The sequence below is a fragment of the Musa acuminata genome, chromosome BXJ3-7 (assembly GCF_036884655.1).
Source record: "Musa acuminata AAA Group cultivar baxijiao chromosome BXJ3-7, Cavendish_Baxijiao_AAA, whole genome shotgun sequence".
NCBI lineage: Eukaryota > Viridiplantae > Streptophyta > Magnoliopsida > Zingiberales > Musaceae > Musa > Musa acuminata.
The window spans coordinates 7288168-7802452 of NC_088355.1; the positions used below are offsets into that span (position 1 = coordinate 7288168).

Consider the following 514285-nt stretch of genomic DNA (forward strand, 5'->3'; position numbering starts at 1 on the left):
ATCTCCATCCAACTATTTAATCTTCTTAGATTAGTGGATCTCTATCTAATATTCTCTCAATAGCTTTTATTGAATCTCATTCATAGGATCTAATAATTCAGGGGCTTTTTGAATATCCAATAAGATAGGGACTCCGACAGATATCTCATATCTAAACATCTATTCGTCGCAATACCTATCATATGTGTGTGACCTTCTAGACTCAATATCGAGCTGGCAGTGAGTCATACTTGTCAGAACTCCTTCTTGCTCAGTAAATTATTATCTCCATAATAATTCACTCGACTCATCGACTACATACGTACTAGGCCACTGCACCACAATCCCCAAACGATATAGGGGAATCCAATTATTTGGATCTATCTATCCTTAGTTACCGTGTATCTATAGTCCCTCATTCATTTCATACGTCAGAGATCGTATACCGGGCATGGTATTGTCAAGTTCATATAGTTTTTACTCGAGTCTCACTCTGATCAAATTCTTTCTCTATTAATCCGAATGACCCTGGCTAGGGATTTGTTTGAGCAAGAACACATGAGATATTCCTCTCATGATATCAAGGGCGGATGATCCTCTATCGATACTCAATAGCCCTCGTAAGGTTGACTACAATTCCCGATGGCCGGTTGTACTAGATTTTAAACTTTCATACCTATAAGTCCGTATGACCCTGGAGTACTCATACAGGACATCCTTAGTGTCTCAAGCCTAATGACCATATACACTATTGGGATGACGAAATCGTTGTTTGACAATAAGGTATCATCAACCATCCAGTATTCCGTGAGCGGATCAATCAGTGAACTCATTCTCCAATGAGCGCCTGCACTATATCTCTAGTGTCCTCACACGAGCTGCTATGAGACCAGTCGCCTCCATCATATGGACGAATATACAACACACCAGTCTATCCGGTTATCTCGATGTCCCTCTCGAGTAACCTATGACTAGGATTATTTAGGGTCTATGGTTAAAGGTGAATCGATCTCATTATCGTGATCTCATCACGATTCGAGTCCCATTGCACAAATCCATGGACATCATTATATATATATATATATATATATATATATATATATATATATATATATATATATTATAATAATAATAATAATAATAATAATAAGCAAAAAAGAGTGTGTGTCATGTCACGCATGCCATCACTCATGTGATTGGCTTGTAGGGCACCTATGATTAACAGCACAAACTCCGTCGTACACCACTTCCTTCATGGTAACTCGAATGATAGTACTGTAGTATATTATTCAAGAATACTCACTTCCACGTCCTTTTGTTATGGCTTAGGCACTTCACCAAGTTCCACTCAAGTTGTTCAATTCCTTAATTTGCATTAAGTTAATAGAGGCCCTCGCACCTACCATTCCACAGGTCAGTCATTCATTGAGTCTGATTTCCACATCAACCCTAAGTGTGCATTCGATATTGGTGTTGCCTTATGTCTCTCCCCCACTTGATCTCATAATGAATTCACCAATGCATTACCTCATACGAGATCATATGGTGACTCATCGTCACTCACTCGGTCCATTGAGCTTTGTAGAATTGTTGTCTTAAGGTATCCCTCCTCAATATATGTGATCTGTTTTACATGATTCTTCCTCTTGAGAACCAGGACTTATTCCTTCTAAATATTTATCCCATTGGAGTAACTTTTCTCTGAGCATATGTCCCTCTGGAAGTTTCAAAGATCACCATTCGCTTGGACTACTCCGTCTTGCTGAATGAATAATGCTTTATTCTACCATCGTGAACGCACTTGCTAGATTACGACTCTTAATCAATACAGCCCTTATTGCACCCTTCTAGGTCTACATACACATCGTTCCCATGCCGAAAAGAAAATTTTAATGCTTCATATATCAAGTTTCGATCGCCTTGGGATGACCACAAATACTCTATCGTTCCCATTCAAGCCCTAACATGAGTATCGAATTCTTCGAGTTAGTAATTTTATCTTTATGAGCTTTGCACAACACATTCTATCTTACACGATCTCATCGTTTGCCAAGCGCTCCAATTACCTTGAGCACCATCAAGTTTGGTTGTCAACGTCGAGCTGTAGCTCGAACTCCACCATTCTAACTTTTGTGCGTTATATATTTTTTATAGCTCGCTTATCCTCGTGGTGTTTATCGCTCAAAGAGTTGGTCATTCCTCTGAATATCAATTTTGGATGCTTGCTACTAAGAACGACCTCTTTCCCTACACCTCAATGCCCGTTTTCCCCAAACTGTCATATGTGTTAGTTGCCCTTAACACAACCCCACCAGGTTCTCTACGTTTGCATGCTAAGTGTTTATAAGTGTGCTTGTCCCGCTCTAATATCATTTGTCACAGACTTAGCTGGTTTTACCTATAAGTCATACATCACTCTTACATATTCATCCACAAAAGGTCTATATCCCCGAAATCTCTTATTGTCTCTTAAGGACGAGAAAACGAGTTAAAAAAACGTTTAACTCGAGATTCGCTAGCAACTATTTAATAAACAATTGATAGACAATACAAATTATAAACATAGACTTTCAAGTTCTAAACAGAACAATCATACGATATAGGATGGTCTATCGCGACCAAAAGTCTTCACAAGTGCCTATAGAATACTATTACGAAACAAAACAATAGAATACTATTACGAAACAAAACAATAAATTAACCTTGGATATTATCTCAAAGACTCATCCAACCAATTGTCATCCGAGTAACTCATAGGTGTTGTGCTTGTTGACACACTACATCATTCTACGGAACTAAAAAATCTCCAAAATAACTATTCGGATGGTTTATTTCTAAACAATTTTACCTCTACACAACCTATATTTACGAGCCTAAAATGATCACAAAAACTAACCAAAATGAAACTATCTGCTTCAAAACCTAAAAGAAATATGTACAGTACCACACGAAATCTAAAAGAATCAGAGCGTTGCTGTTGGAGAGTCCATGATCAAACGTGCGCACAAGCAACTTCCGATTCAAGAGGATAATGGATGACTTGCCAATTCCAAAGTTTCAAATTGCACAGGCATAATGAACGGCGAGCAGCAATTGCTGCAGCTCACATCAGCACATGACAGCATCCAATAGCACAATTGTCAGGTCATCTCGTAGAGATGAACCTTTATGATCATCTGATATGGTTGATTTGTATGCATAAGATGTCATGTAACGAGTCTATCAATCGTACAGCAAGCAATTTAAATCCTATGAGGATGTCGAGTCACTTGTTGCCTGATTTCTTTGAACTGCTTGCCTTTGCTTGATCATCTCATTCCCAGCTACAAGAAAGTAAGCAGTGTGCCTGAAAAGGAAAAAAAAAGAAAAGAAAAGAAAAGAAAATGAACGAAATGACGATAACGCGAGCTGATGGTTTTGGACAAAGAAATCCTGGTTGATAGATAAATGCCTGAAAAAATTCATCATTTTGACTTTTGAATCCGGATCAATGCTCGGGATGCTTTCCAATGCTTGTTCCATGTGGTACAGCCACCTCTCGGCTGCCTGATGAGTAACCGGAAACGGGGCATGTCGTCCAATCAGCGCTGGATGGCCTGCAACAATAACACCAAAGATATTATTGCTATGATGCCCTCCATTAAACCCAATGCAGTAGGAATCTTTGACAAACAGGACAAGGTGAGAATATGTTATACCGTCTTCCTAGTACAATTTGAAAAAGTAATAATCTTTTCACGATTCTATCAATAGTTAAAAGCAATACATTTCATACCTTTGATTCTTTAAGATAGCAGGTGAACAAGCAGTGCAGCATTCACAAATCACCCAACTCTGATTCATAATATAGTCAAAACTCCAAAACTTTAGAAGCTTATCATTTTTACATTTATCATATCCCGATAAGATTGTTCCAATTTATCCCCTCGGACGCTTAAAGTTTATCATTCACAAATTACCCAACCCGAAAATACAAATAACTACATGTAGATTCAACCCTTTGAAAGCATATGGTACTTTCTACTAATTGAAAGGCTAACTTGCATCATCTCTATTAGCATATAGAGAAAAAAAAGGATGAACAGAGAGAAATAGGAAGGCCAAAACATATTCTCCATTTAAAGGAACTTTTAGGGGGACAAGAATCATGTTTCCCATAACTAAATATGCATAAAACAGAAAATTCAAAGATTTATCATCTCAAGTATTCCATGAATCACACATAGTGCCATATCATCTAGGTTAAGAATCCAAGATAGATAGATTAAAGACGCACCACCAGATTAAGATTCATATCATCTAATGACTTAAACGAGGTGTGCCGACTACACTAGGACTTGAAGTTCTCTGAGTCATATGGTTAAGTCCTCTAAATTTCTTTGGATATGATAGCAAAGTACCCTGGTGCAACTTACATCTCTATGTATCCTTCACTTACTACCGACATCAACTTAAGTTCTTGACCTTTGACACATTAAACTGTCATCATCTACCCAGTACGTGAGCCCATCACAAAGTTCTTAGATTGGATCTCGATTCTTCTGCGATCCAAATTCCAGAATCGACAATAACATGGAGAAAGGGTCTTGAGGTGTACATGCCCCATGGTAATTTCTTTCCAAATCAAAGATTCTAAAGAAATCACAAACATGGTCAGAGTACACATCTTCAGGTAATTTATAAAATTTGACACCCAGATTCTGTTACCAAAAGATCAAGGTTGCGTAAACCATAATTCAATATCTAAGTGAAAAAAACACACAATGTTTGCTAACTCAAATGCATAATTTCTTTTTTCCATGCTTGGATGAAAATATGCCAAACACATAATTACTGTAATTTAGGACGACAAAGAGCACCAGTAAAATAGAAAATTTGGGAAAGTTTGAATCCTTAATCTCCGTCACTGAACAATGAGTTACATGCTTACTCTGATTTCTTTCAAATTCAAAGATTCTAAATACATCAGAAACATAGTCAGAGTACACATCTTGAGTTAATTTATGAATCTCGACACCCAGATTCTGTTAACAAAAGGTCAAGGTTATGTAAGTCATAATTGAATATGAAAGTGAAAGAAACCATTATATTTGCTAACTCAATATGCAACTTCCCTACTTTCCTGTTTGGATAAAAATGTCAATAACATAAACTACTGTAATTTAAGACAATAAGAGAGCACCCGAGGCTAAATCCATCGTCTCTTCCACAGAAGAGTATGCTAAATACTTGCTATATCTTCATGGAAAGACGAAATACAAATTCGTAAGAACCAGAGGAGGGAAACACGCAGATGAACAGCTCGATCTTGCTTGCATTCGGAGAAAATCAAAAGAGACCACCATACCGCTACACCTAAACACGAAGTGACATGTTCCCATTACCTTTCCTCTGGGAATAGAGATCGGGGCCTCCCATCCTCTGCACGAAGAACTCGTACTGGTTCTGGATCGCATCCTCCTTCTTCGAATTAGCAAAGATCGACCGGAACCACTCCTCCTCGTCATCGTAGACCCTACCGACCCAAAAGGTCAAACCCCGACGACCATAACAGACGATCCAAGAGAGAGGAAATCCCAGGGAGAATACGTTCACCTGTTGTAGAAGTTGGTGGAGAGGTCGATGAAGGGCTGGATTCCACCGAGGGCTTGGAAGATGTTGGTGTCGTCGATGGCGAAGGCGTCGCTCGCCGCCACCCCGCTCCACTCCGACGCCTTCTGCTGTAGGGATTGCATTCCTCGTCTCTTAAGCTTTCTCTCTCTTTAACGGTGATCGACCGAGGATGAGATCAAACGCTGAAGAGGTATTTATATCACTCCGCGTGTGCCACGCGTTCATCGGATGGTCGAGGATGCGGCAGTATAGTGGGTTCTTTTCATTATGAAGGATGGATTCTTTTCTTGCCCGCCTCCAACGTACCCACCTGCTAATGGCTTAGGATTCCGCTAGGAATCAAACATAGCGGACACTGGGGTCCACTAATGGTCCAGTTAGTGTCCGGTACGTTTACCGCGTGCGTCGTTAGCGAGTATAAGGAAATATAAATTTTTCAGTGCGCCTTTACGCCAATCGCCAATCGAATCCGCTCGTGGTTTTGGTCGATGCGGCGGCAGATGCTCGTGTCGTCATTTTTCACGGGAATGGCGCCACGTTAGGAAATCAAGCGTGCTCTGCAGGAGGACTGAAGCACCATCGACAATTTCCGGGGTGATGTGGTCTCTCTTCCTACGGGCGCAGCGCCTATGTGCCTGCCGACCCAGGAGGCAGGCTTGCCATGGTCATCGAATGGCAGGTCCCACAAGCCGTGGCAGCGTCTAACGGGCAGCTGCGATGGGCCCCAGTTGCTGACCCATGAAAAGGCGTGCCCCATGTGTTGTGCTCCGGAGATGCTTGCACGCCAGGGGCCCATTCGGTTGGGCCCAGTTATTCCTGACCTTTTAAGTGTCTTGGAGACCCGGTCTGCGGAGCGGGCCCACCTAGCGGGTCCAATAAGCAGAGTTACAACAGAGTGGGTTTATTATCCGTCCAATAATTCAAATGAGTATAATATTTGAAACGATTAAGAATCAACAATGCATCATCGTTTCCTAATTAGTCGCTACAAGTCGTCCTAACGGAGATCACGAAGTCTAACCGCTGTTAAGATGATATCTTTACGTGTGAGGCTCGAAACCAACAGAAGCTTCGGGAAAACGCCGAAGCGGTCGAGCGGGCTTTTCTGACGCCCACCGCGATCGACCGTCTCGAGTGCGAATCGGTCGATCTCCTCCGTACGATATAGGTTCCGACGGTCGTGATGGAATCAGATCTTCAACGCACGAAACTCGACGCCGCTCTAGGCTCTTCGACCCGAGATGGTTCTAGAGAACGGACGAGACGACACCGCCGCTCTTCGTGTATCTAATCCCCCTACTCGCGGTGGCGGAAGACCTAGAGAGGAGAAGGTCTCGATCGAGAGAGCTCGCTTCGCGTTGGATCTAACAAAAGCTTGGCTCCGTTGAGGTACGATCCAAATCTCCCCTTCCTTAGATCCTTCCTTCTTGCCCAAAACCCAAGGTTTTGGTGTGCTTCGGTCGATATAGGGACCCAAAAACCCATTCTTTGGATTTTATGTTCTTTGCTTCTGTACTAGCTGTTGATCTGATTCGGATCGGTTGTGCAGCAACTTTGAGGCTTTTTTCGTTTCGATCAGGTGTTGTTTCGTGAGATTTTTGGTAATTCGTTACTTGTGCCGTTGATATTGACGTGTTTCCGTGCGTCGATGTGCAGATCTCATTTCCTTTGGCGCCCGGGATACGAGGTAATTGTAGAGAAGATGAGTGTTGTTGGATTCGACGTCGGAAATGAGAGCTGCATTGTAGCTGTTGCCCGTCAACGCGGCATCGATGTGGTGCTCAATGATGAGTCGAAGCGCGAGACCCCGGCGGTGGTATGCTTTGGCGAGAAGCAGCGGTTCATCGGCACTGCCGGAGCGGCGTCATCCGTGATGAACCCTAAAAACACGGTGTCGCAGATTAAACGCCTTGTTGGCCGGAAATTTTCTGATCCTGAGCTCCAGAGGGATATCCAATCGCTTCCGTTTAAGGTAACGGAAGGGCGGGATGGGTTCCCGCTGATCCATGCCAACTACCTTGGCGAGCTGAGGGCCTTCACTCCGATGCAAATTCTTGCGATGGTCCTCTCCAATTTGAAGACTATTGCCGAGACAAATCTGCATGCGGCGGTTGTGGATTGTTGCATAGGGATTCCGGTTTACTTTACTGATCTCCAGCGGAGGGCAGTGCTGGATGCTGCTACTATTGCTGGATTGCACCCTCTCCGACTGCTCCATGAGACCACTGCAACTGCATTGGCTTATGGTATCTATAAGACAGATTTGCCAGAGAGTGATCAGCTTAATGTGGCTTTTGTTGATGTGGGTCATGCAAGCATGCAGGTCTGCATAGCTGGATTCAAGAAGGGGAAGCTGAAGATTTTGGCACATTCTTATGACCGATCACTTGGAGGGAGAGACTTTGATGAAGTGCTATTCAAGCACTTTGCTGCCAAATTTAAGGATGAATACAAGATAGATGTGTATCAGAATGCCCGTGCTTGCCTCAGGCTCCGAGCAGCATGTGAAAAGCTGAAGAAGGTTCTTAGTGCGAACCCAGAAGCACCACTGAACATCGAGTGTTTGATGGAGGAGAAGGATGTGAGGGGGTTTATCAAGAGGGAAGAATTTGAGCACATCAGTGCCCCCATATTGGAGCGCGTTAAGGGACCATTGGAGAAGGCACTTGCAGAAGCTGGCCTGAGTGTAGAGAACATACACTCGGTTGAGGTTGTTGGATCAGGCTCTCGGGTTCCTGCTATTATTAGGATATTAACGGAGTTTTTCGGGAAAGAGCCTAGACGGACCATGAACGCAAGTGAGTGTGTTGCTCGGGGCTGTGCTCTACAATGTGCTATTCTTAGTCCTACATTTAAAGTGCGGGAATTTCAGGTATTAGATTATCCACCTATTTCATTCAATTGCAATTAGTGTCAGAGATGATCATTTTTTCCTCTCAGAATATTTTTCTTAATGTACCACTGGGGTCTGCTCAGGGATTCCCATTTGAATTGCTGGATAACTTTTCAATCAAAATCCTTTGTACTTCCAGTTGCATATAGCTAAATTGAATGGTCCATACACTGCAGAAAGGTCATAGTAGACATGTAGTTCTCTTGACAAATTTGTGAATTGATGTTGTTTGTTGGTCTACTCCTGTCACTTTCTGGTGAGGTGTTTGAATCTCTTGTTTCATGTATGTTATACATTGCACTCTTAACAAGGCTCTCTGCAACTTTGCTGTATTTGTTGTCTAGATTTTAAACAAGGCTCTCTGCAACTTTGCTGTCTTTGTTGTCTAGATTTTAAATGTTATGCAATGTTTCATTGTCTTAACTTCTGTACTTAATATTGTTTCTTTTCCATTTTGTGTCTTTGATTGCCATTAATGTTTCTCAAATAGTTCTTGGGTAAATTATTATACAGTGCAAGAAATAGAGTATAGAGAGGAATTTGTTGCTTATGTTTAAGATTCAGGATAAGGCTTAATGTAACGAACAGCTCGCCTGTTCTTGTAACTTTTGTTGTTAATTCCAATACTCAAACTAAAATGACTTGATGATTGTTGTCTGTCTTGTTCTTGTCATGCAATAAGTGTTATTTTACATGTTATTTACTGCTGTTGCCTATTTTATCAGTTCATTCATTTCATTATGTGATCCTTGTCATGTTTATGTATATTATTATAGATATGTGGACATACTTGGACCTGTGGTTTCTTATCTTTGACAATTTTTTCTATGGCGAAAGGTTCATGAGAGTTTCCCCTTTTCAATAGCGCTGTCATGGAAAGGATCTGCCCCTGATTCTCAGACTGTTGGATCAGAAAACCAGCAGAGTTCAGTTGTTTTTCCAAAAGGGAATCCAATCCCAAGTGTCAAAGCTCTTGCATTTTATAGATCTAGAACTTTCACAGTTGATGTTGTGTATGCTGATGTCGGTGATTTGCAAGTTCCAGCGGAAATTAGCACATACACGGTAACTAGCATATACAAAAACATCCCACCATATCATTCGTATTATGTGTTTCTTGTTCTTCTTGACAGCAAATATCTTGTTGGACAGATTGGTCCTTTCCAAACCAGCAAAGGCGAGCGTGCTAAGTTGAAAGTAAAAGTTCGGTTGAATCTCCATGGAATTGTTTCTATTGAGTCGGCCACTGTAAGTCATAAGTAGTATCTCTTTCTAATTTGTGGTCCTTAGTCTTGAATCCTATACACCTCAAAAGTAATATATATCCTACTTGGTGCAGATGTTGGAAGAAGAGGAAGTTGAAGTTGCAGTATCTGACACGGCAGAGGTGACAAAGGAGTCTATGGACATGGATGAAGCAACAAAATTTTCCTCTAAAACTGAAAATGATGAAAATGGTTCCTCCAAAACTGAAAATGATGTAGACATGCAGGAAGCTGAAGGAACCACTGACAATTCTAGTGCTGGGTTCGAGAATGGAGCACCAAAGGCCGGGGAAAAGCCTGTTCAGATGGATACAGATTCCAAGGTTTGTAAATCATCAATTTTGGTCTCGTTAGCATGGTGACATTGTCGTCTGATAATTTGATCAAAATGCTTATCTCATCTTCTGTTGTTTCTTCTAAGTAGTGGTAATTCCTTGTGTCTGGTTTTTACTGTTTCTTTATATTATATATGACCCGTGACCTGCTTTCTAATTTTAGTTTTGCTATCTTTTCTGGAATTGTATAAGTAATTATTCTTGCAATTCCATCCAATCTATGATCTGATGCCTATAGTTATTTCTTCTTTGTTATGATTATTGGAGTCTCATCTTTTTTATCTTAAGATTTAATGTGTTCAACAAGGGTAGTTCTGAAGTTTCTATGAGATGTGATGACACTTAGTCTGAAGTCCTCTTACTAATTGGTGCTCGGTATATCTTAGTCAACCATAGAATTATTTGTCTATCATTTCATTTTGATTTTGTATTGACTTTTAAACTGATAGTAGTGAGAAAATGCATGTGTTTGCTGCTTAGCTTGTTTAGCAATGTCTCATCATATGATGCTAGTGCAAAGTAGTTACATAAACACAAACAACTGTTAAACATCTTCTTGCTGTTTCTTCTTGATATTTTGGTTTTCCAAAAATTTGAACTTTTTATGGCCTTGCACCATATAAAACTTCAACCCTATTAAATGTGCTACTAACGATAACTACTAGGTTGGCTTTAGACACTTTTTGATTGTGTCTTGTGGCTTAACTAACCTATGGTCGAGTGATCCACTAGTCTCAATACAAAGGTGGATGCTGATGGGTAGCATTCTGATAAAACTCATCCACCCTCTTATAGAGTTGCCATCAGTGTTGACAGTCTCCTTTCTTGGGGCTTTTTTTTTTTTCATTGGGTTTTGTCACCTCATATCACAGTTTTGATTGTAGTTGGCAGAGCACAAGAATTATCTTTTCTGGAGAAAGTAAGATGATATATTTTGCCACTATACAGATTCACAACTTTGTTATGCTTTGGCCTAGCACGTATATCTTCTGAATGTCGTCTGAGCATAGTATATGTCAGATGGTGATTACATTTTGTTTATCATGGAATTCATGATGTGTGAAAAGAATCCCATGGTATATAGCCTTTTATAACTTGACTCTTTGATTGGGACTTATTTACACTACAGGCTGAAGTTTCGAAAAAGAAGGTCAAGAAAACCAATGTGCCTGTGACTGAGTTGGTTTATGGTGGGATGTTGGCTGAAGAATTGCAAAAAGCAGTCGAGAAAGAGTTTGAAATGGCCCTCCAAGACAGGGTGATGGAAGAAACGAAGGACAAGAAAAATGCCGTGGAGGCATATGTGTATGATATGCGTAACAAGGTATGGTGCATCTTATCCATCCTTCCACTACGTCATATGTGGTTTAGCCTGTTTCATTCAGCTAACACTAGATCCTTTATATGCAGTTGTATGACAAATATCAGGATTTTGTTACACCAACAGAGAAGGAAGCGCTTATCATGAAGCTTCAGGAGGTTGAGGATTGGTTGTATGAAGATGGAGAGGATGAAACAAAGGGTGTTTATGTTGCTAAGCTTGAGGAGCTCAAAAAGGTATACCTTAGGCCCAGTAGACTACTTAAAAACATCTGTTCGATGCATCTGAGGTTGGCTTGTCTAATTTCAGACGGGTGATCCGGTCGAAGAGCGTTACAAGGAATGGACAGAGAGAGGTCCTGCCATTGATCAACTGGCTTATTGTATTAATAGTTTCAGAGAAGTGGCTTTGTCCAATGATCCCAAATTTGATCACATAGATTTAGCTGAAAAGCAGAAGGTAATGTCAAAAAAACAATGCTGCTTTCGCACCTGACTAGGTTTTGTTTTCTGAGAGCATTCCTTTTGTCAAGTGAGCTCCTGCGGTAAGCTGCTTTCAGTCATAGATAGGAAAATATTTAGAAGCAGATGGTCGTGATATATGCTAGAACCTGGGATCTCTAGTTGAAATTATAAATTCTATGTGCTATCCTTTTTAGAAGCCTGTGTTAGTTAATTTCAAGAGGAGACTTCCCTTTTGCTTGCTGTCTAGCGAGTATGGGCAGCTTTAGAAGTTCTATTATATGCTGGTTTGGTAAACCAAACCTGCTTCTAAGTGAAGATTTGAGATGACCTTTTTTTCTCAATCTTGTATCTGCATAGTGGTCTAGAGTCTAATAGTGATGATAAAAACTGTGGTAACATGCTTGGTTTGTTGATTTGTTGTACAGGTAATTAATGAATGTGGAGAAGCAGAATCATGGTTAAGGGAGAAGAAACAGCAGCAGGATGCTTTACCTAAATATGCCAATCCGGTTCTTCTTTCTCCGGATCTAAAGAGAAAAGCTGAGACACTAGACAGGTAAGTTCAATTATAGATGTCTTGAATATATTCAACTTGATTGTACCATCTGTGATTTACCTCTTGGAAGTGAAAAGTATATCTGTAGGACTGTTCATCTGCTTTCGTATGAAATCAACCTAGAGTGGTTCACTAGTTGTCTTTTGAAGGATAGATGCTATTCGTTGGCTATGCTTTATTATCCTTTTAGTTCTATAGGACTATTAATTGTTGGTTAAGAATGTAAGAGCAGTTTCACGTCATGCTGTAATCATTTACACGTTCTTGTATGATGTTTAATTTATCCAAAATCGCTAATCCTCATTTGGAGCTGAGCAAATATGAAATGTATTCTATGCAATTAGAGCCTGAGATTTCCATGGAAAGTAATTGTGAGTGCATGTGTGAGTAGGTTTTGCAAGCCGATAATGACAAAGCCGAGGCCACCTCCACCCAAGCCACAGCCTTCTCCGACTGAGGCACCACCAGCTCAACCTCAGACCGCCGAGCAGCAGCAGGCGACCGATGGAAGCAGACCGACACCACCTGCAACAGCTTCCGAGCCGATGGACACCGACAAATCAGGGGGTGAACCTGCAGCGTGAAAGTGCCTCTTAATACTATGATGTGATGATCTCAGTTTCAAACCATCCTCAGTTTGTTGGAGCAGCATGAAATGGTCAGTTGGGTACTCTTAAATCTCAGTCTTGTGTTTTACTTATTTGTAGCAAATGTGGATTGTCGTGAAATCCAGCGAGAAAGGTGTCCTTTTGGGGTTTGGGGGGTCTTTAATCCGGCAAATTGGTTCCTCCTGTTGAAATCTGCCAATTTTACAGCTTCACCTGTTTTGGTTTAATTTATGGCAATACATCGGACATCATTCATATGCGATCTTTTCTCGTCTTTTCTTATTGCTTGTGTGAATGATGCGAGCTAATGACATGATCATTACCCAGCAGACCAATAAATCTTAAGCGGAGAGCTCATCGTCTGGATTGCTTCCTGGGAGTGGGTTTGGTACGTTGCAAGAATAATTAAAGAAAATGTGAACTTCTTTTCATTGTCTATTTAATTGAGAATACTTCCAAGGCTTCGTTCATTAATGCTTCATATTCTTTTTCCCGAAAAATAGGTTAATTAGAATGATAAAAATGATGCCATCTTGGGCATTTATATTAATCAAAATTTTATCAAATAATCTCTCATATATAATTAAGTTTCTGACATCTGAAACCACAAAACAGCATAAAATGTGACAATAATTAAGGGATAATTATGCACTTACAAGATTAGTAGGATGGATTTCGTGGGTGTATCTTCAATTCTTTTGTGCTGAAGCCGTCCAACGTAGAACCACTAATCTGGTCGGTCCCCTTCGATTCTTTATATTTGCTAGTGTTACATATTTGTCGTCGTCTACGGGTAATCAAGAAGACACTGGAAACGAAGCTGGTGCTATACTTCGAACGTGCAACCAGAAACAGCAGTCTTCCAATTCATGCCATTCCTTCTTTCTAGTTGTTATGGGAAAAGATCGTAATGGAGACAGGCCAAAAGAATTCGCAGCGGTCACATGACGTACTTGCGAGCGGCCGATGGATGTGAGTGAGTGAGTAAGGAACATGGCTTGTGTGTTCTTGTTCTGACATCAGTACTGGAAACGCCCGTTTCTAACTCAATAATGCAGACTGTTCTGACATCTTTTGTTCATCCAGATTTTTAATGGTGGGATTAAATGGGATCTCATCTCGGCACTTCGCGATTAATCTCATTAAGGTTTTCATCGTCAAAATAAATTATCATAAAAAGGTCTCAAACTTTCGAACCGAAAAAAATTATCAAACGAGATTTCATTACTTACTTTCTAAAATAATCATGTGGATTTTTTTCCTTACAAAAAATAATATTTTCTTTTAGGAATTTAATCGTCTTTGACTAGAAATAAATTTAATCAAACCAAATTTGATTTGAGTTATATTGAACCGAGAGAGATGGAGATAGTTTTAGAAATCGGATTAGATCAAACGGGTATCACTTCTCTCTCTTGAACTCATTTTATCTATGTTTTTTCAAATCATATGTGTATATAATGTATATATGCGTGAGAGGTCAAATTTTAAATTCATAAATAGATGACTATGATGCCAAAGGGAGGTCAATTTGGCCTCATATAATATACATCCACGTGATAAAATAAGATGAATCCAAGAAACAAAGTATCATCACATCTTTTTACATGATGACAGAAATAGATATACATGTCCTTATATGTTTAGTTAAAACTAGGCATCACTAGAGATCAACTTCACCTTGGTATGTCCACCTTGCCTTGCCTTGGCCATATGATATGTGGTTAGAGGACAAAGTTTAATATTGGTTAGAGTAATTTTCATACACCATTATTACTCATGAAAGGGACTAATAATCATATATATATTTATATGTATTGTGATTATTCAAAAGGGATGATTTGGCTCACCACATTGATATTGTCTTTTACTTGGGCATAAGATACAGTGTTACATTTGATCCATCATCTTTCATGTATATAAATACATGGATCATGGATGAAGCTTCCTGGGTAGATCCACACTTGATTGGAATCACCAACATGGACAGTGGTAAACAGGGAGAGACACAGTAAATGTAATACATGTAAGAAGGATTCAACAACACAGATGATAGCTTTCCAAAAAGGATACTGTCATTGTGATCTCATCAGAACAAATGTGTCTTTGAATTGTTTTTGATGGATTATTGCTTTCATGGTTGATATGGTTAATTTTGCTCTATGATATAATGCTTGTTAATGACTTCATTCAATGGTTTACAGTCATGAGAAGGATTTGGAGTGGTAGATGGGCATTAGTGTCATAGGGAGTCAACTGGTTGGGTGTAACTATCCTATATTATTATACCTAAATTTTGAATAGAATGAATTATTTCATATCCTCTGCTATTACAAGGTTGATTAAATCATAAAAGATTCCTGGAAATGGAATAATGTATGCATTTACAAGCAGAAATTTTATTTACATGATATAAAAACTCAACTCTCAAAGGAATTCACCCTCACACTGATTAGATAAAAATTCATTTGGATGATGCATGCCTATCACATGTAAGAACCATTGTTCATGTACCCCACACATAAAATATGTGAGGATCCACATCAACCCATCAGTGTTTTTTGGGTGATTCAGCCAATTTAGTTTGATTTCTGATGGTCATGATTTAGAGGAGTATTTCAGAAGCCATACTGTTGCTCTGATTTTGATGCATGCAAGCAAAACTGAGGAGAGAGAAAGAGAGTGGTGTGTGACTGTGCACAGTGCAGGCTTTGATACATTTGTCAAACTATCTCAACACCACCTGGTGTGCTGCTGGTTTCTCCTATTCTTCTACCCAGGAGAATCTCTCATTTACTTTCAGGGGGTGAAGGATAGGGGAAACAAGGAAAGCAACTAAAGAAGAAGAGAAAAGAGTGGGCATGGTGGAATTTATTCCCTTTCCTTTGTGGGTTATGTTTCTATGATCTCTTCTTTTGACCCCTTTCTTTCTTGAATTATATAAACTCATATCATCTTCTCTTTTTTCATCTACCTTCCACTTGTTTGTATGATTTGGGGTTCATTTTGTTCTTGTTGAGTGGTTCAAGCATCAGGACTGGTTTTTGGGGAGAAAGATACATGGATGGGACTAATCTTCTATTCTGTTTGCTTTATGTTCCATATGCTATGCTATGTGGGTTGGTTTCTTGGATGTTTAAGAGATTACTCATCTCTTGCTTCCTTTTTCTGCTGATTTAAAAGCCTTCTTTGACCTCTTTCAGTGCTTGCCTTTGGTTAAACAAGTTGGTGGCTGCCCATAGTTCATTTCAGCAGTTCAATATTGTTTTTGGTGTTGTTTCATCATTACCAAAGGTTTTTTGGTACATTCATTTAGTTTTCATCTCATGCAATGAGGTGATGTTGATTTATGTTGATATTGCTCAATATATGATCAGTTTTGGAAAAGTACTATTTTTCTACTCATGCATGTCCTTCACTCCTCTGTCATTGATTGTTATGTGGAAAATTTTGATTTTGATTGATCCTTCTGCCCTCACCTCTTTGATCTTTTCATGTAAGCAGGAATGCCTAGCCTTCCTAGTGGCAAGAAAGGGGAAGTTGGAGGTTGAATATAATGCTGAGGAAAAGGAGCAGACCAATTCAGAAGGATCAAAGCAAAGGGTTCCTGATGTCTCATCCAGCCTCAGGCTCCTGCTTCCCCTCTGATGGTGTGGCGAAGAGGACCAGTTGTGCCTCCTTTCTTAATGTCCATGGCCATCTTGTAGGATTCAGCAACAAGAAGGGCTTATCAGAATCTGCTACAGTTTGGGGCCATACATCTCCCTTGGACAAGGTTTTATCCAGTATAACCAGATCAACAACAGGCATCATCGATGGTAGGCTTAGATGTTGGGACAGCAGCAGAGTAGGCCTTGGCCTGGTTGATACTCTCAATGATGAGGCCAAACCTTGTGTGAAGGTCTTAGGGTCATCTGAGAGCAGGAACATTGTGTTTGGTTCACAGATGAGGTTAAACTTCTCAACCCCCAAATCACATCAGGTTGGCCCGAGAGATGACCCTTTAGGAGCAGCTCCTCAAATCGGATCATCTAAACCTCGGTCAGTTTGCTCGGAGATGGCTATAGAATTAAAAGGATCTAAATTCGTCCATGAGGAGTATGGACTACTGCGATCGTGTTCAGTGGATACTGGTGGATTTTCTTTGCTCCTTACTAAATCTATTGGCAATAACCGTAAGTCCAATTCTGAAGTTCTTCGATCAGAATCTATGGATATATTGGATTCTCCCCCACTAGCTAAGGAGGATACCAATTTTGACAAAATCTCGGTGTCCTTACCGATATCTTTTGGCTCTTCTCATAGATTTATCGGTTCACTGTCAGCAAGTGAGATCGAGCAATCTGAAGATTACACTTGCATTATATCTCATGGTCCTAACCCTAGGATGACTCATATTTTTGGAGATTGCATACTTGAAAGCCACAGCATTGAATCACCAAAGATCAAGAATAAGCATAGGAAAGAGGATGAAGGGTCTACCTGGCTTTCAGAGCCCTCTGAGGAAATGTTGTCATGCTTTTTAAATGACTCTTTGAGCTTCTGTCTCTCTTGCAGGACGAAAGAGGAAGACGGAAAGGATATCTGCATGCACAGGTTAGTCCCCACAGGATCTCTGATCTCTTTTATTTTTCTTATCTTTATAGTGCATTATATGTTCCTTTTGCTCTGCATGATGAACCTGTTCCTGAGTCATTGACTATGCACACATGAACTGTGATTCTTATTGCTCAAAGAATTTCCACAAAGCAGCATCATTGTGAGTGTATTATGAACTTCCTATACATTGCAGAGGCAAGAAAGCTTTGTGTGGCTGTGAGTGCTGTAGGAATGGAACTTTGCTTGAAGAAAAGGAGAAAACCAGGATTATTTCATCTGGCTCTCCTGGTTCATCATTCCATGAGGAGACATTTCTTGAGTAGATGGCTTTGGCCTTATAGGCTGGAGGTTTGCCCAACCCTCCTTACACCGTGAGCATATAAGAGTTTAGGTTGGCAAGGTGAACAATTCGATCATCTGTCTGTCAAGAGCTGTCCATATGAAATCGTTGGCGGCCATGGATGATCAACATGTTCCTTAATTTGTTTGCTGGTTTTGTTTCAGAGTTCATGGTAATGTTGGTGAAATTTAGCAAGCAACTGTTCCACCCTCTCCTCTCTTTTCTTTCCTAAACCATAAACCAACCGTAAACATTGCCTCTTGATGGATGTTATCGATCTGTCTTTCTATTTAGCAGTGAATAAAACTCTGTTGGCTATATAAGTAAAAGAATATGAGTGATCAACTTTATGGCATAATTATGTTTCATTTGCTCTCTATATGCTTCTTTGGACTTGTATATGACATCGACACGAATGTATTAGCCTTTGCTGCACATGATCGAGTGTTCTTCTTGACTTGTAATGCATCAAACTGACAAATTAATGTTTAACCATTGCATCTGCTCCCAGTCTTTCTTGTTTATCGCATAATTAGTGTTTCCTGATGCTTCTTTCAATCGTGATGTACTTATGTGCCGGATTTTGGTGCAGACAATCGAATGTTCTTTGACTTATAATGCATTGAAGTGGAACATTATAATCACAGGCAGTCCCTTTCTTTTGCACTTTGCTTCAGCTCCACCCATAGTGACACACAACAATTTGCATTATATTCTCCTTTTGTGCAGCTAAATCTACCTCTTTGAACCCCAAGAATCTTAATCTGCCTTTCCTCTGCATGCATATGCTCTCTGTTCTTCTGCTCCTCGGTCGGAAGTGTTGACCTGTGCCAAAAGGCCAAGAAAAGCTATTGGATTCTTCTTGTGGCGTCTGTCTCTTTTGCCTTTGTTCCGAGTCTGTGACGTCCCCATGCCCGTCATCTTCTCTCTCCTTGTTGCTTCAAAAGTGTCATTCCATCTGCTGTCTGATGGCACAACCATCTACTGCCCTGTTCATATAAACAATTGGAATCCAGCTCCAGCATTTGAGAACTATCAAGAACTCCATTACTGCATCAGATTTAATTGGCTCAAGTCTCTCTACCTTGAAACCTGGAGAGACAAAAGAAAAAGTCTTGATGACACAAATGAATCACCTGTTGCTTCAGATGGATGAGCAAGGCAATGCCCAATGAACCCTTCTTCTTCTTCCTCCTCCTCTCCTGCCGCTCTTGCTCTGATACCTTGCGATGTAAGTGGCCACTGTTGGCTCCTCCCGAAAACGCTCATTCTACCTCTGACCTTGAAACAAGCAGATCCATGGATCGCACACCTTGCGAATCTGCCCATCTTGGAATTCTCAACAGGATTGGACCTAGTTCGGTCCATAACATGAACAACAGAGCCCACAATTGCATCTTCCGGACAACTCATAAAATGAGGGCCTTATAGTCCAATCCACCACCACCTCCGCCTCCCCGGCGACGTCGCATTCCGCGATAAGTATTCTTGCTTTAGGGAAAGATTCTGAGATAGGTTCACGGTTAAACCCTGACGCCGTGGAACTCGTTGTAAACGATGCAAAGGACGCGGTCGATGCCAGCAAGTGGGCGTCTTCAACCTTGGGACGCGACGCAAGCGATGTTGCCTCACGACTCTTCTTATAATTCTGGAGGAGGAAGAAAGATTGGATAATAAGAAGATGCTGAAACGATCACTAGAACTTCAAGGTGGGGTTTTTATGTTGGGTTCACAAGTGCTAATCTTTGTTTTCATTTAACAGTTGATTAATTTTCTTGTCTATGTTAATATTGCTTGCAGTTTTTGTCCCTAAATTGATAATTAATCTTTATGCTTTTTGTATGCCGAAATTAAAGAACTAATTCGATCTGGTCACTATTTCTAGTTCACTAAAATTGGTGATGATAAGCTATTATGTGGCATTATTAACATTTGCTTATTATATGCATTAATAGTTTCTGATACAAAGATATGCAATTTTTTTCTACTTCTTTTTATTTGTTTGCTTACTGTAAGGCTTAATATCATATGATAGGAGGGCATGTAATTTTTCTGTTCTTTTATTTGTTTATTTATTTATTTAATCTGAGACCCGGTGAAGCACGGATCGACCAGGACAACAACGGTCAAATCATGCCTGATGAGTAAGCCAATGAAATTTTAATGGCAGGACTAGAATCATTGCGGAAATAGTAGCTGGATCCTCGGTTTCATATTCGGTGCTGTGTCGTGAGCCTTGATCATCGGGTCATGGTTCTAAGATATCGAGCTGTGCTCTACTTAAAATGTGTTTTGGTCCTCAGGCTTTTAATGAAGGTCAAATTTAGAAGAATTTGAATGGCAAAAATTTTCTAATATTTTTAACGGCACTAGCTTATAAAGGGATGAAATATTTGTTTTACATACTTCTAATAGCAACGCCATGATATATCTTTAATTTTGATTTCTATCATGGCATGTAACGTGTATGATCTGAAATTTCCAAGCGCATTAGCTCTTGGTTTCATCTTGAATCAACTGTTCATGGAAGTCCCTAGTTCAGCCATTAAACTTTTAGAGAATGCCTATGGTTGGTCACACAAATATAAAAAGAATTGTTTTGTTTCATCGGTTTTGGTTCTTGAACTAGAATTTGACTCCTTATCTTTAACAATTCCAAGAGAAAAGAAAATGGGCAGAAAAATATTTTTTTTTTATCGTGCAATAGATGTGTCAAGTCCAAGATGTTGCACTACCATAATACCATTCTTAACTATATAGGATACACAGTTTTTTTGATAGAACTATTTTTTTGAACTTCTCATTTCTTCTTGATTATTTAATTAGATGTTGACATTTAATTATGGGTGTAATTGGCTAAGCACTTTAGTCTCAGTATGAGTCTTAGGAAGCATGAATTCTTACTTTTCTTTTCCACTACTGATTATTATGGATTTTAAGGACTAGTGGTAGATACATATTATGGTCGTTGCGCCTTAGATTGAAATTCTCGTTGCAATCTGAACATATAACACTCAGATGGATTCCTGTCTTCAATAGTAAGATAATTCCTGTATGTCATGGGTACAATCTTTTATGAATGCGCAAAGCTGGTCGTGGAAAATCACAATTGATATTTTAAAGTGCCTAGAGAAACCAGGATTCATGAGACAACATTTGCGAACTTTAATGGACACCAGTGAGAAAGAAACTTCTTGAGAGCCACAAAAATAACCAACATCATTTTCCTCCAAACATCTTCATACGATTTTTCTATTTCCTGTAAAATCTTTACCTCATAATCCCCATTTCTTTCTCTTTTTTTCCCCCCTTAGGTTAGACTGATGTTCTGTGGACAATACATGCTGAAGTTTGGGCTTTATAAGAGGATGCTGCAATGGCCTCACCAACCGTCATATAGATTCGTTCTGATCCGAAAAGATCCCAAGTCCCCAATTGAGACAGCTTCTGTGCCACTTCCAGGACAGGATTAGCTAGTACAAGCTGCAATTTATTTTTTTGAAAGTTCCTGTTACTAAATTGAAAGACAGCGTCTACACGATTAAGAAAGATATGATGGAGGAGGAGAATCCCTTACGTCGATAGATCTTTTGTCAAGTGTCTTCTTCAGCTCTGCAAGTGTTTCCAAACCACTTATATCTATTGCTGTTACGGCTGTATGGATTTGGAGCTTATGGTTAGTGTACAAATAATAGATTAAATTTCTCTGGGTCACTTGTACAGTAAACTTGTTTGTTAATCTTAGGATGAGTATTTTCTGATTATAATTCTACGTACCAGCCATGTCCAGTATAATGCATTTAAGGGAACTCTCATTCAACTTTTTGATTTTCTCTTCCTCTTCTCGAACCCATCTCAAGATCCTGCGCATAAGAATAACAATACATGTAACTTTTATCAAGAAAGAATACAGCTGTGTTCAGAGAATTTGATCATCAGTTGCTCTATTAATTAGTCACTAGCCGAAAGAGATGCAAATCTTGCACCTTGGGCAATTAGAAGTAGAACAATATAGATAAAAAATAGGCCTGCTCTAAACTGGAAGTGCCTTCAGGTTCAGGTGTTTTTGGATTCCCAATCTCAAGCTAGCTTTATATCTATTTCAAAGCAATACTTATGCTCTAATTTTTACAGTTAGCATTCTGCCCGTTTTTCAGTGACCATTTATTCAGCTAAATCATTTCATTCTCTGGGTTATATTTGATCCATGAACTCTAATAAGGCAATTTAAGGTGTAGGTGAGTACTGTAAAGTTTTGTTGGCCCTTATATCTGGATTACAAAGATTCTGAATAATGGCAAGATCTTGAATGTGTTACCAAATACTGACACCAGCCCAAACTAACCTTTCTTGCAGATATATTGAATTGGTGAAATAGATGGGGGATTCAATGCCAAGGATTAGAAATGAAGGCAGCTGTATAGCCTCCCTGTATTGCGCCAGATTTCTGTAACTGTTTGTTCCTGGGACATTCCCCATGATCACTGTGTTTGGCCTAGTAACATGAACCAGAATTTTGAATAAAGATACGCCCACCTGCAAAACATGGAAAGATTATAAAACAGCAAATTTTGGCGCAGTTAAAGGTACATATCATCGAACTGGAATGCTTCCCTTGGTTTGTTAAAGCAGAAACTGCAGTAGAATAATGAAGAATGCTTACAGCTATGGCGAGGCCCGTCTGTACTGAGATGAGAAGAACCCCAAAGAAAGCACTCATACAAGCCAGGAAATCAAATTTATCCACCTTCCACAGCAGAAATGCACCTCGAACATCGATCAGTCCGATCACTGCAACAATAATGATCGCCGACAACATGACGTTGGGAGTATAATAGAACAGTGGCATGAGAAATAGCATGGTGAAGAGCACTGCAGATGCCATGACTATGTTGGATACTGCTGTTTTACATCCAGCGTTGTAGTTTACAGCTGACCTTGAGAATGAACCTGGGTTGTATTTTCCAACAAAAGAACAAGCGATTTTATGGTTAGTTTTACATGTAGCATGTTGATTTGACTACAGCCTATATAACAAGAATAGCTACTTGTTGCTATATGTACTAATTTTGTGTTACCACTTGTGATGTAGCATGAAGCACATGACCCTGCCATGTTCATGGCTCCTAAGGCCACCATCTCTTTGTTGCCATCAATCTGATAATTTTTCAGAGAAGCAAATGTCCTCCCCACAGCCATTCCTTCCTGTAACCCACAGTAAGTTCGTGCTTGTTATTTCGAGAGGGATGAACTCAGTCGTTTTTCCATTTCAGCAATGGAAGATTTTGAATCTACAATTTACCAAAATGAGTTGAAAGGTTTAGTGTGTTACTGTGAGAGCCAAGATTCCAGTAATTATTCCAGTTCTGATGGCAAGACTTAAGTAGGGGCCTCTAAAGAACAGCATGTTCACTGAAGGAGGATTCACCCCTTTCTGCAAATGCCCAATCTGTTTAACACCAAGAAGTTAGAACAAGAAGAAACGAAGAAACTTCAATTTCTTTCTGGCATGAAGATTCTTACTGTTTTGATGCCATGGTTTTGAGCTTTGAAGATAAAGGAAAGGACAGTGGAGAGAATCACTGAAGTTAGAGGAGCTGCTGCTGATACCCAGAACAGCTTGGGTCTTCTGGAGCTCTGATTCATATGAGTTCTAAAGTCATTCCAAAGCATAAACCAGCAAACAGTGCAGAGAAAGCAACAAGTAAAAGCTGAAGTTGATACTAATTAGCTTAGCACATGTCGATCACTACCATGTTCTGATCATCGATCTCTTAGGAATTGAAAGGGAGAGCTATCAAGCATAAGGATGGAATTAGAGCTTACTATATGCCTTGCCACCAACAGAAAAACCAGGAATGAGAGTCCCATCACTACCGTTTGCCAAGCCCACTGCTCAAAACAAGAAGAGAGATAAAGATCAGCTGGTAAGACACCTTAATCTTAGCAAAGCATCTTCACCCATTCTTCTAACACCTTGTTCTTACCTCTGTTCTGTTCTCAAGAACAGACTGCATCACTGGAATGATCCCCATCTTGGTGGTGAAGTGAACTATGCCAAGCAGTCCTTTAAGCTGCTGAAGTGATACGATGATCGCTGCACCTCCCATGAATCCGGTCAACGTCGGTTTTGATAGAAAGTCCACTATGAAACCCAACCTATAAGCACCGGGCATCACTTGTGAGATCAAGATTTACTCGAAACAAAATTCTATATAGTGTTCTTGTGGCGCGAGCATTGTATACCTCAGAAGACCCAAGCTGGCTTCGAAAACACCAGCAAAGAAAGTAGCTGTGAAAGCTAGTTGAAGATACAAGATAGGCTCTTTGTCAGGAGAGACCACCTCTCTCAGCATGGATCCCATCACTAGAGATGCAATGGATACCGGGCCAACAGCGAGATCTCTTGAGCTCCCAAGAACAGAATAGATCAAGGGTGGCACAAAGCTGGAATCTGTTGCATCCGATCCAGTATAACAAGATCAATAACATTCATTGGTGTTCATCCTGGTGTTCTTATGAGCTAGTTTCAGTAGATGGTTTGGACTTACAGAGGCCAATAATGGGAGGCAAACCTGCAAGCTTAGCGTAGCTTATTCCCTGTTACAGAGAACAGAGAGGACAGTAAGTCTTTCTACACAGGCACAGGTAATTTAGCAACGGTAAAGCTTCTCATACTTGTGGGATGGCCAAGCTAGCAATGGTGACGCCTGAGATGGCATCAGACTTGAGGAGGCGAAGGCTGTATTCAGAGCCCCACTGGAAGATTGGGAAGAGATACTGGAGAGCCAAGACCAGCTTCCGGAACAAAGACTTGTTCTTGAACTGGTGGAGGGGATCATCAGGGAAGAAGACCTCGGAAAGCCTCTGCTTGAGAGATTGGAGGCTGGGGTTGTCTTGTGGTGCAGGGACCTTGTGGACCTCCAAAGGTTTCAAGCTCGGCGTGGGGATGGGCAAGGATGCTTCAAGTTCACTGGCATATGGGAAGCTCTCCACTCTGTTGGAGCTTCCCACCATGTTTGAAGGGAAGAAGGAGAGCAAATCAAGGACCAACACGGGAATGCGACAAGGCACATGAGCTTGGAGAAACAAGCATGACAAAGGAGCTACTTATAGAGTGGTGGAAGAACAATGTGATGAACCACCCTATTTTCCCTTCAATGAATGAAGTCCTCATGATTTGCCAACCCAAATATATTATTGTTGTGGTGAATATTGGCAGGAATTTGAGAAAGAAAGGAGGACCTGTGTTTATTAATAACTGGACAGGAATCCTTTGCTTTAAAGACAATAAGAAAAATAATTGCAGGTAAAGCAGATTCATTCAATGAATACACACTTGTTGAACACACAAAACCACTTTCTCTGGGTAAAACTCCACTCCCAGCTGAAGTAGATCATATAGGTTTAGCGTGGGTATTGTTAGATGTCGGTGTGCTGCGCGTGGAGGCAAACTTGGAAGAGTACTAGAAGCATCATTATCATGAGGAGAATAAATGCCATTCTGCGCATAAACATCTTATGTAAATTCACAAGTGTGGTGGAATGATTTCTTTGGACATTTTCTTTCTGAGGGAATGTTCTTGGACTGTTCATAGTATCTGCATGTCAGCTGCTTCACACACCGCTAGATTCTCTGAGGCAAAGCAGCAGCAGTTCATTTCATTGAAGCAAAAGCCAAGACGCAGAATGGCGACTGGCTGAAACAAATGCCTCGCGTCAAAGACATTGATGGAAATATATGAATTAAATAGGCCATTGATTCATCCAAATCTACTATATCTCCATTGTTAGCGTAGGTTTGAAGCTTTGGCTTTCTCCACACTCAGAATTCTTCTACGAATCTAAACAAGCATTTACTTGAAGTAGCAACTCAACAGAGATCATTTGGATTGCTGCATGAAAAAAACCCCCTCGAACATATGATCTGATGGAGTATCTCACTCGAATAGCGGCAACAACTAGTCCTGCAACCTCAAGCAAGAAATCTCATGAAGATAACTGAATAGTTGGATGATTTCAGTGTCTCCCTGTATAGTATTCGATTACTTTTCTATATACCATTCCACATTATTCTTATAATTATCCATTTATGTTATAAACAGTGAAATTGTGTTCATCCACCAGTAATGACAGATTGAAGAGTTGCAACATCTAACAATTGCCCTTAAAAAAACTGTATATGTCAGATCCAGATACTCTTATTCTCTCTCTTCTTTGATATATATTAGAGTCTACAGGTGATACAAACAAAGTGTTTACCTACCTGCTACCTCCTCTCAGATGCTGATAGATAAGTCATGGAGAATAACATCTCTCTCTCTCTCTCTCTAAATGTTGCATGCTTGTGTTTTAGGGTAGCTATAGAATGACAAACTTGAAAGTTTGCAGGACCCGAAGGCTTTCATGGACAATGACAAGTAAATGAAGGTACATTGGAATTAAGAACTAGAGACAGAGGACGGAAAAGGAAGGAAGAAGAGAAGCCATTGTTATTGTATGATAAGGAACAGGATTCCTTCATATGCGGTGAGGAGTAAGCGCTCAAGTACACGCCCTGAGCTCACACTGGGAATCTGGAACTGTGTCCTTCTCGTCAAGCTTCAGTGGCAGCAGTTCTGGTCCGGCGACAATCACCTTCACCTCCCTCCTCTCACTCTCACTCTTATCAATCCTTAACGGCAATCCAAACATGTGTTTTCAGCGTGTAACTGAGCCACCTTTCCCTCAGCATGCAAGATGAGTTGACTGGCACCCCAAAAATGGTCAAGATATCACTGAAGAGAGAGCACTAGTAATTTGATTCTATCAAAAACAACATTTTGATCCAGACTGGTATTTCAGAAATGCAAAAAACTTCTTACGTACATTACAGAGCGTGCAAACAAATGCAAATATCTTGATGTTATTAAAAGTCCATAGTAATAATTCAGCACCAGGAGCTAAGAGTATATGCCATGGATATCCCACACTAATGGGGGTAGCTGCACTGACATTTCTTGGGGGTGCCATGATAGGGTGATTGACTTCTCCTTTCCCACCATCCTCTCCTTTCCCTCGGAGCCTGAGATGTCAACTCTGAATGAAGCTTCAGAGATACAAGAACAAGATGTTTCACTGGCCATTCTACTTCTGTGCTTTAGAACCTGATAGTGCCAACTCTTCCACTTTGATCTTTCCAATGAGTGGCTAAAGCACCAGGGGGGAAGTGCTTCTCTTACTCTGTGCCATGTTTAAACTCCAAAGGCTACTCATGAACCAATTCCTGAATCCAACAGGAATACTATCATCTTTCAAAGACCCATATTTGTTGAAACATCAAGTGAGAATGATGCATCTCAAGTGGAGATCTACATGTGGCTGTTAATTTTTGTAAGCTCTTTTTTCTTTCTTCTTGTTCACATTGCTTTAAAGAGGATACTTTGGTGCTGCATGAAGAGTGAGGAGGGGGAAGAAGAAGTGGGAAGGAGTGCTCAGACCAATGACTAATTGCTGAATGCTGCAGCATATCTTGTGATCACTCTCACAAATTATTCCTCCACTGGCAGAGTTTCCTGGTCCTCAGAATGATACACTTGTCACCTCGCTCCTTCTCCACCAGAAATGGCTATGGTGGTGGCTAATATTTGCACCAACCATAGCTCACTGACTCCCTGCTAATGCAGAGAAATCACTGGAGAACTTTGGAAGCCTGACAGTCAAGATATGGTTCTAAGAACTTGATACTGAAGCAGAAGATGACACCACATAACTTTGATTCGATGGCACATTTCTTGACACTGTCTTGTTGTTCTTGGATACGTATGATGAGTTCCTTTGTATTCAGATAAAACATGACCAAGCTTTTGGCTGGTGTTTGGAAGAAATTTTTTTGACAGAAACAAGCTTTCAGAAGGTTAGTCTTTGAGCAGGTTAAGGACAAGTAGGCATCAAGCACGCAATTGCTGAATGCAATAGACTAGTGCAGTTCCTGCTGTGCCTTATGCACCTATGATGGAGGAGAAGAAGAGAACGAGGAAATGGCAAACCTAGCTATAGTATCTTAGACAAGTAGGACACTGCTCTCAAGCATCATGTAAGGATCCAGTCATGACACTGCTGCTGCTGCTACAATGCACTTGCTTTTGAAGGTAGTAGCAGACACATCTGCAGCTGCCATGTCAAGGAGAGATTTGGCTGCCGGTGAGACTGGAAAATGAGGAGCAGCAGCAACCCTGAGGTTGCGATTAGTGATGCACATCTTTCAACCTGTTGAAAGGATCTGAGTTGAACAGCAAATGCAGTGGTAGAGCTTTGGCTTACTGAGATCCCTCCTTCCACAAGAATAGCCACATGGAAACACAAGGGTGTGAGATTAATGAATGATTGCAGTGCTCAATAGGGGACATTAAAAGAAGAGAAAAATAAGGACCAATAATACCACTACCTATTTATATGACTCTTCAGCTCTGAAAAATCTTTGTGACTTCTGATCTTGATTGAGTAAATAAATCACATATTTTCATTATTTATTAGCTGTGATTATGTTAATCAACTCAAAGGGGGACAAAGAATTATCAGTTGTAACATTAAAATGTGATGATTATTAAAAGAAAAACTTTATATGAGCTCACGATTAGGTCACAAAGCCTAAATGAAAGTTATTCTAAGCCACAATTTGGATAGAAATCCACCAAGGAGTAACATAGTTTGGAAGCATTTCTACCACCCTATTTTATATGACTAGTAGTAAATTAGATGACCATTGTAATAAGTGCATTAACATAGAGGAAGCATTTCTACCACCCTTGTTTACAAGTTTATATGCATATATATTGGAATTCATTAAGTAGAACTTTTTCGATAAGTAAGATTTATACTAACGTCTTATACTAAGATTGTGTATTAATCATAATTTCAAATTTCATTATTAGGAAGGTAAAATTTTTTTTTTCTTCATGAGGTTCTCTGAATAATGCTATATTACACTCGTACCAGTAGATGAAATCGTGTCTATCACTCACTAAAATAAAAAATATTTATTTTTTCAATAGTGGATGAAGAAATCAATTAGTCATTATATTTACGAATTGCTTATCCCGGAAGAGAATTATCTAATCCATATAGTCTTAACAATGGCACAAAAATCATATTGTTCATTTTCATTTATTTATGAATGTATTTTAAGAGATAATACGATACAAATATCATGATAGACTAGGCTTAATATATGATAGATAGACATGTAACTTTTTTTTAAAGGCGATACTATCATGAAATTTAATCTTAAAATTAAAATTTATTAATCATTTTTTAAAAAAAAATATAATATAACTTTAAAATATTTTTAAATCGATCAAATCATAAAATCATTAGGTGTCAATCCTTTTGCAATACCTTATCCTTAATTGAAATGATCAAATTAACTTGAAGCAAATAGGTGTTCGACTAGAATCTAATTAAATTAACATTAAATTTACATAAATATGATCTAAAATCACCATAAACAGATGTAATTGGATCTGAATTTGTTCTATTTGGGTCGTACGAGTTTGAATCGAAAAGAATTAAGTCGAAATTATCCTGAAATTCGATCTAATTAGGGGTAATTGACTGGGTCACAAGGGATCGCATGAGACTTGACCTATCAAATTAGGCAACTAATAAGAAGAATTCCTTTATTTGAATTTTCATCAATTTCATACCAATAAAATAAAAGAAAAATTATTAATCAAAGCTGGATTTCCTCCATTTTCTGAATTTTCTTTTGAGAGACAAGAGTTTGATTTTGTCCCATTATTATTTTTATTTTTCATATATTTATTTCGACCAACCAAGGAAGATGGCTGAGAAGCCACAGTAAGAGACCGCGGACGTTGGCCACGGTGGATCAAGGGCAATCTCGTAATTCTCGGCTTCTCCTCCTTCTTCTCACCCTCTCATTAACGTTGACGGTGATTCTTCCGACCTGTTAAGCCGAAACCTCTCTCTCTCTCTCTCTCTCTCTCTCTCTCTTCGTTCCCCTTCTCTCCGCATTCGCCTCTATTCCTTGACTCGGAAGCTTAACCGGATCGCAGCTCTTCTTCGCCACCTTCCTCCCCGATCTCGGCCCTCCCAAGCCCTAGATTTCTGGGGTTTCGGGTCATCAACCCGCGGATCTCTCCGCCCCTACTCCGCCTCCGCTCCGTCTCCCGTCTCATCCGAAAAGATGGTACGTTCGATCTTTTCTCGTGCCCTTAATCGCCTTCTTTGCTTAAGTGATGTTATATCTTGATGGTTGTTCGTTTCTTGGGTTTCGCGTGCCTCATCATTAAGAGGCTGAACTATCTATAGAACTTGTTTTGTATTGGTGTCTGATGGTTGTTCGTTTCTTTTTCTGTGTTGATTTGGTACCCGTGGCAACTGCTGCAGCCTCTCAGACTAGAAATCAAGGTATGTGATCCTAACCCTTGTGTAGATTTTGGTAGATTTTAGTTGGATCTTATGTCTGGGTTGAACTCTATTGTCAAATACATGTTACATTTGAATGGTATTTGTCTCGAATTGTGCTTACAGTTTATATGTGTGTCAGAGGAAACTTGCCCAAAGGTCGGAAAGGGTGAAATCGGTAGATCTACATCCATCGGAGCCATGGTAAGGATGAATGCCTTTTTCTACACTCCCATTCTGATAATTATGGAAAGGGTGATGCAGGTTTTCAATACTATATGATATGCCACCCTACATTAATCTTTTTATTGCAGGATTCTTGCAAGTCTTTATTCTGGAAGTGTTTGTATCTGGAACTATCAATCACAGGCAAGTCACCTGTTTTTAATATGTTGTATTTGTACCTTGGCTGAATAAACTTTTAGAATCATTCTTGACCACTCGTTAATGAGATTGAGCAGCCACATTATGTGGTCAATGTGTGTATATACCAACATGCTTTTGGAACTGATACACCTTCATATTTGAGATGGTACTTATTGCATCTTTCAATATGAATTATTCTTTATCTGGTTCTGAAATAGTTAGGGACTAGCCAAGTCTGAAGAACTTGATTGATCATGTAATGAGAACAGAGTTGTGAAATTATTTGAGACTAAGGCCATACCCTACATCACACTCAATAGGATACTTGCACTTTGGTAGAGCTTAGGAATGGTCTTGTTTTTATCCATTCTGATGATTGACAATGAGAGACTTTTTTTGCATCATAAAGAATTTGGTGTTTATCTTGATATATTTTGATCACGAATTCGATTGATTGCAGACTATGGTAAAATCTTTTGAGGTCACTGAATTACCAGGTACACTACACTGTATCCTAGCCTTTTCTGATGTTACTAGAGTTTGTTATATATTCTGAACATTTATTTATTGGGATTTCAGTCCGGTCAGCAAAGTTTATAGCACGCAAGCAGTGGGTTGTGGCTGGTGCAGATGATATGTTTATTCGTGTCTACAATTACAATACTATGGACAAAGTTAAAGTGTTTGAAGCACACACAGACTACATAAGGTGTGTGGCTGTACATCCAACACTTCCATATGTGTTGTCATCATCAGACGACATGCTGATTAAACTTTGGGACTGGGAGAAGGGTTGGATTTGTACCCAAATCTTTGAAGGACACTCTCACTATGTGATGCAAGTAACCTTTAATCCAAAGGACACAAATACTTTTGCAAGTGCCTCCCTGGACCGCACAGTGAAGGTGTTGCTGCAATATCTTTGATGCGTTACATGGATTTTACCATGTTTTTTCGGGTACTGAACCGTTTAATTTAATTTTTTTGCAGATCTGGAATCTTGCTTCTCCAGATCCAAATTTTACACTAGATGCACATTCTAAAGGAGTAAATTGTGTTGATTATTTTACTGGTGGTGATAGGCCATATTTGATTACTGGTTCTGATGATCAGACTGCAAAGGTGTGCCTCATGCTTTGTTAAGCTCATAGCTCACAGTCTACTCTAAAGTTTTTCTATTAATAAGTTTCATTAAATCAGGTCTGGGACTATCAAACCAAGAGCTGCATTCAAACACTCGAAGGCCATACACATAATGTTTCAGCTGTCTGTTTCCATCCTGAGCTTCCGATAATAATAACAGGTTCAGAGGATGGAACTGTTAGAATTTGGCATGCAACTACATATAGGTAACTGTGTTCTGGAAATAGATCTAATTCTACATACACCTTTCTGTGTTAATCTTCTTTGTACTTATCCATTTGCACTATGAAATTCTTTTAGTAAAAAAAAATTGTTGGTTTTATTTCAAGTTGTTGGTTCTTAAACTAGTAATTTCTGTAGATGATTTATGGCATGGTGCTCACTTTGCATCATATAAATTTTCATAACTTTTTTAGTTCTTTTAGTGTCCTTGACAGAAATATAGGGAGGCTTTTTACAGAAAAGGAAATTAGCTATTTTATAGGTAAAGCACATTCATAATAGAATGTGTTTTCTGTCTTCTTTTATAGTTTGCTTGCCTATTTTAAACTTACACAGATTGTATGTATCCAATAGGTATACTTTTAGTTTTAGGTTTTTGGGGGGGATGTTCAGGGACTGTTTTCATTTAGGCCTGTGGCATTCATCAACACTGTTCGTAATTGGCTGTTTAGAAAGAAAAAGGAAATTGCAATGATGGCATATGTGAGGCTGCTCAGGCTTGGAAACTTGAACCAAGGGTTTAATTGTAGTGGCAGGAGGAGGTATTATAAAGATGCTTGGAAGAAAAAGATGATGACTAAATAGTGTCGGATGGAGAAGTTAATGGTGATATTTCCTCTGGACTTTTCATCCCTACTTTTTGAGATGTGAAGAAACTAATGTAATTGAATTGGTAGCACATTGCATGAGTTTCCTACCATGGGGAGTTGGTCTAGGATTCGTGAGGCTGTTTGCATGATTCAAACATGTCTCTTGTTGTCATTAGTCAATAGGCTACTTTAGAAGAGCAGATTTTGATGGCTTAGCCAGAAAAATGCTCTTTTCTCCCTCAAGATTTATTGAGATAAAAAACTGATTTTTGGGTTTGCTTTGATACTTTTTGCTAGATATTTAAAGATGGTTAAACCTCATTTATTTGAAAAAAGATCTTATTGGAAATGTGTAACGTGTACACATTTTATGCAGGTCTAGCGGTTAAACATCATAAAAACTTATATCACACGATTGTGCTACAGAATTGCTTTGTAGTATAGGTAGTAACTCCTAGGAATTTAAGTGGATTGGCAAACAGTTTTTAGTTAGTGGATCGACAAAGACAAACAGTTTTTAGTTGCTCAGGTTGGTTAAGTGTTGATTATGCTTTATGTTTCTTTCAATGAAAATTTTTACTTGGTGGTGTAGATCTCAAGTCCTGGAATGAAGCATTTTATTCCAAACTGTATTTTAGTATTAACATATTGTGCGGTAATTTTGAATTGTGTTCTTTTATTTATTCAAAATATTTATTCCTATGCTTTTACAGGCTTGAAAATGCACTAAACTATGGTCTGGAAAGAGTTTGGGCAGTAGGATACATGAAACGGTCAAGGAGGTATGGACAACCCGTATCTGTCTCTTGTATCTTTCCTATGGTAACACTATCTATTTTCTTTTACCAAAGCTATTGAATCATTGTCAACTTTTAAAAAACCATAGGTGGTTTATTATAATCTCCTAAATTTGCTTTAGGAAATGTTGTGAAAGCTTTTGATGAGTATTTTTTCTTTTCCATTAAATTGGTGAATAGGTTTATGTTTCAGGGTTGTAATAGGATATGATGAGGGAACCATCATGATTAAGATTGGCCGTGAAGTACCAGTCGCCAGTATGGACAACAGTGGAAAAATCTTATGGGCAATACACAACGAGATTCAAACTGTTAATATCAAGACAATTGGAGCAGATTTTGAGGTAGGTACTTCTACTCTGCTCTTAAGAACGTATGTTGCACACTTGCATGTAATGAAGGTTGTGGAATTTGCTCCATCTGCAGGTTACGGATGGTGAAAGATTACCTTTAGCTGTGAAGGAGTTAGGAAGCTGCGATCTCTATCCACAAGTAAGTGTTGCTGAAATCAATTATGCTACAAACGTCATTCTTTTTCACTTTACCGTTTAGTGGATTAGTAGCACGAGTGGTTGAGGAAGTGCATAGGAGAACTTAAATTCTAAATAATGAAAAAAAAAGAGATTTTCCGGATTTTAAGTTGACTAGTGATATTGCTTTCTGTAGATATTAATCTTGAGAGAAGATACATGTGTCAATTTGAAATAGTTATTTTCTTACAGTTTGGTGTTGTCTGGATTACAAATTTATCCGTATATATTAGTTTTTCAGTTATAGCACTGGTTCATATAGATTGACTGCTTTAAAGTAGGCTGAACTGGTATATGCATTTGTTTCATTCATAGTCATCGTGCTACTATCCAAATATTTAATGATTATAAGTATTCATATTAATGAGTTGACATCCCAAGTAGTTAATTTGGATTATCAAAACCATACAAAATCATAGCTAGAATTGTATGCTGCATTTTCCATTGTTTGATGGTGACCTCATGTACTCCCATGTCGAGTATAGGCTATAATTTGAGGTGATATATGGGATGGTTTAACGTCATTTTCTTTTGTCATCATGCATCCATCAGGCTTCTACGTATCAGTATATTTGCTTACTGGGATGCATTTGGCTAGGTTGTAAAACTCATGCGCCTGCCATTTTAGCTGAGGCATGATATGCATCAAAGTGTGTACTGGCACCAAATTCCTTCTTTCAAATTCATCTGTTGCTTCTACATATACTCTCCATTAACTTACATGGGAAATATAAAAGTTCTGATTTGCAACAAGTTCCCTGTGAATTTGACCAGTAAAATTATGTAGTTGACCAAGCTGACTTGATTATCTTAGAAGTGCAATTTCTGCCAAATTAACAGTGATACTGTGGTGAGGCAAGTTAATAATTATTTCTAAACAAATATTTCTTTTTGGTAAATTGATAATTTCTACTAAAAAAATCTCCTTGTGAAATTGCTTAATTAAGTAGATGTGGTAATCTTTGAGTAACATGCTTATCATAGGTAGTTATTAGTACTGAACTTGCTGCTTTCCATTAATATTCATTATACATAGTTCTTAGTCTTTGTTTTGTTCAGAGTGTAAAGCACAATCCAAATGGGAGATTTGTTGTTGTTTGTGGAGATGGAGAGTACATTATCTATACCGCATTAGCATGGAGGAATAGATCATTCGGATCTGCTCTGGAGTTTGTCTGGTCATCTGATGGAGAATATGCAATCAGGGAAAGCACATCAAAAATTAAGATCTTTAGTAAAACCTTCCAGGTTTGTCCTTTGTTTTTATAAATCTATTTGTGTTTTACAAGTCTAAGCCCTATGAACATATTTATTTGCATAAAATTATCTCAGTAAAAGAAAAGAATATAGTCACTGAGACATTATATGATTGTGTGAGATGCACCAGGAAGCCTCATTCATTCAGTCAAATAAATTAGTGTGAATTTAAACAAGTTATATGCAACCTCTTGTCGTAATCGATCTGAAAGGATGCACTATAGAACTTTTTATAATTTCTGATTCTTAAAATTCTGACTTAGGTGAAATATCATCTTGTTATTGGTGTTGCTTCATGGTATCCCATCAAAATGGATTTGCATGCATCAAGCATGCTATGATTTAATGATGAAGTATGCTTTATGACTTACAACATTGCTTGAATTTTTAAATGAATGGCATCTTTCAGGAGAGAAAAAGTATTCGGCCAACCTTTTCTGCAGAGCATATTTATGGTGGAACACTATTAGCAATGTGCTCCAATGACTTCATTTGTTTTTACGATTGGGCTGAATGCAGATTAATACGTCGGATTGATGTCAATGTCAAAGTAAGTTTGCAGCTGGGTACATAATATGTTATCAGTCTATGGAAAGGTTCCTGTAATATATTTTCTCATGAGTATTGCAGAATCTTTATTGGGCTGATAGTGGTGACCTGCTGGTCATAGCTAGTGATACATCCTTCTATATTCTGAAGTATAAGGTAAGTTAATCTACATAATGTTTATCCTGCAAATATTTTTATACTTGTTTAAGGAACATTGTTATAGTAGATATGCTTTTTGCATCTTCCTAGGAACAAGCTCACAAGATTTGTTATTTGAATGTTCATTAATGTTGCTTTTCCTGCAGAGACATGTTGTTTTCTCTTACCTAGAAAGTGGAAAGCCAGTAGATGACCAAGGTGTGGAAGATGCATTTGAGCTTCTTCATGAAGTAAATGAGCGGGTTCGAACTGGGATTTGGGTCGGTGACTGCTTCATTTATAATAATTCTTCTTGGCGACTAAATTACTGTGTTGGTGGAGAGGTAAGCTTATTCTGATTTTCTCATCTTCATTTTAGTTGCCTGTTATAATTTGTTTGCATGATGGTATATGGTTATTGTTTTTGTTAAATTTAGGTCACAACCATGTTCCATTTGGACCGGCCTATGTACTTGCTTGGATATCTTGCTAGCCAAAGTCGGGTATATCTTATCGACAAGGAGTTCAAGTGAGTTTGCATAAGAGTTGCTATGGAATCTTCTTTCATTTTGATTGATGAATTTTCTTTTGTTTAATAATTTCTTTCCTTTTCAGTGTTATGGGTTACACCTTACTTCTCAGTTTGATCGAGTATAAGACACTTGTTATGCGTGGGGATTTGGAACGTGCAAATGAAGTTTTGCCAGCAATTCCGCAGGATCATCATAATAGGTACAAGTTTTTCTTCAAAAATGGAGAGTGAAAGTTGTTGCTAGACCGAATATTCCGACAAGAAGCCTGATTTTGTTAAGTACAATTGTTGGTTAACTCAATCCAAGTATACTTGTCTTACCTGATAAATACCATACTTCAACCTTGTGAGTCTCGATGTGTAGGATTTGGTGCTTTGTGATACCTTCTTCCCATATTATGAAAATAGATGTTAGTCTCTGAAAATATCAACTTAGAATATTTTTCTCGATTTACATATTGGGGTCAACTTATTGTTTTTAGTTATTGTCTGTTAACTGTGAAATCAATTTGCTAGTGTGGCTCATTTCCTGGAATCTCGGGGCATGCTAGAGGATGCTCTTGAAGTAGCAACAGATCCTAACTACAGATTTGACCTAGCTGTTCAGCTTGGTAGGTTGGAAATTGCAAAGGTACTACATACACTTCATGATCATGTGTAACTGAAAGGATGCTTATAACATGCTTATTCTTGAATGATTATGTTCTTTTAGTTATTTTCCCTTTCCCAACTGAATAAAATTCCCTGCAGGCAATTGCCATGGAAGTACAAAGTGAATCAAAGTGGAAGCAGTTGGGAGAGCTGGCTATGTCTACTGGGAAAGTAAATTTGAAACCTGTAGTATATTTGGTTTTTTTTTTCTAGTATTTGTAATTGGTGTTTGCATATGTGTTGATCTCATCATGTGGTTATTATCATGCTCTTGCAAGTGCTCATGTTTTTGTAAACTTATTAGACACCATCATAATGATATATTGGAGTCATTAGCAAATACTAATGTCTAAGCTGACAGGATTAATGTCAACTCTCCGTGAATGTGAAAAAATGGAATTGATAATTTAGAGAAGACTGTAGGGAATAGAAAAATGATTTTAAAAGACCAAAATAAGAGGCTAACAATGGATCAAAGTGCCACTAGCGCCATCAGTTTCCGCCAGTCCTTGGCATGGTATATTGTCAGCATAGCACACATTCTGATGGTGACATGGGGGTCCTAGCAGCTACATAAAAGGAAAATTGATCAATAAAAGTACTGGGATGGATATAGAAATCTGTTAGTCATTCTCATCTTCTCATAAATTGATTAGACACATCTTTTAGATTGGAGCATATACACCCTATTTGTCTAATTTCATTCTGCTGACCTTTTACTGCTTCCAGCATATGACAATGTGACAGTTCTCCTGGTACTAGATTTGCTTGTTTGAGTCTTCACATTCTGATGCATATATGTTAAGTTTACATAAGTGTCAACCTTGGAAATTAGCTTGTTGACTCGAATGATTTAGTGCACTAATTCAGTCATTTCATTTATTGTTTCACAGTTAGAGATGGCTGAGGAGTGCCTGTCACAAGCTGTGGATTTGAGCGGCTTATTGCTTCTTTACTCAGCTCTCGGTGATGCTGAAGGGATAAAAAAACTTGCATCTCTTGCCAAAGAGCAAGGAAAGAATAATGTTGCCTTTCTTTGTCTTTTCATGCTTGGTAAATTGGAGGATTGCCTTGAATTATTGGTGGAGAGGTAATTTTTTATATGCTTTCTATATTTAATATATTTTATTTGTTCTTGGGATTATGCCATGCATCATTTTTGTATGTCATCTTATTCACTTTTTCATTAGTAATTTATTGTATTTTGCAGTAACCGGATTCCAGAGGCTGCGCTCATGGCAAGGTCTTATCTTCCAAGCAAAGTTTCAGAGATTGTATCAATTTGGAAAAAGGACCTCAATAAGGCATGTTTCTTTTTTTCTTCACTAACTTTTTGGGTGGTTAGAATATTATATTAAGAAAATTTGGAGATACAAGTTCTGAGCTTTCTCAGTTTCCCTGAAATGTCCTTGACAGATTCTCTTGACTGTTAGTCTCATTTTTTGTAAAGGTTAATCCAAAAGCCTCAGAGTCTTTGGCTGATCCTGAAGAGTACCCAAACTTATTTGAGGACTGGCAGGTTGCTCTGGCTGTTGAATCAAATCTTGCCCATGACAGGTTCTTATCATGTCATTTCTTGTGAACATCATGCAAGGCACTGTTTTGCATACCAAATTTTACTTGTTATTAACTAATTTGCTATCACCAATGACCAAAATTTGTTGTATACTTGAAATCTAGATTTGGAATGATGCCAATATAGAATTTTTTACATGCATCTAAGATGCATGTTTAACTTCCAAATGGTTTTACCTTTTGGAAAATATTTAACATTTTCTTTCTCAGGATATGCACAACTGACTTTATGTGGCGTTCATATCTGTTATTGTTTCATTTTAAAGGATTTTGCTTGTTTTTATCTTGTGCACTGAAAAATCTTTTTTACTAAAATATACTGAACTGTACAATCATGTAAGAGTGTCCATTTTTCAATGTGCTTATTGTAGCTTGCTTGGAACTGCATTTAATTGGACCATAATTATTAGATAAGTTGGTTCAAGCTTCACAGTTGTGTAGGTTTATTATATTATAGTAATTCGTCATGTAGAAGCAAACAATTATGCACATGTTTTTATTTCTGATGATGGTTGTTAATTCTTAACTGTTGCATGAACGAGGAAGAACGATATTTTACCTTAGAATTCTTTGTTCACACAAGATGATTTTGTGGGCTTCATACCATTCTTTGCCAAAAATGCAGTTTTGAAAAGGAAAAGGGATTACATCTAAAAATGCCTAGAAAAAAGCTTTTACTTTAAGGTTCTGGGGGTCCTGATGATCGTGAACATATTAGTAACTTTTATTTGGAGGCTTAGACATTTATTACTTACTATATGGATTAGATATCTGTTCTTTGGCATGTGCTCCAAATCAAATTAGTTTGGTCAATGCGTCTGTTTTTTATGATCTAAAAGTAGCATAAAAGTTAGTGTGTGAACAAGAGGTGACATCATTATTATTATTATTATTTTCATTCCATCTGCATGGTTACATCAGTATAAGATAGAATGTCAGCTTTGAAAAGTCTCTGTGGGTACTTAGATCTTAGGTGGCAGTTGGATATCCTTAAAACTGAAATTTTGTTTTTTGCTTGAAAACATAAAGCACTTGGATTTTGAGGGTTATGTAAGGGTCCAATTTACATTTCTTTTGCATGACTGGAAATAAACATTACAGCCTAAGCACATGAACTTGGCAATGTTTTGAATGCTTATGCTTATGTCCACTTTTTTATAAGCAATCTTTGGGTAACTCGTTACTTTTCAAATTAATTTGAAAACAAGTCAATATAGACGATTATTATTGTTGAAAACAGGGATAAGTATCCTCCTGCTGAAGAATACCTGAGCTATGCTGAAAAGTCACAAATTAATCTTGTGGAAGTATTCAAAAGCATGCAAGTTGATGAAGAGAGACTGCCTCTTGAAAATGGTGATTCTGGCCATGAGGTATGTTGTGCTCTTTATACTAAATCTTTTATGTTGTCACACTACTTTTGTGGAATTTCAGTATGAGCATCTGTGCATGGAAGCACAAATAATGGATGATACAGGTTTTTGATTGACCAAGACATTCTAGTAGATTTTCATATTTTATTTTGTCAGAATTATCCTGCAACTGCTTGTATCTGCATAATTTGAAAGGCTGCTAGTCTAGGTACACATGTTTCTAGAAAAATCATTTGTAAAATTTGATCAAGTTTCCATAGTCTATAATGGACCCTGGTTGGATAATTGATTATCAATTTGGTGAGGTAACATCTTTGTTAGAAAAGGAAGAGGCTAATGAGAAGCATCTACTCAGTGTTTTGAAATGCGCTTGGGCGAGGTGAGGCCTGAGCACCTCGCACAATGGCCGGGCGATGTGCTTCAATGAAGCGCCACCTGGGCACTCGCCTCAGCCCAAGCATCAGGTACTTCAGGCGAGTGCCCAATTGAATAGGAACTAGATTGTCAACTGGTTTAATTGAATTAGGTGTTAGTTGGTTCGATTGAACCAACTAAGCACAGGTAAACAAACCCCTCCCCTCATGCTACTCACGCACGCACAGTAAAACCCTAACTACCGTCGCTACCCTCGACACACCTCTACTTCATCGTCGATGCTTCCATGCGTAGCTCTCTCTGTCATTGACGGACAGGTCCGACGCTTCTTTTGTCGTCGATGGATAGGTCCAAAGACCCTATCACTATAGCTCTTGTGCATAATTTCCCCCACCGTCGTTGCTTTCTTGTGCAGCTCACTCCGTCATCAAGGGACAGGTTCGTAGCTTTCTCTGCCACCGATGGACACATCTAATGCTTCCTCCAAGCCCCGACATCGCCATCCGCACTTTCTCTGCCGTCGTTCAACAGTTCCTCCATCATCGTCACCCTCTCCTTCTCCAACTTCCACCATCAGTGACTCCTCTTCTCACTACTGCAAACTATTAGAACTATTAACACCTTTAAAACTGATATTAATTCTTAGAACTGTTAACCCTATTTAGAACTACTAATCCCTAATTAGCATTGTTAATTGTTACTTAGAAATGTTATTAATACCTGTTTAGCATTGTTAATCTCTATTTATTTAGAACTATTATTAGAAATGCTATTAAACCTAATTTAATATTTTATTTTATTTTTATAATCATATTATATATGTTTTATATTTTTATATTCTAGAGCATCTCGTTTCGTCCAAGCAAGTGCCTCATGCATTTTGAGACCTTGGCACCTAACGCTTTTATAGACACTACATCTGATTATGAAACGGAGACTATGCTGTTGATATAGGCCCCAGAAATCTGAGGACAAATTACTCTATGTTATCTCTGAATTAACACCAGTGGTGATGACTTTCAGCATATTAGGTTGCTTGACCGAAATTCTGGTGGAGCACTTTTGTTTTTCTAGTGCTTGTTTTTTCTAACAAGATTGGTATTTTGTGGCACAGTGACACATGTCAATCATGTTGTACAAAGTTAAATTTCAGCTTTTAGCCTTCAGAAAATTCTTCTTCTGTTATGTTAACATTAGTGGCATATTCATCCTGGATTGTGCTTTAGATTATTTTTTGTAGCCAAATTATAGTTACTGTTGATTTGTGACAACAGGTACTTGATCCATGCTTCCAAGCTTACCTTCATATATGAAAATTTCATGTTCTGAAACCATATTAAGATTATTTTCTTTCTTTAAATCCTTAATTATCATAATTAGGCACTTTAAAACTCATGGTAAAATGAATTTTTTTCTTTTTTGCAGGCATGTTCTTGGGTTTTATCTTTGACTTGTTTATTTGAATTTTTTTTCCCATTGCCACCTTACTCTACGTTATCCAATGGATTTGCAGATGAGGGAAGAGGATGTCACAGAGGAAGGTCAAGACGAAGCTGTTGAGCATGATGTGAATGATTCTACAGATAGTACTGTCCCGGTTAATGAGATCAAGGGTTAGAAACAGTGGAGTATGAATAATAGAGGAACTCCACCAGCCTAAACACAATTGGTTTTGGTAACTATAGAATCCAAATTGTGTATGGTGATAAATTGTTTCCAACCTCAAATCGTACATTTCTCTAGAAAAGTCACTAGTGCTACTGGTATTAGAAAAATCAGGTGTTTGTAACATGAAATGTTGGATTAGAGCTCAACTTAGTCATATAGTAGACGATGAAGGTTCTTTTTGTAGATCATTATTCCGATTGATTCCTTCCATATGATCAGCCTTGGCTGCAGAAATTTATCTTCATATTGCAGTGTAAATTGCTGTCCTCCGGAGCTGACATTTACTTCCACCCATTGTTGTAAAAACATTGTCGAGGCCTGTTTTGGTATTTGCCTATGCATGACATGTTTTGAGAGATTGCAACTCCAACCAGGTATTTTGTTGCTTGCGAGCCATAGATTATTTTGCGAGTGTAAATTGAAGTTGGCAGGTTTTGCACTTTCACAGATCGTATGGGAACCATTCTTGTAAGATGCAGAGGATATGTTTCTTTCTTTTTTAGCTTTTCTCTGTATATTGTGACTAATAGCTGTTCCTGACTTTCTTTTTTGTCGATGTTGCAGTTCTTATCCTACTTACTGTAGCCACTTGAGCTTTGAAGTTCCATCACTTGATAAGGTAAAAACACAGGTTACATTATCCTCAACAGGGATGAAATGAGACTTAATACTTCCTTTTAAAAACTCTGGCTGGGCCAACTGTCATATTTTTGTACACTATGAAATAGACGTGCATTATATTCCTTACTCTTTGGATCTCATGTCGCATCTACCCTTCGCTCGTTTCAGCTGCATGTATAAATATTCTTAGTCCAGTTATTTAGCTGTTTAATATAACAAGAAAATCATATGTCGATTTGGATAAAATTTGTACAGTTGGTAATAATTTTACGGAGTGGCTTAATTATGCATACTGACATATCAAACTTCCAAAAGAATAAGATTTTGTTAAAGTTCATTTGGTAGTTTGCGTTGATTCATTGGGCATGATTTCAAAATTTTGACACCAGTGCTTTTATGCATATTTTCTTTATATTTGTCAAATGATTGAATTTTTTTTGTGCTACATGAATCACTACGACAATTTTAGCATGACTGTGTTTCTCGTTCATTATGAATTGCACATGACCCCATTTTGGGGTGATCAGATTTTTTGAAATGAAACTATGTGCTCTGTGTTATTCTTTAGACTAGAGATTTTTGTCCTTGTGATCCATGGTTTTTGAAAAATTGCTAATCAACGATATCAGATTCATGAAATAGCATAAAGTCACTGTGCAATTGAATCCTGGAAAATTAGTTAGAATTATTAGATGCTTGGTCGTTTCAGCCATCCTTTTCCTGCATTATCGAGGAGACAGCTCTATCCAACTATTTTTATTCTATTATGTCATTTATAAAGGATTATTGTATGTTCGTTTTTCACAAACGTTCTCAAATGCCTATAAACCAAGCTGGGTTTTCCAATGTAATCGGTTGGAATTTTTTTATGGTTTTTGATAGATATATTAACTTCTTAAAATTGCTACTTGCTAGTTGGGGAGTCTCGTGTCTTTTAGGCTTGTAAACCAGTTAAACCTGATCGGATCAGCTCAGATAGGATTGGATATCTGATCAAATCAGTCTAGACCTGATCCATTTACAGGATCAGTTTGGTGCCATGTTGATGGCAAATGGGTGTTTTTGATTTTTTTTTTTCTTGCTTCTAAGAACTTTAACAGTCATGTTTGTGCGTGATATTGCCCTTCCTATTCCCTGGGTTGGCACTCATGGGTGGTAGAAATAATTTATTCTACTTTGGATCTTCTATTAGGATTTAGTCGCATAGTTATATTACAGAAAATGTTATTGAGTTATGGTCTTTGCAGGCTTCCTTAAAAACGCTGAGGTATTTATTAATCAGTTCTTTTACCTGTTGGAAGCTATCACAAAAGCAGCGACTCCGAAGTTTGATAACTGGAAACACAAATCTGACCTTTAAATCCCTTTCCTGCCACAACACCCAAACCTGTGAATTCTCTTTCTTTTCAGGACCGTTACACCATCAATGATTTCTCCTACCTCTCCAATAAGATATCTGTGGCTCACATTCGACCAGTCAATGCTCGTCACCCAGGCTATTGAATGGTATTTGTTATAATAAGCTCCATTTAGACTATCTGCATCCTGAATGACAGTTGACTGCATAAGTAGCTGGTTTTGTGGTTTTATGTTTGGAATCCCTTCATTCTTCCCACGCTTTTGCTTCTTCGTCTCATTTATCTAGCATTATTGTCTCACATGTCTCATACTGCACACTTTCCAATCTAACCTTACTAGTTCTAGTTTGTCACAGCCGAAAGCAAAGGGAGAAATAATTGAATTCTTTCCAGCCAATTCTGACATAAAAATTAGCGTACTACATCTTCTTTGGAGAGACTAAACTTAAGAGGCCGACTCTTTGGTTAATTTTAGTGTCACTGTATGAGACTTCTTTGCCTAAATCCTGTAACATGTCATTGTCAAAAACTAGACACTTTTGCAGCAAGCTCTGTTCCCTTCATGTTTGATGTAGCAGAAACCTCTCCCTTTTGTGCTAATTAGCACACTGGTTTCAGAGCAAAAGTCCCATTCACATGGGCTCCTTTTGGTTGTAACCCAGGTTCATGGTGCACCATTATCTTTTAGATTCCAATCACTTTATCTGCCTCTTAGTTGGATCCATTATTGCCTTCCTTTACCACCACCATCTTTAGTTTGAGGTCCCTCGTCAGCTCAGGGAAGATATCAGATATAAAGCATGCATTATGAAGGTGAGCTATTGAGTTGTTATATTTGTTATTTGATATTTTTCCGACGAAACCTTACTAATTTTCTACTTCACTTTTCTATTCCATGAATTTATACCTATATTCTAACATAGGAATGAAGTCAGTGGATCATGAGAAGTGCGGAGTCTACATGAACAGCTTTCTTCCTTACGTGTGTAACATGGCACTGCTCTGCTCTGCTCTGCTCTTTTGTGCACGTAACAGGCATCCCCAACCATTACAAGCTGTGGCTTGCAAGAGACGGGGCGAGATGCTTTACGTCTCAAGCCACGATCTACGGATCGGACGGTCACGATGGGGAGGAGAAGAATCCAAAAGCCCTAAAACTGGTGCCGTTCAGGAGATGGACGTCTGAGATCGGCCCATCAGGACTCCTAGATGCGTGTTTCCACACCATGGGCTGCCATAAATAGCGAGCGAAGGTCGCCTCCTTCCTCAGCAAGCAAAAGGCGCGACATGATATATACACGAAAAATTAGCGAGGAAGGCATCCACCACCGCCTTCAACTCCGTCTCCATCCTTCGCCGTCACCGCCTCCTCTTCTTCCTTCCATCTCCCACTCGATCGATCACAAGTTTCAAGTCATGCTGAGGTGAGTGATTCTTCTCCCATCGAACGTTTCGGATTCCTCCTCTGCGGTGTTATCTTCCTCTGTTGTTGTAGTTCGAACCAGTTCGGATACATTGCTTCTTGTTCATAAAATTACTTGCTCCAATTCTTATGGAGATTTGAAACGACTACTTTGATGTTTCATTTCTTTGGAGATTAAAGGTCTTCAGAAAAATATTCATATTTAATTCAATATATTTGATGTATTCATGAAGCCATGAACTATACAGAGTATAATTTAGAGGAGTGAAAAATGCAAGAGATACAAAGAAGTTAACCTTATCAATGCTCTTCGAATTACCAGTACAATTCTATCTCTATCCCTTCTAAGCAATGGAAGTTGTCTGGTGAGAGTTTCCTCTTCTCATGCAACCAACTGGTCCTTTTCAGTTCACTCATCTTCTTTCCCACTGCATTGTGTTTTCTTTCTACTCTCTCTCTCTCTCTCTCTCTCTCTCTCTCTCTCTCTCTCTCTCTCTACATATATATCTATCCATCTGTCTTTCTACACACACACACACATCATCAACATGATAAAGAGCTGCCTATATAATGGTTCCTTTAACTTTGCTTTACGCTTAATCAATGCGAAGAATTGGCTTACGTGATAAGCTACTTTAATTTTTTGTCCATTCTGTTCTTTTTAACATGTGTAGTTTTCACTACCCTTTAATCCAATGAAGATCTACTGTTTCACAAGCTGGTTCGAGAAGGTCTTCACCAAAGATCTCATTTTGGTGGAGCATCCACACTGTGAGACCTGCACCTGATGTTGGATTCCGTTCGTACTCGATGGATGGCATGGATGTGGCCCGAGAACGGGAACTTGCATGTTATAAGGCCAACCGTGTGTGAGACTTGGTTGGTCTGTGATCCGGGGTACTCGGTCGCGGCCCTGTGGGTAATGCCACGAGTTCTGAGATGATCTGAAGCTTATCTCATTCCCTGTCGGTGTGTCATTTTAATGACCTGATCATCGAAAGATTTCTCTTCTTAAGGTGACAAGAAGCTCGTGTTGTGTTGCAGTAATTAACAGATTGTGTTCGGTAGAGATCGAAGAGAGCCGCCAAAGACGTCGATGCGATGACGAATACTGCCATGGAGGAGGATCCCCACAGTAATGTCAGCAGCAGCAGGGACAGGTACGCTGAGTTCATGAAGGACTCCTGCTGCGCCCGCTACTTCCTCGGGCCGAACCCCTCCATTGCGAGGTTCGTCTACGCTCTCATCTTCCTCGTCACCTGCCTCCTCGCGTGGACCGTTCGAGACTATGGCCGCAATGCCCTCTCCGAGCTCGAGAGTTGGTCTTCTTCCCTCCGTGCCTGCTTCTTACCTGCATGGCACTGCAATCACACCATCTCGCTTCTTCTCTGCAGGACTCAAAGGTTGTCATGGTGCTCGATATTGTTTAGGCGCGGAAGGTGTACTCCGCGTAAGCTTTGGCTGCTTCGTATCCTTCTCTGTTATCTCCTTTTCTGGTTGTTCTAAGATGTGCTGCAGAGTGCCTCTAGGAAAGCATTGATGTACCCGATGGAACGGTGGAGTTCTGTTGAGGGCTAATTATCATCCTGATCTATAGATTTAAAAAATTTATATTAAAATTTCTATAGTTATGAAAGTGAAACATTTAACCTCGTTTACTCTAACGTCATTTGTTATACCGATGAAAGATACAGTATGTGATAGCACGTGCAGGAATGACATGAAAATGATAGATAAAAAGATAATTTCAACGGTTGTGGTGGACGATGACGCTATGGGTGATTGGTATGGTAATGGTCGACGAGAACAATATGATGGTCGACTTTGTCAATGTCGATTTGAACATCGATGATGAGGATGAAAAGGAGACAGAGTGGTGAGGCATCTACATTCACGTCGGTACCGGAGGAGGAAAAGGGGAGAGGTGAGGCATCTGCGTCGGCCCCACACCACTCTGCCTCCTCTTCCTCTTTCGGTAATGCGATGGTCGGCAAGAATAAAGAGGAGGCAGAGCAATGTGGCATCAACACAGAGGACGCAATGTGATGCCACACCGAACGATGGGGTGGTCAACGCAAACAAAGAGGAGGTAGAGTAGTGTGGTGTCGACGCAAATGCCTCACCTGCCTCCTCTTCCTCCTCCGACGTTAATGCAAATGCATAGCGACACCAGAGGAGGCAAAGCGGTGCGGTGCCAATGTAGATGCCTCACCACTCTGCCTCCTCTTCCTCATTGCCATCGATGTTCAGATCAACATCGGTAAGATCAACTACTGTATTGTTCTTATCGACCACCACCACAACAGTCACCCATGATGCAACCATCCACCACAACCATTGAAATTACCTTTTTGTCTATCATTTTCGTGTCATTCATACATGTGATGTCACGTGTTGTATATTCCGTTGGTAAGCTGACAACGTTATGGTAAATGAGGTTAAATGTTTCACTTTCATAACTACAGGGATTTCAATGTAAATTTTTTGAAGTCTAGAGATCGATCGGGATACTAAAGAGGTCAAACTATATAGGGTAATCTGTAATTAACTCTTCTATTGATGATCTTTAACTTCAATCAAGTTATTCTTCTTTGTCATGTTTCTGTCCACCATGGGGACGAAGAAACTAGAAGACTCTCGGAATTTGTGGCACTCCGAATGGTGGCCTGCCAAGATCATCATTTGGATTGTCTTCATGGTGGTACCATTCTTCATACCCTCTGCATTTATCCAGCTCTATGGTGAGTTTAGTTAAGCATCACCTATTGTTTCTTGATTTAGATTCTGTACTTGCTTCTATTCTGATTCTGATTTTGACATTTTTCTTCTTCCAGGGAAATTTGCACACTTTGGTGCAGGGTAATAATACTTATCATTTGTTTTTTTTTTTAAGTTTATATTAATCTGCTAAAAGGATTAATGACATGAGTGATCAGAGAATATATTTCTCTCTTTTTTTTTTTTCTTCTTTTCAGCGCATTTCTTATGATTCAGCTTATCAGCGTAATCAGTTTTATAACTTGGCTAAACGACTGCTGCCAATCTGAGAAATATGCAAAGAGATGGTATGCTAAATATATGTTTGATATTACATAAATCAAGGAGCTTTTCAGTTCTTACGGACTTGCAATCTTTTCATCGATATCTGTTCAATTCTGTGTGTAGAGTATTAGATACCTTGTAATCTGATGTACTTCAAACTTTGATGTACTTCAAACTTTTGGAAACCATGAATTGCATCCTTGCAACTCTACCTATAATTGTGTATGACTGATCTTTCAACAAAATATTTTTATATACTTCAGTATCTGAATTCTAAAGATGAATATACAAAACTTGAGTTTGATGGTGTAGCAAATAAGTTCATTATTTGATTCATTTCTGGAGATGATCAATTCTCTTCACCGTCTCCATAATGTAGTTCACTCATATCTATCATAGGGCAAATAAACAAAGCTGATAAACCCTTTATGCAAAATTTTAATGTTCAGAGAAGTATCAATCATAACCACCCTTTCTAAGGTAAGTATCAACATAGCAAGCTTGCCGATAAACTTATTCTTCTACTACTCTTGGCCGTGGAGTTTTAAACAAGCTATAGAATTGATGTTGTAAACTTGTTATATATGCTGAAAACAATCGTGATGGGAACAAGAACGTCAGAGATTATTTATTCATGAAATATATAATAATAATAATAATAATATCTATATCGAGTTTAATCCCAGAGACTCTTGATATAATTGTTGCATACAGGTTATAGCAAATTTGGTGACAAATTTTTTGTGTTCTACTTGTACTGCTTTAAATCTTTTTTTTGTCTTCTTTCCTGTTCATTATAAAATGCATTGAATTATTATACAAAAATGTTGTTTCCTCTGGATTGATCTCTCCAATGGTAAGGCTAACAATGGAACCTTTTTGCAGCCAGTACCAAGTGATGGTTCTCTCAGCCACAGCATATGTTTCATCCATCTCAGGAATTATTTTGATGTATATCTGGTATGTGCCCAGTTTATCCTGCAGCCTCAATATCCTCTTTATCACCTTGACCCTGGTGCTTCTACAACTCATGATCCTCACATCAATGCATGCGAAGGTAAGTAGTGTTATTTATTCTACAGCATCCTACAGATAAAATCAGAAATGGTTTCTAAGATCTCATCATGTCATCTCCTGAGTAGGTTAAAGTAGGATTTCTGGCACCAGGGCTGATGGGAATGTATGTTGTGTATCTTTGCTGGAGTGCAATCAGGAGGTAATTATTTGGTTTTTTTCTTTTAATACTGATGTTAACAGCCTCATTTTACTTTATATCTTCGACAATGTAATGCTGTTCTATCCTCAACACAGTGAGCCACAGACAGAGATCTGCAATAAGAAAACAGAAGTTGTGACAAGTGCAGATTGGCTTACTATTGTGGTAATTTTCTTAAAAGCTAGATGAAGAGCATTTTTATAGAAATTCCAGAACTTGCATGCAATATTTAAGGATTATATGAAAGGAAAAGTTTACCTGTTCTTCCATATCTCAAATTGGATTGTTAATCAGTGATTATGACATTCTATGCATTCCCAGGTGACCATAAACTAGGCAATAACTTTCAGACCCAGTTAATGTCATCAAGGTTATGGTAATCCATAAAGATTGCTTAGGCTCAATTTATGAATTTGATTAATTTTATCTTATACATGATAGTAGATGAATCATGATAGTATCTGATATTGACTGCTGGGCATCATTTTGTTCCGATCATAAATTGCTCCTAGATACAATCATCTTATTCATTCTTGTGGCTTCATCTTGACCAGAGCTTTGTTATTGCTGTCCTTGCAATAGTAATTGCAACATTTTCAACAGGGATAGACTCCAAATGCTTTCAGGTGGATCTCACTTACATCACCCCACTACATTTATTACTGTCCTTCCATTCACTGAGAGGGTTTTATTGGTCACATGCAGTTCAAGAAAACTGAAGCAGAGTCAGAAGATGATGTTCCCTATGGGTATGGCTTCTTTCATTTTGTCTTTGCTATGGGAGCAATGTACTTTGCCATGCTATTTGTGGGATGGAATGCACAAAACACCATGCAAAAGTAAGTTTTCATATCCATCAGCTTGCTTTCTTACTTCAGGGGTGGCACTCATCAAGCTTCATGCAATTATCTGCACAAGCCTTTACCAATATTTCATGATTAAAGAATAATCAAGCTTTATGTTATTTGTGTTGATCTTATTAATGATCATGCATTTTGTGCTTATCAGGTGGACAATAGATGTTGGATGGGCCAGCACTTGGGTCAGAATTGTCAATGAATGGGTAGCAACACTTGTCTACAGTAAGTCTTGAAATCTCTCTTGTGGTTAAGATTAAAGAATAAAGCCATTGTTTGCTTCTGCTTCTGGTGAATTGTCTATCAGCCATATTACCATGATCATTGCATCTGCATAAATGTTTCCAAGTAAACTTATTTTCCTCCCCCTTTTCTTTTAGATCTACTACTGATAAATGTTATTTTCTCAAGAGCTTGTACTGTTCTGGTCTGAATAAAATGAATTTTAGCTCAATAAATTGCATGAGTCTTCAAGGTGGAAAAAAAAAATCCTATCTTTAGATTTTAAATCTGTTCCGAAGTATGATGAATGACTATCTGATTGAAAATTGCTGGGTTGTGGGGAGCAAAATTATGTTGGCTTATCAATGGTAAAATATAAATAATGAAAATCTTATCTTATTTACTAGCTTAAGCTTTTTAAATGGTGGCAAATCATGTGTGATGTAGTTCAACTTTCCTCTCTAACTAAACCTATCCTACCAAGCCACATGGAAGGGGAAGCATAAAATGTATCATTAAATTTCATTTCTCATTAACAGAGGCTAAATTTTAATAGCAATGACCATTGTTTCTATTCTTCTGATGATTGCATCTATCATCTTTTTTTCTTCTTTTAATATGATCCTTAGTTATAGTTTGAAACCTTTTGCTGCGAGCATTCTAGTGATACCCATATTTGCAAATGTTATGTGGCTTCTGATTTGTATTCAACCTGTTTTTGCTGTTTCTTAATACAGTATGGATGCTGGTTGCACCCCTTGTGTGGAAGAGCAGAAGGCAAGCAGATCCAGTATAGGACATGAGGATTGTTCTTGATTTCTTGTGTAGAGAGTACATAGGCAACTGCTGCTTCTTGTGTAGAGAGTTGATAGAATCATCATCAGCTCCAGATCTCTATATGTCTAGCAACTGCATTCTAGCTGGTACAAGTTAGATTGTCTCAAGCATCACCCACAACACAGTGGTATTGAGTTCACAGCATCAGTTGTGATGGATCCCAAAGCATTCTTTGGAGACTTTATGAGTTGGCTGCAGGTTTCAGGCTGTGGGTGTGGATGCAATGGCATACACATCCTCTGGAGTTGCTCAAGAGCCAGAAAGGATTGTATATATCGCATATCAATTCTTTAAGAATACTAGAATCTCAAATTCATATAAGCAGGGAAATGTAATAGGGTTGTGATGTCCAAATGGATGTCTGAGTCTAGTATAGCTGCTATTTGGTGCCATCTCAGAAATGCATATTTCTGCATCTTCCTGGTAGGAAAGCAGAATTCTGATCCAAACATGTTGAGCAAAATGTAACAGATTCTTTTTCTTTCCATTATATTATGATTTCCTGTTCTTGTTACAAATTGGCTATAATTCCCACAACTGCATACTTCTGCATCCACCTAGTTGTCAGGTTTTGAGCAAGGTAGAAAGCAGATCCAAACATGGGTGAAGCAAAATGTAGAAAATTCTTTTTCTCTTTCCATTATTTATGATGTCCTTTTTCACCTTTTGTTATATATATAATGTTTTGAGCAAGGTGTAGAATGTTTTACACCTACAACATTTGTCTGGTGATATATAATTTATTATATATAATATTTATCTGGTGGTATAATATTAATATTTTTATACCTAAAACATAGACCCAATCGCCAAAGATTATGGTTCAAAATCTTATAGTAAAAGAGTGATTTTTCTTTGAAGATGTCAACTAAGCAAATCTCTTTCACTGGTCCTTTGCACAAAGAAAAAAATGATTAATTGCATACCATTCTAAACCCTAACCTTTCCAAAATGTGTCCTAGTTCAATTATAAAGATATGCTTTCATCAAACTCATTATAGAGATGCATTTCTTTATTTAGTGAGAAAGCTGGCACTGTTTCATAATCATTCATGGCAGTGAAACTTGTTTCTATAGCTCATGATCTCATTCTCTGGAACATAGAAATGGTCATCTAACAAGAATATCTTCCATGTACTTCTTCTAGGCATAGCCTATATGATTATTAGGCTTTAACCATAACAAGAAGATGACACGACAAACTGATCCAACAAAAATAACAACAGAGGCATTGCATATATGTATGAGATTCTGGTTATTAAGGTTCCAATATAAATCGGTACAAGAGACAAAGATTGGAACAGCATGAAAGCCATCTAAAGAAAATCAAGTCTTATGATCAGGTCATAGGCGAGCATTCCAATGTTTATTTTGCAGTTCAACAAACAGATTAAGACTATACTAAAGCTTCTTAGCTTCTTACCCACGTGGATCACCGTGCTGGTTGTTGATTGTAGTGACTCTTCTCTTTCTTCTTTGCAGCAGCGAGCCTAGCACTTCTTGCAGCTGCCTCGATGGCGGCAGCTTTTGCAGCAGCATCCATCTCTTTATTTGATTTCTTCTTCTTCATGGAAGCCACCTTTTTTATCCTTTCCTTCACATCAACTGCAGATGCATCTTCTTCCTCAGGCTCAGCAACCACCTCGTCCAGGCTGTTGTTATTGTTATTGAGATCAGCAGGCTGTTCCACATATTCCTTGGTGTCCTTTGAAGATTTCTCCTTTTTGGCCTTCTTTTTCTTTGAACTTTTGATCTCCAAAGGAGCACCTGAGTTTTCCTTTTTCTCTCCACCGCCACTTTGCTCCGGTTGTTTCTTGTCTGAGCGTATTGATGGAATGAGGTCATTGTAAAACATACAATATATTGGTCGTGAACACACATACTACATAATTATTCATATGCACTAGAATGGATGTGACTAAGACTATATGGATGTGAAAGAAACGAGAACAAAATGAGAGGGCATAAACACATGTAAAATGTTTATGAATACGCATATGAATGTGTTACATATGCAGAATCACTTTCATTCATAGAACTGTTTGTATCACATTATATGAAGGGTAAAAGTGATACCATTCGTCTCGTCTTGTGCAGCATTACTATCTTTGCTGGAAATGCCTAGCTCATGCAGAAGTGCATCAAGTTCTTCCATTTCCTTTTTCTTAAGCTCCTTCTTTGACAGTTGCCGTTCAGCATCTTTGGATGGTACTGAAACAGAAGCAGGTTTCTCGATAATTGGTTCAGTTGCAACGGCAACCTCAGGTTCATGTTCAGGTTCCTCCTCAACATCATCATCGCCGATATCAAGACCATCATCTTCGCTTTCACTTTCCTAAACAAATGTGCATAATAGACAAAAAGAAATTCTGTCCAAGTCAGATAAAAATGAAAATATTCAATGTGTGCTCAACATTAGTCAAACAGACCAGCTTTCCCAGAGCTTTTCCTACTTCCCAATACCATGATTTATATTCAAGAGTGCAAGTTGATGCACATGGCCAGATATACACAGGTAAATGCATACAAATGCATAGCAAAAGAGAAAAGTTCCTGCAGATTTGTATAATGACTTAGATCACATTCTTAAGGTACAGAATGAGAAATTATGGACCTATTAAAAACAGAAACAGATTAAGAGACAACAAATAAATTAGAACCACCCAAAATATTGAATTTGCACATAGCTCAACCAATAGATGGATAAAAACAAAACAAAGCAGATAGTGGTCAACAGATCCAAAGAGATAAACATGAAGTCTGACAAATTGACACATATCATCGAGCAGATTGGAGACACTACATCTGACTTGCAACCTTGCACTTCTGTAAGTAACCAATGATTACCTGATCGGTAGTCTATACAGCTAAAAGAATTTGATACACAACATTAGCTATCTGCAGATGTCATAAAGGCCATACTGCCACAAAACTCAAAAAAAGAAACCAACAGATGTAGTCACAACAGAAACTGGGAAAAGAAGACCAAGAACCTGAAGCTTGATTATCAATTTTCCTTTATGGTAGGAACTGTAATCAAATGCCAAGTATAAAGATGCACATGAGACAATAAATTATACCAGATTTAAAGACAGCTGCATGACCAAGAATATTAGGCTTGTTCCCAAAATTCTAACAATGAAATTTTTCACAGAATGATGAAACAAGTAGATCATCCAACATAAAACAATGATTCCAAAGTAAATACATTTGATAGGTCATCACAAAATCAGCAGTTTCGGAAAAAACAAGCTCAAATACAAACTCAACAAGGTTATACACAGAATTTTCATTCCTCAATATCATTCCTAAACAAAATAGGTTATACAATATATGAAACCAAAAACTGGCAAAATGCTCAGTATGCACTCTCAAAAATGCAATGTAGATTCATCTCATAAAATATATACATCCAGTTATTTTAGATTTCAGGTTGACATCTACAATTCTAATTACTACTACATCGTATAAAGATAAACATGATACTCTTCATGTCAATTTTAACTTTTAGAACAACATAGATATTTTTACTAATATTGCATTTGCAAGTATTTATTTTTGAATGCTAGTAATCCTTTTGGAGATCTTATAATTAAATATCATTGAAATTCAACTCAAGGTTTTCAAGAAATCTACAGTCCATTTGTTTCCTTGAAAATGGATCATGTTTTAAGCAGAGTTAATAGCTTTTGGTGCTACTCCATATGACACTAAGATCAGAAACATCCGAAAGACACATAATTTTGCACTAGTTTACAATAATAATTTGAACTATAGCTCTGTGATGCAACTTGTAAGCCACAGGAATCCATAATCAACAAAGGTTTGAGAAGCACTGAGGTGCTATGGTTTCTTAATGCCTAGGTGCAAAAAACGAGGTGAAGCACAGCCCCGTACGGACACCTTCTTGAAGAAAGTCATAATTAGCGCCAAGATATAAAATTACCTAAAGCATGAATCAGTTATTGTGATATTAGAGATACATACTACTATCATCAAAGGAATGTCAATATATCCTCCACATGAATGTCAATTACATACAAAGTTATGATTTTGTGTGACAAGGTAATTCACTAAAGAAATGCTTGTCTACTTCCATCGATATATGTAACATTAGGACATACAGAGACATCAAAGTTTCCTAGTATGTTGCAATAACTACTCAGCTTGTAAGATCATAAAGCAAAAGAAGGCAAAAAAATAAAACCACGAGTACCAATAAATTTCCAATCTGCCTTAACACTTCAAGCAACAATAATACATTTTAAGCCTACATGAAAAAAACTGTCTAGAATACCTAAAGCTAGTATGCTAGAACTCCCAAAATTACAAGCAGTACCTAAAGGCTAGAGTGCCATAAGCAGAACAAAATACAAGTGCTCCCTAAAATTCCTTGCCTACATAAGCAGAACTGACTGATGTGATGATGTGACAACATAACCATTTTAAGCCACTAGCTTTCTAACTGGTAGTAACAATATGCTGAAATATCAACCATCATTTCCAACTAAAAATTATGATTGGGCTAAAAAAACATTAACCTACATGGAAGAATTAAGTAAAATAACAGTATAGCTTTACATATCAACAAAAACCCTCTACTTGAGCATGAGAGTCCTTAAAGGTTATCATAATATCTGATGTCAACTAAAATATTCTCTGCTAGTGAACACAGCAAATGAGAAGTCATAATTGGCACAAAAGACTATTAATGAGACAAAAATCGATAAATAATATACGAGTGCAGTTGTTTAGATAAGGTACCAGACATCTGCATTTGAGACCTAAGGAAGAAAAATAATACAGCACCTTCACAGACAGTAATCCATTGAGAAGAGGATGCAGGAACAAAACCATATCAGCATAGTTAGTGAAATACGCACTAATCTCAGGCAAAACATACACAAAAATTAACCCGTGAAACATTCGCTATAGTAATGGGTCTTTTCCATCGAATTCAGAATACTATAATATGGATCAAAGTATTTCAATAGGTATTCATAACTCCATTAGAAATATATTGAATTATTCCAACAACATCATAATCATATATTCTGTATGAATCAAACGCACCATGAAGTTGAATAAAGTACTATAAAGGCAACACTTCAGAAATTTAATTTAAAATATAATATACAAATACTTCAACACTAATCGACCAAATAACTACCGACAGAGGAGAAAAAAAGTAACGGTACACAGACCTCCTCTACGGCTGCCACAACTTCCTTTTTGGGCTGCTGTTCCGACAAGCCCCAAACAGCCTGAGGTGGCGCCGTGGTTGCGTAGTAATCATCATCATCATCATCGACATCAGCCCAAGATTTCACCGTCAACGGCGTCGGAGCCCAAAATACCTGCTGCTCCGGCTCCCTCGCCTGGCTCTTGGGCGGACCCTTGCTCTTCGACAACTTGTCCGACTTCTTCTTCTTCTTGAGGGTCTCGAGCGCCGCGAAAACGTTGGTGCTACTAATCTGCAAGGGCCCATCGTCCCTCCTGCTTCCTCCTCCGACCATATCTCCTTGTCGCGATGCCAAAACAGATCCAGCCTGCGGTTTCAAGATCTACAGGAAACTCTCAAATCTCAGGAAAAACTCTTCCGCGCCAAATCAACGGACTCAAGATCAACACTTCGATGAACAAAATGATCGAATGCTTCGATTCCAGCAGCAACTTCCGACCAGATTTCTTACAGAAAAGAGTTATTTTTATTTGGCAGGATCAAACTGAGATAACAAAATTTAGACTTTGGAAGGAGAGAATGGGAAGAAAAATAATAAAATATTGGAATTTCGAATCTGTTGGTGGGAGATCGGCCGAGAAAATTGCAGATGATCGTGAGAGGGAGGATCACGGGAATCAAAGTCTAGGGTTTGGAAGCGATAAAACGTGTGCTCGAGAGAAGACGATGAGGCCGCGCGATACCGAAGGCGGAGAGAGCTTAGGGTAAACGACCAGGGTATTCAATGGCCACGATGGCGTCTATTTTTCGCTTATATGACACATCATACTCTTCCCACCCAGTTGGGTCCCACCAGAAATCCAATAATAATACAGGTAATCATGGGTAGCCCGTCGGACCATTGAGGATTTATGTTGTCCGCGAGGTACGGCCACGGTTAGCCGACGCCATCAAACGCGTGGCCATTGACCGAACGCCTCGCGTCAACTGACGGCCTCGGATGACCTTTACTTGCGTTGCTCCGCGGTGCACCGTCGACCATCGGGGTCTTGCGCCATACGGTGACCAACAATGTCCCCGGCGTGGGACCCACACTTGGCTCTGATCACAAGACAGGTAGCTGCGGCTGGTAAGTCGCGTCCGCACTCGCTTTCGATCACACATTTGATCGACGCTTCTCTTGCCTCACTGGTGCAACTGACAATTTAATTCTCTGTACTATAGCATAGGTCTCTATCATCGACGGTATGTTTACTAAGGTGTTTATATATATATATATATATATATATATATATATATATATATATATATATATATATATATATATATATATATATATATATATATATATATATATATGTATGTATAAACAAAAGAATTACTAGAGAGCAGAACCAACTCAAAATTGTGTTCCTGATATGTTAGAACACATGAACTTGCTCTGGAATGTGTTACAAAGTCATATGCTTAATGTTACTCGATAATGTCACGTAATATAAAATATAGTTTTAGTAAAATATTTTACTAAACCATAGACTTTATGAAGTTCTTGTAGCAGTTTTATTGAACATTATGTAACTATCATAGTTGTTGCCATCATTATTATCTATCATCACTATTTTATTATCAGAGTACCACCAATTGTCTTCTATCACAATCACATTTATTATCATTATCACTATGCATGCAGTCATCGTCCCCTTCACATTTAATGTAGCAACTACTTAGTGACCTACTTCCACTATCTCATTCATCACCATGTTATACTAATGTTGTGATTATTATTTTCATACAATTGCTACTATTGTTTTTTTTTATAATTGTCATCACTGTCATCGCTATTTTTATAGCACTAATATCACCATTATTGCCACAATGAGAAAAAAATAAAATAAAATTCTACTCATTATTTAAATAAATATATGTTCGTGTACACCAACCAAAATAATGAAAATTATAAAAATGAAAATTGGTGAAGAAATCTCAAAAAAGTTACTCTAAATGTATACGTACGCTGTGTTTGCTTGCATCAGCATCAGCATCAATCTTGCCGGTGGTAGCCCGTTCGCGCTCACACACTACAATCACCTTTGAGGGCCATCAAGCTCAGACCTGCTAAAGGTTACCTTAGGGCATATATATATTATTCTGTATAGAAATGAAGATCCACCTGATACAGCATTTCTATCTCATTTTGCAGGCTTCTTTATATAGACATGCACAGCACAAGAAACCCCAGGGCAACTCATCAAATGGGAGGTGGTAGAATCAGGATCAAAGGCCACAGATCCTTCAATACACATGTATATCTTGAGGCTTGCACAGACTTTTCACTCCCAAACCGTTGTCTGGAAATCATGGTTCGTCGGAAACACAAGACATCTACAGCATCTCCAGAACTGGGTCTATTACACCAACCCCCAGTTTCCCGTGATGTGAATTCCTGAGCTTCTGCTTGAGGTTGTAGTGTCTCCCACCTCGGTTTTGCAGAGGGGACAAAGTGCATTTATCTTAAGCCACTTATCGACGCACTCCTTGTGGAAGAAATGGGTGCATGGAAGCTCACGGAGCTCCTCATTGTCCACATACTTTGCAAGGCAAATGCAACAAACCTGCAGCAATCATGCAAGGTTAGGTATTTGGCCTAGAAAAAATAAATCAACATATTACCAAAAATTAAACCAAAGTATTGTGATCTACCAACAGCCTTTAAATCCTAGGGCATATCCACATCATCTTTGTTTAATTATAATTATTGCTGTCACACTATAACCAAAAGATTCTGTGGTTACATCCCGTGAATCTCATATGAATGTAGAAAGGTGTATTTCAAACATTCTTTATATGGTTTAACCAATCTATATTTATGGTTTGACCAAACACTGATAAGGGAACCATAAGCATGGTACCACTTGATATATCATTTTTTAATTATTCCGTTTTTAGTAATATCAAGTAAAACGGATTGATCTCTCACTCAGTATCTTGGTATCATTAAGAGCCAATCAGTTGCTGAAACTTGGTATCAAATAAGTATTAAAACCTTAATCCTCTCTAATGTTTCAAATACAGGTCAAACCAATAAGTACAAATCAATATTTATTTGTCCGACAAAGGACTGATATTGGGCAATACATGTTGGTATTTTATTTATCCTTTTCATGATACCGAATAGTACAGATCCATATACCAGTCAGTATATTATCATGGCATCTTGACTAGTGTTTAAAATCTTGATTCTCTCTAGTCTAGAATGGCATAATTATATGTTTGTTTCACGAATAAAACTAAAAGATGGACATAGAGAACAAATTTATTTAAAAAGCCAAATCTGGGTTCCAAGTGGAGAGACATGGGACTTAAAAGATCTGATTTGGTCTCTTAGTTAAAGAGAACTAAATCTTGCTTCAAAGTGACTTCTGTTGCAATAACATATCTAATACACATCAATGGTCAGCCATATACAAAACGGTTTCTAAGATGCCATCATATATAAGTAAAATCTTTAACCTTGTTCAACTACATTTACAAAAAATTATCTCAAATGAAGAAATATGTATGATGTGTTTGTAACAACTTCAATGTGGTGAACAGGTTCTCCAGTGCAAAAATTTGTAACATGATGAAATTATGAGCAATATAGAAATATGTCGCAACATGTTTGCAACAATTTCAACATGGACAGGTTTTCCAGTACAATATTTTGTAACATGTTGTAACTTGATAAAATAAATACAGAAAGAGGACAAAAGAGAGCTACTCCTACTGCTTTGGAAAGTCGGCTTACTAATGATCTTTTTAGTTAATTTTTACATGACTTGCGCTATTGTCATAGGTATATGGATAATAACGGCCAAGTGCAAGAAGCTATGGTCACTAGGGGTCTGGATAAATTGAACGCTATTCTACCTCCACATTGCAGAGATTTCTCCACGTACGATTGGCAACCTCCATGTGGAAAGAATGTTTCAGCAATCTGCACTCCTTGCAATTAAGCAACCTTATAACCAGACCAAGCCTTGCACTCAAACAGTACTAAATTATTGGTAATAAACCTAACATGAGTTTGGGTAACTTGAAAGACTAATTAATGATCTTCCTAGTAAGTGCTACTGACTTTTTAGCAGATGCATCCAGAATATGAACGTCAACAGAAGTGAAAAAAAAACTTACAGCATCTTCGGCAGAAACAATTCGCTCCTTATCAGTCCCAGCAGCCAATATCCCACCAATGCCTTGATTATCCAAGTTAATTTCTTTGTCGCCTCTATTTTTCCTCCTCTTTGTTTTGAACTTGTAAGTTGGCAATGCGTTAATTGATTCTTGGGTAGCACCTCTACCATGATTAATATCCTCTCTAAAGCCCATGATTGATATAATGCAAGGCAAGCAGCAACAGATTATTGCACAGAGAATGAAAGGCAAAGCATACCCAATACAGCTAAATGCAAGGAACACGATGCATAACCTGGGAAAATGATCAAGTAGAACACGTCAACCGCCAATAGATACAAAATCAATAAAGAAATAATGGATTCTGGATGCATACCGGTACAGGTTAGGGGCATCATGAGAAGAAGAGTGCCCACCAAACACCCACACATTCCCAACAACAAACCACACAGCAAAAAAGAAATCCAATGCCATCTTAAAATGGTCAACTAGAGAATGTATCCTGCAAACCAGGGAAACGATTAAAGATAAACAACAGTAGGTAGTTTATACAAAAGGTACTGAAACATCTACACGTTAATCTGTGTGGATGGTTAAATTCTTTTTTTCTGCATCAAGAACTGTTATAATCTGAAAGCTAAAACTTAGAATCCAATGACATTTTTCATTCTTTTAAACAAATTTCGTTAAGATCACAGTCTATATGTGATAGTTTCTGAGAAGTTGAAAGTCATTGTCATGAATTGAAGAGTCCTACTGTATTTACAGGGATGTAAAGGGAAACAACCGAAACTATATATTTATGGTCAATTGCATTTATTTTCCCAACATCAAGAATGTATCATATTAAATGTAGATCAGCAAACTAAGTTAGATTAGTTCATTAGAAGCCAACAGACAAATTTGGTTCCGATACACTTCAGTTTCCTAAATCAACCAAAATTCTACCAATAAAATGTTAAAAAAAAATGGAATCCCATGTTATGGAACTCCAATATCCCCACCCAAATAACAACAATCAAGAAGTCAATTGTCACAAATGTAAGAGTACAATATAAAACAAAGTCAGAGTCCATGAACAATTATTCTAATAAATGTAAGGAAACCTAAATAAAAACTGAAAATGAAGGGACACATATATTCAAGTTGTTGAATCTTTTGCATAAAGAACTACCATTGATTAGCATGTAAAAGCCAAAAAATAATATAAAAAATAAAGTAAGAATAGATAACAAAATGAATACCAATAACTAAACAAAGAAAGGGATTTATTCAATGTACTAAGTAGTCACAATTACCTTTGGCTAGTTACTGTAGTTTGCCTTGTCTCTGGCACTGAATTGTGGCCATTTTCTTGCTCTGGATCTTGAGTGACAGAGATATCAGCATAAGCACTAGATTCTGGAGGGCTATTACGCGAAGTACCCTGACCATAAAGTGCTGGTTCTTGCTCAGAGATCAGACTATTGCGATGAATATAACGCCAATAAAGATGAGGAAGTGTAGCAAAACAGCCTGTTGTGTAACCTATGATCCATGCAAATAATGGAGTTCGGGGATGTTCATGTCTTGACAAGGAGAGCACAATGATAGCTGCTATAATTTGACTCACATTAACAACAAGCTCAACTGAAATCCACAAACCAGAGTTCAAAGGACTTCTATTTCGACGGCCATAATTATCAGCTCTCCTTGGCAAAGAAAAATTTATTGAATTGGAAATATTTGGTGATGTTGGAGCTAATTGAGAAACAGGAGCCAAAGTGCTTGTCGAAGGTCTATCTTCATTATATGCTCCATCTGAGTCACCATGGTCATTTCGAGCAGAGACGGAAGTTGAAGCATCATTGCGCTGTGATATATCAATCGCATGTTCATGTCCATTCAAATTAGCTGCTCGATCCATCAGCAAAGAATGTCTATCAGCTTGAACCCTGCAGTTTAGTTCCTGAAGTGGAACAGCCATAAACATCCAAAAATAGGAGAGAAAGAGAAAGTAGGAACAGGCCACAACTGAATTTCTAAGATTCTTCCTGTGAACAGCTAGAATTTCATTATGATCAGCTTGGTGTAGATTCTTACCAAGTTAAGAACTTCTGGTCCTAACTACAGCTTTAAAAAGTCCTCGGTGCTTTAATGTTTGAATATACACTCGAACAATCGCTTTTAACTGAAGTAAATGCCTAAACACAATTATTTGTACTCTTCTATTTCAAACCGTAGTTTAGTGAGATGCAATGAACCTGCAAATCGACATAGATGCTCAGATACCAATTCCTGATGTTTGAATTTTACTCTATGGAACAATGAAGCAAAAGTTGCAAGCTCATAGAGTTCTCATGCCAGATGAACCTGATGTTAATTCAAAATCATGCAAGTCTCCTTAGAGATAACCGTGGTAACAATACACTATATGCAAAAAGGAAGAGATCACAATTGAATAACACTGTGGATTTAAGCTAACAGTTACAGATAGACATTTACTTCGATCAATCTCCCCTGCCTATTCAAAGGAATAAAAGCCTTTGGCTGGCTGGAAGCAGGAACTTAAACAAGCATTTCACCTTATTATAAAATAATTCATGGAATGGGGGAAAATCTTCAGCATGGAGCTAAGGATCCACCACCATCCAGTATTAGAGATGGGAAATTTGCCATCTTAACGATTACTAACGACCCCGTTAATGCTCATAATATCCACTAATCAATGGCATGGAACGATACCAAAGCTCAAACTCCGACCAAATTTAACAGTCTAACCATATCTCTATCTCCACAAAGACTCCACAATGAAGAAATCTAACAAATAACTGAGAAATTGCCAAATATTAACCAAGATCCAGGTCGCCTTCCCAGAGAACTACCCTATCACAACATCGAAGCAAAAGCCTTCCCATGGTTCTCGATTTTGTACAGAAAAAAAAAATTCATAAAAAAAATTCACAAGAAATCCACCGAAAGATACAACGACGTCGAATCGGATCGCAGGGAAGAAGTAAACCCCGAAATTAGAAGGGGTCTCTTGAATTCAAGGCAAGGTAAGCTGAGAGACAAATCGAACTACTTACCCGAATCCCACTCGCTGCTCGGTCTCGGTCTCCCCCATCGTTCAAACCGCTCTCGCCTTGGAATGATCGGCTTTCGCGACAAGAATGCGAAGGAGAAAGGTTGGAATTTTGGCTGCTTTAATTATATTTTACTATCTGCAGTCGTTGATGCTGTCCGTAGATTGCAAGTTTCCGCACGCCTTCTCAGGCCGTCTGATCGGTGAGGGCCTGAGGCGATCAACGGATCATGATGATCGAGCGTCGTCGAGGATGACTGGGACGAGACGAACGGATCGAACGGCTGTGATCGAGGGATCGATGAGGCCGCGTCCGTTTGACCGCGATCCTCTCACCTGTTGCTGACGCAGACATCATGACTGATGACATGGACGGTTCGATCTTGATCGTACGGACAGTAGCTTGCCAACACACAGTCTATCATCCATCGAAATTATTCAAATATTTATCAATATAATATCTGACATGCGTTGCACATGCAAACGTAATGATACCTCAGCCTTATGGACGGTCGAATCAACCTGGATAAGTTTCAGGGTGGTACCATCTCTCACAGATGGTTTGCCACATCACACCTGGAAAGTACTATGACGGATTCGACCGATATCTGGGATTCTTTCTCTACGTGTGACAGCTACATCCAAGTCGCCGTTTTCCACACGTCTTCGTTGGTTCAGCTGTCCACCTCATCGTCTCTGCAGGGATGACGCCCGGGTGTAGTCGACGGCCAGGTTGTAGAGAGAAGGAATCGAAGACCCACGCATGCTCAACCAAAACCCTTTCGCTTTCGGACAGGAGGAAAGAGACAAGCAGAGATATCGATAAGATAGAGTGAAGGAGAAAGGAAGGCCTTTGATCACATTATATCTGTGAAGAGCCCTTTCGTCTCTCTCTCTCTCTCTCTCTATTTGGCTGTGTTGGCTGCTTTGGAGTTAAGATGGACGCGCCGAGCGCGCAGGAGATGTCGTACATGGAGCACGTCCAGAGACGCCACGAGGAGAAGGGCTTCCTCTACGCCTGGTATCATCACAGTCTCATCTCCATTCCATATGATATACATCAAGTGACTGCAGATTGAGGTTGGAAGGATGTTTTCTTGACTTATTGTGGCTTCTTGATCCATTTTGTGGCAGTTTATTCGCCTTCTGTTGCTGCTTCTGCTGCTTTGAGGCCTGCGAGTGCTGCCTCGAGTGCCTCTGCTGCTGCTTCTGATCAGTACCGATCATGTCGATCGGGCATGATACGTAGTAGTATGTTGAATAAAGCTGCTTGATATGCTACTTGTGAACTCTTCTCGAGTTCCTTACATGTTTGTATCGTGATTTGTGTATCTGTAAGTGGGTACTGTTGGATTTGTTTGGTAGGACTATCGATGTTGCTTGATGGTTCATCAGATGTTAATCTTACAAGTTGGTCTCATGTTGATGAACTTGAGAGTTAGCACTTGCAGTGGGTGCTTCCATTTTCCACCTTGAGATTTCTCCTACTTGTTGGGCAGGTAAGCTTTATCTCTAATAATGAAGAAGACAGATATGGTCTTGATGAATACAAGACTCTAAGCAGACATCAACATCAACTTTCTCTGTCTTCTTTTCCCTCGAAAAGATAGGTTGGAACATTAAACCTTAATCCCAATGACCAAGGAAACCAAGTAAACATTCTAAAAGACCTGAGATGAAACCGAGCAGTTCTTCCATCTGGTTGCTGGACAAAGAGAAAACACATAGAATAAACAGGAGTAGGCAGATTTCCCCATCAATACATCCTATATTGAACATCTTTATCAGCCTTTAAAGCGAAGTCTCACAATCTTACCACACCAGGGTTTTCAGAAGAAAGTGAGAGGATGTAGTCTTAATCCTTGCGATTCTTTACCAGGGATATGTCATGCCAAAATAAGAGTGCATTCTTCCTTCTATCATTGATTTCTCTATATGTTCATATTAATACCTGAATAAAAAAAATTCGTAAACATTTTCTCCATAACGAGATTTTTCTCCAATATTTTTTTGTTTTTTTTCTTTCCACAAGTCTAATTATATGTTCTCTATTTCTGTTTATTTGATATTATAATGATCTATAATTTTTAGAAATATCATTTGATACAAAATTTATTTATCCTCGAAAATAATTAAAAGTGGGAAGGTACGACGAGATCAAACCTAAGCCATACAAACATCAATCCAAAATAGTAGTTCGAAAAATATTTCAACTATACACCTAAAACGATAGGACAAGGACTCAATTATTGATCGTTTACTAAAATTATTTTATCTTTATCGATTATTAACTCAAGTGTCACTATATCAATCTTGATCTTCATATAAGTTAGTCATGTAACAAGTGCTCGAACCCCCTCAATAATCAAGCGAGCATTTATGGACTCCCTATTCGATCACATCAAATTTCTTATTTATACAACTTTAAATAAAGTTAAATTAATATAGACATAATCGATGTCATCATGTATAATTGTATATGTTCAAAATGCCGATGTAAAAAAAATCAAAATATATAAGTAATGAATAAACAACATCCAATATTTTTGGAAGAAATAAGCACACATGAAGCCATTTCATAATGAGCTTAAATTAGCAGAAGAAATAATATGAAACAACTCAGCAAGCAAAATTCTTTAAAGAAGGATTAATATGCAAATGATACATAATAAACGCATAAAAATGCATCAATTTCTCTCGGCCCTTAAAAGCAACAGAAGACCTTCAATGAAAAAACCCCCCAAATAACGGTTTTTATGAAAAATGTTCCTCCGCCCACCTCTCAATCCTGGTTGAAATCGTGACTAAAGTCGCTTTCCGAATGCTATTCTTTCGTAGGTACACATTTAAAGACTTCCAACTTATACCTAAGCTATGAGGTCGCGACTTGAATCGCTGTCCAGAGTACCGCTATTCTCTACCGGTTTTCGGCCTCCCGGTATCTCAAGTCGTGTGTTAAATCGCGTGACTGGTTTAATCACCTAATAGCCAACAAACACCACAGATAAAACAGGCTTCTCAAATTGATAATTGCTTAAGTGCCCTTCACGCGAGGCATTTTTACACATATACCCATGACGAGGGAGATGTGTGTAAATATACATAGATCCCTTTTCTTTGCGTCTTTGCCCTAAGCCCCCTTTTCTTTTGTACCTATTCCAAATCCCCCCCACCGCCGCCGCTCCAGCCGGATCTACGCCGTATCCAGGTTCCTCTCCTCCTCTCTGTCCATGCATCTCTTTATGTCGTCCCCTGAATAACTAATCGATTTAGTCTTCAAGATTGCACTAATTCTTTCTTGATTCCGGCCCACACTGTTCGTGAGTCCGAATTCGCCTAGATGATGCCCACCATGAAGTCGATTAGTTGTAAGAATATGGAAAAATTGCTTCTTTTTTATTTACTATGTCTTTACCAGGCCTGAAACGGGTCCTGGAACGGACTTCGAGCAATAGGAAGCAGTCAGAAAAAGAGAACATGCTTCTTTTTGCTTGATTTTTATCAGGGCTGAAAGCATAGAAGGATGATGTCACATTCGGAATCTTTATGGTGGAGGATTCCATTAGTGACTCTGATACGGAGTTATTCGTAGCTTGGAGAAGGCCATATTATTGAACATTGGAAAAAGTGTTTTTATTGTTCTTTTCATAAGTTTACAGTCACGAGCAAATCTTCAGAGTCGCATCTCCTATCGTATTGCCTAACGAATTGAAATGACTTTGACTATGGATCCTGCACCATAGTGTCTTTGTTTAGGTAATCTCAGTTCTATGGTAGATGGGAACTTGATATAAAGATCCTTTGTTCTTCTATATTGCCCTCAGGTGATAGATTTGTTTTTGTTGGAGCTGCAACTAAATTGTACATTAAGTTTTACATTCTTCTGCATGGTTACCCTGATGTCTTGAGCTTATTGTGGAGGCACTTTGTGCAATGTTGGTTGTGCTTCATTGTAACATTAACTATGTATTACACAAGTAGGCTTTGTATGTGATTCACTAGGTTATTTTGGGCCACAGATTATATGTTTTGTGCATATACTGCTTCAATTTGCATTACTCTGGTTGAACATTTTCTTATTGTTCATTTGTAGGCAGTTAGAGCACACCATGGAGGGGCGGGGAATCGTGGCCATTTGCCAATATGGTGGTGAATTTGTTACCAACAGTGATGGGTCTCTTTCATATTCTGGAGGAGAAGCTCATGCGCTTGAAGTAGGTCATGACATACTCTTTGATGATTTGAAGTCAGAACTTACTAGTATGTTTAATGTTGATGTCAGTGGTATGTCCATCAAATATTTTCTTCCGAGCAACAAAAGAACACTTATCACAATATCTAGTGACAAGGATTTACAACGGATGGTTGATTTTACTTCTAATGCTTTGACCACTGAGGTCTATATTATAAACAAGGTTGATAACAGGTATTTTGTTCTATAAATTTGCTAAAAAGAATCTCATTTGGATAATTGGTAGCACTTAAATGCAATCTGAACTCACTTAACAAATATGCCCTTGTAGGATAACTCGGAGCACTGTTGCTGATTCTGGAATCTCAAACATTGGCACAGCTGAAAACGCTCGCAGTGGGAGACGAAGAAGGTTAAATTCTACTAACAGGTACTTGCTCATGGCTAATTTAGTTATAACATGCACTCTGTATGTAGTAGATAATTAAGAAGTTCTGTTTCTCTAGGGTGACTAGAGCTAGAGTAAGCGCTGTTGATTCTGATACCCCAAATGCCATCACCAATGTTGCTGGAGACAATGTATATAATTTCCAAGAAAAGAGGCTATTTGTGACTGAAAATGATGATAACAGGTAATCCTATGATGTCTAATTTGATATGGATATCCATGAACTGCAAAATAATTCTTTGTAATTCTTTTGAGGTTGACTATTTAATACTTAGGAACTTTTTTCTTTCTTGCCCCATGTAGTGCCTGCAAATTCATAATCATCTGGTGTTGTACATTAGAGAAGATATTAAAAAAAGGCTAAAATTTTGTGTTTGAAGCATTTATAATACACCAATTGTTTATTTTATTCATCAACCCCTTAATCTGTTTTCAGAGTTCTATCTTTATCTCTTGTTCACTTTGTTTGCTAAGAATGCCAAAGAACTTATCGACCGGAAACTGCAATAAGAGATTTCTTAATTGCCTATCGTATACCTTTATGATGTTCCCCAAATTTTCTGTTCTTTACTGCCATTGAGATGATCCACTGCAAATCCTAATTGTGTTTATTTTTTTCCTCTTTTTTTGTGACAATAATCTAGAATGATTTCTGATGGCTATGTTATGCCAATCACCGCCTCATCTGCTGCTCCAGACAATGCCAGACAAAGGATAATTACTGCCGACAACATCGATGAAAGGTACTGGCTCCATAAATGTTTCTTTTATTATGGAGTAGAGCTATATGAAAAATCATAGCTATAACTGATAAAACATCATTTGTAGGGCAAGCGGGAGTATATTGGTTGATCCAAGCACTCCTCTCTTTGCATCTCTGGTCACTCCGGATGATGTTGTACCTGTTATTTCTAACTCTTCTTGGGCCAGTATTATTACTGGTGTGGGGCAAGAATTTGATAATGTCAAGGATTTCCGGTCTCAATTATGTAAGTATGCAATCGGTAGAGGTTTTATATACAAATTTGTTAAGAATGACACAACTCGAGTGACTGTGACATGCAACGAAGAAACTTGTCCATGGCGTATACATGCATCTGAGACATCTGGCAAGCAGAAGTTTGTGATTAAAAAAATGAATAATGTTCATACCTGTGGTGGAGGAAATGGCAAAGATGGTCAACGGAAGGCAACAAGGCAATGGCTCACCAGCATTATCAAAGAAAAATTACATGTTAGCCCACAGTGCAAGCCCAAAGAACTCGCAAGGGAAATTTATGAAGATTTTGGTGTGGCTTTATCCTATTCACAAGTGTGGCGAGGACGGGAAGTAGCCCAAAAGGAGCTTTATGATTCAATGAAAGAGACGTACAGCCAATTGCCTTGGTTTGTTGAAAAAATACTAGAAACCAACCCTGGCAGTGTTGCCTTGTTATCCACATCAGTTGATTCAAAGTTTCGTCGTTTTTTTGTGTCATTTCATGCTTCCCTTCATGGTTTCGAGCATGGCTGTCGGCCTCTTTTATTTCTTGATAAGATTCCTCTGAAGGTAACTAATCAATTTAAGTTATTGGTTGCTGCTTCGGTCGACGGAAATGATGCTGTCTTTCCAGTTGCCTTTGCTGTAGTAGAGGATGAGAACTATGACAGTTGGCTTTGGTTTCTGATGCAGTTGAAATATGCTGTAACAGCGACTCGAACAATCACCTTTGTGTCAAATAGGCAGAAGGGCTTGGATGGGGCAGTGCCTCAAGCGTTTGTGGATAGCCATCACAGTTATAGTTTGCATCACCTCATAGAGGATTTTAAGAATGAATTGAGGAAGGGACCATGGTCATCACAGGTAAAAGATGCAATGATTAGTGATTTTACTCGTGCTGCCCAAGCCTGCACCATGGAGGAATTTAATGCATCTGTTGAGAGCATAAGAAATTTTTCAGCAGAAGCTGCCGAGTGGGTTATGGCAAGTAAACCTGAAAACTGGTCAGATGCCATTTTCAAGGGCTCAAGATATGATCATTTCTCAACAAACATTGTTGACTCATTGAGTAACTGGATACCTGCAAAGAAGGAACCATCAGTGGTTCAGATGATTGATGCAATAAGAGACAAGTTAGCGGAGGTCATGGAAGAAAGGCGTGGATCATGCAATGCATGGGTGGGTACTTTAACACCGGCTATGGAACAAAAGTTGCAAACAGAGATGTCAAAGGCCCGGAAGCTTAATGTCTTATGCTCCTCGGATACTGTGTTTGAGGTACGTGGCAATACAATTTCTGTTGTCAACATTGGGAGCTGGGAGTGCACTTGCAGGAGGTGGCAGATTTCTGGTCTTCCCTGTGTGCATGCTATTGCAGTCTTCAATCGGATCAATAGATCAGCTGATGATTATTGCTCAAGATACTTCAGAATTGAATTCTACCAGTCGGCCTATTCGGCACTTATCCACCTGATACCTGATGTTGGAAGCATAGATTTCTATTCTGGTGTAAGTTCATACCCTCCTGCACGTCGTCCACCAGGAAGACCAAGGAGAAAACGATTTAATCACAACAAGACAAGTACGGTGGTCCGTCTCTGCAGCAGGTGCAAAGCAGCGGGTCACAACAAGGCGACTTGTGAAGCTTTTCTCTAAAGTTTGTGTTATTCATGTCCCGTGTATATCAGGTACCAAGTTATTGCACATGGATGTGCCCTTTTCGGCACAAATATTTACTGATTAATTGTAGGCCTTCCATGTAGATCCTACTAAGGTGTCAGAATTTCTCTGTCATTGCTATTAACCTGCATTATATATGCAGATAATGATCTTGTGTATGGTTAGTGAAGATGATCAACTTACAAATAATAACATAAGCTTTTCTATTAACTAGCATTTGTAAGGATGATTTTTTTGCATATACAAAGCTAGGATAATGTTAATTTGTCAGAATATAACAAACTGAACTATGGTAAGTGATCCTGGAAACTGGTTGTCTGCCCCTTATGAGAAAAAGAAAATGATTAGCATAAGGAGGGAAGAAAGAGTTCATGTGTTAGTGTGTCTATCTTTTGCAATTTTCTGGTCAACTCATGATGATAAATGATTGGTGTCACCTTGCAAAGAAAAGTAAATAGTTGTATAGATAACTGGTCCTTAGAGATTGCCAGATCGTGGGTTTTTTCATGATTGTCTGAGCAGATCATTATTAATGTGAGAAACAGCATTGCATGGATTAGTTGAAACTCTCTCTGATGGCTCATTATCCAGCTACAGCAAGTTTTTGCTTGACTAGGTTGGAGCAATATCTATGTTTTCTTTGTGCTCAACATGTAAGTATGACACTGGTCTTCTACTGTTAGTTACATGATATGAGTAAGTCAAATGTTACAATCTATTTCTCCAAACGGCTGTTTCCTCCTATTTGGAGCCCAAAATAGGACAAAGCAAGTTGACTTTTGGCTGGTCTCTTCTGTCATGCACTTGGAGACTGACTTGAGCTGCTGGAGAACCAGGTAAGTCAACTATTTATGCAATAAATTGTGAGACATGATGGATTAATCAATGGATGTGAGCTTGTGATTGGAAGATCTTGATCTGCTCTACTTTTCACTCCAAGTATTTGCTGATTTGTCTTCAAGTATTTGCTGTTGTTGTCTGAAGGAAACATCCTGTACTTACAAATATTCACAAGTATTTACAAATATTCATTTTCAGAGACATGTGATATTTTGCAGTTTGATGGAATAAATTTGACATCAAACTTCCCTTAATTCCCTTAAAAGCATTTACCTATGCTTTGATTTTGACCATCAAAGAGTATAATTTTTTATTTTGACCATCAAAATAGAAATCATCTTTACAACCTTAAAGACACTTCACAGTCCTAAAACCTTAAAAGGTGATGGGAGTGCATACTGTTGGGGTTCTTTTAATGGGAGTGCATACTGTTGTTTTATAGAATCAAAACCGAATAGATCCAAAATAATGGATTAAGAATGTTTCCATAAAACTTATTTAATCCACTATAATATGCATCAAATCCTACAATAATTGATAAACAGATTAATATGGAAGCGTACATGATGAATCCATTAGAGTATTTTCTGAATTGATCGGTGATTTGGTCTTTCAATTGCAGAGTACCTTTTGAACTTTAGATTTCTCCTTGACGGGTGAAGATAAACTTCATTTGATACTGCAACCGGGGACTATAACCTTATTTATAGTCATAACTGATGAATCTACGATTATGATTGTATTCATAATTGATGAATCTACAATTATGCTTCAAGAGTTTCATATTCCTAACTTATCTCGTCATTAAGTTAGGAACATGATGGTATCCACACAATTAATTTTCATAACAATTATGTCCCTTAGCCAAATAACTTTACTTTAATTGGATCACTTTAATTTTGGCTAATCAAAATAATGGCTTAACACATTTAATTATACATGTGTGACCCTTAAAATTCCAACAATCTCCCACTGAGTCATATATGTATCCTTATAAATGTGCTATACTTTATGAGCTCAAAACTGTTGCCATTATTAAACAGGACATACAAAACAATCTCGTCCATTGACCATATTAATATAGGACCAAAGCGGTCTTCGCTATATCAATCATAGCTAAACCCATCAATGATCACTAATATTAACATAACCAAATGACATAGATCAATTATGAAATGTGTAGCATGAAAATTACATGAATGTGATATGTACATGTCAATTTTCAACTGGTCCAACTTTATCTTTATGAGATAATTAATAACTTTAATAGCCATAATGTACAAAGTATAATAAACTGAAGCTTTATTTCTGATCAGAAAATGTCTGTACAAATACAGAATCTGGCATAGAACATACAACAAACATATGACAGACTCCCACTAAACTGAAGTTTCCTCAAATTCGGATATACCCATATGAGCAGTATGCTCATAAAAAAAAACTTTGAGTGGTACATCTTTTGTGAGAGGATCTGTCAACATAAAGTTTGTTCCTAAGTGTTCTATAGAAATTTATTTACTTTGTACTCTTTCTTTCACAATCATGTTTGGTACCTCGTAATTCCACATTCATGGATTCATGATAGGAAGCTATAGTATCAAGCAAATATAGATTGTCATAAGTCATAAGTGAACTAGTTCTAATCACATTTGAATTTAAAGACAAAGTAAACTGATTGTTTCCGAATGAACAAGAATAACCAAATTTGTTCAAATAAGAAACAAAAATTAGGTTTCGTCTAAACGACGGTATAACAAAAGTATCTTTCAAATTCAAATAATGTCCAGTACACAATAACAATCTAAATGTGCCTATAGCTTCCACATCTACCGATTTTTCGTCCCCCACATAAATGCATCTCTCAGCATTATTGGGCCTTCGGTAGCTCAGGTAACCCTGCTTTGAAACACTAATGTTAGTAGTTGTGCCGGAGTCTAACCACCAAGTGTTTCTAACTACTGAAGTTAAATTGGCTTCAGAACAAACCAAAGTAAGGAACGTACCTTTTTTATCACGCCAAGCGTGATATTTGGCACAGTCCTTCTTCAAATGCCCAGATTTTTTGCAGAAGAAACAAGTATCATCCTTATTTTGTTTCTTCTGTACTGGACCCTTATCAGCCTCATTCTTTCCAGGTTTATATTTTCTTTTCTTGCCCTTATCCTTAGAGGTGTTGACCAAGTTTGCACTTTCAATCGACCAAGTTTGCACTATCAATCTTCTCTTGCTTTAATCTTTCTTCTTCTTGCACACAATATGAAATGAGCTCATTAAGAGACCATTTGTTCCTTTGGCAGTTATAACTGACCTTAAACTGATTGAATTGGTGCAGGGAGAGATATCAGAACCAAATGGACAAGTAAGTCCTCTGATAGGTTAAGCTTTAATGCTTTAAGCTTAGAAGCAAGATTAGACATTTCCATGATGTATTCCCTTATATTTCCTTTGCCGTTGTATCTCATGGTAAACAATCTTTGAAGTAGAGTGCTTGTTTCTGCCTTATCATTTTTAAGAAAACGCTTTTCTATTTCGGTAAGAAAATCTTTGGCCTTGGTAATCCCTTCGGACACCACACCCCTAAAGGCTTCTTGAATGCCGCGCTTAATGATCATGAGACTCATGCGATTAGACCTGTCTCACTTCTTATATAGTCTCTTATCATCATGAGTACTATTTTCTGTAAGAGAAGCAGGTTGGTCTTCTCTTAGTGCAAGGTCTAGATCCATGCAACCCAAAACGATCAGAATATTTTCTTTCCAATCTTTAAAGTTGGTTCCGTTTAGAACTGGTACAAAACTGAGGTTAGCAGATATTGTTGCAAGAGAACCTAAATAAGAGAATAATAGATAATCAGAAATTATGCTCATATTTATTGCCATAAACTTAAGTAAATTCAAATAATGATTTAACCCATCGTAAGATACCAAGTGCAACATTAATATCTTGTCTTTGGACTTCAATATTAATTGCTAGTGGTAGTCTTGTTGTAATGATCAAATACTGATAATAAGGCATGTCAAATGAGAAACCCATCTTTGGATTGATTTATCATTTACATGTATAACTTTATAATTATCACGTATTTACCATTACAGGTATATATAAAATCCTGCCAGTCATTAACCTTTCTTTGGGCCGGATAATTACTGCATAGATGTAAATACACACTACATTTAATATTTTCATGAGAAATGTTATATATGAGAGGTCACTTTGGCGACTTCATATATTAAATTACTCAATCTAATATTAAACAATCACTAATTGAATTTAGATCATATTAGTCAAATTGGCTTGATCTTAATTTGTTGACTAAAATATTTAAAGCATGTAAATCATTCAATTTATGTTAACAAACAACTTTATAGAACCAATATTATGTTTAATCCAACATAATATTGCAACAATATTATTAAACCAACATAATATTGTAACAATATCTAATTAATTAAATTCATATTAATTAGATAAAATCCAAAAAGAATTTGGGAAATTTATGCCTTGTAATGTAAAAATAAATTTTGCATATTGATGAATAGGAAAAGACACTAAGTGGAAAAGATAATCCAAAATTAAACTGATATCACATCAGAACAATGCACTAAATTGAATGTGAAGTATGCTGTAGTATGATTACATAAAACCATAATCTTTTCCAATGATAATAGAACCAAATCACTTCAAAATAGTATGATTACATAAAACTATCATCTTTCCCAACGATGATAGAACCAAATTATTTTAAAATATTGATGAAAACATTATTAAAATTCATAAGAAAACAAGCTTAAATGTTCATCAATCATTATAGGATGGCTCTGATACCACTTGTTGGGGTTCTTTTAACATATCAAATATGGATCAAACAATTGTTTTATAGAATCAAAACCGAATAGATCCAAAATAATGGATTAAGAATGTTTCCATAAAACTTATTTAATCCACTATAATATGCATGAAATCCTATAATAATTGATAAACAGATTAATACGGAAGCGTACCTGATGAATCCATTAGAGTATTTTCTGAATTGATCGGTGATTTGGTCTTCCAATTGCAGAGTACCTTTTGAACTTTAGATTTCTCCTTGACGGGTGAAGAGAAACTTCATTTGATACTGCAACCGGGGACCATAACCTTATTTATAGTCATAATTGATGAATCTACAATTATGATTGTATTCATAATTGATGAATCTATAATTATGCCTCAAGAGTTTCATATTCCTAACTTATCTCGTCGTTAAGTTAGGAACATGATGATATTCACACAATTAATTTTCATAACAATTATGTCCCTTAGCCAAATAACTTTACTTTGGATCACTTTAATTTTGACTAATCAAAATAATAGCTTAACACATTTAATTATACATGTGTGACCCTTAAAATTCCAACAATCATACTTTACATGTATTCATTTTTAGAGACATGCGATATTTTGACACCAAACTTCCCTTAATTCCACAAAAAAAAAAAAGAGTTCATCAGGTGCTCCATGCAAATTTGGACCAGCTATTGATGTCCAATATCACATGCAAATAATCATCAAGCTGTGTCTCAATTAAACTCAAATATTAACAAAGTTAAAAGTTTGTGAATTTGCATGCCTTTCAAAAGAACACATACAGTCGAATCATGTATGTTTTGGATCCCTTTTGGGTGTGATCATTTATTGTAATTCTCTGCTTGCATGCATCTGTACCTCTTTCTCTCCCAAGGCAACATGTACTGCTATATAAATGTGAATAGTTGTCCTTGTTGTGGATTCCAACGTAGAACAAACATTCCAGGTGATAAAAAATTGAGGGGATTGTGTGTTTAGCTTCCCAATGCAGAGAAACCTCATCTCTGTCTACCAAAAGAATATTCAGTGCTCTCAGTCTCCGTTGTGGATTCCAACTCTTCATCATCATCAACATAGAACATTGCAGGTGATAAAAATGATCTTTCCAATGCAGAATGAACCTTATCCCTATGCTGTTGCTGCAGCTGCAGCTGCATCGTAGCCACATCTGCTGCAGCTGGTGGGCGTGTATCAGATCCACAGAAAAATAGCTGAGAACATTGATGTTTCGGGTCTCCAGAAGCACATTCCCCACGGTCAGACCATGTTGCTGCAGAAGGTATTAGATTCTGTCGGGAAAAGTTACTGTAGATTTTGATAGGACAATGTTACCCCGGCACGGATACGTGGTAACTATATTAACCGACATCCTTAATCGACAATCAAGCTATATAACTATTTGTTATATATTAAATACATTTGAAAGATTCTCCCTATATTATGAAACATTTTCTTTAGCTGTGTCGGTTATAAAAAAAAAATTCCATCAAACTGTGATAATCAAAGTCAAATATTGTATCTTATTTTATTATTGATTTAAACGTCAAAAAAATTATATTGTGATCTTGGTGTTTTTATATGTCGGTATTAAATCAGACTTGCTTAATGTGTCCTTCTCGAGCTAAGCATTGAAGACTTGTCTGATACATATTTCTCCGGTTAAGCATCAAAGATGATGCATCAATTTTTGTTGAGCTTCGAAGATGTACCCTTTTTAGGCCAAGCATTGAAGATTTGCCCAATGCATTCTTCTCGGGCTGAGCATCAAAGATGTGAGCATTGTGCTCATCTCAAGCTAAATATTGAAGACTCGTCCAATGCATCTCATGTTAAGTATGCGAAGATTACTAGATGCACCCTCCTTACGTTGATCCGATGAGCTACGAATGAAGCTCATCAATCTCTCCAACAAGCTGATTGTGACTCCCTAACAAAGCTTGTCTGTATATATATAAGTTCGAATCAAATCAAGTTGATCCAGGTATCATCTATGGCCTCCATGAAAGATATATTATAAAATTAAAGTTACATTCATCCCAACTATATATAAAAAATTCAAAAAAAAATTTCCCAACAATATATAAATTTTTTTAGAAAATTACTTTACTTGGTAAGAAAATAACATCCTTATATACATGTCATATACTAATTTATTTATATTTTTATTTATCCATTCATGTATTCATTTATATTTTCATTCGGAGATGATAAATATTAAAAATATCAAAAATAAATCATATATAATATATAATATAAGAGACCATATCCAATGATGAAATCCGATGGCATCACAAAGATCATGATATAATCATATTAATACAATAAAAATAAAATAGCTAAATAAGAGACATCATCTTAATTTACTTCACAATAAATTAATCAACAATCACATTCTTATTTAACCAAACTAAATTGAAAACTACATATATCCTATTCATTAATATAATCAAATCAATCTTGATTTATAATCTTAGTCTTTGTCAAATATTTGAGTGCAACAAAATAGGTGACAAAAGACAATTTTTATGTGGCCGCGTGCGTGAGCTTCCATCGTTTCCCATGTGATCGAGCAGAAAAAAGATTTCGTGATAATTTATTTTGTGCCCACATGATTTGAACTAAGTTGGAAGACATGTGTTCTTAATTTTATTTTGATTGATAGATCTATTATTGTACTAAAGATAGATTTGATTTGAAGTAAATAGAAAAAATCTACCTCTTTTCTTGTCTGGTAGCTGAAACGGGTCTCGTGATTCGTGCAACGCGAATCTAGAATCCCACCTGCCTCTCGCCGGCCTCTGTCCTATCTTGTCCGTTGTGGTATAAAAGGAATGGAGAAGGTGGAAACGGAACGTGGACGACGGTGGCGAAATATTAACACAAGCCGACGGGAAGGTGCGACCTCTTTGACCGCGGACGCTCCCTCGCGTCGCTTTCTGAGCCACCCGAGAAGGATACCCACCCTGTTCTCTTCTCCCGGTCTCTCTCTCGCTTGCCTTCCGCTCGAATTGAGCTCCTGAATTTGTTCGTCACTGCAGGATCCTTGCAAGAAAAAGATCCCCTCTTTGTCGATTCAGACGTGGAATCCCATAAACCTTCTAAGGAGATTCGATTATTGTTTTCTTTTTCTTGGTACAGGAAGAGAGTAGTTGAAATTTCATTTGTTATCTTTTCGGTGCTGGGTTGGTGGTGGAAGGGAGAAGACCGGAAGAGGTCAAAATTCCACGGCCCCGCTTTTCTTGGGCTCCAAAGTCGGTGATATCATCAAGAAATAAAAAACGAGTAAAAGTTCGGATTTTTATATTTCGATCCAGTTGTTGAGGCGGCTGCTCTGTGTTGCGTTTGGTGGGAGGGAGGGAGGTGGCGAAATCTTCCGTCTTCATCTCCCTTATTAGGTGAGCCGATCTTGCTGTCCTGGGATTTAGGGCTTTCTTGAGTCTCGCCTGTGCCCGTCTCGTAGGTGTGTGGTAGGCGCTATTGTTGGAGGAGAGGCGGAATGGGGACTTATCCCAAGCTCTCAAAGAGAGCACTTGAGACGGAGACGCCCGTCATGATCCAGGTAAATTCGCTTGCCTTTCCGTCCGATTAGTGTTCCTCGTTGGAAAAGGGTTCTCATGTAACGAGACAAGAGAGATCTGTCTGTAGCGCAATTCTGGGATGTACGCAGTTTGGCCTTCATTTTTTTTTCGACTTTTAGAATGGAAAAGAATGGAATCGTCATGATGCTTTTCATTTTTTAGTCGCAAAGTGAGAATCGTTTGAATATTTTCATATATCATATACATGCTTCCAAGGTTGTAGTTCTTGTTGGGGCCAGTTGATTTCCGTGAGTTTCTTATATGGATTCTTTTGTTCCTTCAGATTCAAGAATTGATGCGTGGAGCCAAGGATGCGGTTTCACTAGCTCAGGTCTGATTATTTGAATCCCCATCGCCACTCGACACATAGCTGACTGTTTGCTTGAATTCCCTATGGCGTATATGCTGTTATGCAAATGAATAAATGTAGACCTGCCTTTTCCTGTCTTTACATCTGATGTTTATTTTCTGTAATAGATTCTGATGATTAGAGAACTAATTTATAAAAGAAATTTCCTGGACTGCACAGTTGACGCTTCAGCTGCTAAAGTATCTGTACCATGGCCTTGAGCCTCGTGTGATCTTGTCAGTTAACCATCAGAGATCAAAATCTTACAGCTACTTTTCTCCTGCTTATCGTAATCCTAATGCAGCTTATACAGATTCCTGACAATTCTGTTGAATCTCAATTCTGAATTCTTAGTTAACATCATGATCGAACAAGTAGATAATTTGACTTTTAAATGGTAACAACAAGCTTACTGCAATGGCATTTCATGTTTGGGTCAATTATTGAGGTTCTGGCATATCAAGCTTGATAAAAGCTTAAGACCCTTGGTATTTGATTTGAGTGGTTTTTCACTGAGTATAATAATGCTTCTTTCTGTTAACAATTATAATTTGTTCATCCAGTGATCTTCCATTATTTGAATATGTTGATTGATTCCCTTATCTTTTCACATAGGATAAAAGAAATCATCAGGAATTTGAAAATAATGGCATGTTAGATGAATAAATAAAGCTATAGCAAAGAGCACATGCACACACACACACACACATATCTATGTATATATATGTATATCAGCTCTCTTTAATATTTTGACTGCAGCTACTCTTCATCTCGTCCTTATGCAGGGGGTTGTTTATTGGCAGCCACCAGAACAAGCTTTAGAGAAGATCAAAGAACTTGTGTGGGACCCTTCAACTAGTCGTTATGGTGCTGATGAGGGTTTGCCAGAATTACGGCAGGCTTTGGTTGAGAAGGTATTTCCTTGTAGCTGACAATATCAGGTTTTATCAGTATTGTAGCCTGAGGATTTTATGATGCCACAACTTCTGAATGATGATGAGAACATTGTCATGAGTCATATGGGACTTTTGCTACGGACCAATACTACTAATAGAAACTTCATCTGCTTCTGGTAATTTTGACATTGGAATGGAAAAGGCCTTTAACAATTTAGAGAATTATATATCTTGTGTGTTTGAAGAATCTTGACAACTGCAACCTAATTGTTTTTTCTCAGATAAAGATGTGTAATCATTAATGATTGCACAATTAAACTTACAGATGGCAGTAACTTTATGAGCATTAAGTCAACCATCAGTATATATATGAACATTGTATGTTCGAAGAATCTTTATGAACATTAAGTCAACCATCAGTATATATATGATAAGGTAGAAAAGGCCAATTAAACTTACAAATGGCAGTTTAGGTAATTTCTAGTGGGCACTTTGTGATTAAAATCTATGAAGAGTACATATGAAATGTGGAAAATTCTTTTGAAGGCTCCATTGTTTAAGTTAATTTTGAGCCAAGGGAGAGATGGTGAGATGCATCTATTCTGAGGGAAAATACAACTCTACATTCTAGAGAAGTGCTGTGACAGACTTGCACGCACTATTTCCTCAGAAACAATTGAAGCGAAGTGTAAAATAGGTTCCTCAGAAAGACAGAAAACCGAGGAACCTATTGTCTTATGGTGAAATGACCATCTTTCTCTTTTGGTGGTAAGGATATCAAGTCATTTCAATTTTCTACTTCTCCGACCAATCTGCTTGTTCTGCAACTATACTTTCACAGTTTCATCTTCTCCATCTAAATCTGAAGCTTTCTGGGTGAGACTTGGTAACATTTGTGATTCTGGGCATCACACATCAGTCAGGACGAGTTTCTTATAGTTGATGTTTAAAAGTCCAACTGTTGAGACATGTTATAATTTGGTAGATATAGCTGTTGTTGCTTATGTTGCCCTTTCTAATTCATTTGAATAGTCATCTACTTTTCCTGTAACTATGGTTTCGTCCTTGGTTCATTGGGTTGAAGAGTAGAGTAATAATTCATAATAGAATACACAAATATGAGGTGGAATAAAGAGTTTTTTGAACAGTGACCTTCCACTAAATGGGAAACCAGAGAGGCTATTATAGAAAAAAAAAAAGTATTATGGACATATTACAATTATTATCAATTAGTTTTACAATTAGATTGATAACAGAAATTTCTGTTATCACCTTCAAATTCTTAAGGTCCTATGATGTGGAATCAAGAAAAAAAAAAAGCCTATATACTCAATTTTCACTAGATAAACCAATTCACCCAGACCCTGCTTTTGCAGGAGCCTTGTGCACTGTGTGTGAATGACTCTTTTTAAAACCAATGCTGCAATCTTTTAATGTGGCACACCTGTTATTGATTACATAATTACCATTTTTGTCATTACTTCTCCTTTTCTTTATAGAAAGCACAGATTTGCCAAGTATTAAGCCCTGACATGGAAATTTGAAATGTAGACCTTATCATCTCTGGTATTTCAATATTTTTTTTGCTTACACAAATTTATTTGCAGTTACGAAGGGAGAATAATCTGAATAAATCTTCGGTTATGGTCACAGCTGGAGCAAATCAGGTGATTAGCTTTTCATTATAAGTTCTATTTTAAAAAGTTCCTTTAATTGACTTATGTTGTTTGTTTGTACTAGAAAGAAACTATTTCACTCTGCGGCTTAATCATAGTTTCCTTTATGATATTAATGAAAATTTCTCTGTAACATTTGAAGTTCAAGCTCAAAGCTCATCTGATCATCCCCTTTTCTGATAACAGGGCTCATTGTTGAAAAAAGTCACACCTTAGTTTATAAAAGCTAGTATTAGTTTACTCTTTGTATTAGATTACTAGTGATATATGTGAGCTGAAGGATCTGATAGTGACTCTTCGTACTTGGAAAATCAGTATGTTTATAACCAGACTCTAACATTTGGTTTAGTCAGTCTTCTTTTTCTCTTACGTTAGGACAGCGAAGTGGCTGGTTAGCTTGTGCTTGCTGAGAGTATATGTCGATGATTATAAGATATCATGTCCTAATAAAATGATACTAGACAAGGGGGACAGATGTTCTGTCAGACAATATAACTCATCCTCAATGTCTATAAAAGGAAGGGGAAACATTTGTATGACAATAAAGAGGACTTTATGTAATGAGGATTATTCACTTTTCTGATGCAATTATAAAAGGTTTTCTTGTCAATGGGTAAGCTTCAGGAGTTTCTAGTAATAAGGTTTTTGTTCTACATGCAAATGTGTCTTTGAGCCTTCTATGTACTTGTGATTCTATCAACTATTACTTAAGTCCAGTTTTTACTATAGAGGAGTTTTTCGGAATAAGGGAAGATTTTTAAAATATTTTAAATTTTTTGTGGCATGGACTTGTGCGAGGAATGTCTTGAAATATATATATAAGCCCACATTGGCTTTGTCCCAATCTTGTGCACCCTCCACATCAGGGATTGAAATACCATACCGTACCAAAGCTTCGATATTCTCTCGGTATGTTACAATACTATATACCGAGCGGTATACCGATCGGTATATATGTATATATGTGTATATATATATATATGTATGTATATATATGTATGTATATATGTGTATATATATATATATATATATATATATATATATATATATATGTACACACACACACACACACATATATATATATATATATATGTACACACACACACATATATATATATTGTGTGTGTATATATATATATATATATATATATATATACATACATATATATATATATACATACATATATATATATATATACATACATATATATATATATATACATACATATATATACATACATACATATATATACATATATATATATATATATTATTTTTTTTATTTTTATTTTTTCCGGCGATGTCGCCTCTCTTCTCCCCAAGCGGGGCGATGTCGCAGAAAAACGAGGCGATGGCGACGTCGCCTATATATATATAATATTTTATTTATATATCTATTTATTTATATATAAAAGTTTAAAAAACATATGTGACGTCGCCTCTATATATATATATATATATATTATATATATATTATATATATAAATAATATTTTATTTATATATAAAAGTTTAAAAAAAATGTGCGACGTCGCTGCCTCTCTTCTCCCTAAGCAGGGTGACGTCACCTTTATATATATACATATATTTATTTATAAATAAAAAAATATTGTCGGTAGAGAGCGGTCCGCGTACCAGTTTATTGTCGGACCAATATGTACCGCCCGATCATTTGAAACTGTATACCTTGCTCCACATTGTAGAGGGCTTGTGCAGCCATAGAATTACACAACATGCATAAATGGGGACTAACTGAAAAGTAATTCAGAGCTCATCTTGATTCTCAATTACCTGCATTGCTGTGTCTAGAGCACGCTTGTAAAACAGCATACAAGTGATCATTTGGAATTGTTATTGTTTTAGATAATGGGTTTTTGTAAATACTATCAACTAAATAGCTCATTCTCTTGCTAATTACAACAGGGTTTCTCCATTTGCTATATTATTATATCATCTTCATACTCTTAAACTACAAGATCCGTTTTTGTGGTAACATGTATCAATGCAACTTGGTCCACAAATCATTATATATACAGACAAGCTTCCTTAAAATATTACCAAGTTGGGATGTCTAAATTCTGGAGTATAATGCAATGGTCACTCTCTCATTTCACATGATATACCTATTAAGTGGCCCTTTTACCATCATGTGTCATATGATAGCTGTCATTCATTGTGTGAATTGCAGTATTATCTTTTAAAATTTGAACAGGTCAGTATCTTGTAATACTTTATTCATATATAATGGAATTTGTTAAAGAAAAGCAAACATAAACCATGTATTAAAATACTGCTCATACCATTTGGTGTATACAGGTTGGTAGTTATATAAGTAGCTTGTAAGCATAACAATCATTCATGCCAACAACAAACCTTCACCAAATATATAATGTCCTACATATACAGTTTATACACTACATACTAATATGTGTCAAAAAGTATCCAACAATTGTCACTGGTTGACAAAGACAAGTAACGTATATTGAAGTGTCCATGCATCATAGTTTTGTAACATGTGTTCAGTTTGTCTTCTTTATAATTTCTACAACTGAAATGATATCTTATCTGTTGTGTAGTCAACTAGCTTATATTGTTTGGAGATTAAAGTTGATCTGATTTCTGATATTGGACCTTTTCTTCAACATGCTGAAGGGTGTAAATTATATTTGAAATTGCAGTTGCATTTTATTTAGTTTCATAAGTTACATTAAATTGTATGTTAAATACTAACTACCATATATGCGCTTCACAGGCTTTTGTAAACATTGTCCTTACTTTGTGTGATCCTGGGGATTCTGTTGTGATGTTTGCACCATATTACTTCAATGCATACATGTCATTTCAGATGACCGGTGTTACCGACATATTAGTCGGACCAAGTGATCCGAAAACTCTTCACCCGGATGTAGGTAAGCTTCTTGCTGATCTTTTGGTTACCAATGGCTTGTGGGTTTTGCATGTTTTGATGATGATAACCTTCTTCCATCATTTCTCTTATATATCATGGTCAATTATTAGGTACTAGTGATGGCTTTTCTTTTTTTTATATTTAAAATGCTTTTGTATTTAAATGTAAGATCTAAATCTGGTTATTAACTTATTATGTTCCTAAGAACTTCCTATTTTTTCCCTCCCCAAAATTAACTAATATGCTAGAGATCATCTTAGTATCCTCTTTCTCTATTCAAGATCTTGTCAACAAGCATTACTAAAGTAATTTTTATCTGTAATTTTTACATATTTAATTGAGGTAACTTCTCCCTTGATAGATGCAACTATGACTGAACATTTGTTGCTAAATTTAATCTAATCAAAATTGTACTGTTTTCACTATTTTTTAGAATATTGCACAGGATATTTATGTCATGCATTACCTTCCAACATTTTGGTGCTAAATCTAGTCACTACTGTTTCTCTCATTGAGTGCCCTATCTGATGTATATATTTGGCTAGTGATTTTTTTTAAAACTTGAAAGTAATTTCTGTGTTTCTAGATCACAATTTCTCAAGTTCTTGTCAGATTCTTCTGTCAGTTATACTCTTTCTTGTTTGATTTATTTTCTTTAAATATACCTTAGAAATTCTAATATTTTACCAAGAATGAACTATATAGAGGGATTTCATTATCTAAGAAAAAGTAATTTCCTTCATTCATACAAATGTATTCAGTCAAATGATGGTAGAGGTGCCTATCATTTACTTTAAAAATGTCCAACTTAAAAAAAAAAAAAAAAAAAATTCATCAATGCAGTTTGGTTAGAAGAGACTCTATCACAAAATCCAGTTCCCAAGCTGGTTACAGTTGTAAATCCGGGAAACCCATCAGGGGCCTTCATCCCGGAGCTTGTTCTGCAGGTACGACATGCATATGTAGCTGAATATGTATTTTCTGTATATTTTCTGCAAGATTGCTGCCAATTTGTTTTTGAAGATAATTCGTTTTAGTTTGTTTTATCCAGAAAATATCGGATCTCTGTAAAAGAGCTGGTGCATGGCTTGTTGTAGACAATACATATGAGTAAGTACCAAGGTTTTGTGTTTTCCTATCACTTTGAGACTTGAATCTTATTCATTGGGATATATATATATATATATATATATATATATATATATATATATATATATACATATATATAGTCCAGATTGTTCAGTGGCAAAGGAATGTTAAGGAATACTTCACAAGATTTTGGTACTGTTCATTGTACTTGAATAGAGATGCAAAATGCAGCCTATATACCAGTGAATCCCATAACAGTTACACAGCAAATTGGCACAAGCCGCACAACAAAATTGTTTCATGGCAAATTGGTTTGGAGCTGTGTGCAAGCCTATATGTAATTTGATAATAATGCTTTTCTTTTTTCTTTTTCTTTTTTGTTAACATCTGAGATCCATTTCACTAATTCCCATGTGTTCCATATGGAAGAAGATTTATATCCATATAAGGGGTAATATCGCTAGGAAATCATGTCTTCTAGGATACATATGAATTAGCACCCAAATATGCTTTTATTGAACAAGCAGATGATTTCACAAAAGTGCATTAGGGTAATCTCAGAAGTTGTAGCTAACATGATGCAAAAAAGTTTATGTATAAAAATGAATGTTTGTTGCATTTTTTTTGTTTTTTTCTTTTTAGTTTAGGGTGCAATTGTGAATGTGAAACGTTTTTCCATGTGATTGCAACAGAACCTACTCATGACTGAAGCAATCTTCTTGTTTAGAGTTCTAGACAGTTGGACTGTCGAACATGCAGCAAACGTGTGTAACTCCTTTTACAAGATAACTTTGCACACTGTGTAATTCACCAATATATAAAAATAAAACAAAATAGAAAAAGGAGAGGATTAACCATTTATGCTCAAAAGATATGGAGGAATCATAAGAATGAGCTTCATACTTTGCTTTAGTTATGTTTATATTCTCCACAGAAATGTGTTGTCACATAAAAATATCATTTTGCCATAATCCAGTGCAATCATAGTGGTCACTTTTCTTTTGGCAAAATGTCATTTTTCAGTGATGGCTACTCTGTTGTATATTGAATAATTAACAAATGTCATAATTACATTCGTAATTATAAGTAAGCATGCAGATAACATAAACCAAATGGCTAATTAGTTGCTCAAATAACTGAATCATGAGATTCATGTCTAAGATTCATAACTTTTTTTCAGCTAATAACTTCTTTTAGTATTTTAAAGAATTTTCAACTGCAGGTACTTTATGTATGATGGACTGAAGCATTTTTGTATTGAGGATAGTCACATCGTCAATTTGTTCTCCTTCTCCAAAGTCTATGGAATGATGGGATGGCGTGTTGGATACGTAAGTTGACACCTTTTGTTGCCCTTAATTTTTGTTACTTGACTTTTGTTGCAGTATTTCTTGTTAAGCATCTCCATCCTGTCATATTGTCAAATCTCCAACTTGAAGTCAAATTTTGTTTCCTTGAGACTGCATATATGTGTCAACCAAATATTGAACATCCGAGGACCATTTGAATATTGGGTCATTCAGTTGCTTTGAACTAAATATGCAGCTCTTGGTAGTTTATCAACAATTAGCTCAGTAGTGAGATATTGCCACCAAATTTGCAGGGTCTATTCATTGGCCATGTTCATCCCTTAGCATCACCCTTCAACCATAACCATTAATATGCTTATCATATCTCGAGTTTATCTTATTTCACTGTAAATCTTGTTATGCTCAAAAACTATGGAGCCATATGTATAAGCTTGTTCTGCAATTGGCTGAGAAAGCCTTGAGATAATGTCCGTCAAGTTCCAAGTTACCACTGTTTCTAAGGACCCATAAAGGTATAGAACAACACATGTCCTGCAATGAAGCCATTGATCTGATCGAGTGTCTCTTAGCAGGCATATGCTCTGTCTGATCCTGCTGCAAAGAAAACAGATAAATTTTTTTCCCTTTCAACACCATATACTTTGAGCAGCACTGCTTACTAGTTGTAATTGGAGCTGCTTTGCTGCATCCAGCAAAAGAAATTTCTGTGTTTGATGTATGCTGTCTTTTGGACTCGAATATTATATGTATTTTGCATAACTTGCAACACTGTTGGATTTTTATCTCATGTTTCTGAAGTTGTGGATTTAAAGAAACAGAGTTAAATCTGTGTATATACTTCCTATACTAAGTTGATGATGATGATGATGACGATGATATAATCTTGTTCTATTTAATTTTGATGACTTGTTTCATAATTTATTAGTGACAAATTTATTCTAGATGCTTCATGTGCATCTCAAGTTTAGCATGGTTGTCTATTCTGCAGAACATTGTGGCTAAACCTTGCATATGATCTCACAGATAGCATATCCAGAAGCAGTCGATGGTTTTGGAGCTCAGCTTCTCAAAGTCCAGGACAACATACCCATCTGTGCTTCTATTATTGGGCAGCGTCTGGCTCTCTACTCCTTAGAGGTCGGGCCTGAATGGATTAGAGAAAGGGTACAGACCCTTGTGAAGAACAGGGAGTTGCTCGTGAAGGCTTTGGCTCCGCTTGGGGAAGATGCCGTCAAGGGTGGAGAAGCGGCCATCTATCTCTGGGCAAAGCTTCCTGACAAGTTCCCTGATGATTATGAGGTCGTCAAATGGCTAGTGAGGAAGCACCGCGTGATCGTCATTCCTGGGAGTGCCAGCGGCAGTCCAGGCTACGTACGTATATCATTTGGAGGCCTGCAAGTGGCTGACTGTGAGGCTGCTGCCAGTCGATTGAGGAAGGGTTTGGAAGAGCTGGTGAGGGATGGCATGGTTCAGGAACATAATGGGCCTGCTGCAATTGTGTATTAGATTTTTCTACAATAAGCGCCAAGATATCGATCGCCTTCAAGCAGAAAGCGATGGCACATATTGGCGAAAACCATGCAGACAGCTTCAACTGCTCAGATTTCAAAATTACAGTGATCATGTTCCATTTGCCTTGTTGAACTTTGACAAATAGCAAGACTTTGCCACAACAGTTGGCCACCGCCTTGTTATATCTTTTTTTTTTCTCATTTCAACAATGAAAATTGATGAACACCAGTGATCATTTTAGACATGTTTTGATGGTACTTACATGCTGAAACTGCTCAAGTGTACAACCCTTTGTGTTGCCTGAGAATATATGAGAAATGCCACTATCAAAAAATGGATTTACGGCAAATAGCTTATATATCTGTTGTGAAGAGGGTTTGGACAGCATAACAATGCATGAAACAACACATTAGAAAGACATGGAAGCCATCCTCATTGTAGATGAGTGAAAAATCATATCACATTGTGACTATAAGCCTAACTGTCAAATCTCTCAAGCTGAAACAGAGCTGTAGTCATACGAACATATATATATATACATACATATATACAGTTTTAAGTTCTCATTTACCATTAGTCATCTTTTGTCCTGTTATGACTACCTTCACCTTCGCCTCTTATGACCACCCTTTTGTCCCATTATGATTACTTTCACCTCTGCCTCCTATGACCACCCCCTTTCTTTGTCATGTTCTCGTGAAGGCCTCTAAGGTCCTCAATTGTACCACCATTGTTGCTGTATTAGACTCCTCTATAGCATTGCTGCCTCGTCAGCAGCCTCTTCCATCGTTTCACTGCAACGACCCTTGAGATTGAATCCTCTACTCCCTAAAGTTAAACATATCATAATTTATTCTTACAAAACCATCACCAAGTCGTTGTAGTATAGTGGTGAGTATTCCCGCCTGTCACGCGGGTGACCCGGGTTCGATCCCCGGCAACGGCGATTAGATTTAGGATCCGATTATTTTTAATCGTCTTGCGGTAATTATTCAGTTTAATCATGGATAATTAAAATAGTAATCTTTGTTTATCAATGTAATCATGGATAATTAAAATTAATGATATTAGTAATCTTTGTTTATCAATGTTAGGATATTTTGCTCGTTTTCCTTGTATATATATTTGGTTTTGTTAAACATATCAAGTATGGACTTGTTCATGGAGTATCCACTAATTTTTCTCATATATATTTACATGGTAAGGTCATTGTTGGTGAACCTTTACATTATAGCTGAGGCATTAGTACGGTTCGATCCTACCTCGGATGTGCAAGATTACCCGCACGGAAGGTCGGGCAGTGAAAGTCGTCGTCCGATTGGATCGAGCTCGAACTTTGGTTTCAGAATGCGGGGGTGCCCCTTTTATCAGTCGTCTCCTTCCTCATTGCTTGCTCTTGCACATAGGTCGGGGTCAGGAGGGAGATTTCCTAACTCGATCCCTCCGAAGATTTTGTTAAAACTGAGTGGAAACGAGCCAAAAGAACTCCCTCTATGTCGGCCCAATGAAGGGTTTTTATACCCTACGCCTGGGGACCAACCGTACCTGACATATTTATGGTCGTCGACCCATTAAGTGGCGAGCTCACTTCTCGTGTAGACATCGGGCGTCCTTTGTGCCACGGCGCCAAACAGCGGTGCCGCACTCGATCAGCGTTATCCCGATCTTTGCGAGACTGCATTGTACTCGGTCGGCACCATCTCGATCTTTGCGAGGCGATGTTGTACTCGATCGACGTCATCCCGATCTTTGCAGGATGACATCGTACTTGGTCAACACTGTCCAATCAATGATGTTGACCTTGATGCTCCTTGCACTGAAATGGCTGTGGACAGTTGTTAGAGGACATTTTACCAAATTGTGCCCAATCAATCATAATAAACCTTAAAATCTTATTTTTCACCAAAAAAAAAAAAGAAATTATAATTTGCCCTCATTTCCTATATATTTGCAGTCAACCACATGCCTATTAAGTTAGCCCATATACTATTTTTTATCTGTGGGTACAATTATTGCTTTTTTTAGTGAATCAAAGAAAATGGAACACCCAAAGATTAAGTAAAAATATACGATTCTGTCCATAACCAAAAGATTAAATAAGAACACCCACTCGTAGAAGTAATATTCTAATATCTTTCCTCTCAATTTCTACTAACACTTTTACCCAAATGCCCCATTTTATCTTAAGGAACAGAAAGCTAATTTACTGTACTGCACTGCATATTTCAATTCTACCCATCTGTTTCATCTCATGCTACCCTTCTTACTCCATTCTGGGTTGGCGCAATTCGCAGACAACTATGAGGAATCACATCACGTGAGATGGTTTAGTGCAAGAAGACAAACACATCAAGCAGATGCCATCCTGTTGAAGTACCCACGCTCAAAAGATGGAAGGGTAAAACTGAGCAACAAAAAGGTCAAGATAGCACAAATATCCAATTGATACTGATGCCTTTCTAGAATCAAGCGAAGCAAGCAACATATACACAGAACAGAGTATAAAAGAACTAAAATTCATGAAAGGCTAATGAAGAACGCCGGCAATTATTATTGCTGTTGCTGACGATGACAAATCCATACCTGATTGGCAAACTCCCAGAAGAGAACCCAAATGACAACTCTACCCCAGAGCTCTGCCATCGCATAGAAAAGGCAGAAGCTCCAACTCCTCAAGATAGCAACGGGGCCGAGGAAGCTCGGACCGAGCGCCGCCGGAAGCTTATCCGCGAGCGCTGTGGGGTGGATGACGCTGATGAGGGGATACAAGACGAACCTGAAGGCAATGAAAGGGACGATAACCGTGTAGAAAAGAGCCTCCTTTGACAGCACGTTGGCGAGCTTGGTGTACAGAAGCATGAAGCCCACCGCCCTGGGCAGGTTCACCCACGTCTTCAGGAAGGGTATGATCTCCGCGCCGCTCCCGTTGGCCGTCACCACCAGGACGTCCTTGGTGTCGCGCAGGAACGTGTAGTTGAAGATAATGCAGAAGAACATCATCCCGAGGGGAATTATCTTCTTAAGCGTCACTAACTCGACGCCTAAGAACTTGGGCTTCTCTTTATCGTCGATAACGCCGTCTCCGCCAGCCGAGATCGCCGCGCCAGCGCTAAAAAACGGAGCTTTCCTCTGTTTTCTGCAGAGCCGTGCGTGAAGGAGCCGCCTTTCGTGCTCATCGGCGGTCCCCCAACCCGGAAACGATGGCTTCTTATTCTCGGAGCTGAAGCCGTAGAAGGAGGAGGTCGGGGGTCGAGCTCCGAGGCCAAGGGAAGGGAGACAGACGGCGGCGGATAGGCGACTTCTGATAGCGTGGACGGGGTGGAAGGGCCGGGCTTGGAGATTAGAAAGGAGTGGACGAAGGCCCTCTGTGACGATAACCCTCTCCATATTTGCGTGAGAGGGAGGAGCTCCAATCTAAACAAAGAGAAGCGAAGAGACAACGAGAGATTGTGAAGGTTCTATCGAAGGGGAAGATGGGGGAAGACGAAGTGGATGCTTGTACAGGGAAATGATGGCGGAGACGACACATCTTTTGGGAGGTTCCTACTCTACCAAGAAGCCATCGGAACTGGAAGTATGGTGAGACTCCAGGGAATGATGTTGATGTTCCTTGTGTTGATGACATTGCAAATTGTGGAGTGCAGGACATGTATTCTTGTGCTACTTGTGAGGAGAGTGGGATTGCAGTAGGTTGACGCCACACGCGTCTGGAAGGGAGAAAGAGAGAGTACGTTTGTTGTGGTGCATTTGGTACACAATGGTGGTATTGTTGAGGTAGCAGATTTGAGTGGAATCAACTGCAATCTCTGGCATAATTCATCCACAAATACAATAAACAAGTAGCAGTACATTTTGAGACCAACCTATACAGAACGATTGCATGATAAACCAAGATATAAGTTTATTTTAGTTTGTCTAAGTAGCATATAAATGAAGTGTGTACGGTGACCAGAGATCAAAATTATTAGTGATAATGTTGTTTTCATTGTTCCATAGACTTTTCAGTGGTACATGTATCTAAGAAAATTTACTAGACGGGGAAGATTTAAGTCCAAGAAAACATTAAAGAGAAACAGATACAGAAAAGGGTCTGAATTCTCACCTGGGTTTCTTATCCTTTACAGCTACTTGCGTAAGCAGCTTAATCTGATATTTCCTCAGCTGTAAGACTTATGAACGCTTGTAGAAAATAAGGCATTAGCTATCTCCACTTCCTTAGTAATCTCAATTCTTATGTGCAACAAGCTGTAGGACATCACCAAACTCTTAATCATCAATAATTGGGTATTTTAGATTCCAAATCAGATAGTAGTGGCTACTTGAATTCCAACAAAAATAATTTTGCACCAGTCACATACATGAACATACAGCCCTACAGGTCAGAATTCAATCATAGGCCAATGTCTAGCAGTTCTTAATCCATCCTCTCTAAAAGAAGCTTCTGTGTTATAAACTCGAATGCTCCTTCAGTGTTTAACTTGGAACACTTCCACCACATTAAAGTGATAACTGGTACTGCTTGGACGAATACTTCAACAAAAAGAAAATAAAATTTTAGGCAGTTGGACTACTATCTTTGAAATTCTTGTTTTTCATCTTCATGACAGGAGAAAACTTACAAGTTGCAACATAGAAACAGATATTTAAATTGTATTACCAAAGCATGAGACCTCCACTGAATATGGATCCACAAGTTGTAGGTATTAGATCAATCTCATAAAGAAATCTAATGAAAATGCCCTGAGTTATTTCCTCATACCACAAAAAAAAATGTAGTATCGTAGTATCATAGACATCAACTAAAACGCAGCAACAAAACACAAGCTTTTGTTAACTTACTTTGAAAAAACTACCACAAAAAAGGTTCTCATCACAGATGTATCAGAATATATTTCTCCAAACCAGTCTTCATTTAAGAATGATGTTCATATTGTTGGCCAAGAGGCAAAACAAAATTAAAATACTGTCTAATGCTTAAAAAATAATTTCATGCACTTGGTACTCATTCAAAAGTTCATACATTAGCCGGACCTAGTTAAACCACTTAACACTACTGCAAACTAGATTCTTTTACTATGATTTTTGTAAATGATTCTTCCATCATGTAATGTCTAACTAATCTTGCTTGGATCATGACACATGAAATGCCATGGACCACCTACCCCAAACAATACCTTAAAAGTACTACTTTTTGGGGGTCTATCCTAAGTCATCAGATATCTATATTCATAGACCACTCTCTTAATTCAAGAACATTGTCATCCTTATTTGTTTTCTAATTACAATCTGAAAATAATAATTGCTGCCAATATTAACATATTTATTCTTATATTTCTGAGTAGTACCTTACCAAGCATGCCTCCACCATAGTTTCATGTTCACCTTGCAAGGTCACTGATGAGGTTGGCCCATTAAAGGAAGAATAGTGTTCAGATTAGAAGTTAGAACTCATTTCTGGCCCCTTTTTTCCAGTGAACAAAAGCTAGCTGTTGTACATCACAAGAGTTAAATATTAAAAAATGTTGCGTGGCATTGAACTCGGAAATCCATCCTGGTTTTAGGATATGTAGATTTCAGAAAAGATACCTGACATTAAACTATATGAATAACAAAGGAGATGAAACATGATTCTTAAAGAAATAAGATTGTTTATGGTTTGACATAAAAACATCTAAACATGTAAGCACCTTGGATTTCTACTTGCTTCTTTTTACCACTTTGCACCACCACAGATAGAAAACTAGAGATAATATGGACTTCTGTTAGATCTGGGTTGTTTTGTGCATTGGAGAACAGATATATTTTCAGAACTAATCCAGAAGTTTGTTAGCTTAGACATGACAAATTTTAAAAACTACTAAATATTGATTTACCACTTACATGAAGCAGAAGTATGGATTTCGTCCTGGTAGTGCAAATTCCTGATACCTCGGATCATATGGTCTTCAAGAATCTAAAATATGGTTTACATACCAAAGCATCTTAAACAAAGAGAAAACCTGTAGTTGATATCAAACTGCTTAATGCTTATTGCATAAGGGCTGTTCTATAAAACTTCAGAATATGTTCCAGAAAGGAAACACCTTAAGTAAGGTTCGGGTGAAGTTTCGGATGATTATGCAATTAACCCATACAGCATAACGAGCTGGTGTATCCCATGAAAGCTAAGATTAGCATAACTATTCAATATAACATCCTAGCAAAAGGTTTACATGTACATACATATATTAGGATAACCAAGCTTTCTGTAGCACAAATTTGCCTCTATAATGAGAAGAATATTCTCTTACACTGATATCATACAGTTGAATCCCTCCCAGATAGGCGCTTGTCATGTCTTTCATCTTCAGAATCAACATTACGTACCACACCATTTGCCTTCTTAGAAATTGCAGAGCCATGCTGTTGTGAGAGGTTCCCATTGCTAGTGACTGACTGCTGATACAGAACTCCCCCCACAAGTGTTAAAAGCAAGCAAATCAAACCAATTTTGCTTGCATGCTTATCCCAGATCAATACATTGATCGCCACCGTGAGAAACTTGTTGGCAACCCCTGTTACCGTAAATGCAGTAGCAGAGATTGTTTTCCTTGCCGCAAATCCAAAGAAACTGATGAGAAATCCGAAAACACAAGACAAAGCTACTGCAACAAAAGTCATGATATTGAACCAAATCCCAGAACTTGATCCATAAGCTGTGAAGACATCTGCATACTCCCCAGTGACAAACCAGAACACCGGTGCCATCATTAAGGACAGAAGATTATTGTAGAACACAAAACCCCATGTGTTCAGTCCTAGGTTTGTCACCATGTGCTTTATGTAAACCATCTCGGTAGTAATAGTCACCAAATAAGCAATCGCCCATGAGTACGCAGTGAGATTGAACGCTGAGTCGGTCAGCACGTAGCAAACTGCGCCCCCGAGAATAACCACAAGCGAAAAGAACGTGAGCCTTGAAGGGCATGGCTGCTTTCTGAAGATGGTATCCGCGATGGCAACCAGAAGAGGCGTCAGGGAGCGAAACACTATGAACGTATCAACGTTAGCGTGGCGTAAGAGATTGGTGTTTGTGAAAATGGCCAGGTAAAAGACGGTAGCGGCGGGCAGAAACTTCTTGGCCGTCTCAAAGACGAAAGGGTCATGATAGAGAAAGCCCAGCTTCCCAAGAACCCAAACGCCAACCGCGGAGGTCAGGTACTGCAATGCCGTCAAGAGGCCAGGGTAATCGAACATTGTGATAGCAAACTTGTTGATAACAGAGAGCAAGCTGGAACAGAGGGCATAGCCAACGACAAGGCTGCTTGTGGCAAAGTATTGCCGCGGTGCATCGAGTTTGAAGCCGTCCATGACTGTGCGGTCCGCTGCTGCAAGAATCAACAGCAATTTCATTTCAGGTTACTAGATGCCATTTAACAGTCCACCACAAATAACAGTTCTCAAAAGTCGGATCCAAAATAAAGAACAGCATCTTATAGATCAAGAACAGAAACTTCGAAGGGATTAGCATCCCATACCTCGGACTCGACAATAAAAAGAGGTTTGGTTCCAGGGGCAAGACGGAACGACTCCAGGCGACTAGATTTGGCGGGATTGCCGGCCAAGAATTGCAAGAACAGGAAGAAAGGCTCGATCCCAAAACCACGACGTAGATGAGCCCGATCCGAGAGAAAGCAAATCGAAAACCTAGACGAGATGGAGAAGAAGAAGAAAGCACGGTCTCCTTAGAAAATGTAAAGATTGACTATTGGAGGGAACCTTTAAGATAGATTAGTAGATGAAAGAAAAATAAAAAAAAAATAAATATCTACTTTAAATCATGATATTTGGATTAATAAAAAAAAAATCAAAACAAAAATATAAGGATGATTGCCTTCGGCATGGTTTAATATCATCCTCTCTTTTCTCATTATCCACATTATCGTCTCTAATTGAGGACACTAAATGATTTTATAGGAGAGCTTTACTATCTCTCCCAAAAAAAAGTCTGTTCCATAAATAATCACATTCTATATTTTAATTTATATATTTTTTAAACCTAAACCAAATTCAAAATCACACAAATCATGATTATTAATTCTAACCAAATCAATTTTAATTCCTACTATGGAGTTACTAAATATTTGAGTTGAACATGCTAAGTGGAGGCGTAGAGGTATTCATGTGTTTACATATGATGAGAGTAGCATATTCTTCCCTATTCATAACCTAATGAGTTTCTCCTCACTCGCAATGTTAGAATATTTTTCAAGGGATATGTATATAATTCTAGTTTTGGAAGGGGGTAAATAATGAATTTGTAGGCAAATGGGTTAAATGCAAATATATTTTATTATCGAGGGTTAATTATAAATTATTCTTATAGTTAATTATGTTTAGCATCTTCATTCTATACTTTAAAAAAATATTTCCTTATACGATCCAAACGAAAAATACTACATGTATTGTCATATGTAGAAAATAACGTTAAAAATAGGATAAAAGTATAATTTTATAATCACTATTCTCACCTTCGTTTTCGTTATCTTTCTCCGACTTTGCTATCCTCCGAGATGGCTAATCGAGAGAAAAAATCTTTGATTAGATCTCTAAAGCTTGTTCATTAGAATGAGCTCGTTGAGGGTGGTCGTCATTTTGCATATGCTGCTTGCAAGGCACCCATGGATCTTGTTATTAGCAATGATGATGATAAATGCTTTGAAGTTACAAAGGTTATTGGGTATCTAAGAGCTAAAATAGTTGACATTCAAGAATATAACGTTGAGCTCCTTCTTAAAGAGTATTAATGATAGTACTCCCTCGAAATCATTGAACCGAAGGTTAAGATACTTATGCGATGACAGGCGAAAGGCAATGTCCGAGAATGGGTCGACGAAGTGGCTATTGCTAGTAGAAGCGATTAGAGTTGATGTGGAGGAGGGTTGCATCGATCAAGAGGTTGAGCTCCATTGGGAGGTACCGATGATATCGATGTCATTAAGGTCAACACTAATGACGACGTTGACCAAGGGGTCGTTAAAAGCCATGGTGCAAAAGACACCATGCTAGCTGCACACGTTGAGGTAACCTAGTTGCCGAAAAAGTTACAGGGGTCGGAATACATTGCCTTCTTCCATGCCCTCAAGCAGCAACGTGGGCACGACAAAAGTGGGGATTAGCGATGGCAACACCGATCTCGACATTGAACTCAAAGTCGTCGGGGAGGCCTCCCTTCCCTTAGAGGGTCAGGAGCTGACTATCACGGACAGAACTATAAACAGGGTATTTAATATAATGCTCATATATATTCGTATTTTTTGGTTTGTTTATGCTTTGCACAGCATGTAGAGGAACGGTCGAAGGCTTAACATACCTATTTTAGTTAGGTTCGGTGGCTATTTTAGGCTTGTAAATAAAGATTATGTTAGGTCGACACTTATGAAAGATATTCGATCTGTAGTGGATCATTTTGGACCCTTTGTTGTGCAATTGTTAAAAAATTGTAAAGTTTGTTTGTAATTTACATTGGCTATAAAGTGTTTACTGAAATGATTGCTTGTGGATCCCGAGTGAGGTACTTTTTCTAATGGTGCCCAAGGCAAGCGAGATGCTTGGTAAAGGATGAGACCATGCAAGGTGGAATAGGTTGCTCAATGACCGAAATAATTATGTAAAGCTCACAAAGGTGAGGGGAATTGCTAACTCGAAGAATTCGGTACTAATGCAAGGGCTTGTATGCTGACGATGGAATGTTCACGGCTATCTCAAGGCGACCGAAACTCAGTGCCATAGTGACACGGACTTAGCTGGTTTTGCCTAAGTCGTGCAGCACCCTTGCGCGTCCGTCCGCAAAGGTCAGCCTCCCCGAAGCCTCCCATTGTCCCTTAGGACCAACAAAAGAGAGAACGGGTTAAAGAGAACGCCACAAACGGGATCCACAAGCAAACATGTCCGAAAAACACTTCATAGACAAAGCAAATTACAAACAGACTTTACAAGCTCTGAACAGTGGCACAACAAAGGGTAAAATGGTCCATTACAGACCGAAAAGCTCTCGAGCGTGTCCACATGACACAACCTTTATTTACAAGCCTAAAGAGGCCACCAACCCAACTAAAATGGGACTATTAAGCCTTCGGCCGCCCCTTTACATTTTGTACAAGGCATGAACATGCCAAAAGACACGGACATACATAAGCATTACATCAAACACCTTGTTTAGAAGTTTGTCTGTGACATTCTCCCCCACTTATCCCTTCGACGTCCTCGTCGAAGCCTTTGTGAACACTGCAACTCTTCGCCTTTGCTAAGTCTTCAATCTTCTGCTCCAGCTGCAATGCGCCTCCTGGCTCCCAGCTGCTCTCCGCTGCTGTTTTTGAGTAGTCGAACCTTTGATCCGCCATGCTGCTTCAACTCGCCAATGACTCTGACTCTGGTGTGGGGTTGGCTGAGTTGTGTTGATCCTCGTTGATTCCTGCGGATCCACCAAATGAAGGAAAAGACCATTCTTACTGCGCCAGTTTCTCAAAATTTCCACATGCTGCTTGAACTGGGTGGATGCTTGTTGGAGCTTTAACGAGCATCGCCTCGCAAACTTCTGAAGTTTTGGGTCCTTCCTCCACAAAATCTGCTCATTGACTCTTCTTTCAGTTAGTTGTCACATCCAAGTAGGTTCGCATCACTTCCGCTTTCGATTGGCATTTCGTTGGGAAATGAAGCGGACAATCTACTCTCAGTAGCACTGATCACCGTTGGTGAGGATTTGACAACTATTGTCTTCCATTATCTTCGAAGGGTCTTTGAACTTGTGCAGAGCTCCTCTGCTGGATAGATAAGAGAACTGGGGTACTCGGTTTCGCCCATTCTCTTAAGAGTTGAGAAGGCAAAGGTTACTTGACTTCGCCCGCCTCCTCGAGGTTGTACTTCATGCATCGAGCTGGTTACTGGCCTTCGCCTGCTCTTTGCTCACACTTCTGAAGCACTTGAAGTGTTTGCACTCCTTGCGTTGAGTTAGCTACTGTGATTCACCTTCTCAATGCCATTGAACTTCTGGAATGCAGGAAGTTTTCACCCCAACTTGGAGTAATTCTCTGATAGATGAGGTCGCCTCTGGGATTGTACCGTCTTCTCCATCAACCCTGCCGCCTACTCCACTGAGTAGCAAAGGTACAGCACCACGTACTGCCTGCTTCGTTCCTTGGTCGTGCACTCTTGCATGACCCGAAGTCCTTCACTTACGGCTATCTTGATGAGAAACTTGTTGACACCGATCTTACGAAGTTTCTTGGCCTCTGCCCTTCAGCCTTGTCTCGGTACTTGGAGATTGCCTCTGCATGCTCCACCTCCTCGGCCCCTTTCACGACCAAGCGCTCTCCCTCCGTGAGAGCAAGGGATCAATGACTTTGACGGAAGTCCCGCCTCTGCGGTACCATGGCGCTGCCATGCCCATGGCCCTACTATCCGTCGCCTCGCATCTGCATCCCTTTTCTTCACGATCAGTAGATATGTCTCCGTGGCACTCCTCTGAGTCCACCTCCATTCTAACTGATGCTTGATTTTGGGTAGCTAAGTCCCTCTGGACTCGTCGTCGCTTCCTCGCCTCTTTCGACCCCCTGCTTCAACACCTCTGTGTTCTCCAAGCAGTCTGTTTGGTCGATGGAAAGACAGACTGCAACTCCCATGCATGGCCTCTGCCATCGCGTTGTAGGGTTTGCACCAATTCTGTTCTCCTTAGCTTCCTTGGTAGCAACGTTCGCTTACTCGACCTTGTCCTCTGACTTGTCGGGCTCCCTTAAGCGAATATGAACTCTGGAGCAGTCCAACTCTCCAGCTGCTTCGATCATACCTCTGCATGATCAAGTCCCTCCCATGGGACTCACTGGTACTTGCATTCGAACTTTTCCCTTGGTGGAACCCAGCCCCCATATGCTGATGACCAAGGTTTTCATCCGATGCAAAATTCGGTGCACGCCCGGAAGACCCGCCTCTGCGGTACCATGGCCTTCACTCCTTGAATCCATAGCCCTTCTTGCCATCGTGTTGTTCACCAAAGCGGAGCTCCCAGTAGCTCCCGATCATACCTCCATATGATCTAGTCCCTCCCGGGACTATGTCGTGTGTGTCGCATTGCCACGAACTGTTCCACCACGATCCGCTGCACCATGTCGCCTCTTGGTGACATCTCCATTGCATTCTGATCCTTGTGGAATAAACTCGAATTTTGAACCCTCCATGTGTGGCCTCTGCCAATACATCGCAGGGTCTCCTCCACCTTCGATTTTGTTCGCTCCTTTGGCAATCGACCTTCATCCACCCACTCTTGGGTCACACCTAGATGAAGCACCGCTCTAGGACAGTCCGTCGCCTAGTAGCTCCCGAAGTCCACCGACTTCACTGTAATTTGTGCACCATTGTCTGGATCCTGGGCCTCTGCCCCTACCAGCACAATCTCCGCTGCACACCGCTTCCTTCATAGCAACTCGAATGGCAACACTGTGGCATATTCTTCAAGAGTACCTGCCTCTGCGTCCTCTTGCCCCGTGCTAAGGCCTTCTGAACCCAACTTCGCCTCCGCAAATTGAGTCGCCTTAGTTCCTCCATCAAATGCTCCTCCGAGATAAGGTGCATGTGCCCAGAAGCTCCCTTCGTCTTTGGCACCATGCAAGATGAGTCCACTCCGTCAGAACGAAGGACCCATGGAACAACATGATCCTACTCTTGCCTCTGCAAGAGTTCATGTCTTTGACCTCTGTCTAAGGAAAGCATTGTGCTTCTGCTCCATGTTCCAACTTCTCTGCTGGCTCCCTTCATACGGCTTGGGTACTTCGCCAAGTTACACCCAAGTTGCTCCGCTCCTCGTTTTTGCATTGAGTCGATGGTGGCCCTCGCGCCCACCATTCCACGGGTCAGCCCTCCCTTGAGTCCGATCTCCATATCGACTCTAAGTGTGCCTTCATTTAAGTTGCTTCAGGTCGCTCCCCCACTTGATCTCGCAATGCATCCACCCATGCATTCTCTCGAGCGAGATCATGTGACAACTCCTCGCTGCTTGCTCGGTCCATTGAGCTTCGTGGAGTTGTTGTTTGTGAGGTACTCCTCCTCAACATGTGAAGTCCATCTCACATGATTCTCCCTCTGGAGAGCCGAGACTTATCCCTCCTGGATAACTGTCCCATTGGAGCAACATCTCTCTTCGTTTCGGAGACCACCATCCCCTTGGACTACTCCGATCTGCTGAATAAACTGTGCATTGTTCTGCCTCCTGCAAACGCACTTGCTAGATTGCGCCTCCACGTCAATACAGCCACCACTGCACCCCTCAAGGCCTAGCAACATGCTGAACTCGTTGCACACTTCAGCCTCCTCCGGACGTATCCTTCGCATGCCGAAGAGAAAGTTTCAATGCTCCATAGTGCCGAGTCTCGGTCGCCTTGGGATGGCCACGAACAATCCATCGTCCGCATACAAGCCCATGCATGAGTACCGAATTCTTCGAGTTAGCAATTCCCCTCACCTCTGTGAGCTTTGCACAACTCTTTCGGTCGCTGAGCAACTCATTCCACTTTGCATGGTCTCGTCCTTTGCCAAGCGCCTCGCTTGCCTTGAGCACCATCAAGTAAAGTTGTCAACGTTGAGCCGTAGCTCAAACTCAGCCATCCCAACCTTTGTGCGCTCCGCATTCTTCCAAGCTTGCCTGTTCTCGTGGTGTCTCTTGCGCGAAGGGTTGGCCATTCCTCTGAATGTCAATGTCAGATGCCCGCTCCTCTGAGCGACTCTTTTCCCTACATCTCCATGCCCGTTTTCCCTCAAACGGTCGCGCGTGTGCTGACTGCCCTCCATGCAACCCCACTAGGTCCCCCACGTTTGCATGTCAAGTGTTTCTATGAGTGCTTGTCCCGCTCTGATACCATATGACACGGACTTAGCTGATTTTGCCTAAGTCGTGCAGCACCCTTGCGCGTCCGTCCGCAAAGGTCAGCCTCCCCGAAGCCTCCCATTGTCCCTTAGGACCAACAAAAGAGAGAACGGGTTAAAGAGAACGCCACAAACGGGATCCACAAGCAAACATGTCCGAAAAACACTTCATAGACAAAGCAAATTACAAACAGACTTTACAAGCTCTGAACAGTGGCACAACAAAGGGTAAAATGGTCCATTACAGACCGAAAAGCTCTCGAGCGTGTCCACATGACACAACCTTTATTTACAAGCCTAAAGAGGCCACCAACCCAACTAAAATGGGACTATTAAGCCTTCGGCCGCCCCTTTACATTCTGTACAAGGCATGAACATGCCAAAAGACACAGACATACATAAGCATTACATCAAACACCTTGTTTAGAAGTTTGTCCGTGACAATAGAGCATTGAAACTTTCTCTTCAGCATGAGTAGGATACGTCCATAGGAGGCTGAATTGTGCAACGAGTTCAGCATATTGCTAGGTCTTAAGGAATGTAGCAGGGGTTATATTAACATGGAGTCACAATCTAGTAAGTCTGTTTGCGGAAGGCAGAACAATGCACAGTTTGTTCAGCAAGACGAAGTAGTCCAAGGGGATGGTGGTCTTCGAAACTTTCAGAGAGAAGGAAGCGAATAGAGAAGTTGCTCCATCAATTTAATCAACCCGATACAAATTGGTATAGTTTAGATCCACATAATCTATATAGTGTTGATTAGATAAATACAAAAAGTAGATTAAGATGTTATATTATATTATATTATATTATTTTATATATATATGTTTTTTTTTTTACTTTTGCTTACATAGGTATTTTTTTAATTTTATTCAAGTAAAACTCTCATTGGTTTCTAAAATATTATATTACCTTTGATAACTCTAAGATTGTTAAAATACTCAAGTATGCTCTTGCTCTCGTCCATCATTATTATCATGCCAACCTTATTCACTACGTCGTTACTTTGCTAGTAACCTCTCCCATCATCAATATCATCTCATCTTAACAAGAAGAAGAGGCGAGGAGGAGAGACCACGTAAGAAGAGAAGAAGAGATGTTATTATTGTGTTTCAATCAATCGTAGCTGTCACTACCACCCTATTGATTTTTTTTCTATGATTCCATCTCCGATGAGGATGAAGATAATAAAGAAGGCTACTAGTAAAATAGCAACATGATGATAATGATAAACAAGAATAAGAATACACTTGAGGATTTTATTAACACACGAGAATAAGAATATACTTAAGAGTTTTATAAAGGATAATTTTATATGATGAGAAGCTAAGGAGGTGGAGGGCAGGCATGAGAGGACCAAAGGTGATATTATATTTTAAAAAATAAGAGATGCTCTCAAGGAAAAGAATAAAAAATTATTTTTTAAAAGAAATTTATCTATATATATAATATTTAATAGAAAATTTTCTTTGGATATGTACTGTTTGTAATATCTAACACTGCATGTGTCGCGACTCGGTTCACGAGGGAGTGGACGAGGGATTGTGGATCGTGCCGCGTGTGGAGACAAGATGTATATATATATATTTTTGGATCTGTTTAAGCTAACAAAAAAACATGCGATGTTGTCAAATACGACATGATTCCACGCTTGCCGTTGGAATTTTTGTTTTTGAAACCAGAAAATACACAACAGAAACAATAGAAGACATAACAAGCCCTTATCTCCCCCTCCCCTGCCGATCGCTTGGCTTCCCGTGCGGTCTTCTACCCCAAATCTGTATTTCTTCCCTCCTCGCCGTCACCGGAACCCTAGCCTTCGTCTCATCGGAAGGGATCGTTGCGATGTCGAGCTCGTGGTCGCGGGCGCTGACGCAGATCTCTCCCTACACCTTCGCTTCCATCGGCATCGCCATCTCCATCGGCGTTTCCGTCCTCGGCGCCGCCTGGTGAGACGGTCGAAACCCCTCTTTCTTTCCTGTTCTTCTTTTCGTAGTTTTTCTTTATATTTTTCCAATATTTGTCTGATATTTTACTTCTTTCGATTCTTCCAGGGGGATTTATATTACCGGGAGCAGCTTGATCGGTGCGGCGATCAAAGCCCCCAGAATCACCTCGAAAAATCTTATTAGGTGCGTGCTATTTACCATTCAATTAAAGCTTTTGCATGACAATTCGTTGTTTCTTACTCGACTTAGGATCTCTGTATCTATTTGTATTGCATATCAGGCTCTATAAACCATGATTTATTGTGAACGCATGATTTTTTGTTGCACGGCCAACTACAGGTAAAATAGTTCATGATGACCTGACGGGTAGAATATTAATTTCCTTTGATCGACAACTGAACATTGAGAGATCTTGTTGTGATTCTACATTTATGCGATCTTTTTTGCACTATGCTTCCATGTAATAGTGAATTATCTTTCTTGATATGTGATGGTTACTAATCCAGGCCTTCAACTCCGCATATTATCTGATTGTCCTGTCAAAATTATATATGTGTGTGTGCTCTTCTATACTTCAGAATGATATCTTTTGGTATGAGATTGGCCAATTGCACCCCTTTACCTTTATTTGACTTGAGAGGGAAGCTGATGGATACTCCAGTATTAGAGTTATGAAAAAAATGGTGGGACTCTGTATGTGTTAGCAGTGCCTGAAACCTAATGCAAAAATTATTCTGTGAGATTTGCTGGAAAGGACTTAGAAATCAGTGACATATCTGTCCAAACTTGATTTGACTTTTGATCGATCTGTATTTCTGCAACTTATTATTGATTTGAGGTAGGACGATCAATTAAAAAACCATTTGTAAGCAAGAAGTTGTTGGGTCCTAACTTTTAGGAATGCCACTGAGCCTTTTTGAGGGCAAAATCATTAGTCAAACTAAGGGTCATAACTCTTTTTTCTTGTATATAATGGAACTTTCTTAGGTTTATTCCACCTCTCGTATTCCTAATCAACTGTTTCATTTAGACGATGCATCTAGATCTCTTGGGTCATCACCTTTAGTTTTTCCTGTTTTTTAACTTCAGTGAAACAATTCCAATTGGTCAAGGATGTAAATGTTTACAACTTTTATCTTTTATAGTGACCCCACACATCCATCACAGCTTCTCATTCTGATAATTATTATGCAGTTAGATACCATGGAGGATTGTTTATATTCTCCAGTATTTGATCAGCCATTGAACATCACCTGCAAAGCACTAGTGCTTTGTTGACCTTACAATATCCTGTTCGTGGTCGGTCATCTTTTACAGGGGCATTGTTCAAGCCTTTATATCAATTAAAAGTCCGACAGGTTTACATTTGCTACACTAGAAAAGTGATTGGGGAGTAGTTAGTAGACTTGGACATTGCTTTTGAACAGCCAATTACCCATAAATATGACGTGATCATTGGTTTTGCAGAAACTTACAGATGCCAGTCTAGCTACTAGCTTTTTGTTCATATCCTGCCTTTCGGGATAGTGACCTGACCTATTATTCCCCTCCTGGATGTATTGAGGTCCTTGCAGTTTCATGCATTGTTATTCATGAGACTGGATTTCCTATTGGTAAGGAGCTTTGGTTCATTTTTGAAAGTTGATTTGCCTTAATCAGGATAGGTCCTGTGTTTGATATTCAAATTTTTGTTCATGTTCATCTTATTTTATAAATCTCAACTTAGATATACAATGACAACTTGAAGTTTTATGGCACATGCATGCTCTACATCGAACTGTTTGTGGATGGCTTTCTGTCATGTGCCTTTTACAAATAATAGTGTGATTAGCTGCTCAACAAACACATTTGTGGTTATCAATATTTGCATTCGCGGCCTTGTAGCACTTCTAAAGTCAATTTATGGTGTCTTCAGTGTTATTTTCTGTGAGGCTGTTGCCATATATGGTGTTATAGTAGCAATTATCCTGCAAACAAAACTGGAAAGTGTGCCATCATCGAAGATATATGACCCCGAGTCTCTTAGAGCTGGATATGCAATATTTGCTTCTGGGATCATCGTCGGTTTTGCAAATCTCATGTGTGGGTACGTTACACCACAACAATTATATCTAGACTCAAGGGGAATGCAGAAACATCAATGGTTCATCCAGGTGTTCTGACTTGTGCTTTCTTTTAACAGGCTGTGTGTGGGAATAATTGGAAGCAGCTGTGCTCTATCTGATGCTCAAAACTCTTCTCTTTTCGTAAAGATTCTGGTGATCGAAATATTTGGCAGTGCACTTGGGTTATTTGGTGTGATTGTTGGTATAATTATGTCAGCCCAAGCAACATGGCCAGCAAAAACTGCATGAGTTAGGTCTGTTTGCTCCTCTACCGGAAACACGGAGCTTGTGCAGTGTATCTTGAATCATAATCAGTGTTCAAAACCATATCAGGTTTCATGTAGCCGTTCCTCGAAACACTACTGTTTTTTGCTTCGCCTATCCGGAATCTGCCTTTGTGCACTGGTATCTCTTTGGCTTTTTTTTTTCTTACTTCTATTCTATTTTCTGAGACAAATAAATCATATTCATGGCTTGTCTCATGATGGCATTGTATGGAATACTAAATTTGTGCATTTATGAGCATCATCTCCTCTTAAGATCATATTTAGATGTTTGCATTTCTTAATTTGATGTGAAAGAATCAGTAGTCGGAAATTTATGGTCTTATTAGTATTGCTGTTAGTTGATGTGAAAGAATCTATATTCACAGTTCTATCCCTATTAAGTACATAGATTATCTTTTGACTCAAAAACTGCTCTTAAATTGTGCAATTAAGCAGCTCAGTATGATTGGTCGTCTTAACATGACTTCCAAAAATAAGTTTAATAGATCCTGAAGTTTTGTGGTATCCGTTGGTTCATAAGATATACAATTCTCCTCATAATTGTTTTTAGGTAAATCAGATTCGAATCAGGACCTTGGCATGATAATCACTATGCCGGTGTCAAAAGGATTCAAATATTTAAAAAATATATAATCATAATTTTTTATTATTTAAGATAAATTATATAATTTTTTATCGTTAAGATGGGTAAAAAGATGGTAAAAAGTTTTAGTTAAATTTAAAATATTTACATCTTTATTTATAGTTTAGGTTTTTTCAGATTTTTTTTTATTTTTTCTCGTATCACTAATATTATTGTCATTGGAATGTGTGTTTTCGTTCATATCATATTAAATAATTTTTAGTTATTTTATTATTTATTAAAACGATACTTAATTGTTTACGAATAAATATTTTTTTAGTAACTATAAATATCCATCTCAACATTTTTATCTTGTCAACATAAATTTTTTATATATGTTTTTTTTAACTATCCAACACCCATGGTCTCATAATTATCCTTTTTTTTATCTTAAAGATATCCAGTCATCATCCATGACTCTTAACGTTTATTATTATTTTAATCATTTTATATTTTCTATATAAATAATATTTTTATTGATTTTTTCATTTCGTTGAATAATTGATATAAGATATCTAAAGCTTTTACAAAAGGATTTTTTATCCATTTAATTTAATTATTTTATCTTGTCTATTTTTAGAATCATTAAAATTATATTTTACATATGCAGTTTTAGTCCTAGTTATTTTAAAATATTTAGTTCTTAAGACTTATCTTGATAGCTTAAGTTTATAATTATTCGAATTAGGATCTAACTAACTAAAACAATATCATCGACAAATAACATAAACCAAGGTAGTTTATCATGTAAGTGCTTAGTTTATTCATCCATCATCAATATGAAAAGACAAATAATTTTATGTTAATAGAAAATTCATTAGATATACTCCTTATAGTTCTAATACCAATAGCTATAATATCATACACATCTTTAATAACATCAATATAATTATAATTAGTGAATACACATATTTATTTTAAAATAAATTATAATAAATTTTTAGGAATTCTATCATAGATTTTTTCGAAGTCAATAAAAATCATATATAATTTTTTTTCTTTCTAAATTTTTATTAATTATATTAATAAATAAATAACTTTCATGATTGATAATATATATATATATATATATATATGAAAACCAAATTAAATTTTAGAGATATTTATTTTAATTTTTATATATAAAAAAATATATATATTAAATTTAGAAGGATAAAAACACTATTTAAATATATACGCATCAATATTAGTGCAACGCCGCACATGAGACATGTATACTAGATAAAAAAAAATAAAAAAAATCCGATTTTTCCGGGGGTTTTATATGGATAAAAGAAAGAGGAAAGAAATTGGATGGTATGTATATGAAGAGAGAGGAAACGAAAGCAGAGAAGACGCGAGAGCTGACGGGCGTGTGCGATCGGATCTAGATAGATAGATAGATTTCGCTTGGGTGAAGCCGGGGGCAGGACGATGGCAACGGCCGTGGTGGAGAAGAAGCAACCGATGGAAGCGGAGGGGGAGATGTGTGCGCCGCCGTCGAGACCCAGGGGAGGCGGAGGCGAGGGGTTGCGGCAGTACTACCTGCAGCACATCCATGACCTCCATCTCCAGATCCGGCAGAAGACCAACAACCTCCAGCGCCTCGAGGCCCAGCGGAACGACCTCAACTCTCGAGGTTCGGAAACCCTAATCCTACCCAATTCTTCCTGCACCGTTGGTTCTCGATGCCCTAATCCTGCGGCGGGCCCTAGTTTCGGTCTGGAACATGGAAATGGCCGAGAGGATTGATTCCGGATATCTTTTCATTTGTGTCTTGATTAGAATCCCAAAAAGGCTCAAGCGGAAAAGATCAAATCTTGCTGCATCCCATGCTATAGGGTTCAATCGCGTTCTCTGCCCTTCTCACTTTTGGTTTAATCTGATGCATCTGGCACGTGATTGCAGTGCGAGCGCTTCGAGAGGAGTTGCAGCTACTTCAAGAGCCTGGTTCGTATGTTGGCGAGGTGGTTAAGGTGATGGGGAAATCGAAGGTCTTAGTCAAGGTAACTCTTGGGTTCGTTTGATTTTTTTTTAATATTCTAACATAATTCATTTCACAATTATGATTTCTTTTTCCCCCTAAGAAATACCGCAACAAAATTTTTCTTTTTCTTCTTTTTTTTTGCAGTTTTTCCTCTCAAATTTGTTTGTTGAAGATACTTATTCATATCTTGATTGACCTTCCCAGAAACAGGAAAAAGAAATTTGAATTCTCTGTACTGCATTACACAGAGCTTAATTGTAGAAAAAAATTTTGTAGCTGACCCAAATAGTTAGACAACGTTGCTTCTTGTCATAATATCTAATTTCTGCTTTTCCGAGGTTGCTGTTGGGCTGTAGTTAATGTGGTTTCCAAGATTGATATTTACTCACTATCATATATGTACAACTCTGATTATATGCATTTTAATGGTGTACCATTGTATCAGTGGAAGGTTTGGTTACATGTTGTTTGCCCAAAGTAAAATGATATGATTATGTAAAATTAGTAGGATTCGTTTGTGTGGAGAAGTACAGTGTTATTTATCTTGAAGGTGAGGTGCCACATAAAGGAAAGCTGAGGCTTGCTACTGTATGTTTGACCATGTAATTCTCTTTTGTGACCATCCACTGTGTATATATATGGTTTCTTGGTTAATTTGCTAGAAACATGCAACTCATGCAATCATTTGCCTTCTACCTTCTTTTGCCTACTGTTCTATCATATGAATCATGAACTCTTTGGTTGCTGAACTATCTACGTAATGGGCTGTACTCTTTCATGGATACTTATGCACAGTCTTACCTTCTGTGTCTAACAGGATAGGATGAGTTGATTTTCTTTATTCCAGGTCTTGGAAGTTCAAATTTTTGTTTTTTTTAGGAAACAAGAGTCATGCTATATGATTTATGCTGAATATCTTATTACTAGATTTTAGTGTCATTTGACTTTTTTTATTGTTCATATAACTCTGCATCAAAATTAGGTAAAAATAGATTTATATCAGAGATTGCTTACATCACAAACCAGTTTGGTTCTAGTCAATCAAGCTAAGGTCCAACCAAATTTAGAAGATGGGTTCCTGCATGATGTCTAGAGTGAGTGGGTGTTTTCGGCTTTTAGACAATTGGAACTGCAGCTTTCTTTGTGATCATTCTTCTTTTGCTAATAGCAAATATATTTGTACTATTATTATGTCTTCCTCTCTACAAGAAAAGTCGGCTGCATTTTGTTCTCTAAAGTTTTGTAAATATTCAGCGATTGCACATTGTTACATTCATTCTTTCCCCTTTTTAGGTCCATCCCGAAGGAAAATATGTTGTTGATATTGATAAGAGCATTGATATAACAAAGTTAACACCATCAACCAGAGTTGCTCTTCGGAATGATAGTTATGTTCTTCACCTAATTTTGCCTAGCAAAGTAGATCCTCTAGTCAATCTTATGAAGGTCGAAAAGGTACCTGATTCCACCTATGACATGATTGGTGGTCTTGACCAGCAAATTAAGGAGATAAAGGAGGTCAGTGATAGTTCCAAAAGCCTTTATAACCTATTTGGTTATGGCCTTTCCATTTATGAGCATGCTTGATTTGTTAAATCACTTGTTGCCCATGTAATAAACGCCTGCTACTTTATTGTCAGGTTATTGAACTTCCAATTAAGCATCCTGAGTTGTTTGAAAGCCTTGGAATAGCACAACCAAAGGTACTACTATCATAGTCATTGCTTATTAGTAATTTTCTTTTTCGGATGAGTTAGATGGCACTTAAATGCCATCTGTTAAACAATGTAACTCTATGTATTGCATATACAATATTAAGTTTGGTTTCTTTGCAGGGAGTCTTGCTTTATGGGCCTCCTGGCACGGGGAAAACTCTATTAGCAAGAGCCGTTGCTCATCATACTGATTGCACATTCATAAGGGTTTCTGGTTCTGAGTTGGTTCAGAAATACATAGGAGAGGGGTCTAGAATGGTTCGGGAACTATTTGTTATGGCCAGGTATATTGAGATGAAGTTTTAACTCATAACTTCCTTAAGATTTTTTTGATAATTTTTTTGCTTATCTATATCATGGCCTTCGACAATAATGTAAAACCTTGCTAATTCATTTGTAATCTCCCTCATTGCATACACACTTAGCAAGGATTTAAGATATCATGATAGGAGTAGTTAGTGACCTTATTCCCTTCGATGAACTGATGTGATTCGTGCAAATCTTTCTTTTCAAGGGAACATGCTCCTTCAATAATATTCATGGATGAAATAGACAGTATTGGATCTGCTAGAATGGAGTCTGGTACTGGTAATGGTGACAGTGAAGTGCAACGTACTATGCTGGAGCTTCTAAACCAGCTTGATGGCTTTGAAGCATCAAACAAAATTAAAGTACGTCGATATCTTGCTTGTGAACATTAGACGTATTGATATTATTGGTGCATTATTGATCTGTGTGCCAACTAAATTACATTTTTTATTCAGGTTCTGATGGCCACAAATCGGATAGACATCCTGGACCAAGCACTCCTCAGGCCTGGACGGATTGACAGAAAAATTGAGTTCCCTAATCCCAACGAAGAGGTAGATGATTAGCACATGATTAAGTTTCTTCATTATTATTTTCTGGAATTTCCATCGACTTTTTAGATACGATACGATATAAACATTCAATTGTATTCCAGTCCCGCTTTGATATTCTAAAGATTCACTCGAGGAAGATGAACTTGATGCGTGGGATAGATCTTAAGAAAATTGCAGAGAAGATGAATGGAGCATCTGGAGCAGAACTCAAGGTATTCGCTTCTCATTGTTTTGTTTTCCAATGCATTCTTGCTTCATGGTTGTTATTATTTATCCTGTTAATCTTTTTTACAAAGAGTAATAATTGCATGTGCATGCAAGTACATATGCAACCCAACTGACTCGAGATAAAACTGACAACCTCTCTTCTTAGTCAGCCTTTTAAATCAAAATATAGCTTTTGACTCTGTTATGGAAACTTTGGAGCACACATCACGAGTTGCTGTTTGTCTGCAGGCTGTGTGCACAGAAGCAGGGATGTTTGCTCTCAGGGAAAGAAGAGTTCATGTGACACAAGAAGATTTCGAGATGGCTGTTGCGAAAGTCATGAAGAAAGAAACAGAGAAGAACATGTCCCTGCGAAAACTATGGAAATAGATTCTTTCCCATAAGTCACTTGGTTGTTTCTGAAAGGATATAAACGACAGTAACCATTAAATCTGTGTGTTGGCATTATAACTTTTGAACTTTCATCATCAAGTGTGAGGCACTGAAGTCTTATAGTGTTCCCATGGATGTAAGATTCTGCCCTTACTTCCAGAACGATTTTTTTGTGTGCTTATGGTATTTGGCAATTCTGACTGAATCTGATTGTTTAAAGTAGCAAAAGTTGGTAGTAGTGCTTAATCTGATGTTTAATCTTCATGCCTATTTAGTGATTTGGCTGTCGAATACACAAGATTAATGATTTCTATCTAAGTTCTGGATGTGTGATTTGGAAGTTGGTTAAGGGTTCTTGATCAGTAGCTGCAGGTTAATATGATCAAAAAAGCTTGTTTGTGAGTCATTATTCAAACTAGTTGCTGCAGTTGTCAATTTCACGTTTGGGTATCTTGACAATGCCCACTGATAATAGGCCTTGTTTTATCCTATGCCATGCTTTTCTCTTTTTCTTTTCTTTTTCGGTTTTTTAACAAATAAGTTTTATATATGCATGTTTACTTTTTAGTACTCCAATCAAAAGTAGGTTAAGCTTAATTTATGCTTATGATTGATTATGTGATAAATATCGGTCTTTTATTTTTTCTGGTGTAAGAAATCTTATATTGGTCTTTTATAAAAATAAAATAAAACTCTCTATGGAGAATTTTGAAAATAATTCAATTTTATGTATATGCACTTTTATTTATTTTAAACCTTTTTTAATCAAACGAGTGAAGATTCAAAGGTTTGACTTTCTCGGAACATAATAAATTCTTGACGTTTTAGATTCTTCTAAGCTGAACCATCTCAACCCAAAAAGAGCAACTCATTTGAAATATTATTATATCTTGCCTTGGGTCAATTGCCTTCATTTTTTTTATGCGGTTCATGTAATTATATTACTATAACTATTGTTATCGATATCGTTATAATCGTAATGAATTTTATTATTATTATTATTATTATTATTTATTATTATTGACGATAATTGTGTTCTTATACCTTTGTTCCGACGTAACTCGGCAACGGTGAAGGCCATTTAAAAGCCCAAGCTGTGTTGATTGGTCTCTTCACTCTTTTATCCTCTTTACCGAGCCAAGAGCAGCCGAAAGGGGGGCCCGGCCGTCGACCTGAGAACACAGCCGAGCGTGAGACGATGTGGAGAAGGGTTTGCGTCGCTTCCTGTCGACCCGCTCTCCGGAAGCCCCACGCCTCCGCCGCCGCCCTCGCCCTCGCCCCCGTCCTCTCCTCTTCGCCCTCGCGGAACACGCCGCGGCTCTCCTTCTCCTCCTCTGCCTCCGGTGGATCCTTCCTTCCTTCCTTCCTTCCTTTAGGGCTCTCTCTTCTTTTTCTTTCTGTTTTGATCTCGAGATCGTCGAGGCTGACGGGGGTTCGGTCGATCTCTCTTCCTGTCGTTCATGTTTCAGGTGATGGATCGTTGAAGAAGAGGGTGGTGGTGATGCCGATCGTCATGGAGCTCGAGGTTTCTTTTCCGTTTTCGATCCTTCTCTTCTTGGTGGGTGTTGGATGCTATGAGGTGCCGAGAAAATGACCATCTTTTGGTGGGTGTTGTCTCGTTTACATATCTAGGGGAAAAAGCGGTTCGATATGGACGCCGCCATAGGCCCCTTCGGCACCAAGGTAGGCAGAATCTTCGGTTCCTTCCTTGGATTTTCTTCTTCTCTGATGTGATTATAGAAACTTGCCTCGTGTTGACAGAATGCATTCGTGTACAACTTTCTCTTTGGGGAATCCCTATGCATACATATGCATCTTTCGTACTTCCTTTTGTGGCTTTAGGTTGCTTTTTTGGGATCTTCGGGTTATGATGTAAAATGCCTGTTGATTAAGTTACGTCGGTGCCCGTTTAATCGATCTCAGAAATCAAGATGAAGTGATTCAACTCCTTTACGCAGTCTCTGTTCATAACAGTATTATGCTGATGCTTTCGAAGCTTAAGTTGCAACTTGGAAAATATTGAGGGAGTTCTAATACAATGTTTTATTGTTCCATAAAAAACACAAATGCAAGTGAGAGAATGTATGACATTGGAATCCATAATGTTATATTTCTTCAGTTGTTAGTCTAGACAATGCTTGAAAAACAATAAAAATTCGTATATCTCTTGATGGATGTCTTTGGAGTTCTTTGGATGAACTGCCTTGTTTTTGTTGATAATTCGCTATTGGGATAATGGGTGTTTTATTATTAGACAAGCTTGTCATTGTTTTTCAGAATTTATTCACTTGATTCTTGCTCACCTGCATAGCATATTAGGTTTTTGTAAATGATTTGCAGAGATATGATGATGGTTTCCATTCCTGCATTAGGATGTGTGTCCAATGTTTTGTTGGTCTATAGATGAAGCAGCTGTACAAATTAATGCATATTATACATCTTATTCTTCTCTCTTTAAAGTTAGAAACAAGTTTTTCAATATTCATACTTTGGGACATTGCTACAGTCAGTGGATTGCTCGAGACTATAAACAAGCTTTGGATCAAAACAAGCTGTTATTTGGAGATCCTTTTGGGTTTCCACACAGAAATCATGGCAAGTATTTAGGTACAACATGTTGAAGGGCACTTTATGGTGGTAATATGTTGATATTCTGATAAGTAATAACTACCAATGTCGTAAACCTTTGTGATTGGCCTTCAGTCATACTCATTTTGGTCACAATGTTACACACATGTCAGTTTGTTTTCAAAGAAAATTTCAAACCAACACAAGCCTTTTGTGTTCTTCACAAATTCAAACTGAATTAACCTTATCTGTGGGATGACGAAAAGAGAAACCTACATAATGTAGATCCGCATTTTGGAATCTATGGTAGTCATATTGTACATTATGTTGTACTACACATCAACACTTCTTATATTGTTACTTCAGCAGGTTCCAATTTATTTTTCAGCTTTAAGCTGGACCATAACCAGGGTTTCTCGGTTTTTCACTTTGCAAATTGAAGTGAACTGTTTCATTTTATTTGCACATAGCCAATGCTCATGCCACACCTCATACTAGAAACTTCTAGTGGTAGAAGTAGATTTTTTTTTTACAGGCATCACAAACTAGCTGGCTGTAGTCTATAATGAAATGCAAGGAGAGATTTAAAACATCTTCTTTTTACTTCTCCTTATATGGGTGCCACTTAAACGTCTCTTTACCTTTCCGCATATGTTATATTGCTTTTGATATGACCATGCACATTGCAAATTTGTTGTTTTGTGCAATGTGTTGTTATATTGTTTTTTGTTACCTTCTTTTTTTTAACAAAATTTACCCTTTTCTCATTCTGTTTCACTTTTTTTATTTTGTATAATTTCAGCCAGTAAAGATTATCCATTTTTCTGGTAATACATCCTTTTTGTTGTTAAAATTTCAAAATTTTCACTTCATTTTCATTTATTTTATCTTTTTTTCTTTGATTTTCACCCAATTACATAGCAACATCAGACTGGAAGGTTCCAATAAACTGAGGTTGGTTGCATGGATCTTTCATCTTTATCGATCTCTGTTTAAGGCAACATACCTAGTTAAAAAAAGAGTAGTCAAATATCTTTTATCTTATTTGGTATATTAATTTTCTTAGGTTCCTCTCTGTCTTTTATTTTACCATTAAACTTTATTCACTCATATGGTCTAACCAAACATTTACTTGTTTCCCTTGAACTAGATCATGCAATCCAGTTTTCTATTTTTGTTTAATGGAACATCTTTTAAAATAATAGTTTGATTTTAAGCCAATTTAATTTGATTTTGACCTTTTTGCTTAAGAAATTTGATAATGTCTTTATCATTTTGGTTTTCATATGATTTCTTTCAGTTTTTCTAAGTAGACCAACTAAAGTCATTGGCAGCCCATATGAATGGCTCAGCACTGCTTAGGTAGTAATTGGGACTTTTGCCACTTACGATTGATTGATTACCTTGACAGTGAATTCATTATCTTGTCATATGATGAATTATTTTGTCATTTAGGCTCTTATAGCCTTTTCCTCATATTTAAAATGAACCAGCTAAAGTCATTTGTGGTCCACATAAATGCCTAGCTGCCACTTAGACAATTTTAGCTTCTTCCACTTAGGGTCACCTAATCCACCTTGACAAAATTGTTCACCACGTTGCGACACATACAAACTAGCTAGCCTCCTTTAGGTACTTGTGATTTTCTAACATTTTTATCAACAAGTTGATCAAACTAGGCATCTTTTTAACCATGTAGGATATCAGAGTAGATCAGTTTGATCCTTGATTTCTTCTTTATGACATGCTTTGCTTTCTTGGTCCGCTGACTTTGACTTTTGTTAGTCCACATCCTTGTAAGAACATTATATAATAAAGTCCTCTTTTTTCCATAATTGATGACACCTAAGAGATTGAGAATCTGCAATAATGGTACATGATGTTTTTCCAAAAATAAAGAGTATCTAACCTAGGTTATGTTATTTCGGAACCAAATGCGTCCTAGATGCTGTTGGAAGTAGAATTAGAAAAATCAAGGCTTAATCCTGTGTTTTAATTCGGCAATGGTTTTTTAGGATGTCGTTCCCTATCAATTAGTGCAAATAACCCAAGTTGAGCAATATGCATTTCACAAGGTATTAGTATGATGTAGCATTATTGGAAACAGGGGATCCTTTATTTAGGTCCTTGTACATCAAAGTTTGCTCAGTATATTACTTGTTCTATTACTGCACCAAATTGTGCAGTTTTCTCTTGTGATCAATATCGTTTGGTCTAGTTGTAGGAAGCGCCTGCTGTCATCGAAGCCTACTATGACAAGAGGATAGTTGGCTGTACTGGTGGCGACGGCGGTAAGTTGATAAGTTTAAGATGGCTATGGCATTCTAACTTTTCGCTTTTGCAGGTCTCCTTCCATGCTATTACTTTTTATCTCTTTCTGATAACAAAATAAAACAAGCGTTCTTTGTTCGACATCTTACCTTGGTTTGCAGAGGATAAGCACGATCTCGTATGGTTCTGGTTGGAGAAAGGCAAACCGCACGAATGCCGGGTCTGCTCCCAATGCTATGTGGTAATTGAGACCCCCTTTTTTTTCTACTAAGAAAGCTTTGAAACAAATATGAGGCTACTGTAAGCTTTTCTTTTGGTTTCTGCAGCTCGAAGTGATCGGCGAGGGAGGGCCTCCGGATGACGAGGTTGATCTCGAGGTTGATGGCGAGGGAGGCCTTCATGTGGTTGATCACGAGGTTGATGACGAGGGAGGGCTTCACTAGACATGAAGGCGCGGGAGGGCCTTCGATCTTTCTTGCCCAAGCATAGCTTATCTTTTTGCTCGCCCTTTTGCTTTTCCATACATTATCTGCACTGTCAAATACTCCATGGCTACATTAGACTATTCATTCTCCCTTCCTTGATATCAACGTCCGATCGTTGTAGGGATGCTAAGCTAATATTGTGAAATTGTTCTTCAATCGTGTTGTGTTGCGAGACGAGTATCTGATGATTTCGATGCCAATGGATCATTGGAAACATCGTCATCTACACCTACTCCGTTCTTCCATCTTTAAAGTCAGCACCCGAAACGAAGCCACACAGCAGAAGCCCAACCATGCCAACCCAAGCCGTGGACGCCACCATCGCCGAATGCGTTGCTCAAGCCCAGTCGGACTCAGTGGAAGCTCGGACCTCCGCCCTCACCACCCTCTCTGCCCTCACCAGGCTCAGCAGCCACAACCGAGACCTCCTCGCCCACACCCAACACGCTCTTCCCCTCCTCCTCGGACTCTCCCACTCCGAGCCCACCATCCCCCTCGCCCTCTCCGTCCTCCTCCATCTCTCCCTCAACCCCAACCTCAAGCAACCCCTGGCTGCCGTCCCCGGCTTCGTCCCCCGCCTCAACTCCCTCGTCCTCAGCCCCTCCGCCTCCACCCAGGCCGTCAAGCTCGCCGCTTCCCTCATCTGCAGCCTCGCCATGCACGACAAGAACAAGGCCCCGCTCGGCGTCGCCGGCGCCGTGCGCACGGTCGTCGAGGCGCTTGGCTGCTTCGCCGCGAGGCCTCACGTCCTCAGCTCCCTCGCGGAGCTGGTGCAGTTCCACGGCAACTGCACCCTAGCCGTCCGCGCCGGGGCGGTGCCCGTGCTCGCTAGGATCGTCGGAGGCCCCGCCGAGGACCTCGGCGCGACGTGCGTCGTCGTCCTGGCGCGCATGGCGAGGTTCGAGGAGGGCATACAAGCGATCCGGGAGGTGGAGGGGGTGGTGGGCACGCTGGTGGACTGGTTGAGGAGGGGTTGCATGGCGAGCAAGGAGAGCGCCATGGAGGTCCTGGCGAGGTTGTTCGAGGAGCGTGACGAACTCATGCGGGAGGCGGCGGGGAGGGACGACTTCTCCTCCTTGCTTGCCGACCTGTCGATCGGAGGATCCACGAAGCTGCGGGAGAAGGCCGGATTGCTCATGAAGATGATGGAGTCGTCGGATTTGGATTTGGATTGGGATGTGGAAGGAAAGCCCGCCCGTGGCGGAAACTCCATGAGACTCGAGGTGGAGAGAGATGATGGAGCGAGCGTTGCATGTTGATGCCGGTCAAATAGTCATTAAACTCTCACTTTCTTGGGTAATCAGTTCATGGGATGAAGAGTACTTTGCTTTCTCATCATACTTGAGAATCACTTGGCTCATTAATCTCTCTCACCCTATTAAAAGAGGGCAAATCATGTACTCACTTGGCTCATTAACATCTCTCATTCACATGGTCTTTGAAGCACCAAATGATGTCAGAGAGATGAACAAACCTGACTGGTATTGAACAGTGTATCATCTCAAATACCACACCTGAATGCACAGTAAAATACATGGCATTCTTCACTGGAGAAACACTGCAGATGTCATAAATGTGGCATCAGCTTGACAATTTTCTCGAGGGACTTTGTAGACACATTTTCTCAATCATAGTATTTTATTATTCCCTGTTAACCTCAAATGTGATCGACTATCTTACTCACCACATTTGAGCTTAACCTTATGAATCATAGTCCCAAAACTAATATTGAACTTGAGATCCAACTTTGAATGCATCTCCCATGATGATCTTTTTATTATTGAGTAGCTGAGATCCTTCCTGTGCACACAATTATACCAGGCAAGAAGAGCACTCGTACTGCCGATGGATCTCCACCACTTCATTAAATGAAACATTGAGTACAGGAATAAAGTAGTCTCTATACATCTGTTTTGCGACTGTCTATGATAGGATTCTGGAATCAGCAACACTCCAAGCATGCAACAATCTTTCCACCCTCCTCAGTGCTTGCTGATGCCCGTAATGGTCTCACAAAATGTAAGGTTAGTAGATTACTAGTAAACTGCTCATCTACCTGTCCTCTCTTGGATCATCCAGTGTCTTCTATCTTCTTCGTGGGTTGTCAGGTTGGGTCCATGCATGTCTGGAGTTTCTGCACATAATGGGAAGGAAGTCCGCACAGCAATGGACATGATTGTGAGGCCAAGCTTTTCGTCAGACAAGAAGACCCTTTTTTTTCCTGTCCACATTGATTAGGTTTTTTGTTTGGATACAGACTGATTTTGTAGCACACAGAACCTTCCCCTGATCATGGTTCTTTCAAGGGGACAGCGTGTGGGCAAGGATAGATGGAAGGTAGTAGCAAGCATCGGACATGGGTGGCCATCTCGACGAACAGCTCACTCTTGTGGGAGCTTTTGGAGGGCTTGGCTAATGTAGTGCATGTTGTACTTAGTAGATGATTTGCACCTACACCTAATATGAGTTGACTTCCTTCAATGACTTTCACTTTATTGTTTTTGGCTTTTGCTTTTAGGATGATGAGGGCAGGTTTCGATCGTCCATCCGTTCGTCGTCGGAGGTGAATGATTGACGCCAATCACGTCGGTTTTTTCTATATGAAACACATCGTAAATCTTCGGAAAGAATCAGATGGATCTTGTCGAGCAGGATACAAACTATCTTTGATGAGTTATGAGGTGAGCCACACAACCTAAAAGGATCCTTTCTTACATATGGCTCAATATTTTGTTTTTAGGAACCTATGACTGATTATTCCTAGTGGGTGAGTTCTGGAAACTAATTTTAATATGAAACCCGAAAGAGTTGATGGAAGAATATGGTATGAAGTAAAGATTCACAGAATTTACGTCTAATATGATCTCTCATATGTCAGAAGAGAACATGGAAAATGGACAGAGAGGGGACAAGGTTGGTCGTTGTTGGTGAAGGCAGAGGCTGAGGGATCAAAGTTTGCAGCCAGGGATAGGGCTTTATGCTTCCCAATGTTTTCCTCTCTCTTCTCTCAGCCCTGCAGCTGATGCTAAAGCCAAAAGGAAGATGATAGACGAAGCTGAGCCACCCTGCCTGCCTCCGGTACCAAGTAAAAGTCTGTAAGAATTGAGATGTGGTATATACGATCCGTTTGAGGAGGCTTCTTCCACTCCTGTACTACCACCATCCTCTCTCTCTCTACAGGAAAACACAGCTAATGCTGCTACTCTGGCAACTCACAAGTCTCCAGTGTCAACAGGTAAAAGTGGATGCCAAGTGGAAGCTGTTTGACGATCTTCACCTTCTCTAAAAAACCTTGATCAGATTGACATCTGCTTTTATGATTATTACATGCAGAGAAAACCACACTCTTCAGTTCTGTTTCCCTAAACCTAAAACCAGTACTTGAGTGATGAGCATGGATGAAGATTAGTCCTAATAGATGAACAAGTCAAACAATATATATACATCCATGCCTTCAATGAATAGTTGGAAACCAGTGAATGAGATCACATGCCATTGCAAGCTAAGGTAGGAGATCTTAAAAGTAGGAGAAGAGTGACATGCGAGTAGGGCATTAATGTGTGGCACGGACACTGCATGCTTCACCTACTCATCTTCAACCTTCGACTTCTCTGTAAAGGTCCAATTCTTACGGCCACTCACGCCATTCCACCGCTACGAGACTCTCTCTCTCTCTCTCTCTCTCTCTCTCTCTCTCTCTCCAAGAAACCATATCAAAGAGATCAATGTACACACTCTTATATGTGACAAAAGACTTTTCGACCGTCATGAAATTAATTATGTGGTGGATGACAATCTCTTTCTTTCTTTTGAAGGCTTGCATGATATATAGATTACATTTATTCTTTTATTTGATGACATAAATAAATAAAAAAACTATTACTTCAAATAATTATTAACAAAATTTTATTACCCAAACAAATAATCAAAAGAGGAATAATAGTGATGTAAGTGTCATTCGAAATTCGAAATATATACAAATTGTTTTGATCATATTATTTTTTTTATAAATCGACAAAAAAAAAGGTACATAAATTTTATCTCATAATTTTATAATAATTTAATAAAATTTTCACCAACACATCTCAAATTTATAACATCACGTCAACCCAAGATTATAACACCTCACTATTATATTATATTATGTTATTTAGATAATTTTGTAGTATTATATTATATCATATCATATCTATAGCAATTACCCAAAATGATAGTGTGAATTATGGGTCTAAATATTAGGAGTGACATATATCCAAAATTTAGTTGTAATGATGTGGGTATTTTGGTCATTTCATCTTTAGAAACTAGTTATATAGCGCTATTTGAAGCATCTCTTTCTTCCAAGCTTTCGTCGCAAGCCTCGTTGAGCTACACAACTCCCTTCCGTCCATGCACTCCACCGCTCGAAGTCGCCAGCCCATGGCGGCCGCCGCCAGCCGAGACGACTCCGACCACGACAGCAGCTGCTCTTCCTTCAGCACCGCCCTCGACTCCCGCCGGAGTTGGATCAGCGACGTCAGCTTCGGCAGCTCCAGCTCCATCTCCGTCCGCTCCTACTGCGGCGCCAACGGAGGCGACGGCGCCGGGCACCACCAGCAGCAGCTGCTGAAGCCCCACAAGGCCAACCAGGCCGAGTGGGAAGCCATCCGGCGCCTGCGCGCCTCTTCTGGCCACGTCCGCCTCGACCACTTCCGCATCGTGCGCCGCCTCGGGAGCGGCGACCTCGGCAACGTTTATCTCTGCCAGCTCCGCGACCCTCGCTCCCCGGGCTGCCTCTACGCCATGAAGGTTGTCGACCGTGAGGCGCTCGCCTTCCGCAAGAAGCTGCAGCGCGCGGAGACTGAGAAGGAGATCCTCCGCTCGCTCGACCACCCCTTCCTCCCCACTCTCTACGCCGACTTCGACGCCGCCCACTACTCTTGCCTTGTCATGGAGTTCTGCCCCGGCGGCGACCTGCACGTGGCCCGCCAGCGCCAACCCGGGCGCCGCTTCAGCATCTCCTCTGCCAAGTAAGATCAAGCCCCTCTCTTGCTCTCCCAAGAGTTTCGTGGTGACCACGAGGAGTTTGACCGACGAACTGCGTGCATGCATGGCTCCTGTGCAGGTTTTATGCTGCGGAGACGCTCTTAGCGCTGGAGTACCTCCACATGATGGGGGTGGTGTACAGGGACCTGAAGCCGGAGAACGTGCTCGTGAGGGACGACGGCCACATCATGCTCTCCGACTTCGACCTCTCCCTCAAGTGCGACGTCGTCCCCAAGCTCATGATGCAGAGGCTCAGCAGCAAGCTCGCGGCCAAGAACGCCAAAGGCTCCAGCTCCTCCTGCGTGCCGCCCATGCAGCCTGTGCTCTCCTGCTTCTACGGCGGCGGCGGCAGCAACGCCAAGAAATGCGACAAGAGGGCGAAAACCGAGGACGACGACGATGACTACGACGACGCGGACGATCAGGAGCTCGACCCAGAGCTCGTCGCAGAGCCCATCGCCGCGCGGTCGAAGTCGTTCGTGGGCACACACGAGTACCTCGCCCCGGAGGTAATCTCTGGCGCCGGCCACGGCAGCGCCGTCGACTGGTGGGCCCTCGGGGTGTTCATCTACGAGATGATCTACGGCAGGACGCCGTTCAAAGGCGAGGACAACGAGAAGACCCTCATCAACATCATCAAGCAGCCGCTTGGCTTCCCCAAGGCGGCGGCAGCAGCAGGCAAGGAGCTGGAAGAGCTGTCGAGAGCTCAAGACCTGATATGCAAGCTCCTGGTGAAGAACCCCAAGAAGAGGATCGGGAGCATGAAGGGCTCTGCCGAGATCAAGAAGCATGAGTTCTTCAAGGGCGTCAACTGGGCTCTTATTAGGTCAGTGAGGCCACCTGAGGTCCCCAGAGACCCTCGGAGAGGAAGGAGCAGAACCCCAGCGGTAGCTCAAAAGCTAAGCAAGAAGGCCAGGGATGAGCCATACCACATCCCTCACCACATCGATTACTTCTGAGTGCTAGCTTTTAGTGTACATACTAGAAGGAACCAATAAGCTGTGGACTAAGCTAGAAGAAAGACTCCCTTTCGTGGCCATGACTTGGGTTGGATATCATTTCGGTCTCACCTTTTCCCTCTCCGTGAACTCGTAGTCTTTTCCTTGCCATCGTTCTGGTCTCCCTTTTGGTGTCTGTAAGCATTTAATCTTTTCTGTTTGACTATGAGAAAGGAGTGACAAATCTTATTGTATGAAAAGTGTTGTTCCGAAAGGAAACAAAAATCTCGCCTGCATGTCTCACACGAAATCTCACAGGGAAAGTATTGATTTGGAGATCTTGAGAAGATCAAATAAGATGGTGATGCTGTCAACCATATGTTGCAGGCAGGCATGCACGCACCATCTAATAACACTGACAAGTATTTGATAGGTTGAGTTCATCAACAGACCATAAACAAGACGGGCAGGTAGATCTTATCTTGCTGCCGTGTCTGCCTGTCGATCGCCAAAGTTTGAGGCTCGAGAAAGCTTTGTATATACCCACCTTTTGCTAATTGGAGACCTTTCTGAAGCCAAGAAGCTTACGATATTATCGACAGTCACAAGAGCAATGTGTGACTTTGCAGTAGGAAAGACAACAATGATGCGGTGACAGGAAAGGCATCATAGCAGGTGTGGTCTCAGAGGTGTATGATGAACTGATGCGGTGCAACAGAAGAGTCAATATGTGCAATGATAGCCGAGCAAGAAGACACACAACACATGAACACAGAGAGAGAGAGAGAGAGAGAGAGAGGGAGAGAGAGAGAGAGAGAGAGAGGGTGTGACTGCTACTGCTAGTTCTCGATGACTCGCAGAGGCATGCGCGCATCGTGTCCCATTTCCGGAGCTCGTATCACAAAGCGCTCATCCGCGTCCAGTGCTTGCAGCGTATATAATAGGATATGAGCGGGGGGCGTACACACCATGATGGAGATCTCAGCATGATTTGCTCCAATCCAAGTCTCCACCATGGCCACCGCACAGCAAAGCCAAGAGGAAGAGACATGGCCTTAATGCTCTTCATGGCTGCACCCACACTCGATCAAGGCAGTAATCTCCTCACCTCTACCTTTTGGATTCGAATCCAATTCACGTTTTACATATCTATATGAAAGCATAAAATAGTGGCTGAAGTAAATTTAGTGCACGGCACCTTTGACTTTTCAGATGCCTTAGGTCTAAGAGGTCAACCCAATCCTAATGGACACCCAATAACATGCATAAAATTAATCTCACTTTCCAAGATGAATTCTGCGTTAGATGTACTCGCGAGTCGGAACACTTGCAAACCCTTTCTCCACCTAAATTTTTTGTTCACAGAGGCACGCAAATGGCAGACAGATTTGACCTCTTCTGATGGGAATCTCTTTGTCTTGCAACACATTAATTGTATATAAATAGGTCACGGGAATTCAAAACTCATGATTTGAATATTATAATCGACTATATAAATATTCACTTGGTTTTGAATTCGAGTAAGATTAAAATAAGAAATATGTGAGTCCTTCTGGACTGCTTCTTATATTTATTTATTTATTTTTCTTGATCTGATTTAAGATGAATTTAGGTAACAAAAAAAGATAGTTTGATGTTATTATTTATAGGCATATTAGAGACAGTAGATAGATAAATCAATCAAGAGCTTTATGGTGCTAATCTGTCATTGGGGTGCTTGAGTTCATCCTTTTATCAATTATAGTGATTGTAATGATCATTATATTTGGAATCTTCCTTTTCTTTGCAGTAATAATGAGGGTTTTTGAGTTCCATTTGGTAAAGAATACTGTCATATCATTGTAGCAAATGGCACAATTCGAAACCAACATCAGATGACTACCTCTCATGCTGTCACCACATATTTGATGGATACAAATGTATCCTTGTCATTTTAATTATTTTTTATAAGTTATTCGTTGAATCTGATTTGTTTAATTTTTCTTCTTTTTTTTTTTTTGTGTGTGATTGAGCAAAATTTTGGGTCATCACTGCATGCATTCCTACAAGAGAAATCATGCAAAGGATCAGAGAAGAACACTAAGAATCCTTGGTAATGATGGACCTCTCTTGCCCTAGATATGCAATTGAAAACCTCATATTAACTCTCTCTCTCTCTCTTCCCCATCCCTGATACATTCCAATCATGGGTTTCCCACTCTATGTGGGTGGAGAATAAATGATGAAGTGCAAGAGACAGTGTGTGGCTTCATGATGCTACAAGAAGCTATACAGACTTGGATGATTACTTTGAGGCGGGCGGGGAGGTGCATGGCATATGCATGAGAAAGAGCTATTCTCCCTCTCATCATTGCATGAGTTTAAGTCCATATGATGATGTGGTTATATGAATGCCAACAACACATGATAGTTACCTATTGAGTGGTCATTAGAACCATAGTTTTCCAACTACATGCAATGAATTGCTCCATTGTTTTTGGAGCTTCACTTGCCAAATAATTAGTGGGTTCATCTCTAACTTAGACTTTCTTTTCCATTAGTAATAATCTGATCTTTACTGCTCATCAAACAATTATATACATATCATTTTTGTCCTTTTTTGGTGGAATTAGAGAATGATCGACACTTGATAACTATGTATATACGTATGGGGTTGTATATTATTTATTGGATGTATTATAACGAATATTGAGCTGATAAGCTATGATATGGGCCGGCCCGTGGATTATGGGCCAAAGCCTTTAGTGGGCTGAACCCTCGGCTCGTTCTCTCACTTCGTCTATCTGAACTCCAATGCTATGATTTTGTTTGGCATGAAGAACTCACTGTTAGATCTTCTTTTCACATAGGAATTGAAGCATCTAATTAGACTTTCCTTCAGCTTCTGTGACCATATAAATAATGCACAATTCACATTTGGGAGGCCATTAACATGCAATTGCCAAACCTCAATGAGAAAGCTTGTGGTCATGCATCTACATTCATTGTCAAACAAGTTATTTAGTGGATGATTTCATTCTGTTTGATGTCATATCACAGTAGAATTTGCACCACATTAGTCATATGAAAAAGATGGAATCTGCTTTACTGGCCTTCGGCACAAAGACCAGCACTGGATTCACAAACCACTAGATCTGCTACCAATCGAACGGTCAGAAAGTTTCCACGCTGGCCTCCTCTGCACCTTTGGATTCCGCCCTCGGTTTATGGCTGGTGCATCGTCCACGCTCATGCGCTTGATACCGTTCGATGTGTCTCCATCGGACGGCCGGATGCGGGCCCCTAAAACCCGAAACCTTCCTATGATATTGTCGTCTCGTTCTCCTTCCCCGCTCTTTCCCAAAAGATCGGGTAGAGAACTCGAAGCAAATCTCTTCTTCCTTTTCCTTCTTGCTTCTTCTTCCGCTCCATCAATCTCTTCTCTTTGGGTAGGAGAGGGGAAGGATGATGCAGGAGCAGGCGACCAGCTCCCTTCCTTCGAGCAGCGAGAGGTCCTCGAGTTCTGCCCCCCAGATGGAAGTTAAAGAAGGCAAGTACGTTCTTTTGCGCGCCATGTTCCAGTAGGACATGTTTGATTTTCATGGATTTTACTCCAAATAATGAGTTTTTTAAAGTGAATTCATGACTTCTCCGTCCAAAATGAGATTTTTTTTGTAGTTTGATTTGACCAATGTGCCTGTTTTGTCCTGTTTTGCTTCGTCAAGGTTGCCTTTTTTTGTAGGAAAAGGAGGGGGATTTGTTGTTTTGCTGTTCGAGATTGTGATGGTTTTGGATTCTTGATCCCTTTGTTCGATCGAGTTGGTGAAACTGGTGATCTGGATCTGATTCAGGAATGGAGAGCGACGAGGAGATCAGGAGAGTTCCGGAATTCGGGTTCGAGCTGGCCGGCCCGTCGACCTCAGGTCAGGAGGCTGGCTCAGGAACCGGTGCGGACCGGGCCCAGTCAGCCGCCCAGGCGGGGCAGCGGCGCCGAGGAAAGAGCCCCGCCGACAAGGAGCACAAGCGGTTAAAGAGGTTTGGAGGATGTTCAGTCCACTTCTGCCCCTTCTCGGGATGTTGTGAGAATGATCTTCTCGTATAGTGACCCATTTTGTTCTTTTTGCTGTGTGATGTGTGTTGTGCGACAAAAGGCTACTGAGGAATAGAGTGTCAGCCCAGCAAGCCCGGGAGAGGAAGAAGGCTTATCTGAATGATTTGGAGGCCAAGCTAAAGGATTTGGAAACCAAGAACTCAGAACTGGAGGAGAGGATCTCCACATTGCAGAAAGAGAACAACATGCTGAGACAAGTTGGTCTTCTTGACTCTAATAACATTCCTTGTCACAGTCACTGTTCTTGTTGACATGTTTTCTATTTCCCAGAGTAGAAATTCATATTTATTTCTTTCTAAGATGAGGACTAATTTCAGATTTATTGCAAGATAAATGTATGTCGGAGTCATACATTTAGCTGGCGAAACTTGTCTGTTAGCACTTATCAAATCTAGAGATTTATACTTATCTTACGCTCATAGTTTGTGATTACCATGAGATCTTGATCTTGAGTACCCAAGAATAGAAAACCTTTATTAAGAATCAAGCAAGCTGGGCTAAAATTGCATCAATTTTCGTACTATATATATATAACGTAATTTTGTATAGTTTATTCTCAGTTCTTGTAGAGTTCATTCTGTGAACCATATGATGTTCTATACAGTAATGCAATTCTTGTACATGTTTTTGCTTGCTACAGTCCGCACAGCGAAGTTCTATTTACTTGTACTTAAGTGCAAAGCTTGTGTGCATTGGAACAAGATGTATGTTTCATTCTTTGTAGGAACAAAAGTATATGCATTGATCGATAAAGTTAGTATTTATGAAGGATTTAATGATCTGTAGCTATGAAAAGCAGACGAGTTGTTGTTTACATGTTTTGCTTTGTGAAGCCTCATTCTTGACTTCAGTCACAGAACCACTAAGCTGTTGCGGAAACACCGGAGTCCTTGCCATTGGGACTTAATTTTGTGCTTCTCTTGCACTTAGGGGGCATTTTGGTTGTCGGCAGGTGATCTACTTGCAAGTTCTTTTTGTAGCAAGTAGCCCACTTGTAGCTATTTGAATGCATGCAAGTAAGCAACTTGCATCAACTGAACATGCAACTGGACCTTCACCATGTTGCAAGTGGACTTGCAGTTTGCATTACCATATGTCTCATTTGCAGAATAGGTTTGAGTCAATCTTGGATTTGGATCTCCACTTAATCTTCCCAACTTTGTTACAACTGCAAGTTGCAATCATGCACATAAGCATTCAAATAATTGCACCTGCAGCTATTATGCTTTTGTCTACAATTAACACTTTCAGGAATGCCTCCTTAGCTATGATGCTTTTTGCTTGAGTACACTGAATGGAATGGAAGCCTCTCTCACAACCCATGTCTCTCTTGCAGATCTTGAAGAACACTACTGTTAGCAGGAGAGAATCAAGCAGTAGCGCCAATGGAGGTGGGGAATGATCCAAGCTTGCTTGATATTGGTGTCGTCCATCATGTCTCCAGTATTGAGATCACACATTACTAAGTCTAATTGGTGGAAGGGTTCTCAAGGGACTAAGAAAAGAAAAAGGCATGCATTTATGATCGACTATGCTGTGGAGTTTGTATCAAGTAGCAACTTTTGCGATATTCTCTGTATCGGGATGTGTTTTTTCCTTTCAAGTGAGCACAGTGAAGTCGATGATGCCTCCTCTTAGGAATTATTAGGAGAGTGAATTATGAGGTATCTTTTTTTCAATAAAGAGTTTAAATCAAGACACTTTACCTACTGAAATCTTTCTTAGTCTATCTGGTCGATTTAAACTCTAATCAATGTAATATGAACCATCTGACGGTAATACAAAACATAAAACCTCATTAGCCACGATAAGATCTTATTCCATCAGAAACCTCATGCCTGTCTTGCCAATAATTGACCCATAATTTCAATCACTTCCTTAAGAATATAATTTGAGTCGGCCTTGATTGTCTAAATATCAATTCGTGACACTCAACCGATGAGACGAGTTCTACTTTCGATGACCATATATAATAATCGGATAAGCATTTCAATGATATAAAATGCGAATATTAGGATACACTAAGAGCGAGAGCGAGATGAATTAATGCTACAATAAATCTTAATCATCTTTTCATTTCGATCAAGAAAACCATATATCCGAAATACTATCAATCGTACCAATAAGAATTTTACTAAATGATGATAATTAAATAAATACTTATAAATAATAATTAATAGAAAAAAGATAAATCAATTTCCAGTGATTTGATTTTTTTATCTATATCTTCTCCTCATTTCTCTTCTCGATGCCACTTAGAAGACAACCTTCACACGTACATTTTAGAAGAAGTCTCCCACCGTGTGTTATTTAGTATCACAACTAAACTTAAAAAAGAAGGAAAAGACTATTACTGATTTAAAAAACTTAAGAATAGATGTTCCATCAGCCTAGCCTAAGTGAAATATGTTAGGATCAGGGGTCGGAATTAAGAGGAGGTGTGAATTAGTGCAGCCGTAAAAATGTCGGTTTAAGAAATTTCGTTTTGTATGATAAAATTGATTTCGGAAATGCTTAACTTTGAAAGTAATAAGAAGGAGGCTTACAGTTAAAATAAAGTGCACAAAGGAAATGCAAACTAGATTTTAGAGTGGTTCAGTCAAACGTGACCTACATCCACTTTCGGCTTCCTCCTCCGATGAGGTCACCGTCGTCCACTAGAGACCTTCCTTCAATAGGCGAAGGTCAATCACCTTTTACACCCATCTTCTCCTTTTCACAGGTTTAGGAGTCAACCTTTATAACCACTCACTCATCTCTCAAAGTTTTCTAACACTTAGTCTAGAGGAGGATTCTCACCATATATTTCTATAGCGTATTTCTCTTTTTAAACTCTCTGTACTTGTGTGTTTTAACCAGGGATGAGAGAGATATTTATAGGCTTCAAGTTGATTCAAACTTGGAGCCTAAACCTTTTCTATCCCGAGTTCCCCAGGCACGGGCGGCACCACCACCCAGTGTCAGTTTGACGTTGACACTGCCCTAGGCGGTACCACCGCCCAATGTTAGTTTGAAGCTGACACTACCCTGAGCGGTACCACCGCCTGGGGGGCAGTGCTGGGCGATACCACCGTCTGGCACGCTGCCAAGAGTGGTACAACCGCCCAGACTAGCGGTACCACAGCCTAACATAGTCTCGAAGACTATGCCACGACGATGAGACTTTTTGGGGCACTGTTTGGGCCTCTTATTGGGCCCAACACAATTCTTATATGGGCCTAGCTGGCTCCTAATTGGGTTGACACAAATTCAAGCTCAATTACGTACTAACTATGAAATCCTAAGACATTTGCTAAGCTAAACAAGTCCCTATGTCTATTTTCCGATGAGCTTCCGACGATCTCTCGGCAATGTTCTGGAGGACTACCGACAAGCTCTTGTACTTCATGACGACCTTCTTGGAGAGTTCCGAAGAGCTTCTCTGGCAAGCTTCGAGACTTCTCGACTGGTTCCACTAGAACTTTCGACGAATGTCCGGACTTCCGACGAACTCTCGAACTCCCAATGTAATCGCGTCCTTGACTCCGGGACTTCATTTTGCTTCATGTCTTGCTATCGTAGTTAATCCTGCATATATGTAAAACATACTTCGATCTAGACAATTAATACTAAGCATTAATCAAGTTGTCCGGCATGTCATTGGTCTCTCGACGCTTCGTCCGATTCTTCGACGCATCGTCCTCTCTTGCGGCCTATTGCCCAATCGGCCAGTTGACTCCGCAACTCCGATATCCTTGGCGCAATATCCGCTCTTCTTGGCCCGATGCCCGAATCCACATCCCGAAGCCTTCTATCGATACGTCGACCGATCCATCGGCTCAACGTCCAATCTTTTGACATGTTTTCCTCCAGCACAATATGATTTTTTCTGCTTTAATTATCTCATCATGATTGAAGCATCCTACGTCACTCAAAACATAGATTAAAACATAAAAACTTATCGATTGGTTTTATCATCAAAATATGAGATTCAACAAAATATTTATAGTGACAAAAGGTTTAAAAAATAAAAATAAAATTTTCAATTATCAAAATTTTAAGGTATGAACAATACTATTACCATTTTTACACAATAATATCGTAATAATATTTATAATGAAATCATAATTCTAAACTCTAATAATTCTAACATTGTATTATTAGACTATGGATTGTTCACCCACAATACCTCTACCTACATATTGTTTGAGAATGTATTTTACTCTATATTTATGTGTTTTTGCTTGAAAACTATGAGCAAAAATAATATGTAGGGTTGTTGAGCCGCTCACTAAAATTGATAAAACTATCTCATAATAGTCTGATTTTCTCATGATATGACCTGTTTTTTTATAGGTTGTGGTGTGATGTGAAACATCAACCATATCATTACCTAGAATCACCTAAGTAGCATAGAGTTATATGGGGATTTGGGGTAGTGTTGGGCATTGATTGCTAGTCATAGGTGTCTTATAAGTCAATCACGTGAGTTATAACACATGTGACACATTGTATAGTATTTTTTGCTTATTATTATTTATTGATTTTTTTTACTTTATATTGTATGTTGCATCTATATTGTGATGTCGATGAATCTATGTAATGAGAATTAGATCATGATAAGATTATGATAATAAGACTGATTCGCCTTTAAACACATATCCTAAATAATCCCGGTCATAGGTTACTCGAGAGTGACATCGAGATAATCAGACAGACTTGTGTGTTGTATACTCTTCCATACGATGGATGTAGCTAGTCTCATAGATGCTCATATGAGAATACTAGAAATACAGTGCAAGTGCTCATTAGAGAATTAGTTCACTGATTGATCCGCTCACGGAATGTTGGATGGTTGATGATGCCTTATTATTAGACAATGATTCTGTCGTCTCAATGGTGTATTTGGTCCTTAGACTTGTAACACCAAGGATATCCTATATAAGTACTCTACTCTTTAATACTAAACTTATAGGTTTGGAAGTTTCAAATCTAGCATAACTAGTCATCGGGAGTAACAGCCAATCTTACGAGAGCAATTGAGTATAGATAGAGGATCATCCACTCTCGATGTCATGAGAAAAATATCCTATGTGTTCTTGTTTAAGCAAATCCCTAGCTAGGGTCATTCAGATGGAGAGAGAAAGAGTTCTTCGGAAGAATCCGATTAGAGTGAGATTCGAGTAGAAACCGTATGTGCCTGATAGTATTATGTCTGGTATACGGTCTTTAAGATATTAGATGGATGAGGGACTATAGATATATGGTAACTTAAGACAGACGTGTCAAATGAATTGTATTCTCTTGTGTCATCTGGAGACTGCGACATAGTAGCTTAGTACATCCGTAATCGATAATTCGAGTGAATTATTATAAGAGTTGATAATTCACTGAGTCAGAAAGAGTTCTGATATATATGACTCACAGCCAGCTCGATATTGGGCCTAGAGGGTCACACACATATGGTAGGTATTACGATGAGTAGAGACTCGGATATGAGATATCCATTGGAGCCCCTATTTTATTGGATATCTAGTAAACCCTTGAATTATTGGATATTGTAGATAAGATCCAATAAGAGCCAATAAGAGATTATTGAGTAAAATTTCATTAATCCAATACGCTTGGGTAGTTGGATGGAAATCTAGTACCAAATATAGTAGGATCCATTAGGGTTAAGTTGATAGGGACCTCTATAAATATGAGGGAACCAAAGGGGCATAAGCTAATCCCTCATTTGGTTGTCACCTCCTATTCTCCTCTCTCCCTCACCTCCGATAGCCCCAGTTTGGAGCGTGTGAATAGCAAGAAGGGTCAACCCCTTCTTGATCACGTGGTACCTGTGGAGAGTAGATCGGGCATCAATTTGAGGAAAGTCTTCACTGCATCTACCAAGTGAATTACCGCTAAAGAGGAGGACAGTTGACCTCTTTCATATACTTCTATAGATCTTGGATTTTACAGGGATATACGATCTCCTTAGGTAACAAATCTATCATGATACGTGTAGTTGTCATTTTGTGTATCAATTTTCTCACGACGATGAAATCTTTTTCTATGGAAAATCTAAAAATTTTATTTTTTGTTATTCTGCTACCATATGATACTCTGTCTAGGTTTCCCAATAGTAATATCAGAGCTAGGTTGATTTGTGCGATGATTAGTTTTTAAACTACGTATATCGATAAATCGTGTATAATTATTTTTGCACGATTTTTGTGATTTTTTTGTCATAGTTTTCAAATCTGAAATTGCACCTCTTTTCTCTATTAAAAAGTGTTTTAGAGAGATTATTTGACATCAAAATTGTTGGCCCAAAAGAGCGAGAAAGGGTAGCAACTATTGCTGCCCTATAGGTTGGCCAATGGTTGCTTGTAGCCTTGGTCGAGAGCTCTAGAAGAGACTCTCATCCTCACCACCTATAGCAGACTGAGAATAGCCATGCTACTATCAGCTTAATAGGGTAGAACCCTTAAAACTAGGGATTCCTGGTAGCTATGGTTTCCTAGCTACCTAGGTGTCCCTACGGTCAGAGATTCCTAGCCACATGGGTCAAGCTGGTGACCAGGGTTTCTTGGCTGCCCATGCATGCCCTATAGCTAGGGATTTCTGTCTGCAAATGGGTCCTTGGTGGCTAAAGTTTCCTAGCCACACAAGATAGCCCTATGGCCAAGGATTCTTAATCGCAATGGAGTCCCTAACGACTAGGGTTTCTCAAATACATAAAGGGCTTCCTACCATGTGGGGCACTCTATAGTAGGGTTCCCAAAATACTACATATAATTAATTAAATAATTTAATTAATTATTATTATCTAGTAGTCTTACATGATGATGTGTATATGTGATGTATGATGTGGATGGATAAGAATGTACCATATGATGTGTGCCTATATGATATTATTATTATTATTATTATTGGCCCCATAAGCCTCCATTTTTCTCGTTTATTATTAGGCATGCGTACCTATGTTTATATTGTAATTACATGAGAAGGTATGGTGGGAGCATAGAGATGAAAATGGGACCCACGAGATCAAGATAGATGATCGCAATGTATTGAGATATACTAAAATGCCGACGGAATTGATGAAGACAAGATGGATAATCACAAGGCATGAAGATACTACCGATACACACATAGATCGTGATATGAGTGATTGAGCCCACTAACTCCGGCCTGATCACATTAGGCTATGGTCTATGATTATCTAGTGTGATTGCTCATGATGTGTGATTTCTTATATACCTATTAGATATGTATATTTATTTACATACGATGTAGATATATATTAAATATATATATGTGTGACATATAATATTAGGAGACGGAATAAAAATCCTCTCTCGCGATAATATTAAGTCGGTAAGCGTGAGATAATTAGATTGACTCATGTAGCCTTCTATCGTTATAGGGAGAAATCGATTCTCAATGTAGGTTGAGTTGGTCGAGTCCCTCAAGGCTTACATATATTATAATTTGAGATCTTGCTTATGATGTAGAAATGTCACCGGTGACCTGAGGACGACATTGTATACTTGGTCGAGTCCCTTGAGGGCATATCATCGAATTAGACTCACCTTATAACGATGATGATGACTTAACCGAACGTTATGGTTAGTCGAATCCTTCGAGACTACGATGGTTTGAAGGCCAAACAAGACAGAAATCATAAGAAGTTGTGATTGACAAAAGTTGTCTACCTTTTCAGGCTTAGTGTGATTGGTTGAGTCCCTTAAGGTTATACTAAAATGTCGATTAGATCCCGATCCCTATTAGAGATCCGTCGAGAGTCTCTGATTCATATATCGAAGGAGGGAGTTGTGTATTTCGTAAGAAAATAGTAGTAGATTAAGATAGAAGCTCATATCTTGATTATTTATTTTTTTACAAAATCTATATGTTATTTATTATATTACATCTTTATTTTCAGAAAATATTGTTTGTAAATCCCTTAAATAACATACTTCATATCAACTAGTCCAAACTATATAAATCAGACTCTACAACGATCGTTCTCACGTAGGAGACAGTTATAAGTTAATGAAGTCAATACCATCGTACTTGTTCAAATCAACAAGGCTCTCTACAATTATAGCAATCATTAATTATAATAAAGTTGACAAAAAATAATAACTTGATTGACATGTCTACTAGGGCAAGAAAGCACTCGACCAGTCCAATGCAATCTAAGTGAATCATTTATACATAATCCATCCTTTAAAGTTATATAAGCATTCAAGGCAAGAAAAAGCTTTCCTTTTGCAAGTGTAAGCCTAGAATATAAGAGCATACAATCATCAATGCAATCAAAGCGTCCTCCTTATGCATGATACATAAATCCAAGGTAAGAAAAGTATCTAGATATAATTAAAGTATTATATATATATATATATATATATATATATATATACACATATATATAATGCATCCACCCAAGACCTTAAAATAATATTTAATATGTAAAAAATGATTAAAATTTTTACTTTATACATGATACATCCGTTTAAAATAAAAAAACATATGAAGCATGTAACACAATGAAGGTGTCCCTTTGCATACAACCTATCTGGCAAGAAAGAAAAAGCATATGATACAACCAAAGTTCATCTTCTATTTAATGCATCCATCCAAGGTAGATGACTCCGAACACTCGATGCAGTTAAGCAGACCCAAAGTTTCGTTTTGTATCTAATTCATAGACCTAAGACAGAAAAATAACTAAAGAACTACTTGATCTTTTTCTACGAAATAGTGATCCTACGTCTCATAATAGACATTGTTCTCTTTGACAGAAGTCAACTCAAAATTAAATAGGAGGGCAAATGATATTATGGTCTTTTTTAACCAATTGAAACTTTGTTAAATTGATAGTTATAAAGTTTATACTGTATAAAGAATATGTCTTCGTTTTGAATTAACTTGACTATCGAAGATGGGTTCACATATTAACTTCGCTAACGATAAATAAATAATAATTAACTTGATTATCGGAAGGATCCAATCAAATACACTCACTACAAAATAAACTAAAAAGAAGGATATTTTCGATATACACGATAAAAGATATGAATATTTTTTTTACCCTCGAGAATTTTTTTCTTAATTAATAAATTTCTTTTTTCCTCTCTTGGACTTAATAATACTTAAAAAAAATAAATCACATCTAATCAATCTTATCATATTAAATTGATGATCAATATTGATATTATCAAATGATAATTATCTGAATATAATGTATCAGATGGTTGTGATCTATTTTTAACTTGTATTTTTTTTTTTTTTGGAACCATTTCTCATAACGATCCAATTGAGAAATAGAGAACCAAATACTAAAAGCTCATTCGAAGTTTCCTATAATATTTATTTTCTTATCGGTAACTAATTTATATGTAATTAATAGACACCTTAATCTGAATTAGTCAAATCGGGTAGGTAGTTTGGATTCAATTACTTACTCGCGCGGGTACCAAAAGCTGCGTCGGATTCACACCAAGCATTGCAAGGATCCAGTCCAATCATTAATTCGTACGCATGCGGTTCCTTGAGAATCAGACGGCTGTAAATTGCACCTGTACTAATGGATGGTGGTCTCGTGCGAATTGTATAGTTCCAATTTCACGAGAGTATTGTAGAGGATCCAGATTCCCAAAGCGACACGCATGAACTCGCCGAGTCCTGATGTGCTTCGGACCAAATTTGGTCTGGATGCAACCCAACTGCCGGGCCGAGAGCACTATATATACACATTGCCGCGCGCATTGTTTCGTATCGTCTCGGGTGTTGGATTAGGGCTTCCTTGGTTGGCAAGTCGCAAGCGAAACCGGCGACGATGGAGCAGATCACGGAGGGCGTCAACAATCTCAGCGTCGCTGCCGATTCCTTCAAGGAGAACCGGATCCTAGTCTCCAATACGAAGAAGCCCCTCTTCTTCTACGTCAATCTCGCCAAGGTGCCCGACGCCCCCCCTGTTCTTTGATCGATTTCGCACCCTCACCCTAATCTTTTCACTTAATGAGCAAGAAGTTTCCCGCTTTACTAGCGCTTCGTTCCCTCCGTGCTCTGTTTTTTTTTGGGGTTTAGGGTTCTTGGTATTTTAGGTTTCGTGTGCTTATAGTTTGTGCATCTGTCATCCGTACTGTTTCTTGATTATGATGTTATACTTTTGGTTGCAGAGGTACATGCAGCAATACGATGAAGCAGAGCTTTCGGCTCTTGGAATGGGTACCGTTTCTTTGCCCTCCTATCACTCTTATGTGATGCTGTCTATAACTTTGTTTGTTTGTGGTATATATCTTCTCTTGCATGAATAAGCACTTGTCAAGTTTATTTATTTGGCCTCATCTCTTGGTAAATTCTTTTTATCCTGTAGTTATCTTTTAGTAGATGGGCTTATTTATGTCTAACTGGTGAAATGTAATGATGAAACATTCATGAAAATAAAAATAAAAATAGCTAAAGTACGCTGTAATTTGTAGTTTTTTGTGTGTTGATATCAAGTTCTTTTAAGAGATTATGGAGCATCATTTATTTGGTTATTGGTTCCCATTGTATAAAATTTGAGTATTGCTTATGAAAGACTTTGAAATGTGATCACTTGTTGATTTCAGATTACATGTGTCTTCGTTCAGTAGCTTCATGCTAAGTCTCTGTGCAAGTTTACACATTGAGTTCCTCCATTTATGGCTTCATTGGTATTTTTGTATGCTTTTTTGTAATTTTCAACAATAATGGGTATCTTTGCTTAAAACCTGGCTATGAGAATCAGCTGGTCAATGTGTATTCTTCGATGGAGAGAACTTGCAGCTTGTAGTTTTAACCCAAAAAAAATTAGCAGAGTTATTGTCATGTAAAACTTAATGCTCTTGTTTTAAAATTATCGTTCTTTTGTTTACTACATTAAAATGTTAGATTTATTCATCAATCTTATTATTGTAAATTTTCTTCCTCGTGGTCAATCTTCTATACTATTATAGCACTGTTATGTTTTCTTGCATATCTCAGTATGAGGAGAGGGATGTTGGGTTTGATTTCTTATAAATTTAGATTTCTAAAAATTTTCTGTTCTCTTTAGACAGTAACTATATTTCTGACTTTTGTTTGAGGAAGTAATTTCATGGAATATAATGAGGAGATTGACTTACTTTGAAATCACGAAAAGTCTCCAAAAATCTAGGAGGATTTCAAACATTGATTTAATGTTTGAATGTGAAGTTAACTTATTCAGATTTAATGTTTGAATGTGAAGTTAACTTATTCAGATTTTATGTTGAGTAAATACATAGAACTTTTGAGTATTCTATGAGGCTGAGAGTTTTGCACAGTATCAGGCAGCATAAACTTTTGACTATTCTTATATATTATGATCTTGTGCAGATTATTCAGTGTTCTTTGAATTTTTGTCTAAGATTATTGTGGTATTTATCATGCTTTTACGACTAACTCTTTTGTTTTTTGTTTTACATTGACATGTTCCATAAATGAGGCTCTACTTGCATGTACATGCTTGTAAGAATATATTGTCAAATGCATATACTATGTCTCATAAAAATTGCCCTGCACGGAGGTTGTGATGATGGACTAGATTTTGTAGTAGCTATATTACATTAAGGAAATCTAGAATGCGGTAACCACTTTTGTGAGCAATCTCAAATAAGAGGACTCTTACAAACAGGAAACTAGTATAATAACTTGGACACAGTATATATCAACTATGTGGTCTTAACTATCTATTCAGGCCCAAAGCATTAGGCGTTTGCTGTTCTAGTCATAAAACAATCAATTTCATCTTTGTATCCCCATGTTTACATTCTATCATCAGGAACTTATGGAATATTCATGACATTAGCTTTCGTGTCAGGCCCCAGGTTGAGGAAAATAAGACCAAGAACCGTTATAGGAGCTTAAAAGCCTCTTCATTTTGCTTCAGTCATGCTTTTGTTTGAACCATTTCTATATGCTTGACTGTTGAATTGAACTATTCTGTTTCACACTAAATGCAGCATTACAATTATGGAATATGCTGTTTTAGTACTTCTTTTAGCAGAGTTGCCCCCACTGAGCTTTGCGCTTTGCGCTTGTGCCTGAAAATCCTCTAGTCCTAGACATGTGCAGAGCTTTCTAATTCCATAGTGATTCACTTTTAGCAATTTTCATATTCCAAGGATGGCTTAATAACGATTACTTTGACTTAACAGCCATCGCAACTGTGGTCACCATTGCGGAGATTCTTAAAAACAATGGCCTTGCGGTTGAGAAGAGTAAGATTTTATATTGTTATCTGACCTGTTAGATTATGTATTTGAAGTCTACCACACACATTATCTAACTATTATTTTTGTTAAAAAAACCATCAGAGATCATGACATCGATGGTTGATGTGGAGGATGAGGCCAGGGGACGGCTGTTGCAGAAAGCAAGGGTAAAGACTTCATTAGATTAAAATGATATACAGTAGTGTTTGACCTGAGCCTCTTCTCTTCCGCAGATTGAGATATTGCTGGGAAAGACGGAAAACTTTGATGAATTAATGGCTGCAGCCACACAGAGACGTGATGGAGATGGTGAGCAGCATTAAAATGAAGTCTTGCTTTGTTTTCGGATTGGCAGACGGTGTTTGGTGATTTCATGGGCTATTCCCATGAATCAAAGAGCAGCATTATTTGTTCTCCAACTCTCCGTGTATGATTCTAGGTTGTAGTGTTTTTTTGTTGGAATGGAATATGTGAACCAAAACTGAACTTAAAGGTCCATTTTCATTGCAAACGATGGTTTCTCTCATCCACTATATGGCAACACATTGTTCTGACCTGTGGTAGCATCTTGAAACAGAGATATCTGACCTGTGAAAATATTTTTGCTTATAAAAGGAATATAACCATTTCAATTGGCGCATAATCGTAACTGAAAAGCTCATAAAGTTTACGTCTTAATTATCATGTTTTAAGTATTCCATAATAGGTTTACAAAAAATTATTGCCACATCCTATAACTTCATCGTACCGTCCAAATAACATGTCCTTTTTTAATTTCAGAGCAGGAATTATATCTTTAGGTTGTGTTTTTTGCGGATAGCAGAAAATTTATAACCCTCGAAATTTATAACATTGAAAATTTATAACCCTTACATCAATCAATTATTAAAGGAGTTTAGAACAAAAGAGAAAGAACTACTGTTCAGTAGCACTCTACAGTAATATCAAAATCCTTAACATTGAAATCTAATTTTACTGTCTCCAGTAGAATTTTCTAGCATCAACCTTAACATTTCAAATATCATATTTACCCTTCCAATGGGTTCTCAGGAAAAATAAAATACATTAAAAAGCACGAAGAAATTAAGAAACAGCTACATGTGAGAATCTAAATGTCCTTGGCAGCTGCATTAGGATTCCCAAGAGCTGCAATCAAAGAAAACTTGCCGAATGAGACAGGTTGAAATCTCACTTTGCATGGTTCCATACTCTATACGATGAGAATGCATTGGAGTCATGCATCTTCCTCATCAATCAAGATCTTCTTGCACGCCTCGTAGCACATGAATGAGATGCCTGCAGCAGGCACCAACTTCATGCAACGTGGCCCCAACCCTTTGTAAAGACCCCCAACCCCTTCCTTTTCCAGTATGCTCAGGAGAGCATGTAGCATGTTCTTGTACACCTACCCACCACCAACAGCTCCGACTTGCATATGCTTCCGAGCAACCTCAAGTGGGAAAGTAGCACTGCTCGATATGGCTCCAGCTGCTGAACCAATCAGAAGTGTGGCAACGTTGCCTATATCGTCCGTGTTGAAGGTCTTCTTGTAAAGTTTCTTGAGGGTATCATATGCAAAGTAGTTGGTGGCAGCATACGGCACGACCCCTATAAGACTCAGAGTGAGACCTCTGTACAGCTCCGACGGACCTTCCTCTTGTATAATTTTCAATAAAGCATGTAAAAGATTGTCATAGACGTCTCTCTGTACCAGGAGCAGGAATCAGATACAAACATATGTGCAGGATTAATATTCCAGGGGGTTTTCACTAACCTGTATGGTTAGTCGAGTTGTGAGTAGCTCTAATGGATTCGTACAGAGGGTTGAGCTGACTCCAGCAACGGCCCCAGCAACAAGTGAGGGGGGAAGTGGAAGTTTGGGTTGTTCTCCATCCTTAGGAGTCAAAGCCTTCTTAGCTGTATCATAAGCAAACAACTGCAAGAAGAACCATCAACATTCAAAAGAACCGCAGAAATAGAAATGTGGATTATATAATAGCAGACCACTATGTTAAACCACCAGCATTCCTAAGGAGCTAAGGAACAAACAAGATGAATGATTACCAGAGACTGAACATGTATGCAACATCATATTGTCATTTCATATGGATCATGTGCATTTTCTGCACGGTCTGCTAAAAACAATGTGGTGAAAACTGGCAGGCAAAACCAACACAAACACAACCTTATGGTCTTTAATTACATAATATTTCTTTAATCTACAAAGTAATATACATGTGATCAAAGAGTTAAATGTTGAGACATATTAAATGCAGGTACGCATTACATGATGAATGAGTGATTAGATACTGTGGCAAAACATTCTGTTTATTCATCAAAGGGATTTCATGATAGTAGAGAAAATGTATCTAATTTGCCCAGTGAGTCAAACAATTCCAGAGGCAAAATCACAAGCCTATAAAATATACATAAAGCAATAGTTTTGATGTCATGAAAAGTTCAAAAGAGGAATATTCACTGTCGTTCAGACATTCAAACCTCATTTTCTTTAACTGAACCATATGTTTTGGTTTAAAAAGTTATAAGCCCGAAATGGAACCAACCAAACCCAAAAAGCAAGGTAACGATTAACCCATTCCACCGGTTTGGTTTTCAGTTTTATAGGATCATGTTCACTGCAGAGAGGCGCACCATAAACACCAGACCACAAAGTTGATCCACAAGGGAGATTTTGAAATGAAAGCAAAAAAGAAATTTCTCAAATAAAGGTCGAATAACTCAAGAACCTAGCAAGGGAAACAGACATCCAAATTTGCAAATGGCCATGACACCTAAAATGAACTGAAAAATGCTTTATCATCTGCACAAAACTCAGCTCAAACCTCCCCTCCTTCCATGAAGTCCCATCAAAATGGAAAGCTCGAAGTGATCCACCATGACTGCTTTCTGCCTCGTGGACTGCAAAACGGTGCAGGTGGATTGCAAAAGGGGCGATCCATCAGTTGCGAGATCAAAGAAGCATCCAGGATTATGTTGCTTGCAATGTGGGAATCGGTGGTAATGAGTGGTTTGATCCATGTTTCCTATATAGTATGGTTCTATGATGGGACTAAAATAATTGGAGAATCATAACTTTAACTGAGCCAACTAGTTTAGTTGAAATGTTTGTTCAGTTTATTTTTTTTTTTACTTTAGCCCAGGCTTCTGGGTATCATGTTTCGCTTGAACAGTCCATGACCTAAATTTAGCAAAGATTCCTGGAAAGTCATGAGATATACAATTAAAGAAGTTGATAGCATATATCTTGATCAACCATAACAAAAGGCTAAAAGTTATTATGAAAGAAAGTGGCAAGGAAACAATGGTGTGATATCACAGACAAGGAAATCACCATTAAACTAGAAATGCATATGATATAAAATCAACACGATCAATTACCTAAATCGCCTTGCTTGGTGCAACACGGATCACCTCCGGCGACACATACTTCATGTAGAGATCGGTCCCTGACATGTTAACGCTGTTATTTGTAGGATTAGAAGTATTAGGAGAAACCCCAAAACCGACTCCCATCTGCCCAACACTCGCAAACAAGCCACCAGTGGGGTAGAATCCCTCATGGAGGTTCCATGAAAAGCTTAGTTCTGGAAAGGGTAGGAGGAACAACCCATCAGTCTTCTTCTCAAACGGTTGCAGCCTCTTATCCGCCGTTCCTATCACAAGCAAAACCTGGATTTGGTAAGATTAGGGCACCACAGCATCCAAATGCACCACTCTTGGGTTCGTAAGGCACTTGAGATAACCAAATCGGAAGACAAATTCAAGGGGACAAATGCAGCAAAGTAGATGCTTCAACAAAATCGAAGATAGAAAATACAGGAAATAAATATCTTTGAATCCAACAGATATTACAACCAAGAAAGAACGAGGCAGAGGTGCGAGAGTAAATAAAACAAATTAGGTTTTCTACAGACACAAGAGAAACACGGCGCTACGCAGGGCCGCCTGAATCGACACGAACAAGAAGAAGAACAGAATGCATAGATTAAAAGAGAAGGAAACGTGGTAAACCCCGAAACCAAATCGAATCCAGAAAAAGACTCGATTTAAAAAAAACCATATGGATCATCAGATGAGCAAGTGAAAGCCAGACTGTGATAGACGAATCCAAAAATCCAAGGGAACGACGTCACCTCAACGCTACACGCGAAACAATCGGGCAGGGGGAATCAAACCAGGATAATCCAAAGAGCCGCGCCTTCGAGAGATCAAAGCCAGGATAATCCCCCTATATGGTCGATCTCGCCATTTGCGCTATAGCAGCGAGGAGGGGGACGGGTGAGAGGGATTAGCCGCCGCTACCCCTTCCTGTGCCTCTCTCCCGTCGTCCGTCCCTCTGTTGGGAGTAAGGAAAACTTCCATCGCGCTATAGCAGCGAGGAGGGGGACGGGTGAGAGGGATTAGCCGCCGCTACCCCTTCCTGTGCCTCTCTCCCGTCGTCCGTCCCGCTGTTGGGAGTAAAGGAAAACTACCCTCGCGCTATAGCAGCGAGGAGGGGGACGGGTGAGAGGGATTAGCCGCCGCTATCCCTGAATGCCCTTACAATTAGTAAAGGAAAAATTAGCGGTCGTCCTATTCCATGAATAACCTTACAATCTAGATTACATTGGAGGTGCATTTAGGGGTATAAATGTCTTTTAGAAGGTAGGTCACGCATCTTTCACTCGTTATCATCTTTACAATGTACCTGAAAGGGATATATTGGTCTTTTTGACGAAATCGAGAACAGAGTTAGGTGATTAATATGACAAGGTAGGGTGATGAATGATGAATTGCAATTTTAATCTGTCAAGGTGTCATTAAATTTAGCAACCACATAGATGCTTTTGGGGGGCATATTTGCTAGTCGATGAGAGGAATAATAGCTACTGACGACCATATATAAAGCATAAAGATATGTTTTGCTTGTTGTAGTCTAGTGGTCAAGTGAACATCCTAAAGGTCGACAAATGCTTTGAGATGTTCAAAGCAGTCAAAAGTTTTGGTGCTAGTTTTGGCAGCACTCAGCTGTTTGATTTCAAGTGAGAAAAAAAGATATGGCCATGAGCTAAAAAGAATAAATCTTTGTCGAACAATAGAATGAATTTGACATTCTTATCTCCTAAATTTGCAGAGGAAAAAAACAAATAATTTAGATCCTCTCCGGGAACCAATTAACATCTGGTATCTCGATCATCCAATCCAATTGATGGACGGTGACAAGTACGCTTAACATAAATGACTGATAAAGATGTGGTGACAATTAGGATCTGTGGTCTACTGAACCTGCTATAATGAACATATCTCAATGTTTTCTTGTATCGGAAAATAACATCCACATCATGAATTCATCATAACGATTACAAGTTCCCAACCAAGTCGAACAACTACAAATCTAAGTTACAAAATTGATTATCGAATGCAATCGGTCAAGGCCATAAGGCAGCAAGATAGATTTTGTCCACGACATCTAATGAAACAAGAAAAGGATGTCGTTTGCCACTGATACATTGAACTCGCAGTAATCTGTATCTCTTTAATAACTCCCAACAATTTTACTGCTCCTCATGCATTTCAAAGTGCCACTGTCTAATGTTTCTTTTTTGAAGATTTCTTAAAGGATTTCTTTTTTGGCTTCAGTTTACTTGCTGCTGAAGATGTCTTGTGTTCCTTTTCCTTGTTCCTCTGCTTTTCTTTCTTTACGTTGAACATTGTAACAGCCTGTTTCACAAATATATATATATATATATATGACATAAAGAAAGATCCTTGGCAGAAGTAAATAAACTGAACATGGATGTACAAATAAGAAATCTTGCCTTGTTGACATCGAGCATGCCATGAGAGCTTTTGTTCATCAGCTGGTCAAGAATTTTTGCTGTTTGTTGTTTTTCTTGTGAGCTCATCCCTTTTCCCTCCACAACAGGGAGAAACTACACAAAAGGAACACAATCAACAAAAATCACTAGCATACAATACTTTTCTAGAAAGAACGACCAAGCAAGTACCAACCTTACGATACTTCCCGGCATGCTTGGCAGGTTTTTCTCCAGGCAATTTTTTGTCAAATTTCCCACCACTTGCTGTTGCTGTCGCTGCCATACCAGCAACATTCTGGAGCTCTTCCTTGCTAGCTTTCTTTGGTGCCTCTCCATGGGTTCCAGTGATGGGCAATGCTGTGGCAGCAAGCTGAACATGACTGCAAAGGAAGAATGAAGGTACAGGTAATTAGATACAATAGCTAGATGTTCCTCTCTTCTCAGTATCTTATTTTGCATATTTGGTGCAGAAATGAATGACAGCATGTATATATATATATATATATATATATCAAAAGTTTACCGAAAACAAAGACAACCTTGGCAAGGCTCCAGCTTTTGCAGCTTGCTTTAAATTCTGCAGCCGGTTCTTCTCTTGCTTTTCAACCCGTTGCTTCTTTTCAGCCTTCCTTTTGCTGAAGGGATCTTCACCTGGTTCTGCAATGAGAACAGTTCTGATTACCAGGAAATGAAGGAATCATACCAAATTACCCCCAGCTACCTGCTTGGCCGATTTAACCAAAAAATAGGTTTTTCATAGTACATGATGCTTCAACCACTTAATAACTGAAGGGAGAAGCAACCAGTACTGATGCAAAAACACACTACCTGAAAATGGAAGCAAGTTTGTTCAACACCAAAGTGCAAAATGATGATCAAACACAGTAGTGTCATGGTCATGGTTTGAAATTTCAGTAAGAAAAAAATGTTGCCCAACACTCCTGTAGGCACATTTCCGGGACTTTTATAGGGAGTGTCAACCGCAGACATGATCCTAGCATTAAACATGGATGCGGATCTAATATAGAACACATGGATTCAGCCTCAAAGGGTCTAATCTAGAACAGGACTACGAGATACAAGTCAGTGACCAAATTATTTAAAGATACATTTTCAATATTTAAACATGCCGCTATGGCAATCTAATATATAGGCTTTCTATTTTAAACCTATACATCAAGCTAAACTTTCAACCTACGAAGAGCCTAAAGAACCAAATAGTTTTACATTATTTGGCTCATTCAAGATTGCTTGACCTGCACACAGTATAATTAACACAATCCAGAATTATTAGCCAGATCAATTTTCTGGTTGATTAATCTCGAACAAATTGGGTTAAATGTCAACCAGTTTACAACCCAAACCCATAAAATCTCAAGCATAAGTGGCTAGATTTTTCTCATATTTTTACCAAGCTGATGCATCAGGTCAAGAAATCCAGCACTAGTTGTATGATATGTGGTTTTAAATAGAAAATACCAAAGTAATGCATCCTTAGAACATTCAACTTAAGCCTTTAGGTCTGAAAAATGAAAAAATATTACCACAAATGATATGCATCCACAAGTTATACTAAGTATGCTTGACCATAATCGGTTACTCTTTTTAAAATTACCCATGATAGTTGGTAAGATTTTCATTTCCTAATCAGCATTATTTTAACTCAACAACTTGCTTATTATCCGAAGTATGCTTTACCATAACCGGTTACTCTTATTAACAATACCCACGATAGTTGGTAAGAGTTTCATTTCCTAATCAGCATTATTCTAACTTAACAACTTGCTTGTATATGACTTCTGAACTAATGGTAATTACACCTACAAAAAGAAGTCAGGTACATATGCATAAATAGTCATCAATGTTAGTCTAAGTGGCCCAGAGAAATGGTTTTTACAGCATATACCAAACAAGAGGCTGCATATGCAATGACAAATACCTGTGCAGACACTTATGATATATGCTACTTATAGAGCTACAATACCTAAGCAGTTGCATAGGCTATCCACGAGCATTTAAATACTACTGCATATGTGCTCTACGTTTCATCCTCTATTATTTTTCTACTATTTACAATTTGAATCCTATAAAATGAAGTCCATGGAAATATAATTTTACCCACATACATAAATGAGGATAAAAATATCATCCCATGTGTCTTAATTAAACCATATTTTATTTTTATCCACTCGCAATTTAAACTTCGTTGTCTATGCACTTCTTTGTACTTGGTTATAAATTATTCACCGTATTTTGAACTGTGTAGGCCTTCATATATGGCTGCATAATGCACATGTGCTGGATGATCCTCAACTGCCAGCATGTTGTAATCACTATTAGAGCATTGGATGCCATTTCAAAGCTTCCATCACTACGGAGCAAATGTTCTCCTTTCTTATGATTTAGACAAGTAAAAGTTTGTATGAGATCTCACTAGAGTCAATTTACCCAAAAAGAATAATCTCTTTGCAACTAGAGATTCTACAAAGAAAAACCAGTTGTGGCAAGATCCATGTAAGACAAACCATTACCATCTGATAGTTTGGCCTCGATGATTGGTATGTCTTTATCATCATTTACACGATCATAGCCATGACGTCTCTTCCAAGTACCAGTTTGTTCATCAAAAGCACGCTTGTCCTTTTTGTGCTTCTTTATCCCTGCAAGAACGATTGACAAGCCAGATGAGTACATCCCACTAGATGAAATTAGTGGCATGTCTGTAAGGGAAAATAAAACATTTTCATAGCACAATCAGTCCACTTTGGAACATGAAAGGTTCTGTTAAATTGACCTTTCATTTTGGCAAACAACTCCCACTTTGTAGGAGGCTTAGGCTTCGGAAGCTGTAAAGAAACAAAGCTGAATCAGTGTCATCAAATAATTATGCAACACTAGAATTAAATTGTAGAGTTGCAGATGATGCATGGAACTGTTTGTAGGAAATGAATATGAATCCACAACAGCAACCATTATATGTAGTTATTTGTTAGAGACTACCATGTAGTTTCAGAACAATGGAACAAGTTTAAATAAACAAATCAAAGCAGCATGCCTTAACTCTTAAGCTCGATAGACTTCATAATCATTAGGCTGTGCTAAAAGAATCAATGACTTAAAGGCTAAAGCAAAAGGAAAGGGGCAAACAAGAATAACTAATTAGCATTAGGTACCAGTATTTGGAAGGAAGACTAGATATGATACCAAGAATATGGCCTCAGAGACACATTACAAATAAACCACTGTATCCTAACGATTGTGTAATGATCAGAAACAAATCAAAGTGAAGCAATAATGTGATAACGGCATTCCATGCATCTGCAGCATCTATCCACAATTGGAAACAGAAAAATCAAGCTGCCTCGGTGCTTCCTGATTATTGCTACACCACATTATATGTAATAGTTGTTCCTGGATCTAGGTTACATAACTCATCATCCAAATCTTATGGGCCAAAAGATTTTATGTTTTTTATTTGCCTATCATTCATATTTTAAAAGAAAACAATATGTATTTTGCTTCGGATTCTTCAAAAAACAAAATAATGACATAAACATGCCCACTTAAGGAAATCCGTCACACAACGCCAAGGTCCGCAATACCGTACCGTACCGGAGTTTCGACCTGGGCTCGGTACCGGTACGGTACGGTATACCGAGTGGTACACCCAGGTGTACCGCTCGGTATATTTAGGCGTGCCGAAGCATACATGCAGACCATGCACAACGCAAAATATAAGCAGAATGAAAACGCAAGAAGCAGCAAAGGGCGACGAAGCATACATGCTTCTCCCTCGGAAGCGCGGTAGTTGGCGGGGGCAGCCGAACGATGGGACCATCAGGGTCATCGGTCGACGGAAGGGCGAAAACAGCATTGGCTATGGCTTGGACCAGTTCCGTGCCCTTCTCCAGGCACACCCTCGTCAGCTCCTGCCTAATCATCACAACAAAGACAAGTAATCGAACTCAGATAACAGCAACAGATGCAACGGAAATGTTCATACTTCAAACAGCACAGAGCAAAAGTTTAGGGTTTTAGCGTGGCTTAGAAACTAATCCAGGACGCAATTCGCAAAAAGGCTTGGCTACAAGTACCGGAGCGAAGGATGACCGTCACAAACCTAGAGGAGGGGACAGATTCGAAGTGGTGGGTAGGATCGAACGCCATGAGGTTGCCCAAATCCATGATACTTCTCCGCCACCAGAAGCTCTGCCGTCGTCTACAGAAGTCCTGTCTCTCAAAAGATATTAGGACTTCGCAGTCGCAGAAAAAGAGAGGCGTGCATATTAGGACTGCGAAATCAAGTCGGATCCAGGTAAATGCCATTCGCCCGAAATCCGACAGAATTTAAATTACAATATTTATTTGTTTTTAATTATAAATAATTAAATATTAAGAGATATACTTCAATTATTTTAGTAAATCAAACAAGTAAAATAAATCAAATTTAAAAAAAAAATTAAAACTATAAACAATTGAACTGGATTAATTATCTTTAAGCGAAATGGTTCCAGATCAAACCTACCTTACTTTAATTGAAACAAGTAACCAAACCAGAAACAGATTCAATTCAGATCAGCCCTATAATAGTTTAATTCAAACATATCTTAACACCCCAATCCGCAACAACTTCAGTTGTGTAGCTACAATTAAATACAGGAATAAGACAGTTGATGCAAGATTTTGATGAATGCCAATACCACAAATTTATAAGATGATTCATGAGATCTTATCAGAGAATTAACAAAAGAACATTATAAATGATCAATATAAGCATCCAAATGCACCACTCTTGGGTTCGTAAGGCACTTGAGATAACCAAATCGGAAGAAAAATTCAAGGGGACGAATGCAGTGAAGTAGATGCTTTAACAAAATCGGAGATAGAAAATACAGAAAATAAATATCTTTGAATCCAACAGATATTACAACCACGCAAGAACGAGGCGGAGGTGGGAGAGAAAATAAAACAAATTAGGTTTTCTACAGACACAAGAGAAACACGGCGCTATGCAGGGCCGCCTGAATCGATAATAACAAGAAGAAGAACAGAATGCATAGATTAAAAGAGAAAGAAATGTGGTAAACCCCGAAACCAAATCGAATGATAAGTCTCTATCTTCTCCAGGATTGTTCCACCGAGGAGAAATCACATGATAAGTCTCTATCTTCTCCAGTATTGTTCCACCGCTTGCAGTTGATTCACCATATTGTTCCACCAAGCTAAAGAGACAAGGCCTTACAGGAGCCTCTAAGTTTCTTGTCTTCGAGGTGCCTTTTGAATTTCACCTTGTGTATGGGCAATACCTCAAGGGTTCATCATATCCTAATGATGTGCTACATTAGATGTCGCCAAGTGTAGGGCTGGTAAACCCTTGTCTCTCAACTGGGGGGACTGATGAGGCCACATTAGTTAAAGAGTTGGAAAGCTAATAAAAGTCTCCAAACCTCCTCTCCTCAAAGAATATTTTAGGGTTACCCCAGAGGATAAAACAAGGCCCACTGGTTGCCTAACGATGTGCTTCATCACCCACTAAATATCTTCACTTTAAAACACGTATATTAATTGATACATGAAACTTTGTGCGAGCATACTCATTGTTGGGCACTACCAATCTCCGTCCTCTCGTGCCTTTATCAAACATAATCCCTATGATAGACAGACGACAGAAACAACTTAACTCACCAACATTTATAAGAAGCCACCCCAAAAGATTTTGCTTATACTCCATTACCAATAACATCATACAAGAAATGTCTCTTGAAGGCTGTTTGGCAGTTTCTTGGGGTTATTTCACTAACTATAACCATGAGACCCTCTCAAAGCCTATAAACTAACGCAAAAGCAGGATCTTGACCCTCGTTCCACAGAACAATTGAACAAAAGGGCAAACCTTAATATTCACAAAAATTGAACACATACAACATCAAATATACAGAAAAAGAATGATCAACGTAATAAAAATGCCAATTTAACGCGACAGATGGTCGATTGCTCACAGCGACCATCGCCCCTCAAGCGAAGGGGCGGTAAGTGAGGATGAGAAAGGAGTCTGCAGTTAGATGGCGGAGGGAGGCCATCCCAGAAAAAGGAGAGAGTCGTGGTCGAAGGGGAGAAGCAATGAGAAGATCGTACCAGAGGGAGGCGGCTGGGCTTCAACGGCCGGATCTCGACGGGGGCAACGGCAACGGAGGCAGAGACGACAGCAGAGACTTAAGAATAACCAAGGGAGGCCGTTGGACGTTAAAGGCCAGTCAAGAGCACCGGAAGGCGGTGGGCAATGACCGGATTGACGGATCTCGTCGGCGGCGGCGGCCTTGGCTTGCTTTGCTAGGGCTCGCCGTTCGGGTCGGACTTTAAGGAATCCAGCGTCTTCGACGACTCTGTAATTTATAGCTAGTAAACTCGAGTCGACTCGGGAAACTCGATCTCGACTCGTGCCTCGGTATGCATCCGACTCCACAATGGGGTCAGCTCGTAGCTTTGATTTGAACCGTAGAATCGCTTGTCCCTACGATCCTACGGTACAGATCGCGACATTAATAACAAACGCTGCACAAAAATGAACCTTATGGTCCATCGACCACAGAATCACCCGCGAGTTGACGCGGCTACTTGACACCTAAGCGGCAAATCCCAGAAACCCAACAGGGGAGGGAGACTTGGGTGACGTCACACGAATGGAAGTGCAAAAGCATGTGTGCAAATCCCAGAAACCCAAAAGCTTGTGTTGACAAGGCACCCATCACTCGTGACCATAACTACGTGCGAGCATAATTACGAATAATATATTTGTTGACATTAAAATCTAAGGGGTGGATGGTATGAATAATAAATCTAGGCAGCACGAAGAAGTAAGAATTTTTGAAGAAAAAATTAAGTAAACTCTGTTAAAACTTTGAGTTTCCTTTTCATGGTACTTAGAGTTAGTCATAGAAGAGGTGTGCGAGGGATTATTAGTAAAAGAACGACATACAAAGGTTATCTTCTAAACATGTGAAAAAAAAAAATTATAAAAGAATAGTTGATTTTCGTCTATTGAAAAAAGATCGATAGTGGATGTAAGTTACAATGATCGAACTACTATAAATTAGTTTATATTTCTGTTTGTTATTTACCTTTATTGTAAATTACTTTACTTCCTTGTTACTTTATCTGTACACTTTTATGAACGTTTTTAAAGTTAAACACTTTTTTATACAGTTTTATCATACGAAGATTCCTAATTTAACGTAATTTTTACGTACTCACTAATTCACCTCCTTTTTTTAGTGCCGACTCGATCCTAATAATTATGATAAAAGAAGTTTCCGTGTTTAGTTATTAGAAAATATATATAATAAATAATTTAATTTATAAAAAAATAAAGTATAACTCTCTTATAAAATTATTAATATTTTAAAAATTAATTAAATTAACAATATTATTTTATATAGAACGAAACACGCTGCAAGTGACCTATATTAGCTTACGGTTTGTCGGTGTTATTGAGACATCCATTAATATATTACCAGCAGCAGATTTTGGATGTACAATAATAATAAATACATAAAGATTAAATGGTTAAATAATAAAGTATCACATCGTTTACCACGGTCAAAGTCAACCAGCCGAGTTCCACGTTTCGAAGTCCATACGGGCTTCCCACCTCTTCCGGTGCCCCGAGAGCTCCCCGGCCTTACCGTGTTCCTACGGTCGCGCCGTCATTGACATGCCTCGTAATCCGTTCCTCACACGTAAACCACGTACTGAAGACTCGGAAGCAGTCTCGCTCCTATCTCCAAGTAGCACCACTATTACTAGTTCCTCGTACGAGTACGGATAACCTGCTAATGTTGTTGGATGTAATGATGCTCTTTTCGTGGAGCCCACGAGGATTTCCAATGAAAAATCGCGTAGGTGAGATTGTCGGCGTACGCCCTGTGCGAAAAGAAAAGTTCCGCCCGCCATCGGAGGTGGTGACGATCGGACTTCCGGGCCCCACCAAATAGCCGAGGCAACGGCCGTTCGCGCGAAGGGCGGACGGTCAGTGCGAAAGCGGCATCCCCAACGTACTCGGAAAGGAACAGCAAATTACGCCATGGAAAATACGTGTGGACTGGGGTGGCGACGACCCCGTCGCGCCACCACCGATGGTGGGTGGAGGGCTACGGCGTCGCATGGACGACCGTTCGATCCTTGCTACACGGCCTTGATCGGACCTCCATGAATGCCAACAGGGACAAATATTCCAAAATCGTAGGCCGGGCTTTAATTAAGAAGAACCCTTCTCACTCTCGGTCACCGGTCGTTTCCCCACCGTTGTTTCCTTCGGCGTCCTCTCCTATTCTCGTGTGGTATTGGGAGCTCTGCCAATGCTATAAATAACCCTCCCACTGCCTTGCCTCCAACTCGCACTTGACCGCAGCATATGTCAGCGGCCCAGCGTCCCGCACTCCTCTTCCGTAGCTTTCGCCCTCCACTCCCATCTCCTTGTCTCCAGTGAGATGAACCCCAACTCCAACTGGTAATAGTTGTTGTTGTAGTCGTAGAATTCCCTTCCCCTGCCACATCGAGCGGAAGGAGCTTGCTTTCCTTCCCTTCGATTCTGCCTAAAGTTGGGATTTTGTCGACCCTTTTCGCCTAAAGGAGCCACCTTGAGAATTATTCTTTGGTTGGTGTAATTTTTCCCCACATAACAAGAGATGGGCCTCAAAGGATTCCTTGAAGGAGGCATCGCCTCGATCGTCGCCGGATGCTCCACCCATCCTCTCGACCTCATAAAGGTCCGCATGCAGCTCCAAGGCGAGGCCATCAGCCCCTCGGTCTCCGCCCTTCGTCCCGCTGTCGCTCTTCACGGGGCCACCGGCATGACCACCCTCCGCCACCATCATCCTGCCCTGACCCCGCCACGGCGCCCCGGCCCGATCGCGGTGGGCGCGCAGATCCTCCGTGCTGAGGGTCCCGCGGGGCTCTTCTCCGGGGTCTCGGCCACCCTCCTCCGACAGACCCTCTACTCCACCACGCGCATGGGCCTCTACGACATGCTGAAGAAGCGCTGGTCCGCGCCCGGTGACGGCGGGTCCATCCCGCTCCACCGCAAGGTTGCCGCTGGCCTCATCGCCGGGGGCATCGGCGCCGCGGTCGGCAACCCCGCCGACGTGGCCATGGTCCGGATGCAGGCCGATGGGCGGCTCCCACCAGCGGAACGCCGGAACTACCGGAGCGTGCTCGACGCCATCGGGCGGATGGTCCGGCAGGAAGGAGTGGGGAGCCTGTGGCGGGGGTCGTCGCTGACGGTGAACCGGGCGATGATCGTGACAGCGTCGCAGCTGGCGACGTACGACCAGGCGAAGGAAGCGATCCTTCGGCGGCGCGGGGCAGGGGCCGACGGGCTGGGGGACACACGTGGCGGCAAGCTTCGCGGCGGGGCTGGTGGCGTCGGCGGCGTCGAACCCTGTGGACGTCGTGAAGACACGGGTGATGAACATGAAGGTGGATAAAGGGGCGGCGGCGCCCTACGCCGGGGCGGTGGACTGCGCCCTCAAGACGGTCCGGGCGGAGGGACCCATGGCGCTGTACAAGGGTTTCGTGCCCACCGTGTCCCGTCAAGGCCCCTTCACCGTCGTCCTCTTCGTCACGCTCGAGCAGGTGCGCAAGCTGCTCAAGGACGTCTGACCGCCACTAGCTGGTCTCAAACGCCCGACCGATACGCCACAGTTACTTCCACGAACGGCTCTGATGATGACGACGACAAATTAGACAGATTATTCCAAGTATTATTTACAGCTCCATACGAATACTACAAAATTGTGTGTGCTCCTTAATATCCGTAGGATGTTCCCATGTTTTATGATGTCATGCAAAAGCATGTAATACAGATTCGTTCTACAGTACCATAAAGAAATGGTTAAACAAGAAAAGAAGTGACGTCAATGGAAGAGAATGCATTAAAAGCAGTGAATGCATTAAAAATGTTACTTCGTCTCAATAATTTATGCCGATAAACCACAGAAATAAGCTTTGTTTTTTAGCGAAAGGAATGTCCCTTACAAAAAGAACCTCTTTTGTTCATTAATAATCGCAGAAGAAAGACCAGTGTGTGTTTGGTGGTTTGACTAAGACATGCAAACTAAGTGGTGTGTAGGCCCTATGTTTGGTGAGAGGGAAGCGTGTTCCCTGACCCGGCCATGACAGGCAAGCTCGACGCAGCCGTTGTTGGTGTGCGTGGCTAACTCTGGGCTCACGCAGTCACCAAATTTCCCCTCTCCGACGCGGCCGTGTTCCTCGCCTTCCGCCTCCTGGAATCCGAAACCGCCACGCCACCATAGAGAATGTGGTGGGACGAAGAATTCCGAGAAGAAGAAGAAGAAGAAGAAGAAGAAGTGGAGGAAGAGGAGCAGCGAGAATCTCCGGTCGATTTCGATTTCTTCTCCCTCCTGTCCAAGCCAAAGGTGACCCTAAATCTACCTCCTCCTCCGTTGTCATTTATGGGATTTGTTGGTTAGAAATCAAGCCATCGTGTTAACTCGCGGTCGATTCTTTGGTTGATAGACATTTGGGACCCTTTTTTTGGTATATTGTTTGTTCTAGGCTACTTTCTGGGAGATTTGGGATCTTCTAGGGTTTTGTTTAGAGGTAAATGGTTCATTTGCCTACTTCACTGGGGGAAAGATATATTTTTTTTCCATAAAAGTAGAAGTTTTTGCTTCAGTGATTGTTTATGATGTGAAATTGGAGGAAAAAAATGTGTTTCTATTACCATTATTTTAGTTTGCCCCAAATCTGAAATATACTGCCGGTGAATGGTAGCTCTTATTGAACAGTCGTCCTAATACATGAAATCGATTGCGGTTTAGGCTTAATGAAGTGTAACTTTTGAATGTGTTTAATACATGAAAAAAATGTAGCTTATTAGGCGATTGTTTAATACATGAAATTGGAGGAAAAAAAATGTGTTTCTATTACCATTATTTTAGTTTGCCCCAAATCTGAAATATACTGCAGGTGAATGGTAGCTCTTATTGAATAGTCGTGCTAATACATGAAATCGATTGCGGTTTAGGCTTATTGAAGTGTAGCTTTTGAATGTGTTTAATATATGAAAAAAATGTAGCGTATTCAGCGATTGTTTAATACATGAAATTGGAGGAAAAAAATGTGTTTCTATTACCATTGTTGTAGTTTGCCCCAAATCTGAAATATACTGCCGTGAATGGTAGCTCTTATTGAAGTGTAGCTTTTGAATCTAGCAAGTTTAGGCTGCAGTGGCAGTGCAAAGTGTGTTTCTATTACTATTATTTTTGTTGTTTGATGCTGTAGAATGTAAATTATGCCAATATTTACTCATCAATGTTCTGGTTGAACTCCTTTTTTAGATAAAGATATGCCCAACTTTATTTAATACTCACCCATATCTCAAGTTGAGAAGTTGCAACAGGTTCTGGTCATGCTCAGAATCGCAAAATGCCCAGTGACTGTTTTAGTTGTCGTTCATGAGGATTTCTTTCTTCATTTCCTTTTTCTTTTCCCTAAACTTTTGGCCACAATTCCTATTCTGTTTGGCATGACTGATACCTTAGCGCAGGTAGCCTGTGATGTTTCCTGAAGCTGCTATAGTATATCTATCTTTCTTTGACACATCTAGTACCCCTTTTTCAGTCTTTCATGGAATGCTTTCACTTTCTGTAGGTCTGCTTTCACTTTCTGTAGGTCTTTACCAGAAAATTCTTGGTTTTTCAACTAATGGATGTGGTATCTGGTTTGATGCTGAATCATGGGAAATTTTCTGAACAGATAGAGGGGAAAGCGTAACCTGGTAGATTGAAGAAGAAAAAGAAAATAGAGAGGTTGTTAAATGCATACACCTAAGAATGTCCCCTTCAGGTTATGGAGCAATACGTCACCAGTCGACTGAAATCAGTGATTTAAAAAGCGCTAGGCGCCAAAAGGCGCCAAGGTCCAAAAACGCCCGAGCGAAGCGAGGCGCTAAAATATAAAAATATATAATATAATTAATAAATATAATTATTTAAAATTTTAAATAAAAATATGCTATTAAATTAAGAAAATCTAAGATACAAAATCACAATGTCACATTAACAAAAAGTTTCAAAATTCAAAACATTAACATTTTACATCAAAGTCATTCATCATAATCAATATTATCGTCATTTTCACACAAATCATCTTCATTGAATTCGTCTTCTTCCTCTTGTTCTTCGATTCCTTCCTCTTCATCAAGATATGTTTCATTCTCTATGTCTTCAACAATAGCAGGAGCCGAGCTTGATGCTTTTGCACTCATTTTTCTCTTTGACATCTGTCTTGTATATGTTTGTAATTCTCCAGCACCTAAAGCTCTTGCCACATCTCCCCACGTCAATCTATCATCTTCAAATACAAGCTCATCTTCAGCATCTTGCAAGTTAGCACCCATTTCTCCTACTAACCACTCATTTGAATCATCAATATCTTGCAATGAGATTGAATCAAATCTATTTTTCAAATCATGACGAGTCTTCAAAGCTTGATTATACTTTATGTAAACAAGATCGTGCAATCGTTGATGTTCTAACCGATTTCTTCTCTTCGAGTGAATCTGTCATGTCATATAATTTAAAAATATATTAATACATATATCTAAATAAATAAATTAATTAAAATAAAAATATTTAGTAATACTTACATGCTCAAAGACACTCCAGTTTCGCTCACAACCCGAAGCACTACATGTCAAACTAAGTACTTTGACAGCAAATTTCTGTAAGTTCGGGGTGGAATTTCCAAATAGACTCCACCATTCAGCTGCAAAATTTATGTTATTATTAGCAATAACATAGTAACATAATATATATGAAATTAATTATATCAAATTATTAATACCTGGAGAGGTAGTTGTCCTGGATCGAACGGTAATTGGAATTCCAAAAAGACCTTCAGCATTTTTATATAAAGATAATTCATGAATAATCTTATCTTGAACCTCAATGCTGGGAACTAATCTTGCAACACACTGATATAACCCACCCAAAACTTCTGCATCAAATCCAACAGATTTAATCTTATAAAAGAATTCAGGGTTCAAATAATATCCTGCTGCATGTAAGGGACGATGAAGTTGACAATTCCATCTTTCGTCAATGATTGTAAAAATTTTCTCATATTTTTCTTCATTTTCATTAAAAGATCTTTTAATCGTCTCCTTTGCTCTATCCATAGCCTCATAAATATATCCCATTGCAGGCTTATTTTCATTATCCACCAATCGAAGGACTCGAACAAGAGGGCCCATTACCTTTAATATATAAACTACATGATTCCAAAAGGATGACATTAAGATGATATCAGCAGCCCTCTTGCCTTTTGCTTCTTTTGCCCATTTGCTTGTCACCCATTTCTCAGAGGTAAACATATTTCTCAGAGTATGTTTTTGACGATGCACGCTCTGTAATGTCAAGAATGAAGTAGCAAATCGGGTAACACCATGTCTCACTAATTCTTTATTCCCTGTAAATTCTCTCATCATATTCAAAGCCCCAATGTGATTATAAAGAAATCCAACAACAAAAATTGCCCTTTCTAAGGTTTTCTTGATTTCTAAGATCTTTCCAATATCTTCCAACATTAAATCAATACAATGTGCTGCACATGGAGTCCAATACAAGTGTTGTCTTTTTGATTCAAGCAATTTACCTGAGACAAAGGATAACAAAAATGATAAGACTTAAGAGTTTAACACACTTAATTGAAGATAAAATAATTAACAAAATCAAAAGATGAATATTACCATCTAAAACATAGTTGCTTCCATTGTCAGTTATGATTTGAACGATATTTTGTTCTCCAATTTCTTCCACGAAGTTGTCAAGTAAATCATATATCTTGTCTTCAGATTTTACAAAAGATGAAGCATCTATTGACTTCACAAACATAGTCCCTAAAGAACAATTAACCATAAAATTAATTATACTCCTGCGCCTCCTGTCAGTCCAAACATCTGACATAATAGAGCAACCATGTGTTGCCCATGATTCTTTATGACCCTTTAGTAAGTCATTTGTATAATTCAACTCTTTTTGCAGCAATGGAACTCGCATCTCATAATAACTTGGAGGTTTTAATCCTGCACCATATCTTCCAATAGCTTCAATCATATCCTTAAAACTGTCTAAACGAGTTGTACTAAGGGGAAGACCAGCCTGATAGAAGAAGCGAGCAATGTGCTGAATTGTTCTTCCTCTTATTTCTTTATCACAAGCATCACTTATATTTGTTTGTCTCAATTTTGAGCCTCCTGCTTGCCCTTGTTGTTTCTGGGATCCTTGAAGCATATATAGATCCATCGGTCCTTTTCTACCTTTTTTAGTACTCATAACTTCTTTTCCCTTTTTGTCGTATACTCTTTTTTCACTTGGGTTAATACTCGTAGAATAATCTTCTTTTTCATCTCTGATATGTTCAACATTGTCTTCTGGTAAATTCCCATAAGATTCATTCTTTTGTGTCTTCTTTTCATTCATATAATTCAGCAACTCTTCTTTTACCTCAGGTGGACATTTTTTGCAAGCTGCTGCATTCTTGAAATTTCCTACTAGATGTTGTTTTGCACGAAAAATACCACCTCTGGTAGTCTTATCGCAGAATATACAAGTCACTGCATTAGGATCTTTCGGATCCTTCAAATAATTATACTTCCACGCAGGATCTTTTTTTGATACCATTGGAGACTTTATTGAGTTGCTTTCTGCACTTGCCATTTATGTTGAAACCTAACAATAATTTCAAATAAATAAAAATTAATAACATTAAAATCAAAATAATATATTATTAATCTATTGATAGAAAATTAATCATTTTAAAATTCAAATAAACTTAATATTAAGAGTATACTGAGCCTGATGAAGAAAGGAGGAAGCAGCAGCGAGCGGCAGCAGCGGCGAGCGGCAGCAGCGGCGGCGGCGGCAGTAGCGGCGAGCGGCGGCAGTAGCGGCGAGCGGCGGCGGCAGCAGCAGCGGCGGCGAGCGGCAGCAGCAGCAGCAGCGGCGAGCGGCGGCAGCGGCAGCGGGAAAGGGAAAGGGAGAGGAAGGCGCGAGCAGCGGGAGGCCTCGAGGGAGGCGCGAGCAGCGGGAAGGCTCGCGGGAGGGCTCACAGGAGGCGAGAGGGCTCGCGGGAGGCGCGAGCAGCGGAAGGGCTCGCAAGAGGCGCGAGCAGCGAGAGGGCTCGCGGGAGGCGCGAGCAGCGGGAAGGCTCGCGGGAGGCGCGAGCAGCGACACCGGCGAGCAGCGGCAGCGAGCGACGAGATCGCAATCGGGATCGGGATCGGGATCGAGAGCGGCAGCAGGTTAGTGTTGGGTTAGGGTTAGGGTTAGGGTTGGGGTTATATCGGTTTAGTTGGTTCGATTGAACCAACTAATAACCGAACCAGGACCGAACCAGACCTAAAATTCTGGTTCGGTCGCCTTGGTTTACCCAGGCGCTCGCCCGAAGCGCCCAGCGCCTGGGCTCGGGCGAGCGCCCAGGCGGCGCCTGTTTGAAGCGCGCCGCCTGGGACATTAACGAGGCGCTCGGGCCTCGCCTCGCCTCGCCCGAGCGCCTAGGCGAGCGCCCGAGCGCCTTTTGCAATCACTGACTGAAATGAAACTGTAAATAGGCTTCAAAACTTGTAATACTTAGACCTTGTACATCCAATTTCAATATGTAAATTATGCTGGCTATTTAACCAAACAAAAGAGTTTTTCCGGACTGGAGTTTGAACAAATCTTTTATGCCTGCTCCCCTTTTTGAGGTCGGAGTGGATTGGTCTGACGAGCCAAGTACAAATGTTCCCATCCCTTATGGCGAAATCTTTGATTTTTGATAAATTATGTAAATTTCATGGGCGAAATGTCCATAATTGTTAAATATATGTATATATCTGTACACGTTGCTCATCAAGCATTTTTAATTGTTTATTGCTCAGCACATCAGAATCTATGCAAGACCATAGTATTATGACCTTTTTGTTTGGTACAGAAAACAATTATAATCTTTTAAAGTGACTAGTGATGTGCCAGAATAGGTGTATCAACCATAGGACATCTTATATACGAAGAAGTTCTCAAATGTTTATTTTTATTTATGCACCATAAGATTTGTCTCTAATTTGATTTCACTTTGTTATCTGTGTTATTGTTCCTTGTGAATCATAATCTTTTGTGATTAGTGATATTCTTGAATAGGAGTATCTACTGTAGGATGTCTTATATGCTAAGAAGTTCTCGAATGTTTATTTTATTTATTTTGTTTCTTTTAGTATTATTACTATTATTTGTCAATACTTGCTTTTGTCTTCAATAAATTGACATAAGTATGCCCATTATTAATTTCTTGTACTAACATTGATGTTGTTTCTTCATGTCTAGGATTACTACAAGATACTGGAAGTTGATTATGATGCTACTGAAGAAATAATCCGTTCCAACTATATTCGTCTGGCATTGGTTTGTAATATCTAATAGATCTTTTAACTTCCTATGGACGTTGAACATGTAAATTTAGCATTCTGTTATTTAAGCATGACCTTGTGTTAGATAAAGACCCAGTGGTCAACAATTCCATTTCTTGGCCTTGGTTAAAAGTAAAAAAGAAAAAAGAACTGGATTGTAAAACCTTTTGGGTAACAATCTTTTTTCTTTGCATTCTTTTATGAAGCTTATTTGGTAGCAATGTCATAGAGCTTATTTGGTGCATCTCTATTTTTTACTGTGGAAACACGTTTTAGATGTCATGGAGAATAGTGAATTCATATATGAATTGTCTAATTACAGCAGAAAGTTTCTTACTTTTTTTTCTTTGCTAGAAATGGCATCCTGATAAGAAAAAGGAGGAAAGTGCCACTTCAAGATTTCAAGAAATTAACGAGGCATACAAAGGTATGTGTTCAACCATCAATGAAAGTACATCTTTTCTGGTCTAGGAAAATTTGAAGGTAATTTCCTGGTTGCAGGAGCTTAAATCTGTAACCAATAACTTGGATCTTCCTGTAAGTGGACTAGCCTTTATAGTTCAACACCATGTGAGTCGACCAGGAAGGTTATGATTGATTAACGATGATTTTTATTGACCTCAATTACTTTGATGCTGATAGCATGTTGCAAAATTCTGTACCTAAATTTGATGCACTTTTCTGCAACATCCATGAATTCTTGCAGTATTTTCCATCAGAATACTCTAAAAAATTTTGCTTTCTTTCACACTTCCTGTTTGTTAGATGCACAGCTTATCCTCTTCGTTGATTAAAAAATTATAAAAAATCATAAACATGACAAATGTGCCCCGATCTAGTGACGTAAGGGCTGACCAATAGAAACTTTTCTAAGATTATAAGCACATACTTCTTCTCGATGTATTATCTTAAAGATCTTTTAAATAATGATTTTTTTTTTCTTTTTTGGCAAAGGATAAGTGGCAAAGGTGGGATATAAATCTAGGACATTGCAATAAATTGTCGAAGTCTTTACCAGCTAAACTAGCTAACACCTTCAAGTAATGACATTTATTATCATATTTAAATAATGCTAATTCATTCTCAATCTGGAAATAAATGTTTCTGTGGTTCAATGATGGCATCCTTCATCTCTTGTGCATCTTTCAGATTTATTTGCATTAAGTAGTTGTAATTTTATTAGCTAAGTTTCACAATTAATCTTAGCTATCAACTTCCTTTTACTTTTTTATATAATAAGTAACTATTGCTTCTTTTTGTTGACTGTGATGAAGTAGTCAATAAATTCTCTTCGTTGACTCTCATGAAGTATGCAAAAAATTCTCTTTGTTGGCGGTAATGAAGTATGCATTAACTTATAGACACTCCGCACATATTGTGCCTCGTCAATCAGTTTGTCATGTTGAATGATTTTCAGAGTTTCCTTATCATGCATGAGATCGATTCTTTGTACTGGAGTTTTTATCTCAAGAATCATCTCGTTTGCACTAATTGCTAATAATCGAGTATAGGTTGATGAATGATCAACTAGCAAAGAGATGGTATCTAATTATCTGGCCCATTTAAAATTCTGAGGACAGAATGCATTCTGCTAAGCATTGATCTCACTCTCTTCATTACTATTTTTATCATTATTACGCCTGATCACTGTTTCTGAACAAAATGCATTATTTTAACAGTTTTAAGTGATCCTGTCAAAAGGCGAGAGTATGATGAGAAGGGAGTATGTGTAGTCGAAGACTATAATGCTATTGTAAGCGTATCTGCCCACCTTTTGTTTGCCTGTTTTAGATGTTGATGATGCATATTGCATGGCATTTTTGGTTACACCAAAATTTTTCCCAATTAGATAGATAAGAACTTCAAGTTAAAATAGTGTAATGAGTAGCTTCTTACCTTTGCAACATACGTTAAATTCAAGCTGACTTTTCTGGCTTGACCTCATTTGCTAGCAAATTAGTTGGAAGTGACCCAAAAGATTGCAGGACAAAACTGAGCATATAGCTTTTAGCTAATTAGAGCATGTCTCCATTTTCAATATATTGTCTCCATTTAATCTGGTCTTCCATTTTGGAGGCCTATAGATATAAATCTTTTGCAGCAAAACTTGTAGTTGGATAGAACTAGTGAATTAAACTTATATTGGCAGATTGTTAGCCTGATCTCACCATACTGCTGTAAGTTTTTGGTATGTTGATTTCAATTCCCAGTTCCTCTCCAAATGTTCCAAGTAGTCTATACCAAAAATAAATAAATAAAAAGTGGGAGAGGACGTCCTAAAACTTTTTCATAAAGAACTCAGAACTATCATAGAGAAGGATGGAAATTAGCTTTGCTAATTCCTTGTGAGAGGTTAAAATCATATTTTGGTCAAGTCTATAATTGTCAAATCTCCATGAAACACATCGTTCCGGTCATGTAATTTTTATATGCTTGTGTAGTCTCAAATTTCAATGTTTTGGTTCTCATTCATTTCCGGCATCACAATATATGTTGTAAAATTTCAGGAATACCTGAACCGATACAAGGGCCTGATATTAACATGCAATGGCCTTGGCATTAGATATCCAATATGGTGAATCAACTGCAAGCGGTGGAACAATATGGTGAATCTCCTCGGTGCCGCTACCCCGCCTGGGCGGCTGACTGGGCCCGCTCCGCACCGGTTGCTGAGCCAGCCTCCTGACCTGAGGTCGACGGGCCGGCCAGCTCGAACCCGAATTCCGCGCGAGGGAAGTTTTCCTTTGCTCCCAACAGAGGGACGGCGACGGGAGAGAGGATTGTAAATTTTTTTCCTCATGGTCAATCTTCTATACTATTATAGCGCTGTTATGTTTTCTTGCATATCTCAGTATGAGGAGAGGGATGTTGGTTTTGGTTTCTTATAGATTTAGATTTCTAAAAATTTTCTGTTCTCTTTAGACAATAACTATATTTCTGGCTTTTGTTTGAGGAAGTAATTTCATGGAATATAATGAGGAGATTGACTTAAATTTTGAAATCACGAAAAGTCTCCAAAAATCTAGGAGGGTTTCAAACATTGATGTAATGTTTGAATGTGAAGTTAATTTATTCAGATTTTATGTTGAGTAAATACATGGAACTTTTGAGTATTCTATGAGGCTGAGAGTTTTGCACTGTATCAGGCAGCATAAACTTTTGACTATTCTTATATATTATGATCTTGTGCAGATTATTCAGTGTTGTTTGTATTTTTGTCTAAGATTATTGTGGTATTTATCATGCTTTTACGACTAAGTATTTTGTTTTTTGTTTTACGTTGACATGTTCCGTAAATGAGGCTCTACTTGCACGTACATGCTTGTAAGAATATATAGTCAAATGCATATGCTATGTCTCATAAAAATTGCCCTGCATGGAGGTTGTGATGATGGACTAGATTTTGTAGTAGCTATATTGCATTTAGGAAATCTACAATGTGGTATCCACTTTTGTGAGCAATCTCAAATAAGAGGACTATTACAAACAGGCAACTAGTATATATCAACTATGTGGTCTTAACTATCTATTCAGGCCCAAAGCATTAGGCGTTTGCTGTTCCAGTCATAAAACAATCAATTTCATCTTTGTATCCCCATGTTTACATTCTATCATCAGGAACTTTTGGAATATTCATGACATTAGCTTTCGTGTCAGGCCCCAGATTGAGGAAAATAAGACCAAGAACCGTTATAGGAGCTTAAAAGCCTCTTCATTTTGCTTCAGTCATGCTTTTGTTTGAACCATTTCTATATGCTTGACTGTTGTATTGAACTATTCTGTTTCACACTAAATGCAGCATTACAATTATGGAATATGTTGTTTTAGTACTTCTTTTAGCAGAGTTGCCCCCACTGAGATTTGCGCTTGTGCCTGAAAATCCTCTAGTCCTAGACATGTGCAGAGCTTTCTAATTCCATAGTGATTCACTTTTAGCAATTTTCATATTCCATGGATGTCTTAATAACGATTACTTTGACTTAACAGCCATCGCAACTGTGGTCACCATTGCGGAGATTCTTAAAAACAATGGCCTTGCGGTTGAGAAGAGTAAGATTTTGTATTCTTATCTGACCTGTTAGATTATGTATTTGAAGTCTACCACACACATTATCTAACTATTATTTTTGTTAAAAAAAACCTTCAGAGATCATGAATCGATGGTTGGTGTGGAGGATGAGGCCAGGGGGACGGCTGTTGCAGAAAGCAAGGGTAAAGACTTGATTAGATTAAAATGATATACAGTAGTGTTTGACCTGAGCCTATTCTCTTCTGCAGATTGAGATATTGCTGGGAAAGACGGAAAATTTTGATGAATTAATGGCTGCAGCCGCACAGAGAGGTGATGGAGATGATGAGCAGAATTAAAATAAAGTCTTGCTTTGTTTTCGGATTGGCAGATGGTGTTTGGTGATTTCAAGGGCTATTCCCATGAATCAAAGAGCAGCATTATTTGTTCTCCAACTCTCCGTGTATGATGATTCTAGGTTGTAGTGTTTTTTTGTTGGAATGGAATATGTGAACCAAAACTGAACTTTAAGGTCCATTTTCATTGCAAACGATGGTTTCTCTCATCCACTATATGGCAACACATTGTTCTGACCTGTGATAGCATCTTGAAACAGAGATATCTGACCTGTGAAAATATTTTTGCTTATAAAAGGAATATAACCATTTCAATTGGCGCATAATCGTAACTGAAAAGCTCATAAAGTTCGACATTTGATACAACTTGGTTTCCATCTTAATTATCATGTTTTAAGTATACCATAATAGGTTTACAAAAAATTATTGCCACATATCCTATAAATTCATCGTACCGTCCAAATATCATGTCCTTTTTTAATTTCAGAGCAGGATTTATATCTTTAGGTTGTGTTTTTTTGCGGATAGCAGAAAATTAATAACCCTTAAAATTTATTACATTGAAAATTTATAACCCTTACATCAATCAATTATTAAAGGAGTTTAGAACAAAAGAGAAGGAACTACTGTTCAGTAGCACTCTACAGTAATATCAAAATACTTAACATTGAAATCTAATTTTATTGTCTCCAGTTGAATTTTCCAGCATCAACCTTAACATTTCAAATATCATATTTAACGTTCCAATGGGTTCTCAGGAAAAATAAAATACATTAAAAAGCACGAAGAAATTAAGAAACAGCTACATGTGAGAATCTAAATGTCCCTGGCAGCTGCATTAGGATTCCGAAGAGCTGCAATCAAAGAAAACTTGCCGAGTGAGAGCTTGAAATCTCACTTTGCATGGTTCCATACTCTATACGATGAGAATGCATTGGAGTCATGCATCTTCCTCATCAATCAAGATCTTCTTGCACGCCTCGTAGCACATGAATGAGATGCCTGCAGCAGGCACCAACTTCATGCAACTTGGCCCCAACCCTTTGTAAAGACCCCCAACCCCTTCCTTTTCCAGTATGCTCAGGAGAGCATGTAGCATGTTCTTGTACACCTGCCTACCACCGACAGCTCCGACTTGCATATGCTTCCGAGCAACCTCAAGTGGGAAAGTGGCACTGCTCGATATGGCTCCAGCTGCTGAACCAATCAGAAGTGTGGCAATGTTGCCTATATCGTCCGTGTTGAAGGTCTTCTTGTAAACTTTCTTGAGGGTATCATATGCAAAGTAGTTGGTGGCAGCATACGGCACGACCCCTATAAGACTCGGAGTGAGACCTCTGTACAGCTCCGACGGACCTTCCTCTTGTATGATTTTCAATAAAGCATGTAAAAGATTGTCATAGACGTCTCTCTGTACCAGGAGCAGGAATCAGATACAAACATATGTGCAAGATTAATATTCCAGGGGGTTTTCACTAACCTGTATGGTTAGTCGAGTTTTGAGTAGCTCTAATGGATACGTACAGAGGGTTGAGCTGACTCCAGCAACGGCCCCAGCAACAAGTGAGGGGGGAAGTGGAAGTTTGGGTTGTTCTCCATCCTTAGGAGTCAAAGCATTCTTAGCTGTATCATAAGCAAACAACTGCAAGAAGAACCATCAACATTCAAAAGAACTGCAGAAATAGAAATGTGGATTATATAATAGCAGACCACTATGTTAAACCACCAGCATTCCTAAGGAGCTAAGGAACAAACAAGATGATAGATTACTAGAGGCTGAACATGTATGCAACATCATATTGTCATTTCATCTGGATCATGTGCATTTTCTGCACGGTCTGCTAAAAACAATGTGGTGAAAACTGGCAGGCAAAACCAACACAAACACAACCTTATGGTCTTTAATTACATAATATTTCTTTAATCTGCAAAGTAATAAACATGTGAGCAAAAGTTAAATGTTGAGACATACTAAATGCAGGTACGCATTACATGATGAATGAGTGATTAGATATTGTGGCAAAACATTATGTTTATTCATCAAAGGGATTTCATGATAGTAGAGAAAATGTATCTAATTTGCCCAGTGAGTCAAACAATACCAGACGCAACATTACAAGCCTATAAAAGATACATAAAGCAATAGTTTTGATGTCATGAAATGTTCAAAAGAGGAATATTCACTGTCATTCAGACATTCAAACCTCATTTTCTTTAACTGAACCATATGTTTTGGTTTAAAAAGTTCTAAGCCCGAAATGGAACCAACCAAACCCAAAAATCAAGGTAACGATTAACCCATTCCACCAGTTTGGTGTTCAGTTTTATAGGATCATGTTCACTGCAGAGAGGCGCACCATAAACACCAGACCACAAAGTTGATCCACAAGGGAGATTTTGAAATGAAACCAACAAAGAAATTTCTCAAATAAAGGTCGAATAACTCAAAAACCTAGCAAGGGAAACAGACATCCAAATTTGCAAATGGCCATGACACCTAAAATGAACTGAAAAATGCTTTATCATCTGCACAAAACTCAGCTCAAACCTCCCCTCCTTCCATGAAGTCCCATCAAAATGGAAAGCTCGATGTTTTGCCTCGTGGACTGCAAAACGGTGCATTTGGATTGCAAAAGGGGCGATCCATCAGTTGCGAGATCAAAGAAGTAACCAGGATTATGTTGCTTGCAATGTGGGAATCGGTGGTAATGAGTGGTTTGATCCATGTTTCCTATATAGTATGGTTCTATGATGGGACTAAAATAATTGGAGAATCATAACTTTAACTGAGCCAACTAGTTTAGTTGACATGTTTGTTCAGTTTTTTTTTTTTTTCCTTTAGCCCAGGCTTCTGGGTATCATGTTTCCCTTGAACAGTCCATGACCTAAATTTAGCAAAGATTCCTGGAAAGTCATGAGATATACAATTAAAGAAGTTGATAGCATATATCTTGATCAACCATAACAAAAGGCTAAAAGTTATTATGAAAGAAAGTGGTAAGGAACAATGGTGTGATATCACAGACATGGAAATAACCATTAAACTAGAAATGCATATGATATAAAATCAACACGATCAATTACCTCAATCGCCTTGCTTGGTGCAACACGGATCACATTAACAAAATTTCCACGGAACAGCCCTTTCCACCCCTCAGTATTCATTATAGACTGGAAGACTTCTGTCGTCGAGTTCCCATTGCTTCCTACCATAAGATGTGTCCTGATCGTTTCCAACGGTGCAACCGCAGTCCGTGACACCGCCCCAGCAATTGCTCCACTGAACAACCTTCTAAAGTGGGGATTCCCTATCCTAATCCTTATTTTCAACCCTCCCTTCTTCTTCTCCTTTTTAACCACTACTTCCTCCGCAACATCAGTTGCTTCCGCTACTGTTTCAGCAGGATCAGCAGCAGGAGTCTCAAGAGCACGATACCCAACCTCCGGCGACACATACTTCATGTAGAGATCGGTCCCTGACACCTTAACGCTGTTATTTGTAGGATTAGAAGTATTAGGAGAAACCCCAAAACCGACTCCCATCTGCCCAACACTCGCAAACAAGCCACCAGTGGGGTAGAATCCCTCATGGAGGTTCCATGAAAAGCTTAGTTCTGGAAAGGGTAGGAGGAACAACCCATCAGTCTTCTTCTCAAACGGTTGCAGCCTCTTATCCGCCATTCCTATCACAAGCAAAACCTGGATTTGGTAAGATTAGGGCACCACAGCATCCAAATGCACCACTCTTGGGTTCGTAAGGCACTTGAGATAACCAAATCGGAAGACAAATTCAAGGGGACGAATGCAGCAAAGTAGATGCTTCAACAAAATCAGAGATAGAAAATACAGGAAATAAATATCTTTGAATCCAACAGATATTACAACCAAGCAAGAACGAGGCGGAGGTGCGAGAGAAAATAAAACAAATTAGGTTTTCTACAGACACAAGAGAAACACGGCGCTACGCAGGGCCGCCTGAATCGACAAGAACAAGAAGAAGAACAGAATGCATAGATTAAAAGAGAAGGAAACGTGGTAAACCCCGAAACCAAATCGAATCCAGAAAAAGACTCGATTTTAAAAAAAAACATATGGATCATCAGATGAGCAAGTGAAAGCCGAACTGTGACAGAGGAATCCAAAAATCCAGGGGAACGACGTCACCTCAACGATCCACGCGAAACAATCGGGCAGGGGGAATCGACCTAGGATAATCCAAAGAGCCGCGGCTTCGAGAGATCAAAGCCAGGATAATCTCCCTATTTGATCGATCTCGCCATTTGCGCTATAGCAGCGAGGAGGGGGACGGGTGAGAGGGATTAGCCGCCGCTACCCCTTCCTGTGCCTCTCTCCCGTCGTCCGTCCCGCTGTTGGGAGTAAAGGAGAACTTCCCCTATCCCATGAATGCCCTTACAATCTAGATTACATAAGAGGTGAATGTAGGGGTATAATTGTCCTTTAGAAGGTAGGTCACGCATCTTTCACTCGTTACCATCTTTACAATGTACCGGTAAGGGGTATATTGGTCTTTTCGTCGAAATCGAGAACAGAGGTAGGTGATGAATATGACAGGGTAGGGTGATGAATGATGATGAGATGCAATTTTAATCTTTCAAGGTGTCATTAAATTTAGCAACCACATAGTTGTGTTTGTGGGGCATATTGCAAGGCGATGAGAGGAATAATAGCTACTGACAACCATACACAAAGCATAGAGACATATTCTTTGCTTCCAATTGTTTGCTTGTTGTAGCCTAGTGGTCAAGTGAGTGGGAATGTCAAGAACTTTTTAGCCTGTTGAACTTGTTCTTTCCACATCCTAAAGGTCGACAAATGCTTTGAGATGTTAAAGCAGTCAAAGTTTCGGTGCTAGTTTTGTCAGCACGTAGCTGTTTGATTTTTAGTGAGAAAAAAAGATAAGACTATGGTCCAAGAACAGAGTGAATTGACATCTTTATCTCCAAAATTTGCAGAGGAAAAAAACAAATAATTTAGATCCTCCCCAAACCCTGGGGATCCAATTAACATCTGGTGTCTCGATCATCCAATCCAATTGATGGACGGGGACTGCATTGACAAGTGCACTTATCATGAATGGCTGATAAAGATGTACAGATTCCTGTGATTTCAAGAAGATCTCAACATTGATGAGGATACATGCAGTAGACCATCACCCTCTACTTTCTGTCTAGTATCTGTGGTCTACTGAACCTGCTATAATGAACGTATCTCAATGTTTTCTTGTATCGACAAATAACATCCACATCATGAATTCACCATAACGATTACAAGTTCCCAACCAAGTCGAACAACTACAAATCTAAGTTACAAAATTGGTTATCAAATGAAATCGGTCAAGGCCATAAGGCAGCAAGATAGATTTTGCCCATGACATCTAATGAAACAAGAAAAGGATGTAATCTGTATCTCTTTAATAACTCCCAACAATTTTACCGCTCCTCATGCATTTCATTAAGTGCCACTGTCTAATGTTTCTTTTTTGAAGATTTCTTCAGGGATTTCTTTTTTGGCTTCAGTTTACTTGCTGCAGAAGATGTCTTGTGTTCCTTTTCCTTCTTCCTCTGCTTTTCTTTCTTTACGTTGAACATTGTAACAGCCTGTTCCACAAATAAATAAATATATATATATATGACATAAAGAAAGATCCTTGGCAGAAGTAAATAAACTGAACATGGATGTACAAATAAGAAATCTTGCCTTGTTGACATCGAGCATGCCATGACAGCTTTTGGACATCAGCTGGTCAAGAATTTTTGCTGTTTGTTGTTTTTCTTGTGAGCTCATCCCTTTTCCCTCCACAACAGGGAGAAACTACACAAAAGGAACACAATCAACAAACGTCACTAGCATACAATACTTTTCTAGAAAGAACGACCAAGCAAGAAAGACGACCAAGCTAGTACCAACCTTACGATACTTCCCGGCATGCTTGGCAGGTTTTTCTCCAGGCAATTTTTTGTCAAATTTTCCACCACTTGCTGTTGCTGTCGCAGCCATACCAGCAACATTCTGGAGCTCTTCCTTGCTAGCTTTCTTTGGTGCCTCTCCAAGGGTTCCAGTAATGGGCAACGCTGTGGCAGCAAGCTGAACATGACTGCAATGGAAGAATGAAGGTACAGGTAATTAGATACAATAGCTAGATGTTCCTCTCTTCTCAGTATCGTATTTTGCATATTTGGTGCAGAAATGAATGACAGCATGTAAATATATATATATATATATATATATATATATATATATATATATATATATATATATATATATATATATATATATATATATATATATATATATATCAAAAGTTTACCGAAAACAAAGACAACCTTGGCAAGGCTCCAGCTTTTGCAGCTTGCTTTAAATTCTGCAGCCGGTTCTTCTCTTGCTTTTCAACCCGTTGCTTCTTTTCAGCCTTCCTTTTGCTGAAGGGATCTTCTCCTGGTTCTGCAATGAGAGCAGTTCTGATTACCAGGAAATGAAGTAATCATACCAAATTACCCCCAACTGCCTGCTTGGCCACCAGCAAATATGCCCTTTAGCCATGATACTTGTTTTTAAATTCTTCTCTTTTTTCATGAAAGTTAGATATGCATTCATGAAGCATATGTTGTCTTCGATTTAACCAAAAAATAGGTTTTTCATAGTACATGATGCTTCAACCACTTAATAACTGAAGGGAGAAGTAACCAGTTCTGATGCAAAAACACATTACCTGAAAATGGAAGCAAGTTTGTTCAACACAAGTGCAAAATGATGAACAAACACAGTAGTGCCACGGTCATGGTTTGAAATTTCAGTAAGAAAAAAATGTTGCCCAACACTACTGTAGGCACTTTTCCTGTACTTTTATAGGGAGTGTCAACCGCAGACATGATCCTAGCATCAAACATGGATGAGGATCTAATGTAGAACACATGGATTCAGCCTTAGAGGGTCTAATCTAATTAACACAACCCAGAATTATTAGCCAGATCGATTTTCTGGTTGATTAATCTCGAACAAATTGGGTTAAATGTCAACCAGTTCACAACCCAAACCCATAAAATCTCAAACATAAGCGGCTAGCTTTTTCTCATATTTTTACTAAGCTGATGCATCAGGTCAAGAATTCCAGCACTAGTTGTATGATATGTGGTTTTAAATAGAAAATACCATAGTAATGCATCCTTAGAACATTCAACTTAAGCCTTTAGGTCTGAAAAATGAAAAAAGAATACTACAAATGATATGCATCCACAAGTTATACTAAGTATGCTTGACCATAACCGGTTACTCTTATTAACACTACCCATGATAGTTGGTAAGATTTTCATTTCCTAATCAGCATTATTTTAGCTTAACAACTTGCTTACCATCTGATAGTTTGGCCTCGATGATTGGTATGTCTTTATCATCATTTACACGATCATAGCCATGACATCTCTTCCAAGTACCAGTTTGTTCATCAAAAACTCGCTTGTCCTTTTTGTGCTTGTTTATCCCTGAAAGAACAATTGACAAGCCAGATGAGTACATCCCACTAGATGAAATTAGTGGCATGTCTGTAAGGGAAAATAAAACATTTTGATAGCACAATCAGTCCACTTTGGAACACGAAAGGTTCTGTTAAATTGACCTTTCATTTTGGCAAACAACTCCCACTTTGTAGGAGGCTTAGGCTTCGGAAGCTATAAAGAAACAAAGCTGAATCAGTGTCATCAAATAAATATGCAACACTCGAATTAAATTGTAGAGTTGCAGATGACGCATTCAACTGTTTGTAGGAAATGAATATGAATCCACAACAGCAACCATTATATGTAGTTATTTGTAGAGACTACCATGTAGTTTCAGAACAATGGAACAAGTTTAAATAAACAAATCAAAGCAGCATGCCTTAACTCTTAAGCTCGATAGACTTCATAATCATTAGGCTGTGCTAAAAGAATCAATGACTTAAAGGCTAAAGCAAAAGGCAAGGTGCAAACAAGAATAACTTATTAGCATTAGGTACCAGTATTTGGAAGGAAGACTAGATATAATACCAAGAATATGGCCTCAGAGACACATTACAAATAAACCACTGAATCCTAACGATTGTGTAATGATCAGAAACAAATCAAAGTGAAGCATCAATGTGATAACGGCATTCCATGCATCTGCAGCATCTATCCACAATTGGAAACAGAAAAATCAAGCTGCCTCGGTGCTTCCCGATTATTGCTACACCACATTATATGTAATAGTTGTTCCTGGATCTGGGTTACATAACTCATCATCCAAATCTTATGGGCCAAAAGATTTTATGTTTTTTATTTGCCTATCATTCATATTTTAAAAGAAAACAATATGTATTTTGCTTCGGATTCTTCAAAAAACAAAATAATGACATAAACAGTAGCATATGCCCACTTAAGGTAATTTATCACACAACGTAAAAAATAAGCAGAATCAAAACGTAAGAAGCAGCAAAGGACGACGAAGCATACATGCTTCTCCCTCGGAAGCGTGGTAGTTGGCGGGGGCAGCCGAATGATTGGACCATCAGGGTCATCGGTCGACGGAAGGGCGAAAACAGCATTGGCTATGGCTTGGACCAGTTCCGTGCCCGTCTCCAGGCACGCCCTCGTCAGCTCCTGCCTAATTATCACAACAAAGACAAGCGATCGAACTCAGATAACAGCAGCTGACGCAGCGGAAACGTTCATACTTCAAACAGCACGGAGCAAATGTTTAGGGTTTTAGCACGGCTTAGAAACCAATCTAGGACGCGCAAAAAGGCTTGGCTACAAGAACATGACCGTCACAAACCTAGAGGAGGGAACGGATTCGAAGTGGTGGGTAGGATCGAACGCCATGAGGTTGCCCAAATCCATGGTACTTCTCCGCCACCAGAAGCCCTACCGTCGTCCCGTCCGCAGAAGCCCTGCCTGCCGTCGTCCGCCGATGCCCGCAGAAGCCGTCTGCCGTCCGCCACCAGAAGCCCTACCGTCGTCCCGTCTGCAGAAGCCCCAAAAGCCTTGTCTGCCGTCGTCCGCAGAAGCCGTCGGCCACCGGAAGCTTGGACCAGTTCCGTGGCCTAAAAAGAGAGGGTTGTGAAATCGGGTCGGATCCGGATAAATCCCATTCGCCCGAAATCCGACAGAATTTAGATTATAATATTTATTTGTTTTTAACTTCTAACTACAATTTCAAGTATTTTAATTATAAATAATTAAATATTAAGAGATATACTTCAATTATTTTAGTAAATCAAACAAGTAAAATATTATCCAAATCGAAATGTCATCATGCTCTACCAGCAGAAAGGAAGTAAAGCTACTTACAGTGTCACCGAGTGAGCCCATGCCGATCTGATGCATATGCAATAGCATGAAGACAAAAAGATGTGACGTTTGTGCTTGAAGTCTATCCGTGTGCTAATGCTGAGTTCAACTATACCAAGAAGGTGCCGGTGACACAATACCCACCTTGGAAGTAGATCATGTCCTGCTCGAATCAATACGCCTCTCGCACGTTAGAACTTATCCACTGTCGATAGAGCCTTGGTTCCGTGAGTAATCGAGATTTCTAAGTGATCTCAGTTACGATCTGAACTGGCGCGCCATTAATGAATGATAGGAAATAGAATGGACGGAAAGTTAAAGCAACCACGAGCGGAGGTCTTTTCCTCTGAAAGCAATGGAAGATGGTGCAGTTTTTGAGGCTGGAGAGCGTTATAAGGCTGCAAGAGAGAGAGTCATTGATCCTATGTGCTCAGCGATGATGGGGAGAAAGAGGTGGGTGTTGGAGACGATGCTTATTGGGTTAGCGTGCGCCGTTGATCTCATTGGGGTTTCAGGGGACGTCGGCACAGCTACATCATACGGTCCTCCATATCTACGTAAGCTTTTACTCCTTTGCAGTTCAAGTTTCGTCTGAGGAGAAGTCACCGTTCATCTCACTGTGCAGCGACGAAGTGCCCCGGCTACACCCAGGATCAGCTGCCTGGGAACGGCCATTTTGTGGCGGCAGGCAGTGGCATATGGGACAACGGCGCCGCCTGCGGCAGAAGGTATCTGCTGCGGTGCCTGAGCGGCCTCCGACGGCCGTGCAAGGATGGCTCGATCGTCGTTGAGGTCGTGGATTTCTGCAGGCACAGCCCGTGTCCTTCCACCCTGGTGTTGTCCACCAGAGCCTTCGACGCCGTCTCCAAAATCCCAAACACCAAGATAAATGTCGAATACGCACAGTAATCCTCTCTCTCTCTCTCTCTCTCTCTCTCTCTCTCTCTCCTGCTACTGACTGCAGTGCGATGTTATCTCAGAATATGATCCGGTGGAGGTGCCGCGTGAAGGAGCAGCTGAACTCATGGAAATAGCTTGGAGAATGAGCTGAAGGAGGCGCGATACGAAGAAGCTGCTCAACCAGAGCTCTCTTCGGTCTCATGTTTGCACGACTACTTGAAGTTAGTTGAGCTACTTCTCAAGCTTAGATTAGCAGAAGAATTCACTTGCAGATATGTTCATTACTGGTCTTTGTTAGTTGGATCTCCGAGGTTTAGTAACAATGTATCGGGTATGCTATCTTGTAGTTATATTGTTGTTTGTTACTCGTAGTGTCGGTGCTATGATGTAAAGATCAACTACCGATAGTTGCATGATAAATGACCCCATAACCAGTGGTATTCAAATTGAACCAAAAATTCAAAGCAAACCAAAAATGAAATGATTCATATTCGGATCGAACCAATTTTAATTTAAAAAAATATTAACTTAATCAAATTCACTATCTTAAGGGTATTTGTTAAACAAACCAGTCCAACAACACAAGTAACGATATTGATCTAATTTCAATGACATAAATGATGTGAGTTCAATTTCACAAATCGAATTGGATTATGATTTCCATTTGATTCACCTAATTAAATCAATTTAAAAAAAAATATTTTTAAAATTATAAACAATTGAACTGGATTAATTACCTTTAAGCGAAATGGTTCCAGATCAAACCTACCTTACTTTAATTGAACCAAGTAACCAAACCAGAAACAGATTCAATTCAGATCAACCCTATAATAGTTTAATTCAAACATATTTTAACACCCCAATCCGCAACAGTTTCAGTTGTTTAGCTACAATTAAATACAGGAATAAAACAGTTGATGCAAGATTTTGATGAATGCCAATACCACAAAGGAATTTATAAGAGGATTCATGAGAGCTTATCAGAGAATTAACAAAAGACCATTATAAATTATCAATATAAGAACCCAAAATCTTCGTTCTTTCTCACCTTCGAACCCCAATCTTGTGCTCAGAACAGGGTTCGATCTTATTATAGCAAGTACACTCGAGTGTTCCTATAATGATAACATCATCAGCATTCACCATCTGAGTACAACTTAAACATAACCCAAGGCATTTGGATTTCATAAAATACAACATAACCATGTCCACTTATTTGCACTAGTTTGATACGGACTTGTCTTTGGATCAAGATTAGTGCTAAAAAGTGCCCCTCGGTAATAAATCAGTGCGCGAATGCATCTCTCAGATCTCAAAAGCTGCTGAAGCTGAAAAATATTACAGCATTGAATCTGTTGTACTCGACATTAGGCTTCATGGATACAAGGGAGCTTCATGCCCCGCATGCAGCTTGTAATCTAACCATAACAAGGACTTTGCACTCTGCTGCTTTACCTAGTAACTTGTATATTGCAAACAAAAGCAACTAATGAACCATTATTTGCATAGAATCCTACTCTTTCGAGATCATGACCAAACAGGTGCATTACCTATTTGCTGCTTTGAACTGAAGGGGTACGCCAAGATAGCTCAATGCTCCATGTTTGAAGGAAAAAGAAGGTTTCCAATTCTCCCAACAGACTATCCATATCAAATGCAGTGCTTCTCATCAAAACCATCTACTGAGAGCAGATCCGTTATAAGGGCATTAAGCCTCTGAGCACCTGCCCCAGGCCTGAGCTCAGTGACGGTCCGCACTGTGTAGTGTGGATCATCACTAGTATTAGTCTTCAATGCGTCGCACCATGCACTAGGTACAAAACCATCAGGATCACGGCCTAACAGCGCCTCGTCAATCTTGTCGAGGACTGGGTCATCTCTGCCGAACTTCCGCGCAAATGGAGCATTGCTATCGACCATTCTTGTGAAGTCATCTAGGGTGAGAAAGTGAGGGTGCTGCTTCGGAGGGTTATCCCAAGAAATGAAATGAAGGTCATGGTTGACAGTGGTGTTGCGGAACTCGGGAACATTGCAGATGACGGTGTGAAAGTAGCCCTCAGGAGATGACAAAAAGTTTGCATAGTACATTAGAACTGTTCTTGGAAGGTTGTCCCACCCCCACAAACAGAACTCGATGAACTGATGAGAAACCATCATCCAAGCAGAGCCTGCAAAGAAATCAACCGTTAATGAGACAATTGCAAGTATATTCACACTAGTTCTACACCATTAGCATGTGGTGTCTGCTATATGGACGTTTTGTTTGTGACATAATCAGAGAAGGATTCATATATTTCATTTATAAACTACAAGATCTACTTGATGCATAATCCTGTGTTAAACCCCACAAACGTTATGCAAAGGTTAAGTGGTATGGAAGCATCAACATCTCAGGGTATGGAATGAATATTTTGACCTTATATTCAGTCTTTTTTCTTTCCCACCATCTGAGATACATGAACTAGTACAGTCTTCCATGAGTTGCAAACAGATGGATGCTTTATCAAATTTGGAAAGGGCATGCACAAACTAGAAACTGAATGCCAAGATAAGATGGGTTCTGATCCATAAAAATATCCACTTTCAGTATTGAAGAAAATAATATCTGTAAGGTCATTCAAACTACATTATCTGAGTACACCTTACAAGTTAACACCTCCACAAGACAACACATCAGAAATGTAGAAGTACATATCTCCAGTCTTGACCATTGGTTATCGGGCACAGGTGGTGCACTTGTCTGATTAAATAGTTTTACAATAAGTTCTTTGAACATACAAAAAGTCCAGTGTGTTAAATGACATGCAAATTCTTTAGATGACAAAATGAGTATCAAATTCACATTGGTGAAATCTACTTATTTTTCCAACATAAGATGAGCTGGATTTCAAGTATATCACAGCATAGGTAAGCTAATTATTCCACAAAGATAAGGCAAGTAGAAGAAAAAGAAGGTGAAAACAAACATAATCCGGAGTCCAATAAGAATCAAACAGCTTGGAGATCATGGTTCCATTTATCAAGTCATATTATCTGACCCTATATGAAACATTTCGTGTTTTGGGTATATTATCCATCTTTGTTCAAGAATTGGTTGACACGCTGAATATGTTTCCAAATCATTACTTACAACTAGACACTCATTATTACAGATGATGTTCATCACATGGAAAAGTAATTATGATAATGATTGTACAGAAGGGGAGATAAAAGTAGGCTAGAAGCAGGTATGAGAAACATGTAATAGATCTTAGTAACATGAACTATAATATGAGACTTTAACATTAGTTTCAACTGTAGATCAATCTGCTCTCTCCATCTTTTCACTTGCTTCCTATAGCATTCACTAATGAAGATTCATGTGCATACCATTCGTTAGTTTCTTGAACCAAATACTTAAAAACAAGCTAAAGAATACAGTCGGTCAAGTTCCACAGAGAGGAATTGCACTTTGCAGTATAGACAGTTTACATTAAAATATTCAACAAAATATAATCAGGCACAAACAGAGAATACATAAAGAAGACATAAAAAGAGATATTAAAGTTATGGAGTGGCGTTTATACTCTTTAACAAATTATTGAAGTGATAAGATGCAAGAATCACAGAAAAGCAAATGCAATCATAGTTATTATCATCAATTATTTAATTACAATAATATAATGGTAAAAATAATAGCAACAAGGATATACTAAATAAGCAATCACTTTTTCATGCTTATGCGACCACAAAATATGTAGGTGGTTGTTCACATGGACTATGTATATGGCTGCTTATGTGGTATTGAAGCCAAGACCACATACGCATATGCAAGCATGGGCTAAATAATTTTTTCGAACATAGCTAGCAACTAATATAAGAATCTTAGAAATGTGAACTATATGCAACAACTAGTTCCTATACTTGTCAGACAACATACTATAAAAAGTGGGAACATACTTGGGAATCAACACATGTTTCTGCCTCGTGGAAGCATGTAACACATGGAAATGGCAAAAGAAAAGATAATATTAGATCACAAGAAACACAGAGTTTACATAGCTTGGCTCTAACTATTATATATGTGGCGTTGCAAGAGTCCACTTGTTATCCAACTAGTGGTACATTACTTTCGAGGAGAAACTAACAAGCTAGGGCTTTAAGATACGAGAATGAAGTACACCACGCTGAAGAAAAGAAGCACGGACAATCAGTTTCGTCACCAACCCATTTGGTGTGACTGGCTATGACCTTCTGAGCCTGAGACTTCATGGGGAAGAGTTGGCTCCTTGGGTCAGACTATCCCATATGTGTTGTCTGACTTTCTTCTTCTCCGAAGGTTACTTGACCTAGCCTTCTACCCGGATGGAGGTGCTTTCTGAGCCAGACCTTAAGCAATTTGCCTTAGCCCATAAATACTGAATACGAGTATCCTAAAGCAAGGGTGAAAGAAATGAATAACGCACTAAGTTCAATGTCAATTTCTTTTCAGAGCCGACCTTTGATATCTGCTCCTTAGTCACCTAGATTACAATTTTCTATACTATGCGAGTGAGAAGAATTGACATAACTCTGTAAGCGCAACAAGCAAGCAACTACCATCAGATCTGATTCAGTGTTCTATGCATAGCTTGATATAACTGCCAAAAAATGGCCAATCCAAGAAAGCCATGTCACAGGCTAAACTGCCAAAGTCTCCCCACACACAGGGGTACATCCTGTGTGATAACTCCATTTTCCCCAAGTAAGACTTCAAAGATCCATAATTAGTAATGATTGTAACTCATTATATTTCAGTCCAATTAATAAGCTTCCCTTAAGCCTTGAACAAATTTTCTATTTTTCTTGTATATTTACCTTCATCAGATGATAAGCAAACAGTTCAGCTTTGGGTTGCAACAATAACAAAAGCTGGTATTTTTATGGTAAGGTTAGAAAATCATAGATATTGAGGGCACTTGATTTCCAAATACCACTTTCAGCATCCTTTTGTGTTGTCTGCAGTGAACATGTACAGGTTTTAGGCCCAGGATTCTTTGATACAGTTCCTAAACGTGAACCAAAAGATCTAAAGAATTCACCAATCTTGACCAAAATTTGCTAGATTGATTCAGAATCCCCAACAAAACTGAAATCAGTCAGATGGAGCCAAAAAATCCAAAGGATGCTCAGAAATCCCACCAATCCCAGATTCAAGCAAGGCCAATTCCTTGCAATGCCACGATCTACAGGATTCACCAACCTTGATTCGGATATGCTAGATCAATTCAGAACCTCAACAAAATTGAAATCAGTTGGCCCGGAGCCACAAAGTCCAAAAGATGTTCAGGAATCCCCATCATTCTCAGACTGACCTCAATTAATGACAGGCCAGTTCCTTCCAGTCCAACCCCAAGTCATCGCATATTGTCCTAAGTGGCAGTGGATGTTTCTATCATATTCCATGCCAATTCCGTTTGACCTCTATGTACCAAATCCTAGCCCATTCAATTTTTTTTTTCCAGTACTTATCTCATTCCTGATCCCTCAAACAATCTATGATGTGGTCTCATCATTCACAAAACTAAGAATAGAATTTGTGTTAAATTATTTGAGACTGATCAAATAACCTCTTCTTATTTTGGTTAAAAACTTTTCAATGTTTTAAGTATTTTTATATTATTGGGACACCCAAATGCAACTCATAGACATATCCATATCTCAAAAGTTTTGGTAGCAAAACACAGATACAAATACAGTTATATGAGAGCATTGAATAACATAACTATATAAATCTGACAGCCACCTGTTATACATAAAAAATAGTAATCATATGTCACACTGGCATTACTCAACCAACTAATATCATGTACACTATTCCATCGTATCTTGCATGTCAAAGCAGATGGAAAGAAACTGTCAATCTGCCACAACTTCCTAGTTGCAGTAGCAATACATGGTCACCTGAATAACTAGATTGTCATAGTTCCGAGTTTAAGCGGACAATTGCCCACCATGCATGATTGTTTAAATAATCACCAACTAACATGTAACCCACTATGAAAGCATGTTTCATACAAGAAATGCAAACTAGATAAATTATTAGTAAACTATACACATGAAATAATGAGTTAGACCTATACTAGTACCTGTAAAGAGCTTGAATGCAGTGGGCATGCTTCTTTTCTCAGAAACCCAAAATAAATCTGTTTTGTGCATGCTATAAAGCCCAGGGTCTATAATTAAAGGCCTAGCCCTGTGATACCTGCACCACAAATCATAAAATTTACTTCTTAGGAGACCATTACCCGAATGAATCTAAATTGAAAAGCTTCTCCCAGACCAAAGCTCCAATTGGAAAGGCCATATAAAGATCTCAAATAATGAATCAACATAAATCTTACGTACTCCTTCCATCCAATGTCACTAGTGTGCTCTATAAAGTTCAGGTCTCTAGTCAAACTTGACAGTGTGTACAATAGATCTGCCAAAGACAAGAAAATTGAGCATCAAGCAAAATGGAACTGCTATTACATGCAACCAAGAATTGGATGGTATAATAAATCAGTCATTTGAAAACATAACTTCCTTGAACTAGAACCGTTTCCTGAATTGAAAACTACTTAACTTTTTGATAATATTAAAAAATAATCAACGAGATCGACAAAAGGGGATAAAAGAGCTTCAGAAGTTAAGACAACTTATCTATCTAGAAGCAAACAACATATCATTTGATCTATCAAATAAAAAAAATTAAGAGTAACTTCCTACACACAAGGGCCAGTTTGGTTCTCACTAAGAGGTGCTTACAAGAAAGTGTATCCGGTCAAGAATATGAATTTCAATGGTGGAATGATGACATCAAACTAAATGACAGATCACATTGGTAGCTCAATGAGAGGCACCAGATACCTAATTGCAGTACATGTAAACATGTGTTGCCAACAGATGCGCTCTACCCAGATAGCATCTCCCAACAGAGGAATGTGGAAAAGCAAACCCAGCAACCAAATATTCTGTGCAAGGCCTAACCAGCATATGATACCCAACATATTCATTAAATATTTTAAGCGGGGAAAATATCAATTTAGAATTCCAAATTGATGGCAAGAAAGCAAACAAAAAAAATCAGATTGCAGGAACATAATGTATAGAACCAAATTAGGAAAATCCTAATGCGAAGTAGATATAAAAGCCACATCAAATGATTGGGTAACCCATCGTACCGTCCTGGGTGATGAGAGGGTAATCGGAGGCACTGAGATTGATAAACCAGTCCCAGTCGCCGCCCTCCTTGAGGAGGATGGCGGCGGCGTGAAGGGTGTTGGAGACCATCGTGGGCCCACGATAAGTGACGAGGTTGGCTCGGGCGACGACCCTGACGTTGCCGAAACGAGTGTAGACCGGATCGTCTCGGATGACGGTGGCGAGCTCGAGGCGCTCTGCTGCGGAGGCTTCGAGATCGAGGTGGAGCACGTACTGGTTGGCCGGGTGATAGAGCGCGCGGAGGGTCCGGCGGATACTGCCGCCGTCCCCGGCTGAGCCGGAGATAAGGTAAGCAAGGCGGGGGACCGGCCGAGCCGATGCTCCGGACGGTGGCGGGAAGCGGAGCTTGGACTCGACGAAGTGGGGCTCGTCGCCGCCGGGGGAGGGGATCTGGGAAAAGGAAAGGAGGAGGAGAGCATGGCGAGACAAGGAGGAGGCGGCAAAGAAGGGCGACGACGAAGAGAAGACGAAGGCGGAGATGAGGAGGGACGAGATGAAGAAAGAGGCGAGCAGGGGTACCACCCACTTCCGCCGCCGCAGCTGCTGCAGCAGCGGTGGCGGCGGCGGAGATGGCTGTTTCGTCTCCATGGCCCACCAACCACCGGCCTTGGATGGCGCACCACCGGCTGCTTTCGGTTCCGATGGACCGGAATCCGATATCTGTTACTTGTGCGAGCGAGACGGAGAGGGAGAGGGTGTTGGGATCACGCGTGTAGTCGGGCGAGCGGGTCGTGATGAACTGTCGTGCTTCGGTTGGATGGTGGATGAGAGAGCTGCTTTGATGCACGACTTAAGAGACGACAAAGCACGGGAGGCGGTTGTGGCGGCAATCACGTGGCGCGTAGAAAAGCCAGGGCACCTGGTCACGGTGAATCAAGTCGCTGCGCGAAGCATTTTAAAGGTCCCGGTGGGCAATGTCGGAAGTGGTGCGTTTACCTCCCGGGTGTCGGCCACCAATCGGTGACGGGTCCAGATCAAGTGGGACCGGATAGCCAAAATATCGGCCTAAGAGACGACACGTCAACCGATCGTCTTGGAGACATCGCAGATAAAGTCACCCTCTCACCGACCCCCGTCATCATTGTCAGACAGTGCGGGTACTATGCGACCCACCACGGTCTCCCGTAGTAACCCAGGCAATTCATTCTCCGGCGGTCCATTGACGATAAAAAGCTTCGAGCGAATTTCTGGAAAAAAAAATTATTTTTTTGAAATTCTTCACAGAATTTTTTTTTTGAAATAGTGTTTTTTACTAATCATTTTATACTTCCGTCGATTACCCCCTCCGTCCCGCGTCCGCCCAGCCCAGCCCAGCCTAGCCTAGCCCATCAACCATCACCTTTATCGTCGCCGTCGTCGGAACCGAACAGTCGACAACGGTGGTGCTCGATCGAAGCAAGTGGAGGGCAAACCAGCGCGCAATGGAGGGGGGCGGCCAACTCTCGCGCGAGGACTACAGTGGAGGGGGCGATCTCGCACGAAAGAGGGGGGATGCGGGTGACGACGAGCCCTCGCACGAGGGCTACCGCCAGCGGCGGGTAACGATGGGTCACCAGAAGAAAAAAAAAGTAAAATGATCTTTGAAGGACGCGAAAAATAAATATTTTTTAGAAAATTCGTCCAAAAGCTTTCCGCTGTTATTCATCACAAGCGATTCACTCATTCAACTGCACCAGCGTTTTGCCGACATTATCACCACGAAACAGCCCAGCAAAAGCAGATGGCACGCTTTCGAGGCCAGTGGAAATGTCTTCGACTGCTCGCATTCTGTCATGGCGAAGATGGTCGGATGTGGACGATATGAATCCAGCGTACACGTGAAGGTGATCCAAGGCGAGGAACCCGCGGAGTGTGATCCGTTTATAGATCACATCGACCATATCAAGCGCCACTCGCTTGCCAGCGTCCGCGTATTCGGAGATTGCTCCGCATACTGCAACTCTACCAAAGAGGTTCATGTTGGCGACTGCAGCCTCTAACATCGCAGAACCAACGTTGTCGAAGTATATGTCGATTCCTTCCGGGAAGTACCTATTCATAGAAGTAATCAGGAAGTATGAACTGCTGCTTGCAAAGATCGATACAAGATGGGATCTGTCTTACCTTCTAAGAGCAGACTTCAGATCAGGTTCTTCTTTGTAGTTAAACGCGTCATCAAATCCAAGCTTCTCTTTTAGAAGATCCACCTTCGTCTTGCTTCCGGCGCATCCCACGACGTAGCAGCCAGAGAGCTTGGCGTATTGGCCGACCAAACTCCCCACCGAACCGGATGCTGCGGAGACGAAGACCGTCTCCCCCTTCTTCGGCTTGCAGATGTCGTAGAAGCCAGCGTAAGCTGTCAATCCACTCGTCCCTGCGGCAAACAGCAGTGCGTTATGATCAGAGTGTCTCGTGGCCTTCTCCGTCTGTCAATCTTGTGGATCCATTTCCTGCGTCTCTCTGATAATTACCTAAGATGCTCGCATGGTATGACAGCGGGAACTCATGCGGGTCAACCTTGGTCAACGTGGTTCCCGGCCGGACGACCGTGTATTCCTCCCAGGCCAGAAGTCCGACCACCACATCGTCTCTTTCGAACTCCTGGTTCCCTGAGACCACCACCTTCCCCACTCCGAAGGCATCGATTCTCTGTAGCAAAGGTCGCCAGATGCACGCCGAGCTCGTGAAGAAACAAGCTAGCAAACCCAACGAACGACGATAATTAACAGGAAGCTCGCCTGCCCGGGCTGGATGCGTGTTGCAGCAGCAGAGGTCTTCTGTGTGGAACTGTACGTCTTCATGCGGTTGAGCTGGTAGGGATCGATCGACAGGAACAAGTTCTTGACGACTACTTCCTTGGACCCCTGCGCGGCGGAGAGGACAAGCGGTGCGCTCCGGAGCTCGAAGTCGGACTCGTTGGGGAGGCCATCGATGGCGTGCTTGATGATGATGTGCTTGTTCTCCACCTCCATCCTCGCTGCGCTCTCTGTTCTTGCCAATGGCGGCTAGTTAACGATCCCTTGCTGCGTAACGATAAACACGCCAATCTGGCAGATAGAAGAAAGAGTGTCCTCGTCCTTTTATTATTTTAATATTTTTGATATTATATCATTATAATTTTAAATTATAAAAATTATGATAACATGAAGATTCTATCAATAATAAAAATCATAATATCAATATGATTTTCTAAATTATAAAATAATTTAATAAATATTTTATATTGATTATTAATTAAAAATATATATAATTATCATATTTTGTAATCTCTCTTTGTGTATATAAATTCATAGTCACTCTCAATTAAAAAATTAATTAATTATTTTTTCTCATGATATCATAACCATAATTGCTCAAAAGATTTTTTTAATTTTATTTTTACTATTATTTCTTTATACCTTTTCCTTTATCATAGTTAAAGGTAATGCTTTGCTGTACCTATTCTTTCAACTGGTTGAATATAGCATTACAATTTCTATTTAGTTTTATACTTTAATAAACTTTTCTTTTTTATAAGTGCCTTTGCATTTTTTTTTTCTTGACTTTTTGGCATGATCGGTAATAACTCTTCGTATCACCCCCAATTATTTTACTATTGAAAATACTATTGACTCCATTAACATTGCAATCCAAGCTCCTCTCAAACTCATATTCACAAACTATATCTCTTATTATACTTGATTATTTAATCGATTATGATATTATGGGTTAAGTAAATAATATCATCACTTTTCCTCTACAAATGATTAGAGAGAATAATCTTAAGATTATTAATCCTAAATATATTTTTTTAATAGGTCAATATCATTTTTTTAGAAGTGTTATCATTACCTTTCTCTCTCATCAAATTATTCCTTAGTCTCTACAAATTTTTTCTTACGAAGTATAGTCCAAATTTACAATAATATACATCAACCAATCTCGTAGTCACCTAATGCAACTTCTAGAAATTCTTTAAAACTCTAATGATAAAGAGATCATTTTTTTCATGTATTAAATATTCTTGGTCCAAATTATAAGGAGATCTCGTGATAAACTTATAAGTTTTGAAGAATTATGAGACAAGTCAATCGATCATCTCGGGATAACACAGTGAAACTCACTCTCTCTAATACCCCTTTCATCGTCGTCCGATAATGCAGGTACCATGGGACCCACCATTGTCTCCTATCACAATGTAAACAATTCATTCTCCTACTGTACATTATTGACGATAAAAAGATTCGAGTGAATTTTTAGAAAAAATATTTATTTTTTTGAAATTCTTCACATAACATTCATATTTTAAAATAATTAAATATTTTTTAATAATCATTTTATCCTTACTTTAGTTAAACCCTTTACCCAGCCCAGCCCATTAGCCATCGCCTGCATTGTCACCTTCGTCGGAACTCAATAATCAATGATGATGGCGCTCGTTCGATGCCAGTGGAGTGTGAACTTATGCGTGATGAAAGGAGACGATCAACTCTAGCACAAGAGCTATAGTGGAGGGAGCGATCCGCATGAAGAAAGGGACTTGCAAGCTTCGACGAGGATTACGAGCAATGATTGGGATGACAGAGGTAATGATGGGTCCCGTAGAAAAACAAAAGGTAAAATAAAATTTTCATAAAATTAGTAAGAACATGTAAATTTTTGAAAAATAAACGTTTTTTCGAAAATTCGCCAAAAGCTTTCCGCTCTTATTCATCACAAGCAATTCAGTCTATCACAAACTTGTCAAATGCACGAGCTTTTTGCCGACATTATCACCTCGAAACAGCCCAGCAAAAGCAGATGGCACGCTTTCGAGGCCAGTGGATATGTCTTCGACTGCTCGCATTCTGCCATGGCGAAGATGGTCGGATGTGGACGATATGAATCCAGCGTACACGTGAAGGTGATCGAAGGCGAGGAACCCGCGGAGTGTGATCCGTTTATAGATCACATCGACCGTATCAAGCGCCAGTCGCTTGCCAGCGTCCGCGTATTCGGAGATTGCTCCGCATACTGCAACTCTACCAAAAAGGTTCATGTTGGCGACTGCAGCCTCTAACATCGCAGAACCAACGTTGTCGAAGTATATGTCGATTCCTTCCGGGAAGTACCTATTCATAAAAGTAATCAGGAAGTATGAACTGCTGCTTGCAAAGATCGATACAAGATGGGATCTGTCTTACCTTCTAAGAGCAGACTTTAGATCAGGTTCTTCTTTGTAGTTAAACGCGTCATCAAATCCAAGCTTCTCTTTTAGAAGATCCACCTTCGTCTTGCTTCCGGCGCATCCCACGACGTAGCAGCCAGAGAGCTTGGCGTATTGGCCGACCAAACTCCCCACCGAACCGGATGCTGCGGAGACGAAGACCGTCTCCCCCTTCTTCGGCTTGCAGATGTCGTAGAAGCCAGCGTAAGCTGTCAATCCACTCGTCCCTGCGGCAAACAGCAGTGCGTTATGATCAGAGTGTCTCGTGGCCTTCTCCGTCTGTCAATCTTGTGGATCCATTTCCTGCGTCTCTCTGATAATTACCTAAGATGCTCGCATGGTATGACAGGGGGAACTCATGCGGGTCAACCTTGGTCAACGTGGTTCCCGGCCGGACGACCGTGTATTCCTCCCAGGCCAGAAGTCCGACCACCACATCGTCTCTTTCGAACTCCTCGTTCCCTGAGACCACGACCTTCCCCACTCCGAAGGCATCGATTCTCTGTAGCAAAGGTCGCCAGATGCACGCCGAGCTCGTGAAGAAACAAGCTAGCAAACCCAACGAACGACGATAATTAACAGGAAGCTCGCCTGCCCGGGCTGGATGCGTGTTGCAGCAGCAGAGGTCTTCTGTGTGGAACTGTACGTCTTCATGCGGTTGAGCTGGTAGGGATCGATCGACAGGAACAAGTTCTTGACGACTACTTCCTTGGACCCCTGCGCGACGGAGAGGACAAGCGGCGCGCTCCGGAGCTCGAAGTCGGACTCGGTGGGGAGGCCATCGATGGCGTGCTTGATGATGATGTGCTTGTTCTCCAGCTCCATCCTCGCTGCGCTCCCTGTTCTTCCCAATGGTGGCTACTTAATGGTCCCTCTCTCCGTAAATAGAAACATGTGGAGCAGCCGGAACAGCGAATCAGGCAGAAGGGGTATCACCGTTCGGAAAGATAAGTGTATCCACATCCTCTTATTATTTTAATATTTTAATACTATATTATTATAATTTTAAATTATGAAAATTATGATAACATATTATGAGGATTCTATTAATAATAAATATCATGATATCAATATGATTTCCTAAATTATAAAATAATTTAAAAAATAATTTATATTTATTATTGATTAAGATAATTATGTAATTATCATATTTTATAATCTCTTTGTATATATAAATTTTAATTAATTATTTTTTGTCTTCTGATATCATAGCCATAGTTACTTCAAAGAGGTTTTTTTAAATATTTTTTTTGCTATTATTGTTTTATACTTTTTTTCTTAGGTAATTTTTTGCCACTATTATACTTTGTAGCATCTCTTTCATCATGATTGAATATAGAATTGCAGTTTCTATTTAGCTTTATGCTCTAGTTAATCTCTTTTTCTTGTAAGCGGTTTTGAAATTTTTTTTCTCCATTTTTTGATATGATCGGTGATATATGTTCAACTAGTCACTCATCTCATCTCATGTCACCCCCAATTCTTTTATTCTTGAAAATACTCTTCTCTTCATTAATAATGTAATCGAAGCTCCTCTCAAACTCAAATCCACATATTATACCTCTTATTATACTTAATTTTATTTAATCGATTATGATTTTATTGGTTATGTAAACAGTATCATCACTTGCCCTCTACAAATGATTAGAGAGAATAACTTTAAGGTTATTAATCATAAATACACTTTTTGGATTCCTAAATATCATCATCTTCTTTTGAGTATCATCATTGCCCTTCTCTTTCCTTAATCTCTAAAATTTTCAAAGCTTACAATAATGTACATCAACCAATACCTAATGTAACTTCACGAAACCCTCTTAAGAGTATGAAAGAGTACATAATTTATTTCTAAGAGTATAAAATCTATTTCAAATTATAAAAAACTTCGAGTGAATTTCTAGAAAAAATATTTACTTTTTTGAAATTCTTCACATAATATTCATATTTTGAAAAAAAAATTAAAATTTTTTTAATAATCATTTTATCCTTAGTTACCTCCTTCACCCAACTCAGCCCATTAGCCATAACCTGCATTGTCGCCCTTGTTAGAATCCAACATTCGACGATGATGGTGCTCGCTTGATGCTAGTGAAGTGCAAACTTATACGCAACGAATGGGGGTGATCAACTCTCGCACGAGGATTATAGTAGCGGGAGCGATATGCATAAAGAAGGAGGGTTGCGGGCTACCATAAGGGTTACATGTAATGGTGGGATGACAAAAGTAACGATGAGTCCATTCAAAGAAGGTAAAATAGTTTTTTCATAAAATTAGGAGCGCTGTTTCATAAGTTTTCAAAATAAGAACGCGTAAAATTTTGAAAAATAAACGTTTTTTCGAAAATTCGCCCAAAAGCTTTCCGCTGCAATTCAGTCTATCACAAACTTGTCAATTGCACGAGCTTTTTGCCGACATTATCACCTCGAAACAGCCCAGCAAAAGCGGATGGCACGCTTTCGAGGCCAGTGGATATGTCTTCGACTGCTCGCATTCTGCCATGGCGAAGATGGTCGGATGTGGACGATATGAATCCAGCGTACAGGTTAAGGTGATCCAAGGCGAGGAACCCGCGGAGTGTGATCCGTTTATAGATCACATCGACCATATCAAGCGCCGCTCGCTTGCCTGCGTCCGTGTACTCGGAGATTGCTCCGCATAATGCAACTCTACCAAAGAGGTTCATGTTGGCGACTGCAGCATCTAACATCGCAGAACCAACGTTGTCGAAGTATATGTCGATTCCTTCCGGGAAGTACCTATTCATAGAAGTAATCAGGAAGTATGAACTGCTGCTTGCAAAGATCGGTGCAAGATGGGATCTGTCTTACCTTCTAAGAGCAGACTTCAGATCAGGTTCTTCTTTGTAGTTAAATGCGTCATCAAATCCAAGCTTCTCTTTTAGAAGATCCACCTTCGTCTTGCTTCCGGCGCATCCCACGACGTAGCAACCAGAGAGCTTGGCGTATTGGCCGACCAAACTCCCCACCGAACCGGATGCTGTAGAGACGAAGACCTTCTCCCCCTTCTTCGGCTTGCAAATGTCGTAGAAGCCAGCGTAAGCCGTCAATCCACTCGGCCCTGCGGCAAACAGCAGTGCGCCATGATCAGTGTGTCTCGTGGCCTTCTCCGTCTGTAAATCTTGTGGGTCCATTTCCTGCGTCTCTCTGATATGATTACCTAAGATGCTCACATGGTATGACAGGGGGAACTCATTCGGGTCAACCTTGGTCAACGTGGTTCCCGGCCGGACGACCGTGTATTCCTCCCAGGCCAGAAGTCCGACCACCACATCGTCTCTTTCGAACTCCTCGTTCCCTGAGACCACGACCTTCCCCACGCCGAAGGCATCGATTCTCTGTAGCAAAGGTCGCGAGATGCACACCGAGCTCGTGAAGAAACAAGCTAGCAAACCCAACGAACGACGATAATTAACAGGAAGCTCGCCTGCCCGGGCTGGATGCGTGCTGCAGCTGCAAAGGTCTTCTGCGAGGAGCTGCACGTCTTCATGCGGTTGAGCTGGTAAGGATCGATCGACAGGAACAAGTTCTTGACGACCACTTCCTTGGACCCCTGCGCGACGGAGAGGACCAGCGGCGTGCTCCGGAGCTCGAAGTCGGACTCGGTGGGGAGACCGTCGATGGCGTGCTTGATGATGATGTGCTTGTTCTCCACCTCCATCCTCGCTGCGCTCTCCGTTCTTCCCAATGACGGCTAGAAAGGTATCTAACGATCCCTCTGTATGTAAATAAAAACATTTGGAGCAGAGGAAACAGCCAATCTGGTAGAAGGTGTATCACAAACAACCATCGCCGGCGAAGCTGTATAGACAGCATCGAGTATTTGGATCCCGTACAACACTACGGACACTTCTATCGTGAGTAGCATCTGCCTAATGCGTGGCTTGGAATCTTTGTCGTAATCGGTTGATACGAGCTGTGTTTTTTGTCATTTAGCATTCCACATGTGGATTTCAGTCAGCATTTGTCGGATATATAATATCAGCTTCCAAGATGACAAGGAGTTTATTGGCTGATTCGAGCGTTGATCTCAACGTGACTTGCATAACCGACTGAAGTAAGAATTAATATATAATGTACTGTGTGTTTATTGTCTCCAATTTATGACTCGAATAAGATTTTTTTTTTTTTTGCAAATGTAAGTGACAAATGTGAAATTCGAATTCAGAACGTTATAATAAAATATCAAAACTTTTATCAGCTAAACTAATTGATATTTTTATTTAGTACAACTGATGATGATTAAAGCCCGATTGACAAAGAATTCATCTTATGTCATTTTTCACGTTGACACCCTCTTTTATCTCATGAAGGATGCATCTAACACCAGTATATAGCTACTCATCAACGGAACCTTTTATCATTACTCAACCAAAACTAATTTAAGTAACCCATATCGATGATCTTATCAATCATCTTAATATCACAATCGTTACCTTAAAAGTTAATCTAATTCACCTTGACAGCCTTTTAACTAATTTTGAGGTATATGACAAAAGTATTTAGTGTGTGATGGGTGCACCAATGATTAAAAAAAAAAATAAAGTGTATGACGTAGTCGATAATATCTAAAACTTATCGTAAAATGCATATGGCAAAGAAAGAAAGTAATCAAAATGCTTGATGTAACTCGAAAAGTTGCTTTTACCATCATGTGTATATGCCCAATACATAAATGCATCTTAAAACTATAATCCTTATAATCGATACATCTCAAGTCAAAAGAAGAAGAGGATGACTTGTGTATGCCCAAAACACAAAGACATCTTAAAAGCATAATCCTTATAGTCGATACATCTCAAGTCAAAAGAAGAAGGGGATGACATGTGTAGGCCCAATACACAAAGGCATCTTAAAATCATAATCCTTATAGTTGATACATAAGTCGAAAGAAGGGGATGACATGTGTATACCCAATACACAAAAGCATTTTAAAAGCATAATCCTTATAATTGATATATCTCAAGTCAAAAAGAAGAAGGAGATAACATGTGTGTGCCCAATACACAAAGGCATCTTAAAAGCATAATCCTTATAATCGATACATCTCAAGTCAAAAGAAGAAGGGGATGACCAAACATAAAAATATTCCTCTAATGTTTGATGCATTCGTATAATACAAAACACAACTAAGCACCACATAATAAGTACCTAATATACATAATAACAATCGAGGCTTCTAAAACAAAAATTATGTTTTGGAATAATAGCGATAGGAACAATATAATAATTATTTTTTTATCAAGACATATGAGTTCCATTCAACGCATGCATAGACATGCCATCGACATGACACTCAATGAAATTATCTCTTATTAAACCAACAATTATAAAGCTAACAATATATAAAATAATATATTAAAAATGAACTCATTAAAAATATAGAACTCACAATGGGCTTTTTACGTCAACAATTAAAGAACAATTAAAAAATATATAATTCACTTGGAGCCTTTAACATATAGACACTATCTTGATCATAGATAGACACCATCGACTAATGAGTTAAGTTGATTGATTCATCATCGAATTTACATATCCTTCTTGATGACTCTTTATTGATAGGAGAGTTGACGTGGCTAGCCGATGTAGAGAGTCCGCTAAAGGAGGTGATTCACTATGAGTGGCCTGACTTTGCTATGGAGAAGTTGAATATGAGAGCTAGATTCTCCTAGTTGTCGAGCCACCTCATAATTGTGTCTCTGAATGGCGTCGGGTGTCATGCACAGCTAGTCCATGTTGGGAGTATCCCAACTCAGTTCATTTGATGTTTAAGTCAGCAAAAGATAAAAGAGGAAAAAATACAGTAGTATAAGCAGTATAAATGAGATAGTAGAGGGTTTTTGCCTGCCCCCTATCTTGGTATAGGGCTTGGCTTTTATATTTAAGCATCAAGCAGTTTAGATGTGTGTTAGCCAAGGCCCCTCTTACCTTGTATGATGAGGGCATTAATGAGGGTGGCTCGTTAGCATGTGTCCTCTGGTACCTTGGGCGGACCGTTGGGATGCCTTTTGATTGACTCCCTTACCTCTTTGTATTCGGTAGGGAGTAGTCCCTCAATCAGTTATATAAAAGGGAAGGCTATTGAAACCAATGATATGACTTTTGTTGAGATGTCATCAGGAGATGAGTTACCAGTTATTAATACGAACATGAGTTTTTTAATTATAGTATCAATAAGGAGTGAGTTTTGTGTGCCAACCTCGACAAGTCATGTAGGGTAGATCGCTACCGACGACTGAGGGGAGCTCGGGGAGCTCGCAAGCTTTTCCGTATCAATCATGATCATTAGAAGTTTACTAGACATAACATTCTTTTGCAAGAATAAATTAAAATTTAAAATATGAGATACGAGATATAAATATTTTTATTTTCGAAGACATTACTCACATCATATTTCACAAAATTTACCTCTGTCATATGTGACCGATTCTAAAAATTGTACAAGTCATATCAATTTCACTATATTGGATTAGTGATCAAAATCGATGATATCTGGCATCGATATGCTGAAAATAACATCGAAAAAAATAAATTTGTATATAATTTTTAAATAATAAAATTCGCTTAGGTAGTTCCACAATTTTTACGGGTATCGTAAGACTTGCATGTGAAACCATGCTAAAAAATGTGTTTTCATATATGTTATTTTTATCAGAATTTTTTTATATGAACCATATAAACAACAGGCAAAAATAATATAAGACGAGGAGAAAACATCTGCTTTTAGTAAAATCTTTTCCAGATATAAGAAAAGATAAACTATTCCCTAAACATCCTTAAAATGATTTGTTGTTTTTAGAAAACTGAAAACAGTTTCCAGAAACACAACCTGACAGCCACCAAGTTTCCGCTTCAGAAATCATTAAAGCACTGGCAACGAAGGTTGGGTCACACGGGGATGCGTCATGGTGCGGTTCGACTCGGCCAGCTTTGGTAGGCCGGTCTCCCGCCACCTCGGATCGGAGTCAAAGAAAAAGCCCGCCCTCATTTCCGGCTTATTAGGGTTTCAAATCACCCCCCTCGACAGCCTCTCTCTCACTCTCCGGGAAGCTAAGAAGGGCTTATTCCTCCTCTCCCTTCGCTTCCCTTGATAGGGTTTCCGACGACGAAGCCCTAGACGAAGGAAGCGATGGTCTCTCCGCGCGAGCTCCTGTCGACGATCGAGGCGGCCCTCCTCGGCCCCTCTTCTCCCACCCCGACCCAGCGGATTGAGCTCATGCACGCCATTCGTTCTTCCATCCCGGCCCTTAAGTCCTTTCTTTCCTATCCCGTACAATCTCTCTCCCCTCCTGCTTTCCTTGTTGTTATTACCGTATATATTTTTCTGTAATTCTTGTTCACTGTTTTTGGTTTGTGGCGTGCAGGGTCCCAGTGCATCCGATAGGGCTCAGGTCGAGTCCAAAGAAGTCAGGCTTAAGGATTTGCCTCCAATATTGCTTGATGACACCGACGTTCAGATCGTAAGTCGTCTATTTTATGGTGTCTCTAGTTTGTCCATTTCACCGCTTGTTTGCTCATGGGAGTCTGTGATTTCTCTGTTCTGTGCTCACCATTTTTCCATGTCTTTGATTTTGCCATTTTTTTTGTTGGCTATATCCTTTTCCACAGTTTTGCATAAATTTTTTTATTATCAATTCTCATTTATGCCCTGAAAATGTATTGTGAAGATTCATAGTTTGAAGTACTCTTTTTGAATATCATCATTCTGACCAGAAAAAAATCACCCAACTCTAGATCATTTCATGTTGGAATATCATTTTGGCGTGACTTTGTTTCTTAATTGACAGCTGTTGGCACAACTCACAAATTGTTTGATTCTACAGATTGTATGGATATTAGTGTTTGTCGAATTAATTGAATGCCACCTTTCGTTGCATGATGCTGCTTTTGCATGCTAGTGTTGCCTTTGCATTGATGAAATGAATGTTATCGGAGGACTTAGTTGCAAAGGAAGTCTAAATCGCTACTTGATGTAAAATTGGAAACTATATTATGTTGACCATGAAAGTGGAATTGCATTTTTGTGGATAAGATGGAACAATTGCAAAAATGCTTTTGACTAAATACTCAGAGGATAAGCCCATAACTTTTGTTTGCTCCTTTAAACATTTGGTGGATTATGAAGGGTTTAGGGTTTGGGATTTTAAGTTTTAGGGTTTGGTGGTTGTCCTATCTATCTAAGCTGAACCTCATGAGGTCTGAGAGTTGTAACTTATTAAAAGTTACTTGACATGACATATTTACGCACATTGCTTGAGCCTCCCTCGAATGCAGGATTTGGGAGGGTCAATGTACTTAGTTCTACTCCTGCAAGCAAAGACTATTTTCATTTCATAGTAACAATAGTTACCCTCATCCTTTATGCTTTTTGTTAAATGGAATCTTTTTTTTTATAATGACTACTTAACAGACAGTTGCTTAAGAAAAAAATAATAGGCTGTGGACATTGTGGTATTACAGAGATGAGACCTTTTCTGATTTCTTCTGCCTTGTCCCCATTAGTTTTTGAATTTCCTGTTCATATCGATTCAGGATGGGTACAACAAATGTGCCAAACATTTTCCAAGTACCACGGGAAGCTTCAGATGAAGAATATGGGTTTTTAAAATTCTTGATCATGGATGTTGATGGTAACACATCAGCATTCATCAAAGAGTTTCCACTGTATGTTTCTGTGATATATACCCTCAATATATAACATGGATATTCTACTTAAATTTGTGCTTTATACTGAAAAACAGCTGGTGGCATTTGTACCCAGTACTAGATGTTCATGTTTTAAGTTACCAAACATTTGAAATGTGTTCGAAGTGTACACATCAGATTTGACAGAGTAATATGTATTTATCTGGCAGGTGTACATGCTTCCATTCTATTTCCTTCTAATATAATATAACCCTTGCTTATTTATTGGCAGCTTTAATGTGATTCAGTGATCTGACATAAGTGGCCTGTGAGTTATAATTTATCTTTTGAAATTTATCTATTTTCTATCCTATCCCTAATTCAATTTTCCAAATTTTTTGTGAATATAGGCACTGAAATTGAGTGATGACCTTAATCTCAACGAGATCGAATGTGTTCGTTTGCTTGTTTCAGCAAATAAAGAGGTAAGTTATCCTTGTTTAGACATTTTTTGGAAGACTATGTTTGTCCTTGAAATCAGCATATTGACCTTGTTTACTAATGATTCATGTCAGTGGGTTCTATTTGGACGGGAACCATTGGAGATGTTCCGTCTTGCTGCATGCCTCTGGTACATGGAGAGAAGGGATCTTATAACCTCTTTGTACACTGTTTTTCGGGTAATGCACATGAGTTTTTGGTACAGATATGATTTATTGCACAATATTTGGCTAAAGCTTCCCTGTTATTCTACAATGCTATTCTTTATTCTTTCTGTTCTTTGCAAGAATATGAGCTTCAAACTTACCTTTTCTCTTGCAGGCTGTTGTACTTGACCAAGGGCTTGATGCTGATCTTGTAGCTGTTATTCAGAAGCATCTGGAAGATATATTGAATTCTGGGCTCAGGCAACGACTAATTATGCTTATAAAGGTTTAAAGATTGCACGCACAACTTACATTTATTTTCTATCATACATTTATGTGGGAGTTCTTCGACGTATCCCCCTGAATTGTGTGAGATCTTCATGTAATGCTACTTCTATGTACATTTTTTAAGTTATATTGTTCTTGGATATGCATTGTTGGCAGGCGGCTACAGATTTCTGGGAACCTTTTCAAATATGATCTCGCATGTGTGAATATGGAATTTTGATGTGTATATAATTATATAAATGGAATTCTCTGTATTAAGTATTAACTATCAGTATCCACTGTCCAGATTTTGTAGATGGTTCTTACACACCATCTTGGCTAGCTACAAGCATATTTCAAGGGATTTTTATGTACCCTATTAACCTATTTGTTCATCCTGATCTGTGTTACTTGTTGCTTGTCAGCATGGAACCTTGTTTCTTTAATCAGTAATAAGATGTAACATTTATTATAATGTTCTGGATTCTTAATTGTTTTATTACAATGATATTTAAGCCATTATTGTATATAAAAATATAATATTTTATTGTTTTATGCATTCACGGCATTTACTTTTGTTTTTTTTTCCCAGTTCCTACTCTGCTAATGTTTATTCTTGTGTTACCTTACCTTATTTTTGCAATAGGAACTAAATCGTGAGGAAGCAGCTGGTTTTGGTGGTCCTAATGCTGAACGATATGTCCTTGACTTCAGAGGTGCCATCGTTGAACGACAAGCAGTTGTTTCTCGGGAAAGATTGAGTCTGAGCCACTGCCTTGTGCTATCAGCACTCGTTGTGCGAATGAGTAAGCGAGACTTCAAACTTGTTAAGCAATATCATCTACTGGATTGATTAACCCAATCTTTGTAAACCTTCATTGCAAGTGGATGCATTTTACTTTTCATACATTAAAATTTATCTGTTGTCATGCTGTATCTTTAAGGGATATTTCTGTCAGAGTTCCATACTGAATTGCATCTAGTTGCACTTGATATTGATCGACCCAATTGTGTCTTGTTCTCGGATTAGGGGATTTGACCATTGGGTAAATTGAGCTCAACTCCACTTGTTTATCACATTATTATGATTTATTTGGATTATTTTTCTTGCATTGTCTCAGACTTGGTCATTCTTGCTATGTGGGAAACATTGGCCGGCTATATTTCCCATTTTGAATGCAAATCTTGTTTGTAGGTTCTTCCTCAATCAGCATATCCTAACCCATGTGGCATGAGCTATGTATAGGCTTGTTCATGTGGCATGTGTTTAGTAAGGTAGTTGCTTAATAGGAATCTTAGTTTTATAGTAAAGTAAATCAGTTGGTGGTGTTTTGCTCAAGGTCTGCCATACTGAAGCGTACCGCCCGGTACGGGCGGTACGTATCGGTCCGACAGGTTACCGGTACACGGACCGCCCAGTACCGCTACAGTGTTATAATATTATACTGTAGCACTGCTACAGTGTGAAAAATATATAATTGTTCGGTACACCCTGATATACTGCTCGGTACATTGGTACCGTACCAAGCCCGGGTCGAAATGCCGGTACGGTATGGTACGACGAACCTTGGTTTTGCTCCTTTATGATCTTAGTGCAATCTTGTATGGAGCACAATGTATATTATAATAGGTTAATGACCCAACTTCTTTGACTTATATATAGTTTTGAATTTATATTTTATAGATTCACTTTTGACTGGTTTTATTTGGAATATCTCCAATGTTTATAGGTTTTGAGCTGTCTTGAATTCTGAATGGTTCATGTGAATTTCACCAAATTTGTGTTTGAAGCCTTGATCAAACTCTCTCTCTCTCTCTTAGCTTCATATTTGTAAATATTAAATTTCGTAATGAACTTTCACGACAATGGAGTAGGTTCTAACTGGTTGTTTGATATCTAGTTTAATAACCTACTGGTACAGTGGTAGGATTGGTCTTATGCTCTTATGCAACCTGGGTGATTAGAGTTAAAACAACATTTCTATTTATAGGGGTATGACCAAGGTTCGCCTTATCGGTCCATGCCAGTGTACCAACTAGTCATCGATACGATACGTATCGAGGTGTATTGATGTATTGAAAATAGATCCAAAAATTTCTAAAAAAAAGTTGGATTAGGGTTTTTAAGTTGAAAATAAATATAAGTTTAGTATAGTTTTAGCAAAAATAATCTAGATTAGGAAAGAACAGTGACATGCATTTTTTTTCGGGCTTTGCGGAATAACTTTGTAGGATGTTCTGAACTTTTCTTCTGTTAATATTGAATTATCTATAAAGAAATGATTTGAATTGTGATATTTTTTTTGAAGTAATTTAAACTTTAAGATTCAAATGAATTAAGTAATCAATCGATGTATATATTTGATTCTATCACCAAAAAGAATGACGGGACTCCATGGGCGGTGGATCGGGGTCCTCGATCTTAAATATCTGTATACCAATTTGATATGTTTTTGTCAGAGTTAATCTTGAAAATGATCTCACGACATAGTATATTGATACACCGTACACCATTGGTGCATCAATGTGGTGATGGTCGTAGTCTGATCGTCGTGAACCATATATTTCCGAGGCTGCTCTTGAGGCAAGGACGATTATAACATGTATTGGTACGGAGCATGGAGAATGTTAGAACTTTTATTTTCGTCACTGATCTGTTGTTTCATATCATAAGATTGATTATCGTACAACTGCTCGAAGAAGTATGACCAACTATCACTCTATCGCTATTGGTCATAAGATTCTTCATAATACAACGATTGTGAATACGTTGAGCTTCGCTATGTGTCTTCTTCGTGTAGGCTCTATTGCATATGCTCAAAATCTTTCATTGCCTTTCCCTTCCCCTTCCCCTTCCCCTTTTATGTATAAACTTGACTAGTATCTCGTCGAGCTTCATGATTTAAATCTTGGGTGGCATGTGTAAAATATTGCTCTTTGGTCCATGCACTATCCTCAAATTGTATAGACGGGATCATCGACTCCGACGTTGCCACCATCATCGATCGAGACACTGCTGTCCATGTCGTTGCCATGTCTCTCGACCGAGTGGGTTGTTCAATATGATTGATAATATGTCTCATTGCCCAACTTGATTCTTTCCAATGGTGTGGTTGATGCTATTGCCTTCCCCTTTGCTGTTGCACGCTTGACGAACGATTATGGCTAAGGAAAGGGGTTAAAAATCCTTTCCTATGGTTTAAATGGTCAAATTGACCATTTAAAATAGGACAATATGAGCCCTTGATCGGTAATAGTCGGATTTCGACTGTTATTGATTGATACAGACCTCGTATTGCCCGATACGGGGTCATGTAACGGGTATTGTTCGGTAGAGGGTGGTTCGCATATCGGTCCCCTATCGGATCAGTACATATTGCTCGTACCAAGCGGTTCTACTTGGTATGGTGAACCTTGGGTAATACTGCATACTTTGGCACTCAAAACTTTGCATTGATGGGGCCTCATGCATTGGTTCACCCTTTTTTTCAATGACCTGTCGTACTAGTTTGGTACCTAAATATCGAGTTGTATTGCCTAATGACACTATAAAAAAAAATTAAAAAGGTGGTGTACCAAGAAATACTGAGATATTTGGTTTGATATTAGTGATAAGTAACTATTGTGCAGTATATATCGATCCAATTGGTATTTTAAACCATGATTTTGGATCAATATCATGCTTCGTTGCTTTTGTGTAAGAAATACAATTTACATGGTATTTAATCGATTTCTTTTGTCAAGGTGGTCACTGATAAGATGATATTTGCGATTTATGCTTGGATTTAGAATTAGAATTTGTAATAGGCTTGGTCATGTCTCTTGTTTTAGGTTGTGACATTTGTGCTTTTGTATACTCTTCAACTCACAACAAAGCTTTGACACTATTGAATTTTCTTTTGTGCTACTGCTACGGTGTGATTTTCATTTTTATTTTATGAAATAATATATTCAAGCAGTGTTGTGTGCCGCAGTTCATTGTTACAATTGTGCTTATTGTATAGGTTTCGACAGGTTTTACTTTGAAGAATGGGACATGCTAGTGCACAACCTTAACTTTTCAGTATCTTTGTCACATGCTATTAATTTATTGAAGAATATGGAACAATGATTTTTGTATGAGTTAGTTGAATTGTTCCATGCTGGTAATTATAGATTGTTGTTTTTTGGTTGGCCAATATTTTTGAGGGTGTGTATACCCAGATTGATCATGATCTTTTAAATATGTGTGGCACGTCATTGAGGATCAAGCTGGTCAGTTCTACTTCTGTTTACTCGGATCTCAAGGATGGATGCACTGGATATGAAATTCATATTTAATCAGAAACATGGTGACACCAAAAGTAGTAATACATGGTTCTGTCGTAAAAATATTTGGATTCTATTTTGAGTCTCCAAATGATTATTCCCAGGACATTCTCTTTTTAAGTGATATTCTCAACAGGTGCATGTGCTTCATTTGCTAGCTTCTGTAATTTTTTTTCTGCTATTCTCTGTTGACATCTGTTGTCTCTTGTTGATGTACTTTACAGTCTACTGCTTCGGCTATGTGAGGCTTTGCTACTGGAGTGCTATTTGTTCTGTTAATGAAAGAATGAATTCTTGCTGCCACTAGGACAGTTCTGACTTAATTTCCAAACAGATATGAAATAATTTGTTTGGTCAAAATTTCAACAAATGATATATAAATCTTTCCTGTAAACCCAATAAGCAGAAACTGCAGTTTTCATCTTAATGTGAAGTGCATAATTTTTTCATATCAATTTTTACTTAATGCAGCTCCGAAGGATGTAAAAGATGTGTTTGTGACTCTAAAAGATTGTGCTGCTGATGCTAATAGCCGTAGCACCATACATCTTCAGGTCCAAACTTGACACTGTGCTTTTAATGCCTAACTCTGAAATGAAAATTTTTCTTCTTTTCCTCCAATGGTCGAATATATATCTCTTCAATCAAGCATGCCATTCTCATCATATATTGTTTTCCTCTTGCAGATTGCATTCAGTCTTCTGTTTACTCTTGTTATTACCTTTATCTCTGATGCTCTTAGCACTGTTCCTGACAAGCCCTCGGTGTTGTCTAATGACCCATCATTTAAACATGAATTTCATGATCTGGTAAGCTAAAGAAATTATAGCTTTTCATACTGTATATGCTCTGACTGTATACACTTTTAATAATTTAGGTGATGGCTACTGTTAATGATCCAAACGTCGAGGGTTTCATAGATGGTGTTAGATTTGCTTGGGCTGTACATCTGATGATAGAACAAGAGCGAAGTACTTCAAGAGAGGTGTCAGGTGCTTTGTCCAGGGATTTGGCTAGCACATACTTGTGCTTGGAACATGTTTGCTCGCACAATGTGTTCAAATTTTTTCTTTCAGGAGTTCTTCAAACTGCTGCCTATCAGGTTCGTATAATAACTAATGAATTGAACACAGCATGTGGTAAGATTTGGAACACTCCATGGTCGACATTTCTGTTTTTTAATACTCCAGGTTCGTAATAACTAATTGTACTGTTATCCAGAATTCTATTTTTCATTCCTTTTTGTTGACACCATACCTCTCCATATTTGATTCAGACATTTTTGTTTAAGTGTTCATCATCTAACTTTTACTCAGTAGTATCAAATTACCATTGGGTTCTTCATGTGCTATGAAACGCCATGGAATCTCACTTCTGCTTTGCTTATTGGATCTTGCATTAAACTTTTGGCACTGTTGTGACTCTTTTGTTTAAGTTGTGCTTTACGGCCATCTATACCTGTTTCCATTCTTCTCCTTGTGCAACTTCTTATCTCGCCAAATAGCTTTTCTTGTGCATTCTTTATGGTCATCTGTTTTTGTGGCTGAATTTTGCTGCACATGAGATGGTATCTATTATTTTTATCTAATATTGATTTCCTCAAAACCATTGATTGTATGTTTTGTTCTTGGTGTTAACTAATCTTACTTTTGATTAGACTTTTGTAATATATAGTTAATTATTTTGAGCTAAGAATAGTTTGTGCCAGTTCATTGCAAGCACTTTACATTGTTATACATTCTTCTGATCCTTGTATCTGGAGTCTGCTGAACTTTTAGTTTGTTTGGTACAGAATGATGATGAGGATATGGTCTATATGTACAACGGCTATTTGCATAAGATGATGATGTGCTTTCTCTCTCATCCACTTTCCCGAGACAAGGTTAGTAGGAACATATAATTTCTTTTTGTTTGTAAGTATGAACTTTTAGAATCTGTAGGTTGACATATCAAGATTTGCCATCATTGTTTTTCATTTTGGAAATATTAGTTTTGGATATTTCACAAATAACCATAACCTATGTTACAAAAGTAGATGTAGGTGTTATATGGAAAAAGAAACCCAGGATTTAAAAAAGTTAAAACAGTTTATTTTGTCTTCAGCTGTATATCTTTAACATTGAATGTAGACTTTGATATGTTAAAGTAGCAGGACTGAGTACAAATATCTATAATAATGGGAGACAAACTAGTATGGCTCTTTCCACCATGCAGGTTGGGATTTTGGAAAATTTTTAAATATACACGTGACATATTTTTTCCTCAAGGATGTCTTTTCTTTGAAAAAATAAAAGCATTTATGTTTGCATTATTGAATTTACCATGAGTTGTGTAAGAAAGTCAGTCAGCTGATTGACCCAGAGTTGTAGATCGAGAATAAAAGCATTTATGTTTAGCTTATTGAATTTTTGAGCTTCATGATGTTGAATGTTTGACTTATTCTGGAAAAGGACCCTGTCACAATATATAAAGTCAGCAGAAATTTCAAACACATGCATTTTAAACTTTGATTAGCCATGGAAGGAAAAGAGAGCTCTCTCATAATCAACCTTTAAAAATGCGTCAAAATCCTTTTGAAGCATAAAATTGGAACAGAAGAACTAATGGAAAATATCTAAAGAATGTTGTTGCTGAAGATGAATTTGAAGAGCTGAAGCAAGCTGTATTTGTGATTAACTGGCCAAATTCCATAGTACTGTGAAGTAGTAGTTTTTTAAATTCTCTAGGAGCTTGAGTGCAACTATTTTATAAGATCTGTCGGAGGTACTAAAAAAGGAGAAACATAATATTAAAGATGCACACCATTGTGGTTGTCTGGGTACACTGCCATGGTGCTGTCACAATTAAGAGTGTTTCATCTATGAAACATAATAATCATATTTTTTTTTGAACTTCAGTGGTTCATGTTTTGTTCTAGTTTGATTGACATGAGACTTGAGAACAGTATATTCTTCAGATGTTTTGAATAATTATGTAGCCTTCAACCAGAAGGAATTTCTTTACTGAAATTTAGTGAACCCAAAAAATTGCAATTTATGGTTGCTTAAGAAGATGATCCTGTTTGTTCTGATAAAATTAGGTTAGTGTTGGTACTTGTTTGTATTGCCACATGAGGTGGTACACATGGAGGCACCATGGCATCTTGTTGAGCAAAACAATATGGTACTTGGCATCTGATTCCTGTTAAATAGATGCACTGATTGTGATGATTTCTCCACTAATTCATACGTCGAAAGTCATCAATGAGGAGGTAAACTTATTGCATTTTATCATCCACAGATCTTTCTGATGGGCTGTGCTTTTGATTCATGTCATCATTGAACTATACTTTTTCTTGTTATTTGTCTTGTGATGGACATGTTTGGTTGCCATAATCGAGTTAGTTATCACAATGGTCCACTCTCTCTCTTTTGTTTTTGACTTCAAACAACGATGTCCATTTATGTAAGATTATGAGTTTGATGTCAAGCTCAATCATTTATTCTTTCATAGGTGAAAGAAATGAAGGAGAAAGCTATGAGTGCCCTTAGTCCATATGTGTCATCTGAACTGGGTGACAACATAAGTGACTCTTTTGATAACAAGCAAGTTGCTCGGATGAGTTGTCAGCCATTTGTATCTCTATTATATTTGGTTAGTGAAATTTATCAGGTAAACTGTGTTTTTCATAGTTTGATTTCAGTTATTAAATATTCCTTTCTATTATTCTCAAAGTTTGACTTGATGTTATTAAATGGCTTATTTCTGTGTTTCTCTGCTGATAGCTGTTGCTATAAATGAATGAAGTTGACTGATTTTCAGTTTTCTGCTTTGTTTTTGCAACTTATAAAGTTTTACCACTGGTAATATTATTTAAAGTTTTAGAGAATCACAAGTTAAGAATGTAGTGTTGGATCAGTTATTGGGACCAACAATAGGTATGAATTACCAGTCACAGTTCACATTGCTACATTCAGGTTTGTTAGATGTTAAAGGATTTCTTGTGTTGATTAGATATTTGAGGGTTCTGCGTATTGTATTGTTGTGAATTGTCTTAGAGAAAGGAGAGAAGTGCTGTTACACATTTTGCATTTTTATAGTTGATTCTATCTCAGTTATCAAGCTGATAAAATTTAACATTTAGAATCACAACTTAATGATATTCTCATTCTGAACTTCATCTTCTTTTAGCTTAAAAGATCAAAGTAACCAAATATTTCATGGTTTTATTATACAATAAAACAAACAACAACAACAACACATTTATTGCATAGAAGCAGCAGCAGCAACAACTTTAACAAATGAAAAGTGCAGCAGCAATGACAAGAACAAGCTATATGACCAACTATTTGGATTTTTGGAGTCACAGGCATGGATGTTTTAGCAAGATTGAACTCTGTTGAGCTGATCTACTATGTCGGCTGTTTGAGTCTCTTTTCGATTGCTGCTTACTTTAACATCATTCTTATATAATTTCTGTTATCTTAATGATCTTTGCATTCCTTTTATGGATTTGTACTTGCAATTTGAATATTTGAAAATGACAGTAACACATACTAGGTTCACTATAATATTTTGGCTGATGCCTGGGATGGACTTTTACAATAAATTTTTGCCGATGCCTTTGATGGACTTTCCAAATATTCCATGGAATAGTAGTGAAAAAAACCCAAGTTATAATTGACTGTTCACCAATCTAGTCAGGGACCTTACATAAACTCTAAAGATGTAGATAAGTTAATTTTTCCTGGAAGATTTAGATCCCTTTTGGCTGGCATCACAACTTTGATGTGTTCATGCTTTTATTCATCACATCTTCTGCACTTCAACATTCTGATGTTTCCTGCTTGCTTCTCTCCTCTCTATATTTCTTTTCTCTCTCTGCATCCTTTCTTCTGTTTCCTCTTCCTTCCTAGTATTTTTCACTTCATAGCTTGAAGAAATAAGTTGATATGCTCTGGTTTAGTTTGCCTCTGAAAATAACAAAAATGAAATTTTTTGTTGACATTGGGCATTTTGTGGCAGCTAATATAACTAGATCCATTTTAATTTCTCATTATTGTTTTTGTTTTGCATAGTGCAATTAAGATACAACCGTGAATGCATAGTTAATATATGGTCTTGTGTTTTTTTAAAGTTGTTTCATCTACTTTTTTGTGAATGCTAATGCAGTTTCTCTGGAACTTCTCTTTTCCAGAAAGAACCAGAATTGTTATATGGGAATGAAGAGCTGTGGACATTTATACACTTTGCTGGAGAGGATCATACTAATATAGACACTCTTGTGGCTTTTTTGACACTGCTCAGTACTTTGGTATGCTGGAACTGATTTCTCAACTCTTGCTTATATCTTTTAACTTCAAATTTACATTTCTGTTTGTGTACCCAGGCTTCTACAGAGGAAGGTGCTTCAAAAGTATTTGAGCTCCTCCAGGGTAAAATGTTCCGATCAATTGGGTGGAGTACCTTGTTTGATTGCTTGTCCATATATGACAATACGTTCAAGCAAGCTCTCCAAACTTCTGGAAACCTGCTGCCTGATTTTCAGGAGGGTGATGCACAAGCTCTTGTTGCATATTTAAATGTTTTAAAAAAGGTTTGGAAATTTGGATGCTCTTCTTATTCCATACTTTTTCACCTTCTGGAGTGTCTATGGCAGTAAGCCTACATGCTATAAAATGGATACTATGGTATTAGTTTTGTCCAGTCTTTTACTTGTGCTCGGAAACACAATAATGATTACTGCAATCCCTTTTTAATAGCCAAGGACCTAGCTCTAGCAAACTTCATGAGTTTGATTGGATTGCAAGGAACACCTCTAGGAAGCCCTATAGGAACACAGGATCATCAAGAAAATGACAACTCTCTTGGACAGGAAGAAGTTCTTCATGTTTTTGGTGGATTATTAGAAAGACAAGGTATTAAGTCTAGTAGACTCTCAAATTTAGGCAAATGACAAATGCTTGTAAATCCTTAGGATACAATGATATGAGCTGAGATGGTGGATGTGATGCCTGCATTCACAATAGCATATTCCTGTCTTTAAAGGGGCTAAATGGCTTCCTTCGTCCAAGGAATAAATACTTCCCAAGACTTGTCTTTACTTGTCTTCCCTTTCTTTTAAGTGGCAACTTCATTATTTTGAGGTTAATTCAACAAATAACCATTGCTTATAAAATTTGATTTTCTTGTTTTAGTGATATTGTATATCTATTATTTTGAGAGGCTTTTGATAGGGTTTGGGTTGGGTCAATGTATTCAACCTTGTGTAAGCAAAGAGGCTATTTTTGTGATCTTGACCCCATTCACCCATGCTGCAAAGGAGTTCTATTGTGGTGCAAGACTTGACTTCGTTCAACAACTCTAGTTATGCAACTTGAATAAGAGAGAAATTTGGATCAAAAGATTTGCATAACAAAGGTAAAAAAGCTGAAAATTAAAAGGTTTACAAGAAAAAGCATGAAGGATAGAATGAGGCTCGGATTTTGCAGTTACACGATGTATATTGTTTGCAGTGTTCTAACAAACTAATAGTTACTTTTATGGATTTATTATTTACCATTGTTATCTTTTATACAGTTTTATTCATATGTTTTGGTTTCATTTTCTTTGAGTAGTCATATATCATGAAATAATTAGGTAAAATAATTATTAGCAGATCTTTTTCTCAAAAATTTACATTTTTTCAATTTTTCTTACTTCATGGTTAATTCTTTTTGCCTATCTGAATTTAATCAAACGATTGGTTTGGGATGCAATGTTCTTGATTATGATCTTGTTACTAATCTTGTGAACTTGTTTTGAAGTACTGGAGAAGTGTTACTGGTCTGACATGGCATGACAATGATTTTAAAGTGTTTATAATTCATAGCATAAAATTTAAAACACTAAATGCTTACATCAATGGAGTGATCGTAAATCGTCGTACATATTCTGGATATGCCTAAAGAAGAATGGGAAACATATCATGAGTCAAAAGAGTCAATTATTAATGGTGAGGAAGAAAATTGAAGGCATGATTTGAGACAAGGTTCGACGTACCGAAGTGTACCTCTCGGTATGGGTGGTACGTACTAGTCCGATAGAGGACTGGTATGGGTTGTACATCCGTACACTATAGTGTCCTGTGTGTCGGTATACTCGGTACAATTTAGTGTGTACTGTACCGACAGCGGTTCAGTACATTGGTACGGACCGATAATGCAAACCATGATTTGAGAGACTACTGGAAATGAGTGTTTGAATTCTGTTGACATTGCCCTTAATCGAACTTGATGTGAAGATGGGTTCCGTGTGATTGAACAGTGTTACAGGATTGTTTGTAACATTTTTATTCAGTTCTTATAATTAGTTGAGGTTTTGTTGTAGAGTTATTTATTACTGGTTTTTTCTTTTGCATCTTCTCTGCTGGCCATAATGCTGAGTTGTGTGTGATTTTTTCATTGATTCTTTTTGTACTTTAAACTGCACATTCTTCAATCTGGAGATATCTGAGCTTCACTTAAGTTTGCCTTTTGACAATGAGCTGTTATAAATTGCTGTAGGTAGTTGAAAATGGAAATCCTTCTGAACGGAAGGGATGGTTTCCAGACATTGAGCCCTTATTTAAGCTCCTCGGTTATGAAAACGTGCCACCTTATTTAAAGGTTATAAGCTTTTAACTATCTTATTTCTATAGCGTGCATGAGTTTTACATATATAAGATTACTGAAAGTTCTTTGTACAGGGGGCTCTGCGAAGTGCTATTGCAGCTTTCATCAAGGTGTCTCCAACCCTTAAGGATACTATCTGGAACTACCTTGAGCAATATGACCTGCCTGTTGTCGTTAGTCCTTCTGTTGGCTCTGGTGGGCAGCTTATGTCAACACAGGTACCTACGTAGTTGTATCTAGCCTTCTTGAAAACATGATGGATCTGTTGGACAACATGAAGAGTAAGAGTACTTTTAAGCTGCATATTTGTCTATGAATGGAAGGTGGTCTTATATGCTGTTTGTCAAACATTTATGAATAATTTAAGTAGCTTGGCTATTATGGATCTTATCTTTACACTATGTTGATCACTGATATTTCTTTAGTTGATGGATTTTAGTTCTATTCAACCACTTTGTGCTACTAATTATTGCCATTAGATATGCAGTGGTGTTTCTTGCTTTTAGTTCAGCACTAAAACTTCAAAAGAGCTAAATTACCAATCCAGTGAAGATAAAAGTTGATTTAAATAGTTTCATACTTTGAATACGATCGATTTCCTGCTAACTTGGAGATGTTTAAATGGACATGATCGAGAAAGATGTAAACACATGTAAAAAGATGGGTCTAATGAGTCAACATGATTTTTATGACTAAAACTCTCTTGACATGGAGTATGTACATACCTTTACAGTCAAAACTGTCTTGGTGGTAAAATTAATATTCGAGCTTAGCAAAGCTCTGTTCTACTAAAACTGTGATGACTTGGAGTAGATGATTGGTGGTTGAGAATTAAGATTGAATCTTAGCAAAGCACTGATCTATCATATAGACATTATGTGATGGATTCTGCCATTTTAGCCATGTATATAATATATTTTGATATGATTATTATGTACTATACTACTGTGTATTGGAGAGTTTTTCAATTGGGATTGGATCTGTTGTGCCATGCCGTTATGTCACTAACCGGAAGGATAAGCTTGTTGGATGAAGAGGTGGATGTGAAGTATATCAAATCAGGATTGAAACCATTGTTTGTGTGCCCATACCAGTTGTCGGGCTGGATTTGTACCTTACCTTGTCAATCTGGCCGGTATCAATTTTGGTCCCAATAGCCTCTAGACCTACTCATAAGGAATTTTTTTGCTGCAATGATGATTCAATACTATGTTTTTAAGACTTGTAATGAACCATTTGTCAAGAACACGTACGTAAAAGAACTTCTAACAATCGATGAAGTTATTACATGATGCATATTATGAATGTATAGTTGAAAAATTTGTAAATGCATGGAATTAAAGCTATACATGCCATATGATTCAATACTATGTTTTTAAGAGTTATAATGAACCATTTGTCAAGAACACATATGTAAAAGAACTTCTAACAATAGATGAAGTCAGTACATGATGCATATTATGAATGTATAGTTGAAAAATTTGTAAATGCTTGGAATTAAAGCTATACATGTCATTCCTTGTTAATTGTTACTCCACCAAAGGGATTGCCCTGATGGAGCTGGAGGTAGGTCTAGGTCAGTAACATGAGTAGGCCGGAGATCAGTATCATACTTCTGAATAACTCATGCATGATGATGCTTCTATGATATTTAATATTAATATACTGTGTGCCATTATTGAATTAAGTTAGCAATGGTCATGGCATCTTGGTGACTAAGTGTATATTGGGTCTTACCTGGATCTAGGCAGAATCCGAGCATATTTGCTTTTGACTCCTTCCTAAATCTGCATAGATCCAGCCTCAATTGAACAATAAATCAGATTCTTTATATTAAATTTGAGCATGAAATCATGAGCAAAACCATAAGAATCCACAGAAACCTGCTTCATTTGAAGCAGCTGAGAGCAAGTTTAGCTTTGGAATATCCTTGCTATGAAGAAAACAGGCCTTGTTTCCGGAGATTGAAACTTAGTTTGCTTTAAATTGAAGATTAATTTGAGAGATAAGGAGATTTGAGAGTGAGATTACTGGATATTTAGAGTTCAAAAAGAAAGAAATAGGTCAAGGGAGCTGCTATGAGGTTTGAATCAGCAACTGGGTGGTGGTATGCTTACTGCCCAACACACCAGTGTACTGGTTAAAACTGACAGTATGCTTAGTATCAACGGTGACCATGTGAAATTCCATGTAGCGCTTTGTGGTCAGACCGATGAAAGACCAATTGGTATGGACCAGTTTGATCGAAATTCTCATCTGTGTATCTAACATCCATTAATATTAATTATCTTGCCAACAAGCTATAGTTTTTGCAAGATATAGATTGTCTTTTCTTATTGGTCGCACAGCTCATTCTCAATTTTGCATGGCGATGTATTAGATCTTGGTTGAGTATGAGCTGGTATGAATTAAATAATTGCCCATCCTTTTTGGGGATAACAAGCAATAGTTGTATTATGATCAACTGTTTCAGCATTTGCGGTTCTCTTTTGTTGTAAGCCATGCTAGTGATGGTTTAATTTATTCTTATGGGTGGCTCTGCTGAATGCGAATTGCTTTGGCATCAATCTGTCAAAAGAGAGCATTATGTCTTGAAATATTGGAACCTATCTTAGTTCTAAAAAGCTGGGTTAAGAAGAATAGGATAGTTTTCTTTCGGCTTTCATTAAACTGTTTTTACATGATAGTCTCTATGTATCTTATCTATATTCATCTAGTGGCCTTGTGTCGTTTCCTGCAATTTTGGAAATGTTCCTGCAATGTTTGATGTGTGCGCTCCTTATAGATGAGAAAAATAACTGTTTAATGTATATATCTTCAAATGGAGGCTAAATTTGATGGTTGTCCATGATTGTTGGTAATGCTCAGTGGTTTTATTTTTATGTTGCTCGACATGTTTAAGCGAACTCCACCTACATCTTAGACTATCCTAATAAGATCTTGACACTGTCAAAACTGTCCTGAGTACTTGTTGGCACCTTTGGCTTGCGATGTCCTGGCAGTTGCCAATACCTTTTCGGTGCTATACGTGTCGATTTATGCTGATGGACATGACAATCATTGCTTTTGATAAATATGGTTCTGTGGCAAATTAATTTGCTTAACATATTATGTTCTACATGTGCCATGGGTCATTGCTCATTGTTTTCGTCATCCCTTTCTCAAATATGTTTATTATGCAATCAAAGAAGCAAATGAAAATGTACCTGTTGAAGTTTGACATTCTTTGTTGGGGCTATTTTGTCTATTGTCCTGTTGTTTGTTTCCTTGTGGAAGGTTATTACGTCTGGAGTTGGCCATGTTTTTGTTTATTTTTACATAAAATATAATTCTAATTCTTAGGATTTCTTTTTTAACCACATTATTTATCTGCATTTATCTTATTGTTTAGTTGATAATTTGATATGTTCCTCTTGTGTCCTTGAGGAACTGGTGTACTAATATAAAATTATATTGATGCTATCAGATCTAGCTTGCTACTGCCAGTTCATTTTTCTAGCTTGTCATCACCTGTTATGCTATCAAAGTATCAATACCAGTTCATTTCTCTACTGCCATTATTTAGTCCTTCTAGATCTAGCTTGCTATCAATTTGCATCAATATCAGTTCATTTTTCTGAGCTCAACCAGAGGTCTTGTTTCTGCTATTGTTATTGGCATTCAACTAGCAACTTGATACCTGCTCATTCTAAATTGGACATCTAAAGATGATCAAGTACTAATATAGCCGCTCCACAGTCATCTATCATCATCTAATAGATGATCGACTTTTGGGTGTCTGATTACATTTTTTGCTTGGGCTTTGAGAGAAGACACTCGAGTCTTACAAGAGGAAGCCAGGAACCTCTTCCAACTTCCAAAGGAGCTTTTTGTTAGAACATCTCGTTCTTGTGTGCCAAGATGTTGAAGTTCCTTATAAGAGGAGACTAGAAGCCTCTTCCAATTTCTAGGACTTTCATTTTAACTTCTCGTTCTTGATACCCACTATTGCCAATACTATCAACCACGTTGTTTCCATCATAACCATCATTTTCATCAGATGTACCATAGCCTTATCATAAGTTGCAGCATGCTTGTCGTGATCAGCATTATAGCTGTCACCTGTCACTGCTATTCATCACCACACTACCAAACTCTGTTGCTATGGTCACGACTATCACCACCACCACCACCACTATGACCATGTCACTATCAAAACCACCATTATCACTACTGTTTCCTCTTTCGCTTATCAACCATTATCGGAAGCCATTACTTCTGTCATTGTCACTATACTGCCAACTCTATCACAGCCACCACAACCATCAGGGCAACTAGTCTTATTACTGTCATCGTCACTATGCTGCCAACTCTATTGCCACTGGGCACTGGTACTAGCACCACCTCCACCTGTGCCACCAATATCAGCTTCCCCCACTTTTACCACTGCTTCTCGGCTACCATCTACCACTACTTCAACCAGCTGTCATCACAATTGATTATCATGGCCATTGACATCATCACTACCACCAGAGTTATGACCATCACCACGCCCATAATCAATATGTCCCACCACAGTTATTACCACTACCACTACTGTCGTCACTACTATTGCTATGACCGATATTCTGCTGCTATGTATGGCAGCAAGTTGTGTATCTATAAATTTTGCTTGAACGTGAACCTATTTCTGATTATGTAGGTACCTGAACTCAAATCTAAATCCAACATGGTTACCTATCTTATTTAAACGCATTCCAAATCCAAATAAATGGTATTTAAACTCAGTTAAGTAGGCTTGGGTATGTTTGGTTATCTAAAAGAAATCTGACATGCAACCTTCTCTATGTAGAATAAGTCAGGTAACAACCGTTATGGTGTGCCCATTACCTGAACCCAACTAACAGCCTAGGTACCAAATTTGTACCTGACTTGGGATGCCTAGTTTTCATCCAAACCTGTCTTAATCCTGATTTAAGGTTATTTGAAACTTGTTTAAGCGAATTGGATAGACTCTGGTATCCAAAAAGACCTGATCGGGTGCGAATTGGATAGATTTTGGTATCCAAAAAGTACCTCTGATTACCATTTCTATCCGCCGTCACAATGCCATCACTAGCCACCACCACTACCAATCACCACCACTGTCATTGCCACTACAAGCACTGGTTGCTGTCATGACCACCATCATGCAACAGATGCGACCGCACATCTTTGGCTACTCGCTATGACTGTCATCATTGCCATTAACATTATCACTTCATTGTTGTTGTTGGCACTGTTATTACCAACATTTGTCAAGAAATTGCATTGTTAACATTTATTTAGTTAGAAATGCATTTTAAAAGTAGTTTTTAGAAATGCATTTGTATTGGAAATGTATAGTGATACTTTTCATGTTTTTTAGTTTCATTTGGGTTATACTTCTCATCATTATATCAAAATTTGATTGTGTTGAAGCAGTTTCATTTTGTCATTAATTGTTTTGGCCATTGTATGATTATGAATGTTGAAACATGAATTATTTCTTTTTCATTTGGGATGTTTTAGTATGTTTCTTGTCTTGGTAAAGATAGGTTATATGAATATGTGATTCTGCCAATTGGCTGTATCTTGTATCGGTTTGATTATAACTTTTTTTTCTTTTATTTGCTTATTTTTTTTCTAGCAGGTTTATGACATGCGATTTGAGCTAAATGAGGTTGAATCAAGGAGGGAAAGATATCCATCAACAATATCTTTTCTTAACTTGTTAAATGCTCTTATTGCCGAAGAGAAGGATGTAAGGGATAGAGGCCGAAGGTCCTAACCTGTTGCCACCTGAAAAATATTTGTACCTTTTGTTATATAGTGTCATATGAGGTAGCTTACGATATCTGGATTGGCAGGTTTGTTGGAATCTTCAAGTTTGTTTGTGATCATGTTTTTGGGCCTTTTCCTCAGAGGGCATATATTGATCCTAATGAGAAGTGGCAACTAGTTGTTGCTTGCCTGCAGCATTTCCAAATGTGAGTTTCAGACTTGTAATCAAAATATGACCTTTTTGCTGAGTTCACTTAGTGCATGAAGCTTCACTTTACACTTTATTTCTATATGCTGCTCGTTGTACTGTTTCCTCGGGGTATTACCTGAGTGATTACAATCATGTGAATGTGATTTTGTTCCACTGGAGAGCCAATGTAGTTGTTTGTTTTCTTCACTTTACTTCTATTCCATTCTTTGTGGGGTCGTGATAATTCTATTTCCCACATGCTTGATAGATTTTTGTGCTGGGAAAATTGTGAAAGTTTTTATGAGTTTGAAAACTATTATTTTGCAGGGTTTTAAAAATGTATGATATAAGGGATGAGGATGTTGAAACGGCTGTTGACATGTCTCAATCTTCAGATGTGATGCATACCTCCTCACTTGAGACTCAGCTTCCAGCATTGGAACTCCTGAAAGTACAGTGTTCTTTTGAGCCCTTGTTTATTTTACAATGGTTAAAGTGTTTCTGGCTGCTATAATTTTTTGTTCCATTGCTGCCTTTATTTTTTATTATATTTATTATCAAACCTATTCTTTGGCATTATAATTTACATTCACTGTCTATTGAAAAGTTGTCAGCAGGTCAGTCAGTATTATCCTGTAAGTTTCATTTTATTTATTTATAATATTTTGGTAGATGGTCTTATGCTAACAACCATTTGCAAAATATGGTACAATCAAAACTTTACATAAGGGGATCCTTTGCAGCCATTTTGGCATATTAGGTTGCATGTGCACACCATCTTGACATGTAAACTATGGTTGGAAGCATGGTTTGCAGTACCGAACTGTACCGCCCGGTACGGGCGGTACGTACCGGTCCGACAGACTTTCGGTATGCGGATCGCCTCTTACCGTTTAGGTACTGTAGCAGTACTGTAGCAGTACTGTAGCAGTACTGTAGCACTGCTACAGTGCTCGGCACACCCGGGTGTACCGCTCGGTACACCGTACCGTACCGGTACCGAGCCCAGGTCGAAACTCCGGTACGGTACGGTATTGCGAACCTTGGTTGGAAGTACTAGCTAAGCAATGTGATGCTTAGTCGTGCACCATGACTATCCTTTTTGTTGTGTATGTATCTGTGAAAAAACTATTGACAGTAATAACAAGCCATAGAATCTCAACTCCCAACTATCTGAGGTCAAGTAGTTGGATCTTTTCCTGCTATCGAGCTCTGTATGAAACAATATCCATAGTTAAACTAAGAACAGTCAATCTGTTTCATTGGATTTTATCCATACTTATTGTATCATTAATCTTAATCAACTCATCTCTTCTGACGAGGACATCTATTTCTTATTTGAACAGATATCCATTTTAAACATTTTATCCTTTATTGTTTTTTCAGGATCATGGTTCTTTTTAGTAGCCTTGTGTATCCATTGTAACACGCTCATCTGGGCTTCATTAACTTTTTTGTACGTGTTTTCTAACTGCCTATTATTCTGGTCCGTAAAACATGGTTATTTTTATGATTGTCTTATAACTTTTCATTGTGGGACAGTGTTTGTCGGTGAAAACTGGGGTACTTTAATTTCAACAATAGGCTGTAATATATGGGACTGGCTACTTGGATTTTTTCATGTCATTGAGCTTTGTGTTATGCAATATGTAAAGTAAATCGAGAGCATTTAAATTTCTTTTTATTGTTTCTAGTAAAATTTTCACTTGCCTCCCTCTACCTCACACGACTAATCCTAATAGGCACACATTGTCTAACCACAAGTCCATATACTTTAGAACTGAAGTACTTCAGTTACTTTACAATGAGTAACTTTGTAAGTTATCCCTCTTTTGTCATTCTAATGTGTATGACACTTTTGTTTTGAAAACTATAAAGTATTCTGCTCTAGTTGTAACTGATTCTAATTTATTGATAAAGTTAGTTTTCATTTTACTTAATATTTTAACTAGAAGTTCTACTTGAAGGTTTATGGAGAGTGTCACAGTTTGCCAGATATTTTAAATGTAAATGTTTTTTCAGGATTTCATGAGTGGTAAAATTGTTTTTCGTAATATTATGAGCATCATTTTGTTGGGTGTGGACACCATTATCTGTGAGAGGACTAGTCAAACATATGGTCAACTGTTGGAGAATGCTGTTAAACTTTCTCTGGAAATCCTTATTCTTGTTGTGGAAAAGGATGTATTTCTTGCTGATTTCTGGCGCCCTCTGTACCAGGTTGTCATCTTTAGCCTGTCTGGCATTTTTCTTCCTTTTGTTTTCAGATTTCATTTGCTATGTTCATCAGATACTTTCTTGGTTCAATAGCCCTTGGACATTATATTGTCTCAAGATCAAGACCAAATTATTGCGTTGCTGGAGTATGTCCGATATGATTTTCTACCTCAAATTCAGCAGTGTTCAATAAAAATCATGAGTATTTTGAGGTATTATCCAGCTGATTTCCAGATTTTGGAGCTCTTGTATTCTTTTTTAGCTTTCATTTACAAAGAAATTGGGTTACTTCTCTTTGTTGGTCTAATGGAAGATTTATTTCTCTATCTTATTCTTGACAGTTCAAGAATGGTTGGACTTGTTCAGTTGATGTTAAAATCAAATGCTGCTAAACATCTGATTGAAGATTATGCAACCTGTCTGGAATCACGTTTTGATGAGTGCCAGAGTATAGAGAACACGAAAGATGATCCTGGTGTCCTTATTCTGCAGGTTCTCATATATATATATATATATATATATATATATATATATATATATATATATATATATATATATATATATATATATATATATATATATATATATATAATCAAGTCAATATATGAAAGATTATAAATTTGTTTTTTAAGATTATTATATAATGTTCTAATTTTCCTCCTAATCTTTTCAGCTTCTTATTGATAACATAAGTCGCTCTGCTCCAAATATTACACATCTGCTTCTTAGGTTTGATGTCGACAGTCCTGTGGAGAGGACTGTCTTGCAGCCAAAAGTCCATTACAGGTTCAATACCTGTCTGGATAGAAGTTACTTATGTTTGATAGCCATCTATTAATCACTAATCTGAGGCTCATTGCAGTTGTTTGAAGGTTATTCTTGATAATTTGGAAAACCTTTTGAAGCCAGATATAAATGGCTTACTGCATGAATTTGGTTTTCAGGTTTGATGACCGTTTTTTCTTCTGTTTGTGTGAAAGAATTACTGTTGAAGTTAATCAATACCTTCACCAGATTTAGGAAATTCTTCTATTTAATTTGCAGCTTCTGTATGAATTGTGCCTGGATCCACTAACAGGTGGTCCTACAATGGATCTTTTGAGTACAAAGAAGTATCAATTCTTCTCCAAGGTGTCTCTAATTTGTCAATTTAGATGACTCTAGAGTTAATTTTTATTTATTTCTTCTGTCACTTGTTTGTGTATTTCATCTTACAGCACTTGGAAACAATTTGTGTGTCTCCACTGCCCAAAAGAAGTCATAATCAGTCTCTTCGCACAAGCATGCTCCATGAGGTACCTGTTTTTCATTTGCCTTTACTTTACTTTTATAGTTTTGTTCTGCAAATTCATTATGAATATTTATGTGCTGGACACTTGCAGAAATAATCACAAAATTGTCTGTTATTATTTTTGTTGGAGTTTCTTGGGCCTTGTAGCAGATTTCAGGTGGCTTTATCTTTCTCTTCGTTAGTATGGTTTGATCCAAGGTATACAGTTTCGAATAATACCGCCCGTACTGGGCGGTACGTACTGGTCCGTCAGCTGATCGGTACACGGATTGTCCGTTACCAGACGGAATATATATATATATATATATATATATAAAAGGTGGCTTCGCCTTTATGAAAAATATTTATATAAAATATATATAATCTTATATATATATATATATATATATATATATATATACAAAATATTTCTGCGGCATCGCCTTGGCGACGTCGCCTTTTATAAATAAATAAATAATATATATATGTGTGTGTGTGTGTGTGTGTATATATATGTGTGTGTATATATATATATATATATATATATACACACACACAAAATATTTCTGCGGCATCGCCTTGGCGACGTCGCCTTTTATAAATAAATAATATATATATGTGTGTGTGTGTGTGTATATATATGTGTGTGTGTGTGTGTATATGTATATATATATATATATATATATATATATATATATATATATATATATATATATATATATATATATATATATATATATATATATATATATATATATATATATATATCGAGCGGTATACCGCTCGGTATACTGTATCGTACCATACCGAGCGAATGTCGAAACTCTAGTACGGTACGATATTTCAATCATTGGTTTGATTTATTAAATTCGGTGGGGATGGCTCCCATCAAACCCAGGGTTTGTCTAATAATTGGAGGACTGCCTTAAGGTCGATCTCCAGGATATAGTTGGCTGTTCATAGATGGAGAGAGGATGTGGAATGGGGATTTTGAAAGAGGATGTGGTGGTTCCATGGATAGTGATGGGCTTTGAGGGCACTTGTAGGTGAAAAATGGTTCAATTGCATGGAGCATCTTGTTTGTGCTTAGCCTGCTGGCTTTTACACACAATGCTAGCTGAATAACTTTACTGTTGGAGTGTATTAGGGTGAATTTGATTCTGCAAGATTTTGATTGTAGTTTTAACTCAACCTTAACCTTCCTTTGTTATTGTTATATGTACTTGTTTTAATTGGTATATTTAGACAAATCTCTTTAAACTGGTTAATATCAATATTGGTGGAGTTAATTTGTGTAAGTTGTAGATTATGTTGGTACAAATTATTTTTTCATTGATGTATTTATCACAAATTGTAAACCTGTGATACTCATGTGGAGGAGCATCTTGTGATTGTACATTTGCATATCAAGCAGTTTTTTGGTATATGTTTTATTGATGTAGGGGAAATGTTGAGATGGTTTTGTGGTGTTGCTATAGAAGATAAAAATAGGAATATGTATATTCATGGATTGTTAGGGTCTTAGGGATAGTTCTTATCAAAGATAAATTGAAAGAGAACTTCTTAAACTGGTGTAGACATGTCCAAAAATAAAAAAATAAAAAAAACTAGAAATGCGCCGGTTAGAAGTGGTCATACATGTTAGGTGGTGTGAAAAGAAGTGGAGATCTAAGAAAATTAACTAGAAACAGAAGTGGTATTTGTGTTTTACAAATATTATGCCCTCAGGTATACTTAATCTTGGAAAAGATCCACGTAACCAACCCTAGTTAAATAGATTCTCAGGACATGTTTTTGTTGTTGTCAATATTTAGATATTATTAGCATTTAGACGTAGGGTTTTACGTCTAGAGCACCGGTCTTGTACCAGTTGATGGTTGAAGCTGTACAGGTTTGGTCGGTACCTGCGTATCGACAAATGGTATACGGATATGTACCATGGTACCAAGAAGGGTGGGAAGGAGTAGTAGTAGTGGGAGATCGACACTGATGGGTGATGAGCGGATGGGTCTGCAGTGTGGGTGGGTGATGAAGCGAGTCGCAAGTGTCCACATCATGCTAAAATCCTAAGCTGCAAGGGTTTAGAAAAAGGGAGCGGACCTTCCAAAATGGGTTGATTCCTGTTCCAGTTCATGTCTTGACCATTAATACCGACTGGTGCATGCTAGTCTGGGTGAAATTGCATACCGTGTTACCAACATTTTACAAATAAAAGTGCATATAAGTGTGTTGTAGTATGACTGGGTATTTGCTTTTAACAAAATTTCTTATAGAGAATTGCTGATCTTATGTTTTACAACTTCACAAATACCATCAGAAGATTTGTTGGCTAAAAGTAGAGGTACCATAGTTAAGGTTTACATGGGTACCATGGTTAAGTTATATCCTATTTACATAGGTATCATAGTTTAGTTGAATCCTATATGCTTTGAGCATTATAATATGGAGGAAGTATCATCAACCCAATTTTTGGCAGCGGTTAAGCATACTTTATTTAATAGTAGCAGAAGGTGGTTAAGATTCTCATATATTTAAAGTTAAATGAACTGTTAGACAGAAAGTGTTACGGCGAAGATGTAGTTTGTTAAATTTAATTTTAGATTATATATAAACTACTGTTTGTACTTCAAAATCTGTTTAGCCCTTTTTCCGTTTTGTTATTTGACACAAAAGAAAGTTTTAATCATTAGAAATGGTTAGCATAATAAATTTATGATTGAAGGAAAAGGAGTTTAGTGAATATTGTATTGGTTGTATTGATGCTTTGCCTTGACATGTATTTTGTCTTTTTGTAGAGAGCATGGCTGTTAAAGCTATTAGCACTGGAGTTGCATGCAGCTGATATGTCTGTATCAACACACCGAGAGGCTTGCCTTTCAATTCTCTCTCTTAGTTTTTCTCAGTTTGCTGGTGATAACTACAAAGGTCCAGATTTATCACAAACTTCTGAGGTCGATTCCATTGATATGCATAGAACCATGAAGAAGAACAAGGTATAAACTTGACTCTATTTGTCCTTTTATTAAATTGATATCAATTATACCATTGAAGTTAGTAGGTATAGTATTGCTTGCCAATGTCTTTGCAATTACCATCAAAGTTAGTGCAGCTGATATGCCTTTTCATTTCTGCTTTCCAACTCGGTAATGCTTCAATTTTAATTGGTCACTGCTATCTTCTCCCTATTTCTTTTTTCTATTCTTATCGTTCCTTCCTTACATTATGATCATGTTGGACAAGTTCTCATGCTGATTGACAAGTCTGTTGGGATAGCGACATGTTATGCAATTTCGAATGGTACCGCCCGGTATGGGTGGTATGTACCGGTCCGATGGTATACCGGTATGCGGACCGCTAACGTGCTACACTGTTATAAGTGCTACAGTAGAGAGAAAGAAATATTTAAAATTAGGTATACCGCTCAATATGCCCTGGTGTACTGCTCGGTACGCCTTAATGCACCGCTCGGTATACGGTACCGTACCATACCGAGCCAACCTCGAAACACTGGTACGGTACGGTATTGCATACCTTGGATAGCGAGTCATCAAGAATTATGATTAGAAGATACTGGTATCATATGATTGGAACATTAAAGTTTAGGGACCCATTGTAGTTTTCCCAAAAAAAATGAATGAATGATAATGTAACTTATTGTTTTACATGAATACTGTTTCCTGCAATGTCAACGGGGCCTTGGTAGAGCCAAAAATGGGGGACTGTTAGAAAGCATCTTCCATTACTAACCTGCATACAAATGGTAGCTGATCTGTCTATGTTCATATCAGTATATATAAAAAAAGATATTTGACCGTTTAGTACAAGTTGCTAGTCAATTCTACAAGAGTTGCTAGTCAATTATTTGTTAGAAATCAGGCCTCTTTAATATGGTTTGCAAATTAGTTGATCTTGCATCACTATCTTGCTTCTAATCTAATTGAATAATTGTTGTTTGGCTATTACTTATGTGTGGTCTATGAACTACTTGTGGTGGTTATTAAAAGGTTACCTCAATTCCTGCAACAGGTCCACTAATAGAGTTATAGCACAGGATCTCTGGGCATAATGTGTTTATTTAATAGTTCTGCCAGGCATTTTCTTCCATTGAGTGTCCCCTCTTTAGGTGTTCATTCACTTGAGCGGCATAAAGAGTATATCACAGCTTAATTGAATTGGACTGCTGGCTTCCTTAATTGAGAATGCAATTGCTCTTTTTTCAGTTGATTTAAATGGTCTGGTTTCTCTTTGCTCGGACCCCATCTCAATTGCTCTCACTTGCCTTTGCTGGCACCTAGAACCTATATATCTTCATAGTTGCAAAGAATTGCAAACTTCAGGAAAACTTCTACTGTTATGTCTGATCTACATGACAAACTTGATGGTCTTAACGTTTGATAGTCATCACCTTAAGACTGCTTAGAGTTCCTTTCAAGATCTGAACAGAGGGTAACTTGAGAATCCTCGATAAACTGATTACATATGCTAAATTGTTGGTTCTTTAACTTGTCTGATTTGAAAAAAGGACTCTTAGGATTCCCTCGATAGGAAAGGATAGCCATTAAAGTCAAGAATGAGGCCCTGCTCACAAAGGTGAAGCATGTTGGATAAAGTTCCCAAATAGTCTGGTTAAAGTATGGGGATCAGAGTTCCAATTCTTTTCCGATGGTCGAAGAAGGAAATTGATCTATCTTATATTAATCTTTTCCCTTTTCCTTTCTTTTTCTTCTCAGGAGAATCCTTGTGGTTATTAACTCACTGTTGTGTGAAAAAAGTGTATTTGCTAATTATTTGTCTACTCTTTCAAGTAAACAAGTTCAATGCTAGTTCATATTACTTGCTTATACATTTCAGGTGCTAGAATTGCTTGATGTTGTGCAATTTCGGTCTCCTGATATTGCTATCCAATGCCCTCAGCTCCTTCCCACCTTTAGCATTGATGTGCAGGTTCTATCATTGGTGTCTCCTTTTTTTTTTAGCTGATTCCTTCGAATGACTTAGTATCCTTTTTCAGGTTAATGATATATTGAAGAATTCTGCAACCTCTGAAATGGGTGGTGTATATTATTTTTCAGACAGAGGAGATCGATTATTAGACTTGGATGCACTGCATGAAAAACTTTGGCAGGTTTTAATTTCTTGTTTTTTCTTAGTGCATTTTTATATCTTTCCTATGTCAATAGTACTGCCGACCAGTATAGTCGGGATGTCATAGCTTGTTGTTATATATGTCATTTGAGTATTGTACTGTCTATTATATGGTACACAGATTTGGTTTCTGTACTAACTAGATGAACTCTAATGTTATCTAGAGGCATATAATTAGTGATGGTATTCAATTTTTTGGTCAGATATGTACCCAGGTCAGCTCCCATTTTAATGAGGTTGAGATGAGTGAGTTAAGAACATCAATTCAGCAGTTTCTAAGATGGGCCTGGAGGTATAACAAAAATCTTGAAGAACAAGCAGCCCAACTCCATATGCTGACAGGCTGGTCTCATATTGTAGAGGTTGATTTTTGGTCTATTACCCATTTCCTGAGTATATTCAAGCATTCCTTTCATCTTGTTAAACCTTGAGATATTCGCCCCTTCTTTCAGGTCTCTATATCTAAAAGAATGCCTCTTCTTGAATATCGTTCCCAGATATTGTTTGAGTGAGTAACAATGTATATACTTGTGAAATACACTCTTGAAGATAACTAATAACTTAGTATTCCTCTTAAAGGTTGCTTGGTGCTTCATTGAGTGCTGCAGCATCTCCTGATTGTACTTTAAGAATGGCAGTAATATTAAGCAATGTAAGATCCTTGTGGTATTAATTTTGTTGTCTGCTTTACATATTGTATCTCTCTCTGAGATTCTTAATTCTGTTTACTGTCTCTGTTTTTCTAAGGTTGCACTTACCTGTATGGCTAAGTTAAGAGATGAAAGATTTTTGTGTCCTGGTGGTGTCGATTCTGATAGTGTCACTTGCCTAGACATTATCTCAGTAAAACAATTGTCCAATGGTGCTTGCCACTCTATATTGTATAAGCTTATGATGGCTATTCTGAAAAACGAATCATCTGAAACCTTGAGACGGCGGTATTTCTACTAACTTGCTGTAAGTTCTTGAAATAACTAACTGGATCTTATATCTATCTAAACATGCTTCCTCTACCAAATTTTTTTCCATAGGCAATATGCATTACTACTCAGTTACTTTCAGTACTGTCGTAGTATCCTTAACCCAGATGTCCCTGCATCAGTCTTGAGGTACCTGCTTCATGAAGAACATGATGAAGATGATGAACTAAATCTTCAGAAGGTTCCTTTCCGGAATTGTTCGTTGTTGCATTTATAAGAAATCTCTGTACGACTCATCATGATATTTTGATATAAAAATGACAGATCGGCAAGGAACAGGCTGAATTGGAAAGGGCCAATTTTTCCATAATAAAGAAAGAGGCTCAAGCAATCATTGATCTGGTAGGTCCTTTACTGATGTTCTAGTTATCTGGTTTTTAGTTCAAATATTATTGCAGTTCTACTTTTTGCACATTATACTATTTTTCCATTTTAGTGTTAAGCAATTAAAGTTAATTATTCATTTTTTTATTGATCTTGAGGCCTGAATGGCTGACATATTATTTTGCATTTTGTAAGCTAGATATTTCTTTTATAGAAACAAATCTTGTCCATATGGCACACAATTCTGTATTTTGGCTGCCAATAAATTGGAAGCACAAGTAGGATGTCTTGTCTGGTGGTTTTGTTTTGATTAATTAATCAAACAAATTATAGACTTTACAAGCTCCGAATGGTTGCACAACAAAGGGTCCAAATAGTCCACTATAGACCGAATTCTCTACAAGTGTTCACATGACACAACCTTTGTTTGTAAGCCTAGGATAACCATCAAATCCAAAAAAAATGGGCTACTAAACCTACTGCCAGTCCTTTATATGCTATGCAAAGCATAAACAAAATCGAAATACACGAATATACATAAGCATTATGTCGAAGCCCTTGTTGATGCTATAACTCTTTGCCTTTGCTGAGTCTTTAATCTTCTGCTTCAGCTGCAATGCGCCTCTTGACTCCCAGTTGCTGTTGTTGAGTAGTCAAACTTTTAATCCGCCTTGCTGTTTCAACTTGCCAATGACTTTGACTTTAGTGTGGGATTGGTCGAATTGTGCTGATCACTGTTGGTTCCTGTAGATCCTTCAGATGAAGGAAACGACCATCCTTAGTATGCGCCAGTCTTCCAAGTACCTCATGCTACTTGAACTGGGTGGATGCCTGTTGGAGCTTTAATGAGCATCGCCTCGCAAACTTTTGAGGTTTTTTGGATCATTCCTTCACAAAATTTGCCCATCGACTCTTCTTTCACTTAGTTGTTACTTCTAAGTAGGTTCGCATCACTTCCGCTTTCGATTGACATTCTGTTGGGAAATGAAGCGGATAATCTACTCTCAATAGTACTGATCACCATTGGTGAGGATTTGATAACTATCGTCTTCCATTTGGTTTCTTCAAAGGGTTTTTGAACATGTGCAGAGCTCCTCTGCTGGATATATAAGAGAATTTGGGTACTCAGTTTCGGCCATTCTCCTAAGAGTTGAGAAGACAAATGTTACTTGACTTTGCTCGCCTCCTCGAGGGTTGTACTCTATGCATCGAGCTGGTTATTAGCCTTTGCTCGCTCTTTGTTCAAACTTTTGGAGCACTCGAAGTGTTTGCACTCCTTGCGTTGGGTTAGCTATTGTGATTCACCTTCTCAATGCCATCGAACTTCTCGAATGCAGGAAGTTTTCACCCTAACTTGGTGTAAATCTAACAGTTTTGGTCGCCTCTGGGATTGTACCGTCTTCTCTATCATCTCTGTCGCGTACTCTATTGAGTAACAAAGGTACAACACCGCGTATTGCCTGCTTCGTCCCTTGGTCGTGCACTCTTACATTTACCCGAAGTCCTCCACTTTCGGCTATCTTGATGAGAAGCTCGTTGACACCGATCTTACGAAATTCCCTGGCCTCTGCCCTTCAGCCTTGTCTCGGTACTTGGAGTTTGCCTCCGTATTCTCCACCTCCTTAGCCCCTTTCATGACCAAGCGCTCTCCTTCTATAAGAGCAAGGGATCGATGACTTCACTGAAGTCTCACTTCTGCGGTACCATGGCTGTCATGCCCATGGCCCTATTATCCGTCGCCTCACATTTGCGTCCATTTTTTCACGATCGGTAGATCTATCTCTGTGGCACTGTGACACTCTTCCGAGTCCATTTCCATTCTAACCGATGCTTGGTTTTGGGTAGCTAAGTCCCTCTGGACTCGTCGTCGCTTCCTCGTCCCTTTCGACCCCTTGCTTAAACACCTCTGTGTTCTCTAAGCAGTTCGCCTTGGTCGATGGAAAGATAGACTGTAACTCCTATGCATGACCTTTGCCATCATGTTGCAAGGTTTGTATCGATTCTGTTCTCCTTAGCTTCCTTGGTAGTAATATTCGCTTACTCAGCCTTGTCCTCTGTCTTGTCGGGCTTTCTTAAGCGAATATGAGCTCTAGAGCAGTCCAACTCTCCAACCGCTCTGATCATACCTCTGCATGATAAAGTCCCTCCCATAGGACTCACTAGTACTTGCATTCAGTATACTCCCTCGGTGGTACACAACCCCCATATGCTAACTACCAAGGCTTTTATCCGATGCAAAATTTAATGCACACACGGAAGACTCGCCTCTGCGATACCATGACATTCACTCTTTGAATCCAGCCTTTCTTGTCGTCGTGTTGTTCACCGAAGTGGAGCTCCCAATAGCTCCTGATTATACCTCCATATGATCTAGTCCCTCGCGGGACAAGATTCGTGTGTATTCCACTCTCACGAACTGTTCCACCACGATCCGCTACACCATGTCGCCTTCCAGTGACATCTCTATTGCATTCTGATCCTTGTGGGATGAACTCGGATTGTGATCCCTCAATGTGTGGCCTCTTCCACCTTCGATTGTGTTCGTTCCTTTAGTAATCGATCTTCATCCACCCGCTCTCGGGTTACACTTAGACGAAGCATCGCTCTAGGACAATCTATCGCCTAGTAGCTCCTGAAGTCCACCGACTTCGTTAAAATTAGTGCACCATTGTCTGGATCCTGGGCCTCTGCCCCTACCAGCACAATCTGCATTGCGCACCGCTTCCTTCTTGGCAATTTGAATGACAACATTGTGGCATATTCTTCAAGAGTACTCACCTTCGCGTACTCTTGCCCCATGCCAAGGCCTTCTGAACCCAACTTCGCCTCCGCAAGTTGAGTTGCCTTAGTTCCTCCGTCAAATGCTTCTCCGAGATAAGGTACATGTGCCTCGAAGCTCCCTTCGTCTTTGGCACCATGCAGGATGAGTTCGCTCCATCAGAATGAGGGACCCATGGAACGACATGATCCCGCTCTTGCCTCTGGAAGAGTTCATGTCCTAGACCTCTGTCCAAGGAAAGCTTTGTGCCTCCACTCCATGTTCCATCTTCTATGCCAACTCTCTTCATACGACTTAGGTCCTTCAATAAATTACACCCAAGTTGCTCCGCTCCTCGATTTGCATTGAGTTGATGGTGGCCCTCGTGCCCACCATTTCACGAGTCAGCCCTTTGTTGAGTTCGATCTTCATTTCGGCTTTAAGTGTGCCTTCATTTGTATTGCCTTGGGTCGTTACCCCACTTGATCTCGCAATGCATCTCCCAATGCATTATCTCGTGCGAGATCATGTGATGATTCCTCGCCACTCGCTCGGTCCATTGAGCTTTGTGGGGTTGTTGTCTTAAGGTACTCCTCCTCAACATGTGCGGTCCGTTGCACATGATTCTCCTTCTGTAGAACCGGGACTTATCCCTCCTAAATATCTGTCCCGTTGGAGCAACTTCTCTTTTCGCTTCCTTCTCTTTGAAAGTTTCGGAGACCACCATCCCCTTGAACTACTCCGCCTTGCTGAACAAATTGTGCATTGTTCTGCCTCTTGCAAACGCACTTGCTAGATTACGACTTTATGTCAATACAGCCTCCGCTGCACCCGTCAAGGCCTAATAATATGCTAAACTCGCTGCACACTTCAGCCTCTTACAAACATATCTTTCTCATGCCGAAGAGAAAGTTTCAATGCTCCATGGCGTCGAGTTTTAGTCGCCTTGGGATGGCCATGAACATTCCATCGTCCGTATACAAGCCCTTGCATGAGTACCGAATTCTTCGAGTTAGCAATTCCCCTCACCCCTGTGAGCTTTGCACAACTCTTTCGGTCATTGAACAACTCATTCCACCTTGTAAGGTCTCATCCTTTACCAAGCCCATCGCTTGCCTTGAGCACCAAAAAGTATGATTGTCAACGTCGAGCCGTAGCTTGAACTTAGCCATCCTAATCTTTGTGCATTACGCATTCTTCCAAGCTTGCTTATCCTCGTGGTGCCTTTTGCGCGAAGGGTTGGCCATTCCTCTGAATGTCAATCTCAGATGTCCGCTCCTCTGAGCGACTCCTTTTCCTTACATCTCCATGCTCGTTTTCCCCCTGCTGGTTGCCCTCAATACAGCCTCGCTAGGTCCCCCACGTTTGCATGCCAAGTGTTTCTATGGGTGCTTGTGTGGCTCTGATATCATATGTCACGCACTTAGCTGGTTTTTCCTAAGTCGTGTGGCACCCTTACGTGTCCGTCCGCAATGGTCAGCCTCCTTGAAACCCCCTATGGTCCTTTAGAATCTACAAAAGAGAAAACGGGCGTCTCACTCGGGATCTATAGGCAATCATTTCAGTAAAAACTTCATAGCCAATGCAAATTACAAATAGACTTTACAAGCTCTGAACGATTGCACAACAAAGGGTCCAAATGGTTTACTATAGATCGAAATCCCCATAAGTGCTCACATGACACAACATTTGTTTGCAAGCCTAGGACGACCACCAAAACCAAAGAAAATGGGGATGCTAAGTCTACTACCAGCCTTTTATATGCTGTGCAAAGCATAAACAAAACCGAAAGACAAGAACATATATAAGCATTACATCGAACACCCAGTTTATAATTTTGTCCGTGACAAGTCGGTACGTCTTGTCCTAGTAGGTCGAGGTATTTTTAAGATTTTAGGGTGTACTGTCGATACGCCTTGGCATACCAACGATACATACCATGCCGATCAGAGCTCAGTATGTCGGTACGGATCGGTATTCAAAACCCTACTTGATATAACTCTTTATCAGTTAGTATTTTTTATTTTAGTAGCCATTTGCATTTTTTTAATGCTGTATTCTTGCTTGGTGGTGGCTCTAAGTTAGAACTTGTAACAGTCAAATCTTTCCACACAGGACTTAGTATAGTGCTAAAAAACATTAATACATCCTGAGTATGATACTTGTAGAATACTTCTTACAGACTATCTGGCAGTTTCTTGGAGTGTTGGATTTTAATAGAAGTATTGTTTAAAAAATCAGATGCTTTCTGGATAGTTAGGGGATCCTTCTTGCCTTACTGGGAGAATTTTATTTTCTTGATATTTTTGATAAAAATATTTTCATAAATGCTGCTGCTTATGATCTGTCCATTATATTCTTATTTTCATAAATAATTTCATATTTTTTAGTGATGCTTAGTTTCTATCCAATGGAACAGAAGGTTGGAATCAATATGACTTGGATGTAGTACCAGATATACATAAGCAATAGAAGCAAACCACTACAACCTCATGTCTAATTGAGATTAATTAGTTCTTGATGAAAGGACAGCTGGTTTATGCTTTTAATTGTTGTTTCTGTTTTCAAAATAAATCTTTTTTTATTTATACACTACTTAGGACTTTATTTCAAAAGCAATTGATGCATAAAAAGTGTAAGGAAAATCAAGCTAAATGATTATGATTATAGAAGTTTTTTGATCCATTTACGTTAAAGTGGCCTTATCATGCACATGATAACCATGTTTGCTATGTTTCTATTGTTAAATATGATTCTAGTAGTGTCATAATGTTTATTAAATAATTTTTAAAAATCTGATTTGTGAAACAAAATGCAGAATGCTAGGTATATTTGTCTCTGCATTGTTGCTTGATTTCTTTCACGTTTTTTAAGTCATTTCATATCTTGAGTTGTTTGTGGTCTCTTTTTTGGGCATAATCTATTATAAAGTGTTGTTATCTCTCCATTATATTCTTATTTGCCCACTTTTTTTGCTTTTCCTAGGTGACGAAGGATGCCATGCAAGGCAGTGAAGTTGGAAAGGCGTTGTCATTTTATGTCTTAGATGCATTTCTTAGTGTCGATCATGAAATGTTTTTCTTAAACCAACTTCAAAGTAGAGGAATCCTGAGGTCTTGCCTAATGGACATTAGTAATTTCTCTTGTAAGGTCTGTATTCTTTCGTAAAGCCTTGTGTTCCATCCTATTCTGTAAGATTAATTACACTTGTGTTGTCATGAATGTTATCATGTGGATTAATAGTTGTAGATTTGTCACTGGCATTTTAGTTGCTAATACATTCATGAAAACTGCTACTGTGTATATATACACCTTTTAATGCTGAGAAAATATGTAGAAAAAGTGAATGTGATATAACACCTCTTTCTAGATTTTACACAGTAAAAAAATAAGTCTGCTTGCTTTGCTGGTTACTATTTATCTATATAAGATTTTTTGGATCTTGAATAATATGTATTATTCAAGATCAAACTTGTCTTGTCTATATAAGAAAATGATGTGGAAAAATATATATACACCTTTTATTGCTGAGAAAATGATGTGGCAAATGTGAATATGATATAAAATCTATTTCTAGGTTTTACACAGTAAAAAAAAAATCTGCTTGCTTGCTTTCCTGGTTGATATTTATCTATATAAGACTTTTTTGGATCTTGAATACTATGTATTATTCAAGATCGAACTTGTCGTCCTGGATGAAATCTATGCGGCTGCTACATACATGCATGTGTAGCTTGTATGCTTAGAAACTTGTTTCTTTGTTACAAGGTGCTTGTTAAGATCATAAAGTTAATTTAATTTGAGATTATGTCCATCACCATTCGAGTATGAGCTTTAACTCATACATGAACATGAACAGGTTAATTTTATTGTTAACAAAATTCATTTACTATTCATCATCTCATGCAGGACACTTGGTGCTCATTGGAGTCTATGCAGCGGATAAACACCCTCGAGGCTCAATTGTCTTTATTGTTGAGAGTCAGCCACAATTATGGCAAGCATGGTGCTCAGATTCTGTTATCTATGTGTACCTTAGAGCATCTTGGGTCTTCAGGGGCTGTGTTCTTGCAAATAAAGGTAGTTTTAATTAATCATATTGGCATTATGTGTGGTATATGTTTCATTATTTCATTGCCAATTATAGGGAAGTTCAAGATGGGTTGGCCCTGCTGCTGGAAAAGATCTAGCTGGGGAGTCTGATAAACAAAGATTGCTTGTAACTCCAATACTTAGATTGGTTTCTAGCCTGACATCACTTGTGGAATCATCAGATTACCTCGAGGTACAATCTCTTTACGTAATACTTCAATTCTATATTTAAAACATGGTGATGATTGTCAACATGTAGTAATGAATAAATCACCTAATGTACGAATGGATTTAACCAGGATCCAGTGCCTTCATAACATTAGTTTTCTCACATTATGATAGTCCTGCTGTAGTATGACCTTGGATATCCTTAAAATTGAAAGACAATAATCACGACTCAAGAGTACTGTATTAATCATTGTTGTTGTACAAAATTTTTGATATGTGATATCTGTATCAGATTTTAACCAGTTACTGACTTATCAGATATGTCCAAATACATCCTTGATACTTGTATTAATTATCATTCTTATTAATCACTCTGGAGTATGTTCTGTTTCTCTTTTATGTTGTATTTTTAATGGTTGACAACATGAAAGGTGATCGCTTTTTCGTTCTTGAAGGTAATGCCTTTGACATCTAATTAAGAAAGTACAGTAAGCTTATAATGATACTTGTCATTGCATATCACTTCCATCTATTCGTATGCAAGTGCTATTGACATATGTGCATAGGGATATATTATAAATGGAGATATTTGCTCCTCCTATGTTATGAGCTAATAAGGATGCCTTTGATACTATCACTTGTCCTTATCTAGAAATACATATTCCTTATAATCTAACTAATAGTTTACATGTTTCTTGCAACAGGAAGAAGCTTCTATTTTTGACCCATATTAGTTTCCATCTATCTATTTTTAGCTCAATGTCCTCAAATACTGAGGAATACATGTGCTGTATCCATTTTTTGGTTGCTTTCCGGTTCCAGTTTCTAGTCAAACCCAAGTAATTTGTTCTCGTGTACATTTTTTGTGAGTCTCTAGGGTAATTTAGTGTAGACCATTTTACCCAAATGCTAAGTATACTATAACAGTTAGATCCATGCTATGGTTGTATGGAGGCAAAAAATATTTTACAGAAAAAATATTGACCTTAAATTGCTTGAATTCTGATGAATTTACAAGCTGAATGGACTGATTTCACGTCTGCCCATTATCTTTGTGTTGCTTGAATGTGGGTATTGTGATTCATGTTAATTGCATCTGTGTTCTCCATGTCGATGAAAGCTTTTCCCCTTCATTTTTAAAATTTCATTCATTGTTCCCTGTTCTGTTAACTGTTTAATGGAACCACCAAACTTTCATGCAGCTATTAGCTAAAAACTATTGTTATTGAATGTGTCTTGGCATGGGGGGGGGGGGTGTGCGCGGGGAGGGGGGAGGGGGGAGCGGCGGTTTTGGGGTTTTTCTAGTAAAGTCCATCTGTGAAGGAAATCAGTAGCTTTATATTATAAAGGAAGACATTCATGTTTGCTTTCTTCTATTTTAGCATCCGATGTTGTCTTCTTTTAATTCCATTTGTTCTATTTTTGTTTCTTTATTTCTCTCTAAAATTGGTGCTGAGATCCATCTTCTCATTATTTTATTCTTGTCTTTTTTAGTTTCTCTGGCATGTGAGATGCCTTCACCTTTTCTCGTCATTTTTTCCCCCTTTTACCATTGACTAATGTTGATTACTTTTCTTCTTCTTTTTTTTTCACTGGCATGTGAGCTGCCTTCACCTTTTCTCCTTGTAATTTTTTTTCACCTTTTGCTGGTGACTAATGTTAATTCCTTTTATTGTTGTTTCTCTTCAACTTCCCCTTTTGCTGCCCTTGTTATCTGTTAATTTGTTTATGGTGAATGTTCATTGAAAAAGTATGAAAAATTATATTTATTGGGATTGGAACCTTGCATAAAGTCGAGCATGCTGGAGAAAGCTTGAGAAGTATTTGCTATATGAAAGATGAAAAATAAATCTAATGAATTTACTGCCTGATTTTAGTGAAGTTGATGCTGAAGATGATAGAGGCAGCCAACTTGGTTGGTCCCTGAGGTAAAAGTCACAAATCCAACTTGGCTAAAAACCACAACAAATGTTTTGAAGTCCGATTGAAACTTAAGAGCGGATAAAGTAAATGATGATAATCTACCAAGATGTCCTGGTTGACACTTATTCACTTCATCTTTAAGTTTGTTTTTACAAAGGCTCTGATACTAAAGCATGCATTGTTTGCCTAAGGTGCATGTCTCACATGGTCACCCATGATTTTATATATCTGGCTAACCTGGTGCACCTATGATTTTAAATGAACCTGTAACCTCTCATGCTCAAGGATGTGCAGCATCAGTTTGCGTCAGTGCTTCCAAGGATCTTGTTAATCAAATGCAGCTTGGAAAATTTTACTAATTTTGGCTGTGATGTGTGTAGTTAAAGCAAGAATTAACAAGGATCTTGTTAATTCTTGCTTTAAGTTCCCCCTAATGTTCTTGTTTGAGGAATTTCTGATGCCAGTGATGTGTGTACTCAATGTTGTTATTTCTGGCTTTTTTAGATGAGTGGTGCAGTGAGATCATCCATTCTTATGACATTACCATGTGATCTTATTTGCATATGCCATGGTAGGACCACTATTCACTATTTAGAATGAAGGTTAAACTGGATTAGACTTTGAAGATTTAATTACATTGTATAGCTGTCTGTCCTGTTCTGCACAACAGAAATCTGCAATGCCTTTTGTGTTTATACAGGTTAAGAATAAAATTGTGCGTGAGGTTTTAGATTTTGTCAAGGGATACCAGTCAATTTTTGATCAAATATTGAGGGAAGATGTATTAGTAGCTGAGGAGTTGACTTTGGAGCGGATCAACCTAGTTGTCTCTATACTCAGCAAGGTATCCTGATCAAATTTGTTTCATTACTATGTCTAAAATTTTCCAAGAAAAAAGAAAACATTTGTTAATGTCAAAAGCAACTTGTATCTTGTAGGTATGGCCATACGTAGAAAATGATGAGCATGGTTTTGTTCAAGGACTTTTTGCCATGATGCGTGTTCTTTTTAGTTTTGATTCCGTGTCTTCTAGTTTTGTCAAACCATCGGATCCTCTTGAGGTATGCTTCAGTTTTCTCATGCTTATCTGAAATAGTGTAAAGATAATCTTGTTCTGATTTCTGGAGCACATAAACAATTGAGCAGAGTCAAAGGAAGACAGAGTTTCTAATTTTTCAGCTATGCTTTAGCCTGAGCTCTTACCTGTATTCTCTCATGAAGAGAAAACTAATGAGGTTTTCGGTGAGTAGTTATTTAGTTTATCTAAATATATTTATATGTTACGCATTCTAATTTAAGTTTTTGCTTCATGACTTCTATGCATTGCACCTTTATGTTTCTCATTTTTGACAATTTAAACTTGCCAATTTATGTTCCTCATTTCATTTATGATACTAGCTGAAAGCCTTTAATACGCTTTCTGAAATATCTGGCCACTCGAAGTAGTCTAACTTTCATGTTTCTTGATTAAATTGTTTATTTTCATCTCTTATCCGAATTGTGGACATATCATTCTGAATTTGAGTCCGGCTACTTTTCTGGAGGTGTTTTGTTAAATGCATAGGAGTTGTAGTTATGTTTTCCTTTTAATTTTAATGTTGGTGTCCTTGAAATTTTTGAGTTTGGATCTTATTGAAGCTCGTTGGTGTTTTTAATCTTGTTGGTTTGTATAGTTTTTATACAGCATAACAGGTAAGTACATGGTGCTCCTATAAATTAGAAGTTTTATGCTACTCTTCTTGTTTTCTCTATTTGGGATAAATTTTTACTTGTGGGATGTTTCTGTGTGTAAAGAGAAAGACTTAGTGCCTATAAGTTTGCTTCAGTGAGTTTTAGGTGTCAATGGTGAAGTCATGAAATCAGGGGTAAATATGTGTAGCTTGACCATTGGTGGGTGCCTTGTTCAAAGCTGTTTTTGAATTAATAAATGAGTAGTCACCATTGTTTGATTGTTCCCATATGTAGCCAAGTTGATTTTGATGTTAATAAATGAGTATTTGTTAGTTGCCAACATGTAAAGTTTAGCTTTGGAGTTTGACATCTGTGTTGCTGAGTTGCTGTGGTTGACGTGAAACCCATAATGTGCAGTACTTTTTATCTCTCTGTATCCCTTGGCATTTTACTATTTTGGTCTACCAATCCTTGTGACAGGTTATGGATCGCCCCAGAGAACTTGGTGATCCTGGTACACAGCAGCAACCAACATTATATTTACTATTGGGTCTTCTCAATTTAGTAACAACTTCTCTTGAGAGGGCTGGGGAAGAAAAGTTCTTGCTGCTTAACAAGGTAAAATTGCTTGATGATCTAGTCACCTTTGTTTCTCTGTTTTGTTACCTACACTTGCATTGGATCGAAGGCTAAAGTATAAGAAAGTAACTGTGTTGGTGATTGTGGAAAGTTATGTCTAATTTATTCTATGTTTTCTAGATTCAAGATATTAATGAATTATCAAGACAGGAGGTTGATGAAATTATCAGTTTATGCATGAAACAGGATTGCATCTCTCCTTATGATAATATACGAAAAAGGTAAGGAATGTTCCTTTTAATTTATGTGGTTCTTTATCCTGTTAAAAGTGCTAACATGGTAGATTGTATTTAAATTCATTACATGTTGCTTGCAGAATTCATCCTGTGACTTTAAAAGTCTATCATAGAAGTGTATATTTTTAACCTTTATAGTTGCTTTAATTTATTGTTTCAGCAACGTAGAATTGACTTTCAGAAATTTGAAATTATATATATATATATTTATTTATTTATTGTTGAATATACATGACTATATGGAACTCTGCAGAAGTTATTTTGAATAATATTTTAAATAGATAGATGTGCTTTGAAAGGAAAACAAAGATATTTTTTATTTGTTCTCCTATGTACTGATCCAGTGATCGATCATGCATGAGCAGTTTTATCAACAAACCAATTTGATTTCTTTTTCATAGCACCTGATTTTTTTATTTATCTGATACAGGCGATACATTGCGATGATAGAGATGTGCCGCATGGCAGGCAATAGGGATCAATTGATCACCCTTTTGCTACAACTTGCTGAGCTAGTCCTCAACATCCTTCTTTTTCACCTTCAGGATGAGTATGAACTTCTTTGCTAGTTCTTGGCATCCTTTCATTTTAGAAGTGATGGAAGGCTTTGGTAATTGAGTATCCCTATTGGAGAGGGGTACAGCTAACCTCCAATAAGGACAACTATATGAGATTATGGCATGTTTCCCCTTCTACTAGTTCTTGGTCCAACATGCTGAAGAAACTACCACTTCCATATACTTAGGTTTAGATACTCTTTTTCCCTGCATTGATGATGAAATATCTCTCCCCCTCATGAGAGGGTAGGGGTCTGATACCATTTTGCATAAGCTGCACATTTTTCCCTCCATTACGATGGATGATCCACTCTGTCAGCTGTGGGTTTAGATTGGCTTAATTATACTCTGTACCTTGTGAACATGGTTGACCTCAAGAGGCCTTGTTGCATAGATTGTGTTTCATAAGATCATTGAATGTTTGTTTTCTTCACCGTGCTAATTTGGTTTTGGTTGTCTGTCAGCAAAAGTGATTTGCAAGACTTGTCCTCTTTGAGTGGGAGTCTGCATCCAGTTGTAGAAAGACTGGAGCAATTAAAAAAGGTATGTGCTTAGAGTATCTTTGTTCTGCATGGTGTGATTAATTAGAAAAATCATTACTACCTAATTCGCTCCATTGGTTGTGCCTAATGTGCTATTATCTGAACAGGATAAAATCGGACGTGATTTGAAGTTCTTCCACAGATCTGTGCGTCTTCTCAAGGAGATGTTCTCTTCTGCCTAATGTTCTTTTCTCGTGTAAAGCAACCTTATCATCCCTACTTTCTGCTGCCTTTTTATTGTGAAGGTGTCCGAAATTAATAGTGATGCAAAAAAAAGGGAGGAATAAGTTGTAAATTTGCACTTTCTGCTGGTTTTATTATGAAAGTGACACTGAGCAACTTTTCTGAACTTGATTGATCAAAGCTCGCAGCTGGTGGCAAAGTGCTAGATTTTTCTGTATAAGAACAAATTTTGTTCCATCAACATCGAAGTCCCGTGTCAAATACAAAATGCCTTTATGTACGCTGCGCATCTTGAAAGGGTTGTTCATTTTTCCTTGGAAGAGATAAGCGTCTGCCAACCTCTTGCATCCCTGTAAAAGCAACTGGAGTTGAGCTCCTTTTCCTAATATTCTCTCGTGGTTAAGATTTAAAGCGTTTCTATTTTAATCTTTTTTTTTTCTCTTCTATATTTTTAATATTTCGGAATAAAAAAGTAACATAAAGAGACAAAAACGTAGATAAAACAATTGTTGTAATCTTAGACACGATCTGTGGATGATACACAGTAGGAGCATTACACGAATATTTGCGCGGGGGTCTTTGTGATGTTACATGAGTTGAGCTCAAGTGTATGGTCCCCGACAGGAGTTAGGAATTTTGACGTGCTACCGGAGGAGTCAGGAACTGGTTGGATGTACCAACGACGGAATGATGTTCCGTGCCTTTAGAAAGAATTATATTTTTTTAGAGATAAACTGTTTATTAATTTAACGTTAAATGGTATTATACATTTAATATTGCACAGGTTGAAATATTGATATATCTAATTTGAGATTTTTCACTAAATGTTAGAATTATTGATATAATTTTTATTTCACCTATTATTATATTTAGTGTTGATACAAAAATATTTATGAAGTATTGATATAATTCTTATTGAATAGTATTTCTATCTTTAGGAATACAATCTTAAAATAATATCATCCTACCCCAAATAGATTCTTAATATTATTTAAGATTATCTTTAATATACTTTTATAAGCTATTAGTTTAGGCATTTTAGTGACTACAAGACTAATATAATAATAAAAATTATAATAATATTTTTATTATAATTCACATCTCATAAATCTGTTATCCTAGGGCACTTTCACCGATCAAATAAAACTTAGGGGTATAAGTAATAAATAATGTTCATCAAATTTCTTCAATCTACTTTATGCTGAGATATTTTAATAATAAAATAATAATCATAATAATTATTAAATATTATTCACATAAAAAACTTATATGATAATTAAAATCATGATAAATCATAAATCATGCTTTATATGATAAATAAATATTATATCATAATTTTAAATATATGCATATGAATAACTAAATAAATATCCAAGAACAATAATTAAATTTTTATTTATCACATACAAAATTTTATCAATATGTCATACGGAAAAACTATCAAAGAAAATCATAATTTATATTTTTTTAAAAATTCTACATGGAACCCTTATACCAATCAACCTTATTTAATTAGATAGGCTCAAAATTGGTTTAACCATCAGCCTAACTAAGTAAATCAAAAATTAAATTGATCAAAATAAAAAAAAAATTTAACTTTTCTTGAATTTGATCGTTACTTGATTGATCGAATCTAAATCCAATTAAGTAATCAAAATACAATCATGATCAAGTTCGATCAAAGTATTTGATTAAAATAAATTAAATTAATCAATTTTATAATTAAGGATATGAGTTAGAAAATTTTAATTTCAAAAGGGTAAAACTATAATTTTATCTTAGAATGTATCATGAAAATATCTAATTTATGATGAGCATAACTATCAAAGTGAAATTTAAGGATACGGATTGAAATTTTCATATTATGTAATGGGCAAAAGTATTATTTTCTCTAGAAACCTTAATTGTCACTCCCTTTCTATGACAATTGCATAAGGCATGGACTATCGCTTAAGCGAATCACTATAGTCGTCATCTGCGATCACCGCTTGAGCGAGGCATTGCAATCGCCACCATCATGCATAACCATCGCCTGCCCACAGCCTCCCCACCCACATGCGACTACACATGCTCGTTGCTTGACGATCCCCACACTTATCGTAGCACGGTTGTGCACACACACTTCGCCCAGCGACCTCATTGGCCTTCAACGTCCAGTAACACTAACCGCAGTCAGCAGATGTTGTCATAGCGGCTTTGCTGCAATCATCATAGCCGCTACTGTTGGGCTGATGGCCCATATTCAGCCCATGTGGGCTTTATCAGCCCACAGCCCACACCCTCTCTTAACCTAACCCTAATTAAGATTAGGGGGGTGTGGTGGCTGCGTTTTAGAGGCAGATTAAGGCTATAAAAAGGCAGCAACGAGGCAGATCTTTGAGGTCACGGGATTCCAAAGAGAAGGAGATCAAGGCAGAAAAGGAAGAGAAAGAAAGGGAAGAAGACAAGGACAACGCAGAGAGACTGTTCACAATCATCTAGCAGTGTTCTCATCTCAGGTTAGATCAAATCTACAGTAGACTCTTGCTGTGATTACTTGGGGAGGTTTTAGATATTGTGGGCAGTGACGTGATCCTTGTATCCCAGTTATTCTCTTGTGGTTGTTGCTAGGGTTTTGGGCAAGAGATTGAGATTTGTATATTCATTATTCTCATAGTGGATTATCTCTAGTTTGCCCCGTGGTTTTTACCCTTCACATTGAAGGGGTTTTCCACGTATATCTTGGTGTTCTGTTTGATTGTGTTTCCATTTTATTCCGCTGCGTATTTTGGTCTTCTAGTATTTGTTCCTATACAAAGGTTATTCCTCTTTTTATCCCCATCAACTGGTATCAGAGCGGGGTTTTGGTGATTTAATTTTTGTATTTGAACATGGAGGCCAGTAATATTTCTCGCATGATTAGTTTAAATGGAAATAATTGGATGATATGGAAACCAAGAATAGAAGATCTCTTGTATTGCAAAGATTTGTATGGACCTTTGCAGGGGGATAGTGCAAAACCTACAACTATGACAGATGATGAGTGGAAGAGGTTAGATCGAAAAACAATTGGGTTTATTAGACAGTGGCTTGATGATAGTGTATTTCACCATGTTTCTACTGAAATTTCTGCATATTCTCTTTGGAAAAAATTGGAAAGTCTCTATGAGAGAAAAACAGCTGGCAACAAAGCTTTTTTGATCAGAAAACTTGTGAACCTAAAATATAGAGAGGGTGCTTCTATTGCTGAGCATTTGAATGAAATGCAGAGTATTACTAACTAGTTATCCTCTATGAAAATGTCTCTTGATGATGAGTTGCAGGCATTGTTACTTCTCGGTTCATTACCAGAAAGTTGGGAGACACTGGTGGTTTCCCTCAGTAATTCTGTGCCAGATGGTATTGTCACTATGAGTCAAGTAACAAGCAGTTTGTTGAATGAGGAGTTGAGAAGAAAGAGTTCAGCAACATCTCAGAATGATTCACAGTCACTTATCTCAAAGAACAGAGGAAGGTCAAAGTTCAGAAGCAGTTCACGTATGGGTAGGAGCAAGTCAAGATCAAGAAAAGATATTGTTTGCTATAACTGTGGTGAGAAAGGACATTACAAGAACCAATGTAAGCAACCTAAGAAGAACAAGAAAAAGGGAAAAGAAGTGGAGTCTACAGAATCAAAGGATAATACTACAGCTACAGTGCAGGGTGGTGATTATTTGATTTTGTCTCCTTCTGATGATATTTTTTCTTGTGTGTGTCAGGATCTTGAGTGGGTGATTGACACAGGTGCTTCTTATCATGCTACACCTCGGAGGGAGTTTTTTGCTACATACAGGTCTGGAAACTTTGGTGTTGTCAAGATGGGCAACTATGGCACAGCAGACATCATTGGCATGGGTGATATCCATTTAAAGACCAACCTTGGCTGCAAGTTGGTACTTAAGGATGTGAGACATGTGGTTGACTTGAGGCTGAATTTAATTTCAGTTGGAAGACTAGATGATGAAGACTATGAAAGCAGATTTCACAGAGGGCAATGGAAACTCAGTAAGGGTTCTCTTGTTATAGCTAATGGAAAGAAATGTCATACTTTGTACAGGTTGCAGGCTAAAGCTTATGGTGAGCAGTTAAATGCTACAGAGAAAGACTTCAGTATGGAGTTGTGGCATAGGCGATTGGGACACATGAGCGAGAAGGGGCTGCAAACTCTTTCCAAGAGAGAGGTATTACCAGATCTCAGAGGTATACATCTGAACCCTTGTATTGATTGTTTAGCTGGTAAACAACATAGAGTTTCATTTGCTAGTGCTGCTTTGTCTAGAAAAATACATGCCTTAGACCGTGTTTATACAGATGTATGTGGTCCTTTGAGGACAAAAACTCCTGGTGGATCTGTTAATGTTCTTGGTATAAGTGGTGCACTTTATTTTGTCACTTTTATAGATGATTTTTCTAGGAAAGTTTGGGTCTATGCTTTGAAGACCAAAGATCAGGTTATTAATGTCTTTAAAGAGTTTCATGCCAGGGTTGAAAGGGAGACAGAAAGGAAATTGAAATGCATAAGATCATATAATGGTGGTGAGTATACAGGATTGTTTAATGACTATTGCAGGTCACATGGAATCCAACATGAGATGACAGTTCCTGGTACACCTCAGCATAATGCAATTGCAGAGAGGATGAACCGCACCATCATGGAAAAGATCAGATGTATGCTTTCACAGGCCAAGCTACCCAAAAGGTTTTGGGATGAGGCTTTGAGGACTGCAGTTGATGTGATCAACTTATCACCATGTACAGCCCTAGATGGTGATGTTGCAGAGCATGTATGGTCAGGGAAAGATGTTTCCTACAGGCATTTGAAAGTGTTTGGTTGTCGTGCATTTGCACATGTTCCAGATAATGAGAGGTCCAAGCTGGATGGTAAGTCTAAAGAATGTATTTTTCTTGGTTACTCACATGATCAGTTTGGTTATAGGCTTTGGGATCCAGAAAAGCAGAAGGTGTTCAGGAGCAGATATGTGATCTTCTTTGAGGATCAAACCTTTGAGGATTTGAAGAAGAAGGCACCAGCCAAGACTTCTGCAGAAGGATTAGCAGATTGTGACCCAGTTACTCCTCCAGTATATCAGGGTGATGGGGGAGATATGCAGGAAGATGGTGTAGAACCTGATATTGATCTACCTGTAGGACATGTTGAGCAAGAAGAAGTAGGAGAGCAAGTTCCCGCAGAACCTCAGTTGAGAAGATCTTCTAGACAACATCAACCTTCCAGAAGATACTCTACAGATGAGTATGTGATGCTTACTGATGCAGGTGAACCAGAGAGTTACCAGGAAGCAGTTGAGAGTGAGCAGAAAGAGAAGTGGTTAGCTGCTATGCAGGAAGAGATGGATGCTCTTCAGAAGAACCACACTTATGATTTGGCGCTGCTACCAAATGGAATGAAGGCCTTGAAGAACAAGTGGGTTTTTAGGTTGAAGACTCAAGAATATTGTTCTCAACCAAAGTACAAAGCTAGATTGGTTGTGAAAGGCTTTGGTCAAAAGAAAGGTATTGACTTTGAAGAGATATTTTCTCCTGTTGTTAAAATGTCTTCTATTCGTGTTGCTCTTGGTATTGCTGCTAGCCAGGACTTGGAGGTTGAGCAGTTAGATGTGAAGACAGCTTTCCTTCATGGTGATTTGGAGGAGGAAATTTATATGGAGCAACCAGAAGGCTTCAAAGTCAAAGGTAAAGATAATTTTGTCTGCAAGTTGAAGAAGAGCTTGTATGGGCTAAAGCAAGCTCCAAGACAGTGGTACAGAAAGTTTGATTCATTTATGACAGAAAATGGATACAAAAGAACGGCTTCAGATCATTGTGTGTACATCAAATGGTTTGGTGAGGATTTTATTATTCTCTTACTTTATGTTGATGACATGCTTATTCTTGGGAAAGATATGTCTAAAATTGACAGGTTGAAGAAGGAAATGAGTGAGTCTTTTGCAATGAAGGACATGGGGCCAGCAAAGCAAATACTAGGCATGCAGATTTCTCGTGACAGGAAAAACAAGAAGATTTGGTTGTCACAGGAGAAATACATCGAGAAGGTATTGGAAAGATTCAGTATGAGCAATGCTAAGCCAGTTGGTTCTCCTCTTGCAGGTCACTTCAAGTTGTGCTCAGAACAGAGTCCGTCAAGTGATGAGGAGAAGGAGAAAATGCAAAAGGTTCCTTATGCTTCAGCAGTTGGAAGTTTAATGTATGCAATGGTATGTACGAGGCCAGACATCGCATATGTAGTGGGTGTTACTAGCAGATTTCTTGCAAATCCAGGCAAAGAGCACTGGGCAGCGGTGAAGTGGATTTTTAGATATCTCAGAGGGAGCTCTAAGGTTTGTTTAAGCTTTGGAGGTGGACCACCTGTGTTGACAGGTTACACAGATGCAGATATGGCCAGAGATATAGATACGAGGAAGTCTACTTCAGGTTATGTACTTACTTTTGCAGGGGGAGCTGTGTCATGGCAATCCAGGTTACAAAGGTGTATTGCTCTCTCCACCACAGAAGCAGAATATATTGCTGCTACAGAGGTATGCAAAGAAATGTTATGGATGAAAGAATTCTTACAAGAATTGGGGCTGAAACAGGAAAATTATGTGGTGCATTGTGACAGCCAGAGTGTCATCCATTTGTGTAAGAACCCAATGTTTCATTCTAAGTCAAAGCATATAGATGTCAGATACCACTGGATTCGAAATGTATTTGAAGAGAAGCAGTTGCAGCTTCAGAAAATTCATACAGATGACAACGGAGCAGACATGTTGACGAAGACCTTACCAAAAGAAAGACAAGAGATATGCCGACAGTTGGTCGGCATGGCTTCACATTGAGGAGTCATGAGACAGCCTCCCTTATGGGCTGAAGGGGGAGGTTGTTGGGCTGATGGCCCATATTCAGCCCATGTGGGCTTTATCAGCCCACAACCCACACCCTCTCTTAACCTAACCCTAATTAAGATTAGGGGGGTGTGGTGGCTGCGTTTTAGAGGCAGATTAAGGCTATAAAAAGGCAGCAACGAGGCAGATCTTTGAGGTCACGGGATTCCAAAGAGAAGAAGGAGATCAAGGTAGAAAAGGAAGAGAAAGAAAGGGAAGAAGACAAGGACAACGCAGAGAGACTGTTCACAATCATCTAGCAGTGTTCTCATCTCAGGTTAGATCAAATCTACAGTAGACTCTTGCTGTGATTACTTGGGGAGGTTTTAGATATTGTGGGCAGTGACGTGATCCTTGTATCCCAGTTATTCTCTTGTGGTTGTTGCTAGGGTTTTGGGCAAGAGATTGAAATTTGTATATTCATTATTCTCATAGTGGATTATCTCTAGTTTGCCCCGTGGTTTTTACCCTTCACATTGAAGGGGTTTTCCACGTATATCTTGGTGTTCTGTTTGATTGTGTTTCCATTTTATTCCGCTGCGTATTTTGGTCTTCTAGTATTTGTTCCTATACAAAGGTTATTCCTCTTTTTATCCCCATCAGCCACAACCATCATGGATAGTGACGCTGCTACCGTCGCAACAGGCAATGGCGTTGCTACAGTCGTCGCATGCAATGGTCCTGCTACAACTGTCGCGCATAATGGCGCTATGCGACCGCCATAAGGCTATTGCACCATAAAATGTTTGCACTGGGTACATAGTCACTGACTACAATTAGGCTAGCAATCACCGGAGGCCGTCACCTTCAATAATACTATCATCGATAGCAAGTTATCGATAGTGGTCCATCAATCAAGCATGAGGAATCTTACATCGCCTGCGCAAGCAAGCAATAAGATTGATTGGTGAGAAAAGCAGATTAACAATACAAACAAATCATTCACACATCATACATAAAAATCTGTTAATATTTTTTCATAAGCAAATTGTGCTAACAAATAAATCTAATGTATTTGATTTCACAACCATTACTCTAATACCAATTGTAAGCATAAAAAATATTTTTATATTATTATATGAAAAACTTTAATACCAAAATATGAAATCAAAAAATAATAGATCTAAATTTATGATGCATACCATTTGATATTACTAAAAAAAAATTATTTGATATGTAAATGCACCGAATTTGAAATCTATAGTGATACCAATTTACAATGAGAACTAAATTCACTTTTTCATCTTTTTCTATCATTCACATAATTATTACGAAGAATTAATTTAGTAACAAAGGAGAGATAAGAGAAGATACATAGTTTCTTAATAAAACTTAAAGTTCCCATTTACAGCTTATATAAGTTATATGAAGTAGGAACTTGTAATCGAAAGATAAATAGATGCTGGATTAATTTTCTTATTCAAGATGAGGAAGAATCTAGTGACATTAAAAATAAAAATAAAAACAATGTTGACGTAAGAAGATATCGGTGCCGAGTACATCAAAATACAGCTTCCTAAGAATTAAGATGCTCCAAAATTGATTTTAAGCAACTCAACATCGCCTCCATACGAAAAGAAGTTACAACTGAAATATTGAACGTTATTTTCCGAGAGACCAGAGAGTCATGAAATCATCAATGTCCAGTACGTTCAAATGGAGTTGACCAACATCCTTGCATTTGTTGTTTCTTATTCTACAGTGATAAATGAGAAAATATATTTATATTAGGAAAAGAAGAGGGGAAAAAAAAAAGAAAAAGGGTCATTCTCTCTAAACTAAATCTCTTCTATTGCATTAATGTCTCATCATCACCAAGATCGAAGATAGGTAAGAATGAATTTACATTATTTTTGGGCCAAAGTAGCTATTTGGTAAGCTCAAGTTCATCTAATTTCCTTATTTGTCATTTATTTTATGCAAACAAATTTAAACATTTATACAAAAAATAGACTAATTTAAAATTTTTATACTAAAAATATTAATATCTCACCCTAATAGTTTTAAAAAGTTTGGATAGATTTAATAAAAATTCAAAGAGTTACTCGAGTTAGTTAAAACTCCATTACAAATTCAACCAAAAATATTTTATTTTAAAAACTAATCATCCTAAATTCATATAAAAATAAATAAATAGTACTAAATATATTATCAATTCATCCTAATAATTCTAGTGAAGTTTGAAAAGTTTTAATGAAAATTCAATGAGTTACGATTCAATCCAAAATATTATATTTAAAATTTTATTTATCTTAAAATCATAAAAAAAAAATATATATATATATTAAATATTTTAGAATCACGTGAATGTACTTTTGAAGAAATTTAAATTAGTTTGAGAAAAATACTTTGGTTATACTCTATTTATAGATTCATCAAAGTTTGATCGATCCGATCTGAATTAAGAATATTAAAAAATAAACATCTGTTAGTAAAATCAAATATAAAGATGTCATTTTGTCACAGACAAACTTCTAAACATGATGTTTTATGTAATGTTTATATATGTCTGTGTCTTTTGGTATGTTCATGCTTTGTATAGCACGTAGAGGGACGGTCGAAGGCTTAATAGTCTCATTTTAATTAGGTTGGTGGCCACTTTAGGCTTGTAAATAAAGGTTGTGTCATATGGACACGTGTGAGAGATTTTTGATCTGTAATGGATAATTTTACCATTTGTTGTACAACTGTTCAGAGCTTGTAAAGTCTGTTTGTAATTTGAATTGTCTATAAAGTGTTTTCGGAGATGTTTACTTGTGGATCCCGAATGAGGCGTTCTCTCCAACCCGTTCTCTCTTTTGTTGGTCCTAAGGGACAATGAGAGGCTGATCTTTGCGGACGAACTCACAAGGGTGCCGCACGACTTAGGCAAAACCAGCTAAGTCCGTGACAATTTGTTAAAAGATCATTAAAAGAAAAAATCAATAAATTATCCTCTTTCTTTTCTCTGGACGGTGAGTGAAGCGGTAGCATTGTTTCTTTTCTCTTTCTTTTGCTACAAGACTGATGATTTTTCTCGTCATCCTATCCTATGAGATAAAAGATAATGTATTTAAGTATTAGTTTTCTAACGCTACACCACATTGAGAAAAGAAGCGAGCATCAAACTTGTGGAGTTCATGGCCCTTTAATAAGATCAGGATCGAGAACCCTTTGCCACCGATGAAGACCAAATTGTACTTCCAGTTCTACGTGGGAAAATTTTCGTTGACCAGTCACAGAAGTAGATATAGCATCAGCATCGGAGACTGTTGGTAGTAACTTGTTATAAAAACCTTGCGGTGTTCTTCCGGATCCTAAACCAATAACTTTGAAGCTTCAAGACTGTGTTTGAACTTCTTAAAGCTGCAAAACCTTACTGTTGAAGAAAATATATATAATCTAAAAAGTTGAGGAAGAATTTACTATTTATTTATTTTTTTATTCTTATGAATGTACTTTTTTACTCTCATCTCATAGAGGAGAGAAGATCATTGTGATTGTCAAATTGAACACACTTCTAATACGACAACGAATAAATCGATTGTGGTACGATATCTATCTCATGGGACTATTAAATTAACTTTTATGATTAGACAAGGAATTGGTTTAAGAATCTTAATAGGATTAAAAATCATTGTCTTAGTTAAAGTGTTCGAGAAATAATTGAGAAGCAAGAGAGATCAAAGGAGTGAATAAGGTAGAGTCGGTTGGAATTAAGCTTCTTCCCTTCTCTAATACACCATGAAAAGGTGATATACATCGAAGGCCGTATAGGTGAATGAATCAACTATCACTGATGATTATACTTGCCCATAAAAAAAGAAGAAAAAAGTTGACCAAGTACGTGCTAAGAGAGGACACTCTTTAACCTTAATTCATGAAAAGTCAGTCCTTTGTAACCTTAGCATCAAAGAGTTTAGAGATATCTTCTATAACTTTTTGCTCGTCGGGTGTTTCCACCTAAGAAAAATTTCATCCAAGCATGTGGCTTCTTACCAAAATCTCAACGCCATAGGAAGGGCGACCAAGATCAACATCAGTTAGCAACATCATATAGAGAATGAAACCACTTGAGAGAGAGAGAGAGAGAGAGAGAGAGAGAGAGAGAGAGAGAGAGAGAGAGAGAAGATGATGTTAGAAAGATGTATCAATATTTTTTAATAAGGTAAATTGAATTTGGGACCAAATTCCAAATGGGGGAGAAAATATAATCATCTCAATTTTCCTCCCAAATTAAAAAAAATCATAAATGATACACACCACACTATCATTATTTTCTATATTTTCATATTATAATATAGAATGTATATTATCGTTTGGTATTTATTTTCTATTCCTAAATACCATGATATGAAATTATTTTATTTTATTTATATTTAAAATAAAATAAATATGGAATAAAATTCCTCATATTAATAAGGATTCTTCATCATCTCGTATGAAAGTCTTCTCCTATTTCATCGATGAAAAGGGAGGAACCAGTAAAGGTCATCGCCTTTACGAGATCGTCGATTTTTGAATATGACAAAGGAGTCAAAAGAGGTCATTGTCTTTAGATGATTGTGGGCATTATGTTATAACGGAGGAGTCAACACGGATCATCACCTTTAGGATATTGTTAGTTTTCTTTTAGTTCAAGTTTCAATATAATTGATTGACCTTTTAATTTTTAAATATGTTATAACTTTTTTATTAATTATTTTTTTCAAAAAAGGTTTTGCATGTTTATAGATTTCATTATTGCTAATGTTAATTAATTTATTTTGACCTTTATATCATATTTTAATAATTTACAAATCATATTTAATAATGATCATATATTCATGTAATGAATTAAATTATTTGGATATTTTAATTTTAAAAATCAGATTTATTTGGTTCAAACGTAACCCAATCAATTGGCTCTCATATGTGCTCGGGCCTAATGTGAGAGAATTTGGGATGGGTTGGATTCAAACTATTTGATCTTGAAATGGGTTGCATTCAAATTAGTTGGATTCAAACTAAGGCCAATTGATCTTGAAACTAACATAGTTCCCGTAAATATAAGGTATTCAACAAGGGTTCAATATAATCTTAGGCCTTGATAGCTCGATACCCCTTTATCTCTTAATTTAGCAAATTTAAAGGATCTTACTTGTTTTTGTGGTGACAAATTTTGATAAGTTTATAGAGATTAATTAGTTTTTATATTTATTCATTCATTAAGATAGAGGTTAATATTAAAATGTGTATTTCTAATATGATTTTTACCACAAGTATGAGGTATATGTTGAGCAATCCAAGTTAAAAGTACTCCTTGTGAATATATATATTCACAAGTTTATATATATATTTATATATATATGATAATTTACAAGAATTTTTTTCCTGTATCAAAGACAAATATGCTAGTATTAGTACGATGATTGGTTTCGAGGATTAATAAACTATTAGACGTAATGTTTAAACGATTCTTTTAGTTACTATTATGAGAAATTTGTCCTATCTTAATGAGTGAGTGAGTGAGGGATATCATCCAACTTTTTATGTTATACAATTTGATTCTCTTAGCATATGTGACATATCCAGAGGGCTAAAGCCTCTTGACTGCTTGGAGAGTACACTATAGTCAAACAATGATAATGAGAATGTTATGTGCATGATAACTTTATATGTTTCAACTAAGCTATTGTGATTAAAGTTTATATTGTCCTAAGATTACTCATTTATTTTAAATAAAGTTTGATTGATGGAGATTTATATTTTTGAAACTTAATCTGAACTAACAATCACAGTTGAAATAATGCTTTTGATGTTAATATGCAAAGCAGCTTTGTTAAAGTGATAGATCGAAGAATCGAGTGGAAAAGACTTTTCTACGCTTTCTTCTTTTATTATGGCGAATTGGTCAGAGCTGACGGTAGAACTGTTGAGTATGATTTATGATGAACTCTCGATATTTGATTACATACGTTCCAAAGCCATCTGTAAACAATGGAACTCGATCTACAAGTTGGAGCACCATCGTCCTCCGAAGCCACAAGCTCCATGGCTCATGCTGCCCGGCGATAATAATTCCACTGCCAAGTTCTTCTCTATCGCCGAGAAGAAGACTTATAACATTCCATGCCCGGAACCTATGATCCGTACAAGGATCAATATCGGTTCTTGTCATGGATGGCTGACCACTGTGGATAGTCTTTGCAACATGTACCTTCTGAATCCACTCACCGGGGCTCAATTCCCACTCCCTTGTGTGACGACCATACCTTTTGTCAAGACTGTTCATGATTCCCAAGGACAAATCGTCAGATTCATCGTGGGACAAGAACGAAACAAGTTATCTCTTTGGAGCATGCATGCGCTCTTCTTCGGCAAGGCTGTACTCTCTGCAGCTCCTGACGCAGACAATGACTTCACCATCATGATGATCTATGGCCTGTGGAAAAATCTAGCCTTTGCTCGAGCTGGGAATAAGGCTTGGACGTCTATAAGCTCACCTTATTGTTACACCGATATAATACATCACAATGCCAGATTCTACACTATCAATTATCAACGTATAGTCGAGGCATGGGAGCTCGATGAACTTGCCATTAGGCATAGCATCATCAACTCAGACTTGCCTTCGCATATTTTCCTTGGGTGCATATGCACATATTACTTGGTCGAGTCCCTAAATAATAATTTGATGTTGGTATATAAGTTCCAAAATGAGTGGAGCCCTACTGATAACCCTAAGAACATTATTTGCATGGTGTTTTCCTTGGACGAGCATGCTCTTAAGTGGATAAGGGTGAAGAGCTTACATGAGCAAACGTTGTTCTTGGGCAAAAATCAATCGATGTGCCTCTCTACTATAGACTTTCCGGAGTTGAAACAAAATTGTATCTACTATACTGATGATATGTTGGAGTTATGTGGATCTTATAAGTATACGAAACGTCATATCGGAATATTCTACTTGGAAGATGAGATGATAGGACCAATAGATCATCTTGGACATCACTTGAATTGGCCTCCTTCTCTTTGGTTGACTCCGAGTCTATCTTGAGTTGGGTATCGTTCAAATCTTATCATATCAATTTGTCATATATTTTTTTGTCTAGTGGAGATTGATTACTTGACAAAAAAAATCATATCATATGTAGAAATGTACTTGGCACAAAGCAACTTATAAAGCTTCCAAAACTAATTAAAGGATGCTCCAATTTGAATTTTTCTAAAATTGTATTTGGCATGATATTTCTTGGTTTTAGTTTTAATAGTATTAGAATGGTGTTATTTTGGTTTTTCTTTTCTTGGAAAATTTTGTATGAATTAATTATAGGTAGTTTAGGCAGTTCAAATTCTTGTAAGTTCTATAATTTATTGTATCATTGTTGTCTAAAATAGTATGTTCAGAATATATACTAACTTTTATTATGTTAGAATTATAAAATGATTGTCATTATTTTAAATCCTGATAACTAAGATCAATTTGATCCATTTATATCAGAATTATTTTCTTCTCTTCTTGATTTAATCAATAAACAGAAGGGTGGTTTCTAAAAAAAAATCCTAGAGCTTGCAATTCGGTTAGTTGAGCAAATATTAATGTCAACGATACATGCAAAAGGTAGACTTGACATAAGCCTAACAACATGATTGGAAAGGCTATATGAGTAAGTTGTAGCCTTTCAAGTAACAAATGCGGAACTACTCGAAGAACATGATAGTATTGAAGTATATAATCACAAGTGACAAGGAAGCGATGATTGTTAGAGTAAAGACATAGCAGTAACGATAGTCGATAGTTGGTAATTTTATGTCATTTCTAGTTGTGTTAGGGGGACAATTGTCTACATCATGCCAGTTAGAAAAGACTTCATATTAGTAATGGATGTTGAATTCTTGAATAGATATTAGACAATAGAGTTATTGAAAAGTCAACGTTGACCCAGGTGTATCATTCTTGTTGACAAAAGGGTGACAAGCCCATGGTTAATCACCATGTCAAAGGTAAGGAAAGAAGCTTAAATCCTCATTAGAAATGATCACCAATGGCACTTACTGAAGTTGACTTGACTTCTCTCTGTCAGCACATTTAAAAGTCAAAAGCCTCTTGAAAATGCTCAAGCATCTCCTCTACTTGAGAGCAAACTTCTTCCAACCTCAATCATCCTGCAAAACTGTGCCAAGGTATGCTCCGCATGACCCTTAAATAGCTGGGGATCATTCCATGGTAGTAAGGAAGTAACTTAATTAGTTGATCATACTCAAACCGAACTGCGTTAACAGAGTCGTATTACCATACCATATGTGCACGTTGATCATTCCATGATGGAAACAAGGTGGCCCCTTGGCCATCACTTCCAAACCTGGTGGGGCTCCGCCTGTAGCCACCGCACAAGGGAAGGAGTGGTGCTCTTCCTCGCCCACGCCCTCGAGAGGCCAACCTTGAGCAATGGAGGGCACCGGGCGTCCCTGTTCTCGTGAACAAACAAGAGACTAACAAATGCTTATACAACATCCGTCGAGGTTGTAAAGATCCAAAGGAGAAAACGAGGGCGTTGTCGGCAAATGAAAACTCTGGATTTGTTCTTCTGTTCCAACAAATCCTCTACAGGCTCGGATTGGTGCTCTTCCGAGTAATTAATGGTAAGTAGTAAAAGCAAATCAATGCATCCTTGCAAACATTTTGGAGAATAGAGTGAATATTGGGCGTATTGGGATCTAATACAGGTAAGCTTATGATGAAGATACAAAAAGTGGAGATGGTGCTCCATCTCCGATCAAATCCCACGACTATCCACACGAGTATTAACCTTTTGAAGCATCATTCGTGATTACTTGGCTACTTGTTCTAATACAGGAACGTTGTTCCACCTTTCTTCCAATCCACTGTTCTGCAAGGGAGGCAATGAGAAGAAGCTCACGGTGGAACTCCCACTCCTAATCTCTTTCAAGGCCCGCAATGCTGCAATCGTGCTCTTCATGTACAAGCTCTTCATGTACTCGATCTCCTCCAACTCCAGAACCCCTCCGGCCAGTGAGGATCTGGGTTCTGCTGGCTTCTGTTCTCCCTTCTCCCTAACACAGTCTTCCTCGGAAGTTGAGGATTTGTTCTTGGGAAAGAGTTGGTCCAGCATGGCCTCACACTCCTTCACAAGCTTGTACAACAGATCCGTGGTGAAGAAGGGCTGCTGCAGCACCTTGTGGATAAAGGACTGTCGCATAAGTGCTCCTGTCCTCTTGTCATACTTCTTCAGGATCTTCACCAGCCCTGAACACAGAAACACAATCAGATTTGTAGGAGCTGGGGTGGGAAAGTTGGCGTGAAATTTTTTGTGCGACAATGAGAAGGTACAAGGCAATTTGTCGACAAAGCTTTTACTTATTGTGTTAACGAACGAGCATCGTTATATTTCATCATCCTCTTTTGTACCAGTGCAATTATTATTTATCCATTTAGAAAAGAAACTCTATTTCCGTATCCTTCAAGATAGTATGGATTTTTCTGTTTGAAAGTATTGTTGCTGAGCTCGGTAATTCATTCATCTTGGAAAGATGTCATAGGTCTAAGTCCTACTGTAGCACTGACGTTCTCGGAGACATCGATGGCATGATTAGTAGCATATGTTATAAAACTCAGGAAACTAGTTAATAATTGAGTACTATAGCACTAACGAATAACTCATGATTCTTAGTCCCATGCTTTGCCGACTTTGGCAAACATGAGGCCGTCATTCTAAAGTTTAGGATTCGATGTCAAAGGTGGCATGACTGACTGTACCCACTGATCCGAACCAAAGTAGTTCGTTTTTCAGCTTAAATGGATTTATTGACAAGAGTAATTCAATTAATAAATTGTTGTGTTTAGGTTTTGAACCTCAAAAATCAAGTCAAACTTCTGGTTATTGTGTGATCACCGTCACGTTTGGATCTTGCAAATGGGTCAAATCATTTCAGTATTAGGCTATTATATATGTCAGGTCATGGAAATTGGACTAATACATTGGTAGTGGATTAGTTGTCGACCCAAGGAGAATAGTTACTAGATGAATTAGGCAGGTGAAAATAAGGTTTCAAATACCGATCGAATCTTGACGGGCATTTGCCAATCCAAACCAAGAACCGATACGGACGATACGGCTCACGACTAGTTTTTTTAGTAATACAAAGTGATACAGATCAATGAGTCACCGAGTCTACTGGGTACTGCAGTAAGAAAATCAATATCGGATCAAGATTTTAAACCTCGGATAGAAACAGGGTTACAGTCTTGGTTCTAGAAATACGCACATCCACACGACACAATGACACCGCTACAATGTCTTTTAAATAATATTCGACTAAGTTTTCAATACACTCCAAGACGCCATTTCCGTTGAACCAAGCAACACCATCACCCTGGCCTGGTCAATCTAATCTGACATATATTATTTCATATAAGTCATATAAGTCAAGTCTTAAGTGAAAACCATTTATTTCATACTAGACTAAGTGTGAGGAGTGGCAACAAGTAGTTGGAAGTCATTCTCTTAATCTCTAGTGTCACAATTAAATGTTCATAAATAACAAATAAAATTGAACTGAAAGTCTACCATGATCTACATTAACTCTGTAATAAAGAATTATTTCTAAGCAGCAAAACTAGGAATTTTCTGAAAAGTAGCTATAGAATTTGCTTAGTGGGAGAGAGACTATCTAAAGCAACATACCCGTATAGTTGAGCGCACTGTAGTTCTCGAGGAGGACCATCTCCCCATGGAAATCTACAATTTCCTTGCTCACTTTCATCAACTCCTTGGAATTATTCGAGATGGCTTCCGCAACTCGATCCTGCAGGTCCTGCAAAGTGACATATTTTATGAAGATCGAATTTAGGAAAATGCACCGCAATTCCCAACAGAAGCATGAAATGCCACTATAAAGATAAACAAGAAGAACCTGAGCTCTACTTGGATACGAATCGAACAAGAGAAAAGAAGATAAAACCAATTTGTCCCTCTTTGCCCCTCCTTGTTTGGATCAAGAGCAGTGACTACCAAAGGCTAACTTCAAATATTTTCTCTACTACTTGAACCGATCCACAAGATTTCGGGAGACTCTCGAGATATGTAACCAAAGAACAGTTGTTAAACGTCATGCTCTTCTGAAAAACCGCTCAAAAATAAATACGGGATCTACAAAGCCATCCACCTAATCGTCCTCAAGAATTTCGATTCGGGATCGAACTTTGGCACCCAAAAGAATCCTTTTTCTCAATCATTTAGTTGTCTTATTATCTATTGATGCAATTTTTCGAATGCCGGGAACGAAGGAAAGCAAGAGGGATTACCTTCTGGCGGATGATGTACTCCTCCTCCTTCTCAACAAAGAAATAATTGAACTTGTCAAGCTCCGATTCGAGGAGCCTCATGAAATCCTCCTCCTCCTCCCGCATCGCCGAGTCTTCCGGCGCCGAGGAGGCGGCGCGGTCGTCATCGGCCACCCTCGGTCGCTTGGCCGGCCTCTCCCCTCCTCCACCGGCAGCGATGAGCTTGAGGCGCCGCTTGAGATCTTTGTAGGAGAGGAACTTGTCCCTCCACTCCGGCAGAGTCTCGTCGATCTGGTTACTAAGACTCTTCCCAAATTTCATCTTCAAGAACCCACCTTTTCCAGTCTACGTATGATCAGAAGACAACGGAGGTACCAGAGGAAGGAAAAAGATCAACGAAAGAGAGAAAGATAGAGGGAAGAAGCCGGGGCCAGCGGATGATATAAAGGGGAGGGAGAGGGAGAAGGGTAAAGGGGGGGAATTGGAATATGCGGAGACAGGAGAGAGGGAATATGCGAGGAAGAAGAGGATATCTCAGGTTTTATTCCCCCTCTCTCGGTGCTGCTCTCGGTAGCCGACGATGCGACGGTGTCGGAGGTCGATGCGTTCGCATCTGACTGCTACAACGGCCGTATCGGACATGCCTCAAACCGTCAGAATCATACCGCTATAAAGGCTGTAACGGCTGCGATAAGTACATTATTATTTGAAATTTAATGATATTTTTATTGGAGTGATTCGAGAACGAATCATCGACCCGATCAAATTACCATAAATCGAGGGAGCAAAATATGAACTGATTTTTTATTTTTTATTTATCTTCTATATCAAGTGATATTAGACACAATCTGTACCTATTTTCCAGTAATTAACTAATTCGATAAATTACATTTAATGACATCTTATTCGGAGTCGTTGTCGAAAGATAGCCGTCGACTTTCCCACACGGTAGGAACGTTGCACGACTATTGGCGCGGGGACCTTTGTGGTGTTACGCAAAGGTTGAGCTAACTGTAGGGTCCAGGACAGGAGTCAGGTAATTGGCCTGATACTGGTACTCCTCGTCAGCTCCCTCCCGGAGAACCACGGAACTGCGCCGGATGTACCAACAACGGAATGATGTTGCCTGTTTGGATAGGACAGGAGAGCCGTCCTTGCTATCAAAATCGACCTGACTCTGAGGGAATCTAAGCTGGATATTCCTTGCTCGAGGAATCTGACGGCCATCTTAATGCAGATTCTTGAGGCGTCCACGAGAACATCGATTTGAGCTTGTGCTTGGAGATCACACGAAGAAGTACTACCAATCGATTAATCCCAACAAATCACTCAAAGTAAAAATTAAGCGCATGCATTATGTGTCTGAGATTAGTCTAATCAATTTATTATTACTGCTTAACAATCTTTTTGGCATTATTCTAAAAAAATTCTCGATCAAATCCCAGCAAAATTTACTCATCTAAAACTTTCTTTGGCGATCTATTGAAAAGACAAGCTAAATTTTGTCTAGAAATCCAATTATGCGTTTTCTTAGTTAATGTAATATTTTATTATAAGAATATAATTATTTATTATTACCTTTTTTTAATGTCAAACCACACAAGCTGTTGAGAAAATTTTATTTAAAATTTTGGCATATATAAATGCATTTATCTTATTATTTTTAAAAGTTAAAACCGATAATTAAATATGAAATAGTGGGGATAACATCATAACCCTAAATAGACAAAACCTTTGTATGTGTGGATACATTTGCAAAGGTAAAGCAAATGATGTATGCTAATCATATTAAAAACATCTACAAGAAAGAGAGAGAGAGAGAGAGAGCAAAGGACTCTCCAGCATGTCTTTGTTTAAGAGAGTCGACAGCAATGGTATGGATAAGAACAGCAGGATGTCTTTTATTAGTCAAGAGATGGATACAAAAATAATTGATGGATGTCACTTGTGCTATTCGAGAGGAGAAGGAAAAGCCAAATTAGAATTAAATATTTGGAGCATATTCCATCCATGGATGCTTCATTCTCCCACTCCATTCCTATCCGATGATGTCATGGCATGTTGTATTCATTGAAAAACAAGCATTCTTTCTCTTTCTTATAATCAAACATTCAACTTTGATCAAGTCAGAAGGCTGTCTCAATCACAAACTATATCCAAAACATCATATAAAATGCTAAATAGATAACCTAAATACAAAATGACATAAATACAATATAAAAGTATACAAATAATATGATATTTAATAACCATCTAATGTTTTAATTCATAATGTATAACGGGGTCTGACAATCATCTTGAAAATTATTTTTTTCTTATAATCGAAAGAAAAACACCTACAAGTTTTGATTATTTGTTAGTTAAGTGTTTAGTTCATGCAACATGAACATATACTATCCATCTTAAACTTGATTTGAAGCTTCACCCCTCATACACTCTATTTAGATCTACAAATGTCATTACAAGATTTGGTATCCCTCTCCATATTCTTATGAACAAGTGTAGATATTAGTATGATTTTTCAAAGAATAATAATAAATAATGGATAAGGAGCATATATGAATTTGTGCTAGTTAACGTAAAAACTTATCAAATCATCCTAAAATCTTAGGAAAAGTTTGTTTTTTGTTTTGTTTGAATTACCTATCAAATGGCCCACTATCAATGTTATGTGGGCAAAGAGAGAGGCCTCCATCAAATAATTGATAGACAAAAACATCAATATGGACCATCATAATGGGCTCAATATTAAATCTAACTACCAACATGAACAATCAATTTGATATTATATATATAATGGAAGATATAGAAAGAAACTATAATTTTACTTGGTGTGTGGTGACAGACTAAATTAATGAAGATTTTGACTCCTGATAGTAAAATTTTGAGATTAAAATGTCATCTTTACCATTTATCATTGATACAAAAAGAGGAAATACAAAGAAACTTCTGAGGGGCGCATATTGTTGCACATTTTCTTTGACAAGTAAATCATATTGTTCAAGAGAAGCATGCAATGCACAAATCATATGCAACTAACATCTCTTTGGACTATTAAAGCCATGCAATAACTCAAAATTCTACTTGGTGGTGCTTTCCTCCGGTGCCTCTGATGCCTATTTTTGTTAACCTAAACTTTCCAAGTATGTATACATGTATGATTGCAAGCAACTCCATACACTCACGAAGCCTCAAAACATCTTAGCATAGGGCATTACTTTAGATGGGAGGTGATACACTTTTAATTAGTTCCTCAATAATGTGGCACATTTACTGAGCTCAGCTGCCTGTGGAGTCCCCATTGTCATCATCTCATCCACCCCAGCTTTTATTGATGTACTTGGAGTAGGGGACCTTCCACTACATCCTTCTTTTCTCATTACACATATCTTGACTTTTCTGTGATCTAAACTGCTTATCTTTTAGCTGTCTCTTACATTTCATCTCCTGGGGCTTCACATCAGCTTATTCATGCCAAAAGAATAACCACAAGCAAAGCAAGTGAGTATCTTAATTATAGAATTCATGTTTGATCAGTTTATTTGGCAGAAGATATCAGATGTTTTTGCTAGTCATTAAATTGTGCATTTGTGGACCAGAATTAAGGAAATATATGATTAAGATTGTTTTTGCTGTCGTGATCAACTCATCAGGTCGATGTGACCCTTGCATGAAATAGTGACTAATAAATGTTGGCAAAAAATGATGGAATGAACTGCAGGTGAGCATGTATAACAATCAAAATAACTTGGCTCTACTACTGTACCAAGACTCCTAACAATGGCATTTTCTTTTTACCTTCATCGTGAGCACTGAAATGAGGCAAAAAAGATAGTAAGAAACAGTGAGAGAATCAAAAGAGTAGTCTATGAGAGAGATTTGCATGCATGAAAATGTTTAGTGTTTGCTGGAGTCATTTGATGTGTAATAACTTCCCCACAAGGAAATGATGCGGTTCATGTCTGAGTTACTATTTAGTTTCAGGGAGTAAACCTATCATAATATATTTGTGTTGCAAGTCTACTGATGCTTGTAAATTATGACTGTATAGATACCCAATTTATCTTATTGTCATCAAAAGAATCTTGTTGATTCCAGCCTCATGACAGCTTTTCCTTAATATAAAGCTTCAATAGTCCACACTTTAACCTTAGTCTTATGTCTGAGTGTTCACTATCTTTTCATTGCATAATACAAGCACACCAAGACTTGGAAGGGGAACCTCCTCCTTTCTTGGGTCCCTGCAATGCAAGCATGCAGCAAGCTGTCATAAATGCCTCTCTTATCTTGATATCTTCCTCCATGCAGCCATGACAGTAGATGGATAGATGCAGCTGTCACAAAAGGTTCTATGTTTGTTTGCAGAGTATTCTCCAAACACAGCACAAGAAAGCAACCATTTGAGCTTTGTTATATCTATTAACGGAAAGTTGGCTGATATTACAACTTTCTTACTCGACCTGCATCGCTTTCAAATAGCATGACACAATTGTATGCATTCAGATTAGGAAACAAACACATATAAAAGCTTAATAAGCGCTCATAATGGTGCAGCCAGCAATCCTTTTCACCATTCATCTTTTACGTGTTGAGGGAGACTGATGACAAGGTGGATCGGCACTTGTAATAGCAATCCAAGCACAGCAGCCAAGCAAACAGTATCGACCTACTGAATTATCCTTCTCTGCCATGGTGGCTAGAGGAAGAAGCTGTCTTCATCTGCGGTCACTGCATGTGAGGGAGAGGTTGTGCGGTTCCTGCTGAGGAGTTCTTCTATCATCTGCAGTGCCAGCATCTCTTCTTCGTCCATCCCTCCGACCGCCTCCTGCGACGATGTCCCTGCCCCGGCGAGCGGCGTCGGCCCCATCATGGCTTCCCCGGCCGCTTGCTGGGCATGGTGGCTGCTCGCATTGCCGAGCTCCACGGTCATGACCCAGTTGGAGCCGTCGCGGGTGCCGGCGCGCTTCTGCCACACTCCGATGTGGGACTTCTCGTTGTCCAGCCGGAGGCAGGTGAGGGAGGGGGAGGGGGCGGTCTTGCAGCACTTCCGAAGCTTGGCGCTCAGGACCTCCGACAGGGCCTTGGAGGACGCGCGGGCGGCGGCGTCCCCCTCGGGGCTCCGGGTCATGGGGAAGTTAGTCTTGGCGTTGCGCCCGCTCATGAGCACCGCGGCCTCGTCGTAGGCCCGAGCGGCCTCCTCCGCCGTCTCGAAGGTGCCGAGCCACACCCTTCGCTTACTGTACACCATCATACGCACAACCACAGTAAGAAAGAAGGAAGACGATGCCTACATTGTCGTCTTGACCGCAACACATGCAATCCCACTGTTATTACAAATGATAGAAAGGGAAACAATGGCGAGCATTCAATAAGTTCGCCACTGACATGCATGCAGACAGCGTGCAGAGCTCAGAGTACTACTTACAGGAGAGGATGTCTAATCTCAGACACCCAGGAACCCCAGTGGCGCTGCCTGACACCTCGGAACTTCTTCGACTGTACCATATCGTTGTTAAGTATCAACTCTGGCAGCCGGACAGAGAATGCAGGAAGAGAGAGAGAGAGAGAGAGAGGATGAGAGCAGTGGATTAAAGATGCGTCTCAGTTTCACTGACGACAAAGTACAGAAGGTGCAGGCTTCGAACTAGAATGGACAGGTAAATATATAGAGAGAGTGGAGTACCAGAGTTAAGTTGGGGAGGGTGGAGAAGGGAGAGAAAGGATGGCGGAGGAGCTGTCGGTGAAACGTGGCCATCGGCCCGTAACCACCCACAGTACACTGGTAATAAACTCCTCCACCTACACTCATCAATAACTCATTTAATTCTTCTTGCCTGTGTGTGGGTGTGTTGTCTTCCTGAGCTGATCATGACGAGGCCAGTAGCTAATCTGGTTGATGATGATAACATGGCCTACGCACCCTACCTTGTAAAAAGCTTGCTTCCCCAGGGTTGATCTCTTCGTTGCTGATCCAAATATAACTTTTCCTCGTGAGTCATATCATGTTCGATCAATTAATTGTCTTGTTGAATTATAGCTTCACTTATATCACTAGTTTCTTACTCTTACGTTATTGTTCTTGTACTGTTCAGCACCAGTAACTCCAATCTACCCACTCAGAAATCCAATTCCCGGGTTTTGGAAGTTTGTGCATCTGCATTCAATCTCTGCCTTCTGGTGTGTTATCCAATTCGACCATCAACGATGAAAGGGCTTAACATGATCAGTGCATCCAGGCATCAACTACTTTGCTGCACACGCACCTTGTTGATCTGGGAACTCAAACTGTTGGTCTCCGAGAGGATGGCTGCCTAACACCGCTGTTGGTGCTCCCAGCAGTCATGAACTGGACCACCATGAGACCTGTGAGAACGAAGACTTTTCTCGAGCACCCGAGTACTTAACTGTTGACGATTAAATGATATGCCATGAGTCATGTATGGAATTCATCGACGGAAACAACCTGTAAGTAAATGATATACCTTTTACGTGTCTCTCACACTAAAAGCTACATGGATAAACCACATGCATGCACAGAAACTGATAGGAAAGAAGCCAGTGGACCAAATGTTACATGCCTGGCAGTCATACACAGTAGCAGTGGATCTCAATTAATGGAGGAGCCACGGAAAGGAGACTAAGATACATGCGGACATTTACCACTTCATAACCATAATGGCAGTATAAAAAAATCAGATTTTTTTCTTAGAAAATTATTGATATTTTTACATGAATTTGATCTAACGCGACAGATTTAGCCCAATTGAGGCCCGAAAGCATCGTCTTCTCGTGGGCTCAGTCGTTTATATATACGCATCTGGAATCTTCCACAGGAGACTTGGGCGGTTCTCAAATACCCACCAATCTCGTTTGGCTCCGCTCCCGCCCTTCGCCCTACCCTTCCCACCTTCTCCTCCTCCTCTTTCTCCGCTCTGTTTCACTGCCGAAGACGCGATGCTCGGATTGGCTCGAGGGCAGGCGGCAGTGATGGTGGTGGTGATGCGGATGCAAGCGCAGGTATGGTTGATTGGTGACGTTGGGAGTAGTCGATCGATGATGAGGGTTACACTTACTAGAGTCGGATGTGCAGATTTGATGTTGCTGCAGGCTTCGAGATGGCTTCAGAGAATCATGAGGGCGGAGTTGCCATCGAGTTCGGTGTCTTGTCGCGTGATATGACACTTCGGTACGTAATTTCTTGCTTGCTTCATTGAACTCGGTGCTTTTGTTCCTGGATTTGGTCAATTCTTGAGATGGGTATTAGGAACCGATGTGTGAATCCGCTGTATCTGGCTTCGGGAACGGCAAAAGGAACACACACATAAACCAAGAATGAAAACAAAAGGCATCATTATGAAAGGACGGAGACAACATGTTCGCAGTAAAGCAGACCTAGTGCTGTCATGGTCGATAGCAGAAGAGAACTGTGAGAGGACAACTAGGTTAGAGGAACATAGATGATACAAAGGGGATCAACAGATTTGCATATTGCCACTGGCTGATTAGGTAAAATTATTGTATTCATGAAATATTTAAAAGCTCAAAACAAAAAGGCAACGTTGGTTGTTTTATCAGTAAACAACAATAAAAATGGTGAAAATATTGAGTCAGTAAATCAGGAAATCCAGTAAAGAATGTTGAAGAAGTACGAGCAAGAGGGAAGGGAACGATTAGTAGATCACTGGTTAAAAGGTAATCGAACTTTCATCAAGAAATTGATTCGTAGAATTAAATCTTTTTCCTACTTGAGTACACAAATACTCTTGGGAGGTTGCAATTTGTTTTGTTGCATTGCTTATTGAATATGTTGATGATTTCTGCAAATTTACGTATTAGTCTTAAGCATTTATCTGACATTGCATCAACAATGGGAAGAGGAAGAATGCTTTCATGTATTTTTCACATAGAGAAGGATTATAGCTTCATATTTGCAGTATTTTATATCTTTGATAATGTGAAGTGCCTGTTTAGCAGGCAGGATGTTATATCAGTGACTTTCAGGCATAAATGGTGGTAAGCTGAGCATTTTTTTATTGCATTGAATTGTGTCTAGTTTCATTGATACAAGCCTTTAATTCTAAAGTCTTAACCACTACTGGGAATATCAATTACAACCACCTGGAACTCAGGTATCCTAAAATCTGGGCCCATTTCTGGACTTATAGAATCATTGGTATTGGACTAACATTCTAAATTGTTGAGTTATATAGCCATTGCTTCTTTGCATGTCAGCAGTTGTAGAATCATCAGATTACTAGGAACTGATATTTACATACAGGAAAGAACGTAGATGTAGGAAGTATTCAGAAAAAATTATGAGTTTCTGAGGCATTTAGCAACCTCAGGTAAACTACATATGGATGCTAAAGACCTTGATTTAGGCTTAATTTCCTGACCTTATAAACTTAATAACCTTTTCTTGCCTCTGATCATCTCTTAGCAAGTATCCATCTTTCACTATTTAGGCGACGTTTGGGTTAGACTCTTATGTTAGCTTAAATGGTGGTCGAGACTCTTGGAACCTGCAGATTAATTGGGCATGGACTTTATGTCGAGCCCAGTGGACTTGCTGGATCAAATTGATTGGCCTACTAAACTTCATGGTGGGTTCGCTTATCTCAGTCTTGACCTCCCTTGTGTCGTACCAACCAATTAGGAACTTTATGCAAAATAATGTGATTTTTTTTTTTTTTTATGAATCAAAGATTGACCAGACCAATCCAGTCGATTATGTTGTCAATCTCTGAAAGTGCTGTTTATTTTGTTGCTCACTATTCCTGAGAGACATGTATGCATCGAGTCTGATAGTTGTTTTCTAGAAAAATTTCAAGTAAAAAGGAAAATTAAAAATATATATTTCCTACCTGTGACACGAGGCCAACGCTAGGAATGACAACAGGTTGAATACTCATGAATTCGGATTTGATTCAGATGCTGAGTTATTTTATCTGAATCTGTTTTAGATTTGATCAAAGGGCATTGGTAATTAAGTTGGTCGAGTAGATACTAGTAAAAAAGAATGTCAGTATCATTTTAACATTTAAATGATAATGAGTAGATCAAGTCCAACATCAGACACGCGTAAACTATGTGCTGAAGCCTCCTCGGGCTCCAAAAGAAGTTCCATAGCGGAAACATTGAGCTAATTCATGTAAATTAGTTCGCCACCACGGCTTTCTCGCCATTTACAAGTGAAGAGGATGAACTAAGATTCCGTTCATTATGGATCTCAAGGAGATCCCTTGAGCAAGTTTCTCTCGTGTCACATGCAAGACGTGTGCCAACGTGCATCCCAACACAATTGATGTGCCTACTTGCATCCTTTAGGTGACATTTGTCAGAACTTTGGCACAAAGTCAACGACAACATTATGGAGCCGTAGTGGCTTTTCATGTCAGTAGCAATAGAAGAAGTAGCAATTCCTTATCCAAGACGGTCTATTTAGTTTAGAATTCGTGTATGCCTGCATTAATCATCAAGCTGTGTTGGCAGTAGATCGCGAATCACAAATCGCATTCGACCCCATAATTTATGTAGTTATGTGGTCACACACAAAATTTTCACCAATAATCCCCACAAATCCTCGATATAGCAACTGTTGGTGTGTCGGCAAGTTTCCTATCATAATTGAGTTGAGGGGTGCTTTTTTAAAAGTGATGGTGTTGGTGGTGGTGTGTCAAAGAGGCCTCGCTGTCTATCTGAAAGGTACAGATCATGATAGTTGGATACGGCGTAATAACTGCACGGCTGGAGTTGATTCGTCTCCGCTGAATTGGGCAACATATCAGAACCCACACGTACATCAGATCCCTGCTACTTGCCGCGTTAAGCCCCTCGGCGTCTTCGTTACCTTGGTGAGCATTCCGTGTTCCTTCACCCTCGACGGCAACTCTTTAGGGCAATGGTCTTTTCATCAGACAGTTTGATTAGTTAGGGTGTGCCTCAACTAAGGATATTTTGGATCCACAATAATGCCCTCCCAGCGTGAGAGGAACCTTTCTTTCAGTCAGTCACTGGCCCTGACTGCTTTGATGATCTTGATGGGCCATCTCCATCTACCAAGAGAGCAACATGTGACTACATCTTGAAGTGCGCCGCTGCGTCTCCTCTGCAGTAGGCCCATTGAACTCTTTGTTGGTTCTAACTTTGATAAATATATGGTATCATCTATTCTCGAAGAGCAAGCAAGTGGTAGCAAACTTCCAGCCATGGAATGGGTAGGCTGCCGACTGCTTGCTTGTATTCATCTTCCGGTGGGCGAGGGCGGGTTCAACATTGACCTTCATCTTTGTACATATCCTTGGTTTTCTTTTGTTAGGAAACTCCAGGGAACGATACCTCGGTTGCAGGGAGGTGGTCCCGGGCCTAAATGGTGTGTTCCCAAATTATATATTGTTGGGTGAAATCGGTGTTTTGTGCCGCCGTCTTCATATTCCCATACTAATTGCCTTAAATAGTGGGGCCCTTACGCGGTGCTTAATTTAGAAGTAAGTGATTACAGAATGCGACAGTGAATTAATAGTTATTTGATTTGATAATTAAGTTTTGTTATAGTACATTGGTCCATCCAAATATTAAGATCCTCTACATATACTCCTGATAATATAATCTCATTCTTATTCCAATAAGATCTCATTCCCAACTTTCTTCAAGACTCGATTAATTTTTTTAGATATATTATCACTTTAAAAACCTCAGTCTTCTAACTAATGTGTATATCAAACAATATAGATATAGGAAAATATAAATTTTAAATACATGATTTTGATAAAAGTAGTATAATAAAAGAATCAAGCGTGTAAAATGGCTTGTTCATTTTGATTCGAAGAGTATGCGAACCAAATATTTCAAGGTTTTTAGTTTCTAGTTCTACTTCCAGTGAAGTTGTGATTCTAGTATGCTTTGGTTCCAATGCCTAACCAATCACCAACTGAAGAATTAGTGTAGAGTGTGTATCTTGTCTTTGTGATTTCATTTAATTGGTTATCCCCACTTGAAAGAGACCAAAGGTTGATAGTCTCCCACGTTCTCTCCCATGGTTGGGCAGAATCTTATGGCATTTGCTGAGTAAATAAGTCACATCAGTGCATCCTTTCTTGCGTGGACCACCGATAGAGGAGGTAGGAGACAATGGCACATGAACAAAGCCATCCTTTCTAATATATAATTAGCATGCTAATGTTTCTAAAGCCGTGCTTTTTTGCCTTGTATGGTCGTGCGACATTATCTAATTACTGTGATTCCACTTATAATGGCAGGCCCAACCCGTCGTCAGTCATCATCTCCCATCTATCGACGGCTGCGATATCGGGACCCGATGAACGAAGGGTCGAGATGTGATCTAATCCAGCAGCGCCGAAGACTAGACCGCCAGGAAACGCAACAGGTCACGAGGTAAACGATACTATGGGTCGTTACTTCTGCCGTCATTCATGCGTTTGCGAATGCCTGTGGCCATGTGAGACCTTTCTTCTCCCCCCGGCAATTTTCCTCTCCACCCACACGGTGTTATATTTTGGGCTGATGCCATGCATCTCCCGCTCACCTCAACGCGTCTCATTCCAACCTTTCTATTTATATATTCGAGAAAGAATCTAACTTACATTCTACCAATGGTAATTTTGATCCCAAATGGCAGGGATCAAAATCTCCAATAATTTTGTTTAATCTAGAAGTTGCGATGGTTGAAAACTTGGGGTCAAATCGGGCAACCGCCTGTTCGTGCGGTGGACCTTTTGATCCTAACTTCCTAACCGTCCATTATGTGATCCACACTTTTTATTTTTATTTTTTTTGTTTTCCTGTCACATGTTGTGCAAATTTATGATTTCTTTTGGCGTCTAAATTGCTGGATATCCGATCTTAGTATAATGGTATGGATTCTTGATGGAAATAATTGGACTTAGGAAGATGAATAGGATTTGGAAGATCAAATCGAGTTATTGTTGGATCGTACATTTTAATGTCCCCAGGGTTACTTGGGTGCTCTTTTATGGTTGAGAGGGGTGAACATGATATTTGTGTGTGCGGCAGGGACATATATGAAAAAATGCTCATCGTTTCTCACCATTAAATTTCATAGTTGCCTCTTCCCACGGGCTCTTTAGCTCCCTCCTCTCCTCGCGCTTCTTCCGGATCTACTACTCGCTTTCTTTCTATATATTACACCTTGTCCCAGTGCCCAGTCAGCCGAGACTGCGATCCCTCTTTCTCCATTTCTCTCCCCCTCTCCGCCTCTGATCGACCACTCGCTCCGCCGGATCCCAGCGCCGATCCTTCCTCGGGTAAGTGCGGTGGAATCATCATCATGATTGCTTTAAGCATCTTTTTCTGGTCTTGATCCTTCCACGTTATCATGAATCTGTGAGGAAGTGCGAATTCGCATGGACTCCGAGGACTCTCGGCCTTTGTCTTTTCTTCGATTCTTTAGTTGGAATCGGATACTGGAGGAAACAAACCCATGATGATTTTGCACTTGATCTCGTACTCGTACGTTGACTTCGGATCGGCCACTGATTTGGTTCCCTTTTTTTGTTAGGGAACAGCGCGTCTGGAATAAGGGATTGTCAGCAGATTTGGTCGTAGGTGGTTCCATTCTTGAAGGTGACATCTTTTACTTTCAATTCTGCCATCTCCATCGGCTCGGATTGGAGTTTGGATTTTCTTGCTCTGACATTTTTCCCCCTTTTTTTAATATATGGGGGATTTTTTGGATAAGCAGGTAAGGATGGCCCAGATTTTGTTACACGGAACGCTCCATGCTACGATTTTTGATGCGGAATCGCTCACGAATCCGCAGAGAGGTTCAGGCGGTTTCCTCCGAATGGTAAGTCCTCGTGTTGTGATGAGCGCTTATTCTTTTGTGCGTCATCTTGTTCTCATGATGTTTTACTTGCCCTGCCCTGCTAGTAGGTTTCTGCACTCTTATGTGAGATCTCTGTTCAAGATTGTTATTTTGTCTTGCAGATATCGTCTTGCAATTGCTGCTGATTGTAGAGTTTTGCAGCAATTAGATTCCAATGTTACAATTCTTTTTGTTTTTCCTTTTTACTAGTGCCAAGGGAAACGATTGTATGTGTTGTATTACATGTTCACCAAAAAAATAAACTAATTTATGGAAAAACTGGCAAAACCTATTTGAAGACGAGAGAAACAGATATGATTTCTTAGGTTTTGGTGATTTTTCGAAGCTTCCTTTGGAAGTGCTATTGATGCTTGTATAATGTGTTCGAGGCTATTTGGGGGAGCTATCTTTTTCCAAGAAACTTGAGTGCAAGAATTTTACATGGCATTTGTAATTTTGGATTTGGCCTCTGTATGTCATGTTTAGCCACTCCTCCGGGTGTTGGACACATTATAAAAGGGCGAACTGGGAGAAAGCAACCAGTGGAACTGACAAATCATAAGTTTCTGCTTGTTTGCTTGCTTGCTTTCTAACTTGCTGCATATTATCTGACATATTTAAGGGTCCATAAACTGTATACAGAATGATGATTTTCTTTGTTATTTAAAGTTATTCAATGTGAGAATTGTCATTTTACATCTTTTATTTTCCTAGTATCTGTTTTTGTCTCCTCAAAAAGGTGGTAGTGATAGTCATACTACTTTCAAAGCATAACAGAGCTCTGCTAGTAAACACATGTTTGGAGGTATGCTGAATGGAAAAATCAAACAATTATACTTGCACCTGGAGTTTACTTGAATTAACAAATAATCATTAAGAGTTGTTCTCAGCATTGATTTCCACTTTAAGTAAATTAGTATCCTCTGCTTAAAGGAAGTCAGAAGCTCATTCTCATCGAAGTAGTTTGTTATCAGTTGTGCTATTTTCTTGTAAGTCTCTTTCATCAAATGAGTCAAAAGATCAACAAGGAAAATTTTTCATGCATTGAACACACTCGTGCTTTCAAAATGACAATTCCTGCAATCATTATGGATGCTAGGACAAGTTTTCCTCTTGGGCCTGCAGCTCTGTATGCTTCTATCAAGTAGTTTATTATTTTAAGAAACTTTGACATTCGTTTTCTCTGCAGAGGTTTTAGAGACACATTCTTTGTTCAAGTCTTTGCAGCTTCTATCAAGTAGTTTATTATTTTAAGAAACTTTGACATTCATTTTCTCTGCAGAGGTTTTAGTGACACATTCTTCATTCAAGTCTTTCAACTTCGAGTGTTTAAATTAATTCATGATACCTAAAACCAAAGGTTTTAAATTCCAATATGATATTGGTCTCGTCAATTTAGAAGATCAGGTTGATGCCAAAAATGCTGAGCTGTGTACTGATTTGTACCATTCTGATATGTTGAAAAGAACTATAAAATAAAATGTTATACTAAGAGATACATAGCTGTATGGCCTATTAATAATGCCTTGTCAGACTCGTAAATGCTCATTTTATATAATACCTAAAACTACCTATTTTCTTCCCCTTTAGTTGTGTTTTCTCTTGGTTGCTGAAAATTATTCCATCCACTGCTTATTTTGATTAGCTATTACAAATAATCAATGAGGGATAAATTTGTTGATTTGCCTATTAATCTAAATATTTCTTTTTTTCTTCTAATTCTTGTCTTCGACTTGAAATTCTTCTAACAGGTTGTTGAAGGTATTGAAGATACCATTGGTCTTGGGAAGGGCACCACCAAACATTATGCCACTATTGATTTGGAGAAGGCTCGAGTTGGTCGGACCAGAATGCTTTCGGATGAACCGGTCAATCCACGTTGGTATGAGTCTTTTCACATATACTGTGCCCATATGGCAGCGAATGTCATCTTCACTATTAAATTTGACAATCCTATCGGGGCAACACTGATTGGAAGAGCTTATCTGCCTGTCATGGAGATCCTTGATGGTGATGAAGTGGATAGATGGCTTGAAATATGTGACGAAGACCGGAATCCTGTTGGAGATGCTAAGATCCATGTCAAGCTGCAATACTTTGATGTTTTAAAAGACCGTAACTGGGCGAGGGGTGTACGAAGTACAAAATATCCTGGAGTCCCTTATACATTTTTCTCTCAGAGACAGGGTTGTAAAGTAACACTCTACCAAGATGCGCATGTCCCTGACGACTTCATTCCTCGAATTCCTCTTGCTGATGGGAAATATTACGAGCCCCATAGGTGCTGGGAGGACATTTTTGATGCAATTAGTAATGCACAACATCTGATATACATTACTGGGTGGTCTGTGTACACAGAGATTACATTACTTAGAGACAACAAGAGGCCAAAACCAGGTGGTGATGTCACACTGGGAGAGCTCCTTAAGAGGAAGGCTAGTGAAGGTGTTCGAGTGCTTATGCTTGTTTGGGATGACAGAACCTCGGTAGGTTTGCTGAAGAAAGATGGTCTGATGGCAACCCATGATGAGGAGACTGAAAATTATTTTCATGACACAGATGTGCACTGTGTTTTGTGCCCTCGAAATCCTGATGATGGTGGAAGCTTTGTTCAAGATCTTCAAATTGCCACCATGTTCACTCATCATCAGAAGATTGTTGTTGTCGACCATGAGATGCCTAACAAGGCTTCTCAGCGGCGGAGGATTGTGAGTTTTGTTGGGGGCTTAGACCTTTGCGATGGGAGATATGACACGCAGTTTCATTCTCTGTTCAGGACATTGGACACAGCTCATCATGATGACTTCCATCAGCCAAATTTTGGAGAGGCTTCCATAACAAAGGGTGGACCAAGAGAGCCTTGGCATGATATTCATTCACGGCTTGAAGGGCCTATTGCTTGGGATGTTTTGTTCAATTTTGAGCAGAGATGGAGAAAGCAGGGAGGAAAAGATGTTCTTGTACAGCTCCGCGATCTCTCTGACATCATCATTCCGCCTTCTCCTGTCATGTTCCTAGAGGACAAAGAGAGTTGGAATGTTCAGCTTTTCAGATCCATTGATGGAGGTGCTGCTTTTGGCTTTCCTGAGACCCCGGAGGATGCCGCTAGAGCTGGGCTTGTTAGTGGAAAGGATAACATCATTGATAGAAGCATTCAAGATGCGTACATAAATGCCATCCGTAGGGCAAAGAACTTTATCTATATTGAAAATCAGTACTTCCTTGGTAGCTCTTATGCATGGAAAGCTAATGACATCAAGCCTGAGGAAATTGGTGCATTGCATCTGATCCCTAAGGAGCTATCCTTGAAGATTGTTAGTAAGATTGAGGCTGGGGAGCGCTTTACTGTCTATGTCGTCGTGCCAATGTGGCCAGAGGGTGTGCCAGAAAGTGCGTCAGTTCAAGCAATCTTAGATTGGCAGCGGAGGACAATGGAGATGATGTATACTGATGTCATACAAGCTCTCCAGGCAAAAGGAATCGAAGCCAATCCAAAGGACTATCTGACTTTCTTCTGTTTAGGGAATCGAGAGGTAAAGAAGAGTGGAGAATATGAACCTGAGGAGCAGCCAGAACAAGACACCAACTACAGCAAAGCTCAGGAGGCCAGGCGGTTCATGATCTATGTACATACAAAGATGATGATTGGTATTCTTCTCTCAACACTCATCTATACTTCCTCTTGTGTATTCAAAGGTTTCTCTTGCATAACATACTCTAGGTACTTTTGTCCAGAGTCATCTCTATGCTGCTTTTCGGGTCCTTTTGCCTTCAAGTGTCACAGTCTTATCTATTTCCCATTAACCGAAAAAATTCAGGACTCTTGCTTAATTTATATGTAAGATGATAAAAATATAAGCTAAATGGGTGGGAAAATCTGTGAACTTCGATTTTGAGACTAAGAAAGTGAGGTTTCATGAAGCAGCATGTTTTTTGAATTATCATCGCTTGTTACTTGCAAGCAGAAACAAGTAAAATGATTTCATTTTGTAGCAATTGAATTTCTCTACCAGCTCAGTCTGATTTTGCAAAACAAAGTGAGGTTTCATGAATTAGCATGTTTTCTGAATTATCTTCATTCATTACTTGCAAACAGAAACAAGTAAAAGAATATCATTTTGTAACAATTGAATTTCTCTACAAGCCCAGTCTGATTTTTGCAAAAGAAATTGAGGTTTCATGAAGTAGCATGTTCTCTGAATTATCATCATTTATTACTTGCAAATGGAAACTAGGTGTGCCTACCTGCAGATGTTCAATGTAATGTATCTTAGTTCTAATCTTCCTTGAACCCTGTCATCTTTTGCTTTGACCTCACCTAATAAACTGCAAATCACATACAACTTTATCTGTGCCCCACTAATGATAAAGAAGGCTGAAAGATGTACACAATTTTAGCAACTGATTTGAAATTAACAATTTGTTCTCTGTTGCAACTGGGTTGCAGAAGTTCACAGGTTTGTTATTTTCGACTTATTCATCATGCAATGGTGTGTTCACTCTTTGAAATACTTCAACTGATTCTAGATCACTTCATTTCTAAAAAATGATTTTTTTTTTAATTCAGATAAGTTGTTCATTCTCTTGAACCTATGCCATGTTATATTTCTAGTTAGGCATTTCCGGGTTTCAGAAGCAAGTCTTCCAATGACAATCTGTCTTGGTTCTGGTTTCAAAAGCTGCGACTACTTGGGTTGATGTTGATAAAATCCTAATTACTGCAAGCTTTTGATTTCAGTTGATGACGAGTATATCATAATCGGGTCAGCCAACATCAACCAGAGGTCAATGGATGGAAGCAGGGACTCTGAGATTGCCATGGGAGCATACCAACCGTATCATTTGTCAACTAGGGAGCCAGCACGGGGGCAAATCCACGGTTTTCGATTGGCCCTTTGGTATGAACACCTTGGCATGCTTGATGATGCCTTCCTCCAGCCGGAGAGCTCGGAGTGCGTGCAGAAGGTTAACAGGATCGCCGACAAGTACTGGGATCTATATTCGAGCGACGATTTAGAACATGACCTCCCAGGACATCTACTTAGCTATCCTATCGGAGTCTCCGCTGAAGGAGAAGTCACAGAGTTGCCCGGCACGGAGTTCTTCCCCGACACCAAGGCCCGAGTCCTCGGAGCTAAGTCCGACTACCTTCCACCCATCCTCACAACATAACTGCTCGCCGTTTCTTTAATAATAGCAGTTGCGGTGAGTGAGAGAAATAATAGCATGCACTTTCTTGGAGCTGCTTTAATTTCCAGCTAATCTTGTGTTAGATTTGGGTTTTTGCTAGACACACAATATGCTTATTACTCTACCTGTAATCTAGTGTTGTGATGGACGCATCATGGTCGCTTAAAGCTGGCACACCACTTCCTGTACTCCATTTATCTGAGTTTTAATATCACTACGTGTTTGCTGATAGAATAAATGGCATGGTTTCACGGTATAACCGATCATTAGTGTTTCTCTTTGCCTTGTGTATGTTCAGCAACACTTTTCACATGAAGACCAATGTTGAGCCCAAATTATATGTTCTGGTTGAAATTTACAGCGCAAGGGTATTAGTGGCAGTTCTCTGTAGGAATGCTATGCCAAGCTACAAACAAACATAAAGCAGTTACCGGCTGCTCATTAGGGTGACTGGATTCACATGGTCACGGGGTATAGCAGTAAGTGATGACTGAAAGCTACGAGGCTTCGAGGATCCATCAGCGTGTGATCGATGACCACCACAATCTTAACGTTCTTTGGTGATTGTTGCAGGTAAACTATAGCTGACACGCGTCTGAGTCTTTCTTTCTCGTGCACTTCCCTGTTTCATCGGAGGCTTCCACTGCTCGCCCTCCTCCAACGGCAACTCCACCCTCTTGTCGTCTCTCTGTCGATGAAAGACTGAGCCATTTGAGACTAAACGCCACTTCATCACGCAAAAGCGACAAGAAATTTGATCTCAAACTGAGCTGCCAAGCAAGAAACACAGTTGGAGTATTATGAGATCACCGAGTTACTAGTCAGCTTAACTCTCTCCTTTTTTACTTCTCCACTTTAGGCCTCTGATTGAATCCTCCGGTTCAGGCCTCCTGCTCTTGTTAGGACTAATTATAGATTATCCTCGACAATTATACCAGCACTGATGCAGATGCGGAGAAATGTCCTTCAATAATTACGTCGGCATTGACATATATGCATAGCGATGCCGCTCTATATTTGTATCAGCATCGCTCGATATTTACATTGACGATCATTTCGTCGCTCGGTAACTACATCAACGTTGATACAGATACAAAGCGATGCTGTTCGACAACTGTGTCGACGTCGATGTAGATGCAAACGATGCCACTCAGCAACTACAACAGTACCGACGTAATTACCAAGCGACGCCACTCTGCATATGCGTCGACATCGATGTAGTTGCCAAGTGATATTATTTTGCATCTACATTCACGCTGATACAGATGCCGAGCAATCCTTTTATTGCTTGACAATTGCATCGACGTCAATGCAAATGCAGAGCGCTGAAAAACCCGCTCAACAACTGTGTCGATGTCAACGTAATTGGAGTACGGTTATCAACTCTCGTCGTCGCTCTCCTCATCCACAACAACCACTCGCGACTCCAACAACATCGTCGTCCATCACCATCAACGTCGTCCGTTACCATCAACTGAAATATTAAAATTATTTTTTAATTTTTATTGATAAAACTGATATCAGAGTAAATAAATCTACATGTTAATTTTTTAAAATATAAAAATAAAATATTAAAGATAACTCACTAAAGATGATATATTATTAACCCCATCTTCTTACCCATTCGTTTCTTGTGCTCTCCATGATTGCTAGTTCCTGACGGGTTGACAATTCCTCCTCTTCAAAGCATAATGTTCTCCTAGATGTGAACAATGAAGTTGAATAATGACATCACTGATTGAGGAGGAAGTTGCGTAAGTGTGTCCGACTTGAAGTCCTCAACTACTGGGAAGTTTTTGCCTCTCCTGCAAAATTTGAGTGGATAAGAAGAAGAGTACGAAATGGCAGCGTTGTCGCCATCTTTTCCCGAAGCCGCCAACGCTCTCCCTCTCTCTCTGGTCTTCCCACTTGTGCATCAGACCCTGTCGTTTCTCCGAGTATAAAGCACTCTGTCTTGACACCAGCTTCACATGTCACGGTCTCCCACGCAGCCAAGTCCTTCTCCTCCTTGTGCTTTCTTCGTCTTCTCCCATGACCTCTCACGGGGTGGCCCTGGCCACGGCCGTGGCCGTCTCCGGTACCGTCATCCTCATCGCCCTCTGCCGCCAGAAGCCCTTCTCCGTCTCCGCTGGAGCCGGCGCCGCTGCCGCCGATAGGAACTCGACTCCCCCTTGGCACCACCTGCGGTCCTGCATCTCCTCCTCCGGTACGCCGTCAGCCTTCACGTCTCCTTCTCCGTTTGCTTCTGCCGCTTTGGTTTCTCTAAGCCAGTTGACACTGTGCCGATATACGCAGGGAAGACGGGAAACAGAACGAAGAAGCAGCAGCAGCGGAAGAAGAGAGTCCAGTTCGCAGCGGAAGTGGCGGAGTTCAGCTGCAGTGAGGCCCCGGCGGCGGAAGAAGAAAACCAGGAGCAAGAGGCGGCGGAGGAGGAGCGGCCGCGGGCGCCGCCAGGGATGCCGGCGAACAGGGTGGCCCTGTACAACGGCATCCTCCAAGATCGGCTCATGCAGCGTATGGCCAGCTGTTACTGATCCCTCGATCGCGTCTGTAACCCCTTCCACGTTCAAACACACACACTCTCTCTCTCTCTCTCTCTCTCTCTCTCTCTCTCACACCTTGTAATTAGCCATCAAGCTTCTCGTGAGGAAGAAGAAATTGAACTGGATTGCTCATGCTGTCTGTGGTTGGCGTGCTGCGGATAATTTATACTGTTCATCGTTGCCATCAAAAACTCCCCCATGCATGAGTTGATCCTATCCCCGACGTCAGAAGCTATCATTTCCCATTTCTTTCTTGGTCCTCTGAGCACTGCCCTTCATGCTTTTGCACGACTCCAATTTGCTCTCCCCTGGCACCTCTTGAAGATTCGTGCAATGCAACCCATACTTGGATCACAATCCCCGAGGAGACGGGGTTAAAAGAGGAGGTCGACCGACCTCTTACTGCCGGACACTGACGACCACCATCTCATAACCTGGCATCATCATCATGATCATCTTCTAACATGGGTTCTTCTTCACTCGGTCACCGGTCTCCATCTTCTAAATTGAACGAGTGGCTTCACCTGCATCGAATCGGCAGGAATCAGCAGCCCATCTGCTCCTGCGGGCGGTTGGCACGTCCGGACAAAACAACGGAGGCCAAGCGGATCCATCAGCCCCACCGCCCGCATGTGAGCTCTACCTGTGTGCCTCTGTCAGCCACAAGATGAAGCAAGCCAATCACAGCACGACATATCATGTTTCCGATGAATTAAAACGACATAGTATGTCACCGATCCAAATCCAACTCTGTGGTCCATCAATATCTCATGCGTAGCAATACGAGATAGGGCTCACAGAAGAAACAAGAATGCATGTACCAACATACCAAAATGGTTGCAGATCCAGTGGAGTCGAAGATCCCAGTTAAGTTGGAGACGAGATGATCGATGCATTCTGCCAACACTTGTGGCGTCTCCAAGCTGCAGAAGAGAGATCGGATTAGGCTACACAGAGGGGACTAATTAAATCAAATCAGACAAAGCAGGCAGGCCCCACCTTGGACTGCATTGTTACCGATTGCAGTCGGCACAAACGACAGATGAGCAGAGGTCTCTTGTGTATGCAGTTAGTTCCTGGCGAGGCCAATGGCAAAATAAATCTTATCAACATGAATCACTGTTCCATGCACGGACACATCAAGTACACACTTGTTAGATGCAGAAATAGCAAGTGTGGAGTTTTGTTTGCATACCTGGTGTGGTGAGTGACTGCTACATTGACTTTACCAAGGAAAGATATTTGGAACAAAGCTTCATCATTTCTTCCCCAGGATTAAAGTACATTAGAGCTACATCTTGAAGGTCATAGCTTTGACTACTGGAGGATAAGAATAATCCCTGAGCGACGGATCATTGAGAACCTTGATGGATAATGACAACAAGTTCTTTTCTTCCTTTCTCACCACCTAAATGAGCAAGCCCCAAGGTGAAGAAATCGATGAGGACAAGGACATCATGCGTTCTTTGTGACAAAACAGATGAAATTTATGATGAATCATCCCATTGCATCAACACATCTGTCTAGATAACCAGAAGAACTCTCTGGAACTAGAGAATTCGTGGTTGTGGAGATGCTGAAACATCTGTTGTACAAATGTCCAAAGGCTATGCATTCCAATCTGCAAATTGGCGCATCAACATCATAGAAAGTTCCAGGAAGATCCTGACACGCTGAGTTGTATCAGTTCCAGTCAATGGCAGCCAGGTCTTCAAGCAATTGTAGTTTTCGTCTTCCGGGAATCAGAAACAAGTGGAAACGTTCCACTTGTACATCATAGACAACCTAAGTCAATGGTAAATTTGATCAGAAACAAGTGAAGAAAGATGCCAAAGCAATGTCCACCAGTGATGCCAACATATAACATAAGGATTCCAAGACCACCTTCAAAACACCTCTCTACATGTAATGAACTGAATGAATAAAAAAATAGCTACAAATAATTTACAGTTTCTAGTTTTGAGTTAAAATCCTACCGAGAGGAATGAGACCTTAATGGTGATCCTTGTTTCTAATATAGATAAAGCAAGCAAAGTGTATGGATCAAGGGTGGCAGGTGGATCAAGAACCAATTTGACCAGCTAGTTGATTGAACCAGACAACAAAAATGTCGATATCTTTCAAAGGATGATGATCATATGGATTAAACAAAACCAGACATGCACCAGTTGTGAAGCAATAGCATTAGTGATAGGGAAATCTACACAACTAACATCACAGTGTAGAAAAGCTGATGGCATGAAACCCCTTCCATGCCAAAAATATGGAAAAAAAAAATGCAATTAGTGCTGGCCGACATGCATCAATGCTGAGTTTCTCACTTCTATCTTCCTTTATGGATTGCCCCTTAATCATTATGAACCTACATGTAAATTGATTCTATGGAACCTAGGTTTAGAATCAAATGCCAAGTAGGGAGAAATTCTTAACTAATTACAGCTCAGATGTGTCCTCCCAACTATCGGAAATGGATCTCAATCCTATGCAATCACTTCTTAATTGGATATCTTCAGGTCAATGTGCCTGATTCCTTTCCAATCCGGAGCACAAGAAAAGGATTCCATTGTCTTTATCAGCTAATCAAGGTAGGGTGTTAGTGTTCACCTACGATTCCTCATAACCGGGGCCTCCCATTGTATACAGATAGATGTGCATCTCATAGCTATATATATCTACAACATACAAACACGAGGGATCAAGTCTTTAGATTATGCATTCATGCATGGTGTCAAATTTCCAAAGTACTCCCCAGTATTTGTGCGTATCGAACAATAGCCAAGATATATAAAATGTCCATCTCACAGGCAAAACAACAAACACATTTAGCGCATGCCAGTCATGGAAGCAGTGGATATGCATACAACGTAACACCAAAAAGAGCGGATATCACGGATTGCCAATACTAATTAGTAATGAAGAAGACAAAAGGCAACAGAGAAATCCCTTGCGAGAGTCTCAAATTGCGTTCCAAAAGCCTTACCCATCACAGAATCCATCCCCGCTTCCAGAGTAAATTCTTCATACAGGTTCCCTTAAAGCCAACAGGATGCTAGCGACAATCAAGAAAGTTTCTTCTTGGCATGTATCTTGGTGTCTACAGATATCAGGAGAATAACAAGCAACTGCATATACGACCGAGCAACAGCCAGATGATAGATACGAATCATGGAATGTACTGCCAAGCGTGGAATGCAGAGGAGAGAGAGAGTCTGCTTCCTCCCCCCGTCACGCCGTGATCTGAAAGCCCAAACCATCATATCTATTTCCGGCCCGGTTAAGTTGGGCCCACGTGACTCTGAGTTTAATATACTCGTCTCAAATTGGGATCGACACGTGTTGCAACTCCGCCTGCATCTCCAAACGCTGGCTTGTTCTTCAGAGAAGCATCCGCTCTGCCGAGCTCGCTGCTCGGGAGAAGCCCGGTGGTGAATGCATGAAGAAACCCTAGCCAGACCTGAACAAGGATGTGACTACCGACGAGCAGGAAAAGTGAGGACAACGGGCACCTTACCGGGCACTTGACGCTGAGGAAGCTACGGACGTTAGGCTTGCTCCCATTGCCCTCGGAACCTGCAGCCGCGGCGACCGATGTCGGGCTCTCTGCAGTCTCTCGCGCTTCCGCTTCCATAGAAACAGATATCCCCAGCAATTTAAAGGCTCAAATCTAAATCGCCAAGAAATCCCTGTTCCGTTGCATGTCTTTTTCTCTCCACTACGACATACAACAGAGGACTCACCATCAAAAGCTATCTCGTCTTCAAAATAAATATCAACTCTCGGCTTGAGCAAAATATCTGCTACATAATACTCGTAAAGGATCCCAGTCCTGCAATACTACAGAAAATAAACTTCCCAGTTTCAAATGAATCAGTGTTCCTGTTTGCGAGAAGCTATCAACAAATCTTAGATACCTTCCCATGACACCACTGAAGTAAGTGCAGTTGAAGCATTCCAGAGACTGGTATTGTGTTGCAGATAACTAACCAATGATGTATTATGATCTGTTTCTAAATATTTTTAGTGAATTTTCTGTAAGAATGAATGTTTTGATGATATGAAAGATGATTTCTGGTTCTAAATATTTAAGAAGTAAAAGAGATCCTATTTCAATAATCCCCACAACTTTTGAAGCATACATCTACTCTGGAAACAAAGAACATAACCACAGTGGCAAACTGGTTCTGTTGGTTTTTCAGCTCACACTTAAAAGAGACGAAAAGAAAATGGAGAATACAAACAATGAAAGGTTACACCTTAGCTTCTTCACATATAAGAATATTGTTTGAACAGATGGATCATAATTAATTTTGTACAGCAGCAATTTATATATTAGAGGCAGTACCTACCTAGGCACAATGGAGCAGGTTCACGGACCAGAAACAGCTGCTTTGTGAGTGGAAGGCAGGCTGCACTCAAAGTGGACTACCCTTGCTATCTGCAATTTTATGAATATCTTGGAGATATTGATGATGAAGCATTTCATGGAAGATAATTGAGCATATGAATTAAAGAAGAAAACAGTGACAATGTTTAAACTAAGCCTCCAGAATTTTAATCATGATTTATTATTTTGGATAAGACATCTTGCAACAGTGTTTTCCCCATAAAATTGCCAAAGATTAGTCACTGAATGAAGACAGTTTCAGAAACTCTCAGAGAAAAATTCAGAACACTTTTCTTGTTATTAGTTCTTTAAATAACATCTACATGTATTAATAACCTCATAAACATTATCCTAAACTAAAATGAACACAGGGAAATATCTATAGCTAAATTGTCAGAATGGTTCCAGTTCAAAGGATGATTTAATTGCTGACTCAGATAAAACACATCAACATAGGAATCTCCTAATGTTACTTCTAGCGGATAAGAGCAGGTTATGTGTTGTAATATATGTCCTTAAGAAGCCCAACTTTTTATTTTGACAATTTTGTGACTCTAGGAGCACAAATTGAATGTAATGTGGGACAAATATATCATGCTTTCCTACAATGAAAAAAAAATATTCAACCATGTAAAACAACCACATCTTGTTATCAATAATACGATTTCCTGTCTATCTACTTAAACAAGAAACCCTGGCAAATTGTGTTAGTTTTCCTTTACAAATACTTGCAGAAAATGAATAGGTAGAGGCAACAGATAAACACACAACAAAATGAACGCGATGAAAAGTGAGAGGAGGCTGAAATGCAGTCCATTCAAAACAAGTCGTTGTAGCTGATGCATATATTATAAAAAACCTATTCTTTAAACAGAATTATACTACCACTCAGACCTGAAAAGAACTCTATCTCCAACTATTGCTTGCAGGTGTATACAAGGTAGGAAGTTAATAATGAAAATGGCAAGCACAACCATAGAAAGAGAAGAAGAAGTTCTCTGATTATAAAAATCTCGAAGAAATGGCGCCCTCATTTACCTAGGCCCAGATAGGCGAACAGCAGATAGAAATGCATCGCTGTTGCAGTCTGATGGCCCTGAACCTGAACATGTTCCCTCTTCACTAATAGCCTTGAACGCATTAGCATAAAGCCGGAAGCCCAGCTGCGATGATGTCGGAGGTTGAGGGACATCTTGTAGTCCTTCTAGCATTTGGACTACTTTAGTCATTGATGGTCTTAAATACAAGTCCTCCTGAATGCACCACAAGGCAACTTTAATTGCAGTCTCCATTCTCCCATCCATGTCATTATATATCAAGTCGGCATCAAAAATTTCCTTTAACTTGCCTTCCTCCATCTTTTTGAAAGCATATGAAGGAAAGTGGGATTTCTCAGAAGTCTCTGCAGGATCAAAGTTCTTCCTGCCACCAATTATCTCAAGCAAGACCATACCATAACTGTACACATCACTTTTCTCCGATATGGCATAGTTTGTAATCCATTCTGGTGCAAGGTATCCCCTCGTGCCTCTCAATGTTGTGAATACATGGCTTTGTTCTCTTGTCATAAGCTTTGCTAGTCCAAAATCTGATACCTTTGCATGGTAATTGTCATCTAGAAGCACATTTTCAGGCTTAATATCACAATGAACTATCTTTGATTCACAGTCTTCATGGAGATACGCTAACCCCTTTGCCGTGCCTAAAGCTATATTATACCTCTTATCCCAATCCAGTGAAAAATCTCTTTGATTCTTTTTAAATATCCATCTATCTAAAGATCCTTTTGCCATATATTCATATGCCAGAAGCCTGTGTGCGCCTTCTGCACAGAAACCCCGAAGTTTGACCAAATGAATGTGGTGGATGCTGCCTATTATGCTCACCTCGGAGCGGAACTCTTTCTTCCCCTGGCCAATGCTTTCCAATTTCTTCACTGCGATTCTTGTGCCATCGGGAAGCTTTCCTAGATAGACGGAGCCAAACCCTCCTTCGCCGAGCTTGACAGAGAAGTCATCTGTAGCCATTTGAAGCTCTCTGTAGCTGAACCTGACCGGCATCCCAGATAGTCCCTCCAAGAAATTATCTTCTTCTGAGGACCCCTGTGATGGTTCTGGTATTTTCTTCCTCCGATGAATCCTGCAAGCAAGATAGACGAGAGTTGCTATCACTGCAACAGTCATGAACGAGATGATTAGGACAATCATCAAGGTCTTGCTGCCACTGCTTCCTTGTCCATTTGATCCTTTGCCACCATCTGCATTGCTGGTCACTTTGATATAAGTGTAACTGGCTGTGTTGCTCTGTATCTGCTTGAAGCTCCCAATCTGATCAAAAAGAAAACAACTGCCGGATTTCTCATCATAGAATAAGGCAGCACACGAGCAGTTATCCAGGCATGCATCTTTGCACCCTGTCACGTTTGACTTTGCACTGGGTGAGACAAAACTAGTGGCGAAATACCCAACTCCATCATCAACTTTGGCAAGCTTGAATGAAGTGCTCGGGTCACAAGAAGAAACATTACCGGGATTACAGTTCGAGTCCAGGCTGAGAACGCTTGGGCACTGACAGCGGATGCCCGGGTAACATATGAAGTATGGATGGCAGGCCTCAGGTGTATCACACGAGTCTTCCGGGATCTTGATCGACGAAGGGTTTCCTTGGCCGCTGCTGGGGAGGATCGAGAATGTGATGGAGCCAGAGGTGTCTAAAACAGCCATTCGCGTGACATTCTCACTGGTCTCAGCTGAATCCACGATGAATTGCCAAATTCTAGATTGATTCTGATCATAGAAGTTCCATGAGTTGGATTCGAGCACCGCGGAGCGTATGTCGCCGCCGACCTGGTTATCGATCTTCCTAGCGTCACGCTGCATGGACCAGTAGAGCTGGGGTGACGCGAATTCCGCGAAGAGCTTCGCATCCTCCGAGTCGATTCGGAGATGATACCTCAAGCCACTGTCACTGGGGTCGCTCACCAGCAACATTCCCTTGGTGAAGCTCTGGCCAGAAAGGAGGGTGTCCGTCGGATGATCGAAGCTCTGCCAAAGGGGCGACGCGCTGTTGCTACCGTCGCCGCCGCCGAGGAGTACCAAGTTGCCCGAGTCCAGCAGCTCCATCCGCGTCGCTCCCTGGCCAGAGGTGTTCGTTGACCATATCACATCGCCACCGGACTTGAGGTAGGCGCTGCCGTCCTTGTCGAACACGAACTCGTCAGAGTGGGACACCGGCGCGTCCCGGTTGGCGGTCCAGACGATGGTGCCGCTCCCCCGGTGGATCACCGAGACCAGGAAGGACGTGGTGTCGCTACTGTTGTAGGTGGTGAAGCCGAAAGCGAAGCCGGAGCTGTTGGACAAGAGGAAGAGCCCATTGTTGTCGATCCACTCCATTTCGGAGCCCTGGAATCCGGGGCTGAGCTGGGTCGTCTGGATGCTGCCGACGCACGGACTCAGGAAAAAGAAGAAGGGCGCGATCAGGGGAAGTACAAGCGCCTTCATCCTCGCTATCCAGAGTCGAAAGGGAATCGAGGTCAGCGGCAAAACCCAATGAAACACCTAAAAGGCGAAACCTCTACACCTTGTCAGGACCAAGATGGAGAGACCAAGCTAACAAAGGGGAATTCTTCTTTAAGCAGATCGAAACGCCAGGCCTGCATAATTCTCGAAGACAAAGGCACTAAGAAACAGATCAGTCATAGCAAGGCAAGAGAAGGACCATAAGAAAGCCGAAATCCATCCATTTTACCTCAGAATTCTCAGGGGAGTTCTCTTGTAAGTACAAGAGAGGCAGAAACTGAGAGAGAAGAAGACGAGGAGGACGGTGTCGATCTTGGCGATGGTTTGGGGGATTCAAGAAGGTGCGGGGACGGATGTGGTTGCAGTGTTCGGAGGGGGACAGGGGAAGAAGATGAATCCCGACGACGTTAGCAAAGCATAGCACCCTTCTGCTACGCATTCATTGCGGACACAGACGGACGTGAGGAAGAGTCCAAGCTCGGGCTCTTCTCCCTCACCAACCAGCAGTCCGGTCTTCCTCGCCCGGCTTCCCTTCACACACCGCACACACGGTTACTCACAACCCCCACCCACCACGTCCGCATCGTCGTCGCCGCCACGTGGATCCTCCTCGGCACCAGCACCACCACAACTTGCATTAAATTGGACAACTGTACGGGTCCACGTGAACGCTCCCCTTCGGTGCCTCATAAAAAAACGACCGATGCTTATTCGAGAGCAGGCTACCAACTAGCTCTCTTGGGGCCCACCCGGATCAACAGATTGACGAAGTAGCGACAGCATGACGGGTGGGTTCTTATGTTACCTCACGCTGACGAACCCGCGTGTGTGAGGTGGAGAGAACAATGGGACCCACCGATGTGTCAAAATGGGTAATCACATGGGCACACGTGCCCCGTTCCCCGAAAGCCTACCCCACATCCTTCGTCCTCCCAACGAAACCGAGTGTACTAGCTCCTCCGGGGCCCACTCACGTCAACAGTTTCGTGGGACCCACGGGAATGGAGGGGTTTTATGAAGATTTCATGTAATATTTTTTTCTCCTTCTAAAATTTTATTTCGTAAATTTTTTTAGCTCCTTCTATTTAGATATTTATAAATATTTTATATTTAAAAATTTTATAAAAATATAATTTTTCAAAAATGCTTAGTTTGTTAGTTGTTAAATAAAGTAAAAACATGGATGAGAAGATCGTATAGGATGATTGATTCCAATTTAAATCAATTTCTTCTCACTATCATTACGTGTGAATATTTTCTTACGAAACAGAAAGAGATTAGTGCTACATTGTTTACTATTTACTTACTTTTCGATCAATAATAGTATATGCTCACCCAACGGGTAATTGGCTCGACCAAATCAAAGCAATCAATGTGGATACATCTCTCTATACCATTTTATATCTTGTCTATGTCCTTTTTTTCCTACTTACTTCAACTTGCTCCCAATACTTTGCTTTTGTTTAGTTCACTCGATTAAATGTTCAACACATCCTCACCTAAGCCAATCATTTTATCTCTGGACATGGCTATTTTCATTCACATGAGGAAGTAAAATCGACCAAAATGAAAATTAAGTCTATTATACTTCGATTGTTATGTCTCTACTAAATCAAAATATAAAAAAATTGTTCCAAAACATAGAAAATCTTCCTTATATGTTGGCATGTTAGGAAAATTTGGTTAAAGAACATATGCTCGAACACTTTGTTGAACAATAAATACAGGTTTCTGAAGATATAGAATACATTATTATACTCATCATTTATCACAGAATTCAACACGACGTAGCTACCGATGCAGCTGCCACCATTACATTTAATAAAGCATGCATGGCTTCGCTGGTAGGTCGTAAAAATAAATATTTAAAAATAAACATCGATTACTTATGATGAGATATTTGAATTGATTATTATACTATTACAAAAGGGATAGGTTTCATAAAAATTATATACAAAGGTTTATGTCGTTGTCTATCCATCTATCCATATGAGTAAAAGTCCAAGATAAACGATTCAAAACTATCTCTCACAATTGCCCAAGTGGATAAAATATCATAAGGAATACATTAGGACGTTTACATATTATCCTCTCTAAAATCATGTATAAAAGTTAATCTCTAACGTTATATAGGGAGACACTCTTTTCAAGAAAAACTTATATGCATGAGAAAATCTCGTTCACTAACTTAAGCATCGAAGAAATCAAGTAAAGAAATTTTCCTCAACATTGATCTTAGTATAGGTAGTGCATTAGGAGCTCAACACTTCATTCTCAAAACTATCTCGAACATTCCTATACATTTGGATTTGGACCACATCGGATTGACTCAGATGTTAATGACGATTATATATATATATATATATATATACATTAAAAAAAGTATTCATATATATTAAATAAACATAATACTTTTTATAAACTTAATAAATCTTAAATTAAAATTTACGAGTTATAGTTATAAGATACTTTTTACTAAATATTTTTGTGACATTCATATCCCAATAATAATATTTTTAGATGTAAATATAAGATTACGTCAATTAACCACCCATATTTATATAAGTTAATTTGTTTTTTTATTACGATAAATATAGCATATATACGAGTAAATATAAATCATAAAATAGAAAATAAATACAAACATAGAAAATAGTAGATCCATATATAAATATTTTCACCAAAACAAAACGAAACCAAAGAATGATTAATGCACGTAGTCTTAGTTTAATCAATTGGGAAATTAGTTTCATGAACTCTAATAGATATTCTACAGTAACATAAAATATAAGAGAAACTAATATATATATATATAATATAATTATTAGCTGATTGGTGCATCGGTGACTGCTGAGAGAACAGTCACGTTGGCATTAATAGTGATTGATTTGTTTATGCCTTTGGTTGGAACGTCGTGGAGATCAAAATAGCTTTCTTTGCAGTAGTTGAGGTTTCATGGCCCATTCAAATAAGCTACATTGCCACTTGTCTTGCCTTCCAATGGTACATTCTACTCGATCAAATCTCTATGTGATGCGCTTTACCACTAATCTAAGCAAAACGTTGGGAAAGCAAATAAAATTCCTTCGGCACGGAGACAACAAGTCAACACAATCCCATCAAATGATCCCAAAAAGATAACTATCTTATGTTGATTCCAGCCATCAATCAAGCAATCGTAAACAAATCCTAGCCATCGATCACCAAAAGCATCATCACAAAATTCCACCATTGTGATCGCCCCCACCACGAAGCTATCAACGTGCCACTCGAAGTAGGTCGTACGATGCCGCGTATTTAATGGAGTCGTAGCAATCCACTGGATCAAATCGATGGTCTACTCTTTGGACGTCCCACCCAAACCTTTCCGATTGATGGCCAAAACGGCTGCCCCAATCCTCACGTCACTTTTGATGCTGACAGCCGTGCAAAAGGTGTCATTACGAAGCTATCGATTTGAATCAGTCGGGGGTGGGGGGGGGGAGAAGACATGCATGTCTCCTACCGAGATGGCCTAATGGCCTCAGAATTCCATAAGCCCAGTCTATCGCAGCCCGTATATTTCTGGGCTGTGATGAGTCGACCCGTGAAAATGACGTGGATCGATCACGGCCGAGTTAGACTCGACCCATTGGGACCGATCGAATTGACATCAATATAATTTTAAATTTTATATTGATGTCGGCAGGCATTAATCTGAGATTTCCTTTTTTTTTTTTTTTGGGGAAATTGTTCGTAACGCGAGGCGAGTTTGGGTTCGGTCGCGAGTTCGATCCGGTTCGACTCAGCTTGAAACGACGAGTCGGCCACGAGGGACCAGCTCCGCTTCGGTGCCACTGGAGGAAAGCCGAGAGCAGCCAAGAGAGGACGGAGCGACGAACGGAAGCGAAGGGCTTGTTTCCATCGCTCCGTCGGTGGATCGCAAGCCAACCGCCTCAATCGATCGCCGCGGCGGATATTAGGAGGGGTCGCGTGGACAGAGAGGGCGTCGTAGGGCTCGATCGCGGGCGCGATGGAGAGGAGAGAAGGAGAAGAAGATGAGGAGCAGAAGAAGGAGGAGGCGCGAGCCGGCGCTGGAGGGAAGATGACTCGGCGACCGTTCCGGCTGAGGGCGCCGCCAACGCCGTACGATCGCCCGCCGGCTGCTGGGGGGAAGGAGCGGCGGGAGGGGGACGGCTGGGTCTCCAAGATCCTCGTTCGGCCTGCTTCTACGATAATCCCTTCCCTCTTCTCCCCCTCCCCGTCCGCCGCCTCCAATCAAGACTACCCCCCGCTCTCCGAATCCTTCCCCGGTGTGATTCCTCTCTTCCTTCCTCCATTAATTCTTTTTTAGGCTTCTTGGTTGCGCTGCATGTCTCTGCGCGATGCCTTGGCGTTCCACATTGTCTTCTTGCGATCTAGGGTTTTAGGGCCCTATATTATCCTCGCTCTTTTTTGCTTTATGCATTAGGCGTTTATGCAAAGCTACCAAGTAAAAGAGAAGATTCTGCCGGCAAGCTTGTCCACGATTTAGGGGTTTGGCCTCCTTGTATTATTAAATGCCTTAGCTGTTTTCACGATGACACAAACGACAATATTCTTATAGGTTCGTTTGGTGCTTGTTATAAGCCACGGTTGCCGTGAGGTATCATTTAGTAATTGTATTAGGTGTTCCACTCAATTTGTAGAACTCTGAACTATGGGATATCAACCTTTTTTATCTGTATTTTTGGATTCCTGAACATTTACAGAACATGATAGGGACATAAGAAAACTTGGATAAATTTATATCTGGAGCAACTTTCTTTACCTGGGCTTCTCTCTCTTTTTTAATTAATTTCTTTTTGTTTGCAAATTTGATTTCTTCAACATCTGGTGATTCCTTCCTTATCTTCTGAAACAATGTTAGTTGGAAAAATTATATCGTGGATTCTGTGCATTTTGGATTTGATTAGTTTGTAACATAAATGGAAATTTTAATTCTCAGCGTTGTACATTCAAAGGCCTTAATTAAGTGATTCCTTTGAGTTTCAAATGTTCCACAGGAACCAGGCAAGATGATGCTGGTAGGGTTTCCTCTCCTGATGTAAGGTTCTTTCTCCTTCTCCTTTTTATCTTCTTTATGTACATGCTTTTGCAAGAAAAATACTATTTAGCTATTCTGATTTTGATTGTATATGCTAGTTTAAAAAAAAAAAACAAAAATAGAGCTATATTAACTCAAAAGACGGCGGGTACACCCAGTGATCTGGAGGTCAGCACTCAAAAAATGTAAAAAGCGGAGACAAATTCCCCTGTCCAAACAAAAAAGGCGTGATTAGACCTAGCGCTTGAAGCTAGCCAATTCACACATCTGTTGCCCTCCCTAAGTCACACAGTTCTTCGCTGTGCTTACCAATCACGTCGAAGTCTTGAAAAGTAGATAACATATTTGCAAGTTATGGATGCATATTGGCCTTAATATGGTAAATATTAAAGAGAGTCGAGATTCGTTAAAAATGAAAATAACTAATGAATAATTGAAATTAAGAAAGTTCAAAAGAAAACAATAGGTGGTTTTTATAAGATATTTTTTTAGATTATTTTGAAGCCTATTTTGAGAATCTTGTGCCAATAAGAAATTACAATTAAGTTGCTGAAGAGGTCTTATGGCTGATGAGTATAAATGACCATATGATAAATCAAAAAGCATAAGAGCAACATTGTATGCAGGCAGAAAAAAAAGTTAAAAGGCACGTAGGAAAAGAGATAATTAGTATCATTATTGATACGATAAAACTGGTTTACCATCAGCCAAAACAATAATCGTTGCTTGTAGATAATTGGTTTCCAATCTATCATGCATTTAGATGAAGGACGAAATTATCAGAGTCCAGAACTCATATTTAAGTAATATTTAATAGTAATGTTTGTAACTACTGGATCTTTGTGTTCTGCATTATGTGGAAGTTGAGCCTTTTCTTTACCCTTACAAGAGCAGCATGCTGTTAGAAGCTCTTTTTCCATACTCGCAATTTTGTTTTTTCGATTTTATACCTTCTTACTTTGGGTGCAAACGTACAGAACCAAGTACTACAGGCAAAGGATCGAGGTGTTTTTGCTGAAAAATCCCAGCCTTTTGGTGATCCAGAGGTCCATCAGCTTTCAGGCGATGAAGCCAGAAATGTGTGTGATAGTGGTGGGATTGCTGAAGTTGAACAGTGGCTTAAGCAGAAAACATTTTCTAGGCAAGTAAATACGGTACTTCACAACTGTGTTTCATTGTGTTGTTGGTTCCAGAAGTGAAAAACAATTGTTCGTATATTTTTTCAGCAAACTACATAGTGAAAACTAAGAAGTGAACCATGGCCTTAGTTGTGTGATGTGTCTCCACACTCCAATAAGGATCAATTTTATTATAGTTAACCAAACAACATTTCCTTATGTTTTAGCCAAGGTTTCACGCACCATATCGATCAATATTTACTGGTTCCAGGTAATATTTTTATTATTGTCCAATGCTGGACAAAATTTTTTATTCTTTTCGGATTTAATTGACCAATACAGGTTAGTATACCACTCGATACACCAAAGCATTCTGATCAGGTATATTACCAAAATCGGTATTAGTTTAAGATTATAGACTTTGGTTTTATTCAAAGATAGGTTGTAAGAGATCTCAGGAACACAAGCTTGGTTACAATGTGATTCGTTTAGGAGATAGCAGAGCATCAACAACAACAGCATCATAAGTCCCGCCAGTTTTAGACCAGGTCCAAGTGTAGCCCTGCAAAGCTGTTGAGGCCCATACAGCATCTAATAAGGTCACATGACCCTGTTTTGAACAGGAAAAAGTTAACTATATTGCCAAGCAGACAGGCGTTCAATCCTAGCTGAACAAGGGAAGAAGGCTTGGCTCCAATTCTTTCCGCTTATACCGTGAGCTGATCAGGGGGGCTGTTAGTTTACCAACCTTTTCTGATCCAGAAAGGTACCTGACCCCTATCTGTAGCGGGAAAAGGTGATGAAAGATGCTCCCATCCATGTAGGGCTGTTGGCCAGCCCAGCTTACCGAAAAGGGCCACTTGGCAAGGTTTGAACATGGAGGAATTAGGTACCATAGTGGATATGGGTTCTATGAGCCTATGAACAATGGATGTAGACCATAAACACTCTACCATAACTAGAGAAGCTCCATTTAGGGGTTCTTCTATAGTCGTCCTTTTTCCTGTATAAATGTCTCATGTGGAAGGTGCAAGTCAGTAGTTGTAGTAGTTTGCGTTTGATGCTTATCTTATGGTAATCTAAAAGATTCTTTTTTTGTTGAATTGATTATATGTACTGTGCCAGTGTGCCCTAAATTTGGTTTTCTCCCAATTAATAAACACTTGTTGCTGCCATTTGAAAGCTCTCTTATTGTGGAGCAAACATGTTTTATAGCAGCTGGGTGGATGTAATTGTTATTCTAATGCTTAGAATGTTAATTCCTTATCTGAAGGTTGCCTTATTTAGTCTGCATCAGAATTTTCAGATCAGATGTGAGAATACAGCAAGCATCAGATCTTGTATTACAGTATTGGAAACACTCATCTAAAGCAGTCTGTTCACTTTTTAAAAATCCTGCCACCGGAAAATCTATTACCAGACAGAATTTGTTCGTCTCATGTATTCTAATTAATCTTAACTTGGAATCTATGATCAGTACCTGGTTGGCAATTGTTGGTGCATACAATATAGTCAAGGTGATTAGCATGTTAAACCTCTTGTTCCTGTGCAGAGAGCAGTCCAACTGTTTAGTGAAGTTACTGTTGTCAAGGACTAGAGATCTTTCCCATGATGATCGACCAGCTGCAGGTTTTGTTACAAAAGCTGATGGCACATTGAACCTAAAGGCTCCAAGGAAATCTGCACAGTCTGCTGTGCTGCCTGAGCAGCGGATAACACCAAAGCCTCGGGAAGCTTCTGAAATGAGAGTAGTAAGATATCAAACTGTACAGTAATGTTAGCCATTTGATGGTATTGCAGAATTTATTTCCACATTCAGATTACTGATCATTGTTCTGATGTTTTACTTATTTGCTTTCATTGAATAGGCACATGATGTTGGTTCTTCACCAGTTGAAATTGCCAAAGCCTACATGGAAGCTCTAGCAAATGAATCTAACCACAACTCTCATGATGGAATATTAGAGCTTGAGAAAGCAACGTTTGACAATTGTGCGTCTGCATCAGACATGTCCTACTCATCAGATGTAAAGTTGCCTATATGTTGGCCAGGAGCATTTGTGGAGAGCAGTTATCGTTATCGTACTCCTCAAACTCATAGGACAAAGGTTGAGCCATACAAATTTCAAAGGACTCCTTACTATGGTTCAATTTTCTCAAGATCGAAGGTCTCTGACTTCTAAATCTCTCTATGTATATACGTATGTGTCAAATTCACCAGTATAGGTTTCTAAGGTATATATCTCCAATTCTGACTTCTTTTAACAGTTTCAAGCTGGTGATCAGAGTCCACAAATTGTTCCATTGTCTAGGTGGAAAAGATCTACTACTTTTGGTGGTGTAATGGTAATATGCTATTTCTGACCCAAATAGAGATAATTGTTTGAGATTTACCTCCTTTTGGATAGAAAATATATCTAAACAAAGATATTCTTTTCCTATGTTTTGTTTACTGGTAGTTAAACTGCTATATCTTTCCTGCACCTACAAACAAAAAGAAACCAAAATATCGAATTGTCATTTGGCAGAAGATATATTAGTTAAGGAAGCCAAAGGGATATGGACCCTCTTCAGAGCCAAGTTATCTATGTATATATCTCATGAATTTGAACAGTACATGTTGATCTATTCTTTATCACTAGGTTTGATGTGTCAATTTAAGGGTGTGGGCTCCCTGTAACTGTAACTGCAAAAACAAGAATCTGGTGTTGAACAGTCTGGCTTCAATATGAATTTTGAAACATTTAAGAGCAAATATTGTAAAGAACCTTGAACTATAAAAAGTGATGGTTAAATTTTCTAAGAAGAGAAATTAGATAGGTAAAAACACCATGATTTTTTATAAATAAGTAAAAGCTACAATGTTCAGAATTTTATTGCATGGAAATTTCTTCACCGGATGGATCACTTGGTGTTTTGTTATTAGGTTTGGCTCTTCTTTTCTGGATGCACATATATTATTCTTGTTGGGAAAATACATGGAAGTATGGAACAACAGTAAAACAACTTTTTTCCCATGGACTTGATGCTATATCTCAAATTACCAAAATATGTTGACCACTCAATATCTCTAATTTTTCAAACTATTTGAACTAGTTTTTTGAAAGAGAGGTCGAACATCAAGGAACTTCAAAGCGCACCCAGAAGCTAGCCAGCTGTATCTTTGTGGAAGCATCACAAAAACATAAGTATATTGATCCCTTATTCTGTGTTTGGAATGAGCACTACGAAGAGTTTCCACACACACGTGAATTTTGTTATCGGAGCATCGAGAATGAGTTTTTGTTGCACTGGAAGCTAAAATGAACTTGCTAACTGCAGGATTGCCATAAAACTCATGTTTCAGATTCATGTATTGCACTTTCAAATTTTCTTATGTTTCCTTTTTTTTGTTTTCTAAAATGTGATGGATATTTGATGATTCATTTCCGTCAGTCTGTTCATTTGTCAGGTTCCCGAGAAGTATAATGAATCAACACCTTCCAAAGAATTTGGCACTTCAAATCTTTCTAATTTTCGCTTAATGTCATCAGCAACTTCAAATGATAAGAACTTGCCATCCCCTTTGGGGATGACATCTGAGAAAGATTCATTGGCATCTAGCTTGAACTTCCAGACTGCTGAAGGTTCCAAATACAATATTGGTCCTTCATCTGTTCATCCAAAATCCAGTCAAATGGCTCGGAAAATATTAGAACACCTTGATAGAACAGTTCCTTCGCCCAAAGAGAAAATGGTACAGTTGAAGCTGGAAAAAACAGGGACCAAAGATTTCTTGAACTCTGCTTGTTTAGCTATGGATGGGCGTGAGAAGAGAACTGATGTGAGTATCATTGCTGATGACAAGCCAAACTCACTCAGTATGGATACTGCTGCAGCAGAAGAGGTATCATTTCTTTCCTTAGTTCAATTCTTGATTTGTTGAATTTGTTTTTCTGCCTAAGCTTCAACAGATTATATGAGTTTAACTGTTTGGTATCTTAAAAGTCTATGCTGAATTACTTGTTTGTGATATTAACGTTTTAACAGAATACATTAAATTAACTCAGAAGTTTTTATCTCTCCTGATATAAACATGAGAAGCCTAAGAAATCTGCAATGAGTCGGTGATTGGTTACTTGATGTTGTTTGTCACATTTGACAATCAGCAGGAAATGGTTTACAGGTGAGGTAGGCCCATGCCTGCTTGTGAAAATTTTCAAGGATGGTACGGGGAAAAAAGTGTCTTATTTGTTTTTGTGAAATAATATCTGTGAATAAAAAATGATGGTAAACTCTGGCAAGTTTCCTTTCCTATAATCTGAAATATTAGAATTAAAGTTCAAGATGGATATTCGTGCTCCACAGTTCATTGAAATTGATTTTTTAGGATTGAGTCAGTTCTTAATCTTGAAATTTAAGTTGAAGTTTCTGCATGCAGCAATCTCCCATGGAAGTTTCTACTGAATATTTAGATGCATTTTGACTAATTCTAAAAGTCATCCTTTTAGAAGCTCCAGAATTTAGAACTGTTGGGTGCACTTGCCTCATGCAGGGTGCTTGTTTTTCACATTTGTATGTATTAACAAATCCCCAATCTCCAAGCTCTGGTTGTGTAGGCAGGGACTTGACTGCCTAACCTTGGCCATGTACTGCTTGTTATATCTGATGACTGCATATGCAGGATGTGACAACATATGCAGTCTGCTCATATGTGGCAGGATGTCAATATCATGATTGTTTTTTGCTGCATTTTTATGTTTTATTTCTCCTACCTATATCATGCTATGTATGTGGGATCTATCAATCTTCAGTAGGACCATGGTTTTACCTATAATATGTGTTTCTGAAGAATAAGATTTCTTTGCAGATATTTTATTGTTAACCATGAAGCGTGAGAGTGTTGCTGTTGCTTTTTACAACATGGCTTCATGAATCTGACTTCAGGCTTTCTTATGATGCTAAAACAATTCATCTAAAGAAGCGGTCGAATTATTTTTTGGAAATTCTCATCTTAGTTTCAATCTATGTGCTACAAAAACTGGACATATCACTTACTGCAGGTCCTTTTATTCATCTATAGAAATCAAAACTGTTCCATTATAGTTCTTCATCCTTTTCACTAGTGTTGGTATAGTGCCTGTAAATATTTTTGATATGCCCAATACTCACTCTATTTTCCAAAATGTTTGAACGATGCACTGATTTGCTTTTACTTCTACTGGATTGGATATGAATTATTTTATCTTGTATTATTTTTAGTGAATTATGTTATGCGTGAAGAGTCGGATGTAGCTGATGCAAGTACTAGTATGTCAGAATGTTTTCAAACCTGTATAAGACATTTGTTGGCGTACTGACATTTACTAATTTATCATTTTCAACTTGTAGGCTACAACCAGGCTAATAATGGACAATAATCATGATAAGAGACCATCCATTACTCCGAATAGCACCAATCAGAGCATATTGAGGTTAGTAAAAAATACAGTGTAGTGCTTGCCATGTTCTTCTGTTTGTAGTTTGTATATAGGACCTAATTTCCTACTATACTTGCAGGGCCATGGAGAAAACTTCTGAAGGCTTCGCGTTCACATTTCCTGTTTCCACTCCGATAAATGCTCCTTCCCAAGCACCACCAACGCCTACCATGACCTCATCGCCAGCAGTTTGCAGAATGCTTAGCAACACTGAAGATACCATTCCATCGTTTACCTTTAGCTCACCTAGAGCGGACAACGGCCTTGTTTTCTCCTTCGGATCCATTTCAAGCCCGACTTTGACGGACACTACCACCCTGCAATTTAAGTTTGGATCTGAAAAGCAGCGAAACTTATCTTTCAGTTCTACCAGCAAAGATACCTTTGGGCTTTGGGTTGGTAGTTGATGGTTTTCCCTTCGAGTAGGTATTATGGTTAGGATAGGTTGTCGATATCCATACAGCATGTTGTAACTACAGTTAATTGGTTCTAAGCGGACCATGGAGTGTGCTTCGTCAAGCTACAAATTGGGAAAACATCTTGTCCCTTTTTTCTCAAAAGAATGTTAAAGATGATGTTTACCAAAGTTGGAACACAAATTGTTGTGGTACTTGCCTTCAAAACTGTCCATGAGCAGCTTTCTTTCTTACGTATGAATTGTGAGTTGATGATTAGGTTTCTTTCTAATTATGAATATTAGTCTAATGACTCTAACTTAAGTCTATTATTGCTAATTTTGCTATGTTTGGACTCAATTAGGGTCCTTATTCCAGTAATCATATATTATCATAGTTTATTAAATCGATATGTTTTCATAGAAAAAAGTACCCCAAAGTAACTATTGATTGATAAGGCAGGCTTAGGAGAACTGTCATCAATATTAGTGTGTCCTTTATGACTACATCAATCAGGTGGAGGAATAATTCATCTGAAGCAACACTAAGTCTATCTTGATGTCTTAAAATGTATGTAGGAAGGTTTCAATTAAGATTTATCATTGAAGAGATTCTCAAAATTCAGCCATGAATGTACAAACAATATCAACATTCCAATAGGACCTTATTCACTAAAACAAAAACATCAATTGAGTACCAATCAGTGATGCCTATGTGCAAGCATGCATTGCTCATTTATCACTCGTTTGAAGCAATATTTAGCTTGTGAGTATCTCAATATTGTAAAATATAATAATATTTCAATGGAGGCTAAAAAATTTTACCTACAAGTCTTGCAACAAGCAAAGGTTAATGTGGTCCAAAAGAAAACCAATCAACAAGAATAATATAGGCAGGTTTTGCATGTAGTGCCATATCTGTTTTATTTTAAATATAATATAAATTAGATTATTTCTTATCATGGCACTTAAAATTAAGAAAATAGATACAGAGATACATTGTACATTAGAATATGAAAAATTAAGAAATAATGATTGTGAAAAAATTGTGTGTCCCATTTATATTTTTTAATTTAAAAATTTTAATTCTCTATTTAGAATTGGATATTTCTATTTGCAATCCTTTTTATACCATTTATAATCTCATTTTAAAATTTTTTGATAATTCTAAATTATCCTTTTATAAATGAATGAAAATATACTCCGTCTTCTTCTTCTTCTTTTTCTTCTTCGTCTTCATATCAGGATTGGTGTGAGCAGGGGATGACAATCGACAACAACGTTCATAGGGAGAGCGAGGTTGTGAGGGAAAAAAAAAAGATAAAATCAATAATACTCGAGATACAAATAATAAAATAATAATTTATTATTTTTAAGGGATTATGAATAGTAGTGAGGATTATAAATAGTAAAAAGGGGCTATGAATCCTTAAAAAAGAAGCTAGCTCGTGGGCCCCATGGATTGCTTACACGATCAATTTCCTGTCTTCGATAGGCCATTATGGGCTCGAGAACTCCAACCCAGCCCAGTTCATATAGGCCACTTTGTTGGGCCTTCGTGGACTCTATGGGCTCTATGGGCTAGGGGATCCTCTGCACCCAGCTTCTTTGTTCGACGGGAACGGTCACACAATTGACCATCACGAATCTCTTAATTTTCACTAGTAGCAGAATTCTGGGCCTTCTTTCTCTCTCTATTCGCTCTACTTCCTGCAACGCTTCGGTATTCCTAGAACAATACATTCTGGGCTCGCTTCCTCGTTGATTGCTTGGACCCATGCATTCTTGCTGGTTTCCTAGGTTCGTTCGGGAGTAGATATATTCCTGTGGGAAATGCATCCTTTTTACTCGTCTTCTACGGCCATATCACAGGGGCCATGATTGCGCCGTTGGACATGAAAAGGATGGTGGGGTGGTGCGGCATGGCCGGAACCTTCGACGCCCCCAATCTCCCTCACAGTGCGAGGCTGCTCGTCTCGAGGGCCCACTATACCTTCTTCGTCTTTTTTTTTTTGGTGTGTTCCGACTTCAATTCTAGTAATATAATAAAAATATTCAATTTCATTCAAAATAATAATAAATTGATCCTACTTTCAGACTAAATATATTTGTGTCTTGTCAATGTCAGATTCCTTAGTTCCAATTATTTTAATTTTATGCACTTATATATTATATTAATATAATTTTATAATTATTATTCTATTCCCTCTTTATAACTTTTCCTATGTGTAGGGGACATACTTTTTTTTAAGAAAATCAATTAAATTTCAAATATTATTTTAATAATATAGCATTGAAATGTATTTTTCATAATATTTTCTAATAATAAAATATTTAAAAAAAACTATAAATTATAAACCATATACTTTTTAATTAAACTCTTAGAATCATTAATGCGTACACAATATTCAAAAGACTCCTTGCTCCTAAATTATGCATGAAATATGAAATAAAAATTACATATAAAATTTCAAAAATATATGTGCACGACTGATTTCTTTTTTCTTTTTTCCTCTCTACTTTTTGTTTTCTTCTTAACATTTTCCCTTTAACCGTGTCACAAATTTTTTTTCCTTTACATGCTTCTTTCGTTTTTTTCCTTGTTTCTTCCTCTCTCTCCCTCTCTCTCTCTCTCTCTCTCTCTCTATATATATATATATATATATATATATATATATATATATATATATATATATATATATATATGTATATCTCATCCCTTGTCTTCCTTTTTCTTTCCTTTCCTCTTGCTTGCCCGCAACCCGTCGCTGTGTCCCATCAAGCCACGGCACAAGGCCGTTCTGCGACGCCATTGCAGCCAGCCGTGGGGATTGCTGAAGCGGCTACGGAACTACTGTTTCTTCTTCCTTCGGATGGATATATACATTTGTATCCAATACGTCTTCAGAGAGGAATAACACTCGCACGGCAAACAGGTTCGGCCGCTAAGCATGCACGTGTTCCATGCATATGTAACTTTGGCTTGGGACTCTCTCCCCCCCCCCCTCTCTCTCTCTCTCTCTCTCTCTCTCTCTCGCTCTCTCTCTCTTCGACTGCTCCATCAACTAGAAAGTAAAATTAAAGAGTTGCAAGCTTGAAGAGAAAGCAAGTAAAGAACACCAAAGCTACGGCCGCTCTTCATGCATGCATGGTTTTATCCTTCAGCTTTTCTTCCTTCACCAACTTGAACCCCCAAAGGCACTGTCAACACATTCCAAACCTCTCCTCTCTTTGCATTCTAGTCTCTGATGTGCAGTAAACAAAAGACGCGCTTTCTATGTATACACATATATCACAACAGGCAGGCATGAAATAAGATGGTAATCGGATTTAATACAGTTGCGTCGAGGAGCAGAAGCCAACATGATAGGCAAAGCAAAAGCAACCCTCTGTGCATGTGTGTCTTCACCGTATGCTTTACAGTGATGCATGTCTACAGACTACCGAGTAGAAAGGAGAAGAGGCGCAGCAGATACCTTCGACCAGCCCATGGTAATCGGTGGAGGAAATGACAAAGCGAATAAAGCCAACCCATGTGAGCCAGCCATGGCCACTTCCGATCGTGGTAACTTGTTCCATCTGCTCCCCTCATGTGGACGCTTATGGCTTCGTTTCCTGCTCACACCCTGCAAGCACTATAAAAGGACAGGTGACAGCTGAGGCAAGGATCACAGGTCGCATGTTGACAAACCTGTGTGCAGAATCCAGTTATAAGATGAGATCGCTCCCGCGTCACGTTCCTTTCCCCTTCTTCTTCTTCTTCCTTATCCTCCTCCTGGTTGTGGTGAATGCTGTAGCTGGTGGAGGGGAATGGAAGCTCCTGCAACACAGCATCGGGGTGTCTGCGATGCACATGCAGCTCCTGCACAACGACCGTGTTGTCGTCTTCGACCGCACCGACTTCGGCCCCTCCAACCTCTCTCTCCCGGACGGCAGGTGCCGCAACGACCCCAACGACAAGGCTCTCCCCGTCGACTGCACCGCCCACTCCGCCGAGTACGACGTGGTCGCCAACGCCTTCCGACCGCTCATGATCTTGACCGACACCTGGTGCTCCTCCGGCTCCGTCGCCCCCGACGGCACCCTGGTCCAGACCGGCGGGTTCAACGATGGCGAGCGTGCCGCACGTACCTTCCGCCCTTGCGACGACGGCAGCTGCGACTGGGTCGAGACCGCCCAGGCGCTTGCCGTCCGCCGGTGGTACGCCACCAACCAAGTCCTCCCTGACGGCCGCGCGGTGGTCATCGGAGGCCGACGCCAGTTCAACTACGAGTTCTACCCCAAACCCGATCCTTCCGACATGAGCACCATCGCATTACGCTTTCTCCAAGACACAAGAGACGACGTGGAGGACAACCTCTACCCTTTCGTCCACCTCAGCATCGACGGCAACCTCTTCATCTTCGCCAACAACCGCGCGATCCTGCTCGACTACTCCAAGAACACGGTGGTGAGGACATACCCAAAAATGCCCGGTGGAGAGCCCAGGAACTACCCGAGCTCGGGCTCGTCGGTGCTGCTGCCGCTGAAGCCGTCGCCGACAGAGGCCGAAGTGCTAATCTGCGGCGGTGCACCGGCGGGGTCGTACTCCCAGGCGTTGCAGAAGAAACGCTTCCTCCGAGCGCTGGACTCATGCGGGAGGATCAAGATCACAGACGCGGCCCCGTCGTGGAACATGGAGGCGATGCCCGTGCCCAGGGTGATGGGCGACATGGTGCTGCTCCCCGACGGCGACGTCCTCCTAATCAACGGCGCGGCCGCCGGGACCGCGGGGTGGGAGCTCGGCCACGACCCGGTCCTGACCCCCGTCGTCTACCGCCCAGATGGCGCAGCTGGCGCCCGCTTCGACGTCCAGAGCGGCTCCACGACGCCGCGCCTCTACCACTCGACCGCGGTACTGCTGCGCGACGGCCGGGTGCTTGTCGGCGGCAGCAATCCCCACGTCAAGTACAACTTCTCCGGAGTGGAGTACCCCACGGAGCTCAGCATGGAGGCATTCTCTCCGTCCTACCTGAGCTCAGAGAACTCGAGATTACGTCCACAGATCCTCACGCCGCCATCTCCAATCCAGTTGACCTATGGTGGACGATTCAGCTTGCAGTTCTCGGTGGGAGTGGTGAGCGAGGGTGGCATCAGAGTGACGATGGTTGCACCATCCTTCGCGACGCACTCGTTCTCGATGAACCAGAGGCTGCTAGTGCTGGAGACCGAGTGTGGCACGTCTGAGGTGGTGGCGGTGGCGCCGGCGTCGGCCATTCTGGCGCCACCTGGCTACTATATGGTGTACGTCGTGAACGGAGGGGTCCCGAGCGAGGGCATCTGGGCCCATATACAGTAGTGACATTCGCAACAGGAGACACGGCAATCAATACACAGCAACAGTGACGGGTACAAATTGGGAGGTAACCACGTGAGCATTGAAGGCTATGGAGGACACAACGACAGTCCTCTTTCAGCCGCAACACAGGCACTTCTCTCATCTGAATGGGTACGGGGTGAAAATAATGCGGTACGCTGTCTCACAGGAATATTAAATCTAATTTTGCGATTAGATAAGGAATTAGTTTAAGAATTTTAATAGGATTAGATATCATTATTTTAGTTAAAGTCGACCTACTGGTTTAACCCTGTGATGCATAAAGTGTTCAAGAAATACATAGAAATACAAAAGATATCAATGGACTGAATAAGGTATAGTTTTGCTAAGATCCAATCTTAGTTCTCAACCACCACTCACCAACTCTTTTGAAGATTTAGCACTGAATTACAAGCAAAAAAAAAGGAAAAAAAAAACACCACATATCTAATGGATACAACTAGTAGGTTGAATATAACTACAATCCATCAATTAAAAAAATATCAGTGATCAACGTGGTGTAAAGATAAGATCCATAATAACCAAGCTGCTGATTGTTCATAAATTTTTGATGAACAGCAAATAAGACCACCTCCCATTCATAAACACAAATGAGCAGCTAAAAAACACTCTTGCTATTCATGTCGTCCAACAATCCATCAAGTTCTCAAGAAGAAGGCTATATACAGATACCTGTGTCCACGACATATGCTGCTGCCCATTGGAGCCAACAGAAAGATTAACGACCACAAACAGGTCATATATTGCTCCAGTAGTGAGTATGAGAATTAAGTGTGACGGCATGAACATAGTGCTCATAACTGGAGAATGACCTATTATTGATGCCCAAATATTCCTCTGGAAAGAAAAGAAACAAAGGCACTAGAAACAAAAACGAATATTTCTATCTGTATTTCATCACCTTGTGCGGAATCAGAAGTCCTAGTCCATGATGCAGCAAGAATGATACGTAACATGCCAACATTGCATGCACCGATGACCATGATAATAACTGCCAGAAATAGAAAAGACGAGCATCACGTTATCCAGGACATGGACAAATATCTCAAGAAAATATAGATCGTGACTGAAAATATTCATCAGATGTTATATTCAAGCAGGGGGTTAGCCTAAGCATCAATCTTCAGACAGTCACATCACAAATAGGGGCCAGATCGGTTATTGGCAATTACAATTCTTTGCAGATGATTTCAGAATCACACTTAGATGAGTATAAAAAAATTAATTGTTTGCTGTGTATGTGATCAGGATTGAAGTCATAACAATGGGTCTATTCGAGATGTGAACCTGTATGATGAAACTTTGCAGACTCTATATCATTAATATAGCAAATGGCTCGTGCTATTTTAAAAAGTCATAGGAACTTCGGCATCCAACATACTGTTTTCTCTTTTTCTTGTTTCATGTGGCCCCTTGCTTAATTCACCAAGAGACCTGCACAACCATCCACTTCGTGGGGATGCTTGATGCTGGTCTCGGGCTACAATGACAACCACCACAACAACAACTTCGTATGTGGAAAGCCTTCTTGACATATATAATAATTGCCGAAGTTGGTTCACTGGTTAGACTTCTATAAATGTATATTGCAACAACCTTCATTAGTTCTAGAAAGTATAAGCACCCTTGTTGACACACACAGTAGCTTGAAGGCATTTTTTTGGGAGGGGGTTTAATGCTTTCTGTGAAATTAGACTGAGGCAGAGTTGCAGAGATGGTCAGTGCTTTGGACTGGAATGGGTTTCTAGTTCTCTTACAGGAACTCATGTTCATGTCAATTGATGCTAGAGTGCAGTAACTCGAAATGGGTTCCCCTTTGTACCTTCCCTCCCCTTTGGCCAGCACTACCCATGTGCATGTGTTGGAATTATTCCCATACTAATATTGTCAAAAGTTGAATGGAAGGTAACAGCCATGAGCAATGATTCATTAAGTCCCCATGAGCAGGATATGGCATAGCAGGTACATGATGTGGCAGGCCCATGCCAATAATGTGTGACAGCAAGGAAATTTTCTAATCTTCAATTTCATTTTACTGAATAAGTAAAAGCATAAATGTTGGATTTATTTAGATAAAAATTCAACAACTAAAACATACTGATGTGTACCTGTAACTAAAGAATAACATCAATAAACGGATCAACACAGAGATCAGAAAATTCACCAGAAATACTTGCCTGATGAAATTGGGCATTAACCTCTGAGAGAAATCCTTCCCCTCTAAGTTGTCCTTCTTGTTCTCTCTTCTTTAGTTCCTGATTAATATTTTAAAGGAAACCTTCAACGTTTGCATTATTTCATGACAAGATTAACGTTCTTGATACAAAGCATCTTTTTTCCTGGTTTATCATTTTCTGTCAATGCATGGCAATTTAGAATCTTAGATAATGTTACATAAAATAATTTGCCTCATAAATCATCATGAATACTAGCTTAGCAATAATTCCTCTACATACATTAGAAAAGCAAAGGAGATCGCCTGACAGAAAAAGAAAAATATATCACAAGGACATATGTTGTCACAAGCAAAGAAAAGATATATACAGACTGCAAATAAGTACAGACACACATTAACATGATAGCAAAAGAAAAGAAGAAATACATACATATGGATATATCTAACTATGTAACAGAGGTGCACATTCTTATAGCATTTCATTGAGGTAGCATCATGAGACAAGACTAGCAAACAACATAAAAAAAGTAACAACCCAAAGAAAATTTATTGGTCACATTAGTAAAGAAAACCACTGAAAATTTTCTATATATATTTTGCAATGCAAGATATAAAGGTTGAGATAAATAATGAATGCACACGAGGCTTCTATAGAAGATACCAAATCATGGTACATAAGAAATATACTGTTGGTACGATGTATCAATGTATTATGAGCATAATTTAATTAGAAACTGATATGTTGAGTCAGATATATAAATCTAAATTCACATACTAGAGATAACTAAAGTTTCTAATCCTCATCAATAGGAATCGATATCAGGATATATTGGCCCATAACTGATGCATATTAGCTTACTTGGCTCACTAAGAGGACACCAAACTAGTTTACATCTTGTTTCTATTTTCTTTGGCTGCCACTGAATATTTGTAACTCATAAGCCAAGTCCAGCTAAGTGTATATTTAGTTTGATAGCATTCGTGACACTTTTATATAGTTGATAAAAGTGATAGCAATTTGGATCCTGTCCTAATGAGATTCTAGCTAACACTCAATCAACAGGATTGTTATGTCAATTATAGTATTGTACACCAAAAACAGAGCCAGAACCCACTAAAAAGTACCATGCTAACCTTTTTGTTTTTTTTACTATGCCTTCAAAAAATTAACCCTATTCCTAAAAATCATGGTAATGCCTCCTCAATTTCACCATATTAACCAAGGATAATCAAACCAATAAACAAATTTCGCTATAAGTTGGCTTTCTTGATCATTCATCTTGGTACTTAAGTCACCATTAGTCATCTTGCCAAAGATGTGAGAATGTAGAAAATGTTACATTCTCACATCTTGGAAACTTTGCCTCTTGTAGTAACGGCCACAAGAGATCTGATTCATTTATAAAAAGATGAGGGATCATAATACCTAACACAAATATCATGGAAACTTTCTGATGCAGTTTTGTGTCACTAATCTCAGGCCTCCGATAAATCTTTTTTACTTAGTAGTTAGTGCTATTCTCAATAAATAGATAATCACAAATAGTAATAAAATTAACCAACAAACAACCTTCAGTGGTCCCCTTGCATGTGCACTTCATGACTGGTTTATCACTAAAGGAGTTCCCACATTTCCCACTTGCATGAGGAATATCATGTCAAGCAACAACCACGGGAGGAGGACGATACAGAGAGGACATATGCATTTAAAATCATTTTATGAAATGATGCTTTCAGTCATGAACATATAACAGACATTATAACATCCTAATAGGGCCTTATTCAGTAAAAACAAAACAACAATAATAATACCCTTCGATGGTCCCTTCACATGTGGGCCGTCATGGCTAGTTCATCATTGAAGGATTTAAAATTTTTTTTTTGTTGCATGTCTCCAGTCAATGGTTAGCACTTCTAAAGTGTAAACTTCTCTGTTTGGAACTCAAATAGAGTGCATCTTCTTTCTCATGACACAGAACGCAAGGAACTTCCCACTTGTATGATGCATATCATATTGAACAACAGCCATGGGAGAATGATGATGGAAGTGAATATTGAGAATTGAAAGTAATGAGTAAAGAGAAAGAATGAAATATATATACATTTATATTCTTGCTTTACAAACAATTTGTTTAGATATTAACTGTAAAAATTAATAGTAAATAATTTACATATAACTTGGAAATGTTATCATTCTAAAGATTCTCTCGTCATACGTTTACATATGATAAGAGAATCTTTCTGAATTTACCTTTAATAATAAATGACAACATATTCAAGTTATAAATAAATAAATTACTATTATTTTTAAGTTAATATTCAATCAATTATTTGATAAACAAGAACATAAATCTATATATAATTCAATCTTTTTCTCTACTTCTATTACTTTCAATTTTTAATGTTCATTTGCAACATCCTTGTCTCATGGTTGCTCAATATGATATGGCATCATACAAGTGGGAAAACCTCATTTCATGAGAAAGAACCATTGAAGGTCATATGAAAAAAATGTGAGAATCCTTTAGTGACAAACTAGTCACGAAGGCCCACATGCAAAAGAACTATCGAAGGATATTATTGTTATTGTTTTTATTAAATAAGATCCTATTAGTATTTCTACAATGTCTGTTGTATGTTCATGACCGAAAACATCATGTTACAATATATGATTTTAAATATATGTCCTTTCTCTACAGCCCCTTTCAGTTTTTTACCAAATTTTAAATACACAAATACCTTTTTTATACATCCTGATCTGTTTAATACGTGTATATTTATTGATAGTATAACAAGAAAAACACTGATATGTAAAGCTTTAACACTCACAGTTCTCCAATAAAATGCTCCATGTTAGTGAAGGAAACAATAGGAGGGGACGGTGTGATTTCCCTAGTCGTTGGTGACGATCTCCACTCGGTGTGTTAATCTCGATTGCCAAAGTAACTAGCAATTGAAAAGACAACTGAATTCAGCAAACTTATTGTGTCAACCATCACAATGCAGAAGAAAAACTAACTGTATAAAAATTAGCAACTTAATTTTAATCTGAATGCCCAATACACTAATAGCATATGCTTTATGCTATAACATTGTAACATGACAGGGAGTATCATCTGGATGCTTTAGCATTGGCGTTTACTGTTAATTTTGGTATGACTGCTCATTTATTATTTATTAACATGAAAAAGGAAGTCTCGGAATCAAATTTGTTAGGGCTTTAAAATAGAACAAGATATGTTCTTGTTAGACATGTACATTGTAACTTACAAAGATCCCCATTTCAGGCTCCACTACTCATGCATACCTTAGATCATCATAAACCACAATAGCATTTCCAAACTTTTCCAATAAATGCAGCTGCTGAGATTCAAAGCTAGATGTGGCAGTATTACTAATCTATGAAACAAGTAGTTGGGTTGGAGAATGAAGAAGCCTAATCATCTCTATGGCACAGATTTCTCCTATATATAATTTGATTCTATTTAAGCTGACTCGGTAAAATAATATGATTGCACCAACAGATGGGTAATGGATAATAGCAAGTGGAGCCTAGCGTTGTGCTACATTTGGCACACAAGTGCTAGGGTCAGGTTTAGGATAAGTATCATCACACATTTAGTAAATGTACACGACCAAATCAATTCATTTCAACAAGAAATATCGATAACTGTGCTCTATATTTAGTTATTAAAATTAATACTCTGCATTATAATAATTGTAGTTATACATATCATACGGGCACAAGATAAAACTGAACTACGTGTATGGGGAATCTAAAGAACCTGTTCGAGCCATTGAAGAAGTGCAGTTTTAAATGCATAACACCGTTACCACTTGAGACTGTGGATCGATCATGTGCGCCTATTCGAACCATGAAAGCTACCTGTTCATCAGAATTGTTAAGAATAAATACAGTGTCAGTGTCTTTAAGACTTGCTATAAACAAACACTTGAAGGGGAAAAAAATGAAAAGAAAGAGCCTTCGAAGCATGGGCTACTGACAGCTTTGATGACCTTCATGCTGAATTTCCTGTACCTATATGTTTTGGCATTAACAAAGACAAGTTACTCCATTATTCTGAAGTCATCATTCCTGAAGTCAATAATTTCATTACGCAGAGTTCCTTATAATATCTTTTATATTCTTGAACCTAAACTTTATGAGGTGTATCTCAAAAAACAATTTTAGGTGGATCACCCTATATTCCCTTTCCTAGAGGAATTTATCAGATAATCACAAAAAGAGTAGTTACGCCAACATCAGATGATCATCAAATCACCCAAGATGGTGATTTGCAAATAATTTAGAATTTCTGGAAATAAGCCTGACCAATTTTATTGTTGATCTTACCAAAATCTCAACACTGTCCTGTTCCCATTCCAAACTAACCGATGGCATCCTGCACTTCAGCATTTACCTGGCTCTTGAGTAATTGTTTGAAGCTGGATGAGGATTATAGGAAAGACAAGAAATATACTGCCAAGGAGATATCAAAAATTTATTCAATCCAGCATTTGCCACAAGATTGAGGATTACAGGACAAAAAAAAGCTATTAACAATCAGGATTGATGATATAATCAAACCAAGAAACCCTTTGGGAACTGCAAACAGGCACTGATAAATTGCAAACAGACAACAGAGCTAGAAAATTTAACAATATATCACTTTGAGGTTGCTCCATATCTGAAATATCAAGACAATACAAATACTGTTGAGTAGGATGACAAGCTATCGTTGGCACCTAGTAGAATAGCTCTTCATTAAACAAAAAGTGAGGACTTTACGAATTTTGGCTATTATGCAATGTTCAGTTATTCTGCTCCACAACTAGCAAATTATTTTGCATGATTCCCTCACCAATGGTGGGGAAGTCAGGAGATAGTTTCCACTCCCCATCCACCAAGAACTTGATCTCATACCTTAAATCCAAAATAAAGATTGTTAGCATGCCACACACATTGGCTTACAGAAAATGGAAGACCAAAGATTGTATACCTCCCAGGTCTAAGTTTGAGGGTAGCTGAAAATCTGGCATAGTCACCAGTATACTCTGGTGACATCTCCTCTCCTTGAGTCCAACCATCAAAGGAACCCATAACATGGACACTCTGATTTGAAGAAATCAAGTGAAAGGAATCATCCTCTATATTAACTGGGTAAATAGAGAAATAGATCAATTCAAATGGATTAACGAACTGAAGTATGCAGCATATAGTTTTCGCCCTCAATATGAATCAGGTTGAGATTTTTGAGTTTTGCATTTTCTTTTTTCAGTCATGTCTTGATTAATATAGCATTTTTAACAATATATCATTAATAAATGTGTAACCACTATAAGACAATATAAATAGATATGTGAAATTATGACATCATAATTGAGAGAATCTAAAGAACCTTTACAGCTGTGAAAAAGAATGTTCACAAAAAGTAATCTTTTGATTTGCTTTCATGAGTGCTAAATGCTTGCTCATTACATATCTTAGTATTTTTAAGGAAAGCAATATTAAAATCAAATGCCAATGACTCTTTAAATACTCAAATAATGAACTATATTTTTTAGCATAGAAACATAAAGGCACATGGTAAATTAAAGAATATGCCACATAATCCAAATCATTATAGGATGATGGGATATTGTTGTTTAAGAATCTACCTCAGCCATCCCAACCCAGAATAAAGAAACCTCAAACTTCAAAGTGTCCACATCCTTTATCTGCTCCTTAACTTTTCCGTGGATCGCTATTCGTGCAAAAGAAAAGTTATGGTTAAAATGTACACAAAATGATGAGAAAGAGAAGCAATAAAAAGAACCCATACCGACCAGCTCTGTGCGAACATAGATATGGGTTGATCACATATTTAACTGGGTCCCTTAACATTGAGCTTTTTTATTGCTTATTATTTCTTCAAAAAAAGGGGCTTAAATGTTTTACAGTGACCCAAGCGCCTCTAGAAAATAATAGTGGGTAAAACTCATTTGAAATTGATAGAGAAGAGTTTGTTGTTTTTTATATTCTCAGAATTCAAATTCTTCCTTACATTTAAGGAGATCTATAGACTTGTTATTTTACCTGAATATAGGAGATGATATTGGGTTTTATAAGTGGAACCAGCTAAGGAGAATTAGATAGATGGTATTTCATGGTCAGATGAACAGTTGAGAAATTTTCCATTATGATTCAGGACTATGAAATTTAAAATACTAATGAACTAGTATTAAGAATAAATGTCCATGCGCATATGGATGAGGTTACCTTCTAATCTGGCAAGGAGATGGGATTGAATGTATCTCCCATTTATCTTCCTCGAATCAGGCTGAACCCCACTATTAGCTATCTCTTCTGCTAAGCTAACCAAAGTCTGATAAAGCAAGTGTAAATCATAATCATCAAGACATTCTGCACGAGAAAGTGCTCTTTATTATATAGATAGATAATGATATGGTTATATGAGGTTAATACAAAATTGTGATGAAACACTTGAGTTATACTTGAAACCAACAATTGCACTCATCAGGTTCCAAGTTGACTCAATCTTTTACCTGACATTTGCTGAATTCATCTGATGCTCATTTTGGTATCATTTAACTCAGCAATTTACTGGCTAATTTGGACTACAAACTTCATTGAATTTGAAAACTCTATGTTTTATTTTATGTACTAGGAAAACCAATACTTTCAGCTCCAGTGTAAGACTGTAAGCAAAGGGTTTACAATTGAAAATCGCACTGTTTATATAATTTATGATTTATGATAGGGCTCTGTATCAAGTTAGTTGAGTCCTATGTGTTATATATATATGTGTGTGTGTATATATATATATATATATATATATATATATGTATATATATATATATACACATATATACACATATATATACATATATATATATATATATACACACATATATATATATATATACATATATAAATATTGGAAAGCAACATATGTACTAGCCTGAAGTTCAAGCTCCAAGACAGCAAGTTCATTTTTGAACTTGGCTATTGCATCCTCTTCCATAAGCAACTGCAGCATCACACACAAAAGGGTCATAAGTGATTGAAACATACCCAAGGTCTCCATGACTATTACTGAAATCATGAAAACATAGAAAAGATAATATCAGTAAATACATATTATACTGTTTCAACAATTTAAACCAATCCATTATAATTATATTGGCAGTCAGAGAAATATCAAATTTTGAGAACCATCATCATCAATATCAAACCATAAATCCTAACCGTTTAGAGACAAGCTACATGGATCTTTTCTTATAATTATGCTCAGTAAAGTGTCCATGGCAACATAAATATTCAAACTAAGTGCCATCAAGATCACTTTGTCATCCCACTCGTCCCCACAGTAGTCCAAGATATACTAGCTGCTGACATGCTTTATATCTAAACAAACTGTAACCAAAAGAAGGTACTTAACTAACCAAGAGCAATACAGCTGTGCTCCAATGAGCATCATCCAAAAACCAATAATAAAGCCTTTGAAAGTCCTTTTCAACAAATGTGAACCGTATAATGAAGAACCAACTAAAAAACATCAAAAATCCCCTTTCAACAATTGCAAATCTGTAGAGCCACATTCAATATTATTAACGGTATCCATAGTTCAGATATAAATTAACCATCAAAATTGAAGATTTCTCATTAAATAGATACTTTGGCATTAAACTGGAATAATGGGCTATTAGGATAAAGTTGATATATGCATCAAATTTTATGCTTGAATTTTGAATCTTGGATTCTAAGGCTTTATATTGATGCTGTGTTATACAACAAGAACAGAACAAATAATTCGTTAAGACCTGTCTTTTGAGAAATCTGTTGTATTGATTAGCTTCGCTGAGTTTCTTCAAAAGCTTTTTTCTTTCAGTGTCAACCAGCAGTGCCTTCAACTGTCAGTCAATAGCATAATTTGTCATAACCACTTAAAATATGCCATCTGCATAAAAATTCATATATTTTATGAAGCAAGCTAATAGCAGAGAAGTTACAATTACATACATATAATGAGGGTAGATAACAAAATAGTAATGGGTGGTGGTACAATTTTTATAGTATGTATACTTGTTGGTTAAAAAAGAATAACATCATCACTGCAATCAGGTAAATAGCAGTTGCTACTTGAGATGAAGAGATTGCAATTTGCAAGTGGATAAGATGTTCAATAAATTAGACATAATATAATCAATTACAAACCTAGTGAATTGTTAATGCTTAAAATTGGATATTAGTTGATAATACATTATGCAGGGTACTCTTCCATTCACCAATTATGGAACAACTGCTGAAATACTAAGTCAAAAGTGAACTGTGACGGAAACAGGAGGGCTGATTGAGGTAAGGGAAGACCAGCATTAAAGACTCGAAGAGCTCCTTCCCCTCTGTTAGGTAAGTTCTACTGCTTTTCTTTTTCTTCTTTTAAACTGCACTAAAGAGTCCATAACATGGGGCAAAAAAAATATTTAATTAAAAACCCAGAAAAATTGAAAAATTATGTTCAACTTATTAAATAAGTAACAAATAAGTGATTTATATGTGAAAATTGTGCCAAAATTCATGGAAAGATAATGGTTAAGCTTTAGAGTCAAGGCATAAAGGAGGCACATATTTTATCCTTTATATTATTATAAAAAGTTGAGATCATTGACATATGGATTTGAAAATAGCTTATACATAGGACTACCTAATTATTATAAAGTAAACATGCCTCAGAGAACCAACTATCCACTTATGTATGAGTCCAGTATGTAAGAATTAAGATTGTGTTTGATTTGTTTCCTGGTCATGTTAGTATTCATTATTAAAGGAATCATCCATTAGGGTTTTAAATTAGATACAGTCTTGAACCTTGACCAGCATGGAGACTAGCCTTGCATTTAGTTGCCTGAAAGAGGGAAGATAATGTAGCTAACGAGAAGAGTAGAAAACATCAGTTAGACATTTATTCTCATTAAAAGGAAAGATGATATACAGATTAAATACCTCATCAGACTTCAACTTTTGTGGCAAGACCTCCTCAGAAGAATCAGTTGGCACAGTGTCATCAATATCACTTATGTTTTCCACCTCTGATAACGAGGAAGGCTCCTCACCCAAGCTTATGGAAAAGGCCCTTGAAGATTTACGTCCATAAAAGCATGATTTTGCAGGGTATATCTTACTAAAATATGCATGACATTCTCGATAACAAGCAGAACGCTGACGTGAATATGCCAGTCTTCTTGGGACTGTCCATAATCTATCTGATGGATTACATAGAACTGTGTGATTTTGCACCAGCTCCAACTTTCTTCAGTGCAACAAATACACACACCAAGCCAATAAAAATGGAATCAGTAGAATGATTCAATAAAATTGATAACCATTTTAAAAACCAAAATTAATAAAGTAAACTATGTCAAATATTACTGAATCGATTTAGACTGATTTAGTTTACTATTATGAAGCAATATAAAGTAGATGCATGCTGTCCATTTTTACATTTTTAATGAAAGAATAGAGTGTTCAAACACTGACTTTAATTACTTGCCTAAAAGAAGATAGAAAAAAATATGACTTCTATAAGCTAGTTATTTCAGTAAAAGATACTTCACCTTATAAAGTTTGTCTTTAAGCACTCCATGACAAGGGACCTACACAACCAATAGGAAGCAACATTTAACTTTCAAAAGTAAAAGCTTGTTCAAGTGATCTATTGAAGGCCAATGTTAATTACAAGCTATTTATTAATATAGGCACTAAAGTAATTGTACACCATTTATGTATGTCTATGCAAGGGTATATAAATTACTACTATTATGTCAAAAGATAAAACAGTGCGAGTTAATATCCTTCAGAAAGAATTGCAGCCACAGTATACATGACCAAATATCAATAATATAGAACCTGAAGTCAGCTAGCATATCTCATTTAGAAAAAATAAAGTCATATGCCATCTATAACATTAGAGGATTGAAATTTCAATTCTCAAGACCTATATCAATTAAATGTTTGCATTTCAATTATATATAACATATCTTCAGATGTAAATATGTATAAACATACATGCAGATTTCCTGTACATTCCGAGTATCTGCACCTCTGTGCATTCTTGTATGCAAGTGAAATGAGGCAGAGTGAGATTAAGCCAACCTGATTTGGTGACAATATAAAACAACCAACCTAACAATAAGAAGACAACAAGTCATAATGCTACATTGATTTGAGGGCACAGCCATCAACCTGTTGGTATAACATTCAAACTGCTAAATTGGTTTTCATTGTTTTGTTAACCAAAGTGATTAACAGCAATTATACTTTACACAGGAAAGTCCCAATGAAAAAGGTACAAAATCAAATTCATAATTATATCAACATAAATATGTATTAAACACATATTTATGCATGCACATGTTTATATTTCCATGTATACATTTCATTATGATATTTACCGAATGACTCACAACTGAAGCTTTTTACCCATCTACTATTACCTCGAACCCTTCTCTAGTTACTTCCTATTTTGCATCTTCCTCATCATTTGAAGCATTTATTATGAGAACCATATTAAGTAACTAAATACTAAGGCTATCACATGCCTGCGTCTAGTTTGACATCTTTCTGAAATTTGTCACTAGTTAATTCATGTACTCACATCAATTAATTATATTATTTCAGCGGTTCAACACATTCAACTTTAAGATGGCTTAGTCATTTCTGGAAGTTCCAGAAGGATTCATGGCAAACTAATGGAGAACGTGTAGTAAACGGAGCAAACCCCGTTTCCCTCGCGTTTTATAAAGTTTTAACAGAAAGCTGTTGTGGGTGGACTGACGTGGCCTGCTCCGGGTAAAAATACTAATATATTTTTTCCCTTTTCTTATTCACCTTCTTTTCTTTTTTTCTTTTTTTCCTTCCTCGTCTGCTCATCTCCTCCGCTCCCCTCCCACAACAACCACGTCGTCGGCCACCAGAACCCATCGCTCCCTCTTCCTCCCTTCACCGTCAGCTCCTATCGCCGGGCCCTTCCCCTTCCACCACCACAACGTCTGCTAGCCCTCATGTTCTCACCCTCCACTACTGCCGCCGCCACCTCCTCCATGGCATCTACACCGGCCGTCGCCCGATCGATCTTTCCATCTCGAATCTAGAGATGCAAGAAGGAGGTTGATAGGGGAGGAGGCGACAGCGGTGATAGAAGGAGGTGCGGGGAAGACGTGGTGAAGAAAAAAGGAAAACCACGTTGCAATTGTCAGGTAAGTTAAGATCGGGGCTTACCGGAGAAGGCAAGAGTGAGAGAGACTGTCTGCAACGCGGTGCGATCAGAAGAAGACTGCTCGTCGCTGGAGAAGTGTCACCCGAGCAGAGGAGAAGGGTGTCGTGTTATCGAGATGGGGTTCGGTTGTTAAAGAAAGTACAGTTCGTCGTGGACCGTCCGATCGATGCGCAATTCTCAGATCTTAAGATTGGCATATTCGTAAATACTTGAATAAATTTTTCCATCGACATTAATCCAATAACTACTAGCATAGCGGTCGAAGGCATTCGGATTTAATATGTGGTTAAGATTGATCACCATAAAATTAAGACCATGAGAGAAGACCTCCCACGCCACGTACAAATCATGAATACAATTCCTGCGGAATAAGATAAAACACATCCCAACCGTCACAAAACAATAAAAAATGCTGATCATCCCATGCTCCGTACCGATCATGAATACAATTCCTGTGACATAAAAGAGAACCAGGAAACCTGGGCAAGTGATTTGAAGTGAAATCCAAAAGCAAACAATATATGGGATTAGGATCGACAAGGTGATAATACCACATCGAACTGATGTAAAAACATATGCGCAAACAACAGACACAAGCCACATTGATAAATTTGTGGACAAATTTATCAACATACAAGAAACAGGTTAAAGCATAAATTGACATCCAACATACAAGAAACGAAGGTGATTGAAGCGAAGTAAGCTGGCAATAATATTATTCAAGTAGTAGATGGTCTATCCATCACTAGTGTTACATTTACGGACTAGAATGCTCTTTGATTGGCCGAAGGAAGATTTGCAAACAGCTTACACTTCCGTTACGTAGCACTAGACTTGTGACTAAGATTAACTAACTGAAGAAAACTGTGCTGAAAGCTGTAAGGGCCACGAAGCATAGAGTATAAAACCTTTCAGATCAGAGGCCAAAGAACCCAAGCTCGCTGGCTCTCTCCTTCTCAAAGGTCTCAAAGTATTGATATATGATCGTAACAGCAAGCAGGATTCCGGTTCCAGAACCAATTGCGCCCATAAAATCTGCTAGAACAGTCAATGCACCAATGCACATGCCACCAAAAGCTGCTGCAGTTGGGATGTACCTGTTCAGTTCCTTCTGCAAATTTGATTCTCGATGGCCGGGCATTACCATTTGTTGTTCCTGTGAAAAACCAAGGTCAGGAACCAAGTTAGAACTCCAGAGACATGACATTAGACTTCAAAATTTTATACCGCTTCCAATTCTGAATTCTCATCTATGTACAGTTGCTTAGATGGCTATAATGGCAGTAGCATCCATTTATTGCTTAGATATTGAGTGATTAGAGATCAAGTTTCACCAATGAGATTGAATATCAGTATTCTAGAGACAGCTGCTCAAGTAATTAAAGCTATACATAGAACAGGAGCAAAAACCAAAGAAACCTGATGTAGCTATCTTTTGGCAGTGAGAAAGGACAAAAATCAAAAGCATGGTCTGGTTGGTTCATATCCCCAAGTTAAATAGAAAAAGGAAAGTCAATTTGGAAAAAGCGGCAAGTTCCAAAACATAAAAGGACGATGAGAGTGATTGGATGAGCTTTTAGGCAGCAACAAAATTGAGTTTTATGGAGTATTGTTATCTAACGGATAACACTGCTACACAATGCATCATGTTCAGAGAATTGTACTTGTTCAAGGGATAATGTTGGAAGAAATTTATTGAGTATCAAGTGCAATTAATGACGAATATAGAAGCCCAAGTTAAGACGAGCATGATATTTGACAGATTGCACCAAAACTGAGCAACCACATGCAAGGGAATCAATATATTGACTACCCATCTCCGTATCTGTTTAAAACAACAAAAGAAAGTGTACCATCCTGGACTGTCCAGAGCAGACCCTGAAACAGTTTAGCTGCGGATCAGAAAATCAACCTAGATTGGACAAATTGATCCCTGATTGGAAGAAGCAACAGTGTGTTAGGACACAACTCCACATGGAAATGGACCTGGCCACAATGTCAATGACAATGAGATGTGACAATGAGCAGGCAACAGCAGTACTAAGGCTAGCCCATATTGAGGTCTCTTCAGTCTAAATTCTGGTCCAACCATCCATGTCACATTACCATGACTCCTTCTATGACCCGTCCATCCATATTTTAAGAAGTTATCACACAACCTTTTGCAAGGTATATACCTATTATGAGCTCTACTATATATTTGTGTATTTAATTCATTGAAACTTGACGCTTGCCGAGATCATTCTGTCAATCCTCGTTACTTTTTTAACAGCAGTTGTGAACAATAATTCTTTGATGCAGTTTTAGGCTATTTAAATATTGATTTGATACCAGTTAGCCCATCGAACTGGTACGAAATCACAAAACCAGATGATAAATCTACTTCGTGCAGTGTGTTACCACTGAGTAAAATAATAAAACCCATAATAGAAGTAGTGTACAGTGTGTTACCAATGTGTAAAACAATAAAAAACCATACTAGAAGTATTATAACGGGCCTCGAGCCATATGTTTTGATACTAGTACTTAGACAAACTGAAAAATACTGGTTGGTACGTAGTGGTCCAATTAGCATTTATGTACTTGGTTTCAGGTTCTTCAGCAGCTAGCTCATAAAGGATGTCAGGCAGTAAATGAATGTAATCGAAACATGAAGTTGTAATTCTACCTTAAGCTGTTTGGCCACATCCCTTGCAGATGATCCAGAGACTTCTATCCAAGTTTTGGAGAAAAGTGCACAAGCTGAGAGCATGAAAACTATATAGAAAAGTGCATGGAATGGATTTGCTGCCATATCCGCCAAGCTGCATGATACGATATGATTCAAAAATAAAGATAAAAAACATATTGCACAATATCAGATTGTGAGGGGGGGGGGGGGGTGTGTGGTTTGGGGTTAGGAGGGAGAGAGAGAGAGATTTAACCACCTTGATGGTGCTGTAATGTAGTAAGCTATACCCCCCACAGGGATGGATTGACCAGAATACTCGGATTCCTTCCATTTACCCAGAAGATTTACAAGGAAATTTCCACTGTACCTCCTGTACAACAACTTTAGTTGACATCGAACAGGTTAGATTGAATAATGAGATAACCTACAGCTATATTATGAGAAGGTGTACCTGGGAGATGAAGTACAGGTTGGAGACAAGAGCTGACTGCAAAATTATGGGCATATTAGAGGTGTAAAACAACTTGATAGGGTAAGAGCCTTGCTGTCCACGGGCATTCTTTGACCTCACAGGCAACACAACACGAAACCCTTGGAAATATATAACTATGAGAAAGACCAGAACTGTAGCAAGCAAGTTGGTCACATTTGGAAGATTTTGTCGGTAGAAAGCCTCACGAAGAGCACGAACTTTATCTGTACGAGTTATCAGTAGGTGGAATAAGGCGATCACAGCACCTTCAAATTCGGCACCACGCCCACTGTTGATGGTTGTTGGGCTAAATGCCTTCCAAATGATATTTTCACTGCAGAATGAGAAAATAAATAACAGGACCAGTAAATGAAGGTAACAAGGGAAAAGGTTCATGAACTTACCAGATATTGGTAGCAATGAACAAAGAAATACCAGATCCTAGACCATATCCTTTCTGGAGAAGTTCATCCAAACAGATGACAATGATGCCTGCGAAGAAAAGCTGAAGTATAATAAGAATAGCATTCCCAGTTCCTAGTTGACTGACACTGCCATACATCCCAGATAGAACATATGCAACTGCCTCTCCAATAGCAATTAGAATGCCGAGTAATTTTTGTGCACCATTTCTGGAAAAGAAAACAAAATTCATTATGGCAAGCATTTTTCTATGCACCACTTGGCTATCTTCAACTGCATTAATAATAATCTTGGAAAAGAACGGGATTTCTTACTTATAAAAGCAGCTGTAACCAATGCATCCTCTTATAGGATAGTCTAACACAGAAAGTTATGTCAAATTTGGTGATTACACATTCAATATTTATTATGCAATGTTGAAGCAAAGTACTTGAGTGTTCATCTAAAAGTAACACAACACAATCTACAAGGTTTCACCACTATTCTATGCAAATCCAAGTTGCAAAAGTTTCTAATAAGAGAAAATATTTACATAAGGAACACTTACAAAAGAGCACGATCCTCTCGTACACTGTTGTCGACTTCAATGATCTTGGAACCAACCAGAAGCTGCATCACCAATCCTGAAGTCACAATTGGAGTAATTCCAAGCTCCATAACAGTTCCACGATTTGATGCGAGAATAACACGCATCCAGTAAAAAGGATCCGCTCCCGTGGTTGAGTGTATGCCATAAAGTGGAAGTTGGCTGCAGACCAGAAATATAAAGAGCGAGATAACAGTGTAGATAACCTTTTCCCTGAATGGAATCTTACGATCTGCACTCTGAACTTCAGGCAAGAAAGCCAAAAATGGTCTAACTAGATGAAGCACTCTGAATCCTCCTGCCATTCTCCTGCAGCCTGACAACAGCAACTGATTACTGCATATCAGAATAAACAAAAGTGCAACACACAACACCCAAGACAACCATATTTCTTTTTTGCAATACAAAACCACTAATCAGAATATGGAGATAGAACACTGGTGGCACAAAATAGGAGAAAAGAATAAAATATGATTAAATAAGCAAGGACAGGATTCACCTCAGCAGATAAATAACTAAATCAAATTACAAGTGAGAAAAACATTCACAATTGCCTACTGTATCGGATATTTTGCCATCTGCAACTATGCTGTCTGTTCTCTTTCGGTACAAATGAGAAAAACGACCAGAGCATCTAGAAAATTGCTTCACTAACACCAACTTCTCTGCAACACCATTTGGCTAAGGTGTAGCAAAAGGAATTCTCGGATATATGTTTCAGTTCAAACACCATGCCCACTAACCAGTTTGTCCATGTTGTAACCAGCCTCTATTGTTTACTAGTAGTCTGCATATGTGGGATTCATCCATGAAACACAGCATTCATTTATGAGCACAGATCTGTCTGCATATATACAATCCTGTGCGCATATATAGAAGTGCATCGGGAAGGGTTAATATGAGTAAAGAAAAAACATAAAACATGCAAGATTCAGCAAGTGCCAGGAAAAATAGTTCTCCGAGCAAACTCGTGATGATCTCAGTCCACCAACCTATGAATCAAAGCCAACCAACACGAACATGCCAATGATTGTACACTTTCAGCAGGACTCAGCTGAAATTAGCTGACGCTCAGCTGGATCAATCAATCCAGCAGCCGACTTAACAGATCGACGATCCAATTCCGCAAAAATTAGCTAGGGTTGATCAGATCAGCCGAAACCTAAACAGAACGAGACTCATGACCATGTAGCGTGAACAGGACTTGCGATTCTCGTCCCCTGATAAGGATGGAGAAATACATCTCACCATCAGCCTATTACTAACTAAACCTTCGCAGCAGCCATCTTATCATACCGGCGACACCATAGATGGCCGTCAACCGACGAGATCGAGGAAGGACGAGAAGAGGGGGGTCGTGATTCCCCGGACATGGTTGCCAGGGTCGTTGCCCTTGAAACCACGTGCCGGATCGCAATTTCCGATTCGAGGGGTTTTTCGTCTCGGATCGCACGAATGCGATCGTCTGGAGAGAGATCGGTGAGAGATTGGTGACTACCTTGAAAATAAAGAGAGGAAGAAAAAGGCTGCCGGCTGCGATGCGCGATCAGGAGAAAGGGAGGGGCGGGGGGCGGGCTCGTAGCCGCGTTCGGGAGACGCCGGAGGAAGACTGGATGGTCGCAGAGGTAAGCTGCAGAATTTTTAGGGTTTGGGCGTTTAAAAGAGAGCAGTTTAATACGGACCGTCCGATGATATGTTGCTCTAATCAAACGGTGACAACATAGCGGCATACGTGGCCAACAGGTTATCTTGAAATAATGGGGTTCATTTTTTATAACAAAAAACATTTTTCTCAAACAATCTGATTCTAATAAATTCCATAAAGTCAATATACAAAACAATTCGCCAAAAATATTATATAATATAAATCAATAACAATTTATCAAAAATGAAGAGATCTAAAATCCACCAACAAAAACATCCAATATGAATTTAATAAGACAATCAATTCCCATGGATCGAGGGATTCATAGCCTCAATCGACGTCCTGTGCGTCGGTTGTTTCTCTTCTTTGATGGATTTGATGTGCCCAAGCCACACCGAAGAAACACAAATCAATAAACAAAAACAGGATCAAGGAACAGCAGATGAATCTAAAGCCTAACTAAACAACTCTGCACATACTGAGAAATCAGATAATATGGTTTCTTGCAGGTTGGGCTATCTAATCTGTGTGGAATTTTGATATATTATCAGTACACTCGCTAATAAGCTGATCATTTCCACTGGAATCACATAAATTAGCTTAGTATATCATGGAGAGTTTTTTTTCCTTCACACAACAAAATCCTCTTCTTAGACACTGGCAATGGTACCAACCATCAGCACAAAAATAACTGCGACTATACAAGTGTGGGGTGGTTTACACAGGATTGAGGAAGTTGGCTCTTGATTGGTTCCTTCTGTTTAGCCTAGGTTTTGAAGGGTATACACACATTATATATATTTAAGGAAACAAGACAACTTTTAAACTAAATAAATAGATGAAAGCAGAGTATCTGTGCGCATGGAAAAAGATCCACAAGTTTTCGAATTTAACATTCCTCAATGACTAATTAATCAGATGCTATAATATGACTCCAGAGACTTTACGATGTCCGTTTAACATATTTGGATAATAAGACTTGTAACTGAGAGATTTGACAAAATCTCACATATAAAAAGTCTCTCCTTTTATTGTGCGTATAAAAACTAGGAAAAAACTTATGTACACAGGGACTTTGATACCAAAAGATGTGTCATAGAATTGGCAACAAGGATGCTGGCATCATATGAGATTTTCAATTCCACGCAAACAAAGTATGATGATGCACAAGGAGATGATGACAACTTCTAATATCACATCATAATCCTGTAGCCTCTCCATTATCCAGTGAAAGATCCTCTGGCCCTACAACAACATTCAACAAGATCGAGTGATGATTGATGATTTATAAGAATGTCAAAACTAGTCCCAGAGAAACCGGTAGAAGAGAAGTCATTCAAGTTCTTCCATAACAGAGTTTTGCATCCATTATCAGTAAAATATTAAAAGCAACAACAACGATAAAAGTCATTCATCCATATGCATAAGCGTTATCATATAGACTTATATAATGTAATCCAACAATGAAATAAATAAATGGATGTAATATGAAGTATGAACACTTCAATTCTGATGTAGTGGACTACAAATTTAAAAAGTTGAAAAATCTCCATAATCCTTAACATTATCCATTTTAAGTGCTAGTAATATGATACAGTCTCTTAAGAATCTTCTTATATACAGGAAATCGAGGTTTCTCCTGGCTACTTATTCCATTCACATAATTTATTTGTTTTTTTAATCTTCTGTCCATAAAAAAATATGCTGTTATATCCAATCGGTATAGGTCAGAGTTTTTTCAAGAGCATATGTCTATTGTCTTAGCATTAATGTCACCAGTGTCTCACAAACAGCCTCATAAAATTCTTGATTTCTGTCCGCTAATTTAGTTTCAAATACAGCATGTTGCTCTCAGAAGCATGCTTCATCCTCCTTTCCAAGTTAAGGAGCATGCATCAGACTCCATCCCAAGATTACAGAGTTCCACAAACTAGAAAATTGCATTTACCCACTTATGGAATTTTTAAGAAGTATGTAGGAGGAGTTGAGCAAACATGTTTCTGTCCTGCCTTCTTATTCTGCGCTCATGCTACTTTCATAAGGAGCAAATAGGAACATCAATGTCTGTACTATCTGCATAAATGATGAGAATGAACCCCCTAGAATTTAATCTCACAATGCCATCTTAAATGTGAATATCTTATTGTTCAAAGAGAAGAAAAAAGAAACTAGTCATCATTGGTTGAGCATTGATAGTTAAATTATCTACATGTGAGTCCTTGGGGAAGTGTAATGTCAATTGCCAATAATCTGTGGCCATATTGACATGTCTACTGAACGCACATAGAACAATAGCAAAGTAGAGAAATTCACGTCCGACAAGAATCAATTGTCACAAATAGAATCGTGCGACCAAAAAAATCAAATACAGTGGAATATGATTGGAAGCATTTCCATGACCAAATTTAATAGATAAAAGCAGCAGCCATCAATTCAGGCACAGAAAGGAACCACAATTATATAGGTTCTGATAAACTTTAGGGATATGAACAACAGGTACTTGAGAACTTCATAAAAAGCTGTTCTATTGAAAATTAAGGAAGAGAATCATCATAATGTGAACAAAAAGTACTATGCTATAAACATTATAGTAAAAGATATCCAGACAATATGGAATGACGTAATTCCCAAAAAGACCTAGTTGTTTGCAGAAGAAAAGAATCCAAACCTCAAATAAGTAACTCTGATTAAAAGCAAGGTTCCTGTCAGCATGTTCAATGGAATAACGCAACATGTCCACTATGGCCAACTCAGTGTCAAACTCACTTGTGCCTGCATTAATGGTTTCCATTTAATTGCACAAAATCAAGTGCACACGTTATTTGTGTAGGAACAGTACATATCAGTTTGTGTCACCTGGGATGTCAAAGATTTGTTTAATCGGAGGAATTCCCAACAGCTCGCCCAAACGAGTACGGATAATAGCACGCTCACTAAATGACAATTCATCTCCATGGGTGACCACAACAGCTGGCTTGTTATCTGCAAAATTATACACTTTAGAACTCTTACAAATTCGTATTGAGGTTACAGGTACAAATAACATCTGAAATCCATACCTTTAAATGACAAGAATGGATAATTGAATGTTTCAAAAAGAATTTCATTGTACTGGTCATCCTTCGCATCCATCGATTTCAAAACAGACAATCCATCAACAACAAATATGACAAAGTTCACTATCCTCCTCTTGCACGGGCTCAATAGGCCTTGTCGTCTCATAGACTTTATGTTCTTCCTCGTTACAAAATCATCTGAATCCCTGTCACAAGGAAGAAAGACATCCTAAAACTAGTATAAGAGCCATCTGCAGGTTTGTCAAAGTCACGGATTACAGAACAAAATGCAGAATCAAGAGGAACAAAACTTGTATTCATGGCGGTTATCATCAATTTCACAGCTCATTTGAGATTTTGGAATCTAAATTGGATCTTCCTAGACAATGAACTTCTTTTAGAGCATTCCTAGAGAATACATCCGAACTAATTCTAAAAAATGACAACTTTATAATAGGAATTAGAATGACAAGTATAATCGATACAGAAGATGCATTCAAAAACCACAATGTCACCTGATCACCATCTCTCCATGGCTGACACCACGGGTCATCCAACGTTGGAGCAATCGAAAGTTGTGCGGTAGGTTTGTGGATAAACTACGAGTATCATAAACGCAAAGCGACTTTGATTTCCTCGGAATCATGTATTCCTGCAGGAAGCAGGTCCCTCCAGTCGCTGACAAATTATCTGCAAGCATACAAGAATTCCAATCGTGAGCAAACTACCGATGAGCTTCTACACTTTGCATCGTGAATCATATGGAGACAATGGAGAAATTGGGAAAAGAAGGGTGCTCACGGGACACCTGTGCCCTGTCGGGCGCCGAAAAATCATCGTCAAAGACCCTTGTAATCCTATTGACGAGGGTACTCTTTCCGGAGCCCCTCGGCCCAACCAGGAGAAGGGTTATGGCGTCGGGGACTTCGTAGTCGCCGGCCGTCGTGCCGCCGACCTCTTCGATCCAGTCTCCGGGCTTATGCCTAACGGAGATCAAAACCAACCAACCAATTAGTGCACATAATTCACCGAGTACGAGAGAAAAAAGGCAAACAAACATGCCTCAAGATAAGATCTTTGGCGTCTCGGAGGACACCGGCGCGCTCGTCGGAGTTGCGATAAGACCGCAGGACGTCGAAGTAAGCCTTGCACCATCGCCGACTGTCCCCAGCGGCGGATTCCTCTTCCGAGGTGTCGGTGATGGATTCCGTGATCCCGGAGGAGACGGAGAGTGGTGAATCGTCCGGATGGTAGTCAGAGATCGAGGACGAGGTGGAGGAAGTCTCGGCCTCGTCTGCCAGTTCTGCGGCAAGATCGAGATCAAGAAAAAACACGAATCGATCACGGAGGGTATGGTGAAGGACAAAGGAGTGAGATAGAAGTATACCAGGAGGAAGATGATCGGAGGGACGACTTCCGCCGCCCATGACTGCGACCGAGTTCTCGTCGGCTTGACCCAGAGCGAACGCCGGATAAGAGACGCCACCTCTTATAAAGGTACGGATGCTAAAAACTATATCCGTTAAGCTATTGAATTAGAAAAGAATCATTCAACCATGTGAATACAACCAATTGGATCGTACGTGGATTCGACTGTTAATTCAATTGGAAGAAGAATCACCTATACGTGCCAACAATTTCTCCCAAGACGTTTCTCTCATCCTATGTGGCTATCTTGCATAAGGCCTATAGGTCAGATCCGTGGGGCCCATGTGACAGGATCCGTGAGAGGACAAATATGATGAGAAAGCTCTTGATATAACACAGCGTATATACATTAGCAGTTAAAATCAATAAATAACATAAATATTTTTTGTATCTTGATAGTGAAGGTTGATTTAGTTTGACTTTAGATATCAAATCGGTCAAACAGTTAGAGATAAGTATCTACTAAACAAATCTTTTCTTATATTTAATGCATAAATATATATATATATATATATATATATATATATATATATATAAGTATTTCGATCCTTTCTATTGCAAATGTTTCGATTCTTTTTGTTGTAAGTATTATCTTTTCTATTGCAAGTGTCATGATCTTTCTTTACTGTAATTTTATCTCTACATTTGCTTTGAATGTGAGAAACTTTAAATTGTTCTAGTCTTGCATTTGATATATCTCCTGTTTAGACATAACGATTCGAATCTGTGCAATTTCTGAGATTCTGACCTTTTGATACCGAGCTGCTTATAAGTCTTTGTTGGAAAGTCCGATTTGTTCAAAACTAATTTCATTGGAAACTAGACTCATAGTTCTTTCTTTTGATATATGGATTGAAAAATTTGGAGTCCAAACACCTACCCAGTTATCTATTAAATCTAACCTTATGAATTCTGCCAAATAGAGATTTTGTTCTCCGACCCTTGTTTACCAAATTATTTGTAACTCTCTGTTGGACAATTCAATTCATATGAAGCTTGCTTTATCTGAAAGTAGATTGAAATATCCTTCCAAAGATATATTTCTGAGTAAATTGGAGCATGATTGATAGTTTGAATCATTTATTCAATGTGCCTCTTGAATTCTGTTAGAAATCGAGCTTTGGTCGATTTCGCATATTCTGGTTTGATATTATTTAGATTTTTATTCAATTGAGCTTTATATTATTACTTTGAATTCTTGTATGCTCTTGTCCTTAAAATTATTTGCATTCTTGAAAACTATTATGTAACATTTATACTATATCGTATTGACTCATATAGGCACATGTATATCCCATTGTTCCTCATTTGCTTTCAATATGTGCATATTCCAGTTTCATTCCTTTGTATATTGAATTTAACTAACCTTCTTATTTGAATTGAGTTATATGTAATTGTTGGAATCCTTGAATGCTCTTTCTTTCATTTCCTTTTAAATCTGAATACAATTATGAAAGATTATTGCTTACTTCGTATTGACTCGTAAAGGCACATGTACGTTTGTTGTTCCGCGTGTGCTTCCGATATGTGCTATTTATTGTTCATACTGCCCTTTTGTACTCTGGTGTTTATGGGATATGTGAACCTTTGCCAGAAATGGTAAAGGGAGTTATGCATAGAGCCTGCGATGCTCTGTCGGTCCCCTTTGACTTCACCTAGACGTGGGTGGATGGAGCTCCCAAACGTGGGAGACTTCTGTCTGGTGGTCATTCAGAAATGGATGAATTGCATTCTGTCTATGATCCCACTACACCTTCTGTATGTTTGATATGATATCCAGAGCTTTGGTTATATTTTTCTATACATGCTTTGGATAAGAATGATATGAATGCAACGTTAAATTCGACATTTGAGCTTCTGTTTCGTATTTGTTCTTTGATATGCTCCGAAATGGTTCATATGTCATTGTTATGCTTTGAAATGTTTCACATACCATTGATATATTCTGAAATGTTTCATTTGTTATTGATATGCTTTGAAACATTTCATACCCCATTGATATGCTCCGAAATATTTTATCTATTATTGTTATGCTTCGAAATGTTCCATGTCATTGATATGCTCCGGAACATTTCATATGCCATTGATATGCTCCGAAATACTTCATCTGTTACTGTCTCAAATTATTGTTCACAATACCCTTTTGTACTTTGGTGTTTGTGAGATTATTTGGACATTTGCTAGAAATGGTAAAGGGTATGTGCTTAGAGCCTGCAATGCTCTAGATTATGTTTGGTGGTCATTCAGAAATGGATGGACCATATTACGTTTGGAATCCCACTTCACCCTCTATATGTTTCATTTGTTATTGTTACGCTTCGAAATGTTCCATATATCATTGATATGCTCCGGAACATTTCATACGCTATTGATATACTTCAATTACTTTGTGCTCCATTTGCTATGAATTGATATATTCTGAAATGTCCTATTTGCCATTGATATGCTCCGGCACATCTTGTACGCTATTGATATGCTCCAATTACTCTATGCTCCATTTGCTATGAACTGATATGTTCTAAAATGTCCTATTTGCAATTGATATACTCCGGAACATCTCGTACACTGTTGATATACTCAAATTACTCTATGCTCCATTTGTTATGAACCAAATATGTTACGAATGAAATGACATTTGCGATTCTGTATCTAATGAGATGATATCCTTGAATCTCTTGGATTCTGTCTTGCATTGTGATATCTTGTTTGTTTGAAATTGTCCTTTCTCGTGCTAGATATGCTTTGTCACTTGCTGAGCTATTTTTAGCTCACTCCGTTGTTATATAAATCTTTCAGGTCAGCTTGTCACTCTTTGAGATATTTGAATTGGGCTGAGATAATGGAGAGATATTTAGAATTATGGACAAGTCTTATTGGTTATTATGTTATTGTTGTATAAGCATATTTTTATCTAATGAAATGTTGTCGATGAATCGAAATAGATATACCTTGTAAAAGCGTTAGACCATCTCTCTTATTTAGAATTATATTTATATATATATATATATATATATATATATATATATATATATATATATATATATATATATATATATATATAGTTCTCCATCCAACTCAACAAGCTAAATTATGTGATGCAACCAAATCAAATGGTGGATCAATAAGAAAACTATCTTACAAGGATGCAAAATTCCAATGATAAGTATAGTTTCTTCCTCCATCTGCACCAGCCATGGCAGCAATTTGAGATGGAAGAGTGCACGAGTTTGGAACTTCTTGATACAGAATCCTAACCATCTTTTTCCAGAAACACCACCATGTTTCTCTTCTTCTCTTCCCTTTGTGGCCTTTGGACTCAAAGTTTCAACCATTGGAATGAAACATGAACTGTAGCCTTTTATTCTAAGAAAGGAGAGAAAGAAAGAAGATGCAAACAAAAAGGGAAAAACATCATTACATTGTATCTGTACTTCCAAACTCTCACAAGACTGAGTAGTTGTGCAACAAGAGAACTCAAATCTTGAACTCAAATGTAAATAATATCATCTTGCTCATCAGAATCATGGCCATCACACTCTCCAGTCCTTTTCGAGGAGCTGCTTTGCTTAACTCTGTGAAATGAAAACACAAGTCACCAATTTGTGATTCAGTGGAAGTCTTTAAAATCATCCTATGTGATCGTCTAGTAAACATCAATCTATTTGCGCCCCAAAATTCTTGGATCAGTGAAAATAAGTGAGGAGAGTAAGAAGACCAGGAAAAGAAGGGAATGAGGTGTTCATTCTCCATGAGCACTAATTCAATCTCAATTGAACAATTTAATTATTCTTAGTCAAACAGTGAAAAGAAATTTCAAAAAGAAAAATAAAGCTCTCTACAAAAGTGTGTGACATTAAATTATAAATATAACATCAAAAATATAATATTTACCTCAAGAAAATAAGAAGAAACAATTATATTTATAGAACACCATGTAGCTCTATAAATCATCGAGCATTCTTAACATTATTCTCGATGAACATATTTAATCTCACATCGGTTTGGATTAAAGAAACCAATATTTAACAAAGAACTGAGGACAATTTCCTTTTCATAGATATCTTTTAAGGTCTATTTCAAATGAACAAAATTATAGAACAGATAATTCATCATAGTTTAAAAAGGCTTGCACCGATGATGATCAGTGTGGGCTATCATAGATGTCGAATGTTATTGTGTTGTACCATTCGTAGGGGATGGAGCCGCTAATGTTGCTAGAGCTTGAGGCGACAATGCGGTTTTAACATCATCATCTGCACACAGAAAACGCAAAAGTAAATAGCAAGTTGGTGCTGCATGTCATGAATAAGATGTAATAGTAATCCTATATTATGTATACAGATATAGCTAATATTCATCACCAATCGAGGCTTAATACATGAGTCCAAACAGTCAGATATCGTCGAAATGAGCTGATAGAATTTGTCATGTTGGTAGCAAATCATAGCAAGAACATTCTCCTAATATTTTCCTTAACAACATGCAGCTATGACCGTAACGAGATAAATATGGTGCAATACAAATATATTATCTTTTTATTGCATTTGATACTATTCACCAAAATCAAACATTTATCGATCAATATTAAAGAGGCCTCACTCGATATGACCTCCTCCTTGGAAAGAGTTTTTTTTGTTTTTTTGGAGTTTAGAATTTTGAAAACAAATTTTCTCGAGAAAACTAGTCTCATCGGATCAATTTATTGAGGCTAAAAGAGTGAAATAGCAAATCTCAGAGAGAGAGAGAGAGCTAATTCGTATAAATTATATGGAAATCGACGATTCATTTGATGCGTAAGAGAAATTTCACGAAAAAGCTTCATTTCAGCCATTGTATTCTCAAATGAGGTTATGATTCAATGGAGATTGTCGTTTGTTTTCTCCTGTATTGTATTTGGACGGTGCACGGGGGGTCGGCCAAAACATGAGGTAAAGGAAGACGAGGAAGGGAGAGAGAGAGAGAGAGAGAGAGAGAGAGAGAGGAGATGGATCACCATCAATGTACTTGCTGCAGTAGTTCGCGGCAACGCTGATGCCGCATCTGATGGTGAGGTCGAATATCTGCTCTTGCGTGACGTTGAAGCTGTGCAGGAGTTCTTCGTTGAAGAAGAGGGAACACATACAGATGGAGTTGTGCTCGAACAAGTACGCCATGGGCGAACAGCACGCAGAGGAGGCGACCGGTTGTTGTAAATTCTCCTGGCATGCTATCAGGTTCTCCAGGCAGGGGAGGATGATGGTCACGTCCCCATCGACGATCCCATCCTCACCGCAGACCGCGGCAGGGGCGCACCACCAGAGGATGATGGCACCCAAGGCGATGAGATTTCGGGCGGCCATGGCGCAGTATCGCGAGGAGGACGAGGGCGGGCGGCCATTTGATGGGCGAGTGTGCGTGAGGAGGATAGAGGAGTCGATGAAGGATTCCTATTCTGGGACGTCGAGCTCAGGCTGGTCGTCTTCTTCGCCGTCTATTGCGGATTTGCGGGTGCTGCAGATGTTCCCTTGGTCGTTGCCACGTGTTATATATATATATATATATATATATATATATATATATATATATATTCCCACTCGAACAAACGCATACAAGATGATACGTGGAAGATTCAAAATGACGATGTCCATCGTCCTTGGCAATCAAGTGGCTGTGATATGGGCGTGAACCAAAGAAAGACTTGTTCTTTCTCCTTTCATTATCTATACGCTTCATTTTGACGTGAATTTTTAGGTTGGACTAAAAAAAAATAATCATTTATCTTAAGAGATAATATATTAATCATATGCAAATTGTTTGAAAGAAGGTCTTCATAATAATATTTTTAGACGATTATGTTTGGTCAAATTTATTTATATCATTTCATTTTTCTGAGCTTTTTTTTTATTGTTTTTATATAATGTTTTTTTTTGAATTCATTTGACATTAAAGAAAAAGAGAGAGGGCGATGCTTCTTAAATAAACGCGACAATTGGAATTACATAAAATTGACATTACAAATGTGAAATGTTCTACCTCGGGATTTCCATTTGAGGGATTGCCAATCCTGTACACGTGTCAAGTCCGGTCTACGGCCAAGCAAGGCTGCAAGTCTAACCTAATTCTCCGGTCACCAAATCTGGAATCCCTCCGCTGTTCAACTCCTCCTCTCTTCCTCGCACGCCCCTACATTTCCTCTCCGCTGTCCCCCTCACCACCCCGAGACTTGTCCGAAACGCCACGCTTCTCTCCGTTGCTGTGGTCTGGCCGCCGTCCGCAGCTCCCGAGTGTGCAGGAGAGAGAGGGGGAGATGGTGTTCAAGGGGCGCTTCTTCTCCTCCTCTAAGAAGTCGGACTCCTCCTCCAGCCCCGACGGATCCAATAGCCCCGGCGGCTCCACCTTCGGTTCCCCCTCCACCGCCCGATCCGACAAGAAAAAGTCCAAATCCAACGCCGCCCCCGCCGCCGCTTCCCCCCGCCATACCCTCATCAAGGACGCCGTCGAGAAGCATCACCTGCAGCACCAGCAAAAGAAGAAGGATAAGGATGCGAAAGATTCCAAGGGGAAGGATACCGCCCATGCTTCCTCCCCCAAGCCCTCCCCTGCGGCCGCCACTGCCGCTGCCGACAGCGGCTCGTCGCCCGCCAAGCTCCGTAAAGGGGCGGCGGTGGGCAAGGATGGGGCTGGGCCGGCGGCAGCCCTCTCCCCCATCCTGGTATCCTCGCTCGGTCTCAACCGGATAAAAACTAGATCAGGGCCTTTGCCGCAGGAAGGCCTCCGTGGAGAGCACAGGATGTCGGGCCTCGGGAGTAGCAACTTGTCGAGAACCACTGGCTCTGCCTCAGCATATGTTTCGTCCACTTCGATGGCTAGAACAGGGGTTGACAGTGGTGGTGCGAAGAAGGACGGTAAGACCCTAGACAAGGTGCCCGAGTCGTGTACCAGTTCTTGGGCTGATCACGGTGGGGGTGGTGCCAAGCAGTGGTTCACAACCAGCATGGATGCACCATTCGGGTGGCAGGGTAAATAATTTCAACCTTTTGCTTTTCAGATGGATACGTCTATGTAGCATTGAAATTATTGTTGACATGACCTTTTTGGGTGTTAGTGTTAATATCTTAGTTATCCACAATGGATGTATATTGGTTATCATCATAAATTTACCATGTTCCAATCTTTCGCCTACAATTGTAAATAAATATGCAAATTTGTTCAGATATGCTTGCATGTGATATTATTTCGGCTAATTCCAATAAGAATACTTGATCGTAGTCATGAGGTCGAATATTTTCATCACTGCCAATAGACCTAATTATTTTTCCCTTGCAGGAAAAGCTGATCTACCATGGAATAAATATGAGGATTTAAGTAATAATACTACATTTGCTTCGGAAGCAGAGGTTGGACATCAGTTACATTTTGTGTTTTAAAGCACAATTAGTATTCATGTCTTGCCATGTATCACTTCATATAAGATTTTTGATTGAGGTGTGAATAATGGTTTTAATTGTTTGCTCTTACAGTCACCATATGATGCTTGTGAAACTCCTAAGGAGTCTGAATCTCCTCGCTTTAAAGAAATAATGCAGGCTACTAGTGTGCCCAGGAAGAAGTTTCCTGGAGATGTTAAAAGTTACTCACATGAGCTGAGCTCCAAAGGAGTACGACCATTTCCATTTTGGAAGCCTAGAAGTGCATACAATTTGAAGGTGATTACAGTCTTCATTGAAACTCTTCTTTGAGAAATTCCTTCCTGAATGTTCTATTCATATAAGCTTGGAAATTTTTGGATAGGATGGTTATGTACTTCTAATGTGCTGTACAGGAAGTCTTGAAAGTTATTCAGGTGAAATTCGAGAAAGCAAAGGATGAGGTAAACTCGGATCTGGCTATTTTTGCTGGTGATTTGGTTAGTATAATGGAGAAAAATCTAGAAAGCCATCCTGAGTGGAAAGAAATCTTAGAAGATTTGTTGATACTTGCTCGGAGCTGTTGTGTTATGTCACCCGGGGAATTCTGGCTTCAGTGTGAAGGCTTAGTTCAGGATTTGGATGATCGTCGCCAGGAGCTTCCCTCAGGAATGCTAAAGAAGCTTCATACACACATGCTCTTTATCCTTACTAGATGCACTAGATTACTTCAATTTCACAAGGAAAGTGGTTTTGCTGAGGATGAGATATCTATGGATCCAGGATCCAAGAAATTGCATTCTGCTGAGGTAGCATCAGTACCAGCAAAAGATAGTAAACATATGTTTATGAAGGCTGAAAAGAACTCTGTGGAAACAGTTGTTTCAAGGAGGTCCTATAGTCAAGAACAATACAACTTAAAATGGAAAAGAAGCCAGGAGATAAAGCCTGTCGATTTCTTCTCACAGCTTGACGTTGCAAAGGATGATTCCCCTTCTTCCAGAGAACGCATGGCTTCTTGGAAACCTCTACCATCACCTGCACCAAAGGACAAAAAAAAGTCTATACCCCTTATTGATGAATCACCCAATGGGAAGGTCGAATGCTCACAACTGAGAGCGACTTTAGATAAAGGCTTGATCACCACTGATCCTCCTAAGCAGACTAGTTCTGTTCATGCCTCTGTGAATCAATCTGTTCCTTCCAAGCATCAGCACAATGTTTCATGGGGCTTTTGGTCAGATCAGCAGAGTATTTCTGAAGAAGGATCAATTATGTGTCGTATCTGTGAGGAGTATGTTCCTACTTCGTTTGTGGAGGAACACTCAAAAGTTTGTGCTGTTGCAGATAGATGTGACCAAAAAGGTTTTAGTGTTGACGAGCGTCTCATCAGAATAGCCGAGACTCTAGAGAAGATGGTAGAGTCCTATAAACAGAAAGATCTTCCTAATGTTCTTGGAAGCCCGGATGTAGCAAATATCTCTAGGACAAGTTTGATTGAAGAATCAGATATTCCTTATCCAAAGTTAAGTGATTGGTCCCGGCTAGGTTCGGCTGATATGCTTGACTCTCTTCATGAGACTGAAAATACTCTTCTTTTCGATGACCTAAAAAATCTGTCATCAATGACTTGCAAGACTCGTTTTGGTTCAAAGTCTGATCAAGGAATGACTACCTCATCAGCAGGCAGCATGACTCCCCGATCGCCTATAATGACACCAAGGGCTAGCCATATTGACATGCTTTTGACAGGGAAGAATGCTACTTCTGAGTGTGAGGATCTCCCGCAGGTGGTTATTATCTAATGAATGCAATATGTTCATTCTTTTAAACATTTGCACTGGTACCCATTCTTCATGTCTGCTTTCTAACAATTAGCTTAATTGACAAATTATGTTTTTCAGGTTTATTATTTTTACTTGTATTATGAATCTAAACACTCACATATAAATGTACATGCATTTATGTTATACATGTATTATTTTGCCCGTCTTTGTTAGCAAATCAGGATTCTTTTTCTGAATCTTTTTGAAATTTGCTTTTGTTGCCTATGATGCATGCAAGCTGTGCCTACTATTTGCATGTGGTCTGATGTATTTGTTATTATTCACTCATCTGATCATCTTATTCTAGGAAAGGGAGGATTTTCAGAAATTTCTAATTGGCAACTTATCCATTATTATGACACATAATATCTCCTAACGATGCTTAATTTAGATGTATAAGCTTATTTTATTTGCTGTTGAAGTATATATTGCTATTACTTTGTACTGCTTTAACAGTTTTACTTTCCATTTACTTATAGTATTTCTCTGAATTCGGACATGTTTTCATATCTCAATCTTAACTAGGAACTGAATTTGTCTATTTCTGTTGTTTTGTAAATTAAGGTATGGCCTGATATTATTGGAAAATTAGTATGAAAAGTTGTAGATTTCATTGTCAGTTTGTGTAAACATGGCAGTCCCGTTTAAGTCACTTCAAGTAGTGAATTGATTGATCCAATTTTAAAGCATTGATAATTTGAGGAATACAAACTCCTTCATTCAATTGTAAAAGCATGATGCTGTTGTTGGATTCTCCAACTGCATTTGTTTGCAGCTACAGATTGTTTATGACTAAGCATGTCATTCATCAGGGGTGCTCAATTTTCTCTGAATGATGCAGATGATTGAACTTGCTGATATTGCTCGATGCATAGCAAATACTCTGGTGGATGAAGAAAAATCCTTGAACTATTTAGTTTCATGTTTGGAAGATCTACAAGAAGTTATGAACCGTCGGAAGCTTGAAGCACTTACAGTGCAGACATTTGGAACCCGTATAGAGAAGCTCCATCGGTAGGTAGATCTATCGATTGTCATAAGAGTGTCAACTTTTTTGTTTTCTCATTTTTTTCTCAGAAGTTTAATTGCATGCATGCATGCATTCAAGAAAGATTAATATGCTCTGGAATTTGGATGTTTTTTCAATTCCGCCAAGGCATTCTGTATTCTCTTGTTCTCTCACCTCTTATGATCATGACTGCTCTTTACCTTTTGCTATGTGCCATCCTATAGTGAGAAGTACTTGCAGCTTTGCGATACAGTAACTTCGCTTGACATGGAAAAGGTTGAGGCAACAAGTACTATGATGGATGAAGAAGATGATGTAGTTCACAGCTTGCAAGCAAGTCCTGTTCACGCTACCACTAAGGATCGAACATCTATAGATGATTTTGAAATTATTAAGCCCATCAGCCGTGGGGCATATGGTCGGGTTTTCTTGGCCAAGAAACGAACTACAGGAGATCTCTTTGCAATAAAGGTACTGAGTGATGCCTGAAGTTGTCAGGTTTTTTTTTTCCTGAGGTCAGCTCTAATAATTGTGTACTATCACGAGTGTTTTTTGGTTGCTTCTTATGTTGATCTTGTATCTATGGAATTTTGTTGTTATCATGTCTTATACAGACCTTTCCTATATCCATCTAGGGCCTTTCTATTTTTTGAAGTGGTTACACTGACTGCATCAATATCAAGCCTGAGATACTTACCCTGAGATAGCACCAGATGATGATTGCTTTGGAATTTCCTTAAATCTAATCCTTGAAATGACAGGTTAATTTAGAATATCAAGTACTGAGTGACATGTAGAAATTGAGAAAAATGAATATCTTGAAATCCTCGAGGGTTTTGGTTGGTAGTGACTATGCATAACCAAATATATTAAAACGATGGCGTGTTTTCTCGTTGATGTAATTACACAATTTTCTTTTTGCTGCAACCTTTAATGCGTGATCTTTTTCGTTTGGGTTTTCTAACTAAGAAAATTCATTCCACGGGTGTTGGACTTTTTACTTCCTATATTTTTATCCATGCTTGTTATTGCTTACCATCATTCAGTTTTTATTATTACACTCATTGAGTGTGTTTGACCAGACCTGTTGATCCCATGGGGTACCTTCATACAGTTAATCATTACATATAGAGTTTCCATGTTGATAGACATTTGTCTGGGCATAGTGGGAATGCATACCACTACTTAATTGCAGCTTGTCCTTTTCAATTGTATCTACATGGCTTAGTTTATGTGCAGGGTCATGTGGTTTATATATGTTTCATGAATTCATGACCTATCACAGTATCCAGAGTACATTATGTGCTATCATGAGCCACTATATCTTAACAGACATGTACTTTTAAGTTTTAGCCAAGGTTATAATCTTAAATGTTAAATAATTATAAATGTAGCTTAATCATATTAAAAAGCTTAATTTCCATGTTACCCTTCAATTTACAATGTGGTACAACTACAAGCCATAAACAGCAAGAAGCTATAATGTGTGGTATAGACAAAAAGGTAAGTATATAGTTCATCTTTTTGTTGAAAATCTGGATGCACAAAGGTTATTTTGGACCTTTTGTTCCTGGAAATAAAATTATATACCTTCACGAACTCCAGACGTACTTCAGGAATGTATGCTTAAGAAATTTAGAACAATGTACCATTTCGTTAGTGAGGATGTGCATGCTAAATGGTTATTTTCCATTCATACACACATGCCTTTTCAAATTATTATAAGAGGGAGAATTCTTAATTGAAGTGATCAGAGCCAATACATCTGGAAGCATCGAAAATTGTGGGTGTTTGTTATGAAGATATATTCTTTTCACTGCTGAGTTTCTGCTAATGTGAACGAATGGTCATCAAGACTTGTTTACAAAATTTCTGTTCTTGATGCATCTTTGTACTTAACCAAGAGTAATATGCTTTGTCTCCTTTTAGTTCCGTTGTGCTTCAATTTTCCTTTTTTGTTGTGGTTGTTCCCTAATTCAATACAATGCTTATTGTTTGGCCATAGAGTGATGAATCGTGATCAAGGAGTCTCATATATCCTTTTGTCATTCTATCATATGCATTGTGCATATTGTAATTTTGCCTCAAGTAAACAATACTTTTCATCATATCCTGAGGCGATATTTAATATACTTCCATAGCTGATTCATGTTCTGAAATTCTCTCTCTTCTATCTCATTTGTAACTCCTATTGTTATTATTGTAATTTTCCAGATTCAATTTTGGTTTTGAGATGTACTTTGGTCTATACTTTTTAATTTTTTTCGGATGGTTACATTCTTGTTATTCACAAGTCCTGTTGTGTATATTTTCTTAGTTTGTTATGGTGAAAATTCCATCCAATTTTTTTCAGGTTCTAAAAAAGGCAGATATGATCCGCAAAAATGCTGTTGAGAGTATATTGGCTGAACGTAACATTCTTATTACAGTTCGCAATCCTTTTGTGGTGAGCAATTTTTCTGAAGTTTATATCCTTATACTGAAGTTATCTAGAAGTTTATATCCTTATACTGAAGTTCTCTAACTTTTATCTCACTGGAATGCTTGTTGTGCAAGGTTCGGTTTTTTTATTCTTTTACTTCTCGGGAGAATTTATATCTTGTGATGGAATACTTGAATGGGGGAGATTTGTATTCATTACTGAGGAATTTAGGTTGCTTGGATGAAGATGTTGCTCGAATTTACATCGCCGAAGTTGTACGTTATTCTTTGAGAACTATTTCCTGCATCTGCAATTTTTTTTTGTCCTACTGTAACTGGAGAATAATTTTGCAGGTCCTTGCACTGGAATACCTACATTCATTGCGTGTAGTGCATCGTGATCTGAAGCCAGACAATCTGTTGATTGCTCATGATGGTCACATTAAGGTATTGAAGCTACATACTTTGCATGTGTTTTTAGTAGTTCTGTGGTGACTTTTCCCCATATACTTTGAAGTATTTCACTAAATAATAACATTTTGAAATGACAGTGATCCAATCTTTTCTTGCATGGGTCATGGGTCTGTGGTTTAAGGACTGGTCAATCTATGATTGATCTATGACCGCATTCGGTCAAAGAGTTCATAGCTAGTCTGGAGAGCTCCTGTCTGGTGGTCGATGGTAGGCAAGCGATATTTGCATGAGGGGTGAAAAAGAACTATTGTGGTTGTGGTGGTGGACTTAGTGTTCGATTTTGAGAAAGATGGTTTGGCAGCTTAAGGCCACCCAATCACTGGTGGAGGCAGACTGGAGTGCAGGCTAGGAACCATGACAAACTAAGTATGAAAGGAAATAAAATCCTTTCTGGATGTGAACAGTATATAGTATATAATATACATTGCATCCACTTTGAAGATTTTTTAACTCACAAAAATAGCTAACCGAACAATTCAGTTTTTCAATTGGTTCAGTCACCTGCCCTGATTTTGATTAATTATGATTGTTTAAAGGATCAGGTATAATAATCACTGAACCATGTATAAGCTCTGAAGCTAGTTGGTCAATATTGACATGCTTGACTCAATTGGGTCTTGAAGCACTGCAAGAAAGTGTAGCCTAATGTAGACTGAATTGCAATAAACTTTTGTGTCTCTTTGCCCAAGGTTTTTAATTTCGAATAATATCGCCCATACCGGGTGGTACATACCGGTCTGCTAGCAGACCGTACACGGATCGCTCGCTACTGGACGGTACCGTCGATTGAGAATTGAGGGAGAAGAAAGAAGAGGAAGAAGGGGAAGAAAGAATAGGGAGAAGAAGAGAACCTGGAGATCGGGGTTGCTCTCCCTCCTCATCTGTTGGCGACTTCTCATCTGCGCGGGAGAAGAGTCCTCGGCGACGTTGCCCTACGTGGGGAGAAGAGAGGCGACGTCGCAGATTTTTTTTATATTATATATATATATATATATATATATATGTGTGTGTGTGTGTGTGTGTGTGTGTGTGTGTGTGTGTGTGTGTGTGTGTGTGTGCCGAGCGGTATACCGAAATATATCGTTCGGTTTACAGTATCGTACCGTACTGAGCGAATCTTGAAACTTCGGTACGGTATGAAATTTCAATCTTTGTCTTTGTCTATAGCAATAAGTGCAATCTTGTATTGGACCCTTGTTGGTCCCAAGTCGAACTGGTATGTATTGCCCGTGTTGGTGTACCAAGTATTGGTACATCGGTATAGAGGAAGAAAAAGGAGAAGAGGAAAGAAGAAGCGGAAGCGATGAAGGGAGTGGAAGAGAAAGAGGAAGAAGGAAGAGGATTGCATGAAAGGTGGTAAGTAGCACATGGCGAGTCAGACAATGGTGGTCAGGCAAAAGACAGTGGTTGAGCGAACGCGGCAACTGGGAGATAGAGAAGGACAAGACAGTGTATGTATGTATGTGTGTGTGTGTGTTAGCTGATATTTGTGTTATGCTATGTTAGCTTCACAATTATTGACAGTTTAAAGATTTTTTCCAATATCTGAACATTATCTGATTTTTAACTTATGAATGCATTCCTTGTGTTAAACTTTGCTTTCTCCATCTGCTTCAAGATTTATCCCATGTCTGATAACTATGAAGATTGGTCCAGGTTATATAGCCAAAATTAATTTAAAAATGTGTCTCCTGCCACTGCTTTTCTGGTGAAATTTGGCTTTACATGGCATGCAATATTATCACTGATGAAGAAAATTGTTGCTAGGTTCTTTTACTTGAAAATTAAGTAATATATTGGTGGTATTCTCTGATGACTCCCACCAACCTAGCTGAAAGCCTGAAACCAGTCAAGTATTAGTGAATGGCTTTCAGGTTTTGCATGTACACATTATAGGTGACGTAGGACAGTCTAGCTGATTTGTAGCTGCAAATATTGTTGATTCAGTCAATGCATGGTGGATGTGGAATTATAGTTGAGTCTAACAGAGCGATCAGTTCAAGGAAAGGTGGGCAAGCTTTTCATTTCAGAATTCTTGGTGGCCAAGCTTCCATTTCAGAAAATTCCAGTATATTCCTTCCATCTAATCTTCTATATGTGGCTATCAGATCCCTCACTTTTGGCCTAGTGCTTAAAAGTTCACTTGTATTTCTATCCCATGCATTCATTGAGTTTGCTTCAATCTTTTTATTATAATCTTAGTGCAAATGTGTCTGAATTGAAACAACTGAGACCTGGTTCAGCCTCATTCTTTGGTGTCTTTAATTGCACCACATCATCTTTAATTTGCACAAATTAGTTATATAGTTGTTAAATTACCTATGCACTCCTGGGGACAAACCCATCAATTCCAGGAGTAAGGCTAGGCACATAGGTCTTGGCACAAGTGTCAAATTAATGCAGTCAAGTCACTGTTCCGATTTAACTAATGCATTTTTGTTATAAAAGCTTCATATTAATTTTAGAAAAATAGCATTTGATTGTTCCTCGACTCTAATGGCTGTGATATTAACATTTTAAAATACTCAGTAGATATGTTATGGTTTGTCGAGTAATTAAACTGAAAAACAAACATGAAAAAACTAGCATATAGCGTTGTTATCTCATAGTGGCACATGTTTATATTGCATGCATATGCAATTATATGTGGAGATATGCTTGCTTGTTTATGTGCATATATGGTAGTCAAGGTGAGGATATCTAAGTTTCTGTGGCATGCATACTGCCTAGGCACTAGCTCATGTGTCATCTGTGTCGAGATTCTGCTTATCGATTTATTTAAACTTTACTAAACTTTGCACCTGTGGTATACATGATCATGTTCTCGTATTGGATTATGTATCTTAATCATTCAAAAGATTAGATCAAAACTTTTATCATATTTTTTTCTCACTTTCTCTACATACACATTGATACCTGCACATGCATTTATGAATATCGGTATATGCATTGCTCTCTCAATAATTGTAATTGTTGGAACATAAGGTTCTTTATATTACAAAATATACATATTACTGAACATGCTTCAAACCTTATTCTTCTTGATACTGTTCTCATTGTTCTTATGTTTTTTGGTCCTGGCAGTTGACCGACTTTGGTCTTTCCAAGGTTGGTCTCATTAACAGTACGGATGATCTATCTGGCCCTGCTGTTAGTGGAACATCATTATTCGGAGAAGACGAACCCCAGATATCTTCATCTGAGCAATTGAATCAGCGAGAATGTCGGAAGAAACGGTCTGCTGTTGGTACACCCGATTATTTAGCACCAGAGATACTTCTAGGAACAGGACATGGTCTGTAGTCTGTACAAGCTATGCAATATTTGGTGACATTCATACTATTTGGTTGTTTCTGGTCACTAAAAATATCACATCTGCAGGTGCAAGTGCTGATTGGTGGTCAGTTGGTGTCATTCTCTTTGAGCTTATTGTTGGAATTCCACCCTTCAATGCAGAACATCCTCAGGTTCTATAAAATCCAGATACTTTGTATCCTTATTTTAGCTCATTCAGATGAATCCAAATACTTTGTATCCTTATTTTAGCTCAATCAGATGTGACAAGGGGGAAAAAAATAATGAGCCTGACTATTAAAGCATTTTATGACTATAGATACCCTGAAAAGAAATATCATCATAAGATGGTCTTGATAAATTCACATGCCTCGTACACAGATGCAAAACTAATTACTAAAATTCACAGAATTGTTGCTTTCCTGACTGCATGAAGAAGCTCTCACTTATTCTTTTAATGTGGATTGGGCTTTCCAAGGTAACTAACTATTTGTGTTTGTTTATCAGTGAACTTGGGTGGGTTCGATAGCTAAATTGTTACAAGTGGTGCATAAACAGAGTGATCTGCTGATCCGCTGTTTAATTTTGCCACAGTCTACCAGTGTACATGTGCCAGGAGAAACTTTTAGGGATTTAAAAAGTACAAATATTAATTCAGCTGTTCCTAGGGGTGATTGTTTGATTAACAAAAGTAGGAAAGTGTTAGTACTAGGTATTACTTCATCAATAGCACTAACTACCATAATAATAATATATGCAAGCTCTTGTGGCCCTAACGCATCCCACATTTTTTATGTTGTCCTTAAGGTCTGTCTTCCACAGTATCGCGGATGCAAGGATAGAACTCTGAAACCACTGAGTGGTGATTTTTAACATGAATGTAGTCTGTGCAACAACTGCATGAAGTTGCCATTTATAATGATGGGATCTGTTTTTATATGTGTTCTTACTAGGATGCAAATATATGATCAGAACATTTCATCTAAGATGCAAATATATGATCAGAACATTTCATCTAAAAGTAGGAATTGCTAAAAGAGATAAACTAATCGGGTCAATGCATGATCCAGTTTATTGATCAGCCTTTTTTTTTGGTTAAATTATTTGCATTTTGATGTACATTACATAGCTGGAAAAAGAATTCTTTACTGATATTTTTTAAATATTATTAAATTTAAAATGTCTGTCTCCCTATAGGTTTTGCTGAATATTTTTTAAAGACTATTAAATTTAAATTAATTAAGTTTTTTGCCTGTTATTTGCTTTCATATCTGAAGAAGGAAATGATGACCCATTTGGATTTACATAATTAAGATTTTTAAAAGGAGAAAGCCTCCTGAATAGACCTGAAACTCTGTTGAAGTATGCTATCAGAACCAGTGATTTAAAAAGTGCTAGACGCCAAAAGGCGCCAAGGTCCACAAACGCCCGAGGCGCTAGGCGCTCGCCCAGGCGCTCGCCCGAGCGAAGCGAGGCGCTAAAATATAAAAATATATAATATAATTAATAATTTCAAATAAATAAAAATTAACAACATTAAAATCAAAATAATATATTATTAATCTATTAACAAAAAATTAATCATCGAGGAAGCAGCGGCGAGCGGCGGCAGCAACAGCGGCGAGCGGCGGCAACAGCAGCGGCGAGCGACGGCAGCGACAGCGGGAAAGGGAAAGGGAACGGAAGGCACGAGCAGCGAGAGGGCTCGCGGGAGGCGCGAGCAGCTGGAGGGCTCGAGGGAGGCGCGAGCAGCGGGAAGGCTTGCGGGAGGGCTCGCAGGAGGCGCGAGCAGCGAGAGGGCTCGCCGGAGGCGCGAGCAGCGGGAGGGCTCGAGAGAGGCGCGAGCAACGGGAAGGCTCGCGGGAGGCGCGAGCAGCGGGAAGGCTCGCGGGAGGCGCGAGAAGCGATAGCGGCGAGCAGCGGTAGCGGGAGCAGGAGCGACGAGCAGCGAGATCGCGATCGGGATCGGGATCGGCAGCGGTAGCGGCGGCAGGTTAGGGTTGGGTAAGGGTTAGGGTTGGGGGTATATCGGTTTAGTTGGTTCGATTGAACCAACTAACAACCGAACCAGACCTAAAAATCTGGTTCGGTCGCCTGGTTTAACCCAGGCGCTCGCCCGAAGCGCCCGACGCCTGGGCTCGGGCGAGCGCCTAGGCGGCGCCTCTTTGAAGTGAGGCGCCTGGACATGAAGCGAGGCGCTCGGGCCTCGCCTCGCCTCGCCCGAGCGCCTAGGCGAGCGCCCGAGCGCCTATTGAAATCACTGATCAGAACTGAACCATCAATCACCTCAATTGGCATATGATATGATCAGTTTTCATCTTCTTCAATCTTTTATTGATATAGTACACTATAAATAGCAACACTTAATCTCTTTGTATTTGATGAACTGATTATGGAATAACAACGTTGAATTCCCTTCTGCATCTTAAAAGCCTGGGTTACACTTAATTAGTTTTGATACCTTTTCTTCTTCATTGTAATTTTTATTTGTTAATTACCATTTTCTCTCTGATGGTTGATTATATTTGTAGAAAATTTTTGACAATATTCTGAATCGTAAAATACCTTGGCCTGGAGTACCTGAAGAAATGAGCTTTGACGCCCAAGATCTTATTGACAAGTAAGAGATAATTCTTTTTTGTGCTTTTCAATGTGCATGCTGTTGTATTTACCTAGTGCATTGGATCAAGCAAAATTTTAGTTGACTTGCATATGACAATTGTTGTTTTAGTTGCATAGTTTCTCTTTTTGAAATTGCTTAGTTTTTGCATTTAATAATCTTGTATTGTCTTTGATGCCTTTTACATATGGCTTCTTTTTCAGTGTGTATTTCATTTTTGTTGCCCTGACTGCCTGACTTACATGTGCCCATCATATCTAGGGCACGAAGCTTCTTAATTTGCTTTGTCTTTCTCATATACTCTAAAGATGCTCATGGGATTTTTCCTTGTTCCCAGAGTATGTTTAATGATCAAGAATAGTAATTGTTAAAAAAATATTTCAGTTATCATATCTTTAGATCTCATTGTTATTTGACATCACAAGGTCATTCATAATTAATGCTTTTAACTTTTTAAATAGATTAGGTATAGAAATTCATGAGTTGATACTTTATTAATAAAACTTTTATTGCCAAAATTCCAAAACTTTAGCAAGAAATCATGCGAAATCATTTATTGTCCTTGTATGATATATTCATTAACTGGTGAAGTCTCTGAAGCTCTATTGTTTCACATTGTTTATGAGTCCAAGTCAACTGGAATCATGTAGCTTCAGAATAGTCAGTGTCCTGCCTTTTATATATAGTGGTTCACCTGATAAGTCTTTCTTTTTGTTCTTGATCTTTATTAAATTGTTTTTACTAGATCAGTAAGTAGGGAAATAAGATTTCCAGATCTCTACAAAAGAGTTTTTACTGGATTTGGTAAATTAGGAAACTAGGACTGACTAGCCCCTTTGGAGAGGTTTTATTAGTTTGGTAAGGTGGAATCAAGGTTTTAGAATCTCGGTCAATGCCAATACTAGTTGATGGTTGGGTTGGCATGATGCTGGATAGCTTGACATACTGACCCCAATTGTAGGTCGATGCCACCGGACTAGAGAGAGAGGGAGAGAAGAGGGGAGAAAGTGGAGGAGGAGGTGGTGGAGGATAAGAGGACGAGGAGGAGGTGGAGGCAGAGGAAGAAAAGGCAGAAGAGGAGGAGGAGCCTTATCAATAGGAGGTGAAGACAGTGATTTGGATGAGGAGGAGATGGTGGCAACATGAAGGGGTGGACATGGCAGCTATGACATCGTGGGAAGTAGGTGACAGCAAAACTGGGAAAGAAAGAAAGCATAGAGAGAGCATATGAGAGGTCAGTTGTTAAAGAAAAATATAAAGAAGTCGGTAGCAGCACCAGACAGCTATTTATCATCTGGTAAGCCTAGCTATCTAATGACTAGCTATCTTGTGAAATAGAGCGGGCTGCAAAATTTATTTTTTCACTTTATTTATTTTGTACAGAAATATTCAAGCAAATCATTGAATTCTACATCAAGCAAAGCACAATGACTACTCACATAATCTTCACCACAATATGGACCTTACACCACCACCATTGCTAATCAAACATTAGATTAAGCCTTAACAGAGGCATTTAACTATGAAAATATTGTATCATAATTATGTCATAGTTTAGTGAGAACACAATATAGTTAGCAAACTATGAAGCATGGATACAGACATTGACATAAACACAAAAATATGTGGACATGCTAACACCGCAGGTCATGTAAAACAGTAAAAGTAGGACAGATCTCTCCATGGTCGAGGCACTAATGCATGTATATTTTTATATGTTGTCATTTCATACTTTGAGAAAGATAAACAATATAAATGAATCAGCACAACAACCATTAACATATGTAGGATATGTTGACAAAAGAACTTCAACATAAGTTTATTAGATCAAGGGGTAAATTAGAAGTCCAGAATACATACACCCATGGTTTGTAATACCATACCATAGGGCAGTACATATCGGTTCGATAGAAGATCGATACGGGCGGTACATCAGTACACCTTAGTGTATCATGTGTCGGTATGTTCGGTACAGCTTGGTACGTACCGTACTGATGGCTGATCGATGTATAGGTACGATACGGTATTTAGAACCTTGCATACACCTGCTTATATTCAACACGCCCTGAAGCCTTTTGTATATGAATTAGGTGTACCTGCATATATGTATACACATAAACAAATGCTGATGGTATCAATCCTTATATAATTTAAACTTTCGGACAAGTATTGGTGTCCGATAGAGATAGGCATTTGAAGTGCCCATGTTTCATTCATGGTGAACCATCTCTAATTTCCCACAGTGGAAATCTGAATAAACAAATTTGAATTAGTGTTGCATGGACATATTTGCAAGAAAATGAGATGGTTAATAAAAAAAGAAAACATTACTAGATACACCAGACTGCCCTATTTTAAGTGGTCTGTGACCCAGTTGATGGTTGGACTGGTAAATACCAGCCAAACCATACTGAACCGGATGTAGTTAAAAAGTAAAAACCTTTGCTTTGACACTATTAAAAATTAAAATCACCCAAAAAGGATAACCGAGCATTACTTTTTTCTGTCCTTTTATTTTCTCCGTTTGTTTATCAGTGAACTCTTTTCTGAAGCAGACATGACTGAATTCTTCCATACAAACAAGATCCCAGATTAAAAAATCAGTATCCGTTGTTGATATCATATTTTGTCAGATAACTCTAAGTTTGATTCTTTTTTCTGCTGAAAATAGTTTCTGCAACTAGCTTTATTAGGTCCTATCTGATCTTGGCCTTTTTTCTCTTGAGTTACTAGATTAACAGTTGGTATCTATTGCATTATAGTATAAACTTATTGTAAGAATCCTGCTGTTATTCCATCTGATAAAAATTACAGCAAACATTAAATTCTATGGAACCCTTATGGATCCTAAAGAAACTCCACCCAGATATTGCGGGTCTCTTCAAACTGGTCCTGCACCGTATGCACCCAAACCCAGGTTATACTTTTTTGTTACCCAAACTAGATTCTTTCTGCAATTGATACATGGACAAGAATATATTTTTGAACAGTTGAATTTGTGGATCGCTATATCAAACTAGTTAAAAGATCCCGTTGATCTTCTTTTGCTGGTAGAACAACGTCTACCATGTATAGCAGGTCTCTTCTGACTGGCCTTGCATTATATACACTGAACCTACTGTTCCAAACTAAATTGAACGAACAATATAAACATGGACAAGACAAGCTGTAGACTGCTAAGGGTTTGATTGCTAGCTGTTTTGCATTTTCATATCAAACAAGATTTGTGTCAGTATAAAGGTACTGTACTATTCTGTTTTTTCATTGTCTGGTCTTGGAGACTTGATCTTTGCACACGAATATGATATTATGTTGATTTTCTGCTGTTGCCAACTTCCTTGCAGATTATTGACCGAAGATCCTCATCAAAGACTTGGAGCGAAAGGTGCATCAGAAGTATGTTGTCTTTATGTAGCCACTATAATTTATGGCTGCATGTCTTTAGTTTATGCATACCAAGCTCCATCTTCTTGATGTTTACTCAAATATAATTTTCTAGGTCAAGCAACATGTGTTTTTCAAAGATATTAATTGGGACACACTTGCAAGGCAGAAGGTGATGCCAATTATTGTCTTCCTATTTGCCTTTCTGTATACTAAAATGAGTCTGCTAATGCTGCTACTTTTGCAGGCTGCATTTGTTCCTTCATCTGATAATGCACTTGATACGAGTTACTTCACCAGTCGTTATTCTTGGAACCCATCAGACGAACAGATATATGAAGCCAGTGAATTTGAAGATTCAAGTGATAATGGAAGCATAAGTGGAAACAGTAGTTGTTTAAGCAACCACCATGATGAAATAGTATGAAATTGTGCTTGTGGTTTTATTTTTTTATTTGGTGAATTTATTCAAGAAAATAATGGTTTTATTTTCTTTTTGCTGACTAGTCAATCTTTCTACTAATGTTTACCAATTATGCTTTTGTATTGGAATATTCAAATTTTCTATTGCAAAGAATGTTGATCTTTTTTGTTTTAATCATGACAAACAGGTTGATGAGTGTGGAGGCCTTGCGGAGTTTGATTCTGGCTCATCTGTCAATTATTCATTTAGTAACTTTTCTTTCAAGGTAACTTCAGCTCAATCATATTAATTTCTTCTATTGTTGATTACTTTCAGTCAAAGTTTCTGACACTACAAGTAACTTAGGCAGTCTTGGGCATAAGATTATTTACTCCAAAGATAGTCGAAAACAATAGAATTAAGAAAGCAATTCTATAGATTCATTCAAAGAAGATAGTGTGAGATGATGTGCTACAATCATGCAGCAGCGGTAGAGGAACTGCAAATAGTAGTTGCGGATAGGCATATGTTGAACATCTGTTAAAAAGATTAGGTTAATTAACTTGATGAGTGAAACCCCAAAAAGTTTGAAGTAAAGAGAGAAGAATAAAGCATGCACATTGCACTACAACAAAATTTGTTGATCTTTAATATTTTTGGTCTAGTGCAATTATCTGAAAGCTTCTACAGGTTTCCCCTTTTGTTGACCTTAAAGAAAAGAAAAACAAGTTTTTCCATTGTTAACTGTGGATACAAAAAAGGATGCTACATTTAGAAGTCCATATGTAGGCTTCAAGAATTTGAATGGGGGTTTACATGTTTTAAATGTGTTAAAAGTTTATATGTAGTGTTTGGGCCTGTCCTACTGTCTCAAGCCTCAAGAAGTGGTCATGCTACTTATCACTTTATTGTAGTATCACAACAGGTGATGAGTTCAAATTTAGCACTCTTAATACTTCCCTTTCCCTTTGATCTTTAACCCGGGTCTTTTTCTGGATTCTGTTAACCTTCGACTTATGTCACTTATCATACAATTTGATTCACATGCCAAGCCCATTTATCCTTCATCTGGTCTGCATGTGATCAGGGATGTTAGATCATAGGTCTAATTGTGGCCTTCTCTCACTTTGGCTATTAGGAAAGTGATCACCCAACTTTCTGTTTTATCAAAATGAGGAAGACAGCATTCAATTTGTAGAATATGTATGGTTGTTAATTGTGGTGGATGGATTCTGCCGATGAGATGCCCCAAGCATTATTTCTTAGTTGTGCTTTACAATTTGCTTTACTTATGACTTTTTCTCGGGTATGGTTAGAGATGAATATTCCAGGTTGGCACTAACCTAGAATCACATGACATCCTTCAAATATTATACTTTGCAACATTTACTTTTTTAATTGTTTTAATTTAAGAATTCAAGACAATATTTGTAAAGTGCTAGAATTAGTCAGCCTAAGGTAAAGATTCAAGTTCATAATTCTTGTACTAGAAGCATCATTTTATAGATGATATGCTAACTGCTATATAGAGAGGTATCTTAAATGCAAATGTGTTGTGAGCCTTCAATTCCTGGAGTACTCTCATCACATTTGGCTTTCAACAATAATCGCTGTCCAATATATTGTGTACTGTCTTGCTGTTGTGTTGTGTTTTGCTGTCTCCGGGTTCCTACACAGGGGTTTAGCGAAGTACTTTTTGAAAACCTGGTCTGGACATTACTTATGTTTGAGATATATTTGTATCAATCTTGACTTCTAAAGCACCATAGCAGTTATACCTGTTTGCTCTCCTGGAGTTATGGCATGCTTGAAGAGCTTAAGAAACTTGTCAGTTTGCCATATGCCATTAGAAGTAAAAGGGATTCATTCTCTCTTAAAACTGTCCAGTAAATATTTCCTCAATATTCAAGCTCTTTTGATGCCCTCAGAACCCTAAACTGTAATGAAAAAAGAAAAAAAATGTGATTATTGTTGTACAGCATGTGTTTCATAATTGTCGCTTAAAAAACCAGGCATTAAAATTGCCCTTCTATGGTGAAAGCTCTTCAAGTATCAAGAATTTCTTGAAAATTACTACAAAATTTGCTGCTGCAACATCCAAGTGCATCATTATGTAGCAGATGACACCAGTTTCAGTAGGTAATCAATAGTATCTTGTTGGAAACAAGGGAATGGCAACAGCCATGTTGACTTGGTAATCAGTCATGATTAATTTGTTGGTTTGGACTTTTATCAGAGAGTCAGGACATTGCGTTGGCAAATGAATACATCCATTTAGCTTCCACAAAGTTAAAAGTGTAATTTACATAAATATGCTTCTTATAAATCTGCATCAGAGTGATTTGGCATTAAGGTTTAGTGAGGATAATAAAATAAGCTAAATTTCATACCATTCCAAGAAGAGCCATTCCTGTATTTAGATATATTCTTTTTGACTTGTTTTCTGCATTTTCCGTTAACTTGATCCTGAACTCTCTTGTCTTTGGTGATTAGAACCTGTCACAGCTTGCATCGATCAACTATGATTTGCTCAGCAAGGGTTGGAAGGAGGATCCACAGCCAAAATCTGAAACTTAAGTTGTATTGCTTTTGCAAGTTGTTTCATTCGAACAATCTCATAAAAATCTTCGTGTCTCATGTACATCTTGTAAATGTAAGTGAAAAACAGCACATAAAAATTCAGATTTGTTTCATTACTGCTTGTTTATTCTTGATCTTGTTTTCTACTCTTCCAGAGACATAGGCTCAGGACAACTACAGGCTGGTGTTCTTCACCTTGTAGACCACTGCTCCAATGGCTGCCTACAATTTTAGTGGAGTGATCAGTCCTTTCTGATTCTGTATCATTCATTCTCCATGAATGGCTTTGCCCATGAAATTGCCTATGGCATGGAACAACAATTCAAGCTGGGAAATTGCAAATATTCCCTTTGACTGGTGATGCCCCGGCAACTAGTGACAATGGTCTGGCAGTCTTGTGCCTAATCTACTTGTACGTGAGTGTTAATTTGCCTGTATGCCAAGAGAGAGGAGTTTTCTGTTGAACAAGAAAGGAAGAAGAGTGAAGGCTGGTCCTTGTGGCTTATAGCAGTTATTCTGTGTGGATGCATGTCCCAATTTGTATTTGCTAATTTATTCATGTTTGCATTGTCTGCATCGATGCATGTTATGTTATGAGCTGTGTCTTTAGATAGAGTTGATCTTTTGCTTATACACCTGAGTGTGCTGTGTGCCTGGTGCACGATTTGGTTTCTTTGCACGTGAGGGAGTGCTTCATGTTCATGTTTCAACTATCACCTGCTTGTCAGTTACGTTCATGATTTTTCTTCCTTTATTTCCCTTCTTTTTTCCTTTGTGTGGTGCAGTGAAATTTTTGCGCATGGTTCTGTCAACGGACTATCTCTGTGCTGATAAAATTATCTTTATGAGATAGAGATATGTTTCCATTGTCACATGAACTTTGGTCTCCATTTTAACATGCTATAAATTATCTTTTCTCCCTTCACATTGGCCACGAGGTGGATCATTCATCTCCCAAGTGTTTGATGGGTTGCTGGCATATAAGAGTTTTGTATGTGCGTTTCCAAATAAAGATCGTAGTTGAAATTACATGAACTCTGTTCTGCATGAAATTTTGCGAGGATGTATGATGTCTTATAAATTTGTCTAAAATCGAGTCAATCATGTAGGAATATATAGCTGTATGTTTTGTCAGGTTTGATAGATTAATCTCACTTCCGAGTATCTACTGCTGTATGGAAGTTGCAGGAATGGCAAAAAATTCTCGACATCTGGTTCGCCAACCATTTCATAAAGCTAACGGCAGAAGGACAAGCTTGTGGTATGTAGTCTTTGATATCCAAAATGTGGATGTGCCGTTGTCAAACACTTAATGATTAATGTAGGATTAATCTATCTATCTTCTTTGTACTTTAATATTTTTGTACAATTTATTCTCTGTTTCTTCTTCATTCGTATAAAGCTACGTCAATAGATAAAGAGGTTTGCTGCAGTAAAATTCTATTGCTTGTGATTATGCTCTGAAACTGATTTGCAACCTCATCCCATCTTTATCCCTACTTAACCATCTTGACATCTAAATAATAATTATGTTTTAATTTAATCCTCTTCACGTAGTTGATTGATCATAATTAGTGGAATACTAACAAATTAGCATACAAAACCTTTTCTATAGATAGTCCTCGCCACGGTTCCAGAACTGTCAGATTCCAATTTTCCAAAACCAAGAACTGAGGTTCGAACAATTATTATTTTTTATTTTTTATTTAAAGTAATTTAAAATAGATAAAATTTTATAATTTTATTTTTAAAATTTAAAAAAGAGATCCATAATTGTAATGAATGTAATGACATAAAAAAAATTTAATATAAAAAAATAAAATTATAAAATTACGATAGTGGAAGGAGGACATGCGGAAGTCTTGCGGCGTATGCGCGGTGGCGTCAGGCGAGTGGGTTAGCGGTGCGGGCGGAGACATTGCAGTCCTGGCGGCGGAAGGCGTCGTCGGCGTCGCAGAACCATCGGCGCGACGGCGGAGGCAGCCGTCGCAGGCGCGCACCATCTTGGCGCCCACGGCGCTGGCCGGGTGCTGCTTCTCGGTGTAGCTCATCGCCGGGGTAGAAGCCAATGCTCCAAGTAGAGCGCTCGCCGGCGGCGTGGCGGGCGTAGAGGTAGCCGAAGTAGTTTATGTTCGTAGGAAGCCGGAAAGCCACCATGCGGAGTGTGGGTCCCAGATATTCGCTATTAGTGACGTGTCAATCTAATCGTGGCGGGATTAAGAGGCTCCCTGGGGCCCACCGTAGGCTCTATCTCGAACGGGATTGGCCGGAGGCCGAGAAGCCCGTCCATCCGCTTCCCTGGAATGCCATTGATCCCGTGGTCTGTCGGCGGGACGTCACGCCGTGGCCCGCCAAAGGCGGAAGAACCGGGACAAGGCGACCGTCGCCGTCGCTGTTCTGCTGTCGGCGGAGACAGGTACCCAATTCATCGACGCCCACCAGGCCTCGGCTAACCTCTCCACCGTAGTCTCAGCGTCACGCGCTGCTTCCAGAGGGGAGGGAGGGAGGAAGGAGACCGGTTCGCGAGCTTCGGCTTATTTTAAAGTAGCGCCCACTCAAGACACCTAATAAGAAGACGAAACGTGTCACTCAGCATTCGTCGCTGGTCGAACACTTCGTAGGCGACTCGATTTCCTATCAGAAAAATCTGTGATCGATTACCAGCTGACAGGGAGTGTAACGTTTGTAGTACCAAAACGGAGTTGCAATATGGTACGTTGCAGAACTAAGCAAGAAAAATGAAGTTCATATTTCCAATCCTCAAATTGCCTCAAAACAAAAAACATTCCAATACCTGAAGTTTGCATTGGTCGAATACGTTTTCCTATGTACTATATCGATCTATCTTACCTTGGCATGACTGCATGTCCTTCCTTATATTTGACCCACTTAAAATATGCTGCAATGAAGTTTGGTTGCATATGCCTACATTTACGCTATGATCTGATGGGATTTTGAATTGCAACTCGTGGAAGACAGGATGTGCAACTCTGGAAGCTCCATTTGTTTTGACATTGCTGCACTCTCCATTTCTCTCTGGTGATTGATTCTAAGAGCCATGGCTGTGTTGATTTCTTAATGGCTAGAAAATTTTTGTGACATTATTTTCTTTCCTGCATTTAAATTCTACCTTCATAATTTCAAATAGTTTCTACGGTGTCTCTTTTAATAATGATTAAGTTTGATGGAAAGAACATTATTTAAATAAATAAATATATATATAATATTAGTCAAGTAATGATATACTAAGCCTACTTATTAAAGATTAAAGATTCAATATATTTAAAGAAGGCATTAAATATCTTGATAATTTATCGTAAGATCTTCGCTTTGAATTTTACTTTCGCTATATATTTTTATAAAAAAAATATAAAATCTAAATCAAGAATCTCATTTGTTCGAAGAAAATTCTTCACATTAATAATATTTTAAACTTTAAAATCATTCCAAATATATATATATATATTTATTAGTAAAGGATAAACGATGAATAATTCATAATCATGTGATGATTAGACAAGATATTATTTTATAAATTTATCAAATGAGGTTGAAAATAATCACCCTATATATATATATATATATATATATATATTATTGACATGCTTTAAGCAGCAGTTATTTACACTTATATAATATTCTTATAATAATAAAAATTAGGCATTATATGACTCCAACTCCCACCCATTGCTCTCCTCCTTGTCTACTAATTTCCTAATATATAACCCCTCTCTTTCTCTCTCCCCCTCACTTTCCCTTTCGTCCCACTGCGTCACACTTAATTCCATCCCATTAGCAGACAGACTATTCTTCCTCCGATCCCTTTCTGTCTCCTCCTCCCTCTCCCTCTCCGACCACAACCCCACAGAGTCGCTCACCCCCCGTAGTCCAATGAGCACAGAAGAAGATCCGCGGACCCACCCCCTCCCTCCGTACCCTGAGGTAGTACTCCATGAACCCTAATTGACCCCCTATCCTACTGCTCCTGCTCTTCCCTCTGATCTTTGTCGATCTCTTGCTTCCCTCCCCCAGATGATTCTGACCGCGGTCTCGGCGTTCGGTGAGGATAACGGGACGAGCGAGTCGGCCATCTCCGAGTACATCGAGTCCTCCCACAGTGGCCAGCTGCCGCCGTCCCATCCTTCGCTGCTGGCTGCCCACCTCGCCCGGATGACGGAGACCGGCGAGCTGATTTTGGTCGACGGCGGATACCTGCGGTCCTGCCCGGACACGGCGCCGCCGCCCATCAAGCGCGGCCGCGGGCGGCCGCCCAAGGCTAAGATCCCCGTCCCGGCCGACGCCGCTCCGAGGCGGCGCGGCCGTCCGCCGAAGCCCGCCGACCCCCTTGCTCCCGCCAAGATCCCCCGGCCCCGCGGTCGCCCCCGCAAGAACGCCCCTTCTGACGCTGCCCCCAGGCAGGCTGGTCTGGCCAAGAGGCCGAGGGGCAGGCCACCTAAAGTTAGGACGCAGTTCAGGGAAGTCGGGTTTGTCTGAGCTGTGGGGGTAGTAGGAGGATGCTAATTATTCAGACAAGTTGGCATTTTGATTGTGGAAGCAAGTTGATGGGAGTGGGGTTGGATTGTGGTTTTCTTGTATGTTGCACAAGACTATGAGGTGAGTGTTTAATTAATTCCACTGCTTGATGTTCCGATGCCTTCCTTCTTCTTAAAAGAACTAACTTTTATTGTGCTGACTTCTTTTGATTGAGAAAGGGAAGATTCTTGCTAATTGAATGTAGTGCTTCTATGCTAACGTGTTCTCCTGAATACGTTGATGCATTCAAATGAATTTACACTATGTTTAGGAAACTATCAAGGTTTGTACAATAAGCTGCTTGTTACCATTGAACTTATTCTGAATGTTATGTCAATTATTTGAGCACTTTGAGTGGTATGAACTGGAATATGATCATATAAGGTTGCAAATCCACTTGAGTAATTGTAGTTTGCTCTGTTGTTGGCATTTAAATCTTTATTGCTTTTTCTGACTTGCTACTTTTGGAGCTTAATCATTCAAATATGTATTGCTGTTCTTGATAACAGACTAGGATGAGATTTTGGACCGTGCCGGATTTAACAAAGGATTCATATGTGAATTGCAACTTAGTGGCATCAAGAGAAAATTTTAAGGTATGGTTGGCGCAGATGGATGAAGCTCCAGAAGCTAAAACTTATGTTGTCTTAGGCCTTACATTTAACTTATAGGATAGTTGGAAGAAGATATTACTTATAATACTAAAGAGGACCGATCAGAATGGAGAGGGACATTTAGATAGTTTTGTGATATCAAATTCTTTATATGGGTGAGAACCAAAAAAAGAAAACAAAAAAATCAAAGATAGCGTGATCAGAACATAGTGTCAGAAGACGAGGATGTTGAGGTACATGTGGAGTTATCAAAGCAAACAGAGTAGAAAGAAAATGTAATTTAAAATATTGTGATAGTAACAACTAAGGAGGACTTGTGCCAAAGATCATTTGAGGTGGTTCATGAATACTCAAAATAGATCTACAAACGTGCTAATTAGGCAAGGTGTACTTTTCCACATTAGCAGGAAGACAAGAAACAACTGCTGCAAATGATAAAAATAGCATTTCACTTCCCTAAAGTTATGTAGTGATGTCTCTCTTAAGAGAGCTTATTGGCTCAAAAAGTAGGAATGATAATGAGATACTTGTGAATTTTGTCATGCCCATTCCCGAACTTGAGATTTACTATCCAAGTATCTGAATCCATCCCAAACCCACTAGCACACATTAATCTGGTTAATATGTATCCTAATTTAGCTTATGCAAGTTGGATAGGCATCTGATCTGTTGCCATATAGGAATGATGATAGATTGGGATCCGCGGTGCTCAAAACCCATCTTAAAATCGCCTCGGACACCTATTCTCCTACATAAATCTGTGTCATACCTGATTAACGAGTATCATGATCTGGATTAAGCAGGTTCAGTAGGAATGTAGCTGAGGAACCTCCCTATCCAAAACTCTGAAAACTAACATATTGCTTATTATTGTTGTTGTTAACTCATCATCAGATTGGATAATTAGTTAAGACAAATTGCTGGTGTCATGCTTTTTGCGGTAAAAATGAGGATTGAAGAGGAATGTAATAAATGTGCATGAATTGGTCTTATTACCTTGACAATGTGTCTTACCTGGCATTTTTTAGAATCCTCATTTACCAACATGATCTCTGACAAATGTTTGATAGAGCAACAAGAAGCAGCAGTGTTGTCCCAATTATTTGTGTTTCTGCATGCAATCAATTTTTACTCTGCTCAGATCAGTTTTTAGTTGGGTGGCTGCCAGTAATGAAATGCCTTGTGCATTACAAAGAAATACGGATAGAGGATGCCTGCTCTGCTGTTGCCGAGAGGGTTCCTGGATAATATAACGTGTATAAACAGAGTTAATAGGTGAAATTTAAGAGTTCTTGGACTTCAATCAAGAAATCTCATATCCTGCTTCTTAAAGATATCAGGTAGCTTATTCCATAAAGACTTCGACCTTGATAAAGGTATCTCATCTTTGTCCTTTTTATCTCTAAAAAACAAAAAAGGAATATGATCTTTTGAGCTATGAGATTTGTTAGATACTATTTTTTTTCCCCCTCTTGATAACATGAAAGGATAGAGAAGGAGAATCCGATGGTGGTGGATATTAATTAGTGCATGTAATTTTATCTTATTTGAAGCTGTTCATGCCTCAACATCTTAATAATGGTATTTTATTCTTGTTCATTATGCTTCTCTACAAGGTAGATGCTAACATAATAGAGTTCCATATGCCAATTCATTTTGTCGATATAATTGAAGTTTTATTCATTTTTCAAACCTAATTTCGATGAGTAAGTAAACCTAAGATCTAAGAGTCTCTCTGAATGCAATGTTTTTGTTTCAAATAAGAAAAAAACACTTATATTACTTTAACCAAATGGGATTCTTTCAATGCCAGAGGATCAACGGTCAATACTATTTTAAATTTAAGAAAAAGATTAATTTTTATATAAAATATTATAATTATAATATTATTATTATCAAGGTTCGTCATACCGTTATGTATATGTGTCGATCTAACAGGGGATTGGTACATGCTCCATCATACCATACGTCCACACATTGGTATGGTTTGATATATATCGTATACATGCTCCATCATACCATACGTCCACACATTGGTATGGTTTGATATATATCGTATCAGCAACCGATCAATACATCGGCATCACTGCCAATTTAGGTAGATTGAGTAGGTAAAATTGTCACAAACAAATAATCTCAATCTATTGTCATCCCCATCCACATCCAAATCTCAATAATTTCTCGTCAACGGCTCGGAAGCTTTCCGAAGGCTTGATGGGAAGAAAGCGACGGAATAAAGTGAATGCCATCTTGTCACATCAAATCATGTTTAAAATGCCTCGATAGCAATCTCAAATAACATCACCTTCCAAGCGTCGCGGTCCATTATTTCTTCTTAACGGGTCACAAGTTACGAGCAAGGGTATCTATCGTCATCGGATCTGAATCTAATCGGATCTATCCACAACCCGTAATATCGTATCCTCGCCCGTTATCTAACCCCGTTTGATCACCCGTCTCATCGATGGCACGAAACAGGGCTGCGGGCGACCCGAGCCGTTGGGTGACGTCGACGCGTGCCTGTGTGTCAATTTGGCAGCACGTCATTGGGCTGCGCAAAGGACCTGCATTCCGCGTGGTCCAGCCGACGGTGGCCCGTCTGCTCCGTCCACGTGTTGGGCCCTCCTCCGGAGGAGGACCTCAATAACCCTTTCTTTTCCAATACCAATTTTCCTACCCGTCAGTTTCTACCCACTCAACTACCCGCCTTATGATAAGTTAGTTTTAAGGTTGGTTCATATAACAACAGGGTGTAGTCACGGGTACTGAACTGCAAGGTACACTAAGTTTTCTCTTTGTTTTCCTATCACCTCGCCCTCTCTTCCCCTAAAAAAGGCCCAAACAACCCAAATTGAAATCCGGTCGAGCGGCGCAACTCGTCCTCACGGAAAGAGAGGAAAGCAAGAACCCTAAGCGTCTCGATTCGGTGAATGTTAACTCTGTTCTTCGAATTCCTGTGCCTCTGCATAATATCGTTCTTGATCGCTAAATCCCAACATTTACGTGTTTGGGGATCCTTCTGTGCCAATGAGTTCATCTGATAGCCGACTTTTCGTGCTGGGATTTAATTTCTTTGGGGATTTATTGTCTTATGCAAACCCTTCATTTTTCCTGATTTGGGGGGCGTAAAGAATGGTGAAAGTTATCATTTTGATGTCGATCTGTTGCTCATGATTCGGCAGAGAGGAAATACTTTACTAGAGATCGAGCAGAATGTCTCCGGTGGAGTCGTCGCGCGAGGAGAGCGTGTACATGGCCAAGCTGGCGGAGCAGGCAGAGCGGTACGAGGAGATGGTGGAGTTCATGGAGAAGGTGGTGAAGACGATCCGCGGGGAGGAGCTCACCGTGGAGGAGCGCAACCTCCTCTCGGTGGCCTACAAAAACGTGATCGGAGCTCGCCGCGCGTCCTGGCGGATCGTCTCATCCATCGAGCAGAAGGAGGAGAGCCGCGGGAACGAGGAGCATGTCGCGCTCATCAAAGAGTACCGCGGCAGGATCGAGGCCGAGCTCAGCAAGATCTGTGATGGGATCCTGAAGCTGCTTGATTCTCACCTCGTCCCCTCTGCGAGCGCCGCCGAGTCCAAGGTGTTTTACCTTAAGATGAAGGGTGACTACCACAGGTTAGATTAAGCATAGTCCTCTGAGAAATTGAATAGATTTCTTCACCAGTTGAAGATAGTTGATTATTTCATCTTTTAATCTTGGTAATTATGGAATTGTTCTGGATCTGTGCTTAGGTACCTTGCAGAGTTCAAGACTGGAGCTGAGAGGAAAGAAGCAGCTGAGAGCACTCTGGTGGCTTACAAATCTGCGCAGGTATGTGCTATTTTTCTGTAAGCCTTTTGCTGATTTTTCCATCTTTATCATATGTCCTCTGAAGTAACCCAGCGCAATGCTAAGAAAACGTTACTCTCTTTTGAGGATCTAACTTTTAGACAAAACAGAGGTATGTGAAGTGACTTATTCATCATGGATTTGGGAGAGCAAAAAAATAAAAAGAAACAACCCTGGTATGGTTGAAAGTGAGGTTTCTCAGCATGGTAAGTTTGCTTCTTTGCAACCCTGGCGACCAGATTAGAGGTCACAGAAACAATTTCTGTTTGTAGGAGAAAGACTGAGAGCTTGGCAGGAGTTTTGTGCACTAGGCTATCCTTTTTTCCAAGATGCCATATATATATGTGGGCTTATACTCATAACTGTTGACATTAATGTTTGTGTAATGCATACTTTCTACTGGAACTTTTATTTTATTCTCTTTCTAAGGTACTATTGTAAATTTTGGTTCAAAATATGATGTTTGACAAAACTTATTACAGGATATTGCTTTAGCTGAATTGGCTCCGACTCATCCGATAAGGCTTGGGCTGGCACTTAACTTCTCTGTGTTCTATTACGAGATTCTTAACTCACCAGACCGTGCATGCAGCCTTGCAAAGCAGGTTTATCTCAAAACCACACTCAGCTTGATATACATGTGTGATGTTTAAATTGTTCCTGACTCTATCTGACTTGATGTGAAATGTTATCTTGGAGCTTTTATAGAGACCTTTATAAAAAAAAAAGGGCTAGCAACTAAGTTCATTGTAAAATATAGTAGAAATGTGAGATTTGAAAATACATCTTCTGGATTCAGATTGCTTTGGTTGCATTAATATTGTGTATACATTTGAATTTCTGTTGCACAGATTCTAGGCAGAGTTAAATAATTTTAAAATAGGAAATTTCATGTAACAGTTGATGTATTCTGAAATATAAAATTGTTTTCCTAATTATGGTGGGACTACATACCATGTGTATTATCTTTACTCTATAAGAGAACTATCATAGTTGTGTTTTCATGTAGCTAGGGTATCAGTTTAAGTGACAACGCTGTTAAGGTTCTTTTCAGTTTATTGGTATCGAGTTAAATTTCATACTATATACATTCATATGTGTTGTTAGAGATTTCATTGGTCCTTCCTAAGTGTTTTTTGGGTAGTTTAAGTAGGCAAAATACTGTCTTTGAATATTATCTAGTAAAAAAGAAAGGCTTAAAAATGCTTTATAAGAGTTTTGCAATAAAAAAAAACCTGAAATCTGCATTGAATAACTTCAGCTTTGTAGTTAATGTCACATGGCTGGCTAGAGTATGGAACTTCTCCCAGAGTAAGACGAGGAAAGGTAGTAGCAGATCTCAAAAGTCAAAACTATGTTCACGGGTTCTTGCATTGGAAGCCTATTTTATGATTTGACAATGGAGAGTAGCTAAAATTTAGTTTTCACTGTGATTGTGGTCAACAAGATCATCTAAATCATTTTGTTTTTTGTATGGATTTAAGTTGGATTTTTAAGCATGCAAAAACTAAAAAAACCTGCTTTGTTTAAACCGATAATTTTTATAAGTCTCTTTGAAATTCACAGGTTTCAATAGTTAGGTCAGTGAGCTAGTTTGTCAATCAGTACACAACCGTTGAGTTTTTAAGAACCTAGGTTTCATTGGGAACATGTTTGACAAGGATTAGAACATTTGTTGATTTGTTGAGCTCTTGGTTCACCAATCCAGAGGGTTGATCTGCTTGACTCTTCCAGATCGAAGAAAATATTCTGGTTCATCTTGTTTGAACTTACTCTGATGTTACAGGCATTTGATGAGGCCATCTCTGAACTGGATACCTTGGGCGAAGAATCCTACAAGGATAGTACTCTAATCATGCAGCTTCTCCGAGACAACTTGACATTATGGACCTCGGATATCACGGTCAGTTTATTTCATTGGTTGGTACTGAACTTTATCGACACACCATTACCACTTTTCGCTAACTGGTTTTTGCCGGGCAGGAGGATGGAGCTGATGAGATCAAGGAAGCTCCGAAGAAGGAATCAGGAGATGGCCAGTGATCATGATCTAGTGATTTATCGTTTTATCGTCCATATAGATTCTATCGTTTAAGTAGGTGTTGCCAGAATCTTGTGTTTGTTAATCGTCCACCTCTTCCTCTGCCTAGTGGAGAAACATACTGGGATGCTAATATTTCTGAAAGATTGGATTCTTGTTCGTCTTCAGTAATTCGTTTGTGGAGATTTCTATATGCTTCTTGTGGTGGAAGATATGAATCTTGAGCTTTGGTGGCCTTGAATCATTCAGGTCATCAGGTGCGTTATTGGTGCCCGATCTGTGTGGCGGACACAACTCCATGAAGAATTTTCAGTTCTTACATATCTTTTCAGAGTTTGAAAAATAAGTCCTCTTTCTGTGACTCCCAGCAATCATTTAATAAATTCAGTTTGAATCAATCTTAAAAGTTTTATTGGTTATTTGATTTTAAATTTTTAATATCTGAATTAGAGATTTTTTATTTTAATCCGAAGCTTTGATGTCAAGCTTAATATATATCTATGACGGCTTAAGTTATTAGATTTTTTGTGTTTTATATGGTATTGGAGGCCAAACTTAATTTTGGAGGGGGATTTACTAAAAGATCTAATTCGGTATCGTTGCATAGATAATGACTGCTGTATATATATATGTATATATATATACACACACACAATTCATTTATACATATATATAAATTGGCAAAAAGAGGAGCGTCTCATTTCCTTATCTTTGGCATCGCCAAGAGAGCGAAACCAGAGGGGCGGTTCTTGATGCCTCCGACGGCGAACCTGTAGCAACTGATTCCCGCTCATCTCTTTGCCGCCCACTATGTCTCTCTCCTTGATCTCGAGCATGGCCGGGCCCGCCGGTGTGTTCGCCGCCCGGCACCAGGACTCCTTCCCCTCCATCCCCTCCTCCCCCGCTCGCACCAGTCGCGGTGCCGCGCACGTGGCGCGTGCGAGGAAGGGCCTCTCCTCTCGCTCCCGCCGCCTCGAGAAGCGGGACAAGAAGGGTGGCGCCACCACGGTGAACGACGAGGCGCCGCCGGCGGAGGTTGGTGGAGGGGGGATGCTCCCCATGGAGAGCCCAGGAGGAGGGGGGATCGAGGGGTTCGAGTACTCGACGACGCCGATGCCGGTGCTACAGGGCGAGGATAAGGATTTCTGGGAGGGCCCCCAGTGGAACGCCCTCGGCTTCTTCGTCCAGTACCAGTGGGCCTTCGGCATCGTCTTTGCCGTAATCCCTCCCCCTGCCTACTACTTTGTTTGGATCCCTATATTTACTGTTTACCCTATTTGCTCTCGTGCCCTTTGCTGTTCTTGTTGATTGCTAGAACTTCTACTGCCTTCTCTGCTTATGATTTGTCGTTCTCGTTCTCATTCTTTTTTGCCTACTACCATCTTTACAGTTTAGCCTATTTGTTTCCTGTTCTTGTTGATTGTTAGAACTTCTCTTGCTTTCCTTGCTCATGATATCTTGTTTGGGGAAATCTTGAATTGCTGCTTCGTTCTTCTGGTTTTATTGTTCTCATTCTTCTTCATAATTAGCGAATTAGCTGTCTAATTTTTGTGAATAACTATTCTTGTGAAGTCATTTATAAGAGAAGTCCAAGAAGAATCACTAGTCTTGTACATGGAAACGAAGCCTGAGCCGGTTGTAGGAGAGAACAAGAGGCAGCCACATGCATCACTTTAGATGTTGAATTTGTCTTAATTATCCCAGCACTCTTTATCTCATGCAAATCTGTGATCACAATTTGCCAGAATCTGATTCCTAGGTGTAAACTGCAGTGATTGAGAGCTTTGTAGAACAATTGAATGACAAAAATTGAAAGAGAGAGGAACCTATACTTAGTGGATCATCATGAAGACCATAGGTGTTTAAAGAAGTATCCCGATATTTTCCTTCAAAGGGAAAGATATCGTCGTAACCATCGGTTTGTGATTGTCTACCTTAACATGGTCTCTATTCCAGGAAAGTTAGTTAAATGTTATTCTTTGAGAACTATCGGTACATACAGTTGTTATTTCTAAGTGTACACTAATGCCTAGATATTGTGGTCAGTCTTCAGATTGTAATACTCCTTGTTATGTTATTTGAAAAACAATATAAATTTAGTGCTTGTGCAAAAGAATTTGCAAAATCTTATCCTTTTCCTTCTTGGATTGTCGATGTGCTTGCACGGTAAAGCATATGGTTGTTGTCTGTTTAGCTAAGTCTTGGTAGATTAAAAGAAATGAATTCTTCAAAGGTTATATTTGTAGTTAGTTTGCAAGGTAGCTTTTATCTTCAAAGGATGCTATTGATGAGATGATTCCTTAGTTGCTTTTTTCTACAATTGCATTCCCAAAATCAAAGCTGTCATACGAGGCATTTTCAGTATGTCTTACTAAATATAAAATAGAATTCATCTTTGTCGGAGGCAAATCACCCATATAATTTGCTATACCATCTTTTTGGCATGTTTAGAAGATGCTTTTAGCTGCAGTTTACAGCCTGCAGGGCTCCGAACGGAATCGATCTTTAGGTTTCTGCTATTAGTATAGTTTTTTGAGTCATAGAAATCCTTTCTTTTTGAGTTTTTGACCTCAACATATTGGATCATGAGCTCTTTGATGTCATGTAATGGTAGTTATATACCGACTGCAAAGAATAAAATGGGCATGCTATACTATTCTCATAGTGGTTACCACTTGAATTCCACTGGGTATGTTCTGACTGAGGCAATGCTTTCTCAGCTGATTGCTTGTGGGATTGCTGTTGCTACATATAACGAAGGCGCAACTGATTTTAGGCAAACACCTGTCTACAAGGAGTCTATTCAGTCCCGCGAGCTATTAGAAGAACCAGAGGCATCAAACACTGATGTGTTTGAGGCAAATCCAACTGAGGTAGCACCAAGCCTGGAATAGCCTCATGTATCTGATAGTTTCTGGTGCCATCAGTTAATTAAGGCAGTGCAGACCATCGTGCAGGTTCAGTTCCGCGAAATATTTGCCATCAATTGTAAGCATCAGTTTGTATTTGGCGCACTTGTTTATGTTGTCGTGATTGTATCTTTATCCTAGAACATAGGCCATGAAATCACCTGGAACGCATGTGTTTTTCATAAGAAATGCCATGGCCAAATATAAGCCATCATAACTGAAGCATATTTTTGGTGGGTGACATATTTCTACCTAATGTGACCTTACAATAAGTTAATTCTGTCCAGGTCCTCAAATCACCAGATTTTTTCCTGTTTTCCTACCCAAAGTCTAGTATTATACGAATACCCCCTGATATAAGTTGTACTTTGTGCATGTCTTCAGCTCATGTTTGTGTCTTTGACATGTTTTGATTTGATTGGTCCAGTGTGCAAATTGATGATATATAATAATGAATGAGGAACTACCAAATCAAACACAGTAGAGTGAATGCCAGGTATTTCTTGTTTTTTTTTTCAGAAAAAAGAAGAATCTATTAAGATTTCATAGCTCTATCAAATGACTTTTGCAAGTCATTTTGGAGAGTTAAACGACAAGTCGGGAGTAAAAAGATCCTCCCAAATAACATTACAAGTATGAATCCTAGATTTCTTGGTGGCCCAATTTTGATTGCATTCACCATATAAGGTTCTCTACTTAGAGCACACGAGATTCATCTTTTCCTGACAGTAAAATAACAGGCTCACGCTTGTTGTGTTGATGATTCATCGCATACATGTAAGGACTACAAGATTGCTCGTAAAGAGTGACTTGATATACAATGCTCAGTCCTCATGGTACAGATGCAAGCCAAAACCAAATCTTGCGCAGGCTCTGCAGAAGGCCAATTCTTCAGCTGCTGCAACTGGGTCGTCAAGCTGGCCGTCGTTCACGGACACTGTTCCGGTGGACTCACGGTGAGCCTGCAACAATGCATGCAGCACTAGTAAGAAATCCAAATAGAGGAATCTGACGTTCCAATGATTTACCAAGTAGCCGGTTTCCCACATAGATCAACACATTGAACCTCATGAGGATGGTGAATGTCCTTGGTGTGATAGAGAAGCCCTCTGTGCCTTGAAATCAACTCAAATACCAAAACATGAAGGCTAATCTTTGTAGAATTCCTTGTTACTTGTGCTCAAGGTGATTGAACACAAACAGATCACGGGCAAACTATTGAATCCCAGTGTGCGTGCTTTCATGGTAGTGGGTGCCTGCTGCAGAAGCTTGGCGACTTAGGGACTGGTTTTTGAATCGAGCGATCGCTCGTATCTTAGTTGAGCTCCCTTCTACTAACCTTCTGATTACTGAGAAGCAGCATAATATTCCGCAGACCTAGAGAAATCTTAGAATTTTCCAGGTGGATGACCATATTATGGTTTACTGGGCATTTGAAGCTCTAAAATCTCGAGAGTTCATTCTACTTGATTTAATTTGGTGCCTGTCTTACTTGTTTGGAAAAGCATTCTACTCATAGAAACCCGAGAGATTAACACAATGAAGCATAGGTTGAGAAATGTAACCGAGATAAATACCTCTCCATCTGATCCTCTAACGGTGAGTCGGTACACCACGGTCACAGTACCATAATTTGAGAATCTAACATCGCGTACTTCTCCACACCAGCCTGAGGACACAAGTAGTGGTAAAGAAGTTAGAAATGAAAGAATGGGCAATCCTGCCGTTCTCATAAAAGGTCTAAACCACTGAAAATTTTGTTAAACCCTTCATATAACTCTGCAGGACTAAGAGAAAACATGTTCTGACTCAAAGTTTAGGAAGACATTATATAATTGTGTGGATGGCAATTAATGTGCACCATGTTGAGGCAAACATAGGATAGCTTTGAAAGGAAACGCCAAATGCAGGAAGGTGCATCTCTTGGAGTGCCACAGTACTATCTAACTTCTTTGAGTAGAAAGCTATCTACCAATGAGTTAGCAACAACTAAATAAATCAAGCTACATAACAGAAGAAGAATATGCAGAACAGAACTATCACGCACTAGCAAATTTCTGCCTTTAAACCAGGATGATAGTCAATTATAAACTATGACATATACATCATGCTTGGACTCGAAAAAGGTGAAATCTCTCCGGCTTCATCCACGAGTGTCTCTTTCCTACTAAGGTCTATTGCAATATTAGATTACCTCTAATAGTATTTGTCATGATAATTAGCTTTTTAACACCGATCCATTGACCTAAATTATCTAGGCCCGAGTTAACGATATTACATCCCATTTATGGATCAATTCAAATCTGACTAAACTACGAGTGTCACATGATACATCCTCGATTCTGTTGGACCGTTAAACTTGCCGTTATTTTAATCTTTATGGTGGTTCACTTAGTTGCTACCAGTACCTGAGAAAATTGAAAAGAAAGTATACACAACTAACATTCTGATGTATCACAATGGTAACAGTGGAAAGTACAATAAAATAATGCAGAACAAGCAATTTATTTATAATAGATGCATTGATTCTACTACTCTGTAGAAAACTGAAGCAGCATAAAGCCCCTCTGGAAGTAGGTTAGATTCTAGTACATCAGAGATGATGCTCCTATTGAGTCTATGATGATAGAACAAAAACATGAGAAGTCATACTGATAGGCAGCTAATATACATAAAGGAAGAGAGATTTACCTGGGGCATAAAAGCTCAGCATTCTATTGGTGTGGTACCTATACAAACAACAAATGAGTCAACCCAGTCAAGAAACAAGATCTACATAGCACTTAGTGCAAGAAAAGTATCAGTAAACTGTACAAAAGATCAATGGCAGCATGTTTCTCCATCTCGAAACCTCTCTGAACATGATTTATTTTTTGCCTTCCCTTCTATAGATGTCAGTAGGAAGTAATCCATCAAAATTAAATTGTTAATGGTCCTTGATGTGAAAAACAAGTTTCTAATGAAGGTGCCAACTCATTTGCATAGTTTATATGCAGGTTATTGGAGGAAAAAGACATGTACTATTAACGTAGCCCCTTCGAGATGCAAAGTAACAGTTTGTAGTCGTTCGAGAACTTGTAAGACCGCGTGGTAAGTAATAAGTAATGGCAACAATAAAAATGACACCATTCTTTCCGACTCTTTTTTTATCTTCTCAGTTCCCATGGAGATTTATGGAAATGTAGAAGAGAGAATTCGATCGATCAACCAGATCCGGCAGCCATGCCGGTTTTGATCAGACAGAATTCATCATCAATAATCACAATATGTGTTGCATCCCCGAAGAAAATTGATCAAATATTACTCATTCCATCCTAATTATAAACGGGGAAAAGGTGTCCTTTTTGGGGGGATTCTCTGAATCCACCAATCATTAGTACCAATTTCGTTGATATAGCGTTAGGAAATTCTTGATTCATAGAAGCACATGACGGAGAAGATGGAGATTACCAAGGGATGGTGTTGTCAGCGGTGTCGATGATCTTGTCGGGCACTCTCTTGTTGAGGTCCCTGAGGATCTCGTTCAGGGGACGGGCGAGGGACGAGGTCGCTTTATCGAGCGGCACCACGTAGTTGGAGTTGGGCACCCCGGCGCATCCTCCGCCGCTCTTCCCCCCGTTGCTCGATCCTGCTCCGGCCGCAAAGCCCCGACGCCCCGGCCGAGCCACGCAGAGTGGGCGCACATTCTTTCCGGCGGCGGCGGCGGCGGGAAAGACCGAAAGGGACGAGAAGTAGGCGGTCTCCATACGCCACACCGACACTGGAGCAGGACGGGCGACTTCAGACGTCGACGGGATGCGGAAAGGGGAGATGGCGATGCCTTTATTTTCGTGCATTTGATTTGATCGTACCCGCAACCTACCAACCGAACCGCCTACCAAACCTTCTACCTAACGACCAACCGTTGGCCGTCGTCTTCGCGATTATTATTCCAATCAATCACATTGGATGACAGCGGATCGGATTTTTAGGTATTAGGCTAATTAACCCGGATCAGAAAACACTTTCAGTGAATTTGGAAGACGGGAAAAAGAACATAAATTAATTGGATTCGGGTTGGATACAAAAAAAGAGGGGACAGGTTTCATAAATAATTTTTTTTTAAAAAAAATTATAGAATTATAACCGACTTAGTTAGAATTGTCTTACATATCCTTACAATAATGTCATGAACTTAATTAAAATTATTTAAATCATGAGATATTTTTATGTTAATATTATGAATTTAATTGAGATTGTCTAAGTCATGAGACATCATTGCGTTATCTATTCACAAGGATTAGTCTAACTATAATCTTGCTAAGATCTCGAAAGACTTGTAAAAATAAAATGATTAGTTCCAAAGGGAATGATCGGCAAGTCTCGACGCATCATGAAAAGGACAGTTTTATAAGTAATTCTATAAATACTTTCTATGCAAGAGAGAAAAATGAAGAAGAGAAAATAATAACTCTAGAAGACAAACAAATAGTCACAAGTCCACGAATGACTACTCACTGGATATCGAGTGCATTGGTAAGTCCATGTAGGCTTAACGTGCAAACTTGTGAATCCAATAAATGTTTAACACTATCCTAAACCCTCATCCTCCCATGTGCCGTACTGGGAGTTCTAAGGTTATGAGATGATTGACGTTTTTCTTTGCACCATAGCTTGTAGAAAACATACTATGACATACAAAAGCTGAATCATTTTGGATAGTTTTGCTCATTTTAATGGGTGATTGCTCTACAACATTACAAAATGTTCCTGCTTATAGTTTTCAAATAAATCATCCAAAAATGAGATAAAACATACTACCTAAATATATGTACAAGCAAATAAAAGCAATGAATGGTCTATTGATAAAGGTATTACAAGTGTGTAATGGTCGTCTATGATATTCTCCCCACTTAAATTATTGATAACCTTATCGATGCTTATTGGTAGACTTTGATGACTGCTTCTTTGTGTCATGAGATATCTTCAAGATCTCAATTGGCTTCTATTCAGGAAAACTTTTTCCACTTCACCAAGTACTTGATTTGCTATACTATGTTAGGAAGCTTTATCTTGTAATACGCTAAAATGATTTTAACTCACTTTTTGTATGAGGCTTTGATGGAGGGTAACCGAGTTGGAATACTCCTGGTAGTATCTTAAAGGTCTGAGTGGTAGGCTTTCAAGCTGCTTGTGTGGAAAACATTATGAATTTTGAGTCATGCTAGTATTTGCAACTTGTAAAAGACATTGTCTACCTTATTGATAATTGGGAAGGGTCCATATTTGTATATCAATCCCTTATGTACTTTATGTCTAAAGAATTAGAGTGATGCTGTTGAAGCTTCACCAACACCAAGTCATCTTCATCTTTTTAATCTTCTTCTTAAGTAAGCCTATACAATATTTGTGTTTCGATGTCATTCCCTTGCAAAGTAATATGCTAATGGACTACTCCTTATATAATCGATCACCAAGGTGTAAAGAGTCAATGACTACTATTCCGTAATGGTCTCAAAGGGGCTTTTGTTAGATATAGAACTTTATTGTAAGTTGTAAGAGAATTAGCCTACGTCTAACAACTTCACCTAATCTCATTGGTTGACACTCACATAGTGCCTAAAATATGCTTAAGAAGTGAATTTATTCTTTTAGTTTAAAAATTATTTGGGGGTGGAGGCTTATGGAGAAGTATAACTTATATTCGGGCATTTTAAATAACTCGATCTAGAATCATCCCAAGAACTGCATGTCTTGATCATTGATGATATTATGAGGAAATCTCTAATACTTTATCACATTCTTCATCATCAACTTGGTTGCCTCTTAAATTAAGCAGTGTAGAGGTGGAACAATGAATGTTGCATACTTTAAAAATTGATCGACCACTACGAATATCAATCTGAGTCCCCGTATTACCAGCAAGCTTGATATGAGATCCAAGGAAATGCTCTCCCATGACCTTTCTAGTACGGGCAACGAATTTGAAAGTCCCATCGGCTTCTATTACTTTACCTTATCTTGTTAGCAAGTAAGACAAGTTCGAACATATTTCTCCATATTAGTCATCTTTGACTAATTGTCTGCTTAAGAAACATAAACTCTATTCCGTTTGATGTAGATGAGTCACTCTTAGACCCAAAATCACCGTGTCTTGCCCTCTTTGATTAGGTGCATTAGGGTTATGACTTGGCATCACTATATAGTCTATCTTCTAGGGAAATCTAGAGGCAACATCACATGTGTAGCTAAAGAACAGAAAATAAAAACCCTAAATTTTCCAAAAAGGTGCTTGTCATCATGCGAAAATTGGTGCGTAAAAACCTGTGAAACTTAAAACCATATGTGAGATAGTGTTTTACCTAGGAAGATTGTATATCCCTGAATTCCTACAGATCTGTGAGGTTGGATGAAGGAGTTCAAGTGCCCTCCTCTCTAACGACGATCCACACAGCAAGGCTATGACGATGCTCCTCAAATTATTGCCCAAATCTCCACACCTGCTATCTAAAGAGGAGAAGAGAAGAGGAGAATAGGAGGTGGCAACTAAGAAGCCTCTAGCCTATGAGCCTTTAGTTCTCTCATATTTATAAAGGCCCCCTATTAACTTAACCATAATGGATCTTGTCATATCGAGTATTGGATCTTCATCCAACTACCTAAGCCTCTTAGACTAGTGGATCTCTATCCAATAATCTCTTATTGGCTCTTATTGGATCTCATCCATATGATCTAATAATTAAAAGGCTTAATGAATATCTATTAAGATAGGGGCTACTGTAGATAACTCATATTTAAACCTCTACTTGTCGCAATGTCTACCATATGTGTGTGACCATCTAGGCCCAATATCAAGCTAATCGTGAGTCATACCTATCAGAACTCCTTTTGGTTTAGTAAATTATTATCTTCATAATAATTCACTCGACTCGTCGATTGTAGATGTACTAGGCCACTACGCCGTAGTCCCTAGATGATATAGGAGAATCAAATCCTTTGGACCTATATGTCTTCAGTTACCATGTATCTATAGCCTCTCATCCATTTAATATCCTAGAGACTATATACCATGTATGGTGTTGTCAGACCCATACGGTTTCTACTCGAGTCTTGCTCTAATCAAATTCTTTTGGAGAACTCTTTTTTTATCAATCTGAATGACCTTGGCTAAGAATTTGTTTGAGCAAGAACATATGAGATATTTCTCTTATGACACTGAGAGTAGATGATCCTCTATCGACACTCAATAGCCCTCGTAAGGTTGACTATCACTCTCGATGATCGGTTATACTAGATCTGAAACTTTCAAACTTATAAGTCTGGTATCAAAGAGTTGAGTACTCATACATGATATCCTTGGTGTCTCAAGTCTAAGGACTAAGTACATCACTATGATAACGGAATCGATGTCTAACAATGATGTATCATTAACCATCTAGCATTCCGTGAGCGGATTAATCATTGAACTCATTCTTTAATGAGCACCTGCACTGTAGCCTAGTGTCCCCACACGAGCAACTATGAGACTAGCTACCTCCATTATATGGACGGATATACAACACACCTATTTGTCCGGTTATCTTGATGTCCATCTCGAGTAACCTATGACTAGGAATATTTAGGGTTTGTATTTAAAGGTGAATCGATCTCATTATCGTGATCTCATCATGATTTGATTATATCAACAAGCAATAAATAATATAAAATAATAAAATATTAAATAATATAATAAGCGAAAAAACTATATATCATATCACACATGTCATCACTCACGTGATTAGCTTATAGGGCACATATGACTAACAATTTCCTACTTAACCTAAAACAAATCACCTATGTGTCTGATTCCTATCAAACCCCTATGACACTAAAAAATAATATGAGACAATGGCTTTATCAATGGATCTATGATATTATCTTCGGATGAAACTCTTTCCGCTGCTACATCTTCTCGAGTCATGATCTTTTTGATCAGGTGGAATCTCCATAGAATGTGCTTAGACTTCTAATGAGACCTGGGTTCATTGGCTTGAGCAATTGCCCCGTTGTTGTCACAATATAACGGAATTGACTCTTCGATGCTCGGCACGACTCCCAAATCTATGATGAACTTCTTCGTCCAAACTTTCTCTTTTGCTATCTCTACTGTAGTAATGTACTCGACCTATGTGGTTGAGTCAGTAATAGTATCTTGCTTGGAACTCTTCCAATATACTGCTCCTTCATTCAGGGTGAACATATACCCCGAATTAGACTGACTATCATCGACATCAGATTGAAAGCTCGAGTCTGTGTACCCTTCAACCTTGAGGCTACTACCTCTATATACTTGTATTGTTAGTTCTTCTCAAGTACTTAAAGGATACACTTTATTGTTTTTCAATGCTCCAAGACTAGATCCGCCTGATACCAGCTCGTGATACTCAGAGCATACGCTATATTAGGGATGGTACATGACATAACATATATGAAAGACTATATCGTTGAGGCATAGGGTATCCTATCCATGTTCGCCCTTTTTTTAGAAGTCTTTGAGGACATACTCCTAGAAAATGATATCTCATGTCTCATTGGTATGAGACATCTCTTCGAATTTTTCATGCTAAAATTTTTAACAATAATGTCTATGTACCTGAATTGGGACAGTGGACCTCCCTCTCAACTTGGGAGTCTTGCCATCGTATTTGCTTTAAGGAGAGTTTCTATTGAGTTTGCAAGTAACTTAATACGATGTTGTCCATCTTTTTAGCATAAATTATGTTCCGAAAAGGTAGTACTGCTAAACTCGTAGATAGTGGACTACTATTGTCATCTCCTTCTTATGCATCAGATACCATCACTCGGTCTCGTCGAGCTTGCAGCTCTTGTAGGCCATCAAGTGACCCTCTTAGATAAGTATTCCTATAATAGCGAAGTTTAAAACATTTGTGTTGACTATAAAGGTTTCCTATAGTTCGATAATTTGAGTACTATTCTCCTAACATAGAAACCTTTAGGTCTTAGAATATTGCTTCATATTTGTTTGACCATCGATAAGGATACTCCTTCAGCAACTCTATCAATGAAGCTACACACTTAGAGTACCCAACTATTAAGTGCTGATAATAGTTGATGAAACCAATGAGGGATCTAAGCTTTGACACCTTCTTTCGTGTTTGCGACTCTACCATAACTTGCACATTGATTTGTCCGTCCGAATTGAACCTTTGCCAATTCAATGTCCTAAGAATCAAATCTTCGTCGGAGCAAAGTGGCACTTCTCCCTTTTCATAAATAAAGTGTTCTCATTGAGAACCTTAAAAATTGTTCAAAGATAGTTGACATGTTTCTCGAATGTTTGGCTGTAAACGATTATATCATCTAAGTAGGTGATTATAAATTTGTCTAGAAACTCTTTGAATACTTTATTCATGAGAGTGCAAAAATGTAGTTGGAGTGTTAGATAAACCAAAAGGAACCACCAAAAACTCAAATGCTCCATAAACATAGGTAGACTTCACTTCATCTCTATTAGCAATGCAAACCTACCAGTAACTCGACCGAAGGTCATGTTTAGAGAAATAATTTGCTTTGCTCAATTGATCGAATATGTTTATTACGAGTAGGATGAGATATTTGTTCTTCACTGTTACCTTGTTTAGGCCCTAATAGTTGACGCATAATCAGAGAGTTCTATCTTGTTTCTTTTGGAAAAGGGCTACAGCTTCGAATGATACTTTAGAACTATAAATAAGACCACCGCCTAATAGTTTATCTAATAACTTCTTGAGCTCTGCCAACTCTTGAGGGGTCATGTGATATGATGGTCTTGTTAGAAGCTTCACTCCCTACTTCAGCTTGATGCGATAATCTATGCCTCTGCATGGCAACAGAGTTTTTAGTAACTCGAGTAGCATAAGATCAATAAACTCCTTCAAGACGTTTGTTGCTACAGTAAGTTCATGAGTGGCCTCCACATCAAGTGGTTCTAGCTTTATTATGACCATAAAAGTTAGTTCTCCCTTTGACACCCCCTTCTTTAATTGTAAAGCATATATTTGTCCCTTTAACACCCCTTCTTCAGTTGTAAAGCATATATTTGTCGTAGGTCCTTAGTTCCTCATTAAGAAATAGGAACCACAGTGAAGTCGTCACCACCAATTAGCATAGAGAGTTTAGGAACAACATTAGCATCAACTTCATTGTGTACATGAACTCTATTTCGATGATCACTTGGAAGTCATCCAATAGCACCACAATCATGTTTGTGCTTCTACTCTATGTCTTAATATTGATAGGGACCCCCTTTGTCAATTCGGATATCTACTTAGCCTTTGAGTTCATAGCTTTTGTCTGACTAAAGTTCTTCTCTAAGTTCAGCCTAAGTTGCCTTACTTTTCGATCGACAATGAGATTGTAGGCAATGCCCGTGTGTACCATCGCATAGGTTATTTGGCCATTTAGCTTGATATCGACATATATCAGCTTATTACTCCATACTTTTTGTGGCTTCGTCTTCATGTTCTCCCCCACTTGATCCTACAATGCATTTATTCTTGTGACTTGTTATTATCACTACTAGATTCTGAACTACTCAAATTAAGGGCGATGACCTTGCCCTTGTTTGATTTAGGAGAATGGATTGATATGGTTAATGCATTGAGTGGGCACTCCCTCACCATGTATAGTCCTCCACAAAAGAAGGATCTGCCAAGTTTTAGGGCATTGCCTTTTAAACTTAGTCCTTTGTGGGAACTCTTTTTCTTTTGCTTGCTTTCGGATTCCTTTCTTAGGGAATATTTGGATGGACGATTTCCTAAAGATTATTTCTTCTTTCTCGAGTCCTCTAAGGAAACAAAGTCGATGAGCCTTTCTGTAGCTGTGATTGTCTCAATCACATCAGTGACATTCCTTTGATGTAGTTCCTATTGTGCCCATGGCTTCTAGTGATTGAGGAAGCTAAATAGCTTATTCTTCTCAAACATGTCTTGTATGTTCAGCATGAGTATAGAAAATTACTTTACGTAGTCCTGAATGAAAGTACTTTGGCGAAGTTATCTTAGCTTCATTCTTGCGATGAACTCCATATTATCGAGTATGAAGTGAGTTCTCAACTCTTGCTTCAAATCCTCCCATGTGTCCACTCAACACCGCCCTTGTTGAATCTCTTTCCAATATATTTGCTACTAAACTTTTGCATCCTTATTTAAATATATGATTGCTATCAAAACTTTAGTTTCTTCAGAATCAGGCCTCGTAGCTTGGAAGTATTATTTTATATTGAATAGAAAATTCTTGAGCTCCTTCGCATCCTTGGAACTTTCATAGTAATGCGACTCGGGTGCCCTCAAGTTTTGTGATAGAGCAACACGGGTGTTGCTTCCTCTAGTATTAAGATCTATTGCGAGCAATGTAATCCTAGACGTGAGTTTCACTATGACTTTATGTAGGTGTTGCATAGAGTCTTTAGTGTCTTCGGTTAATTGATCAATTAGAGATTTGACCTTATTGGTCTAAGATTATGCCTCTTCTTGTAAGTTCTTTATCCCAAGAAGCCTTCGTTAGCCTTGGTAGAGTTCCTCTAGATTCACTTTAAGAACGTCAAGATGGGTTTCCACAATTGTAAGCCTCTCCTTATGGCTTCTTTTCTCGGTTGGTGCTCCAGATTGCACTTCCTCCGCTCATGGAGAATAGCCAACTTCTTGCTCGTCTTATTCGCTGTCACTCCTCTTGAGCAACTCCAATAGCTTGAAGGTGAGTTTGCACTTGTAGGTCTAGCTTATCTCGTCTTTCTCGATTCATCACGATGCTTCGCCATGACGAGATCGTGAAACTTTCACAGTTTGTTTGAATTGCTTGCCCGCTTTGATACCATAATATCACGAACATAACTATAATTGCTTAAGTCATAAGGCACTCTTGTATTATTCATCCACAAATAGTTAGCATAGTTACAACTTTGTGTAAATTCGTAAGGACTTGTAAAAGAGCAAATAGATTAGCTCGAAAGCGAATGGTGGATAAGTCCCGACGTCTCACAAACAACTACTTACTTGGTATTAGGCGTGTTGGCAAGGTCCCGTAGGCTTAACGTACAAACTTGTGAATCCAATCAACGTCTAACACTATCTCAAATCCCCATCCCACCAAATACCACCCTCGAGATTCCAAGGTACTAAGATGACTAATATTTTTCTTCACACCGTAGCCTATAAAAAATAGTCTGTGGCATGTAAAAACTAAGTCATTTTGGGATAATTTTGCTTATTCTGATGAACAATCTATTTTCACTTATAGTTTTGAAGCAAAACGCACAAAAACAAGACAAAACACGTTGCGCGCGCGCGCACACACACACATATACATATATACATACGTACATGTGTATATATACATATATACATGTGTATATATACATATATACATGTGTATATATACATATATACATGTGTATATATACATATATACATGTGTATATATACATATATATATATATATATATATACATATATATATATATATATATATATATAAACAAACAAAAGCAATAAACAATCAATTGACGGGTGTAAACATTAAATCTTATAAATATATTTACTAGTAAGATTGAGATATTCTGTAAAATTACCAAAAATTCCAAAAGAAAAACATCAGCAAAAATTCCAGAGGGAAATTTGTTATGTAGGTTTCCAACATAACCATATCCGACACATCCAAAACATTTGATGCTTCACAAATTCACATACAATACACAAGACCAAAACCCACCTTGTGTGCTTACTTACCAAAACCCACCAATATGTTTGCTGCCATGGCTATTTTGTCATATGAAAACAACAATACATTCTGGAGATTAAGTGCCAATATTAACATGATTTTTACATTTTTGACAAACCAACAAAGCTTAATACTTAAATGAGTAATGACAACTCCAGACATGAGGCATTTTTTTCACACGAGTACAACTGCACCTAAACGACCCAGAACCAAGAAACTATTGAACCAGCAGCCAGGCCAATCACTAGGAACAGAACGATAACGATCCCTGCAGTCTCGGAGTGCTGTATCGGCACAGATTTGGGTGCAAGAATCATCAGCACTGAAGTAAGATACCCATTTGTTAGTCCCAAAAGGCATGTCAGAATTGTGACTGGGATTTCTGTGCGGAAGAATTTGGGGCCATGCAAGCAACCAAGGAAAAGCGGATAAAAGAGAAGCCTTCCGACACAGCAAGCAACTGCAACATTAGTATTCTCAAGAAGATAGACTGCGGTCAGAGACTTGCCGACCAGATCAAATACATTGTATCCAGCAATGAGAATAATTGGATACCAATCCTTGAGGACATCAGAGTGAACATCCTCGGTGATGTATCCCGGGAATATGGAAAGTGTAACAATGTAGATGAGGGAGATCCCAAAACCAGACCATTTGATCCGTCCCACGATGTGCCACAAGGTTGACCTCCATGCGGATCCACTCTTGGGACCCTTCTCATTCCTCTCTTCTTTCATAGCCTGTACTTTGATATCTTTGTAGTATTGGACAACAGGAAGCCTGTCTGCTATATTATAGCAAACAATACAGATGGCCATCACCACAATGCTGACGATGAAGTAAAGGTTTGCACTTTTTCTTAACCCACTATCATCTTGTGGATAAATGGCTTTGGTAATTACTCTCAAAGCTGACACGAGTACCCCTGTATAAAGCAGATTCATAGCATCAAAAGTTGGTTTCATATGCAAAAAGTCTCAAGATAAGGAAAATCCACACGATAATCTGTTTGATGAACTTACATATTCATGTAAACTTTGGAATACTAAGATTCACCACACAACACCACAATCACCACACTATGTCAACAACAGGAGGTCCCAAACATTTGCGGCCTGCTATATTAATCTTTTTCCACCATATGATTTAATACCACATAAAAAAAAATAAAACCATCATCTCCAACATCCAAAATGCTATCTTCAAGTTTATGAAGTGTCTGAGAGTTCTATGTCTCTGAAGACATTACTAAGAACAGATCCAGTTCTGGTTAGTTATGGCTTGCATCTGAGCTGACATCATAATTGGCTTGATTAAGCTGAATTGAGAGAAACCTCCATGGTAATCTGGATTCAAATGTTTTAGCAAATTTACTTTGGAAGGGCATTGAGTTAATACTCCATGCTTCTTCAAACCCATGCTTTTCCTTTTCCAATTTACTTTGGCAATGTTTTAGGCTTTTAGCCAATTTACTTGGGGGCTTAAGAATTAATTTCCTTCAAAATCCCTTTAGTGGATGGTGGAAGATTATTTGAATTTTGAGTCACTCGATTTTAAGGTGAAATTTTACTAACCAATTATAATTTTTTCAGATTTCTAGATCTATCCTATGATTTAAAGATTGCAATTGAAAATTCCTGAAAATAACTGTTACCTATATTTTAACCATCTTCATTCAATACCCGTCCCTGATGAAAGTTTGAACCAAAGCAAATATTAGCTCTTCAGGATAATTAAGTAATTATGGATTTAAAGAACAATTCAGACATCAAGGATGCATTAGCTACAGGGACAACTATTGAGGTTTAAAGTGCCCACAACTAAGAAGTATATGAAAAGGAAGGCGGCTAAGGAGAAAGAAAATCAGAGGTAGAAGGAAAATTAAACACAACAATAAGAAAAAGAAATCCACAAAACTGAGAAGTGAAATGAAAAGTACCACGTACACATAAGATAGAGCGAGAGAGAAAGAGCCATTGCTTCGACTAAAACATAAAAAAATTAAAAAATTAAAGTGCAAATAAAAAATTATAAGCATAAAGAATATTATGAGAGATAATAAGAAAATCAATAAAGATGGATATATGAAAACAAAAAAAAGCCGGAGAAGCATGCACAAAATGGTGCAATATAAAAAGAAAGTGTGGCATGATAATTAGATCTTTTCAGAAACTTTTGCTATATTGTAAATTATTCACATAGATAATAGTGTAAGGTAAAACCCAATAGGTACAGGACTTAGGGCTTCATTGAAGTCAAGTTCAGTCTCGTAAATTGAATCAAATTCAGTCTTATATTATCCTGGGTCTAATATAAGTCAGATGCTCAAAAAGGCCTTTGTATGTGAACAATAAATTAATGATTTATACTAGAAAAAAGTCCTAGATCTGACTTGCTCAATCTACAAGGGGTATCCTGGTTGGTTTGTTATCATATAATGGGTGTCATAGAGCTATACTTTATTTAGAAGGTCAGGTTAGGTATTGTTATTGAGGTACTCAGCTGGTATGACAGATAGTCTTGTATCACTTTTGGTTGGTGGAAAATCTCGGTAATCAAACAGCTATGTGCTATCTCATGATTCCTCTTCTTATTATCTGTGTAAAACTTATCAAATGTCTATTTGTCTGTTAAGTTTGTCGCTGTCCCTTCAGATTTAATAATTAGTGCAAAGACTGTCCTTTCCCTCCTTATTTAATCATCTATATTTTCTTCTTGCTTCCTGTGTTTCTTACAGAAGGCCATGCTTTCTAGATCCAAAAGGGCAGAAAGCAGTCAAATCTGAATCTAAGCCCATCTCTGTGGCCTTACAGACTGTTATCGATTATCACATATCCAGTCTCATGAAAAGCAAGTGTATGAAACAACATATTTTGGGCATTAAATGTGATATAAAGTCTATGAATTGTCATGCTTGTAATTATATTAGTTTTGTCTTGAAGATTGCTATGTGCAAGTCAAGCTTCAAACAAGGGTTGACAGAAAAACAAGGGATTCTGCTTAAATTCTTGTAAGGTCACATTTAACTAGACTTAGACCTGAACCAAACCTAATTCTTAAACATCATGGTTTCTCCAAAGTAAAACCTAAAATTTTTGGACAACCTGTACACAACAAAGTTTGATTCAAAATTTCATCTAACATAATGTATGAAAGGAACTCTACATTATTTTGATAAAATCTTTTATCTACCTAGAGTCTTAGACTTGACCTGGTTGATCTAAAATTTTCACCAAACATAAAAATTTAAATAAAATAAAACTAACCTGTACTTTCATGAAAAAGCAAGATGGAATAGCATGTCTGTCAGAACCAATCCAGTTTGAACAATCTGATGCTGACCTACACAGGATGCCACACCCAGTTTCTTATGGGTTGGATTAACTCCATTGGACTAAAAATTACTGCAACTACTTCATACAAGTTGCTTCAGACTGAACTATCCCTGGTTCACTTGACTCAGTTAGTCTTGAACTAAATTTAATCAACTCTGAGCCTAGACTAATGTGCTAAGAACAAGGAATGAGTAAATAACTCTTCAACCAAACAAAACATCCAGCTGTTTTAGGAGAGAGGTCAATCTTACTTGGTTGTGGATCATAATATATCCCATAGGTAGAGTTTAAATTCACTTTCTGGTGGGATTGTAGGATGGAAACCAATTAATATGTGATGATGCCCATGAAGAAAAAAGATGTGACTAATTATCACCGTGCAAAACTAAAATTAATTGCACAATTAAGATTCTACTTTCAGAAAAATTAATGCTTTGAAGCCAAGATACAGAGAAGAAGAGCAATTGAACAAAATCAGAAAGTAAAAGTCCATGTTGGAAAGCAAATTGAAAACAGTAAGTCATCAATTCCAACAAAATTGAATGTTGTTCTTGGTAGACAGATAAAATGCATTAAAAAATAAGGTAAATATAATATCTTTAGTTGTTGAAGAGTACTCTCCAGATAATTCTGTGTAATAAGATGCTGGGAGAGGAACTGACAAATTGACCAAAATATAGTTGGGTCACCAAATCTATACTAAATCCAAAAGTCATGAAGGCTACTAATATGCATGCTTTTACACTGACATAGCAGACTATAATTGAAGGCACTAGTCAATATAGTTAGAATTCACCTTAATACTACCAAGTCCAATAAACAGTTATAAAGTCAATGCGTAAGCACTTAGTACCTAGATAGCAATCAATTTCATTATTTATCCAGCTGGTCTTGACTTTGAAATAGAAAGAAACAAAGTTCTGCACTGGACTATCACAAGATATGCATTAATTCCAAAAACTGTTCCAATTGTAAAATGCACACAAAATTATTCCATTGAAGCAAAAGTCCACAAATATTAGCCAATAGGAACATAATACCTATATCAGCATTGAAGAATCATTAAGCTAAACCCTTATTTGTATTCTATACCACAGAGTCAACAAGTTTAAGTTGTGCTACACGCAACACTCTAAAAAATTAAAAACAACTAGTTATAGTCAGAATTTTCCAAAGTTCTCGTAGGCTTTACACATTGTTGTGAATGTACTTTATTAATTGAGCAACGTAAGATGCAAACGGTTATGCTAATTAAGTTTTTTATTCAATAATGAAGTTTTTATTCAATAATTGACTGTCATTGTCATCCAAAAACAATTATCATTTAAAGGTACTATCGGCCTGTGATTTGCAGTTTCTTTTTAAACGATATGCCTTGTGCCCTTTTCTCCCCTCTCTCATGACTATTAAAAGAGATTTCGAAGGTATTATCCATGTGATTCTCACTGAACTTTCTCATTCCTCAACCCACCGCATCCCATCATCCAGATCCGATTGATCTTTTGACTTTAATTAAAGAAAAAGAAGGGAAAAAAAAACTGTAGATCTGATAGAGAATCAATACCGGAAGCAGCAGTGCCGGCGACCACCGCCTGCATGTACCTCTCCGGAAGCTCTCCGGCAGATCCGATTACACCGCCCTGGACGAGGGCGTCGGCGATGCCGGAGAGGACCACGGCACCGACGGTGACGTCGTAGGAAGCGTAGAGGCCCCGTACGCCCCTGACGTAGGCGGCGTCCATGACGGGGACGATGAGGAGGGAGACGACAAAGAGGGCGAGGCCGGCATTGATGCGGAGGGGGGCGCTGGACAAGTGGGCCCATCCGACGATGACGAGGAGGAAGAGGAGGCAGGTGAGCATGTATGAGACGGAGAAGACACGATCGACGGGGGCATCCGGGTAGAGGTAGCTGAAGTAGTCGACGGCGGTGATGAAGGCGTTCCACGGAAGGAGGAACCCCGCCCCCAGCGTGAAGTATACCGCGTACGCTACGTGGAACACGTCCTTCGGGGCAGCCACCACCGCCTTCGAAGGCGACTCCTCATCGCCGGCCGCCGACACGAGGAGGCCCGTCCTCTCGTCCTCTCCGCTTCCTCCCATCCTCTCTCTCTGTCTGCCGACCAATTGTTGTGAGCGTTTGACCAACGACCGGATATGATATAAGGTCTGGGCGTGCAAGCGCTTTGAGATTCGGAAGTAGCACTTGATGTTGGTAGCCGAGTAGGGAGGCAAGGATCCCCTCCAAAATTCTGCATCGCCACCGTGTTGGTAACCGTCCATCATCGACATGACGGATGGAGCCCACATGAGCGAGGGTTTAGATCTTAAGTTAGACAGGCTCATTGGTAGCGCGGACGGTGGAGATATGAAAGGTGAGGACAACGGGGTAAGACACGTACGAATTGCAAGACTCCGATATGTCGTTCCGGTTGCAGAGGATCATTCGCCTCGTCATGGAATCTGACTCGGACACAGCCTTGCTTCCAAGGAAGGACAAGAATCGCAGGAGTTCAACTACCCCTCAACACGCACCAAATGTTGCTGCCCCGAACAACTTTTCATCGGACGTGGCTCCTTCCCGAGCCTCCTCCCCTGCGGGCTCCACGGATCAGGTTTCGTCAGGAGGAATTACTGGGTGACGTGACAGTGGGCCCGGCTGCTATCCGCTGGAGGAGGATTGTTGACGTGGTCCGAGTATCGGCCATTCGTACACTTGCGTTCTGCATCCATACAAAATATGTTGCTGCTAATCATGGTTTTTTTATGTGGAATTTATGAGCATGGTACAGAAAAGAAGAAAAATGACAACAACAAAAAAGAGACATTCAATAAAAACCTTCTCCAGAGGAGCAGTGTTTACCACAACAAATCTCCTATGGGGTGCTGTGATACCAAAACCCACATATAGTGAGCCAAAATTATCATATAAGCTTGAGTTGTAAACGCCACCAGAATGCTTAAAACCTTTTCCCTTCCTGGTTTATGATCACTGTATCACTGAACCATGGGTGAAGTTTAACTCTACAAATCACAAATGTCAAGCAAGCCAGCAGCTTCAATGCTGGGAAATAGAATCGTCCGTCTTCCGGTGATAGAATTTCTTCGAGAGTCATCACCACAAGCTTTACACAGATTTAAGAGAAAACAATGGAAGCACAGTGAAACTGGTACAGTGGTGTCATGTTATATACAAGCGATTTAGTTCAACCGGCATGCGGGAAGTGGCGCATTATCGCTGTTAACTAACATGGCATGTAATTGTTATTGCGTTAATTTACATACAACCATAGACTTCAAATCAGATTCTAAGAAACCGATGGCTGAGCCAGTGATAAATAAATAACTCATACACTAGCATGAAAGTTAACTCTTTTTATGTCACGGATATCTTTCTGGGGAAGCAGAACCTCTTGGAACAGAAAAAGAAGATCTTGGCATTAGAATCAGCTTGTAAGTTGGATCAGCTTTAGTTGCTGGAGACATGCACATACGACTGAGATGCCACAAAGATACTGCAGGACCAAGCAGTTGCTGTAAAGCACAAGATTTAGGTATGTTATTCTGGAAATACGGCAATTACATGTATAAACTGGCAAGTATATATGTAGTACAATTCTCGAAATAGGTCGTGGAAATGAGCAAATACCTCTACTCAAAAGACTGTCTGAACGTCTACCAGTTCGGTATCTACCATTTCAGCCTCCTTTGCCATTTTAGGATCGAATAGTGGTGTGTCAAGCTTGGGAGGGCTCTGGCCAATACAAAATATATTTCTTATTGGGAACATAAAACAAACAGTCTGATTTTCTTGACCACCAAGCAATAAAAAGTAAAAAGTATATTCTACATTCAAAGAGGATCTCCAGATACAATAACAAAGTAATGAATTTATTGCTTTATTTTCCCGTTGATCATACATTGCTAAGATTTCCTAGCTTAAAAGGTCACCACGACTAACTTAGGATAACACTATTAAGACACAAAAGATTCATGTGTTTCTCAAGTTTATTTATACAATGTCATAAACAAGTTCTCCATTATGAAGGTTGGTTAGATCACTTGATTTGACAAGATTCTCAAATGCACAGTATTTTAGCATTTTCAGCAAAGACATGTAGCTTGTATTGTTATATTTCCTATATCCTGCGATATCCATACCCTGCACTTGTATTTTACTTCGTCAAATTATTTACTTCACAGCCCTATGCTTGTGCCAGTCCTCAAATGCTTTACAAACATAAATAAAAGGGGCCTAAATATGCCCTTGTTTTCAAGTTCAGCCCAGTTATGGGACCATATCTCACCATGTTCTCTAACTTATCATTTTTAGCATCAGCAACAAGCTTTTTCTAGTTTGACAAGTATTGTTGAACTTTAACTGATCACTTTTCTTTTCCTGTGCTTTTGCTACTGAGGTTTTTGAATTTATATCAACGGAAGCTTTTATTTCAATTTCAATACTTAAAGATTTGGGTGGATGGTAATTGGTTCAAGGAAGAAGATGATATGCCGTAATCAAGCTATAATTGCGACTTGGAGGGCTAGAAACGATGCGAAGTTTAATGGTGGAAGGCTGAATCCTTATGTGACTCTCCATGGAGTCGTTGTTCTTGCCTGGACTATCAAGAGGCTCTTACATCTGAGGGATTTCGTGGAAGGAATGAAAACAAACCATGCCTGGTTAAATGGGGATTGCTTGAGGAATCATGGAACAGTTTAGGTAGTATATCTCAGATTGGAGGGTTAGGATATACATATTAAATCTTATTCTAGACATGTGATTTTTGCAGGATGCAAGCATAAGAGGGACATAACAAGTTTATTTAGTGAATCTGTAGCAATGAAGGAAGGCCTTGTTGCAGCAAGAAGTGTGGGGATTCAATGGTTGCAGGTGGAAACAGATGCTATGGCAGTGATCCACCTTGGATGATAGCAAATTGGATGTGACATTTAGGGATTACTATAATGTTTTTATGCAAAGCTTACACATATTCATAGATAAGAAACTGTGCAGCTCATTGGTTAGCCAATTATGCATCGATGAATAGTGTAGGCACTTTTTGGGAAAATGGCTTTCCTCCATATTTCAATGTTTTGCTCTCCTCAGATAGGAGGGATGTGTGTATGCATTTCAATCATTAATAATAGTTTTCTTTTTTGGAAAGAAAGCAAACACATATAACGAAAGAACATTCAAATTACCACACATCACAATATATACTTAAGCAACAGAGTCCTACCATGCAACGCACAAGGGCCCAATTGATGCCACGGAAAAATGGGTGCTTCTTAACTTCATTAGCTCCATGACATGAACCCAACCTGTTTCTAGGATCCCTATGCAACAATCGATATATCAACTGTTTTGCAGGAAGGCTTACCTGCTAAAAGAAATGAGGTCAGCACTGTATGAACCACTAAGCAAAGTAACTTGGTGTATGGATATCAAATTGCCATGATAATAAGTACTTTCTTTGAAAAACTAATAGAGATCAGAAAAGAAAGAAATAAAGATCCAAAATGATAAAACAACTGAGCATTGATAAATAAACATATTGCCAAAACATTCCTTATTATTGGCCAATCACCTTATGTATCAGTATGTCACTTAAAGTCAGCACAAATGACTAGAAAGCAAACAATCTATATATTGCGAAAAAAGCAGTCAGCATTGTATGGATCACTTAGCAAAGTAACTTGGAATACAGATAACCAAGTTGCCAATATAACACGTACTTTCTGTAACAAATGTACAGATACCATAAATAACTGAGCATTATTAAATAAATAGATTGCAAAGACATTCCTTATCATTAGCCAATCACCTTATGTATGACATTTAAAGTCAGCACAAATGACTCTAAAGGAAGCAATCTATACAATATATGCTGTAAGAAAGGGATCCTTGAAGCTGGAAGTGATTGGTACAGACATGACACTTCTTTAGGTATGAGAAAAAAAAAAGTAACATTACATTCATGCATTAAAATTTAGGACATTCCAATACTGGTTGATGGCCAGACCTGCATGGTACCAATACAATATAGTGTCAATACAGGTAGAAGTTGGACCAATGGATAGAGAGAGAGAGGGAGGAGGGAGAGAGAAGAGAGGAGGACGAATGGTGCCATGTGGCAGAAGAGAGGTGTCATGACATGGAAGTGCAGTGGAGGAGGAGTTGGAGCTGTGACATCAACCAGGAGGAGGCAGCAACACAGCAGGGAAGAAGAAGAAAAAGGTAAAAAAAAGAAAGTTGGGTACCACAGGTGCAAGTACTAAACAGTAGGCTTATCACCTGGTATCGTTGGGTAAGATTAGCTTACCATCTGAGAAGTCTGGTGTGGTAAGCTTCCTGGGCAGTTTGTCCAACTTCAGACTGGACCCAGTGAAATTGTCTCATCCACATATCAGTTTGTCATTACTAGCAAAAACCAGATCATATCGACCAGTATAGTCAAGATTTGAATCCACAGTTGCATTATACTTGCTGCATGGATGCTTAGTCTTAACTCTTAACCATGTCAGCTAATGGGACCATCCACAGGCTTCATTTCAAACAAGGCTGGAATTTGCAAGCCAGGTTATTAATATCACCACATCAGAAAAATTAAATTCGAAACAAAATAAACAAAACTTGATCAAATATACCAATCCCAAGTTTCCTTCCTCAACTAATGCCACAACAAACAACGGAACTTATTGGGATCGTAGATCTATATCTATATATGGTGTATAAGTCATAATGCTCAATATCTGCTGACATGTGCCAAAGGTGCCAATGCACGTGCTGGTCAGGACATGGACATCCATGCCAACTAGCAAGATATGATTATGTTGTGCTAAAAAAATAATGGAACATTCCTGAGCCACATAATGTCAATCTTTGCTCAATATTGCCTATGGTACACTGAAATCAGTAAGGGTCCCAAGGAAACAAAAAATTCTGCAAGAAAATATACACACACTTGTTTCACCTCACATATGAATATTCATGCATGAAAAACAAAACATCTGCTATTACAAATATAACCAACTATGCATAATGCACACTGTTAAGCCTCTAATTTGAATAAATACATTTTATTTTATTTTTAAATAAATACTTGAATGTGATCAAAAGACTCACCGATATACTGCCAGGAAATCTCAAGTCCTTGTGAAGAATATTAGCAAATGTCTTTTGCCTTGTCTTTCCTCTAAATGGTGTGTATCCATATAGCATCTCGTAAAGAAGAATGCCTATCATAATAGAAAGAAGCAGTATAATCAGGTAAAGTGGGCGAGAAATTAGGAAAACCCAACAAATCTGATCACCTATTTCCAGATTTACCTAAGCATTAAGATACCTTGGAACAGAATACCACAAAGATGTCTTGTCAAGGATTATCTGAATAGATGACACAGATGTATTGTCATGTTCCTGGCATGTCCTGTCAAGGATTGCAAACCAACCAATTCGCTATGGTTCAACCAGTATTTGCCAGTCCGACCATGAGACGGCATGAAGAGCAGCCCTTAAAACCAATCATTAGAGTGCTAGCTCACGAGGGTCAGGGTCATGAGTTGCGACTCCTCACAAGTGTTCCTCTCCACTACTCCTAAGCGTAGCCACCCATGTGCCCCAGCCACTGCCTGCAAGCCCACTGCCCATTGTTTCCCGTGCACCCGCCACACCATTGCTTGTGTGCCTGCCGTCTTGTCACGGCCTTAGCTGGAATTGTCTAAGGCGTGAGGCACCCTTGCGGCCAAGACGCGAACTTAGCTTGCGTTGCCTAAGTCGCGCTTCGCCCTTGCGATATTGCTCCGCAAAGATCAGCCCACTTGCAACCTCTCGCAGGTCCCGAAGGACATGTAAAAGAGAAAGTTGATTAGTTCGAAAGAACGAGCGACGGACAAGTCCCGAAGTCTCACGAAAAGGGGAAGCTTTACAAGCAATTCAGCGAGCACCTTGCGTGCACAAGAGAAAAGAGAGAGAGGGGGAAAACAAGGGCTTTAGAAAGTTGAACGAACAGCTGCAAGCCCACAAACAGCTGCTCACCGAGTCCCGGGCATGACAACAAGTTCCCGTCAAGGCAACGTGCGAATTTGCGAAGGAGTGTTCAACGCCCGGTACTATACCGAAGCCCCATCCAGCCCTGTGCCACCCAAGGGGTTTCAAGGGGTTGAGATGGCTGACGTTTTGGTGAGCGGAGGTGGATTCCAGAAATCAGCCCGCGGCACACGAAAACGGAGTTGTTTTGGGCTGTTTTGGGGCTGTTTTGCTCGGTTCGGTGAGTGGTCGCTTTGTAACGCTGCAGCTTGTTTGAACTTACATTTTTACAAGCTAAATAACCCAAAACCAAGACAAAACATGCTGTCAAGCAGCTATACATGTAGGTGTGAGCGACGAACGGTTCGTTGAATGGAGTTGTTGCGAGTGCGCAACGACCGTTCATGACAGTCTGCCCAGATCAGGTACATCTCCTCCTCTTTTACACCTCTTCCTCAACCACCTCCTCTTATTCCTTCTTATTCATCTTCTTCCTCTTTCCTCCCCTTTTCTTTCTCCCCCAAGGCCCCAACAGTATCATGGTACATACCAACGTACCAACACACAATACACCATTATGGCTCGGATATGTACCAGTCCGAACCTGGACTAGTACCTGGTACCTGGTACGTAGTTCCTTGCCTCATTCAGGACTTACTTTTGTTTGAATCAGTGTTCTTCTCTATAGGTGCAATAACATGCTTCTTAGTTCATGAAACTTGAAATGGACTTTCTGTATTGTAGTTAATAGCTAAGGCTGTATGTCTAACTCTCCCAATCTTCAATAGAGGTAGGAGGCTTGTGCATTTGGTTACCTTTCGACCTTTGATGAAATATGATATTGTATGTGGAAACCAAGTATTGTAATTGCTTTAATCTAGTTATCTAACAGAAACACTCTAGTTTATCATCGAACTTGTTTACCATATTGCATATATCAACATGAGCATTGTGTATACTGTCAATGTTCAAACATACTGACAAAAAAATGTACATTTGTGCATGTATATATGTTCATTCACCACAACTGAATATGTCATATTTACACACATAAATGTATAAACATGTCTACATATTCATGCCCTTAAGGAAAAGACAGAGAGGTGTGATTCTATCGAAAACCGAGACTTTAATCCTAACAGCTAAAAGCAAATGACCACATGTCTAAAAGGGAGATCTTACTACCAAACATGATCTATAACATCTAGAGAACTTAACATCAGTAAACCATGATTATAGAGTATGTCTTACCTCTACATTAAATACACATGAAATCAGTGATACATAAAGTGCTAACAATATTAGTCAAGATCAATTTCACTGATTCTGATCTCAGTGTTTAGGGATATAAACAAGCACAATTCAACTAAATTAGAATGTTAAATCACCACAAATATTGTAATATGCTATTAAGACAATCTTGTATCTGATTGACGAACCAAGGTTAGGTACCTTAAGAACAATAGACTAGTTCTCTCTCGATATTATAGATGTCGTATACATCATGTCTAAGGGTGCAACTTTTGAAATTTAGTGTCCCATCTTCAATTTGAACTTTGTTGATGCTTATCCTCCAAGTGGATAACAGCTCGATTAACTCTCTCCCTCTCTCATATTACATGTATACAAACACAAAGTTGCATGTCTACATTTATTAATATCAACATTTATATATAACCATCTTATAACCATGTGGAAAAAATCTGCCAAAAAAGAGCCAAGTATGCGATGGTGTCGGACCAGGATGGCAAGTATCTCGGTCACATTATTCCTGGCCATGTCAGTCATGTACCAACTTTAAATCTATAGATTTTACATCCACAAGATGCTTGATCAGGTAGGGGGTGGCCTTTCATGTATAGAAGTTGATTTATAGATATCACATTCACAAGATGCTTAATCAGGTAGTGGTCCCTTCATGTATAGAAGTTCCACGTAAAACTCTAAGCTAAAAATCTACCAGAAAAAGTTGACTTTCATCTCATCAGCATAAACTGCCAGGCAATTCTTAGATGAAAATCCATTATCCCACACCTGGTTGGTAGTTTATTTAATATCTAGATTTAGAACAGGGACAACTGTGGAAGAACAAGGACGACTTAATTCTCCAGAGTGCTAATGAATAGATAACTGAAGAATGCTATCCGATGATCTATTTCCTGGAAGATCAACAGTGAACTGTGATATTCCATTCTCCTAAAACATCCTGTCTGTTTGGATCCATAATTCTTTAACCTCTTTCCTTAATCACAGGATCTCCTTCTTCATCCCTTTTATCTCTCTGTCCTTATTTCATGAATTTAGTGAAATAAGACTGACAAATATTCTGTCATTTGCTTTAAATAATGAAAATAAAAAGAATCAGATTCATATTGAACTTGGATATTTTTCAGAAAACTGCACTGACAACATGTGTGTATAGTAGACGGCTGACTAGAAAAATCATTCTTTAATTAGCATGAGTGCAGCACTATGGGGTCAACAAGCCTCTCCCCTCCTAAATGATTGACACAGAAGTTTCTTCCTCTTTGAACTGGCATGTTTGATATCTTTGTACAAACTCATAATATAACAGACAACCATTTTTGTCTATATCCTGAAACACTTTCATGTTTAAACAGTTTTAAGAATGAATCAATCTAACAAGTCACTGATATTATCTATCATTCCAAAAATTGGATAGCTTCGTGTTGTTTTAAAATTCACCTACCTAGTGCCCACCAATCAACTGCACTAGTGTGGCCAGCTCCACTAATAATCTCCTGCAAGAAAATGTCAAGATGTATTGGCCTTGTACAAGTAATGTTTTTGGAGTAAAGTTGCTAAATATCTAATCCAACATATGTGTTACATTCATATCTATGAACCATGTATGATGCATATACATAATCATTTTACAAAAAGAATGATAAATATATATGTTGAAAAAATTATATATGAAACAACGAATATATTACTTCCACCCAAGCTGAACTTCGCAAATACTAGTGTAACAAGATGATCGAAAGGAGAATTAGTAAGTCTAAATTCAGCAGAACTAATTAAATTATGTATTTAAAAGATTATATTATGTACTTAAATTTATGTATGTAGATGAATATTCTTGAAAAAAAATGTATTTTCAGGTCTTGGTATTTTACTTGAAGTTACTATTTCATTCTATCGTGCCCTTAACAAAATAGATCTGATGCTTAGCAGTACCTATGCAGAAACAGAACAAAGATAGCTTCCAGACACTAATGACCTATGTCATAGAACTAATTGGCAAAAACCACATGAGATAAATGAACTGAAGTTTTATAAAATGCAATCAATAGAGCAGTCCACTGTTGCATCTATTATTATCATTATTAGAAAATGCTATTAGTGCCTCTTAGGTTCAGTCCGATTGTTTCAACAAAATGCAGCTCTGAGCAACACAGAAGCTAAGAGTTGTGGCAAGATATATCATTTGTGATCTTGAGAACTATTGAAGCATTGTTTGCAAACAACATATATAGCAAAAATTTGCAAAGCTTTTGTAAACATTTAGGAACAATTTGTAAGAGAATTGAAGAAGATATTACTTAATATATTAAAACCTTTAGTGACAGAAAAGGCTGCATTGAGAACAGAAGATGGTGAAGTTAAAATCAAAAAGTCGTACCTCCAAAATCAAACCATAGGAATAGGGCAATCTCATAGCAAAAGAGAGAGACTTGAAAAAGTCCTTTTTCCCCATCCTCAGGGTGAGCAAGTTGCTTACTAATGAATTACAATACACTAAAAGCTGATTTACACTGTTCATGAATCATTTTGGTGTGTCAAGAAGAAAAATGCAGAAAGCAACACTGTTTGCAAGAATAATCTACTCATTCCCAACACTTTTATTACATTTTCATTCAATCTACCCTCAAATAGGCATGTCAATAATTATGATGAAGAACCTATTGAAACAGTAGTAAAATCATATTGAAAAAATAGCTCCAAGTAAACATGGAATGTTCACAATGATGTAGTTTTTCCCATGAAAGAACCAACAGATGGATCAAAGACACAATTTTGGTTTGTATAATGTCAAATCATATTGGCCAGATTCCTGTTACATTGTTAATATCTTCAATTACCAGTAATTTGCTTTCACAGAGGTATAATCAAAAGTATTCCTTCATACCAAGTGAAAAAAAATTGTTTAGTTCAATGATAAGACATACCGGCGCAATGTATTCTTCAGTTCCAACAAATGAATTTGATGCACGCATTGGTTCAGCTACAAAAATTGGAGAAATCTTTTCTTTTATCTGCTTTTTCTTGTCCTCCACTGTTGGAAGCAAAAGCTAGATACACATGCAGATCAGTCATTTCATACAAGAAAATAATTTTACAGTTCACCATAATTCTAAAAGAATAATATAGTCCGGGATAAAAGGCTTCTTAATGGACCCTAAGGAGATAACATATCTAACTACTGCATCTGATTTAATTGTACTAGAAAACAAACAAAATGTAATACCAAAAATCTCCAGAAAAGGCTAAAAGTTGCCATGGAGCCACATGTGGAGACCTTGCTAAAATAAATTTGGCAACACCATATAACTATGATCAAGGATCATACAGAGTCATCAAGAATGGATTCAAATTTATGCATGCAATGCCATAAGGATGTTCAATGGAAAGCAGCCAACCATGGCCAATATATAACAGAAACTTCTGGAACTTGTTCTTTTAAGCAAGTTGTTACATTCTTTAGATCAGCATGGACAAACATATGCAGAATTCTATCTAGACCTTCAGTTAGAGATAAAATACTAATCATATAATAGAGAGTTAGAGACAATGGGGAATGAATGAATTTATAATAATTTATTTTGAGGTCATTAATGCAGGAAAATTGATAATAGACATATTGGATGTGAGTATACAGTTTCACATATGATGGCATAAAAAATTCTACCAACCTGTGGCTTGCAAGATGTCAAACATGATAAATCAAAATCTGTCAAAGACACGTGTCCGTCCCTCCGAAGCAAGATATTTTCTGGCTTTAGGTCTCGGTATATGATACCTATAGAAAGTAAACAAACTTTCATCACCAGAAATATATGAAGATCAAACATGCAAATCTGATAGAAAATTCTTGCCAAGTTGTGAAGTATATTCTATGGGTACTCTCTATAATAACAAGGGAAGGGAGTATAACAATAAGTTCTGACATGGTATATTTAAAAGGAAAACCAATGCAAGCTGGTAGTATGAGATGCATAACAACAACTCATATTTTAGTAAAATCATTTCAACCGCATGCAACCAAATAAAGAATAAGGTAAAAATATATATGTTTCAACTTTCAACTTTTTCTTAGAGATTGACACAAGGATGGGCCATGATATAGATGCACAAGCAGGGAACTGAAGTAATTAGCAGGAACCACAGTCAATTTAAATTGTCAAACATCTAGCATATACCATACACATGCATAACAAAAATGAATTCCAAGAGCGCAAGCAAGGTTAGTTTGCTTCCCCTGCATAAAACAAGTCACTGTACATATATGCAATGCTTTTGTATAGTGACACAGATGGGACACCTCATGCCATGGTGAGGGCAAAACCTATGGCACACAAAGCATTTATGACCTTGAGCATAAATGGAAGTTAGTTGATTTTATCTATCTCACAGCTGTTCAATTGCTTCATGTAAAGATAGTTGCAGGTTCTCAATGTCTATGTACCTAGCAGGGGTAAACCACAGAGAACGCTTATTTCTCCCTTTATTTTTTTTCCCTTTGTAATGTGCATTTAAATGAGTTACAAATCAAATTAGATTTTTTTTATTATTATTATGACAGAGGGAGCCCTTCAACACATGAGGCATCAATACGTTAACAGTTGAAGGAGGTTGGGACCCTTTTCTTTTCTCGAATTCTTATTTTTAGTTCATAATACTTGCTTTTCTGTTATGCTCTGCTTGTTGGCTTCCTTGTGAGGCCAATCTAAATTATGTCTTCATGTCTTTTATTTCAAGTTTAAATTTATTTTCTAGATGTTATTATTTTTTGAATATCTACTCATGTCATTGTCATCTGTTAATGCTAAAATGTACTTTTGCTCTTTAAAAACACTTCAGCTGAAATAAATACCCAGAACCTGTCACCTTCTGAACACTATACAGAACTTAATTGTCCCAAACAACTCATGCATATGCAAGTCAAACAAGATCTTTGCTGCTGTATCTGTTTCCTGAATAGTGACTCTACTTCAGCCTAAATTTGGCGATGGAATTGCGAGAATTACCAAACAAGTAGCCTTTTGCAATTTAATAAAATGCTTTTCCATAATGAAATGTATGTCAAAGGGGCTTTTGATATATTCTGTAAAAAAGTTGACAAAATTGCTCTTTTCATTATTTTGCTACACTTATAGTGATAATCTTTAGGATTCAGAAAACTCAGGGACACTGATTTAACTTGCATAGCATGCATCCCTTGTGTGGTTTATACCAGCGAGGTATATAGAATATAGATGATACATGATGTCGACAATTGACAGTGTTTTTCTTTTTTTGGGTAACTTACCAACGAAGTACATTCTTTCCATGAGCTATCCACATTTCATAAAACAACACAAGTCATAATGTCTCAACTATTTATCTTACCTGCATTGATCCTTTCCCACCATTGAGCTCTATACAAAATAATATTTTTAGTTAACTTGGAATATTTAAATCTTTTTTATAGTTTCTAGCAAAGTTAAAAAACCAATCATACCAATTAGTAAGGAGTGATATTTTATTGATTCGAAATTTCAAATATACAAAGTGGTAGTTTAAAAGATCTTTCTCTTGGTCAGGACAAAATATCAACCAAGAGAAAATTTTCTTTTGATTAAGTTAATAATACAGAGCTCTAATCATAACATATGCAAAAGTTATATTTTGTCCAAGAGAAAATAATGAGCTTAAAAGAATACCCTTATGAAGGACTTGTTATAATAAAGGTTCTTATATAAAATGGGCTTGGTATTACATATATCTTGACAATAAGAAGTATTCAAAAAATAATTTAAAAAGATGCATTACTAATAGTAACAGTTAGGTTTATTAAAAAATAGCTACATACCTTGACAGTGAAGGTATTCAAGTGCTACAACAACTTCTGCAGCATAGAACCTGTGCAAAAAAGATGCCTTCAGTACCATTCAGAAAGATGCAAGTACTCTTTTGAAAAAGAGAATCTACAGAAAAATAGAGTATCTTACAAACAAAAATCAGTTGATTTTTTCTGTAACAAATATAAGAAGATGAAAGCTTTAGGGATAAACTCCAGATTCCAAATTTTCCTCATCAACTTCAATAGATATTTAACAATATCCTTTATATAATTTAGCTCAATTGCAATCCAAAACTATCAAATTTGAGTTCTTTTGAACCCCGATCAATTTCTATTTTTCTTCTAAAATCCCTTTCCCCCCTTAAGGAAAGATGAGCAATTTTTATCTACTTCATTCTATTGAATATCAAGCTAAAACAAGAAGAAGAGGAGAACAAAATGAAGTGGTAGGTTGAGGTTTAATGAAAACCTTCATTTCCTGACTTGTTTTGCAATTTTTTTAATTTGGTATGTTCTGGGGAAGTAGGATTAGATTCTCAGGGAGCTGGGTTGTCCAAGTCAACTGAGCAATACCTATAAATAAAAAAGATGATCTTGTAGGCGGCATCTATTATCTGTTTCAAGAAATAACTTGGAATGTTTGGCACCATCATAATAGATTGTACTAGACTGCTTGGTAAAAGGAGAGTGCGAAAAGATTGTCAAGTAAGTTCTCCTGCAATGCATTTGCCTGCTGCATGATGTCTTCTATACAATTACTGTAAACTGCTCACACCTAAGACTAGCAACCACAATTTTGTTTTCATTTCTTTTGTTTTGATTCAATTCACACCAACATCAAGAAAGTATCCAAACCTGAATATAATAGAATTCAGTAAAAATATGACAAGTTGCAATGAGGAGTCGTTATAAAATGTGAACAATCATCTCTCTTTGAGTGCTATAAGCAATAGTAAGATAGAGAACTAGGAAAGAGAGGTAGCATCCATGTTTACAACTCAACAATGCTTATGAAGGTTAATTAATTTTTACTGAGACAATAAATGACACCTCAAAATGTCATACCACTTTTATATATAAGTTACATGGTGCACTATGTTTTATGTTATTGGTTCTGTGCACAAAACAACAAAACAATTAATCAACCACTGTCAACATGTTTTTTTAAAAAAATGTACCTAACAGCATCCTCCTTGAGGACTTTCTCAGGTTGCCTGTCTAGTAGTAGGAAAAGTTCTCCACCAGGGCAGTAATCAGTTATTAAACAGATATGTGTCTTGGACTGCAGTACGTAAGAATTTATGGGTATTATCCTCAGCAGAAATAATTTTGCATGTAACACGAGGAAAATCCATTAGATAGCAGTTTAGCAACTCAAACAAGAGTTGGAAAATATAAAGAAAATAAAAAACGAGAACTGCATAAGGTGAAAACTTTTGTTTGAAATAAGCTGAACACGCCTAGGACTCCTGGACCAACGTAGATAAGAAATTATATGGAATTTCAGTTTTAGTACATTAAGAAAATAAAATGCATGCATAACTCTTTATGCCAAACCTGTTATGATCATCACAACCTTTTTGTTTAGTATATAACAGCCCTGACATATTTAAAACTAACAAAAGAGGGCAAGCCTTGGTGCCACATGAAGTTGCTATTTTGCAACCTGGGTGACCAGAAATCAAGTCATGAATACAGCTTCTTTACCTGCAGGGATAAGACCATCAACTATGTACATTGACCCTTCTCAGAACCATACTGACAAGAGTATCCCTTTTTTCATATGTAAACTAACCAAGAGATAAGGGCTTTGGAACTTTAATTAGACAAACAAATGTAAAACACCAATAAAAGGACCAATATTTGTAGACTATCCATCTTATCCAGAAAGACTATATCTATATAAGACAGATAGACTTCTTCAAGAAAGCATGTAGATAAGGATCTGTTTTGCACTAAAGACATAAGTATTCATAACTAACAGTTGTTGATTCAATTGAATGCTGTTATTATGGTTTAAGTCTTCTGTAGGCTTCTAAGCATCTTCTAAGTGGTTTATATCCTCCATATGACTATCACAAATGGCTTCCTTTTTACAACAGATTGTGCCTCTCTGTGGGACAAAGTTATTTGAGGGATGTGTGAGCACCTTAGCCTTGCACAATTATGTGTTCTTCAAATAAACTCATTAAACACTAAAACGAGGTGCTTCTCTTTATTTTTTGGCTTGGCTCTAGACATTGTTCATTGTTTTGTTACCAAGTTCTCTAGAACTGCAAAATCTATCCATAGAGATGTATTCATTATCATCACAAATGATAGTCATGAAAGCTAGGATCTCAGTGTAGAACAGTTAGTTCCAATATGTATTAGACTTTAAAACATCAGAGAAGTGGGAATTAAACCTGAAAAGATGCATATAATGTAGGAAGGAAAGGATGATCGAGCATATCAAGAATTTCTCTTTCTGCACAAGCTCTATGCACCTGAAGCAAAAGATCAGCAATTTATCAAATGTTCACATTGACTTAAACATCTGGTGACTCCATAAACCATGAATCATTATGAACCATATAAAGAATAAGAATTTCACATAGGCAGTTTGAAAGTGGAATTCTTGCAATTCATGACTCTTTCACACTCCCTACTCAAGTAGTAATTTGGAAGAAAATGCTAGATTCATATGACCAAGAAAACTAAGCATTCTGGTAAGAAGTTACAAGCCTCTTGTTCCATGAATAATTGACAAAATTAAGCTTCTTATTATTCATGGAAAAGTATAACTTATACTATGTCAAGGTACAGATAACAGGAACCCCATTCCCCCCCTTTATCAAGTTTCTTTGCATCTTTTATGGGCTTAAACACATATCCTTCTTTTCATAAATTATGCTTACCCTTTCAAAAAAAGATCATAGCAGTCAAAGATGACATGTCTAACCAATGTTCTAATTGCATGGGGTTACACTAAGAATGCTACATGATATGGATGACTAAGTTAATTTGCTGCCCGATTTAAAAAGAACATAATTCAGGAGGCAGATAGCAAAGTTTCAAATCTTGGAAATTTTTTATTGTATTGGCCAAAAACTCTCAAGCTGACATACTAAGAAAAGTAACCAGTATTGTCCATCTCAGTACTCCATAGTGTGACACATTCGTCGTATAGGCCATACCAATTCTATTTGACACTAAACCTGAACAATTTGGTCCAATCAACACTTTTTGTGTCAATGTAAATTTGTCATGCCATAGCAGTATATCTGTGCCAGCCATTGGCTAAAACAAGTGGTTTCAGTGGCACTTGAATAGTTGGTAAATAGTCAAACCTATGCAGCACACTCTGAAGCTGGTCCCAGATCATGCTAAGGAGAACAGTTTGTCAACCATTTTAGACTATCATTTTATCTGACTCATAACAAATGCGTGTTCAATTACCAGTAGACAGAAAATGTATGTTAATATACAAGTCAGCAACAAAATAAACAGTGCCTTACCTTGTTACGATTAAGCATGATATTTTTATCCATAGCCTTCATTGCAAAGTACTCTCCTGTTCCTAACAATTCCACCAAGTGGACGCTGTCGTTTCAAAGCATACAAATTTGTTAAACTTATTGAGTTAAAAGAATAATAAGATATATATATATATATATATATATATATATATATATATATATATATATATATATATATATATATATATATATAAGTGGAACACACAAAAGGTGATACCAACAAGAAAGGCACATTGATGACTTTTTTTCAAACTCATCAATCTGCATCATAAGCATATATGCTCTATGAAGAAACTGATTTTATTGGTTAAGTAGGAGTTACCAAAACACAAGTATCATTGCTCATTTGGAGAATATACAGCATAAGACTACAAATTAGCATGACAACTTCAAACAATATTTTTATTACCGGTGGAACTAGTATGCATCTACTGGTATTTACTGATCTAACCAAGTACTGGTACTTAAATTTATAACTCGAAACCGGTAAATGCACCATTCATGTTTAATTTTTTATACTTAATTCAATGATATATGACAGTATAGGTTGGTAAATCTCCCCATATACAAGCACTGAATTGGTATGATAAGCTAATGAAATTCGTATCAGACTAATACTTAAATCCTTGATATCAAACAGAAACAACATACACAAGGGACTTTCTAGTATAGGCTATAAAGGTTACCATCTTATGAAGCATTTTTGTAAAGTTATTTGAGAAACTCAAATTGGGCCTCAAGAGCAAAATAATGTGTACACGGACGGATATGTCACTTTATGTGACTCATACCAAACGCATGTTCTTTTTTTTTTTAATGCATATTCAATTACCAAAAGCTATCATATCCATATTCTCAATCACAATAATCTACACAGCGATGCTAAAAAACATACGTCTATATTAAGACATGAAGAGTCGATGAATGGTTCAAGAAATTTGATAATAACATTGGTAGTTCTGGGGCAGATAAAATTTTTCATATACTATACCCTCAGTGATATAGATTTCACAAGAGCAGGCACATATATGCCAAGATAGAGAACTTATAAACAAAGAAGCTTAGTCCCATTATTGGAGTAAACAATTGGTATCAGATGTATAGGATAGCATTGCGATCTAGTTCATAGTAAACTAAGAAAAAGAAATGAGCAATGTACACAAAATTAGATGCATTGGCCTAGAGCAATTATCGAGATATTGTACACAGAAAACAGTCACCTGCCAGTATCACCAGAGCCCAAAGGTTTAACAGGTCTAAAATGTTTCAATCCAATCTTTTCTCCACTCTCTACAACCTGTAGATGAATACTAATTGTGAACTGCAGAACTATTGGCAAACATGAGATCAAGCTCTTAAACTATGTTGCCAATTTATTTAAATAATGAGTGCCTTTTCTATAAAGAGCTAGTTGTTGTGATCGTAAAATCTTCCCATATGCCAAGTGAGCAGAGAACTACATATTGCATATAATCTTAATGGAGGATACTGGACTACATGCCTGCGTAAATATTAAGTAGGTTGTTTGCAGTACTCCCACGATCAGGTGAACTAAATTGGTACAATCAGTTGACTTAGGCAGTGTAATCATATAAACAATAGATAACAGTAAAGAGCTCATGTCATCATCATGAAGCACACTGTTCTACTCGATTATAAAATAAGCATATCCCCCTCTTGTCAATGGCCATAATTCATGACAGCCCAGGAAGAAATTTAATTTGTTTCCTTACTCTAAAAAGGCAGCGATTAACCTATAGTGTCACAAGTCAACAATGATAAGGTTGTTTTCCCCCTTCTATCTCTTTCTTTTGCTATGCCAAAACAAGAGAAATATGTTTTTATATATTAAAACAAGCACTTACCATGTCAACCAAAGATTTTTTTTTAAATAAATGTTAAAATATGTTAAGTCACTGCTTAATTTAACAATAGCTTTAACAATCTGTTTTATTGGAAATTCAAACTACTAGAATGCAATAAACATAAGATAAGTTTTCTAAATAAACATTATCTTCATAGACTCCATACTAAAGTTTGCATATCCGATCTATGTTGAGACATTCCAATGGTTAATGCACTATTGCACAATTGATGAGTCTCAAATTCAATCCAAGCCCATATGTGAGTTGTCTTGCATGTTTTTTAATGTAACAAAAATTTCTTCCTAGTTAAAAATAAAAATTACATATCCAAAATATCACATACTTTCTGGATAGCTCTCCACGATGTATCATTCCGCATGTGAGGCTTTGGCAGCACCAACTTTGAATGGTTAAACCATAAATCCTCAGGTTTCTGCACATAATCATGAAATATCATCAGAGTTAATAACAAGAACCTTTGTCAAACACAAAATGTGTATGAGTCACCAAATTAGCATCTGGAAGTTCTCTAACAGCTTCATCAACATTATCTGCAGTTTCTTTCACCTGAAGTTTATATCATAAGCATTCAATTAATGGAAATATATATAGTCACCAAAAAGCATTTCATAATAACTCAAAAGATCCAACAAGAGTAATGCAAATGTTGAAGATTGAGGATCCTTGTTGGCAAGTGGCAAGGTCCCTTTAAGATGCCTATACTAGACCAAGATAGTGAACCTGAAACTAAGCATTTGTCAAGCATCTCAACATTCTAACTCCATCCATGATTCATATATAACCAAGCTAAGCTGATCCTAACTGCAAAACTCATTCGATAAGGAGGACAGCTTGATTCAAGTCAAGAGCAACACAATAATCCATCTGCAACAAAATTTGACCACCTTGTATGATCCACACCTACTGACATGACCTAAACATGGAAAGATTAACATACCAACCTTAACATGAAATGTTTCATGTTAAACCAATCATTCAACTGGTTAATTCAGGCTAATCTATATCAGATCAAGTTTCAAAAATCAAATCCAGCCAATTCATTAATTAATACAATTTTGGATCAGTCAAACCTGAACCTTAAGATGCTTTGTTTCTCAAAATCCAACAATTCAAGGCCCCAAAATCAACTGACATCAGTCAGTTCCAGGGTGAGAAGAAAAAGAGGTAGCTCTACATTTCACTTTGTGCAATACTTATCATGCTGTGGCAGGACAGCATATAGGAGCTAGCAGCAAGCATGCTTTTAACAGCGGGCATCTGATCAACAAAGAAAATCTTTGGAGACCAACTTGTTTGAGATACTCAGTGAACTATCAGTTATGCAAAATGAACACAGAACTCTGACATGGCACCAAAATGGAGAAATGATTTATGTAACAATCATTTTAGAATTGGTTGCAACTGAACAAGACAACAGACCAGCTTCGAACTTTCTTTGGCAGTATCTGCTGGTATACAGTTCTGTAGCGGCTCAACATGTTCACTACCATCCAACTGGACCCCAATAAAATATTGAACTTCTCCCTGTTTGAGAAACGCAAAGACATATTTACTGAGATATATAAGTAACCCAATATGTGCAATTTCTCAAACAATGGGAGATACAAAATTATCTTAATAATGTACCTTCTGATCGCGCATGGGTTGCAAGTGAAAGAGATTCCAGAACTTTTTACCTGACAGATGAAAATAACTAATAAATTACAACAACATGATATATTATAGGAAATTTTCTACCGCATCTTTAACTTGTTAACATTATCCATTGGATATAAAAAAAATCTACTTTAAAAGCATAAAATTTGAAACATGAAGCCAACATATGCTCCAAATGGTCAACTGTAGTAGCAAACTAAAATATCATAGTAAAATGAACACAGCAATTTACTACAGCTGTTTCATGCAAGGCATGCAATTTCGAATAATACCACCCGGTATGGGCGGTACTTACCGGTCCGTCAACTGACCGATACACGGACCACCCATTACCGGACGGTATATATATATATATATATATATATATATATATATATATATATATATATATATATATATATATATATATATATATTTTTTTTTTTTTTTTTTTTTTTTTTTTTTTTTTAAAGGCGACGTTGCGTTGCCTCGGCAACGTCACCCGAAGAAGGAAAAAACAAAAAATATATATATATATTTTAAAGGCGACACAACGTCGCCGAGTTATATATATATATATATATATATATATATATATATATATATATATATATATATATACCGAACGGTATACCGCTCGGTATACTATATTGTACCGTACCGAGCGAATGTCGAAACGCTGATACGGTACGATATTTCAAATCTTAGTTTCATGTACTCTTCTTGATCCAACATAGTACCTAAAAGATGGCACATCAAAGGAAAACAGGATCTAGACAACCTGTATGACGTACAAATTAGCAAAAAGAATCAGAATGCATCAAGAATGGGAAATTAGAAACCAGTAGTGGTGTCATTTCATAAGATGATATTGGATCCAATGACACTATTAGACTTCTGAAACTGATCCAACATTCTACATATCAGAAATGCAAACACTGTTACAACTTTGTTGATGCTATAATTATAACTGGTAATTGTCTCTTTTGGAATTTGTCACTTCAAATGCCCACTGATACTAGCATGAAGACATGAAGATAAAGATGGTTTCAGCATAATGGCATCTGTCTTGCAAGTAAAAACTTATATCTGGAAAACAATTCCAGCACTGGAAAGGCTACAAGCCTATAAGTAGCTACTGAATCCAATTCATGGGGATCCTTAATCTACAGGGTGACAGATGAGAGGAAGAAGATTCAAAGTTCAAACAATGTAAAAAACCATCTCAAGATCAATGAAATTTGATAAAAGGGTGCATATTCTAGTGAAAAGAAAAATAGAGTAACAACTGTGCTAAAAATCAAAGGATGAAGTGATAAGGTAATATACATTCAGAATTTAAGTTTTTTTTCATTTGTCAAAAAGCTTTGAATCTGTCACAAGAAATTAGGAGATTTAATCCAGTAGTATATACTTGTCAATTTGCAGAAAAGATGTTAAAGGCGGAAAGTGCTCTTTGTTAAACATGATCCTCGTTGAATTTTACTAGAAGATCTGCACCTACTCCACCACCTCTTTTCAAGCTACAAAATCATGGTCCATGATATAATCAATCTCCCCATAAGTTGAACTTGAAGTTTCAGGTTTGTTATTAACAACCAAAATGAACGACACATTTAAGACACTGGGAGAAACATCAATAGTGATTATTGTTTAGTGATAACATCAATTGTCATCAACAGTCCTAAGCAGGATTTGAAAAGTGTAACAAGTGTTAAAACTAAAGCAGTCGTGAATTTGGAGTGCATTATAGAGGGGCTCCCTAAAGGTCATAACACAGAAATATTCAAAGAAGCTGACAGCACAATAGCAACTGTGACCAAAATGGTATTCAGGAATGAGATAAATTGAAATTCAATGCATCATGCGATATTTATTTTGCAGAAGAGGATAATATTCTTAAAAACACTATGTGAAGCCACAAATTTATCCATATTCAAAAAAATGAACTTTAACTAATCAGAATTGCCAGGAATAAGAGTAATATTCATTTCCTAGAAAATAGGCATACCGCTTTTTGTGTAGTTTATCAACTGCACAGTTATGTCTCTCTGGTTATCTATAGCCTCTCTTATTTTCCTCACAGTTGCTGCATCAGTTTCAGGGCCTTGGAGAAACCTACAAGTTCCAAAGAGTCAACAAAAGTAACAAATAAACAGAACTAAATTTTGGAAATGTGCATTAATGGCCCTTATTTTGATTACAGTGTTCAGCTACCTTATTTATACATTTAAATACCAATGTAATTAAAGTTCATCTATTTTGATATTTATACAAACCAAGACATTATAACAACAACTGTCATAGGAATAAAGAACTCATGATGACCGAAATGAGATTTTGTAAATTGTAATCTTATTTCTACTATCTCAGCTGAGCTACAAATTAAAAATTATGTTAAGATGTGAGGTTGCATTTTATTGAAGATATTAAGATACAAAATAAGTTGTCCTGGCCCATCAAATATAATATTTGGCATTAAAAGAGCAAAGGAAATTCCTGCACACCTGCAGTTTCTTCCCAATATTTCTTCACGACTGTATTCTGTCAGTTGTAAGAAACTGTCTGATGCGAATATCTGAAAAGAAAATCATCAAATACCTCCAACAGAAGGAAATGAACATATTAGAAACAAGAACCAGCTTTGTGAATCTTACAATAGGATTGTCAGGCAGTCTTGGATCAGTAATGACAAAATTTTTTTCAATGCGTTCAAGGGTTGTAGCAAGATCGATGCCCCTTCTGATCTCTTTTTTTCTTTCCTCATCATCGAAACTCTCAGGCCTTTCATCATCGCTTTCCATCAATAGGGACTCCTCAATAGGAACTTCCAGCTCATGCTTTTCAACATTCAAATGGCCAAAGCCAATAAGTCTGCAAACACAAATATGGCTGAATAACTACCACTTTATTCCACTCAAATTGTCCCAGGACAAAGTAATTGTATTCTTTGTAACAGAAAGTAGCAATACGCCAATGATTTTGAATATTAGATTAGTTACGCTTACCATATATCCTAAGAGACTTAGTGGAGACAAATGATGGCTTACGATCATAGTTGAAAGGAACTCCTATAGCATTGTGGGAAGGCCAGTCACTACTGACTAACATCACTAATGGTTGAATCACAAAAGTTAACAAATACCAGAGCTGTATTTAAGACAAAAAATCATGAGAGAAAAAATATAAAACCTACCCCATGAAGGACTTTAGACCTGATTTTCTTGATTTATTTGCTACTTCAGGAAGTTCACAAATTTTGTTCATCGAACTCCTCATCCCACTACGTGAATTACGCCTAGCAGCAGTGGCATTTTCTGAACTCTTCTTTCCAGGAACCTCTGACACCACAGTTTGTCCACCACCTTCAGATTTTCTCATAAAAGGGTAACTTCTTGATTCCGAAAGTGAGTGTGGATCCTTGACAGCCAGCACTAAGTCAGAGACTGAACTGCGAGCCCTATCTTTTTGCCTAGCTGCAAGATTAATCTACATAAGAAAAAGTGGTTTCCAACAATTTTATTCTATTAGTTAAAACTATAATGTAAATAAAGACAAATTAATTTGACAATGTCCTATTACACAGAAATAAATCAAGATGAACCAGTACCATCATATCGAATCAAAGACTCTGGTAAACCATTGGGCCGCACCATTATATCCTTTGATCCTTCTGTGTATTTACTAACCTCCACTTGCATCCTGCAGAAACAATGACCAAGTTCAGTTCCAAGAAGGAACATATGCACAATATCAACCTTACAAGAACACTGTGAAATTTCCAACGGTCAGACAGTTAAGACGGATAAGTTTGAAAGAGGTAGATTACCGATCATTTTATTCTGTAAGCAATCATCATAGCTGGAAGTTAGGAAGATCTATAACCAATATCTTACCCAATGAACTTGAGAGTGTTTCCTGCCTCATCTTTGATGGGTGCAATTGTCAAAAGATTCCAAAATGGTGCGCCATCCTTTTTGTAATTTAATATGCGACCACAATAGTTTGTACCGGCAGACAATGCTTCCCTTAATCTTGCAATCTCTTCAGGGTCAGTACCCGAACCTTGTAGGAATCGGCTGCGCAACAGCAATTTCAATCAAAAAAGGAACTATCAAGTTCAAATTATAAATCTACTCCGAGGAACCTGCACCTATGTTACATTTGTTGTTAGCCTTTGAAAATCATTTAACGAGTTCAAGAATGCAAATTTTTTTTTCGATAGAAGAATCAAAGCAAACATTTTCGATGAATTACTTATAAAAAAGATAAAGAACTTAAATTTAGAGAACATTTCTTTTTCTCCACATAGTTGTGCTGTTCCCATGTCAAATGATAAAGAAAGATTAATTACAATAGAAATTAGGGCAAAGATTTTTCGTACCAATTCCTACCGATGACTTCTTTGGCGAGGTAGCCGGTCATGTGGAAGAATCCGGCGCTGGCGTACATGACAGGGTGGTCGGACTTTGTCGCGTCGGACACCACAAAGGACTGCTGGAAGGCGGAGAGCGCCTCCCGGAGCTCCTCCGACACCCGGGGGAACCCGCCCCGCGCCGCCACCTCCGAGTCCTCCGAGCTCCGGTACGAGCTCCCCCCAGAGGCTCTCCGCGAACGGCCCTTGTCCCCGGCCTCGTCACCCGACCGCCGCACCTCGACGCCCTGCGGCCGCCCCGTCTCCTCGTCCGTCTTCAACACCAGGCCCCACTCCGCAGCCCGCTGCGCCGCCGCTCCGACGTCCTCGGCGGCGGCGGGAGGTTTCTTGGAGATGGGATAGGGCAGATAAGGCAGCGGCGCCGCCGCCGACGTGGAGGGGAGGGCCATCCATGGGCGGATGATGTCTTCGTCGTCGTCGCCGCCGGCGCTGGCGGCGGCGGGCGGAGGTGGGGCCCGGTGGGCCGAGAGCTGTGGGTCCGGTCGAGATTGCCAGGTGGTAAAGGGGGAGGAGCGGGGTTTGGGCTGGGTGGGGTTAAAGACCTCGAGGGACCCACGGGAGTCGCGTGGCAGAGGTGGGATGAGCGAGGAGGTGGGTCGGTGGGTTGGTGACTCCTCGTCCATTTCCTGTAACAATTAGCAGAAAACAAAAACAAAAAACAGAAACGTTATCTATTAAACATCAAACACATTTAGCAAAGGGAATAAGCGGTTAATTGATTTCTAAATTCTCAATAGGTCGTATCCAATGCACATATAATCTCTTAAAATATTTACTTATTTTATGAAAAAAAATGTATATTCAAACATATTTCTTAAAGTATCGCATCGGAAACAATTTATAAAAAAGTATTTTAAAAAATACTTCTGCATGGCACATCAAGAATTAGGACCAGTGGACCTATCGCAATAGAACAAATCCAAAAATGATACCTCATTTACCGATCATAAATTGTGATTGCGTTTGTTCTTTTTTGTGGATCCCATTAAAGATAAAGAGTCTGAATAAGGACAAAATTTATGCTCGATAACTATGGGATATCTGTTTATCTTGCAGAGGAATACACAGTTGGATCATGGCAAATTTCAAGTAGCACATGAACAGAGCTAACTCGTATGCAAGCATCACGGATCTTCCGGCATCGATCCAATTATCGCCAAACCCGAATCCATGATTTCTCCCAAACGATCGAGTTACGAGGCAACGTGGGCTCAATTCACAAGCTTGCATGGCAACATGTGAGCTTGTTTGTTCGAGAGGTCTTTGGAATTAAGCTGATATTATACTTAACTAAGTACTTTAATGTTTATTTCCACACTAAAATAGCTAGAAATGCCCGATAGCAGGAAGAACTCTTTATAATAGCTGCTCAAATTTCCAAGTTATTTCAACAAATTTTCTTCAGGAAAAGGAAAGAATACGATAGCTACATGTATTTTGGTGGAGGAGGTAGCATGAAATCTTGAAGGAGGAAAGCAGATCTTGAAGAATGCCACAAGAAGAGCCTCAAAGTGTGTATATGCAGATGAAAGAACAGAAGATAAAGATTGGAGTGTAGAGCAATCTAAGTACCTGAACTCAAGCTGTAGTTGTCGTCTCTACCGACTCTTCTTATCTCTTTGGAGTTGCACTCTTCGTCTTTTTCTCGGTCGTCTCCTACAAGTTATAGCTATGAGACTGAGCACAAACACAGCCGAAAAGGAGAAGAAATTAAGGACTCTGAGGATGGAAGTGGGTTGAAGCGAGGGGATGAAGGAGAGAGAGAGAGAGAGGAGGGTGTTCGGTGGATATCTTATTTGTTGCCATCGGCTGACGTGATTGGCTGATGCCTCGTGCTTGTGGGCCTCTGCCGGCGTATATCTCGGCAGCGTCCAATAAGCTGTGAGATATTGGATTATGTGGGTCACTCGCTTCGACGAATCCTTGTCTCCTGCACTTCTTTGACCGAGCATTAACTTTGTTTCTTGATAGCGTGACATGACCGATCTCGTGCTTCGCAATGCACAATGGCAGTCGACGATGCTGAGTTGATGGCGAGCATTATCAGTGTCATTAGATGCAGTTTTGCTCGTCAATGGGGATACGGATAGCCGTAAACATGGATGTATCAGGAGTTCAAACAAGCAGAAGATACATGGAGTGACCACAAGATGGATAGCTGTGTTGTTCATTGCCACTAGAAATCAATGGTGAGCATTTATTTGTGAGCTTATGAGTCCGTCCATGGAGTTAAGCAGACAACTGGCTTCTATCATCCATTAAAGGCATCTGTTCTCTCTTGTTCTCATCAACTAGATGGCGACTGACAGCCCTCTTCGCGGTGGCGAGAAAGAGACAAACGCGGTTTTCGCGTGAAAACAGCAGCATATGAGATGAGCCTCCGCTTGCACTAAAATCCAGCTTAGGAATTGAAGACTCTTCTACTTGTCCTGTTGGCTACCGTATCACTAGAGAAACGAATGTGAGGCTGCTGTGTGGCTGATAAGGAGTGATCATCCCAAGTTGGAATTGTGGCGTCGTCTTGCATAAGCTCGGATAAGGGCGCTACAAGGAGTTTGACCAAGTGACATTTCGGTGAAAAGATCACAAGTTACAGCAGGCATGTACAGTAATCATTTTTTTTGGGGTTAGCTATTTGTTTGTCTACCGAGGTGTCTCTTTCTGGTCATGTGCTCGTTCTCACAAGTGTTCTAGTGGAAGAAAGAGACGACGGCGGTGTTATTAAGGTCCAGTTCTCTCTCATCTTAGACAACTGCAGCATCCCATTTTGTCTCTGCCAACTGTTGTGTAACTTTCATGTCTTCGATTTCCTTTGCACCTTCTACTATTAGTAGCATATGTTGCGGTCATGTAAAGGTCCTCTCTCTCTCTCTCTCTCTCTCTCTTACCATCAATGTTTGTTGTGCTTACTATGCTGATTTGAGTTTTAAATGAGTTGAAACTTCAATTTTGAAGTTCAAATATTATTACTGTGAAACTTCAAGGAGACTGTGAAGCATGTGTACGGTAAGCTTTTGTGGATGTAAAGTATCAAGGACCAGAAAATAGATATGTTTTACAGGATTAAGATATCAAGTGAAAAATTACTTTTATTTTTTTATTTCATGTTCTTCACTAGCAGGACTGGATTCCATTCATTCATTGTCATGGATAAAAGCTACCAAAAAGATGCTCTACATCATTTCATTGAATTCACATGGAACCTCTTAACTTTACCAAACCTATTCATTTCACTGAATTCACATGGATTTGGTTTCCTGATTGCAGAGTTGAATCCTCACATCTTGGTCAAGGAACTTGTGGGTTCTCAATAGAATTACTTGTTCATGTTCAACATGAGCATCAGAAAGGCTGCTTTCCCAGCTCTTAGCATGCACTCTCCACTCATGAATGGACTTAAGAAGGATCCACTACATGGTTAACCACTCATGATTTCTCCTACCACCAGTTGTTAAGTGGAACACATGATTGATAACCTTCCTAGGTAGTAAACAAGCAGCAAAGACATCAGCAACTTGTAGCATTTCCTAGTATGTCAGTCATGTAGTAAACAAGCAGCAAAGACATTGGCAGCTTGTAAGTGTGAGACTATGTGAGGCTTCATTGCCTGTGTGGTTTTGGCCATCCTGCACTGCCAAGGCATGTGCATATAAAATCATAAGCATTAAACCTATGTTAGTCATGTCAAAAGAAAGCAACTTGATGTGCCAAAAAATGTTTTCTCAAAGAAACATAAGAGCACTTGCTCACTCTCATCTATGAGTAAAGACCAACAAGGAATCACACACAGTGGCTCACCAGGTAGTGTTGTAGCCTTTGAACAAAGTTGATAGTCCCAAGTTAATGAAACACTAATCTAATCAGCATGTTCTCTGTTAGTCCTCTGTTTTCAGTAGCAACATTTCTTGTTCCTGTTGTGTACATAATAAGATGCAATATTCCATTGGCTTTTCCCGTATCTCGTGGGTTTAATCCTTCAATAAATCGTCTTGTGCGTCATATACCACCTTATGTGATCAGGTAAGTCTTTACCTTGTTCATGAGTCATGCATGAAATAGGCAATGCCTCTGCCCAAAGGCTCTCTCATGTAGAGGATTAAGACAGTGGCATCGACATGATACAAAAGCTGTGTGATCAATGGGAAGAAACTGAGAGGAACAGACATCAAGGGAAGCGAAGTTGCATTAGAGAGTGTTCATGGAGTAGAAGTCGGAGAAGCTGGCCAGGAATTCCTCGTCGTAGCTGTACTCGTCTTCGTCGTCCATCGCCAACGCCGCCTGCAACTGCCTCCAGCAATCGCTGCCATTGCCACCTAATTGGTTTTGCTCGTAGTTGTCGAAGCAGTTCACCGCTGCCGCGCCCGTATCCGTCCCCGTCTCCATCTCTACCGCCGCCTCCGTCTCCGTCTCACCATTCCTCGCGAAACGGCCCCGCACTCGCGGCCTGCTGTCGGCCAACGTCTTCCTGCATTCATACTGGAATGCGAAATAGGAGCCGCGTAAATCTAACTGTTAATATACAACGAACGACTGATCAAGGAGGATTGGATCGAATGATACAGTGATCTTCTTGTGGAAGTTCCTCTGATTGCGTTTGCTCCGATACCTCTCGATTCGTTCCTTCCTCTCCTCGGCACTGTATCGGCCGACTTTCCCGGCTACCCCTCCTTCCTGGCTAGAATTCTCGTGCAGGCCATTGCCCCCCTGTCATAAGAGTTCGTCAAGAGAGAGCAAAGATCCGAGTTTGAACGTGAGAAACGATTCAAAATGGGATTTTTAGATGCGAAAACTGAGAAAGGCGGAGAATTTGGTCACACCTGGAGGTTGCCGGTGCTGAGGACCCGCCTCACCGGGCCAGCGTTGAAGTCGAGGTAGTCGCAGGAGGAGGAGGACGGCGACGATGAGTACAGTGGCTGGTTGAGGGAGTCGGGAATGTAGTGATGATGGAAGGGAAGCGAGTGGGTGCCGCCGCCCCCGTGGAGATACGATTCAGAGGAGAAGGACGTACAGGGAGGAGAGGATGAAGGGAAGGCGCTATTGGCGTCAGGGAAGAGGCCTTGAGGGGAGGTGGCGGAGCAGAATTCGGGGTGATGGAGGCTGGGGTCGCCAGAGGAGGAGAAGGAAGAGAACATGGCGCTGGCTTCGCACTTGGGCTTGAGGAGGCGGAGAAAAGGAACGGGCTTCTGCTTTTATGGAGCGCCAAGGGAGGGGGAGAGATGGTGGGACCCATCGGCCACGGACAAGTGTAGTTTGACCTTGGTGGGCCCGGATAAAGAGTGAGAGATGCCTTCGCGGGTTCCCAGACAGAGGTGGATGCCCCTACAAGCCTAAGCGATACAAAGGTTTTAGAGATCAATGATACCTATCAACTGTAGTGCATGTGACATTAAATTATCTAAAGATGTCAATTGATTTGGTTCGTAAAATTCTAATTTTATTTTCTTCTTTAAACAGTTTCAATTCGATCCATCTGTACTACAGTTGCATGCACCACCTCAACTATGATATGTTCAATCCAACTAAAACTGGTCATTCATTCGTCGCCAAGAGAGTGAGAGGAAGAAGGGACTGTTCCCAGGAACGAGAGTCCCACCAAGCAAAAGTGGAGATAGCTCAAACAACACCAAAGATTGCCCCCCCATGACATTTAGTCAGCAAGCAAGTCAACTCCCTGATTTGACACACGACTGTTGTTGCCAACACAGTCGAAGACTCCTGTATGACCCACACATTTCTGACCCATCAAGAAATGATGCTTCAAATTAAGGATCAGACGAGCATATAATAATACACCACTCATCTTTCGATGTCTTATTATTTTATCCAACAATACCAACAATATAAATATTTAAAGCTTTGCGGTAAATAATGCCCTACTTCGGTCTCCTTGTATTCCTTTTATTGGAGGGAGGCAGCTACTAGTACTGTTGGAGCGGGTGGGAAAGAGGTTAATATTGTAGACAAAGCCTGAAATCCTACATCTTACATGTAGTTTGGCCTTACCACACCTACAGCACTTTGGATCCAATCATGCCTCTATCGATGCCGTTTATGCTTTAGATTAAAGAAAGGGTTGATCAATACATATGATCATGGAAGACGCAATGTTTATTCAGAGAAAAATAGCAAACATGAGGAACTGAGACAACTCGTGTGATCATTAATCATGCAACTAGCAAAGAATGGAAGTCACCAAATCAACACCATGGAATCACATAAAGAGGATAAGCAATCTAGCATAACCCAGAAGAAATAAGGTCAACTTTTAATGGATTTGTGTCATACCAACACATAGAGGTCCCCTTCCACCAAGTGACAAATCAAAGATAAAGGGAGCAGAAGCATACAGGTGATGGTGGTATCTCAGCTCAAAACATGTAGTGCAGGTTTTTTTGGTCACGATAGTGGGCCACTCACCCAGAAGCAATATCCTATAGTAGTGTAGCTCATATTGCTTCCTGACTTCATAGCACATCAAAAGGGTACTCAAACTAGCATTTGACTAGATTAAGATGGACCTACCACTTTCCCCATGAAGCGAGGAACCCCATGAAACAAAAGTGTTTAGCAGCAACTTTGGATGCTTAAAGAATCCCAGCATCTAATCATTTCAACTTAATGCACAATGGTTATTTCAGAATCTCATGTCCATATGAACAACCTTTAGAACAGCATATCAAACAATCAAAACATGTCGTTTTAGTTTGATACTATTAAACCAACATGCATATAAAATCCTTTCCCTTTCAGAAAGACTTCAAAGACAAGAGAGATTGGGAAATTACCACATCTTGAGTGGACTACTGTTGTAAGCATTTTTTGACCCTGCCTGAGTTCCACCAGGGTCCCCTGATACAGTTCAAAGGAACATCTCACAGGGCTTCTGCAGGTGTATAATTTCCCCTTTGAACATGGCTGCCTGCAAAGGTACTAGATAAGAAAGTTATAAAAGAGACACAAATGTTGTCACAGTCACCTATTGGTCAGCATGTGTACGTTCAGTCACAAAATAAGCAGAGATCTGTACAGTTTAGGTCACCAATTGGTTCATAACAGAATCAGCAGGCCCGAAACCAATCAGAGTAAGATTCTCTAAATATTCCATGAACCGTCCCAGAGCCCACATCGAGAGCCAAGCATCACATTGACATAACCCAATAGTGTCAGAACAACAACTTGAAAGTAGTCATGGCCAACCCAACATCATACAGTCCATCCTACACCCAGTTACATCATAGCTTGCAAAGATATGTTGACCCTTAGGATGCAAACGATTAGAGATCCCACTAGGAGAAATTATTCTGCAATACCCAAAGAAAAACAAATGCAGAGCCTAGATGTCGTTGATAAAGATCGCATGCTTACGAGTCATCTGTAGAACTGACGACTACATCCAGTACCAGTTCTGAAAATGACCTCAAAACATGATTGTTTAAAAATCATGATTTGAGACTGCTACTGAGTATTCCAAGATGACTGCAGACTTGTGAACTCAATTAACTGTTTATATGCAACCAATGTTGAGATTCAAGCAAACAGAAGTTACATAGTTTGTACTGTTGGGTAGTCATGAAAATCTAGAGTTTCAGAGTATGCATTCCAACTTTCTCGCACACCCATGCTTAGAGCCATTGGAAGCAACATATGAAAACAAGTGGGAAGATTAGGATATGGTGCAACCTTTGGTAGTCCAAACTTTACTCTTTGAAGGTCAACAGGCAAAACAGTTGCACCACTACAACCATAAGTGGGCATGCAATTATTGTGAGGTGATGCGCATCAAGGATGTTGTTGAACACAATGTCCAACATAATATGTCATAATTCATGCAACCACAACTGATATCCATGATAAGTGTTCAGATGCCTAGAATCTCCTCCATTTAGGAAGTTAAATGATTTTGAGTTGACATGGAATGTGAATGTTCATAAAGTGCGGTAAGTCTCAATATGAGAAGAGACATGAAAATCCAGTAGTGTTCCTGAAAATAGTTTGAAGAGATGTTTCCCTTGGTAGTGGTACAAATTATTGCTATTCAACCAAACAATGATAGGAGAAAGATTGAGGAATCCATTGACCACTGGAAGTAATGATTTGCATCCCCTCCAAGAGATAGCTCATCTTTCCAATATCTTATGCTTCTGTTCAAGCAATCATAGTGCATATCAATATCCAGAAGACTAGAACCTTTGAGAACACCAAGATGCATGGAAATAGTTAGCAAAGTTCTAGGTGTTGGCATTAAAACATGCCAAGTCTAAGCCCCAAACTTTATGACAGATTTGATTTCTTAACTAGTTAAGTACCTGTATTATATATATATATATATATATATATATATATATATATATATATATATATATATGTTAATTATATCTCTCGATAATGATATAAAGCCAATCTAATCAAGTACTTGTATGCTTAATGTTCTGTGTTGTAGTAGGTTCACACAAAAACATTTAATAAATCATATACAAGTTAAATATCTCTTCAAGCTTATCAAACTTTATTCCCTAGTGCAAGACAAGTTCAAAAATAAAAATCACATACTTAATGCTACTTATGACAAAAAACAACAAGATCGATGTAGACAATTCAAAAAAGGTATTTAAATCTTGGTTCAGTACCAATTTCAACAACTGATAGGACTAGAACTTTATTGCTATACCACGAAATACACCAACCTAAACCACCTAATATCATTGAAAAAACGCAAAAATTAAATATCACGGTATCAACCAATATAGTCCGGCACTGGTTCATGGTTAGACAGGTAAATATGAGTTGGTACTGATCCAACTACTATTTAAACCTTGATTCTAAAAATAGGCTACTCTCACATGATTATCATTCAATTGCAATTATAATCCTATTAGTCTACCGAGTAGGTACTAGTGCAACCTCAATGCTTGACCAGTTCATGATTTGGGCAGTCTCAGCCAGTCAGCCCTGATAAGCTGGTCATAGCCAAAAAAAGGCACATTATATCGACTGGAATAAAAAATCTATCATGATCCACTCTGAATATCTTTTTAGGTACTTTTAGAATAATATCATTCTAATATCCTTGGAACTATAAATCAATGCGTATCAATTGAACTAGTAATTGAAACCTTCAGTCAATTAATAGGCTACTCTTACATGATTTTCATACAACGGTCTACTAAAAACTCTTACTCTACCAGGTAGGAGCTAGTGCAACCTTGGAGCTAGACCTATTCATGGGCTAGGCAGTCTCAGACCAACGGGCTGGTCATAGCCCAAAAAGACCCATTGAAATGAGCCTTAATGCTTGAAGTCCACAATTCCAGCCTGAGCAGATACATCAAACTAGTGTTTTTCTGAGTTACATCTCTGTAGTATAGTCACCATGACATACTGTTGTATAGTACTTACTATACCAATAACAACATACTCTATTCATCAGAATATAGGACCAGAACAATGAAATTGGGAGGGGCTACAAACTTAAGAAGGATCCAATGCAGCCAGTGTCAGCAAGCCTGCCAGGACTGAGCTTGGGGATCATAAGTATTGGACTAACCAGGTGGGCCAGGTCATAAGCAGAGCCCAGACCTTCTCGGCCAGTCAGGCTGCTCCAATGCAACCTAAGCAACATGTTCCATGTCATAGCCAGCCTCTTCAATTGAAGGCTACAAATATAACTCCTAGCAGAACATGCAGGATTAGGAACCTGTTGGACTATTTTGGTAGATCAAGAACATTTCACTACAAAAGTTTGACAAACTCAAAGCAGAAGAGGTTTTTCACAGTAAAGGCGCAAAGAGGTGGCCATTCAACTATTCAATAACAACAAAACCATAAGTCTCAACTTATTGAGAAGTTGGGCATTCAACTATAGTAGACTATATCAGTTACAGAAGATTTGTATACTATAACACAGATTGAGGAGTTGAAAACCCCAAAAAACATCAATCCAGTTCATTTTGGCATTTAAAATACCACAAAAACCAAACAGGGGCCATCAACATTTTCGGGAAGCTGAAAAAAAAATGCAAGTCCCCAAACCATGTTAGCCCTTGAGGTGCGCAATCCTTATCCCCTCTTCCTCTGTATCTATCTATATATCTATCTATCTATCTATTTCCCTCTACTAGTACAGCAACGTAACCTCACTTTTCTTCCACCAGTGGCTGATCCTAGCTCCACCACACACACATGGCTCATTTATTAGTCGAACTGTCACCACCTTTTTTTAAATAATTCCTTCACTAGCATAGGATTGTCACTCAAGTTCGAACCACTTTAGACCACTACTGCAATAGTTAAGCATGTTCTCTCTCTTCTTAAATACTTTTTTTTTTTTAGAACTTCTGTCTTTGATCCAAGCGCAACAATAATCGCTGTAGATTTTGATGATTTTTCTTGATATTATTACTTATCTTTCTGAGGAAAATTAGTTGTCTAAGAACCAATCTTCCCTTTCTGCATTGACATGGAGACAGTTGGTAACCCCCTAAGGGCAAACATGCATATAACATAGAATTGAACCATCCAATGCAAAAGTGATGACAAGAACCAAGCCAAACCAAATATGCTCTGTTGGTTTCTTTGTTAATTTCAAATCTGTTTAGGAAAATTGAACATATCAGTTGTGCTTTCAGTTTAACTGTATACACAACCCAACCAAACTGTGCACCATTGAAATTATTTAGCTTCTTCTAGAAAAGATACAGTACCTACAAATGTTGGAACAAAGTAAAATTTTTAAATTAAAGAACTACATTCAAAGATCTGAGAGTTGTTCCTCGAATTTCAGCTGTAATCTGCAACAAGCAGATTGCTTGTCAAGTTCAAATGATAATAAAAAAATCACTGGCTAACCTATACAGCAGATTTAGAAGCCTGTATAATTTACATAAATGATGACAACATAATATAAAAAGCAAAGAAGTGTTTCACATACTGCATATTGTTCATCAAAAAATTCAGCTTTGTATTGAAGAGGTATCATCAACTGCCCAAGCTATTAGATGAAAAAAAACTCAGACGAATGTAGCAGAGATATATGAGCCAATGACAAACTTCTGACATGAGCAAGAAGATAGAAACAAAACCAAAGGATAGAAAGAAGAGAAGCAAAACAAAGAAAGCTGAGATATATATAAATATATATCAAGAAATATGCCTGTTAAAAAGGATAATAACTCATCTTTCCTATAAATGCTTCCTCTTTCTTTTTGGTTTGCACAGTTTCTTCTGGAAAAGCAAAGGCTTAAACAGACTCTTAAAAGGCAAAGGATAAGCTGGATAAGATAACCTTTCCCTATGGTTTCCTCTTCCTGCAAGCAACCAAGAATAACTCATATAACAAAATTTTCAAAAAGCTTCTGACAATGAAAACTACAAGAGACTATTTGCAAAAGCAACTAATACCATCTGACTCCATGTATGTAACCAACAAACATGTAGGTCAAATATGCTGTGAAATTTGCATTCATGATCTAAAACATGGTTGAATTTTATCACAATTACTGTAGGACACAAGAACCAGTAATCCCCAAACACAAAAAGCAAAATCCAAATATCTCAATAAAACCCAAAATTAATTCTAGAACTAGTTGACTAGAAACAGAAAATTATCCTACTATCCTAGAACCCTAATTTACAACAAATAATTCAATAAAAATCATATCAATGAAAGAAAATTAAATCTTCAAACAAATAATCATATGGTTAGGTTAGGCTTTAAGACTATCTAAATTGTTTCGCAAATTTCGTGTACTGGTATTGTCAGTCAGAGCAGTGTCCGTATGTGTATGTATTGAGGCTCCGAAAAAGAACCTAAAAAGGCTTAAAAAACAAAAAATAGAAACAGCTTGGTACATAGCTTATACTGCCAATTATCAGGGAGTAATGGCCCTGTAACAGGCATACTAGGTGGTACACTTGGGTACAAGTCTGGTGCTAGGCACTTGTGCCATACTCTACTGGGCCATACTGCAAACTATTCAAAATAAGTTTGATGATTTTCAGATCCAAGATTTTCTAGTGAGTAGTGGGACAGCAGATTTTCAAACCTTATGTAGAAAGGACAGACAGCAGATGTCACCCTTAAACCTACAAGGATCAAACAACAAATAATCTGGACACACAGCAAGTCAGACACCATCAAGAAATCGCAACAAAAGTTAATGGGTTTTTAGGGATCACCGGACCAAAATATACAAAATAGAATACAGAAAAAAAGGAAAGTACAACAGTGAAGGAGAAAACCTGAGAAAGTGTTTCTGCCTCCCTTGTCTCATAGCATTTAAGCACACACACACACACACAAATATATATATAGGGCACAAGGCTTATCTCTATCCACCAAATATAAGTGCATAAATACTATGCTATGTCACAGTAAACAGGACTACCGACATGGATGGGTTAATCAGGCTTATTGCACTTGGCACGCTTGATATTGAAGCATGATTATCTTACATGCCAGCGCATGTATGTAAACCAACAAATGACCATGCATTACATCCTAGCAAACATCATAAACAAGAACCCTAGCAATGCAGACATTCATGGATCCAACAAGCATCATACAACTCCAATGTTCAAAAGACATGTGCATGCTATAGCATACTTCAGTACTTAATAGAAATGGTTTAACCGTCACCAAGGCTTGGCTTGACCATAGGCATGTCAATGGGCAAGATTGGCAAGGCAAAGGAAAATAAAGTTGTGCTGCTTAATAGGAAAAAAAGGAAATAATTGAGAATTAGAAGATGAAACATTTAATTTTACATATGTAAGCTATTGATTCATCCTTTTTTTCTGTACAAACTCAACCAAGCTACAATGATAGTTTAGGTAGCCATATAAATGACAGGGAAATCATATTGATCGCAGTACCTGATTTAGTTTCTGACTTCTGGATCTCATCTTTGACCACAGTTGTGTTTTTCTCTACTAGAGCATCAATTTTAAAAAAAGGAACTCCTTCCTTCTGCTCTTTGGTCTCCTTTAAAGCACCTTTTGATAGAATATCCTCTCCTGATGATATTAAGCTTGCTCCTATGTTACTTGATACAGGTTGTATAAGACACTTCTGCAGAGTCATGCAATGATCACCGTGACGTTTCTGCTCTTGCTCAACTATTTTTGGTATATCCTTTTTCACCACTACATCAGCAAAAAAATGCCCTTCATCATCCACTGACATCTGATCACCTGCAACATCAGGAATGCACTCCACAAACTCTGCAGCATCATTTGAAGTCTCAATGGCATGGTTATAAAACTGATCTGAACTTTTCTGAACCTCCACAAGCATATTAGATGGTTTCTTTTCCGTGACAGCAGAGGATGTTTGATCAGCATTTGATAGTAGAAGATCATCATTATAAGTGTAGTTGCTAGCCTTTGATACTGCAGTGGCTGAAGGCAACGTACCAGTATGAGAAACCATACATTCATCTGAAATTTTTAGGCGTTCACTGAGCTCAAAAGATTGGCAAGATTCCTTAGAATCAGCAAGTACTGTTGCCATATCATCTGGGGAAACTAGAACATCTTCACAGGCAGGCTTCTGTTGACTTAGAGTTGTCGGAGTCATAGATATCTTGTTTAACAATGAACTTTCATCAATAGCAACTTGATCTGTTGCATCATCAGCAACAGCAGCAGGAATTTCATTGGGAGCAGTAGGTGACCCAAATGTCTTGATTGATGACGTCAATGCAGCATTTTCACCAAATAAAAATGGTGATTCACTGAATATAGATGTGAAATCAATTGAATTTGAGCTAAAAGGCGGTTTGCTAGTAGAAGAGAACATTTTTGGGATATTATCCAATGATGGCAAATCACCGTTCCCACTAGATAGAGGATCCCATTCATTCCAGTCATCAAACCAAAATCTTTTTGAGTTGGATTGTTCATCCGGTAAGATTCTTTCGATTCTAATAGTTTCCTTGTAAAAATGCTTCTTCCTTAGAGCATTAGCTACCAGTGACCTGTTAATGAAACAAACAACATAAAACAACAAACATATGCAATATATATTACATAAGATGCATAAGAAGTTTCAGCCATTTAAAAGAGAGGATTAATCAACCTGCAATTTCCCGAAATAGCAGCTTTAGCTCGCTCCAAAGACAGACCAAGCAAAAATACTGCCAGGTTGGCAACGTCATATGGCCCTCTAACATCATTAACAGTAGAAGCAGCACTTGAAAAGATGAGATTCTTTCCTCTGGTCCAGTCAGCTAGTAGCTATAAATCCAAAAGTGAACATGTTATGCATGAAATCTATGTTTTAGAATACAACCAGCTAAAAGACTAGATGAGCCACTGTGAGAGAAGCTTAATCTAGCAAACATGCCAATTATGAAACAGATTTAGTCTTGATGTCTGGAGAGATTACAACAGACAACATCTCCAAAGCATAAAGCTTAACCATATGTCACCACAATCTTTCAAGACCAGTAACCATATGACATCGGACTCAAAAGTTATTCTTCCTTCCAAAATTCATTTGACCCCCTCTGCTATCCCAGTTGTCCTTCCGTTTCTTTAAACCTTTTCTCATTCTTGCGAGCAGACATAAAGTTGTATTTGTGCATTACTAATTTATCAACTCTGTTAAAATTCGTCAGAACACCCACTTTCTAGGTACTTCCTCACTCTAAATTCCTTCTTTAAAAATAGTTCCAGACATGCACTGTAGTGGCTTTAGATAACTAAGTTTTATACTGGAAATGTTATAATGATATGGACACATGATTCTGATCTAAAATCCTAGTTGTTTGTCCAACTTAATATCAAAGAAAGATAATTAAAATAATTTACATACTTAAAATTCAATATTCCGAGAGAATGACAAGCAGCAGAAGTTCATAAGAGGCCCAAATAACAAAAAGATCCACTTCTAGTAGCATGATATCAGATGATATGTAAGATTTATAATCAAAAAGGCTAATGAGCATTTTACCCATTCATATGTGTTGGATACATGGATTCGTGTAACCTTTCATGAGGGTGGATGTGAGTGATAAGGTATTCCTGGATACTTACTATTGCTAGTAATAGAAAATAATAACAGCATGTGACATTTAGCAAGCAATACTTAATTCTTTTACAAGAGACTACAACAAATTCTCTGACCATCAGCATTAGTAGGATAAGCATGCTATCACTGGTTATACGTCTTAAGATTTCATAGGATAAACAATATATCTGTCATTGCGTCTTAAGAAAAAAAATATTTAGGAGCAAAGCCAAATAAAGCAGCAGATAAAGGTACTTCATTCCTATTTCAGAGCACTTTTTCATGAAAGACAGTGGAACATATACTTAAATAATATCATAAAAACTGAAGGTTATGGCTTCAAATTGTATACTAGAAGACCTTGCATCTAAGACCTAAAAATAGAAGTATATTCTAGACTATTTGTCCTTCCTAATTACATCATCAGGATTAGTATTTGTTCTAAAGTACACTTAATCACATTGCAGGTAAAAGCTAACCTCAAGAACGATCTTTCTCATGGGCCCAAGTATGACATAACTAAAATTTTGCACATACAATACATGTGATTGATGAGAAGGGACCACTGACTCCACACAAAATCTACGAAGCACAAACACTTCAAAACATTTGTTTTGTTCGTGTTGGACACCAGCATATGTTGGATACCTCTTAAAAATGTTGGGAATTTCAGAACATAATAATGCACATTTATCTCACACAATTATGTTAATAGGCTACATGTACATAGGTCTACATAATCTACAGGAGACTTCAAGACATGTCAGATATGTGTGGGTGTGTGTGTGTGTGATTTGAACTTTTAACTTAGTGTTTTCTAGTTTGCACATGCCATTAAAGTATCTTGTGAATGCTTGCTACTCATCTATGCTCGTGATGCGTGTGTGTGTGTGTGTGTGTGTGTGATTTGAACTTTTAACTTAGTGTTTTCTAGTTTGCACATGCCATTAAAGTATCTTGTGAATGCTTGCTACTCATCTATGCTTGTGATGCTTCTTACATACTTCATAGATGATGATTATTGACTTGACCAAACTATACAATGAATAAAGTTATCATAATGAATGAGGGATCAAGCCATATCAATCTCAGAGTCCATGCCATGCCGTAAAATAGTCTGGTCAATAATTAAAGATGCCCAAAGATGCTAGTATAGGAGTCAAAGACAGTCTAATCAAACACATGATTATATGAAATCTAAAAGAAGACCATCTTGACTCTTGAGTTTGAAAAATTAAGAACAAACACAATGTTTTCTAGTTTATATATTCAAGTGTTGTTAACACAAAAGACCATATAAATATTCTCTCCAATAAAACTCTCATGTTGAGTTACAGATGTCTAGATGCTCAATTCTAGCTTCAACATATTGCATCACAATCTATAATTTATTTAAAAAAGTTATATTTATATGACACCAATATATTGGGAGTTCACACCTATCAATAGGCCTCAAATGACAAATCTTAAGCCAACACAACAAAATGGTACTTTAGCCTGATTGGAGACAGTCAACAGTCTCATGGCCTCATGGCTAACAGTTGCAAGCAAAGGGACGCCACTCCCAACAGATAGTAATCCAATCGCAATGATGGGTTTTCAATATAATATTTTGCAGATCAATCCCAAATCTCAGAGGTTGATGTTCCATAGAGCAATTGATAGCATCCATGTGATGGGTGGTAGAGATTCTAGAGAAAATCTTATTTTCACTACTAGATCTGCAAATAATCACCTTCTTCTTCTCTCCACACGTCTTTTTGGTTTCCTTAGAACCATAGAGGACTCTTGTTCGGCACACAACGTAAGTGCCTCCTGATGAAGGAAGCATGATGATTGTGCAGAGATATTGGTGAAGGAAGAGAAGTGTTGCAACAAATGAAACAATACAGAGGAAGAAGAAACTGTGTCTAGGAGAAACAGACGAGAAAATTTACTTAATTTTAATACAAATCATATAGTAGTTCCTTTTCTAAAGGCCGGTACAGCTCAAACATGCATTGATTAATTTCTTATAAAGGACCCAAAGAGCAAATGAAACAGCCACGGAGTTATTGTTCAAATCACTATAGTACTTATTGTTTAAGCTACAGTAGCATAAACAGAAACATTATGTGAAAAGCAACCAAGGTTTCTTTCTTACCTTTGCCTCCCTAGTAATCCAAAATTCAACAAATCTGGACCTTTTCTCAACCTTAAACTAAAGAAAGAAACATCTTAATCAAACACCATCACTTAGACTCTTTACCTAAAAACATAAAAAGAAGAATATCCCAACTAATTCTCTATAGATACAAATAAATATTTGTAAAATTAAATGACACAATTACTCTTCAACCAGATAAAAATAGAAGAAACCTAAATTTAGTGCTCTGCTCTCAACAAAAACAAAATCCAGATTCTAATTAGACATATACTCAAACCTTGGTTAGACCACAAATATATATGGGTAAAAACAAAAGAGAGAAAATAAGTCACATATTCAGTCTATCCATAAGAGAACAAGTTAAAGCTTGAGAACTGAATTACAGAACCAAGAGTAAGAGAACAAAGAACATATTGCACGACACTTGGTTTAAAGGAAATAGGTATCCTTCAAATTCACAATAGAATACACTAAACATAAACCCACCAACAGATGCCTGTAAAGTAAACAAATAGCACAGCTCAAGTTAGTTTCTCAAATAAGCAGAGAAAAATTACTAATTCACCTTGGCATCTGATAGGATTTGCCTCCTAACATGAACATCAGCTATAAGGTGAGAATAGGTAATTTCAAAATATAATCCACGCTGCAAAAAAAAATTTCAAAATGAGATATAAGCAAAAAAAATATGCAGATATGACCAGACAATCAGGAATTATAACGAGATAAAAGAACCGATGCATGCAGCATACTCACTTACAGCACCTGAATAGCAAGCTTAATGAACGGAAGCTTCAGACGGAAGGGAAGTTTTTGAGAAAAATCCATTGCAATTATATCAACCTGATTAACATTTTCATAACAAGTAAATTCATTTGAACCTCAGATCTCAACCAAAACTATGAAATAATTCTATGAAAAATATATAGGTTGAAAGATAAAAAGACCATCATCAACAAAATTTGCAACACAGGATTACAAAAGTCAGAAGCACCAGAAGAATAGGCACTAAGTTACATGGAACAAGAATATGTACCAATTTATAAACTTTTAGAAAACGATTCTTATTAGGAGTTTGTATATATTCTTTTAGTTGTAGGACTGAATCAAATAAATGACAGTCTAATAAATGTATATGATGCTTCTGCAATTGTGCTTCATGATTGCCACTCAATGTACTCAATAGATGAAAGCAATGAATTATCTTTTGGCTTGGAAGCCTCTTATGAGGTAAAAGAAACCAGAAAACTATCCTCTGGTAATAACCAATAATGGCATTCAAGGAAGTAATTTTAGAAGGTTAATTGATTGTTTGAAATGTGAAGCAAAGAACTTTATCACGAAGAATTATGTTGCTTCATCACCTCGGAAAAAGAGGACTAACACTACACAACATATGGCTATTCTCAGATTTGCTTTCATTCTTAGCACCCCAACGGCACTGCCCTTCGTATATGAGCATTTATGTGCCCGTGTCTTCCAAGCAATGAGATTAATCATACTGATTCATCATCTAAGTAATTCGTTCTTGAATTCGGCAACCATCGTCCTCTTTGGCATCTGGCAAACATCACGATTTTCTAAAGAAATCCAAATTAATCTGATTCTAAGGTGCAATTTACGGCTGAACCCAAATCGCTTCTAGAAAATACAAAATTAGTGCATAAGGTTATGAACGCCAAAGACAAAACTGGAATTCAATTGCACCTCGGAGGACTCGCAGGCCTTGTCGAAGGCGTCCTGGTTCAGAGGGCGCAGGGCAACTAGGTCGTAGGTCCTTAGTAGGGCGTTGCCATTGAGGGCAACGGCGGAGGCGGCGCAGTGGGCGGAGATGGTCAAGCGGGTGTACTGGCGAAAGGGGGAGGCGAGGGGAGCGCCGAGGAGGTCGCGGTGGAAGGCGGCGGAGGCTGCGAGGGCGGGGGCGGCCTTGAGGAGGGAGGAAAGGGGGAAAGGGGCGATCTTGCAGCGATCAGCGTCGGACAGGACGCCGCGGAAGGGGCGGTCGTAGGCGACGCCGGCGTAGCCGAGCTCCATGGCCCTCACCACCGCCCTCAGCCGCGCGTCCTTCCGCGCCTTGTTCTCCGACGAGGCGCCACCTCCGCCGCCCCCGCCGCTGTCCCGCTCGAGGAAGGGGATGCTAAAATCGAAGAAAAGGGTCATGTCCAAGACGGGCCGCGGGCGAGCGCAAAACAAGTCGGCGAACAGAGGGTTTCAATGTCACGTCTCAAAAGGGCAGTCGTTTGAAATATGTTTATAGCACGAATTGATTGCCCACTCCGATTCCCAGCGGGATCAAAACGTTTCATGATCCGACTTAGGTCACGACTTTGTTCCCCACCAGGATAAGCCGATAAGGAGGCGCCCATCCTCTTTCCCACCCTCGTTCGTAACATAAGTCGCTGAGTGTTTGTTGAGGAAGCGGACAGACTTCTATCCCGAACTCCCATCTAACCTACATAAATAAATATATATATATATATATCTTTATATATGATATAATGGTCTTCCAAATCTACAAAAACATATTTTATTTTTATTTGAGTAATTTTCCATAAATAAATCTATTTTTTAAAACATTTTTCTAGGGAGGTACCCCTTTCATATTTTTGAAATGGCGCCATCATTTATTGTAATTTTTGAAATATACTTGTAATTAGATAATTGAAGCAATACCTATTGATTTTAATTCCTTAATAATAATACTTGTAAATAGAGTTGTAGTTTTTTTTTTTGAGATCTCAAAATCTCTCTATTTGGTTGTTTTTAATCCTAAATAAATAAATATACCTATTTGAAATCTTATGTTTATGTATGCGGTGGTTTTTGTTAGGTTTTAAGTCTATTTGTCTATTTTTAAATAGACATTTATTATTTTTTGGATGTAGAAAAAATAATATAAGCCTATTTATAATTATCCTTATTTGATTATTTTTGTTTGGCAATAATATGTTTTTTAAAAAAATATTTTTATATATGAGTTGGTTTTTGTTTGATTTTAAGTTCATTTGCTTCTGTGTTTTTGTAAGATTGTTTTGTTTTGGTGTAGATGTAAAAATCATTGTAAGTGTACATAAAAATATTATAACTAACATAAAATTCTTCCCATTTAGTTGTTTTTTTCCTAAACCGATAATAAGACATATTTTTATTTTTTATTTTTTGAGATGAGCTAATTTCTATTATGTTTTGAATAAATTTACCTTAGTTATTATGTTTTGATGGAGGCATCAAAAATGCTATAAGCATGTTCAAAAATACTATAAATGAATCGAGGATTGAATACTAAGCATATCAAAGATTAAATTATACAAATCTTATACATTATGATTGAATTCATTAATCCTATGGACCGAGTTTTATCATGTGTTGCTTCAATTATCTTGTCATGAAACATTTCTAACATTATAAAAAATAGCGAATGTTATTTGAGAAATATCTAAAACAATATCCTCAAGTGAAAACTAAAAAAAATCTCGACAATTCATCCCCCTTTTTTTTCTTGTGCACATTTTAATCATAGAGATGAATTTTGTAAGGTACAACTCGATTTTGAGCTAAACTATGTCTATAAATATATTTTTTACGAGTGACAACGAGTAAATAAATCTTATTACTGCTGATAGTTTTGATATTGTTTTTATATTTTCCAACATGCCCACGAGAAATATTAGATCCTTCACATGGTCTCATCGATTCTAAGTGTCATGCAAGATTGAGTTCATCTACGTGGAAATGCATATGTAGACATCAGTCACAATGTTATAATTAAGAGACGAGTCCTATCAAAGATGATATAAGTGAAGTATTTCGATTAAATCCTTATAATGAAATTATAATATAGTTGTTGGTGAACTGATGCACCGTGGCCGATGAGTTAGTACGACTTAGTCTATGAGTCGATGTCGAGAGTCTACGATCGGTTGAATAGGGCACCGGGGTTGATCACACCTGCGAGTTGGGATGCTGAGTCCGTCTGAGGGAGGGCGCCTCTCGATCGGGATGATCGCGCTTCCAAGTCGACCGTGCTCTTGCACAGAAGGCCCTCGTCGGGTGGTTCCTGACTTTGACTTCTCGACGATTAAGTTAGTGCTTGATTCTTTCTTTTTTTTTCGCCACCCCCGGCCAAATGCCAGTCATGAGCTCTTTATACTACTGTGCGAGGATTGATTGTTAGAATTTTAAGAGTCACACATGTATAATTAAATGTGTTAATTCATTATTTTGGATCTATAAAGTATGTTTTTGAATCAAGATGAAGGTTTTGATTCTATAAAATAATTGTTTTATCCATATTTGATATGTTAAAAGAACCCCAACAAGTGGTATCAGAGCCATCCTACGATGATTGATGAACATTTAAGTTTTTTTCTCATGAATTTTAATGATGTTTTCATCAATATTTTAAAGTAATTTGGTTCTATCATCGTTGGGAAAGATGATAGTTTTATGTAATCATGCTATTTTGAAGTGATTTGGTTCTATTATCGTTGGAAAAGATTATGGTTTTATGTAATCATGCTACAGTATGCTTCACATTCAATTCAGTGCCTTTTTCTGATATCAGTTTAATTTTGGATTATCTTTTCCACTTCGTGTCTTTTCCTATTCATCAATATGTAAAAATTCATTTTTGCACTACAAGGCATAAATTTCTCAAATTCTTTTTGGATTTTATCTAATTAATATGAATTTAATTAATTAGATATTGTTGCAATATTATGTTGGTTTAATAATATTGTTGCAATATTATGTTGGATTAAATATAATATTGGTTCTATAAAGTTGTTTGTTGACATAAATTGAATGATTTACATGCTTTAAATATTTTAGTCAAATCAAACCAATTTGACTAATATGGTACAAATTCAATTAGTGATTGTTTAATATTAGATTGAGTAATTTAATATATGAAGTCGTCAAAGTGACCTCTCATATATAACATTTCTCGTGAAAATATTAAATGTAGTATGTATTTACATCCATGCGGTAATTATCCGGCCCAAAGGAAGGTTAATGACTGGCAGGATTTTATACATACTTGTAATGGTAATACGTGATAATTATAAAGTTATACATGTAAATGATAAATCAATCCAAAGATCGGTTTTTCATTTGACATGCCTTATTATCAGTATTTGATCATTACAATAAGACTACCACTAGCAATTAATATTAAAGTCCAAAGACAAGATATTAATATTGCACTTGGTATCTTGAGATAGGTTATATCATTATTTGAATTTACTTAAGTTTATGGTAATAAATATGAGCATAATTTCTGTTATCTGTTGTTATCTTATTTAGATTCTCTTATAAAAATATCTGCTAACCTCAATCCAGTATTGGTTTTAAACGAAACCAACTTTAAGGGCAAGAAAAAAAAAAACACAAATGTGGAAAGAATGAGGCTGATAAGGGTCCAGTACAGAAGAAACAAAATAAAGATGATACTTGTTTCTTCTGTAAGAAATCTGGGCATTTAAAGAAGGACTGTGCTAAATATCATGCTTGGCATGCTAAAAGGGGAACATTCCTTACTTTGGTTTGTTCAGAAGTCAATTTAACTTCAGTACCTAGAAACACTTGGTGGTTAGACTCCGGTGCAACAACTAAAATCAGTGTATCAATGCAAGGTTGCCTAAGCTACTGAAGGCCCAATAATGCTGAGAGATGTATTTATGTGAGAGACAAAAAATTGATAGATGTGGAAGCTATAGGCACATTTAGATTGTTATTGTGTACCGGACATTATTTGAATTTAAAAGATACTTTTATTGTACCATCATTTAGATGGAACTTAATTTTTGTTTCTTATTTGGACAAATCTGGTTATTCTTGTTCATTTGGAAACAATCAGTTTACTTTGTCTTTAAATTCAAATATGATTGGAACTGGTTCACTTATGACTTATGACAATCTATATTTACTTGATACTATAGCTTCCTATCATGAATCCATGAATGCGGAATTGCGAGGTACCAAACATGGTTGTGAAAGAAAGGGTACAAAGTAAATAAATTTCTATAGAACACTTAGGAACAAACTTTATGTTCACATATCCTCTCACAAAAGATGTACCACTCAAGTTTTTTTTTTTATGAGCATACTGCTCATATGGGTATATCAGAATTTGAGAAAACTTCAGTTTAGTAGGAGCATGTCATATGTTTGTTGTATGTTCTATACCAGATTATGTATTTGTACAGACAATTTCTGATCAGAAATAAAGCTTCAATTTAAAGATAAAGCTGGACCAGTTGAAAATTGACATGTACAGATCACATTCATGTAATTTTTATGCTACACATTTCATAATTGATCTATGTCATTTGGTTATGTTAATATTAGTGATCATTAATGAGTTTAGCCATGATTGATATAGCAAAAATCGCTTTGGTCCTATATTAATATGGTCAATGGACGAGATTGTTTTGTATGTCCTGTTTAATAATGGCAATAGTTTTTGAGCTCATAAAGAATATCACATTTATAAGGATACATATGTGACTTAGTGGGAGATTGTTAGAATTTTAAGAGTCACACATGTATAATTAAATGTGTTAAGTCATTATTTTGATTAGCCAAAATTAAAGTGATCTAATTAAAGTAAAGTTATTTGGCTAAGGGACATAATTGTTATGAAAATTAATTGTGTGGATACCACCAGTCATATTCCTAACTTAATGACGAGATAAGTTAGGAATATGAAACTCTTAAGACATAATTGTAGATTCATCAATTATGAATACAATCATAATTGTAGATTCATCGGTTATGACTATAAATAAAGTTATGGTCCCCGATTGTAGTATCGAATGAAGTTTCTCTTCACCCGTCAAAGAGAAATCTAAAGTTCAAAAGATACTCTGCAATTGGAAGACCAAATCACTGATCAATTCAGAAAATACTCTAATGGATTCATCAAGTACGCTTCCGTGTTAATATGTTTATTAATTGTTATAGGATTTCATACATATTATAGTGGATTTAAATAAGTTTTATGTAAATATTCTTAATTTATTATTTTGGATCTATAAAGTATGTTTTTGAATCAAGACGAAGGTTTTGATTCTATAAAACAATTGTTTGATCTATATTTGATATGTTAAAAGAACCCCAACATCGATCGTATGCGGGTTTGGCGTGACGATCGATTCCCAAAAGGTGAGGTGATACATGTGTGCGACCGCCGTCCCGGAATGCATGGAACGATGCCATACGACGCTGCATCTTGGGACGGGATGGACCGAAGAGCATCTTGGTACGAATCCTGACTTATCAAGTGAAAGTACTCGTGCTGACTTGGCGAGGGCGTGATACGGTGCCGGTTGCGACGTGGTTGGGACCGAAATATTCCTTATCAATAGTAAAAAGAGGATACAATAAATTTTTTTTATATTTTATCCTTACAATAAAAAAGAGTTAGTTAGAATTTAGAGGCATTTGAAAATAATTGAAAAAAAGATCATTTCAAATATTTGAAGACTCAAACATCTAATTAAGGAACCAAATCTGGAATAGAAAATAATGCAAATCAAGAAAATAAAAAATATATTATATTTGAAAATAGAGATTAATATCCAACTGAAAAAGATACATAAAATCAAACATGCGATACACCACTGGAGAATTTAATTACGGGCATTTCGGTTATTCTAAAACTCAAATAGCCTAAATTGGTGGACCAAATCGGTCGACGGTTCGGTTTTTTTTCTTGGGGGGGTTCCGATGCATTAAAAAAAAAAACCAAAGAGGTAACATCATAGCAATTATACAATGTTTGTACTTTAAGGAGACCGACATGAATCTAATTGGATTTGATCAAATCAAAGAAGATTAAATTACAATAATCCTTATAGGAGTCGGACGAACTTACAAAATAGAAAATTGCTAGTGGTATATTTAGTAAAACATCACTATAAACAAAACTGAAACGCCAATTAATGAAGTACTTTAGTAGGGCACGACATAAACGTGTGCGATGAGGCTTAAGCGTGTCAAGGTGATAGGGTCAACCATTTCATGGATCTGGTCGGTGACACGCAAGCATGGCTTCTACCCATGTGATGCATACTTTGTATATCATCATCATCATCATCATGTAACCGCACAAAATCCTACCGTATCACATGTCTCCGCTCCCTTCGGCGGGGAGAACGAGGGGGGAGCATCCTACACGTGCCGTACACGTGTTGTCGTTCTCCCAAATAAACAATGCCGAAAACGCTTCGGCTCTTATGCAGCCCGCGCACGTTCTCAGCCACGCGAGAGGGACGCCGTTATTATTCGGAAGAAATGATTGTGATGTGCCAAGTATAATGGGGACTCGAAGCTAAACGTAGTTTTCTTGGGGGGGGTTATGTGAAAGAAATTTTCTCCGGTTTCATCGGATAAGAACGGGAAGGGAACGGAACGGGTTGCGGACACCGCCGGGCGTCCCTTTTTAGCTCAAGCGCGTCTCGTTTCGCCCACCATCGGCTCCGGAGCTCGTACGAGATAGAGCCGATCGTCCGAGCGAGGGGCTAACGAACGGATCTTTGTATGCGTGCGTTTGCGGAATCATCATCCGATCGCCGCATCCGAAGATTTGGTACCGACGTAGTTAAAGAATCGATGCCACGTGCCCGCGCGGTGTTCTCTTCGCCTGGTCGGCAGTCGTCTTCTTTGGCTCGTTCGTTTTCGATTCGTCTTCGTACTCGCTTGGATCAATTCTTTGATTCTTCAATCTCTTAGCTCATGTTTCCGGGATTAAATCGTTGATTCGATTTCGTTACGTTCATATTTTTTGGTTTCAATTGTTTGATTTCATCGGTGAGAACGAATTTTGGTGAATGGGGCTCTTCTTGATTTGCAATAACGAGGTTAGGATTTTGCTAGGGTTTCTTTTTCTTCGTCCTACGTTGGCAATTATCTCGTTTTGTGTTGGGTTTCTAATTGGCTGACGGTGGAGAGCAAAATGAGAATTTTACTGGGAGTTGATGGAGAAAAATGTATCTTTTATTTGTGTTAATGTATTTAGATTACGATTTGCTGCATTCTTGATATGTAATATTCGAGAATTTGGTCTAACACACATTAAACCAATTAATTGTCTCAGAATTTGGCAGAACGTCAGCATCTGTGGAAGTAGGACACCACCTATAAGGAGCAAAGTTAGGTTTAGTTTAATGGAATCTGTTTGATCATCCAATCTTGATATTTGGCGAGCTGGTTAAGAGGATTTTCTTCAAATTTGCCTTCTCGAAAGCTACAGATTATGCACTAGTCTTTTCTAGCGTTGTTCGAGATGAATGTGGTGGGAAGAGTTGGAAGCCTCATCTCTCAAGGCGTTTACTCGGTGGCAACCCCTTTCCACCCTTTTGGTGGCGCTGTCGATGTCATTGTTGTCCAGCAAGAGGATGGTACCTACCGCAGTACACCGTGGTATGTCCGGTTTGGGAAGTTCCAAGGTGTTCTAAAAGGTGCTGAGAAGGTCGTTACGATCTCCGTCAATGGCGTTGAAGCGAACTTCCATATGTATCTTGATAATTCTGGGCAGGCCTATTTCATGAGAGAGGTTGTGCCAGGAAGTGATGATGCAGGATCAAGCAGTCAGGTTATAGGTGAATCCGACACTTTAAATTCGAGACCTAGCATTGATTTTGACAGTAATGTCGTTGATCAGAAGAATGATTTTGACACAAAAAAGGGGGAAATTGCTATAAGTGATGAGCAGTCTTACATGTTTCAAGATGAACAAGCTTCACCGAATGGTTCAGCTGGGTCCTCAGGGTTTAGCAATTACCACTATGGGAGCCTTGACGAGGTGGAAGATATGGTTAAAGAATCAAATGACTCTAATTCAGAGATGGTGTTGATCAGTGTAGATGGGCACATTCTGACTGCACCAATCTCGTCGAATAAAGAGACCACAGACAATGTGCAATTGGATACGCCTCAGTTTCACCTTGGACCTGGTGAAGGATCCACCAAAGAATTCAGTGGCAGAGGAGATGCATGGGAATCTGGTTTGTTTGGTGATCTGGATGGATCAACTGTGAAAGACAAAGATGCTTCTGAGCAGCAGCTGGAAGTCCCTAATGCACGTAGAGAAAATCCTATATCTGATAAAGAGGCTTATAAAGTGGGTGATGTTACTGATCTTGTTGCAGGTCTGAGAAAAAATGACACATTTCAGAGCTGTTTGGATTTTATGTCACATACCGAGGATGTTGATTTTCAAGATGTGTCCTTAGATGCAAAAGATGAGTCCAGGTATTCTCAAAATTTTCTTCTTTCATAATGATCACAGTCCAGGATCCTACGATTAACGATTATCCTAACTCCAGGTCTGATGCGCAAAAAACCTTGACGACAAAAACAGAAGATATGAAAGACAATGACAATGTTGACACTACATGGAAAGATGATGAGGTTGAGCGACATTTAGCTCCTCAGACTCAGAATCAGGGTTATGATTTATCATGCTCACAGAGGTTAATGGTAGAGAACATTGAATATGTCATTTCTGATGAGAAGATCCTGAGCATTGAAACTACCCGACAGGAGAGTGCAACTACTTCTGTCCATTCAGTAACTAATGATGAAGAACAATTTCAAACATCTCCTAGTGGTTCTGCTGCTGAAGAAGAATGCCATCCAACGGAGAGTCATTGTATGGAAAGTAACATATCTGGGTTGGGTAAGTGAATAACAACAATATGGATCAATAGTTAGGTCCTTTTTTCCACTCCGTGGCCTTGTAATGATTTGTTTTTGCTCTGTCAGTCACTCATTCACAATCCTCTACAGGTTTTGAAATTTCACTTTGTGGAAACTTATTACATCCTGGTATGGGTCGCAATTCTGCTGAGGAATTCTTTGAAGCACATCGTATATCTGAAGAAGAGTTCGAGGCATCTGGTTCATCCATTATTAAGAATGGTAATCTTGTTGTCAGATGTGGAAACAAGTATTTGCATTGGGATAAAGCTGCTCATATCATACTTGGAAAGGCTGTATTTGATCTAAACATTTCAATTGAACCAAAAGACTGCATACCTGTTGAACATGAGGATGCAGCAAAGTTGAAAGAGGATGCAATAGGAGTCTCACCTTCCTCCAGTCGCAGATGGAGACTGTGGCCAATTCCATTTAGGAGGTACAGGTCTCTTCAGCATAGCAATAGCAACTCATCTAATGAGGACCTTTTTGTTGATTCAGAGTCTGGATTGCAAAGTCCAAATGCAGAAAAAGTAGCAAATGGTAACATGAACCAGTCTCCTCGCAAGCAATATTTTCGGACAAATATTCCTACAAATGAGCAGATTGCTTCTTTAAATTTAAAGGAGGGACAGAATATGATAGCCTTTAGTTTCTCTACCAGAGTTTTAGGGAGGCAACAGGTTTTATGTTATTTTAATGGATCTTTGGTTGTCAAGTGCTTCTATAAATTTGATCCAGTCATCTGATCAGGCTACTTTGACAGGTTGATGCACACATTTATTTGTGGAGGTGGAATGCACGAATAGTAATATCTGATGTGGATGGAACAATTACAAAGTAAGAACCTTCATTTGCCTAGTTGTAGTTCTAGATGACCTATACATATAAGTATATGCTAATACTACCATGGAATATACTAGCGAACTTCCAGCTAACAATGAAATGTACATTGTAGAATGATATAACTTCTAAATTATCTTAATTACTTTATCCTATATGGTCTACAATAGACAATCTTGTGACTTAACATAGAGGGTTAGAACTTCCGTTCAGGATTTTGTTAGGTGTTTAATAGGCATAGTCTGGAACTTCAAATGTTTTATGTTCATTCAACTTTTTTTTGGTCAACAAGCTTGACACGCTACAGAATTAAGCATTTTGTTGTTTATTTAAGTCGATCAAGCAGTTGGCAATCATGGAAAAGTTACTTCAGATGATGTTCCTGCTGCTTCCAATTGCTGAGAGAGGAATCATCCATGAAATTGTAGTTGTTGTTGTGCTATTTCTTAACTAGCATCCGGTGCGAAGGTAAGATACTTTAGCTGGCTTTGATTACACATGATCAAAATCCCAACATCTCTTTTGAAATTTTAAGGAAAATACATAAAATTACTGCAAAAATTCTGAAGGTCAGTGACTTAAAAAAAGAAAAGTAACTGGTTAATGCTGGAATAGATACATTCTTCGCTTCCAATAAAAAATTCCAACAGTTCTTAGTGGAACTATATGAAAGACCCAATAAGGTACCTAGTTATGAACTCTCTATCTCGTGGCAACAACTTCGGATGGCTATCAATACTGTTGCATAGGTGCTTTTATGAAGGATTTCTGGAAATAATAGACATTAGAGCTTAAGTTATAGCCCTCACATCCAACACATACATAAGGAAAAAAAAGAAAAGAAAAGTACATCAGTATGCTTCTATGAAACTCAACGTAGCATGCTTCTATGTAAATCAGGGTCAATCAGGGCTAAGCATAAATTTCAGTATCAGTTCCCATTTTGTGTTCTCCTATAGTGTAGATATGATATAAGAAGGTTCCAGGCAATTATTTGCTTTTAGCTGATCATCATACTAAAGTTATTGCTCTTAAATTTAAATCCCATATTAGTTTAAGAATTAGCTCCCCAAATTTTGAATTGTGCAGATGTGATTTGTTCAAATCTCAAAGGCCGTAAGGAAAGGTTTTATTAGGCACCTATTATCTGATTCTGTATCCATTGTGATGGGAATAGACTGCATGGGCCTTTATCAACCATTGGTTCATTCTAAACTTTAACATTTTATAGGAATTCCATAACTACATTTGATCATGGTTTTCACTCCAACTAGCTGCGGTTTTATAAAGGGTGATTATCTTGTGTATTATGTGTTGATTTCATGCATTTTACCTTTAATTTTATGAGCTAGTTTGTAATTTCAGAATGATATGATGGAGTACTTCATTTTGCATATTTTAGGTCCGATGTTCTAGGACAGTTCATGCCACTGGTTGGAAGGGATTGGACTCAATCTGGGGTAGCTGGACTTTTTTCTGCAATAAAGGTTACACGCTATGCACTAATTTGAGAAATTTGTGTATGGGCTCTTGCTGTTTTTCTATAGGCTCTCTTTGTATCTACCTAATAAATGGTTTTGAATTGGTTTTCTTTCATAAAAAATCAATGTGCTAAGAATATGTTTACATAAGTGAGTCTTTATTGTGTTAAAAATTTTGAATGCAATAGAAGAAGCAAAGAAACAAGGGTTGGATTATAAAGCATTTTGTAGATTAGTTTGCTTTTGCTACCATTGCAAACCGAGTTCCAATTTATTATGCTAACTTTGCATTGAGTCTTATTCATCTTTCATCTTCTCTCATTACAACTTATGGAACCATTTTGGTATGTTTCGACTCTTTGAAGCACCAGAAATTTCCATAGTGGATACTGTTTTAGTTCTGCTAGTAATTATCACAAGGATTTTCAATTTCGTACAGTTTGGCATGGTTTGGCCGGTATCCACTAGTCTGACTGACTTGGATGTGTAGGTCCTTGTGAGTATCTCATCTTGACCACCTTTTGCCAGTCGCTAGGTACATCACCTCCTCATCCCTTTTCTTCCTCTTCCTTCTTTGTTCTTCTTAGTCTTCTTTCTTGTTCACCCCTCACCCAGCAATACTGCAGTCTGTTTCGGCTTCAGTGTACCATATTCACGGAAATGGACCAGCAATTTGGAAAATATTATTTTCCTCATCCTTAGTACTAAGTTTATTGTAAAAATTATCATAAGCCTTGAATCTTATCATCCTTACACTCTTTTGCATCTTTTTGGTTGTTATATATCTTTCAAAGTTCTTTACATTCTTAAAATCTTGTCAATCTTTGAATCAAGATCTTTTAGTACTAATTGTTTTCTGAACTTATTTGCACCACTACCAACTCTCTTAAAATGTACTCTTAACTTCAGCGTGTGTGTGTGTGTATGTATGTATGTATGTACGTATGTATATGTACATTTATATAATATAATGTTTGTTCAGAGTTTTCTCATGTTAGTACTGTTTGTTTTGCTTTTAGGTTCATTTTTCTTAATTTACAGTATAGTATCTCTCTTAACTGGAAATCTCTCTAGGATGATTTGACACTCTCTGAAGTATATATTTGCCTGCTGCTTCTTTTGGTCAGAAAATGTATTTGCCACAGATATGGACATATGTTTATTCTGCTGTTATTTTTTGCAATGGAATAAGCACATACTTTGTGCTACGTAATATATAAAATGATGCCTTTGTCTCATTCTTGACCAGGAAAATGGCTATCAACTGCTATTCCTGAGTGCAAGGGCTATTGTTCAGGCATATCTTACTAGAAGTTTTCTTCTCAATCTTAAACAGGTATAACCATGATCACTTCAATACCTGGGTTTAACTATGTAGAATATCTTATCATGTGCCTGATTGTAATAAATGCATTGGCTCCTTGTGAGAAAGGGCTTACTTCTATTTCCAACAATTTTTGGTTCACAATTAATTGTCATTAAATTATCATAATTATTCTAAATCAATATTCTCTGAATCTCTAACTATTTTCAGGATGGGAAAGCATTACCTAATGGGCCTGTTGTAATTTCACCTGATGGATTGTTCCCTTCGCTTTATAGAGAAGGTAAATTGGTTTTTTCTTATCTTGAAGATTTTGTTTGTGGCAATGGAATTTTTGTTAAAGATCTATAGTCATTTACTTCAAATTTTAAGCTCTTCCCTCACAAGTTGAAATGGCGCAAAGACATTGATTCTCGTGAACTGTTAATCAAGCAACAGTTCTATTAGAGTCTCATCCGAGCAGCTGACTCTGCCACAGGCAATCTTCAACAGTTTCTGCTACGAATAGATTTTACTTGTATTTAGATGATATGTTGACTGTATGCATTGGTATTTTTCTTTTGTTCAATTTTTGTTGAACATGTATAGAAAAGGCTAACCAAGCATTTTTTGTCCATCATTATTGAAGACTATAAAGTTTTACCACTAATCAATACTACGGTGTTGGATCTTTTATTCCATTTTCCTAATTCCCGGATTATATCTTTGACAGTTATACGTAGAGCGCCTCATGAGTTCAAGATTGCATGTTTGGAGGTAATTATTTGCCCTAATAGATATGCATCTTCTGTTTCTTCTTTATATGAGACAAACATGTAGAATCAGTTCAACAAGAAGTGAACTTATATTTCCCCAGCATGCATGACCACCAAAATGATTTACAACAATGGCATGCATGGTTCATCTGGATATTTAGCTAGGAGAAAATTATTAGGAACATCCTTTATCACTACAAGTCTAGAAATTTGGAATTCTATTGACTGCCTATCGAGTCTGTAAATAATGGTATACATAACATCAGACAAGACTATATAGGTCTCCTCTAGCTAATTTCTAGTATAAGAGGGACAGTCTCATTCTTCTGTTATCCATGACCAGAAATCCTTCTGGTGCACAACTGAATCACACTTAAACTGGGTAAACATTTCAAGTTACATAGTTGACTGGTGTTCTATCAGTAAACTACTTTCTTATTATATTGGCATGAGTTTAAGAGAGAGAAACTTTAAATTCTCCACTTGGATTTTTTCACAGATCAAATTCTAGAATGATAACACAAGTTGAAAGATGCCATTGTTGTTGAAAGAATCTGGGTAAACTATCGTTCATCTTGTCCAATACACCATAGTTCATAAATTATTCTTGTTAAATGCTAGAGTTACATAAGATGCCGTTGTAGTTCTCTAAGCATGGGAGTTGTCAATTACTTATAATTGTTTTATTAGCGGAATGGATTCAGAGATTTTCTCAGAAATTTACATTTTCCTTTATAATATCAAACTCAAGTTTGTTGATTAGGTCTTTTCCCTTTGCAGGATATTAAAGCACTTTTTCCTTCTGATTACAACCCATTTTATGCGGGCTTTGGGAACAGAGACACTGATGAGCTCAGCTACAGAAAAATTGGGATTCCCAAAGGAAAGATATTCATCATAAACCCAAAGGTAGCTGTGCTGCTCTACAACTTTAATGTTTGCAAGGAATATTTACTATGGCATGGTCCTATTGATGTTATTTCTTAATGACAGGGTGAAGTGGCAATCAATCACTGCATTGATGTGAAATCTTATACCTCCTTGCATACCCTGGTGAATGATATGTTTCCACCCACTTCTTTGGTTGAGCAGGTGTGTATTCATCCATGAAGGATTGATGATCCTGTGTATGGCGATTATGCCGAACATTCTACTAGAAAAAAGAGTCAAAGAACGATGGTCTAGCACTTGCATTTTTAATCTAAATGCATTATGAATTTTCAGTTAATCAATCTTTCGGATAATTGATCTTTTGCTCTGTTGTGCAGGAGGAATATAATTCTTGGAATTATTGGAAAATGCCATTGCCAAACATCGAGGGCTAGTCCATCAAAATAGCATGCCTCAACCTTTTACTGCAGTTCCTGGTGACTAACGATTCCACCATTTTTACCAGCAGCCAGCCAGGCGGTAATTTGGTTCATTTGATTCAAACAAGCAAATTTGTTACTATCGTTCTATTAAGGGGCTGTTTACATTTGTAAATTAGCGATGACTATTCGAGGATTCTTTACTCCCTCCCCTGAGGTCAGTGGTCGGTAAATAATGTTGAGGATAACCTGTAAAGAAATGGTCCCTGTCTTGTTCATTTTAATCTTTATACTTATAGCTTGTACTCTTTTGTAGCTTATCGCCCTAAAGAGTCATATGTTGAAATCACCTGCTTAGTTTTCACTTCATCCAAGTCACAACAGAGGCGAACAAGGCAAAGCTTCTCAAGAACAGTTTGCTGCCATTCCCCAAATGTGAGTTCTACAAAGAGCAGAAAGGATCCAAAAGCAGTTGTACCTTATATAATGCACATTTTTACACAGCTGAGTGATGAAGGTGTTCAATTGTTCATTTGATATTAAACGTAATGCCTAATCTCATGCATTTATCAAACCCTTTGAATTCTTTATTGCTTTCTTTCCATTTAGAATTTACATGATCACCTGCAAATTCCCAATCACTTCTCGATATTAAACTTGCGACGGACTTGAAGTTGAATTGAGACATGACATTTTGAACAACCGCTGCTATTCGGCTTTGCTTGCTGGTTAATTGCAGACTGTTGTAGTAGGTTTGATATTAAAACCAATGAAGAGGACAGGGGAGTCCTCAAACCAAATGGGCAAGCAGGAACAGGAATCTTGTTAAGCTCACCATTTTAGGAACAGGATCTTAACTGCAGCCTTGTCTCGTCTTGTAGTGCACAGACTAAATTAATTAGACTGACCAGCATACTTTCCAAGGAAACAACAGATAGGAAATTGATAAGATGAAGAGAAGAATCATAATCTTCCCTTCAATTTCTTTCACACATCCCCCACCCCACGCCACCCCCACACCGTACCTCTACCGGCGCCCAAGAGACGCGAGTTTTGACCGAGAGGAAGATGACGAGCGTGGCGGCGATCGCCAGAGCTGCGCGTTCTTAACCTTGGAGACGCTGCTTAGAACTCCCAGCGGCGTCACTTCTCCCATCACCGTCACCTTCTTTGTCGCCAAATCTATGTTGAATGATGTCACGCCTGCTTTCCCAAATTAGTGTAGCCTTGCTTAACAAAATCCTTAAGCTAACAGCATGTTGAAAACCATGAACAAAGAAAGGTTGACCGGGTCAAACTTGTGCTCTCACCTTCCATCTTGGAGACGTGCTTTCTGACCTTCCTTTCGCAGCATTTGCAGTGCAAAGAGACCCTCAAATGCACGACCTTCGAAAACACCTCCATCTTAACTTACTACGATCACAGCAACTCAGAAGAATACTAGCACGGAACATAGTCTCTCAAACCTGTTCCTTCGAGGCAGCAGGGGGAGATGGTGGTGGCTTGAAGACGGCGGATTCATCTTTCTTGGCACCCTGAAGCGAGGACGGGTCTGCTGAGGTAACAGGAGCAGCAGTCCCCACGCTGGGGAACACATCAAATGCGTCGTCGTCCAGTAAACCTCGTGAGGAGCCCGGATGACTGCTGCGGCCAGTTGGTTCTCTCGGACTCTCCCTGCTCGTTTGGAAGTGGGATTTTGTCCTGGTGGGAGCATGAGACACGGAGTCGAGAGCAGCCTTTGCTCGCCGCGGATCTCCCAGGTGAGGCGTGTGGCGGTCGATGGCCCTTCCGGCGCTGCCTCGGACCATGGACCTTCGGCCTACGCTGGTGCATATTGCTGCTGATGCTGGGGATGCACAGGGGAAGTTGACTCCCTTCATTTCCTCGAAGAGCAAAGGCGTCGTTTTGAACAAGTGAATACTAGCATGAATGTCTGAGAGAGAGAGAGAGAGAGAGAGAGAGAGAGAGAGAGAGAGAGCTTAACGGCTAGAACAATCTAGGGATGCAACGGCAGACTAAATAATCACTGGCAACTTCACGTGATTTCAACTTCTAGCGGAGCAGAATTCATAATCTCTGTGCAGCGACAGTGAGTCCGTTGAGGTGCAGCTTTCTTGTTGAACGCAAGTTGCAGGTCAGACAATTTCTGCGACCTCTAATGTATGCATATATTATTTGATGAAGGCTTTGGCAACAAAATTTAGGTGGACTGGCTGTGGTTTTAAATGCAGATCATATTATTTGCAAAAAAGCATGACATTAAGAGCAAAGATAAAAATCACAAGTTCAAATTTAACTTCAAAAGTATATCTTAATGGAGAGTGTTAAGATTTAAAAAATTATCTTTCGAAAGATCTTAACATTTTTATCTTTTATCTTTTACATAAATTGATTAGATATAATTTTAAAGATAAAAATCTCTTAGTTTAGATTGTTATTCTACACCTATAAAGAAATACATTTAGTTTAATATCTCGTAAGTATTTTTTTTACCTTCTATTTTAATTTCAAGATGGAGATTTTTTTAGGAGAATTTTGAAATAATAATTTTTTTGAAAAAAATATAAGGTTATAATATTTAATGTGGGCTATAAGGTTCGTAATACCGTACCGTACTGGTATTTCGACCTGGGTTCGGTACCGGTACGGTACGGTATACCGAGCGGTACACCCAGGTGTATCGAGTACTGTAGCACTGCTACAGTGCTATAGTGCACTCAGACCGGTAACAATCGGTCCGCGTACTGATAACCTATCGAACCGGTACGTACCGCTCGCTCGGTACGACAGACCCTGGTGGGCTATACTAGAAAAAGTGTGTACTTAATTAATGAAAGAAAAAATTGGAAGAAAAATAGAAATGTCATGTTGTTTTACTTTTTCATATTTTAATAATGAGAGAATGTATGGATCAGACTGTCCATTCATTAATTATGCACATGAAATGATCAGATTGCATAACTGGCATGAAATAAAGTAAACAAAAAAAAAGGGTCCCACTCACATGCAATGAACATGCAGTAGTGGAAATCAAGTTGGCTCTTCTAGTTATAATAAAAAAATCATCAATTGTGTTATAATACAAAAAATAAATAGGTATTTAGCAACATAATTTACAACAACTAAATAATAACATTTTTTCTTATTCAATCATTTTGCGAAAGTATTCTCTCATTGAATATTTCTAAGCAAATGTTTCTATTTGACCTACGCAACATGTTATTCATGCACACAAAGCAATTACTAGTTCATCCCATTTTGTGATATGCAAACAATAAAATCCATCGATCACCTTTTCTCTTGGGACACACCTCTATGTGATTCATTCCCTAACAATTTGAACACAATCTAAAGGAAGTAAGAGAAAAATATATTTCATTTTGAAGCAAAATTTTTTGTACTAAACTTGGATTAAATTCATGGGTTCAATTATGTTACCTATTAAACCGTAAAATTTATTTTGTAACAAGTTGGAATTGCTTCGAGGCATATTATAATTTTTAATTATTTTATATATAAAAAAATAAAAAAAGTTCTAACTTACAAGCATGGTTGTGAATGTAATGGCATATACTTGGGATAAAAAGGTTAATTACTAATCTTTCTAAATAAATAAGCAATAAGGAGAGTAAAAAAAGAAATACTTTTCCCATAAAGCTTCAAATCCAATGGGCTGATTGTGGAAGGCCCATTTAGTAGCTGTTTAAAGACCTTTGGGCCGGAAATGGACCGGTCCATCTCAGCCTATAAAAGGGGCCAACGACCTCATCTCCCCCGTGCCATTTCTTGGTTTGGGTGAGGAGAGCTCCTTTCTCGCTCGTCACCAACCCTTCCTACGATCTCTCGCGGAGGTCAAATCTCGTCTGGATTGCGCTCTTCGACGAGGTCAGCTCGCAGTCTCTCGATCTTCTTGTTCTGTTCTTTCGTGTGTTATTGTGATTGTCTTTGCACGTTTGTGGCTCGCGCGGGCCAGATCTTGGAATCTTCTCCTTACCCGAGTGAATCGGGAGCACTGTGATGGTTGGATACCATCGCTGTGCCAGATCGTTTCAGATCTTGGGCTTTTGTGTTCGGATCGGTTGATCGGACGCGATCTAGTATGTTTTGGCCGTCAAACGGCCGTGTTCTTCAAATCCTTGCTAATGTTTTAGTTGGATCGTTGGATCTATCTTTTCCAGTAGTTTTGGTTTAACGTTCTGGAACTAAAGGCTGCTTTGATCTGGGAATAGCAGCTCACTTATATCCAGTAAGAACTTCTTTGTGTCATCGATATTTCTGTTGTTAGTCGTGTGTAAATTAATTGATGGACTCATTTTCACACACTGGCCTTTTTTGCTCCTTTTTGAGCATTGATACTTCTAAGGATTCTAACCTCTCGTATCCTATTTTTATCTTATCTTGTTAGTGCTTATGTTGGATCTGGCCTTGTAGCTCAACTTGGAATGCATCAACTGAACGACCTTGGGAATGGAATTTCCACCATCTGGAGTGTTATTTTGAATCGTATTATCAAAATTAATTCTTTCTTGTGGAATAACAGTACTAGTTCAAGATATCGCTGAACTATGCCTTTGGATTATTTTAGCATGTTTAGGGAACCTAAGTCGATGGGTAAACATTAAAAGTTTTGGGGATTTCTGCACATTCCCCGACTAAGGATGGCCCAATGCACGAGTCTCCAGCCACTATAAGGCCTCGGAGGGTCAATGTATATGCACTATTTTGCAAGTTTCCGTGATGCAATACCCTTACTGTGACATGTATGTACATGCTTTGCATACGGGTTAGATACTTGCGTGAAATATTTGGAACTTTTCAGATTTGAAATGAAGTTCCTTCTTATTTTGTAGGACACTTTTGCAATTTAAAAGATCCCATGACAGCTTTTTATTGCTTTCCCATTTGAAGTAAGTTTTTTCATCTCATGTATCTGGCGGCTTTATGCCACGATGAACCTTAATGAACTCGGATGGCCGTCATCTAATATGATGTCCTGCTTATATAACTTTTTAGTATGATTATTTTCTTTTGTATGATGTGCTTGAACACAAATTCTAGATGACTTCAAGGTTGTATCTTATTAAACTAGCCTCGATAAAGGACAAAAAAAGTCTTCTTGTCCTAATCAGAAAGCTCCTTTCTCACTTGCATTTCACAGATTTATAAGAAATGGCCGACGCAGAGGATATTCAACCACTTGTTTGTGACAATGGAACTGGAATGGTCAAGGTTAGTTTGTACTTGTTGCAGATGAGCAACGGTTCTTTCTTTTTCAGCATTTGGTTTACAAATTGAAATGAGTCTTGTGTTTATTTTGTCAAAAGGCTGGATTTGCTGGTGATGATGCACCTAGGGCAGTCTTCCCTAGCATTGTAGGCCGACCTCGTCACACAGGTGTTATGGTTGGGATGGGCCAGAAAGATGCTTATGTTGGTGACGAAGCACAGTCCAAGAGGGGTATCCTCACCCTGAAGTATCCTATTGAGCATGGAATTGTCAGCAACTGGGATGACATGGAAAAGATCTGGCACCATACCTTCTACAATGAACTCCGTGTTGCTCCTGAGGAGCATCCTATACTGCTCACCGAAGCCCCTCTTAACCCAAAGGCAAACAGGGAAAAGATGACCCAGATAATGTTTGAAACTTTCAATGTACCAGCTATGTATGTTGCTATTCAGGCAGTCCTTTCGCTCTATGCCAGTGGCCGTACTACTGGTTAGTATCTTGTGATCGCTTGCCTGATGTGATGGAGTTGGTCATTCTTTTTTATTTTCAACTGAGATGCCCAAGCTAAATGCCATTTTGACAGGTATTGTGCTTGATTCTGGTGACGGTGTCAGCCATACCGTTCCTATCTATGAAGGATATGCTCTACCTCATGCCATTCTTCGTTTGGATCTTGCTGGTCGTGATCTCACGGATTGCCTGATGAAGATCCTGACAGAGAGGGGTTATTCATTCACTACCACTGCAGAACGGGAAATCGTAAGGGACATCAAGGAGAAGCTTGCCTTTGTTGCTGTTGACTATGAACAGGAGCTGGAGACTGCCAAGACTAGCTCTGCTGTGGAGAAAAGCTATGAACTTCCCGATGGGCAGGTTATCACGATTGGGGCTGAGAGATTCAGGTGCCCGGAGGTGCTCTTCCAGCCATCGTTGATCGGCATGGAAGCCGCTGGAATTCATGAGACAACATACAACTCTATTATGAAGTGTGATGTGGATATCAGGAAAGATCTGTATGGCAACATTGTGCTTAGCGGTGGATCAACAATGTTCCCTGGTATTGCCGATCGCATGAGCAAGGAGATCACAGCGCTTGCACCAAGCAGCATGAAGATAAAGGTGGTTGCCCCACCCGAAAGGAAATACAGTGTCTGGATAGGAGGCTCCATCCTTGCCTCCCTCAGTACCTTCCAGCAGGTAAAGCTTTATACATCTTAGTTTAAGCCATGCAACGGATCTGATCTATCTATACTCTATTTGACCACCTCGTTTGCTTAAATCTGCAGATGTGGATTACCAAGGGGGAATACGAAGAATCTGGTCCGGCAATTGTCCACCGGAAGTGCTTCTGAGCTTGTTCTTTGTAGTCCTGGGTTTGTTTGGAAATCATGCCTTGTTCAAATAGTGCTTGAGACGTCTTTGTACGGTTGAGGATGGATTGATGAATAGCTTCCTTCACAGATGTTTCAACGAGGAGGGTGGCTGTAAACAAGTACATGTATCTTTGTACCCATGTGTCTCTCTCTGTCTGGTTTTGTGTAGCGTTGTATTGTAGTTCTAGTGTCTATCCTGGTTCGGGACTTGTTCCGCGGCTTGCCTGCTGCTTGATTTCTTGTATGAAGTATATTACCTGGTTTATCTGCTATTTGCATGTTTCATCAGATTCTCGCGTCAGGTGTCTTCACTTGTTTATCAGCTATTATTTCCTTGGTTTAATCTCAAGTTTGTTGATGGTTCGTTTTTGGTATAGATTTGGGGGCTCTAGATGTTGAAAACCCGAGTCAGTTCACGGTACTAACACTTGGGACAATATTTAATTGGACAAGCACTTGCCATGGGTGCTAATAATGGTGGTCGCCGAGCCCAGTAACCTCTCTCATCGAGCAAACACACAAACTCAAAGCAGTCCCAGCAACCATGAACCATATCTGGCTGCATCATTCCATAGTAGGAAATAAAGCATTGGAGATCGCACCATATCATTGTCGTAATTGTTACAATTATGACAATGATATGCCATTGATATGTGTCATAATTATTACAATTATGAACAAGATGGCCTGTCCATGCACCGATGCCATTGCAATAGTTACGTACGAATACTTGGGCATTAAAAGGCCTAACCATGGCAAGAAGTTGCACCGCAACCACATTGAAATAGAAGGATCAGTTTTCTGTGCAGCGTTTCCATTTGGCTAGCACTGGATTTTGATCGGGGATCAGAAGGAGCTCTCAGAAGCATACAGATAATATAGGTGAACCTATAAAATGTGTCTTAGTTATAGGTTGGAAGAGAAATGAACTAGTCATTTTATGATCTTCAAAACCAAAAATAATCAACATATAAGCAACACATCTAAATGAGCATGTGAAGCCATCCAGGATATTTTGATGTAACGGGTAGCATTTAGACTTTCATTTGAACAAAAACGTGAAACAAAGATACAGTTCAACTAACACCTGTTAAAAAGTAGGGGTTAGATGAAAATTAAACCTGGTAGATTATTTTAAACAATGAAAAGATGATGACTAGAACAAAATCTATAAACAAAATTGAAACAAATCACTTTGAGATAATCAAAACATAATAATTTTTCCAGTCAAGTAAATTATCATGCAGGACACATATTCATACGTTTATATGGTGTGAGAATGAACAATACAAGAACAAGAAGTGAAAACACCATGTGCTTAATATTGACACTAAAATAATTTCTCAGATGAGCAAATCAAGAAAAAAAACTTTACTTGATATATGCCATTGGCGCAGCATCCCCCATTCGTATGAATGTTCAAAGCAATCTTGTATATCCGCCTACTCAGTCCCTTATATTGATAACAAAGTTTTCACCGAATCTAGCAACGGAACAGGCAAAACAAGGTGAATAGATCAAACATTTACTTGTAGCGATAAGCAAGCTCTGTGAACAATTTATGAAGAACATCATCACCACGAACAAAAGCAGCAGCACACATGCAGCATGAAGTGTATCCTGTAAAGAGTCAAACTCTTGATATAATAAACAATGACCATATCCACCTATGTGGTTCTAGTTATGTTGATCATGAGATCTACAAAACTAGGGAACAGTTAATAAATAAATTATTAAAGAAATGAAGCAAATACAGAAAAAACAATTGGTTTGACAATAAGAGATGCCAGACATGCGGCCCATTATTTAGTTCTGCTGAAGATGAAGTAGATTTCTCAAACTTTGAACAAAAAAAGGAGCATGTGTATAAGATGCATTCTTTGCTAAGTTTCTCTATCTTATACTCACCCACATGATAGGGATATTTCAGCTATTTGTGTTCCTACGTTGCTTTTAATCTGGCTTTATACATAGTATTACAGAAGTAGTTTTACACAGAATGTAGTTATTGTCTTCCCCTTTACCAAAATGGCTAAATGAGACCTAAAAATTCTGCTCCAAATCATTAAAAACATAATCTTAAAAAAAAAAAGAAATAGTCTTCTATAAGGTAAAACATCATGAGAGAAAAAAAAAAAAGGGGGAAAGACTAAAGGAACATAAAATAAACATAAGCATTGAATCGGTCAGAATTTGACTTAAGCAAAGAAGACTTTGTATCCTTGATGAACATATATATATAAGAACAGTTGATCGCTTATATATGGGCATATATAAGCATGATTTTCTTGGGAGTAAGACGAGCAAGTCTTTGTCCACATTGATTCTAATTTTTTGCCAAATAATCGCTTGGTGTAGATAAATAAACTATCGAGAAGGAACAGTTAAACGAGAAGGAACAGTTAAATCCCGAGATGAACAAACCACTCAAATTGAGGACAAAAAAAATGCTCTAGAGCATTTAGATTTTAGCAAGAAAATATCATTAAAAAAATTTCATCAAAAACAACAAAGTGCTTGTGCTTGTATCACCAAATCCTCCTTAAATTCATCCATCAACTTCCTAAAGTTCTGTGAGAATCATTTACCCTAACATTGTGCTTCCAATCGTACATTAATACGATGAAGCATTTTAAAACTGCTACAACGAATCCGAAACCAAGGACCCTAAGAATCAGAATCAACAAGCAGAGAATTTAAACATGCCTTCCCCAGCTGCACCATGTTATCAGCAATTCGCCGGACTTGCTTCGCCTGACAACATGCGGTAAACGATAAGTGAACGAACAACGACATGGCAGCAAAGACGGTCAAGTGCTCGAAGAAATTACCTTCGCGACCGTGGTCTCGATGCGCTCGTGCTTGACCAGCTGCGACACCATCGTCCTGCGCGCGCGGAACGGAGTGTCAGCTCGAGGACCCCAGGAAAAGAGAATAGAAGAGAAGAGGTGTAGTGCGAAGACGACCTGAGCATGGAGCCGCGGGGCCGGCAGGGCGGCCGAGGTTCCTGAAGCTGGTGATCGTGACGGAGAGAGTAGCGGGCTGCGGTGAGGGTTTCGTTTACGGATTTGGGTCGGCAGAGCGCGGGGAAAAGAACATGGTTGAATTGGGTTTTATATAGGTACAAACATGGGTTGGGTTGAGTCCGGTTGCTGAAATGTAACCCGGTTGAAATGGGGCCACCGATGAGATGAGGGATAAATTGGGGTTGGATTGGGTTCGAGCTCGAACCTAAAGGAAACAAACCTTCGAAAAAGTAGATCAGGTTGGGTCAACTTTAAAACACTGATGACCAAATTTGACATTAATTGATTTTAATCCAATCATAGCTTGGCCCCAAAAAAAATCAATGCTTTGAGCTATTTGGATTCAATCGATAATGTCTTAGTGGCAAAATCTAGTTTGAATCTACTTGGTCTCTTTTTATTTTACATGGTTTATAGATAATGAAGAACAAAATTGATATAGCATTCAAGAGGGACTAACTATGTATTGCCCCATGTAGTTAGCTGCATTTAGTGTTTTGGTCCATACACTTTAAAAATATACATTAACATCTCTATAATTATGAAACTAAAATAATTAAGTTTATTCAGTCTAATGATATTAGTTTTATTGATGAAAATATAAAAATAAAGAGAAAAATTAATTTTAACGTTTAGTGATAGACGATGTCAATGGCGTCGGTCGTGGCAAGACCTTTCGCCCATCCTAACATCTACCCCTCTATCCTCTACCAATAGCTTCACATTCACGAACTACTCCACTTCCATCAACCTCCCGACGTCACCCCCTTCAGCATCAAGTTCCACCCATAGTGAGTCACGAACGAAGCATTATAGCGTGGCCCGGGATCACCACCTGCGACGTCCACCCTCGCATTACCATCCCTCTCACCCCCTCAAACCGCTCCCGCCCTATCAAGTGCCCATAGCGAAAAGACCTTGCTTTTTTATAATATCGTTGTGATCCCACCTATCTAAGCCTCCGTTGACATGTACTAGCTCCCGAAGCAGATGTACACCACCGACCGTGACAAGCACATGTCTAACCATGCCATGACCTCTTGCCTGCCACACACCCCAAGTTTTCCGTTAGGCGAATTGATCCCACAACCCAAGCACGACCGTGGCCATAGGACTGCCTTAAGTGGGGGAGGTAGTCACCCTCTAGGTTGTCAAATGTGTTGTTGACATCACTCCAACTAGCGACATTAGTTAGGAAAGAGTCCATGATGAACTCCAGAGCGAGGGAGGTAGTCACCCTCTAGGTTGTCGAAGGTGTTATTGACATCACCCCAGCTAGCTAGCGACGTTGGTCAGGAAAAAGTCCATGATGAACTCCCAGTTTGAGTCACTGGCCTTGTAGCGACAATAGACGGAAAGAAGGTGGGAATAAGAGAAGGAAGGGGCGAGGATCATCGAAAAGGAGGAAGCGACAACGCCGAAAGAAGGGATAAGGGGCATACGTCACTAGATGTGGTCGAGGACGAAAATGCCGAAGGCGCTAGAGGAGTAGAAGATGACGTAGGGAATGTCGAGATCAACAACGAGGTGATGGGTCCAATCGATGAAGAAGTCGAAGATGATACAGAAATTGTTGAGGGAGCATGAATCAAAGAGCGACGACAGGTCAACATTTGCATTGATATTGACGCAGATGCAACGAGAGAGGAGTCCTCCACCACTAACGCCAACAATGCCACCATCAACTATCGATGCCATCCACCATCAAATGTTAAAATTATCCTTTTACTTTTTATTTTTATATTTTCATCAACAAAACTAACATCGTTAGAATAAATGAACTTAATTATTTCACTCTCGTATCTCCACAAATGTCAATATAATTTTTTAAAATATAAGAACCGAAACGCTAAAGATAACTAACAAACTAACTACCTTAGTTAGCCCAATCCATAAGTTCACTTTGAATTTGAATGCGTTCTAAGCAAGATATCACCTTGCCCTTGTCCGTGATAGGTGGCAGATGTTAATGAAAACAATGGTGAGTCTGCAAGTTGTTTTCCCACGTTATAACAAGAATCAACTCCTCCATGGAAGCTCAAGACATGAAACCTTCTTATCTTCCCATATGATTCCAACTTGAAAGAATCAGAGTTTCTGCTGATGAAACAATTACAAAGCTTTGTATGAAAGAATCAGAGTTTCTGCTGATGAAACAATTCCAACTCGAAAGAATCAGAGTTTATGCAGTTGAAATTATGTATTACCAAGAACTAAACCACATTTAAATTTTTTTCGTGATTAAGTATTAAGATAATAAACTATTGGAAGCAGAATCAATCAGGTCTACTTTGAAATGGAGTATCTGACTTGTTCAATATGGACTCCAGATCCAGGAGCTGACAGAGAAGACGGATACCATAATCCAAAATTACCAAGTTCTCACAAGGATTACATTTATGATCTGCAGCCTCATAAAAAAAAAAGCCCATCTAGTAAAAGAAGCCGAGCACTTTACCACCAACATTCTTTCTTCTAGCTTCTTCGTGATCCATGATTCCAGCAGATGTGGTCAACACAATGTAACCGAACTGCATACATTGGTACCGAAAAAATTGACATTAGTTTTATCTTATGCTTCACACCATTGACAAAATGGAGCTGAAATGGAATATGGCTACCATACAAATCACATCAAATAAACAATTAAACAAGTATCTACATATCTATTCTTGCAAAGTTTATAAAGAAAATGTCTGCCCTTACAAATTTTATTATTAGCATGTCTACCCAAGTATTAAGAATCACACAGAATACTGAAGTTTTTTTTTTTGCAGAATACTCAAGTCAAGCACCACAGTTTGTAACTGGTTTTAGTTTGAGAATTGTATTAGAACAAAACATACTTGAAAATATTGTTAACAATCTTACAATCATAATAGCTTTTATAGTATTAACATCAATTAGAGATTCAACTGACAGTAAAATCACGGTCAACTAAAAGGACTTAACTAGGATCACATTGCGCAAGTTTTTAGATTTTACAGGGAAATAAATGTTAAACCTAAATTTAGAGGAATTGAAGTCCATAGATCGCTGAGTTTTGAATTATATACTTGTAGTTTTGCCAATATAAAAAATGTAGAACTATAAACAGATATGGAAGGATTTTAGCAATTTACCTGACGTGATGGGAGTAGCCTGGCAGTCCAAGGCTCAATCTCTTTGACGCCCACATCAAAGCGAGGGCTAATCACACCACATTTGTTCAGTCTCCCATTCAACTCAACAACTATTTTACCAGCCCGGTGATCATCCACGTATTCAAACTCACCAATATATCCTGGAGAAACATACATGTCGAGGAATCATCAAAACAATGTAATTTTTATAGTATAAACACAGACATAATCAAAGCACTAACCATGCTTCTGCATTACAAGGAGAAACTTAATAATCACTTTAGATGATGGTCTAATCATGACCTGCCGCTTTCCACGCTTCTCTGCATTGTACATGCTCTTGAGAGCATCATTCAAAACGCTGATTCTCACCATCCTGGTCAAGCCTGCATAAAAATCAAATGGTTACATATATTAAATGAAAGACAAGGAACTTGGAACCAAAATCTAGTGACCCACAGGAAAAGATGAGACCTTCCCATGACCTACCATCTAGGCTACAAAGCTAATTAGATAAACATTAGAAACCTCCCAGCTTGCTCAACAAGCTAGAATAATATTCTAAGCACCAAGGGATTCCTCTATGTACAAAAATAACTTTAAAATACTAAGCTGTTCCAAATAGGTACCATGGAAGGTTTGGACAAGCAAACCCAAAAAAGTCACCCACTTGTAACCCCTAAAAGCATGCCAGAATACAGTTTCGTTCTAACTCGATCTAACCACCAATATATTTCGAGACAAACATTATCACGGAAGCCTTAATCCAAACCGGCTGACCTAACAATTTATGAGAACGAAGTTTCCAAAGTAGGAATGGTTTTAGATCAAAAACGCCGGCGGCCTGCAACTTTCGTTGGTAACTTACAGCAAACATCGAATCAAATGGATCAGAAGATTGCCCAAGACAACGATACTAATAGATAATGCTTTCCTAATTGGATATAGCACCCACCCTACAATTAGACCAACACATATGGTGTAAACAAGCAACAAGATTGACCATAAATACCAAGAAACATGTTAAGATCAAAAACAGATGCAGAGAGCAGACTAGAGTCCAAAAAGCTATATGTAAAACAAATCCTACAAAAGGACCCAGAAGAATGAAACGCAAAAACAAAATCGATCGATTGGAAATCAAAACACAGCAACGATCCGTCTCATAGCAGATCGATGTGATTCAAAGAACAAACTCGTATAAACGAAGTGCAGGAGAAGAAAACAAGCGGGAAAAGACTAAGATCGCACCTCGGGAAGAAGGATCTCGCCAACGCGGAGAACCGCCCCAAACCCTAAACTCGACAACGTAAGCGAAAGCGGAGGAGAACGGAGGCGTGGGTTTATATACGCCTCCGTTCGAGCGATTCCTATCGTTCCGGCCCCTTGGATCGTGATCGAACGGTTATAATCGAGTGTAGCAACGAAGCCCTAATTTTGACATTCACCGGGCCAGCCCATCATCCTGCACTTGGATCCGAACCCATTGACTGATCGGCCAGCAGAAGAAGAGATCCGTTTGACTTCACAGTCCATCAAAGTCAAAATATTTCTTAGATCTTTAGATTAATTATCAAAATATTTTACTAAATAAATTAAGTGATATGTTTAAAAATATATCGAATAAAAATTTAAACCTTCAACCTTTGATAAATACGTCTAACACGTCATCACCAACTAAATCTTATCTGAGACCAAATATTGGTTTGGATTTCAAATAAATGTCACATCCCTGCAATGCAATGAGATTATTCTTCTTTTTGAAAACTCAGAATTGAAGGTCTCTGTTCTATGAGGTAAGTTCACATAAATACAACCTAAGATGCAAAAACATAGGGAAGATAATATTTCAAGCAAACATTTGATGACTGATAATACAAGACATTTAATTTGGTAGAGCTCCTTGTAAATCTAAAACCATCCTCCAACTTCTATGTAGGAACTATAGAAGTTCTTGAAGAAACCAGTAGCATTCCAGAAAAAGCAAGCTAGCCAATGTGCCAAGTTAAGTAGCAAACAGTGACATCCCATCAAGATCAGTTAAACAAATGAAGCAGATTGTAAGTGATCCAACAAAAAAAAGAAAACACTTGTTGTAGAAACAATATAATCATCATTTACATATTGGAATATCAAACAGATAGTCCCAAACATATGATTGACAAGCAGCTTGTAATAATCAAGTGAGAAACAGATGTTATGATACAAGTGCCAAACAACCAATGAATCTTTCGGACTGGATTGGTAAAGCAAGTGATTCAGACTGTAAGTGATCCAACATTAAATTACTGACCATAATAAGCTAAAGTCTATTAACCAAAGACATTTAGACAATTGTTTCAAGTGCTAATGAAACAATAACAAGCTCCAAAATACTTAGTATTATCACTAAAGAAAATGGAAGGAGTAGAAACAAAAGCCCATTTGGCAAACATGAATTGATTGCATGAACTCTTCCACCACTCATTGGTCAAGTGAATCTAGCTACTACATGACCCTGCCTGGATCACAAGAGTCTAGACTGATGTGGCAACATAACATGGAACACAGATAAAGCTACATATTTGGACTTTGTGCTATGATTTCAAGCACCAACTTTAGGTAATCCAATAGTCAAAATGAACAATAGACTGCAAACATCAGACCACACAATATATATACTATGACATAGAAAGAATCAACAAAGTTTGTTTGCTTCTGTACTACTTACTAATAACCAGAGGGTGCACCTCAGGCACTCCAATGAGGAGAACTCACGAAGAAGCAAGACCATGAGAAAGCAGAAAAGCATGGAACACTAACTGGTATAAAGTAAGAACTCAAATGCAGAGGACACTTTCACACAGCAATGGCCTCAATTCCTGAAACCAAATTCCCATCTTTCCCCTTCCCAATTGCAACAGATCTTATGATTTGCAACGAGAACACTTCAAATTCCCCATTAGAGAGTCGTAGGTTCCACAATTCAAACGCTTTGTTCGTCTAAAATCCCCAGCAAGGAAAAGCAACCACGACAGATACAAACAAAGCTCTCCCCCTTTTCCAGATTCGACCCATCATTCCACTACCCCAACAAAAGAAAGCAAGGAAGAAAAAGAAGCTAATATAACCACAGAATCACACACAAAGAGAGAGCAAAGAGGAGACTTGAAGGATCCAACGCCCCACTAAGCCTTCTTGGGCGACTTGCTGGCGGGCTTGGCGGGCGATTTGGGTTCCTTGTTCGCGGTCTTCTTCGGCAAGAGCACGGGGTTGATGTTAGGAAGCACCCCGCCATGGGCGATCGTCACGCCGGCGAGAAGCTTCCCCAGCTCCTCGTCGTTCCTGATGGCTAGCAGCACATGCCGCGGAATGATCCGGTTCTTCTTGTTGTCCCTTGCCGCGTTTCCGGCCAACTCCAACACCTACCTCCACAACCGCACATCGTCAATCAAAGCAGACCAGAAAAATCCTAGAAGCAGAAAGAAAGGGGGAGAGATCGATTTGCCTCGGCGGCGAGGTACTCGAGGACGGCAGCGAGGTAGACAGGGGCGCCAGTGCCGACACGCTGGGCGTAACGGCCTTGCTTGAGGTAGCGGCCGATACGGCCCACAGGGAACTGGAGGCCGGCCTTCACCGACCGGGAGACCGGCTTCTTCTTGGGGCCTCCGCCCCTCCGACCGCCGGCGCCTTTCCTGCCCTTCCCGGTCGCCTCCATCTACTCGGCGTTGCGCTTCGTGCCGGTTTGGACAAACCCGATATAGTGGGAGCGGTTTGCCTGCTGTTATATATGCACTGCCCACATGTGTTTTGGTGACCTGTGTGCAGACGGTACTGACCGTTGGATGCGTTTCGAATGGACCGCTGGATATCGACAGCCTGGCGATCCGTGAATTCGCGATCGAGCTAATAGGAGACGATTTTGACAGATGCAATCATCAGATCGGTCCGTTGTAGCAACGGACGATGGGGAGCTGCCGATGTAGGACGAGAGTAAGCGTCTGGGTCGGGCCCACCTAAGACGGAATCGAACATTTCTTTTCGTACCCTAAACAAAGTTACCCGCCCCGTAAGATGGATATATACTGACCAATAGCATATTTCCATGTCAGCAAAATAAAACAGGACAATAATAAATTAAATTATAGCTTCTCGCTTTTCATTAAATAGGTGTTGAGTTCCATTTGCGTTGGTGGGTCCCAAATAAATGGGTGCACGTTAGTCACGGTCTTTTCCCTCTTTCCTTGATTAATATTTACTTATGATACAGTTACATGCAAGCACAGCACATGCAAGGAACTCAACTTGCATTTAAGTTGCATAAGCATACATCATGTTCATATTTAAATCTTTCTAATGTAAATATAGATAGGAATTTAATCCTATCAACATCTAAATAACGCACCAGCTACATCAAACCTTTAATATTGAAGAAAATAATAATTTGATTGATTGTTCCTCCATCCCCTATATGATTGTAGCATGAGCTTGAGAGACACAAATAGCATCTGAATTAAATGAAGGTCATCTTTGAGGAAATTCTTGTCTGACTTCAAAATTATGTCTATGAACCAGTGTCCTGATGATACATATGCATTTATGCCTGTACATGTCAAGCTGTGACTGTTGCATTCCAAATCGGCAGAGTGATCCTTTTCATTTACAGGAAATTTTGTTGCTAGTTTAACCTGCATCAAGATTCAATGGAGAAAAGTTGAGCAGATGTACTATGATTTTTTCTCTTCAGGTTCATTTATCAGTCATGAATGAGCACAATGGACAGACAAAAGTTGCAGAAGCAAGAACAATGATAATGAGATTTAGCAATGAGTTCAGTGGATCTGCTTACAAAAAATGTGAGCCAAAACTAGTGCTTTCACTTTTGTTAGAAGAAGTACCACCAGATTAACTCCCATTGGATAGATCAATCATGTACCAGATTCACTGGCCGAGAATTTCCACTAGTTCATGATCAACATCTATCCAAATATTTTTTCTTGATACTAAAATTCCTTAATCACCTAACGGTGCACAAAATATGCTAACCACTAGAACATGCATAGGGATGTTTTTGTCTGTGTGGTTTAGGTACATGCAACAACTGACGTGCCATGTCAAGCTGCTTTAGGTACCAAGTGCACCATTTGCTTCCTACTTAAGAATCACGATTTAAGGGCGAAAAAAAATCATGATTGTGCATTGCCTGGATGTCAATACTACTAGATACCTCTTTTCGCAATTAATCTGAAAACCAACTGCAGCCACAGTATATCCATAGTCCCTGAAAAATTTAGAGAGAGAGAAAAATTTTAAGTGCTGTTGAAAAATTACTCAGTAATGTAAGAACTTCCACGGTATCATTTTTACCTTGGAACAAGTTTGGTCTTATAATGGACTGAGAGAGCAGGACTAGAGAAAATGAGAGAGCTATTTGTACAACATAAAGGAATCAAGAAGCAATACCTTGCATTGTATTTAAGAAAGATCCTAAAACAAATCATTTTCATATGCAGGGTACTGGTAGAGTACTAGAAAAACTCCCCACCTAGCAGAACAAGCTGAATCGACTTGAATGTGCATTTTCTGCCAATAGGAGTTCCATATATCAAGATCAGCAGACACTCATTGTCCATAATCAAGTGATGAAGAACATGTGCAGCAAGCATAACATGCCTTGACAATCACTTCATGATATCATCCTGCAAATGAATGCTGGTACACTTCTTTTGGGCATTCCGCACGAGCAATGATCACCAAGAAAAGTTATTCAATGATCATCAGCTGGTAATTTGTACCAGCCCGGATGTGGTTTCAACATCACAGTCAATTAAGATCAGAATCAAGAAAAGCTATTCAATGATCATCAGCTGGTAATTTGTACCAGCCCAGATGTGGTTTCAACATCACAGTCAATTAAGATCAGAATCAATAATGTAAATATTGCATTTGCAACTAGTTCTAATATGGGACCTTGTTCCATTACCTCAAAATTCTTGCATTATAGGCAACCACAAATTTCGTTTCTATGTTCCGCTAATGGCCTCTCATCTCTGTTACCGACTTCAAGGTATAGATATCCTCGATTCTCATTGTCATGGAATTCACGAACTCTTCCCATTCAGCATATGAAACTATAGTCCCACTTTCAATCATTTTGTTCATGTAATGATGTGTCTCCTCAAGTTTTCCAGTAGTGTATAAACTTCGAACAACAGATGTGTGCAAGCCAACATCTACTTGCATCTTCTCCCTTTCCATCTGCTCAACGAAAGAGACAGCCATCGCAGTATCCCCCCTCCCCAGATAGCCATGGATCATCAAAGAATATGTCGATGCATTGGGCCTAACACAACCACCACAATTCCCGGCCCTCAACTTCTCAAAAAGGCCGATTGCCTCCTCCATCCTCCCTGCTTCCCAATAGCTTTTTAGAATCCAATTACAAACTTGAGCAGTTGGAGAAACTCCCTCATTTACCATCTCCAAGAGAAGCCTATATCCATCATCAACCTGGCCTAGTTTGCAGAGACCTGCTATCACAGCAACTGTGATATCACCAACAGATACACTTTGTTTCTTCTTTTCGAGATCCAAAAGCTCGACCGCATCTTCTGCTCTACCAGCCCGGCACAAGGCCTCTATGAATGACACATAAACGCAGGTCTCCACCGGAATGTTCTTCTCTGTTGCCTCTTTCAAGAGCATTTCAGCCTCTTCAACTCTCCCTGTTTTACAAAGCGATTGGAAGTACGCCCCAAATGCCACCGTTTCAGAAATCAACTTGGTGGAGCTCAGTTGGAAGATGACTCGCCTTCCTGGCTTTAGCACTGGAATCAAGCTATCTTTGATGTTTTGGCCTTTCTTCAACAATTTATCGAACAACTTGCGCGCTTCTCGCAACTTACCCGACTTACACAACCCATACAAGAAATTCCCGTAGATCAGTATGTCAAGCTTACAGTTCCACCTATCCACCATGCTCCTGAGAACCAAATCAGCTTCGAAGACGTTCCCAACTCGACAGAAGCTGCGGAAGATAGCAAAGTAAGTCAATTCATCTGCTTCAAATCCCTTCTCCTCCATTTCCCTCAGAACAGCTCTAGCCAAACTCGGATTCGGGCAGCTACTCTGACAGAAAGCTCCAATCAAGGCCATGTACCTCTGCCTACTCAAACTCCACCGGCTCCTCGAAACCCTGCGATAGACTTGCTCGATCTCAGACGCGTCAACGCGGCGCCGGCAGAGACCGATGACGAAATCCGAAGCGCCGGAGATCCCATCGGGGCCTCCCCCTCTGATGTCATGCCAAACCGATTCGACGTCGCGGATGGGGGATTCCGGGAGCAGGCATTGGAGCACGAGGCTGTAGAGGAAGAGGTCGGGGACGATGCCGCGCTGCTTGAGGCCAGAGAGGACGGACTTCGCTCTGGTGAGCTTCTTGCGTCGGGAGAGGGCGCGGATGAGGAGGACGGAGGCGGTGGAGTCGAGGAGATGGGCTTCGGCGAGGGCGGAATCGAGGGCGGCAAGGGATTTGGGGTCGCTGGGGGTTTTAGAGAGGTATTGAAGGAAAAAGGAGAGCCTTTGGAAGCAGGGGGTTTTGGGGAGCCGTGGGGATAAAATGGAGGAGGCGTGGAATGGACGAAGTGAAGCGGCGAAGGGGGAGTCACGAAGGGTGGAGCAGAAAGAAGGCAATCGAACTAGTAGTGCTCTCATCAGAGCTCGGAAGGTTATCGACGCTGCAGCTGTGGTGTTCGGTAATATGCCAGCAGCAGTCATATTTTGGACAGGAGGATGCGGACGAGGCGCGCCAGTTCGACCACCGCGACCGTTCTATATATACTGCACTGCAGCCCCAAGCGCTCGCTTCACCAAAGTTATCGTTCCCTTTCTCCTTCTCATCGCCGTCCCGCCTCCGATCTCGGAGTCTCCCACCCTATATTTTCTCCAAATATCCAATTCAATCCCTATTCTTACCGACTTCTTGAGCCGAACTCTCCTCCGGAAACTATGCCTCCCATCCTTCTCCTTCTTGCGTTTCTTGATTCGGAGATTCCCAGTCCTACGCTGCGATTAGGTCGTGTTCTTTCTCGCCTAGGTTTTGATCGATCCAAAATATCCGCGTCGATTTGGTATCATCAACGATGATTCGTTTTTGTTATTGTAATTGTGCGAGACGGACCTGACGCGTCTTCCGCAAGGTCGAACCAGGCAGGCGGAGAAGCGGGGGAGCCAGAGCCGCAAAGGTCCTCGCATTCACCTTGAGGTCTGCTGGAATCGGGTTCTTCAGGGAGAACCCGCGTTCAACTCCGACCAGGCCGTCGGCGCCGTGAGCTTCCTCCGATCGTGCAGCAAGTAGCCCCACCATCGCCTCGCCCTCCCTTCTTCTTCACACTCTTCAACTCACCAGCTTTTCATTTGTGAATTAGCAGATGTTGTTGGATTTGCATCTCGTCGTCTCTAATTAATTGTTTTTGCTTTTAATATTGCTAAAACAGGCACGGCCGATCGCTGCGGAGGGGAAAGGCTGGATCTTCCTCTCGAGAATAAACACCTAAAAACCGATGTCCACCTCTTGAGTTCTGCCTTCTTGTTCATCTTCTCAGCTTAAATTTGTAGGATTTTTACATTTTTCTTTTGTAATTTGCAGGAACATCTTTGTTCATGAGATGTTGAGAGGAGCAAAATCCCTCATGAGATGATCCCTTTCCCCAAAAATGGTTAGATTCAACATCATGTTTTGCAATAGTTTTAAACAGGTGGTTTATAGTTTGAACAATCAACAAAAATTGGTTCATCAATTTTGATTACATAAATCATTAGTTAAAAATTAAAGTTGATAGTAATACATTCATCATATCCATATAGATAAATATAAATCTTTAATCCAAGACTAATGAATGATGTTTAAATATTAGGGATGCCCAATGTAATGTTTGTGCTTTCTCAATTTATTTATTCATGTCTTAGACAATATATAAGGGATTTATAGTATGTTTGACCAACTCAATTTTGAAAATACAAGATTGTACGTATAAGTGTATGCATACATGTCTATTAGTACCAACAAAGCCCAAATACATGCATACATGTACGCCTACGATTGTACGCCAAAGCCCAATGTATGCATACATGTATATTAGTTTATAGCATATTTAGAATAAGAAAATTGTATGCTTTTTATGTGGAACATCCGAACACGCAACAAAACATCGCGTTGGATCTGTTGTAGTCCGCGAAACGATCCCGAACAATTAGGCTTCCACGAGCCATGCAAGCCACAGGTTGGAGAAGGCGAGAGGAGAGCTCGCTCCATTTCTCCTACCCATCCCTCTCCCTCCCTCTTCCCCCCCACCACACTCATTCCCTCTTCCTCCCCCGCACGAAAGCGTACGCATTTCCCGCATCGACCTCCACATCATGGCAGCTGCTGCTGCATCCACGTCCTCGTCGTCCGCCCTGCGACGGCTCCAAGCGCTGCAGTCGGAGCCGGGCAACGGGGCGTGCGTCGACTGCGGGCAGAGGAACCCGCAGTGGGCCTCCATCTCTTACGGCGTCTTCCTGTGCCTCGACTGCTCCGGCAAGCACCGCGGCCTCGGGGTGCACCTCAGCTTCGTCCGCTCCGTCACCATGGACTCCTGGACCGACGCCCAGCTCCGGAGAATGGAGTGCGGCGGCAACGACCGCCTCAACGCCTTCCTCGCCCGACGCAGGGTCCCCAGGGACGCCGACCCCGCCACCAAGTACAACTCCCGCGCTGCCGCCGCCTACCGCGACTGCATCCAGGCCCTCGCCGACGGCCGCCCCTCGCAAGACCCGCCCGTCGTCAAGGAGGCCACCTCCGAGCCCAGCGCGAGGAAGCCGCCGCGGAATCCGTCCGGGTGGGACAGGTGGGACGACGAGGAGGAGGACGGCTGCGACCACCTCGCGGCTAGTTCGAACATGAGGAGGAATCAGTCGGTGGGTGACCTTGGGTGCGGGAGCGGGAGCGGGAGCGGAGCAGCGACGTCGCTGCGATCTCGGTCGACGCAGGATCTGCCCGCCATGGCGCAGAAGCCGGCGAACAAGGAGAGGTTCTTCGCGAGGAAGATGTATGAGAACAGTACTCGGCCGGAGGGGATCCCACCTTCACAAGGCGGCAAGTACGTGGGATTCGGATCGAGCCCCACTCGGCCAGCACGGAGTGCTTCGCAGGATGACTTGCTCTCCGTCGTCTCTCGGGTGAATGTTGCCAGTCATAGAATGGCAGAATGAGTTTAATCTATAGATCGGGTCCTTTTCTCCCAACTTATACATCTATTTTGCATGCTGTTTATTCTGACAGAATAAACAACATTATTCTATACCGATTTATTCTTAATAAAGATATATGTTATTTATTTTTGCATGCTGTGTCTACAGGGATTTGGTCGCCTGTCCATGGCCGCTGCTTCTGCTGCGCAATCTGCAGCTAGTGTTGTCCAAGCAGGTACAAAGGAGCTGACTTCCAAGGTATTGGTTCATTTCCTTTGTCCCTGTTGATGAGCACGATACAGTGTTCCAAATATACGTGTACTGCAGGTGATGGAGGTGAACTATGATCAGAAGGTAAATGAAACAGTGAACACGGTGACAGCAAGAACCAGCGAAATCGGTCACAGGACATGGGGGATCATGAGAGGCGTAATGGCAATGGCATCGCTGAAGATGGAGGGAATGGGGTGGAGCGAGGGTGACGACGGCAGATACTCCGAAGCGTTTGGGCAGGAGAGCAAGGGTGGAAGCGGTCGGCAAACGCATCCTTCGGCGAAAGACTCGCGGGGTGATTGGAATGAGAGCGAGATGAAGGAGGAGGAGGATCACAGGAAGCACACCGACGGCGAAGATAGCTGGGCGTGGTGGGATGAAGCCGACGATGATGAGCAGGAGATCAGCCATCATCAACCCAAGAGTGCCAAGTGATCTATATGGCCTGGAAGAAGCGAAGTGAACGTGTCCTGTTAGTCTCTGTTGAGGTCACATCTTTTGTTGCTTTCTCTCTCTGTATCTGTTGATGTTGAGACGAATAGATTCTTGTATTTAAAAAATGAAATAAATAGTATTAATGATGCAAAAATACAAAAGAATTTACTAAAAATTATAAATAAGAATTTAAATACTATTAATTTAATTAAGGATATAATTGTTAGTAAGCTCAATAACGATGAAAAATCCATAATCGATCCAAAATAATCGGATATTATGACTTAATACTGTTAGGTACTTAGTGCTTATTATATAATGATAAATATAGAGAAAGGGTGAGTATTACTTACCAGAACGCCACCACTTGACGAAAGGCTTCGTTTGGGCGATTCTGAGAGTTGTGAAGACTTCCGGTGGTAATACCTAATTTTGTAATGAAAATTTGGTTCAGAAAAACAAAATTAAAGCGTCATCGTTAACGAAGACTATCCGGTGAGCTTACCTCATGCTACTCGACTCTGCATTCTTATTCTCACTGCAGCCACGTTAAAAAACGTCTGAGGTGATGATAATGGCGTCGCCCGGACTCGAACCGGAGACCTTCAGTGTGTTAGACTGACGTGATAACCAACTACACCACGACACCTTGATGACGAGTCTCAATTAGTCTTACTTCAAGTGTCCTATTACTTGAAAGCTAAGGGAACGAGATCTGTTATCATCTAGCTGAAGAAGAAGTACCAACAAGTGGATAGGTTCGGAGAGGGCTCCTGCTGCAAAACAAAGCACCTCAAGAAATCGGAGAATCCAAAAGCCACAAGTCTTCTGCTTCTCGGCACCTTAGCCAACACCCCAGAACATAAGAACACAAGGTAAGCGAGGAAGAAAATGGATCCAAAACCGAGAAGGCCAAAGACTATTCCGTAGGGAGAACGAATCCATGTCCGCAAGAAATCTCACAACGCCAAGACGGACACACCGACCGAGCATTCAGAACATTACCGGTTCAAGAAACATCAAAAGAATGACCCAAATCCCTAACCCCAGATTGAATCCCAGCAAGCAAATCCGATGAATCCTAAGCCGTATTCACTCGAAGGAGATCAAGAAATGAGATCAGATCCGAGGAAAGGACAGACAAATACCTTGTTGTCGAGGATCGCTTCCTGAAACGGAGAGAGGGAGAGAGAGAGAGAGGGAAGAAGGGGTTTTAAATAGGGAGCGAGGTTGAGGTGTGTAGTAGTTTGGACGATTGATTTGACTTAAGTACCCCTGATACGTCTTTTGGTTGCCGACAAAGTTGAGGGTATTGTAGTCCAGCTAGGTCTCTGTCTGCATATTTTGCATAGAAACCATATAGTATGTTCGGTAGCCTACACATATTTATATTATGCATTTTTATTACAAAACTAATTTGCCTACATGATAAAATATAATTCATAAATACATTTTCAAAAGATAGACACTTAAATTTTGACATATCCCTTTACTATATACCATATAAATAAATCATCATGCATTTGCAAATAAACAATTTGTATCATTCCAGCAAGAACTGGAACATGAACATGTTATAGAGAGAGGCATCCATTTGGAGCAGCTGGAATCACTGGCATCTGGAAAACCTTATATTACACAGTTAAGCCATTCACAGAATAACACCATCAAATTAATAATTATTATATACATATCCATTACATTGCACAAAAAAAAGTAATGCCCAAACACGACTTTGCTCATCATAAAACCTCACCAATCTTAGAAAACAAAATTCTTTACGTACTCAAATTACATACTTTTCAACAACCAATCAAAAGTAGAAATTGATTTATTCCAGGACGAATCAATCATCTTTCAAAGAGAATAAAGCTCATTCTTTTTTGACCATGATAAGCCACTGCCTGAATTAGTCTTCCATTAGAGACAAATCCTATCGTAATATAATCTTAAGATTCCATCCTAGAAGATACTTCGCCTTCGTGATGTCAGGCTTCCTTTGGCGTGGATCATCACGAGCATTTTCAATCATTTTAATCAATACTTGCATAAGGAGGTAGGGTTTTGTCAACTCATTATTTAGTTAATTGGATGCTTTATTGATAATCTAAGTGGTACAGTTACTTAAGCAAAAGATGTGTTGTATAATTATTATTGTTGTTTTCCTCTCTATACCAAAATATTATTCACCAAAAAAGATTCTACGGTTGTTTATCCTACTTAATAGGATAAAAAGGGATACAAGTGTAAAGTTGCTCAAGGAAAGGAAAAGAGAACTTACCTCCTTCACGATCTCAGCACGTTCCATCATTGTAAATTCACCTACAGATAACACAAATCCCACTTAGAGACCATGCCCAAGGCTGTTAATTAGCTACATAATACTATTGAATCATGAAAACCCCAGGAAATTGCCACCTGGGTGACAAGGAAAATCCTAAACCACTGTACGACATGAATTGGTCATTAAAGATCAGTCATAATTGTATTAATATGTGCACTAATGGAAGAGAGGGTTGGTAAACCAGAGAGAGTCTCATATTGCCATGTTATATTGGCTATTACTGACTTACATTATACACATGAATGAGAGATACAGAGAGGGAGAAAGGCATTCATTTTGGAACTTGAAAATCCTAAAAGTTTCTGAAATTTGAAGCCGATATTCAAACCTCTTGACCAGTAATACTGAAAGAAAAGGAAAATTGTAGCAGTAAGCTGCCTAATGAACAAGGAAATTACAGTAATCAATCATGAAATTACAAGGTAATCAAGGAAATTTACCAGGGTTTCCGAGGTTAATAGGGCCAGTGTTATCTCCTTCCATCAGCCGAATAAGTCCCATCAACCTTCATGGTACAACAGAAAGTTTTTACTAGTGTTAACAGCACAAGATAAGGCCTGAAAGATTTATGCTCATAAAAAAGGAAACTTTTACCATGTCAGAAACATAACAGAAACTTCGGGTCGTGTTCCTGGAGCCTGAACTGTTAAGGGCTCACCATTGGGTGCAACCATAACCAGATTAAGTAACCATGGTCAAAGGAATTTCCAGTTCATTTGTTGATGAGATCATAAAATTTACCTAAGTGCTTGAGCTACAAAGTAACTGACAACATGACCATCATCGATGTTCATGCGTGGTCCATAGGTGTTGAAGATTCTAGCAATTTGGATCTCTAGTAAAGAGTAACAATCCCAAAGGTGAAGAAACATATGGTGAGAACTTGCCTAGCTATTTCTTTCCAGTAATTTACTTTCTAAGTCAAAGAGCTGATTAGATATGAATACTCTACCTATGTCATGCTGCCTATGATAATCAAACATCAATGTCTCAGCCACACGCTTCCCCTCATCATAGCAACTCCTGACCCCTAAAAGTTCATAAGGTGAACATTAAGAGGATAAATTAAGGCATGTCACATTGTAACACTAAACCACCAGTTAAGAGAGACATAAATACCAATTGGGTTAACATTTCCCCAGTATTCCTCCTTCTGAGGATGCTCCAGGGGATCACCATACACCTCTGATGTTGACGTCAATAAAATCCTGCAAGACAGGAAACATATTGTATGCACACACCATATGCTCCTAGGATTTGTTATTACACTAGTGTTTTAGACCATACCTTACTCCAACCCACTTTGCAAGCCCCAACATGTTCAGTGTGCCAATCACATTTTGTCTTAATTGTCTGTAGCAAGACCATTTTGAAATTAATGTTCGTCCTGGTTAAACTTCATGATAAAAAATGCATACAGCAGCAACAAGCGAGTTTGAGAAAAAGGCAGCTGACAAATGGTAGTAAACACATGGAACAGTCTTAGACTGATGAAGTAATATACTTATCTTATTCTTTTCAGGAACAAAAACCTATTATAGCTAACAGAAAAGCTAATTTTATAATACAGAGCTACCATCTTGAAATAAAAAAGAAAATCAGTATCTCAGAGTTGCCAAAACAATATAAAAGGTTTCTTGAAAGATCTCCAAGCTAACAAAGAAGACAATAAGGAATTGTTGGAAAAAATAAGAGTTACAAGAAAAATTATGTACCAAAGAAAGATGAGAAAAAAAAATAAAACGAATATAGATTTCTAACATCTAGCACCACACACTAAATTGAATTCTTTAACTAAAATCTACAAAATAAAAGTTCAATCACAATCAGTCTAAGAAATGGTGACTTTCAAATTGCAAAGCTTACGTAAATGAGATTGTTAAATTTATGTAGGTTTGAGAGACTGACAAATCATCCAGCTTATCCATAGAAACCAAGCTATCCTCCAGTGACAGATACCTAATGCATGGTAGAATAGATAAACAGCACATGATACAGAAACAGACATTTTTGTTTCTGATGTCAAATTCAACATATTTCTTAGTATCTATTCCATATAAAAATGCATACCTTGACTGGATTGTATTTATAGAAAATTGGCGAAGCAGGGCAAGCTAAGTGATAGATACAATCAACTTCCACCAATAGTGGCTCTGTGACATCTGACAGGACAGAAATGAGCTAATAAATGAGATCAAGTCTTTTATTAGAACAGCATATTTACACATTTTCCATTAAGCATACAGAATTTTACAGACATTAACGAACCAAACCATGTTGTATCTTAGAATGCTTAAAAATTGTATAGAAGAGAACTCGAGCAAGGGTCATAACACAACGAAAAGGCTCAAAGAAGGGAGACACTCTTTCAGATGACTCAATACTTGTTCAAATAACAGGAAAGTACCATGTCGAATCAGCTCAAATCTTGGGTGGCCAATCCATTCTTGAGATTGTCCTTTGAGCCACTAAAGAAATTGTCGGCAACTATCACCTACCAACATAAGTTAAAAAAATGCACAATACAAAGGTGTTCAGTCAATATCCAACAATTTGTTACATGAAAATGGATAAAATAGATAGTCGTATGTCAGAAGTGGTATCAAGCTTTTGTATTGAAATATCAATTTATGTGATAATCCACACAGATATGCTTGTATGGACACCAAAATCCAAAGCTTGGGGTGGTTGCATGGATCTTCCCACTATTGTATTATATTTAGAAGATATCTGAACAACCTTATCAGTAAGATTTTCAATTTTTGTCTCATTTCTTCTCATATCAGCTGTTTCAAACTTTAATTAAATTTCATAGAGATATAAATAATTAAATTACTCTAAGTACCCTGCCATTGTAACATAAACTCCCATTTGGATAAATCATCTAATTCCATTTATCGTTATAAAATAAAATCCATATGTATAAACTAATAATCTATGCCCTCTGATCATATTTGCATGTTTAGTTCTGTCTCTGAAAATAATAAGAATGGTGATCGTCATATACTTAAAATGACAAGAATAATTCTACTCATGATCTTTGGAGGCTAACATTGCAGGAAAAGCCTTGCTAGAAATATATTAGTGAAACTGAAATCAAAATATTTAATAAAACAGCATTATGGTATTATGGTAAAGATATTTTTAGGTTAAACTAAACTGTTAATCTCTAACTAGAATATAGTGCTCATGACTGATGATACAACCAAGTCAAGACACATCTTTATGAAATTCATGCAATTTAGGGTGGATCTAATTATCAGTGAAAGAATATGTAGATTATTTCTAAAATATGACTTACTTGGGCAAACAAAGATAAGATTCTGCTTAAATATCGAAATTATTCTAGTGCTATCATGTCTGATAAGAATGACCAGCGTAAGAAAACTGAACAAAGCAAACCAGATATATACCTCATTCTTTTCATTTGGTGGACATTTGCCATCAACTTGTCCACCAGATGAGAACCAATGAAACCAGCACCCCCAGTAACCAAGATTCGCATATTGGACTGTCAAGCGGAAATGTCAAAATGAACTCAGAATGTTTTCCATGAGAAAATGATTTACGATAGTCTGAAGAGCCAGAGAACAACAAAACTCGAATTCCAATAACAAATCCCAGAGTGAAGTTTGATTATCCTACTTTATCCAGTTGATTAAACTGTAGAAAACTGAAATCACATTGCAAATCTAGTCCCTTAGCAAATGTTATACAAAACTCATAATGACGAATTATTTCTCTACAACGAAGAATATCATTACTAATAATTGATTAATCAAGTTTCTTACTCGGAGATCTAACTATTCCGGATCTTCAAAGCTTAAAACCAGTACCCAAAAAAGCTTCCATCAAGCCATGGAAAATGAAGCGAATCAGACTCAGAAACAAAAGCAAAGAGAAGTAACCTGCAAAAACTAGGAATTTCGAAGAGGGGAAGGGGTCGGAGGCATTTTTGCTACGACATGATTGTTTCCGTTAGTTGTTTCCGTCCCCATTCCTCAGATCCTGCACGAATGTTTCTAGATCTCATTGACACAGAAGGCCAGAATCTCGAAACATAATATATCAAAATAAAACCCTATCGAAACAACGCTAAAGAACATAAGAACACAGCAACTACTCCCCACCAAGATTTTTTCCCCTCTAGTAAACCAATCAAAATCCTTTCTTTTCTTCTACTCACGGAAGGAACTATCGAGATCCAAAGACCTTATATAGAGCCAAACCACCCGCACCAACCGACGCAATCAAAAACATGAATCTCGATTAACAAAAGGCGAGGCGGTAGCAACCATGATCACAATAACGCTTAAAATACACGCGACGAAAGATTCGGAAGGCCTCGTCGAGACCGATATCCCTTTCATACACCAAACGATTATGATTCTAACTCCATTAACATCCTACATCGTCATCAAAGATCAGAAAGAGCCCAATTGATCCAAGATAACCAGTTCAAGGGGATTACCTTAGAGGAATCTGAGGAATTATGCTACGGGATCGAAGAATTCGGAATGAGACAAGGGATTTAAGAGTAGGAAACGAGAGTGTTTCGTCGGACGCGGGATTTGGGGAGGATTTGCGGCGCCAAGCGGCTTAAAAGACGTTCTGATCTCAGATATCAGCCGTACGATCAGTGGGTCCTTGGATATTGGACGGTTGATTCCTCTATGCCGCTGTTTCACGTGGTGGTCTCTCATGGTTTAAAATACCAAGTGTTGCAGATGTTTTTCATAACACTGTTTCTGTTTTATGTTTTTAAAAGTATTTTTGAAACTCCAAGTTACTGAAACACCTTATGTAGATACAATCATAAAAAAATATATTTATATTTAAATATTTATATAATTGACTCCAAATAATTAATAAGGTAGAGATGTAGGAAAATTTGTTGTTGTATTAATATATTATTATAAATACTTCAAAATTTATGTTACTAAGAGAGAGGATAATACGTGATGTAATTTCCATATCTGATATTAAATTATGTTATAAGCCAAAAAATAATTAATAAAGAACATATATTGCATAATTTTAATTATTAGATGGAGATCATTTTTGCACTCGCACTTTAGAATGCTGTGGGAGAAACATATATTTAAAGAAAAAGATCAAGGATTTTTCATCTCATTTTATCTAAATAATCTTCATGAATTTATGCATTATAAAGATTTGTAATGATAAGAATACTAACCCACATTTGTAATGATAAGCAATATAAGATTCCAAATTCCACCAAGTCCATTACAGTTTGATCACTTCAAATATCACATAATCAAAATAAAAAGTTACATTTGGAAACGAAGCTTTTTCAACAATTGTCTCGATTCGAAGACATGTCGAATGGATGAAATGAATAATCCAAGTCTGACCTCATCAAATCCATCTGAGAAAAGGTTTTATAATAGACTGATCTGAGCATGCATGAAAAGGAGTTTTTTCCGTCTTAGACTGATCTGAGTATTGTGTTTACTAGCTGAGTAGATTCCAAACGACCAGCTCATATGCTGAAGGCAACGAGAGGAATCTGTGTTGGCTTTTCCCTTTGCCCATGAAAGCTGCGTTTCTCCCACTCTTCTTGCCCTTCCTTGACAGTGGGTGCACCGAGCACGGGTAAGCTGTCGTCGTCAAGCACCACGACTGCAGCAATTTACTTCATGAAACAAGGAAACAAGCCAACCTACCTTGTCTTCATGTGTGGGCATGTTTCTGTTGATCTTTCCATGTCGTTTCATGAAGAGAAGAAGAAAGTTAGGACTTGCTTTCTTGTCATCCTTCAGTTAAGTTTATGAATTACAAAAAATAACTTTAAATTTCATTCGGATCGGTACGTACCAAAGTCCAAACATGATCCGCCGCCGCTATATGGATCATTTCTTTCCGATACATCTGCCACGACCACCATGTATCCGAACATCTGCAGCACACACAGCCAATTACAAGAAGAAAACTAGGTGACAGCAGAACATGATCTTGTTGTGGGCAAAATCGAAGCAGAGTTGTATGGGCTCGGGGAAGAAGGTGGCTCCGTTTAAAATCTTGAAGACCAAAGCACACATCTATAAGAGGGAGTAAATGCCACCGTCTCGTTCATGGCGAAGACAATCCTGCACAGGTTGGATCGAAAAAAGAAACACCAAGATGTAAACCGAAACAAAAGTGCAGGGTGTGAAGGACTTACAGCAAGATCACTTCATAGTGTAAGCTAATAAATGCTGGTGAATATAAACAGAAGCTCCAAACTTGCTGTTGGTGGCTGTGGCCTCTTTTCCCATTGTCTGGAAAATACTGATTCATATATCATCCTTTTGATCCCAAACCGACTAGTATATCTTCTCCATCTGCTCCAAAAAAGGAAAGCCCAGTGCACGAAGCCCGCACTCAGAAGGAAAAGCCAATGAGAAATTGATACGAGAAGTAATGTGCAAAAAAGAAGTAAAACACAAAGAGAATAACAATCATATAATCAAAAAATGTAAAGACGAACAGTAAATATACAAATTAAGAACAAGGGAGAAAACCATCCTTCAATCTGATCTTTGCAAGCCAAAAGAGATTAGGAAACCCAACCATACAAGTAAACTCATCATCCCCACTGGAGCATAAAGTCCTTTAAATCACAGAAACTGACCACAATTACTCATCCCTACACACATGATTACTCAATTCCTTCATGGCTTAGCAATGAACACCGTCTTGACCCCTATCACCACAATAAGTACTGAAGACACCACAGACAATGACCAGCTAAGCTGAATATCCAATAGAAGAAAAGTCCCTTTGTAATCATCCAATGAATATATATATATATATATATATATATATATATATATATATATAACATGATCTTCAAAGAGAAAAAATAATGGAAGCATGTTTACGGCTTGATTAGGAACTGGCCGCAAACAAATAACAACTAAGGCGGATCATTCCACTGCATAGCAGCGAAATATACAACAAACTTCAAGCAACACATTTATCAAATGACCACCTTGCAAGAATAATTAAACCTATTTAGAAACTTGGGGTTCTACTCTCACCATGAAAGGAACTTTCTTCTTTTCTACTTTAACAACTACATACCATGTGTGTCACTACTCAAACAGAACAAAGGAAAATTAAACATCCACAACAAACTCAAGTGGTATGTGATAGACTTTATCATTGAAGTATGGAAATATACATAAGTTCAATAGAAATAGGACAAGACCCTACCCCATAGTCATTCCTTAGAACTTTCTGATTAAACATGCTGTAAAATGCTTATGACAAGATGAAACCATATTCTCGGGGCAAAAATTAGGGATCAATAATTGGAATAACAACATAACTACATAAAGAAAAGCCAATATTATGTGTGTTCACCACAATAAATTTAAGTTTCAATCTTAGTTATCCGCTTTAACCTTCCTACTGAATTTCCAGAAAGACTCCAATCCCAATCAAGGTGCAAGAATCAGCAAATTGTTGCATCATAACTAATCAGCAAAAACATTAAAAACACTAAGGACGCACTTCAAATTGACAGGTTTCCTTTCCATGGTACAGAATTATTAGTCAAAGGAAACCTAACCATGCATCCAGCTGCACACATGGTGTCACCACTTATTCAGGTCAACAGAAGATCATTAGCCCCAAGGTGAGGGGGGCGCATGCACACATGAACTTCATGTTCTTCTGGTCCAACTCGATGTTTTGGAACCATAATCTCAAGCAAAGCACCAGTTTCATCATAGTATGCTTCCAGGTTGGCATCTTCAGGGATACGTGTCGGTAGTGCTATTTCCCTTATAAATTCCCCTGGAGGACAATGCTCAGGGGAAGGGTCAGTTAGTTTGAAAGTCCTGTCATGCCTCTTTATGTAAGGCATTCGGGCAGTGCTGACACAAATTATCTTCAAAATTCCATGTGTAAGATTGTTCCTCCAAGAAACTTTCACTCTTTGTTGATCAGCAAATGGCAAGCTCACCATTATCAAGTACCCCTCATCATCTTCATATATTGTCTTTGCAGCAGTTACAGGTCCATATGCATGCTTCATAACACCAGTGAATTCGTTCAACCATGATGGCTCGACTTCGTGCATCTCCACATCTTGACCTCTTTCAGCATGGGGATTTGCAGGAAGGCAGAAATCCTCATGCATAACATGAGGGAAGAAATCCTTCCTGCGTTTACTGCAAACAGGACAAAGGTCCATCCCATCACCATTAGAATGATTTGACTGTGAAGATAAATTCAAACTCGAAACATTAAGTGACTTTTTAGGATGGGGATGCGAAATGTTCTTCAATGGAGGCCTCTCAATTTCAAATTCAGTGTTGGTTAGATTCCTCCACAACTCAAAATCACTGGCTTCAAGAGGGATTGAAAAATTAAGATCCCTGCCCGTGAGCTCCACCCACTTTTTGCGGTCCAACTCACAAACAACCATTAGATTAGGACACCTGATGACCTCAATTCCATGGACACATTGTGGATTCGACAGTCCCCGATACTGCTTGCGCTGCATCCTGTGGGACCGAACAAAACCCCTGTCAACACTGATTGGGAATTGTGGCTCACCAAGACGAGAGTGCCCATTCATATAGCTCCGCAGTTGCATCTTCCCAAGTGCATTCTCTGGCCTCTCTTTGAAAATCCACATGTACATGTTCTCCATGTCATGCTGAACCAAGAACACATCGTGGCGAACATCAGACTTGTCAAAGCCACTAACCCCATTTTCATCCCAGATGACCTTTCCCTTGGATTTCTCCGAGAGAATGGGCTTGAAATAGAAGCTAAAGAAGAACCACGCCCCCCAAATGCTATCCCCTCGCTTGGTGCACTTGCGAGCAGCAGTGACCTTTGGGATGTGAAGGGTTGCCTCTGCATCATAGAGTTGAGGGCCAAGGCCAACATCCAGCATGTCAAAAGGGTCTGAATTCCACGATTGCTGGGAAGGAGAACGTTCGGCCGAGAGGGGGAGGTTGATGTCCGGGGCACCAGAAAGGACAACCTGATGCCGCTGGATCAAGAGCTCACGGTCGGAGTCCTCGTGTGACGAAGACAGTAAAAGGCCTCCAGATGGATCCATGGAGAGGAGCGTGGATGGGTGATGGTTTTCCATGGATAAGGTGGTGAGGAGATCTTCTCCCATCCTTGTTTCTTCTTTGTTTTCGCCCTAGAACCTCTGCAGTCACCTCCTCCTCCTCCTGCTATCTGATGGGTGGATTTCGAATTTTGCCGCAGTCAACGAACGCATGCCACAGACGCCACACGCAGATCCATTCCATATATCCCACCACCCGATTCCTAATGCACCAAGACAATGCCAGTAACCCCCGAACCCAACAAAACTTCACCTGCAGAAGCGAACAAAAGAATAGTCTTTTTCGTTTCAGCAGTCCGAAACCCCAACACGCTCAGAGACCAAGAACAAAATAGACGTGTATATATTGAAAAAGATGAGATTTTTCTGATCGCTTTAGATCTGCAGCATTTAAATCCACTCAAATACAACCAAATCTCTCAGGTCAAAAGTTCTTTTCCATGATCTTTCTAAATGAAAGCGCCAGAAACTTGAATGGAAGAACGGGTATATGACAGAAAGATGATATTTTTACCGATTCTGAAGCGATGAAATCAGCGAAAACCCAAAGCACGACAGTGGAAACCGCACAAAAGATATCAAGCAGAACATCACCACAACAGCGGAGAAGGGGGAAGGGGGAAGAAACAAGGCCGAAGACCCGGAGCAAACGGATTGGGATCTCCTCAAGATTACCTTTTGGGATCAAGGGGAGATCGCTAGGGTTCCAATTCGAAGAAGATGAAGCCTCTCGTGAGCCTCAAATCCACCATGGCTCCCAAATTTAGGATAAGTTGGAGTTAACAGCGGATTTGGAAGGAGGAGTAGAGGGAAATCGGGAGAAAGCGGCCGAAGGCGGAGCGAAACGGTAACGTGCGCCGGTTAAAGAGCCGCCCTCAGGAAACGCCCTCCACCGGATGGTACCTACATCGGCCGTTAGTTGACGGTAACGGCGTTCTCTCTCTACTTACCGGATATATTATTTAAATCGCCTCAAACTTTTTTTTGTATCACATTATTCCTCCATAGCCATTTAATCTTTCCACCGTCCATCATTATGAAAAATAAATAAAATTATCGATCTAGTAACTTTTAAAATATTTTTTCTCTTTTTAGGTATTTTTTCAATGATGCCGCTCGTCTTTTAAAAAAAAAACTATTTATTTATTATTTTTATTCTTTTCTAATATTTTAAATATCTCGGACGATTGATAAGAGGAAGTTAGGCGAAGATAAGAGATGTTTAGGATATTAAATAAAAATATTAAATTTAAATAAGAATCATAAAAAATAAAATAAATTTTTATTTATTAACAAAAAATTGAATTCTCCAACAAAAATGTTTTGTATTTTTCCTACAAAATGCTCATACTTTAAAAAAATATCGTTGAATATTTGTAAAATAATTATTTTATTCTTATCGACCATCGCCCTTTACCTAATTTCACTCATGTCTACTCCATATCAACCTGCAATTTTCATCATAGTCATCCATGATTCTCACGCGAGGTCTTATCCTAATGTACTTTGCTAATGATCCTAAGAGAGGAGGGAGGAAACACCATGGGATTACTTTCTTTTTTTCGTAGCACCTTATCGATGGACTAAGCCTCGAGTCATATTTCTTAGATATAATGATAACATGATTTAAGACTCCTAGACGTAGCGGCGAACATTGAAAAAAAATAAAGATAGATAACTACTATTATAAGAAAAAAAGGGACGAATAAATAAGTTGCTAACGGTTGAGCAAAGGACGATGGTCATTCATGATAAAATAATTTTTTATATGATCAGAAATACTATGTAAGAATTTTTTAAGCACTCTAGAAAAAAGAAGTTGAAAGTTTTCTTTTTAATTTACCCATAAAAAAAATCCTATATATAATATGTATAATTTATTAACAATTATGATAAGGCGGAGGCCATGTCCCTGTGACTTGTCTCCTTTCGCTTGTGATCATGAGGGCAACGTATCAGTGTGTGTGGGGGGGGTTCGGTAGCGGCCGACCTTATCAACAAGGGAACAAACATCTCATGCGTCCGCTCTCCACCTGTAAAGTGGATTCGCGGAACAGAATAATAGCTTTACTCATTCCTTGCCCGATGAGACGACCGAACGCGTCCCATGGTGATCTGCTGGTGTAGGTTTACGGATACGTTCATCCTCGCTACGGTTGACCTCCTCAAGAAATCAACGGGTCAAAATCCAAAGCAATTTTATTTTGACCAGGCAGCCACCGATCATAAGTGTAGATTAAGGGGACAGCTGTAGCGGTGGGGACGGGAGGGTGCGTTGGGCCCCGCGTCACCGTGTACGTAAAGCGAGTGGAAGAATAATATTCTGGGCACTATTTTACGTACGCTGTAGTGCTTTATAATGGTTATAAGTGGTTGGAGTCTTGGCTTTCATTATTAATCATATGATGTGATGTGATGTGTCATTGGCATCATTATCAATCGAGTTTTGGTGTTTTTTATTATTATGATTTTTTTATATTTTATTTGCATGTAATTCTTAGTTTTTCATATTTATTATGATTAAACAGAAAATGAAGGTGCAGATTGAAATTTAAATTAATCATGAAAAATACTATAATATTTTAATGCACTGGGAAAACAAAAAGTTGTTCATGCAACCCGATTTCAAGGATCAGATGATCAAGCAAATTCATGTCTCCTACAAAAGAAAAAATCAAAAACATTTTTTTCTTGATGGTTTTGCTTTGTTTTTTGTTTTTTCTTGCTCATATCTTCCATAATTTTGTTGTTTATTGTTTTCTGATTTTTTTTGGCATTATTTGTATGAAATGTTATTGCATTTTATACATCGCATAGTCCCATAAAAAGTTGAAATTTTAGTTTATGATCCCAAAAGCCACGTAATAAATTAATAGCAAATTTAGACATATTTGTACTCTAAATTATTTTTTATTTGTTTATCTTAATTTAACTCTAGCATATATTTTTGTAAAGTTTAAAATTTTCGGATAAATCGTTACGGTTAATCTCCATCAGTTGATCATTAGCATAGTAATATTAAAACTATAATTCTAATATGTAGCAGTTAAATTGATTTGAGGTCAGTGACTAAAGATTTAAATGTTTGAGGGATATATGTGTGTGAGAATAAAATTTTCGAGAGGATGTATAATATTATAATTTAAAATAGCAAAAATATTATAATCATAATTTGAAAGGATAAATATGTGAAACCATATAAATTAATTGATCCAAGGGAAAGTTTATCTTATAATCGTAACTCGCCACATGACTATGGACTTAAAAGTGAATGTTCTATCTTTCTCGTAAAATATTTTTTTAGACATATTTTACTTTGAAGCTCATTATTTACTAATACCAAGATTAATTATTATTCAACTATAATTTTACTTTCCACATCAATTCTAATTTAAGCATCGAAAGAATCGAGATGGGCTCGTCACCCAACTGTAGCCTTCTTACAAGTCGACCGCTCAGATAAATACTTGAACTATTTTATCGTTCGTTTTGAAACTATTATGCATGCGGCTCAAAACTAAGTTAGACTAACAGGAACGTCACTAATAATTACACTATCATCAAGTAAAAAAGAAAACTTCTTATGTTTATTTATCATCTAAAACTTTGGCGTGTAAATTTTTGTTGATTTTTGAAAGAAAAAAGTGTTTTTCATTTATGAAAAATATATAAAAAAAGAAAACTTTGACTCAGATAGGTCATCATAAGAAACTGAAGTCGTCGGAGGAAGAAGCAGCCGAGATGTTATCGGCCACCGTCAGTCAGTGCTCCCATGCGTTCCATTGCAGAAGCTTCCCCGTCGCCCTACATCCGATAGATGTCGGAGGGGGAGGATCTGTGTCGAGCTCCAATAGGCACCACATTCATGTTGCTTTACTGCACCATTTATTTGGCAGCAGGAGATGAAGGAATGGTGCAGCAATCCTCGAGTTTGGCGGCATCTCTCTCTCTCTCTCTCTCTGTCTCCAGACTGCAACAGATGTTGGATTATGGCCGCTGATACTGAGAAGCTTCTCTGTATCGAGTTATCGCCTTAGTAGGTGAGGGTTGAGATTACAATATAAATTATCTTTATTTATTGTTAGTAGAATATAGAGTTTATCTGACCTCTTCATTCATTATTAGAAAAAATATATTAGTAGATATCATCGAGTATATCAATTTGATATTATCATAATAATAATAATATATGTTTTGTATTCACTTTATTCGATATTTTTTAGTATTTGAGAATATATTTATGAGGTTCTCACTGAACATATTTTGTTGATATGTCTAATTTTTGGTTTACGCAACAATCTTCTAACTATACTAAATCTTATTCCTATGTTATAAAAGAAAAATAATATGTAACATCTTTATGGTATCATAGTATGATTAAAAACATGTAGGCACCATGAGCTTATCATCGGTATCTAGCTATATCAGTTGAAAATTCTTTGATAAGTAGATCGAGTATTTAAGAATTATGTGTTACCATAATAGCCGATCTTTCTCTATTAGAGTTTTGAGAATTCGATACTATATTGGATATTCATGGAATTTAGTGTATCGTGCTAATAATATTGTTGATTGAACTTATTTGATTACCTTCACTTGATCAATTTTCTTTTAATTCACTATAATTTTAGAAGAATTCCTTTTGCTTATATTGACACTAAATGGTTAAAGATAATTAACAAAGAAAGAAATGTCAATTATTTTTTCACTTATCTTAGAAAAAAGAATGAGAAAACTAAAGTTAGATAATAACCTTGTTCTAAGATATTTCCTTATATATTATTTAAGAGATTTGATTGGATTATCCTAGAATAGGTAAATTGAATTTATTATTGAACTAGAAGAGCTAAAGAAACTTTAACCTAGTGTATCCCTATAGGGGTGCACCTGTTATGTTCATGAAGAAAGATGAGTGACCGAGATATATCTTAACTCTAGACAATACAACTAAGAGATTATAAAGAATAAATATATGTTTTCTAATAAAAATAATTTGTTCGATCAAAGTGCATTCAAAGATTGATTTGAGTTCTAAAATTATTAAGAAAATAATTTTCTAATAGTGTCTTTTGGATTAACTAAAATATAGGTTGCCTTAATGAATGTCATAAACAAAACTTCCATTCATATCTAGAAAAAATTATTATCATATATATCGATGATATTCAAATATAATTCAAGAGTAAAATGAAATATGAATATTATCTTAGATAGCCCATAAAGTTCTAAGATTATGGATCCTTAAATTCAAGAGTAAATTCAAGGTTAGGAATATGTCTTTAAATGTTCAGAACGAAGGCCAAGCACTAAAGACTTGTTAGTAAATCTAAAAAAATATCAATCCTTAAATAAAAGTAGGAGTAGGTTAATGTAAAATAAATAAATAATGAAATTTGGATGATTATGGATCCTCTAACTAAGCCTATCAATTTTCTTCATGTTAATAAGAGTTAATTAATTAACAAGCTAATATATTTATATGTTAGAGAGATCATATTATATTAGGTAGAGATTTTATTTTAGGGAAGTTTGTAAAATGTTTTGGGCATACGGTAAAGAGATAATATAACTTTTTCAAACTTGAACTAATAACTAGACTAGACAATATTGACGAGATTTTTATAAGAACATATGTCTTATTTAGACGGAGAAAGAAAGCTTTTTGCACCATATATAATTCAAAATGATGCTTATGTTGTCCAAAGAATCTATTAGACTATTAACAACACGAAAAAAGAGATAAAATAATCGATAGAGAAGGGATTCTCTAACAAGAGGGGTTATGAGATTCGATAAAATGATAATTTAACTCTTAGATTTATAGGCCTTGTTAAAATCTTGCATAACATCATATTTGTGTCTTGCATAGCTCTACCACCAACTACTAAGCATACATGATGAATTTTATTTCATGATGCTCGAAAATCATCAAATGTTCTTGAAAGAAGTGTGTCTTGAAAAAGATAAGTTTATATTATTAGTAAATATTTGCTTGAAGCAATATCAAGCGAAAAGTATGTCAAGGAATAATATCCATATTTTTTTTCCTTGAGATAATTCAAATTTGAGTACCAAATTACTAAAGATAGAAAGAAATATAATCACTAAAATTTTATTCCCCAATTCTTAAATTAAAATTTTCTATAGTTAAAACCCTATCTTAATATTTTTACTTTATTTCCTTACATGTGTAAAAGAAAATTCAGCTAACAATTAAAATCTATTGCCGATTATGTGCTAGCAAGTTAGGAATAAAAATATAAATTTAAAATAAGATAATATAAAAAATTAAAATTTATTTTGTACTCTCGAAGCGAACTTCGTCCTCTCCTATTTAATGATGGGCAAATCCAAATTTCGTTCATCAATCGGCGCATTAGTGAGGGGCATCCAAAGGAAGGTGGACCAATGTGATGGAGAAGGGTAATTTCATATCTCTCATTTATTGTTTTTAGATTATTTAATTTATAATTTTATTTGTTTATGAATTTTGATAATTTGATTCATAATTTTTAGTATTCTTTTTTGTTATTTATATATGATTTCTAATATAATTCTGTGAGATTCATGTACCTAAATTTATATTTATAATATTTCATCATAGTATGTTTAGAATTCCTTTTGTGTTTTGATGTGTCTCGAAATATGATTGAGGTGGCAAATGTTTGACCTCGATGTTCAGTGTTTGATGTCTGTCGCCGTAAGATCTTTGTTCTCAATGATTGACCTCAGAATGTGATGTTGATGGCAAAGGTGTAATCTTTTTTCGTAGTCTTGTTTGTTTGTGTTGATCCGTGGGGCGAGAAAGAGATGTTGGTACTCTGATTCCTTTCCTGTTCCGTTTGGAGTTGTTTGGAGGCTCATTCTGTGCTTCGCATTCTTGCTTGCTAATAATTCTTTGTTCGATTCATTCGTAAGTGGTTGTTGGTTCGAAGGAAGTGAAGGCGATTCTGGGGATGTTCTCTGTCATGATATGCAGAGAAGGAGATGAAACCTTTGGGTCGTTTGGGCGTCGGATTGACTCTAGTCTCAGGCTACATCTTCTTGGTTCTTGTTGCAGAGTATTACTTTTCTTTCTGAGGAAGAAGAGAAGAACCAACAGAGACGTGGAAGCCAACTACGCTGGCCTTGCCATGGCGTTCCCCAGTCTTAGCTGCTGGAAGGGACAGCCTGACGAGAGCTACACAGTTCTCGAACCTCAACAAGTCTCCATTTCGTCGAACGGAGCAGCTTACTCTGACGACGAGCAGCGCCACCTCCGATCCAACTCCACTAAGGATATGTTTGCGATGCCATTTGGAGGAGAAGACACAGAGGACGCAGAGCTCTGGTGCTATGCAGGTCCTTCGAGGCTTCTCTTCACCATCATAGAGGAGACGGAGGAAGACTTGGAGACCGAGGATGGGGAATCCACAGTGGGGGAGAACACCGAACGTTCCGCAGAGAGGACCTTGAGGAATATGCTAGAGATGTCGCAGGAAGATGATTCGACTTTGATGCCGTCTTCGCCACCTCCGACGCTCAAGTTCCTCATGGACGCAGAGGAAAAGCACTACAAGAAGATGCTAATGGACAAAGCGCTAAAGGTTCAAAGAAGCTGTAACCTTAACGAAAGCAGGGAGAAGAAGGAAGCTTCTGTTGCTCCTCATCCTCCCGTTGCTGCCTCCTCCCTCACAGGCACACGGTCACAGTTAAAAGGACAGGTGATTAGTCCATCACCTTCTTCTCCCTTAAACATCACAAGTGTGAATGAGAAACCACGTCCCATTTCCGATTGATCTCTGTAAAGTTGGTGAAGATGAATACAAATCTATCCTTGACATCGTTCCAGATGTGCAGTGAAACTGTTTGTTCATGTTGTCTTCTTGTTTTTGTTCAGTGCTTCTCCTTCAGCTTCAGCATCATCATCATCTTTCTTACACCCCTCCATCTTGAGGTGGCCGCAATTACAAGACATGAGAAAGCTGATATCAATATTCTCCAACAAGCAAAAAGCTGCATCTTTGTCATCTTGTTGAACGCTGATGATATTAGTCCAATGTTCTGAGAGATGATTAGTGTATCTTGAGAGAAGTGACAACCTTGGAAGAGTCGGACATGATGACCACCATGTCTTGGCCTCTGTGTAAACAACAAACATATATGATATGAGGAGGGAACAATGTGGTGACCAACCCAAAGCTTATTTTTATGCACTAACAATGATTCATGGGTTTGACTTAGGTTAGGACATGGATGTTCCATCAGATCAATTGATCGACTCCAAGCATTATCTACTGTGCCCTCAGTGTATCGTCCCTGTTCCTCCATGGCTGCATGCTCAAGCCTGTAGAGCAGAGAGGCTGTGTGAGGCCTGTGAGAGTAGACAGTAGAGAGAGCATGTGAACCATGAAGATGATGGCCATGGTGTGCACACGGAACAAGATTCTGGCTGTGCTCGCCACAGCATCTGTCGTTTCTTGCAGCGCACAGGATGAGGTACCAGCAACTCGATACTCTTCCCCAGAACATGGCTCGGTTGACTGTTCTGATTGGAAGAAAACTCTGTAATCTCATGTTCTGATCACTGAGTCCCCGGTGGCTCGAACGGCGAAGACTGGCCATCCCACCACCGTTACAGCAGCAGCAGCTGCACACCGACTGGTCCTCCTGCTGAACTCCACAGGTCATGAAGCAGTAAAGTAGCTTTTTCTTCCTCTTCGTGACAAGAAGACAATTTCCTTTTCAGGTGAATAGGGGGCTTTGTTACGATACGAGGGTTAACAAAGTGGGAATTGGAATTGTACTAATTGGGGGGATTTCCCACTCATTTAATTGAAAAAATTAACATAGCCGAGAATTTAGGATTTGTTGTCGTCATTATTGTATAATAAAAAAAATAAATTCCTCGTAAAAAGTCTTAATTTTTTTTCTTTTTTTCGTAAAGAATTTTTTTTATTTACTCCGATAGAACGTATTTTATTTTAAAAAAGATGAGATTATCTGTGGTCGTTATCTCTATCCGTCTATGACCACCATCGTTCCTCATCATTATCTGTCGTCTTTACTCCATAATGAGATTTTGTTGCTCTTATCGTCGTCTACCGTTAAGGCTTCATCTTTGTCCCGTTGTCAATATTGATAAAGAAGAAGGAGGTGACCACAATAGGGTTTTCCCTCTCTCTTCTCTTGGGTATGATTCATTACTCTACTTATTGTCAATGTTTATTTCCTTAACTGTTTTGCTAATCTAATAGAGTGGTAGTGACTGGTGTGCTCCTTCAGCACAAGAGGGCTCAGAATCCAGAATATAGGGTGATAAGGTTGACAAAGTCGACGATGAGTAGGTAGGGCGATGAGGACGATGAGATTTACGATGAGGATGATAGGGCAATAAGGATGATGGGCCTTAATGGTACCTCAACAGTAACAAATAAAAATGAGTTTGAAAGCAAAAGTGATGGGATAAAGGTGATGATTAACAAGTGAAGGTCAACAGTAATCTTGTCTTTTAGAATGGAAGCAAAAAAAAAAAATTTAGAATTTTATTTTAATAAAAAAATTCATAATATATTGGAGTAATAGGACAGCAAAATAAATAAATAAACGAGAAGATGACATCCATAGTGATTAATGACACAGGCCGTAGCAAACGGCTAAATCACCAATTCAAAATTCAAATAAAGCAATACGACCAGCTTCTTGACCCTTTTCTCCATCGAAGCCATGTTTGCTTCTGCTGCTGCTGCTACCATCACCATGGACGCTCCTTTCTTCCATGAGCTACGAAAGCAGGCTTCCTACTTCCTCAAGCAAAAGATCCAGACGGCGCGATTGGCTCTCACCGACGTCACTCCTGCTCAACTGTAAGCTCGTCTTGTGAACCCCCGCCATCGGCATGAATCTGTTTCTCATGCTGAATCCATGCTCGATCGGTCATGCAGACTGACTGAGGAAGCTACCAACGCGAGCTCGTCGGCGCCGGACGCCAAGACCATGCGCTGCATATCGCGGGCGGCCTTCGAGATCGACGACTACTGGAGAATCGTGGAGATTTTGCACAAAAGGTTGGGTTTTCGCTTCAGCGCTTCATCGACAGGCGCAGTCTGATCCTTCTGATGCTGGTTTACCAGGTTCGACAAGCTCGACAGGCGGCAGTGGAGAGAGCCTTACAAGGCTCTGATACTTCTCGAGTATCTCCTCACCCACGGACCTGGGAGCATCGCGGATGAGTTCCAGAGCGATACAGAAGCTATACGAGATCTCGGTAACATCGAGTACATCGATGAACGGGGGTTAGCACTTATGATCCCGGTACATGTAGTCGTGCTCTGTTGGTGTTCGATCCTCTGTTTGCCTCAGCTTCGGTGGTTTCTTCACAGGTTCGATTGGGGCGTGGCTGCGAGAGAGAAAACAGTGAGGGTCCTGAAGCTGCTGGAGAAAGGGCCACATCTCAAGGAAGAGCGCGAGCGGGCGAGAAAGATCTCTCGTGGGATTCAAGGATTCGGTAGCTTCAACCTGAGTTGGTCATCAACCGCTGTTCATCGACCTGAGTTGGTAGATTCAAGGGCTCATGATGCAATCGTCAACAGCGAAAAGGAGAACTCGAAGCGCGATGCCGGGATCGATCGACAGATAAGGAGAGCGGCAGGAACAGCGAGAAGAAGACCCCTACAAGAGAACTCAGGCTACAAGAATTTGGCAACCGAGGGAACTGCAAGTCCGGCTACAACAAAGATGCATCTTCCAGAGGAATCAAAGCCACTGCTACATTACTGACGAAGGGAGATTTAATTCCTCAAAGATCTCTCTTTTGATGATTTCCAGAATCACAACTTGGATCACCTGCTCAAGAGTTGACAGAAGCTTCTACTGCGGGGTTTTTGATGTCATGTTTCCTGATCAATCCAGTCTCAACATCCTTTGTTCAAAAGAGTCACATACTCTCAATGTGCTTGAGAAAGGCATGATGTTGACTTCTTGTCTGCAACTTTTCCTTCATATTTGCATGTTTACTTCTAGTCTTTGCATTAGGTGGAGTCCTCTTTTGACAGCTCTAATTTATGAGCATATGTTGCATTGATGATTGAATATATGAATTGCGAGATTCTTTTCTGTGCTTTGATTCATGTACCATCATAAACCCTGATTTGAAGAAGAAAGAGGATGCCTTCACCTTCTAACATAATATGCAGTATACGGTAGAAATCTCTACTTTGGATGATAATTATTTATATTATTAATAAATGTTCATTTTTTGTTTATATAAATCCAAAAACAGAAATATATCAAATTCCATAATTTCCAAAATTCATTTCGTTGAAATTAACAGAAATTATTTTAAATAAATGTTTACTACTCTGAATCATAGTAGTTGAGCATTCTTTGGTTGGATTTTAGACATTTAATCCATATTTTTACACCTCTTCTTGGGAAAAACAATTAATTATTGATGAATTTAGACATAGAAAAAACTTTTAAGTAAATGATTTCTCGGAGTTATAATATCGTTTTAAATTATTTTTCTTGACGGTTCGCCGTTAGGGGCGTAAAAAACGGTAAAAAGGAGAGGAGAGGAGGGAAGAAGAATACCGGAAATGGAGCGGAGGGGCGATCGCTTCTCCCACCTCTCGGCCTCGTCCCCGATCGTTACCCAACACTTGTACGCATCTCATCCCCTTCCTCCCATTCGATTCAATTGCTTCTCTCTTCCCTCCTCTGTTTTCTTTTAGCTCTGGTTTCGATCATCCCACCACCCCCCCGAGTTGTTGTTCTTGTTTCTACAGACGCAGCTCCATCTACATGGCTTTGATTGACGGATCGAGACCCAGCCATTCGCGGTCGGATCTGGTTCTCCTGCCGTCGCGCGGCGTCGAGCGGATCGGAGGTCGCATGCTATTCGTCTGTTGACGCCCCCAAAATGGCCGACCCCCTGCGGCATGAAAATGATCACCCAGGATGCATGCAGAGCCTCCTCCATTTCCTCGATCTGCACCAGCGTCTTCGCATACGGAAAACCTTGGCGTATCGAAGAAGCAGCTCCGCGAGTAAGTGGTTTTCTTTTCCGTAGCCCGTTGATGTTTGTTTGTTTGTTTGTTTTGATTTTTGTTTCGGACGATACGTTGAATAAAAAATCGAACCGAAAAACTAAACCTAAATCCAAATGCTATAGATAGTTTCAATTCGATATTATCTTCTTCGATTCGATTAATAGGTTTGGATTGAAGATTTTAATTTAAAAATATCAATATAACCGTGTTCATTACCGTCAATCCTTAATCGATTCAAATTGGTCTAAAGACTTTAAAGGCATACTATAAATGAGCATTTTTGTTTATGTTACCTTTTTTTTCTTGTTTTAATCTTTACTAATATAAAATGAAGATTCTGTATTTGATTGGGTATTCAGTTGTTGTCGAGAATGTTTAGGATGGCAATTGTGAAATAAATTTTTTGAGAATGTTCACACAATTGAACAAAGATTCTGGTTTGATTCACTTGAGCTGAACCATTTCACTGAGTCGATCGATTCAATTGAAAATATATCTTTTTTAAATTATTTAAAATTAAAAATCGATCAACTAATTAACCAAACCTGATTAATATGCTTTAAATCAGTTCAATTAGATCGGTCCGAACTGATTCCGGTTCGGACTACCTTATGTTAATGAAACCGAACTATTTTCTAGTTCGATTTGGTTCGATCCTTAATGGTTCATTTCTATGTTGAAATCCATAAAAGAAGTATATGGATTCCATGCTAATATGATATGCTTGGTTCCATTGTCCATAAAAGACATCTACAAATTAATTACTCCAGAATTAGAACCTGCGGCAGAAATCAGCACAATACACTTTAAACCTCCAAAAGAAAATGTCTGTAGTTCTTATATCTGTTTGTACATGTAATTGCATGGTAGTTCAACTGTTCTTCGGTATTTCTGCTGTCGGGCTACATGTTTAGTCATGGCATTCTTCCTGCAGGGGTCAAATCTCCAAAGAAGAAACAGAACAGTGCTTCAGTTGGCGACGATCAGAACTCTTTGGATAAAGATGAAGACTTGCTTGTAAATTCTTACCTTGCTTTTCAAGTTTCTGCTTCTTCCAGATTTCCTGAACGTTGCATGACATGCCACTTCGATTGGTTTTCAGACCAAAAACAAAGAGAATTCTGGAGGCAGAAGCTCCCCTAATGCTCTTATGAAAAGCTTGATCTCCAGAAGGAGGTCCAGGGAGAAGGATAAGAAGCAAAACACTTCCCCCTCATCATCACAGATGCAGCGCACCCTCTCCATTCATCACTTGGAAAGCGATGACTATGTCTCTCCTGATGAACTTACTCCTCAAAATGAGAACTTTGCAACTGAGCTTACCTCAGATGTGACTGAGTGCTCTTCTAGCAACGAAGCTGTGCCACCTTTGCCAATGACAAGCGAGAGAGCTGCTATTGAGAAGCAATCTCGATTTGGCAGAAGCAAGAGTCACGTGAATTGGGCGAGTCGCCACCAGCTCGTTGACAAGAAGTTAAATGTAGCAAGAGACTCCATACCAAATGACTTAGGGAGAGATGCTGCACTCTATAAATCCAAAGAGTTCATGGAGATGATGCAGTTGTTCAGCGAGAACAAGGAACTGTTCCTGAAGTTTCTGCAGGATCCTACCTTTATTTTCACCGATTACACGCAAGAACAAGCAGCTTCGATTTCAGCCATGAAACTGACCAAGTCTGGTTCATTTCCTGCTGCAGGATGGTCTCATAGAAACAGACCACTAAGCCTTGATGATAAACAGGAAGAAAATGGATCTATAGATGCACCATCTTCGACTTGTAATGCCGTCGAGGATGGTGCACATTCCATGGAATCAATGGCTCATCCAGATGCTGCTAACATGCTTAAAGCAGAATCTGAAGCTTTAGACCGCGCTGAACTTGGTTTTGCAGAAACAAAGAACACGAAGAATGTTGGAAATGTTTCGACACGATTTAAGGTCCTTAAGCAGAAGATAAAGTACATCATCAAGGAGAACAAGAAGGAACACCAAAGGATCTCCATGGATAGCATCCTTCACAAGATTCCTTATGGCGAGAAAGTCTCAGAAAATGTGAAGAAAGAAGCCGAGAGTCTCTGGCATCGTAGACTAGGCAAGAGCATCTCGAGAGCTAAGAAGATTGGACTTCTTTCTTCAAGCAACAAGCAGACGCTTCGAAGTATCAGGAAGTCTTCCTCTCTCACAGAATCCTTGGGCAGGTACTCGCAGTTGCTAGAATCTGTTTCGAGCACAGAATCTAAGAGGTCTCCTGACATGTCAATGATGATTAAAGAAGATACAGATTCACTGAGGCAGAAGACACCAAAACTATTGAAAAGGATATTTTCGCTTCCAGAACTTCCTACGGGTTCTGCGAGCAAAGATCTCAGGAATGAAGTCTCTAATTCTCAGTTACTGGTGCGACCAACTTCAAGAGCTGTGGCTCGTAGTACAACTGTGAAAACCTGTGACACTAGTCAGCTGGATTCAGTAGCTGCTCTTACCTCCAATGAACATAGCATTGAACCAGAGAAGCTGGTAGAACATTTCATGGAGGAAGATGTTAGTGGGATACCTGTTGAAACCGAAGAACCGTCGGTGCCAATTGATGAACAAGAACAGTCCATAGTAGACGAAGATAGTTTTAGCTCCCTGGACGGCAGCAAGATCTTGGTCACAGACTCGAAAGTTCATGAGGATACTACAAGTCCAACAGGGGAAACTCCACAGAGCGAGACTGAGGAGTCGGAGTTGATGACCATTGCAGAAGCTGATTTTGGCATCGATGCCTCTCTTACTATGGAAAATTTAGAACAGCAGCAGATTGAGGAGACACCAACTCAAACAAAGTTCAGTGAATTCAGCTCTTTCCACATCCAAGTGCACGAAGGGGAGGAGGCTGAGTTCGAATACGTGAGGAACATACTCATGATGTCTGGCTTCAGCAGCGAAGAGGCCTTTGGAGAATGGCACTTGCCGGACCAGCCCGTCGACCCATCACTCTTCGAAGACTCACTGGATGATCTCGAGACTGCTGCAGCTGAACCAAACATCACGCTCAAGCACATGCTCCTGTTCGATCTCATCAACGAAGTGTTGCTGGAAACATACGACACCTCGTTCGCTTACTGCCCCTGGGTTCTGCACGCCGACTGCCAGATCCGGCCATTGACGGTGGGTCACCGAGTGCTTGAAGAGGTGTGGGCAGTCATCAGCAAGCACCTCAGCTATCAACTGCTGCTGGATCAAACAGTGGAGAGTACCGTAGCTCGAGACTTCACGAGGAACGACGGCTGGATGAACCTTCAACATGATACCGAGTACGTAGCTCTGGACCTGGAAGATTTGTTGTTGGAAGACCTGATCGATGAGATTGTCCTCGAGTTTGCTGGTTTATCCTGTTCAAGCATGCTTCATGTACCATATTATAATTGAATGATTTATGAGTGCTAATAATATTATAATATATAAAATTAAGTTTTAATTGATTAACATCGCCCGTCTAGCTCAGTCGGTAGAGCGCAAGGCTCTTAACCTTGTGGTCGTGGGTTCGAGCCCCACGGTGGGCGCGATTTTTGTTTTTAGGCAACTACTCGGATCGGCTCTAAGCCAGGTCTAATCCGTACGACGTCGGCGATTCGGGTCGGATCTAAGCCGGGTCGAGCCTCCATCTGTATCACGTCGGTGGCCCGACCCGTATTATCCTACAGGGTCGGTTTTAACGGATCCCCAAAAACGAGGAAAACAACAAGTCGTTGAATCAGCATCCTCGCACCAAATCCGACGGTCCGCAACCGACCCAACACCAAAAAGCGAAGTGAATGGGACCGTTCGAGGTTCAAACTTGTCTCTCGCTAACGGTAAAGACACTCACCGTCAGTGACCGGTGCCGCCAGACCTGCCATTGTTGCCCAAACGCTAACGCCCTCATCACGGCGCCGTCACCAGACTCATCGCTTCCCTTTCTCCCTTCGTATATAGTATTATTTTATTTCACCCCCCTTCTATCTCTCTCTGACCGTCTGCTTCAACGGGCGAGGTTTCCTTTCGAACGACCTTCCCGTCTTGGGGAGTCCCGCCAGCTTCTTTCGATTCGAGGGTTTCGAATCAGATCTCGAGCTCCCCTTCCGCCCTACGCTCCTCATCCCCTGGAGGTACTCGATTCTGCGGTCCCTCTTAATCTTCTGCGTTGCTGATTGAGCGATCTCTGTTCATGAATTCCTCCTGGAACCGCTTTGGATCGATGCTTTTCTGGAGTTTTGTCGATCATACTTGGTCTTGTTCTCTTCTTTGTTGGTCTCTAACCCTAGTCTTTTGAGTCGATTGCCGCTGTTGCTGCTGGTTTCGGATTGGGAAAATCTATTGTTACTTGGGTTCGGCCGTTGGAATTGCTTTTGATGTTGTGTTTTGATGTGATTTGTAGGTTATAGGGGTTTCTTTGGAATGAAGATTGAGCAAAGTTGTGTGGAGAACAAACAATCTGCGGCAGCCTCGAGCTCATCCCTGTCCGAGGGAAGTTATGGAATGACTAGAATGTCACCTGCTGTTTGTAGCAGGCCAGCGCCTTCACCATCGGGGAGGTTTGTTTTGTTTGTTAATTTTGGATTCGGATGCTTAGGGTAGTGATGTTTAAATACGGATGCTACGTTCTCCATTGAATTTTGATTGATTATCTAAGTCGACTGATTGGTTTTTGAGCTAATGGGAGCAGTAGCTAAATTGTTTTTTGTGTTCAATTGCTTCAATATGTGAGAAGGTTTGTTAAGTTTAGTTCTTTTACTCTTTTTGCATATATTTTATACGAATTTCAGATAACTCAAGAAAAATAAATCTCATGTAGTCTTTTGTAGAATTAATGTAGTTAATGAGACGATTAATTCATCGACTATATTGATTAACAGAAACTGGCTTGATCTCCTGTGACATGAATCTTTCAGACATTTAATTAGTTCCACTTTGTCTAAGGACATCTTAAGGTGAACATAATGTTCAACCTTCTACTAGTGCATCTTTTTAGATTCTCTTGTTAGAAAGCCTTCTTTTGTATAATATTATGATACCCTAGTTTAGCTCCATCTCGAACGTGGAAGAATAATTGAGTTGGTTTTTAGGGCCAAAGTGGGTGCATCACCATTAACTTAAGACTTAAGTATAATAGACCAATGGTTCAGACTTATCGAGATCTCCAGTTGGATCATGACTAATAGTATTAGAGCATTCTATTATTGCTTATGGTGAGGGGCCCAAGTGGAAAAGAACTACTTGTGGGTGGGTGAGATTGGAGGTACACCACGTTGTGGAGCCATCACTAAGTTGGACTATACATTCAGTGTATTAGGATGATTTGGAGTTATGTTTGGGTCTTACCGAGGATGACAAGTCTTAAATAGGGAAGATTGTGACATTCCAGCTTAACGGATGTGAGAGACAATTGTGTTGATTTATAGGACTAGATTGAATGTACCACATCAATTTGGACTTAAGAAGATTAACCTAGACTTAAGGAGCTTTGGATCAGTGGTTCAGGTTCATCAAGTAAATAGGTAAATTACTCTGTTGGGCGGGATCACGAAAAATGTTGGAGAAAGCCTTTATGAGATAATAATAGAAGTTGCCAAGACTTGCTTTGGTGCTTCTTTTTGTATGGTATCACAGTACATATGATGTATCTTTTAGGCAACCTAATGATACGCAAGCTTTCCTTTGTTGAGGACCGAATCATTCTCTCAAACAATAGCAGCAGATTTATGACTGATGATTTCTTTTGAACTCTAAATGGGAATACAGAAGTTGAAAATTACAAGAGTTGGATACAAAACTTGATAGCAATCTTTTCATGGCTTACTCTCTCTATAAAATTATGGTAATTTTCTTGAACTCAAGACCATCTAGTATTACTCTTTGTATCCATGGTGCTTGGGCCCGGCACTTTACCTCAGTATACCCATGTTGCTATAACACAATATGATTCTGATGTGGTATATGAGTATGCAGCCTGGTTGGACTGGTTATGACCGAGGTTGGACTTGTTGATTTCAGGTTAGAACCAACCAATTCTCTCAGATTTTGGATCATCAGTCGTTGGAGAAGAAGAATTTGAGAGAGAGAGAATGGTAGCACTAAGAAAAATAAGATGAGGGAAAAATCATGAGGCAGAGAAGATGATGTGTTACTGTTGTGCTGTTTCAATTGCTTGCATGAGGGTGCAAGAGAGGGAAAGTGCACTTCATGTATAGGTTTCTAGATTATAGTTTGCGGTAGGACCTCTTGGGGTAAAGTTTTACATGTACCTAGAGAGAGATATTTTGAAAGCAACTCCTGCCCCTGTCACGTGGGATTCAGTGCTAATTCATACAAAATTATGAGGTTGCTCTAAACCATGGTTCCATGTTTTGATCTGATCTCTAAATATCGGGTGGTTCGTATTAGTCCGATGGTATGTCAGCTTCGCCACATGGATTCAGTATGTGTCTCCCAACACTGCATGTACTCAAATCTTAAAACACGTTACATACCACATGCTGGCATACTGTGTGATGGTATGCCTGCACATACAGAACCCATATGGGTTCTTGATTCAGTATCTAAAAGGTCAAACCATGCCCTAAACAAAGTTTGGTGGTGTTAAAGGATCCATGTAGCTAGCCCAAATAGTTGTCATATTATAGCTTGTTTTTCACACATTACAACTTAGATCCTTTAACAAAGCAGTTCTATTATGTGCAAAACTAACAGTATCTCAGCCATATGATGATGAGAAAAGCTAGTGGAGGAGAAGAGAAAAAAAAAACAAAGAATAAATTAGAAGGGGAGAGGATAAAATACGATACAGGTAAGGAGACAAATAGAAGAGAAGAGAAATAAAAAAGGGGAAAAGAAAAGAAAAAAATCTCAGAAATAACTTTAGTTTTGAAATGGTATTAATATATTTTTAACATATAATTTTTTTTTTACAAATTAGTATAGATAAAAATATAAAAAAGTTAGGTCATATCTTTTAAAATCTAGACTCATGTACTCAGTTGCTAGGTACATGTAAAAGTGTGGAAAGACCTCCACTCTTTCTGCAAAATGTAAAACTATCACTTTTCTGTTGACATCAAGAAATTGGGGAATAAAAGTTCTGTGGTCTTTTAGTGCACACATAAGGCAAATTTGACAGTCCAAAAACATTGATATTAATTACATGTGTATGCATGTAGCGATTGGTCTTCGTAATGTAGCTGCGTTGGTGATTTCTTTTTGGTTAGTTTGTACTTTGTACATTGACTAATCAGAATTTGGCATATCCTTCTTTGTTTTGGTATTGGTTCGTGAGGACCTACATGATGGGACCTGGATATTGGTGTTATATACTCTACAGAGTTTATCAAATTCCTAGGATTTGAGTCCTTAACTATTCTAGCTGGGTGCATTTAATGGTGATTTTCCATAGTTCGTTTAAGCATTTTGCTTAAAGAATCTACAAATGAAAAAGCTGCTAGACAAACAAAAGCTTTAATCATAGATTGTTGCAAGGTTTGAAATATCGTACCGTACCGATGTTTCGACATTCGCTTGGTACGGTACGATACAATATACCGAGCGGTACACCGATATATATATATATATATATATATATATATATATATATATATATATATATATATATATATATATATATATATATATATATATATATATATATATATATATATATATATATATATATATATATATATATATATATATATATATATATATATATATAATTCGGCGACGTCGCCTCATTTTTATATATAAAATATATTTATAAAAGGTGACGTCGTCGAAAAAGGCGACGCGACGTCACCTTTAATATATATATATATATATATATACCGTCTAGTAATGGGCGGTCCGTGTACTGGTCAGCTGACGGACCGGTACGTACCACCCGTACCTGACGGTATTATTCGAAACTGTATACCTTGAATTGTTGTATAAATTCTTGGAGGTTATTTCATACATAATGAACGTCTTATGTTTTTGGGAAAGGGGTACAAAAGATGAAGCTTAAATAGGCAATAACTACTTTTTCAGTGCCCAAGTACACTGAGTTGTTATGCAAGCATTGATTTTGCTTTTCTTACAAGTTATTTTTTTTGTTTCATGTACTGCTTCGTTTGTTAGAAATGGCAATATTTTTTCGGTATTTGTCTCATTTTCATATTTAAGCTTCAAGATGTATGGCTGTGCCCTTTCTTTTACTAATTATGTGTTCTCTTTAGAAAACTAATTTATATGGACTTCCTTTTGTCTTTGTTGGTCTTTATCTTATATCTAGGAGAACTAGTGGTCCTATAAGGCGAGCTAAGGGTGGTTGGACACCACAAGAGGTAAGTGGCTTTTCATTGTTCTCGGCTTCTATCGTATTTGGATTCATTAAGAACCACAAGCTATCCAGAATTTCAATAAATATCTTTGAATTATTATCTGACTTGGACTCGCAAATTTGTTGTCTCTCAAACCCAGATGGGTATTGCGACCTGATGAGGTCTCAACCCAATAACTATTTCCTGGTACCGTGTTTGACTAGTCTCTCATGGATAACGACATGTTGACAACATTCAGACACATATTTGTCTGATTAGGCATGGAGGCTAAAATGATAAAAGGGTATACAAAGAGGAATAATAATTTGCTAATGAATTATTTGAGTCACATATCATTTATTGTTGTGAATGCAATATTATGATGCAAGAATATAAGAAACTCTGGAAATAAAAAAGGATCTAGTGCCATTTCATCTCCAAGTTGTTTCTTGTAATATAAGCAAAAACTTTGGTAAGTTTTTCTGCCTGTGCGGAAGCAGAAGTCCTAGTAACATTATTTTTTTTCACTTTGATACAATAATGTTTAATTTTTTAGGAATGATTTTTTATAGTATCTTTTCTATTTGGAAAGCTGGAAGAAAATCTGACCAAAAATTAATTAGCTCAAGGGAGCAAGTCCTTGATTTCTGAAACCGCAGAAGTTTTCCTAAGAAGCAGAGGATTCTATTAAATACTGTTGTAGTGCTTGAATTTGTATTAGGCATACTAGACATTTTAACTTACATCTAGGTATCTTGGTATTATAAGTAATTTAATGATCATCTGAATGAATGCTCTCATTTTTTTCATGCTACTTATGTTTAGTTTTTCTTTTTTACATGGCATAGGATGAGACATTAAGGAAAGCTGTTGAAGCTTACAAAGGAAGATGTTGGAAGAAAATAGGTATAGTGATCTCATGCTACTGCTTATTCATTATGATCCATAGACCAAGATAGTCTCCTTTAGTCCCATTTGTCTTCTTCTTTACAAATGTAGTTTGCAAATTTATGCAAGATGTATATTTGCACCAAGGTTCGTCATAACATAACGTACCGCTCGATATAGGTGGTATGTATTGTTCCAATAGGGGACCAGTATGGGTGATACATTGGTACGCCCCCATATACTGTGTCAGTGTGCTCAATATGGCTCGGTGCGGCTTGATATGTACCGTACTGATAGTTGATTGGTACCAGTACGAACCGATAAGGCGAACCATGATTTGCACATCATGATAGCGAGCTTTGGTGTCAGGGTAAGGTTGCAGTCATCGAAACAACTTTTCTGCTAGTAGCTAAGGCTGCGTACATTGGCCCTCCACAGGAGCCATGTGTCCTTGAGTCAACCTTTATATGTCTATATGTATGTACATATAATGAATGATATCTTTAGCAATTGGAGAAATTTCTTAGAGTTTTCAAGAGTGAGGTTTTTGATAAGATAATCTGGAGCATGAAGTTTAACTACAGATCAACTTAGCAAATTGGTCTTGTTACTAAGTGGTTAGTACCTTTTGATTTTATAGTAGACATGAATAGGTAACGCATCAAAATTTGGAAGCATCTAGGTATAGAGGGAGTATAGACACTTGCATGTCTTTGGGGTGAGAGAATATTTTTTTTGTGAGCATCACAAGCATTACATGTTTATGCTTGAAGCTTTATTGAAACTTTGCATGGAAAAGAACTGTATAAGAAGGTTTCTTAAACATTCTAAAAAATGCAAATTTAGATTTATAGTAATTTGTATGAGCAACTAGAGCTAGTTCATGACAGGATTTAAATCTCTCTCAGATATGGTACTGGTATATTAGGGAGTATGCTTCAAAATTATCTTGAAGCAAGGCTTTCATTATTGGTCCAATTATGATTTTGACAACTTATTAATTTGGTACGGTCCTGAGGTACCAAGTTTTAATTGATTGCAAACTGATAAAAGGGTTTGTGAATATTAACCGTCTTGTAGTATCTTCGAATATTTCAGGTGATACTTCTGTTTGTAGTGGCTCTTGTTTAGTGTTATTCACTGGAAATTCTGCTCAGCTAAGTGTTGCTGTCGATCTAAGAAGGTCAATAGTTTTCTCATTTATAGTATGAAGGGTAAGATTCATGACTGCTCTAGTACAACTAGTTGATAAAGAGGCCTTTTGCACTGAGATCATATTTATGCTTCTTATGCTTCAGTCATAGACAGTACCAGAGAGACATGCATGCAATTTGATTATGAAGCAAATTTCCAGTCTTGAATCTAATAACAGGTTGGTGCTACTTTAATGAAAAAAGAAAAGGAAAATTAACATCTAGTGAGTGTACCTGTAGTTATATCCATGATGATCTTTGGTGCATAAACTGTTAATTTTATATGATGCCATACGGAGACCAAGGAGGTTTTAAGGGTCTCTAAGTTTGCAGGTATGATGATAGAAGGTGATCCCAGCATAAATCAGTGTATGTTCAGATTGTGTGGATTCTAGAATCAAAATCCCAAGTTTTTGTCCATTATATGAGAACTTTGGCAGTCTCACTAGTACATCCTGCCAACAAAATCTTTCAAAAGAACTTGAGAACAACAGAAGTGTTATTTCCCCACTGTTTGGATTACCTGGGTTCTGGTGTCAGCTTCTCAGTTGCCACTGTTACAAAGATTTAAATCTGAAACCGCTTCAATAGGAGGAGAACCAACCACTAGGCTAAGGCCTAGTTGGTTAAAATGCTTCATAAAACTAAATTATAGCTTTTTTATTAGGGACAGGATATATTATATGTTCCAACTATCTCCTTGATATTATTTGTTTTGCATCTACTAAAACATAATGAGATTTGTCTTGCCCAGGCATCTCTTTGTACTTTTGTGTTAGATCATCTTGCATGGAGCTATGAGTTATTGGTTTATGTTACAGTTGTTGCAAAAGTCTTTTCACTTCAAAGGTTTTAAATATATAAAGCTTTAGGATCCTGAATAACACTGCAACTTTTTTATAAGAAGTTACTACAAACATTCTCCAATACTTGATGCTATATGTTATTCTCTGTCTGTGCAGCTGAATTTTTTCCACATAGAACTGAAGTACAATGTCTTCATCGGTGGCAAAAGGTTCTCAATCCTGAACTAATTAAAGGTCCATGGATGCCCGAGGTTTGATGCTTGCTTCTTTTCTTAGTATGGTGTAGCTTTAGAGAATTAATACTTCAAGACACGATCTTATTTCCCATTTTAATTATAGGAGGATGAGAAGATCATCAGTCTTGTAGCAAAGTACGGGGCAACAAAATGGTCTATAATTGCAAAATCTCTTCCTGGTCGAATTGGGAAGCAATGCCGAGAGAGGTGAATTCAGATCATCTGCTTTGCAACTACTTAACTCAATGTCAAGAAGAGAAATTTATATAATGGAATTTGTTTTGAGAAATTTATTCATTGTAATTACATTTTGTTTTGAGAAATTAGTTTCATAGTTCTTTTTTATGTCTAAAGTTTTACCTCTAAGGGGAATTTTTTCTATAAATGTTTAAAGTTGTTTACATAAAATAAATGACAAATTAGGAAATTAGGTGAACTTGAGCTTTCCAAATAGCTACTTTGGCCAAAAATAATGTAAATTTATTCTTATCAATCTTCTATCTTGGTGATAATGAGAAAATGCTAATAGAAGAAATTTATAGTTTGAAAGAATGACCTCTTTTTGTTCTTCTTTTCCTAATATAAATAATTTTTTCCCATTTGCCACTATAGAATAAGAAACAACAATTTTACTCCTAAATACTCCAAGGATGTCAGTCAACTCCATTTGCACATACTGGACATAAGGGATTTCCATGACTCCATGGTCTCTCAGAAAATACCGGTCAATATTTCACACACTATTGCAGTCATAACTTCTTTAGTACGGAAATGATCTTTAGTTAATGAAAATCAATTTTGGAGCATCTTGTACTCAAGAAGCTGTATTATGATATTAATAGGTCATCCTTCGAAGGTATAATACACTTGGCTTCTAGTGATTTGCTGATGTTTGTTCCCATGAAAAGTGAATATGAACTTTTACTTGAATTTCTGGTTTGGTGGTTGATTAACTCTTTTCTTTTCTATATTTCCTGTTAAACTTCTAAATTCACCAAAGAACCTCATTTCTATGGTTTAAAACTAATCTATGGACTCGACACCTAGCGAGCACCAATATCTTGTTACGTCAACATTGTATTTTTTTTTTAATATGACTAGATTTTTCATTGTCCTAAATGAGAAAACTAATCTGGCATCCATGTTTTGATTCCAAGTACCTACTTCATGTAACTTCTATAGGCTGTAAGTGACAACTTAAATCTGTAATTTTTACAGTTTAATGATATCATAATGAACTTATGGTTTAAAATTCATTTGAAGGAGCAATTTTTTAACTTTATAGGTGGCATAATCATTTGGATCCTACAATAAAGAAAGATGCATGGACCGTAGAGGAGGAACTTGTGCTCATGAATGCCCATTGTGTACATGGAAATAAATGGGCAGAAATTGCAAAGGTCTTACCTGGAAGGTATCGACTCTCGTCAGACATGTTAGTCAGTTGTATTTTCTGGAAGTCTTCTAATGGTTTAACTTCTTAATCATAGAAAAGGAAAACCTGAACATGTGTAAAACATGCATATCTAGGCTTGTAGCTTCTTGCAAAATTTTATGGGGCTTAACTGATTACTTTCTGTAATGCGACTCCTATTGTGAATTATCTTTTTGGATTTCATCCACTCAATTTTTGGTGGTAAGGTTATCTTGTCTTTGTTATGCTCTTTACTATGAGCACTTATCTGCTGTTTTCTATGGACATACTTATTTATAAGTCTGGACATTATATAATGTAAGTGAATGTATTTAACATTTTTATAACTAGTATTAACTGACTTTATTTTTGGTAGATACTCGTCAAATTCTGGCTTTCTTCATTTGCTAGCACTCATCATTTTGGTATGATTTTCTAAATCTCTTTCTGTGGCTAGGACTGACAACTCGATAAAAAATCACTGGAATAGTTCCTTAAAGAAAAAGTTAGATTTCTTCATGGCTTCTGGTAAGCTTCCACTGTTTCCAAAACCTGAGATGCTTGATGATTCAGAGGCAATAACCAACCTAGATGGTAGACATTCACTTCTTAGTTTGAGCGAAGGATCAGATACAATTACCAGAGCTTTTTCTGGATCAGTTTGTTCCTTTGATTCTGGTTTGCCTGCTGAACCATGTAAATTGGAAGACCAAAATAATTGGTTGGCATTGTCAACAGTTCAAGACTCTAAGACAGAAGCTTTAACAAATTTGACTGTAAGGGGAATTAATGATCCAGATACTGGATGCAGCAAGCATACCTCGACATCTGATATCTGCACTAGATCTGATCCAGAAACAGAGTTGGCAGAGTGTAGCAACTCCGGTGAGAATGATCAGCTGAATGATACCTTGCAACCAACAAAATCGAAGTTGGAAGCTCCTCCTGTTTTTGGTTCTCTCTTTTACAAGCCATTCCAACTAGAAGATGTTTGCCTTTCTGCAGCTTCTACTCTATTAACCACACATGATTCCATCCAACAATCATACTGCTCAGCGATTGTGACTTCGCCAAATAGTTATCTGACTCCTCCCTCTGTGACCGGGAGGAATTCAATTCAAAGTGTTGAATCTGTATTAAAAAGTGCAGCTAGAAGTTTCTCCAACACTCCCTCTATTTTCAGGAGGACAAAGAGGGAAGCAGAAACGATGTTTGCTTCTGATAGTAGTTCGTCACAGCCAGATAGGTTAAAAATTCTGGACACTTCTGGTACTACTGTAGAAGGAAAGAGTGGAGATAACTCAGAGGCAACCGATTCTTCAAAATTCAGTTCTAGTCCTTGTGACAGTGGAACCATATTATACAATGGAAAGAGCTTTAATGTTTCTCCCGCGTACAGGTTGAGGTCCAAAAGGTCTGCAATCGTCAAATCAGTGGAGAAGCAGCTTGATTTTACATTCAAGGAAAATGATTGCGATGGTAATATTGAACACCTGAACTTGCCTACAGACAGCAGTTCCCATAGTTCCAATACCATCCTTCCGAGCATACAGGAGAGGAAATTAACTGAGCCTCCAATTGGATCGTAAAGTGCCAAGAACTAAAAAAACATTAAGATGGCCATGACCACCTCATACACAAGATGTAAGTATCTTTTGTAACCTTGATTTGTTCCAAACGGTGCATATTTTGGTTGATACAAGTTCCCTTTAGATATCTAACATGGACCGAACTAACTTATTTAGTACTCAATTTTTAGTTTTGCACTTATATACGATACCATACTGAAGGATTTCCCTTTGAATTTTGAAATATACTATAACTACCTACTTATCTGCCCTTTTTTTTTTTTTCTCTTTTGAAAGATTCTTGCTATCGGACAATTATGAACTGATTATTTGCCAATTATGACCTACTAACTTGTTTTTTTTGCTCCTGTTTGTTGACAGGTATGATTCTTACATGGATCTAGCAGGTTAAAGACTTGAGATGTGCTGCAGATCCAAAATTGAAAATCTGAGTAAACATTTGGCGGATTGGTAATCTCCACTGATACCCAGTGGTCATGCAAGTCTGCGTTGGTTTCTCATTTGAAATGTACAGATGATGTCCTAATTTTGCAGAAATATGCTATTTTGCACAAAGGATGTCCAACTTACATGAAGATGTTCAAGCATCCAAAACGGCATAATTGTACATAAACAAACCCCCTTAAGATGAGAGAAATGGTTTTAGAAACCTGCAGTGGAATAAAAGCTCATCATGTCTTCACTCGGCCTTCACGTCTACTTCCAAGTAGGATTCTCGTCAATCATCGTCTCCTTGACCTTTATACTCTGTTGTTTGCTATGTCGTCCATTTACATCATGGTATGCTACTATCGTATTCATCATGGTATGCTACTGCACCGGAAGCTTCATCAAGGTATATGCTATTATCGTATTCAATCTTCGCTTGCAGATGGAACGCTTAATTGGTCTCTCTATTCAGTTGCTTGTGTTTGCTTTGTAGTGCCATGGCAAACTGGAAGACTGACGGACCTTTGGAATCTGAGGGTAAAGCTGCTGCTCCAAATACCCAAGGTCTGTTTCCCTTCCTCTTGCATCTATTTCACCTTATATGCCACATGACCTATGAGGTGATAAGGATGGAAATGGCCCACTACTGGCCCTATACATTTTGAAAGTTTGTTAGGAGTGCCTAAGTGTTCAGATGCTCGATAAATGAAAATTATAATAGACATCAAACAGAGTGACTCTACACGATTCACTGACTGCTACGATTCAAGAACAAGGAAATCTGAGGAAAAAAGCTACAGACGTTGGATGGTAACGCAGCGACACTGATGCAGAAACAGAGCAGCCCCAACCCCTACTGCCCTCAGCGCTCGTTCATCTCCACCGACGGCCACTGGCGACACCCGAACTGCTCCAGAAACTTGCTCAGGCTTATATGCTTCGTCGCCCATTGCTCTGTCAACTTGTGCTCCTTCGTTTCCGCCTCCCTCCTCAGTCCGGCAATCTGCTCCCTGTACTCCGCTTCGATTCGTTCTAGCGCCGCCTGCTGCTCCTCCCTGAGCGCCCTGATCTTGGCCTCGATCTCCTCCATCATCTCCCTCCTCTTGCAGGCTTTCTCCGCCTCCAGCTGCAGCTCGACCCTCTTCAGCCTCCAGGCCGCTTCTTTCTTGTGCGCCGCCCACGCCCGATGCCCTTCCTCCAGTTCTTTGCAGCACTCGACCAGGTCGGCAACGACGCGGCCATCCACCACGGCGAACCCAGGTACAAAACCCGGACCGCTCTCCACGGCTCGCTCTGCTTGCGTCCAGGGCATGCGGGCAGGGGGCGCAGCGGAAGGCGAGAGAGTAAGAGCCACGGAGGGAGATGGCGGCGGTCGGTGGGCGCCGTTGGTGTTGGAAGAAAGCCATGGGGGAAGTAATGGCGCAGCCATCAGCTGCTCTTTCACTAGCTTTTCCGCGAAGCTCTCGAGGATGCGGTCGTACTTACCCGGATCGGTGGAGCTTACCACGGACTTGCTAATCTCTCGCTGCACCACCCTCTGCTGCTTCTCCTTGAAGACCTCCCACCACTTGCCGAGCCTTTTGGCGGTGCGGCCTGGGACCTCAGCGGCGATCTTCTTCCACTTGTTGCCGTACTTGGCCTGTAGCCCGATCACGAGGCGCTGCTCCTCCTCGGTGAGCGGCCCCTTCTTAACTCCCGGCCTGAGGTAATTCTTCCACCTCTCCAAGCAAGATTTGGCGTCCCTGAGCAGGGGCACGTTCATGCGCTGGGACACCAGGTGCCACTCCCGCGGCCCATTCTGCTTCACGTACGCACACAAGACGGCGTCCTCCTCAGACCTCCACCGCTGCCTCTCCTTCATCGGCAGAAGCCAGTCTCCATCTTACAAGACACCTCATACCGATCTGCAATCAACAGTGCCTAAAAATCTCGGGTAAGTTTTGGAGAAGGCAGATTTAAGAAGATGATGGACCACAAGAATTAGGAACCGCATATGGATGCATTTAAGTCAGCTGTCGGAATGCGTAAGTTCAGCGAACCAAAACAATCAAAATCTAAAGGTTCGAAACAAAGGTGGGATATCAGACCAGCAGCGTGTTTGATCCCCGAGTGGCATCAAAGAAACATCACTTCTTGTACTACAAGGCGAACAACAAATGCACACAGTGGGCATGGCGTAATTGACATGAAACACAAGGAAGAGTAAGTCTTAGTGTGTCAAAACCGTAGAAGATGAGATGGTACATGAACAGATCCGAAGCTACTTCAAATTCTTTTGCAATCTGTGCAGGTCCTTGAGATGTGAAAGACAATCAGTACCAGCTAGCCACTCGTTCATGCTGTGGTGTGATTGCAACAAACATGGAAAAGACAACTTCTCTCCCTCTGGAATGGCTCTGGTAAGGACTTCCACTGCCCTCTAAATTTTCAATTCAGAGTCTACTAGGTCATATTATCTGTGTTTATTTCTACTACGCTGCCCCTTTCTATTGTCTTTTAGTTCTACATTTCCAGAGGTATGCATCCTTATTTCTTTTCAATATTGTTAGAATCTTTGCCTTGTTAGAAATAGAGAAATCCACATCTACAGAACTACTTTTTTTTTGGAGATGAAGACCAAGCAAAGAATGGTCATGAACTATAAAGGAGAAACCTCAGGAACATGCTTTTAAGCAAATAGGTCAATAGAAAAGCATGGCATCAGGCCTCAGGAAGGCACTGAGATGTGTAGAACAGAAGAACGAAGACTTACGGCGCCCTCCGTCCGAGCTTCGGTGCGGAGTGTGTCCTGCTGTTCAAACCCAAGCAAGACAGCTCAAGGGTAGATACATATTGAAACATGACACTTGGTGAAGAGAGAGAGAGAGAGAGAGAGAGAGCAAGGGAGGGAGGTGAAGAGAGAGTATAAGTAGAAGGCAGAGGCGGAGGTGAAGAAAGGGATTACCAACCTGGTGCGGGAGCAGGACCCTGTTCTCAAAGGATCCCTACCATCAATCTTGTCAAATCTCGTACCTACCCGTGTGACCCACAGCACAGCACGTAAAGGAGAGGGGACGAGAATGGTAAAAAGAGAGAGAGAGAGAGAGATGGGAAGCACGACAAAATGACAGGGAATCCCTTTGTTTCTTTCCCTTTGCCTTTGCTCCACTGTGTCGATCAAGACAGAGTCCAGCATTTTCTGTCTCTTCGTTCAGTGGAACCCACCATGGCCACCAGAGCCGTGGACTACACAGAGCGCAGAGAGTTGAGGAGACGGAAGGGATTTGGTGACGACAAAAGGAGCGCGGTGTAGCTGAATGAAACAAGAAGAGACAAGAGAAGGGGAAGTAGAAAGGCCAGTGAGTTGAGTGAGACAGAAATGACAAAGGAAAAGGATTTCCGTCACGTCTTTTCCTGATACCACAAGCTAGTAACGAGAGAAAGAGAGAGAGATAGAGGGGGTGGGGGGTGGGGAAAGAGCCAAATGAGAGAGAGGAGGTCGAAGTTAACTTTTAGCTCTTCCTACCTCCCAACACCACCTACCCACCCCTCTCTTTTTGGTCTTTTCCTCCTCTTCGTCCTTCTTCATCTGCTCTCTAACAGTATTCGACCCTCAGCACGCACAATGCAATCGGCGATGAGAACCAGCACATGTTGGCTCGGTTCATATTAGAACGTACAAGATTTGAGGACTTCTTCGGTGACAAGCCAAGGAATCCTGGTTGTGTGCTCCAAACACAGCTGAGCTATTCCTCCCTACAGATTGCTACCTTCGATGATCTTTCGTTCCGTCATCAAAGGAAAAAGAAGATTTAGAAAGAGAGAGAGAGAGACAGAGAGATGTAACTTCACGGGAGAGAGGACGAGGAAGGGCTGGCGCTCGTCTCTTTCTCTGCAGTGGAAGCATTAAATCTTAACAGTAGCATCGTACAAAGGCGTCACTTTTCCTTCCTCTCAACTCTCGTAGAAACACCAATCTCCCTCTGTGACTATACTCACGCTTGCTACCGATACTGTGTGGCTCTCTCTCCTCGTCGTTAACCCGTCTCTTCCCAACCTTCCGTGCTGCTTAGGGTTTTGGACGGTAGGGCGACCGACGCACGAAGCTTGGGTGGGGCGAGGAGTGAGCGAGCGAGTCATGGAGTGGTTTTAGGCGACACTGACGTCTCGTCCGCCCCGGTACGAGCGGGAACTTCCGCTTTATCTACCCTTCCCAGCCAAGGCCATGATTAGAGAGAGAGAGAGATATGTGGGTGGGGTTGACGAGGAGGTGGTGGCGGGGCCGGCTGTCTCGGGGGGAGTGGAGCAGGACGGTGGCGGAGGAGAGCACGCGGCAGTACTGCGCGGGGGGAGGAAGGCGTTGGGGGGACTGTGCTCCGCGTTTCGCGGCACACGGAGAGACGAGGCCATTTCTACTCCACCTCCTTCTTCCTGTCATCTCTATCTCCGTGCACATGTCAGTGACTCGTTACGTCCCTCTCTCCCGTGCATGCTGCCACCCACCGCCTCCCCCGCCATTTCCTTTGAGCCACAGAAAGATCCACTGCGGGTTTCTCTCCGACCCGTACTCCAGCTCTCCTTTGTGACCCACCTCCTCCTTCTCTCTCCCGGTGGACTCTCCCGCTGCGCGCGGCTCTCGCAGTGCACACATGGTTGATTAGGAAAGGGATAATGATATGGAGAAACAGACACCGATATCATTAAGGAGGGTAGTGTTTGAGTACGACCATTGAATGCGAAATGAAGGGTAGCTGAGAATAAGATTGCAGATATTTATTGTCTGTGTATCTCAAATCGACTCCTCCATTAAATTTGCTCTCGTATTAGAGCAAATCGTGTTGGAAACCTCTCCATGAATAAACGACCGAGTTCTTATGATCATCATTGGATGCCATGGAATCTTCCGTGCGCATGCAATGCAATTGTTGCAATATTAACCATAGATACTACAGAGAGAGTATGAGGCGAGACAAAGGTGACCCGTGAGTCATTATTAATGGAAATATTTGAGGATCGGAATTGGTATTATTGCTCTTATTAGCATTAGGCCTTATAATAGATTAGTGGTACGACCAATCAATAACACTCCAGTTTGGTCTCAATTTTTATTGGATTAGATGTCACATATAACATACCCAAGTTTAATTTTGAAATCGTACTTGACGATAGCATCAAGTTTAAATAGAGAAATTATTACTTGGGCTTTTAATATTTTAGGCTAGTGACTTAGGTGTCTTGAATTAATGAGGTGAGACATAGTTGAAATGCTAGTGACTCATGCTGAGCCTCTCATGATGTGTTGCTGCCATAGACAAAAACCTAAGCGGAGCAAGCAAAGGAGAACACTGCTGGGGGGCAGAAGCCACTATCCCTAGTGGTCCACTATGACTCGTGTTTACACCACGGGCCACTTGAGAGCATATATATGACTATGTCTCCTGAGGTACTTCGTGTGTGACCGTGGTGGCTATTGCAGCTCATCATACACTAAGAGGAATTCAAACCGTGCATTAGGATTTCGATCATAGTCACTCAAGTTTCCTACCATTCCATTATAATCGACAAACATTTATGATTGAATTACTTATTATTAGTGTCAAATTTAATCAAAGATCATGGAATCAATCCGAAAGAGTTTATTTATTGAAATCATCATATGTTGGTCCTTCGAGCTAATTTTTTCCGTGCGTTATAATCGGATTATTCAATTGTTAGTACAGTGATTTCAAAAGGCACTCGAGCACTCGCTTCACTTCCAGGCGGTGCGCTTCAAAGAGGCGTCGCTGGGGAGCTCGCCCGAGCCCAGGAGTAGAGCGCCTGAGTTAAACCAAGCGATCGAACCAGGATTTTAGGTATGGTTTGATCTCCGATGGTTAGTTGGTTCAATCGAACCAACTAAAATCGATATCAATTGTCGTTGCCCAACCCTAACCTTGCTCGTTGCCGCTACCGCTCCCGCTGCTCGTCGCTATCGTTGCTCGCAACCGTTGCCGTTGTCGCTACCGTTGTAGCTGCCGCTATCGTCGCTCGTCACTGCTACTATCTCCTTACACTCCCGCTGCCGCTGCCTCCTTACACCATCGCTTCTGCTGACTTTTTACACTCTCACTCCTGTTGTCGCTTCCTCTTTTCTCAGTCAACATCCCCTTACACTCCTCTTCCTTTGTATACTATTAATAGTATTTGAATTTTAAAATTTTTTATTAATGTGACATGATTTTATATCTTAGATTTTTTTAATTTAATAATATATTTTTATTTAAAATTTTAAATAATTATATTTATTAATTATATTATATATTTTAGTGCCTCATTTTGCTCGAGCGAACGCTTAACGCCTCGAACATTTTCGGACCTTAGCATCTTTTGACACTTAGCATTTTTTTATCTTTTTAAGTCAATGTAGTATCAAATTTGATGGTCTATGATCATCAAATTTAATGCATGTATGTATTTTGAAGCTTCAAAGGTGATCATCAAATTAAAGGAGTCACATCACAAGCATCGTGAAGTCTCTCAGTATGAGACAATTAAGATATATCAATATCAGCAACTGCGGGCTACATCAATTTCTTTGTCCGTCTGCAGCCACTTCAGCCTCTGCTACCGCATACTACATACTCTGTACTCTCTCTTTCTCTTCCCACTACCTGGAGAACCGCACCATCCCCTACTCTTCCACCCCGCTCCCCTACGGTCAAAAGGCACATCACAAACACCTCTTCTCCCTCTCCCCTGCTTTTGCTTTCACGAATTCCAAGGAGCATATATCTACTACCATTGTCGCACCGCCGAATTCAAAAAGCTTGGCGCGAATCACACAGACATCACTACTAACACATACTACTACTATTACTAGTGGAGAAGTTCTCGCGGGAATGGGTTGTCAGGTCCGGAAGTTCTTGCCCTCGAAGGTCTGGCCGAACTGCCAGTTGGAGGGGACGATGTTCCAGGAGGTGGAGGTGCGGCGGTCGCTGCCGGTGAGACGGAAGGAGAGGGACTGGCCGACGAGGACGGCGTTGGACTGCCAGTTCTGGCCCCAGTTGCGGGACATGGGCATCCAACCAGTGCGGGACCCCTTCACGCTGGCGCGCACGATGTCGCCGGCGCCGGCCACGTTGGTGATCAGCACCAGGTTGAAGTACTTGAACCCATTTATGGTGAACCGGATCCCTCCCGACCTCCTGCACGGCACCCTGCGGTCCCAGACATATCAGCAAACACATGTCATGCGAAGATCCTGATGATGCCGATCTACGAGGGCAGGGGCGGGCGGGTGGTACCTTCGGTACGAGACGGGCACGATGCCAGCGCGGTACTCGGCGATCTTGAGGAACATGGGCATGGAGAGGTCGAAGTGAGGACGGGGCGGGTTGCACCACCCGCCATCGTCCGAGGGGAGCGCGTAGTTGGGCGGGCAGAAGTTGGTGGCTGTGATGAAGATGGAGGGGCTCCCGCCGTGGCACCACTGCGGATCGCCCGCGCACTTGATCTCGAAGCACGCCCCGCAGCTCTGCCCCTCGTTGAACAGCGCCGTGCTCAAAGCCGCCGTCTGCACCCCGTACCCCTGGCTGTACAGGTTCCCATACCCACACGCCCCTCCTGCACAATCACCAACCACAGCAAGCAGATCTCATCGGCTTCAAGTTTTTTCGATGCTCAACGCCACAGATCAATAGCTAATAGAGGAATGCGGCTTACCCATGGTCCCGGATGCGTCGCTGCCGCCATAGAAGGTGGCGTGGGCATTCTGCCACTGGCCGCCGGCGTACAAACCGGGAATGCGCGCAGTCACCGGCGCCAGAAGAGCCAGGAGGGCGACGGAGACAAAGGAGGCCAACGCCATTAGCTCGCTCGCTAGCGCTCTCGAGTGTGGGGGATGGGGCCGAAGAGAGACGGGAAGCAGGGCTATTTATGGACTCGAGGAGAAGAATGGCAGTGGGAGTAATTAATGCCGCTTCGCGGAAGTAAATAGCGGAAATGGAGGAGGCAGTGAGGCGCTTCAGTTCAGATTGAAGGGTCGTGGGAATACTGGTTACGAGTCAATCGGTGGGGAGCCACCATACATCATAGCACCGTCAGCAACGTAAGACGTCAGATGATTAGCCAACGGCCGTGATTGGTCTACTAAGAGAGCAACGTAACTGAAGTCGCGCCCAAACGAAGCAAACGAAGCGGGAAACGGGAGCGAAAGGTGGTCTTGCTTTGGGACCCAAAAGACCGCAGTCCTCCTCTTTGCATCCGTTGAAAGTTGTGCCGCCACCGACGGCTCTGATTCGCCTCCGCTTTCCTACGGCACACCGTTCCCACACAACACTGTCTCAAACCTATATATATATATATATATATGCGATGGGCTCCGTTCGAGCTCAGTTCTGTGGTTATCGGCCCAGATTCGGCGGGCCGACCGTGTACTCGGACCCACATCGAGCCATCTTGTATTATTTTGTTGAACCAACTCGATCAACT

The 514285-nt window shown here is 38.8% G+C and overlaps 65 protein-coding genes, 3 long non-coding RNA genes, 3 other non-coding genes and 1 pseudogene across 108 annotated transcripts; 36 read left to right on the forward strand and 36 right to left on the reverse strand.

Annotated features, from left to right (window-relative positions):
• Window positions 1–2998: 2998 nt before the first annotated feature.
• Window positions 2999–5765, reverse strand: LOC103991274 (two-on-two hemoglobin-3). The gene is made up of 4 exons (XM_009410662.3): window positions 5575–5765; window positions 5364–5494; window positions 3431–3575; window positions 2999–3325 (listed from the first exon to the last, which is right to left on the reverse strand). Exons 1-4 carry the CDS (start codon window positions 5712–5714, stop codon window positions 3229–3231), a joined length of 513 nt encoding a protein of 170 aa, XP_009408937.1. The 5' UTR covers window positions 5715–5765; the 3' UTR covers window positions 2999–3228.
• A 1077-nt stretch (window positions 5766–6842) lies between these two features.
• LOC135643243 (heat shock 70 kDa protein 15-like) lies at window positions 6843–13293 on the forward strand. The gene is made up of 10 exons (XM_065159959.1): window positions 6843–6981; window positions 7249–8464; window positions 9323–9550; window positions 9638–9733; window positions 9825–10073; window positions 11215–11409; window positions 11496–11642; window positions 11716–11865; window positions 12296–12426; window positions 12818–13293. The coding sequence occupies exons 2-10, from the start codon at window positions 7295–7297 to the stop codon at window positions 13008–13010; spliced, it is 2559 nt and encodes an 852-aa protein (XP_065016031.1). The 5' UTR covers window positions 6843–6981; window positions 7249–7294; the 3' UTR covers window positions 13011–13293.
• Window positions 13294–15697: 2404 nt separating this feature from the next.
• On the forward strand, window positions 15698–18331 carry LOC103991276 (FCS-Like Zinc finger 10). Of its 3 annotated transcripts, none has more exons than XM_009410666.3 (3): window positions 15698–15925; window positions 16539–17630; window positions 17827–18331. In XM_009410666.3, exons 2-3 carry the CDS (start codon window positions 16591–16593, stop codon window positions 17954–17956), a joined length of 1170 nt encoding a protein of 389 aa, XP_009408941.2. In that variant the 5' UTR covers window positions 15698–15925; window positions 16539–16590; the 3' UTR covers window positions 17957–18331. The 3 variants fall into 3 exon arrangements, with proteins under 3 accessions (XP_009408941.2, XP_009408940.2, XP_018684217.2); XM_009410665.3 differs by having other exon boundaries at window positions 15698–15921; XM_018828672.2 differs by lacking the exon at window positions 15698–15925 and adding an exon at window positions 15936–16149.
• A 2679-nt stretch (window positions 18332–21010) lies between these two features.
• On the reverse strand, window positions 21011–24990 carry LOC103991277 (probable sulfate transporter 3.4). Its single transcript, XM_009410670.3, has 13 exons — window positions 24652–24990; window positions 24525–24573; window positions 24220–24427; window positions 23961–24132; window positions 23800–23865; window positions 23497–23610; window positions 23306–23422; window positions 23052–23178; window positions 22637–22923; window positions 22319–22509; window positions 21751–21836; window positions 21551–21627; window positions 21011–21456 (listed from the first exon to the last, which is right to left on the reverse strand). Exons 1-13 carry the CDS (start codon window positions 24988–24990, stop codon window positions 21289–21291), a joined length of 2001 nt encoding a protein of 666 aa, XP_009408945.2. The 3' UTR covers window positions 21011–21288.
• Window positions 23604–25160, forward strand: LOC135642484 (uncharacterized). The gene is made up of 2 exons (XR_010497981.1): window positions 23604–23900; window positions 23984–25160. It is a non-coding gene; the product is annotated as an uncharacterized LOC135642484 (long non-coding RNA).
• A 4705-nt stretch (window positions 25161–29865) lies between these two features.
• On the forward strand, window positions 29866–42391 carry LOC103991278 (coatomer subunit beta'-1). Of its 2 annotated transcripts, none has more exons than XM_009410672.3 (24): window positions 29866–30163; window positions 30364–30384; window positions 30524–30585; window positions 30696–30750; window positions 31208–31244; window positions 31327–31652; window positions 31738–31869; window positions 31948–32096; window positions 33416–33484; window positions 33693–33843; window positions 33926–33991; window positions 35089–35277; window positions 35696–35836; window positions 35917–35991; window positions 36141–36317; window positions 36411–36502; window positions 36589–36705; window positions 37022–37136; window positions 37256–37327; window positions 38050–38246; window positions 38367–38460; window positions 38607–38713; window positions 39972–40104; window positions 41993–42391. In XM_009410672.3, exons 1-24 carry the CDS (start codon window positions 30161–30163, stop codon window positions 42095–42097), a joined length of 2685 nt encoding a protein of 894 aa, XP_009408947.1. In that variant the 5' UTR covers window positions 29866–30160; the 3' UTR covers window positions 42098–42391. The 2 variants fall into 2 exon arrangements, with proteins under 2 accessions (XP_009408947.1, XP_065013889.1); XM_065157817.1 differs by having other exon boundaries at window positions 30069–30163; window positions 30508–30585.
• Window positions 42392–45327: 2936 nt separating this feature from the next.
• LOC135642041 (uncharacterized) lies at window positions 45328–52241 on the forward strand. 2 transcript variants are annotated; one of them, XM_065157819.1, is made up of 14 exons: window positions 45328–45550; window positions 46224–46468; window positions 46594–46867; window positions 46944–47017; window positions 48131–48290; window positions 48384–48408; window positions 48525–48614; window positions 49477–49648; window positions 49734–49807; window positions 49903–49972; window positions 50362–50433; window positions 50513–50646; window positions 50816–50889; window positions 51624–52241. In XM_065157819.1, exons 3-14 carry the CDS (start codon window positions 46651–46653, stop codon window positions 51680–51682), a joined length of 1221 nt encoding a protein of 406 aa, XP_065013891.1. In that variant the 5' UTR covers window positions 45328–45550; window positions 46224–46468; window positions 46594–46650; the 3' UTR covers window positions 51683–52241. The 2 variants fall into 2 exon arrangements, with proteins under 2 accessions (XP_065013891.1, XP_065013890.1); XM_065157818.1 differs by lacking the exon at window positions 46224–46468.
• Window positions 52242–52961: 720 nt separating this feature from the next.
• Window positions 52962–57701, reverse strand: LOC135642042 (uncharacterized). Its single transcript, XM_065157820.1, has 3 exons — window positions 56928–57701; window positions 53800–54058; window positions 52962–53541 (listed from the first exon to the last, which is right to left on the reverse strand). Exons 1-3 carry the CDS (start codon window positions 57237–57239, stop codon window positions 53156–53158), a joined length of 957 nt encoding a protein of 318 aa, XP_065013892.1. The 5' UTR covers window positions 57240–57701; the 3' UTR covers window positions 52962–53155.
• A 1091-nt stretch (window positions 57702–58792) lies between these two features.
• Window positions 58793–64287, reverse strand: LOC103991281 (E3 ubiquitin-protein ligase At1g63170). Of its 7 annotated transcripts, none has more exons than XR_010498364.1 (6): window positions 64147–64287; window positions 62377–63026; window positions 61455–61580; window positions 61079–61373; window positions 59032–59517; window positions 58793–58993 (listed from the first exon to the last, which is right to left on the reverse strand). XR_010498364.1 is itself a non-coding variant. In XM_065161256.1 (6 exons), the coding sequence occupies exons 3-6, from the start codon at window positions 62982–62984 to the stop codon at window positions 59314–59316; spliced, it is 1233 nt and encodes a 410-aa protein (XP_065017328.1). In that variant the 5' UTR covers window positions 62985–63012; window positions 63161–63321; window positions 64147–64287; the 3' UTR covers window positions 58793–59313. The 7 variants fall into 7 exon arrangements, 5 of the variants coding, with proteins under 5 accessions (XP_065017328.1, XP_018684631.1, XP_009408952.1 ...); XM_065161256.1 differs by adding an exon at window positions 63161–63321 and having other exon boundaries at window positions 58793–59517; window positions 62377–63012; XM_018829086.2 differs by adding an exon at window positions 63161–63321 and having other exon boundaries at window positions 58793–59517.
• Window positions 64288–67292: 3005 nt separating this feature from the next.
• Window positions 67293–71651, forward strand: LOC135643548 (uncharacterized). The gene is made up of 6 exons (XM_065160634.1): window positions 67293–67350; window positions 68240–68568; window positions 68666–68764; window positions 68841–68966; window positions 69427–69525; window positions 69611–71651. The coding sequence occupies exons 2-6, from the start codon at window positions 68252–68254 to the stop codon at window positions 71415–71417; spliced, it is 2448 nt and encodes an 815-aa protein (XP_065016706.1). The 5' UTR covers window positions 67293–67350; window positions 68240–68251; the 3' UTR covers window positions 71418–71651.
• A 7343-nt stretch (window positions 71652–78994) lies between these two features.
• LOC135643145 (aromatic aminotransferase ISS1-like) lies at window positions 78995–89688 on the forward strand. 2 transcript variants are annotated; one of them, XM_065159779.1, is made up of 10 exons: window positions 79382–79522; window positions 79588–79686; window positions 79989–80036; window positions 80840–80968; window positions 82558–82617; window positions 85378–85534; window positions 86377–86480; window positions 86585–86643; window positions 87845–87953; window positions 88956–89688. In XM_065159779.1, the coding sequence occupies exons 2-10, from the start codon at window positions 79624–79626 to the stop codon at window positions 89436–89438; spliced, it is 1212 nt and encodes a 403-aa protein (XP_065015851.1). In that variant the 5' UTR covers window positions 79382–79522; window positions 79588–79623; the 3' UTR covers window positions 89439–89688. The 2 variants fall into 2 exon arrangements, with proteins under 2 accessions (XP_065015850.1, XP_065015851.1); XM_065159778.1 differs by having other exon boundaries at window positions 78995–79686.
• A 630-nt stretch (window positions 89689–90318) lies between these two features.
• Window positions 90319–90390, forward strand: TRNAD-GUC (transfer RNA aspartic acid (anticodon GUC)). The gene has a single exon. It is a non-coding gene; the product is annotated as a tRNA-Asp (tRNA).
• A 1437-nt stretch (window positions 90391–91827) lies between these two features.
• Window positions 91828–92831, reverse strand: LOC135643759 (plastidic ATP/ADP-transporter-like). The gene is made up of 2 exons (XM_065161097.1): window positions 92028–92831; window positions 91828–91848 (listed from the first exon to the last, which is right to left on the reverse strand). Exons 1-2 carry the CDS (start codon window positions 92829–92831, stop codon window positions 91828–91830), a joined length of 825 nt encoding a protein of 274 aa, XP_065017169.1.
• A 1360-nt stretch (window positions 92832–94191) lies between these two features.
• LOC135642246 (GDP-fucose transporter 1-like) lies at window positions 94192–97306 on the reverse strand. 2 transcript variants are annotated; one of them, XM_065158228.1, is made up of 2 exons: window positions 96962–97306; window positions 94192–96808 (listed from the first exon to the last, which is right to left on the reverse strand). In XM_065158228.1, exon 2 carries the CDS (start codon window positions 96792–96794, stop codon window positions 95742–95744), a length of 1053 nt encoding a protein of 350 aa, XP_065014300.1. In that variant the 5' UTR covers window positions 96795–96808; window positions 96962–97306; the 3' UTR covers window positions 94192–95741. The 2 variants fall into 2 exon arrangements, with proteins under 2 accessions (XP_065014300.1, XP_065014299.1); XM_065158227.1 differs by having other exon boundaries at window positions 94193–96811; window positions 96962–97304.
• A 7728-nt stretch (window positions 97307–105034) lies between these two features.
• Window positions 105035–107935, forward strand: LOC103991285 (V-type proton ATPase subunit c''2). The gene is made up of 4 exons (XM_009410686.3): window positions 105035–105286; window positions 105392–105469; window positions 107202–107372; window positions 107469–107935. The coding sequence occupies exons 1-4, from the start codon at window positions 105183–105185 to the stop codon at window positions 107638–107640; spliced, it is 525 nt and encodes a 174-aa protein (XP_009408961.1). The 5' UTR covers window positions 105035–105182; the 3' UTR covers window positions 107641–107935.
• A 1663-nt stretch (window positions 107936–109598) lies between these two features.
• On the forward strand, window positions 109599–113649 carry LOC103991286 (26S proteasome regulatory subunit 8 homolog A). Its single transcript, XM_009410687.3, has 9 exons — window positions 109599–109918; window positions 110188–110285; window positions 111560–111784; window positions 111907–111969; window positions 112102–112265; window positions 112496–112652; window positions 112746–112844; window positions 112946–113056; window positions 113301–113649. Exons 1-9 carry the CDS (start codon window positions 109714–109716, stop codon window positions 113439–113441), a joined length of 1263 nt encoding a protein of 420 aa, XP_009408962.1. The 5' UTR covers window positions 109599–109713; the 3' UTR covers window positions 113442–113649.
• Window positions 113650–114538: 889 nt separating this feature from the next.
• LOC103991287 (cytochrome c oxidase subunit 5b-2, mitochondrial) lies at window positions 114539–118924 on the forward strand. Its single transcript, XM_009410689.3, has 6 exons — window positions 114539–114787; window positions 114914–114969; window positions 115077–115127; window positions 118237–118303; window positions 118445–118524; window positions 118610–118924. The coding sequence occupies exons 1-6, from the start codon at window positions 114643–114645 to the stop codon at window positions 118724–118726; spliced, it is 516 nt and encodes a 171-aa protein (XP_009408964.2). The 5' UTR covers window positions 114539–114642; the 3' UTR covers window positions 118727–118924.
• A 137-nt stretch (window positions 118925–119061) lies between these two features.
• On the forward strand, window positions 119062–121343 carry LOC135643760 (U-box domain-containing protein 12-like). Its single transcript, XM_065161098.1, has 4 exons — window positions 119062–119991; window positions 120701–120792; window positions 120877–120946; window positions 121287–121343. Exons 1-4 carry the CDS (start codon window positions 119062–119064, stop codon window positions 121341–121343), a joined length of 1149 nt encoding a protein of 382 aa, XP_065017170.1.
• Window positions 121344–123127: 1784 nt separating this feature from the next.
• Window positions 123128–124991, forward strand: LOC135642268 (protein kinase PINOID 2-like). The gene is made up of 2 exons (XM_065158265.1): window positions 123128–123777; window positions 123873–124991. Exons 1-2 carry the CDS (start codon window positions 123158–123160, stop codon window positions 124750–124752), a joined length of 1500 nt encoding a protein of 499 aa, XP_065014337.1. The 5' UTR covers window positions 123128–123157; the 3' UTR covers window positions 124753–124991.
• Window positions 124992–128052: 3061 nt separating this feature from the next.
• On the forward strand, window positions 128053–130536 carry LOC135642269 (transcription factor HY5-like). Of its 4 annotated transcripts, none has more exons than XM_065158266.1 (4): window positions 128053–128260; window positions 128562–128745; window positions 128862–129018; window positions 130158–130536. In XM_065158266.1, the coding sequence occupies exons 1-4, from the start codon at window positions 128176–128178 to the stop codon at window positions 130221–130223; spliced, it is 492 nt and encodes a 163-aa protein (XP_065014338.1). In that variant the 5' UTR covers window positions 128053–128175; the 3' UTR covers window positions 130224–130536. The 4 variants fall into 4 exon arrangements, with proteins under 4 accessions (XP_065014338.1, XP_065014342.1, XP_065014340.1 ...); XM_065158270.1 differs by having other exon boundaries at window positions 128054–128264; XM_065158268.1 differs by having other exon boundaries at window positions 128121–128260; window positions 128453–128745.
• An 8038-nt stretch (window positions 130537–138574) lies between these two features.
• LOC135643131 (uncharacterized protein At2g34160-like) lies at window positions 138575–141580 on the forward strand. The gene is made up of 5 exons (XM_065159743.1): window positions 138575–138752; window positions 138976–139024; window positions 140998–141060; window positions 141157–141221; window positions 141288–141580. Exons 1-5 carry the CDS (start codon window positions 138633–138635, stop codon window positions 141375–141377), a joined length of 387 nt encoding a protein of 128 aa, XP_065015815.1. The 5' UTR covers window positions 138575–138632; the 3' UTR covers window positions 141378–141580.
• Window positions 141581–141962: 382 nt separating this feature from the next.
• On the reverse strand, window positions 141963–145600 carry LOC103991796 (adenine nucleotide transporter BT1, chloroplastic/amyloplastic/mitochondrial). Its single transcript, XM_018828852.2, is given in 4 exon segments — window positions 141963–142759; window positions 142829–142990; window positions 144454–144728; window positions 145209–145600. Coding segments are annotated over 3 exon segments (768 nt in total). The 5' UTR covers window positions 144589–144728; window positions 145209–145600; the 3' UTR covers window positions 141963–142288.
• A 744-nt stretch (window positions 145601–146344) lies between these two features.
• On the reverse strand, window positions 146345–153228 carry LOC103991291 (ribosome biogenesis regulatory protein homolog). The gene is made up of 9 exons (XM_009410693.3): window positions 153009–153228; window positions 150994–151103; window positions 150656–150806; window positions 149668–149719; window positions 149405–149533; window positions 147413–147530; window positions 147067–147253; window positions 146874–146987; window positions 146345–146775 (listed from the first exon to the last, which is right to left on the reverse strand). Exons 2-9 carry the CDS (start codon window positions 151056–151058, stop codon window positions 146644–146646), a joined length of 948 nt encoding a protein of 315 aa, XP_009408968.2. The 5' UTR covers window positions 151059–151103; window positions 153009–153228; the 3' UTR covers window positions 146345–146643.
• A 2024-nt stretch (window positions 153229–155252) lies between these two features.
• On the forward strand, window positions 155253–156788 carry LOC103991797 (mitochondrial uncoupling protein 5). The gene is given in 2 exon segments (XM_065160328.1): window positions 155253–156250; window positions 156252–156788. Coding segments are annotated over 2 exon segments (972 nt in total). The 5' UTR covers window positions 155253–155557; the 3' UTR covers window positions 156531–156788.
• A 270-nt stretch (window positions 156789–157058) lies between these two features.
• On the forward strand, window positions 157059–168018 carry LOC103991290 (uncharacterized). 3 transcript variants are annotated; one of them, XM_065160329.1, is made up of 8 exons: window positions 157059–157306; window positions 163256–163333; window positions 163693–163765; window positions 165018–165091; window positions 165902–166139; window positions 167326–167388; window positions 167486–167550; window positions 167617–168018. In XM_065160329.1, exons 1-5 carry the CDS (start codon window positions 157187–157189, stop codon window positions 166022–166024), a joined length of 468 nt encoding a protein of 155 aa, XP_065016401.1. In that variant the 5' UTR covers window positions 157059–157186; the 3' UTR covers window positions 166025–166139; window positions 167326–167388; window positions 167486–167550; window positions 167617–168018. The 3 variants fall into 3 exon arrangements, with proteins under 3 accessions (XP_065016401.1, XP_065016402.1, XP_065016403.1); XM_065160330.1 differs by having other exon boundaries at window positions 165902–166120; XM_065160331.1 differs by having other exon boundaries at window positions 157061–157306; window positions 165846–167388.
• A 346-nt stretch (window positions 168019–168364) lies between these two features.
• LOC135643130 (adenine nucleotide transporter BT1, chloroplastic/mitochondrial-like) lies at window positions 168365–172101 on the reverse strand. The gene is made up of 4 exons (XM_065159741.1): window positions 171868–172101; window positions 170788–171386; window positions 169184–169345; window positions 168365–169114 (listed from the first exon to the last, which is right to left on the reverse strand). The coding sequence occupies exons 2-4, from the start codon at window positions 171382–171384 to the stop codon at window positions 168644–168646; spliced, it is 1230 nt and encodes a 409-aa protein (XP_065015813.1). The 5' UTR covers window positions 171385–171386; window positions 171868–172101; the 3' UTR covers window positions 168365–168643.
• Window positions 172102–172918: 817 nt separating this feature from the next.
• On the reverse strand, window positions 172919–176753 carry LOC135642808 (ribosome biogenesis regulatory protein homolog). Its single transcript, XM_065159255.1, has 8 exons — window positions 176512–176753; window positions 176190–176340; window positions 175337–175388; window positions 175074–175202; window positions 174048–174165; window positions 173632–173818; window positions 173422–173535; window positions 172919–173321 (listed from the first exon to the last, which is right to left on the reverse strand). The coding sequence occupies exons 1-8, from the start codon at window positions 176574–176576 to the stop codon at window positions 173190–173192; spliced, it is 948 nt and encodes a 315-aa protein (XP_065015327.1). The 5' UTR covers window positions 176577–176753; the 3' UTR covers window positions 172919–173189.
• A 576-nt stretch (window positions 176754–177329) lies between these two features.
• Window positions 177330–178168, forward strand: LOC103991296 (EG45-like domain containing protein). Its single transcript, XM_009410697.3, has 3 exons — window positions 177330–177583; window positions 177652–177931; window positions 178007–178168. Exons 1-3 carry the CDS (start codon window positions 177382–177384, stop codon window positions 178011–178013), a joined length of 489 nt encoding a protein of 162 aa, XP_009408972.1. The 5' UTR covers window positions 177330–177381; the 3' UTR covers window positions 178014–178168.
• A 746-nt stretch (window positions 178169–178914) lies between these two features.
• Window positions 178915–185980, reverse strand: LOC135643147 (beta-glucuronosyltransferase GlcAT14B-like). The gene is made up of 4 exons (XM_065159783.1): window positions 185111–185980; window positions 184293–184368; window positions 184034–184149; window positions 178915–180094 (listed from the first exon to the last, which is right to left on the reverse strand). The coding sequence occupies exons 1-4, from the start codon at window positions 185736–185738 to the stop codon at window positions 179577–179579; spliced, it is 1338 nt and encodes a 445-aa protein (XP_065015855.1). The 5' UTR covers window positions 185739–185980; the 3' UTR covers window positions 178915–179576.
• Window positions 185981–186729: 749 nt separating this feature from the next.
• Window positions 186730–188169, reverse strand: LOC103991298 (2-alkenal reductase (NADP(+)-dependent)-like). The gene is made up of 4 exons (XM_009410700.3): window positions 187868–188169; window positions 187601–187778; window positions 187254–187503; window positions 186730–187181 (listed from the first exon to the last, which is right to left on the reverse strand). Exons 1-4 carry the CDS (start codon window positions 188099–188101, stop codon window positions 186806–186808), a joined length of 1038 nt encoding a protein of 345 aa, XP_009408975.1. The 5' UTR covers window positions 188102–188169; the 3' UTR covers window positions 186730–186805.
• A 1543-nt stretch (window positions 188170–189712) lies between these two features.
• Window positions 189713–191210, reverse strand: LOC103991299 (2-alkenal reductase (NADP(+)-dependent)). The gene is made up of 4 exons (XM_009410701.3): window positions 190906–191210; window positions 190639–190816; window positions 190292–190541; window positions 189713–190219 (listed from the first exon to the last, which is right to left on the reverse strand). The coding sequence occupies exons 1-4, from the start codon at window positions 191137–191139 to the stop codon at window positions 189841–189843; spliced, it is 1041 nt and encodes a 346-aa protein (XP_009408976.2). The 5' UTR covers window positions 191140–191210; the 3' UTR covers window positions 189713–189840.
• Window positions 191211–192559: 1349 nt separating this feature from the next.
• LOC103991300 (2-alkenal reductase (NADP(+)-dependent)-like) lies at window positions 192560–194214 on the reverse strand. The gene is made up of 4 exons (XM_009410702.3): window positions 193760–194214; window positions 193493–193670; window positions 193144–193393; window positions 192560–193071 (listed from the first exon to the last, which is right to left on the reverse strand). The coding sequence occupies exons 1-4, from the start codon at window positions 193991–193993 to the stop codon at window positions 192693–192695; spliced, it is 1041 nt and encodes a 346-aa protein (XP_009408977.2). The 5' UTR covers window positions 193994–194214; the 3' UTR covers window positions 192560–192692.
• Window positions 194215–197299: 3085 nt separating this feature from the next.
• Window positions 197300–240655, forward strand: LOC135582939 (nuclear pore complex protein NUP205-like). Of its 3 annotated transcripts, none has more exons than XM_065160000.1 (45): window positions 197300–197605; window positions 197700–197795; window positions 199371–199445; window positions 199536–199640; window positions 199783–199893; window positions 200521–200680; window positions 204654–204736; window positions 204869–204991; window positions 205060–205284; window positions 205975–206064; window positions 207675–207833; window positions 209359–209475; window positions 209551–209757; window positions 211706–211807; window positions 211888–212031; window positions 217461–217594; window positions 217681–217800; window positions 218112–218235; window positions 219807–220004; window positions 220095–220213; window positions 220343–220493; window positions 220675–220787; window positions 220864–220945; window positions 221046–221132; window positions 221219–221296; window positions 224067–224264; window positions 226123–226215; window positions 226283–226396; window positions 226620–226778; window positions 226869–226924; window positions 226996–227068; window positions 227164–227354; window positions 227448–227577; window positions 227661–227738; window positions 233464–233628; window positions 234388–234558; window positions 234626–234763; window positions 237362–237505; window positions 237600–237722; window positions 237808–237903; window positions 238813–238950; window positions 239092–239192; window positions 239638–239757; window positions 240229–240307; window positions 240414–240655. In XM_065160000.1, exons 1-45 carry the CDS (start codon window positions 197465–197467, stop codon window positions 240486–240488), a joined length of 5586 nt encoding a protein of 1861 aa, XP_065016072.1. In that variant the 5' UTR covers window positions 197300–197464; the 3' UTR covers window positions 240489–240655. The 3 variants fall into 3 exon arrangements, with proteins under 3 accessions (XP_065016072.1, XP_065016074.1, XP_065016073.1); XM_065160002.1 differs by having other exon boundaries at window positions 226123–226209; XM_065160001.1 differs by having other exon boundaries at window positions 217464–217594.
• A 12590-nt stretch (window positions 240656–253245) lies between these two features.
• On the forward strand, window positions 253246–255827 carry LOC103991798 (F-box protein At2g05970-like). Its single transcript, XM_018828781.2, has 3 exons — window positions 253246–254282; window positions 255431–255530; window positions 255630–255827. Exons 1-3 carry the CDS (start codon window positions 253246–253248, stop codon window positions 255825–255827), a joined length of 1335 nt encoding a protein of 444 aa, XP_018684326.2.
• Window positions 255828–255997: 170 nt separating this feature from the next.
• LOC103991303 (SPX domain-containing protein 1) lies at window positions 255998–259165 on the reverse strand. The gene is made up of 3 exons (XM_009410707.3): window positions 258673–259165; window positions 258053–258182; window positions 255998–256614 (listed from the first exon to the last, which is right to left on the reverse strand). The coding sequence occupies exons 1-3, from the start codon at window positions 258970–258972 to the stop codon at window positions 256178–256180; spliced, it is 867 nt and encodes a 288-aa protein (XP_009408982.1). The 5' UTR covers window positions 258973–259165; the 3' UTR covers window positions 255998–256177.
• A 4055-nt stretch (window positions 259166–263220) lies between these two features.
• LOC103991799 (ethylene-responsive transcription factor WIN1-like) lies at window positions 263221–264266 on the reverse strand. Its single transcript, XM_009411343.3, has 2 exons — window positions 264077–264266; window positions 263221–263888 (listed from the first exon to the last, which is right to left on the reverse strand). The coding sequence occupies exons 1-2, from the start codon at window positions 264154–264156 to the stop codon at window positions 263348–263350; spliced, it is 621 nt and encodes a 206-aa protein (XP_009409618.1). The 5' UTR covers window positions 264157–264266; the 3' UTR covers window positions 263221–263347.
• A 1241-nt stretch (window positions 264267–265507) lies between these two features.
• LOC135642701 (uncharacterized) lies at window positions 265508–270230 on the forward strand. The gene is made up of 3 exons (XR_010498037.1): window positions 265508–265668; window positions 265742–265837; window positions 269910–270230. It is a non-coding gene; the product is annotated as an uncharacterized LOC135642701 (long non-coding RNA).
• A 529-nt stretch (window positions 270231–270759) lies between these two features.
• LOC103991304 (phospholipase D alpha 1) lies at window positions 270760–276944 on the forward strand. 2 transcript variants are annotated; one of them, XM_009410708.3, is made up of 5 exons: window positions 270760–270935; window positions 271190–271254; window positions 271373–271477; window positions 273247–275143; window positions 276234–276944. In XM_009410708.3, exons 3-5 carry the CDS (start codon window positions 271379–271381, stop codon window positions 276665–276667), a joined length of 2430 nt encoding a protein of 809 aa, XP_009408983.2. In that variant the 5' UTR covers window positions 270760–270935; window positions 271190–271254; window positions 271373–271378; the 3' UTR covers window positions 276668–276944. The 2 variants fall into 2 exon arrangements, with proteins under 2 accessions (XP_009408983.2, XP_009408984.2); XM_009410709.3 differs by having other exon boundaries at window positions 271197–271254.
• A 1772-nt stretch (window positions 276945–278716) lies between these two features.
• LOC135643402 (uncharacterized) lies at window positions 278717–279360 on the forward strand. Its single transcript, XM_065160298.1, has 2 exons — window positions 278717–278891; window positions 278981–279360. Exons 1-2 carry the CDS (start codon window positions 278717–278719, stop codon window positions 279217–279219), a joined length of 414 nt encoding a protein of 137 aa, XP_065016370.1. The 3' UTR covers window positions 279220–279360.
• Window positions 279361–279514: 154 nt separating this feature from the next.
• On the reverse strand, window positions 279515–287631 carry LOC135643401 (G-type lectin S-receptor-like serine/threonine-protein kinase SD2-5). 6 transcript variants are annotated; one of them, XR_010498238.1, is made up of 7 exons: window positions 287360–287617; window positions 284651–287264; window positions 283575–283663; window positions 282209–282940; window positions 280424–281013; window positions 280228–280304; window positions 279515–280151 (listed from the first exon to the last, which is right to left on the reverse strand). XR_010498238.1 is itself a non-coding variant. In XM_065160295.1 (3 exons), the coding sequence occupies exons 2-3, from the start codon at window positions 287110–287112 to the stop codon at window positions 283660–283662; spliced, it is 2466 nt and encodes an 821-aa protein (XP_065016367.1). In that variant the 5' UTR covers window positions 287113–287264; window positions 287360–287631; the 3' UTR covers window positions 282142–283659. The 6 variants fall into 6 exon arrangements, 3 of the variants coding, with proteins under 3 accessions (XP_065016367.1, XP_065016366.1, XP_065016368.1); XR_010498236.1 differs by having other exon boundaries at window positions 282209–283054; XR_010498237.1 differs by having other exon boundaries at window positions 282209–283062.
• A 3250-nt stretch (window positions 287632–290881) lies between these two features.
• On the forward strand, window positions 290882–299440 carry LOC103991800 (uncharacterized). Its single transcript, XM_065160949.1, has 9 exons — window positions 290882–291422; window positions 292155–292195; window positions 293173–293340; window positions 294870–295064; window positions 295182–295481; window positions 295582–295659; window positions 296765–297199; window positions 298684–298766; window positions 298852–299440. Exons 1-9 carry the CDS (start codon window positions 291143–291145, stop codon window positions 299177–299179), a joined length of 1908 nt encoding a protein of 635 aa, XP_065017021.1. The 5' UTR covers window positions 290882–291142; the 3' UTR covers window positions 299180–299440.
• A 3042-nt stretch (window positions 299441–302482) lies between these two features.
• Window positions 302483–304992, forward strand: LOC103991308 (aldehyde oxidase GLOX-like). Its single transcript, XM_009410716.3, has one exon. The coding sequence runs from the start codon at window positions 302675–302677 to the stop codon at window positions 304502–304504; it is 1830 nt and encodes a 609-aa protein (XP_009408991.3). The 5' UTR covers window positions 302483–302674; the 3' UTR covers window positions 304505–304992.
• Window positions 304993–305142: 150 nt separating this feature from the next.
• LOC135643478 (protein PTST, chloroplastic-like) lies at window positions 305143–318107 on the reverse strand. 3 transcript variants are annotated; one of them, XR_010498265.1, is made up of 12 exons: window positions 317998–318106; window positions 316335–316373; window positions 315724–316030; window positions 314544–314633; window positions 313682–313750; window positions 312979–313084; window positions 312378–312463; window positions 311720–311832; window positions 310505–310605; window positions 309549–309665; window positions 306721–306798; window positions 305143–305534 (listed from the first exon to the last, which is right to left on the reverse strand). XR_010498265.1 is itself a non-coding variant. In XM_065160485.1 (9 exons), exons 2-9 carry the CDS (start codon window positions 316361–316363, stop codon window positions 311532–311534), a joined length of 912 nt encoding a protein of 303 aa, XP_065016557.1. In that variant the 5' UTR covers window positions 316364–316373; window positions 317998–318107; the 3' UTR covers window positions 311367–311531. The 3 variants fall into 3 exon arrangements, 2 of the variants coding, with proteins under 2 accessions (XP_065016557.1, XP_065016558.1); XM_065160485.1 differs by lacking the exons at window positions 305143–305534; window positions 306721–306798; window positions 309549–309665; window positions 310505–310605 and adding an exon at window positions 311367–311643 and having other exon boundaries at window positions 317998–318107; XM_065160486.1 differs by lacking the exons at window positions 305143–305534; window positions 306721–306798; window positions 309549–309665; window positions 310505–310605 and having other exon boundaries at window positions 311739–311876.
• Window positions 318108–318683: 576 nt separating this feature from the next.
• On the reverse strand, window positions 318684–323892 carry LOC135643073 (uncharacterized). 2 transcript variants are annotated; one of them, XM_065159626.1, is made up of 7 exons: window positions 323646–323892; window positions 322109–322463; window positions 321543–321770; window positions 321118–321472; window positions 320923–321047; window positions 320664–320799; window positions 318684–319151 (listed from the first exon to the last, which is right to left on the reverse strand). In XM_065159626.1, the coding sequence occupies exons 1-7, from the start codon at window positions 323875–323877 to the stop codon at window positions 318912–318914; spliced, it is 1671 nt and encodes a 556-aa protein (XP_065015698.1). In that variant the 5' UTR covers window positions 323878–323892; the 3' UTR covers window positions 318684–318911. The 2 variants fall into 2 exon arrangements, with proteins under 2 accessions (XP_065015698.1, XP_065015699.1); XM_065159627.1 differs by having other exon boundaries at window positions 322109–322456; window positions 323646–323683.
• Window positions 323893–324654: 762 nt separating this feature from the next.
• LOC103991312 (uncharacterized) lies at window positions 324655–328393 on the reverse strand. The gene is made up of 8 exons (XM_009410720.3): window positions 328236–328393; window positions 327911–328151; window positions 327650–327831; window positions 327364–327538; window positions 326852–327054; window positions 326649–326774; window positions 326461–326564; window positions 324655–325037 (listed from the first exon to the last, which is right to left on the reverse strand). Exons 1-8 carry the CDS (start codon window positions 328273–328275, stop codon window positions 324915–324917), a joined length of 1194 nt encoding a protein of 397 aa, XP_009408995.2. The 5' UTR covers window positions 328276–328393; the 3' UTR covers window positions 324655–324914.
• Window positions 328394–331372: 2979 nt separating this feature from the next.
• Window positions 331373–333744, reverse strand: LOC135642996 (non-specific lipid transfer protein GPI-anchored 9-like). The gene is made up of 3 exons (XM_065159490.1): window positions 333270–333744; window positions 332461–332529; window positions 331373–331848 (listed from the first exon to the last, which is right to left on the reverse strand). Exons 1-3 carry the CDS (start codon window positions 333613–333615, stop codon window positions 331751–331753), a joined length of 513 nt encoding a protein of 170 aa, XP_065015562.1. The 5' UTR covers window positions 333616–333744; the 3' UTR covers window positions 331373–331750.
• Window positions 333745–334298: 554 nt separating this feature from the next.
• Window positions 334299–354248, forward strand: LOC135643119 (probable serine/threonine protein kinase IREH1). Its single transcript, XM_065159725.1, has 18 exons — window positions 334299–335274; window positions 335582–335652; window positions 335776–335961; window positions 336078–337451; window positions 338329–338501; window positions 338721–338967; window positions 340850–340942; window positions 341053–341193; window positions 341272–341364; window positions 344476–344686; window positions 344773–344858; window positions 347217–347305; window positions 350650–350701; window positions 350805–350861; window positions 350937–351110; window positions 351301–351378; window positions 353586–353745; window positions 353828–354248. The coding sequence occupies exons 1-17, from the start codon at window positions 334563–334565 to the stop codon at window positions 353667–353669; spliced, it is 3921 nt and encodes a 1306-aa protein (XP_065015797.1). The 5' UTR covers window positions 334299–334562; the 3' UTR covers window positions 353670–353745; window positions 353828–354248.
• A 3150-nt stretch (window positions 354249–357398) lies between these two features.
• LOC135643672 (HMG-Y-related protein A-like) lies at window positions 357399–358320 on the forward strand. Its single transcript, XM_065160939.1, has 2 exons — window positions 357399–357614; window positions 357705–358320. Exons 1-2 carry the CDS (start codon window positions 357564–357566, stop codon window positions 358164–358166), a joined length of 513 nt encoding a protein of 170 aa, XP_065017011.1. The 5' UTR covers window positions 357399–357563; the 3' UTR covers window positions 358167–358320.
• A 3285-nt stretch (window positions 358321–361605) lies between these two features.
• LOC103991315 (14-3-3-like protein GF14-C) lies at window positions 361606–364861 on the forward strand. The gene is made up of 6 exons (XM_009410724.3): window positions 361606–361745; window positions 362002–362439; window positions 362557–362635; window positions 363136–363258; window positions 364440–364556; window positions 364637–364861. The coding sequence occupies exons 2-6, from the start codon at window positions 362033–362035 to the stop codon at window positions 364694–364696; spliced, it is 786 nt and encodes a 261-aa protein (XP_009408999.1). The 5' UTR covers window positions 361606–361745; window positions 362002–362032; the 3' UTR covers window positions 364697–364861.
• A 519-nt stretch (window positions 364862–365380) lies between these two features.
• LOC135642249 (uncharacterized) lies at window positions 365381–367825 on the forward strand. The gene is made up of 2 exons (XM_065158230.1): window positions 365381–365912; window positions 367415–367825. Exons 1-2 carry the CDS (start codon window positions 365505–365507, stop codon window positions 367586–367588), a joined length of 582 nt encoding a protein of 193 aa, XP_065014302.1. The 5' UTR covers window positions 365381–365504; the 3' UTR covers window positions 367589–367825.
• A 507-nt stretch (window positions 367826–368332) lies between these two features.
• Window positions 368333–371472, reverse strand: LOC135642247 (DNA repair RAD52-like protein 2, chloroplastic). Its single transcript, XM_065158229.1, has 4 exons — window positions 371054–371472; window positions 370295–370332; window positions 369181–369272; window positions 368333–368565 (listed from the first exon to the last, which is right to left on the reverse strand). The coding sequence occupies exons 1-4, from the start codon at window positions 371437–371439 to the stop codon at window positions 368428–368430; spliced, it is 654 nt and encodes a 217-aa protein (XP_065014301.1). The 5' UTR covers window positions 371440–371472; the 3' UTR covers window positions 368333–368427.
• Window positions 371473–380387: 8915 nt separating this feature from the next.
• Window positions 380388–385970, reverse strand: LOC135643393 (equilibrative nucleotide transporter 1-like). Its single transcript, XM_065160270.1, has 2 exons — window positions 385238–385970; window positions 380388–381263 (listed from the first exon to the last, which is right to left on the reverse strand). Exons 1-2 carry the CDS (start codon window positions 385962–385964, stop codon window positions 380533–380535), a joined length of 1458 nt encoding a protein of 485 aa, XP_065016342.1. The 5' UTR covers window positions 385965–385970; the 3' UTR covers window positions 380388–380532.
• Window positions 385971–386825: 855 nt separating this feature from the next.
• Window positions 386826–412006, reverse strand: LOC135643352 (phototropin-1A-like). Of its 3 annotated transcripts, none has more exons than XM_065160186.1 (24): window positions 411838–412006; window positions 410215–410891; window positions 409727–409909; window positions 409441–409532; window positions 409027–409306; window positions 408488–408704; window positions 408338–408408; window positions 407842–407948; window positions 405822–405871; window positions 405615–405719; window positions 404682–404741; window positions 404518–404607; window positions 403530–403606; window positions 402289–402373; window positions 401197–401277; window positions 399970–400073; window positions 398801–398850; window positions 396642–396748; window positions 395898–396020; window positions 394415–394466; window positions 390802–390914; window positions 388916–389056; window positions 387322–387426; window positions 386826–387206 (listed from the first exon to the last, which is right to left on the reverse strand). In XM_065160186.1, the coding sequence occupies exons 2-23, from the start codon at window positions 410886–410888 to the stop codon at window positions 387328–387330; spliced, it is 2961 nt and encodes a 986-aa protein (XP_065016258.1). In that variant the 5' UTR covers window positions 410889–410891; window positions 411838–412006; the 3' UTR covers window positions 386826–387206; window positions 387322–387327. The 3 variants fall into 3 exon arrangements, with proteins under 3 accessions (XP_065016258.1, XP_065016257.1, XP_065016259.1); XM_065160185.1 differs by having other exon boundaries at window positions 387005–387206; window positions 388916–389059; XM_065160187.1 differs by lacking the exon at window positions 404682–404741 and having other exon boundaries at window positions 387005–387206; window positions 388916–389059; window positions 411838–411979.
• Window positions 412007–414218: 2212 nt separating this feature from the next.
• LOC135642170 (zinc finger protein CONSTANS-LIKE 2-like) lies at window positions 414219–420659 on the reverse strand. The gene is made up of 4 exons (XM_065158087.1): window positions 417051–420659; window positions 415083–415592; window positions 414826–414969; window positions 414219–414741 (listed from the first exon to the last, which is right to left on the reverse strand). Exons 2-4 carry the CDS (start codon window positions 415395–415397, stop codon window positions 414451–414453), a joined length of 750 nt encoding a protein of 249 aa, XP_065014159.1. The 5' UTR covers window positions 415398–415592; window positions 417051–420659; the 3' UTR covers window positions 414219–414450.
• Window positions 420660–420795: 136 nt separating this feature from the next.
• LOC135642169 (protein GAMETOPHYTE DEFECTIVE 1-like) lies at window positions 420796–429652 on the reverse strand. Its single transcript, XM_065158086.1, has 6 exons — window positions 429126–429652; window positions 428184–428261; window positions 427984–428064; window positions 424340–424497; window positions 423136–424238; window positions 420796–421568 (listed from the first exon to the last, which is right to left on the reverse strand). The coding sequence occupies exons 1-6, from the start codon at window positions 429576–429578 to the stop codon at window positions 421444–421446; spliced, it is 1998 nt and encodes a 665-aa protein (XP_065014158.1). The 5' UTR covers window positions 429579–429652; the 3' UTR covers window positions 420796–421443.
• A 6114-nt stretch (window positions 429653–435766) lies between these two features.
• LOC135643194 (phosphatidate phosphatase PAH1-like) lies at window positions 435767–444147 on the forward strand. 2 transcript variants are annotated; one of them, XM_065159887.1, is made up of 12 exons: window positions 435768–436065; window positions 436516–437672; window positions 437747–438099; window positions 438210–438802; window positions 438886–438959; window positions 440365–440449; window positions 441693–441779; window positions 441978–442050; window positions 442480–442523; window positions 443303–443431; window positions 443516–443614; window positions 443791–444147. In XM_065159887.1, the coding sequence occupies exons 2-12, from the start codon at window positions 436705–436707 to the stop codon at window positions 443845–443847; spliced, it is 2562 nt and encodes an 853-aa protein (XP_065015959.1). In that variant the 5' UTR covers window positions 435768–436065; window positions 436516–436704; the 3' UTR covers window positions 443848–444147. The 2 variants fall into 2 exon arrangements, 1 of the variants encoding a protein (XP_065015959.1); XR_010498167.1 differs by lacking the exons at window positions 442480–442523; window positions 443791–444147 and having other exon boundaries at window positions 435767–436065; window positions 443516–443536.
• Window positions 444148–444429: 282 nt separating this feature from the next.
• Window positions 444430–445825, reverse strand: LOC135643195 (protein SODIUM POTASSIUM ROOT DEFECTIVE 2-like). Its single transcript, XM_065159889.1, has 3 exons — window positions 445299–445825; window positions 445143–445218; window positions 444430–445035 (listed from the first exon to the last, which is right to left on the reverse strand). The coding sequence occupies exons 1-3, from the start codon at window positions 445710–445712 to the stop codon at window positions 444860–444862; spliced, it is 666 nt and encodes a 221-aa protein (XP_065015961.1). The 5' UTR covers window positions 445713–445825; the 3' UTR covers window positions 444430–444859.
• Window positions 445826–447603: 1778 nt separating this feature from the next.
• On the forward strand, window positions 447604–450722 carry LOC103991321 (actin-101). The gene is made up of 5 exons (XM_009410731.3): window positions 447604–447717; window positions 448991–449061; window positions 449157–449550; window positions 449645–450258; window positions 450348–450722. Exons 2-5 carry the CDS (start codon window positions 449002–449004, stop codon window positions 450411–450413), a joined length of 1134 nt encoding a protein of 377 aa, XP_009409006.1. The 5' UTR covers window positions 447604–447717; window positions 448991–449001; the 3' UTR covers window positions 450414–450722.
• Window positions 450723–452900: 2178 nt separating this feature from the next.
• LOC135642637 (uncharacterized) lies at window positions 452901–453524 on the reverse strand. Its single transcript, XR_010498020.1, has 3 exons — window positions 453401–453524; window positions 453266–453320; window positions 452901–453188 (listed from the first exon to the last, which is right to left on the reverse strand). It is a non-coding gene; the product is annotated as an uncharacterized LOC135642637 (long non-coding RNA).
• Window positions 453525–455674: 2150 nt separating this feature from the next.
• Window positions 455675–458079, reverse strand: LOC103991322 (small ribosomal subunit protein uS8). Its single transcript, XM_009410732.3, has 4 exons — window positions 457834–458079; window positions 456825–456968; window positions 456583–456743; window positions 455675–455991 (listed from the first exon to the last, which is right to left on the reverse strand). The coding sequence occupies exons 2-4, from the start codon at window positions 456955–456957 to the stop codon at window positions 455893–455895; spliced, it is 393 nt and encodes a 130-aa protein (XP_009409007.1). The 5' UTR covers window positions 456958–456968; window positions 457834–458079; the 3' UTR covers window positions 455675–455892.
• A 1415-nt stretch (window positions 458080–459494) lies between these two features.
• LOC135643470 (probable histone H2A.2) lies at window positions 459495–460328 on the reverse strand. Its single transcript, XM_065160471.1, has 2 exons — window positions 460070–460328; window positions 459495–459986 (listed from the first exon to the last, which is right to left on the reverse strand). Exons 1-2 carry the CDS (start codon window positions 460277–460279, stop codon window positions 459750–459752), a joined length of 447 nt encoding a protein of 148 aa, XP_065016543.1. The 5' UTR covers window positions 460280–460328; the 3' UTR covers window positions 459495–459749.
• Window positions 460329–461050: 722 nt separating this feature from the next.
• Window positions 461051–465009, reverse strand: LOC135643469 (pentatricopeptide repeat-containing protein At1g62720-like). The gene is made up of 3 exons (XM_065160470.1): window positions 462025–465009; window positions 461789–461842; window positions 461051–461249 (listed from the first exon to the last, which is right to left on the reverse strand). Exon 1 carries the CDS (start codon window positions 464335–464337, stop codon window positions 462595–462597), a length of 1743 nt encoding a protein of 580 aa, XP_065016542.1. The 5' UTR covers window positions 464338–465009; the 3' UTR covers window positions 461051–461249; window positions 461789–461842; window positions 462025–462594.
• Window positions 465010–465854: 845 nt separating this feature from the next.
• LOC103991806 (probable ADP-ribosylation factor GTPase-activating protein AGD6) lies at window positions 465855–467595 on the forward strand. The gene is made up of 3 exons (XM_009411349.3): window positions 465855–466779; window positions 466960–467049; window positions 467119–467595. The coding sequence occupies exons 1-3, from the start codon at window positions 465979–465981 to the stop codon at window positions 467497–467499; spliced, it is 1272 nt and encodes a 423-aa protein (XP_009409624.1). The 5' UTR covers window positions 465855–465978; the 3' UTR covers window positions 467500–467595.
• A 479-nt stretch (window positions 467596–468074) lies between these two features.
• Window positions 468075–468148, reverse strand: TRNAV-AAC (transfer RNA valine (anticodon AAC)). Its single transcript has one exon. It is a non-coding gene; the product is annotated as a tRNA-Val (tRNA).
• A 1026-nt stretch (window positions 468149–469174) lies between these two features.
• Window positions 469175–474201, reverse strand: LOC135642537 (UDP-glucuronic acid decarboxylase 6-like; annotated as a pseudogene).
• Window positions 474202–475045: 844 nt separating this feature from the next.
• LOC103991326 (uncharacterized) lies at window positions 475046–479794 on the reverse strand. Of its 2 annotated transcripts, XR_010497999.1 has the most exons (4): window positions 479616–479794; window positions 477420–479193; window positions 475682–476187; window positions 475046–475563 (listed from the first exon to the last, which is right to left on the reverse strand). XR_010497999.1 is itself a non-coding variant. In XM_009410736.3 (2 exons), the coding sequence occupies exon 2, from the start codon at window positions 478986–478988 to the stop codon at window positions 477456–477458; it is 1533 nt and encodes a 510-aa protein (XP_009409011.1). In that variant the 5' UTR covers window positions 478989–479193; window positions 479616–479794; the 3' UTR covers window positions 476984–477455. The 2 variants fall into 2 exon arrangements, 1 of the variants encoding a protein (XP_009409011.1); XM_009410736.3 differs by lacking the exons at window positions 475046–475563; window positions 475682–476187 and having other exon boundaries at window positions 476984–479193.
• An 8826-nt stretch (window positions 479795–488620) lies between these two features.
• LOC135642515 (epsin-3-like) lies at window positions 488621–490034 on the forward strand. The gene is made up of 4 exons (XM_065158723.1): window positions 488621–488785; window positions 488864–488986; window positions 489053–489214; window positions 489302–490034. The coding sequence occupies exons 1-4, from the start codon at window positions 488646–488648 to the stop codon at window positions 489696–489698; spliced, it is 822 nt and encodes a 273-aa protein (XP_065014795.1). The 5' UTR covers window positions 488621–488645; the 3' UTR covers window positions 489699–490034.
• A 436-nt stretch (window positions 490035–490470) lies between these two features.
• Window positions 490471–494395, forward strand: LOC135642573 (uncharacterized). The gene is made up of 4 exons (XM_065158826.1): window positions 490471–490581; window positions 490706–490966; window positions 491904–491986; window positions 492072–494395. Exons 2-4 carry the CDS (start codon window positions 490840–490842, stop codon window positions 494382–494384), a joined length of 2523 nt encoding a protein of 840 aa, XP_065014898.1. The 5' UTR covers window positions 490471–490581; window positions 490706–490839; the 3' UTR covers window positions 494385–494395.
• Window positions 494396–494445: 50 nt separating this feature from the next.
• Window positions 494446–494518, forward strand: TRNAK-CUU (transfer RNA lysine (anticodon CUU)). Its single transcript has one exon. It is a non-coding gene; the product is annotated as a tRNA-Lys (tRNA).
• Window positions 494519–494975: 457 nt separating this feature from the next.
• On the forward strand, window positions 494976–508377 carry LOC103991328 (transcription factor MYB3R-3-like). 6 transcript variants are annotated; one of them, XM_065160609.1, is made up of 11 exons: window positions 494976–495103; window positions 495373–495529; window positions 499255–499306; window positions 500131–500188; window positions 502326–502420; window positions 502509–502612; window positions 503691–503819; window positions 504277–505463; window positions 505769–506243; window positions 506331–508039; window positions 508128–508377. In XM_065160609.1, the coding sequence occupies exons 2-8, from the start codon at window positions 495393–495395 to the stop codon at window positions 505406–505408; spliced, it is 1707 nt and encodes a 568-aa protein (XP_065016681.1). In that variant the 5' UTR covers window positions 494976–495103; window positions 495373–495392; the 3' UTR covers window positions 505409–505463; window positions 505769–506243; window positions 506331–508039; window positions 508128–508377. The 6 variants fall into 6 exon arrangements, with proteins under 6 accessions (XP_065016681.1, XP_065016680.1, XP_065016683.1 ...); XM_065160608.1 differs by having other exon boundaries at window positions 506331–506401; window positions 506570–508377; XM_065160611.1 differs by having other exon boundaries at window positions 505769–505858; window positions 505943–506243; window positions 506331–508377.
• Window positions 506533–507698, reverse strand: LOC135643541 (protein rough sheath 2-like). The gene has a single exon (XM_065160614.1). It carries the CDS (start codon window positions 507696–507698, stop codon window positions 506700–506702), a length of 999 nt encoding a protein of 332 aa, XP_065016686.1. The 3' UTR covers window positions 506533–506699.
• Window positions 508378–512338: 3961 nt separating the features above from the next.
• LOC135643089 (expansin-A4-like) lies at window positions 512339–513725 on the reverse strand. Its single transcript, XM_065159652.1, has 3 exons — window positions 513518–513725; window positions 513100–513418; window positions 512339–513012 (listed from the first exon to the last, which is right to left on the reverse strand). The coding sequence occupies exons 1-3, from the start codon at window positions 513660–513662 to the stop codon at window positions 512703–512705; spliced, it is 774 nt and encodes a 257-aa protein (XP_065015724.1). The 5' UTR covers window positions 513663–513725; the 3' UTR covers window positions 512339–512702.
• Window positions 513726–514285: the final 560 nt, after the last annotated feature.

Coding starts and splice junctions, on each gene's coding strand:
- LOC103991274 (XM_009410662.3), bottom strand. CDS start 5,714: ATGCAATCCCTACAGCAGAAGGCGTCGGAGTGGAGCGGGGTGGCGGCG. Junction 5,495..5,574: donor TCCACCAACTTCTACAACAG/GTGAACGTATTC, acceptor TTGGGTCGGTAG/GGTCTACGATGACGAGGAGG. Junction 3,576..5,363: donor TCTCTATTCCCAGAGGAAAG/GTAATGGGAACA, acceptor TTATTGTTGCAG/GCCATCCAGCGCTGATTGGA.
- LOC135643243 (XM_065159959.1), top strand. CDS start 7,295: ATGAGTGTTGTTGGATTCGACGTCGGAAATGAGAGCTGCATTGTAGCT. Junction 9,734..9,824: donor TTTCTATTGAGTCGGCCACT/GTAAGTCATAAG, acceptor TACTTGGTGCAG/ATGTTGGAAGAAGAGGAAGT. Junction 11,410..11,495: donor TGTATGATATGCGTAACAAG/GTATGGTGCATC, acceptor CTTTATATGCAG/TTGTATGACAAATATCAGGA.
- LOC103991276 (XM_009410666.3), top strand. CDS start 16,591: ATGCTGAGGAAAAGGAGCAGACCAATTCAGAAGGATCAAAGCAAAGGG. Junction 17,631..17,826: donor AAGGATATCTGCATGCACAG/GTTAGTCCCCAC, acceptor TATACATTGCAG/AGGCAAGAAAGCTTTGTGTG.
- LOC103991277 (XM_009410670.3), bottom strand. CDS start 24,990: ATGGTGGGAAGCTCCAACAGAGTGGAGAGCTTCCCATATGCCAGTGAA. Junction 23,423..23,496: donor AAAACCATGGCATCAAAACA/GTAAGAATCTTC, acceptor GGTGTTAAACAG/ATTGGGCATTTGCAGAAAGG. Junction 22,510..22,636: donor AGACGGGCCTCGCCATAGCT/GTAAGCATTCTT, acceptor CATGTTTTGCAG/GTGGGCGTATCTTTATTCAA.
- LOC103991278 (XM_009410672.3), top strand. Junction 30,586..30,695: donor CTACATCCATCGGAGCCATG/GTAAGGATGAAT, acceptor TTTTTATTGCAG/GATTCTTGCAAGTCTTTATT. Junction 40,105..41,992: donor ATGGTGATTCTGGCCATGAG/GTATGTTGTGCT, acceptor ATGGATTTGCAG/ATGAGGGAAGAGGATGTCAC.
- LOC135642041 (XM_065157819.1), top strand. CDS start 46,651: ATGACGAATACTGCCATGGAGGAGGATCCCCACAGTAATGTCAGCAGC. Junction 48,409..48,524: donor TTTGCACACTTTGGTGCAGG/GTAATAATACTT, acceptor TCTTCTTTTCAG/CGCATTTCTTATGATTCAGC. Junction 48,615..49,476: donor GAGAAATATGCAAAGAGATG/GTATGCTAAATA, acceptor ACCTTTTTGCAG/CCAGTACCAAGTGATGGTTC.
- LOC135642042 (XM_065157820.1), bottom strand. CDS start 57,239: ATGGTCGGAGGAGGAAGCAGGAGGGACGATGGGCCCTTGCAGATTAGT. Junction 54,059..56,927: donor TTGTGGCAGCCGTAGAGGAG/GTCTGTGTACCG, acceptor ACATTTGTTTAG/GAAAGTGAAAGCGAAGATGA. Junction 53,542..53,799: donor TGCACAAGACGAGACGAATG/GTATCACTTTTA, acceptor CAATACGCTCAG/ACAAGAAACAACCGGAGCAA.
- LOC103991281 (XM_009410676.3), bottom strand. CDS start 64,184: ATGGGGGAGACCGAGACCGAGCAGCGAGTGGGATTCGG. Junction 61,374..61,454: donor GATGCCCCTAACCTGTACCG/GTATGCATCCAG, acceptor TCATTTTCCCAG/GTTATGCATCGTGTTCCTTG. Junction 59,518..61,078: donor TTGTTTCTGCCGAAGATGCT/GTAAGTTTTTTT, acceptor TGATTGCTGCAG/GTTTGTTGCATTTGCCTTGC.
- LOC135643548 (XM_065160634.1), top strand. CDS start 68,252: ATGGAGGGGCGGGGAATCGTGGCCATTTGCCAATATGGTGGTGAATTT. Junction 68,967..69,426: donor ACTGAAAATGATGATAACAG/GTAATCCTATGA, acceptor ACAATAATCTAG/AATGATTTCTGATGGCTATG. Junction 69,526..69,610: donor GCCGACAACATCGATGAAAG/GTACTGGCTCCA, acceptor CATCATTTGTAG/GGCAAGCGGGAGTATATTGG.
- LOC135643145 (XM_065159778.1), top strand. CDS start 79,624: ATGGGGACTTATCCCAAGCTCTCAAAGAGAGCACTTGAGACGGAGACG. Junction 80,037..80,839: donor ATGCGGTTTCACTAGCTCAG/GTCTGATTATTT, acceptor GTCCTTATGCAG/GGGGTTGTTTATTGGCAGCC. Junction 80,969..82,557: donor GGCAGGCTTTGGTTGAGAAG/GTATTTCCTTGT, acceptor ATTTATTTGCAG/TTACGAAGGGAGAATAATCT.
- LOC135643759 (XM_065161097.1), bottom strand. CDS start 92,831: ATGGAGAGGGTTATCGTCACAGAGGGCCTTCGTCCACTCCTTTCTAAT. Junction 91,849..92,027: donor TCTGGGAGTTTGCCAATCAG/GTATGGATTTGT, acceptor TTTGTTGCTCAG/TTTTACCCTTCCATCTTTTG.
- LOC135642246 (XM_065158228.1), bottom strand. CDS start 96,794: ATGGACGGCTTCAAACTCGATGCACCGCGGCAATACTTTGCCACAAGC.
- LOC103991285 (XM_009410686.3), top strand. CDS start 105,183: ATGTCGAGCTCGTGGTCGCGGGCGCTGACGCAGATCTCTCCCTACACC. Junction 105,470..107,201: donor ACCTCGAAAAATCTTATTAG/GTGCGTGCTATT, acceptor TGGTGTCTTCAG/TGTTATTTTCTGTGAGGCTG. Junction 107,373..107,468: donor TTTGCAAATCTCATGTGTGG/GTACGTTACACC, acceptor TTCTTTTAACAG/GCTGTGTGTGGGAATAATTG.
- LOC103991286 (XM_009410687.3), top strand. CDS start 109,714: ATGGCAACGGCCGTGGTGGAGAAGAAGCAACCGATGGAAGCGGAGGGG. Junction 112,266..112,495: donor GAACTATTTGTTATGGCCAG/GTATATTGAGAT, acceptor TTTCTTTTCAAG/GGAACATGCTCCTTCAATAA. Junction 112,653..112,745: donor AAGCATCAAACAAAATTAAA/GTACGTCGATAT, acceptor TTTTTTATTCAG/GTTCTGATGGCCACAAATCG.
- LOC103991287 (XM_009410689.3), top strand. CDS start 114,643: ATGTGGAGAAGGGTTTGCGTCGCTTCCTGTCGACCCGCTCTCCGGAAG. Junction 115,128..118,236: donor TAGGCCCCTTCGGCACCAAG/GTAGGCAGAATC, acceptor GTCTAGTTGTAG/GAAGCGCCTGCTGTCATCGA. Junction 118,304..118,444: donor CTGTACTGGTGGCGACGGCG/GTAAGTTGATAA, acceptor CTTGGTTTGCAG/AGGATAAGCACGATCTCGTA.
- LOC135643760 (XM_065161098.1), top strand. CDS start 119,062: ATGCCAACCCAAGCCGTGGACGCCACCATCGCCGAATGCGTTGCTCAA. Junction 119,992..120,700: donor GAAACTCCATGAGACTCGAG/GTGGAGAGAGAT, acceptor TGTCTATGATAG/GATTCTGGAATCAGCAACAC. Junction 120,947..121,286: donor GCACAGCAATGGACATGATT/GTGAGGCCAAGC, acceptor TTTTGCTTTTAG/GATGATGAGGGCAGGTTTCG.
- LOC135642268 (XM_065158265.1), top strand. CDS start 123,158: ATGCACTCCACCGCTCGAAGTCGCCAGCCCATGGCGGCCGCCGCCAGC. Junction 123,778..123,872: donor TTCAGCATCTCCTCTGCCAA/GTAAGATCAAGC, acceptor GCTCCTGTGCAG/GTTTTATGCTGCGGAGACGC.
- LOC135642269 (XM_065158266.1), top strand. CDS start 128,176: ATGATGCAGGAGCAGGCGACCAGCTCCCTTCCTTCGAGCAGCGAGAGG. Junction 128,261..128,561: donor CCAGATGGAAGTTAAAGAAG/GCAAGTACGTTC, acceptor GATCTGATTCAG/GAATGGAGAGCGACGAGGAG. Junction 128,746..128,861: donor GAGCACAAGCGGTTAAAGAG/GTTTGGAGGATG, acceptor GTGCGACAAAAG/GCTACTGAGGAATAGAGTGT.
- LOC135643131 (XM_065159743.1), top strand. CDS start 138,633: ATGGAGCAGATCACGGAGGGCGTCAACAATCTCAGCGTCGCTGCCGAT. Junction 138,753..138,975: donor TCTACGTCAATCTCGCCAAG/GTGCCCGACGCC, acceptor TTTTGGTTGCAG/AGGTACATGCAGCAATACGA. Junction 141,222..141,287: donor GGCTGTTGCAGAAAGCAAGG/GTAAAGACTTCA, acceptor TCTCTTCCGCAG/ATTGAGATATTGCTGGGAAA.
- LOC103991291 (XM_009410693.3), bottom strand. CDS start 151,058: ATGGATTTGGGCAACCTCATGGCGTTCGATCCTACCCACCACTTCGAA. Junction 149,720..150,655: donor CGCTTCCGAGGGAGAAGCAT/GTATGCTTCGTC, acceptor GTTTCTTTACAG/CTTCCGAAGCCTAAGCCTCC. Junction 149,534..149,667: donor GTTGTTTGCCAAAATGAAAG/GTCAATTTAACA, acceptor TCGTTCTTGCAG/GGATAAAGAAGCACAAAAAG.
- LOC103991290 (XM_065160329.1), top strand. CDS start 157,187: ATGTGGTGGGACGAAGAATTCCGAGAAGAAGAAGAAGAAGAAGAAGAA. Junction 157,307..163,255: donor CCCTCCTGTCCAAGCCAAAG/GTGACCCTAAAT, acceptor CTTCATGTCTAG/GATTACTACAAGATACTGGA. Junction 163,766..165,017: donor AATTAACGAGGCATACAAAG/GTATGTGTTCAA, acceptor TTATTTTAACAG/TTTTAAGTGATCCTGTCAAA.
- LOC135643130 (XM_065159741.1), bottom strand. CDS start 171,384: ATGGCGGATAAGAGGCTGCAACCGTTTGAGAAGAAGACTGATGGGTTG. Junction 169,346..170,787: donor CACCAAGCAAGGCGATTGAG/GTAATTGATCGT, acceptor TTCTTCTTGCAG/TTGTTTGCTTATGATACAGC. Junction 169,115..169,183: donor AAACTCGACTAACCATACAG/GTTAGTGAAAAC, acceptor CTCCTGGTACAG/AGAGACGTCTATGACAATCT.
- LOC135642808 (XM_065159255.1), bottom strand. CDS start 176,576: ATGGATTTGGGCAACCTCATGGCGTTCGATCCTACCCACCACTTCGAA. Junction 175,389..176,189: donor CGCTTCCGAGGGAGAAGCAT/GTATGCTTCGTC, acceptor GTTTCTTTATAG/CTTCCGAAGCCTAAGCCTCC. Junction 173,536..173,631: donor ATGCCGGGAAGTATCGTAAG/GTTGGTACTAGC, acceptor CCTTTTGTGTAG/TTTCTCCCTGTTGTGGAGGG.
- LOC103991296 (XM_009410697.3), top strand. CDS start 177,382: ATGGAAGATGGTGCAGTTTTTGAGGCTGGAGAGCGTTATAAGGCTGCA. Junction 177,584..177,651: donor ATACGGTCCTCCATATCTAC/GTAAGCTTTTAC, acceptor CTCACTGTGCAG/CGACGAAGTGCCCCGGCTAC.
- LOC135643147 (XM_065159783.1), bottom strand. CDS start 185,738: ATGGAGACGAAACAGCCATCTCCGCCGCCGCCACCGCTGCTGCAGCAG. Junction 184,150..184,292: donor AGTGACATTGGATGGAAGGA/GTACGTAAGATT, acceptor TTTGTGGTGCAG/GTATCACAGGGCTAGGCCTT. Junction 180,095..184,033: donor TGCATTCAAGCTCTTTACAG/GTACTAGTATAG, acceptor ATTTCTTTGCAG/GCTCTGCTTGGATGATGGTT.
- LOC103991298 (XM_009410700.3), bottom strand. CDS start 188,101: ATGGAGGTGGAGAACAAGCACATCATCATCAAGCACGCCATCGATGGC. Junction 187,504..187,600: donor ATACCATGCGAGCATCTTAG/GTAATTATCAGA, acceptor TGTTTGCCGCAG/GGACGAGTGGATTGACAGCT. Junction 187,182..187,253: donor CTGAAGTCTGCTCTTAGAAG/GTAAGACAGATC, acceptor TTCTATGAATAG/GTACTTCCCGGAAGGAATCG.
- LOC103991299 (XM_009410701.3), bottom strand. CDS start 191,139: ATGGAGCTGGAGAACAAGCACATCATCATCAAGCACGCCATCGATGGC. Junction 190,817..190,905: donor CACGCATCCAGCCCGGGCAG/GCGAGCTTCCTG, acceptor CCTTTGCTACAG/AGAATCGATGCCTTCGGAGT. Junction 190,542..190,638: donor ATACCATGCGAGCATCTTAG/GTAATTATCAGA, acceptor TGTTTGCCGCAG/GGACGAGTGGATTGACAGCT.
- LOC103991300 (XM_009410702.3), bottom strand. CDS start 193,993: ATGGAGGTGGAGAACAAGCACATCATCATCAAGCACGCCATCGACGGT. Junction 193,671..193,759: donor CACGCATCCAGCCCGGGCAG/GCGAGCTTCCTG, acceptor CCTTTGCTACAG/AGAATCGATGCCTTCGGCGT. Junction 193,072..193,143: donor CTGAAGTCTGCTCTTAGAAG/GTAAGACAGATC, acceptor TTCTATGAATAG/GTACTTCCCGGAAGGAATCG.
- LOC135582939 (XM_065160000.1), top strand. CDS start 197,465: ATGGTCTCTCCGCGCGAGCTCCTGTCGACGATCGAGGCGGCCCTCCTC. Junction 206,065..207,674: donor ATCCACTTTCCCGAGACAAG/GTTAGTAGGAAC, acceptor ATTCTTTCATAG/GTGAAAGAAATGAAGGAGAA. Junction 221,133..221,218: donor AGTATCAATTCTTCTCCAAG/GTGTCTCTAATT, acceptor TTCATCTTACAG/CACTTGGAAACAATTTGTGT.
- LOC103991798 (XM_018828781.2), top strand. CDS start 253,246: ATGGCGAATTGGTCAGAGCTGACGGTAGAACTGTTGAGTATGATTTAT. Junction 254,283..255,430: donor GAGTTATGTGGATCTTATAA/GTATACGAAACG, acceptor TCTCTCTGTCAG/CACATTTAAAAGTCAAAAGC. Junction 255,531..255,629: donor TCCTGCAAAACTGTGCCAAG/GTATGCTCCGCA, acceptor CTGCGTTAACAG/AGTCGTATTACCATACCATA.
- LOC103991303 (XM_009410707.3), bottom strand. CDS start 258,972: ATGAAATTTGGGAAGAGTCTTAGTAACCAGATCGACGAGACTCTGCCG. Junction 258,183..258,672: donor AGTACATCATCCGCCAGAAG/GTAATCCCTCTT, acceptor GTCACTTTGCAG/GACCTGCAGGATCGAGTTGC. Junction 256,615..258,052: donor CAGTGCGCTCAACTATACGG/GTATGTTGCTTT, acceptor TTCTGTGTTCAG/GGCTGGTGAAGATCCTGAAG.
- LOC103991799 (XM_009411343.3), bottom strand. CDS start 264,156: ATGGTACAGTCGAAGAAGTTCCGAGGTGTCAGGCAGCGCCACTGGGGT. Junction 263,889..264,076: donor GAGATTAGACATCCTCTCCT/GTAAGTAGTACT, acceptor GATGGTGTACAG/TAAGCGAAGGGTGTGGCTCG.
- LOC103991304 (XM_009410708.3), top strand. CDS start 271,379: ATGGCCCAGATTTTGTTACACGGAACGCTCCATGCTACGATTTTTGAT. Junction 271,478..273,246: donor CAGGCGGTTTCCTCCGAATG/GTAAGTCCTCGT, acceptor TTCTTCTAACAG/GTTGTTGAAGGTATTGAAGA. Junction 275,144..276,233: donor ACATACAAAGATGATGATTG/GTATTCTTCTCT, acceptor TTTTGATTTCAG/TTGATGACGAGTATATCATA.
- LOC135643402 (XM_065160298.1), top strand. CDS start 278,717: ATGACCTCTCACGGGGTGGCCCTGGCCACGGCCGTGGCCGTCTCCGGT. Junction 278,892..278,980: donor GTCCTGCATCTCCTCCTCCG/GTACGCCGTCAG, acceptor CGATATACGCAG/GGAAGACGGGAAACAGAACG.
- LOC135643401 (XM_065160295.1), bottom strand. CDS start 287,112: ATGAAGGCGCTTGTACTTCCCCTGATCGCGCCCTTCTTCTTTTTCCTG.
- LOC103991800 (XM_065160949.1), top strand. CDS start 291,143: ATGGAGAGGAGAGAAGGAGAAGAAGATGAGGAGCAGAAGAAGGAGGAG. Junction 292,196..293,172: donor GTAGGGTTTCCTCTCCTGAT/GTAAGGTTCTTT, acceptor GCAAACGTACAG/AACCAAGTACTACAGGCAAA. Junction 298,767..298,851: donor ACCAATCAGAGCATATTGAG/GTTAGTAAAAAA, acceptor CTATACTTGCAG/GGCCATGGAGAAAACTTCTG.
- LOC103991308 (XM_009410716.3), top strand. CDS start 302,675: ATGACAAAGCGAATAAAGCCAACCCATGTGAGCCAGCCATGGCCACTT.
- LOC135643478 (XM_065160485.1), bottom strand. CDS start 316,363: ATGGAGTGCTTAAAGACAAACTTTATAAG. Junction 312,464..312,978: donor TCTCCTTGCCAGATTAGAAG/GTAACCTCATCC, acceptor TTGCACGAATAG/CGATCCACGGAAAAGTTAAG. Junction 311,833..312,377: donor TCTGGGTTGGGATGGCTGAG/GTAGATTCTTAA, acceptor TCTTCAAATCAG/AGTGTCCATGTTATGGGTTC.
- LOC135643073 (XM_065159626.1), bottom strand. CDS start 323,877: ATGCCGCTATGTTGTCACCGTTTGATTAGAGCAACATATCATCGGACG. Junction 321,473..321,542: donor TTCATTGCTACCAATATCTG/GTAAGTTCATGA, acceptor CTCATTCTGCAG/TGAAAATATCATTTGGAAGG. Junction 319,152..320,663: donor ATGTGGCCAAACAGCTTAAG/GTAGAATTACAA, acceptor GGTTTTTCACAG/GAACAACAAATGGTAATGCC.
- LOC103991312 (XM_009410720.3), bottom strand. CDS start 328,275: ATGGGCGGCGGAAGTCGTCCCTCCGATCATCTTCCTCCTG. Junction 327,539..327,649: donor CGACAGGGCACAGGTGTCCC/GTGAGCACCCTT, acceptor GTATGCTTGCAG/ATAATTTGTCAGCGACTGGA. Junction 327,055..327,363: donor CATGGAGAGATGGTGATCAG/GTGACATTGTGG, acceptor TCCTTGTGACAG/GGATTCAGATGATTTTGTAA.
- LOC135642996 (XM_065159490.1), bottom strand. CDS start 333,615: ATGGCCGCCCGAAATCTCATCGCCTTGGGTGCCATCATCCTCTGGTGG. Junction 332,530..333,269: donor CTGCAGCAAGTACATTGATG/GTGATCCATCTC, acceptor TTCTGTGTGCAG/ATGATGATGTTAAAACCGCA. Junction 331,849..332,460: donor GGCTCCATCCCCTACGAATG/GTACAACACAAT, acceptor TTCATTTCACAG/AGTTAAGCAAAGCAGCTCCT.
- LOC135643119 (XM_065159725.1), top strand. CDS start 334,563: ATGGTGTTCAAGGGGCGCTTCTTCTCCTCCTCTAAGAAGTCGGACTCC. Junction 335,653..335,775: donor CATTTGCTTCGGAAGCAGAG/GTTGGACATCAG, acceptor TTGCTCTTACAG/TCACCATATGATGCTTGTGA. Junction 351,111..351,300: donor GCAACCACCATGATGAAATA/GTATGAAATTGT, acceptor CATGACAAACAG/GTTGATGAGTGTGGAGGCCT.
- LOC135643672 (XM_065160939.1), top strand. CDS start 357,564: ATGAGCACAGAAGAAGATCCGCGGACCCACCCCCTCCCTCCGTACCCT. Junction 357,615..357,704: donor CCCTCCCTCCGTACCCTGAG/GTAGTACTCCAT, acceptor TCCCTCCCCCAG/ATGATTCTGACCGCGGTCTC.
- LOC103991315 (XM_009410724.3), top strand. CDS start 362,033: ATGTCTCCGGTGGAGTCGTCGCGCGAGGAGAGCGTGTACATGGCCAAG. Junction 362,440..362,556: donor ATGAAGGGTGACTACCACAG/GTTAGATTAAGC, acceptor ATCTGTGCTTAG/GTACCTTGCAGAGTTCAAGA. Junction 362,636..363,135: donor TGGCTTACAAATCTGCGCAG/GTATGTGCTATT, acceptor AACTTATTACAG/GATATTGCTTTAGCTGAATT.
- LOC135642249 (XM_065158230.1), top strand. CDS start 365,505: ATGTCTCTCTCCTTGATCTCGAGCATGGCCGGGCCCGCCGGTGTGTTC. Junction 365,913..367,414: donor CCTTCGGCATCGTCTTTGCC/GTAATCCCTCCC, acceptor ATGCTTTCTCAG/CTGATTGCTTGTGGGATTGC.
- LOC135642247 (XM_065158229.1), bottom strand. CDS start 371,439: ATGCACGAAAATAAAGGCATCGCCATCTCCCCTTTCCGCATCCCGTCG. Junction 369,273..370,294: donor GCTGAGCTTTTATGCCCCAG/GTAAATCTCTCT, acceptor TTGTGTCCTCAG/GCTGGTGTGGAGAAGTACGC. Junction 368,566..369,180: donor TTAGAGGATCAGATGGAGAG/GTATTTATCTCG, acceptor GCATTGTTGCAG/GCTCACCGTGAGTCCACCGG.
- LOC135643393 (XM_065160270.1), bottom strand. CDS start 385,964: ATGTCGATGATGGACGGTTACCAACACGGTGGCGATGCAGAATTTTGG. Junction 381,264..385,237: donor CGCCGGCACTGCTGCTTCCG/GTATTGATTCTC, acceptor TGCTTTATACAG/GGGTACTCGTGTCAGCTTTG.
- LOC135643352 (XM_065160185.1), bottom strand. CDS start 410,888: ATGGACGAGGAGTCACCAACCCACCGACCCACCTCCTCGCTCATCCCA. Junction 398,851..399,969: donor CTCAAGGAGGATGCTGTTAG/GTACATTTTTTT, acceptor TTTTTTGCACAG/GTTCTATGCTGCAGAAGTTG. Junction 396,021..396,641: donor TGACATCTTGCAAGCCACAG/GTTGGTAGAATT, acceptor ATGTGTATCTAG/CTTTTGCTTCCAACAGTGGA.
- LOC135642170 (XM_065158087.1), bottom strand. CDS start 415,397: ATGTTCTCTTCCTTCTCCTCCTCTGGCGACCCCAGCCTCCATCACCCC. Junction 414,970..415,082: donor TCAGCACCGGCAACCTCCAG/GTGTGACCAAAT, acceptor CTCTTATGACAG/GGGGGCAATGGCCTGCACGA. Junction 414,742..414,825: donor ACTTCCACAAGAAGATCACT/GTATCATTCGAT, acceptor TTCGCATTCCAG/TATGAATGCAGGAAGACGTT.
- LOC135642169 (XM_065158086.1), bottom strand. CDS start 429,578: ATGACCCTTTTCTTCGATTTTAGCATCCCCTTCCTCGAGCGGGACAGC. Junction 424,239..424,339: donor GCTATTTCGGGAAATTGCAG/GTTGATTAATCC, acceptor TTTCATTAACAG/GTCACTGGTAGCTAATGCTC. Junction 421,569..423,135: donor GAAGTCAGAAACTAAATCAG/GTACTGCGATCA, acceptor GGTTGCTTGCAG/GAAGAGGAAACCATAGGGAA.
- LOC135643194 (XM_065159887.1), top strand. CDS start 436,705: ATGAATGTGGTGGGAAGAGTTGGAAGCCTCATCTCTCAAGGCGTTTAC. Junction 438,960..440,364: donor GTGGATGGAACAATTACAAA/GTAAGAACCTTC, acceptor TGCATATTTTAG/GTCCGATGTTCTAGGACAGT. Junction 443,615..443,790: donor CCACTTCTTTGGTTGAGCAG/GTGTGTATTCAT, acceptor TCTGTTGTGCAG/GAGGAATATAATTCTTGGAA.
- LOC135643195 (XM_065159889.1), bottom strand. CDS start 445,712: ATGAAGGGAGTCAACTTCCCCTGTGCATCCCCAGCATCAGCAGCAATA. Junction 445,219..445,298: donor CTGCTGCCTCGAAGGAACAG/GTTTGAGAGACT, acceptor GTGTTTTCGAAG/GTCGTGCATTTGAGGGTCTC. Junction 445,036..445,142: donor GCACGTCTCCAAGATGGAAG/GTGAGAGCACAA, acceptor TTGGGAAAGCAG/GCGTGACATCATTCAACATA.
- LOC103991321 (XM_009410731.3), top strand. CDS start 449,002: ATGGCCGACGCAGAGGATATTCAACCACTTGTTTGTGACAATGGAACT. Junction 449,062..449,156: donor ATGGAACTGGAATGGTCAAG/GTTAGTTTGTAC, acceptor TTTTGTCAAAAG/GCTGGATTTGCTGGTGATGA. Junction 449,551..449,644: donor TGCCAGTGGCCGTACTACTG/GTTAGTATCTTG, acceptor CCATTTTGACAG/GTATTGTGCTTGATTCTGGT.
- LOC103991322 (XM_009410732.3), bottom strand. CDS start 456,957: ATGGTGAGAATCAGCGTTTTGAATGATGCTCTCAAGAGCATGTACAAT. Junction 456,744..456,824: donor CCTTGTAATGCAGAAGCATG/GTTAGTGCTTTG, acceptor ATGTTTCTCCAG/GATATATTGGTGAGTTTGAA. Junction 455,992..456,582: donor GGCTACTCCCATCACGTCAG/GTAAATTGCTAA, acceptor CAATGTATGCAG/TTCGGTTACATTGTGTTGAC.
- LOC135643470 (XM_065160471.1), bottom strand. CDS start 460,279: ATGGAGGCGACCGGGAAGGGCAGGAAAGGCGCCGGCGGTCGGAGGGGC. Junction 459,987..460,069: donor TCGAGTACCTCGCCGCCGAG/GCAAATCGATCT, acceptor TTGTGGAGGTAG/GTGTTGGAGTTGGCCGGAAA.
- LOC135643469 (XM_065160470.1), bottom strand. CDS start 464,337: ATGACTGCTGCTGGCATATTACCGAACACCACAGCTGCAGCGTCGATA.
- LOC103991806 (XM_009411349.3), top strand. CDS start 465,979: ATGGCAGCTGCTGCTGCATCCACGTCCTCGTCGTCCGCCCTGCGACGG. Junction 466,780..466,959: donor TGCTCTCCGTCGTCTCTCGG/GTGAATGTTGCC, acceptor CTGTGTCTACAG/GGATTTGGTCGCCTGTCCAT. Junction 467,050..467,118: donor CAAAGGAGCTGACTTCCAAG/GTATTGGTTCAT, acceptor CGTGTACTGCAG/GTGATGGAGGTGAACTATGA.
- LOC103991326 (XM_009410736.3), bottom strand. CDS start 478,988: ATGGGAGAAGATCTCCTCACCACCTTATCCATGGAAAACCATCACCCA.
- LOC135642515 (XM_065158723.1), top strand. CDS start 488,646: ATGTTTGCTTCTGCTGCTGCTGCTACCATCACCATGGACGCTCCTTTC. Junction 488,987..489,052: donor GTGGAGATTTTGCACAAAAG/GTTGGGTTTTCG, acceptor CTGGTTTACCAG/GTTCGACAAGCTCGACAGGC. Junction 489,215..489,301: donor GAGTACATCGATGAACGGGG/GTTAGCACTTAT, acceptor GTTTCTTCACAG/GTTCGATTGGGGCGTGGCTG.
- LOC135642573 (XM_065158826.1), top strand. CDS start 490,840: ATGGCCGACCCCCTGCGGCATGAAAATGATCACCCAGGATGCATGCAG. Junction 490,967..491,903: donor TCGAAGAAGCAGCTCCGCGA/GTAAGTGGTTTT, acceptor TTCTTCCTGCAG/GGGTCAAATCTCCAAAGAAG. Junction 491,987..492,071: donor ATAAAGATGAAGACTTGCTT/GTAAATTCTTAC, acceptor ATTGGTTTTCAG/ACCAAAAACAAAGAGAATTC.
- LOC103991328 (XM_065160607.1), top strand. CDS start 495,393: ATGAAGATTGAGCAAAGTTGTGTGGAGAACAAACAATCTGCGGCAGCC. Junction 495,530..499,254: donor GCGCCTTCACCATCGGGGAG/GTTTGTTTTGTT, acceptor TCTTATATCTAG/GAGAACTAGTGGTCCTATAA. Junction 502,421..502,508: donor AAGGTCCATGGATGCCCGAG/GTTTGATGCTTG, acceptor TTTTAATTATAG/GAGGATGAGAAGATCATCAG.
- LOC135643541 (XM_065160614.1), bottom strand. CDS start 507,698: ATGAAGGAGAGGCAGCGGTGGAGGTCTGAGGAGGACGCCGTCTTGTGT.
- LOC135643089 (XM_065159652.1), bottom strand. CDS start 513,662: ATGGCGTTGGCCTCCTTTGTCTCCGTCGCCCTCCTGGCTCTTCTGGCG. Junction 513,419..513,517: donor CGACGCATCCGGGACCATGG/GTAAGCCGCATT, acceptor GTGATTGTGCAG/GAGGGGCGTGTGGGTATGGG. Junction 513,013..513,099: donor GTGCCCGTCTCGTACCGAAG/GTACCACCCGCC, acceptor CTGGGACCGCAG/GGTGCCGTGCAGGAGGTCGG.